Source organism: Macaca mulatta, chromosome 1 (assembly GCF_049350105.2).
Source record: "Macaca mulatta isolate MMU2019108-1 chromosome 1, T2T-MMU8v2.0, whole genome shotgun sequence".
NCBI classification, from domain to species: Eukaryota; Metazoa; Chordata; class Mammalia; order Primates; family Cercopithecidae; genus Macaca; species Macaca mulatta.
The window spans coordinates 30520455-31087562 of NC_133406.1; the positions used below are offsets into that span (position 1 = coordinate 30520455).

The 567108-nt window shown below is 39.5% G+C and overlaps 4 protein-coding genes and 3 pseudogenes across 23 annotated transcripts; 2 read left to right on the plus strand and 5 right to left on the minus strand.

The window, feature by feature from the left end:
• Positions 1-18189: 18189 nt before the first annotated feature.
• TNFSF18 (TNF superfamily member 18) lies at positions 18190-27734 on the minus strand. The gene is made up of 3 exons (NM_001040191.1): positions 27579-27734; positions 20769-20799; positions 18190-18553 (listed from the first exon to the last, which is right to left on the minus strand). Exons 1-3 carry the CDS (start codon positions 27732-27734, stop codon positions 18207-18209), a joined length of 534 nt encoding a protein of 177 aa, NP_001035281.1. The 3' UTR covers positions 18190-18206.
• A 124879-nt stretch (positions 27735-152613) lies between these two features.
• On the minus strand, positions 152614-442348 carry TNFSF4 (TNF superfamily member 4). 19 transcript variants are annotated; one of them, XM_078000094.1, is made up of 8 exons: positions 442129-442334; positions 441840-441905; positions 439644-439736; positions 439346-439505; positions 380966-381138; positions 175133-175294; positions 157426-157474; positions 152614-155749 (listed from the first exon to the last, which is right to left on the minus strand). In XM_078000094.1, the coding sequence occupies exons 5-8, from the start codon at positions 381044-381046 to the stop codon at positions 155400-155402; spliced, it is 642 nt and encodes a 213-aa protein (XP_077856220.1). In that variant the 5' UTR covers positions 381047-381138; positions 439346-439505; positions 439644-439736; positions 441840-441905; positions 442129-442334; the 3' UTR covers positions 152614-155399. The 19 variants fall into 19 exon arrangements, 15 of the variants coding, with proteins under 15 accessions (XP_077856220.1, XP_014979468.1, XP_077856210.1 ...); XM_015123982.3 differs by lacking the exons at positions 439346-439505; positions 439644-439736 and adding an exon at positions 364763-364893 and having other exon boundaries at positions 442129-442348; XM_078000084.1 differs by lacking the exon at positions 439644-439736 and having other exon boundaries at positions 442129-442328.
• Positions 246384-246508, plus strand: LOC114675442 (small nucleolar RNA U13; annotated as a pseudogene).
• On the minus strand, positions 334749-342785 carry LOC100425817 (centrosomal protein of 57 kDa pseudogene; annotated as a pseudogene).
• LOC144340368 (T-complex protein 1 subunit alpha pseudogene) lies at positions 339115-349321 on the minus strand (annotated as a pseudogene). The gene has a single exon (XR_013416434.1). The product of XR_013416434.1 is annotated as a T-complex protein 1 subunit alpha pseudogene (transcript).
• A 92-nt stretch (positions 442349-442440) lies between the features above and the next one.
• Positions 442441-453712, plus strand: PRDX6 (peroxiredoxin 6). The gene is given in 5 exon segments (NM_001266085.1): positions 442441-442594; positions 446429-446585; positions 450372-450518; positions 451278-451424; positions 452782-453712. Coding segments are annotated over 5 exon segments (675 nt in total). The 5' UTR covers positions 442441-442499; the 3' UTR covers positions 452911-453712.
• Positions 453713-467517: 13805 nt separating this feature from the next.
• Positions 467518-565275, minus strand: SLC9C2 (solute carrier family 9 member C2 (putative)). Its single transcript, XM_077982083.1, has 27 exons — positions 565149-565275; positions 563092-563192; positions 560821-560949; positions 553943-554108; positions 543747-543863; positions 542058-542219; positions 536899-536998; positions 533437-533580; positions 521858-522026; positions 519265-519346; positions 512319-512482; positions 511607-511702; positions 500909-501006; positions 499798-499917; positions 498455-498653; positions 497574-497762; positions 493873-494022; positions 490607-490658; positions 488722-488870; positions 487911-488036; positions 485629-485727; positions 481847-482014; positions 473867-473998; positions 471143-471328; positions 469510-469594; positions 469251-469258; positions 467518-467577 (listed from the first exon to the last, which is right to left on the minus strand). Exons 1-27 carry the CDS (start codon positions 565273-565275, stop codon positions 467518-467520), a joined length of 3378 nt encoding a protein of 1125 aa, XP_077838209.1.
• Positions 565276-567108: the final 1833 nt, after the last annotated feature.

A 567108-nucleotide genomic window follows, 5' to 3' on the forward strand; every position in this document is an offset into this window, starting at 1 on the left:
GATCAACCACCTCACCCAACACTGTAACTCACTTCCTGGCCTATTGACTCAGAGGCATGAGAAAACCAAAGTGACCAGGTGGGAGTTGTAAGTTCTTTTTTAATGGAATCATAATTGTGTCTCTCTGTGGGAGCATTTTCCCCTCTGGAACTAAGACTTTTAGGCTTTAATTTTGCTGTGGGACTACTAGGGGTAATGGTGAGTGACACGATTTCCATTTCCACCCTTTGATTCTTGGGCCCATGAAACCTGATTCACAGCATATGCAGCTTTCTGGAGAACCTTGCTCCAACCCTGCAAGATATTGCCATCTAGTTGGCACTGTAACTGAGTCTTCAAACAGTCATTCAAGATGGAGGGGAACATGGTAAGACCAGTGAATTCTATGAACATGGGCCCATTGCCACATTTTATTGTCTGTGAAGTGAGTTTTTTTAATCAGAAACCATGCTCTGTGGATACCATGACCTGGACAAGGCGTTCTGCTAATCCATGAACAGTGTTTTTGGCAGAAGTTTCATGCGGGGAAGGCAAATCCATATCCAGAGTACATGTCTCTTCCAGTAAGAAAAAAATGCTGTCCCCTCCATGAAGAAGCAGTCCAATGTAATCAACCTGCTACCAGGTAACTAGCTGATCATCCAAGGGGAATAGTACTGTATCAAGGGTTCAGTGTTGGTCTCTGCTGCTGGCATATTGGGCATTCAGTTGTGGCTGTAGCCAAATCAGCCTTAGTGAGTGGAAGTCCATGTTGCTGAGTCCATGCACAGCCTCCATCCCTGCCACCACAGCCACTTTGTTTCCAACCCATTGGGTGATCACAAGGGTGGCTGAAGAAAGAGATTGACTGGTATCTACAGAAAAGGTCATCCTATCCACCTGATTATTAAATTCCTCCTCTGTGGATGCCACCCTTTGATGAGCATTCACAAGGGACAGAAATGATTCATTGCCCATTTAAAGAGGTCTATCTACATACCCTTCCCCCAGTTTCTTTGTCACCAAATTTCCAACCACATTTCTTTCAAGTCCCTGACTATCCAACCAAACCATGGGCTACTTTCCACGAATACATATATAATCTCACATCTGGCCATTTCTACACCCAACCAAAGTGAATAACCAGGTGGAAGAATTTTTCTTCACCGCTGTTCTCCAGGGCAATGTCCCAGAGAGGGGCATGCAGCTGTCCACTTTCAGGCAGTGCCTGCATATCATGCAGAACCATTTGTAAATAAGGACCTACTCTTTGCTTTCCCAGTCAACTAAAACACCCTCAAAAAGACACACAGAGATAATGTCTTACTAGGCCATCTGGGACTCCCTTAGCCCAGTGAAGCTGACACATCAAGTTAACTATCACACCATATTTTATTTCTGCTCTTCTCTGCATATCACTTTTATCTTTATGTCCTACCCAGACTGGCTTTAACTGCATCTCGCTCAATTTACAGGGAGAAGATGGGCTTCCCCATAGCTCCCAAATGTTTATCTTCTCCAGCCGAGAGACCATCTCAGAATAGTTAATCCTGGAAAAATCACCTCTAACTAAGAGTAGGCTCACATGGTGAAAATGAGACTGCTGAGTTCCAGCTTTATAGATAAGCAAGTCCAATAAGGAAATCATTACAAGCTTAGCAGAAATCCCAATAGTTTCTGTCATTTCTATCATAATCATTAAATTCTGATAATTCTATGTCACACATTCTTTTTTTATTTCCAACTCTATTAGGCTGTTTTCACATTGCTATAAAGAAATATCTGAGACTGGGTAATTTATAAAGGAAAGAGGTTTAACTGTCTCACAGTTCTGCTGGCTGTACAGGAAGCATAATGCTGGCATCTGCTCGGCTTCTAGGAAGGCCTCAGGAAACTTACAATCATGGTGAAGGAGAAACAGGCACATCACATGGCTAGAGCAACAAGCAAGAAGTAGGGGAGGTGCCCCACACTTTCAAACAACCAGACGTCTCGAGATCTCATTCACTATCAAAAAAATAGCTCCAAGAGGATGGTGCTAAACAATTCATGAAAAATCCCCCTCCATGATCCAATCACCTCCCACGAGGCCTCACCTCCATGAGATTTGGTGGGAACACAGATCCAAACCATACCACCAACTTTTAATTTAGATTCATGGAGTACATGTGTAGGTTTGTTACATGGATAAATTGCCTGTCACAGGGGTTTGCTGTACAGATAATTTTGTCATCCAGGTAGTCAACATAATACCCAATAGATAGTTTTTTGATCCTCACCTTCCTCTTGCCCCACACCCTCAGGTAGGCCCCAGTGTGTATTACTCCCTTCTTTGTGTCCATTGTACTCAATGTTTAATTTCACTTGTAAGTGAGAGCATATAGTACTTGATTTTCTGTTCCTGTATTAGTTAGCTAAGGATAATGACCTCCAGCTGCATCCATGTTGCTGCAAAGAATATGATCTTGTTCTTTTTTATGGTTGTCTAGTATTCTATGGATGTGTGGCTGAACTAATTTATCTTTTCACCAACAGTGTGAAAAGATAAACTAATTTATCTTTTCACCAACAGTGTATAAGTGTTCCTTTTTCTCCACAACCTCGCCACCACCTTTTCTTTTCTTTTTTTTCTTTTGACTTTTTAATAGTACCCATTCTGACTGGAGTGAGATGATATCTCATTGTGGTTTTGAATTGCACTTCCCTAATGATTAGTGATATTGAGCAATTTTTCATATACCTTTTGGCTGTGTGTATGTGTTCTTTTGAGAAGTGTCTGTTTATATCCTTTGACCATTTTTTAAATGGGTTCTTTGATTTGTCCAAGTTCCTCGTATATTAGGCCTTTGTCAGATGCATAGTTTGCAAATATTTTCTCCTGTTCTGTAGATTATCTGTTTACACTGTTGATCATTTCTTTCCCTATACAGAAACTCTTTCATTTAATTAGGTCCAAATTGTCAAATTGTTTTTTTGCAATTGCTTTTGGAGTCTTCCTCAGGAATTCTTTGCCAGGGCCAATGTCCAGAATGGTATATCTTAGGTTTTCTTCTATAATTTTTTTAATTTTAGGTTGTACATTTAAGTCTTCAATTCATGTTGAGTTGATTTTTGTAGATGGTGAAAGGTAAGGGTCCAGTTCTATTCTTCTGCATATGGCTGGCCAGTTATCCCAGCACCATTTATTGAATAGGGAGTCACTTCCCCATTGCTTGTTTTTGTTGGTTTTGTCAAAAATCAGATGGTTGTAGGTGTACAGCTTTATTTATAGGTTAACTTATGCATTCCATTGGTCTGTATGTCTGTTTTTGTACCAATATTATGTTGTTTTAGTTACTGTAGCCATGTAGCATAGTTTGAAGTTGAGTAACGTGATATCTCCAGCTTTGTTCTTTTGGCTTAGAGTTGTCTTGACTATTTGGTCTCTTTTTCAGTTTTAAATAAATTTTAGAATAATTTTTTCCTAATTCTATGAAAAATGTTATTGGTAATTTGTTAGGAATAGCATTGAATCTATAACATGCTTTGGGAAGTATGGCCATTTTAACAATATTGATTCTTCCTATCCGTGATCATGGAATGTGTTTTCATTTGTTTGTGTTTTTCTGATTTCTTTCAGCAGTATTTTGTAATTCTCATTATAGAGATCTTTCACTTCCCTGGTTAGTTGCATTCCTAGGTATTTTATTCTTTTTTTTTTTTTGGCTACTATGAATGAGATTGCATTCTTGATTTAGCTCTCAGCTTGAACATTGTTGGTGTTTAGAAATGCTACTGATTTTTATACATTGATTTTGTATCCCGAAACTTTGCTGAAGTTGTTTATCAGATTTAGAAGCTTTTAGGCAGAGACTATGGGGCTTTTCAGATACAGAATCATATTACATGTAAACAGAGATAGTTTGATATCTTTCTTCCAATTTGGATACATTTTATGTCTTTCTCTCGCCCAATTGCTCAGAGTAGGATTTCCAGTACTAAGTTGAACAGGAGTGGTGAGAGTGAGCCTCCTCGTCTTGTTCCATTTCCCAAGGGGAATTGATACGGTTTGGCTCTGTGTTCTCACTTAAATCCCATCTCGAATTGTAATCCCCATAATCTATGTGTCAAGGGCAGGACCAGGTGGCGGTAACTGGATCATGGGGGCAGCCTCCCACATGCTGTTCTCATGATAGTGAGTGAATTCTCATAAGATCTGATGGTTTTATAAGCATCTGACATTTCCCCTGCTTGCTCTCACTCCATCCTGCTGCCCTATAAATAAAGTGCCTGCTTCTCCTTTGCCTTCTGCTATGATTGTAAGTTTCCTGAGGCCTCCCCAGCCATGTGGAACTGTGAGTCAATTAAACCTCTTTCCTTTATAAATTACCCAGTCTTGGACATTTATTCATAGCAGTGTGAAAAAGGACTAAAACAGGAATGCTTTCAGCTTTTGCCAATTCAGTATGATGTTGGCTGTGGGTTTATCATAGATGGCTCATATTATTTTGAGGTATGTACCTTTGATGCCTCATTTGATTATTTTAAACATGAAGGGATATTGAATTTTGTTGAAAGTCTTTCCTGTGTCTATTGAGATGAGCTTGAGGTTTTTATTTTCAATTCTGTTTATATGGTAAATCACATTTGTTGATTCACATATGTTGAACCAATCTTGCATCCCAGGAATAAAGCCTGCTTGATCATGGTGCATTAGCTTTTTGATGTGCTGCAGGATTCAGTTTGCTAGTCAAGAATTTTTGCATCTGTGATTTTCAGGGATATTGGCCTGAAATTATATTGTCGTCGTTGTTGTTGTTGTTGTGCTCTGCCAGGTTTTGGTATTAGGATGATGCCAGCTTCATAGAATGTGTTAGGAAAAAGTCTGTCCTCAATTTTTTAGAATAATTTTGGTAGGATTAGTACCAGCTCTTCTTTATATGTCTGGTAGAATTTGTCTATTTGTCTGTGAATCTGTCTAGTCCAGGGCTCTTTCTATTTGGTAGGTTTTTTTGTTTATTTGCTTATTTGTTTCTAATTCCATTTTGGAGCTCATTATTTGTCTGTTCCGGGTCTCAGTTTCTTCCTGGTTGAATCTTGAGAGGTTGTGTGTTTCCAAGAACTTATTCATTTCTTCTAGGTTTTCCAGTTTGTATGCTTAGACATGTTCATAATGGTCTCTGAGGTTTTGGCGTCTCTGTGGGGTCAGTGGTAATGTCACCTTGTTAATTTCCTATTGTGTTTATTTTGATCTTTTCTCTGTTTTCCTTTATGCATTTAGTTAGTGGTCTATCAATCTAAATTATCTTTTCAAATAACCAACTTTTGGTTATGTTGATTTTTTGTATGGTTTTGTTATGTAAATATATATATAAATATATATGCATATATTTTATGTGAGTGTGTATATATATACACATACACACATATATACACATTTTATATATATATACACATCATATATATATAATGTCTTACTGGTAACTCTAGCCAAGACCCAGTATCCTGTTATTTTTTTCATTTATTTCAATATTTGTTGAATGTCTTCGATATTCCAGGTACTATTATAGGTGTTTGTCATACAGTACTGAATAAGCAAAATGCTTGTATCTTTAGACTTAGCTCTTCTTGGAGAGGAGAGAGAGAATAACAGATAGATGTTAAGTAAATATCTTTTAACTTGGGATATGATAAAGTTCAAAAATGTAAACATATGTTCAAATATTTAATAAAAATAAAAACAATGGCAGCCACCACTTATTTCATGTCTACCTTGTATCTGAAACTTTACATATATTAGTTGGTATTTTTAAAATATTTTAAATGTATTCCTTGATTCAATAAATACTTATTAAATTCCCATTTATGTGTCAGGCACTGGGTAAATAACAGTAAAAAAAAATAAACAAATAAACTGAGTTTCAGAAAGGGCAAGTAAATGGTCCAAGATCCAAATAAATGGTAAATGACAAAGCTGAGACTTGCAAACAAGTTTGCCTAACTACCAACATAAAACCAGAGTAACAAGTTATGAAGCTGTTGAAATAGTTTTGGTGGCACGGAGAAGAGTTACAGCAGAAAAGAGATCATATTCTCCTTATAGGTAAAGACAATATAATTTCCTAAAATTAGATAAGTGAAAGACAAAAGTCAAGAATGACTCCATGACTCAGAGATTTTTGGCCTAAGCAACACAAGTGAAATGAGGAGAACTTTAAGAAAAGGTGATGTGGGAAAACATTGAGAGATCCATTTTGGACATGTTGAATTTGAGGTGTCCATTATACCTCCATGTGAAATTGTTGCGTAGACATTTGGATCTATAAGTCTAAAGTAAATGAGACCAACTTGGGCTAGAGATATATATTAGGAGTTATTATACAGGTAAATAAGGTGATGCTGATTGTACAAGACTCAGATAACTTAGAATACCAATGTTCAAGTGGCAATGTTACCATTAGGTTATGAAAATTAAAGGGCATGACCATTATTTAGACATGCATAGAGGATAGAAAGCTATTTGCTCTTGTGATGAGAGATGGGTTATGGGAAATTTCATGGGCAGCACCAACTGTGAGATTTTGTTGCTTTTTTGTATTGTTTCATTTATTTGTTTAGAGGCTTTTACTCTTTTTAAATCGTTGAAAAATGTTCAGATGAGATTCAATGTTGCATTCATAAAGCAGTGGCTCTTAAGCTGTAGTGTGAATATGAATTACCCATGGATCAGAGCTGGTTAGAAATTTTATTGCTAGGCCTCACTCCTAGAAATGTTTATTCAAGTGACTGTAAATGAGACTGATGGATTAACTTTTTTTTTCAAGCATCTTTGGTGAATCTAATACAACATCCATGAGCCTCACTTTGAAAAACTCTGCCATTTGGTGCCCCTCTGGAGCAAAACTTCCAGAAGGAAGAACAGGCAGCAATCTTTGCTGTTCTGCAGCCTATGCTGGTGATATCCAGGCAAACAGGGTCTGGAGTGGACCTTCAGCAAACTTTAGCAGACCTGCAGAAGAGGGGCCTGTTAGAAGGAAAACTAACAAAGAGAAAGGAATAACGTCAACAGCAACAAAAAGGACTTCCACACAGAAATCCTATCTGAAGGTCACCAACATCAGAGACCAAAGGTAGATAAATCCATGAAGATTAGGAAAAACCAGTGCAAAACAGCTGAAAATTCCAAAATCCAGACAGCCTCTTCTCCAAAAGGTCACAACTCCTCACCAGCAAGGGAACAAAACTGGATGGAGAATTAATTCAATGAATTGACAGAAGTAGGCTTCAGAAGTTGGGTAATAACAAACTCCTATGAGCTGCAGGAGCATGTTCTAAACCAATGCAAGGAAGCTACGAACCTTGAAAAAAGGTTAGATGAATTGCTAACTAGAATAACTAGTTTAAAGAAGAACATAAATGACCTGAGGGAGCTGAAAAACACAGCACGAGAACTTTGTGAAGCATACAAAAGTATCAGTAGCTGAATCGATCAAGCAAAAGAAAGGATATCAGAGATCAAAGATCAACTTAATGAAATAAAGTGAGAAGACAAGATTCGAGTAAAAAGAATAAAAAGGAATGAAGAAAGCCTCCAAGAAATATGGGACTATGGCAAAAGACCAAATCTACATTTCACTGGTATACCTGAAAGTGACAGGGAGAATGCAATTGAGTTGGAAAACACTCTTCAGGATATTATCCAGAAGAACTTCCCCAACCTGGCAAGGCAGGCCAACATTCAAATTCAGAAAATACAGAGAACACCACAAAGATACTCCTCAAGAAGAGCAACCCCAAGACATGTAATCATCAGATTCACCAAGGTTGAAATGAAGGAAAAAATGTTAACTGCAGCCAGAAAAAAAGGCAGGGTTATCCACAAAGGGAAGCTCATCAGACTAACAGCAGATGTCTCTGCAGAAATCCTGCAAGCCAGAAGAGAGTGGGAGCTAATATTCAACATTCTTAAAGTAAAGCATTTTCAACCCAGAATTTCATATCCAGCCAAACTAAGCTTCGTAAGTGAAGAAGAAATAAAATCCTTTATAGACAAGCACATGCTGAGAGATTTTGTCACCACCAGGCCTGCCCTACGAGAGATCCTGAAGGAAGCACTAAACATGCAAAGGTCCCAGCCATTGCAAAAACATGTCAAAATGTAAAGACCATTGACACTATGAAGAAACTGCATCAACTAATGGGCAAAATAATCAGCTAGCATCATAATGACAGGATCAAATTCACACATAACAAAATTAACCTTAAATGTAAATGGGCTAAATGCCCCAGTTAAAAGACACAGACTGGCAAATTGGATAAAGCGTCAAGACCCATTCGTGTGCTATATTCAAGAGACCCAGCTCACGTGCAAAGACACACATAGAATCAAAATAAAGGGATGGAGGAATATTTACCAACCAAAGAGAAAGCGGAAAAAAAAAAAAAAAAAAAAAAAAAACAGGGTTGCAGTTCTAGTCTCTGATAAAACAGACTTTAAACCAACAAAGATCAAAAAAGACAAAGATGGGCATCACATAATGGTAAATGGATCAATGCAACAAGAAGAGCTAACTATCCTACATATATATGCACCCAATACAGGATCACACAGATTCATAAAGCAAGTCCTTAGAGGCCTACAAAGAGACTTAGACTCCCACATAATAACAGTGGGACACTAACACTCCACTGTCAATATTAGACAGATAAATGAGAGAGAAAATTAACAAGGATATTCAGGACTTGAACTCAGCTCTGGACCAAGTGGACCTAATTGACATCTACAGAACTCTCCACCAGAAATCAACAGAATATACATTATTCTCAGCACCACATTGCACTTATTCTAAAATTGACCACATAATTGGAAGTAAAACACTCCTCAGCAAATGCAAAAGAATGGAAATCATAACAAACAGTCTCTCAGACCACAGTGCAATCAAATTAGAACTCAGGATTAATAAACTCACTCAAAATCACACAACTACATGACAACTCAACAACCTGCTCCTGAATGACTACTGGGTAAATAACAAAATTAAGGCCCGGCGCGGTGGCTCAAGCCTGTAGTCCCAGCACTTTGGGAGGCCGAGGCGGGCGGATCACAGGGTCAGGAGATCGAGACCACAGTGAAACCCTGTCTCTACTAAAAATATGGAGAATTGGCCGGGCGCGGTGGCGGGCGCCTGTGGTCCCAGCTGCTCAGGAGGCTGAGGCAGGAGAATGGCGGGAACCCGGGAGGCAGAGCTTGCAGTGAGCCGAGATCCCGCCACTGCACTCCAGCCTGGGCAACAGCGTGAGACTCTGTCTCAAAAAAAAAAAAACAAAAACAAAAAAAAAAAAACAAAATTATGTTGTTGTGAAATAACCAATGACTTCCTTTCAAAGACAAAACGTACCAGAATCTCTGGGACACAGCTAAAGCACTGTTTAGAGGGAAATTTATAGCAGTAAATACCCTCAGGAGAAAGCAAGAAAAATCTAAAATCATCACCCTAACATCACAATTAAAAGAACTAGTGAGGCAAGAGCAAACAAATTCAAAAGCTAGCAGAATACAAGAAATAACTAAGATCAGAGCAGAACTGAAGAAGATTGAGACATGAAAAACCCTTCAAAAAATTAATGAATCCAGGAGCTGGTGTTTTGAAAAGATTAACAAAATACATAGACTGCCAGCCAGACTAATAAAGAAAAAAAGAGAGAAGAATCAAATAGACACAATAAAAAAATGATAAAGGGGAGATCATCACTGATCCCACAGAAATACAAACTACCATCACAGAATACTATGAACACCTCTATGCAAATAAACTATAAAATCTAGAAAAAATGGATAAATTCCTGGACACATACACCTTCCCAAGACTAAAGCAGGAAGAAGCTGAATCCCTGAATAGACCAATAACAAGTTCTAAAATTGAGGCAGTAATTAATAGCCTACCAACCAAAAGAACCCCAGGACCAGACAGATTCACAGCCTCATTCTACCAGAGGTACAAAGAGGAGTTGGTACCATTCCTTCTGAAACTATTCCAAACAATAGAAAAAGAGGGACTCTTCCCTAACTTATTTCACGAGGCCAGCATCATCCTGATACCTACATCTGCCAGAGACAATACAAAAAAAAGAAAATTTCAGGCCAATATCCCTGATGAACATCGATGCAAAAACCCTCAATAAAATACTGGCAAACCAAATCCAGCAGCACATCAAAAAGCTTATCCACCACAATCAAGTCAGCTTCATCCCTGGGATGCAAGGCTGCTTCAACATACACAAATCAATAAATGTAATCCATCACATACACAGAACCAATGACAAAAGCAACATGATTATCTCAACAGATGCAGAAAAGGTGTTTGATAAAATTCAACACCCCTTCATACTAAAAACTCTCAATAAACTAGGTATTGATGGAACATATCTCAAAATAATAACAGCTATTTATGACAAACGCACAGCTAATATCATACTGAATGGGCAAAAGCTGGAAGTATTCCTTTTGAAAACTGGCACAAGACAAGGATGCCCTCTCTCACTATTCCTATTCAACATAGTATTGGAGGTTCTGGCCAGGTCAATCAGTCAAGAGAAAGAAATAAAGGGTATTCAAATATGAAGAGAGGAAGTAAAATTATCTCTGTTTGCAGATGGCATGATTATATGTTTAGAAAACCCTATCATCTCAGCCCAAAATCTTCTTAAGCTGATAAGCAACTTCAGCAAATTCTCAGGATAAAAAACCAACGTGCAAAAATCACAAGCATTCTTATACACCAATAACAGACAAACACCATTTACAGTTACTACGAAGAGAATAAAATACCTAGGAAAACAACTTACAAGGGATGTGAAGGAACACTTCAAGGAGAACTACAAACCACTGCTCAAGGAAATAAGAAAGGACACATTTGTTTAATGGAAAACATTCCATCCTCATGGATAGGAAGAATCAATATAATGAAAATGGCCATACTGCCCAAAGTAATTTATAGATTCAATGCTATCCCCATCAAGCTACCATTGACTTTCTTCACACATTTAGAAAAAAAACTACTTTAAATTTCTTGTGGAACCAAAAAAGAGCCCGTATAGCTGAGACAATCCTAAGCAAAAAGAACAAAGCTGGAGGCCTCACACTCCCTGACTTCAAAGTATACCACAAGGCTACACTAACCAAAACATCATGGTCCTGGTACCAAAACAGGTATATAGACCAATGGAACAGAACAGAGTCCTCAGAAATAACACCACACATCTACAACCATCTGATCTTTGACAAACTTAACAAAAACAAGCAATGGTAAAAGGATTCCCTATTTAATAAATGGTGTTGGGAAAACTGGCTAGCCATATGCAGAAAACAGAAACTGGACCCCTTCCTTATGCCTTATACAAAAATTAACTCAAGGTTGAGTAAAGACTTAAATGTAAGACCTAAAACCATAAAAACCCTAGAAGAAAACCTATGTAATATCATTCAGGACATAGGCGTGAACAAAGACTTCATGACTAAAACACCAAAAGCAATTATAGCAAAAGCCAAAATTGACAGATGGGATCTAATTAAACCAAAGAACTTCTGCATGGCAAAACAAACTGTCATTAGAGTGAACAGGCAACCTACAGAATGGGAGAAAATTTTTGCCATCTATCCATCTGACAAAGGGCTAATATCCAGAATCTACAAGGAACTTAAACAAATTTACAAGAAAAAAACAAACAATCCTATCCAAAAGTAGGCAAAGGATATGAACAGACACTTCTCAAAAGAAGATATTTATGCACCAACAAACATATTAAAAAAAATCTCATCATTACTGGTCATTAGAGAAATTCAAATCAAAACCTCAATGAGATACCATCTCACGCCAGTTGGAATGGCAATCATTAAAAAATCAGGAAACAACAGATGCTGGAGAAGATATGGAGAAATAGGAACACTTTCACACTGTTGGTGGGAGCGTAAATTAGCTTAACCATCGTAGAAGACGGTGTGGCAGTTCCTCAAGGGTCTAGAACCAGAAATACCCTTTGACCCAGCAATCCCTTTACTGGGTTTGTACCAAAAAGATTAATTTACTCTACTATAAAGACACATTCTCATGCATGTGTGTTGCAGCACTATTTACAATAGCAAAGACTTGGAACCAACCCAAAAGCCCATCAATGATAGGCTGGATAAAGAAAATGTGGCACATACACACCATGCAATACCATGCAGCCATAAAAAAGAATGAGTTTCTTGTCCTTTGCAGGGACATGGATGAGGCTGGAAACCATCATTCTCAGCAAACTAACACTGGAACAGAAAACTAAACACCGCATGTTCTCACTCATAAATGGGAGTTGAACAATGAGAACACATGGACACAGGGAGGGGAATATCACACACCGGGACCTGTCAGGGAGTGGGAGGGCTAGGGGAGGGATAGCTTTAGGAGAAAAAAGAAAGAAAAACTCTGCCATTGATTATTAAATAAATGTTTTTGCCTTGGGTTATTGTAAAGGCAGTTGCTTCTTGGTGCATCTATTCAGCAAGTTTAAAACAAATCGGATTCTATCCTGCTTTAGTGACGCAAGGCAAGATAGTATATTAGCCACTTTCCCTTAGTGCAAGTGAGTTTATAAGTTTCCTTTCTTTAATTACATCAACAGTGTTCCTGAGAACAGATTTTGTGGAGGAAGGGGAAGAACACTTGTGAACAGTAAGTGATGGGATGGGAGACAGTGAGGAAAGGGAGGCTGAGGGCTTTGCCCCTTGGACTCTGTCATACAAAATGCACAAGATAATGCTGTTTATACATTAACATAAACACCCAGATACATTTTTGACTCATTTATTTTCAACAGACTATCAAGGACTGTGAGCCAGGCACTGTGTCAGATGTGGGAATCTAGGTCATCAGAATCTTCTCAGAGCCTAGCCTGTTAGACAAGAGGTACAACCAAACTACAGGGAGAGAAGACAAAAAGACTATCTGTATCTTCCGTTCTAAGAAACTAAAACCAACCAGTATACCTCAGTCTAACTGAGTCTGTGTGCTGTTAAGGCTCTATGTGAGAGGCATACCACTCCTGTGGTGTCCTTGAATAACACCAAAGCTGGATGGAAATGATCCACCTTGAACACTAAAATCTGAGATTCCCATTGTGATTATGTTATTGAAGAGATAAGGGAGTTGGTTTGATCTAACAGACCCTGTTCATTGAATTTTTCTTTTCCTATTGTCAGACACTTCCTAAGATCTTTCTTTAAGGCAGGTCAAATAAAACCTCTGATGTACATGTTCAAACAACATAATAGGGTTCACCACTACCGCTATGTGTTGTGCCTTGGAGTCATAGCTCAAATCAACTGTTTTGAACTCCTTAAAGTTGTCTACTGCTATCACAAACCAGTAGATTCAAATAAGATAAAGGAAGAGTCTGCATTTTGCTATCTTGCACATTAAATGTGCTTAGAGCTCAGCACCAGGAAGTTTCCCTTTCCCAATAAACAGTGTGCTTTAAAAAATTAGATTAAATGATTTTATTTCCTCTATAAGGGAATAAAACTATTTCCTAGTGCTGCGCTCTAAGCAGATTTAATAAGCCCAAGATAGTAAAATGCACGCTTCCATTTATCTTTTTTTATTTTATTTATTTATTTATTTTGAGACATAGTCTCACTGTTGGCCAGGCTAGACTGCTGGAGTGCAGTGGCGTGATCTTGGCTCACTGCAACCTCCCCCTCTCGGGTTCAAGCGATTCTCTTGCCTCAGCCTTCCAAGTAGCTGGGACTACAGGCCTGTGCCACCATGCCCAGCTAATTTTTTGTATATTTAGTAGAGACGGGGTTTCACTGTTTTACCAGGACGGTCTCTATCTCCTGACCTCGTGATCTGCCTGCCTGTGCCTCCTAAAGTTCTAAAGTTCTTACATTTATCTTTTTTTTTTTTTTTTTTTTTTTTTGAGACGGAGTCTCCCTCAGTCGCCCAGGCTGGAGTGCAGTGGGGCGATCTCGGCTCACTGCAAGCTCCACCTCCCGGGTTCACGCCATTCTCCTCCTGCCTCAGCCTCCCAAGTAGCTGGGACTACAGGCGCCCGCGGCCACGCCAGGCTAATTTTTTGCATTTTTAGTAGAGACGGAGTTTCACCGTGTTAGCCAGGATGGTCTCGATCTCCTGACCTCTTGATCCACCCGCCTCGGCCTCCCAAAGTGCTGGGATTACAGACATGAGCCGCTGCGCGCGGCCAGTTCTTACATTTATCTTATTTGAATTTACTGGTCTGTGATAGCAGTAAACAACTTTAAGGAGTTCAAAACATTTAGCTGAGCTATCATCACTCCAAGACACAACACATAGCATTTTTTTCTCTAATTTTTCTTGACTATCAAGAAATTAGGAGCAATGTTTTATGTTAATTAGTAATAATGTTCTTAAGTCTAACTTTTCTAAACAATGGTTTTCTTCTCCCTCTACCTTTCATTTAGCTCTGTTTTATTATTGATTCTGCGATGATGGTTCGGAGGTTTTCGTATTCCTGCATTTTATTACAAGCCCTTAATATTCCCTTTAGACATATAAGTAAAACCCAGTGTTAAAATCTGACTCTTGTTGACAGTTTCAACGCAGACACAGTATGATTGGTACCTGGTTACCAAAGTGAGAGTAAGACAATTCCTCCTTCTGCAATATGTAGAATTTATAAAGGGAAGTAAGTTCCCTCCCTCCACTCACTTGCAAACATTTCACCCAGATGAAAGATCAAATGAGGGCCGGGCACTGTGGCTCATGCCCGTAATCCCAACACTTTGGGAGATCAAGGTGGGTGGATCACTGGAGGCCAGCAATTCAATACCAGCCTGGCCAATATGATGAAACCCCATCTCTACTAAACATACAAAAATTAGCCAGGCATAGTGGTGGGAGTCTGTAGTCCCAGCTCCTCAGGAGGCTAAGGCATGAGAATTGCTTGAACCTGGGAGGAAGAGGCTGCAGCAGGCCACTGCACTCGAGTGTGGGCGACAGAGTGAGATCCTGTCAAAAAGAAAAACAAGATAAAGGCCAAAAGAGGGAGAAGAAGGTATCGATGACAACACTTAGAGAGAGCTGTGGCCCTTCTGTGAGTCCTTACCCACTTTCTTTCGCAGGAAGAACTGGGAGAAATGAAACTTTCTAACCCGAAGTATGGTAAGGGAACTTCAAGGGAATTTCTAAAGTAGCTTTGAAAAATATTTCTTGCAATTAGGAGATACAAAGAATTGTTGCCTGCCTCCACCTGATATAGCTAAAGCTGATACTGAACTAGTCTGACCCCACCCAGAAAATCTATCTGGAAAAGAAAGGCCAACTGCTTGGTAGTGGAAACAGGAGAATCTTGCTACATTGAGGTGGGCTCACTCTCTTAGTTTGTAGGGGCAAAGCATGTGTACAAATTTCCTATGCATAGGTGGGAGACTCATGGAAGAGTCATAATCAGTGGAGTGACTGTCACAGAACTAGAAGTAAACCCTAGAATAGGCATGCATCCTTTTGGATCAAAGAGTAAATGTGTGCCAAAGCATCATTTGTAGCTTCTACCTGATGTAAATCTTTAAACTGTTAACTTGTCAATCAATCAGATTTTTGCTTCTCCTTCTCTCTAATAAAAATATGTCCTCCCAAATGAAATTGCCTAATTGGGATGGAACACAAAGGCAGGAACTTCATTTTCAAGATACACTTCATCTAAGGATTTTGTTGACTAGATTACATCGCTTTTCAATTAGCTGCCGTGTTCACAAGCAGAGACTTAATCCACAGTCATATAGCATGCTCTTGTTTGATGGGGCAAAATGGAAGGTAAAAACAGTGTGAGAAGGGTTCACAATGACTTTGATGGTGAATGTGGGCAGGGTGGAGAAAAGGAGATAGGTGAAAGTCAGAAAGTGAAACTGTCTGACTAACTCATCAGAAATGGGAACAGCTATGATGAAAAGCCAGTTGCATCCAGCTCTCACTTCTGCTTAACACTTGCCAAACAGTATTTCACATGGGCAAAGATTTCTGTGATGTACCTTTGTGTTCCCTGGATTACTAACTCTAGTCTGATGACCCACAGATAAATCAGCTGCAATCCAGTTATCAGCATGTTTTATTATAGATTTAAAATGCAAACTACTATGTGGAGAAACAGGAAAACAGTATACATTGAAAACAAAGGCTAAAATTATGACACCAGGAAAATTTAAAGGTCACCTTTTGGTAGTCATCCCTGTAGCTGCAGCTGCAGTGACCTCTGCTTGCCCTGAGAAATCACCAGTATGCCAAACTTTTACAATTTCATTTTCTACCTTAGTCTGCCATGATTGTCCCAGGAATGAAGCGGGGGCAGAGAGGAGTCATTAAGGAGAGTTTCACAGTGGTGTGCTGGTGAACTAGCTGTCCAAAAGGAAAATGTGTAGTGTTTGCCAATTTACATGGTACAAATACTCCCACCATAGCCAATTTCAAGAATGCCTATAATTAATAACCAGAATGCAACATTCCTGAAAAGTTAATAATATGCACTTATAAGCTAGCACCAGCCCACTCCAGCACATATTGCCAATTGCTTATAACACAACAAAGATCAAGAACACCAAGATTTTATATGTGTATATATATGTATATATGTATATGACACACTTTAATTTCCTGAGAAGATATGCAAATGCAACAGAAACAAGCTCTCCAAGTCTTTGGCCCTGTAGCTACTCAGCAGATGTTTTTTAAAAAAGACTTACTAGGAAACAACTTGGCCTCAGGCTTAGCATGCTCCTGAGCAATTTTTGTTACACAAAATACAAAAAAAAATTCTTTTAAATAGCTTTACATGTAATATTATTTAACATAATTCAGCTTTTCACAAATACCCATAAATATTTTAAATTTGTTTACAATGCAATACATACCTTTCAACAAGAACCTGCAAGTAGCTAATTTAAGAGCCCAAAAATTTTGAATTAGTGCTATTTATTATTTTTAGAAGTTAGCGCATTTGAGTAAGATTACTAAGATGGGCTCTGCAAAGTGAAGAGGGGAATTTGGTTGGTATAAGGCCTGAGCAGCATCCTGGGTTTCCCTGATCCAGGCAGGGAAAAAAAAAAAAAAAAAGTTTGCTGGTAAAGGAAAGATCTGTTGTAGCTTCACTCTGCTCACCTTGGGCTAAAGGGGAATACGCTTCTTGAAAAGTTACTTTGCTAAATTTTAGAGTCTTATAACACAATAGCAGAAGTAACAATTCTAAAGCTGAAACAGTGCAATGCAGTGGACAACCCATTGCCTCTTGTAGTCACTTGTCCTATGATTTGAGGCAAGTTGGCTATGCTATGCTACCACATTCTCATCACTAAAATTTCCCCCAAATGCCTGCCCAATTAACTTCATAGAATTGCTACCTGTTATATGAAAGCACTTTGCAAACTGTGGAAAGCTAGCTAAAAATACTAAATCATTACATGACATAATCCAGTAATGGTAATACCATTCTGGGGTTAAACCTAATGATTACTAATGGTTACTCTTTCTTTACAATTAGCAATGTTTAAACACACACACCAACAGTAAGTTCTCACAGAGCTCTACGTGAGGGTTCGGAATGACTCCTTTGATAAGGCTTTTTAAAGCACCATGCATCCTGAGGAAGATAAAACAAAGAGAAATTTCCAGATAGCGTACATTCCATTTTATGCCACTTGTACCTCTATTCCAATAGTTCTCAGAGTGTTCGTTATCTTCTAACACCACCATATCTAAATAGGGTATGGTAGGCATATCTGTGGCCATCCTATCAGTCTACTTTTTACTGGGAGGACCTCAAAAGACGGGAGTATGAGAAGAATGAATTAGAGCAGCCCAAGAATATGAGAACAAAGTCAGGCTACTGTCCCAGATCCTTTTTGCATACCAGGTAAAACTTCCAAAGGAATAGAATTCCATTTTTCCACTCACGAATTCAAGATTTAGACAGAGATTCTTTGAAAAGCACATGTCCTCTGTCATCCATATTCATTTTATCATGGATTAATGAAGTATCTCTGCAGATCCAACCAAAAGTCTTTGGCTCTTCCTCTGAGTCTCGTTCAGATAGGCATGATAGATGAAAATTCACATACAGAGGAGTTCTGTTTGCATTGATTTTTGTAGACAGACAAACCCTAGAAATTGAAAATCTTCTCCCTCCAGTCCACCCACTGGCACCTCTGCATGTGCTGAAGGGAATGGGATCAAATCAAGTCTCTAGGAGATGAATTGGGGATTTGCTAGTAAAATGATACCCCAGTAGGTATTATTTTTTAGAACCTGATACTCAGAGTTGAATATCAAGTCTATGGTATCCCCAACATGCAATTCATAAGTCCCTCCTACATTCTGGATTTTAGATTTGTTTGTTAGAGTTTGTATCATGTCTTTGTTTTTATACAGCCGTACTTCAAAAGGAGCTACATCATTGTAGTTTGCATTGGGAGCCACTTGGCCGTAAATTAAATATAAGCCATTCTGAAGTATCTCCAGCTTCCAGTCAGACACCTTATTCACGCAAGGAGGTTGAGAAGATGCCATTTGCCATTTTGAGGGTAATGGTCCTATAAGAAATATACAAGGGAGAAAAAATATGAAAGCATAGTTATTTCATTATTTCATCCTTTTCCAGATTGTAGATTTACCATGTACATGTTGTTTCTTTACCTGATCTACACTAGTTCTCTTCTAGCAGAATTTTTCTATTTTAAGTACCTATCTACTCCTTGTTTTAGAGAAATTGAAAATCCAAAGGGTGTTTCTTGCTTGGAGCATTCTAAGGAAAAGAATTTGGAATAGAAAAATGAGTTAGGTGACTCAGCATCTCTTGTCGATTAATATTTGTGGGAAATAGAAAGGAGAAGAAAAGACTAATGGAGAAAGAAATCACAAGCCAAAATTTTGAAAGCCAGGGTTGGCAGTCCATGCTTTTCCATGCATTTTCTGTGTGAATATCATCGTCTGTTTATCACTTTATCAGTAAGGCTTTCCTTAATTAAGCTATATTAAGAAGTGTTCTCCTATCACTCTCTCCTTTTACGTTGCTTGAGTTTTCTTCATAAAGTGTGTCAGTGTCTAGGATGTTATAAACTAAATTGCTCATTTGTTTATTTTCCATCTTGTATCACTTTGAATGTAAAATTTTTTAGGACAAATATATCTCTATTTTATTCATTCCCGTATTTTCAGCACCTGAAAATGTCCCTGGTACCTGGTAGATGTTCCATAAATATTTATTGATTGAATGATACTTCCATGTTCCTGAATTAGGTGCTTTGTGTCTAAATTATGACTCTTCTCCTCAGTTTGTAGGTATATATAATTTAAGACCTACTTAGGATTCATTAAATAAACCCCCCAAAAATAGCTAATGGTAAATTTATGAGTTTATAAATAGAAATAACTTGACTATTTAAATATAAGGATCCCTAGCACAATACTGTCCCAACAGGTAAAGAAAAGGTAAAGACTTAATCATTCATTTTCATTAGCACATATGAAATTTAAATGTTTGTTTACTTGGTTTTGCACATCAGTGTGATCTCACAGCCCCAGGAGGTGCTTTTACTACCCAGAATGCTTATCTGTTCTGCAATTCTCCATAATTTTTGTCCTTTGTCCCGTAATTTAAAAAGGAAACTTGATGAGAAAGCACCCTGGAAGAGGTAACATTTTTACTTCAATTCTCATTCATATGAATGACTAATGTAAGACTCTGAAGGTAGATTCTGGGGGACAACGAAAGAGAGATCACTAGAACAAAAGGCAAAGTCACCCTGTATCGCTAATGAGCTCAGAGCCCAGTAAATTTCTTCTTCCTTGACATGTAATAGGCAATAGGCAGGTCACCAGAAAGAGGTGTCATTGACTTTCCTATTTAATTCTGTGAAAGGGGGTCACTTAAAGACCACCTTAGCATCACTTGAGTTTCTCAACTTTTACCACATCAAGGCAGAATTTCACACATGCCATGCATTCCATTCCACTTACTGGCAAAACAAAAACAAAACACAAAGAAAGAGACAAGCAAAAGGAAATTGTCTAATTCCCACAAGCCAAGGAAACCTACTGGTTTAAACTATATAGGAACACAGGGGTTGCAGAGTTAACTCTAGAAATGGTCTGTTCTCAACTGAAAACGTATGTTTGGCCTGAAACCTATAAACAACTTTAAAAAATGTATTTATCTGAAATTTTGCGTGCATTCTAAGAGTCTAAGTCTCAGTGTAACTGCAAACTGTGGTGTGTTTTCTAAGCAAATATCAGGTGACTACAAGGGAAAATGACTCAGAAGCTAAGCTTAGAAGAGAAAGGAGTAGAGGAAATGGCCACTCTTCCAACTCTCATTGCTCTTTTATACATTTAGAAACAACAATGGCACTCTCTCGTATACTCCTCTGGACATTAGCAACGTGTGAAACGTGAGAAAGACTTTAAGGAAAGGTTGTAGAAATCTGAAACTTGTTGTGTTTATTAAAACACAGAACTAAAAGTAGATTCCTAGATCTCAGATTCATAGGTCAGTAAGAGAGATGTTCATTCCTGGCTAGAGATGCAGCCTTCAATATAAGCTTTATCAGGACATGGGCTTCTTTTGCCTGGTTTACCTCTGAAAGCCTCAGCTCTTGGGAAACTGCCCAGTATATGATAAGTAATTATATGTAGTAGCTGAAAAATGAATGGAAGAAAATACAGGTTTTCTTGAGATCACTGACACCTGCCTTCTTTCATCAAAAACTAAGAAAAGTAAAAGAGAGACATGCACGATAGGTTACTCACCAAACTTAGCCATACAGGGCTCTTTAGCAGTCTGTTGGGGAAAGAAAAGATGAATTGATTAGGATGATGACAGTGTCATTAACTTTTTTGATTGATTTATTTAGAGCTTTGGATTCCTGAAGCAAACTACTATTCTATAACCATAAAAAAAACCCTCCCTTCAACATGTCTCAGCCCTCTCAGCTTCCCTTTAAAGTTGAGTGGCTCCATCCTTTACCTTTTATTACGTAGCTTCCCCTTTGGGTGTTTTAGACAAAGGTCAAGATCTAATTCCATTACCTAATCTATACCTAAAGGACAACTATTTGATATTGGACACCCCCTTCCCCCGCCCCCGCAGCCTTGGACTCTAAAAGTTTTTCAACAAAAAGCAGTTTCCACACCCCAGTGACTGAACAAGGTTATCTATTGGCACGGGAAAGGAAAATAATGAAGCTTCCGTTTATGTTTATTTTTATTTAAAACAGTAAATTAAGCCCTAGAAATATTCACAACTCAGACTGATGAAGCCACCCATGTATAATACTTAGATAACTACGTGTCATATACAGTATCTGAGATAGCCTGAAAAACAGTTCCAAGTTTCAGGCTATTGCAATATATGGCAGTTCACATGCTACAAGATGCCATCAGTGTGTGGTTAATTTTACAAATACAGGTAGTTAAATGCTAAATGCTCAAAAAGACTTTGTATAAATTAAGGCATAACCACAAACATTTTTTGTATCATCCAAAGTTTGTTGGTTTCCTAATGGTAAAGTGCTTAAAAGACTTTTTGAACTTAAAGATGTTGCATATTTTCCTTTTGTAAGATTTCTCTGGCTGCTATACTAGGAACAAATTAAACAGAGGCAAGGACAAATGTAGTGAGACTAGCTAAGAGATCATTACAGTCATTCATCTAGGCAAGAGAGCATGGTGCCTCTGACCAAGGTGCTAGCTGTGGAGATAGTGATACTTGGTTGGAAAATAAAGCCAACAGAAGTTCCCGACATGGATATGGGGTAGGGAATGAGAAGAGACAAAGATGACTCCAGGTATTTTAGGCCTGCATAATTGGAAAGATAATTATCCACTAATATGGATAAGATGTAAGAGGAATAAATGGGGAGGGGAAAAATCATGAGTTTGGTTTTGGACATGTTAAGTTTGTGATGCTTATTATAAATCCAGGTAAGTGTGTCAAGCAGGCAGTTGGATACAGGAGGCTGAAATTTAAGGAGCTCTGGTGATATACATTTAGGAGCCTTAAGTTCCTAAGTGATGCTTTAAGGAGTGAGATTGTGTGAGACCATCAAGTTAGTGGGTGTGGATGGAGAGGCATACTGGGGCGTTGTGATGTTTAGAGGTCAGAGAATGAGAAAGAACAAGCAAGGGACAATAGAAAGAAAAAGTTGAGTCTGAAAGGAAACTAGGAGAGTCTGATGTTTGGAAGCCAAGAAAAGAAAGTATTTCATGGAGGATGAGTGATCAGCTGGTGTCAAATGCTGTCAATAGATCAAGTAAGAAGAGTACAGTGAATTGACTGATAGATTGAGAAACATGGTAGACACTGGAGTTCTTGACAAAATTAGTTTCTGTCATATGTGAAGAAGGCAGAAACTTAGAATAAATTTAAGGGTAAATGGGAAAAGAGAAGCTGGAGGAATTTTGCTGTAGGGAGAGCAGAAAAAAATGAGTGGAGTTTGGATGATGATGAGAGATCAAAGAGGTTTTTGTTGTTGTTGTTGTTATGTTTTAATATGAGAGAAATGACAACATGTTTTTCTATTGCCATTTGATGGAAATGTTTCTGTAAAATGGATGAGGCATAATATGTAAGAGCAAGGAGAGAACTGTTGCAGCAATGTCCCTGAGTAGGTAAGATAGGATAAGATTTAGTTCATAGATGGCTTGGATAGGTGTATGGACAATTTATCCACAGTGATAAGGGAGAACAGCAATATACCTGGATACAAATGCCAACGAGTTGTTGATACTGGAACTTCTTTCCTCCCTACTTCTATTTTCTCTTGAAATATGGAGGCAACGTTATCAGTGGAGAGTGTGAATGGGGAAGAGTTATTAGATGTTTGAAGAGAAGCTAAAGATGTGAAATCATCCAGTAGAGGAGAGTGAATGGACGGGAAACGTGGGTTGTTTCGAGAGCAACACTGAAATCCACTTGAAGGCAGTGGCTGTGAATTTAAAGTAAGACCTTTCAACAAGTTGTTTGTTTTTCTTCAGATATATTCAACAGTGAAAGACACAGAGCAGTTGGATTTAATCATCATTGGAGGTTTTCCATAGTCGAACTTTTGTCATTAGAATACAATGGAGATAGACACAAGCAAGTGGGTGAGTTTATATGAAGGAGGTGTTAAAGCTATAGATCTTAGAAGTTAGTTGTGTATGGAAAGAAAGAGAGGCATCCATCATTGAATGATAGATTGAAAATTAAGTGGTATGACATGTTAAGAATATCCAAAGATATGTTCTTCCATTTTAATCTATATTTGTTTGTCAGGTAATTTTTCAGTCATGACACTCAAAATCATGAAACAAGGTAAATTAACATATCAAACTTCAAATTGCTGTATCACAAAGTGTTAAGATTAAAAAATAAAATAAATGCATTTATCAAATTATTAAAATATTATTTTACTTATTTTAGAAATGTTTATATTATATATTAACGCATTATAGAAAATATAACATTTTGGTGAAAGCGAAATGGTTCTGCATTATGAGAGCTATGTTAAACATATTAGGCTCACCCTTATAAATATATATTTTGTGTATCTCTTTAGTGTACATATTATTAGTACTTGTATATGGTATAATAATTAGCATACAGATGTTGGGAATTATACTGAAAATATGTTATTGAGAGGGAGGTGCAATCAAAAAGTCTGAAAGTCACTATTCTAGGAAATAAATTTTTTGATTCCCTACACTTGTTTTTTTGTTGTTGTTGTTTCTTGTTATTTTTTTGAGACAAGGTCTCATTCTACTGCCCAGGCTGGAGTGCAGTGGTGTGATCTCAACTCACTACAGCCTCATCCTCCTGGACTCAACCAATTCTCCCATGTCAGCCCCCTGAGTAGCTGGGACTACAGGTGCATGCCACCATGCCCAGCTATTTTTTTTTGTATATTTTTGTAGAGACAGGGTTTTGCCATGTTGCCCAGGCTGGTCTCAAACTCTTGGGCTCAAGCAATCTACCCGCCTCAGCCTCCCAAAGTGCTGGGATTATAGGCGTGAGCCACTGTGCCTGACCTCTTGCAATTATTTCATCCTCATTTTGGTGTTTCCTGGAAGAGATGTTGAAATTCAATTTAGTTCAACACATGATAGGGACATGACAAAGACTCCCTGAACCCCAATTTCCTCATCTGTAAAATGGGAGAAATAATAGCACCTAGCTTGTTGAAGTTGTTGGGGTTAAATGAGGTCGTTTTAAAGAAGGGCTTTGCCGAGATATCCTGCCTGGACCTGTTCAATAAATATTAGTTGTTTGGGTGATGATGGTGATTGTAATGAAGAATTGAACTACAATTTAAGCACACATATTCCCAACACTATACAGCATCGTAAGCACGAGAAACAAATGTGATTTTTGGTCCTTGCCTCTCAAGAAGTTTATAATCTTTCTAGAAAGACATGATTACACACCCAAAGCAATTTGGTAACAATCTAAATATGAATGAGTGCCAAAATACATGCCACAGATAGTATCTGCACCATCTACTAGCATGTATGAGATGTGTTCAGAGAAACCTAATGCCACAGACAACCTAAGGACAAACTAATTTCCAGAGTCAGAAATTCTGGATAATATACTGCAGGCTGCTTAATGTCTATTTAGTGCTACAGAGACCATCACTGTGATACTCTCTAATTATTGCCACCACTAAAAATCCATCTAATTGCAAAATCATCAATTTGGCTATGAGATAGTGTCTTTGATTGAGAGAGTGATATAGGTAGGCAAAGAATATCCATATTGTTAAACGATCTTGTTAAATTTTTGCCCGTTATTATCTCATTAATAGTAATGGGGCAAATATTAATCACTACCATCTACTGGGAGCCTACTATATGTCAGATACTCTACAGTCTCATTAATCCTTACCACAACCCTATACAAACTAGCTTGCTCATTTTGCCGGTGAGGAAATGAGGATGAGAGGCATTAAGTAACTAGCCTAAGGTCATGCAGCCAATGAAAGGCAAGAATGAGATCCACACCCAGCCTGTCTGGGTCAAAACTCTCACCCTTACCACTCTGTGGGAGAAGTTTCTATTTATAATTCTACTGATGTTTGGAAGTAGTAAATACCCACTTTTAAAGACACATATGGCTTAGTTATTTTATCTAGAAGGATCAGTTCCTTTTGTAACCTCATCTTGATTTAAGGTTAGATTTACATAGTTGGGCTCAAAATGGCCAAAACAATCATTCTCTCTCCAAATCAACCCTAATCAAATCCTCAGTGAAATTAAAATCTGCTCTGCTTTTAAGTACAAGTACAACTTCCCCTTCTGAAAGTATCCTTCATTTTATTGAAGCGGGAGACTCTGCTGAACACTTGATTTCTTAGTGATAACTCCTGTGAGGTTATTTTCACTGAGGGATTGACCAAACTCCTTGGACTCACAGCTATCCTTTTAGTTAAATATTTTCTCAAAGAAGAGAGAAAAAAAGAAAAAAATTGACCCAAGTAGTCAAGCTTCCCATCTAACACTTTTTAAAGTATTACACTTTTTTTTTTAAGTGTACACTTTTTAAAGTAGTGTCTAGACAATCTGGAAAGTGGGACTTTGTGTATAAAAACTAGAGTGGAGACCAAAATAAAACTTCAAGGTTCATGGGTATTGTGAGAATGTGGAAGTGGCCACATCATAGTGACTCACTATCTGCCAGCCCTTCAGACCTCTCTTCCAGAGATATTTATTTGTGGTCAACAGGGAAAGGGAAGTACAGGTAAGTGAAAAGTGAAATGTAGAAGCTAATATCATGCATGGTGGGCCAGGCCACTGGCTTTTCCCATAGAAACAAATCCTGCAAGTTTCCTGTCAGAACAATATTCTAAAAACATTTTATACTTCCCTAAATTTGGAACAAACTCTGGGTTATCTTTAGAGGCAGAACCTTTCACTGAGAAGCTGGATCTCGGAGAGAAAAACCAGAATCAGAGCTCAAACACCTGGGACTAATCCAGTTTGATTCTGAACAGAGGTGTCCTAGATGATCTGGCATTATTAGACTTTCTCTTTCCCTTTGCAAGAACTACTGGGTGCCTTTGGGAAAGGCATCTGTGCATTCATTCCCAAGTCGTATGTAGGAACTGATGATGCCTATATTCAGTGTTCTTCAGGGTTATCAGGCTAATTAATCTTATAATTTTTAGAAGAAAGAAGCACTTCCAAATTTAAGTTATTGCTATTCTCACCCTTCCTCTTCTTCAGAAATCTAGACACTAAGAATTTCTGACAATTATTTCTTTCAGCTTCACTGACCCAGAAAGTTCACACTTCTGCTTGATACATTTCTTGAGAGAGCAGGGTGGTAATTAGAAATGCCTCAGTTGCACATAAGCCTCGTATACAGTTATGAAATACAAATTAATGGGCTACTGTGGAAAAATTGGCCAAAGCTATACCTACTCGAAATTAATATCCATAGGAGACTGCTTCCTCCTGCATCTTTTCTCAATTACTTTTACTTATCTTAAGTGGTAGAACTATATCTTTGAAATCTTCGCTGATCAGTTCCCTTAAGAAAAATGTTTCTGCAGTTACATTTCAACCCTTTCTCAAGATGGACATATACCACTTTATTCTACCCAAAACTTCGAGTCTTACAATTTAACCAGAAATAGGCTAAATCCTGAAATAAATAAAGCATTTCTTATTTTCTTTTTGGTCAGTGCTATATGGTCAACTGTGAGGAAAGTTTTTTTAGTAAAGAACCAAACTTATCTCCATTCCCAGTGTACCATCCCATTCTCTAGGCCCACAACTTGGCCTGCATCTCAATGGGAAATTCCTGACAAGCATCAGGGGCTTCCCAAATAGATATGGGCTTTCTCCTTCCTCCATGAAGTCTCCCCTGATCAACTCAACCTAAAGTCATTGTTCCCTGCTTTTGAATGGCTTAGGCATTTATTCTTCATACTATCCCTAAATAAATTCCTAATCACTGCATTTTATAGCTAGAAGAAACATCATAATAAATCCATTCTCCTACCACCAGTTTTTTTTTTAGATAAAGAATCTGCAAACTAGAGAGATTAAATGTCTTTATCAAATTTATACAGCTGGTTATTAGGGAGACCCAGAACCAGAATCCAGATATTCTTACGCCTAGCTCAGGGCCACTTCCCTCCTCAAAGACACACAAACCACCTGTCATTTACTTAATCCCATCTTTCACTATTTTTTTTAAGTCTTTTCCATAAATAAGACTATAGCTTGCATCCCATTCCTTGATATTCATTCATATTTTTACCTTTTTTATTCTACCAAGAGCTATAGAAGAGGGAGAGAAAAATACTCCACAGGCCCCTGTCAATTGGCTTAACCAATTCTCTCTATCTAACTGAGTTCTGCATCTAACATTTAGCATTTTCTGATACCTTTTATCTCAAAACCTTTAGCTAAACTTCAAAAGCCATGTCATGACAATATTAGAATTGTATTTACATTATGTATATGCATCTCTTCCTCCCAACTATTGCTAACAATACTGAGTAACAATGATAATAACTAGAAAAACAAATAGAGGATTATAGCAAATAGCAATCTTAGGTACAATTGCCTCCTTACCTCTAGTTGGAGAAAAATAAAGATTAGCCAACTGAAGGAGCAAAGAAAAAGGAATATAGCTATTGAGCAAAAGAGCCACAGCTTCCAGGATGATCTCTGAGCTCCTTGAGTTCTTGAATGACTTAAAGGCATATTTTCCAAGTGGCTCAAACACATTTTTGGAGAAATAAGAGCTGTAGAAAACAAAAATTCACAAGTGATGGGTGAAGGATGCAATGTCATGTTTTGTAGCAATATGGTAATTAGTAGTGGGTGTGGAAGGCGGAGTTTTCCTTCTGTCACTGTGTTAGAAAATGATACTCATAACTTAAGTGCTGACTTTCATTTGGCACCAGGTCAAATACAACAAAAGGAACGGAAGGCTGAAAGTCAACACAAACTCAGAACATAGAAAAAAAAGCACGAGGGAAGTTCAGAGGGAAAAAATTTCTCTCCTAAATCAAAAGGCAGTACAGTGCATGTGTAGAAGAGCCTTGGGAGAATAAAGTGGTGTACTCCCATCTAAGATAGTATTCCATATTATTTCTAGATAAGAAAATTACTTTTTATAAGAAGAAATAAAGTTTGAGATTAAGACCCCATCATACTCCCAATATCATGTACATGAGCGGCAGTCTTAGGAAGTTGGAGAGGCTAGGATCTGTAGTTTGGAAAAAACAGAGTTTCAATCAAGTCAGCATCTTATATACCTTAAATATATACAATTTTTATTTGTCAATTATACCTCAATAATCTGGAAAAATAAAATCTATACTCATAAAAATGTTTCATCAATTTCTAGTGTATGGAATACATTCATTCTGAGATATTCTCTAGAAAATATTAAGTGTGTTACAAGAATTTAATAAAAAATTATAAATACAACAAGATCAATTTTATTTTTCATCATTTTTAAACTCTGATAATCTAGTTCTGGCATAAAAAGTTATTTTACAGAAGGATATTTTCCTGCATCCTGCCCTCAGCCTGAGCTTATACTCTATTCCAAAAACAAACAAACAAACAAACAAAAAACCTTGGGTTTTCTTCCTGGGCCCAAAAATATGGATTTACTACAAAATTGAGGAAGTCTCCTGGTTCTATGGACCTCAGTCACACAGGCTTTTTTTTTTTTTTTTTTTTTTTTTTTTTTTTTTTTTTGAGACGGAGTCTCGCTCTGTTGCCCAGGCTGGAGTGCAGTGGCCGGATCTCAGCTCACTGCAAGCTCCGCCTCCCGAGTTTACACCATTCTCCTGCCTCAGCCTCCCGAGTAGCTGGGACTACAGGTGCCCACCACCTCGCCCGGCTAGTTTAGAGACAGGGTTTCACCTTGTTAGCCAGGATGGTCTCGATCTCCTGACCTCGTGATCCGCCCGTCTCGGCCTCCCAAAGTGCTGGGATTACAGGCTTGAGCCACCACGCCCGGCCCACACAGGCTTTTAAATCAGATAGACCTCAAGAGCAGAGGCTGGCACTGCCCAGTTCCTACCTGCTCTGTGGCTTTAGGCATGTTACTTGAGTTCTCTGAGTTTCAGTTTCCTTAACTGTAAATTGGAGAATATTTTCACTTTATAATGCTTTTGTGGAGAATGAAATGAAGGTGAAAAGTTTATGCGTTCCTTAAATGTTAGATTATCTCTTCTCTACCCTCTTTAGAGATGTAGTGAAGGTTAATTCAATTATTAAATCCTAGAAAACAATGAGCATTCTTTATCTTTCCCACAAGATATAATTCACCTAAAGTTTACTTAAACAAACGGAAGTAGAATGAAAGTATTTTGGAAAACCTATTTTTTAATCTAAGAGAGAACTGACGATTTATAAATTAGAAAAAAGTCCAGAGATTTAACATCCTCATTTACAAAAAAAAAAAAAGGAAACTAAGGACAATAGAGTGTGAGTAGTGTCTCAAATCACTACTGACTAGTTAAAGATGGAGTGAAAACTCAAGCCCACAGATACTGCTTTGTATTCCAACCATTTTGTCTTAGTACTGTACTATTTGCAATATTATTATCAATATTTCTCTCTGAACTGTCAAAATTTTAATTTGGGTCCTATTTTACCTTGATCAATAAACTACTTCTTAAGAGACTAGTCACACAAAAATGATTTTTCAACACAAATGTATTTGTGGCTCTGTACTTAGATGCTGCAATGCAGGGATGAATAATAAACTTACTCTAGAAAAAGACGGATGCTTTGATCCTATAACCTGTGCACTTGCATCAGGCCTGGAATTCATATACACAAACACAGAACTTAAAATTGGAAGTTAAATTATGTCCTTCCTGTTTTTCTGATCTGCCCCTTTTCCTGTCTCCTCTCCAAATTTTTGAGGGAACTTCCCTGGCTTACTACCTTAGGTAAACATTTATTCACATGAGAAACTGTTCTAAATAAAATCCAATTCCTCCTTCCGTCTTTAACCACGGTTAGGCTCTGGGATATCCTTATTATTTTAACCTTATGACAGTATCTTAAGAAAGATGACATACTTACCTCAAGAAGACTACATTCTAGGGCCTCTTTCCATGAAATACGATTTGGAAATGAGGAAACTTCAAGTTTAGGCAGGTTACAGTAGGGAAGACTTTCTGAAATTCTAGAGCAATGAGTCACAGTTGGCACGATTTTGGTGTAAGTTATCAGGATTGCATGATATATCGCAGGATTTGACAAGAGGTAAATGAGCACCAAACTCAAGCTTCGGGTTTGTGGTCCGTCCCTTGCTCAGATACTTAAGCGTAAAGTTTTTTTGTTTTTTGGGTTTTTTGTTTTTTGTTTTTTTTTTTCAATTAAATCCGGCAAGTAAATCCATGTCATTTACTATCTGCCCACTACTGTACCAGGAGATTTGGGGGATATTTTTAAAAGTAACAGCTGCCCTGGCCAACATGGTGAAACCCCGTCTCTACTAAAATACAAAAAATTAGCCAGGCCTGGTGGCACGCGCCTATAGTCCCAGCTACTTGGGAGGCTGAGGCAAGGGAATCACTTGAACCCGGGAGGTGGAGGTTGCAGTGAGCCGAGATTGAGCCACTGCACTCCAGTCTGGCGACAGAGTAAGACTCCGTCTCAAAAAAAAAAAAAAAAAAAAAAAGTAACAACTGCCAATGAATTTGCCACCTAACCAAATTGAAACCTTACCACAGGGAGACAGACGCCCAAATTCATACTATCCATAAGAAAGTGCCTGAGAAAACAGACCTTGATAAACTGAAACCGTTGAAACAGCGGGTTAGAAATAAACTGTTTAAGAAGAGAGAGGAGGGTACTATTTCTTGAGGGTATGATAAAACTTGAGAAATAAATATTCAGAGGTATAAGCATCTGTAGAAATTAAAATAAGAACTCAATATAAACAATGACAAAATCCTAAATTTTTTAATGAACCTGGCATTTTTCATTCAAGGGCTGCAAAATAAGAAATTTCAGGAAAAAAGGTCAAAGAAAACCTCCCTTCTATATTTTCACATTGAAAAAAAGGCTCTAAGATATGTTGGATTAAGCAATTTGAACTGCATTCACGGCTGCTTTGAATTCAGAATTAATTGTAGAACAACATGGTTTTAGTTCACTTATTGACTAAATTACCTTAAAATGCATTAGGCACTTACTGTTTCTTCTCTGTGTACAAATGATTACATTTGAACATCAAACAGCCCTGTATTCTCTATTAGAATGATGAACTATCATATCTATTAGAATGATGAACTGACATTCAGGAAGATTAATCGTTTGCCCATAAAGGTAGAGTAGGGATTGAATTCTCCTTGTTGGGTCCCAAAACTCGTATTTTTTCTACCTCTTTATGCTGAAGTATGTCAGGTACATCCCACGTAGAGTCAACAGATTGGAAGATATATTAGTCTGTAAGAGGGCGTTAGGTGGACATCAGTTTCCTCCAAAATCTGTTAGTACTCAGGTCTGCAATCCTCACCACATTCCCCTAATACTACCGTTTATCATGACTTTATCCTTGAGATAGTGTATGGTGTAGCATAATCAATCAGAATTTTTCAATACGTCAGAACTCAGTGAGGAATAATACACAACTAATTTTGTCTACTCTGGATGTCAGAGTATTTATTGTCATGACAAATAGGGCTCATTTGACTTGAAGACACATAGATGGATATATACAGTAATAAATAATGGAAGAAAATACACAGACATCATCTATAAATAGGGTTTTAAACTTGGAATTTTTTGAAAGAAACAACAGTATCTGTAAAAATTAATAAATGCCTACTCCATAAAGAGAATTATGTACAGTTCATTATACATAAGTAGATGTATGTGTATTACATGTACATATTATATACATACATACACATATGTACATATAGGTACAATAAATTCTAAAAGATATACGAGGACTATATCAACCTTCAGATCATCCTGTCTATAGAACTAGTAACAATCCTAATTGGGTTGATCTAGGAAATAGATCAAATTCAAGTGGTGTTTTGATTTCACAACCTGGGGACCCTCCTCTGTGCCCCCACATTGTGTTGCCTTGTGCTGTCTTTTTTGCATGTCCACTTTTTTGGAGCCTTTACCAAATTCTTTATTGTTTGTCTATGTTTTACTAGCTCAAGTACAATCTTTAAGTAAAAAGTCTAATGGCCAATTTCCATTAAAGCCTTTCTGTGCTAACCACCTGCCTTACTACTAATCATTTAGAATGGCTCTGTGATGTTATAGGTCCCTATCTCTCTAGTCTGAGCCCTCTATGTCAGTGGCATGTTGTTTTGGGTGGGTGGGTGTGTGTGTGTGTGCCCTTTCTGGACTAATGAGCGTTTTGTATTTTGGCCACAGGAGGAGCATCTTAAATACTTTTTGATGGGAAGAATGACTTGCTGCTTAGGATCTCAATGAAAGCATTGGCCATTCTGCAATATGGCATAATACTTCCTATTTGGAAACCATCGAATATCACCCTAGAATCTGTAATGAATGAGCATTGCTGTTAAATTACATCTTGCCCAATATTGCATACATTGCCATAGAATTATGTATTTTACCTATCAATCTAGTTGAATTAAAAGGGTCTTAAGACTCTTGAGATTAAGTATTCTCCCCAAATCTGAATTTGGGGGGACAGCCCTGGATGAGGGAATAGAAGAAAAATATTTTCCCTTTACTCTTCTATTTGGTTTCCCCCTTTGACAAGGTCCTAAAATTTCCCCGTCCAAACTACTACATACCAGCTTCAGTAGAGAATAATCAGCATATCCACTGCTTTCAGCACCCAACTCTGACATGCGTTCATATGCTCTACAGTCTAAGACATTTTCTCATCTGGTTTTCTATTTTTTTACATGATCTTGTGCCATTCATATGATCTTGTAGCCATTTGGTTAATAATAAATTTGTTGGTTTTGGAACCAGGAACCTAAATAAATAAAAGCCAATTTTTGCTTTTCTATATGAAATGATTCCTAAATACACAGGACATGTTATTTCTCTTGTTTATTAAAAAAAAATTATTAAATGCCTTTTCTGTAGCAAGTACAATGTTAAAAGTTTGAATACTGTTAGACAAGGGTCAGTCCCTATATTAAAGTTTGTTATTGTTTTGTTTCATTTTGCTTTGTTTCTTTAGGTACCTGGAAAAAGAGACAAATATACAAGAGCAGTACAGAGAGAAATGTAGTAATTGGGAGAGCACCAAATACCAAAGGAGATAACGTCTGCATTGAGATTTAAGTTTGCAGAGAGGTTATTCAGATGGAAAACCTCATATTTCATTCTCTTAAGCCAATCAATTACTGTTTCCATTAATAAAATTGCTGAATAGCATATGATATATAAATATATATAGCATATACACTATGCATCATATAAAATATAAATATATATTTGGTATGTATGTGTGTATACGTGTCAGGTATTTTATTTGGCAATGGAGAAATAAAGAGAAATAAGACAAGGTTTCTGATCTTAAGGAATCCATCATCTGGTCATTGCTATTTTCTTACATTTGAGCATTTCAAAATTGCATGGAAAATATGTTTGCAATCACAGATCTTCTTTGTAGGGCCTTATGTAACTTCCCCAGAATTACCAGGTAACATAATTCAGGTAAGAATTGGCCAACCATCTAGAGGTGTTCAGGCCAAGCTACTCATCTATCCAGTTTGGTGACTCTAGTTGTGAATATAGTAGAATATTCCTCTATAATGAGGAAATTTCGAATGGTATGCCAGTGGAAAAAACTGACTCACATGCAACATTATAGAATGCTGTTTGGTGGAATGGTGCCAATGGAACCCAACAGGCAGTTTCTATTTACTAAATGAAGAACGAACGCCCCAGAGGTGTTACATATGAAAATTATGCCAACATAAGGTCCAAATTATATTATGTCTTCATTCTCTCAATAAGCCTAGGGCAAATCTCTTTGGCTGAAAGCAAGAATATTCCCCCTCTCTACACGTACGCGGCTTCTATATCTTATCCCATGAATTCCTAGATCCTGTCAGATATCAGCCTCTCTGATTGCAACACTGCTGAGTGGTGATTTCAAGCATCAACCATAAAGAAAAAAGAAGACAGAAAATGATAGAGTAACAACAAGGAAACAAATATGTATTAAAGCCATGCTCTTTACCAGGTGCCATGTTTTAAAGTTTCAACTCATGCATTATTTTATTTAATCTTCACAATAACATTACCCAGTAGGTCTTATTAGTTCCGTTTTACACATGAGAAAATTGAGGTTAAGAAATGTTTAACAACTTACCCAAGGTCATACAATAAGTAACATTCAAATCAAGATCAGTTCAACACCAAAATCTATTCTTTGCATTGTGTATTAATGCCTAAATGAATGTCTGAATTTGGCTTCAGAAGAGAAAAGATTTTAAAATGGGGAGTAACCAGCAAAGTTAAGGATCTTTATGTCACTTCTGAATATGACATCAACCAACATATTTTTTGAAGGAAAAGTTCTTACTAAATACACATATCTTTTTCAAAACAAGCTTTTTTTTTTCCTCCATCTTCAGTTTTATAATTCTTCCTCTTTTTCCTCTTTAATCTTAAAATAATTCAGGCTTCCAGATAGAACCAGATTGTAAATCAAATTTTAAATTAGTGTTAAGGTATTAAATGTGTGGGAAATAACAAATGTATTTCTTGCCACAAACATTTTCTCATGGCTCAATTTTTCTTAGAAGTAAATGATGCCAATTGAGAGAAAAATCCTTTATAGTCCATTACTGTTTATATCACACCCATTTATTTAAAATCTTATCTTTCACATTAGTTTAAGGATGAGAGTAATATCTAATATTAAAATTTGTGGATAAAAATTGGGTCAGGGAGTATTAATTAAAAGATAAATCTAGAGCCAAGTAGAATTATGGAAACCCAATGGAGGGGTTAATTGTGGTAGTTTCATTGTAGAAGAAAATAAAGCTCTCAGACAGTTCAAAGGGAAGAGGAGTGAGACAAGAATTGTGGTAGGGTTGACAGATGATTTCAACAACCATTAGGGTCACTGTGGAAATGTTGAAAACACAGAAATTGGCGTGAGATTCTATTGATTAAAACAGTATCACAGCAATGACAGCAACAACTAACACTAACTGAGCACTTTCTCTCAATGATGTAGGAGTTGATTAGCCCCAAAGAAGGACTTGACCATGCTGATTTGAAGTCAACCAATGTACAAGACCACTTTAGGTTAAAGCAGGAAATATGCAAATTCACCATCAATTGTATTTACCACAAATGCTTAAAGCATAGCATGTGGTTTTCCAGTGGATGGAGGGCCAATAAGAGTAAATAGCATGGGTTTCTGAATTGAGTGATCTAAGGAAAGGAGAAGTGGGTTCTGACTCCATTATTTCCCTTTTCTGAATCCAGCCTGCCTGTCTGCCACAGTCTCACATAGTGGCTTGGAGCTAGTGGACATGACAGGCCAAACCTTCTCAGCTCCTATTGCCTCTCAATGTTTCGAGGTAGTGGAAAGAGCTCCAGGGCAGCACCTTGATGAGGTAGAAAGAGCCCATCCAAGGGGTCAAGCATTCCAGGATCTAGGTCTGATTCTGTATACTTAGCTATGTGTGACCTTGACCATGTCAAAAAAAAATAGTTTTGGACGTTAATTTATTTATCCATATATATGGATTGAAAACTCTAAAGCCCTACACAAATGTGGGACAGTTGTTATGCTTTTCTGTCTTTGCAATTGAACTTACCAAGCCACTTATTTCAGCACTTATTTCATATTTGTTATAAATAGTTTCATGTGTGTTTTCCTGTGAAATCCCTCCACACACATACACACACACACACACACACACACAGATATGCACGCTCACACACACACATATTATGAGATCAAAAATGAACTGTGTATCAGCCAAATTTCTTAAGTGTTTATTTAGCTGCTGTGTTCACTTATATGAAGAAATTGACAGAGCACAGAACATTTTGGACATTTGTTGAGTCTAAAACGTGAGTGTATAGATTGGATCCTTAGGATGTTCTTTTGTCATCTTGTAATCCTAAACAGTAAAAGCTGAAAAAGATTAACTTAGTCCCTTCATTTTTCCAATAATGGAATTGTGGACACAGAAAAACTACTCAAGACTCTTGGTGAAACAAACCGGTACTATTTTGCTAAGTAATTAAATACTTACTTAGAAATTATTGCAATAAAATCACCCTAGTAATTGATAAGGATAAACACATTCCAGGTTTACTGAAATAAAAAGTTGCCTAAATAAAAAATAAAAAAACTAGTTTTCCTCCAATTTTCAAATAACACATTGTTGTACTAGGTACTTGGGAAAATAGGGGGGAAATGTAGAAGATAAAGACTATACCCTTAAAAGTATACAAGCCATTAAGGGAAACAAAAATTGAATTCCTACAATAAGTATACTTCCTTTAAAATAACATTTTAACAGTATAACAGTAAGAATTTTGGAATATCTAGAAAAGCATTGTAAATCTTTGTAAGATATAATCTCTTTGTAAGATATAATCAAAGATATAACCAAGTAGCTATAACCACTGTTAGCATGCAGATTGAATTAATTTTTTTATTTTTCTGTATCTATAAAACAAATAAGAATTCCAATCTAAACACAGCAATGTAAATACAGAGAAGGATTTACTTTTTCAATAATTGTTGCCAAACTTCACTTTTTAAAAATTTACCCCAAACCATATACAGCCTATCAGTGTGAACTTGCAGCAATTGAGGAAAAGGTGGTATGAATATGACCTGCCTTCTCTTTTCCTCACATCCTCTGTGCCTAGTCACCAGCTCAACATAAATGGCAGAGTGGGCACATGCAGAGGCGGGAAAAGAAGACTGCTCAGGCCAGTGAAGACCATCAATGGAGATTTGGAGTCACTTTACTCGGCCATGATCTTTTTGGGTGACCATTAAGTGATCTTGGGTGTGTATTCATTTTATATTGCTGGCATAACAAATTGCCAGAAATGTAATATCTTGAAACACCACCCATATCCACAGTTTTGTAGGCCTAAAGTCTGGTGGACTCCACTACATATTGTATTTAGGGTTGCACAAGGCTGAAATCAACATGTTGACCAGCCTGGCCCCTTATCCAAAGGCTCTTGAGGAGAATTGGTTTCTAGGCTCCTTCAGGTAGTTGGTAGAATTCAGGTCTCTATCTTCAAACTAACAATTCCAGGTCAAGTCCTTCTCCTGGTTTGAATCTCTGTGACTTGTGGCATCTCTCTAACTTCAGTCATGAAGTTATATGCTTTTAAACCCCTTGTGATTACATTGGGCCCATCAGATAATCCCGGGTAATTTCCCAATTTTAATTTCCCATAATCTTATTACATCTGCAAAGTCTCTTTGGCCATGTTAGGTAATATAGCCAGATGTTCCAAAAATTAAGGTGTGGACATCTTTGAGTTGTCCTTCTGCATACTAGGATGCCAGCCACCCCTCTGTTGCCTTCTGATGCCAGGGATTGCTTGAGACAGCACTGCTGCATTGTCCCTCCACTCCCAGTGGATTTCCAGGAGTCCCTAAATGCAGGTTCATCTTTCCCCTGGACAGTCTTTTGGGATAGGTGGTCCGTTGCCGGTTCCATGATGTGGCCTAGACACCTGTTAAATTGATGTTGTTCCTGCCTCGCTCCATGGAGCTACAAGGCTAGAGTGGGCAATGAAGAGGAAACATCCGCTCTCTGACACGCCACATTGAGCAACTCCACAAGAAGGCTTTTCCTCAGAGATGCTCTTCCAATATGTTCCCTTGTTCCATAACCCCTTCTTCCCCACTCTAGCCATTTTTATCAATATAGGAAAGGGAAGTTGCTAGAATATTTGATGGAATGCCCCTCTTTGTAAGACATAACAGGCAGCTTTTTTACATACAAGTTTAACTTAGAACATAACATCCATTTGTGTATCCTCGGCTGTAAGCTGTCTCTGTAGTAATCCCTGCACCAGTCATCAAAGGGTAAGGCATTGAAGAAGAAAAACATGTGTAGACCTTTGTTACATACAAATTTAAAATCATACTTTTCATATAGTTCCATAACCTACTTATTACATAGTATGACATAACTGGCACTGTTTAAGTAATATATAAAATGATATTTAATAGATGCATGATATCCACATTGAACGTATATAGTAATACATTGTTGTTGGAAAATTTTTAAAGAATGTTTTAATATTCAGGAAAATAAATAGTAATATATAATCAAGTGTTTCCACATGGACATGTCTTCCTCTCCTTTGGTGTCAAATGGGTAAAAAGAAGGCAATAGATCAGGTGGGCTCTAACCTCTGAAAACATGATTAGGGATTGTAGCCTATCCTCAAGCTTATTTCCTGAGCTCAAAACTGGGCAAAACAGGAATTCAAGTGTGAGATGAGAGTTTGGTTAGAACAGATGTCTAAGCTCTAACTATTGTTTCCTCTGAAACACCCTGAGTCTTTACAGAGAGGAGATAAGACGGCCTAAACGTGATTGTCAGGAGGCCCAGTACTGTTTTGCTGTTGAAAAAGTCTGACCATTACAAGTTGCAGTTCTTCCAGTTTGTATTTGAGAAGGGTTCTCAGTATGTTTCTTTCTTGGTTTCTTACTTAAAGGAAGTTCTTACCCCAAATTAGGTTAATAAGGATCTTGCCTTATGGCGAGAATCTGCTTTCTATTATGAAAGTGCCAATATCTGAGAGACAAACCATCCTTTAGATCTTCTCTTTCTTAACCTTGTGCTGGCCAGTTGTTGTCATACTCTAAAATTCATCCACGTACTACTTCCTAGAGAAACCATCTCCTGGCCTTTTCATCTTAGTTAAATGCCTCTTCCATGTGTTCCCAGATCCCACTGTGTTTATCCATATGATAGCACTGGTATTACCACAATATAATCACCTGCATACCATCTTCTCTATTTGGGTATAGGCCTCTAAAGGCAAGGAGTTGTTAAAATCTCCTAACACCTGAAACCCACCTAAGGCCTGGATCATAGAGGAGGCTCAATAAACATTGAACGAGCAGATGGATGGATGGATGGATGGATGGATGAATGGAGGGATGGATGGTTTTACTAACATTGTATCACCACGGAGCAGCAATCAGACTAGATTCAGCTTTCAAGACTTAAATTTATATGCACTATGTTTATATAACTCTACCTTGACTAATCATCTATAACCAGAGCCAAGTTTATGTTGAATGTTTTGTTTCACATTGAACTCCATGGTGGTTTTATTTACTGAACATCACAACACTGATAACAACATTTTATATTGTACAGCTAAGGTCTGGTAGTCTCTTATGTTTGACTGTAATGGTCCACTCTTTCTCTCCTGTAAGATTCTGACTACTGAGAGCTATGAAATAACACCAAGGAAAGGAAGCAAAGCAGTGTTTGTACTCATTGTGTCACCTAAAGCCGGTCATACAAACAGCATGATTCACACTGGTCTTGTCCATACTGAAGGCCCAGGAGCACCCTATCTGTGGTTTGTAATTACCAGGACCTTACTATACACTCTGTAGGCACTGAGTGATTACTCTGTTTAACTGTTTCCTGATATATATCAAACCATGCTGTCATGTAAACCCTGTCACAAAACTGCACTCATGTTAAAGAAGTAAATACAGCAAATACATTCTTATCAATAGGGATGACAGTGATAAGCCCATCTAAAATGAACTGAGCAGCTGGCATACCTCCCAAACAACTCTTGAGTGTGCTTTCATCTTATAATTGTGGTACTGGTTACTCCTTCTTTTCACCTACTACAGTGCATTGTACCTATCTCTTTAATAGTATCTACGACTGTGTAAGCCTCTGAGGGGATGGGACTATGTTTACCTCTGCACACATAGTGCCTGGCATAGTATGGTTGTCCAAGAAGTAGTTATGGGAAGAGTGAGTGAATAAGTAAGTGAAATAACATATTGATCCTCTTTGAGTCAAATGTTACGTATAATTGTAATTATTTTTCTGAGTAGAAATGAACTTTGTCCATCGTCTTTCACACATTCTATCTTATGGTGAAAAGCATGCATTGATGGGGCTACAGGATAGGATTGTGGGATAAGTGCATTCTCTGGCTTTGGATTAGAACAAAATTAACTGGCTTACTGTCATCAGACCCAGGATGTTGGCCCCCTGAGGAGTATTTTTTTTTACTTGTTTCTTTTAATTCTGACTGATCAGTTTTGTAAAGATATTTATCCATTTGGATTTAGATTTAAAATGTAGAAATATAATACTATCAAAGGAGAAATTTGTAATGTCCCTAGGATACAGGATGGGATGCAAAGGGAAGTTTGGAGGATCAAAGTAGTTAAATAGAATTCATATTAAGAAGAGAAATCTGGCCTTTGATTTCTTAGCCACAAAAGCATCACTTGAAAAAGCAGCAATAAACAAGAGATGACACAGAATCACAAGACACATATGTTTTAAATTGGAGAAAAGCAAATCAGAAGCCAACATTTTTTTTTGCTGGAATTGATTTGAGAAACAGTTTTCTGTACAGCTCTACAAATAGTATTTCATAAATCCTGGGTGTTTTATCCTTTTTCTAAACACTCTTGGGTTTGACATCATTTGTTTCAGTTTTCTGAGACCCTTAGTGGTTATGCAGCTTCACTATTCAGTTAGACTCTTCCCATAGCTACATAACAAATTGCTTCCACCCTCAGCATTCTACAGTTCCAAATCCAGTTGGCTGATATCAGTCATAATCTTATTTGATATCTTTGTAGATTTTAACACTATTTACCAAAAATTCCTTGAGACTACTTCTTATCTTGGTTTCTAGGATATGATTCTCTTTTGGTTCTCTTCCTTCTTTTTGCCTTATCCTTAGGCATCTTCATGGAGTCCTTTCCCATTTTCCTTTAATGGTAGAGTTCACTGGTGTTCAATCTTAATTGTCTTTTCAGATTAAAAACTATCTCTGGAGAAGATGATGTCAGCAAGATGGCAGAATAGAAAAATCCAGGTCCTGTTTCCACCACAGAAACATCAAGTAAACAACAAAGGAATGTCTTAATAGCCTTGTGAGAGCTCTGGAAATCAGTCAAGAGTCTGCAGCAACCAAGAAAATGTCCAACCATGCAAAAGCCACACTCAAAATGGTAGAAAATTTCATGGCATTTTTCCTAGCCTTTGCCCTAGTCTCTCCCTCATCACAGTGTAGTGGGGTTGAAAGGAAGTGATCCAATTCCTGTCTCCTCCCTTGAAACGGGATGAAAAAAAAAAAAAAGCAAGACATGTTTACAATGTCTATCTTGTCTGTCTGGAGGCTGCCGGCAGGACTGGTTTCTCTCTTTCCTAACTTGGAACTCAGGCAAGAATGTAGGCATAGTTTGGACATTAGATTGAAAGCCACTGAAAAGACTAGCAACAACCTCAGCCTGTGAGCGATACAAGCAGATGAAAATGCACAGGTGACTGCGGACAAGAGATAATGAGAAGAGAAATACAGTAAAACATCTAAGACTTTGAGAAGGATGAGACAGAGAAATTAAGACATGTTAAAATCAGCTCTTCGTATAGGAGAATTGGAGGGAAAGCACACGCACAAATAGAGAGAACGTGAATGCTCAGAAAAGGTCTGAGAAGACGTTCAGCCTTCATGCTAGGCTGATTGGTGAAGGTCTTTTTCTGCACAAAGTCAGTCTGCAAAGACAAGAAGAGGTGACTATTTTTTCAAATGCCCAATTCCAACAAAAGATCCAGACATACAAACAAATAAGGAAACATGCTCAAAAGAACAAAACAACCTCTAGAAATGTACCCTAAAGAAACACAGACTTCAGAAAAATTAGACCAAGAATTTAAAACAATTGTCTTAAATATGCTCAATGACCTAGAGAAAAGGACAGAGAACTAAAAGAAATCGGAAAATATTGTAGGAACAAAATGAGAATATCAAAAAAGAGGAATTACAAAAAAACCAGATTTGTAGATCTAAGAAATAAATACAAGAACTGAATTTAAAAATTAACTAGAGGGAATCAACAGGGGAAAAGAATTTATAAAGATGAAGACAGGTAATTTGAAATTATCAATTCTGAGTAACAAAAAGAAAAAGCTGAATAAAAGATAAACTAGCCTAATGGACTCGTTAGTAATGGGGCACCATTAACCTAATGAATTATAAGAATCCTGGAAAAAGAAGAAAATATAAAAGAAAGAGAGCTCATTTGAAGACATGATGGCTGAACACTTCCCAAATTTGAGAAAAGACATGGACATATAAATTCAAGAAGCTCAGCAAACACCAAATAAGATTAACCTAAACACAACACAGCAAGACACATTGTGTTCAAACTACTGAAAGTCAAAGACATAAAGAATTTTGAAAATCTCAAGAAAAATAATTACTCATTACAAATGAGAAATCTTCAATAAGATTGTCAGCAGGCTTCTCAATAGAAAACTTTCAGTTCAGAAGACAGTAGGATATATTTAAAGTGTTGACAGGAAAAAAAAACTGTAAAGAAAATTCAGTGCTATTCCTATCAAGCTAACAATGACATTCTTCACAAAACTAGAAAAAGACTATTTTAAAATTCATAAGGCACCAACAAAGAGCCCGAATAGCCAACGCAATGCTAAGCAAAAATAGCAAAGACAAAAGTATCGCATCACCTGACGTCAAACTATACTACAAGGCTACAGTAACCAAAGTACTATGGTACTGGTACAAAAACAGAGCAGAAACATGGACCAATGGAACCGAATAGAGAACCCAGAAATAAGGCCGCATACCTACAACCATCTGATCTTCAACAAAGCTAACAAAAACAAGCAATGGGGAAAGGACTTCCTGTTCAATAAATAGTGCTGGAATAACTGGCTAGTCATATGCAGAAGATTGAAACTGGACCTCTTCCTTACTCTACGTACAAAAGTCAACTCAAGATGGATTAAAAACTTAAATGGAAAACCCAAAACTATGAAAGGCAACCTAGGCAATATCATCCTGAACATAGAAATTGGCAAAGATTTCATGAAAAAAACACCAAAAGCCATCATAACAAAGGCAAAAATTGACAAATATGATGTAGTTAAACTAAAAAGCTTCTGCACAGTGAAAGAAACTATCAACATTGTCAACAGACAACCTACAGAATGGGAAAAAATATCTGCAAACTATGCATCTGACAAAGGCCTGATATCAAGCATCTACAAGGAGTTTAAATAAATTTACAAGAAAAAAATAACAACTCCATTAAAAAGTGGGCAAAGGATATGAACAGACACTTTTCTAAAGAAGACATACATGCAGCCAGCCAGCATATGAAAAAAAACCCAATATCACTGATCATTAGAGAAATGCAGATCAAAACCATAATCAGATACCATCTCACATCAGTCAGAATGGCTATTGTTAAAAAGTCAAAAAATAACAGATGCTAGCGAGAGTGCAGAGAAAAGGGAACACTTACACACTGTTGGTGGGAGTGTCAGTTAAAACTTTTCTAATAAAATTATTGTCTTAAAGGCAACACGGAGAGACAAATTTAAACTGGACTTCTGTCTCCTTCAAAGTCAACTAATAGAAAAGGTTTTTTTCCCTCAAAAACCCAGTGTCTTAATATTAACTTCTAACACATCGGGCAGTAAGCCCCAGTAGCATCACCACAAAAAACAAAGACAAAAACGAAATGAACAACAAATAAAAACCAACTAAACACAAAAGAAGGCAGTAAGGAAGGAAATGAGGGGCAAAAAAATTAAAAAGCTATAAGATAACAGAAAACAAATAACAAAATGTCAATAGCAAGTTCTTTCCTATCAGTAATTACTAAGTAAATGGCCCAAACCCTCTGATCAAAACACATATATTGGCAGAATGGGTAATATAACAAGATCCAAGTATACACTGTATGCAAGAGACTCAGTGTAACTCTGTAGGACACACATATGTTAAAAGTGAAAAAATGGAAAAATATATTCTAAGCAAATAGTAAGAAGAACAAAGGTGGTTATACTAACATTAGCCAAAACAGACTTTAAGCTAAAAACCATTCAATAAACAAAGAAGAACATTATATACTGATAGGAGGGTTAATTTACTAAACATATATAACAATTATAAATAAATACGCATCATACATCAGAGCTCCTAAATATATAAGGCAAACAATGACAGAATTGTAGGGAGAAATACATAGCTGAACAATAATAGCAGAAAACTTCAATATCTCATTTTTAATCATCGATAGAATAACTGGATAGAAGATTAATAAGAAAATAGAGGATTTGAACAACACTATACACTGATTGAACCTAACAGACACATACAAAGCATTCTACCCAAAAATAGCAGAATATACATTTTTCTCAAGTGCACATGGAACATTATCCAGGATAGGTAAAAAGGCCACAAAACAAGACTTAATAAATTTTAAAAGTTTGGAAAGCTGAAAGATTGACAAATATGTGGAAATTACACAACACACTCTAAAACAATCAATGGATCGAATAAAAAATCAAAAGGGAAATAGCCAAAACAATATTGAGATAAAGAATGAATCTGAAAGCATTACACTGGTTAATTTCAAATTATATTGCAAAGCTATAGTAATAAAAACATATGATACTTGCATAAAAACAGGTATATAAGCCAATGGAAAAGAATAGAGAAAGCAATTGATCAATAAATGGGAATTCACACATTTACAGTCAATTTATCTTTAACAAAGGCCATGTTGTGGGGAAAGAATAGACATTCCAATAATGATATTGGAAAAACAACATATTCACATGTAGAAGGATGAAACGACACTTATCTCACACCATATTAAAAAACTCAAAGTGGATTAAAGATGTAAACATGAGACCTAAAACTGTAAAACTAGTAAAATAAAATGTAAAACTCAGTGGAACAATATGGCTGGCTAGAGGCAGCCAGGAGGAACATCTCCCATTGAGGCACTGGGATGTCAGGAAGACTAGCACACCCTGAGCAGATCTTTGGAGGGAAGGCATTGATAGTGAGTACAGGAAGAATAAAGACATTGGACTGAAAGAGGAGAAAGCTGAGAACCTCACACAGGTTGCCAAGCGTAGGGACTGTTCCTGGTCCCCAGCAACTCCTGGGAAGGGGTGAGTTGAACAGACAAGGAGTGGTCCACTCTCGCCAAAGATTTCTGGAATCTATCAGAAGGAGACGCCATGATTCCCATGGACATGAGCTGGCAAAGATACCTGCTTAGAAAGGTGGCAGGGACTGCTGATGGCATGAATGCACCCCACCCTCCCATGCTTGCTTCGCCATCATTGTCCTTGGAGCATTGACGGGTATGGATCCTGCCAGCCCTGAGCCCTCACTAGTGCCCCAGTGCTACACCAACATTGCCACTAAAGTGAAACTAGGCACATTAAACAGCAGACCTGCCCCCCCTACTCTAACACCACTGCTTGCATACTTCCACCACTGCTGCTGAAAACGCACACTGAGGCCAGCACCCTGGAGGTCGAGACCAGCCTGGCCAACATGGAGAAACCCCATCTCTACTAAAAATACAAAAATTAGCAAGGCATGGTTGCCACCTAATAATCCCAGCTACTTGGAAGACTGAAGCATGAGGATCACTTGAACCTGAGAAGTGGAGGTTGCAGTGAGCTGAGATTGTGCCACTGTACTCCAGCCTGAATGACAGAGCAAGACTCTGTCTCAAAAAATAAAAATAAAATAAAAAGTTAAAAAAAAAAAAAAACAGATGCTGGTGAGGTTGTGGAGAAAAGAGAACACTCACACACTGTTTTGGGGATTGTAAATCAGTTCAATCATTGTGAAAACCAGTGTGGCAATTTCTCAAAGAGCTAAAAGCAGAACTACCATTCAATCCAGCAATCCCATTCTTGGATATATACCCAGAGGTATGTAAATCATTCTACCATAAAGACATACATACGTTTGTTCATTGCAGCACTATTCACAATAGCAAGACATGGAATCAACCAAAATGTCCATCAGTGCCAAATTGGGTAAAGAAAATGTGGTACATATACACCATGGAATACTATGCACACATAATAAAAAATGAAATCATGTCTATTGCAGGAATATGGATGGAGATGGAGGCCATTACCCTTAGCACAGAGAGCTTATGCACTCATTTTGCAGGTGAAAAAACTGGGACACAAAGAAATGAAGTAGTTTTCCCAACATTAAACCACTAGCTAGCAGCAAAGCAGAATTTAAATCCCAGTAGTCAGGACTCAGCCTGTATTTTTAACTTCTAAACTAAACTACCTCAATTTGTAGTTTCATTTATTTAAAAAAAAAAAAAAAAAAAAAGAAACTGTATTGGTGAACCAAATAATTCTTGCTATTTACTAGTCAACAGATTGATAATAAAATAGAGATTATAACTTAGGGATTATTTTCCTGCTTGCTTTGAATCTCATATCTTCTTTAAGAAAATTGATTCCATGGCCAAAGACAATCTTGATTTTCCCAATATCCATTATGAAAATGATTTTTATAATTATAATGTTAAGTCAGGTGAGAGAGTGTAGAAGAAACCATATAATTTTGTATTTATTCTAAAAGAAAAATTCATAAAAACATGCCAAGATTTTTAAATTACAACACTGAGGTGAGAAGAGGATTTAGTTTTCTTACACTAACACCAATCAATCGACTCCAGCCACTAACTCCACAGTGGCTTTCTGGGAGCACTATGTTAAGAAGGTTTCTAAAACCATGTTTTACTACAAATGATTACAAAGAAAGTTCAATTTTCAAATTATGTAGGAGACTGTAAACAGCTGTCTGGCTTCCCTCAGGTTTTCTTCCTCCCCTATACAAAAGGCCTTTCATACAGCTGGAGAGGTATCTTTATTCTTTCCAGTCAGCACCCCACCATGAAGAGATTTAAACTCAGCAAAGCATCTAAGAATAAAACTCAAGGTGGTCCATCTTAAAGAAAGTAGCCCAACATAGCTTGAGTTCCTACTGGGGGCCACAGCATAGGCTTTCACTTAATTCACACAAATACTTTAACGAAATGACAGCAAGTTTATCCATTTTGCACAAAAGGAAACTGGGATACATAGAGATCAAGTGTCCTGCCAGGTTCACAGAAATGCCAAAAGGTAGAACTGAGATTTGAACCCTGGTCTGCCCTATGAACAAAGACCATGCTCTTTCTGGTACGGAAGCCACTATGACACCATGCAGTACAGAGGGGGATTCACAGGTGAAGGACCAACTAGCATATGGTATTAGAGCAATATATTTGGCTCTAAATTATCTGGCAGACATGGAAAAAGAAAAGCAAACACGATAGGTGATAAAGTGTTTATTTTCTAATTTCATAAAAAGGCATAAAAAACATTTCCAGGAATTATGTATATCTGTGAGTGACATGCAAATAGTATCTGATAGTATCTTCTAGTATGGTTTTATGTAAGACTTAAAAATCAAAAGGTACCAAATGACCCTATATAAAGGCAGAAGAATAATCTATAGAAATGTCAGATGAAAGCCATTTCTGTAAAACATAATGATAACAGGGCCTGGCCAATTTAATTCCTGGGGTAAAAATGAAAGAATGCACACTTTAATACAAGCCAGAAAGTTGGAAGGCCTCCCCTGTGACAACAAGCTGTTGTAGGTCATTTCTCACTCACCATAGGCAGTACCTGATGCGTGAGTGAGAAATGTAAAAGAGGGAGAATTTTTACTCATCTTCTTGCCATCTGAAAGACAATGAGAAGGAAAAGCATATATTGATAATGTAGTCTAGTAGTCATATCTAACTTTTATTCAGTGCTGCATTTCTTAGTACACATCAAAAGTGAATCAGCTACATTCCTTTGAGGCTAGACTTCGAGCTAATTCAATATTTTATTACAGCTACTACCTCTAGAGAAACCAACCAGTTGAGCTCTAATTCCTCTTGGGGAGGCATAAGTATGGCTGCCAAAGCCACAGATTTTCTAATTGGCTTTAATGTTTTTCTGTGAGCAAAATTAGCTCAAATGGAAAAAAGCAACTAAAAAAAGAAGTAAAGACAATTTCCAAGCACTCACAAGCCTGAGCAGATAAATTTCACACCAATTACAGGAACTGAAATTGTTTTTATTCCTGTTTTTAACTACAAGAAGTATTTTTCCAAAATTTTTTCTTTCTCTGAGTGACTGATGAGATACCCAATTTCCAGAATTGTGACCAGACTTAAAGTAAGCTGATTCAGGGTGCTACTGAGTCCAAATGGGAACTGCTCTATGAACCACAAAGTCAAGCCTTCATGAATCATTAGTACCAGCTCTAGCAAATATGTGACACCAGCCACTCTTTGCAATACACAATCTAAGACATCTACCCTCTATCACACCCACAAGAGCCCCATTCCTATATTTATTAACAGAAAATAAATTATTTAAGTTTAGATGCTTTAGGGAATAAGAGGTTCACCCAGGAAACCACTGTAAGCAGTAGGCAGTAAAACAGAAAGTTAGGAGAAAAGTCACCCTTTTCTAAAACATATGGTGTTTGCCATGTGATGAGATAGCATGCCAACAGATTAACTGCTGCCATATGTATCTATACAGATAACTCAGCTACAGATTTTCTCAAGTTTTTTAAGAAAATGACCAGTCTTTCTTCGTAAAGGAAACTAATGTCTGTGCTCTCAGAAGAGCATGGACTTGAAATATTTGGGAGCAGAGGAAGGATGTGTTCTGTCAACCAAGAATTACTTATTGAGCACCAATTTTAAACTCGACAGTGGCACAAGAAGTTTGTAATCAAATTAGAGAAACATAACTCCGAGAAGCACCATTTCCAGAACATGTCTCTGAGCTTTGGCATGACCTATTACTCTTTCCTTCTTTAAACACTCTTTGGTTTCTCTGTCCTACTTTCCACTTCTCTGTTCCATCCTCTTTAGTCTTTATGGTGAGCTCCTCTTTCCTCGTTCATTCCTAAAAGATTGATATTCATGGACATTTGATCCATGGTCTTTTTCTCTTGTCGTGTGACCCCTCCTGATGTACATATCCAACTTCTACTGATCATGATTATTTGGAAATTCGATTACTCAGCATGTCCAAACTGGAATTCATTAGATACCCATTTAAACTAATTTCTTCTTTTTGATTCCTTATCCTAATGAATCCATCACTCCACCTGCTAATCAATTCAGTACTCCTCTATGTCTCTTTCTGCGTCACTGCCTCTTCCCTCATCATCTAAATCTTGAATAACTCTTGAATCCATCCATTTTTCTCTGGTCCCTCTGTCATTACTCAAGTTGCAACATCAATAATCTCTACTCTTGCTTTCTCCAATTCATTCTCTACCATTATTTTTCTGAAAGAAGGAGAGGAGGAAAGAGAAAGAGGGATGAAGAGAAGGGAGGAAGAAAGAAACTGCTTATAATAGTCCCCCCATGAAACTCTTTTTATGGATTTTCACTGCCTTCGGATAAATTCTGATTCCTTAGTCTGGCTGCAAAGACTTTTCCTCAGCTCTTGCCACTCTCTTTATCTATCTTTAAAAGAGTTTTTTCCCGCTTTGCAAAAAGTGTATTTGGGAAGAGTAACAGACCAAACAACTGTTAGCATGCTGACAGAGATATTTGAGATAATAATGTCAAGTATTCAGTTGATACATATACTGAGCTGTCCTGAAGTCTCCTCTCATTAACTCTCAAACTTTGACTAAAACTCTGATGCAAATATATTTTGTAAACAGTCCTGGGATGGAGTGGTGTGGGGGAGATGGCAAGGAACAAAACAAATAGTATTTTATGCCAAAAATAATACGAACATAGAAAAAAGACAGGCATAGTCAGACTCAGGTTCAGAGTAAGGAAGTTTGCTGCAGTACTAAATGACCAGCGGAATATAGATTTGTCCACTTCCCCTCACTCCCAAAGACTTTTTGATCATGGGAACCACAGCCAACTTCCTACGGCTCCTGGGATAGGGACTGAACCAGTCCAATCAATTATCAAGCAGAAAGTAAATGATGAGAGCTGGAGAACTTGGAGCATTTGAATTGTGTCAGTACTCATCTCATATGCCACTGTTTCCTATTTATAAGCAAGTACAAGGCATGATTAAGTCTGTGGTCTTGTGGGCTCTGGAGTCATAGTGCTGGTATTCAAACTTGGCATCTGCCATTTACTGCTTGTGTGGCAGGACAACTCAGCACATAACTTCTATGTACCTTAACGTTGTCATCATTTAAACTGGAGAAAATAACAGCACTTATCTTAATCGGGTTAATGTGAGGACTATAGTATACATGTCATATGCTTTGAACAGTGACTGGCACTGTTGATTGTTGATGACTGTCTTGTTTACTGAGATATCCTTAAAGCCTAGGACATAGTAGATGCTCTGTAATTATGGGTTGAGTTCATTAATGAGAGAGTAAATTGTGTATCATTTCTTCTGCCTAATCCATTCTTTCATCTCCTTCCCTACCTAAGAGAACTCTTCCCCATCTTTTGTTTTGTTTTGGGCCACAGGTACATCATCCTCAATCCATGAAAAGCCCTATTTCTCTCTCTCCTTTTTTAAAATCTCGATTCCCCATTTCTATCTCCTTTATCCCCATAAGGACTCACTCTAACATGTCTAATATGCGTCCATGTCCATGTCCATGTCCATGTCCGTGTGTGTGTGTGTGTGTGTGTGTGTGTGTGCGTGCACCCAGGCATGTGCATATATGTATATCCTTCAAAAATACAGATCTAAATTTTATATTTCTATATTAATATTTTTACGGTAATATATAAATATATTACAAGTATGACAAATGTATACATATTTGAAAAATACGGCACTGATTTGGATACTTATGTAATTTTATTTACATAAATTCTACCTGAATTAATCTCTTGTCTATACCGAGGGGAAAACACACAATACCTCCCAGATGAGCAAATTTATAAGACTTTGGCAGAACGTTAAATTTGCAATTACAAAGGCAAGAAGAGGTTTTCTGCAAAGGTGTTCAGAAGACATAAAGGGTGTAGCCATTGTATCAGCCTGTGGGGATATAAGGAATGGAAGTATGCTTAACCAAGGGGCCTGAGGTTCTAAAGAATGTGTGGATTTACACTTAGACACAAAATGTTTAGCTGGAACTATTAAACATTGCTCTATTCAGTGCTGGCAAAGGGGGGCTAAATAGCACGAAGGGCAAAGGTTGCTGAGAAAACAAAAGTCATTTTCCTAGGTATTGCACTGAAACCCAAAAAGTCTCAGACCAGGACCTGACCAGATCTACTATGAGCGGTAGGTTCCCAGCAGGAAAATAACTGGGAAGCGCCCCCCTCATTATTATTGCCTAGAGTTTTGTGGGCTCAAAATTATTTCAATTGCACAAAATCTATTTGAGGTAGGGTCAGCTTGGACAGATTGCTTCTTGATTTTCTATTCCTGTGGTACAAAGACTTTCAGGCCCTACTCTACTACTTCCTCTTTTTGTTTCTCAGGAAGAACTTTAGGAGTCTACAGGCCCATTTATTCCTCAAGTAGAACTTTTTGTCAACCACACTTACCTCTTTGAAATGTTTACATCAGCTCATAAGGATGCTGCTATGGGTGTTCCTTTATGGGCTGGCATTCATTTATATCCCACATCCAGGGCTGGATGATCATCATTTTCAAATTTGGCTCTATTAATTTTACTAGTTTCTCTTTAAAGAATGATCTGCCACCAGTTTGGGATTTATAAAATATTGCATTTAGAGTCAGCATTTGAAGGTAGAAATCAACGATATCATGGGCTTCTGGCCTTTTAGAAAAAAATAGCAAACTCCCTGGGAGACTTATTATTTTAAAAAATCACAGACAAAGGATAGAGGTTTATGCTTAAAACTGAAATATTGATTCCATGAGTCACAAAATTTTCTATACACTGAACTCCCATGACTACAATTTACCCATGTAACAAATCTTCACATGTACCCCTTGAACCAAAATAAAAGTTGGAAAGAAAAAACACTGAAATATTTGGCCTTAAATATTTTCAAATATTCTAATATGACTGGAAATCCCTGAAAAGAAATATGACTAACAGATAGGCCCGGGAAGAATATGGCTCCAGAGCAGTGCTGTGCCTCAGTGAGAGGCATTTTAGAACTGGGTTTCCTACACTAAGGAGAATCATGAAGAGAGAAATATAAGTTATTTGAGAGTGGAGGGGAGCAGGGAAGAGGCTTCTAGCAGGCCCAGGAGGAGAGTCAGGAAAGAAGAGAAAACAAAATTTCTAATGGCAGGGCCAAACCAGCTGTGTCATATGAGTTTGAGCTTGTAACTTAGCATCTTTGGGTGTAACTTGCCCATGTTATCCTCTCATGCTATTAAGAATTTGCAGAAACTCTACTTCTTGGAATATGGTAAAAGAAAAAGGCTATTGCTGAAAAAAAGAAAATGGAGAAGGATCATGACTTAAAGAGAAACTGCCTCCTTTTATTTTTTTTTACTCATAAATCAATTCTTTTTTTTTTTTATTATTATACTTTAAGTTCTAGGGTACATGTGCATAACGTGCAGGTTTGTTACATATGTATACTTGTGCCATGTTGCTGTGCTGCACCCATCAACTCGAGCACCCATCAACTCGTCATTTACATCAGGTATAACTCCCAATGCAATCCCTTCCCCCTCCCCCCTCCCCATGATAGGCCCCAGTGTGTGATGTTCCCCTTCCCGAGTCCAAGTGATCTCATTGTTCAGTTCCCACCTATGAGTGAGAACATGCGGTGTTTGGTTTTCTGTTCTTGTGATAGTTTGCTAAGAATGATGGTTTCCAGCTGCATCCATGTCCCTACAAAGGACACAAACTCATCCTTTTTGATGGCTGCATAGTATTCCATGGTGTAGATGTGCTACATTTTCTTAATCCAATCTGTCACTGATGGACATTTGGGTTGATTCCAAGTCTTTGCTATTGTGAATAGTGCCGCAATAAACATACGTGTGCATGTGTCTTTATAGCAGCATGATTTATAATCCTTTGGGTATATACCCAGTAATGGTATGGCTGGGTCATATGGTACATCTAATTCTAGATCCTTGAGGAATCACCATACTGTTTTCCATAATGGTTGAACTAGTTTACAATCCCAGCAACAGTGTAAAAGTGTTCCTATTTCTCCACATCCTCTCCAGCACCTGTTGTTTCCTGACTTTTTAATGATCGCCATTCTAACTGGTGTGAGATGGTATCTCATTGTGCTTTTGATTTGCATTTCTCTGATGGCCAGTGATGATGAGCATTTTTTCATGTGTCTGTTGGCTGTATGAATGTCTTCTTTTGAGAAATGTCTGTTCATATCCTTTGCCCACTTTTTGATGGGGTTGTTTGTTTTTTTCTTGTAAATTTGTTTGAGTTCTTTGTAGGTTCTGGATATTAGCCCTTTGTCAGATGAGTAGATTGCAAAAATTTTCTCCCATTCTGTAGGTTGCCTGTTCACTCTGATGGTAGTTTCTTTTGCTGTGCAGAAGCTCTTTAGTTTAATGAGATCCCATTTGTCAATTTTGGCTTTTGCTGCCATTGCTTTTGGTGTTTGACACATGAAGTCTTTGCCCATGCCTATGTCCTGAATGGTACCACCTAGGTTTTCCTCTAGGGTTTTTATGGTATTAGGTCTAACATTTAAGTCTCTAATCCATCTTGAATTAATTTTCGTATAAGGAGTAAGGAAAGGATCCAGTTTCAGCTTTCTACTTATGGCTAGCCAATTTTCCCAGCACCATTTATTAAATAGGGAATCCTTTCCCCATTTCTTGTTTCTCTCAGGTTTGTCAAAGACCAGATGGCTGTAGATGTGTGGTATTATTTCTGAGGACTCTGTTCTGTTCCATTGGTCTATATCTCTGTTTTGGTACCAGTACCATGCTGTTTTGGTTACTGTAGCCTTGTAGTATAGTTTGAAGTCAGGTAGCGTGATGCCTCCAGCTTTGTTCTTTTGACTTAGGATTGTCTTGGAGATGCGGGCTCTTTTTTGGTTCCATATGAACTTTAAAGCAGTTTTTTCCAATTCTGTGAAGAAACTCATTGGTAGCTTGATGGGGATGGCATTGAATCTATAAATTACCTTGGGCAGTATGGCCATTTTCACGATATTGATTCTTCCTATCCATGAGCATGGTATGTTCTTCCATTTGTTTGTGTCCTCTTTGATTTCACTGAGCAGTGGTTTGTAGTTCTCCTTGAAGAGGTCCTTTACATCCCTTATAAGTTGGATTCCTAGGTATTTTATTCTCTTTGAAGCAATTGTGAATGGAAGTTCATTCCTGATTTGGCTCTCTGTTTGTCTGTTACTGGTGTATAAGAATGCTTGTGATTTTTGCACATTGATTTCGTATCCTGAGACTTTGCTGAAGTTGCGTATCAGCTTAAGGAGATTTTGGGCTGAGACAATGGGGTTTTCTAAATATACAATCATGTCATCTGCAAACAGGGACAATTTGACTTCTTTTCCTAACTGAATACTCTTGATTTCTTTCTCTTGCCTGATTGCCCTAGCCAGAACTTCCAACACTATGTTGAATAGGAGTGGTGAGAGAGGGCATCCCTGTCTTGTGTCAGTTTTCAAAGGGAATTTTTCCAGTTTTTGCCCATTCAGTATGATATTGGCTGTGGGTTTGTCATAAATAGCTCTTATTATTTTGAGGTACATTCCATCAATACCGAATTTATTGAGCGTTTTTAGCATGAAGGGCTGTTGAATTTTGTCAAAAGCCTTTTCTGCATCTATTGAGATAATCATGTGGTTCTTGTCTTTGCTTCTGTTTATATGCTGGATTATGTTTATTGATTTGCAAATGTTGAACCAGCCTTGCATCCCAGGGATGAAGCCCACTTGATCATGGTGGATAAGCTTTTTAATGTGCTGCTGAATCCGGTTTGCCAGTATTTTATTGAGGATTTTTGCATCGATGTTCATCAGGGATATTGGTCTAAAATTCTCTTTTTTTGTTGTGTCTCTGCCAGGCTTTGGTATCAGGATGATGTTGGCCTCATAAAATGAGTTAGGGAGGATTCCCTCTTTTTCTATTGATTGGAATAGTTTCAGAAGGAATGGTACCAGCTCCTCTTTGTACCTCTGGTAGAATTCAGCTGTGAATCCATCTGGTCCTGGACTTTTTTTGGTTGGTAGGCTATTAATTATTGCCTCCATTTCAGAGCCTGCTATTGGTCTATTCAGGGATTCAACTTCTTCCTGGTTTAGTCTTGGAAGAGTGTAAGTGTCCAGGAAATTATCCATTTCTTCTAGATTTTCCAGTTTATTTGCATAGAGGTGTTTATAGTATTCTCTGATGGTAGTTTGTATTTCTGTGGGGTCGGTGGTGATATCCCCTTTATCATGTTTTATTGCGTCTATTTGATTCTTCTCTCTTTTCTTCTTTATTAGTCTTGCTAGCGGTCTGTCAATTTTGTTGATCTTTTCAAAAAACCAACTCCTGGATTCATTGATTTTTTGGAGGGTTTTTTGTGTCTCTATCTCCTTCAGATCTGCTCTGATCTTAGTTATTTCTTGCCTTCTGCTAGCTTTGGAATGTGTTTGCTCTTGCTTCTCTAGTTCTTTTAATTGTGATGTTAGAGTGTCAATTTTAGATCTTTCCTGCTTTCTCTTGTGGGCATTTAGTGCTATAAATTTCCCTCTACACACTACTTTAAATGTGTCCCAGAGATTCTGGTATGTTGTATCTTTGTTCTCATTGGTGTCAAAGAACATCTTTATTTCTGCCTTCATTTCGTTATGTACCCAGTAGTCATTCAGGAGCAGGTTGTTCAGTTTCCATGTAGTTGAGCGGTTTTGATTGAGTTTCTTAGTCCTGAGTTCTAGTTTGATTGCACTGTGGTCTGAGAGACAGTTTGTTATAATTTCTGTTCTTGTACATTTGCTGAGGAGTGCTTTACTTCCAATTACGTGGTCAATTTTGGAATAAGTGCGATGTGGTGCTGAGAAGAATGTATATTCTGTTGATTTGGGGTAGAGAGTTCTATAGATGTCTATTAGGTCTGCTTGCTGCAGAGATGAGTTCAATTCCTGGATATCCTTGTTAACTTTCTGTCTCGTTGATCTGTCTAATGTTGACAGTGGAGTGTTGAAGTCTCCCATTATTATTGTATGGGAGTCTAAGTCTCTTTGTAAGTCTCTAAGGACTTGCTTGATGAATCTGGGTCCTCCTGTATTGGGTGCATATATATTTAGGATAGTTAGCTCTTCCTGTTGAATTGATCCCTTTACCATTATGTAATGGCCTTCTTTGTCTCTTTTGATCTTTGATGGTTTAAAGTCTGTTTTATCAGAGACTAGTATTGCAACCCCTGCTTTTTTTTGTTCTCCATTTGCTTGGTAAATCTTCCTCCATCCCTTTATTTTGAGCCTATGTATGTCTCTGCGTGTGAGATGGGTCTCCTGAATACAGCAGACTGATGGGTCTTGACTCTTTATCCAGTTTGCCAGTCTGTGTCTTTTAATTGGAGCATTTAGTCCATTTACATTTAAGGTTAATATTGTTATATGTGAACTTGATCCTGCCATTATGATATTAACTGGTTATTTTGCTCGTTAGTTGATGCAGTTTCTTCCTAGCCTCGATGGTCTTTACATTTTGGCATGGTTTTGCAATGGCTGGTACCGGTTGTTCCTTTCCATGTTGAGTGCTTTCTTCAGGGTCTCTTGTAAGGCAGGCCTAGTGGTGACAAAATCTCTAAGCATTTGCTTATCTGTAAAGGATTTTATTTCTCCTTCACTTATGAAACTTAGTTTGGCTGGATATGAAATTCTGGGTTGAAAATTCTTTTCTTTAAAAATGTTGAATATTGGCCCCCACTCTCTTCTGGCTTGTGGAGTTTCTGCCGAGAGATCTGCTGTTAGTCTGATGGGCTTCCCTTTGCGGGTAACCCGACCTTTCTCTCTGGCTGCCCTTAAGATTTTTTCCTTCATTTCAACTTTGGTGAATCTGGCAATTATGTGTCTTGGAGTTGCTCTTCTCGAGGAGTATCTTTGTGGCATTCTCTATTTCCTGGATTTGAATGTTGGCCTGCCCTACTAGGTTGGGGAAGTTCTCCTGGATGATATCCTGAAGAGTGTTTTCCAACTTGGTTCCATTTTCCCCCTCACTTTCAGGCACCCCAATCAGATGTAGATTTGGTCTCTTTACATAATCCCATACTTCTTGCAGGCTTTGTTCATTTCTTTTTCTTCTTTTTTCTTTTGGTTTCTCTTCTCGCTTCATTTCGTTCATTTGATCCTCAATCACTGATACTCTTTCTTCCAGTTGATCGAGTCGGTTACTGAAGCTTGTGCATTTGTCACGTATTTCTCGTGTCATGGTTTTCATCTCTTTCATTTCGTTTATGACCTTCTCTGCATTAATTACTCTAGCCATCAATTCTTCCACTTTTTTTTCAAGATTTTTAGTTTCTTTGTGCTGGGTACGTAATTCCTCCTTTAGCTCTGAGAAGTTTGATGGACTGAAGCCTTCTTCTCTCATCTCATCAAAGTCATTCTCTGTCAAGCTTTGATCCGTTGCTGGCGATGAGCTGTGCTCCTTTGCCGGGGGAGATGTGTTCTTATTTTTTGAATTTCCAGCTTTTCTGCTCTGCTTTTTCCCCATCTTTGTGGTTTTATCTGCCTCTGGTCTTTGATGATGATGGTGACGTACTGATGAGGTTTTGGTGTAGGTGTCCTTCCTGTTTGATAGTTTTCCTTCTAACAGTCAGGACCCTCAGCTGCAGGTCTGTTGGAGATTACTTGAGGTCCACTCCAGACCCTGTTTGCCTGGGTATCAGCAGCAGAGGCTGCAGAAGATAGAATATTTCTGAACAGCGAGTGTACCTGTCTGATTCTTGCTTTGGAGGCTTCCTCTCAGGGGTGTACTCCACCCTGTGAGGGGTGGGGTGTCAGACTGCCCCTAGTGGGGGATGTCTCCCAGTTAGGCTACTCAGGGGTCAGGAACCCACTTGAGCAGGCACACTGTCCCTTCTCAGATCTCAACCTCCGTGTTGGGAGATCCACTGCTCTCTTCAAAGCTGTCAGACAGAGTCATTTGCGTCTGCAGAGGCTTCTGCTGCTTTTGTTGTTATCTGTGCCCTGTCCCCAGAGGTGGAGTCTACAGAGACAGGCAGGTTTCCTTGAGCTGCTGTGAGCTCCACCCTGTTCGAGCTTCCCAGTGGCTTTGTTTACCTACTTAAGCCTCAGCAATGGCGGGTGCCCCTCCCCCAGCCTCGCTGCTGCCTTGCTGCGAGATCGCGTGGGACCCTCCCGGCCGGGTGTGGGATATAATCTCCTGGTGTGCCTGTTTGCTTAAAGCGCAGTATTGGGGTGGGAGTTACCCGATTTTCCAGGTGTTGTGTGTCTCAGTTCCCCTGGCTAGGAAAAGGGATTCCCTTTCCCCTTGCACTTCCCAGGTGAGGCGATGCCTCACCCGGCTTCAGCTCTAGCTGGTTGGGCTGCAGCAGCTGACCAGCACCGATTGTCCAGCACTCCCTAGTGAGATGAACCCAGTACCTCAGTTGAAAATGCAGAAATCACCGGTCTTCTGTGTTGCTCGTGCTGGGAGTTGGAGACTGGAGCTGTTCCTATTCGGCCATCTTGCTCTGCCCCCCCTGCCTCCTTTTATTTAACCCTCAGGTGGTACTTGTGGAACAGCAACCAAAAGCAGAAACAGGAAAAGAGACCTACTGATTTTAGTCCCTCTAGATTCAGTAGCATATTCAGGGAGAGGTCCTATTGTGCCCTAGCCTGGGAAAAAGGACAAAAACGCTGTGGAACAAGAAGACAGGGCAAGGAAGAAAAATCCTGCTTATTCCCATTTTTTCTTTCCAAGGCATAAATACTCTGAAGGGCAGGAGGAAGAGGCAAGAGCTGAAATTTCTCTTTCTTTCATTCCTTTCTTTGCTCTCTCTCTTCTTTCTTTCCTCTCTTTCTATTTTTTCTTTCTTTCTTTTGAGATAGAATCTCGCTATTTCACCAAGGCTGGAGTGCAGTGGTACAATCACAGCTCACTGCAGCAACATTGAACTCCTGGGCTTAAGTGATCCTCCTGTCTCAGCTTCTGAAGTAGCTGGGACTACAGATACACACCACCAAGCCCAGCTAATTTGCTTTTTTGTTTGTTTGTTTGTTTTTGTACAAATGAGATCTCCCTCCATTGCCTAGGCTGGTCTCAATCTCCTGGGCTCAAGTGATCCTCCCACATCAGACTCCAAAAGCACTAGGATTACAGCCATGAGCCACCATGCCTGACCCTGAAATTTCTTTATTAATAAAGAAATAACTTTGCTCAGGTTGAGAATTTTATTTGCAGCTTGGTGCTTTCTTAGTAAAGGAGCAATCTTTGGACCATCCAATGCACCACAACACATATTTATTGTCACCCTTGTAGGTGCTAGGTGCTGAGGATACAACAGAGAATATCAGGGGCCACATCTTTTTAAAAATCTACAGTTTAAAGGGGATTCTCTGCTTGAAGAAAGTTGCCAAGTGAAGCTTCCTGGTGTCATCTTTCTTGGAGTGCTCTACAATGGAAAAGGCTCTTGAGACCTCTTTCTCCAAGGAACCCTGATTTGTCTGCTGGGCTTGCTGCATTCCAATCCCAGGAGAAATAGTTAATGATCTACACAGTTTGTCAGTCAAGGCTATTTTTCTTTTTGGTAATGCCACTGATCAGTGCAATGTTGTTGGCTCATAGTGTCCAGAAGCAAGTTATAAATCAGCTCAAATGGGGTTATGGCCTGACCTTATGAAAATGGTTCTTCCTCTGTCCAGTGACCTTTTGATTGCTTTGTAATTATCATTATTATTCTTATCATTTTTATAAGTGGAAAGGAAATCCCTGAACACTACACATGTAACTTTGTCTTATTAGGTGATTCATGCTTCGAGAGAAACTTAAATTCACAGAAGCTAAAATAAGGAATCTGAAGGATTACCAAAGAAGTCCCTGGGTGTTAAGAGTGAGTCTGAAAAAAGTCTGGTCTCCCTGGGCTTTTCCTGTGTTTATTTTCCTTCTTCTTTTTTTTTTTTTTTTCTTTGAGACGGAGTTTCGCTCTTATTGCCCAGGCTGGAGTGCAATGGGGCGATCTCGGCTCACTGCAACCTCCGCCTCTCGGGTTCAAGTGGTTCTCCTGCCTCAGCCTCCTGAGAGGGATTACAGGCATGCGCCTCCATGCCCCACTAATTTTGTATTTTTAGTAGAGATGGGGCTTCTCCATGTTGGTCAGGCTGGTCTCAAACTCCTGACTTCAGGTGATCCACCCGCCTCAGCCTCCCAAAGTGCTAGGATTACAGGCCTGAGCCACCAAGCCTGGCCCCTCCTGTGTTTATTTTCTTGGAGTCTCCAGAACTCTGAATTAGGCTAAAGAGCAGTTATCTTTTCACTTCCAAGATGGCTATGTTCCCTATGGCACCCTGAGGGCACCATCCTTTTTCCATCATGAGCTCACCTACATCTTTCCAGACCCAGCTTAAATATAGACCCCATGAAGCCTCCCTACACCTTCTGTCAGAACCAGTCATTGCCATACCGACTGTTCACACCATTACAATGCCATTTGTAGTCCTGAATTGGAGTTGTTTATGCACAAAACTTTCTGACTAAACTGTGAGTGCTTCCAAAGAAACAGCCTTGTCTCATTCCCTTTTGAGAAATTCCCCTCCTCTGCCCTATGGAATATAACAGAAGTTTGATATATTTTGTGGAACAAATAAATGAATGAATAATAATATTTTACTTAGATGATAGTACTTTACAACTTTATTTACTATAATAATAAACATTTGGATGGTATTTTAAGAGCTAATAGAGTAGAGTCAGGTACATTATTATGTTTAGTTCTCAAAATCTTACAGGGTAAAGCCAGTGTCATTAGCACCCCTCTTTTTTTATAGATGCCAACATTCAGATAAACAAGTTCCAGAAATGGATAATGGGGATGTAACAGTTGCACAATATTTTGAAAGTACTTAATACCACTGAATTGTACATTTAAAATTGATAGAATGATAAATTTCAGGTTATGTATATTTTACCACAAAATAAATAAATAAAAAGGCCAGGAGAATCCAGTCTTTAAGAAGCAGGAAGTGAGGGCCTGATTAAAAGTGAGAATGGGAAAGAAAACACAAGAGAATAGCAGCCTTAGAGGCAAGCTGACTAGGAGGAGGCTGATGGAACAAGAGAAGACTGTTCTTCAGCTGTGACAGAGAGTCAGGGGTGAGAAGAAGGAAGTCATGGAGCAGTCGATTGGAACAAAGGAACTGGGCTTTATTAGAGAAAAGAGTGTGGGTGTAAAGAGGGGTTTTTAAGTTAGAGATTGATGGGAAAATCATGACTTTTGAGGATAATTTGTTTATTTTAAAATTTTCTCTGATGTTAATTTTATCTTGCCCAACCTATTGTTGTGCCTGACCTCCTAGTAGTTTGCTAATACATTTTTAAGAGGGGATTTATAATTATTTGATAATTCCCCAGTAGTTAAAAGTGGGAATTTACAATTCCGTCCATTCAAATACCTCAGATGGTATCTAAATTTAGTACTTTGGTCCCTGTTTCTTTATAGTACCCTAACTAATTGCATTCGGCTTTTGTCAATGAGTTCATAATTATAAAGATCCAAAAACCTGTCACCTAAAATATGTTTTGGCTGCTTGTTTCTTGTGCTTCTTTCCCCATCTTCACTTTTAATCAGGCCATCATATCCTATTTTTAATGATAAAGGCTCAATTCCCATTGTCTTTTGAGCAACACCAATGACTACAAATACAGTTTGTGTATGATTCAGGATACTTGCTTATGCTACTTTCTCTGTCTTTTAGCATTCTCATTAAAAGACTGATATAGATAAATATAGACCCATATTTCACAAAGCATATTATGCAGAATGGCAATGACTATTTTTTGAAATTGTTGTTTTGTCATCGTATAAGTTGGGAAATAGTTAAAACAGATTTCTTTTTGCAACATTCGAACGCAAGTTCCGTCACGGCAAGAATTTTGTCTATCTTGTTCTCTACTGTGTCTCCAGGTCCCAGAATGGTGCCTTACACTTAGGAGGCACTGAATAAATATTTGTTGAGTGAATGAAACTTTTAAGAGCCTTTAATAGTCTCATGTTCCTTAAGAATTTCCAAAGGAAAAAAAATCCTGTACATAGCTTCCTAAACAGTTTTGACTATGGAACTCCTTTTTTGTGTTTTTTTTTCCCACCCAAAACACTTAGCAAAACTGATGTTCTTTGGTACACCTTGAGGGGGAAATGCTGTTGAAAGGCTTCCTAAATAAATTGTTGGAGCTTCTTGTCATAATTCTTATAAAATACTGTGAGGAAAAGAAAATTAAAAATTACTTGAGCCATTAGCAGTGTTTGTCTTTCTGTCCAAATAAAATGATATGTGTAAAACTCCTTTGACATGTCTGGAATATCACTTGTAACCCATATGATTTAGCTTAATCATTTAAAATTAGTGCTTAGAAATATAGAGATCTGAATAAATGGATATTAGCCAGGGGACACACTACATTCTAGCACATTATTGATTCTCCAAAAGCAGTTAGTTAACAGAGCCAGTGGTAAGCACTGTTTAAGAGACCTAATATGTCATGCATTCTATCCACTAACCTATCACATTTTCTATGGTATTCCTCCCTCCTCTTTTTAACGTTTTATTGATATATAATTCACATACCATAAAATTCACTTATTTAAAGTATATAGTTCAGTAGTTTTCAGACTTGTATAACCATCACCAAAATTTCAATTTTGAACATTTTCATCCCACCAACCAGAAACTCCATACCCACTGTCAATCACTCCCTTCCCTGCAGCCCCTGGAAATCACTAATGTACTATCACTGTGGATTTGCCTGTTCTGGACATTTTAGATAAATGGCATCATATACTATACGGCCTTTTACGGTTGGTTTCTTTCACTTAGCATATATTCAAGATTCATCCTTCAATTATAACATGTATCAAACTTTTTTATGGATGAATTATACTACATTTTATGAATATACCTCTGTCAAAAGGAAAAATTTTAAATTAATTAAATTCAACAGCATTTATTTGAGCAATTATAACCAAAACAGAACAAAACAAAACAAGACAGAAACGATTCGAGAATACAGCAGTCCTCTGATAGAGCAAGCTTACAGAACTCCAACCAGTAATATGATCTGACAGCATTTATAGGAAACAGAAATGTGGTATATACACAGCTTAATTGGTTATAGAGTCTTCTGCAATTAACTAAAGCTCAGCTACTGTACTTAAACTCATATTGGTTTGTTTTCTTAGGCTTAGTGTGGGAGCTCAGTTCAAGTCCACGACCTCCTACAAAATTATATTTAGCACCATGTTTGTGTATTTATTCATCAGTTGATGGACACCTGAGAGAGAGAGGTGGCAGGGTTTTGGAAGAGGCAGATCTGACAGTTTGACATTTTCACTCACCTTATGGGATCCTGGACAAGCCCCCAGTAGAAATGGGAAAAGTTCCCTTACCCCCCTCACAGGATGTGGAACAGGGGGAATGGCTCGCTTCTTTGGTGCCTCACTGCTCAAACCCCTGAGGGGAGGATGCAGACAAGCGGGTTGTGGGGCTCCAACCCAACAGCAGTGTCTAGGGGTGAATGTTTACAGCTGAAGCTCCAGAGGGCATGTGTTACAGTGTGCTCTTTTAGTTTTGCCATCTGTAGGTGGCTTGTGTTAATCAGCTCAATTAGACCCTCTACCTTATCACAAGGACAGAGGGGTTCTTGCGTTGGTGTGCTGGAAGAACTGGGTTACACATGGGCTTGGAGAATGAGTGCAAGGTTTTTTATTGAGTGGTGGTAGCTCTCAGCAAGCTGGATGGAGAGGTCAGAAGGGGGATGGAGTGGGAAGGTGATGATTTTTCCCTAGAGTAGGGCTACCCAGCGGCCGGGCTGTTCTCCAACCACCCCGCCAAACTCCACATCATTCCACTTGTCAATGGCCTGCCAGTGTCTACCAGTGCCTGTTGGTGTGCTCTTTCACCAGTGTGTTCCTCTCAAGGTCCAGCTGCACGTGTGCTCTTATGCTGGTGTGTTCCGCTGGATGTCCAGCTGCTTGTGCCAGTTACTGCCTGTGTCTCAGGGTTTTTATAGGCACAGGATGGGGAGTATGGCAGGCCAGGGTGGTCTTGGAAAATGCAACACTTGGGCATAAAAACAGGAGTGCCTGTCCTCACCTAGGTCTGTGGGCACAGGCCCAAGAATGGAGCCCTCACCAGGGACCCACCCTTCTCTATCCAGCACTTCACTGCCCCACTTCCATATCAATAGGGATTGCAATGAATCTATAGATCAATATAGGAGTATTGCTGTCATAACAATATCTATTCTGATGCACGAATATAGGATGTCTTTCCATTTACTTAAATCTTTAATTTTTAAATGATATTTTATAGTTTTTAATATATAAGGCTTGTACTTCTTTTGTTAAATTTATTCCTAAGTATTTTATTCTTTTAAATTCTAGTATAAATAAAATTGTTTTCTTAATTTCATTTTTAGATTGTTGATTGCTAATATAAAGAAATGCATATGACTATCATATATTGATCTTATGTTTTGCAACCTTGCTTAACTCATTTATTGGTTCTAACAGGCTTTCTAGTTCTCATATATTGTTTAGTATTTTCTATGTACAGGATCATGGCATCTTTCAGTAGAGATAGTTGTACTTCTTTTCTAATCTGAGTGCCTTTAATTTACCTTTTATGGCTTAAATGCCCTGGTTAGGTCTCCAACATAATGTTGCATAGAATTGATGAGAGAGCCTTTTATCTGATCTTAGGGGGAAAGTCTTTAATATTAAGTATGAATTTAACTATGGGATTTTAGTAGATGCCTTTTATCAAGTCGAGGAATTTCCTTCCACTCCTAATACATTCAGTCCTTTCATAATTAAAGAGTGCTGGATTTTCTCAAATGTTTTTCTGTCTCAGTTGAAATAATCACCTGGGTTTTTGTTCTTTATTAATGTGTATTACATTTGTTGACTTTCATATGTTAAAATAACTGCATTGCTGGGAAAAATCCCTCTTGGTCATGTTGTATAATCCTTCTTACATGTTGCTAGATTCATTTTGCTAGTAATTTGTGAAGATTTTTATATTTATATCCATAAAGCATATTGACCTATAGTTTCAAGATGCCTTTGTCTGATTCTTATGTAATGGTAGTACTAGCTTTATAGAATAAATTGAGAAGTGTTTCCTTGCCTTCACTTTTTTGATAGTGTTATTTTTTAGAATAGTTTGTGAAGAATTGGTTATTGTTTTTTTTTTTATGTTTGGTAGAATTCACCAGTGAAACATGAACTTGGCCTTTTATTAAAAGTTTTAAAATTACTAATTCAATCTGTTTAATTGTTATAGGCATATTCAGATTTTTCTATTTCTGCTTGAGTCTATTTTGGCACTTTGTGTCCTTCTAGGAGTTTGTCCATTTTACCTAAGTTATAAAACGTTTTGTCATACAGTTTTTTATGGTTTCCCCTTTCAATTCTTCTATGAGTTTCACCAGTGACTCTTCTCACCTCTTTATTCCATATAGTAGTTCAGTCACTTAAATCATCTGTCTTTTTTTCTTGGTCAGTGTAGCTACAGGTTTGCCAATTTGGTTGATTTTTTTCAAAGAACCAACTTTCGGCTTCTTTAATTGTCTGTATTGCTTTTCTATTCTTTATTTTGTCTCTTTCTCCTCTGATATTTATTATACCTTAATTCTGCCTGTTTGAAGTTTAGTTTTTTCTTCTTTTCCTAGTTTCTTTTTTTTTAAATTTATTTATTATTATTATACTTTAAGTTGTAGGGTACATGTGCATAACGTGCAGGTTTGTTACATATGTATACTTGTGCCATGTTGGTGTGCTGCACCCATCAACTCGTCATTTACATCAGGTATAACTCCCAATGCAATCCCTCCCCCCTCCCCCCTCCCCATGATAGGCCCTGGTGTGTGATGTTCCCCTTCCTGAGTCCAAGTGATCTCATTGTTCAGTTCCCACCTATGAGTGAGAACATGCGGTGTTTGGTTTTCTGTTCTTCTGATAGTTTGCTAAGAATGATGGTTTCCAGCTGCATCCATGTCCCTACAAAGGACACAAACTCATCCTTTTTGATGGCTGCATAGTATTCCATGGTGTAGATGTGCCACATTTTCTTACTCCAATCTGTCACTGATGGACATTTGGGTTGATTCCAAGTCTTTGCTATTGTGAATAGTGCTGCAATAAACATACGTGTGCATATGTCTTTATAGCAGCATGATTTATAATCCTTTGGGTATATACCCAGTAATGGGATGGCTGGGTCATATGGTACATCTAGTTCTAGATCCTTGAGGAATCGCCATACTGTTTTCCATAATGGTTGAACTAGTTTACAATCCCAGCAACAGTGTAAAAGTGTTCCTATTTCTCCACATCCTCTCCAGCACCTGTTGTTTCCTGACTTTTTAATGATCGCCATTCTAACTGGTGTGAGATGGTATCTCATTGTGCTTTTGATTTGCATTTCTCTGATGGCCAGTGATGATGAGCATTTTTTCATGTGTCTGTTGGCTGTATGAATGTCTTCTTTTGAGAAATGTCTGTTCATATCCTTTGCCCACTTTTTGATGGGGTTGTTTGTTTTTTTCTTGTAAATTTGTTTGAGTTCTTTGTAGGTTCTGGATATTAGCCCTTTGTCAGATGAGTAGATTGCAAACATTTTCTCCCATTCTGTAGGTTGCCTGTTCACTCTGATGGTAGTTTCTTTTGCTGTGCAGAAGCTCTTTAGTTTAATGAGATCCCATTTGTCAATTTTGGCTTTTGCTGCCGTTGCTTTTGGTGTTTTAGACATGAAGTCTTTGCCCATGCCTATGTCCTGAATGGTACCACCTAGGTTTTCCTCTAGGATTTTTATGGTATTAGGTCTAACATTTAAGTCTCTAATCCATCTTGAATTAATTTTCGTATAAGGAGTAAGAAAAGGATCCAGTTTCAGCTTTCTACTTATGGCTAGCCAATTTTCCCAGCACCATTTATTAAATAGGGAATCCTTTCCCCATTTCTTGTTTCTCTCAGGTTTGTCAAAGATCAGATGACTGTAGATGTGTGGTATTATTTCTGAGGACTCTGTTCTGTTCCATTGGTCTATATCTCTGTTTTGGTACCAGTACCATGCTGTTTTGGTTACTGTAGCCTTGTAGTATAGTTTGAAGTCAGGTAGCGTGATGCCTCCAGCTTTGTTCTTTTGACTTAGGATTGTCTTGGAGATGCGGGCTCTTTTTTGGTTCCATATGAACTTTAAAGCAGTTTTTTCCAATTCTGTGAAGAAACTCATTGGTAGCTTGATGGGGATGGCATTGAATCTATAAATTACCTTGGGCAGTATGGCCATTTTCACGATATTGATTCTTCCTATCCATGAGCATGGTATGTTCTTCCATTTGTTTGTGTCCTCTTTGATTTCACTGAGCAGTGGTTTGTAGTTCTCCTTGAAGAGGTCCTTTACATCCCTTGTAAGTTGGATTCCTAGGTATTTGATTCTCTTTGAAGCAATTGTGAATGGAAGTTCATTCATGATTTGGCTCTCTGTTTGTCTGTTACTGGTGTATAAGAATGCTTGTGATTTTTGCACATTGATTTTGTATCCTGAGACTTTGCTGAAGTTGCGTATCAGCTTAAGGAGATTTTGGGCTGAGACAATGGGGTTTTCTAAATATACAATCATGTCATCTGCAAACAGGGACAATTTGACTTCTTCTTTTCCTAACTGAATACCCTTGATTTCTTTCTCTTGCCTGATTGCCCTAGCCAGAACTTCCAACACTATGTTGAATAGGAGTGGTGAGAGAGGGCATCCCTGTCTTGTGTCAGTTTTCAAAGGGAATTTTTCCAGTTTTTGCCCATTCAGTATGATATTGGCTGTGGGTTTGTCATAAATAGCTCTTATTATTTTGAGGTACGTTCCATCAATACCGAATTTATTGAGCGTTTTTAGCATGAAGGGCTGTTGAATTTTGTCAAAAGCCTTTTCTGCATCTATTGAGATAATCATGTGGTTCTTGTCTTTGGTTCTGTTTATATGCTGGATTATGTTTATTGATTTGCAAATGTTGAACCAGCCTTGCATCCCAGGGATGAAGCCCACTTGATCATGGTGGATAAGCTTTTCCATGTGTTGCTGAATCCGGTTTGCCAGTATTTTATTGAGGATTTTTGCATCGATGTTCATCAGGGATATTGGTCTAAAATTCTCTTTTTTTGTTGTGTCTCTGCCAGGCTTTGGTATCAGGATGATGTTGGCCTCATAAAATGAGTTAGGGAGGATTCCCTCTTTTTCTATTGATTGGAATAATTTCAGAAGGAATGGTACCAACTCTTCCGTGTACCTCTGGTAGAATTCAGCTGTGAATCCATCTGGTCCTGGACTTTTTTTGGTTGGTAGGCTATTAATTATTGCCTCCATTTCAGAGCCTGCTATTGGTCTATTCAGGGATTCAACTTCTTCCTGGTTTAGTCTTGGAAGAGTGTAAGTGTCCAGGAAATTATCCATTTCTTCTAGATTTTCCAGTTTATTTGCGTAGAGGTGTTTATAGTATTCTCTGATGGTAGTTTGTATTTCTGTGGGGTCGGTGGTGATATCCCCTTTATCATTTTTAATTGCATCGATTTGATTCTTCTCTCTTTTCTTCTTCATTAGTCTCGCTAGTGGTCTGTCAATTTTGTTGATCTTTTCAAAAAACCAACTCCTGGATTCATTGATTTTTTGGAGGGTTTTTTGTGTCTCTATCTCCTTCAGTTCTGCTCTGATCTTAGTTATTTTTTGCCTTCTGCTAGCTTTCGAATGTGTTTGCTCTTGCTTCTCTAGTTCTTTTAATTGTGATGTTAGAGTGTCAATTTTAGATCTTTCCTGCTTTCTCTTGTGGGCATTTAGTGCTATAAATTTCCCTCTACACACTGCTTTAAATGTGTCCCAGAGATTCTGGTATGTTGTATCTTTGTTCTCATTGGTGTCAAAGAACATCTTTATTTCTGCCTTCATTTCGTTATGTACCCAGTAGTCATTCAGGAGCAGGTTGTTCAGTTTCCATGTAGTTGAGCAGTTTTGATTGAGTTTCTTAGTCCTGAGTTCTAGTTTGATTGCACTGTGGTCTGAGAGACAGTTTGTTATAATTTCTGTTCTTGTACATTTGCTGAGGAGTGCTTTACTTCCAATTACGTGGTCGATTTTGGAGTAAGTACGATGTGGTGCTGAGAAGAATGTATATTCTGTTGATTTGGGGTGGAGAGTTCTATAGATGTCTATTAGGTCTGCTTGCTGCAGAGATGAGTTCAATTCCTGGATATCCTTGTTAACTTTCTGTCTCGTTGATCTGTCTAATGTTGACAGTGGAGTGTTGAAGTCTCCCATTATTATTGTATGGGAGTCTAAGTCTCTTTGTAAGTCTCTAAGGACTTGCTTGATGAATCTGGGTGCTCCTGTATTGGGTGCATATATATTTAGGATAGTTAGCTCTTCCTGTTGAATTGATCCCTTTACCATTATGTAATGGCCTTCTTTGTCTCTTTTGATCTTTGATGGTTTAAAGTCTGTTTTATCAGAGACTAGTATTGCAACCCCTGCTTTTTTTTGTTCTCCATTTGCTTGGTAAATCTTCCTCCATCCCTTTATTTTGAGCCTATGTATGTCTCTGCGTGTGAGATGGGTCTCCTGAATACAGCAGACTGATGGGTCTTGACTCTTTATCCAGTTTGCCAGTCTGTGTCTTTTAATTGGAGCATTTAGTCCATTTACATTTAAGGTTAATATTGTTATATGTGAACTTGATCCTGCCATTATGATATTAACTGGTTATTTTGCTCGTTAGTTGATGCAGTTTCCTCCTAGCCTCGATGGTCTTTACATTTTGGCATGGTTTTGCAATGGCTGGTACCGGTTGTTCCTTTCCATGTTGAGTGCTTTCTTCAGGGTCTCTTGTAAGGCAGGCCTAGTGGTGACAAAATCTCTAAGCATTTGCTTATCTGTAAAGGATTTTATTTCTCCTTCACTTATGAAACTTAGTTTGGCTGGATATGAAATTCTGGGTTGAAAATTCTTTTCTTTAAGAATGTTGAATATTGGCCCCCACTCTCTTCTGGCTTGTGGAGTTTCTGCCGAGAGATCTGCTGTTAGTCTGATGGGCTTCCCTTTGCGGGTAACCCGACCTTTCTCTCTGGCTGCCCTTAAGATTTTTTCCTTCATTTCACCTTTGGTGAATCTGGCAATTATGTGTCTTGGAGTTGCTCTTCTCGAGGAGTATCTTTGTGGCGTTCTCTGTATTTCCTGGATTTGAATGTTGGCCTGCCCTACTAGGCTGGGGAAGTTCTCCTGGATGATATCCTGAAGAGTGTTTTCCAACTTGGTTCCATTTTCCCCCTCACTTTCAGGCACCCCAATCAGACGTAGATTTGGTCTTTTTACATAATCCCGTACTTCTTGCAGGCTTTGTTCATTTCTTTTTCTTCTTTTTTCTTTTGGTTTCTCTTCTCACTTCATTTCATTCATTTGATCCTCAATCACAGATACTCTTTCTTCCAGTTGATCGAGTCGGTTACTGAAGCTTGTGCATTTGTCACGTATTTCTCGTGTCATGGTTTTCATCTTTCATTTCGTTTATGACCTTCTCTGCATTAATTACTCTAGCCATCAATTCTTCCACTTTTTTTTCAAGATTTTTAGTTTCTTTGCGCTGGGTACGTAATTCCTCCTTTAGCTCTGAGAAATTTGATGGACTGAAGCCTTCTTCTCTCATCTCGTCAAAGTCATTCTCCGTCCAGCTTTGATCCGTTGCTGGCGATGAGCTGTGCTCCTTTGCCGGAGGAGATGCGCTCTTATTTTTTGAATTTCCAGCTTTTCTGCCCTGCTTTTTCCCCATCTTTGTGGTTTTATCTGCCTCTGGTCTTTGATGATGGTGATGTACTGATGGGGTTTTGGTGTAGGTGTCCTTCCTGTTTGATAGTTTTCCTTCTAACAGTCAGGACCCTCAGCTGCAGGTCTGTTGGAGATTGCTTGAGGTCCACTCCAGACCCTGTTTGCCTGGGTATCAGCAGCAGAGGCTGCAGAAGATAGAATATTTCTGAACAGTGAGTGTACCTCTCTGATTCTTGCTTTGGAAGCTTCCTCTCAGGGGTGTACTCCACCCTGTGAGGTGTGGGGTGTCAGACTGCCCCTAGTGGGGGATGTCTCCCAGTTAGGCTACTCAGGGGTCAGGGACCCACTTGAGCAGGGAGTCTGTCCCTTCTCAGATCTCAACCTCCATGTTGGGAGATCCACTGCTCTCTTCAAAGCTGTCAGACAGAGTCATTTGCGTCTGCAGAGGTTTCGGCTGTGTTTGTTATTGTTTACTGTGCCCTGTCCCCAGAGGTGGAGTCTACAGAGACAGGCAGGTTTCCTTGAGCTGCTGTGAGCTCCACCCACTTCGAGCTTCCCAGCAGCTTTGTTTACCTACTTAAGCCTCAGCAATGGCGGGCACCCCTCCCCCAGCCTCGCTGCTGCCTTGCCGGTAGATCACAGACTGCTGTGCTAGTAATGAGGGAGGCTCCGTGGGTGTGGGACCCTCCCGGCCAGGTGTGGGATATGATCTCCTGGTGTGCCTGTTTGCTTAAAGCGCAGTATTGGGTTGGGAGTTACCCGATTTTCCAGGTGTTGTGTGTCTCAGTTCCCCTGGCTAGGAAAAGGGATTCCCTTCCCCCTCGCACTTTTCAGGTGAGGCAATGCCTCGCCCTGCTTCAGCTCTCACTGGTCGGGCTGCAGCAGCTGACCAGCACCGATCGTCCGGCACTCCCCAGTGAGATGAACCCAGTACCTCAGTTGAAAATGCAGAAATCACCAGTCTTCTGTGTCGCTCGTGCTGGGAGTTGGAGACTGGAGCTGTTCCTATTCAGCCATCTTGCTCCACCCCTCATTTTCCTAGTTTCTTAAAGTGGAAAACCTGATTATTGACTTGAGATTTTTCTTCTTTTTATATAGGCATTTACAGCTATATATCTCCCTGTAAGAACTGCTATAACTGTTTTCTGCAAGTTCAGTATGCTGTGTTTTCATTTTCATTCATCTTAATGCATTTTCTGATTTCTCTCATGATTTCGTCAATGCATTGATTGAGTATATTTAATTTCTATATACTTGTGGATTTCCTAAATTTTCTTCTAATTATTGATTTCTAATGTAATTTTAGTGAGATCAGAGAAAATAATTTGTAAAATTTCAATACACTGAAATTTACTAAAGCTTGTTTTATGGCCTATCTAATATGTGTTCTATCATGGCAAAGTTTTATGTGGTTTTGAGAAAAATGTATATTTAACCCTTTACTTTGTTGAGGTGAAATATTTTATAGATATCAGTTAGGCCTAGTTGATTACAGTTTAAGTCTTCCAATTATTTTTTGACCTTTTGGGATTGAAAAGTCCCCAACTATTGTTGTTTAATTTTCTATTTTTCCCTTCAACTCTATGAATTTTTGCTTATTTCATTTTGGTACTTGTTTTCAGGTACATACATACTTATAATTAATATGTATTTCTGATGGATTAACCATTTTATTTATTTTTTTAAATGTTCTTCATTTTATTTAGTTTTTAATCTTAAAAATCTTATTTGTCTGATACTAGTGTAGCCATCCCAGCTATCTTTTGGTTACTGTTTTTTGGTATGTCATTTCTATCTTTTTACTTTCAACCTAATCATATCTTTGAATCTAAAGCATGTTTTCATAGACAGTATATAATTAGATGTTTTCTTACATATTTTGCCAACTTATACCTTTGATTGGAGTGTTTACATTCACTGTAATTACTGATAAAGTGTATTTATGTCTGCTATTTTGCTGTTTATTTTTTATATCTTATGTCTTTTTGTTCCTCTATTTCTCTGTTACTACCTTCTTTTGTGTTAAATACATATTTTCTATTGTACCTTTTGACTCTTTTATTGTTTCTGTTACTATATGTTTAAAGTTACTTTAACAGTGGTTGCCCTGGAGATTAAAATTACCATTTTCACTTAAAACAATCTAGTTTAGATTAACACTAACTTTATTTCGACAGTACACAAAATCTTTGCTCCAAAATACCTGTTCCCTCCACCTCTTCTTTGTGCTATTATTTGCATACAAATTATATATTTATACTTTATAAATATATCAGCTCAATTTTATATGTACTGCTTATGTAGTTGCCTTTTAAGTCAAAAGAAAAGAATTAGAAACAAAAATGTTTTACATTTAATCTATGTACTTACCTTTTCCAGTGCCCTTTGTTTCTTCATGTAAAACTTTAGTTATCATCTAATGTCATTGCATTTTAGCCTATAGCACTTCCTTTAGTGTGTCTTTGGACAGCTCTGCTATTAACAGTTATCTCAGGGTTTTGTGTTGTTTGTTGTTATTTTTTAAATCTGGGAATGTCATTTCTCCCTCATTTGTGAAGAATAGTTTTTCTGGATATAGAATTCTTGTTTGATAGTTTTTTTTCCTTCAATATTTTGAATATGATACCCATTGCCTTATGACCTCCTTCATTTCTAATGAGAAACCTTTGTATGTGATGAGTGACTTCTCTTGCTGCTTTCAAGATTCTCTCTTGGTCTTTGTCCTTTTAGAGTTTGATTATGATGTATCTTGGTGTGTATCTCTTTCAGTTCATCTTACCTACAGTTCACTGACATTCTTGGATATGTAAATTAATGTTTTCATCAAATATGGGAAGTTTTAGCCATTATTTCTTCAAGTATCCTTTCTGTTGTTTTCTCTTTTCTCTCTGGAACTCTCATTTTGTTTATGTTCATATACTTAATTGTATCCACAGGTCCCTGAGATGTTATTAGTTTTTCTTCATTTTTTTCTTTCTGTTGCTAGAACTGATAATTTCAACTAACCTGTCTTCAAGTTCACCAATTCTTTTGCAAGCTCAAATCTGCTTTTAAGCTCCTCTAGTGAATTTTAAAATTTCTGTTATTACACTTTTCAACTCCAAAATGTATACTGGGCTTTTAAAAGTGATTTCTATCTCCTTATTGATACTCTCTAATTGATGAGACATTATTATCATAATTTCTTTTAATTCTGTAGTTATTTGAGTGTATTTATAATAGATAATTTAAAGTGCTTGTCTTTAAATTATCAGTTACCCCTTGGAGACCAGTATCAGTTACCCCTTAAGGACATTTAACTCTTAGCTACCTTTTTCCTATGTATGTGTCATATTTTCATTATTCTCTTTATGTCTTATAATTTTTGCTGAAACTGGATATTTTAGTTAACATAGTGTAACAACTATACTCTCTGATCATTCATCACCACCCCCAAAGTTTGTTGTTGTTGCTATTTTCTTTCTTTTCTTTTTTCTTTTTTTTTTTTTTTTTTTGTTATTGTTGTTTTCACTGCTTGTTAGGCAAGCAGCAAAGAGGAAACTAATTCGACAATATCTGTGGTTACTGAGTTCTCGCCTAGGTTTTGTTTTAAGTTATTGTATGACCAAAACACTGGGAGTTTGGTCTAGGTCCTGCATCTCACCGCACAGAAAGTCAACCACCACAACAAGTATCACCAAGAAAGAAGGATTTAATCGGGTACTGCTGCTGAGATGGGAGCTCAGTCTCAAATCCATCTCCCTAAATGACTAAAACTAAGGGTTTATATAGCTGGGAAGAAATGTAACAATGTGTAAGAAAACAGGAACTAGGAAGGGGAAAGGAAGCAATCATGATGAATAAGGGTCCTGCATCTGGTGCAGTGACCCAGTGAGTTTCAGTTCTTTCATACTTTTTGAAAGGCCTGAAGGTGTTTTCCTGAGAAAGGAACTCAGATAAAACAAATTTAAGTTTCAAGCTTTAAGACCAGAAGGGTTAATTTCTATGTTTATCAAAAAGAACAGTCTATGAGACTGTCGGGTTGGTTTCATTTGTTTTAATTTTAAGCCTATATGCCCTAGGGATTATCCTTGGGACAGTATACTTCATTGGCCAGCCAATGATCTGTCAAAAGTTTCTTCAAATGCTTTGCTTATATGTTTTTCAGCCTTTGTATGAAGGCCTTCCTTCAAACTTCAGGCAATTTACAAAACAGTCTTAGATTTTACCTCCTACTTGTGGAGGACCTCAATGTCAGCCAGGCATGAAATGCAGTGACTGGAGCCTTCTCCTTTCTCAGGTGCAACCATGCACACAGACACAAAGACACAGACACAGACACGTACACACACAAACACACACACACACACCCCCAGTGTTTTCTAGTTCTTCAGAAATATGTCAGAGTTCTTTGAAGCTCCCTATGTTTGTCTAGATCTCCAGGATGTTCCTTCAAATTTTTGGTCATGCTCTTTTTTCCTCTACTGAAATCACAGCTTTAGCACAGCACAGAATTACTATTGTTTTAGGTAAAACTTTGGGAATAGGGCCTTTTTGTTGTTGTTGTTGTGGAGCTAAGCTCTGAGTGAAATCAAATAACACCAGTGCCCTGGGAACAGAAAATTTCCTGGTAGCTGCTAATTCAGATAAAATATTTATTTTATTCTACTAATGGGACTTTTAATTGAGTTCCAGAAGTAGTCAGTCATCTCCACTGTGAGACTTCTGTCTTTTTAAAACTACCACACCATTGGGCTACAGAGGGTGGCTTATGAGAGGGGGATCTCCCCAAGTTAAAATGACATAGACTCTTTTTTTCTTTGTTTTTTGAGACAGAGTTTCACTCTTGTCACCCAGGCTGGAGTGCAATGGCACAATCTCAGCTCACTGCAACCTCCACCTCCCAGGTTCAAGCCATTCTCCTGCCTCAGCCTTCCAAGTAGCTGGGATTACAGGTGCCCACCACCACACGCAGCTAATTTTTGTATTTTAAGTAGAGAGGGGATTTCATCATGTTGGTCAGGCTGGTCTCAAAATCTTGACCTCAGGTGATCCACCTGCCTCAGTCTCCCAAAGTACTGGGATTATAGGTGTGAGCCACTGCGCCTGGCCAACATAGACTCCTAACTAAATTACCTGTTAATTACAGGCAGTTTCTCTTGAATTGACAATTTTCAGTTTGTTCTATAGTTTGGTTATTTTCTAGAGTTCTGAAATAGATGATTTTAGTTGTTGTGAATGTATTTTCTATGTTTTTGTAAGATTATAGGTCCATTGAAGGCCTTGTTCTTCCATATCAGAACACTTCTCTCTTTTGAATGTTGCTTTTTGCCATGGTAGTACTCTTGTGATTGAGTGATATGTGGGGACATTAAACTAGGTTATTATCTGTGACCTTTATCAAGAGCAGCCTGACCAATTCATATTTTAGAGTTTCTTCTCAAATTATTTTTTGTCCCATGATATGAAAATAATACTCCTTCCTTATTAAGGAGGAAGAAAGAGGATATGACATAATGGAAGTCTATGCTGAGAAAGAAGAAATAAAACAGCTGCCCCTTCTACCCTAATATAAGAAATAAAAGGGAGTTGACTAAATGCTATGGAGAGATTTTTTTATGTCTTTATTTGCCCCACTCAAGATGAACCCCAAGGGGAAGGGACCAAGTGAACACATCCAGATGCCTATGTCTGTGGATCCTGAGGGAGGGTGCTCAGAAAGATGATCCTAAAGTATCTTTACTTATTTCCCTAAGTTGTGTATGGTACTCAACCATGTGAGTAGATACTGAGGTATTGACAGGAACAGGAGACTTGCTAAGACCTAGAGTCTGAATAAAGTGGTTGTCACATGTAAACTATCAGGCAAGTGCTCTAGACTGTGGATTACAGTCATGGCCACTTGCATGTCCTCTAAAAGGTCAAATAAAACCAGCTGTACCTTGATGGTCAATAGTCCATGGAACATATTTGACTGCCTGTCCTGTAGAAGAGCCCAGAGGAGACTAATGAGATTCCAGAGAATGCTACATGAGTTCCAATCATTTGTCTTCTCTGTTGACAAGAGATTAAACTTGAAAAAAAGCAAGGGTTGTAGGCAAGAGGAGAAATGGGGAGAGGAAATCTGAAATTCAGAGAATCTACCCAAAAGAGACTGAGTCATTCAAAATATACTATTCAAACTGAAAACTTGTGATGCAGGAAGTAGGAAGCTAACAGTCTCTGCCCTTCCCATCCAAGGAGGTGTGGAGGAATTTTAAGAAAGATTAGACACATCATAGAAAATAAAGAAAGCAACTAATTTTCTTTGTACATCTAAGTGCAATGTGATTCAGTTTGTGACTGAGATGCATTCTCTTCTCTTTTTCCTAGTCAGATGGAGATAAACTACTCCCCTTTCTAGTTGAGCATGGGTTTATGCTCTCTCCAGCTATTCTCTTGTGCTCTTCCCTCATTCCCCTTTTCCTCTCTTGTACAGCCAGCAGACACACCAGGGCCACAACTGCACCTGGCAGAAGCAAATTTCTGTGTTTGTTCTCACCACTGGGAATTTCCACACAAAGTTTTATGAACAAGTTTTATTAAGATTTTTATAATTTCTACCTAGTATTACTGAGCTTCCTAGGTACAAACATAAAAAGGATTGTGCAAAAGTATGATAAAGCTCAGTGCAAAAAAAAAAAAAAAAGATAGGCCTTCCATGAGGACTTCAATGCTTCTGTTTCCACCACCTTGATTACCCTCCACCTATTTCCTTTCTCCACCTGAGTGATTCCTACCTGTCCTTAATGAATCAACTTGAACTTGTCTTTTATTCCACAGTCTGAGTCAGAGGCCAGTCCTATGGGCTTTCAAGGCCCCTTACCCATGTCCAGCTTCCTCCCTCTAGCCATACTGCATGTGTTCACACACTTCTGTTTCCCTCACTGGACTGTGAGCTCCTAGATGCCTATTCCGTGATTCATTTGCTTTTTCTCAACACCTAATTAACATCTGGCAAACAGAAGATACTCATTTTGGTACTTGGTGTTTATAACTTTTGATTCTGTCTCATATTTTACTACTTTGTCTATATTTTTTATTCATTCAGAAATATATTGAGTACCTACTATAGGTCTGACATGAAATAAAATTCAATCCTTTAAGTTGAGGAGATTATAATTCTATAAAGCAGATAAATACACCTAATGGAAATACAATGTGTTCAGTACTTTGAGAAAAAACTATTGTGGAACTAGAGCAGACAAAGTCCTAACTTTCATGAAGGATCAAGTCAGCTTCATAGAGAGCATACATTTTATTTGAATCTCCAAAAATGAGCCATGTTCTGCAAGAAAAGTATGGCTGGGGTGGGAAATCATTGAACAGTATATGAAAAGCAAGGAAATAGAATTCATGTTTATATGTTTAACAATTATTCGATCCAAGAGTTGACAGAATAAGTATAGGTTGACTCAACACTTTAGCTGTATGTACTAGCTGGAACCTAGGAGATGTTTGAGTTACAAACTCATGTCCCAGACCTGAGGATTCATTACCAACTTAATATCTAGGTAAAACTACAGATTTGATTATTATTTTTAGACTGCCAATGTCTTTCATTTACCCATGCCATCATAGAGTAGAAAAGGATTTTCCATTGTCATCTCTTGCAGTTTCCCTGACAATGTGGAATCTTTCCATTGTCATCTCTTCCAGTTTCCCTGACAATGTGAAATCTTTCCATTGTCATCTCTTCCAGTTTCCCTGACAATGTGAAATCTTTCCTGGAATATCCGTTTCAGGAGGTCATCCTGTAGTCTGGTCCATGTTCTTGCGTGGTTCCTTTCAAGTAAAATGCTGTAGGAGGACATTTACTGCTTGGTCCCAGAAACCTTCTACAGTCATAAACAGTGGTGTTGAAACAAATGAAGATTCTGTCTGAAACATATCTGGATTTCCTAACACTGCTTTGGTTTGAGGAAATGAGTAATAAGAGAGAGGGGAGAGAATGAAATAGTTATTTTTTATGTGTGAAATGCTTGAATATTCAGGTGCATGACATCAGAACAATGTCCTCCTTCTCTATTTCTCTCTCTCTCTCCACCTCTGTGTGCATGTGCATGTATGTGTGTGTCTGTCTATCTATTTGCATAAACTGTATTCTACTGTTTCTCTTTCACTGGTTAAGTAAATTTCTGCCTCTTCTGTGCTTTGATGTAACTGTCATTCACTCACTCATTACTTATTAATTCAATAAATAGTCATTGAGCATCTCTAATGAAATCTTAACCATAAAAGTATAGACTATAGCAATACAAAGTATAGACATCAAAAAAATCTATTATCTAAAGTTTTTTTTTTTTTTTTTTTTGAGACAAGAGTCTCACTCTGTCACCCAGGCTGGAGTGCAGTTGCACAGTCTTGGCTCACTGCAACCTCTTCTGCCCAGGTTCAAGCGATTCCCCTGCCTCAGCCTCCCAAGTAGCTGGAATTACAGGCACCTGCTACTGCGCCCAGCTAATTTTTGTAGTTTTAGTACAGACAGGGTTTCACCAACTTGGCCAGGCTGATCTTGAACTCCTGACCTCGTGATCCACCCGCCTTGGCCTCCCAAAGTGCTGGAATTACAGGTGTGAGCCACTGCATTCACTCCTTTATCTGAAGATACATACAGTGAAGGCAAAATAATATAAGTAAGACAAGAAGGATATCATTAATATATATTTATTTTAAAAAAATTTTCAGATCCCAAATGAAAGTTAAAGAACCTAAGTGTTTCCAGGATGAGAGAGCGGGAGCCTCCCAAGGGCTGTATGAGGTCAAAGGAAAGATTATGGAGGTAAGGTGAGGTGGGGGAATGCATCCTGACCTGAGAACTGATTAACAGGGGTGGTGAATATTTACCTTTAGCAGTAAGAGAAGGAGATGTAATTAGTAAAGGGCAGACAGAGGCCTTCTGAGGAGCCAACAATGTTCTAATTTTTGAATGAGGTGTTAGTCACATGAGTATTCTTTTTATGATATCTCAGTAGGCTGTTCATTTGCTTTTTTAAATTTTCTGTATGTGTTAATTTCACAATAAAGCTGTTTTGAAAAGAGATTAATATGTGAAATAGACTCTATTCATTAAAAATTCAGTGTTCGCTAAGCCTCCATTATGATACTGGGAAGTCACAGATGAGTAAGACATAGTCATGGCTCTCAGGAAGCTCCCATTCTTCACACCAGAAGGAGCAGGGTGGTGACTGGAGATGAGCTCAGAAAGGTAGATGGAAACAGGATCATGAACACTGAGTACGCAATGCTAAGGTACTTCAGCCTTTTCCAGTATATAACAGCGAGCCACTGATGAGTTTTGAGCAGATTTTTGACATGAGATTTTCATTTTGGAATGACCACCTTGGTTATTACATAAAATGTGGTTTGAGGAAATGAGATAAAACTTGGAGTACAACACTTGATAAAGTATTACGTTGTTTTCACTTTCTGAAATACGTGTTTTCCTTCCCCAATGAGTTTTAAGTTACTGGACAGTTGTGTCACAATCTTATGTTTTCCAGAAGTGTACACAATTCTTTTCATAGAAACACAATAAATAAAATTTAGCTGCTTGGATCCTTTTTGTTAGCATAAGAGTAATAAAATAGAAGGATTAATGGAATGAATTAATGGGCTGATGAATTATATTAATGTCACAGCTTCATAAAACCTGTTTAATTATGCCCAATCTTATCAACATTATGAAGTCAGCTCCTAAATTTTTATTTGCTTCTGAATGCATTTGTCCCATCTTCATCTTCAATCTCCTTCACCATACCAGGAAAATTTAAAGAGCTATTTGTAGCAAATAAGCCCTCAATCTGCATATATTGCCATAAAAATATAATTGCAAGTTTAAGGCAGGGGGGTGGGAACAGCTCTAGAATTTGTCTGTGGGAGCTTGACAATAAGGTTGCAATCAAGAGTCACTGCCCAGAACATGGCTTTGAGAAAACATTGATGGGAAAGAAGGAACACAAGAGCCAAGGACCAGAAATCATGTTATTGGAGTCAACAGTTCCTGAACTTGATAATGCTTGCATCATATATATAGGGAAATATGAGAATATGAGCTATTTTTAGAATTTTGTTTTCCTTGCTCTGACAAAAACCCTTCCCTTTTTATTTTTCTTAAGGGTGTTTTTTCTATTTCTTTTGAGTCAACAGTTTTGAGTGGAAAATGCACTAGAGCAGTAAAGGAGGAAGGAAACACCAGAGAACCTCAGTGGTGAGAACAAGAGTTCCAGTTTTTACAGGAATTTCATGTGGCTGTGTACATGTGTGTGCATGTATTTCCAAGGTTGGCCTGGAGAAAAGGGAGGGGGTAGCGCAGAAGACTTTAGCTTTCTCTGCTAATTTTCAACACTTCCTGGATAGAGAAAAACTTCGGGAAGGACCTAAGAAAACTTGACAAGTTAAATGTAAGTTAGAGACCAATTTGAAAAGCTATATAAGACACCCTTGCTTTAAAACAGTGAGAAAATAAAGGTCAGCCAGTGATCAGGTTTGAAAGTGTTTTATATCCACCTCAAACAGTGAATTTTATGATGGAAATTCCACTGGAACTTTATCCAGAAAAAGGGAAAAGCAAATTCTATGAGGAAAAAGAAAATATTTCTAAGCACTTTTATTCCTCACATTCTCAGGCCCAGTTATAGAAAAATAAATGGAGACCCATGTACCATATTTTAAAAATTTTTAAGTTATAAATCAAGTTAAGAGGCTGTTGAATGAAATGGTTTATGATATTACATTGCTTATAATAGTTTAGAAGAAAGTGATGAGCCATAAGCACTTGCACGTGGGCACACCACCCTGCCCATCCAGGCTCTGTCTGTATCCCTGCAAGCAGAAACCCTGTGGCCATCCCTTGGGCCTAGAGGCAGGTCTTCTTTCAGGAACACAGGCCTGGGGAAGAGGCCCATGCAGGCCCTGGAAAAGGACTGGGACTATTTGGACAAGGAGCTCTGTATACCTGGAGAGAGGTCACCAAGTGGGAGATCCCAGGCTCTGGATAGGCATGTCCCTTAGCCTCCCGTACTCCTCACTCATGAGTTTCTGTCTATCTACCTATCTATCTGCCTATCTATCTATCTATATCTATATCTCCTTAAGTTAATTTAGTCTAAACCATCTTTTCTGAGACTGGGCCTAGACTTACCTGGTGTACGTAATGCCACATTGTACTCACTTCATAAATGACAGCATGTACGGGTTGCTGAACTACAAGTTTAAAAAAGCACTTAGCTTTATTTGATAGTGAATTAATAAGGAATTTCTGAGACTTCTCTGAGACCTAGATTAGTGAATGGTGTATAATCCATTCTATTTTTTCTACTCTCACCCTTTTCAAGTAATACTCTCACCCTTTTCAAGATAGAACAGGCTATACTTCAAAAACAAAATGTCCATAACTTAACATTAAAAAAATGTAAGTATCACTCATACACATTCCACTGCAGGTGTTGAAAACTCCTCAGGACCACTGTCCTCCATTCTGGGATTCAACCATCTAAGTTGTTTCCTTCTCTGGCATCTTAGTAGGAAGCTTCCATATTTGCTGAGGCAAAGGAAGGGAAGGAGAAAGAATCACACATTGGCAATTAAATGCTGTAGACCAAAAGGTAACATTTGTCATTTCTGTGGCTGCCATAACAGATTATCACAAATTTGGTGGCTTGAAGTAATAGGAATTTATTCTCTCACCATGCTAGAGATTGGAAATCTGAAACCAAGGCATCAGCAGGCACATGAACCCTCTGAAGGCTGTAGGAAAGAATATTTTCTTGCCTCTCTCTATCTTCCCCTGGCTCTTGGCAATCTTTGGTGATCCTTGGCTTATGCGTGCATCACTCCAATCTCTACCTTCATCTTCATATTACTCTCTTCTCTGACTCTGTGTATCTTTTTTGTTGTTGTTGTTATAGATGTAATTTTTATTGGGTAGGGGATGACTTTCATGTTTAGGGTGAAAATACATTATTTTCATCTTATACTTTTATTTTTTTATTTTTTTATTATTATACTTTAAGTTCTAGGGTACACGTGCACAACGTGCAGGTTTGTTACATATGTATACATGTGCCATATTGGTGTGCTGCACCCATTAACTCGTCATTTACGATTTATCTGAATCTTAACTGATTATGTCTTCAAAGACCCCATTACCAAATAATGTTGCATTCTGAGGTTCTGGCTGGATGTGGATTTTAGGGGGATACCATTCAACTCACTATATACACCCAGTGGCCAGAGCTAATCACATAGCCCTGCCTAATGTAAGAAGACTGGGTAATACAGGTAAGTACATGGGATATTTAGTGTTATAAATGAAATGCTCGTGTTCCCCCAAAATGTTTATGTTGAAACCCTAATCCCCAACATGGTGGTATTCTGAGGCAAGGCTTTTGGGAGGTAATTAGGGTTAGATGTGGTTGCCATGACGGGATTAGTGTCCTTATAAAAGGAGAGAGAAGTTTATTTCCCTCATGTGATGTCATAGTGAGAAGGCAACCATCTGCAAGCCGGGAAAAGTCCTCACCAGGAACTAAATGTGCCAGCACCTTGATCTTGGACTTCCCATTTCCAGAACTGTGAGAAATAAATGTCTGCTATTTAAGCCACAAGGTCTCTGGTATTTTGTTCTAGCAGCCCAACCTGACCAAGGCAGTGAGTGATACTATTTCTGCCACAGATATAAGTTTCAGTTTTCACCTAAGAAGAAAAAAAGAACATCTTAACTTTTACCCCTTTTTCTTTATAGCAAAGAAATGTCATAGCATGATATAATCTTAGAGCTGGAAATAATTTGAGAGATTTCTTAGGCTATGAAATGGGGATGAATTTCTTTTTCTTTCTCCTTGAGTATGCAGCCCCAAAATGAATGTCTTCTTGTTGGGGAAGCCACTAACCCAATTCCAGGCAATGATTTCTATTTTAACAGCCCTGGAAAGTGTTCCTAACAGTAAGTGAAATCTACCTTTCTATGATTCCCGTATATTAATTCTGCATTCTAGAGGCTGATAAGGCCCTCTCTCTGCCACATGACATCTCTACTCATATTCAGAGCTGGCCCTCATGCCAAAGTTCTCTCTTCTCAGGGTAAGCATTCCTAGTTCCTCAATCAAATCTCTTGTGACCAGGTATCACATCTCTTCACTATTACAATCATCTTCTGGATGAACTCCAGCTTGTCAATGTCACTTCTAAAGTTTTCTCAGATGTGAAAATAGTGCACAGTCTGGGGAGCATTGAGCAAACTATTTTGCTTCCTTTATCAGCAAATCATACTGGGCTCAAATATTGTTGACTTAAACTCTTAGCTATGAAACTCTTAGCTATTGTTTACATGTGCCGTTACTAAGCCCTAGAGTACCTATCCAGTGAATCTGCTTTTCTTTCATTTGGGTTTGCTTTTGGTCCTAAATCTATAAATTTACATTATCACTGTCATTCAATTTGCTCATGCTGTTCATAACTTTATCATTTAGAGACATTTTTAGATCCTGATTCTGTTATCCAATGTACCCCATGGGGGTTACAACTTTGAGTCAGGTTCAGGTTTGATCAACTTCTCCAATTCTTTGTTGCTTATTATTACATTAGAATTCTAAGTCAAAGTTTTTGTTACTTGTATATTCAATGGAATTTTTGTTTTCTGGGCCCCAAACTCTTTTGAATGATCAATAACAGAACCCTTTTTCCAAATAAATAATATGTGAAACCATGATATGTAAAACAGACAAAAGGGGAATTAGGATGGGTGACTCCAGAGTTGGCCAAATCAGCTTCCTCCTCCCACTGAGAACTGATCTTAATACATCTCTTTGAAACCCTACAGCTCCTTGGGAACAGAGTGTGAAATGTATACCTATTATCCTAGGTGTTCCACAGACTGATATCTTGAAGCGTTTTGCACATAAGCGAGGTGCAGAGGCTATAGAGGTGAGTATCATGTGGTTGGCCCTCCTATCAGAAACAGTATAGCACAGTGGTCAAGAGCAAAGCATCCAGACCCAGATTACCTGAGTACGAATTCTAGTTCCACTCCTAGTAAGATATGTAATCTTGTACAGGCTGCATAACTTCACTGTGCCCCAGTTTCCTGAAAGGAGGTATAGGAAAGAGAAAATGTCTTTTCTTGCCATTGGAGGTTTATGGCTGAGGCTCATATGACAAAGGACAGATTAACAAGAGGAAAGCAGGGAAATTTATTTAATATGCTTTATGTGACACAGGAGCCTTTAGAAATGATGACACACACACACAAAAAGGAAATCTGTGCATCTTTATGCTTATCTGATAAAGAAGTGGATAGTTGTAGAGAAGTATGATTGAACAAAGCGGGTAGGATCTAACGGTAATAAACTGGGGAAAACACCAAGGCCTGTTTGTTCAGATTCTTCTCATGTCTCCTGTGTCTTCAGAGATAAGGTCATTGCTTTACTTCAGATATAAGGAGGGCACCTCTGGAATGAACCTTCTATGACCTGCTTCGGGGAAAAGGGAGAGGGGAAGATGAGAGAACTTTCCTGCTTCTGCAGTTTTCTCAAATGCCAAGGTGCCATATTTTGAGGAAGTATGACCTGAACCTCATCAGAGCACAACAGTACCAACTTAATGAGACTAATAATACTACCAACTTCATCAAGATGCTATGAAGGCTAAATGAGTTAATACATGTGAAATCTTTACATCCATGCTGGCACATAGTAAGAACTAGGTAAATGTTGGCTATCATTATTTGAACTTTGTTGCTCTGATTTATGGTGTGACCATGGCAATATTCTCAAAGCTTCTTAAAATATATGACGTTGTTTGCCACTAGACTAGATGCCTCCACATTGGTCTGAACTACCATTTGAAATGCTCAACCAACATTTTGGTAAGAAAAAATGTCAGAGACTGTGAATAACTAAGTGAATAAATATTTTTTAAGTGAACTAAGAAATAAAATCTATTGAAATGGTAGAACAACTTTCCCTGTAGAGGTGTATCTAGCACAATTCAGTTGTTACTACTGGCTCTCCTTTGGCCTCCAAGAAGGAAATAAGTAATGGGCTTTGTCCTCATAGGCTGGCTTTTCTTTCTCTCTTTCTCTTTCTTTCTTTCTTTTTTAAGATATGCTCTGGCTCTGTCACTCAGGCTAGAGTGCAGTGGTAAGATCATAACTCACTGCAACCTCAAATTCCTGGGCTTAAGCAGTCCTCCTGCCTCCGCATCCCAAGTAGCTAGGAGTACCAATGCATACCACGACACCCAGCTAATTTTTTAAAAACCATTTTGTAGCAATAGGGTTTCATTATGTTGCACATGTTGGTCTCAAATACCTGGCATTAAGTTATTCTCCACTCTGGGCCTCCCAAAGTGCTGGGATTACAGGCATGAGCCACTGTGTCAGGCAAGGCTGAAATGTTTTTATCTTCCCCAATATACACATGTATCTGAGCCCATTACACACAAACACAAACACACACACACACGCACATACACACACAGACATGCACATAATTTTGGTCAAGCAAGCAACCACCAATACATAAAACAGATGCTTCATATACTTTCTAGATTTTTCTCTAAAGTTGCATCATGGAAGTATCCTTTTTCCCTCAGGATAATTATTTATTCATGAAATATATATCCTTTTGGGCTATGTGCCTGACAAAATGTTATCTTTTAGGACCCTTAGGGTCAGATTTTCCATTGTCTAATCTAAACACTGCTTAACAAAATGCACCAATTATGCTTGACTTTGGAGAACTAACCTGCAGATCAGCGCCCTTGAAGAGGCTGCACAGGCATTGACCTACCTGGTGGTACATAAACCCTTCATCTCTTACCCCTCAGACACCCAGCATCCCTGAAGGCCAATGTACTATAAAGCCTTCAAATGCAAATATTCCTGAGAGTGGTAACTGTTGAGATAAATTCACACAAATATAACAGTTGTCCTGAGAGGGACCTGAGAGAGAGAGAGCTCCTGGGGCACAGCACAGCCTGGAAAGAGAAGGGTCAGAGAAGCCTGAGAACACAAAACAAACTGCTTTATCACTTAACCTAGACTGAGCCTGCTTTCTCCAATGCAACCTCAGATTTCTTACTTGACCAGCAGAGTAAAATTGCAAGAAACATAGGAGAAGCAGTTTTTCTTAGTAAGGGTGAAGAAGGCTCATGAAAAGAACTGAATGAACTGGGCGCAGGAGCCCAGGATACATGCTAAATTGTGATCACAGATCTGTCACTCACCAACAGGTCCACGCACAAAATTTGTGAAGCCATGGTAAGAGTACAAAGGGAGGCCCTCATACCATAGATACATAAATGTTACAATCAAGTACCAAACTGTTAAATAAAATATATCCTCCCCTCTTACTTGGAGATAAGGCTTCATCATAATCTGGAGGACCCACTTCCACCTTATCCCATCTCTGATAAATACCACTATTCTTCAGCCTCTCTGAAGCATATGGATGCACATACCACAACTGTCATTAACCCTCTGAAGGATGAACCCAGGGAAGAGGTCCAAGCAAGCCCCAGAAGCAGTAAGTTTAGGAGTCCAACAGCTCCAGATCAGCATATCAGTCTGGTCCTGCCAACTCCTCACCAGGGAAGAATGCAGCCAAGAAAAGAATGGCGTGGTACCTAGGGCTGGCCACGTTGGTACTGGGGCCATGGGTGGGGCCCCCGGACTGCCAGCAGTACCTACACATGCACCTTGCCCCCAGAAACAACCTGCTTGCAGACCTCATCAGGCTTCTGGACTCTAATGTTCACTCCAAGAAGAAGAATCTAATGAGATGTTGCTTTGAGAGCCACTGTGACTCAGTCTTCAAGGCCTCCTCCCATCCTGAAGACTAGCCCAGCGGGGATAGGAAACTGGGAGCTAAAAAGCTTGGCCAATTTGGACCAGCTGAGGCAGTAGCTCTGAGCCTAGATCACATCCTAGATGTGAGAGAACTCCAGGGCTGCTGTTCTCTGAAGCTTTATCCTCCAGCAAGCAGTTACATCTGGAACATTTAATAATGAGTGCTGAGGCCGGGCACCATGGCTCACGCCTGTAATCTCAGCACTTTGGGAGGCCAGAGTGGGCAGATCATGAGGTCAGGAGATTGAGAACATCCTAGCTAACAGGGTGAAATCCCGTCTCTACTAAAAATACAAAACAAACAAACAAAACAAAACAAACAAAAGGAGCCGGGTGTGGTGGCGGGCGCCTGTAGTCCCAGCTACTCGGGAGGCTGAGGCGGGAGAATGGCCTCTCTGTCTCTGCTGAAGCAGGAATCAGCGCTGATCTCCTTATTTGGGTATTAAGGAGCTGGGAGCTCATCGGACCACTAAAGAACAGGCCGTTTGGGGAATTAATGGCAGATTAACAAAGGTTAATCTGTTAATCTTTGTTCTCCTCTTACATCACAACCCGGGAGGTGGAGCTTGCAGTGAACCAAGATCAGGCCACTGCACTCCAGCCTGGGTGACAGAGCGAGACTCCGTCTCAAAAAATAAATAAATAAATAAATAAATAAATAGTGCTGAAGATGAAAGAAAATTTTTCCAGCTGTCATCCATAAAAAACAAGTTTTGATCAGCCATGCTAGGTTAAATATTGAATTGTCTTTCTATTTTCTATGGAGAATATTACAATGCATTGCCATAGGAAGAGCCAACCAAAAACTATGCTGCCATAAATGTACAAATAATTATGGTAGAGGAGTGATAGACAGACACTGTTTCAATTTTATCTTTAAAAGATATCCAGGAAGAAAAAAAGATACAAACCACAACACAGTTGTCGGCCAACCCTCTCGCACGGTTTCTGTATAACGATTATTAATACTTTTTGAGCATTTACTGTGTTCCAGGTATTATTCTACTTGCTTTATATAGATTATCTTATGTAATCCTCATTATCCCCATTTCAGAGATTGGGCGTGGAGAAGTTAAATAATGTTCCAGAAGTCATGCAGCTAGTACTAGTTGGAGCCAGGATTTGAGCCCATACATCTGTTTCTCCAGAACCCACACTCTTAACCCCACTGAGACTCTCTATCTTCTTGCATCCCCACTAGGCATGAAAATAAAAAGCTGCATCCTAGTCCCAACTACTAGTCCTACAATCTTGGGCTACCATATTTAAACTCTCTGTTATTTTTTATAAAGTAGGAACAATAATAATAACTCCCTCGTAGGGCTGTTCTAAGGACTAAAGGAAAGCTACAAAACTACCTAGTGTAATGATAGTGTAATGATATATATTCTATAAGTACAGATCCCTCTCTTCCCTCTTCTTTTTTTTTAATTCTTTGGCTACTAGGCTACTTGGACTGCTTTCTTTTCACTATTTGAACAGGCGATTCACAGTAATAATATTGATTTTTCTTTTGGCATATTTACTAATTAAATATTTCCATCTACCTGTGTTAGAACTTCCATCTCTGCTGTAATCACCAGGTTGCTCATTTTGTTTGTTTTTGTAAACCACCCTAATCTTTCCTTTTAGGAAAAGGCAGGGTGTAACTCACAAATTATGTAAATGAAAGTGCAAGGCTCTGTGGGCCATCATAACTCTGTCATCACTCCTGGAAATGATCTTGCAAAGTACATGTCTGCCAAGTCAGCAATTCTGTTTTGATGCAGAAGGACATTTATTTCACCTGCATAGCCTTCTACTTTCTGTAACTACAAACTTCCAAATGTTGTGGGTAGATCAGAAATATGCTGTGTGAAGTAAATGTGCTGGCACAGATCTGGAGGATCGATTTCCTCCCTTGAAGAAAACAAGCCATTTTATTCTTTGCTTAAGGTGGCCAAGAGAAAGACCCTTCTACAGTGACAAAAAAGCAAACCAACTACTCTTTACAATCCAACAGGTCGAGTGAACCAGAACACAGATTTCACCCTCTGCAGCTGTGTCTCCATTCATTGAGCAGATTCAAGAGAGGAAAAGCCTGAGCTGCTTCCTCTTACCACTGGGCAAGGATGCAATTTTTTTCCCAACAGAAAGAAAATCCCCTCTGACAGTTCCACCCACTAGAGATTCCTCTGGTGCTGGCCCAAGCTATTTGCATCATAGCTGCACCCTCCAGGTCCCAGTTGCATCACAGAGAAGCGGAAGCCCTGGAGGGATACTATCTCTGCCAGTTTCTCTAGGTTGCAATTTCTTTTAAAAGTGAAACCAACCATCTGCTTCCTTTACTTAGCATATTCCTGGGACATTGCAGCTACTTGCTAGATAAGCCAAGCAAAGGAGGGAGCCTTGGGCTCAGAAGGGGTAGGCAGCTTCCTCCTTTTGGCATTCAGAGAGCCCAGTTCCACTCTCAAACCTTTGTTAATCTGCCATTAATTCCCCAAACGGCCTGTTCTTTAGTGGTCCGATGAGCTCCCAGCTCCTTAATACCCAAATAAGGAGATCAGGGCTGATTCCTGCTTCAGCAGAGACTGAGAGGCCTAGAGTAGGTGGCCTTGGAAATAAGTGCTCAGGTGACCTTCGGACTTCGAACCTGACATGTCCCTGCTGGGGAAGGGTTGTCAAGACACTGAAAGACTACACTCATTCGGAGTCTGTAAACTGAGCCTCTGTGACTATGAGCAATGTTTAGAATTGTCAGAGACTGGCTCTTGGCCTCTCTCTCCACCATGTCCTTCCCAGAAACTCAGTGCACCCTAAAAATTGTTGCTGCTTCTTGGTCCCCAGGATTCCTACCCCCTCACTCATTTCCCTGCCACCCCCAGGTATCATTCCCTTAAGCAATTCCTTGTTAACAAACAATTGCTGGCTTTGCATTTCTCTTTCCTCCAAAATCACTGAGGCCTCTACTTACTGCTAAAAAAGAGGACCCTGTATGTTTTTAAATGAAGAGTGTTGTTTTTACCTAAATCAATCTGGCTTGGTATATGACGACAACAACAAAAAAACTCAAGGATAGAGCCAAAAAACCTACCAACCAAGCAAGTCATTATGCTGAACCCCCTTGGGCACTCTCTAATTACACATTCTGGGTCCTCCCAATTCTTAGTCCTTTAATATCTGTTTTTCTCCTTCTCTTATTCGGACCCTGTGTCTTCCATTTTAGTTTTCAACTCCTACAAAACCACATCCAGGCTATCACTAATCATTCTATATGACAAATGCTCCTTCTAACAACTGCACAATATCGCCCCTTACCACAAAATCTTCCTTCATCTTAATCTTTCCTACTCTAGGTTCCCACACTGCTCCTAATCCCACTTGAAGCAGCCCTGAGAAACATCACCCATTATCTCTCCATACCACTCCCCAAAAAATTTTCGCTGCCCCAACTCTTCAATATTATTTTATGTTATTTTTCTTATTGATATAAAAAGACAGGAATGTCAGGCCTCTGAGCCCAAGCTAAGCCATCATATCCCCTGTGACCTGCACGTATACATCCAGATGGCCTGAAGCGAGTGAAGAATCACAAAAGAAGTGAAAATGACCAGTTCCTGCCTTAACTGATGACATTCCACCATTGTGATTTGTTCCTTCCCCACCTTAACTGAGTGATTAACCTTGTGAATTTCCTTCTCCTGGCTCAGAAGCTCCCCCACTGAGCACCTTGTGACCACCACACTTGCCCACAAGAGAAAAACCCCCTTTGACTGTAATTTTCCACTACCCACCCAAATCCTATAAAACGGCCCTACCCTATCTCCCTTCTCTGACTCTCTTTTCAATTCAGCCCCACCTGCACCGAGGTGATTTAAAAGCTTTATTGCTCACACAAAGGCTGTTTGGTGGTCTCTTCACACGGACGTGTGTGACAATCCTGACTTTATTTATTCTGCTGATGCTGCACCCCTCGACACTTACAACACTCTGGTGCCTTACATATTGTGAATTAAACAGAATTTAAGGTATTTGACAGTCTATTATCTCATTGTCCTGCACTCCCCTAATTCCTCACTCATTTTCCAATTTTCTCTCTTCTACACAATGAGATCTCAACCTAGATGCCCTCCTTGGGAAGATCGCAAACATTGTTGATTCCATGCTGCATTGCCAACCCTGACCCTCATGACAGCCAAGCTCTTCCCTTTACTCTGCCCTCAACATCCATATCATTCTGACTCTACAGGACCTCAACCCCTACCCACTCTCCTTCATCTACATTACCTCAAATTCAGCCTATCCTTCAAGAACATTACCTTGAAGGCCCATGTTACAGCCCATATCTTATATTAAATGACATCAACCATGTCTACTCTGAGAGCCAATGATTTTTTCTTCCTGCTGATGGAGAGCCTCTACCACAAGATTTACTTTATTATAACAGAATAATATACCATAATATACCAAACCGCCTGTGGAGACCTACCTTCTGACCAGACTCCAACTTTAACTGTGTGAAGTAGAGCAAGCCTTGTTTTCCTAGGTGTAAAATAAAAGGGTCTAAATGAAACAACCTCACAAATCAAGCATCCCTATGGGCCACCTGAACTAAATCTTTAATCCCTTCACTTTTTACTTCAATATTTTTAAATAACACTGTCATGCGCATCCATGTGAAGAGACCACCAAACAGGCTTTGTGTGAGCAACATGGCTGTTTATTTCAACTGGGGGCAAGTGGGCTGAATCGGAAAAGAGAGTCAGCGAAGGGAGACAGGGGTGGGGCTGTTTTATAGGATTTGGGTAGGTAAAGGAAAATTACAGTCAAAGGGGGTTGTTCTCTGGCGGGCAGGGGTGGGGGGTCATAAGGTGCTCAGTGGGGGAACTTTTGAGCCAGGATGAGGCAGGAAAAGGAATTTCACAAGGTAATGTCATCAGTTAAGGCAGGAACAGGTCGTTTTCACTTCTTTTGTGGTGGAATGTCATCAGTTAAGACAGGAACCGGCCATCTGGATGTGTACATGCAGGTCACAGGGGATATGATGGCTTAGTTTTGGCTCAGAGGCCTGACATTCCTGTCTTCTTATATTAATAAGAAAAATAAAACAAAATAGTGTTGAAGTGTTGGGGTGGTGCAAATTTTTGGGGAGTGGTATGGAGAGACAATGGGCAATGTTTCTCAGGGCTGCTTCAAGCAGGATTTGGGGCAACATGGGAACCTAGAGTGGGAGAGATTAAGCTGAAGGAAGATTTTGTGTAAGAAGCGATATTGTGGGGTTGTTAGAAGGAGCATTTGTCATATACGATGATTGGTGATGGCCTGGGTGTGGTTTTGTATGAACTGAAAAACTAAATAGAAGACACAAGGTCTGAATAAGAGAAGGAGGAAAACCAGGTATTAAAGGACTAAGAATTGGGAGGACCTGGGACATCTAATTAGAGAGTGCCCAACAGGGTTCAGTGTAATTACTTGCTTGGTTGGTGAGTTTTTAGGCTCTAAGTTTTTGGGGTGCAGTTCAAGTTGAGCTGGTGTCTGGAAGGAGACTGTGACTTAATAAAAAGGAGTGTCTACACAGGAGCTCAAATGGGCTGTGTTTCCTGTGTCCATGTGAAGAGATCACCAAACAGGTTTTGTGTGAGCAACATGGCTGTTTATTTCACCTCAGTGCAGGTGGGCTGAGTCCAAAAAAGGAGTCAGCAAAGGGTGGTGGGGTTATTGGTTCTTATAGGTTTTTATTGGTTCTTATAGGTTTTGGGATAGGCGGTGAAGTGAAGAGCAATGTTTTGGGGGCAGGGGGTAAAGCTCACCAAGTACATTCTCAAGGGTGGGGAGAATTACAGAGAAACTTCTTAAGGGTTGGGAAGATTATACAGAACCTTCTTAAGGTGGGGGAGATTACAAAGTACACCGATCTGTTATGGTGGGGCAGAAACAAATCACAATGGTGAAGTGTTATCAGTTAAGCTATTTTCACTTCTATGGACCTTCAGTTGCTTCAGGCCATCTGGATGTATATGTGCAGGTCACTGGGGAGATGATGGCTTAGCTTGGGCTCAGAGGCCTGACAGGTTGTAACCTGTAGCATTTCGAGGACAGGCCTGAATTCTGAGAAAGGAAAGTCGTAAAAGTATTTTCTAGTCCTTTTTAAGTTGGTAACTGAGCTTGGTGAGGTGTGTTTTTAAAAGACCATTAGTCTGTTCTACTTTTCCTGAAGATTGAAGACAGTAAACGATATAAAGGTTTCGCTGAATACCAAGAGCCTGAAAAACTGTTGGGTGATTTGAATAAAGGCTGCTCCATTATCAGACTCTATAGAGGTGGGAAGGCCAAACCGAGGAATTATGTCTGACAGAAGGGAAGAAATGACTGCGGCAGCCTTCTCAGACCCTGTGGGAAAGGTCTCTACCTATCCAGTGAATGGGTCTACCTAGACTAACAGGTATTTTAGTTTTCTGACTTGGGGCATGTGAGTAAAGTCAACTTGCCCATCCTGGGTGGGGGCAAATCCTCGAACTTGATGTGTAGGGAAGGGAGCGGTCCTGAGAAATTCCTGAGGAGTAGTAGAATAGCAGATGGAACACTGAGAAGTGATTTCTTTAAGGATAGATTTCTAGGATGGAAAGGAAATGAGAAGTTCTAAGAGACAGGCCAGCAGCTTGTAACTTAGATGGAAGAGGTTATGAAATGATGACAGAATAGAATGGGCCTGTGAGACTGGAAGGAGATATTTTCCTTGGTCGAAGAACTAGTTTCCTTGTGTGGTAAGAGATTGATAGGTGGAAGTTTCAGTGGGGGAGTAAGTGGGCGTGACCAATGTGAAGGAGGAAAACTGCTGTGAGGGATAGAAGTTGGAACGCTAGCTGCCTTTTTAGCTAACTTATCAGCATAAGCATTGTCCTGAGTGATGGGATCTGATGCCTTTTGATGGCTGCTTTTTTAGTTACCTTCTCAGCATAAGAGTTGTCTTGAGCGATGGTGGGTGTCTTGAGCAAATAGATTTTGGAAGTTGTGAGAACTGTAGAGCATGAGTTGAGCAGAGTTTGTGATTTCTGGGGCCTCTAACAGTATTAAAGCAGCAGCAGCTGCTGCACACAGACATGAGAACTAGGCTAAAACAGTAAGGTCAATTTGTTTGGACAGAAAGGCTACAGGATGCGGTCCCGGCTCTTGTGTAAGAATTCTGACCACACTAACCATGGCTAGGAAGGAAAGAAGTTGTTGTTTTGTAGAAGGGATTGGGGTTTGGGAGATTAGCCAGACACGATCAGCAGGGAGAGCACATGTGTTTTTATGAGAATTATGCCAAGATAGGTAACAGATGAAGAGGAAATTTGGGCTTCACTGAAGTAATGGGGGCTGTCCGTGAAGCTTTGCAGCAGTACAGCCCAAGTAATTTGCTGAGTCTGATGGGTGTCAGGGTCAGTCCTAGTGAAAGCGAAGACAGGCTGGGATGAAAGGTGCAAAGGAATAGTAAAGAAAGTATGTTTGAGATCTAGAACAGAATAATGGGTTGTGGAGGGAGGTATTGAAGATAGGACAGTATATGACTTTGGCACTACAGGGTGGATAGGCAAAACAATTTGGTTGATAAGGTGCAGATCCTGAACTAACCTGTAAGCCTTGTCTGGTTTTAGGACAGGTAAAATGGGGGAATTGTAAGGGGAGTTTACAGGCTTTAAAAGGCCATGCTCTAGCAGGCGAGTGATAACAGGCTTTAATCCTTTTAAAGCGTGCTGCAGGATGGGATATTGGTGTTGAGCAGGGTAATGGTGATTAGGTTTTAATGAGATGGTAAGGGGTACATGATCAGTCACCGAGCAGGGAGTAGAGGTATCCTATACTTATGGGTTAAGGTGGGGGGATACAAGAGGAGGATGCGAAGGAGGCTTTGAACTGGGGAAAAGGGTGGCAATAAGGTGTGGCTGTAGTCCAGGAACAGTCAGGAAAGCAGATAATTTAGTGAAAATGTCTTGACCTAATAAGGGAGCTGGGCAGGTGTGGATAACTAAAAAGGAGTGCATAAAAGAGTGTTGTTCAAGTTGGCAACAGAGCTGGGGAGTTTTAAGAGGTTTAGAAGCCTGGCCGTCAATACCCACAACAGTTATTGAGGCAAGGGAAAGAGGCCCTTGTAAAGAAGGTAATGTGGAGTGGGTAGCCTCTGTTTTAATTAAGAAGGGGACAGACTTACCCTCCACTGTCAGAGTTACCCAGAGCATCTTTGATGGTCCTGTAGGCTTCCCAGGCAATCGGACAGTGTCAGTCTTCAGCTGCTAAGCCAAAAAAATCTGGGAAGCAGTCAGTCAGAAAGCCTTGAGCCAGAGTTCCAGGGGCTCTGGAAGTGGCTGCCAGGTGAGTTGAACAGTCCAATTTCCAGTGGGGTCCCGCACAGATGGGACACGGTTTGGGAGGAATCCTGGGCTGCGGACATTCCTTGGCCTAGTGGCCAGATTTCCATCACTCATAGCAAGCTTCTGGGGGAGGTAGTCCTGGAGGAATGCTTGGCTGCTGCGGTTCAGGCATTTGGAAGTTCTTGTGTCCTGGAGATGTGGCTAGGGTTTCTCTCACAGTGGAGACAAGGAATTGCAACTCAGAAATACACTGCTACTTGGCTGCCTCTACTTTATTATTGTACACCTTGAAGGTGAGGTTAATTAAATCCTGTTGTGGGATTTGAGGGCTGGAATTTAATGTTGGGGGTTTTATTTAATGTCAGGAGCAGATTGGGTAATAAAACGTATATTGAGAATAAGACAGCTTTTTGACCTTTTAGGGTCTAGGGCTGTAAAGTGTCTCAGGGTTGCTGCCAAATGAGCCATGAACTGGGCTGGGATTTTCATATTTGATGAAAAAGAGCCTAAATGCTAACTGATTTGGAAGAGGTCAGGTAAAGAAAAAGGAGCATTAACCTTGACTATGTCTTTGGCTCCCATCATCTTTTTACGAGGAAATTGCTGGGCAGGTGGGGGAGGGCTAGTTGCAGAACTAAACGGTAAGCCAGACAGGGTGTGAGGAGGGGAGGTGATAGAAGGATTATAGGGTGGAGGGGGACAGGAACAAAATTGTAAGACAGACCGGATGTGAGAAGGGGAGGTGATAAAAGGATTATAGGGTGGGGGAGCGGAGGCTGAGGAAAAATTGGGACCTAGCTTGGCCTGGTGAGGAGGGGAGAGGTGAGATGGGTCTGTAGAATAGGAAGATTAGAAAGACTCAGTGACACTTGGGGTAGGGACTGAGGGGACAGGCAGGAGGGAAAGAAGGAAGACTTGGGATAAGTTGCATTGGGAACAGCAACTAGGGAGGAATCGAAGTGTAAAAGAATGCCTGGATGTCTGGCACCTCAGACCATTTGCCCATTTTACGACAAGAATTTTTTAGATCTTGTAGGATGGAAAAATCGAAAGTGCCCTTTTCTGTCTATTTGGAACCACTATAGGGTTTGTATTGGGGTCAAGCAGCATTGTAGAAGAAAATAAGGCATTTAGGTTTTAGGTCACGTGTGAGTCGAAGAGGTTTTAAGTTCTTGAGAACACGGGCTAAAGGAGAAGAAGGAGGAATGGAGGGTGGAAAGTTACCCATAGTGAACACGGCAAGCCCAGAGAAAAGAGATTAGAGACATGGAGAGAAGAGGTTGGGGGGTTCTTGCCCTCCAGAAAAGCTGGAAAGGGATCAGGACATGGAGATAAGGGGTCTCAAGGTTCTTGTCCTCCAGAAAAGCAGGAAAGGGGTTGGAATGTGGAGATAAGGGGTCGGGGCACAGAGATAAGGGATCAGGGGGTTCTTGCCCTCCAGAAAAGCGGGAAAGGGGTTGTGACATGGAGATAAGAGGTCAGGGGGCTCTTGCCCTCCAGATAAGTGGGAAAGGGGTCAGAAAGTGGAGATAAGGGGTCAGGGGGTTCTTGTCCCCCAGAAAAGCAGAGAAGGGGTAGAGACAGGAAAAGAAGGGGTCAGGAGTGCTTGCCCCCCACCCAGAAAAGCGGTACTTGCCGCTAAGGGTAAAGGACCAAGGCAGGCATCCCTGTGTAGTGAGACACCTCTGAAACGTGGGTGAATAATCAGACAGGCATCCCTGTGTGATTAAACACCAAGGGAAGACTGTCTTCCCCAGTCCGTGACCAGCGACGGAGTTTTGGGTCCACGGATAAAACATATCTCCTTTGTCTCTACCAGAAAAAGAAAGGAAATGAAATTAAGAGAAGGGAGAGATTGAAGTGTAGTGCCAAGATTGAAAGGAGAAAGAGGTTGAGGGATAGTGAGAGAGGTTGGAGAAGAGAGTAAAAAGAGGCCGCTTACCAGATTTAAAATTGGTGAGATGTTCCTTGGGCTGGTCGGTCTGAGGACCTGAGGTCATAGGTGGATCTTTCTCATGGAGCAAAAAGCAAGAGGACAGGGGATTGATCTCCCAAGGGAGGACCCCCAATCCGAGTCATGGTACCAAAATGTCATGTGCATCCGTGTGAAGAGACCACCAAACAGGCTTTGTGTGAGCAACATGGCTGTTTATTTCACCTGGGTGCAGGTGGGCTGAGTCTGAAAAGAGATTTAGCAGAGGGAGATAGGGGTGGGGCCTTTTTATAGGATTTGGGTAGGTAAAGGAAAATTACAGTCAAAGGGGGTTGTTCTTTGGTGGGCAGGGGTGGGGGGTCACAAGGTGCTCAGTGGGGGAGCTTTTGAGCCAGGATGAGGCAGGAAAAGGAATTTCACAAGGTAATGTCATCAGTTAAGGCAGGAACTGGCCATCTGGATGTGTACATGCAAGTCACAGGGGATATCATGGCTTAGCTTTGGCTCAGAGGTCTGACAAATACCTTTTACCTTTCAGTAATAATAACATCTTTTAACCTTTCAATACCTTTTAAATAATACCTTTTACTTCAATACTTTTTAAAAGAATTGGGAAAAATTTGTAGCAAACCTACTAACAGAAATGAGAAAGTGGTCATGACAAAGAGGGTGATGTCCCAAAGGAAATGATGCTGTCAAAAAAAAAACTTCACATGAAGGGAACTCTCAGAGATATTTCACAACATAGAAAGCACACAGGATAAGATGTTGGAAACAGATACAAACTTAAAAAGGAGTATGACAATTCACCGTTGACCAAAAAAAAAAAAAAAAAAAAAAATCAAACTCTGTAAAATATTTAAAGAGATTTATTCTGAGCCAAATGTGAGCGACCAAGGCCTGTGACACAGCCCCAGGAGGTCCTGAGAACCAAGGTCATTGTGTTATAGTTTGGTTTTATAAAATTTAAGAGGATAGAAGTTAAAGGCAGAAATCAACCAATACATGTAAGGGATATATTGATTCTGTCTGAAAAGGTGGAACAACTCAAAAGGCTGGCAGGGAGGGGACAGTGGGGGCATGCTCCAGGTCATACATAGAGTTGAAGATTTTCTGATTGGCAACTGGCTGAAAGAGTTAAGTTATTATCAAAAGACCTAGAATCAATAGAAAAGAGTGTCTGGGTTAAGATAAGATGTTTTTTAAGATAAGATGTTTTACAGACCAAAGTTTTATCATGCAGATGAAACCTCCAGTAAATGTCTCTAATCAGACTTAAAAAGGTGCCAGACTCTTACTCAATCTCTCCTGGATCAGGAAAAGACCTGGAAAAGGAAAGGGGATTCTCTACAAAATGTACATTTTTCCCCACAAGAGACAGCTTTCCATTTCAAAATATGTCAAAGAAATATATTTTGGGATAAAATACTTTCATTTATGTTAGGTCCTGCTGTTATGTGATGCTATACTAGAATCAGGAAGGAATTTGGTGTCTTGTTGCTACAAAGAGTCTGTTTTGTCAGTCTTAAGATGTATTTTAATGCTAATGCGGTCAGCTGTGCCTGAATTGCAAAAGGTGGAGAGTACAATGAGACAAGTCTGATTTCCCCTTCCCGTCGTGGCCAGAATTAGTTTTTGAGGTTTACTTCAGTTTATTTCCTTTCTAGAAGAGGGATCCATTCAGTTGCTTGGATGTGCTTAAGATTATATATATGGTTCACATGACCAAGACAAAGAAAAGATGTTCACTGTTTTATAAGAGGGCAAATACTGTTCAAGCTACACTTGATAAGTTTTCTACTTCTCAGTGTTTTAAATTCTGAATGTTGTAGTTTTTAAGTTGCAACATACTAAGGAAATATTAGTTTTATACATTTATAACTGAGAGTAAGAGAGTTTTTAATATTTTCAGCAAAATTTTTAGTGGTCATGTTAACAATTGTGATTCTTCCCATTGATTATTGAGATTGCACGTTTTTCATTGCACAGTTTTTTTTTTTAATTTATTATTATTATACTTTAAGTTCTAGGGTACATGTGCATAACGTGCAGGTTTGTTACATATGTATACTTGTGCCTTGTTGGTGTGCTGCACCCATCAACTCGTCAGCACCCATCAACTCGCCATTTACATCAGGTATAACTCCCAATGCAATCCCTCCCTCCTCCCCCCTCCCCATGATAGGCCCCGGTGTGTGATGTTCCCCTTCCCGAGTCCAAGTGATCTCATTGTTCAGTTCCCACCTATGAGTGAGAACATGCGGTGTTTGGTTTTCTGTTCTTGTGATAGTTTGCTAGGAATGATGGTTTCCAGCTGCATCCATGTCCCTACAAAGGACACAAACTCATCCTTTTTTATGGCTGCATAGTATTCCATGGTGTATATGTGCCACATTTTCTTAATCCAGTCTGTCACTGATGGACATTTGGGTTGATTCCAAGTCTTTGCTATTGTGAATAGTGCTGCAATAAACATACGTGTGCATGTGTCTTTATAGCAGCATGATTTATAATCCTTTGGGTATATACCAAGTAATGGGATGGCTGGGTCATATGGTACATCTAGTTCTAGATCCTTGAGGAATCGCCATACTGTTTTCCACAATGGTTGAACTAGTTTACAATCCCACCAACAGTGTAAAAGTGTTCCTATTTCTCCACATCCTCTCCAGCACCTGTTGTTTCCTGACTTTTTAATGATCGCCATTCTAACTGGTGTGAGATGGTATCTCATTGTGCTTTTGATTTGCATTTCTCTGATGGCCAGTGATGATGAGCCTGTTGGCTGTATGAATGTCTTCTTTTGAGAAATGTCTGTTCATATCCTTTGCCCACTTTTTGATGGGGTTATTTGTTTTTTTCTTGTAAATTTGTTTGAGTTCTTTGTAGGTTCTGGATATTAGCCCTTTGTCAGATGAGTAGATTGCAAAAATTTTCTCCCATTCTGTAGGTTGCCTGTTCACTCTGATGGTAGTTTCTTTTGCTGTGCAGAAGCTCTTTAGTTTAATGAGATCCCATTTGTCAATTTTGGCTTTTGCTGCCGTTGCTTTTGGTGTTTTAGACATGAAGTCTTTGCCCATGCCTATGTCCTGAATGGTACTACCTAGGTTTTCCTCTAGGATTTTTATGGTATTAGGTCTAACATTTAAGTCTCTAATCCATCTTGAATTAATTTTCGTATAAGGAGTAAGGAAAGGATCCAGTTTCAGCTTTCTACTTATGGCTAGCCCATTTTCCCAGCACCATTTATTAAATAGGGAATCCTTTCCCCATTTCTTGTTTCTCTCAGGTTTGTCAAAGATCAGATGGCTGTAGATGTGTGGTATTATTTCTGAGGACTCTGTTCTGTTCCATTGGTCTATATCTCTGTTTTGGTACCAGTACCATACTGTTTTGGTTACTGTAGCCTTGTAGTATAGTTTGAAGTCAGGTAGCATGATGCCTCCAGCTTTGTTCTTTTGACTTAGGATTGTCTTGGAGATGTGGGCTCTTTTTTGGTTCCATATGAACTTTAAAGCAGTTTTTTCCAATTCTGTGAAGAAACTCATTGGTAGCTTGATGGGGATGGCATTGAATCTATAAATTACCTTGGGCATTATGACCATTTTCACGATATTGATTCTTCCTATCCATGAGCATGGTATGTTCTTCCATTTGTTTGTGTCCTCTTTGATTTCACTGAGCAGTGGTTTGTAGTTCTCCTTGAAGAGGTCCTTTACATCCCTTGTAAGTTGGATTCCTAGGTATTTGATTCTCTTTGAAGCAATTGTGAATGGAAGTTCATTCATGATTTGGCTCTCTGTTTGTCTGTTACTGGTGTATAAGAATGCTTGTGATTTTTGCACATTGATTTCGTATCCTGAGACTTTGCTGAAGTTGCTTATCAGCTTAAGGAGATTTTGGGCTGAGACAATGGGGTTTTCTAAATATACAATCATGTCATCTGCAAACAGGGACAATTTGACTTCTTCTTTTCCTAACTGAATACCCTTGATTTCTTTCTCTTGCCTGATTGCCCAAGCCAGAACTTCCAACACTATGTTGAATAGGAGTGGTGAGAGAGGGCATCCCTGTCTTGTGCCAGTTTTCAAAGGGAATTTTTCCAGTTTTTGCCCATTCAGTATGATATTGGCTGTGGGTTTGTCATAAATAGCTCTTATTATTTTGAGGTACGTTCCATCAATACCGAATTTATTGAGCGTTTTTAGCATGAAGGGCTGTTGAATTTTGTCAAAAGCCTTTTCTGCATCTATTGAGATAATCATGTGGTTCTTGTCTTTGGTTCTGTTTATATGCTGGATTACGTTTTTTGATTTGCGAATGTTGAACCAGCCTTGCATCCCAGGGATGAAGCCCACTTGATCATGGTGGATAAGCTTTTTGATGTGTTGCTGAATCCGGTTTGCCAGTATTTTATTGAGGATTTTTGCATCGATGTTCATCAGGGATATTGATCTAAAATTCTCTTTTTTTGTTGTGTCTCTGCCAGGCTTTGGTATCAGGATGATGTTGGCCTCATAAAATGAGTTAGAGAGGATTCCCTCTTTTTTATTGATTGGAATAGTTTCAGAAGGAATGGTACCAACTCTTCCTTGTACCTCTGGTAGAATTCAGCTGTGAATCCATCTGGTCCTGGACTTTTTTTGGTTGGTAGGCTATTAATTATTGCCTCCATTTCAGAGCCTGCTATTGGTCTATTCAGGGATTCAACTTCTTCCTGGTTTAGTCTTGGAAGAGTGTAAGTGTCCAGGAAATTATCCATTTCTTCTAGATTTTCCAGTTTATTTGCGTAGAGGTGTTTATAGTATTCTCTGATGGTAGTTTGTATTTCTGTGGGGTCGGTGGTGATATCCCCTTTATCATTTTTAATTGCATCGATTTGATTCTTCTCTCTTTTCTTCTTTATTAGTCTTGCTAGCGGTCTGTCAATTTTGTTGATCTTTTCAAAAAACCAACTCCTGCATTCATTGATTTTTTGGAGGGTTTTTTGTGTCTCTATCTCCTTCAGTTCTGCTCTGATCTTAGTTATTTCTTGCCTTCTGCTAGCTTTTGAATGCGTTTGCTCTTGCTTCTCTAGTTCTTTTAATTGTGATGTTAGAGTGTCAATTTTAGATCTTTCCTGCTTTCTCTTGTGGGCATTTAGTGCTATAAATTTCCCTCTACACACTGCTTTAAATGTGTCCCAGAGATTCTGGTATGTTGTATCTTTGTTCTCATTGGTTTCAAAGAACATCTTTATTTCTGCCTTCATTTCGTTATGTACCCAGTAGTCATTCAGGAGCAGGTTGTTCAGTTTCCATGTAGTTGAGCGGTTTTGATTGAGTTTCTTAGTCCTGAGTTCTAGTTTGATTGCACTGTGGTCTGAGAGACAGTTTGTTATAATTTCTGTTCTTGTACATTTGCTGAGGAGTGCTTTACTTCCAATTACGTGGTCAATTTTGGAGTAAGTGCGATGTGGTGCTGAGAAGAATGTATATTCTGTTGACTTCGGGGTGGAGAGTTCTATAGATGTCTATTAGGTCTGCTTGCTGCAGAGATGAGTTCAATTCCTGGATATCCTTGTTAACTTTCTGTCTCGTTGATCTGTCTAATGTTGACAGTGGAGTGTTGAAGTCTCCCATTATTATTGTATGGGAGTCTAAGTCTCTTTGTAAGTCTCTAAGGACTTGCTTGATGAATCTGGGTGCTCCTGTATTGGGTGCATATATATTTAGGATAGTTAGCTCTTCCTGTTGAATTGATCCCTTTGCCATTATGTAATGGCCTTCTTTGTCTCTTTTGATCTTTGATGGTTTAAAGTCTGTTTTATCAGAGACTAGTATTGCAACCCCTGCTTTTTTTTGTTCTCCATTTGCTTGGTAAATCTTCCTCCATCCCTTTATTTTGAGCCTATGTATGTCTCTGCGTGTGAGATGGGTCTCCTGAATACAGCTGACTGATGGGTCTTGACTCTTTATCCAGTTTGCCAGTCTATGTCTTTTAATTGGAGCATTTAGTCCATTTACATTTAAGGTTAATATTGTTATGTGTGAACTTGATCCTGCCATTTTGATATTAACTGGTTATTTTGCTCGTTAGTTGATGCATTTTCTTCCTAGCCTCGATGGTCTTTACATTTTGGCATGGTTTTGCAATGGCTGGTACCGGTTGTTCCTTTCCATGTTTAGTGCTTCCTTCAGGGTCTCTTGTAAGGCAGGCCTAGTGGTGACAAAATCTCTAAGCATTTGCTTATCTGTAAAGGATTTTATTTCTCCTTCACTTATGAAACTTAGTTTGGCTGGATATGAAATTCTGGGTTTAAAATTCTTTTCTTTAAGAATGTTGAATATTGGCCCCCACTCTCTTCTGGCTTGTAGAGTTTCTGCCGAGAGATCTTCTGTTAGTCTGATGGGCTTCCCTTTGTGGGTAACCCGACCTTTCTCTCTGGCTGCCCTTAAGATTTTTTCCTTCATTTCAACTTTGGTGAATCTGGCAATTATGTGTCTTGGAGTTGCTCTTCTCAAGGATTATCTTTGTGGCGTTCTCTGTATTTCCTGGATTTGAATGTTCGCCTGCCCTACTAGGTTGGGGAAGTTCTCCTGGATGATATCCTGAAGAGTGTTTTCCAACTTGGTTCCATCTTCCCCCTCACTTTCAGGCACCACAATCAGACGTAGATTTGGTCTTTTTACATAATCCCATACTTCTTGCAGGCTTTGTTCATTTCTTTTTCTTCTTTTTTCTTTTGGTTTCTCTTCTTGCTTCATTTCATTCATTTGATCCTCAATCGCAGATACTCTTTCTTCCAGTTGATCGAGTCGGTTACTGAAGCTTGTGCATTTGTCACGTATTTCTCGTGTCATGGTTTTCATCTCTTTCATTTTGTTTATGACCTTCTCTGCATTAATTACTCTAGCCATCAATTCTTCCACTTTTTTTTCAAGATTTTTAGTTTCTTTGCGCTGGGTACGTAATTCCTCCTTTAGCTCTGAGAAGTTTGATGGACTGAAGCCTTCTTCTCTCATCTCGTCAAAGTCATTCTCCGTCCAGCTTTGATCCGTTGCTGGCGATGAGCTGCGCTCCTTTGCCGGGGGAGATGCTCTCTTATTTTTTGAATTTCCAGCTTTTCTGCCCTGCTTTTTCCCCATCTTTGTGGTTTTATCTGCCTCTGGTCTTTGATGATGGTGATGTACTGATGGGGTTTTGGTGTAGGTGTCCTTCCTGTTTGATAGTTTTCCTTCTAACAGTCAGGACCCTCAGCTGCAGGTCTGTTGGAGATTGCTTGAGGTCCACTCCAGACCCTGTTTGCCTGGGTATCAGCAGCAGAGGCTGCAGAAGATAGAATATTTCTGAACAGCGAGTGTACCTGTCTGATTCTTGCTTTGGAAGCTTCCTCTCAGGGGTGTACTCCACCCTGTGAGGTGTGGGGTGTCAGACTGCCCCTAGTGGGGGATGTCTCCCAGTTAGGCTACTCAGGGGTCAGGGACCCACTTGAGTAGGGAGTCTGTCCCTTCTCAGATCTCAACCTCCGTGTTGGGAGATCCACTGCTCTCTTCAAAGCTGTCAGACAGAGTCATTTGCGTCTGCCGAGGTTTCTGCTGTTTTTGTTATTTTTACTGTGCCCTGTCCCCAGAGGTGGAGTCTACAGAGACAGGCAGGTTTCCTTGAGCTGCTGTGAGCTCCACCCAGTTCCAGCTTCCCAGCAGCTTTGTTTACCTACTTAAGCCTCAGCAATGGCGGGCGCCCCTCCCCCAGCCTCGCTGCTGCCTTGCCGGTAGATCACAGACTGCTGTGCTAGTAATGAGGGAGGCTCCGTGGGTGTGGGACCCTCCCGGCCAGGTGTGGGATATGATCTCCTGGTGTGCCTGTTTGCTTAAAGCGCAGTATTGGGGTGGGAGTTACCCGATTTTCCAGGTGTTGTGTGTCTCAGTTCCCCTGGCTAGGAAAAGGGATTCCCTTCCCCCTCGCACTTCCCAGGTGAGGCAATGCCTCGCCCTGCTTCAGCTCTCACTGGTCGGGCTGCAGCAGCTGACCAGCACTGATCGTCCGGCACTCCCCAGTGAGATGAACCCAGTACCTCAGTTGAAAATGCAGAAATCACCGGTCTTCTGTGTCGCTCACGCTGGGAGTTGGAGACTGGAGTTGTTCCTATTCGGCCATCTTGCTCCGCCCCCCTGCACAGTTATTTTTATGATGCCACACTACTGAACAAAATGAGAGCTGTTTATATTGATTTGCATATTTATAAGTTGACATTTCAATTTTTCATCACAAATTTAAATAGTTGCTATATAGGTAAAGGAAAAGTTTCCCCTTCAACCTCAGAAAGTTCCCTGAAAAATCAACTCACAAAAGGCAGATTAATAGGAGAAAAAGCATACAAATTTATTTGATCATTATCAGGGGAAACCCCACCCCTGATATTCAATGTGGGTTCTTTTCTATTTCCCTAAGCATCAGTTGGTCTGAGAAATAAAGGGAAAGAGTACAAAAGAGAGAAATTTTAAAGCTGTGTGTCTGGGGTAGACATCACATGTCAGCAGGTTACATCATGCTCCTTGAGCCGTAAAACCAGCAAGTTTTTATTAGTGATTTTCAAAAGGGGAGGGAGCGTACGAATAGGATGTGTGTCACAGAGATCACATGCTTCACAAGGTAATAAAATATCACAAAACAAATGGAGGCATGGCGAGATCACAGGACCACAGGATAGGGCAAAATTAAAATTGTCAATGAAGTTTCGGGCACGCATTGTCATTGATAATATCTTATTGGGAGACAGGGTTTGAGAGCAGACAACCGGTCTGACCAAAGTTTATTAGGCAGGAATTTCCTCATCCTAATAAGACTGGGAGCACTACAGGAGACCAGGGCTTATTTCACCCCTTTGGCTTTGACCGTAAAAGAGAGCCACCCCCAAAAGCGGCCATTTAGAGGCCTACCCGCAGGGCTGCATTCTCTTTCTCAGGGATGTTTCTTGCTGAGAAAAAGAATTCAGCAATATTTCTCCTATTTGCTTTTGAAAGAAGAGAAATATGGCTCTGTTCCGCCCAGCTCACTGTCAGTCAGAGTTTAAGGTTACCTCCCTTGTTCCCTGAACATTGCTGTTATCCTGCTCTTTTTTCAAGGTGCCCAGATTTCATATTGTTCAAACTCACATGCTCTACAAACAATTTGTGCAGTTAACGCAATCATCACAGGGTCCTGAGGTGACATACATCCTCCTCAGTTTATGAAGACGACGAGATTAAGAGATTAAAGTAAAGACAGGCATAGGAAGTCACAAGGGTATTGACTGGGGAAGTGATAAGTGTCCAGGAAATCTTCACAATTTATGTTCAGAGGTTGCAGTAAAGACAGGCATAAGAAATTATAAAAGTATAAATTTGGGGAACTAATAAATGTCCATGAAATCTTCACAATTATGTTCTTCTGCTGTGGCTTCAGCCAATCTCTCTGTTTGGGTCCCTGACTTCCCATAACAGATCATAGCTTCACATGACACAGAAGCCTTCAGAATGAAAACCCAACTTCCTAATGCAGAAGTTTATATACCATCTTGAGGTTACAGAAAGAATAGAGGCATGGATCCTGGCAAACTAGGTATGAAGCAAGGAGAAGTGGAATTATGTTGAAGAACAAAAAATAATTACTAGGCAGAATTCAGTGGACTTGCAGAACATACAACAGTTTAGGACAAAGTCTATTGGGCCTGCAGAGCAGGAAATGGTTTGTGACAAAAGTCTGTACAGGTTTGTTAAGAGACGTTAGTCTTCCTTCCTGTGATATGCATTGAGGACTGAACTTTGATCTTTTTTCTTTTGCCCAAATTCCCATCTATGGGACCTTAGGAGTCAAACCCTAGAAACCATAGAACCTGGTTTGCTATTAACCTGGTATAATGTGCATTACTTTCCAACCTGACTCTAGTATAGCATCACATGACAGACAGCAGACCCTCTGTATCTTAACTCAAGCATTTCTTTCTACCAACTTCAAGTCTTTATAAAACAATTAAACTCTCAGTTGTCATCTTGAGAATCCCTGAAACCCATCTACGACTTGTAAGCCCCAGTTTCAAGATGTCCTGCCTGTTCAGGCCAAACTTTGTATGTATTGATTTATTATTTTGCTTGCAATTTCTATCTCCCTGAAATGTGTAGAACCAAACTGTAGTGCAACCACCTCAGGTGCACTTTCTCAGGCCCTCTTGAGATTGTACAACTATGGGTCGTGGTCATTCATATTGGCTTAAAATTAACCTCTGTAAATATATATTGGCAGAATTTGTGTTTCTCATCATTGGGGTTCAGTTAATGAAAATTCATGGAAGAGACCAAAGGTGGTTGTTTTCTTCTCTAGTAGGTCCAGACTTTAGGTAGATGAGGGAATTTAGAGAGCAACTTCATCCTATGCTTTGGGAGAAATGGGAGTAGGCAGGGGCGTCAGAGAGACTATGAGGCTCAAAGTCCAGTTCAAAGCAGCATATTTTGGAGTATCTGTTTCTGAACTCTAACATTACTAAAGATGTAATTTCCAGCAATTTTCTCCTTGAAGTGGTGCAAAATATGTGAGTGAACATTGACTGGTGCCTAAATAAAGGAGGCTTTGTACATATCAGTATTATAGATCCTTCCCGCAACACACACACCCCCACCATAACCACCCCACACTTCTCTCTTTGGAGTTCCTTCTTATGTAAAGTAGGAGAAAGATTTTCTTTTCCTAAGCAAAGGTTGAAAAGGACAACCCAGCCTATTCTCAGGGAGAGTTTTATGGAAATTGAAGGTCTGAAACTTGTTTTCCCTAAAACTACTTGTGGCCACATATGCCTTAGTTTTGGTGCACCTGCAGGGTAAGTGGTGCCCCAGTTTGAAGACCCTGGCTATTAATATCCTATGACACTGATCTAGAGCCCAGTTCCTTTCCTCTACTCACCGTCTCACTGTATGTCTTTGGTTTTATTGAACTAGTGGCACCTTTCTCAGCTACAGTTCACAGAGCTATTAATATGTCATGCGCTTTCTGGCTTTGTTTGCTGGCTTTGTACTGAACTCAGCCAGTGCCTGCAGGGGTAAGCTGTGCCAGGTTCTTGTGAATGAAAAGAAAGGAATCATCATGAGGTGGCACACCCCATTGCATCTTTTCCCAAGCAGCTTCCTGCATATTGACTTGTGCCAACAATAAAAGGGAAATTTCGTAGGTGTAATTTTCCACACCCCAAGTTCAAACAGTACAAGCTTGCTCAACCTGAAGCCCACAAGGAATGTTTTACAGATAATTGGTATGTTCTAACTTAATTCTTTAGATTTTTTTCTTGCATTCCAGACATTGCTAGCCTGGATTTGCATGTAAAGAGCAGTTTGCAGGAGGAAAAATATTTAACAACTTGTATTTTTTCCACTGAATGCTCCAAACATATTACCATTCTCAAATTCAAATTATTAGATATTTTCAGAAAGCTCAGGATCCTACTTTATTGCTTAAAAAAATTAGCCTTAAAAAATAGAAAACTTTTTAAATGTATTAAAGACTTTCTTTGGGATATTGATGAGTCAGGCACAAAGCTGGAAATAAACAGATGTCTTTATCCCTTACAATTATATACTATTCCAAGAAGACCATAGAGAAGGGAATGCTCTGTCTGGAACTCTCACTGGAGACCAGAAACTCATTTCCTTATTTCTGTGTAACTTCTCACTCACATCTCTTAAGAAGGAGTCAGCCAAATCAACAATATAATAAAACCCAATTGGAACTGTGGACCAAGTGCTGCCAGGACTCTCTTTCAGTCTGTTTTTTAATATATTTTTCTGCATATGGGCCTCATCCTCTCTCACTAATGAGTAGTTTTATTTATTATTATTATTATTATTGTTGTTGTTGTTGTTATTATTTTACTTTAAGTTCTGGGATACATGTGCAGAAAGTGCAGGTTTGTTACATAGGTATACATGTGCCATGGTGGCTTGCTGCACCCATCAACTTCTCATCTACATTAGGTATTTCTCCTAATGCTATCCCTCCCCTAACCACCCCCAAGAGGCCCTGGTGTGTGATGTTCCCCTTCCTGTGTCCATGTGTTCTCATTGTTCAACTTCCACTTATGAGTAAGAACATGCGGTGTTTGATTTTCTGTTCCTATGTTAGTTTGCTGAGAATGATGGTTTCCAGCTTCATCCATGTCCCTGCAAAGGATATAAACTCATACTTTTTTGTGTCTGCATAGTATTCCATGGTGTATATGTGCCACATTTTCTTTATTCAGTCTGTCATTGATGGAAATTTCAGTTGGTTCCAAGTTTTCGCTATTGTGAACAGTGCTGCAATAAACATACATGTGCATATGTCTTTATAGTAGAATGATTTAGAATCCTTTGGGTATGTACCCAGTAATGGGATTGCTGGGTCAAATGGTATGTCTGGTTCTAGATCCTTGAGGAATCACCACACTGTCTTCCATGGTGGTTTAACTAATTTGCACTCCCACCAACAGTGTAAAAACATTCCTATTTCTCCACAGCTTCTCCAGCATCTGTTGCTTCCTGACTTTTTAATGATCACCATTCTAACTGGCATGAGATGGTATCTCATCATGGTTTTGATTTGCATTTCTTTAATGACCAGTGATGATGAGCTTTTTCTCATATATTTGTTGGCCGCATAAATGTCTTCTTTTGAGAAGTGCCTGTTCATTTCCTTTGCCCACTTTTTGATGGTTTTTTTTCATGTGAATTTGTTTAAGTTCCTTATAGATTCTGGATATTAGCCCTTTGTCACATGGATAGATTGCAAAAATGTTCTCCCATTCTGTAGGTTGCCTGTTCACTCTAATGATAGTTTCTTTTGCTGTGCAGAAGCTCTTTAGTTTAATTCGATCCCCTTTGTCAATTGACTTTTGTTGCCATTGCTGTTGGTGTTTTAGTCATGAACTCTTTGCTCATGCCTATGCCCTGAATGGCATTGCCTAGGTTTTCTTCCAGGGTTTTTGTGGTTTTAGGTCTTACGTTTAAGTCTTTAATCCATCTTCAGTTAATTTTTGTATAAGGTATAAGGAAAGGGTCCAGTTTCAGTTTTCCGCATATGGCTAGCCAGTTTTCCCAACACCATTTATTAAATAGGGAATCCTTTCCTCATTGCTGGTTTTTGTCAGGTTTGCCAAAATCAGATAGCTGTAGATGTGTGGTGTTATTTCTGAGGCCTTTGTTCTGTTCCATTGGTCTATATATCTGTTTTGGTAAAGTACCATGCTATTTTGGTTCAGAACCATGCTGTTTTGGTTACTGTAGCCTTGTAGTATACTTTGAAGTCAGGTAGTATGATGCCTCCAGCTTTGTTCTTTTTGCTTAGGATTTTCTTGGCAATATGGGCCTTTTTGTTCCCTATGAAATTTAAAGTAGCTTTTTCTAATTCTGTGAAGAAAGTCAATGGTAGCTTGATGAGGATAGCATTGAAACTACAAATTACATTGGGCAGTATGGCCATTTTCGTGATACTGATTCTTCCTATCCATGAGCATGAAATGTTTTTCCATTTGTTTGTGTCCTCTCTTATTTCCTTGAGCAGTGATTTGTAACTCTCCTTGAAGAGGCCCTTCAATCCCTTGTAAGTTGGATTCCTAGGTATTTTATTCTCTTTGTAGCAATTGTGAATAGGAATTCATTCATGATTTGTCTCTCTGTTTGTCTATTATTGGTGTATAGGAATGCTTGTGATTTTTGCACATTGATTTTGTATCCTGAGACTTTGCTGAAGCTGCTTATCAGCTTAAGGAGATTTTGGGCCGAGATGATGGGGTTTTCTAAATATACAATCATGTCATCTGCAAACAAAGACAATTTGACTTCCCCTCTTCATATTTGAATACCCTTTATTTCTTTCTCTTGCCTGATTGTCCTGGACAGAACTTCTAATACTATGTGAATAGGAGTAGTGAGACAGGTCATCCTTGTCTTGTGTCAGTTTTCAAAGGGAATGCTTCTAGCTTTTGCCCATTCAGTATGATATTGACTGTGGGTTTGTCATAAATAGTTCTTATTATTTTGAGATACATTCCATCAATACCTAGTTTATTGAGAGTTTTTAGCATGAAATTGGATTACATTTATTGATTTGCATATATTGAACCAGCATTGCATCCCAGGGATGAAGTTGACTTGATTGTGGTAGATAAGCCTTTTGATGTGCTGCTGGATTCTGTTTGCCAGTATTTTATTCAGGATTTTTGCATCGATGTCATCAGGGATATTGGCCTGAAATTTTCTTTTTTTTTTTCCGTTGTATCTCTGTCAGGTTTTGATATGAGGATGATGCTAGCCTCATAAAGTGAGTTAGGGAGGAGTCCCTCTTTTTCTATTTTTTGCAATAGTTTCAGAAGGAATGGTACCAGCTCCTCTTTGTATCGCTGGTAGAATTTGGCTGTGAATCTGTCTGGTCCTGGGCTTTCTTTGGTTGGTAGGCTATTAATTACTGCCTCAATTTCACATCCCCACTGGGGTATGAAAAAAAACTTTTGCAGCTAGCTCGGTGTCTGCCCAAATGGCCACCTAGTTTTGTGCTTGAAACCCAGGGCCCTGGTGGTGTAGGCACCTGAGGGAATCTCCTGGTCTGTGGGTTGTGAAGACCATGGGAAAAGCATAGTATCTGGGCCAGAATGCACTGTTCCTCTTGGCACAGTCCCTCATGGTTTCCCTTGGCTAGGGGAGGGAATTCCCTGACCCCTTGTACTTTCCAGGTGAGGTGACACCCCACCCTGCCTCAGCTTGCCCTCCATGAGCTTCACCCACTGTCTAACCAGTCCCAATGAGATGAGCCAGGTACCTCAGTTGGAAATGCAGAAATCGCCCACCTTCTACATTGATCTCGCTTGGAGCTGCAGACCGGAGTTGTTCCTATTCAACCATCTTTCAGGGTGAATTAGCTGAGTAGTTTTCCATATGTTTGGGTAAACATATAGAAAACTCTTGAATTTGACATCCTACAACTTCTACCATATAAACCAAAAGTAAAAGTCTAAGTCTTTCAACTGACTGATGGGTGCTCCTCTTGGCCAAGGGCATTCCAAAGTAAACCTAATAATCTAGTTCTGGGTTCTGGCCATGATGGGAATGAGGTGGTGGAATGGGGGCAGGACAGACATCCTCATTGTACCCTTTTCCCTTTGGAATTCAGGCACAATGAACCAGCATTAACATTAAAACAGAGATCTTAAGCCTGACAAAACAGACTCTTTGTAGCAATGAGACACCAAATTCTTACCTGACTCTATAACAGCATCATGTGACAGACAGCAAGCCATGATAGAAATGGAAGTATTTTACCCCAAAATATATTTCTTTGACATATTTTGAAATGGCCCTATAACGCTGTTTCTTGTGGAGAAAGTCTACATTCTGTAGAGAATCCCCTTCCCTTTCTAGGTCTCTACCCTGATCCAGAAGAGATTAAATAAGAGTCGCACCTTGTTAGGTCTGATTAGAGACATTTACTGTCTATTCTCTCCGAAGCCTGCTACTTGGAGGTTTCATCTGCATAGTAAAACCTTAGTTTGCACAACATCCTATTTTAATGCAGACATTCCTTTCTACTGATTCCAGATTTTTAGGTAATAACTCTTCCAACCAATTGCCAATCAGAAAATCTTTGAATCTACCAAACCAATTATACATCTTACATATATTAATTCATGTCTTATGCCTTCCTAAAATGTATAAAACCAAGCTGTAGCCCAACCATCTTGGGCACACGTTGGCAGGATCTTCTGGGGCTGTGTCATGGTCCCCACGTATACTTCAGAATAAAACTCTTCAAAGACTCTTTCATTGACTCTTTTCATTGACAACCATGAGAGTTGGGCTTCCCTCTCTCTCATTCTCTCTCTCTCTCTCTCTTTCCTCTTCCCCCTCAAGCCCAAAAGTCCTTGAGCATAGAATTATTGATTGAAGGATTAAAGTGTAGGAGACCAAAGCAATGACCAGAGATTTGTAACAATGCAATATGTTCATAGAAAACCAAAATTCTTTGATGGAATGGAGAAAAATCCAGTGGTTAAGACCATCAGTATCTTACATAACATATTTGGGTTTTCTTTGAGGGCAATGAAGGAGTCATTGCAGGATCAAAATTCGTTTTAATGCATGCACTGTAGCCTGAAGAGAGGACTTGGAGGGGATTGAGTTCATATGGCCATGCATCAGTGCCAGTGGCCTACAGTATTTCCCTTGCCCCATGCTATCTGTGAGACAATGCATGTGAGGGGTTTAGGTAACAGGGAGTAGCCTTCATTTCTTTCCCTTGAGTGAGGGAAAAAGATACTTTTACTTGCACATTCGGAAACTGCAGCCAGAGTTTCTCTACTTGAGCTACCTCTATTGGAAACTGTCTTGTACTTCTTTCCTAATTTGACCTCGTAAGGAGTCAAGTCTTGTCGTCTGGTCTTGTCTAATGGCCACAGGTCAGTTTTATTGTTGCTTTCCTCTCAGACATATTACTTACATTTCTGATTAATAGTTCATGCCTGGCAACCCTCAGGAAAAGTCTCCAAATCATCCATGTCACTGATAGGGTTAGAAGCTGCTATACATAAACCCTCTCTTGTTCCTTGTCATTGAGAACTGACATTTCATTATCTGTGCATTACTTTCCCCCTTAATGAGCAATAAGCTTTCTTTGACATGAGCAGTAGATGAATTTGCCTAAGGAAGTTTGCTTTAATAGAGGACTGTCCAAAGGCTTCTTGCTATACCTGAGCAAGCATGAATCATCCTTAGACCTCTATGAAAACCATAAAGACAGTGTGTAAACTTCACAGTCCATAGGCTACTGGCTTTTGTTCTTTAATAAACTGTCATTGCTAAAGGGGGAAAAAACCAAGTGTACAATCAATAGACTTTACTTCAGGACCGTTTTTATTATTTATGTTACTCAGTGGAGTCCAGCTGAAAGGTTGAAAACAACCTAATATTTTGGGTAAATTATCTCCCTTAAAACAAAGCCCCTTTGTTAGTGAGTCAGTGGAAAAAACAAAGTAATGCTGAATGGAGTCTTCAGAGGACCAAAACCAAGAGAAAGTGGGAACTCAGAGAAGACAGGCAACATTTGAGTGGATAATGGCACATTTTCTAGAATTGATAAAAGACATTGATTCTCAGATTCAGGAAGCCCCAAACAAACAAGGTAAATAAAAGGAAACCTACATCTAAACACATTGTGCTGAATATGGTCATAAGCACTTAACATGCGTTTCCAAACTTCTTCTGTGTTTTGGGTTTTGTTTTGTTGTTATTGTGGAATGCTACAGGCTCCATGTGCCAGGTGTTCTCAGCCCGGGTCCTGGATGTGGCTTCGGTTCTGCCTGTGCTCTCTTGTGAGACTTGGAAGCTAGAAGTGAGGTAAGGCCATCTTCCTGCTGCAGTTTTTTCCAGCCAGTAAGGTCTGGAGACATCAATGTTTCAAGGAAGTGGCACAGCCGGACTCTGATCCAGTACCTGACAGCCACTGGCATGCGGGACTACAGGCATGTGAGGCAGGTTTTGGTGGCTAGACTCAGCATTCTCCTATTCAGTCACCCACCCTGTGGAGCGTCCTGACTCTAAACCATAACTACAGTAGTGAGTCCTGCATGCAGTAGTGATGACAGCCCTTGACACGCCTCCCGTGTTAAATCTCACCTGCTCTCAGTGTTGTCTCTTTCTCCTCACTCGTAACCTGAGGATGATAATGTAGGCCTCCCATGACCCAGACCTGCAAACCAACTAGAGAAGGAATGGAAAAGATATACACAGAAACTCATCTCTCTCGAATGCACTGGGTTCACTCTGAGGGGCAGCTGCCCACTCCTTCTCTGTCTCTGTCTCAGGCAGAGTTCCCTATTCTGTTCCCTATTCTGGGTGCCTGGCTTAGAAAGGTTCATGTTCAGCAAGAAATTCAGCAAGAAATTCAGCAAGAAAGCTCTGCAGTGCTGAGCCCAAGGTAATAAGACTTCTGCCACCAAACCCTCTGATAAATTCCCTGTCTTTGTTCAGGGAACCCTGGTAAACAATCAGTCTCTTCTACACTGTTTTTCTTCCTTTTCATTTTAGTTTCTTCTTTGATGAAATTCACAGTCTTGTAAGTGTAATTATAATGCTTGGAATTGCTAATTCCACTTCAACATTTTTTTTCCTTAACAATTTATCGTTTTTGGCTTTTGTGTTATTTAATTTCTGAAAATATTCTTAGGACTTTGAATAGATGTGTCTTCTCTTTCTAAATAAGTGAAATGCTTTATCTTATAATTTTTAATATTAATAGTAAAAGCAATGAAGACTGAATTGACTTCTGAGCATCTCTGTGACCTTATCCCCAAATTTTTCTTTACTATGAATTCTTATTTTTGTTATTCTCTCCAAATATGTTATTTGCTAATTGGCTTACATGTTATTTCTGCAGTTATATTGGAGAGTTTTAAACATTTTCCATATGATGTAGTTGTGATTTATTTAAATTCTTGCATCAATAATAGTTAGAACAATAAATCATTACTTATTATAATCTTTCATTTAATTGCACTATGACCGAGCAACATAATCTGAAGAATTTCTTATGTTGTTAGTTTATTCAGATTTTGTGTCTCATTTTTATGTATGTTTTATAGCTATCAGAAAGAAAATAAATTCTATGTTTTGGGGGTATATACATCTATAAACTGCTATAATTTCTACTTTTTTAAAAGTACTGTGTATTGAGCACATACTCATGACAACTGTTGTACTTGGTGCCTTACATATGTGTCCCCAAATACTTGATAGTAACCCTATTAACCTCAACATATTTGATAGTAAATATTAACCCTGTCTTACAGATGATGAAAGCAAGGCTCAGATTTTTCTTTAATGTTTTAAGTGTTGTAGACTGCTTGTGGCATCTAAAATATCTCACCCTAACTGTATTTCTGTTTTTTTCTGAATTTTTGATAATTTTTTCTGTATATTTTGTTTACATATTTATCTGTGCCTAGAGATTCCATATGTTTGTCTTTAAGGTTAATTATGCCTTTTACCAATATAAAATTACTTTCTTTATTCTATTTGTTGAGCTTCATTTTAAAACTTTGGCACCGAAATGATGACTAGGTGGAGGGGATTAAAAGGAGAGGAAGGAATTTGCAGGTATAATCCTCAGTAATTCCTGTTTATTCCATTTATTTTAAGTCATTCCATTTATTGTAAGGTCTCTTGCAGATCTCTAGACTTGGGGCCAGTAGATTGTGAGCTTTACTGTTGACTTACTCAGAATTTTAAAAATGTAGTCCTGGTCTCTACCTATCTTGCAGGCATGTTGTAAGGAGAAAATGAAATAACAAATATTCCTTTTGATTATTTTAAAGACCTATGTAAATTGAGCACAGCATTATTTCTTCACAAGGTTTCCCTCTGGCCTCACTTCTGGCCTCTCCTTTGATGAAGCCTCTGACCTTACTAGGGTTAATATAACTGTTAAGTCTCCTGATTCCTGAACTCAGAATCCTGAGACACTGATCCAAGGAAAATAATTCTATCCATTAAGGAATTTCTAGTCCTTAGCTTTTGCGTTCCCTGAGAGAATGTTAAAGAAGCAAAAGTCTTGTCAATATTCGCTGATGTTCTCAGTCAAAAACTTACACAGATACTTGAAGCCAAATAAAATATGTAGATGTCTGAAGCCATGAGTCTCCCAGATATCACTTAAGGTGTATCCTCAAGACAAGATGTCACAATCTAAAACTGCTGTGCAGCAAACTGAAAGGAAACTCCCTCCTCAATGAGCCAAATTCCTAGCATAGTCTCTCTCAATTTCAGAATTTCCCATATTTTCCTGTCAATCTCATTCATCCAGGCATTTCCCATTTAGTTAATATGGTTTATTTTCCTTTAAAAATATGATTACTCATTCTTAAGAATCTTCTCTTCTGGCTAAATCATTCTAGCAGGTGATTTATGCGATTGTTTCTCCCTGACACATGCCATTCTGCAACTATTTGTTTGCAATTACAAATCTGCTATGCAGGGAGCAAACGCTATGTTTTCTTCATTTCTGTATCCCCAATTACTAGCTTACTACCCATGCATATGGGTTTGTTGAATTCAGTTTATTGGATTTTCAAAGCACTTTATTTTTAACAAAACATATACCTGTCTTTTATTGCTATATCAAGATGTTAGAAAGGGATGCCTGCCACCTCATCTTACACACAGGAGGGCTTTTGGCTTCTGTGGACAGCTGAGAGAGCTTAATATATGACCATTATAGTTGAAAGACATAGGGCTTTGGTTTGAGGCCTGATGAGAATCCTAATGCAAAATGTGGGCTAATGGTCCCGGTGGCTGAAACAGGGCATGTGCTGTTATATTGAGATGGAACAACACTACTGAAGTTTGTCAGGGTAAGGGATGGTGATGGGAACCATGTGTAAGAAAGAGCCTTGGGGACTTATCCTATATGGCCACCTAAAGAGGCAGAAGAACCTCAGCAGCAAAAACTTGAAGATGAATATTACATTACCAGGAGCTACAGGAGGCATAAGTGACCATCTACATTAGAGAAGCGTCTGCTAAGGACAAGGAAACTGAAGGCTGAGAGGCCTGATCATAGCTTCCAAAGACCCAGAAAATAGCTTCTTGGAAGATTCTGCTTTAAACATCTGTCATGTTTAAATTGACTTTGTTCCCTCAATTCAATTGGTGCTTTTTCTATCCGTTTTATACTCCCTAGTCAGCAAGTCCTGGGGTAAGAAAGAAGATCAGAGTAAGAAGCAACCAACCACATCCCTCCTTCCCACTAGAGGCTTCCAGGCTGAAACAGGCTGATACAGGGAGAGGAGGAGAAGATACGCAACTAAGTCACATTTTGAGATCTGTTTAATAATAATTCTAATTTCATGTTCTCACTTATTTGTGAGATCTAAAAATCAAAACAATTGAACTCATGGAGATAGAGAGTAGAAGCATGGTTACCAGAGGCTGGGAAGGGTAGTGGGGGTTTGAGGCAAAGCTGGAGATGGTTAATGGGTACAAAAAAATAGAAAGAATAAATAAGATCTAGTATTTGATAGCACAACAAGGCGACTATAGTCAGTAATAATTTAACTGTGCATTTTAAAATAACTAAAAGAGTCTAATTGGATTGCTTGTAACACAAAGGATAAATGCTTGAGAGAATGGATACCCCATTTTACATGATGTGATTATTATTCATTGCATGCCTGAATCAGAACATCTCATGCACCCCATAAATACATACATCTACTATATACCCACAAAATTGAAATAAATAATTTTAAAAAATAATTCTAGTTACTAACTTCGCACTGTACTTATTATTTTAAACATCCTAAATAGAAAAGACTTGGGCTCCACTGGAGTTTCCATCTGGGAGTAAGGAAAAATGATCTCCTCTAAATCAACAATAACAGGGTGGAGGGAGATAATGAACTTGTGCTCTGCTTTATATCATGAGTTATACATAACTGATCCCTCTACTACATGATACACTCAATAACCAGTGAGGGATGAGGGGCAAGTGTAAAGTCAAGACCTACAAATATTATCTAGAGCCCACAGAATGTCAGATAGGTATCTGTTGCAAAAATAGAACCTACTCTGGCTAGTTTAAGCAGAAAAAATATATTATGGGATATTAAGTAGCTCAGTGAGCTGGAGAAATAAGCTTATGACTGATTTTCCAAAAACTATTCCCAGAAGAAACTCACTCTGTGACAGTGCTTCCACCATGGACCCCTAAACCAAGCCACTGGCATCTTTACCCAGTCTGTTTTCTCACATGACTCACTCCAAAATTGCAGGTCCACTTGGTGGACTCTAGATAACATGCCAGCACTATTCTAACAAAGGGAACAATCATAAAAGGGGAACAATCATAGGGAAACAATAAAAATATAGAGTACATTTACAAGATGTTGGACAGTCAAAAATGACAGAAGCCCTCAGCTCAAGGTGTATAGTATCTAGTGTGCCCTGCACACTCACTTTTCTTTCTTGTTTTTTCTTTTTAACTTTTATTTTAGGTTTGGGGGCACATGTGAAGGTTTGTTACACAGGTAAACTCATGTCACAGGGGTTTGCTTAGATTATTTCATCACCCAGCTATTAAGCTCAGTACTCAATAGTTTTCTTTTCTGCTCCTCTCCCTCCTCCTGCTCTCCACCCTCAAGTAGACCCCAGTGTCTGTTCTTTCCTTCTTTGTGTTCATAATTCTTTTTTTTTGGGGGGGGGCATCTACAGTAATTTTATTGTAACAGAGAAACCAGGCCGCAATAAGCCTACGTGATTAGAGCAGATGATGATTCCTTCCAGTAGGTGTAGCCTGAATCCTGCTGGCAGCACATAAAACCTAGAATATCTCTTTCCTGGCACCACCCTGCACCGCTGGACTCACAGCGTGAGATGAGTGACTGCACAACCACATTCAACAAAGCGAGGAGGTCCAACTGGGCAGAGACAACATCCCAACCAGAGAAGATTACACAATCATTCAAGAGGATGCCAAGATAAAGTACAGTTATCTACTCTCCACTATTCTTTGCTGAGAAAGGTGAGGGTATGGTATCAGCAGAAAATTATGTTCTTGGGCCGGGCGCAGTGGCTCACGCCTGTAATCCCAGCACTTTGGGAGGCTGAGGCCGGCAGATCACAAGGTCAGCGGATCAAGACCATCCTGGATAACACAGTGGAACCCTGTGTTATCCTTAACACAGTGGAACCCTGTCTCTACTTAAAATACAAAAAATTAGCCTGGCGTGGTGGCAGGCACCTGTAGTCCCAGCTACTAGGGAGGCTGAGACAGGAGAATGACGTGAACCCAGGAGGCGGAGCTTGCAGTGAGCAGAGATTGCACCACTGCACTCCAACCGGGGCAACTGAGCAAGACTCCATCTCAAAAAAAAAAAGAAAGAAAGAAAAAAGAAAAAAAAGAAAATTATGTTCTTTATTCTTAAATAAATCCAGACAGGATGGGGTTGATTATCAGTCAAGCAGTAGAATGCAATGAAAATCTGCATTAGTTAAAAATCTTTGTGTGTAAGGAAAAGAACAGCAATGACAAGGGAGAAAAGAGAGCCTTCTCTTTTTCTTAAATAAGACAGGAAACCACATTATTTTCCTTGCTGTAGTGGCAGCAGATTCACTGGTTTTTATAAAACATAATTTCTGCAATGCATTCTGTTGATAAGGTTGCTCCTTGATGGGAGGACAGACACGAGGCCGAGTGTTCATGACAGAACTAGGTCTTCTCTCAAATCCTCTAATGTGTGCTATTTCTCATGAGGAAACTGAAACTTCAGTTAAAGCTTCTGAAATATTACAATGGCATAATTGGCAGGTTTTTTGGTTGATGACTTTCTTTCCCATGTAAACTCTTTGAGAAAAGTTGGAGATAAAAGGACAGGGGAGAGTTTGGTTTAGAGCCACAGTGTTCCAGATGCCAGCCACGAATGCCTCTGCCCTGTGTCACTACATGTTCTTTCCCGAGAAACATTCAATCACTGAGTGTTACACACTGTGGTTGAAAGAAATGATCCACTCGCCACCATCCACCCTTTCTCATCCTCTGTGTGAAGCTCCCAATAGCAGAGGCTGAAGACAGAAAGGTTGTCCCTGTTTCCTCAACCAGGGGCATTACTTGGTGACCTGGTGAGTGGAATGGGCAAGGTAGCCCATGTTGCCAATGGTGACCCCTGCCACAGAGATGTGGCGGTCCTTTGTCATGTAGATGGAGAAGTCCTTGGTCAACCACTCCACCTGTTCAGGCTTTAGCTCTATGAAACAAGACATGCCAATTTGGTCATTGGTGTGTTGCCAGTTGTGAGTGGAACCCTTCTTCTTGAGGTTGAAGACCAGCTGAGTCTGCATGCTAATGATGCAGTCGGCCATGACTTTCACTTCTTACAACCATTGTTTTCACAAACCTGGGGTGTTCAGAACAGTAGATGCAATCTGGACCCCATTGAGGGGAGGGTTGGAATACATGGGACTAATCAAGATCTTCAACTGTGACTCTATATAGTGACACTGGTCTGTGTATTTAAGTGCATTTTTGTGTTAGCTGGTAGCTGTCTTTTCTTTCTATATTTAGTGCTCCTTTCAAGATCTCTTGTAACGCAGGTCTTGGCTTTCTGACAGCCAAGTTTCCGTCAGTTGATATGGAACTATTTGTTGCACAAAAATTTTTAAAAGATTTGGCTGACTTTGGCTGAATTTGCTACAACTCCAAAAAGGATCCAGATACACCATGAATTTTACTTACATTTCATTCTATTCTGACATTGGCCGGGCAGATAGGAGTAGGTGACTGTTGATAAGCAAATGTGAGGGAAATGTGAGTTCCCTCACATTTGCTTATCTGAAGAGGATCTTATTTCTCCTTCACTTAGGAAGCTTAGTTTGGCTGGATAAAAAATTCTTGATTGAAGATATTTTTTCTCTATGAATGTTGAATATAAGCCCCCAATCTCTTCTGGCTATAGGGTTTCAACTGAGAGGTCCAGGGTTAGCCTAATGGAGTTCCTTTTTTAAGTGATCTACCTGTTCCCTCTGCCTTTAACATTCTTTCAATTCAGCCTTGGAAAATACTGTAATTATATGCCTTGGGGATAATCTTCTTGGGTAGAATCTTTCAGGAGTTATCTGTATTCCCTGAATTAAATCTTTAGCAAGGTTGGGGAAGTTTTCATGGATGATATCCTAAATTGTGTTTTCCAAGTTTTTTGCTTTCTCCTGCTTCCTTTCAGGGATGCCAGTGATTCATAGATGTGACCTCTTTACATAATATCATAGTTCTCAGAGGTTTTGTTCATTCCTTCTTATTCTTTTTTCTTTATTGTCATCTGACGGTCATATTTCAGAGAATCAGTCTTCTAGCTCTGAGATTCTTTCCTCAGCTTGGTTTTTTTCTGTTGTTAATACCTGTGGTTGCATTGTGAAATTCTTGTATTGTGTTATTCAGCTCTGTCTGACCCATTAGTTTCTTTTTTATACTGGCTATTTCATCTTTCAGCTCCTGTATGGCTTTATGGTGATTGTTATTCTCCTTGGATTGGGCCTTGCTATCCCCCTGAATCTCAATAATCTTTGTTCCAATCCATATTCTGAAATCTATTTCTGTCATTCCAGCCAGTTCAGCCTGGTTAAGAACTCTTGTTGAAGAACCGGTGTGGTTGTTTAGAGGACATATAACATTCTGGCCATTAGAGTTACAGGGATTCTTGCTTTGGTTCTTTCTCATCTCTGCATGTTTATGTTCATTTAACTGCAGTTTACATTGAGTACAGTCAACAGACTTCTTTTTTGGATATCTTCACCAGACTGAGGCTTTGTGTGGGGTCTTTATTTGAAGCTGACTTCTTGTCTCTGGTTTCAGAGAGGTTTATGTTAGTGAGGGATTTTTGGTGTTGAAGCTTTGGGGTGTGATTCAACATGTGGCGCTTAGGCTTATTGGTCAGTTGGTAGATTCTTGCTCGGTCTTGTGGCTCTTCTATGGTTCCTCACAGTTGCAGCCATGTTCTCTCTTCACGCTCTGAAAGTGTGGGTTCCTATCCCCGTTGAGTGCTGGCTATAGATTGCAGCTTGGCACTCCTAGGCTGCCCACTGCAGCTCTGGGGCAATCTCAGTGTTTATGTTCCTTCCCCAGCTTGGAGGTAGCAGAGGAAGGGACCTTAGTAGTGGTTGTGGCAAAGGATCTTTTGCTTTTGCCTGGAGGCTCCATCCCAGAGAGATGCAGGTCAGCAATCAGACAGTGCAATCACTCCAGAATGGAAGGTCTGTGCTATGGGTCCAAGCCAGGAATTCCCTGTCTGGTGATGAGCAGTAGGGGTGTGTGGGACCCATGGTAGATGGGCTGGTCTTTTCTTGGGCTGACTGCAACTTGTTGGAGGTGTGGATAAGACACTTAGAGTCTTTGTTCCTTCATTAGTCCAAGCGGAGCAAGGACTGTGGCAGATGCAGTGACAGAGAAGCTTTCAGTTGCCCCTGGAAGCTCTATCCAGGGAGTTGCCGAATTACTACTGACTCAATAGCTCTAGTGATGGGTGGCTAGAGTTCCAGACCTAGAGTACCTTCCCAGTGAGGAGATATGAAAAACGGACACTCATGTAACAGTCTGGCCACTTTTCTGTAGGGCTGCTGGGGTATCCTTAGGGGTCCACTCCAGTCCCTAGTTACCTCAGGTTTTCCAGTACCCAAAGATATCACCAGTGAAGCCTGCAAAACAGCAAAGATGGCAGTCTGACTCTTCCTCTGGGATTTTCACCCCAGGAAGTTATGAACCATGATGCCAGCCTGAATGTACCTGGGGGAGGTGACTGAAGACCCTGGTTGGGAAGTCCAACCCACTGAGGAGGAATGGAATCTGGGGCCTGCTTTAAAAAGCAGTCTGGACACATTTTTGTAGAGTGACTGTGCTGTGCTGTGCTGTAGGTCTGCTTCAGCCCCTGATCACCTCAGACACTCAAAGCCTGAAGGCAGGAATGGTTAAGTCACCAAACAGCAAAGATGGTGGCCTGCCCCTTCCTCTGGGAGCTCTGTCCCAGGGAGGTTGCAAATCTCTGTTGGCCAGAGGACCCCAGTGGGGGTGGCTGGAGATCCTGGTTGGGAGGTACTGCCCAATGAAGAGGAATGGGATCAGGGACCAACTTAAAAAAGCAGTCTGACCACATTTTGCAGAGCAGTTGGGGGATTGCCTCCATCTCTATTGGGGACTACATTGGGACACTGCCTCCACCTCTGGTCGGCTTGGACTCTCTAAAGCCTGAAGGCTGGAGTGGCTAAGTCAGTCTGGGAGTGCTGTTCCAGGGAGATTTCAAATTTCTGTCAGTTGGAGAACAACGGTGGGTGTGACTGGAGGCCCTGGTTGGGAGGTCCCGCCCAGTGAGGAAGAATGGGATCAGGGACCTGCTCTAAAAAGCAGTCTGGCCTGGCTTCTGTTTCTGATAATTACTCTTTAGAGTGTTTCTTGCCTTTCTCCAAAATTTGATGAGGAAAGTCTGAATTTTGTATCTTTTCTTAACTATATGCCTGTTCAGAATTCACAAAGCCTGCAAGTTGCAAGTCTGACTGCCTAGCATTTTCTCTGATTCTGCTACTCAGCCAGACGTCTTAAAGGGCAATGATGGCTCACCACATTCATGAAATCTTTTCAGGGAGCTCCAACTCATAATGACTTCTTTTTTAAATACTGTAGCCGTTCAGGTATGTACCATTCATTTTTGCATTTGTAACATCTTATACTATATTATTTGTGATATTATGTGTAAAGGCAGCTAAAATAGAGTGAAGAAAACTCCATCAGGGTTATTTCTCACTGGTTTTCAAGCTTTCACAGTTCTCTGAAGGATTCTGCAACACCAAAGTGTGAGTAATGAGGACATGTCATAAGTAGTATGTACAACTTGTGATGAAGGTTGTAGATCAATGTCAGTGGCTCTGTGGAGTCTCTGGGGCTTAGGTAAATCCTCATAAACACCTGGATCAGGACTAGCATCAAATGGCCCCCTCTTCTGAAAATCAGTCCCCACTTCCACATATAAGTGTCTTCTAGCATAGTGTTTCCTAACCAGAGGAAATAGTTCTTCTGTGTGTTGGCTTTAGTACCTCTTTTTCGTGGTGTGGGTTTTATGTGTTTTCTTGTCTTTTTATTGAGGCACCTAGCTTGGGGCCTGCCTATTTTGGTTTCCTCACCTGCCCCTGGTCATCATGTGAAAGGAGTGGGACATGTGGCTAGACCTCAACTTTGCCTCTCTGCTGGCCCCGACACCCATGGCCACTGTTTCCCACTGCTTAGCACAGCAGCCTAGTTACTCCAAGCAGAGCAACTCACTTCATCCCTCGATGAAGGCTCCAGGGTGCCCTCCCACTTCTTGTACCTATGGATGTTAGGTTTGGAGGGCCCCCACCCACTCCTACCTCCACAATGATTTTCTCTTGTTTATGATTTTGTTCATAATTTGGAGGCTTGATTACTCTGTAGATTGGCTCTAGTAAGCTTTTTATCCTTCCAATATTTCTCAAAAGTTTGCTTCCACTTATATAGTAACTATCTCAGTTCATTAGGCTAGTGTTTGTTACAAATCAGTAGTCCTCCAATCCTCAGTTTTCATAACACTTTATAATTTACAAAACTCTTTTGGTTCTATCATTTAATTCTTACAACAACTTTGTCACAAAACTTTATAAATGAGGATAGCATGATTCATAGAAGTATAGTGACTTTCACAAAGTCACACAGCCATAAATGAAGAGGATGGAGAGATCTGTGTACTTTATACCATCACAGGTAGGTCACAGGATACTCAGCTTTCCCGCACCTCCCAAATGCCCTCTACCCATTGGAACAACTATCCTGCCTACAGAACTTACATTCAAACTCAGTGAATCCTACAACCATGTTGATTGGAACTCCTAATTTAAGCCCATCTCCATGATTAGATTTTCATTCATTTTTAAGAACTCTCCCACCCTAGTACTTTCATTTTTAATACTTTAGTTACAAAGAAATCATCTTTTTCTTACTAATGTCAATCAGTTTCAGCATCTACCTAGAACACTGGGCTAACAAGATTTCTGAAGCTAAATTCGGCATAGTAGAAGAGAATGTCAAAATCAATTAGTAATCTGCCACTATAGGAAAGGGGTTGGTGATGGCCTCTGAGACATTTAAATCTATTCTTTCACCACTCGCGCTGCCTCCATATCTCCTCACCATCACCTCTCTTTTCTGACTGCCAAGTTTCCATCAGTTGATATGGGACTATTTGTTGCAAAACAGTTGTTAAGATTTGACTGACTTTGGCCGAATTTGCTACAACTCCAAAAAAAATCCAGCTACACCATGAATTTTACTTACATTTCATTCTATTCTGACATTGGCCAGGCAGCTAGGAGTAGGTGACTGTTGATAAAAGTCCATCAATATGTATATCTTCAGTAATTTTTAAACAGGCACAAATAAAATTTTATATATAACTTCCAGAAATGCAGTTTCTCTGGTCCTTAGTCCCAAGTCTCCTTTTCAGAATTATAGAAGTCCATCTGAGTGACTTACAAGAAGAAAGGTTAGGAAGTACTCCGTCCTTTATTCAGGGATAGAACACAATGTCAGGAAAATTAAGAGTTAATTTGTCCAACCCTTGAAACTTAGCTACTTTATTTATCAGTCTTTGAGGGTGGGTATTTTATTCCTTGGCCAAATCACAAAAATTAATGGAAGATAACTGGGTAAGGTGATGCCTATGTTAATTATCTTGATTGTGGCACTCATTTCACAAAACATCATGATGTATACCTTGAATACATACAATTATTATTTTTCAATTATAACTCCATAAAACTGGGGAGACATTCTAGTTAAAAGAGTGACAGAAAATTTATTTGCAATAAGCAAGCAAATGTTCACACAGGAAAACAAAATTGAATATATTTCTGTGTATATATACTTATATATACACATATATAAAGAGAATATATATGTGTGTGTGTATCCATATACATATACAGAGCTCCTAAAATGAGGCACTTGAAACTAGATAGACATTAGAGAAAATGTTAAAGCTATTTTGAATTTTTGTGTTTTGTAGTTTGAATGTTATAATTGACAAAATATAAGATAGCATTCTTCTAAGCAGCACCACATTTTCTTATACCACCAATAAATAAACTATATTGCTAATTTTAACAAAAAAGAATTAATGGAAATCCCATGTCCTCAGCTTTGAGTAACAATTTTTTATGTTACTTGCCTTAGACTCTCAAAATAAAGTAAATTGTGAATAGTGTAACTCACTCTTGGCCAAGAAATATTTCAAGCCAAGTTTCGGCCTCTCCCTGGGCACAGACACTAAGACAAGCTAACTTTTGGCAAATCATTTCTTCAGAAAAGGAACAAAGAACGTCAAAGTGTGAGTAACAATAAAAACCGGGGAGAGAAAAGTTAAGCTTGCGCAAAGAGTTGACTATATCATTATAGCATCTGACACATGGCAACACACTCCTCCAAGCTCATTACTCAACCTTAAAAGAACCCAATTGACTCCTTGGGATCTGCTTATTTAAATTAGAGATGGTGTTTTCTCTGAAGAAATACTCATCCTTAATTGAATTTTCCTCTAAGCCATGGCGTGTGGGAGGTGGTAAGGAGGAGGAGAAAGAGTGAGGAGTGCATATTGACAAAGGCTCCCAGACAAAAGTGGAAGGCTGCTGTCTTCATTTATTTCTCTGGAACTGGAGGCTGTGTCATGCAATATCAGGAGAACTAAAAGGACCACCTAGTTATTTCATAGGAGTTATGCTCTGCCCATTTTTCTAGGTAAAATAGCCCAATTAGAAGCAGATAATTAAGATAAATACATCATTTTTACTTTGGTGTGAATTTATCCATCCACCCATCCATCCATCCATCCATTCATTCTCCAGTCACCACACATGTACAGACTGGCTGAAGGTGCCAGAATTCCTGTTAAATATTAGGGATAAAAACTGTAGACAGAAGACAGCTCTTGCCCTCACTTAATCTAAGACCTAGTGAATGAAACATACAAGTGATTTAGCAATTAAAATTGATACCAGACAAAACAGAAAGGTCAAGATGTTTTATGGGAATACATACAGTAGCAATCCAGTCTTGGAGTTAAAAGGAAACTGTCCTGGAATAAGTGATCATTGAATCTAGAAAAAAAAGAGTAGACATTGTAAAAGGAAAGAAATAAAATATTTCAAGCAGAGAGAACCCAGTGCAGCAAGTTTAAAAAAGTGAATGTAATTTATTCTGCTTGAGATGCAGGGCTTTGAGGGTAGAGGGCAAAAATAGGTAGGCTTTGTAGAAGATGAGGCTCAAGAGACACGGAGCAACCAGATCATAAATCTATCAGCAAAACTTATAAATGTTGTGTCACTGTGTCACTGTGAGAAATGGAAATCATCAAAACAACTATTTAAATAAGATAGAAGATTATTTTTCTCTCATGTAAAATTTTGGGACTAAGGAAGAATTTCCCCTTTGCCCTCTTAAAAGTCACTGAAAATCACTAACAAGGGGCAGCTTAATGAGGTAAAAGGCATACAAATTTATTAACATGTACGTGGGAGCCTTCAGCATGAAGACACACTCCCCACTCATCAGATCATACCTTATTGGTCCAATTATATTTCTACACAGCCGTCTATCTGAATCCTTCTTGGCCTCTCTGAGCAGCATTTCTTCCTTCTGGGTATGCGGCAGGGCCCTCTCTGGAACAGGGGTCTCGTGACCTACGGCCAAACAAGGTAGGTCAGATAATCTCTTCATGGTCAGTTTTTACAAAGAAATGTGGAGTGAAACTGAGAGTAATAATTTTGGGTTTTGTGACTGGCTTTGGGAAAAGAGGGTTATAGTTTCTATGACCCCACCTTGGGGAAAAGGGGATTCTAGTGTCTCTGGTTATCCTCAGGGGAGAATGAGCCTGAGAAGAGGCAGGAAAAGGTCAGAAAAAAACTTTTGCTTCTGAGGCTGTTTCTGAGGCCTTCATTTTGTGGCATTTTCCAAACTTTCGGAGTCCCAACAAAAACAAGACCAGGAGTAGGCAGTCGAAACTACCTCCGTGATGAAAGAACCATCAGAGATCCCAACTTATTCTAGCTTTCAGCTCTGCCATCTTTAGTGCAGGAATTCTTGCCATAAGATCATTTCAAGCTCTTAAAATGGCCACTTCAGCTTTAGGCACTATTTCTGCTAGGCAGGGAGATGGAATAAGAGAAAAAGAGGTTACGGTGCCCCTGAGTTAGACTCTTTTACAGAGCTTTTATAGATGCCACTCTCTACTTCATCTGCTTATACTTTGACTTAGATCTCCTTGGCCAGATTGTAGAACATCTCCTTGGCCAGAAAAACCATTCCAACTGTAAGGGATGCTAGCAAATATAGTTTCTTAGCTGAGCACAATTGCTCTCTCTAACTAAATAAGACTTCTGTTAGTAAGGATGAAAGAAAAAAGATATTAAGAGCAACTAATGGTCTTTGCTATGCCACACCATATTAACCTTGTTCAGAGATCAGTGGGTTATCATCCAAGAGTTTCAAGCTAAGAAGTGACATGGTCAAATGTGTATTTTCAAAAGCACCTGATGAATGTGGGACAGATATAGGATTGGAGAGGGCACGACTGGTGACAAGGGGACCTGTTAGGAGTACATCAAATAAGTCTAGGAAATAGGTGATAGTGGCCAAAAAGTGTGATTTGATAAAGATTGAAGGTGAGATCCAGAGGAAACCAGGAGTGTAAAGGAATAAACTGTAGAATCCTATTGGCACCAAAGATGAATATTACCCTCCTTACCATTTTATCTGATATGGCTCATTCCCATCTCAGTCCCATTCTTCTAGGCAAAACAAATCAACATTGAATTTAACTCAGCTTCTTGGATGTCACTCTGCAATTGGGTTTATCAGGGTGCTCATCCTATGATTTTTTAATGTTATAAATTTATTCTTATTAGACATGCACATCTAATTATAAAATATTATGTGTATTCAGAAGTAGAATTTCCTGAATCCCATTGTTTTTATGAAATATTTAATGCAGGCAAAATAATACATACTGTATATGTATATGTTATGGAACATAATAATGAAACTAACACTCATTATCCACTGCCCAACCTAAGAATCAGAGTATTAGCAACATTTCCTTATCTATCATCCCAAGAGAGTCAAAATACCCACACTTTTCTGTTACCTATCACCACGCTTTTTATAGACACACAGACAAAGAAAAGTGACAGGAATATGAGACCTCGATGGCCTCATATTTTTCCCAGTGCCATGACTTACCCTAAAACCTTAACAATAATAACTAGGAAACAACAAGTGCTTGAGAGGATGTGGAGAAACAGGAACACTTTTACACTGTTGGTGGGACTGTAAACTAGTTCAACCATTGTGGAAAACAATGTGGCAATTCCTCAAGGATCTAGAACTTAGAAATATCATTTGACCCAGCCATCCCATTACTGGGGATATACCCAAAGGATTATAAATCATGCTGCTATAAAGACACATGCACAAGTATGTTTATTGCAGCACTATTCACAATAGCAAAGACTTGGAATCAACCCAAACGTCCATCAGTGACAGACTGGATTAAGAAAATGTGGCACATATACACCATGGAATACTATGCAGCCATCAAAAAGGATGAGTTCGTGTCCTTTGTAGGGACATGGATACAGCTGGAAACCATCATTCTCAGCAAACTGTCGCAAGAACAGAAAACCAAACTTTCACTCATAGGTGGGAGTTGAACAATGAGATCACTTGGACACAGGAAGGAGAACATCACACACCGGGGCCTATTGTGGGGAGGGGTGGGGGGAGGGATAGCATTAGGAGATATACCTAATGTAAATAACGAGTTAATGGGTGTGGCACACCAACATGGCACATGTATACATATGTAACAAACCTGCACGTTGTGCACATGTACCCTAGAACTTAAAGTATAATAATAATAATAATAATAATAACTAATACATAGTGTTTACCAGGTAGATGTCAGGAACCTTCTAAATGCTTTATGTATGATCATGCATCAATTAAAGATGGGTGTACATTCTGAGAAATGTGTCTTCAGGCAATTTACTGGGTAAGGCACTTATCATGAATAGAGCTCGCAGGACTGGAAGTTGTTCTTGATGAGTCAGTGAGTGGTGAGTGAATGTGAAGGCCTAGGACATTATTGTACACTCCTGTAGACTTTTTAAACACTGTATATTAGGTTACACTAAGTTTATTTAAAATATGTTTCTTTCTTATACAATAAATTAACTTTAGCTTACTATAACTTTTTTACTTGATAAGCATTTTAATATCTTTACCTTTTATATTTTTAATAACACCTTAAAACACAAACACATTGCACAGCTATACAAAATGTTTTCTTTCCTTATATTCTTATTCTATACGCTTTTTTCTATTTTTACAATTTCTGATTTTTTTTACTTGTTAAACTTTTTAAAAATTAAAAACTAGGATACGTACATTAGCCTAGGCCTTCATAGGGTCAGGATCATCAATATCACTTGTCTTCTATCTCCACATTTTGCCCCACTGGAAGGTCTTCAGAGGCAATAGCACACATGGAGCTGTCATCTCCTGACAGTGCCTTCTAAAATACCTCCTGAAGGCCCTGCCTGAGGCTGTTTTACAGTTAACTTTTTTTAAATAAGTAGAAGGAGTATAGTTTAAAATAATGATAAAAATAAATACTGTAGTAAATACACAAACCAGTAACATAGTAGTTGATTATCATTATCAAATATCACATGCTGTTCATAATATACAGTATATACTGTACTTTTTATACCGCTGGCAGCAACCTAGGTTGGTTTATACCAGCATCACCTCAGTCAGGTGAGAAATGTGTTATACTACAATATTACAATGGCTATGACTTCACTTGGCAACAGAAATTTTTCAGCTCCCTTATAATCTTAGGGACTACTGTTGTACATGCAGTCTGTCATTGACCAAACTGTTATGCAGTGCATAACTGTAGATGAAATAATTTAATCCACTGAATGATTCTTTGAAGTGAATACTATTATCCTCATTCCTGTTTTACAGATGAACATACTGAGTCATAGAGTGGTTTAGTATCTTGCCCAAAGTATCTTGCACAGCTAGTGAATGGTATCTTGCACAGCTAGTGAATTTAAACACAGGTCATATGGCTCCAGGATCTATTCCTAGTCACTATTATATATTATTGCCCTTAGAACTGTGCCGACAATGGTGATGTTAGTGGTAACTCTCCCCCTAAATATGGCTATTTCTCTAGTAGAATATTAGATTCAGGAGAAATATTAGAGATTTACTGACAGATTTACCTATTCCATAGATTAAGAACTTTTTGAAAACAAGAATTGGGATGACAAACTATAAATCTAAGGCCAAGGGTTTTGAGATGTGTGGCAGACTTTATGCTGGAACCCAAGGGTCTTGCCTGAAGTATATAGCTAATTTCTAGTACACCAGACTTAAGGTAAACCTTAACTGCTGACTTGCAAATAAAACATATGCAGTAAATTATACCAGACAAGTCAGTGGCAAAGTTTTCATTTCTCTTTTTGATCATTGCTGCGTGGAGATCTAGAGAACCATATGTTTGTAAAAACTTCAACGAGTCATTTTGAATGTTTTGAGTAGAGAAGTAGAGTCCCAGATCCCTTTTGGATTGTGTTGAATCAGGTTATAGGTACAGCATAGGCTCCATGAGAATTGGTTGCTATCATCAAAACCATTATGCTATGATTTTAGAGAAGGGATAGGCCATAGGAAAATAATTGACTTAAAGATTACACTTCCATTTGGATGTAAAGCTTTGTTTCAATGATTTCATTAAACATTAGGCTTCTGAAGAGCAGAGTTTATAATGCTGCCATATTTCCTGACTTAACCTGTACAATGGTATTAGAAAGTATAAAAAAGAAGACACTCAGTTACAGAAAAACATAATATTGTAATAATATTGAACATAATAACAGGTCTTACCATTGATGCAATGCTTACATTTGACTAGTGTTTTTATTACAAATACAAAAAATAATTATCCTTCATTGGAAATAATTATCCTTCATTGGTAGGCATCAGTCTCAACAAAGATAGGAGTCAGACTAACAGTTTTATGAGTTTAAAGTCATTTCTACAAATGCAGCATGTGAAGAAAAGAAAAAGATAGATTTATGGTCTGATTTATTGATGCTCTGGAATTATAAACTTGGCTCTGTGAGTGGTTCTATATATATCTGATTTCATATTTTTACCAACTATACTAGTTAACCAATCCTAGCTACTATAAAAGAAAAATTCCAAGATCTCAGTGACTTAAAGTATTGGAAATTTATTGCTTATGTAGACCAAACAGGTGTTTCTGATTAGCAAGAAAAGAGGAGAAAGAGTGTCTATTCCATGCAGTTGGTTAAAGCATTTGCCTCTAGGCAAATGAAGGTTTCCATTGTCCTAGAGGTCAACATACAGCCAGTAGAGAGGACACAGAGGACAACAGCTGGGTGGGCCTTGACTAACACTGTATTAGTTAGAAGTCTTTCAAATAGCCTTTCCTAACTACCAGGAAGGCTGGGAGTTCCAGAAAAAAGAAGAAACAATTCTGGTTATTAGCTAATAGTCTCTGTTGTTGTAAACCTTAGTTTTCTCATCTGCAAAAGTAGTAAGTCCATCTTTTAAATTAATCATTCTTAAGTCTGCAGAATGCTCTTTTTCCTTCTATTTTTCTAACTTTACTAAGGTATAATTGACAGATATAAATTTCATACATTCAAGGCGTACAACATGATGTTTTGCTATACATATACATTATGAAATTGTGACAGGCCATGTCTTACTAATACAGGTCCCCATGACAACTGTTTCAGTACTGACTGTGTGGTTAAGTTAAATATTAAAAGCTAAAAAAGCCCGTGCCCTTATGCAAAGGCTGGAATGTAACAAAAGCCCACCAAGAGGTTTGCCTAGGCCTTTCCTGGGCTTTAACACGTAACAAAATAATGAAGGAATTCTTAACAGGACCCATTTAGAATTAAACAAGTTTTATTATGGGTGTGAAGAAACTCCCCAGGCCTCCACAGCCAAGTTAATTGGAGGTCTGAAGGAACGCCCCGAATCTCCGCGATTTAGCAGGAGACAAGGGCAATCCCCCCAGAACCTGGACCCATTTAGATTAAAATATACTGAGGCTCCAGAGGAAGGTTTTCAGGACTCAGACCTTAGTTATAGATTAAAAGAAGCTCATCACTTACGTCTTTAGGTGAATGCACACTTACACGTAGATGTGTACCTTAGAAGGTATATAAGCTCTGGAAAACTTTGTAATTTTGAGTTGGTCTGGTGATCATTTCCAGCCCTTCTCCCTGTAACCTGTTACAGAAATAAAAACTCTCTTCCTCCCCAGTTCATCTGCATCTCATTATTGGGCCATGAGAAATAGCAGCCCAACCCGCAGTTTGGTCCAGGAACAAAATGATTTCCACAATCAAGCTAATTAACTTACGCATTGCCTCACCTTTTTGTGGTGAGAATTCTTAATATATACTCTCCTAGCGAATTTCAAGTACATAATACATTATTATTAACTCCAGTCACCATGCTGTGCATTAGGTCTCTGAAAATCATTCATCTTTTAACAGCAAGTACGTACCCTTTAACCAATATCTCAATCTCCCCTTTTATCCCAACCCACCCCATCTAATCCCTGGCACCCCTCCTATTCTCTGTTTCTGTGAGTTTGATATTTTTAAATTCCACATATAAGTGAGATCATGTAGTATTTGGTTTTTTATGTCTAGCTTATTCTGCTTAATATAACGTCCTCTGGTTTCCACTACGCTGTCACAGATGGCGGGATTTTCTTCTTTTTTAAGGCTGAATAATATTCAATTTTGTATATCTACCACAATTTCTTTGTGCATTCATCTATCAACAGACATTGAGGTCGTTTCCATGTTTCAGCTATTGTGAATAATACTTCAATGACCATGGGAGGGGAGATATCTCTTCAAGAGAGTGATTTTATTTCCTTTGGGTTTATACTCAGTAATGAAATTGCTGAATCATATGGTAGTTTTGTTTTTAATTACCTGAGGAAACTTCATACTGTTTTCCATAATGGCTGTGCCAATTTAAATTCCCACCAACAATGTATAAGCCATCTCCTTTCTTCACATCCTTGCCAACACTCGTATCTTTTGAACTGCATAACAGCCACCCTAACAGATGTGAGGTGACATCTCATTGTAGTTTTGATTTACATTTCCTTAATGATTAATGATGTCAAGCACTTTTTTATAGACCAGTTCGCTAGTCTATAAAACATTCCTTAGGAAAATGTTTGTTCAGGTCCTTTCCCCATTTTTTAATTGGGTTATTTGATTTTTTTGCTATTGAGCTGTATGAGATAGTTATATATTTTGGATATTACCTTCTTATCAGATATATGATTTACAAATATTTTCCATTCCTAGGGTTGTTTTATAATTTTATTGATTTTTTTCTTTTCTGTGCAGAAACTTTTCAATTTAATATAGTACCACTTGTTTATTTTCACTTTTCTTCCCTGTGCTATTGGTGTCTTATACAAAAAAATATCATTATGAAAAACAATGTCATAGAAGTTTTTCCCTGCATTTTCTTCTTATAGTTTTACAATTTCAGATCTTATGTTTAAATCCTTAATCCATTTTGAGTCTATTGTTGTAAGAACTGTTTCCTCTTTTTGCATATGGATATCCAGTTTTCCCAACACCATGTATTGAAGAGATTATCCTTTCCTCATTATATATTCCAGGCATACTTTGACAACTAGCCTCTGTCAAAGATTAGTTGACCACATGTACGTGGATTTATTTCTGGGCTTTCTATTTGGTTCCATTGGTTTATGTGTTCATTTTTAATCCAGTACTATATTGTTTTGAGTACTAGAGGTGTGTGATATAATTTTAAATTAAAAGAGTGTGATGCCTCCAGCTTTGTTCTTGTTGCTCCAGATTGCTTTAGCTATTTGGGGTCTTTTGTGGTTCCATATAAATTTTAGGATTATTTTTTATGTTTCTGTGAAAATTCCACTGGAATTTTGGTAGGGATTGCATTGAATATGTAGAGCACTTGGGGTAGCACAGATATTCTGACAATATTGATTCCGCAGATCCATAAACATGGGATATCTTTCCATTTATTTATGTTTTCTTCAGTGCTTTTTTTTTTTTTTTTTTTTTTTTGAGACAGAGTCTAATTCCATCTCCCAGACTGGAGTGCAGTGGCACGATCTTGGCTCACTGCAACCTTTGTCTCCGGGTTCAAGCAATTCTCCTGCCTCAACCTCCTGAGTAGCTGGGATTACAGGCACCCACCGCCACACCCAGCTAATTTTTGTATTTTTAGTAGAGATAAGGATTCCTAAGTATTTTTTTGATGGTATTATAAATAGGACCATTTTCTTAATTTCTTTTTCTGATAGTTTCTCCTTGGTGTAGAGAAACACACATTTTTGTATATTTGTTTTGTATCCTGCAACTTTACTAAATTCATTTATCTATTAGTTCTAATAGTTTTTTGGTGGAGTCTTTAGAGTTTTTTATATATAAGATTATGTCTTCTCCAAGCAGAGACAATTACTTTCCAATTTGAATTCCTTTTCTTTTTTTTTCTTTTGCCTAGTTGCTCTAGCTACAATTTCTAGTACTATGTTGAATACAAATGGTGAAAGTGAACATACTTGTCTAGCTCTTGTCCTTAGAGAAAAATCTCAACTTTTCGTTGTTCAGTATAATGTTAGCTGTAAGCTTGTCATATGTGATCTTGATTATGTTAAGGTACATTCTTTGTATACCTCATTTGTTGAGTGTTTTTATCATGAAAGGATGTTGAATTTTGTCAAGTGCTTTTTCTTCATCTGCTAAGATGATTATATGGTTTTTGGCCTTCATTCTGTTAATGTGGTATATCATATTTTTAAATTTGTGCATGTTGAACAATCCTTGAATCTCTGGGATAAATCCCACTTGATCATTGTGTATGATCTTTTTAATGTGCTGTTGAATTCAGTGTGCTGGTATTTTATTGAGGATTTTTACATCTATGTTCATTAGGGTTATTGGCTTGTAATTTTCTTTTCTTGTAGTCTTTTGATGTTGGCTTCATAAAATAGTTTGAAAGTGTTCTCTCTTCTTCAGTTTTCTTTATGAGCTTGAGAAACATTGGTATTAGTTCTTCTTTAAATGTTTTGTATAATTTAGTATTGATGCCATCTCATCTTGGACTTTTCTTTGACAGAGGACTTTTTTTAAATTACTGATTTAATCTCCTTACTCATTATTCTGTTTGGATTTTCTATTTCACTTTAATTCTGTCTTTGTAGATTGTATGTTTCTAGGAATTTATTAATTTCTTCCAGGCTATCCAATTTGTTGGGGTATAATTGTTCATAGAAATATCTTATAATCCTTTGTATTTCTGTGTTATAAGATGTGATGCCTCCTCTTTCATTTCTGATTTCATTTATTTTAGACTTCTCTCATTCTTTCTTAGTCTAGCTAGCCAAATGTTTGTCAATTTTATCTTTTTGAAAAAACTCAGTTTTTTAATTTTATATTGTTTTTCTAGTCTCTAGTTCATTTATCTCTCCTCTGATGTTTGTTATTTTCTTTCTTATAGTAATGTGGGGCTTAGTTTGTTCTTTATCTAGTTCCTTGAGATATAACATTATATTATTCATTTGAGACCTTTCTTCTTTTTTAAGGTGGGCATTTATGGCTGTAAACTTTCCTCTTAGAACTATTTTTGTTGTATTTTTAAGTTTTAGATATTGTATTTCCATTTTTATTGGTCACTAGACTTTTTTTACTTTACTTTTGATTTTTTCTATGACCCATTGGTTTCACAAGTATATTGTTTAATTTCCACATATTGGTAAATTTTCCAGTTTTCCTCCTGTTATTGATTTCTAGTTTCATAACATTATGACCAAAAATGTGCTTGCTATGATTTCAGACTTCTTAAAGTTGTTAAGAATTGTTTATAGCACAGGCAACAAAAATAGAAAAATGAGACATACATTACACTAAAAAACCTATTGCACAGCAAAGGAAACCATCAAGAGTGAAGAAACAACCTGTTGAATGGGAGAAAATATTTTCAAACTATTCATCCAACAAGGAGCTAATACTCAGAATATTAAAGGAACTCAAACAACTCAAAAATAAAGGAAACAAATAAATCCATTAAAAAGTGGGCAAAGGAAATGAATAGACATGTCTCAAAGGAAGACATACTTGGAGGCATCTGGCTGACATATATTTGAAAAAATGCTCAACACCACTAATCATCAGAGAAATGCAAATCAAAACCACAATAAGGTATCACCTTAGCCAGTTAGAATGGCTGTCATCAAAAAGACAAAAAATTATAGATGCTGATGAGGGAGCAGAGAAAAGGGAACTCTAATATATTGTTGGTGGGAATATGAATTAGTACAACCACTATGGGAAAAGTATAAAGATTTCTCAAAAAATATGTAGAACTACCATGTGATCCAGCAACCCCATTACCATATATTTATTCAAAGGAAAGGAAATCAGTGTATCAAAGGGATACCTGCATCCCATGTTTACTGCAGCACTCTTCCCAGTAGCAAATATATAGAATCAAACTTAGTGTCCACCAACAGATGAATGGATAAAGAAAATGTAGTATATATACACAATGGAATACTATTTGGCCATAAAAAAATTAAATTATGTCAGTTGCAGCAACATTTATGGAACTGAAGATCATTATGTTAAGTGAAATAAGGCAGGCACAGAAAGACAAATATCACATATTCTCAATCATGTGGAAGCTAAAAATGTTGATCTCATGGAGCTAGAGATTAGAATGATAGATACCAGAGGCTGGCAAAAGTGTGAGAGTGGGTATGAAGAGAGGTTGGTTAATGGGTACAAACATACATTTAGATAGAAGAAATAAGTTCTAATGTTTGAAAGCAGTGTAGAGTGACTATAGTTAACAATATATTATATATTTCAAAATAGCTTGAAGAGAAGACATAAAATGTTCCCAACACATTAAAATGAGAAATACTTGAGGTGATGACAATCCAAAATACCATGACTTGATCATTACACATTCTATGCATGTAACAAAATATCACATCTACTCCGTAATATACAACTATCGTGTATCAATTTTAGAAAGACTTGTTTTGTAGACCAGCGTATGATCTATATTGGAAAATGTTCTGTGTGCATCTGACAAGAATATGTATTCTAGTTCTGTTTGATGGAGTTTTTTGCATGTCTGTTAGGTCTGTTTTGTTTAAAGTATAGTCCAAATCCAATGTCTTTTGACTGGTGGATTTAATCCATTTTCAGTCAAGGTAGTTATTGATAGATGAGGACTTACTATTACTATTTTTTTCATTGTTTTCCAGCTATATTATAGATTCCTTTTTTTCCTTTTTTCCTCTCTTGTTGTCTTCTTTTATGATTTGATTATTTTCTGTAGTGGTATGTTTTGATTTCTTTCTCTTTATCTTTTTTGTATCTATAATAGGTTTTCACTTTATGGTTACCATGAGGCTTACATATAACATCCATCTTATAGTTATAACATTCTATTTTAAGCTTATAACCTCAATTGCATTAAAAAAAACTCTACACTTTTTATTTCACCCCACCATATTTTATGTTTTATGTCACAATTTACATCTTTTTATTTTATATATCCATTAAAAAATTATTATAGCTATAGATATTTTTAGTAGTTTCATCTTTTTTTATACTAGAGATACAGGTAATTTATACACCACCATTATAGTATTAGAGTATTCTGAATTTGACTATGCACTTTTACCAGTGAGTTTTATACTTTCATATGTTTGCTTGTTACTGATTGTCATCCTTGTGTTTCAGCTTGAAGAACTCTCTAACATATCTAGTGGTAATGAACTCCCTCAGATTTTGTCTGGGAAAACCTTTAACACCCTTTGATTTTTGAAAGACAGATTTCCGAGTTGACTGTTCTTCATTAACAGTTTTATTCTTTCAGCACTTTGAAAATGTCATTCCACTCTTTTCTAGGCTGCAAAGTTTCTTCTGAGAAAGCCACTTATAGCTTTTGGGGTGTTTCTTTGTATGTGAGGAACTGCTATACGCTTGCTACTTTCAAGATTTTTTATCTTTGGGTTTTGAGAGTTTGATTATATTATGCCTCAGTGAAGTCTTCTTCGGATTGAACCTAATTGCAGATCTTTGAGTTTCATGTATCTGGATGCTCATTTTTTCCTCCAGATTTGGGAAGTTTTCCATTGTCATATGTTTAAATAAACTTTCTGCCCCTTTCTCTCTGTCTGCTCCTTCTATAAAATACTATCATGCAAATGTTAGCTTTCTTGATGATATCTCATAAATCCCCTAGGTTTTCTTCATTCCTTTCCACTCTTTTTTCCTTCTCAATGTGTATTTTCAAATGCCCTGTCTTAGAGATTGCACATTCTTTCTTTTACTTGATCAAGTCTGTTGTTGATCCTATTATATTTTTCATTTCATTCCTTGTATTTTTCAGCTCCAGAGTTTCTGTTTGGTTTTTTAAAAAATTATTTATAACTCTCTATTGGTCTTCTCATTTAGTTCATGCATTGTTTTGCTGAGCTTTGTTGTCTATCTGGGTTTACTTGTAGCTCCCTTAGCCTCATTAAAACAATTATTTGGAATTCTTTGTCAAGTACTTTATACATCTCTATTTCTTTGGAAATGGTCACTGGAAAATTGCTGTGTACCTTTAATGTTTCTTGTTGCCTTGCATTAATGCATGTGCATTTGATAGAGCAGTCACTTCTTCCAGACTTCACACACTGTTTTCAATAGAGAAAGTCCTTCACCTGCAGGTGTGTGAAAATGCATTGGCAGGATGAAACGCAGGGATTGTGGCTGTGATGAGTACACAGTGATGTAGTCTCCATGCAGCACTGTCAGCTGAGGTTGACATTGGTGAAGATTACAGCGGTCCTCTGTGACCATGGCTGTGGGTGTCTACTCTGGTGACTAGGACTGCTAAAGTTCTCCTGATTTAGATTTCTTTCACTGAAAAAGTCAATGCTGAGGGGATCCCTCTTAGCACCAAGTCCAGTGGATGGGTAAATTTGTAGTGATGCATCACTGGTGTCTGATGCATGGCACCCATGGAGTGACCATGAAGCTAGGATCTGGAGCACAATATTGCATGGATAGACCATGACTTTGGGGTCAGAGGCAGCAGTGGCATCAGTGCCTGGGGTTCAGGAGCCCTTGCTCCTGTATTGGTAATGATGTGTGCAGTGCAGGAATTCATGAAGTAGCTATGGAGCCGGGGTCTGGTGTACAGACCTGTGTAGGGCTACCACTGCTCCAGGGATCAGGTTACTGACATGACTGCTGCAGTGGTAGCTCCAGTATTAGAGTGGCCACAGAACCTAGGTCTGAAACATAAGTATGCTTGGAACAGTGGTTCCACTGACCAGGGTGCCAGCTAGCTCATTGTGGTGGTGGTTCTGATGTCTGGGGTGCAAGCATGGTTAATGCAGCCATAAATCTGAGGTAGGGACTTCACAGGAACTCAGAGCAAGGGTTGCCTCTGTCCCAGAGCTGCACAACTGTGGCTTCTTTTAGGGCTGACATATCTAAGGGGTTCACAGTGTTGATTACTATTAGTTACCTCAATAGCAAAAGTTTCCAGTGTCCTCTGCAGAGCATGCCACTGGGGACCACAGTGGAACCCACTGTGTAACTGTGACTCAAGATGATATCCCCAGCTCTGTGTCCCTGTTTCTAGTCATCTATACACATCTCAGGTATGCTGATATCCCCAACAATCATTATGTGTTATTATTATCTGTTTTTTGCTCCACTGTGTTGCTGCAGGTTCTTAATTGGACCCTTGAGCCCTCTCAAGGCTATTTTCCTTTGTGGATTGCTGTATTAGTCCAGTCTCATGTTACTATAAAGAACTGCCCAAGATTGGGTAATTTATAAAGGAAAGAGATTTAACTGACTCACAGTTCTCCAGGGTTGGGAAGGCCTCAGGAAATTTACAATCATGGTGGCAGGGGAAGCAAACATGTCCTTCTTCACATGGCAGCAGCAAGAAGTACAGAGCAAAGGAGGAAAAATCCCCTTATAAAACCATCAGATCTCATGAGAACTCACTCACTATCATGAGAACAGCTTGGGGGATCTACCCCTGTGATCTAATCATCTCCCATGAGGTCTCTCCCCACCATGTAGGGATTATAATTTGTATTACAATTCAAGATGAGATTTGGGTGAAGACACAGAGCCAGACAATATCATTCCACCCCTGGTCCCTCCCAAATCTCCTGTTTCTCACATTTCAAAACACAATTATGCCTTCCCAACAGTTCCCCAAAGTCTTAACTCATTTCAGCATTCATCCAAAAGTCAAAATCCATAGTGTCTTCTGAGACAAGGCAAGTCCCTTCTGCCTATGAGCCTGTAAAATCAAAAGAAAGTTAGTTACTTCCAAAATATAACGAGAGTACAGGCATTGGATAAATCCACCCATTCCAAATGGGAGAAATTGACCAAAACAAAGGGGCTACAGTCCCCATGGAATAGGACAAATTATTAATTATTAATAGGGCAAATTCAATCATTGCCTATTAAATCCAGTAGGGCAATTATTAAACCTTAAAGTTCCAAAATGATCTCTACATGTCTCACATCCAGGTCACACTAATGCAAGAGGTAGGTCCTGTGGCCTTGGGCATCTCCACCCCTGTGGCTTTTCAGATGACCTCCCACCCCCCGGCTGCTTTCATAGGCTGATGTTGAGTGTCTGGCTTTTCCAGGTGCACACTGCCAACTGTCATTGGATCTACCATACTGATGTCTAGTGGATGATGTCTCTCTTCTCACAGCTCCACTAGGTAATGTCCCAGTGGGGATTCTGTGTGAGGGCTCCAAACCCACATTTCCCTTCCACACTGCCCCAAGAGGTTGTCTATGAGGGCTCCACCTCTGCAGCAAACTTCTGCCTGAACATCCAGGCATTTCCACACATCCTCTGAAATCTAGGCAGAGGTATCCAAACCTTAATTCTTGACTTCTGTGCACTCGCAGGCCCAACACCACATGTAAGTTGCCAAGGCTTGGGACCTGCACCCTCAGAAGCAAGGGCCTGAGCTGTACATTGGCCCCTTTTAGCCATGGCTGAAATTGAAGCAACTGGGACACAGGGCACCATGTCCCTAGGTTGCATAGAGCAGGAGGGCCCTGGGCTCTTCCCAGGAAACCATCCTGCCTTTCCAGGCCTCAGAGCCTGTGATGAAAGGGGTTGCCATGAAGGTCTCTGACATGCACTGGAGACATTTTCTCCATTGTCTTGGTGATTAACCCTTGGCTCCTCATTACTTAAGCAAATTCCTGCAGCCAGCTTGAATTTCTCCCCAGAAAATGGCTTTTCTTTTCTGTCATATCATCAGGCTGCAAATTTTTCAAACTTTTATGCTCTGCTTCCTCTTAAATGCTTTGCAACTTAGAAATTTCCTCTGCCAGATACTCTAAATCACCTCTCTCAAGTTCAGAGTTCCACAGATCTCTAGGGCAAGGCCAAAATGCTGCCAGTCTCTTTGCATAGTAAGAGTGACCTTTACACCAGGTCCCAATGAGTTCCTCATCTCTATCTGAGACCACCTCAGTCTGGACTTTATTTTCCATATCACTATCAGCATTTTGGTCAAAACCATTCAACAAGTCTCTAGGAAATTCCAAACTTTTCCACATTTTCCTGTCTTCTTCTGAGCCCTCCAAACTGTTCCAACCTCTGCCTGTTACCCAGTTCCAAAGTTGCTTCCACATTTTCATGTATCTGTACAGCAGCACCCCACTCTCTGTGGTACCAGTTTACTGTATTAGTCCATTCTTACACTGCTATAAAGAACTGCCTGAGACTGGGTAATTTATAGAGGAAAGAGGTTTAACTGGCTCACAGCTCTGCAGGGCTGGGGAGGCATCAGGAAACTTACAGTGGTGGCAGGGGAAGCAAACATGTTCTTCTTCACATGGCAGCAGCAAGAATTGCAGAGTGAAGGGGGAAAAGCTCCTTATGCAACCATCAGATCTCATGAGAACTCACTCAGTATCAGAACAGCATGGGGGAATCACCCCCATGATCTAATCACTTCCCACAAGATCCCACCCCAACACATGGAGATTACAAATCAGACTACGAGATGAAATTTGGGTGGGGACACAGAGCCAGAACATATCAATTGCTGTCTCATTGTTTTCTGTGGGAGAATGAAAGCTGGTATCTCATACACTGCCATATGATCAATGTCACTTCTATAGAGTTTTCAATAATGAAACAAAAAGCTACAGGGCTAGCACCTCATACAGATTATACAGTCTTGGTAATAATGTAAGAAATACCACTTATCTTAATCATCTATCTTGTAAACTTACAAATTTTCATCTTTCTTTACTCCTTTTAGAGACTCCAAACGTCTTTGTTTTCTGTGAAGTAAGATCCTATCGGGCAGGGACTGTGATTTCTACAAGTGGTAATTAAAAATTATTGAATAGCTTGAAAATGTCATAATCTATAACCTGTGGTTGGTGTTTTGTTTAATCCTCAAAACAATCCTATGAGATAATTTGTATGATGGCAGAACAGGGAAGGCAGTGATCAGTAGACCTACAATTAAGTAATTAACCAGAGGCTACAGTTGATAAGTGGTGGTAAAATCTCAACTTGAACACAAGCCTCCATTGATTCTAAATCTTGGGTGCTTTAGACCAACCATATTATTCTGGTGTCTTTCTATTTCTCTCAGATTCCCCAGAATACCTAACACAGTGGTAGGTACTTTGTAAAAGATTTTTAACAAATATTTGCTTAAATAAATTAATGTAATGTTATAGGCCCTCAAATATAATAAATCTCTAGTGTCAATCTACATTCTTGAAAGGCTCTTACATTATCCCTTCCTTGATATTTTCTCTATGCCTACTTTATTTTTGCTTTCTCCTCACTTGTACTCCCTCATTGCTTCCCTGATGCTGTGAGGGACCATCTCAGGCCCCCTGAGAAGGAAGCTTTTGTTTAGAAAGTTATAGCACAATTTGTGCTGCCACTTAGCCACTTGAGAATTTCTAGCAGAAGTCTTATGAAGAGCATGACTTATTATAATTTGAGATAGGTTCTTGTTTTATTTAACTTTATGGGAAAAACAATCATCAGTTCAGACCAGCACTTCTTATGTAATGGGGATTTAGGCTCAACTGTCTGCATGTCTAGACTAAGCTTGGGACCCTATTTTTCCCCCAGGCTTCTTAGCTAGGTTTATTCCTCTTCCAGAAAGACTTTTATTGGTGCATACATGAGTTCTGTTTTCAATTGACACTAAACTAACAGAGCAGTCTACCAAGACAGGAGGAAGTCATGGTTTGTTTTTTTTTTTCCTCTGATCTAAGATGAGCTGGCTGATGCTTCCTCTCACAAATGTCTTGTGTTTGTAAACACATGGCTGGGGCATAGACTCAAAATGAATGCTACAGCTTCCTTATGTCCTACACAAAGTATCTTGTTCTATGTATCAAAAAGTTGTGGCCAGGTAATTAGTAATGGTGTAATTGCTTTTTTTGTGGGTACATAATTATAATTTATGAGGCTTGCCTAACAAATCATATCCGTAAAAACTAACGACCTTCAGAAAACAGTAAAAATATGGGCCATTCGATAATCATTTACATACTACCAGTATGGACAAAAAAATTTAACCAAAGGAAGAACCTGAACTTACAGGAAGAATATTTCACTATTTAATGTGGAGATATTATTAATGAGGATACTCTATCCCTCAGATGTGTATCACTTTGGGAAAGAAAAAATATGGACTCTGAAATCAAAACCACAGTGAGAGTGCATCTCACACAAGTCAGAATGGCTAGTATTAAAAAATAAAATAATAACAGATGTTGGCAAGGTTGTGGAGGAAAGGGAATGTTTATACCCTGCTGGAGGGAATGTAAATTGGTTTAGTCACTATGGAAATCATAAGTTTGGTGAGTTCGCAAAGTTCTAAAAACAGAATTACCATTCAACCCAGCAAACCTATTATTGGGTATATACCCAAAGAAATATAAATCATTGTACCATAAAGACACATACACACGTATGTTCATCACAGCACTATTCACAGTAGCAAAGACATAGAATCAGCCTAAATGCCCATCAACAGTAAACTAGATTAAAAAATGTGGTCATATATACCATGGACTACTACACATACATAAAAAGAATTAGATAATGTCCTTCGCAGCAACACGGATGGAACTGGAGACCATTATCCTAAGCAAACCAATCCAGCAAAAGAAAGCTAAATATCGCATGTTCTCACTTATAATTGGGAGCTAAACAATAAGAACATGTGGACACAGAGAGGGGAACAATAGACACTGGAGCCTACTTGGGGGTGGTGGGTGGGGATTAGGAGAGGATAAAAAAACTACCTATCGAGTACTATGCTTATTACTTGGGTGATGAAATAACCTGTGCATCAAACCCCCATGACACACAGTTTACCTATGTAACAAACTCATACATGTACCCAGATCCTAAAATAAAAGTTTTAAAAATGGTTGAAAAGGTAAGTTTCATGCTTACGTATTTTACCACTGAATTTTTAAACTAGAAAATATTATAATTTTACCTTAAAAAAAAGGGGTATATATACACAATGGAATACTATTTGGCTATAAAAAAGAACAAGATCATGTCCTTTGCAGCAACATGGATGGAGCTGGAAGCCATTATCCTAAGCAAACTAATGCAGGAACAGAAAGCAGAATACCTCATGTTCTCACTCATAAGTGGGAGCTAAACATTGAGTACAAATGGACGCAAATAAGGAAACAACAGACACCAGGGCCTACTTAAGGGTAGAGTGTGGGAGGAGGGTGAGGATGGAAAAGCTACCTACCGGGTTCTGTACTTATTACCTGGGTGACGAAAAAATCTGTACACCGAACTCCCATGACACACAATTTACCTATAGAACAAACCTGTGTGTGTACCCCTGAACCTAAAATAATTTTTTTAAAAAATAAAAAATGCAGACCTTGTATGGGAATTTTGTTAGCAATTTCAATTTTCAATCTCTGTCCCTGCCAAGTTTCTTCAAGGTAAATCAGTTAGTCATTCACAAACAAATATTCACTGGTCAACTTTATGGGCATAGCACTTTGTTAAGTAGAGAAACTTGTTATTATGGAACTTAAAAAAAAAAAACTTGCATCAAATCACTATAATGCAAAATAGAAAATAATAAGTGCCATTAAAGAATTATTATATAATATATTACAGGAATTCAAAAAAAGTAAAAGATGTATTCTTCCCAGTGGAATTAAAGAAGTTCTCATGGAGGAGTGTGTTTGAGCTGAGCCTTGAATGATGGTTACACATTTACTTTTCATATTATAAATAACAGTTTCAGAATAGAAAAACTATCCGCCATTGATATCATTAGTAAGAATAGTTTAAAACACATTTTAATGCCCTCTCCTCATTCTCCTATTTTTTAGACTTATACCCACATTATCAGAGGATATGCCCATTATATATCATAATCTTTTCCTTTTAAGCCTTGTATTTGTAAAAACCACATGTTTCATAGTCACCACAAGTCCCTAAGTCAATGTCTCTTTAGCTACTTTAGCTGTCTGAAGCTCTTTTTCTAATAGATCCTTCAGGAAGGGCTCATAGGAACAATATTCCCTGAATTCTTAAAAGTTGAATATTAAGTCAAGTGTGGCAGCTCACACCTGTAATCCCAGCACTTTGGGAGGCCGAGGCGGGCGCATCACGAGGTCAGGAGATGGAGACCATCCTGGCTAACAGTGAAACCCTGTCTCTACTAAAACTACAAAAAAATAGCCAGGCGTGGTGGCAGGCGCCTGTAGTCCCAGCTACTCAGGTGGCTGAGGCAGGAGAATGGTGTGAACCCAGGAGGAGGAGCTTTCAGTGAGCTGAGATCGTGCCACTGCACTCCAGCCTGGGCGACAGAGTGAGACTCTGTCTCAAAAAAAAAAAGTTGAGTATCAGTTTTGCTAGGCATACAATTCTTGACTCCTATTTTCTTTACTCAAGTATTTAAACTGTTATTCTGTTTCCTTCTGGCTTAAAATATTTCCGATAGGTTGAATAATGACCCCCCAAAATATGTATGTTCTAATGCCTGAAGCCTGTGAATGTTACCTCCTATCAAAACAGACTTTGCAGCCACCATTAAGATAAAGATCTTGAGATGAGGAGATTATCCTGAATTTCCCAGGGGGTTCCTATATGTAATCATTTTTTATAAGAGAGAGACAGTGGCAGACTTGACTGTAGAAAGGAAAGAAAGCAATTTAACTATTGAAGCAATGGGAGAAAATGTGATATGATACAGGACTATTAACCAAAGAGTGAGAAATGACTCTAGAATCTGGAACTAACAAGGAGATGAGTTCTCCCAAGAGTCTCAAAAAGGAACCAGCTCTGCTAACAACATGCTTTTAGCCCCTCCAAGACTCATTTCAGACTTCTGACCTTCAGAACTGTCAGAGAATAAATTTTGTTGTTTTAAGCCACTTCATTCATGGTAATTTTTTACAGCAGATGTAGAAAACTAATAGAGTGTTAGTCTCAAAGAGTCTGATGATATCATTTTTGCCTAGATGCAGATAGAACTGGAGAAGCTGAAGCTCCACAGCAACACGATGAGCCAGAAGATCAGCAGCAATGGGCATGAGTTGCACAGCACCTGGCACTGTACTCCAAACTTTAGAATAGAAAAATGGCTGTCCCTTCACTTTCACCTTCTAAATCTCATGCAAACTTTGCTTTGTTGCTACACAGGAAGAGGAATTCTGGAGACTATACTTCTAGCTTGGCTAACTTGTGTTAGTACAAACCCACCACATGTCACCCCTTGTCGACTTGACATCTACACACACCTCTTTAATCATGCCTAACCTCCAAATAAAGACAATGGTAAAATATTGCTTCTACCTAATGATGCCAATATCTATTGTATAATCAAAAACATGTTAGCTTTCTCCCGCAAATAAGATACAAGTTTTTTACCTATCTTTGGATGATATTCCTTCTTCCTCTAGCTGAGTCATACTCCCTCTTCGATATTCTTTAACATAAATGATAAGATATAAAATGAATTACCATTAACACATGTTAAATTAGAATTAAGAGGAATGGGAGAGTGGAAGGAAAGCATTGGCTAATACATAGACAAATATATTCATACCGAAATAAGAAAGAAGCTAATAACCATTAGCCTTCGTTTCTAAAATTGGTCTTATAGTCATAGATGGTATTTTTAACTTCCTTTTACCACTCTTTATCCCCTGCCATTGACCCTTGCCAACAGTTCCCAGAGCTGGTTTCCTCCAATTTTCAGATCTTGACTTAAACGTCATCTCCCCAAAGAGACCTTGCCTCTTTCCAATTTCAAGCAGACCATCCCATTTTTTTCTCATAGCATTCTGATTTTTTCTTTCAAATTATATGTGTTCACGGTTTCTTGTTTCTTCACGCCTCTCAAAATAACAATATTTTTGAATGAATGAACAAATTAGTTCCTCCCTTTCTTTACCACTCATATGTACCAATCCCAAAGTGCTATTAGTTTTTTATTCCTGATATATTTCAGATCCATTCATTTCTTTCCAGTCATCAGCACTCAGTTTCTTATCTGATATCCTGGCTTCTAGCTTCTCTTCAATCCAATTCATACTACTCACTATATTCAACGCTTGGTAAGAAGAAATGATTTCATATTTGTCTTTACATTTCTAGTACCTAGCACTGTAGACACACAATACACACAGTAGAAATTCAATCAGTGTCTATGGATGAATGGATAAAGTATCATTAATTATATAAGTAATGTATTATAAAATCTACTGACTCTGTCTCAGGTCTCCTTATGTTACAAATTGACACCCTAGAAATGAAAATTCATAGATGAAATTATTTTAGACTTTCAAATGTCTGCCTTTGCAAAAACTATTTATTTGAACTAATAAAATGAGAATTAACCATACATGCAATGAGAATTGTTTATTACTTACCTAGAAGTAGTGTGTTTGCATCAGTGTTCAAGAGTTTAAAATAGTATGAACATGATTAAAGGGATAGAAATAGCATTAATTTAAATAATTAAAATAATTTGGTATATTTTATCAATGCTACTTACTGATGCAACAGTATTTTGAAGTGCATCTAGGTAATGCAAGTGTGTTAGGGATAGGATGAACAATGGACATGATAGCAACAAGTATTTGGGAGAGCAAAAGAGATCAAGCTCAGCTAATTTTTACTTCTCTCAAGGAAACAGATGATCACTAAGTACCTAGCACAATGCCTGGCATATAGTAGAAGTAGAAAAAATTTATGTCAAACTGGCTGATTTTTGATGGTTTTATAATAGTAAATGAGATTTTCATAAATTGAAAAGGTATTTTTACGAATTGGGCCAAAATGAAAAATGGAAACATGTTTATGCCTTTACCCAACATCATGAACCAGGAAGAGGGACTTGCCAAGGAGGATAGAATGTTCTATTTTGAGCATACTAAGTAGAGGAGCCCATTATATCCATACAGAGCTGCCTAGAGGCAGGGTAGCAGTGGTTAAAAGTGTGGTCTTAGGTGTTAACTACCCTTGATCTTGAATCTAAGCCCCACCATTTAGTAGCTGCATGCATTTAGACAAGTTCATCTCTTAGAGTCTCAAGTTTTCACATGTAAAATAGGAATTATACCACTTACCTCATAGAATTGTTGAGACAATAGAAATAACAATTTATATAAATGGCTAATATGATGCCTGGTACAGGGAAAGAACTCAGTAAATGATATTTTATTACTAATAACACAAGTGATTACACAAATGAGGCACTGGAGTAGAAGACATCTGGGCTGAAAAATGGTCTTAGGTATTGCTGATGTGGGAGCAGTGATTGAAGGCACAAGAATCAATGAGATTGGAAAGGGTATAGAGTAGAGACCACAACTCAAATGCCTTAAGGCCTTCAGCAGTGAGTTGGTGTAAGTACATTTGCATATTGTGTGGGTGATGGAGAAACGGAGAGCATGGAATCTCCTTAAAGAAGGAAGTTGCCACTCTGAGAAGGTTGCCGCCATGCCAAAATTGGGCCCAGCATCACCAGATCTCCTGTTTCTGTTTTTGGTTTTGTTATCAAAAAAGACCAAAAATTTCCCGATATTTAAATGTCAGCTACTAAATTCAACTTAACAAACAGGTGAAACACATACATAGGCTAGACTGTGGCTTATTGGCTACCAGATTGCAGTTTCTAATGTAAAGAAAGAATAGGGCTGAGAGTAGAGTCCTGTAGTACAACAGCATTAAAGGGGTGGCCAGAGAAAGAGGAGGGGTGATGAAGACTAAGAAAGGCAGAGAACAGAGAGAGAAAGAGAAGACCAGAAAAGGGTGAGGTCAAAAGAGCCAGGGAATAGAAGTGTTTTAGGGAGGACAGCAACATCAGCATCATCAAAAGTAGCACAGAGATAGACTATGCTACACAAACCCATTAATAGTTTTGACCTCTTATTGAGACAGCAGATGTAATTACTACTAAGGAGAGAGGACATAAGAAATCATCCAGGGTTAGAAATGAGGTTCTGAGGAAAGGAAAAACAGTACTTGGTAGAACACTATTTAAATCAGTCTCTTAAACTATGAAAAGGGACTCTAAGGACTTCCAGTGAGTATCTTTTCAAAAACAAAGATGAGCTCTGCCACCTCAACCATCCCTCAGATGTGTCTCTGATGGCTAAAACTGGAGGCAAGTAGGAAACTGGAAAGCTTGCCCCATCCTCCCCTCTTCAGAGGCTGAGCTAATCAGAACATGGAGAAAAGAAGGATAAATGAACACTCCAACACTCTAACCAGTAGTGAATTCTGAGATCTTTTATTTGTTTCCATGTAAATAGCAATATTACTATTAACTATATTATTAATATCAATATTAATACTCTCTGAGAGCCAGGAAAGCACTAAATACAAAATTATGGCTTAAAATAGGGGACCTGCCCAGTATACTTAAGAACAAATTATGATTTGGATTGGGATTGGAATCCCTTAAGCATTTTCTAAATAGAAAATCTCTAAGTAACAATTGATAACTGCTCTTGAAGGACTCACAAAGATGTCTGAGGGAAGATCTAAGCTTGTCCGGAAAAACATACATTCAACATAGTAAAGGAGAAGGTTACACTCCTTGACTCATAGCAACAAGAACATAGACATTTAATATGTGCATTCACAGCTAACACTGTAAGCATAAGATTCTAAACTGTTAGATATTTAACATTCCTCTCATTCAACAGAAAGAAAAGCAAGACCCAGAAATGGGAAATGACTTTCCCAAGGTTACTTGGCTAGTTAGTGGCTAAGTCAAATTTAAAATTCTGATCTTGTGACTTTTCAATTCTCTTTCCACAAAACTCTGCCGTGTGTATAGAAGGGGTAATTCTCCCTGTGAAGGACATGACTTAAAAGGACTGAGACACACAACACATATTTTTGATGGAAGGAAGGTAGAGTGAGGCTGGTGCATGGCAGAAATATCCCTGTGTGGTTGAAGAGGCCAGCATGGGAAGAGCCGGCCAGGTGCACCCAAAGGGAGTGAGCACCTATGAGAGGGGACCATGACATCAAGCACAAACAATGCACACGACAATTATATTTAGGCCTGGCATGTGCACTGCACATCCATGAGAAATATAGACAAAAATTCCAAACTTAAAAAATGAACCAGGCATTTTCTTAAATATTACCTATAGTCATAAACATTTACTTTGTTGGATATAACTCACTGAGTAACTGCAATTTTGCGGAACATTGTCAATAACAAAAAGTGAACTACACACACACACACACACACACACAATCTTCTGAGTAGTGAAGCCAGATATCACTGAATATCTGTCTCGGAATGATTCTTGTAAATGTAAGTATTTAGCCCAGTGCCTGGTCCACAGTAGGCCCTCCATAGATATTTAGCTATGATTATAATTCTGTGAGTGCCCTGGCAGTCACTCAGAACTTGATTCCTCTTACCTTACATACAATTTCTTCTATTTAGCATTTTATTTACCTTCCTTCATAACAGATTAAAATAGAGGGATGGGAATATAGTTGAAGATATACTTAAGAGGAAATAGAAAACAGGGGGAAAAAAATCCAACTGAGACCGTTTAGTGTAAGGGCGAACAGCCCTCCACCTTTCTGGAGATTCTAGAGATAATTGTAGCCCAGTACAAGTCCTTGATAACACAGAATCATCCAGAAAGATTCTGTGATATGTTGTATCCTCTATTTCAAATGTCAGGGAAACATTTGCTACAATTTAAAAATATATATCTCAAAACTTTATGTTTGTGAAAGTTTTGGCACAGAGAAGTTACAAATCATCTGGAAAGTTGACATGAAAAATCAGATTATCCACAGCGTCATAAGCATAACACATTATATCAAGTCAAGGGGACATTTCAACTAAACACAAGGGGATCCTATTCCACTGAAGCCCTGGCATTGGCTGATTATAGACCCTTCTAGTTTCAGTTATCAATGTGAGACTATATGTAGTCTATGGTATTTCTAGGCAGAGATCATTATTTTTCATAAGGCACAATAACTTCTTAGTGCTATTTGACATTTGACATCAAATTGAATTTGATAATAAGATCACCTCATTTCTTGAAACCAGCAATGTGTAAGTGTGTAAAAGACATGGAGCTGAGTGTGTATCTCAGCGTAGGCAGGAGGAGGAGCATGTGTTGCTTTGCCTGTCTGTGGCAAAGAATGTGTTTTCCTCCCCAGACTATTAAAATCTGTACTGACTTTTACCCTGAGATGTCCAGTTCCCTGCTATCCTGTACAGTAAAGTTAACCCTTCACAGTAAGTTAGCTCACTCTCCCTGTACAGAAGAAAATCTCTCTTAAGTCACTGAATAGATTCTTCACAGCATCACATCCCCGGACAGTTCTTTGAAGGGAAATTTCTATTAACTATGTTTGGAGGCTGGGAAAGCAAAATGGTAAAGAAAAAAAGCTCGTGGTATTTCTTAGACGGCTCTCTTCAAGTCCTGATTTTTCACAAGCTGATTCTTCTTTTGAACCCCCACCAAACGAAAAAGTTTAAATTTAGGCAATATGCAAACTGAAACCAATTTAACCTTGGAGAGGCCGCTTTGGCTTCCAGGGGTTGGTTCATACCACCTTTGGCAGATTCATAATCCCACTCCTTCACTCCTTGCTCCTCTTCATTTTGATAATGCCACACACATGTCAGATTTCCAGCAAATGGTAGTCAGGTACCGTTTTCAGTGACATAAGTTTATTATGACAATTGCCTGACCAATAGAAACAATGCGTCTTGAAGAAGAGGCATCTATTTTTTCTTTCTCACAAAGGTGCCTAGTAGGCTCAAGGCAATCTTGGGGTGTGAGGGCTAGGCAATTTAGAAAATATAAGGATAAATAAGATTAAGCGGTATATAAAATAAGTTTTAAATATCCCTGAGGGGTGGGGGCGGGAGGGCCGGGATCTGCTTCTTGTCACATCCCACGTGGCTGAGCTGGGAGGCTCCTTCACTTGCAATGAAGAATCCATGTCCTGTCCACCCCCAACTTGGTGTTCATGCTGGTGCCTGGTTTTAGACGTTGCCATCAGCCCCTCAGAGGACGCAGAATTCACCAGGATTTTGATGGATAAGAATCAGTTCTCCACCATTCACATGGAAGTCATCCAGGGAGGTATTGTCAGTGGTCACATTCAAGTAGACTTTGTCTTTGTAAGTCAGAGAAGCCACCATCAAGGAGTTGACAGACCTGACCTTCTTCAGTTGGAAGAGGGGCTCCTCATCCTTCTGGTAATGAAGGCTGATGTTGACTTCCTGGGAGAAGTAGCCCTTCAGGGAGATGAGATAAAACCCATCACAGTTGATGATAACTGAGTTGTTCTGCACCTTCATGATTTCATCCTCCTTTTGTGAAGTGAGGATGAAACCTTCCTCCTTCTTATATTCTAGGAAAGATAGGGGGAAAAATGTTAATTAATTCCTAAGCATAGAATTGGGTAACAACCTTCTAGTACATCTGCAATCAGATGAAGAGAAAGTGATAGGGAGAGATTTTCAAAAATTAAAAGCAGTGAGCTGAGATCGCGCCACTGCACTCCAGCCTGGGTAACAGAGTAAGTCTCTGTCTCAAAAAAAAAAAAAAGAAAAAAGAAAAAAAGAAAGAAAGAAAAGAAAAGAGTAAAAGCAGGAGAGCACTGTGTTTCTACCTGCGGCGTGGAAACTGCTTTACCTGTGGAATGGAAGAAGGGGCAATGCTAACACTAGTGGCCAAGAGAGTCTCAGATGGGGCTGAGATTCAGGAGCTGAGAGATTACAGAAATTGTCACAAAGCACCTATGGCAGGACAGGTGGCTTCAGGGTTTCCCTAATTTTTCAGAACAGGGATGGATTGACCACTTCAGTGCCTCCTTTCTTGCTCAGTGGATGAACTATGGGCAAAGGGTGGCAGTAGTGCCCCATGCCTTAGCCCTGCATGCTACCCATACTCTGAAGCTTGACTCAAAGCAATTGTTTTCAACTGTTGTCTTTCTGTCATCTGACCATGAAATGCAAATTTTCCACATGCCCCAGACATTGGACCCATCCACAGCAGTTACTAGCGGCCTTTGTTAGCAGTCGCTTAAGCTTAATAATGCAGCTGTGCACAGCATATCTGTGGATTCAGGGTGGCCTCTCAAAGCTGCAGGTGGAAGAGCTCAAGGGCACATACTTATTTCTCTTCTCTACCTCCTATTGCTAGTTTTTCCCGGAAGGTACTTTGGGAAGAGTCACTGCCACAGGAGAAAGAAAAGGAGGAAGAGGAGTAGGAGGCAGTGATAGATTAAGTTGTTTTGTGCAGGGCCATCCCAAGTGCAAGCCAAAAAGCCTGAACTTCTTTTATTTCCATATTAGCACTAAAATGATCCTGAATAGCCAAGTAACCACATCTTGGACACACCCTGTTCTGGTCCATGTTCTTTCGTTAAGCAAAAGAATAGGTCCCCACTGCTAGTCACAATTCAGTAATTCTTGCTTTGTACCAGTGCAGAGGGACGTACTTTGAACTGAAAATGGGGACCACTTATGGAGGGCAAGAAATACTCCCCTTCCCTCAGGCTCAGGAGAACTTAACTAAAAAATGAATATTCATATGGAAACCACTAGGGGTTATGCTAGCGTTAATCACGGACCCAAACAATCTTCTCTCTGGAGTCAAAGTTTTTATTCTATCAAGGGCTTCCCCCAACTTTCATTAAGGTAAACTCTTGCCCCAGAATACAATTAGCAGGTAATAATGTGTCTTACAGTCAGACAGACTTGTAAGAAGTAAAGCCTTAGTTTCCCTAACTAAGAAATGGAAATAATTTCTACCCAGAAGTTTCTGTGGAGGATTAAATGAGGAACATAAAGTGATTAGTACAGAGACAAACACATATTTGATGAATAATTAATCCCCTTTTCTCTTTATACACCTGTATCCCTAATGAAAATAATATGCAGGCTACAACAATTCTGGGATTTAATTGGAATTTAATTCCTTCCCTAAGGAAAAGGAGAGATCTTGTGTTCTAGAGGAAATTAAGAGACTGAAGAGAAGATTCTTTCAAAAATATGAATCAATTAAACTTCTGACAACACTTACCAGTAAATTGTACTTTGATACTTTGAATTCGAGGATACTGATGTGATACCTGAGGGAGGAAGAAAGACATATTTTTAGGAAAAAAACATGAACAAATGAAATTCGCAAGTCATATTCAAAGGAACAGCGAAGCAGAAATGAAGTAGCCTGAAAAAAAAAAAAAAAAAAACTTTCCTTTTTTTTTTTTTTTTGAGTCAGGGTCTCATTCTGACACCCAGACTGGAGTGCAGTGACACAATCATGGCTCACTGCAGCCTTGACCTCCCTGGGCTCAGTGATCCTCCCACCTCAGTCTGCTGAGTAGCTGGGACTATAGACACATACCACCACACCTGATTAATTTTTGTTTTTTGGAGTTTTGGGGGTAGGGATGGAAATGGGGTTTTGCGTATTGCCCAGGCCGGTCTCAAACTCCTGACCTCAAGCAATCCTCTCACCCAACCTCCCAAAGTGCTGGAATTACAGGCGTGAGCTGCCATGCCTGGCCCTGACTTTTTCTATGAAGATTGGACCTAGACTTCCACCTGCCCCCTTGCTTTTCCATAACATCTCTTAAGATAAATTAGGACTATTGTGCTCTTTCATGCAAGCGTCTGAGATCTGTCCACATCTCTGCCAAACTCTTCTTTGGTATACTGTTTTGTCTCACTGTGCCCCAATTTCCCATTTTGGATAACGCAGCACTATAGTCATAGTGTTAAGAAACCCATTCAGTTGTAGAGATTCCCTCATGGAGAATGCTGTGTTCAATCAATACATCATGGCCACAGACTCCCAGAATGCACTGGGAGTGAGTTCTGGAAGCTTCCGGCATGTTTGGTCTTTCACTTTAATGCAGGAGTAAAAGCATCCTATTTTCAGGAGACAAAGGCAATAAAAACTGTCCCAATCCATCAGATCTCAATATATTTGGTGTAGCTTTTTTAAACATTGGATCTTTCTCTTCAACAGCTTACAAAACCTAACCTGAATTAAGTCAGTACTCATTGCAAAAAGAGAAGTAAAACAGTGAAGAGAGGAATCCTGATAGATAAAACGTTTATAGTACTTTTGTGGTTAAAAGAACAAAGAAGCTCAATATGGAGCCAACTCCAAGATCTCTTAAGTAAAAAAAAAGTGGGGGGATGGACAGAATTATACATAAAGTCGATTGCCATTTGTGTTAAATAATAATAATAACACCTATATGGGCACTGTAAGAATATACAGTATATTAATGTATCTGAAAGAATACACAAGGCACTAGTTGCAAATGTTGTCCCTGGAGAAAAAAATTGGAAGCCTGAGGTCAGGAGTAGGATTGACCTTTACTTCTCATGGTCTAATTTTTTTAAAAATGTTGTGCCATATGTTTGTATTACCTACTAAAAAAGAAAATAGAAAAAAATGTCTGCTGGGCACGGTGGCTCATGCCTGTAATCCCAGCACTTTGGGAGGCCAAGGTGGGCGGATCAGCTGAGATCAGGAGTTCAAGACCAGCCTGGCTAACATGGTGAAACCCTGTCTCTACTAAAAAAAAAAAAAAAAAAAAAAAAAAAAAAAAAAAAAAAATTATCTAGGCATGGTGGCACGTGCCTATAATCCCAGCTACTTAGGAAGCTGAGGCAGGAGAATCACTGAAACCTGGGAGGCACAGGTTACAGTGAGCCAAGATCGCACCACTGCACTTCAGCCTAAGCGACAGAGTGAGACTCCATCTCAAAAAAAACATCTATTATGCCTGCCAAGAACAACGGCTCTTCCCACAAGGTTATTTTGGCATGACGTCCTAATCAAAAATGAGGAGACAGATTTGTTTTCATGCCCTGGGTAGTGGAATTCCTGTTTCCCACTCTCCTGGCACACTAGCAGCTTTAGTCAAGCATATTCCACTGGCACCTGCCCACACAGATGAGGAATTCCCTACTTCTGTTATAAGCATAATCACAAGCCTTACCAAGCTAAAACCAACAGGCAGCAGAAGAAGAATGCAGAGCCATTCTGAGCCCTGCCAGGGACTGGGCTGCAGGAACAATATGAGTTCAATGTGCTGAGCACATGGAGAGAGGCACTGACTTGGGTAGAAGCAGAAGTCTTTAGCTCGCCCGCTTCCGCGTACTGTTCATGGCATGATGGCTAATTAGTGTCCTTCGTGCTTAAGGGCAATGCTCTGGAAGAAAACCTGTCAGACAGCAAAGTACCCTACCACCATAGTTCCCCGGGTAAATAAATGTTTCCAGTGCTCTCTGGGCTAGTTAGTGCCAGCATGAATTGCCACGTGCTAAATGTCAGAAAGAAGCCGTCTGTGGAGTAGCACAACAGCACAGGCCTCAGCGTGCAGTGACAGAGTGCTAATGCCAGGTAGGCAGGCACTGTGCCAACTTAAGCAAGTTTCATAATCTCCTTAGATGGCAGTTTCTCATCTTTAAAAGTCACTAGAAGATCAGGGGCATTCCTTTCAGCACTAGCTTTCCATGATTTAGATTTTAAACGTTGCGACTTTAATTTAATAAAAAAGAAAAAAACCTAAAGCTTCCTCATTCTCAAATTTGCTTTCACTCCCTGATCTAAAAGCTCTTGTGATTTGATTATTTTGACTGACTTTGCAAAGATCTCCAAAAATATCCTGCAACCTAAGAAATGTTCCAACTTTTGAAGTGCCCTGATGAAGTAAGGGTGGTGGTGACCAAACATTCTCTGAGACCATGATGCTGACAGGCAGTGAGTGAGTAAAGCACATGTGACATCCTCCGTGTTGGAGTCTAGATTTCCAGTAGATCAACCTGGAGGAAGCTGATCTACTGAAACTCCAGACTCAGGCATCCTGTTCCTTCTCCTGAAGGTCATGTAGGGGTAGAAGTTTGCATATCCTCAGAAGTCTCTTACTAACATCGATACCATCAAGTTTAGGCAATGTTGTGAAGTAGAAGAAGATGATCCTTCCTCTTGTTCATTGGTCTTCCAACCATCTTCCCCCTCATCCTCCATACCTGATGACCTCATGCTGACTACCCCAGTACCCAGAGACACCCCCACAGTGCCCAAGTCAAAGTGCTGAAGAGCCTGGCTCCAACCTCATTGTCAAGCCTTAGTGCCACATATATCCTTTCTGTGTCTAATGTCTATCTAGCTATTTGTTCTGATCTCCTTGCACTTGGGTAGGCAGCCTGGTAGGATGGCACAAAGAGCATAGATTTTGGAGTCAGATTTAGTTCAAACTGTGACTTTTCTGGTTCTTTGAATTTGGAAAAGTTGTAGCATTTCTCAGCTTTAGCCTTTATACATGTGAAAATAAGACATAATACTGTTGGTGGAACTTTCCAGAAGATGAACCCCAAGTTTAGATAGGATAACTTAAAGCATCCAGCAGTTTGCCAGCACATGGTACATGGTAAGCATTTTTAAAAAGTAGGCCAGGTGCAGTGGCTCACACTTGTAATCCCAGCACTTTGGGAGGCCGAGGCAGGCAGATCACATGAGATCAGGAGTTTGAGACCAGACTGGCCAACATGGCAAAAGCCCATCTCTATAAAAAATACAAAAATTAGCAAGGCGTGGTGGCATGCACCTGTAGTCTTAGCTACTGGGGAAGAATCGCTTGGACCCAGGAGACAGAGGTTGCAGTGAGCCGAGATCCCACCACTCCTCCAGTATGTCCCTCCATCTGTCTCTGCCCATTAAAATCTTACCATCTTCAAGGCCTAAATCAAATCCTTGAGTTTCAGTTTCTGTATTCCCATACAAGTATTTAAAGTCACTCATTCACACAGAAGTTTATAGAAGCTTTGTTCATAATTGTCAAAACTTGGAAGCAGCCAAAATGTCCTTCAGTAGGTGAATGGATAAATAAACTGATACAACCATACAATGGAACATTATTCAGCACTAAAAATAAATGAACTATCAAGCTGTGAAAAGACATGGAGGAATCTTAAATGTGTATTATTATACAAGAGAAGCCAATCTGAAAACAGTATGTACTGAATGACCTAACTATATGACATTCTGGAAAAAGCAAAACTATGGAGATTAAAAAGATCAGTGGGTGCCAGGGGTTAGGAGTGGGGGAGTAATAAACAGGTAGAGCACAGGGTATTTTTTAGGGTAGTGAAAGTATCCTGTATGATTCTGTAATGGTGAATACATGTCATTATATACATTTGTCAAAACCCACAGAATGTACAACACTGACAGTTAACCCCAATATTAAAAAAACACTCTATTGACTTATTATACTGCTAGTGAATACAAGTCTTATCTCCTCTACTCAAGACTACTTAGCTGTGTGACCTTGGGAAAACTGCATTCATCTTTCTGATTTTGTTTCTTAATCTGTAAAATTGAGATAGTAAAAATCTGTATATCAGAGAATTGTAAAGTTTGAATGAAATAATATATGTCAGTGATCAGGATCTGGCATGGAACATTGCAAGAAGTTAATAAACATCAGCAATTATTCTTGGATGCACGTGGAAAATAATATCCATGTCATGTTCATAATTTATTCTACATAATACTACATAAACTTAATATATGACAACAGAACAAAGGAATGGATTAAAGAAAAAAACAAAGACTAACAAAGTTATCATATCAGTGCTCTGACTCTCTGTACCTCAGAGAAACAATACAAAAGAATTTGGGTTTCATGCGAAAGGCTGACAGAAAACAATCAGAAGACATTTGGTCTACCCATACACGCAGACTTAGTATTTTGTATATCAAGAAAAGCAAAATCCCCAGATCTTCTCCACATGCTCAAAGAAAACAGAAAATATCAAAGGACCAGGGGGCTTCCATCTAAGCACAGTCTATAGAATAAAGTTTCTTCCATCTGGAAGATCTGAAGAGTCCACACCACACTCAAGGATGAAATGTAAATGCTCATAAGTATCCATGCCAGATTTGAAGTATATCCCTGAATTTTGAATGGTCTTCAAAGCATGGAAAAAATGCAAAAGAGGTCATATTCTAGTTGAACATTGTATTTTGCATATGAAGAAATTAAGGCTCACAGAAGTGAAGAGATTTGATGCATGCCCTTCAATTTCAGTATAATTTTTATTATACCACACAAGTACTATTTTTCTCCCATGCAAATTTGAAGCAAGAAAAACATTCTATGAAGATTTTAATATTCCATTCCTTGTGTCCACTTTAATAGCAATCTTAGAGAAAAGAAGAAGTTGCCATACAGATGATTGGCAATGACCTCATCACGAGAAAGAAAAGGGAGACCCCACACTCCAGGCTTCCTTCTTGGGTTTCAGAGCTCCCATAAGTGAAGCAAAAAAAAAAAAAAAAAAAGGAACAATCAAGTACCCACTTGGCAAATATGGGCTATTTGACCAAATGACTGAATAATGTAATGTACAAGCGTCATGTCTGGTAGCAGCTGATAACGCAACAGGAAGGTTACCAGCCCAGTGGTTCTTAAACTCTAAATTTGTGCATTAGAATCACTACCAAAATATGTTGTTGCTGTTGTTTTTGTTGTTGTTGTTGTTGTTTTAAGTGCAGATGGTCAGATTATTCACAAAGACTCTAATTCAAAAGGTCTGGGTAGATCCAGGAATCTTCATTTTTACAAATAACCAAGGTTCAGATTTAAAAATCACTGCCGTTAACTATGAACTTCCAAAAGTCTAAATCCAGAGAATTTATCTTCAACCACACCCTGTGCAAAAAGCATGCCTATCTGAAAGCTGGTGCTCAAGAAATTTTTTCTCTGCTGTAGGTGTTATTCAGTACTTGAATGAATAAAGTGATTGTCATATTATTTGGTAGTTTGGTTAAAAATAGTATCAGCAATTATTGAGTACTTGCTGTGCAGCAATTATTACACTCATCTCTTGGAACATGAGGGGATAGAACATATAATCCTTACTTTTGATGAACTTCTATGCCAGTTGGGAAAATTGTCCCTGTACACATAAAACCTTTAGTAAATACCTACAGGCAATGTAAGTCATAAGGTTTCAAGGAACACAAAAATCATTGTAGGCTTTGACAGCACAAGGAGGAAAGACCTGGACTTAGGCCTTGAAAGACAGAGAAGACCCAGATAAGCAAAAGATATTCTACAATTATTAATAGTAAGAAGAAAGGTCTAGAAATGAGACCATCCTTTGTGCATTCAAGAAAAAGGGCCTGGTGTGGTGGCTCACATCTGTAATCCCAGCACTTTGGGAGGTCAAACCAGGCTGATCGCTTGCACTCAGGAGTACAAGACCAGCCTGGACAACATGGTGAAACCCCATCTACACAAAAATATCAAAAATAATTTTTAAAAAATAGCTGGACATGGTGGTACACCCCTGTGGTCCCAGCTACTTGGGAAGCTAAGGTGGGAGGATCGCTTGAGCCCAGGAGATTGAGGTGGCAGGGAGACACCATCATGTCACTGCATGACAGAGATAACTTGTCTCAAAAAACAAAAAGGAAAAGAATAAATAAAACTTTACTGAGCGCTTACAATGTGCTATGCACTGTTTCAAATGTACTATCCCATTTGCTGCTCAAAATAACATTACAATGTAGAAAAAATAATGACCCATGTTTTACAGATAGGAAAATAAAAATTAGTGCTGTTAAGAACTTGCTCAGGAATAAACATGTATTCATTTGAGATCAGTTGAATCCCAAGTTCATGATAACATCCCTTCTCTTTATCCTACACTATCATAAGAGTAAAGAACACCAAAAAAAGCATTTATCTGAGGGTCCTAAATTAATTTGAATTACTTTCATCATCAATACTGAATAAGATTAAATATTAATTTTTGAATAGTTGTCAAAATACACAGATATATATCAAAATATCTAGAAATCCTCCTCTAGAAAGAGCTCCTCAACCAATGTTGCAGGGTTGTCTATGTAGTTCAGGTTGCCAAAATTATTAGCTCAGCTCTGATTAGGTAAAACTGTCATGGCAAGGAACTGCAGGCCCATGGGCAAATACAAAGTAGGCTCCTCATGCAGGTGTAACAAAGAAGAGTTAGAATTAGGTTCTTTCTTGGCCTCCTTCAGCGCTTTTAGCACTGGCTTGTCCAAGAACAAAGGTGGAAAGTGTCTGATATCTGGCATTTATTCAGTAGCCTGTGCTGTGTTCCCAAGAAAGTGACACTTGTTTCAAGAGCTCATCTTTGAAGAGTGTGTACCTCTAACTCTGACTCACTAGGATGTGGCATGGGACTGTTGACCTTAAACTCATTTGATATTTGTCCTGGTGAAGGGTATCTGTGGCAGGAGCAAATGATACTCACCACGCATGAAATCAGGAAGTGGGCCCTGCACTCACTATGTGGACCTTGCCATTCCTCGCTTGGTACAAGGCCACAATGTCAAGGTCTTGGTGGAGGGCGGCAGTGGGATGTGGGCTAGTAGAGGGTGGTGGGGAAACAGATCCGGGGTGGGGACTCCCCAGTTCACCAAACCACCACCACTGGACATGAACCTCTCCTCCCTGCACCTTGGGCTTCATGTCAACCAGAGGAGATCTGAGAGATCATGAAAGTATGACCTCACAAGCTTTCAGGGTATGTCTCAAGGGGCCTCAGAAGAGGAAGGGAGAATTTTTCACACTTAGCCACCATAGTAGACTGAGAAGATAGATCCTCATCTGACAGACGTGGTCTATTCTCAGTGGAAGTAGCCCCCTTACAAAAAGATGAGCCCTGACTTCTGATGAGGGAAGTTCAGAATTCCACCTAGAGAGAGGAGTAGGAAAAATGGGAAAAACTGATTCTTTGGTGAAGGAGTTTCCCATATTCAGAAAGATTTATCCCAAAAGTTATGTTTCTTAGAGACAAAGATGTGTGGCTTTGAAAACCTTGTTGAATAAAGCGTTTATTGGGATTTAATGAACACAAAGAAAAAGCTATTTTAACTACCATTCAAAGCCTTCTTTTTCTCCATGCCCAACCCTTACCATCTCTGCCAGCATATTTTCCCGGTCATCTCTCTCTTAACCTCCACCTTCCTCCCCACTATACATCCTGTGTATAGCCTCCTCTCTCTCTAACCACTTCCACTCTTCTCATCAAGTCTGCTAAGTAAAGGCTGTGAGTTTCCCCGCAGAGAAGCCTCCCTCCTCTCTGTTTCAGAGAGAGCATGAACTGTGCTTTTATTGTCCCTAATACAATTAGCAACTGACAGATTCCTGAGAGAAAAGTCCTATATTTAGGTAAACAATCAAATCAACCAAAAGCATCCATGTGACATGAAATTATGTGATTGACCTAATGCACCAACTCTTCATATCGTCAGAGGGAAGATTTTCTTATATCTTGGTTTCCCTTCCCACATACAACTGAGGAAGCACTCAAAGTACACTGACAGAGGAATTTACTAAAACATTTCTGAGAACTCCTGTCCCCACCTCAGTGATTTGTAAGTCTCTACTGTAATATCCTCAGATCAGCTTAGTCTCTAAGCAACTAGAAGGGTAGGTTTGCAAGGTACCCACTGCATTGCCATACCTCCTACCATGTCTCAAACATAATGGCACTTAGTAAATAAATGTTGAACTAAGGTGGAACTTAGCCCCTCAGGACATACCTGGACCTTCATCAGCTACAAGATCACATAATATCTGACATTGGCTCTAGTCAACACTATACATTGCTCAAGATTTTAGAAATTGGCCTACTCTAGTCAGAAGGGCCATTATTAAAAAGTCAAGAAGCAACAGATGCTGGTGAGGTTGGAGAGAAAAAGGAACACTTTTACACTGCTGGTGGGAATGTAAATTAGTTCAACCATTGTGGAAGACAGTAGAAGACAGTGTGGCAATTCCCCAAAGATCTAAAAGCATAAACACCATTTGACCCAGAAATCCCATTACTGGGTATATACCCAAAGGAATATAAATCATTCTATTCTAAAGATACATGCACACATACGTTTATTGCAGCATTATTCACAGTAACAAAGACATGGAATCATCCCAAACGCCCATCAATGACATATTGGAGAAAGAAAATGTGGTACATATACACCACGCAATGGAATACTGTGCAGCCATCAAAAGGAATAAGATCATGTCCTTGGCAGGGACATGGATGGATCTAGAAGCCATTAGCCTCAGCAAACTAACACAGGAACAGAAAAACACTGCGTGTTCTCACTTATAAGTGGGAGCTGAACAATGAGAACACATGTGGGAGAACAACACACACTGGTGCCCGTTGCAGGGGCGAGGGGAGGGAGAGCATCAGGAAAAATAGCTAATGGATGCCGGGCTTAATACCTAGGTGATGGGTTGATCTGTGCAGCAAGCCATCATGGCACACATTTACCTATGTAACAAACCTGCACATCCTGCACATGTACCCTGAAACTTAAAATAAAAGTTAAAGGAAAAAAAAAAGAAAAGAAAATCAATTGACCATAAATGTGCAGGTTTCGTTTCGGATTCTAAATTCCAAACGTTGATCTGTCTATTCTTATGCCAGTACCAAATCAAATTATATGAGAACTCTTTTCAGTCATGGTGCACATTACCAGTTGTATATTGTCATAATAAAAGTTCAACGTAGAGAAGAGAAAAAAAAGAAATTGGTCCATTCATCCTCGAATACAAAGATAGTAGCAGAATTATTGCAGTCAATCTCTTTATTCGAAATAACTCATTCCCTTTTCTAATTTTCTATATAACAAGAAAATTATATTATATTGTCTTGAGAAGGCAACCTGGTAGAGTGAACAAGACATCACACTGGGACTAGGCACACCTGGGATCTTCGCTTGACTGTTCTTTCCCTTCCTCAGCTTCTAATATTCTCATTTCAATGTCTAAATTCAATTTAGATTATTGGAATAAACTGTCTAATGAAAAATTTCCATTTCAAAGATAAGGCGAATCACAATATTCAAAAGTGAGGCAGATTTCAAAGGATTGCGTGATAAGAAGACCTTCTGAACAGAAGATCACTTTCAACACAATAGACCCCTCTGCTGTAACAAAAGCAGCAGGCCTCTTTTTCCCCAAGTGGCTCCCTCTGATAGTAAATGAGCAACTAAGATTATTCCTGTGCTAGAATGGCGTGAACCCGGGAGGCGGAGCTTGCGGTGAGCCGAGATTGTGCCGCTAAACTCCAGCCCGGGCGACAGAGCAAGACTCTATCTCAAAAAACAAACAAAAAGATTATTCCTGTACTATGCTTATTACCCGAGTGATGAAATAATCTGTACCCCAAACCCCTATGACACACAGTTTACCTATATAACAAGCTTGCACATGTACCCCTGAACCTAAACTAAAAGTTAAAAAAAGATGATCCCTAGTGTTGTACATGCAGTAAAGCTCTTCAACTCATCTGTGGGAGGCTAAATAATCCTCAACCTATGCTCTGATACAAACTGAGACTGGTGAATGGTAACATCATCACAGAACAGCAGTGGGATGAGGATTATGGTGGTGACAACGATGACCATGTCATTTTAAACTAAACCCTTCTTGTTAATTAATGGAAGTGAAACCAAGTACCTAATGCAAAAAACAAGTATGCTCACTTTATAATCCCAATCGACATACTAGGTATTAAAGCTGGCAGGCAGCTTTCTGTGAAACTTCTTACTGAAGAACCGTACCCTCCTTGGTTATCCAGTGCTTATCATATGCTATTGCTTGTTTAGCTGCCTTGTTTTCCTACCGGGTTGCAAAATCTGGGAGAGCAGGGAAGACCATGTCTATTTTGCTCACCTTTGTGTCCTCAGTGCCTGACAGGTAACTGATGCTCCATAAACATTGCTGAATAAGTAAATGAATAAGTGCTTTATAGTAGTTTGAATAGTGCCCCTCCAAAATTCATGTCCATGTGCAACCTCAGAATGTGACTTTATTTGGAAATAGGGTCTTTGTAGATGTAATTAGTTAAGTTAACATGAGGTCAATGGATTAGGGTAGGCCCTAAATCCAATATGACTGCTGTCCTTGAAGAAAAGGAGAAGACGCACAAGATACACATTTGAAAGAAGGCCATGTGAATATAGAGGCAGAGCTCGGAGCAATACAGCTACAAACCAAAGAACACTGAGGATTGCTGGGAGCCACCAGAAGCCAGAAAGAAGCAAGGAAGGATTCTTCTCTAGAGTCTTCAGAGGAGCATGGCATTCCGACACCTGAATTTCACATTTCTGTTCTCCAGTACTGTGAGAGACTAAATTTCTGTTGTTATAATTTACCCAGTTTGCAGTAATTTGTTCCAATAGTCCTAAGAAACTACTTCATGGTTGAATTTTTTATAGAGTGTGCAAAACTGTATTTTTATAGAGTGTGCAAAACTGTAAAATACATGTTTTACAACTTATTTTATAACTCATTAAGATGCTTTCCTTTGATGCATGTTTTGAGTTCTTTATAATTTTTGTAATATTGTCATTCCATCCTGATCTTTGACACTGTTTCACTGGCTTTCTAGGATGAAGGTCTGGCTGCCTGCTGGGGAGCCCAGCCCTGAGGGTACACCACTTAAACTCACCGAAGTCCTCACTTCCCTACCTGTTCAATATAGTACTTTGGGAATGAAAGCTCTCTAACCACAAGTTCTTATTAAATTAGTGTAAGAAGAATTAAAGTTCAGGTCTGCTTGTCCATCTTTCTGTCCAAATTATAACAACAGAAATTTAGTCTCTCACAGTACCGGAGTGTTCTTAAATAGCATTTGCATGTTATCAAGCTAGGCAAACTTATAAAAATTAAGGTGCATTTCAGAATGAAAGGTCTACTGAAAAAAAAATTTAGTTATACCTGTCATATTCCCCAATGCTTCTAGTTTAGCAAACCAGATGATATGCCTCTTATAAATCTAATTCCCTGCCTTATTTGGTAGCCAAGTCATTGGAGAATTGGATGAAATATATCAAAATAAGAAGAAATGGAAATAGCCTAAGCCATGTGCTCTAAGTAGGTAATTTTAGATCTCTGAACCACATGCAAACAGATACTGAACCTAATCATACTTCATAACCTCATAAATTCTCCCCTTCATTCTTCTTTTGTTCTCTAATTCACCCATGAGCTCTTAATTAGAAATCTATGTTTAAAAATAATAGGACTCTTCCAAGGTGGATTTTTTTAATCCTAAAAATTACACTGGGGAAATCAAGGTTCATGAAGTTATGGTTAACCTTAACTATGATATGCTTTCTGAGATTTGAGTTACAGTGTGTGTATGTGTGCACACACATACTACAAAGTCAACATTTTAGTAGCAGTATGTTTATGGAAGCATGTTCGTGAATAATAATAATAATCTTAGCATTTACAAAGCTGTGTATCAATTAATCCTCACCACAACCAAATTCCAGTCTTGGAAATGATTAAACTGATGCCCAGGGAATTTCAAGAAATTTACTTGGGGTCAAGAGGTGAAAGCCTGGACTGAAAAAGTCTGGTTCCTGGCCCAGGGCACTCCCTTTATACTTCAACAACTCCTCCAAAATCTGAGTTGATGTCTTATCGTTTTGTATAAGCAAATGTTTTAATGCCTTTGTTTGAAAGATTGGTTATCAAAAGCATGGGTGACTACAAACGAAATATACAAAGCATAGGATGCTGGAAAATTCCGTTTCCATTGAACTCTACCATGTATTTCATTAGTGACTATGGAGACATAAACCTTGCCACTTATAACTCAGCTAGGTTATTTTTCCCTCGTGAAACAGTAACAACAACACTGTATGTAGCTCCTCTAACCCAAATGATGCAAAAGGATTAACTTTCGTTTTCCATGAATGGAGAATCCCTGAAGTGGGAGAAGCTGCCATTTGAGAGGGAAGTAATTGGTATATATATTTAAAAAAAAGAAGAAGAAGAAGAAGAAGAAGAAGAAGTGGAAGGCCAAGGTGGCCAGCCCCTAAACAAGGCTGGGTCTACTCAGTACTAGTAACCAGCAACTGAGGTCAGAGAAGAGGAACAGAGAGATTGTATCCCTAGATCTATACCTAGAGCCTTCCCGCTTGTTTCCCAGCTCTCCTCTGTGTGTGTGTATTTGGATCTATATGTGTATAAATGTGCAATATTTTCCAGCATCATTCCCATCCAAATTATTCTGTCCTATTTTGAGTACCTGGATCAAAACATATATCAAAACACTTCATTTAGAAAATATCATCACTGTGCAAATAGTGAATAATATTAGCTGCCCCTGATATTGTTCATTCTCTTATATGTGGATGAGCCCTTGACTGCCTGAGAAGTTTTCTAATCAACTCTTCAGGAAAAGAGGATCAGCTGTCTTCAGACACAAGAGAATGGTTACTTTTACTGTGGTGCCCCCTAGTGCTGATCGGATTAGACTCACTTTCTGTATTTGCCAAAATATAGACCACACAAGAGAAGCAAAATTTGGAGAGTTAACAATGTTGGTAATTTTTCCTGTATTTCCTTTGGCGTAGGAGAGAATGAAGAGTGTTCCTTTAGCATGATTCACAAGATCCTCTGTGAACTGCTTCCCACCTCACCAGCTTTTCAGCTTCATCTCCACCACTTTCCCACAGGTATACTCAACTTGAGCTATTCAGGAAAACTTGCTGTTCCTGCCTAGTAAGACTCCCGCCCCTACCCACCGATTCCCATCCTCTTGTCTGCTTAAAGAATTTATCCTCCTCCTTCTAGTATTAGCTGAAGCATTATCTGCCACTGCAGGTTTTCCTGACTCCCCAGAAGGCTGAGGCAGCCCCTCCCTCTTCTCATCTTCCCATTGTCCCTTGAGCATGTCACTCTTTTGTCCCCACCCTGCATCTTGACTGTGAGTGCAAATAGTTCAAAACCTTCTCCAATAGATGTTTACATCTCCAATGCCTCAAACAGTACCTAGCACAAGTAAACATTCAGTAGAAAAAAATCTATGTAAGGATGGCTTCATTGATAATAGGAAGAACCATAGTGTAGGAATCAGGAGTTTCTGGTGAATTAACTAGCTAAGTGATCACGAATGGTTCACCTACCCTCTCTAGGTTTCTTTTTCTTATCTGTAAATAGACTATATCTAATACCTGCCCCCAAATTCAATGATTCTATATGTTTAATGCCTCCTTTAGAAGCCACAAAATGCCTTATGACAAGCCAAGTCAACTTTGGATGTTATGTTTTAATTCTCAAAGATTTACTTATGTAAAGCAAATTCATATTCCTTTGAAATTATCTTATTTGCAGGTCTATCATTAAAAAAGAATTTCTAAAAACTTGCTAAATTACATGGAGACACTTAAATTAAGCTAATCTGAAACAAGATTTTCTTCAGCAAACTCCTCTTTCTCTTATTAAATGATACAAAGAAAGGTCCAAGTTGTAGCTGAAAATGTCATTAAGAAACTGAATTCTAATTCCAGCTCTCACTGATACAGAACTGGTCAACCCACTTTTCTAAGTATCTCCACTTCTGTTTTTCCCAGCTGAAAAAAAGTGATAAAAATGTAAGCCTTTAACGGTAGGAATTGCTGAAAAAATAATGACTAAAAGCCTTCACATCTTTGAGGGTGATGATAAAGGTGATACGAATCTTGGAAGAGCCAAGTTTCAATGGTTTCAATGAGGTTTCTCACACCTTATAGGTCAGCCTTTTCTACTTTGTTCCATAGCTGAAGTTCCAAGTAAGACTGGAAACCTGACAATGTAAGTGGACGTCCCAATGTGATATCCAAACAGTGTGTATTGGTTTTGGTGATAGAAGCATTGAATTATATACCTTGTGTCATGAATATTCTTACAGGGCATTCACTTATTTCCCTTTTATAAAAAGTGTGTTTTGCTAATTCAGAATAGGCTATTTAGATACGTACAGAATATATAACCTAAATATAGAAAAATATGTATGTGCGAATTTGATTCCTCTCAATCCCTTCTTAGGAGCCAGGAAATCCATAAGCTTAAACACAAAAATCTACTAACTCACATTTTGTATTTCTCAAATCCTTATATCCATTCTATGAACATATAAACTATATATTCATAAGATATTGAGCTGGAAGACATCTTATTGATCATCTGATCCTACTTTCTCATAATACAGATGATAAAATCAAGGCCCAAAGAGGAAAGTAGATTAGATGAGGAGTGGGTAGGGTCTAACATTTTTTCTGGCATCTTGAAAACAAAATATTCTGCATTTCATGTTTGTAGATAGACCTAATCCAGGGATGAGAAAACAGAGGTTACTAAATAAACTTGATTGAAAGGAAAATTGACAGCCAAATGGAGCTTGGTAGCTATCTCTGTATTTATAGAGCCATTCATGTAGGCAATTTTTCATAGACTAAAAAAAATAAATCTAAGAAATAAACGGGAAAATCATAATTATTTCCCAAAAACTTTTCTCTCGCAATAAAAGAGGTCCAATTTAACTGGGTAAATGGTAAGCATTTCAGCTCTATTTCACCTCCAATACACATCACTGTAACATTATGTCTTATAAAATAGAGGTTTGACTTGCATCACCACTACCAACACCACCACTACCACCGCCCCCCAATCCCTCAATCAAAATTCCAAACAGTATTGTAGATGAGTTTTAAATGGCTACTAGTCTATGTCTCTTTTTCAACAGCTGCTCTACAATGCTCTCTCTCAATCTCTCTGTCTCTGTTTCTCTCTGTCTCTCAAACACACACAAACACATACACACACAAACACACACACACACACTGCTGCTACCACTGCCACCAACATTATTTGGTAAACTATCAGGTTCTAGGGAAAACACACACAACCCATCTATGCTATCCTTCTCATAATGAAGTGTAAATAATAAACATGAGATTAAATGTAAGGACCCATCGTGCTGTCCCAGATCCTATAACAATATAAGAAATTACATTAGCTAATTAGAAATAAAAAATTTATAATTAACATCAAGTGAAGAATTTCAAATATCTGAGCAAACAAAAAATCTATATTCAGAGTAGACAGAAGCATGTTTCTTAAGCAAACAACTCAAATAAACCACCTATGTCTTGCTTCCGTCTCTGTGCCAGGACTATAGAAGCTAATTCTCCCCTAGAGATCACTCACCATGAGGTTTACTCTCCTAGAAACCAGCACCCTGCTTTTCTTCCCACAGCTTTCCTTCTGTCCCAGAGTTGCTGGATGGCTTGTTGGAAAGGACCCCCTCTTTTTCTCAACATCTCCTGGATATTGATAGTCCAAGGTGACCCCAACCACCAGCAAGCTGCACAACTGTGTTTCACCTTTTGCTCTCTCCTGCTCAGAGCCCTCGTGCAATCAGTTAGCCTTGAATGGAGACATGTGTCCTGTGTTTTATCATCCCATGGTGTAAGGAAATATGTAACACTGTGGTTATTAGAAAAAGCACTCTTAGGGCTCCCAGATTGGTGAATGCACTCAGCTGTTCTATATTTGGTTACTCTCTTTGTTTTCTTCTCAAAAGAGCCTAATTCCGGTCGATGTCTTGGGCATCCGGTCGATGTCTTGGGCATCCTGCCACGGACACCTTACTCTTCCCCCACACCCTCTCCCCGAATCGCCTACTTTAATTTCACCCAAAGAGTTCTGCGAGAAGACGTAACCGTGTGGTGTGATGAGAAGATGAGTGTGTTGTTGTGCTCACTGGTCTGCAGACCTGAGCGTGACACCAGCTACACTTCTGGAATTTGGAGACACAAGCACTGTCTGTGGTACAGTGATCATAACCACACACACTCTTACCAGCCTCCATGCACTGAAAACCCTATTTCCTGTAGGCAGAAACAAGCCCAGGCATTTGCCAAGACTGCTCATCTCATTCTGGTTTCATTGGAGGTGCTTAATCTCAGACAAGACAATCAGAAATCAAAGTTTGTATTACCTGACCTTTATCAGGGAGAAACATTTCTAAACCAAAGCAACCAGCTGGAAAACAAGATTATCAGACTAGCTCAACAAAGGAACACGAGGAGAATATAGATTTATTTTTCTCCAGTGGCATCTTCTGCAGTGAAGAACATCTTTAAATACCTAATAATGTTTTTATATCTGAACTAGTGAATAAGAAAAAATAATGCAAAAGACAGAAGTGCGGAACAAGAATAAAGTGAAGGAAAAATGGAAATATTTTAATTACATGGGGAAAAATACTAGAAAGATAATCTCCTCCTACATGATGTATTTAATAAGGTGAGAAAAAGATGAAATGATGTCTTTAAGTTATGACTGGAAGAGATAGATTGTGAGAAACAATATCTGATTAAATCATTGGGGTGAATGAGTGAGCACGTAGGCACACACACACGCACACACACATTGCTCCCCTATTAATACTGATACCTTCAGCATTCTTTAAAAAGAAAATCGCCTTGCAGGTCTATAGAGTTTATGAATATTATGGGAAAGTGGAACTGGTCTCTTTCTTATTTCCTTCTAATATTAATTGCCTGATCAAACACATTACTATCACAATGGGTAGACCAGGTATATCAGTGACTCAAAGCTTCAAAGTGAGAGCTTATAAAGGGATACCAGGATTCTTGCACTGCAAAGAAAAAGAAAAAGATCTAAAAGCGGTGCCTCTGCCCTACCTCCACTCTGCCCTACCACTGCCACTGCTGAAAAGAAGGAAGGAAAGGACAGACAGAAGGGCGTTTAACCACACTTTATGATTGCTGTGGGGAGGGGAAAAATAAACTCAACACTTTTGGCATAAGATTATTTCCAAGCGACTGTTTGCAGCTGTTGCAGCTGCCATCAGCATGAGCTGGTGGGAAAACAGCGCCCAGCGGTGCATCTTACCTGAAGAGCAGAGAAGTGCAGGCAGATGTAGGTGAAGCACAGGAGCAGCCCCAGTCCCTGAATTACAGAGGCCACCAGCAATAGCTTGTTCCTCTCGAATCTTGGCCTGGCTGCATTTCCCACATTCTCTTCCAGGGGTTGGACCCTTTCCATCTTCACAATCTGGGTAGAGGGAAAATGAAGATATGGAAAAGGGGAACCTGGGATAAAACTGATGTTTTCCCCACAAAGGAGGAGGTAAAGGCAAAACAAAGCCTATCAATCAGAAAATAGGCAAAGGTCCCAGGGCCAGAGATAAAAGGCGATTGAAAGAGCAAAGCGGACTCTCTCAGTTTTAACGCTGCAACTTTTGCAGGCAGGCGGGGGAACTTCTTTGTGACTAATCTGAATTTCCCCTTTACTTTCTTTCTTTTTTTTTTCCTCTGGGCTAACAGGGAGTTGTTTTTGTGACATTCCAGTTCTGATTTGAGTGACTGTGAAATGACAGTCATAAAAGTATGCTATTTTCTTAACTCATTGCACCAGTAACAAATTGTGGGTCACTTGGTAAAGATAAAAATCATCATCCGTTAATGTAGGAGCTCATATATACCTTCCCCAAGGTGTCTTAAATCATAGAATAGATTTAGGGGAAATGCTGGCCCAAGGTTCTTATCTGCACTTTACTATGTAACTAAACATTGAACCCCTCCTGCAGATTCAGAAAGAAAGCACACACAGATCATTCTTGAATGAAAAAGATAAAACAAGAAAATAGGACAGTGGGTCATGCAGAAGTAAAGGAGTGAGATCCTTGGTTGTAGTCTATTGCATAGAAATAAACAAACTACCTTTTTGAAGTATTTACTATGTGTCAGACACTGTGTTAGATGGCCTTGCAATCTTTTTCTCATTTAACCCTTTGAGGCAAATTCAATAAAAAATTATATGATTAATTTTCTGCATACCAGAAAAGAAGCAGAAGGGTATCATTTTCCTCTTTCCTTCCACTTTACATTTTTCCCATACAGAATTTTCCCATGAACGAACAAATGAATAGATGTAAATAAGCCTTGAAGATTATTTCCTTCTTTGAGGTCGTGACTGGCCTCAGAACTTGGAAAGTAAGAGTATTCTATCAATAGACACCAGATACCCTTTACCACTAAAATAAACAGTGAAACGAAATAAATGATAAAATTACTTATAATGTCAAGTTCAAATTGGCAAATATTTACTGAGTACATCATATGAGCCTGGCACTGTACTGGAAAGGGACGCTGGGGAAAAGCTGTTTAAGACAGAACTGTCTCTCTTTGTGGCCAAGTATGTCCCTCTGAGCTCCCCATAAGGCACCCAACAGATATGTAAAGAAAGGAGGGAGAAATATTTTGGATATTGACAGTATGAGCTGTTATATACCACTTCACAGAAAACATGGAAATGAGGCATATTTAAAAGAGAAAGTTTGTGGGAAATGTAAAGTACATTTATGACTACAGTATTAATAAATTAAAATATGAAATAATACCTTCCCTACAATAATTTAAACCTTGCATTTCGAGAACATATTGGTCTTCAGAAATTTAAGTTTTATCTGAAAGATGAGGTAACTAAGGCTCAATATCATAGACTCCAAGCCAAAACTATAAATCAAGTCGTATCTAAACATATTTGTCATAGTTATTCCTTTGAACAAAGCTTGTGTTACATACAGGGTGTGGAGAAAAAAGTTGAAGGAAAAATCAGTGCATAAAGCCCAATTTTTGTGTGATAGTTAATCATAAAAGAGTATTAAAATCACTATTTACTCATCAATTTTTAAAAAATGACTAAGAGTCAAAGCAAAAAAAAAAAAAAAGCCATAAATACTACTGGAAACAAGGAATAAACTGAAAAAGTAGTAAAAACTATGCCTGCTGAAAATCATAGATAACATTTTTAAATTACTGTCAAGAGAATGAAAAAAAATAAACATTTACCATGCACACACTTGTGCCTTAACAGCATTTCTTCTCACTGTTAATATCATGGCTCCGAGGAAGAAAAATCTTTGCACAGAGTCATCTCTACCCACATTTAGGCTAACACTCTGATGACACACCTCTCATTTTTATTGTCTTGTCATCCTACTACCATATTTTGCCTAGTTGTAATTTTTGTTGATGTTTAAGTGATATTTTACACTTAATTGTCTCTTTTTATTGAACACGTTTTCACAGTTCTTCACATTCTTTGTGGGAAGAGAGATACACACACACACACACACACACACACACAAATCAGGCTGGAAGTTTCAGGCACAACGTTTTGATAGACTATCTAGGCATTCCAAAGTTCATCATTGGGCTGGTCTAGCATTTTAACAAATGAAATCACTATTAGAGTTATCATTGCTGACCTTTCAGTCTCAGGCACATGGGCAGAGTCCTCCATCTTCAAAAAATTTTTCAAAAAACAAAGTTTAATTGTTTTTAAAGGGGCCGGAGACGTTACTAAATCTATGGGCAATTTTTTTTCATTTGTATTTATTTATTTATTTATTTTAGAGACAGGGTCTTGCTCTGTTGCCCAGGCAGGAGTACAGTAGCATAGTCACAGCTCACTGTAATCCAGAACTCCTGGGCTTGAGAGATCCTCCTGCCTCAGCCTCCCAAGTAGCTAGGACTATAGACAAGCAACACTAGGTCTGGCTAATTTTTTTTTTATTATTTCTCATAGAGACTCGCTATGTTTCCCAGGCTGGTTACAAACTCCTAGCCTCAAGCAATCCTCCTGCCTTGGCCTCCCAAAGCACTGGGTTTATAGGCATGAGCCACCAAGCCTGGCGGCAATTTTTCTTAAAGTATCTCACAAATATTAAATATATTAGCACACCAGAACAAATCAGCCTTAAAATAAAGCCACAGGATGCAAAATAAACCACAGTAATTATCTTCCCATAGATCATTAACCTCCTAAATGAATAGCCATTTCAAGACTACAGAAAATATGGAAAAGAAAAGGGCTTTGACCACTCGCAAGATACCTCATGTTCAGAAAGAAGCAAAAAACATTTGAATTTTTATTTATTTATTTATTTACTTTTGGTTTGAGGGTTTTATTGTTGTTTGGAATTTTTGGTGTCTGGGTTTTGGTTTTGGGGTTTTTTGGTGATAAAAAATATATATTTTTCATTTATCTCTAAGTCAGGTTTTCATTTGTCCATTCAACAAGACTGAGCCAAATACTAGAGGAAAAGACAGGAACAAAACACATTTTTAGTCCTCAGGGAGGTCACAGACAGGAAAGCAGAACGTCCACAGCCTGGAAAGTTCTGTGTCCTAGGTATCAGTGCAGAAGGGAAGGGTGCAGGGGGACAGGTGCTAATCTATACTGGAATTAGGACAGGAACAGCTTCCTGGAGATGAATCAAGTCAATGTGGGAGAAACGAGAAGCAGTCTGGCTGTCTGGGGCACTGGGGAGGGGCAGTGGCCGTTGGGCCAGCAGTGAGGGCAGTGGAGCCTGTTTGTGCAGTGTCAGTTCAGGGAACTACAGCTGAAGAGGAAGACGGTGAAGGAGAGTGGCTGCTGGAGAAGAGGCTCAGAAGAAGTTGTCGTAAATGGACTTTTGTTACAAGTTAAGAACTTTGGACTTCATACTGCAGGCACTGGAGAAACATGGAGAGGTTTGAAGCAGAATGTGATATGATTACATTTCAGAATTTTAAAAAAATCACTCTGACTGAGGGAAATAGAAATGGCAGGTACTTCAGGAAACAATTCTAGGGGGTAGAAAAGAGAGAGGGATGGCAAGGCAGAATCAAGTTGGCCAACTGGGAGACATTTCCAGGGTGCTCCGTGCCAGCTGAGGGAATGAATGAGATCTAAAATTCCACCTCTGCAGTCAGCTCTCTAAGCCCTCCATCCTGATACAAGGTTTCCTCCAGCAGGAAGGGAGACACTTATCCCACAAAGGTCAACTTTGCTTCCCAAGCCCTGAACAAAGGGCTGTACTCATTTAAATGAAGGCTCTTTTTCTAATTTATAAACCCATAGGGGGTGCCTCATTCTAAAACACATAAAGACAGTGGTATAAGCTAGGGACCTTGAGTTTGCAATGACTCAAGTGAGAAATAAGGTCCTAAACTAAAGCAGGGAGGATACCAGAGTAGAAGACACTTACACTGGCTCTTCATTCACCAGACATTGTGAGAGTGTACTCAGTGCCAATCTCTGAGCACACACGGAGTCATAGATAAGCTCTGCCCTGGGACGAGTGATAGAGTGATGTGGGAGGTGATGGAAACAAATGCATTTTCTAATGTCAAAATATGATTTGTAATCTGCCTTCTCAACCTACTCCTGATCCTAATGTCACTGTCCTGAGTAATGGTTTTTGTACTCCAGGACCTCAAAATCCAAAAATCGACTTTGAATCATCCTTGTTCCCAGTCACCAAGCTTTGTAGGCTAGCCCTGCAATGCAGCTTATTCTTTCCTCCTCTTTGTCATTCCCACTGCTTCTAATCCAAATTCTTATTACTCCTCACTTGAGCTCCTGCAGTCAGCTCTCCAAGTCCTTCCTCCTGGCACAGGTTTCCTCTTGCAGAAGCTCCAAGTTTTCCTTCCAAACTTATCTCCCTCTATTTTCTGATTATTTCTAATATTCACTCTGTCTCAAACAACCTTACCCTCCACCTCTGACTATCAAAACCCTACACATTACACACTTCCCCATGAAGGGCTGTCCTGTGACGTAGTGAGCTTACTGTGTTCTGTAAGTGCTAAACAAAAATCTTGAAGAAATTCTGTTCAGAGAATTCTAGCATTAAGTAGAGGGTTGATAGGATCAGTAGTTCCCAAAGCCTAGTTTATCATCTGAATCACTAGGAGAACTTTTTAATGATTCTGACTCCTAATTCCTTCACTCACGAAATTCTGGTTCCGGTCGGGCGCAGTGGCTCAAGCCTATAATCCCAGCACTTTGGGAGGCCGAGACGGGGGATCGCGAGGTCAGGAGATCGAGACCATCCTGGCTAACACGGTGAAACCCCGTCTCTACTAAAAAATACAAAAAACTAGCCGGGCGAGGTGGCGGGCGCCTGTAGTCCCAGCTACTCGGGAGGCTGAGGCAGGAGAATGGCGTGAACCCGGGAGGCGGAGCTTGCAGTGAGCCACGATCCGGCCACTGCACTGCAGCCTGGGCGACAGAGCAAGACTCCATCTCAAAAAAAAAAAAGAAAAAAAAAGAAATTCTGATTCCGTGGGTGTCTTAGTCTATTTTGTATTGCTATGAAGGAATACACAAGGCTGGGTAACTTATAAGGAAAAAGGGTTTATTTGGCTCACAATTCTGACAGCTGCAACATTCAAGGTTGAACATTTGCATCTCGTGAGGGCCTCATGGTGCTTCTACTCATAGCAGAAGGTAAAAGTGAGCTGGAGTGTGGAGATATCACCAAGAGAGAAAGCAAGATACAAGAGGGAGATGCCAGGCTCTCTTTAACAACCAGTTCTTGCAGGAACTAATACAGTGAGAACTCACTCACTCCAAAAGGAGGGCATTAATCTATTCATGAGAGACCTGCTTTCATGACCCAAACACTTTCCATTAGGACCCACTTCCAGTACTGGAGCTCAAATTTCAACATAAGGCTTGGAGGGGACAAACATCAAAACTATAGCACTAGGTTTGGAATGATGTCTTTTGAAGCCATATTTCTAAAACAGTCCATAAGAGTCAGACTTGTGAATCTCCCTAAATGACCACTTAAGGTCTCTTTCACCATTACTTTCTATGATAGGAAACCTCATCCTATTTCCCAGAAGAATGCAGCTGTTTTCACCTCTGTGTTGAGAGCATTTATTATGCTCTGTTTCGTCTTGTAATTATTTAAATCTATTTCACGGGGAGGAGGGAGGAGGTGGAAATGGTTAATGGATACAAAAAAAAAGAAAAAAGAAAGAATCAAAAGACCTACTATTTGGTAGCACAATAGGGTGACTATAGTCAATAATAAGTTAATTGTATATTTTTAAATAATTTAAAGAATGTAATTGGATTGTTTGTAGTTCAAAGGATAAATGCTTGAGGGGATGGATATCCCATTCTCTGTGATGAACTTATTACACATTGCATGCCTGTATCAAAATAGCTCACATACCCCATAAATACATATACCTACTATGTATCCACAATTTTTTAAATTAATTTAAAACTTTTAAAATAAAAAATAAAAATAAAATTTCAAAAATACACATAAATAAATAAATCTATTTTAGTCTCCCCCATGATGTTGCAAGTTCCTGAGGTTAGGAGTCCTATATTGCACTCTCACAGGGCCAAACTGAATTTGCTTGTAATAGAGCTGAAACACACTGTTCACAGGAGCAGAAATAATGAGAGTCTAAACAATACTGAAAACAGCACTATTAAATACAGAAGTCTCCTGGTAGCTGGACTTTGATCTTAGAGTTGAAAGATTAGCAAACCTGAAATGTGTACTTTTCATTGAAACCGGATGCACACCATTAGTTGAAATACAAATGTGAACTCGTGTGATGATATTCCATCTGGGTTTCAGACTCATTAGTCTCTCACTTGTCAACCCCTTTTCTTCTGGTGCCAATTTTCCCTTTCATTCTTCATGTTGCTTAGTATTTTTTTTAAATCTTGACCACTGGCAGTTATTTTGGGGCATGATGACATATTCTAAAACTTAGCAGCACAAAACAGCTACCGAAATTTTTCTCTGTATGGAACTATACCCACGATGTACCACACCATTATTGAAAGCAAATATCTAGACAGACTTTTGACACACAAAAAAATTACATTTTAAATCGTGTATTTAAAATGTGTGCAACGCCAAGAACATGTAAAAATCTATAAGTACATTTTTCAACTCACAATAGGATATCAGCATTTTTCTTTTTCAAAAAATCAACTTTATTAAAATATAATTTCAGACAATAAATATCATTATTTAAAGTGTACAATTAGATGAGCTTTCGCAATTGTAGACACTCATGAAACTAACACCATCAAGATAAAGAAACTTAATTCATCTTCAAAAGATAATTTTCTTTAAATGGAAATCATTCCAAAACCAAATCTATACTGAATACATGAGACACTAATCTCCTCTTCTTTTCAAAATAAATTCAATTGAGTATAAATTGGAATAAGCATAAACCTATGTTTCTCAACTGAGGGTAGATTTGCAATCTACCTAGGGGTCATTTGAAAATATTTAGAGATGTTTTTGTTTATCTGGATTGGGGGTAGGGTGCTACTAGTATCTAGTGGATAGAGGCTGGAGATGTTAATAAATATTCCACTCAGAATACCTCACCACCATCAACAACAAAAGACCATCTGCCCCAAATGTCAAGAGTTCTGAGGTTGAGAAACCCTGATTTGGATACATCCATGCCCATAACTGATTAGGAATGAGGCAATACAATATTCATTCTCTGAGTTTTTGCATATGCTTATTGTGCTGTCTGAAACACCTCTCCACTCCTCAGCAACCATCCTATGAGGAGGGTACTATTTTTCTCCCCATTTTACAGTTGAGATGAACTGAGGCTTAGAGAGATGAACTATCTTGGCCAAGGTCACACACTTAGCACATGCCAGGGCTGGTATCCAAATCCAGCTTTGTTTACTCTAGAGCCTGTTCTTAAACTGTGTGCAATACTATTGATCTTTTTACATGAAATACAAGTTCTGTGTGTGGCCTAGATGCCCAGTAACAATTTATCTAAGCAGATCTTAATATGCCAAATGCACACAGCTACTAGTCCAGTAAGAAAAAAATAACTTCTTCCTGTCAATTCGATCAAGGATGTTCAATCTTTTGGCTTCTCTGGGCAACATTGGAAAAAGAAGAATTGTCTTGGGCTACACATAAAATACAATAACACTAGTGATAGCTAATGAGCTAAAAAAAAAAATCTCATAATGTTTTAAGAAAATTTACAAATTTGTGTTGGGCTGCATCGAAAGCCATCCTGGGCCACATGTGGACCACAGGCCGCGGGTTGAACAAACTTAAATTAGATCTTTTCTTTTCAGATTATTGATGAATGGGAGTAGATCTTCCATTTATTGTGTGCTTTCTCTGTGTCAAGCACAAAAGCTTTCTTTCTTTCAATCCTCCTGGGAACACTCTGCCTGATTACTAACCACATCTTTAACACAAGGAACCAGAATATCAGGGTAACCTAACCACAACAGCTTTGGGAGTTAAACCAAGATCATCTGGGTTTGTCTGCTTGTTTAACGGTACCAAACCACTCACTTGGTGTGATGGCCTGAATGTTTATGTTCCTGCAAACCCCCACCCCAAATTCATGTGTTGAAGCCCTACTTCCAATGTGATTGTATTTGGAGATGGGGCTTTTGGAAAGTAATTGAGTCATGAGGGCAGGGCCCTGGTCTGATGGAATTTAGAGCCTTTATAAGAAAAGACACCAGAGAACTTGAGCCATCTCTCTCTCCACCACGTGAGGACACAGCAAGAAGGTGGCCATCTGGAAGCCAAGAAAAGAACCCTCACCAGAACCCAACCATGTTGGTAACCTGACCCAGAGTTGCAGCCTCCAGAACTGTGAGAAAATAAATTGTTGTTTAAGCACCCATACTATGGTTGTCTTATGGCAGCCCAAGCAGACTAAGATAGACAGAAATTATAAAATGGTACCAAAAGAGCATTGCTTCTTGAAGTTTCTCTACCTTTCTCTAAATTCTTCTGTGCTAACATGAATTTTATCCTCTGTGGTAACAAAAGTTTTACCTATCATTCTCTATGATAACACGAATTTTATTCTGTTATCTTCAATGTCCTTATAAGAATCTCTATTCCTAAATGTCTTTCCTATTTTGGAACTAGAATAAAATAGTCTATGTAATACACCAAGCAGCATGTCTAGACAAAGTAGGCCTAAGTAAATATTATGGTGTTGCAAAACAAAACAAAACAAACAAACAAACAAAAAAAAACCGGTAAGCCTTTTTAGCGTTTTTTCTTTCACTCACATATGTTGCATTAAACACCTCTTAAAGCTTTCTTCAGGTGCAATCAGCAATCATCAATATCCTTATCCCAATCATAGCATGAGAAACTGAACCCCAGTGAGCTCGTTTTAAAATTGCCCCAAATCCTCAATGGGATTTACCTCTTGGGGTTGCTCTAGGGTTTGTATGGGACAATGTTTACACCATTAGCACTGTCTTACAAATAGAAAGTGCACAATAATTACGGTAAGTGTGGTCTGTGGTCTGTGTCCACAAATGGCTGCATCCGCGTCACTCAGGAGCTTGTTAGAAGAGCAGAATCCCAGGCCCCACCCCAGACCTATGAAATCAAAATCCCTGTTTTAAAAAGATTTGCATCCACATGAAATTTGAAAAGCACTTAGTTAAATCATTAACAGAAAGAGTGAGCGGATAAAGACTCAGAAGACTAAGGGCAGATCCCTGACAAGACACTAGAAACTTTCTTCCATAACAACATCTTACATCTTAAAACGTATGTGAGCTTTGGCTAAGCCCCATCCTCATCCTAGGCATCAGCAGGGTAGGAGTCCCCTTACATGGGCATCTACCCTCATCTATGCACCCAATTCATCCCCTTAATTCCCTTCTTTCTCCAGCCCAGGGGATCTTTACATCATCAGGGGACCAGAAAGCTTTCCGCTTACTCATCAAACATTTTCTGCTCCCCTTTAGGACTGAGCTTTTGAAACTCTAAAGTCAAGAGAATCTTTTTTTCTGCCTTGCGCCACCACATTCCTTCCCCCAAAGGTAATGAACATAGGCAAGTTAACTAAATGGGGCCAGGAAATAAAAGGAAATAGCTAGGGAAAAAAATAAGTTATTAATTTCAAAATAGTGCCCTGCCACATAAAGAACCACATAAAATGGTTCCTTATGATCACAGACTGAGGGCAGATGGAGAGACATATAGCAATGAGCCGTGATTTTCTCTCTTTCTCTTTTTGAAGGTAGTATTCCCTATCTCCACACTCATTACCACTGTATACAGTGTGTTCACCCCTTTCTGCCCCCTTAAGCTGTGGTCAGAAGTCTTTGGGGTGTGTCCTTTCTGCAAATATCACACATACACAAACACACACACGAAAAAAGAGAAAACCTCTGCAGCTTTCTACAAATTGGCTCAAGGAATTCCTGTAGACCTTTCCTTCCTACAATGTGCCATGTTCCCTGGTGTTTTCTGCTGTTCTTACCCTTATTCTTCCTATATTGGCTCAAACTTGCCCTGGTTATATTTGGAAGAGATCTCAACTTTCTGCTTCATCACTGACCCAGAAATCCCAAAGGATGTCCTTATAGGAATTGCCCAAGCTCCAGATCCCAAAAATCCCTCTCCCCAGTGTTTAGGCCTGTTTCTTACCACACCATTTCCCATCTACTCCGGACTCACTTTGGGGAAGAATAATTACACTCTTCTCTTAGCACAGACCATAGTCTGCACTGTGTCAGGGTTATGCATGTATGTGCTTGTCTCCCCTTGGTGGAGAAACTCCAAGCCCCATTCATCTTCATATTCTCCTGTTTGTTCCAGCACTAATCCATAGCTGTGCTCAACACATGAACAGAATTAAACTGGATTGTGGGGTGAAGTTTTATTCAGAGTTCCCTCTTTCCTTCTGCCCCCTCAGCTCCCCACTGTTCTCTGATCCTACCTTGATTTTATTTTTGACACTCTGGGCAAAAGTCAGATCTGTATGCAAATAAAAGCATTACTATTTCTAATTAAGCAAGTTACTTAGCTTCCTATCCTTCATTTACTCATCTATAAATGATAGATAAATAAGTATAGGTAGAAGGCACACACAGAGAGAAACCATGTCTGATACATATTAGCATTCAATAATTGCTAGTTATCATTATTGTAGCTTAAAATTGAACATGATGAGAGCATTTATACCATGGAAATTGGTAAACATGGTAAACATTATAAATTTTTTCAGAGAGCTGCTTTACCAGCAAATGATTAGGCTAGTGCCACATATCTAAATGATAATATTTTGGATCTATTATGGTAAATAAACACTATTACAATTAATTTTGTCTGTTCCTTTTTTTTTTTTTTTTTTTTTTGATTGACTGCTACAAAACAAAATTTTCTGAGACAAGGTCTCACTCTGTTGCCCAGGCTGGAGTGGCATAATCACAGCTCACTGTAGCCTTGAACTCCTGGGCCTAAGCATCCTCCCACCTCAGCCTCCCGAGTAGCTGGGACACAGGAACGTGCCACTATGTGCAGCTAATTTTTTTATTCTTGGTAGGGACAGGGTCTCCCTATGTTGCCCAGACTGATCTCGAACTCAAGCAATCCTCCCGCCTCAGCCTGCCAAAGTGTTGGGATTATAGGCATGAACCACTATTCCCAGCTGAAATTTTTAAATTACCTTGTGATATTTGAATTGGACAGTGCTGGGCTAGATAGACCCTAACACACATGGTAGGATGATGATGTCACACCCCTCAGTGTGGTTCCCCAGGTATTTCTGGGAATACCAAGAAATGCTCACATGATCCACAAATTGGTCCAGGCTGATACTTGTCATCTCCGTCAGCTGTTCTCTCTCTGAACTGTTGTTCTTCTTGAATCTTCAGGTCCCTCCCATGATCTAATCGCTGTGATATTCCAGACTGACCTCTCTATTTTCTTGTTCCTATGTGCTGTGGTTTAGGTCTGCTCCACAGGCACTAGAAATGACTACTCTCAGCACCCAAGAGCTCAGTACACCCTTTCAAGGGCCACTGCCCAGTTCCTCACAGCTTTCAGATGGCAGTGGGAAAGGCAACTCAGTGCCCATCAATGAAAAAATTCCCAAGGCTTCCTATACTTAGAAGCCCCCTCTCCTTTTACACTCTCTCTTCAGTTACTATGACCCAGTCTTCTATCCCTGCCCCAGATATGAGGAACAAAATTCCCCTAAAATTTAAAAAAAAAAAAAATCCCTACTTCTAACCCTTACATTACATCGAAGCTCCTCTATAATGTGTAAAATGTGGCATTTGGTTATTTCCAACTTAGCAAATACATATAAATTACTTTTTTCATTGATCTCTTAGTTACTGCTTAGAAAAATAAAAGACAGAAACGTGTATTCATTTTCTTTTATTACTTGTATAGGAGATTGGTTAATACTAAAAACTTATGTAAGCCATAAGAAACATAAAATATATGTAATAGATTACATGCTAAACTGAGAAAGTCTCAAGTAATCACAAATTAGTCCCTTTCTAACCTCCTCGCACTTTCCCATTCCCACCAAAAGAACTTTAGCTGCAGAACCCATCATTCTCAGCAAACTATCACAAGAACAGAAAACCAAACACCGCATGTTCTCACTCATAGGTTGGAATTGAACAATGAGATCACTTGGACTCGGGAAGGGGAACATCACACACCGGGGCCTATTATGGGGAGCGGGGAGGGGGAGGGATGGCATTGGGAGTTATACCTGATGTAAATGACGAGTTGATAGGTGCTGACGAGTTGATGGGTGCAGCACAGCAACATGGCACAGTTATACATATGTAACAAACCTGCACATTGTGCACATGTACCCTAGAACTTAAAGTATAATAATAATTTTAAAAAAAGAACTTTAGCTGCATAATTTCCCTCGGGAATAGGGTTGGACAGAAGATGGGAGCCAATTGCCAATTGTATTATTTTCAAATTCTTTTTTTTTTTTTCCATGGAAAACCCTCTTGTTTATTTGATTAAACAAAAATAAAATAAGCTGCATAGGAAAAAAATTTAAAGTCCAAAGAGACACCAACTTTGTTTTAAGGCTGTAGTAGCTGATACAGCATCTCCTTGCTACCTTCTCCAGTCTTCTCTGTGGACCACAGCAATACATTCAGAAGCCTGTTAGCTAACACAGGAGTTTTTGAACGCTTTTTCATTGGTTAAATTCTTTATCACTGCATAAGGATGGTTATCTCGAGGTTTTTATTGACTTAAATATAATCCTCAAGAGACTAGTAAGAAACACTTGCTTGTAGACCATTTCACAACACCTGGGTTTCCCTGGAAATTCGTGACTATTTACCTTTAAAGATCATCTGTTTTGTTGGCATGAATATAGTGAAAAGGGGACACTTTTACACTGCTAGTGGGAATGTAAACTAGTAGAGGTTCCTTAAAGAACTAAAAGTAGAACTACCAGTTGATCCAGCAGTCTCACTACTGGGTATCTCCCCACAGGAAAAGAAGTCATTATATGAAAAAGACACTTGCACACACATGTTTATAGCAGCACAATTCACAACTGCAAAAATAATGAATCAGCCTAAATGCCCATCAATCAACAAGTGGATAAAGAAATTGTGATATAGATATATATACATATACACACACACACACATACACACACACATACACACACACACATAAACACACACACACACACACACACACACACACACACACACCATGAAATACTACTCAGCCATAAAAAGGAATGAAATAATGGCATTTGCAGCAACCTAGATGAAATTAGAGACCATTATTATAAGTAACCCAGGAATGGAAAACCAAATATTGTATGTTCTCACTCATAAGTGGGAGCTAAGCTTTGAGGATGCAATGGCATAAGAATGATACAATGGACTTTGGGGACTCAGGGGAAATGGTGGGAGGGGCTGGGGGATAAAAGAGTAAACGCTGGGTACAGTGTACACTGCTCAGGTGATGGGTGCACCAAAGTCTCAGAAATTGCCACTAAAGAACTTATCCATGTAACCAAACACAACCTGTTCCCCAAAAACCTATTAAAACAAAAAAAGTCTTAAACATTAAAAAAAAATAAAGATAACCTATTCACCTTCCCAAAACAAAGGGATTTCATTCAAAGTGGTTCTTCACAGTAGAAACCCAGCAACCTTCAAATATTGTTCTTTTGATGAAAATAAAGTTTCTTTTAAAAAAAGCAAAATTTCTTCTGCTACTCTGAGCCCCCAGATAAAACTGAATTGAATCGCAGGACTCAGAATATTTCTCTCATAAAAAATTAAGGAGTAGTTAAAACATAAAGGAAATTAACCAGTTTTAAACATAGGTAGGTACTGCACACAAGCTTTGAATTTTGCATACTTTGCTCATTTGTAATTTTTTCATTACTAAAAACTATTTATTTAGTTTCTGCTAAAGAGCAAATACAGTGCCTGCTCTCTTAGAGTTTATATTCCTGTTGGAGAAAACAGACAATAAATGTATGCACAGACAAATTAATAATCGTAGTGTTATGGACTGAATATTTATGTTCTCCAAAAATTCATCTGTGGAAGCCTTAATCCTCAAGGTGATGGTATTTGGAGGCTTTGGTATGCAATTAGGTCATGAAGGTGGGGGTCCCATGATGAATTTAGTGCCCTTATTAGAAAAGACAAAAGAAAGAGGATCTCTTTGCCACGTGAGGATATAACAAGAAGGTGGCCATCTACAAATCCGGACGAAGGCCCTTGCCAGACAATGAATCTTCTGGTGCCTTGATATTGAACTTCCTAGTTCTCCAGAACTATGAAAAATAAATGTTGTTTAAGCCACCCAATCTATAGGATTCTGTTATAGCTGCCTGAACTGATGAAGACAATTAAAAAGTGGTTAAATGCTGTGACCCACATACTCACACTCACCAAAAAAAAATAAGCAAACCCAAAACCCACAGAGTAAAGAAATAGTGACAAGAAGGGGCACCACTTTGATTGGGCCATCAAAGGCCTCTCTGTGGAGATGATAGTGGAGCAAAGCCTTCACATGGGTCAGTCAGGGAAAGAGCTAGGGGAAGAACATTCTAGGCAGTAGGGCTGGTACTGGTAAGTCTGAAAGCCCTAAGACAAAAACAACTTTGGCATGCTTGAAGAAAAGAAAGTGGTTACAGCAGAGTAAAGTAGGGGTGAAGGACAAGTAAGTAATAGGCTATAGCATTAACAAGTAGGCAGGGGCCAGACTGAATGGAGCCTTTGGATCATGAATTTTGTGGAAAACCATTGGAAGGTTTCAATTAGGAGAGTGATTTCAGATTCATGTTTTTAAAAGCTAGTTGGCTTTTGCGTAGCAAAACAGACCACAATGGAACAGGAGTTAAAGCAGAGAGATGAGTTAAAGGACTGTCAGATAAGATGTAAAGTGGCCCAGATAAGATGTAAAGTGCCTTGACTACTAGGCCCGGGAAAAGAGATGGTGACAAATTACCAGATCTGGGAAATACTTTGGAGGCAGAGCAATAAGACTTACTGGATTAGATATGGCAAGTAATGGAAACTAAGGCATCAATGATAACTTGTATGTCATTGGGCTGAGTAACCGTGTGGTGGTGTCATTGACTGAGATTAAGGGGAAGACCAGAGACGAGCAGATAGGGAGAGGCGGTTTGCAAATGAAGAGCTCAGTTTTTGCACAGCTCCCCATATAAGCACCACAATAATTATCTAAGAGTCATTTTCTTTTACTCATTTTATAGGCAAGGAAACTAAAGCACAGAGAGGTCATGCCACTTGGCCGAAGTCACTTGGCTAACTCATTTTATGTGATATTTTTCTCTACACATAACATAGAGGTTAAGGTTGCTGAATCCTAATCTTAGGGCCACTATGTACTAGTTGTATGACCCTTGGGCAAGTCACTTACTCTAAACCTTGATTTTTCTCCTCTTAAAGTTGGAAGTTTTCTGTCAAGGCTTTATGTAAGGGTTAAGTGAGCAAAGCAGGCAATGTGCATGGCATAGCATATAATAAGTGTTCAATAAATATTAGCTATTATTATAGTCAGTCATCTCCAAAGCTACAGTAGCATTATAATCCTGGATTTACTCCAAATAAAATGACCCATCAAGGAGGTAGATTTTCTCCCTCTAATAGGCCACCAGTGTGTGGTCCTTCTCTTACTTCTTATTGTTTTGACTACAGATCAGAATGAAAACCTTGATCTTCTATGATGGGTACTCTCCCATGGGTGGGTGGGTAGGGAGTACTAAATGAAACCTAAAATAAAGCCTGACTAAGTAAAGGAAACATTTGAGGCAAAAGACAAGATATGAAAACTTCACCAAAAGGGACTGAAATGACAAAGGGAAAAAGTCCCAACCTTAATCAGGGAAAGTTAGTTGCATCAATAAAGAAAAATAACCACATTCGATACAATCAGGCAACTGAGATCTTGATACTGGAAGGCCAAAGGTTGGGAGTATTCAAGAGCATTTCCCCAAGACTGACCTCAGAGGAAGGACTGGTTTAAAATTAGCAAGATTTAGAGGTTTTAGGTTAAATGCATACAAATTTCCTTCCCTGAGCCCTCATAGGTGCAGCAGCCTCTTCCATCAAGCAAAGTACATCCTAACATATGAATGCCTTTGTGATGTGATCCCTCGTCTGTCATAGTACATACTTTGGCAAGAAGGAGCTACAATGAAAAATCAATGCCCACTAAGGTTGGAAGGAATGTGATCCTTCTGAACAGTCACCATAATGGTGTCTTTTTAATAGCTGTTAAAGGTGAAATGAAAATATGATCGTTAAAACTGACACAAAAAGCTATCAGGGGAAGTAGGGTAAAAGCAAGGCCATGGTGAGACATGTAAAAATGAATCATCAAATTGTAATGCCTCTTTTCAGTAATATAGGGCCTGCTTCTACCCCAGACCAAGGCCCATCCTTGACAAGACTTTCTCTAGTTCAAGCCTGGCTATACCTCTGGGTGGAGTCTCTGGTTCCTGCAGTCTGGGGAGACAGTCTAATGTAATGGTTAAGAGCAACAGCTTTGGAGACAGGCTGCCTGAATCTGAATCCCAGCTTGCCTCAAGCTTTTCAGCCATAATGGAAGAATTATGGAAGTAACTGGGCAAATTACCTAACATTTTTAAGCCTTGGTTTTCTTATTAATAAATGTGGGAAAGAGTGTAATGACTGTAACTGGTACCTCAATTCACAGGGTTGCTGTGAGATGATGAGATAATGCATGTAAAGTACCTGGCATGCAGCTTTTAACAAGCATTTACACTTGTTATATTATTGTCTGGAGTTTCATTCTGGCTGGACCAGGGTTTCTTTCTGGTGGCAATGAACATTTCTTTAAAATTCTCAGTCACAACTTTGTTCCATTTCAATTCATTTCTATTGCTTACCACCACTTTAGAAAATATTTATTGAGTACCTAAGTCCACCCCTGCCAAAAAAAAAAAATAATAAGCTAAAGAAAATAGTGAGGGAAACCATTGCATAAAGTCCCAAGAATAAAAATAGAGGGAAAAGACAATCAGGTAAAGGTGGATTTCAGAAGTTCACTGGAAGAGATGAATCAGTGAAGAGGGCCAAGAAAGACCATCTCTAGTTCTATTCACATGCCTACAAAAGTTAGGATAACTTTTAAATGTCATAAAGAGTTGGAACTTTTCCTTGTGTATTACTTTGTTGCCCTGTCTTCCTTTTCCTAGATATATCTTAGAAACCTACACAACCAGAAAAAGAGTGTATTGTTTTGTACAATTCAAACGAGTAGGAAAGAAGGGGGTGGGGGAAACTCTATCATGCCTCGTATCTTGTTCCAGCAAGAGCTCCAGACAAAGGAGAGAAACCCCAGGGGAAAGAATGGGTGGTGGCCAAAAGCAGAACACAGGATAGTTAACCTTGGGGACCCCCAGATGATGAAAAAGACATACACCAGGGGGTTGCCTGGGGGATGCCTGTCAACTCAGCAATAACACTGCAAGGACATGCTCTAGCCCAAAGCCCCCAGGTGATTTCCTCCTCAGAAAAGGCAACCTAGGATCATGCCAGACCCACTAGACTAGAGAGTAAAAGGCCCTAAGCAGCACTAGGGTAATTTATTGTCCAAACAAGACATTTTCAGAGAGACAGGGAAGATCATAACAAAGCTGTGCCAACAGGTTACATCAGAACTATCCAGGCATCCTAGTAAGTGTCCATTGCCCTACTCCATGCACAAACACAAAACTAGAAGACTAGATGTATGCTCAGGATTAGAGAAATAAACGAGGATGGATAAGTGATGAGGAAGGAAACAAACATTTTCTAAAAGCACTAATTGGTATGCAAGCCCTGTGTGGAATACTGTATATTCATGATCTAATTTAATCCCTGCAGAGTGGGAATTAGAAGGGAAGTGATGCAGCTGGAATGTGAATGCTCAATGACTGTCTGAAACTAAAACACTTCATTTTTTTATGCCTCATGCTACCTCCTGGTCCCAGCACTTATCCCCTCATTGGTAGGCCATAATTATGGTAGTTGCTCTTATTGAGGGCTTTGAAAACTCTTGCTGAGCATTGCATGTGGTAACTCATTAAACTGTCAGAAACATGCAAGGCAATAAGGAAAATCAGGTTCAGAGAGGTTAAGTAACTTCCCTGAGGTTAGACACTAGTAAGCACTGGTTAGACACTGAGTAAGACAAACTCAGGTCTGTCTGGCTACACAGCCAGTGCTCCCACTCCCTAAGCTATAGTGAAGAGTAATGCAATTAAACTGAGTGTATGGGAGTAGCCTTGCAATGCTATACAGCATGAACAGATGAAGAGAGAGCATGGCCACAGAATCACACTTTCTACCCAAACCTTAGCTCCAGCCAAGCCTGTCCTCCCTGCCACCTAGACCCTCTGTCCACCACGTTTCTTGCCACACCTTTGCAATTAATTGACTACACTGTTCTCCCATCTGGCAATCATCTCCCCTTCCTCTCTGATATTCAAAAACTAGTCTCCCTCACGGTTTGGTTTTATTTCTGCCACAGTGTTTTTTATTAGTGTAGTTCTGTTTCCTGCCTGTCCTGGCTATAATTTTTCTTTGTATAGAGACTCTAACCAACTTTCAGAACTATGTCTCATACTCCCCTTGTCATCCACAGCAACCAGGAAGTGAAGGTTATGTGGTAAAAGGTTGGTTAAATACTACTGGATTAGTTTGAATGTTTACAGAGGACCTTCTCCAGGCACTAAAAGAGGAATTTAAAGAGGAATTACCCAGGAGAAAGAGAAGTCACACTTTCTCACTCATACTTATCTTCTCTAAGTCTTTCCTGACTTCTAAACATCACCAATTCTCAGTTTTCGTAGGTTATGGTGGAATGGAAAAGTCATTGAAAATAGAAAATCATAAATAATCCACAAATTTTCATCTGATCATTAACTTTCTTCTCCTTATTTTGGGACAAACTTTTTAAATGACCCCTTTCTCTACATATGTGTATGCTTGGCTTTGTCCTTGGTACAGATGTTTTTGCAATGCACCAAAATTTACTAAACACCATCTTTCACAAGAAAAGGGACTAAAGTGTTTCTCTTGACCGACGCTATTTTCAGTACCTGGCATATGTGGGTGTTTTAAGTATTCTCTGAATGAATGAGGCCCAAATGACTGATGACTGTCTCAGCAAATGCTAGGTTAGACAGATAATACCGAGGACTAGCTTCCCTTAATAATTCCTGGATGCTATGTAAGGCATCAGAACTTAGGTGCAACCAGAGTAAAAAGAGGAACCATGAATGGAAATTAAATTGCTGTATCTCAGACCAAAATACATGATGGTCAAAAATAGAAATAGAAAGACAAAAATTAGGTTGGTTAAAATTCTTGAACACAGAGACTGTGGATGGAGAATCATACCAACTACAGATATGAAGGAGAAATAAGAATTTTTCTAATCATCCTACTAGAAAACATAAACATAAAACAGGCTATTAAGCACCTTGTAGTCTAGTAAATTCTTACTGTGTTTTATTCATTTTTAAAAATAAATTTATTGTATCTGAACTTACAAAATGTGAGTATTGATATGTTATCTCTTTTAAGTTAAAGAATGAATCAGGTATTTATTTGGGTAGGTATAATTTATCAGACCTAATTATATGTACATAATCCTTTTCTTCATTTTTTTTTCAGACTATTATCACACAATAATTTTTTGGATAAATGTTTATTAAACAGATTATCAGTTTTCCCCAAAAATCCATTCTCCCCTTATTCTTAGGCCCTTTATTATCCAGTTAGAGACATTTCCCAGATTTACTGGCAGTTGGGTATGGCCACATGATTTATATCTCTCCAATGCAATGTGGGGGGATGTGATATGTACACACCTTCTATCTTACTTATTCAAAAGGAAATTGCTTGCCATGGACTTTCTCTCTTTTCCCTTTTTTTGTACTAAAACACAAATATGCCATATGATTCAGCTTTGACTATGCAAATGAGCATCACTCCCTACAAGAAAGCAGAGATATAGGGAACCTGGATCCATGATTGACCTCAAAGAGCTAGATAGTTACATGAGATATAAACTTCTTTCATCTTTAAATCACTGTATTTGGGTGTCACTTTTTCAGCACCTTAGCTTTTTCCATAATTAATACAGTTAGAGAGACAATTAAAGATTCATCAGTTTTCTCAAGGGCTCTCTTAATCTTTATGTTTCAAAATCAGTCTCCTTTGAATCATTTAGTCATGTTATCATCTCAACTAATTCACTGTTCTTCAGCTGTTAACTGATCTGACTCTGCCAGAGACTCCTTTTTCAAAAGCTTTAAGTGCAATTTAAGTATTTCTCTAATTTTACTTTCACTGAATTTTTGATATCTTGACTCTCTTACAACATTTGCAGTTTTACTTATTACACAGTTTACTTTGCATTCAAATGTTTACAATCGTGGACATAGAGAAATGGGGAAGGATGCTTATATGAGAACTAATTTCGTTATTAGCCTGTTCGTTAATGAATATTTTATATTGTGAGAACCTTTGCTTCCTTTATGACCTAACTGCAAGGACTTGGATAATACAACTTAAGTGCTCATCATACTTGAGAATAATTCAAGAGATGTTCAGGAAAAGGAACATCTAGTCTATTCTTTTAGGGGTGAACCTAGTTTTTGTGTGTGTGTGTATTTGTTTTTTACAGACATACTTAACAAGCTCTAAATTTCATAAATATTTTTACCCTTCTCTCAAACACTATAAAGACCTTAGAATGTTTAAATCTAATTAATGCCACTCCATGAATTTAAATATTTTAGCTACATAGTATTTTGGTTCTCTCTTATTTTGATTTTTTCCACCAATTGAGCATTATAGTTATTGTTATTTTATATTCTCAGTGTTTACTTATATTTGATTACATATTTGATCATCATTTCTTCTTGCATCTCAGACTTTCCATTCATCCACAAATCCCTGAGAAGACTGGTCTAGTTATAAATTATCAGGATGAATTTTTCTTCTTTCCCCCAACACTGAGGTAAAGCCAGATGAGTTTCCCTGTTTTCTAATTCTACGGGACAGATTTGTTTTTAGTTTAACCTTAAACTGAGGACATAGCTCTCTGGTATCCAAATTTTATTTGTGGGTCTCTTATTAGATCCCCACCTTAGACAAACCCTAGGCTTTATCCCTTGTCTTCTAAGTCCTGTACATCCACCAGAACAAAATTTCAAGGCTATCAAGGTTTGTCAGATACTCTTAGATGAAATTTTCTTTGATGCTCATTTGCCTTTGAGGTGCCCACTTTCACTTAGTTTTTAACCTCTGTGGATGCCTTCCTCTCTTGCTGACACAAAGATGGACTTTAAAAAATATTCTTCATATTCTATCCATTTCTTCTGGTTATTTTCAACAAGAGAATAACCATCAATAACTAACCTCCCTGTCTCTGGAACTGGCAATCTGCAATTCCTTGTTTTAAATTATTGATATTTTTCTAAATAAGGAATCTGCCACAGTGTAATAATAATAATAGCTGTATTAGCCACTAATAATAATAGCTAATATGAACATTATGCTGGATACTGTGAAATGTGTTTTTCTTATATAAAGTCATCTAATCCTTACAATACCACTGCAAAGTCAAACCCAGATAATCTGACTCCAGAGCCCATGTTATTAACTACTACACGTTCTGCCTACGGGGACATGAACAACAAAAAAGCTTCAATTCCATATGTATAGGAGGAAAATTATGCAAATCTTTCCTAATTTAATGCAACCAGTGAAAACTCCACAGGCACGCCCGGAATTGTCTTTCCAGTACTGGGAATGGGTTACACACAGCCTTATGATGGGCTCTGTGCTTGGCTGAGATACACCAGCTGCATAGATAGGGTTGCAGGTACAACCTAAAGCCAAAATGGTGATCATGTTTTATTATATATGTCACGTCCTTAATGCAGAGTGCCTATATTGGACCCAGCTTTGAGAAGGACACTGAGGCTGCCTGTGATCCCAGTGAGAAAGAGAGTTATAACTGCTTGTTAGTGTCTGCCATGGAGTAAGATGCAGAAGTGCCATCTTTGGGATATTCCTGACCTAAAGACGTGGAGCAGGGAAAACCCCAATCCTTGAGTTGGATCTTCCTGCCACCTACCCTGGCCAACTGAGCCAACCTTCCCCAACCCCCTAAGTTCTGCCTCAGATCTCCTCTCCTTGTCATACTTACAGTAAATGAAAAGACATACACAAATGGGTCTAAAATACTTCTCTCTCCACAGTTCTTTCCTTTGGGTTGCATCTCATCTGACTTTAATACAGCTCTGCATATAAACTGACTCACGTCTTCAGAACTGAGAAGAAACTAGGGTCAGCAGAATAAAAAATGAACTTAGAGGATATGAACCTTTGTAGAAAGTCTGTTCTAAGTGGAAACTGTCTTGGTTTTTTCTGTGCTTTCTAAATACTGGGAGGTATTTCGAGTATAGTGGCAAGAAATGGAAGTCCTGAAATCAGTCTGCTGGGGTTTGATTCTTAACTTTACAATGCACAAGCTTATTTGACTTTGGGTAAGTTACTTAAGCTTTCTAAGCCTATGTTCCATCATCTATAAGATGGAAATATAATGTTACCTATAGTATAGAGTTGTTTGTAGACCAGCAATTCCCAAACTTCTTTTTTAATCTCAGGACTTCTTTATACTCTTAAAAATTATTGATAACTCTTAAGAGCTTTTATTTATATGTGTTATATCTATTGATATTTACCACAGCAAAAATTAAAACAGAATTTTAAAAATATTCATTTAAAAAATAAACTTTATTACATGTTAATGTAAATAAATTTTTTTTTTTTTTTTTTTTTTTTTTTTTTGAGACGGAGTCTCACGCTGTTGCCCAGGCTGGAGTGCAGTGGCGCGATCTCGGCTCACTGCAAGCTCCGCCTCCCGGGTTCCCGCCATTCTCCTGCCTCAGCCTCCTGAGTAGCTGGGACTACAGGCACCCGCCACCGCGCCCGGCTGTTTTCTAAAAATTTGATGAGTAGAGTTTTTCACTTAGATTTTTTAAAAATCTAGCTTAATAAAAGACAACTCGATTCACATGTCTGCTGCATTCAATCTGTTGTGACATGCTGTTTTGGCTGATGTGTATGAAAAAAATACTATGACTGACTACAGATGTGTAGTTAGAAATGAGGGAAGTACTTTAATATTCTTTTCAGATAATTTGGATATTATCATTTGATTACACGCTAAAACTCAACAAGTAGTTTCTTAAAGGTTAGTTGCCAGGTAGAATCTAAAATCATGTCAATGAACTTATGATACTATCACAATAAGATCCATTAATATCTTGCATTTTGAAAGGATCTTTTATCCATACATAAATTTGTAGCATAATACATTGGTCATTTTTAAAATGTTGGTTCACTGAGTTATCCAGGTCTTCCAAACATTTACCCATTGCATCATGCAATACCAAAAACTAAAAATTAAATTAAAAAAAAAATCACATGGTCAAAGCAAAGTCAAAGGGGGGAAATATCCTTCCAAGTAGTTCCACCTTTTCACAGAGTAGAATTTCCCTAAGAATGTGGTTTCAGGGAAAAACCAGGGCCACCAATGCAATATACTACAAATTATATCTAAGATCATGTCCATCTCTAATAAAAATTACTGTGTATTTTAAATTGAAAGGATTATCCATGTGGTTTTCAAAAATATTAAGACTGTTGTTTATTTCTATAATTTTTTTCAACTTCACTTGAACCAATAAAAGGAAAGAAAAAGGAACAAAGAGAGGCAATGAGAAAATTATGAAAATGAGAAGGAAGAGTGGCATAGGGTGTGGAATGAGGGATGTGAAAAAGAAGGTGGCGGGAAGGAAGGGGGGAAGAGAGATGTGAGAGAGAATGGACAGGTAAGAAAATGAGGAAGGGACATTAGAGGGAAAGGAAAAGAAGGAAGGGAAGAAATTAATGACTGTGCTTGTTCTTAGAGAGCCCCATCAAAATGCAACCCGGACCATCAAGTTGTTAGAAGCCCACTAGACAAAAATTTCGCTCATTCCTAGGAACTAGGTTTATACAATAAATCTACTGTGATTCTACCCAGAATAAGCTAGATGGGAATGATAGTTTAATACACACTAAATGTTTAATCTTTCCATAAAACTGATTTAGTATTAAATGTTTAATTATTTTAAATCTTGCAAAGTTTTTTACTATAGAACAAACCAAGTTGCTTAGAAGATTGACTGTGTCTAAAAATTGAAAGTAAAATTTTAAAGCATACTCTTTAAATTATTAAATTTATTTTTGACCACACTTTCAGGCCATATTTATAGCGCTACTTCATCTTTTCACATTTACTGACTAGTGTTGGCACTTTCAGACTATCAGTCTTTGATGTGATACTAATTTTGACAAGGATATTAACGTGTTTCTAGCTTTTTGTCCTATTTTTATTTTGTATACACTTCTCATATTGGTATATGTCTTCTTTATTAAATATTTTCTATACTATAATTTTAGGCCTAGAAAAAAGAAATGTGTGAAGAGGTCACCTAACTTAGCAAACAAGAAAAAAAAAGTCTTCCAATGTCTTTATTTTTATTAAAGTGTTATTATGACAAAGGTTAAGAGATGTTTATAACTAGAGTTAGAAAGCTACTTAACCTCCAGAAAACAGCCAAGAATCTGAAACCAGAATGATTAATACTTTCCATCTGTTGAGCTTGTAAACTCCGAAACTGGTTGGAACCAATTTGTATTTGGAGGCAAGTGAAGTGTAGGAGGTTAGAGCACAAACACTTAGGCATCTGGGTTCCAGCCCAACTCTGCTACTGATTACCTGGACAAGTGACCTAACCTCCCTATCCTTCTCTTGCCTTATCCATAATAGAAGGATATCAGAAAACCATAGACCTCTAAGCTTTATCGCAGCAATACTGTCTTACAAAATATCCTTTGTCAATTTTCACTGAGTTTTCTTCTTCTTGTTGCCACCTAATCCATTAAAAGTCTTGAGTTTTTTTCATCCTTTGCTATCATCAGTCTTAATTATCTGTCAATGGTACAGATAATTAATGGAATGTCATGTGATCCTGAAAGAAGAGACTGAACTGGCATGTGGGGAGGAAGAAGGATGGGATGGATAACTTCAGACCTTTTCTAATATAGCAAAGTCTACAGCCTCAAGGCACAGAGAAGAGAACAATCATCCATTGCTTGATAGCGCCTTCAAGCCCCTTAAGAGGAAACAAGATTTACATAAAATATAGAATCATTTGTTGGGACTGGTAGGTGCTATTGATGCATATATTTTTATGCTGAAAAGCCATTCCTTTCCTAAGTAATTTAAATTCAGATCAGAAACTAATTACAAGCCATTCGAGTCAATAATCTGACTAACCATCCATCCCCAGCCCCTGTGTGTTTTAGTTACTTTTGAGTATTTCTGTCAGTAGTCTCCTCATCTCAGCTTCAACACTCAATGGTCAGGGTTCATCACCTTCCTATAGAATCAATTCCATCTATAGATTACTCTAGGAAACACCTTCCTTGCAATGTCTTCAAATCCAGCTTCTGATCCTTGGTTCCCTTATATTTGTAAGTTAAGTGCCTAGGAAATCCAAGGCACAGTGTTTTCTGGAGCTTCCTGTGAAGCAAGCATCAGTTATTTCAAAAAAAAAAAAAAAAAAGAAGATATGGTGCAGGGCTCAGTGATAAAATAAGGGGTAGAAGAGCTAGAAAAAAAGATGTTAAGAAATGTTTTGCATGTGTACCCCCATGTTTATTGTGCTACCCCCATGTTTATTATTTATTCACAATAGCCAATATATGGAATCAACCGAGGTCTCCAACAGCAGATGAATGGATGGAGAAAATATGGTATACATACACACTGGGCTATTATCTAGCCATAAAACCAATAAAATCCTGCCATTTGCAGCACCATGGATGGAACAGGAGAACATAATATTAAGTGAAAGTAGCCAGGAACAAAAAACTAAACACCAGATATTTTTACCCACATGTGGAAGCTAAAAAAAGTTGATCTCATAGAAGTACAAAATAGAATAAATGGAGGATATTAGAGACTGGGAAGGGTAGGAGGAAAAGGGAATTAGGAAGAGGTTTGATATCACTTGGATGCAAGGTTCATTCAACATACATGATATGGTTGGGCTGTGTCCCCCACTAAAACTCACCTTGAATTGTAATAATACCCATGTGTCAAGGGCGGAACCAGATGGACATAATTGAGTCATGGGGGTGATTTCCCCCATACTGTTCTCGTGGTAGTAAATAAGTCTCATGAGAGCTGATGGTTTTATAAACGGAAGTTGTCTAGCCCAAGCTGTCTTGCCTGCTGTCATGTAAGATGTGCCTTTGTTCCTCCTTCGCTTTCCACCATGACTGTGAGACCTCCCCAGCCATGTGGAACTGTGAGTTCATTAAACCTCTCCTTTATAAATTACCCAGTCTCTGCTATGTCTTTATTAGCAGCGTTAGAACAGACTAATACAATATGCAAATCAGTAAATGTGATTCATCACATAAACAGAACTAAGGACAAAAACTACATGATTATCTCAATGGATGAAGAAAAGGCTTTTGATAAAATTCAACATCCAAGGAACATACTTTAAAATAATAGGAGCCATATATGACAAACATCATACTGAATAGCCAACATCATACTGAATAGGCAAAAACTGGAAGCATCTCCCTTGAAATCCAGAATAAGTGTCCACTCTCACCACTCCTATTGAACATAGTGTTGTAAGCCTAGGCCAGAGCAATCAGGCCAGAGAAAGAAACAAAAGGCATGCAAATAGGAAGAGGAAGTCAAACTATCCCTGCTTGCAGATGACATGATTCTATATCTAGAAAATCCCATAGTCTCGGCCCAAAAGCTCCCTGGGCTGAAAAGCAAGTTCAGCAAAGTTTTAGGATACAAAATCAATATACAAAAATCAGTATCATTCCTATATACTAATAGCATCCAAGCCGAGAGCCAACTCAGGAATGTAATCCCATTCACAATTGCCACAAAAAGAATAAAATGCCTAGTAATACAGCTAATCAGAGAAGTGAAAGACCTCTACAATGAAAATTACAAAACGTTGCTCAAAGAAATCAGAAATGACACAAACAAATGGAAGAATATTTCATGATCATTGATAGGAAGAATCAACATCATTAAAATGGCCATACTTCCCAAAGCAATTTACAGATTCAATGCTTTTCCTATCAAACTATCAATGACATTCTTCACGGAACTAGAGAAAACTACTCTAAAATTCATATGGAACCAAAAATGAGTCACGATAGCTAAGGCAATCCTAAGAAAAAAGAACAAAGCTAGAGTAATCACATTGCCCAACTTCAAACTATACTACAAGGCTACCAAAACAGCATAGTAGTGGTATAAAAACAGACACATAGAACAATGGAACAGCATAGCGAGCCCAGAAATAAAGCTACACACTTACAACCATATGATCTTTGACAAAGTTGACAAAAACAAGCAATGGTAAAAGGACTTCCTATTCAATAAATGGTGCTGGGATAACAACCTAGCCATATGCAGAAGACTGAAAATGGAACTCCTCCTTACACCGTAAGAAAAATCAACTCAAGATAAATTAAAGACCTAAATGCAAAACCTAAAAATTTAAAAATCCTGGAAGATAACCTAGGCAATACCATGCTGGACATAGAAAATTGCAAATATTTCACAACAAAAATGCCAAAAGCAATTGCAATAAAGCAAAAATTGGCAAATGGGACCCTAAAGAAGCTCTTGAACTAACGAGCTTCTTCACAACAAAAGAAACTGTCAGAGTAAACAGGCAACCTACAGAATGGGAGAAAAATATCTGCAAACTCTACATCTGACAAATGTCTAATATCCAAAATGTACAAGGAACTTAAACAAACATACAAGCAAAACAAAAACAACCACTTTAAAAAGTGGGCAAAGGACATGAACAGACACTTTTCAAAAGAAGACATACATGCGGCCAAGAAACATGAAAAATATTCAATATCACTAATCATTAGAGAAATAAAAATCAAAACCACAATAAGATCCCATGTTACACCAGTCAGAATGGCTATTATTAAAAAGTCAAAAAATAACAGATGCTCATGAGATAGTAGAGAAAAGGGAATGCTTATACACTACTGGTGGGATTGTAGATTTGTTCAGTCATTGTGGACTGAACTCAGTTTTCTCACCTGAAAATGCAGGGAGACGTTTTAGAGGCAAAAAAGAAAGGATATTAGATGAGCCCTAAGACCTTAGGGGGATATAGAACAAAATAATGGGCTTTGACATCATTCAAATTTAAACTCCAATTCTGCCACTTTGTGTGTGTGATCTTCTGTCACTGAGAACATGTTAAACTTCCCTGAGCCTGTTATCTCCAAGATGTTGATGGTGATTGCCACCTCAATGAACTACTGTATAATTAAATGATGCCTCAAATATGCATTCTTGGCACTCAAGAAATGCAGCTTTTCCTTTCTTCCTTCTTTCGGCAATCCACTCCAGTATTTAACATGTCCAATTCACATCACAGCTATGCCTGCCCTCCAGAGCAGGAACAAAAATCTGCTGGCCCAAAGATCTATTCATAACTGCTGACACCCCAAATTAATAGCATCAATTTTGAACTTTCAGAAGGAAGTAAATAAGCCACGGGGAGAGGACAGTTAAGAAAAACTCCCTATATATTTGGGTTTTGCCCTCTCAGTCTTTCAGGGTAACCAAGACCCGGATAAATGCAGGACATAGGAATCTTAGTTCTTCTCTCAGCTGAAATCATCTGTCCACCCACAGTGTCACAACAAATAAGGCCTCTGATATTTATGAAAAGTTTTCAACATTTTCACTTTTCAACATTTTCACTTTCACATTTCACTTTTTTCCCCCTAACTTCATTCTTGCAAAGACCCTCCAGGGCAGGTAGAGCAGATACTGTTATCCTCATCTAACAGAAGAGATGTCTGTGATCAAGCATCTTGGAACAGAGCTGAAAGAAAGGTACAGGTCTCTTGTCTTCCACTCCAAGTTTCTTTCTGCTAAATCATGATGTCTTCCATGCCTATTTGTCCTCACTGGGAGAAGTCCAAAGTGACAATAAGAGAATTGGCTCAGTGGGACCGGGCACGGTGGCTCACACCTATAATCCCAGCACTTTGGGAGGCTGAAGTGGGCAGATCACTTGAGGCCAGGAGTTTGAGACTAGCCTGGCCAACATGGCAAAACCTCATCTCTACTAAAACCACAAAAAATTAGCCAGGCGTAGTGGCACATGCCTGTAATCCCAGCTACTTGGGAGGCTGAGGCAGGAGAATCACTTGAACTTGGAGGTGAAGGCTGCAGTGAGCAGACATCACGCCACTGTACTCTAGCCTAGGTGACAGAGCACGACTCTGTCTCAAAAAAAGAAAAGAAAAAAGAGAATTGGCTCAGTGGTTGAGTCAACCTCCAAAAGTCAGTTTCCTACTACCTGGTCACCACATTCAACAACCAGCTTCCTTCCTTCTTTCTTTCCTTCCTCATTCCTTCCTCCCTACCTTTTTTATTTCTTAAGAATAAGTACACAGAATTGAGTTAAATCAAACCCCATTTTGTGGCACACTATCATTATCAGTCAAGGTAGGGCCTCTTGTTGATTACATCTTACTTTATTATATTTTTATCTTTATTTCCTATCTATAATCCCACTTCCCTTTTCCCCTCCATAGACATTCTCTTTCCAATCCACCTTTCAAATATCTACTTAGAGATATTCTTAAAATATATGGCATGTTTCATGTTGGAGTTTCAATTTAAATCAAAGCGATTATATCTAAGTGTTATCCTGTTTCTCAAGTTATTTTTATTCAATATTATATTTCTGAGGTTTATCCATGTTGCTAAATGTAAACTTAAATTATTATTTTTAACTGATACTGAGAATCTGATCATACAATCACACTTTATATATTGCCTTGGCAATCAATGGTCAACTAGTTTGCTTCCAATTCTTTGCTACCACAATTAACACTTGGCTGAATACCCTCATAAACATTTCCTTGATGACTTCCTTGGGATATAGTCCTAGTAACAAAAGTACTAGTCATGAGAACAAGTATGCCTAATTTCAAAAATTATGTCAGGGTGCACTGAAGAATAGCTGTACCTGTTCACACTGTCCCTAGCAGAGCATGAGGAACCCAGTCCCCCATCCTCATCAGCACTTGATATTATCTGACTTTCTCATGTTTGCCAAATGATGAGTGTAAAGTAGTATTGCTATTTTGAACAGGATTTCCTTGATTGCTATTAAGATTTAGCATCTCTTCAGTATTTACTAGCCATCAGGATTTCTCTTTCTGCCAATTGTCTAGCTATATCCTTTGCCTATTTTTTCTATTGAATTTACCATCTTTTCTTGATTTGTAGGAGTTCCTTTTACCTTCTAGCCATCTATCTCTTCTAGATTTAGACCTCTCTGTTACACAGATACTTCCTATTTCTACAAGAGTCAAGAAAAAACTTTGTTGGGAAAGTGAAATAGAATGGAGCCTAGTCTTACCAAGAACCTCTCCCCCACCCCAACACATTCCAGAGACTATTAATGTAGTGTTAGAAGATCATTTTATACCCAATGAAGCCACTGAGCTGCCTGTGAAACCAATTTCGTTATTCTCTGTCCTCTGCCACATTTCATCAGTGTTACTGGAATTCCCTAGAAAATTCCTGTGACCCCCTGATCTGAATATGTATTGACTTCTTTTCCTTTTGCATGAGGAAGACTGTGCCTGCAGATCTTAGCAAGGGACTAGAAGCATCCATTTATCTTTTATCCAGAAGATAGATCATACATTTGGAAAGTAATCATGTGTTCTGATTACTCTCTATTCACAGCATTAGTAAAAGAGAAAGTCTACACCTTATAAAGAGTACAGGATGGCTGAGCACGTGATGTCTGACACTGCCCAGATGAGACTGGCAACAGTTTATTCATCACATGTACTTATAGGCCGAGAGAATGAGTATACACACGCCATGAGGGACCACACAGGGACAACAGAGTGAACCAGCAGAGGCTATGGGAGTCAGGCTTGGAAGTGACAAGAGAATGGGGTAACCCTTGTTTCCCATGGGAGGATGTGATTTGCTTGCTTGAATAATTTCATGGGCTGACAGGAAGGTGAAACCCATTAGGTGGAAGACCAGGTAGGGTGAAGTTGGCCTGGCTGATAGGGGAACTCCCAAAGTGGATAGCCTTTTGCATTGCGTGAGACTCTGTTAAGAGCAAGTGGCATCTGACAAGAGTAGAGAAACTTACAGCCAGGTCTTTGGGGGCCTGCAAGTCTCGAAGATGTCAAAGAAGCACTTGGAATTTTAGGTCTCACAGTATGTAACGCTTACAGTTTCACAATGAGAAGTCCATTTTTTCTATTAATCATGCTTACTTGACTTGAAATATATGGAAGAAAAATGTGCCCCTCCCAGTCTGAAGAGTGAGATTAAAGTGTTATAAGTGGATAGCACTCCAGGCCAAAGTATTTTCCCTAAGGATAAAGTCAGAGTGAGTCAAAATACTCATTCCCCTTTTAAAATGATCATCTGGTTATGACAGAAGCCTGCTTTCTAGCCACAAGTATTCCTGCTTTTTAATCCACCCTCACACCAAGAAACTGAGCCAGTATGGGGTACCAAACCATTCAGATATTTAGAGACTCCCTTCTTTAGGTAGGACAGAGGAAACAGAAAATAATAGGATATTGCTTGACAATCAGTTTTATAGGAAATAGACAGAGAACAGAATTATCTGACTACTAGTAGGTTCATTTTGCTTTGAGTAAAAGAATTAGAGTAGCACTGAGACCAGAGAAGGAATTCATTCTCCTGTGGTAGGCAGAATAATGACCTATGAGTATGACACCTCACATGGTCAAGGGATTTTGCAAACATGATTAAATTCAGGAACTTTAAAGATTAGGGGGGATTATCCAGGTGGACCCAATCAAATCACATGAGGCCCTAAAAGCAGGGGACCTTTCCTGAGGTAGATGTGACAACGGGCAAATAGTCAGAGAGAGATGGAGTGATGTCATTTTTGAAGATGGAGGGAGGAACCAAGAGCCACTGAACATTGAGCAGGCTGTAGAGACTGGCAAAGGCAGGAAAGCAGAGTGTCCCCTGCAGTGTACCAAAGGAATGCAGCCCCGCTGTGAGACTCATGGACTTCCAATCTACAAAACTGTAAAATAATAAATTTTTGTTGTTTTAAGCCACTAATTTTGTGGTACTTTGTTATAGTAGAAAGCTAAGACAGATCCCTAAGTTTGAAACAGTTTCTATTTCAAACTTTATGAAATTCTATTTCATTCTATCTCAAGCTTTATGAAATTAACCAGGTAAGAAGTGGGGAGGGGAGAACAAAAATAAACCAAGCTTGTGGCACATTCCACATTAATCATGAGGTCAGCTTGCTCTCTGACCTGCATCCTCATAGTTGCTTAATACCTACCACCCCAGGATCACATAGACCTCTCACAAGATGGTGGTTCCCCTTAACTACTCTATAGACAACAACTTAAGCACTGTGAATTGTTAAGTTCCATTTGAGATATTTTTCCATGTCCTACACATCAATGAAACTACTGACTCAGCTGATCTGAAAGACCCCACAGAAGCCAACTCACAAAATAATGCAGTTTCCACATCCCGATTATTTCATCCCCCTTATCCCAACCAATCAATAACCCCATTTTCCAGCCCCTTACCCTCCACAGTCCTCTTAAGAGCCTCAGCCCAGAACTCCTGGGGCAAGTGGATTTGAGGGTCTCTTCCCATCTCCTCACTCAGCACCCTGTGATTACTAAATTCTTTCTCTACTGCAAACCCTGCTGTCTCAGTGTAATTGGTCTGTTATTGCAGTGGATATATGAACCTGTTGGTCCAATTTTGGCAAGAATAAAAACAGGCATCTAGCTATCCCCAAAACAAAACATGAAAAAGTTAATCACAACTTCCCCCTGACAAAAACCTTAGCCCTTCCACCTTTATATCATCACCCCCTGCCATATGTCCTCTCCACTATCTGCTCACGCCTACTCATCAACACACAATGGTGGCACCTCTGCTTCTTCTCTCCTTTGATCCTGAGTCCCAGGATACACTAAAACCTGCCCATTCTCGTATCCATGTCTTCCCCATATCATGGGTTTGTGGTGAGGCTATTTTGCAGTCCCCCTTTTTATGTCACTGTTTTCAGTTTTGTCCCCGTCTACTTCACAACCATTTTAATCATTGCTCTGTCTCCTTAGAGTAGGCTAGGAAATGTGTATCTTGATAAATCATTGCAAGGAGTTTTCCAGAACAAGGAGCAGCTTCTTGCAATTTCCAAATTATGTCAGTTCACTAAGGTTTTTAGCAGCCTCTTTAAAGCCACTTTTTCTTCCCCTGATCTTGTAAGTGTTTGCATATTGATGAATCAATATTAAGCATTCAAAGAGTTAAAATTTACATAAACTCTGAAAACAGTGCATTTGAATAAAATTAAGTCTATTGTTTCAGGAGTTACAAGACTAGAATCAAATAACAACATTCCAAATGAAACAGATTACGTATTATGTCTTAGGGCTGAGTCCCATGTCTGGTATGATGTGGTAGAAATGAGGGAAGTGTCAGCTAGACAGTGCAACAGTCCCTAAATACAGCTAATTCTATTTAAGCAAAAGCTTTGAGCCAGAGACGACTATTAAAACATAAGCCCTCGAATTAAAAAAGAATTATGGGAAGCACATGGAGTTTTCCATTAGGGTCGCAGCCACACAAATGACATTTGGATATGCATACACAATAAGTCACTTTGTACTATGTAGCATAGCATAATCTGAATATCTTTTTGCAGATTGTGTGCTTGTGTATGTGTGTGTGTGTGTCTATAAGAAACGCATGCTTATAGAGTGTGTTACTTCTCAGTTCTGTTTCTATGTAATTGGATCTTTCCTTTCCCATGCTATTTTAGAAGGACATTGATAGATAAATCTGATGAGATCTTAATTTTATCTAATGTGGTCTTAACTTCATCTATATGATGACTAGTATGGGCTATACTAGATCAGTGGTTTTCAAACTAAAATTTTCACTTCTACAGAAGAGAAAAGGTAACAAGTGAACATAACTTAGAGAGTCCCACCACAACTTCATTCAAAGCAGCTTCCTTTTAGTTGTTTTCTGTTTGATTTTGGCATGATATTCCACTTCAAAATAGCAAAAAGTAGAATTTACCTTCTTTTAAAAATGTTTTAAAGCCACTGGACTAGGTGACCAATAAAGATATTCATCTGTGGTTTTATAGATAAAAAACATTTTGCTGTTGCTGATAGTATATTTATTATTTATTTTTCCTGAATATTTAATTTCTCATTGAGACAATCTTTGCTTTTATAGAGATTATTCTGTGTTCCCTTGCTTTCTTCCTCATTCAGAATATTCAGTTACTACAAACAAAATGACAAACTCTTTATTTGCTTTGTTTTGTTTTGTGTATCACTTTTACCTGACACATAATAACTATACATATTTATGGGGTACAGGGTGATGTTTCCATACATGTATACATTGCATAATTATTAAGTCAGGGTATTTAGCTTATCCATTCCTGCATATGTTTATCATTTGTTTGTGGTGAGGAAATTCAAAATCCTCTCTTCTAGCTATTTTGAAATATACAATATTTTTAACCATAGTCACCCTACTGTGCAATAGAGCATCAGAACCTATTCCTTCTACCTAACTGTAACTTTTAACCTGTTGACCAACATCTCACTATGACCCCCTTTTTTCTCCTCTTCCCCTCCGCTGACCAATATTTTACTCTGTACTTCTATGAGATCTACTTTTTTAGATTCCGCATATGAGTGAGATTATGTGGTATCTGTCTTTCTGTGCCTGGCTTATCTCACTTAACATAATGTCTTCCAGGTTCATCCATGTTGCCACGAATGATAGAATTGTATTCATTTTGTTGCTGAATAGTATTCCATTGAGTTTTTGTACTACATTTTCTTTATCCATTCATCCACCAATGGACACTTAGGTTGATTTCATATCTTGGCTATTGTGTATAGTGTTGCAATAAACATGGGAACCTCAAACACTGACTTCATTTCCATTGGATATATGCTGAGTAGGGGAATTGCTGGATCTTATTTCGGAGAGTCCTATTTTTAATTTTTTGAGAAACATCTATTTTTTTTTTAATTTTACTTTAAGTTCTGGGATACATGTGCAGAATGTGCAGGTTTGTTACATAGGTGTGCAGGTTTGTTACATAGAGATACATGTGCCATGGTGGTTTGCTGTACCTATTAACCCATCACCTAGGTTTTAAGCCCCATATGCATTAGGTATTTTTCCTAATGTTCTCCATCCCCTTACCCCCAACTCCCAGCAGGTCCCAGTGTGTGTTGTTCCCCTCCCTGTGTCCATGAGCTCTCATTGTTCAACCATTTGACCCAGCAATCCCATTACTGGGTATATACTCAAAGGATTAGAAATCATTCTACTATAAAGACACATACACACATATATTTATTGCAGCTATTTACAATAGCAAAGACTTGGAACCAACCTAAATGCCCATGAATGATAGACTGGATAAAGAAAACGTGGTACATATACACCTCTATACTATTTTCAAAATGACAAGTTTTTAACAAGAACTTCCTCAGAAATGCTGAACATAAATTTGTTGAATATATTCAGCAATAGTATTGATGAGTGAAATATTTATACCTTTTCATTAGCACACATACTGAAGTACTAGATGTAAAAATCTTTTTTTCTCTCAGATATCATTGCTACTTGTGATAATGTATGTGCAAAAAATAATAATACAACCTTGCAACCTCTATTCCTTCCTGGTCCCACACACACCACCACCAAAACAACCTATTAGTGATAGCCTCTCTGCGTCTTCTGTCTTCCAGGCATTCTCTCTTTCGCTTTTCAAACATTCCCAAGCTAAGACAAGAACTTGCTAAACTTGGCAGTCTCTCCACTTTGCCTATAAGTGCTAGATCTTCATTTCTATACCTTTTTTTTTTTTTTTCTATTCCTATAGTGCCTCCTTCTTTTCCCAGGGAATCTAATGCCTTAAATATTGTCTCCTCTCCTCGCCTACCAAACCTTGTCTCAGAAAAAGATGAATAAACTCTATCGAAGTTTACATTGGCAATAAAGCCAAATACGTCCTCCCACTTGGGGATGGGTGCCCTTTTAAGAGGGGCTTCTGAACCAATTAGTACTACCTGTATGGGCTGTCTCTGGAGGTAAGGAGTTCCCTGTCACTGAGTATCTCTGCATCTGGCACTAGATAACCCTTAACATAAAAAATGAAAAAGAGAAATTAAAGCATAGAAGGGTGAGTTAGACTAGATATGGTGTGAGATTTCTTCCAAACCTGTGGCTCCATGGAAAAGCAGAATACAGGGTATGTTCTGAAGGAGGAGGGAGAGAAAGGATACAGCTGAGATGCATTTTAGTGAGATTTTTTAAAAAGATTAATAGGAAAAATTATAAGTTCTAGGGGGAACTGGGCCTACCCAAGATTCTCAACTGAGGGCATTGAGCAGAAAGGAGAGAAACTTCAACCTCAGTCAGTTGACAAAAGTGACCACGGAATTCTTCTTTTCTCTATTTCACAGTTTTACCTAGAGCTACACAAAGTTTCAGTTATCTCTGACCCAGTTTGGCATGTTTTATTTTTTCGTTTTTTAAAATAATCAAAACAGGGAAAATATGGTAGAGATTAAAATGCTACATGTCTACGTGTCTTCAGGGACGTAGGAAAGTATAAGATTATTTAAAAACTTGATCCTACTTAAGTCATTCAAATAATTAATTAATTAAAAAGCTATTTAATTTGTCCCTACTATGTGCCAAGCTTTGTGATACATTTATGAATACCTAGATACGGTCTCTGCCATCTCTAAGTTTATAAGCCAACAGAAATGATAGACTTTTAAACAAAAATTTATAATAAAGTGAACAAGTGTTACATTAAAGAAGTTCAAAGCCCTTACAGCCTCATAGCTTACTTAAAGAAGAATAATAGAAAGTCTCCAGGAGAAATGAATATTTAAGCTGATGAGCAGGACTTGAGGGGTGAGTATTCTAGATGGATAGAACAGCATATGAAAAGTTTCAGGCCAGGCACGGTGGCTCACGCCTGTAATCCCAGCACTTTGGGAGGCCAAGGCGGGTGGATCAGGAGGTCAGGACATCGAGACCATCCTGGCTAACACGGCGAACCCTGTCTCTACTAAAAATACAAAAAATATTAGCCTGGCCTGGTGGCACATGCCCGTAGTAGTCTTGGCTACCCAGGAGGCTGAGGCAGGAGAATCGCTTGAACCCGAGAGGCAGAGGTTGCAGTGAGCCAGATTGCACCACCATACTCTAGCCTAAGCGACAGAGTGAGACTCTGTCCAAAAAGAAAAAAAAAAAAGAAGAAAGAAGGAAGGAAGGAAGGAGAAAAGAAAGAAGAGAAAGAAAGAGAAAGAGAAAGAAAGAAGAAAGAAAAAGAAAGAAAGAAAGAAAGAAAGAAAGAAAGAAAGAAAGAAAGAAAGAAAGAAAGAAAGAGAAAAAGGAGAAAAGTTTCACAAAAGAAAGAAGGAAGAAAGAAAAAGAAAAAATAGAAGAAAAGTTTCACGTGAGAGAGAGACCTTTTCAAAATGCCAAAGAAAATGAATCACGGTGGGATTATAAGTGGGCAGAGACAAGACAAGAGAGGCAGGTGGGAGCCAGACACGTGAAACATCTTGTAAGTCATGTTACAAATTTGGAGCTTGTGCTAACAGCAATGGAAAGCTGTCAATGGGATTTTAAGTAAGAACATGACATAATAATTTAAGTTTTAGAAGTTTTACTTTGACAACAACATGAATAAAATATGAATGAGTAACCAACTAAAGGAAAGAAGGTAAGATAGGTAAACATGCAGGTTGGGGAAAGAGTGGATGATCTTTTAGAAAGTAGAGTTGACAAGATTTAATTAATTAGAAGGGGGAGGGATAGGGAGAAGACCAGAGTTTAGGATGAGTTTCTGGCTGGGACAACTGAATGCATGACAGGACCATTCTTCAAGGTGGGAAATACTAGAGGGTGAGCAGGTTTGCAGAGGCAGAAAGAGGTAAGCTCAGATTTGAACATATCAAAATTGGGGTACATTTTAAAGCAATAAGAGGACTTGTGAATGCTGAAAAGTTGACCTAGATATCAGGGAAAAGACCTTTGTTAGTCTCCGAGGACATCTCTCATATGAACAAAATGCAAGCTTCAGGGAACTATCCAAAAATAAAACTGTCCATTCGATTTCTACAATATCATAGCAAGGGCAAGCTATACTCTTTGTGTCCTTACAAAGCTGCACCGTGGTAGAGCTAAGTGTTCTGTTCCTTGTGATGTCATTCTTTCAGCAGTGCCACACCCAGTACACCACAGGGTGGGAGGACAAAAGAAAAGGGCAAAACTCAGCTGGGCTGTGAAGTCAGTGGGTGGACGTGGGCAGGGCACTCATGACTTCTGGAAAATAGCCTGAGTCTACCTAATTCCCAAGCACACAGTATATTAACAGTTCATGTGCCAGGACACCAAAGCTTCCTGCCTTTAGCAGCAATACTACACTCAGTACCAACACTTAGTATTAAATCTGCCTAAAGCCTTAGTAAAAATGGAGATAATAATAGAACCTGCTTCACAGATTTCATGAGCAGTAAGAGATAATGCATCATTAACACGAACCATAGTTCTTGGCACACACTCAACACTTAACAAATATTGGGTGATTGTGGCAGTATCGATGGTAGTCATACTGATAACTCATAAGAATAGTATGTTCTATTTCACCCCATGGCACATGTTAACCTATGTAACAAACCTGTACATTCTGCACATGTACCCCTGAACTTGAAATTTAAAAATATATATGCTCCTGAAACTCCTAAATCTTCAAATGTGTATTTTTCCAAAGAAAATTCAGTGCCGTGCATACTCCCTGTTCGTCAGTGCACCCGAGAAGCCATTCAGTAGCTAACTATCCTATATATACGGCATCTAGTGGCTAAATTGAGATCTTTATTTTAATCTACTTGATTATTTTTTCTTTGTTCTATGAAAATTTTTAAAGGTTTTCATTAATTTTACCATTTAACACAGTAATAAAATGTTGGTGAATTCTTAGTTGAACTTATAATTTAGCTCATCACCCTGAAACAAATTTCAGTAAATTTAAGATTATACTGAAAGAAAACATAGAAATAGAGGTTAAGAGACAGAAAATCACGTCTTATATGTACAAAACTACCAGCCATACTGACTTATTCATTTCAGTATCTCCGGTTTCTTAACACAGATCCCAATAAATATTTTTTGGAGGATTGAAGGGAGATAAATAGTGTGAAATCTGAGGTTTTTAAGATCAAATGTCTATTGAGAGACTAAGCTCATTAGGAATCTCACCAGAAAGAATAATATAACTAATATAATAGAAAGACTAAAATTATGCATAAATGGTCTGACAACGTTTCTCAAAATGTAGTCTCCACATCAGCACCATCCACATCACCTGGGAACTTGTTAGATATGCAAATTCTGAGGCCCGACCTAAGACCTATTGAATCAGAAACTGGGGGTAGGGCTGAGCAGGCTGTCTTAAGCCCTACAGGTGATTCTGATGAACACTTAGGTTTGGAAACCTTTTAAAAAGAAGGCACAAAGACTGTCCATAGACACTACAAAGCCGCCAGGTGTTTAACATGGCAAAAACTAGGCAGATGTGTGCATTTGGTCAAAATACAAACAGCTTTGCTCCCAGAATTCTACCTTTGCCTGGCACACTTCACACCATTTAAGCTAACTGCAGGTTCTGTATAGGCATCTAAATTTTCACTTCTTGTTAATTGCCCAACAAAGAAATCTGAAAAGAAATCTTGTTATAGAAAAAATTGAAGGGAAATTGAATTAATCTTTGAGCCCCTTGATAGCAGAGACTGATCTTGTTCATTATTGAACCCCCGTTTTCTATGAGTACATAGTACTCAAAACTTATTTGGTGAATAGATGAAGCAATCTCACATGTGGGAAGGGCTGAACAAGGTGGGCCCTCAAGATGTCTGAAAGGGGCAGGGGGAGGGTATGTGAGAAAGACATGGTTTCAGCCCTTGCAGCTGTGTGACCTTGCAATAGTTATTTAATCTAAGTGCTATTTTCCTTATCTGTACAATAGGGATGGTAACAGTTTCTAGCCCACAGAGTTATTCTAATGATTAAAAGGGAAAATACATATAAAGAACATAGCAGAGTACCTGGGAAATTGTCAATAAATGTTAGCTCTTACGGTTATTGTGATCATTTTTGTGGTTTTTACAATGATACTACTGTAGAGGAGTCAATGCTTAGGACTAAGGCCCCTGTATTGTTCAATTGCCATTATAAGGATTTGTGCCTACCCTATATGGCAACTTATTTTCCCTAGAAAGAAACACAGGAACGTGTCCTTTATTGAAGTCCTTTCTAGAAGACAGAGAATTATGATTGGAAAATAAGGTAAGGGCCCTCTTATTGTGTGACTTGAATTTTAGGCATGTTTTAGTGGGCTAACTAGATCAAATGCTTTATGTTTATAGAGATAATTCTGTCAAAATACGGATTCTTCCACTTTTTATGATAGTTCCGCTCTTCAGCTGTCTTGATAGAACGAAAAATAGAAAAGAAAGGAGGGAAGGAAAAAATAGTCTTCTAGAAATTCTACCTTACAAGATAAGTTCAATTTTTAATAATTATACTGGAAGAATGCTTAACAGCTTAATTTTGGATCTCCTGATATAGCTTCATATAATCTTCATACAAATCTAATCAGAGATGTGACGCTCTGATTGTTGAAATTATTAAAATACATAATTATTTCCTGAAATTAAATATAGGGAATTCCTCAAAGAGCCTTTCCACCATTTTTCTCTTCCTTTGAGATAATTATCTGTGCAATACCGGATATTAAGTGGTTACATACTCACCGCACTTGTGCCCTGAATCTAGGTTGGAAGAACGTTTACTTGCCTTGCATAGTAAATGTCTCAATGTCTATATTTACTGCAGGTTGGCTTGGACTACAACTAGGGAGCAACTCTTCCCACCAGAGTAGCATGTGTAGTTCATAACTGTGAAGAACCCATGCTGAATGCTGATAGAAAGCAGCAACTCAGACATCGGGAGGAGCACTGATCAGGAGTGAGAGCAAGATAAATTTCCCCAGGTTAACAAGGAACTGCAGCAGACTTTTCACAGAACACCCCCGGTAATAGAAAACTTCCATAGAAATTTCTAACGAAAATTATACTTACAATGTATTTAAGAGGATGCAGATGAAATGATTACAAGCTTCCTTCTAGCAGGGTAAGTTTCAGAACTTCCTTGAAATCATACATGCCTCCCTTCCATGGGATCAGCCATGGGCAAACTACAAAAGATTCCCATCCCCTGTACTTCCTTGCATTTAGGAATATTTTCATGTTTTTTCTCTTAAATCCATTCACTCTGTCTTACCAGAATTTTTGGCCGACCCTTCAATTTTGGTCAATGTCTTGCTCTTCCCCTGTTTATCTGGACTTGATATTTTAGACGTTCTCTCATAGTCAACTCTTCTGCAGTTTTCAGCCATCAGGCTTTTTTTCTTCAAGCCCTATACTTGTATATTAGCATATCCATTCCAACCACAAGAGCTCAGCTCTGGTATTCCCATTTACCTGGGAGGGAGGTCAAAAGCAAGAATCCTCAAACATAAGTTAATGAACTTAGAATAGAATATGAAATGCATATGGCAAAGAAGAAAGCCAGCAGAGGCTAGAAGAACAGGATCCATAGTAGACCAGTGACTCTGCCCCATGCCATGCTGGCAAAGGGTTCTCCTAGATACTTGGTAAGAGTGTGAGTATTCAAAAAAAGTAAAGTTGGGAGTTGAAGGGGAGTAATGAGGAAGACATAGGTCTTGCAATTCAACCTTAATAACACAGAAAAATTGAGGCAAAAGCATCAGGACCTGGCAACTATTTTCTCATTTGATTCTTGCCTGGTAACAAAGAGAGAACTGAGCTACGGGTTAGAGGGATAAAGCCAAGACATATGAACGTCTAGTTTCTGCCCTACTCTGGTGTGGGGATTGTGGTCAGAGAATACTACATGATGCTGTGAAGATAGCTGGATAAGCTCCTCTGATGTTGTGGGGTTTTCCTGCTAAAATTGAACCAAGCATATAAATTAAAGTGAGATGAGTTTTTTTCTATTAGAAACTTCAAAGTTACCCTGTCTGTCTTTAGTCATGGCTAAATATTAGTTGTAGGAGGTGTATGCAGTAGATAAGAAGTCAATATGCAACCAGCAGTCTATCTTCCCAGCTTTCTGAAAGGCATTCCAGGACAGTTACGGAAGTGGAGAGATGGAGGCATTAGGCCTAGTATTGAATTTAGGGTTCTGGTTGGATGACTTTCTGTATAAGATCTTAAACTCTTTGATGTTCTATTTAAAAATCGAGTTCTAAGGGGAGCAATTTGAACAAATTAATACAATGCAAAGGTAGCCATCAGTCAAAGTGTGATGAATGCAGGAAAAGTCTTAAGACTCAATCTCTTTAGGTGAGGCCTTTGTGCCTGATAGAGATCTTTTTTTTTTTTAATTTATTTTTTATTATTATTATACTTTAAGTTCTAGGGTACATGTGCATAACGTGCAGGTTTGTTACATATGTATACTTGTGCCATGTTGCTTTACCTTTGTCAAAGACTAAGTTACAACAAATTTAGTTACAAATCTAATTGGTTTTTATTCACAATTCATTAATCAGGTCAGCCTCCATTCTATAAAATAGAATACGAGTTCCCACTGGACAATGGCATACAGTAGCTTTTGTAAGGTAGGAACAAGGAAACAAAATAGTAGGAAAAAAAGGCTGATTGTTAACATCAGGCTACTTCAGTTCACTTTTTTTCCTAGGGGATAAAGCAGAAGGGACTTCCTTATTCAACTGACTCCGGTAGACTGGAATCTCCTGTTTTCAGGAAAAAATGGTCTGTTTTGGGTTCTGTCTGCTCCCAAAAAAAAGTTTCAGTTTCACTGTGTGGCATTTAGCATAAGTGACTTCATTTTGGTTTGTTCTCATCTGTTGGGATTTAGTGTAAAAGTTCAGTCTAAAAAATGACCTCCTATAATTTTTTTAATACCTAGTTCTCATAAACAAGGTCCAGGCTCCTGGAAGAGTAGGAATCACCAGATCAAGGGTGATGGAGTAAACCTAGAATATCTTAGGCTTATTATTAATAAAATTGCAAATTAGAAGCATCGTTTGAACAGAAGCTGAAAGTGGCGAAGAAAATAAGATTGACAAAATTAAAATATAAAAGATATCAAAGAGGAACTGCCTGCAACAAAATGGAATCATAGAAAATGGAATCATAAATTATAAAAAGAGAAAAAACATGGAGCTCAGAAGGAAGAAGTTAGGTTTAAAGAACACATCTTTGCCCATATTGCACTGGGCTGCACATTAAAGGCACCTTAGGAGTTTTTTTAAAAACACTGATGCCGAGTCCCACTCCCAGAGATTCTGAATTAGTGGTCTGAGAAGTTGCTGAGGAAAGGGGGTAAAACTAGTCTTCTCTTTTTCAAGTAATCTGTGTGGTCATTTCTAATTGTAGTGGCTAATTGAGAGAGGCAAAAACCTCAACGCTCATGCCCTTACCAGGATGCTTATAACAAGGGTCAAAAAGAACGTGTGCACAATTACTGCATGTGTCTTTGTGCCTTTTTTAGGCTGTGTGCTTTACTTATGCTTTCTTTTTATTTAATTACTTTAATGTCCCTAAAGTTCTGAACAGACTTTGGCAGGATGATTGGTGAAGGAAAATTTAATTATAGAAGAAAGCAAAAGTCAGTTTATAATATAAAACCTAATTTATGGGACTGTAATTGCTGACCTCTAGGGGGAGCTCAAGGCTCCTTCTCCCCATCTCCTTTCTTTCCAGTCCCCATGGAGAAGTATTATTTAGGTTTAAGTTTAGGATTTTATTGGCTATTTGGTATTAAATGTTACCACATTGCCAAGTAAACAATCGTTATAATGTGGGTGTGGCATCTTTGGGTTCTCTTAGTCTTAGCAAACAGAGTGGAAAAGAGGGTACAATCTGCATGTGGATTTTTGTTTGTCAAACAAAAATAGAGAGTTTATACTGTTGACTAGTTTGCACAGCAAAAGGAAGTTCTTCACAAGATCCCCTGAAACTTTTCAGAGTTCTGCATTAGGCTTAGGAGCTAACTTTATAACTAAGGAATAACCATTTCTTTGCTTTGCTTTGTCTTACTTCATCTTCACCATCTATCTGTTTTTATCCGTGCCCCTACCTCCAAGACCTCAGAGAATCTCTAAATGAGGGGAGGGTTGGTGTAGGTCAGGATTCAGGTAGTGTCCTAACAAGATACCATTGTAATAACATCACATTTTTACTTGGGTGTTATTCAAAGAAAGAAAGGTGGAAGTGGAAAAGAGACGGTAGTTCTTACAATTCCTTGAAAATGTCTTGAAAAGATAGAGGAAGTTAAGCCAAATGCACCAAGGCTGAACTTCTTGGTTTAAATAGTAGGAAGACAGCAATGCCTGATTTTGCCCCAATTGTCCATCAACATATCAATGAAGACTGGAGGGAGTTCACAAAGAGAAAAATGGTAAAATAGAATATTAATAACATAGTCACCAGATTCTGAGCATAATTAACATTAACTATTATCTTACTCTGCTTGGACTGCTATAGCAAAATACCATGGCCTGGGTGATTTAAATGACAGAAATTTATTCTCACAGTTCTGGGGGCTATGAAGTTTAAGATCAAGATGTCAGCTGCTTTGGTTCCAGGGCCCTCTTCCTGGCCTGCAGATGGCCACCTTCTCACTGTGATCTCACATGGCAGAGAGACAGCTCTGGTGTCTCTTATGAGAGCACTGATTTCTCATGAAGGCCTCACCCTCATGACTTCATCTAAGCCTAATTACTCCTAAAAGTCCCATCTCAAAATACCCAAAAAGCCATCACACTGGGGGCTAGGGCTTCAACACATGAATTTGGGGGAAGGGGACACAATTCGATCCATACCAACCGTGGAAGAGTCAAACTAAGGAACTTTCATAGCCTGATGTAGATTCTGGCCTTAGGGGCAAGGGTTAAACTTGGATAGAATGAAGATCGGATGAGGCTTCCACCCATCTCTTACTGCATTATCCTATCCTATCTTAGAAACATGACTTGCAACAATCAAAACCCAGAAACTTCCCCTATCTACTGGGGACGACCCTTGAAGTGGCCAGGCCATGCCTCCTGCTCTATCTTTAACCTCTTACTTAACCTCTAAAGGGCCCTGAAATGTTTGAACATATTCCTTACTGTTGAATTCATAGCTCTTCAAACACAAGTTCCATTATGCTTTAAATATAAATGGATTCTTTTTTATTATTATTATACTTTAAGTTCTAGGGTACATGTGCATAACGTGCAGGTTTGTTACATATGTATACTTGTGCCATGTTGCTGTGCTGCACCCATCAACTCGTCAGCACCCATCAACTCGTCAGCACCCATCAACTCGTCATTTACATCAGGTATAACTCCCAATGCAATCCCTCCCCCCTCCCCGCTCCCCATGATAGGCCCCAGTGTGTGATGTTCCCCTTCCCGAGTCCAAGTGATCTCATTGTTCAGTTCCCACCTATGAGTGAGAACATGCGGTGTTTGGTTTTCTGTTCTTGTGATAGTGTGCTAAGAATGATGGTTTCCAGCTGCAAGATGGATTAGAGACTTAAATGTTAGACCTAATACCATAAAAACCCTAGAGGAAAACCTAGGTAGTACCATTCAGGACATAGGCATGGGCAAAGACTTCATGTCTAAAACACCAAAAGCAACGGCAGCAAAAGCCAAAATTGACAAATGGGATCTCATTAAACTAAAGAGCTTCTGCACAGCAAAAGAAACTACCATCAGAGTGAACAGGCAACCTACAGAATGGGAGAAAATTTTTGCAATCTACTCATCTGACAAAGGGCTAATATCCAGAACCTACAAAGAACTCAGACAAATTTACAAGAAAAAAACAAACAACCCCATCAAAAAGTGGGCAAAGGATATGAACAGACATTTCTCAAAAGAAGACATTCATACAGCCAACAGACACATGAAAAAATGCTCATCATCACTGGCCATCAGAGAAATGCAAATCAAAACCACAATGAGATACCATCTCACCCCAGTTAGAATGGCGATCATTAAAAAGTCAGGAAACAACAGGTGCTGGAGAGGATGTGGAGAAATAGGAACACTTTTACACTGTTGCTGGGATTGTAAACTAGTTCAACCATTATGGAAAACAGTATGGCGATTCCTCAAGGATCTAGAACTAGATGTACCATATGACCCAGCCATCCCATTACTGGGTATATACCCAAAGGATTATAAATCATGCTGCTATAAAGACACATGCACACGTATGTTTATTGCAGCACTATTCACAATAGCAAAGACTTGGAATCAACCCAAATGTCCATCAGTGACAGACTGGATTAAGAAAATGTGGCACATATACACCATGGAATACTATGCAGCCATAAAAAAGGATGAGTTTGTGTCCTTTGTAGGGACATGAATATAAATGGATTCTAAAGATGAAATTGGGTCAAATTGAAGATTTGAGTGTATAAGAAAAGGGATTCCAGTCATCTTCTTGAATGCCTATTCCTTCTTCATCACTTCTCTACTGTTGAACTTATTGTCCATGTGGCTGATGAGATTAGATGAGCCCAGATCTCCCTCTCACCTGGCAGAAGGCACTATCCAATGCTTCTACTGCAGAAATCCAAGAAAGAAACTCTTTCGTATCTCCAAGGCTTAATGCAGTCTAACTGCTTTAAACAATACCTATGCACTGATGACTCCATATTATACGATGGGGATTCTGATGTTAGTCTAGTCCCTCTTTATTAATTCCCATTCACAGTATCATTGTGGCTTTAGCTATTTAGTGTCTACAGTGAGAGGGGTATATTTAGATAACTCTTTATTAATAGAGTTAGGCTTAGGCAGAATTAGGAATGGTCATTTCAATGACTTATGACACCAACTACTCAGAGTTGGGCCAAACTTCACAGTTAAGTGTGCAGTCCTTCACAAGACTGCCCTCACTTCAGGTGCCAGCTCCTAGTGCAGGGGTCCCCAGCCCACCCTCACTTCTGACCAACTGGCTACAAATTTTAGGGTTTCCACTATGCTCTCAGGTTAACTTATTAGCAGAACTCAGAAAAGCACTATATTTATTTTTACAGTTTTATTAAAGCAAAAAGATACAAATTAGAACTGGCCAAAGGGAGACATGCAGAGGGCAAGATCTGGGAGGGTTCCAAACACGAGGCTTCTGTTATCCTTTCCCCATGGAGTTAGGGTAGATTATCCTCCTGGCACATCATGTAGGACAGTACACAGGGAATTGCCAACTAGAGAAGCTCACCCAAGTTTTGACATCCAGAGTTTTACTGGGATTAATTACGTAGGATCTTTGATGGAATCAACACTTATATGGTTCAACTCAATTTCCAGCATCATCCTCCAGATGTCAGACTGATATCATAATGGCTCAAAGCCTCAACCCTCTAATCACATGGTTGATCTTTCAGCCATGGCCAGCCCCCCCAATCCTGAGTCATTCATTAGCATTAACTATTGAGGAGTCAAAGTAAGTCAGCTTGGTAAACTATCAGGGCCCATCATTAATAAAGTCACTCTCACATCACTTGGAAAATTCCAAGGGGTTAGAAGTTATCTCCCGGGAACCAGGAACAAAGACCAACCAAATTCCATTTGGCTTCCAGCAGGCTTCTAACAGGCTTCCATTTAATCCGTAATAAAAATGCAGGATTAGGGAGGGGCCAAGATAGCTGATTAGAAGCAGCTGTAGTCAGAGGCTCCCACCAAGAACAAAAATGGCAAGTGAGGTCTGCACCTTCAACAGAGGTATCCAGGTTCTCTCACTGGGTCTAACTAGGCAGTTAGCACGACCCACAGACAGCAAGGAAAAGCAGAGTGGAACAATGGCCCACCCAGAAGCAGAGTAGCACAGGGCAAGGGGAGCTCTCATCTCCAGCCAGGGGAAGCAGTGAGTGATTGTGCTACCCCACTCAGGAAATCATGCATTTTCTATGAATCTATGCAATCTGCGGATCAGGAGATCTCCTCGTGCGCCCATGCCACCAGGGCCTTGGGTCCCAAGCACAGAGCTGTGCAGACACTCAGCAGCTGTTTGGGTTGTGGCCTGGGGCAGCAGGTTGCAGACTGCGTAAGATGACTGAGTTCCCGTGGGGAGAGGAGCCACCGTCACCATGGCTCCAGTCTGTCCTGTCAGGGCCAGGGAGTCTGGATGGTTTGGACTGGAAGGAATTCCCCACAGGGCAGCACAGCAGCTGTGACAGATTGTGGCCAGATTGCTTCTTTAGGTGGGACCCGGATCCATCTCTCCTCACTGGGAAGGGTTTCCCTGCAGGAATTTCAGCAACTCCAGCCAAAGCATTACGGACAAAGGACAGGACTCTGACCTCCCTGAGATCGACCCCCTGGTGGGAGAGGCAGCCATGGTCTCCGTGGTTCAGTGGTCTTAATGTTTCCTGCCTGCTGGCTCTGAAGAGTCCAGGAAATTCTCAGCACAGCACACCCACTCCACCAAGGGGCAGCCACACTGCTTCATTAAGCAGGTCCCTGATGCTATGCCTCCTAACTGAGTGAGACCTCCACCCAACAAGGGTCACCAGACACCTTATACAGGAGCATTCCCACTGGCATCAGGCTGGTGCCCCTCTGGGATGGAGCTCCCAGAGGAAGAAGCAGGCTACCATCTTTGCTGTTCTGCAGCCTCTACTGGTGACACCTCCAGGTGCAGCAGGGACCCAGGTGAATAGGTTCTGGAGTGGACCCCCAGCAAATTGCAGCAGCCCTATTGAAGAAGGGCTTGAATGTTAAAAGAAAAACAAACAGAAAGCAATGACAACAACAACAACATCAACATTAACAAAAAAGACCCCATAATAACCCCATCCAAAGGTCACCAGTCTCAAAGATCAAAGGTAGATAGATGAGAATCAATACAAAAATGCTGAAAGCTCAAAAAGCCAGAGTGCCTCTTCTCCTCCAAATGATCACAACACCTCTCCAGCAAGGGCACAGAACAAGGATGAGGCTGAGATGAATAAACTGACAGAAGTAGGCTTCAGAAGCTGGGTAATAATGAACTTCCCTGAGCTAAAGGAGCATGTTCTAACCCAATGCAAAGAAGCTAAGAATCATGATAAAACAATATGGGAGATGATAACCAGAATAACCAATTTTGAGATAAACATAATGACCTGACAGAGCTGAAAAACACAACACAAGAACTTCATAAGACAACCACAAGTATCAATAGCCAAATAGACTAAGCAGAGAAAAGAATCTCAGAGCTTGAAGACTATCTTGCTGAAATAATACAGGCAGATAAGATTAGAGAAAAAAGAATGAAAAGGAATGAACAAAACCTCTAAGAACTAGGGGATTATGTAAAAAGACCAAACCTACAACTGGGGCACCTGAAAGAGACAGGGAGAATGAAACCAAGATGGAAAACATACTTCTGGATATCATGCAGAAGAACTTCCCCAACCTAGCAAGACAGGCTAACATTCAAATTCAGGAAATCCAGAGAACCCCAGTAAGATATTCCATGAGAAGATCAACCCCAAGACACATAATCATCAGATTCTCCAAGGTCAAAATGAAGGAAAAAATGTTAAGGGCAGCTAGAGAGAAAGGACAGGTCACCTACAAAGGGAATCCCATCAGACTAACAGAGGACCTCTCAGTGGAAACTCTACAAGACAGAAGTGTCTGGGGCCAATATTCAACATTATTAAAGACAAGAAATTCCAACCCAGAATTTCACATCCAACCAAACTAAGCTTCATAAGTGAAGGAGAAATAAAATCCTTTTTAGACAAGCAAATGCTGAGGGAATTTGTCGCCACAAGGTCTGCCTTGCAAGAGCTCCTGAAGGAAGCACCAAATCTGGAAAGGAACAACCAGTACCAGCCACTGCAAAAACACACTGAAGTGGACAGACCAATGACACTATGAAACAACTACATTAACAAGGCTGAAAAATAACCAGCTGGCATCATGATGATAGGATAAAATCCACACATAACAATATTAACCTTAAATGTAAATGGGCTAAATGTTCCAATTAAAAGACATAGAATGGCAAGCTGGATAAAGAGTCAAGGCCCATTGGTGTCCTGTATTCAAGAGAACCATCTCACATGCAAAGACACACATAGAATCAAAATAAAGGCATGGAGGAATATTTACCAAGCACATTGAAAGCAGAAAAAAACAGGGGTCACAATCCTAGTTTCTGACAAAACAGACTTTAAACCAACTAAGATCAAAAAAGTCAAAGAAGGGCATTACATAACGGTAAAGGATTCAATTAAACAAGAAGTGCTAACTATCCTAAATATATATATGCATCGAATATAGGAGCACCCAGATTCACAAAACAAGTTCTTAGAGACCTACAAAGACACAGACTCTCACACAATAATAATAGGCATCTTTAACATCCCACTGTTAATATTAAACAGATCATTGAGACAGAAAATTAATAAAGATATTCAGCACTTGAACTCAGCTCTGAATCAAGTGAAACTGTTAGATGTCTACAGAACTCTCCATGCCAGAACAACAGAATATACAATCTTCGTGGCACCACCTGGCACTTACTATAAAATTGATCACATAATTGGGAGTAAAACACTCCTCAACAAATCCAGAAGAACTGAAATTATGACAAACAGTCTCTCAGAAAACAGCGCAATCAAATTAGAACTCAAGGTTAAGAAACGCAAAACCACATAACTACACAGATATTGAACAACCTCCTCCTGAATGACTCCTGGGTACATAATGAAATTAAGGCAGAAATCAGAAAGTTCTTTGAAACTAATGAGAACAAAGAGAAAATGTACAAAATCTCTCAGACACAGATAAAGCAGTGTTAAGAGGGAAATTTATACCACTAAATGCCCATATCAAAAAGCTAGAAAGATCTCAAATTGACATCCTAACATCATTTCTAAAACAATGAGAGAACCAAGAGCAAACAAACCCCAAAGCTAGCAGAAGAAAATAAATAACCAAGATCAAAGTGGAACTAAAGGAGATAGAGACATGAAAAACCCTTCAAAAAAAATCAATGAAACCAGCAGCTGGTTTTTTGAAAAACTTAATAAAATATATAGACTGCTAGCTAGACTAATAAAAAAGAAAACAGAGAAGAATCATATAGACATAATAAAAAATGATAAAGAGTATATCGCCATTGACTCCACAGAAATACAACCAACCATTAGAGAATACTATAAACAATTCTATGCACATAAACTAGAAAATCTAGAAGAAATGGATAAATTCCTGGACATGTACATCCTCCTAAGACTGAACCAGAAAGAAGTTGAATCCCTGGATAGACCAATAACAAGTTATGAAATTGAGGCAGTAATAATCTACCAACCAAAAAAAAAAAAAGCCCAAGACCAGACAGATTTACAGCTGAATTCTACCAAAGGTACAAAGAGAAGCTGGTACCATTTCTTCTGAAACTAGTTCAAAAAATTGAAAAGGAAGGACTCCTCCCTAATTCATTTTATAAGACCAACATCATCCTGATACCAAAACCTGGCAGAAATACAACAAAAAAGGAAAACTTCAGCCAATATCCCTGATGAACATCAATTCAGAAATCCTCAATAAAATACCAGCAAACCAAATCCAGCAGTACATCAAACAGCTTATCGACCACAATCAAGCCAACTTCATCCCTGGGATGCAAGGCTGGTTCAACATATGCAAATCAATAAACATAATCCATCACATTAACAGAACCAATGACAAAAACCACATGATTATCGTAATAGATGAAGAAAAGGCTTTCACTAAAATTCAACATCCCTTCATGTTAAAAACTCTCGATAAAATAGCTATTGATGGAACATATCTCAAAATAATAAGAGCTATTTATGACAAACCCACAGCCAATATCATACTGAACGGGCAAAAACTGGAAGCATTCCCCTTGAAAACTGGCACAAGACAAGGATGCCCTCTCTCACCACTCCTATTCAACTTAGTATTGGAACCTCTGGCCAAGGCAATCAGGCGAGAGAAAGAAATAAAGGGCATTCAAATAGAAAGAGAGAAAGTCAAATTGTCTCTGTTTGCAGATGACATGATTCTATATCTAGGAATTATCTTAGCCCAAAAGATTCTTAAACTGATAAACAACTTCAGCAACGTCACAGGATACAAAATCAATGTGCAAAATTCACTGCCCATTCCTATGCAACAACAGACAAGCCAAGAGCCAAATCATGAATAAACTCCCACTAACAATTGCTGCAAAAAGAATAAAATACCTAGGAATACAGCTGACAAGAGAAGTGAAAGATCTCTTCAAGGACAACTACAAACCACTGCTCAAGGAAATAAGAGAGAACACAAACAAATGGAAAAACATTCTATGATCATGAATAGGAAGAATCAATATGGTGAAATGGCCATACTGCCCAAGGTAATTTATAGATTCAATGCTTTTCCCATTAAACCACCATTGACATTCTTCACAGAATTAGAAAAAACTATTTTGAAATTCATACGGAACCAAAAAATAGCCCAAATAGCCAAGACAATCCTAAGCAAAAAGAACACAACCGGAGGCATCACGCTGCTTCAATTACTCAATTCAATTTACTCAATTTCTTTGGTCTCTTTCTGAGTTATATCTGGAAATCACATGATAAGCTATTTCTAGAAATTATTTTTAATATTCATCACTAACAACTTAATTTGACCCTCCTGCAATTTTATTGAAAGCAAAAAGTTGGAAACTACCTAATTTGCTAAATAATTTGTTACCCAGATATTACAAAATCATTCACTTTCTCATTTTCTGGGAAGTAACTCCAAAAGGCTCTTACTAACACTTAATAAATAATTAGTAATTGTGGCTGTTACTCTGCCATGGAGAACCACTTCCTTTCGTTTGAGACCTAGGGTTGAGATGGCCCTTCAGAGATGTTCCAAAATGGAGGCAAAAGTGGGGCCTTTATACCACCTGCATGGGATTAACCACTGAGTGTAGGCTGACCCCAAGGAGAGCCATAGCCTTGGGAAGGGAAGTTTCCTTCAGCAGAGGGCAATTCCCAGATAGGACAAGGCTGTGAGCAGTCACTATTCCAGGCTGCTGGGGAAATCAGTCCCTTTATCCTGAAGGGAGGACCTAGGTGACACGCCACAGCAAACTACTATAAAATTCTTTCAAAAGGGAACAAAAGACATTGGGGCCTACTTGAGGGTGGAGGGTGGGAGGAGGGAGAGGAGCAGAAAAAATAACTATTGGATACTAGGCTTAGTACCTGGTGACAAAATAATCTGTATAACGAACCCCCATGACACAAATTTACCTATATGATAAACCTGCACAGCACATATACCCCTGAGCTTAAAATAAAAATTTTTTTAAATATATTTTGAATTTTTTTTTGAGACAGGGTCTCATTCTGTCACCCAGGCTGAAGTACAGTGGCATAAGCTATCACTGCCTAATGCACCCTTGACCTCCTGGACCCCAGAGATCCTCCCAAGTAGCTGGGACCACAGGTGTGTGCTACCACACCTTGCTTTTTTTTTTTTTTTTTTTTTTCATAGAGACAGTGGTCTCTCTATGTTGCTCAGGCTAGTCTCAAACTCATGGGCTCAGGCAACTCTTCTGGCCTTCCAAAGTGTTGAGATTACAGGTGTGAGCCACCATGCCTGGCCTTGAATTCTTATATTTAAAAATATAAACATTTCATCTTATAGAAATATTTAACTAAATCTTACATTCAAATATATTTTCTCCCAAATCTTGAAACTGCAGACTTAGTAGAGGCTACTTGCGCAAATGGTCTGCCACATAATGTAATGAACTAAGCAAATCTTCATTGTCAAACCAATCAGGCAAAGCAAACATACTTTCTGACATTATTCAATTTTAACAAAATGTTAATATGCATTCCTGTAACAACCAGCTCCTTCTGAATTATAATTCTGAGAAAGAGAAAGAGAGAGAGCAGGTACTGAAACTTACTATAATTTTGTTGCTGAATGCAGTAAGGCCAACTTCCCTCCCTGCTTCTTTCTAAAATTCTACTGTTCTTAAGTGACTCTCCCTTGGGGTTACTACATTCAGTGACATTAGTTGGAGAAGGGAAGAAGGACAAGGTTATTGAATGAAAGTTATCATTATTCCACTACCCACTCTACACTAAATTTGAATTCAGACCATCACAACACAAGGCAAAATACCTCATTTCTATGGCGTGCTTTGCTTTTGATGGAAACATGTGTAAAGCAAAGAAAATAAAACAAACAAAAAACCTTATGGAGCCTTGACCAAAGGAGACTTCTCTAATACCAATATTTCAAATGGTCCCTTCTTTGAGACCCCGCAGAAGTTTTTACTCCCCAGAGGAATGTAGCATAGTAAGATTCAGGATGAGTGACAGATGTGAATTTATTTTATAAAGGACAAAGAGACCAATTATGAAAGTAGGCTGAGAAGAGTCCATAATATTCCTATAGGCAGGCAGTGGAATATCATGGGTTAATTTTAAGAAATAATATATTTGGAAGTTGAGGGCCTGGAAATGTGTTTCCTTGAAACTACCTGTGACTACCCCTAGGAAAGGCTTTACTTATCCTGTGGGGTATGCTCAGCTTATACACTGCTGGTCTAGCGGGAAGGAAAGTTAGCTGAGATCTGTAGACTCAATAGAAATTAGCCAGATTAATTTTTGATGGGCTATTTTAAGATCATATCTAAAACAGCAGATGGAGAGCCTGCATAAACCCACATTATGTCAATGACTGTATAAGTGGACAGTAACTTTTAGAGAAAAGTTACTTTTTTGGCCCCTTCAGCAATCATTTCCGTATATGCCCATATTTTCTTCTTCCTACCTGAATGATTTCGCCCACACAATTTGTCTATCCAAATTCTTTCCATTCTTCAAAGGACAGCTGAAATCCAACCACATGACTCCCTTCTGCATCTCTATTCATTTCAATTTGATTGGGAATGATATTCTTTCCCACTAAATTCTCTAGTTTGTTTGTTTATTCATATTCATTATTTTAATTTGTATTAGTGGTAATAGCCTTCTAACTAGCCTTTCTGTCTCCAATGCCTCCTCCTCTACTCCATCTTCCCTATTGCAAAAGTCATATTTCTAGATGGCAAATCTAATCATAAAACTCTTTTCCTCTAAACTTGAACTCCTCTGTAAGTGCTTAACCTGACTAGACTAACAATGAAACCATCACAATAGGACATATGTCTTGTCTTCCAAAAGTTAAAACTATCCTGGATCACATGCACAGACAATCATTAATGAATATACAGAGTGTGCAAGAGTAAGAAGGATGGAGAGATAATAACCAATTCAACCTAGGGTAGTGGGAAATACTTCTAAAGAAAGCATTTGAAGGATGAGTATGTATTTGAAGGGTGGGTGTGAATGAGTTCAATGGATGATGAGTAAAGAATACCAAAGAGAGTAGAAACAGCTTTTGCAAACAAACAGTTTGAGAAAACAAGGCAAAATACTGCAAGAAGGGTATACATATATAAACTACACCAGGACAATACAGCCCAACTCTGTGGAGAAGTGGGATTGCCTCCCACCAAGTGAGAGTCCTGGTTGAGCACCTCAAAATAGGATGAACACCTGCTTGTCTGACTTCTAAAATATATGGAAATGTGTCATGAATCAGCCCCCAACCAATTACATACTCTATTGTCACTATTCCTTTAAGATCCTTCTCAAATATCGTTCCTACAGGAAGCCTTTCTAGCCACCCATCCAAATTGAGCTAGATGCCTTTCTTCATGCTCTCTGTGAATTCCTCCAGCATAGCAATGTCTGTCTGGCATTCACATGGTTAATGTATGTGCCTTTCTCCCTTTTCTAGACTCCTTGATGGTCACATTTATTTTTATATTCCTCATGTTTATTACAGTGTCAAACATTTAGGGAGCACTCAAAAAATAATACATATCCAAAAAATAATAAAATGATAACAGTCATTTAATGTCTTCTATGTGTCAGGTAAGTGTTTACTCAAATTTGGGGGATCCAGGAACTACTTAATGGAAGTTCTAACTATATGAAATTGTTTGAATGGTTATTACCATCATTCTCAGTACCACGGTGTCATGAAGAAATCTTTTTAACTCAGCCGTTATTTTCAAAACTCATAGGAGCACCTTTCCTCTTGACATCTAGTGTTCTAATGTGGAAAAGACAGTCTTATACTCACATGCTTTCCATTAACTTACACAGCACTGAAAAGACGCATAGCCAGTGACTGTTATCTGATTGTATCCACAAGTCTCACTATTTCCTTTAATCATCAATTAAGATCGAAAGGTGTATTATTAATCAACCATTCTCCTTTAAAAAATAAGGTGTGAAACAGAGCTTGGGCTCAACCTCCTTTAGCAGAGTAACACCCATTCTTGCTGCAAATATAGCGGGTATCCTGGAATTATGAGCCCCAACATACCTTTGCCAGGCTGTATTAAAGTTCACGAGATCATCAGCAACTAAACAAAACATATTTTCTCCTATAATGTGGGATTTCAGTGACGAACAAAACAAAAGGCCATTGTGCACTTTTCCCTCAAATATATGCAGCATATATTATAAATGCTGATTCCCAATTTGGATACCAGTAGCTCTGTCCAATCATAAAAATGAAATATCTGCTCTATTGTATGTGTGATAGTAATTACCCATTGTGGGACATTGATCTAATTAATGAGATTTTTGCATTAGTCATCTTTCCCTGCATAATAAATTACTACAAAACTCAGTGGTTTAAAACAACAAGAATGTATTAGTTCGTGGTTTCTGTGGGTCATAAATGGTCTACGTGGTTCTGGCTCAAAGTCTCCTGGGAGATTACAGTTAAGCTGTCAGCCAGGGCTACAGTCATTTGAAGGCTTGATTAAGGCTGGAGGATTTGCTTCCAAGATTACTCACCAGTCAGTCCTTCATCAGATTTCCAGTACAATAGAAACTAATTTCCAGAGAGGAGGTGGAGGAAAACTAGAAAGGAGAGGAGAGGAGAGGAGAGGAGAGGAGAGGAGAGGAGAGGAGAGGAGAGGAGAGGAGAGGAGAGGAGGGGAGGGGAGGGGAGGGGAGGGGAGGGGAGGGGAGGGGCAGGGAGGGGAGGGGAGGGCGGGGAGAGGAGGGGAGGGGCGGGGAGAGGAGGGGAGGGGCGGGGAGGGGAGGGGAGGGGAGGGGAGGGGAGGGGAGGGCAGGGCAGGGAAGGAACAGGAGAGGAGGTATTCGTGTAAAGGAACACCAATGCAAATGACAGCAGATTTCTCATATGAAACCATGGAGGTCACAAAAACAATTGGTGAAAGATTTCTCAAGTACTTAGAGAAAACACTGTTAACTCTGAATCCTGCACCTGATAAAGCTACCTTTCAAGGACAAAGGAGAAACAAAGACATCCTCAGATTAAGGGAAATGAAGAGAATTTGTTTCTAGTAGACCTACCCTTAAAGGGCTTAAAAACTCTCCAAACAGAGCAAAAATGGTAACAGAAGAAGGTTGGGGCCTTCAGACAGGAAAGAAGGGCAACTGAATGAGAAAAAATAGCAGCAAATATAATAGACCATCTTTCACTTCATGAGGTTCATTAAGCATATTTCATAGTTGATGTAAAACTTCTAATACCATCTGATGTGATGCTCAATGTATGTAAAGGAAATATTTAAGACAATTATACCTAGAAGCAGAAGAAGCTAAAGAGACCTAAAATGGAAATAGGGTTTCTACACTTAAGTTACCACTAACCGTAGTAAAACAGCAGTACCAGTAGGCTAAGGGAAGTTATGTATATACACAGAAATACCTAGAGCAACCAGTAAGAAAACTACACAAAGTGATATAATCAAAGATGTTCTAAATAAATAAAAATGAAACTCTTAAAAAATGTGTAAGTTACCCAAAGGAAGCCAAGAAATGAAGAGAAACAAGAAACAGAGGGAATGAACAGAAAACAAGTAATAAAATGTCAGACTTACACAAACAGAAAGAGATTGGCAAAGTAGATTTTTAAAACTCGATCCAGCTATATACTGTCTACATGAAAGTCACTTCAAACATGACATAGGTTGGATGAAAGTAAAAGAATGGGGAAAGATATATCATGCATAATCAATAAAAGCAGAAATGACTATATTAATATCATATAAAGTAGACCCAGACATAATGACATTATTAGAGACAAAAAGGAATATAGCAAAATGACATTATGTACCTAACATATTTGACATCTTAAGTCTTGCTGATAAAGACCACAGTTGTAAATACTTAACCTCAAAAAATGTGAAGTCATTTTTCATGTCCTCAATGATGCAGTTCAGATAGAGTACAACATTTACTCTCCTTATTATAGTCTATTTTTATCAAAAGACATTATGCGCATGTGACTTACTAAGGTGGAATGAATTAACATTTACATGTATTTATAATTTATAATGCAAAATGTAATTTCTAAAAGCTCTATTGAAAGTAATAATAATCAAGAAGGTCTAGGGAGCAGACAGAGGGATAGATGAAATAAGAATGGCAGAGTGCAGTCGTCCTCCCTTATCTGAGAACGATACTTTTCGAGACCCCTAATGGATGCCTGAAACCACAGATAGTTTATATAGATAAACCCTATGTATACAATGCCTGAAATTCTTTTTCCTTCTTCACAGTTTCACAGATAAGAGATTCTTTCTTACCACAGATGGTAGTAACCTCAACCTACAATTTTTTTCTTTCCTTATTGAGAACTTTCACCTTTTCACTTAAAGGAAGCACTTTGCAGCTTCCATTTGCATAATTAGATTTCCAGCATCACTATTTTTGCATGCTTTGGGGCCATTATTAAATAAAATAAGGGTTCCTTGAATACAAGCCCTGCAATACCACAATAGTTGATCCGATAACCCAGGTGGCTACTAAGTGACTAACAGGTGGGTAGCATGGACAGCGAGACACTGGACAAGGGGATGATTCATGTCCTGGGTGGGATGGTGAAATATTTCATCATGCTACTCAGAGCAGTGGCAATTTAAAACTTACAAATTGTTTATTTGTGCAATTTTTCATTTAATATTTTCAGGCCATGGTTGACCACTGGTAACTGAAACTACAGAAAGTTTAGATAAAAGAGGATAACTGTTTTGGGGTTGAGTAAAGAGATGACATGATTTGATTCATGTTTTAACGTGATCACTGCGGCCACTTGCTGAGAGCACATTGGAAGAGCTAGCATAGGAAGAAGCAGGGAAACCAGTCAGGAGACTATTGCAATAAGGATAATGATACCTCCAACATGGATGGTTGCAGGAATGCTAAGAAGGGATCAGACTGTGAGAATACTCTGAAAGCAGATGTGATAGAATTTGCTAACAGAGGAGGTGTGTGGTATGCAAGAAACAGCAAAGTCAAGAACAATCCCAATTGTCTTTTGACCTGAGGCACTGGAAAAATAGAGTTGCCCTATACTGAAATGGGGAAGATCATGAGAGGAGCAGGTTTGGGGAAAAACATTTAGGAGTTCAATGTGGAACTTTTAAACTTCACGTGTCTATCAATACTTCAAAGTAAAGATGAGTAGCAGCTAGACCCTGATGTTAAAGGAAGAGGTCAAGGTTGGGACTGTAAATTTGGGAATCACTAGTGTAAAGGTGCCACTTAAAGTCATGAGCTTGGATGAGCTCACCTAGGCAATGAGTGTAAATAGAAAAGTGAAGAGGACTCTGGGATCTCAAATGCTTAGTAATCAGAAGATTGAGGAGGAAGCAGAGGCTACCACTGAGGGTGAGGATTGGGAAGGAAAGATTTGAAGAGAAAAGAGATGGTACAAAATGATCATCTAGAAGAGTGGGAGAGTAAATAGTATAGGGAAATATAGACTATTATTGGGAAGCATACTCCTTAAGATGAGTAATCATAAATTTAAAATCAGACACTCAGCATGGTGGTATATTTTTCCCAACTATGTTGTGCTGTGAAGGAGCAAAATTATATAGAGTTGTGGTTAAAGCAAACACGTAACAAGGGAGCCAAGCCTAAAGAAAATGAAGCAAAAAACAAAACTATTAGAAATACAACAGTAGCAGGGAGATTTCCCAACCAGATGTGAATGTATATTATAAAGCTATAGTACATTTTTTAATGAGGTGTCACTAGAGTCATAATCTGACCAATGCAGTAGAACCAAATTTTCAGAAATACATGCCAATGGAGTAGAACTGAATTTTTGAAAATATATGTGAGAGTACTTTTGAAAGTTCATGAGAAAATGGAATAAAAATATAAAATATAAACTGTATTTCTCAATGTAAGTTACATCAAGTTTAAGCCACTTTTGTAAGTGATGGTACCAGCTATTTAGTCCATCCTTAAAGAACTGAGATTCTAAAAATTTTCTCCCATTCTGTAGGTTGCCTGTTCACTCCGATGGTAGTTTTCCTTTTGCTGTGCAGAAGCTCTTTAGTTTAATTAGATCCCATTTGTCTATTTTGGCTTTTGTTGCCATTGCTTTTTTTGTTTTAGTTATGACGTCCTTGCCCATGCCTATGTCCTGAATGGTATTGTCTAGGTTTTCTTCTAGAGTTTTTATGGTTTTAAGTCTAATATTTAAGTCTTTAATCCATCTTGAATGAATTTTTGTACAAGGTGTAAGGAAGGGATCCAGTTTCAGCTTTCCACATATGGCTAGCCAGTTTTCCCAGGACCATTTCTTAAACAGGGAATCCTTTCCCTATTTCTTTTTTTTTTTTTTTTTTTTTTTTTTTTTTTTTTTTTTTGTCAGGTTTGTCAAAGATCAGATGACAAAGGGTTAATATCCAGAATCTACAAAGAATTTAAACAAATTTACAGAAAAAAATCAAACAACCCCATCAAAAAGTGGGCAAAGGATATGAACAGACACTTCTCAAAAGAATACATTTATGCAGCCAACAGATGCAAGAAAAAATGCTCATCATCACTAGTCATTAGAGAAATGCAAATCAAAACCACAAAGAGATACCATATCACACCAGTTAGAATGGCGATCATTAAAAAGTCAGGAAACAACAGGTGCTGGAGAGGATGTGGAGAAATAGGAACACTTTTACACTGTTGGTGGGAGTGTAAACTAGTTCAACCATTGTGGGAGATAGTGTGGTGATTCCTCAAGGATCTAGAACTAGAAATACCATTTGACCCAGCAATTCCATTACTGGGTATATACCCAACAGATTATAAATCGTGCTACTATAAAGACACATGCACATGTATGTTTATTGCGGCACTATTCACAATAGTAAAGACTTGGAACCAACCCAAATGTCCATCAATGATAGACTGGATTAAGAAAATGTGGCACATATATACCATGGAATACTATGCAGCCATAAAAAAGGATGAGTTCAAGTCCTCTGTAGGTACATGGATGAAGCTGGAATCCATCATTCTGAGCAAACTATTGCAAGGATGGAAAACCAAACACCGCATGTTCTCACTCATAGGTGGGAATTGAACAATGAGAACACTTGGACACAGGGCGGAGAACATCACACACTGGGGCCTGTCGTGGGGTAGGGGGACGGGGGAGGGATGGCATTGGGAGAAATACCTAATGTAAATGACAAGTTAATGGGTGCAGCACACCAACATGGCACATGGCACATGTATACATATGTAACAAACCTGCACGTTGTGCACATGTACCCTAGAACTTTAAGTATACTAATAAAAAAAAAAAAAGAACTGAAAATCTGAGAATTTAACCATGTCATGTAGTCTTCTTTTACATTATTGGCTGAAGAAAACTGCATGCCCATTAGAGATTTTTTTAAGATTAGGAAACAAAAAGAAGTCAGAAGGAGCCAAATCAGGACTGTAACCTAATCATTTCCCATCAAAATTCATGAAATTGTCCTTGTTTGGTGATAGGAAGGAGCAGGAACTTCGTCATGGTGAAAAAGGACTCTCTAGTGAAGCGTTCCTGGTTGTTTTTCTGCAAAGTTCTGGCTACTTTCTCAAAACAGTCTTGTAATAAGCAGATGTTATTGTTCTTTGGCCTTCCAGAAAGTCAACAATCAAAATACCCTGAGTGTCCCCGAAAAATGTTGCCACAACCTTTGCTCTTGCCCTGTATGCAAACTGGACCACTTCCACTTCTTGACGGCCATTGCTTTGATCGGGTTTTGTCTTCAGGGTCCCACTGGTAAAAGCGCGTTTCATCTCCTATTACAGTGCTTCAAAGAAATGTCTCAAGGTCTTGATCTCATTCACTTAAAATTCCCACTGAAAGCTGTGCTCTTTTCTACGGCTGATCTGGATACAATTACTTTGGAACCCATTGAGTGAAAAGCTGCTCAGCTTTAATTTTCAGTCAGAACTGTGTAAGCGGAATCAATTAAGACATCTGTGATGCTGGCTATTATTTCTGCTGTGAATCATCAGTCCTCTTCAATTAGGGCACAAACAAAATGAATTTTGTCCTTGCAAAGTGATGTGGATGGTCTGCCATGGTGAGCCTCATCTTCAATATCATCTTGTCCTTTCTTAAAATAAATTATCCATTTGTAAACTACTGATTTATTTGGGGCACTGTCTCTATAAATCTGTCACAAAGCAAAGGTGGTTTCGCCATTCTTCCACTCAAGCTTCACCATGATGTTTGTTCTTGCTTCAATTTTAGCAGAATTTATGTTGCTCTTGATAGGGACTTTCTTCAAACTGATGTCTTATTCTTCCTAGTGCCTCAAGCTAGATCTTGTTCAGATATTTTATCACAAATTAGTACAAGTTTATTGTGGTGCAAAAAATTTTGAAATGGTTTTCTTTATATTCAACATTTTCTATGAACTTTTCAAAGACCCTTTGTATAAGAATTTAGTATATAAGTGGCATTTCTAATCAATGGGGATGGCTATTTGATAAATGTTATTGAGATAATAGTTTGCCAGTTGGGAAAAAAAATGTAGATGATTAGATCCTCATTTAGCACTGCACACCAAAATAAATTTCAGGGGAATTAAACATTTAAATATTTAAAACTAGACCATAATAACCATGGAAGAAAATATTCATAGCTATGTACACAATCCTAGCATGAAGATGGACTTTCATCTGTAATATATTCACACACAAAAAATATCAAGATTCAAAGTAATATTAGCACTTTGAATTTTTGGATGTATGTGCATAGAATATAGTAAACTGTTAAAAGGAAATATGGCTGGATGTTTGGATTGTGGATAATTGCATTTGCTTCATTAGGCTTGACTGTATTTTGCAAACTTTCTACAAGAGATATGCATTTGGTTTAGCTTTCTATAATATTTATTATTTCTAATTACAAAAGTGAGATATTACTTATAGCAAGTGAAATAGTGCAGAGATGTGTAAAGATAAAGTTCCTAGTAGTCTCCCCATTCACCATCCCATCTAACTCTTTCCATTCCTAGCCCATGAGGCAATCTAATTAACAGGTTGATGTCCCTGCTTCTTCATGTTCATACACACGCATGCACACACACACACACACACACACACAGTGTATACACATATAGTTTCTGTATTTTTCTTTTCAAAATGGAATCATATTGTTAAACACATATTGCTCAACAATTTGCATTTGTCACTGTACAAATCAATAAAGATTGAAGTCATTTATAATAAGAATGCTTTTGATATTTCATAATTTATTCAAGCATTCTCCTTTTGAGGTCATTAAAAACAATGCAGAAAACATTTCTGAACTTTTATTCTTATATGTTGCTGTACTTATTTCTATAAAAAGGAAGTTCTAAAAGCTGGGTTGCAGAATCAAAAGATATTGCCAGATCGCTTTCCAGGATTCCAGTAACCACAGTAAGCAGAATTCCAAGATGTCCGCCTCTTCCCACTGTGTACACACCCTGCACAATCCCCAGAACTATGGATATGATAGATGCCCTGATTCTATTACCTTACTATAGGGAAATTATCCAGGTGGATCTTACCTAACTACATGAGGCCTTCAAAAGCAGAGCGTTTTCTCCAGCTGATCCCAGAAAAAGAATTCAGAGATTCAAATGTTACATAGCAATAGAAAATTAATACAGTAAGAATTCACCCTCTTGAAAGCATTGTACAAGGTAACTATATTCACTTTCTCATCAGCACAGTTAAATATGTTTTTAAATTCAGTCAATTTGATAAGTACCTAATTTTTGATATATGTTTACTAAAGAGTATCTTTATTTTGCATGTCTAAGTAAAATCAAGAAACTTTCCATACATTTTTAGCCAGATTTCCCCTGAGTTAATTGCCTGTTCACATGCAGTACTTTACTATGACCATTTTGCTATAGTGTCATTTGTTAACTCTTGTCAAGAGCTTAAGCAATCTCTAAGCAACAGCATAGGTACTAAGCTGACTTGTCGCCCTTTCAAAATTTAGTTGGAAAGGAAACAACAAGCCCAAACTGATTTGCACTATTTTTACTCATGGCAGAGCATGCAGCACAAGCTCGATGTTCTCATATGTCCCTTTGTCCCTAAATCCCATCAGGAAAGGGAACGACACAGAACAGGCCTGGGCAGATGCTGCACACACATCCATGTCCCATCGCAGCTGAGGAACCCTAAATTTAGGAAACTTCCCATCTTTTAAGTGGCTGCAAGCAAATCTGCTCAAACTTTGCTCCACAGAGAGAAACTATATTATCTTTTTCAGGAAACAAATCTACTGTCTGACCTGGAGAGAGAGAGACCATCTCTAGCTCCCAAGCCTGTGTGCTACACAAACATCCTGGAAAAGCCAGTCTAGAACTAAAGCTGTCATAAGATGTGTAAAAACACCAAGGTGAATTGCCTCTGAACAAATCCACCTCTCGTTTCCATATTTTTATTATTACAACACTCTGCTGACCATTCAAAATAATCTGACCAACAGCAGGTGAGACCGCTTCTGTTCCATTTGTAAGCACTTGCAGATCTCTTATTACCAGTGTTTGCTGGGAGAGAGGGAAGTTAATGCCTGGCTTTTACACAATTATAATCCCAGGGGAAAACATGGAACTCCTGGAGAAAAAAAGGTGTTTACAATGTTTAGAGTTCCCCCACCATGGGACACACATCAGTCACCAGCCCAGGTTGACAGAGGCTTTGGGGTTTAACCCCAGGAATGTAAGAATGGGTTATCTGTAATTTATTAAGATAAGATACCACATCATGTATCATAATAACAGCTAACACTATATGACACTATTCAAGTAGCTTAACGTATTTAGCCCTTTAAAACCTCCCAATAGTGTGGTTGGTATGAGTGCCATTATATTAAATAAGAAAAACAATAAAAGCTTCTTAACTGGTTGTCGTGAAAAAGAAATTCAACCAAATTGAAAACCATTGCTTTAGTTAAAAGAACTCTTTAAAAATGTGTAATAGATATTTCCTTAACATGAAAAAGAATATCAGTATCGACAACCAACATCATATCTAAGAATGAAAAACTAAAGATAACTATGTTAAACTTATGCAAAAGAGAGACACACAACAGAGAAGTCCAGTGACATTGTTTTACGAAACAATTCTCAGTAAAGATTTACAGAAAGATTAATCTAAATTAAGCCTGTTTCTGTAACGCCACTGCCCAGTGAGTGCAATTTTTCACCAGGAAGACACTCTCTAAGCTATAGGCTTCAGACTCAACTATCCTCTTCCTTCTCCTCTCCACCTCTACCACACAGTTTAAGAGTATACACAGTCGTTCCCAGTTTCCCATGATTGGAAAGGACTCAAACACTATGATGGCCGGTCAACTTTCTGTCATCTTGTCCAAGGGAAAAGCACACTAAGCTGGGAGTGAATGAGCCTAACCTAAACAGCAGCAGAGAGAATGAGTAGAGAAAGGAGTCACTGAGTTGGAGGTTAGGGCCACAGGAAAGGAGCTGAAGTCTAGCCCAGTGGCATTGCTGGTTAGCTCCTGTAACCATGATTAATTTACGAGCTCAACTTCGTGGGAGTTTTCTATTTGACATTTCAAATTTGCAAGAAATTTGACTAAGTACTATTGATAAGAAAATTACCATTGGCCTGAATTTTAGAAAGGGAGATTAGAACAGGCCACTGGGAGAATCACAGGTAGAATGATGAGGAGAACTTGCCTGTGTCTGTCCTCTTTAACCCAAGAACCAGGCTCTTCAGCCATCACAGGGGGCTCAACACAGCTGCTTTATTATCTGCAGCTCGATATACATATGATATCTAACTAACAGTAATGCTGTGATAGAATTTTCATTTCTGAGGGCAGTAATTTCTCTTCCTTTCAAACAAGTACACAAAATTACACTTTCTAAAAGTGAGAAAAGCCTGAGTTCTTCAGAACAAGTCAGCCATAATAATAATGCTTCAGACGTTCCAGGTGTCTGTAAGGCCAGCAGTTAGAGTGAAACCTTCTCTTTGAACCCATTCAACCAGGGTGAAACTCTGCCAGTGGTAAAAAAGAAAGCAGCACGTGGTTTCATGGTATTCACCCTACCACCTTCCACAGTGAGGAGACAGAAACCTGTCTGGGGTGAAGACCATGGGAAAGTGTGTAGCTGTTATTATTTGTCATGAAGGTAACTATTCAAGATCTGTTCTCTTCAACCAGCTTCTGATGACTTGGCCAGGAAAATAAAGAAAGAGACCTCAACACAGCACTGACGGAAAGTGCAGTCTTTTTTTTTTTTTTTTTTTTTTGTCTCGCTCTGTCGCCCAGGCTGGAGTGCAGTGGCCTAATCTAGGCTCACTGCAAGCTCCGCCTCCCGGGTTTACGCCATTCTCCTGCCTCAGCCTCCCGAGTAGCTGGGACTACAGGCGCCGGCCACCACGCCCAGCTAATTTTTTTTGTATTTTTAGTAGAGACGGGGTTTCACCGTGTTTAGGCAGGATGTTCTCGATCTCCTGACCTCGTGATCCGCCCGCCTCGGCCTCCCAAAGTGCTGGGATTACAGGCGTGAGCCACCACGCCCGGCAGAAAGTGCAGTCTTAAACTTGGGAGTCTGAGAGATTAGAGTTCTGCTGTGACCTGTGTAGCTTTTCTAACATATTGACCTCAATTTTGGGGGATGCCCTATTTCTAGGGTGTCCTCAGAACTTTAACAGTAAGAACAAAAAAATGAGAGGAGAAGAGTGATAAGGAGGAATAGATACTGTCAACTCATGTGTAAGTTAGCATAAAGCTGAGACATAATAAGTACTTAATATATAATAGTAATTACCAGGTGTGACTCACAAGGGTGGCTAGTACACAGGTGGATTAGTCTCTTATTGCTATCAGTTCTGCATTAGCACTATCTCTGGGGTCACTATTAGAATCCAGGGCAATGCTAATAATGATGGACACTTACAATGTATCAGGCACATTGGGTGCTAAAAGCTTTGGGTATTCATTTCACTTAATCTCATAGAAGCCCAATGAAGTAAGTGTGGTTATACATTGTTCATCAATGACAAACCAGAGTCCTGGTCAGTCTAATTACAAAACTCGTGTTTTTAACCATTGTGTTTATATTGCCAAGGTTCCTACAGAAAGGTTCCTGGCAGAAATAGCATGACAGTTAAAGGAGGGAGGATTACACTAAGGGAAGAATGACACCACGAAGAATCCCAGGGAGTGTAAAACTTTAGTGTAGGTCCAAATCCTTCTTGTGTCAGGCCTAAATTCAACAAACAATGAGATTTGCTCATCTAAGAAGAATGGTATCCAAATGCTCTCAGATCATTTAAATAGGAGATCCCAAGTCTTACTGTCATTTTTCCCGGCCTTTTCTGACAACTTTTACTTCAATTCAATTTCACGTCTTGAAATTAAAAATATACTACATTCTCCCATTTTGTGCATCCAGAGATCTTGTTTATCTTGTTAATTACTACATGGCCAGCACTTTGCACAATGCTTGGTATAGAGTAGGTGTTCAATTAACTTTTTAATGAATGAATGACTTTATATATCTCTTACACTCTCCTGATTGTTCCTTCAAAATGATACATTTCTGGTTATCTCCACCCTCCCTGAAACAGACAAGAAATATTTTTTCTTCTTCTCCCAAGCCCATTCATTTCAGGTTCCAGCTGGGATGGACTACTTTAACAACATTTGTTATTGTCTCTATTAAGTAACCCTACCACCATCATTTATGCCATTCCCAGCATCAGCATGAAAAGCCTTTATATCTATGAGGCAGAGCTCAATGAAACTTTCACTGGAAAGTAAAGTCTTCAAAAAATTACACTTTACATCTTAACAAATCAAATATCATCTAAGAGCACAGCTAGCATATAAGTGATTATATAAATATGGAATGACCTTCTTTCCACACAAATGATGTTTCAAAATTAATTAAAGGAATGGGAGGCACAGCAAGCGGAGGAGACTTCCAGAGCACGTGTTCCAGCTATCAGAAGCATTCTTGAAATAAATTGATATGATGATATGATTTAGCCAATTAATCAACAAAGAAGATAAGGGCAGAATTCCCTGTAAGAGCCCTATAAGAATGTCAGATCAACCACAGCGGCTGCACACAAATGGGTCGAATTGCTTGTCAACAAAAATATCTTGAGGAACAACATATTTGTAATCCAAACATGTAAAATCTAAAACTTTTACTAGCCCACAAGAAACACAGTAGCTGCCCTACTTGTCCAGTGAGCATATGTCCATTGTTACTGCCAGAAGATCTCATTTCTCCTGGCCACTGACTCAATTACTACTAAGTGATTTTTTTAAAGTTGGCAAGCTAGTTTCCCATAGGACATTGAAGGTCATAATCGCAACTCATATTTTGTATAAAAATGACTTAATGGTGACTAAGAGCACCCCTACATTTCAAAATCAAATGAACATCTACATTTCTCATCTTTCTTTTGATCTTTTCGTGACATTAAATGCTCTTGTTCACTTTTCTTTACAGAACTCTCTTTCCATGGTTTAAGCCCATACTCTCACCTGGTTCTTCTAGTTCTTTGGACATTCTGAGTTCCCTTTACTTTTCCTCTCCCTAAATGTTAATTTACTCAAGTCTCTGTCATTCAGTCCTCGTTCTTATCCATGGCTTCAATTCTGTCTTTATGTTGTTAAAAACCCCAATTTAAATATGCAACCCAGATCTCACTCCCAAACTGCAGCTTCACACATCCAACTGCCGCTGGTAAGCTCCACTTGAGTAGCCAAACTCAAATATCATGGTCCAAAATTGAGCTCACCATGTCTTCATCATTATCTGCTCCTCTGTGTTTCCTAACAATAATAGAAAATGTAGCACCAGCCAATCTGTATTCAAATCAGAAACTTGGCAATCATCCTAATTGCCTTCCCTTCCTTACCTACACTCCAAAAAATTAACCATGAATCTAGATAAATCCTGTCACCTAAGTATTTGTCATACCCATTCCTTCTCTCATTTCCCAGTGCTGCTACCTTTTTTCAGGTTTCCCTGAGTCTCCTTTCTAACACCCTTGACATTTAGTGCAATACCAATAATGAGTAAAAACAAAACACAAATCCATAATAATCTCACTCAACATCATTTAATTATTCTCCATTATTTTAGAATAATTATAAAATATTTTCCATTATCTGTGAGGCCCCTTATAAACTGCCTTCTGCCAAACTGTAGCCTCATTTCTTTGCAAACTTCTTGGTCTTCTCAGAAAATGCCTCACTTTTTCAGTCTTTCCTCTGTTTTATACACAGTGCCCCACCTAGGATGTCTTTTCTCCCTTTCTCTGCATACCAAACTTCCACACATCCTTCCAAATTTAAACTAGTGATGTCCTCCCCATGTCCTCCCCATATACTGTTTTCATAATGTCCGTCACTATAACCTAACCACCACTGTCTCCCACCTCTACTTTTCCTCTCTTCTTGCCTACTCTTCCCTCCAGCCCCTCAAGGGAGGCTGGATACCATTCCTCTTTGTACCATTTTACCAATTACACTAATCATGGTTGATGTGTCTTTCTGGTTTCTCCTTTAGGTTATGAGTTCCCTGAGTTCAAGGTCTCTGTCCTTCATTTTCATGTGTTCATAATCTAACTAGTAGTTGGTAGATGATAGAGATTCAATAAATATTTGTCAAATAAATGGGTGGGGGCATGGGTGGATGAATGGATGGATGGAGAACATGAAGACAAAACACAATAATTAGTCTTAATGGTCCCTCCTCATTGAATCATTGTTGTGAGTCCTGGTAATGAATCACTACCTAACAAGAAGTTAGTTTTTATTCCTTGGATAAGACTGAATAAACATTTGAATGTTTTCTCTCCGGCCCTCATCTTTAGCTTTCACTATGGAAGCTTGTCTGCTTCCAATACCTTATTTTAAAGTAATATAATGCAATTGATTATTTCCACTTACTATGTTAAAATCACATTCTAATTCTGTCTCACTGAGATTATGCCCAGATCTCATTGACTGGTCTTTGGGGAATTTCAAAAATCATGAGTCAGAAGTTTAAAGATTATTAATAATCTCTAAGCCTGTTAGAGATGACTCATCTCCTTCATTATACATGGATTTTATTATTTAAACTCTCAGTCAATAACCTACTTTCCAATTTGTAAGGGTACTTCTCAGTTGCTAGATTTAAGTATTACTAGTCCTTACATAATCTCAAAACTTGAAATACTGAAAAAGAGGCTTTAAAGTCAAGAGATAAAATCAGTGTTGAGTCTCAAAAAAATGGGGACATATTTTTTGCGATCCCGTTGTGGTTCATAAGCGTGATAATTGGGTTTTCACACTAATACGTGAGATGTGCATTGTTAGAACAGTTTGAGGGAGGCACATCTCACACAAAGTTCGTTGGCACATTACCCATCTGACGTGAAAGAAAAGTAACAAAAAAGAAACTAAAAAGGAATTTTTTTGCCCAGAGTGATTTTAATATATGGAAGAATTCAGATGTAGAGGATTATATTATATGTACTCTAAATGGAGAGAGCCCATGCTTAACAAACTTAGTAAAGATGTTTAGTATAGAATCCTGGCTTTTTAGTTGTTCCATGAATCTAAGCTTTAATATATTCATCCTCAAGATGAGAACAAGAACATGGGAATTAGGCAGAATGATATGTGCACTACATATTTCATTTAGATGTCATCATCAGAAAGTGAATAACCACTAATGTATGACTGCATTTCTCAGGAAGCTATTGAATATCCCTTTAAATTGGAAAAATATATATTATTATTGAAATATGCTTACATAAGAAAGCTATAATGGCTCTATTTTTTAAGATAACATTTAGATATTTTTCTAATGGCTCAAGGTGATCAATGTTCTCAAGATCAAGGTTCTCCTCTGTGTTGGCTTGCTGCTACAGCTAGAAGGATGGAGTAATCAAATCTTCAGCCAACATGTATTGAACTCATTATGCATGAGACATTTGCTAAATGCTTTATATACATTATCTCATTTAATACTCACAACCAATCCTATGAGGGACATACTAACATTATCTATTTCAGTGAAAAATGAACTAAGCCACAGAGAGAATAAGAATTTGCCCAGTCACACATCACTAACTGGCAAAGCCAGGTGCGTCCAACTCCCAGTCTTTTTATGCACAACCTCCACACAATCTTCTTATCACAAAACCTGGTTTTTCAAAGTTGATCTTATGGAGGTAGAGTAGAATGATTACCAGAAACTGGGAAGCATGGTGAGGCTGGTAAAGAGATGTTGGCTGATGGGTACAAAAATATAGTTAGATAGAAGAAGTAAGTTCTAGTGTTTGTTAGTAGAGTGACTATAGTTAATAAGAATTTATTGTATATTTTAAAATAGAAGAGAAGATTTAGGATGTTCCCAAACAAAGAAACGATAAATGTTTGAGGTGATGGATATTCTAATTACCCTGATCTGATCATTACACATTGCATACATGTACCAAAATATCACACTCACCCCATAAGTATGCACAATTATTATGTATCAATAAAAAATGAAATAAAAATCTGTGTTTTCTTGGTGGTTGTAGAGTTTGTTATAGGATCTTATATCAGACATTTAAACTCACTGTCTATGAGTAATATGGATAGAATATGTTAAATTTCACAGTCTAAATTTTTTTTTTTTTTTTTGAGACAGAGTCCCGCTTTGTCACCCAGGCTGGAGTGCAGTGGCGGGATCTCAGCTCACTGCAACCTCCACCTCCCAGGTTCAAGCGATTCTCCTGCCTTAGCCTCCTGAGTAGCTGGGATTACAGGCACATGCCTCCATGCCTGGCTAATTTTTGTATTTTTAATAGAGATGGGGTTTCACCATGTTGGTCAGGCTGATTTTGAATTCCTGACCTTGTGATTCACCCACCTTGGCCTTCCAGAATGCTGGGATTACAGGCGTGAACCACCTTTCCAGGCCTACATTTTTAAATGTATAAAGTCTAAGGTTTCTTTAGCTTAAACATGTGATGACTCTTTCATTTGGTTTATATAATAAATTCTTACTAAGGTATAAATGATAAATGACTGATGACAATTTTTACATGTTACCTACAGAGACCAACCTGGCAGGCATTTCCATGTATTAAATAATATCTGCTTTAACTTAAAAGAAGCTCATTTAGAAAGGGATGCAGGCATCAACTGGGAGCAATGTGGAAGTATTTTTCAGCACCAATTCTGTCCCAGATCTATCATTGCATGCTATACTGACAGCTACCTTCTTCACCTATGTCAAAGGTAAGTTACTCATTCAATGAATCATTGTGACAGGCACTGAGTTCAACTGAACATGGTTCCTGAAGACCTCCACTTTAGCCTATGTGGTGGGATACATACTCTGAAGGACTCTCTCACTGTAAAGTAGCTAGATCCTGAATAAAACAGGCCTTTGAGGTTCATGAGGTTTAAGGAAGGAAGACTCTTCATCACATAAAAGTGCAAGGTGGGCCGGGCGCGGTGGCTCAAGCCTGTAATCCCAGCACTTTGGGAGGCCGAGACGGGTGGATCACGAGGTCAGGAGATCGAGACCATCCTGGCTAACATGGTGAAACCCCGTCTCTACTAAGAAATACAAAAAAAAAAAAAAACTAGCCGGGCGAGGTGGCGGGCGCCTGTAGTCCCAGCTACTCGGGAGGCTGAGGCCAGAGAATGGCGTGAACCCGGGAGGCGGAGCTTGCAGTGAGCTGAGATCCGGCCACTGCACTCCAGCCTGGGCTACAGAGCGAGACTCTGTCTCAAAAAAAAAAAAAAAAAAAAAAAAAAAAAAAAAAAAAAGTGCAAGGTGAAGCAGCAAGTGCTGATGTAGAAGCTGCAGCAAGTTATCCAGAAGGTCTAGGTAAGACAATTGATAAAGGTGGCTCTACTACACAACAGTTTTTTCAGTGTAGATGAAACTGCCTTCTACTAGAAGGAGATGCCATCTAGAACTTTCATAGCCAGAGAGAAGTCAGTGTCTGGCTTCAAAGCTTCCAAAGATGGGCTGACTTTTTTGTTAAGGGCTAATGTAGCTGATGACTTTAAGTTGAAGCCAATGCTCATTTATCATTCTGAAAATCCTAGGGCCCTTAAGTATAAATCTACTCTCCATGTGCTCTATAAATGGAATAACAAAGGCTGGATTACAGCACATTCATCTGAAGCATGGTTTACTGATTATCTTTAAGTCCACTACTAACACCTACTCCTCAGAAAAAGAGTCCTTTCAAAACATTACTGCTCATTAACAATGCACCTGATCACCCAAGATATCTGATGGAGATATACAAGAAGATAAATGTCGTTTTCATGCCTGCTAACACAACATGTATTCCGCAGCCCATGGATCAAGGAGTAATTTTGACTTTCAAGTCCCATTAAAGAAATGCACTTTGTCAGGCTATATCTGCTATAAGTAATGATTCCTCTAATGAATCTGGGCAAAATCCATTGAAAACTTTCTGGAAATGATTCACTATTCTAGACACCATTGAGAACATTTTGATTCTTGTTTGGAGGTTAAAATATCAACATTAACAGGAGTTTGAAAGAACTTAATGTCAACCCTTATGAATGACTGGGAAGGGTTCAAGACTTCACCGGAGGAAGTATTACAGATGTGGCAGAAATAGCAACAGAGCTAGAATTCGAAGTGGATCCTAAACATATGACTCAATTGCTGCAATTATATGCTAAAATTTGAATGGATAAAGAGTTGTTTCCTATGAATGAGCAAATAAAGTGGTTGTTTGAGATGCGATCTATTTCTGGTGAAGATGCTGTGAACATTGTTGAAATGACACAAAGGATTTTGAATATTCAATAAACTTAGTTGGTAAAACAGCAGCAAGGTTTGAGAGGATTGATTCCAATTTTGAAAGAAGTTCTACTTGGGTAAAATGCAATCAAACAGCATTTCGTGCCACAGAGAAATTTTTCATGAAAGGAAAGTCAATCAGTTCAGCAAATTTATTGTTGTCTTAAGAAAGTGTCACTGCCACCACAACATTCAGCAACCACCACCCTGATCAGTCAGTAGCCATCAACATCCAGGCAAGTTTCTCTACCGCAAAAAGATTACAAATTGCTGAAGGCTCAAGTGATCACATTTTTAGCAATAAAGTATTTTTAAATTAAGCTGTGTACATTATTTTTAGACACAATGCTATTGTACACAGTAGGCTACAGTACAGTATACATATAATTTTTATATGCACTGGGAAACCAGAAAAATGCATGTGACTGTCCTTGTTGCTATAGTCTGAAACTGAACCTGCCATATCTTTGCGGTATGCCCTTTAATTTCAACAGAGACTGTATGGCCTGCAAACTTGACAATACTTACTTTGACACTTTACAATACAGTTTGCTGACCCCTGACCAATATGAAAAGACACAGAAAAGTTAAAATATTCAGTTTATCTGGAAGATTTTTTTAATTAACTTTTTTACACCTAACGAAGTAGCTTCAGAAAATAACAAGAGAATTAAAGAAAACTTGTAAATAGAAGAGTATAATATGCTCATGAATTACAAAACTCAAAATTGTTACAATGTCATTTCACCCCATATAGTTCTATAGACTCAGTTCAATCCCAATTTAAGATCCCAGCTAAGGTTTGTTTTATTTTGTTTTGTAAATTTACAAGCGAATTCTAAAATATATAAGGAAATGCAAGAGACCTAGAAAAGCCAAGACAATCTAACAGAAGAACAAAACTGGCAGACGTACACTGTCTGACTTTGAACCATTATGAAACTGAAGAAATTAAGATACTGTGTAATATTGGCACAAGAATGGAGCAATGATACAGAATTGCTATTAAGCAAGAAATATACCTACACATATACAGTCACCTGATTTGTGTCAAAGACACTAATTCAGTCAGGAAAGTACAATCAGTTCAATAGATAGTGATGAATTCAGTGGATATCCATTTTTGAAATTAACCTTAGACTCAATCTATGCTACATGCAAAAACTTATTCCAAATGAACAGTAGACCTAAATGTAAAAGTTAAAACAATAAATATTCTAACAGAAAAAAAGAGAGGAATCTCTTTCTGAACTTGGGAGAGACAAAGATTCCTTAAACAGGACACAAAAAGCACTAACCATAAAACATTAATATATTGGACTTTCTTAAAATCAAGCATGTGTTGATCAAAAGACACTATTAAGATAATGAAAATGCAAGAAACACAAAAATAAGGCATTTTCAATATATATATCTAACAAAGAATTATTATTTAGAATATATCTTCAACATTTTATAAATTGGTATGGAAAACAGAAAAAAATCCAAAGGACACAAAAGCCAAAATCCAGTCATTTAATAAAAAGGACACTGAAATAACTAATAAATATATTAAAATGTGCCCAGCATCCATAGTCATCAGAGAAATGCAAACTTAAAAACTACAATGAGCTGGGCACAGCAACTCATGCCTATACTCCCAACACTTTTGGGGTGGAGGCAAGAGGATTACTTGAGGCCAGGAGTTCAAGACCAGTCTGGGCAACACAGCCAGACCCTGTCTCCACAAAAAAAAAAAAAAAAAAAAAAAGTTTAATTAGCCAGGCATGGTGGTATGCACTTGTAGTCCCAGCTACTTGGGAGGCTAAGGCAGGAGGATCATTTGAACCAAGGAGTTTGAGGCTGCAGTGAGCAGTAATTGTGCCACTGCACTCCAACCTAGATGACAAAGCAAGAGCTTGACTCGAAAATAAAATAAAATAAATAATTTTTAAAAACCACAATGGGATAACTACTACCCACCCACCAGAATTACCAAAATTAAAATATTGACAATGCCAAGTGTTGACAGCATGTGGAGCAACTGGAATTCTCATACAGTAATGATATAAGAGTAAATTGGTACCATTATTTTACAAAAGTGTTCAGTGATATCTATTAAAGCAAAAGTAAGATGCTTACTCTATGATTTAGCAATTATACTACTGGGCATTTATCAATAAATGTAAATGTTTATGGTACCCATCGAAGACATGTACAAGAATGCTCTCAGAAAGGTTATTTATTATACCCCTAAACTGAAAACAACTGAAATGATTGTCAATAATAGAACAGAGAAAAATTCACACAATGGAATTCTTCAGAACAATAAAAAAAAAACAAATCTATGGATACAGAAAACAACACAGATAAAACGTAAACCATAATGCTGAGTAAAAAAAAAAAAAAAAAAAAAAAAAAAAATTTACGTTTCTAATTATATAAAGTTCAAAACCACACAAAATTTATCAATATTGATACAGATTTGAACAGTGGTTTCCTTTGAGTGGATATTTACAGAAAGTAGATACAAAGGAGATGTCTGCAGCTCAAGAAATATTCTACATCTTCATGAGGCAGTTACACAGTGGGGTGTGTATATGTACACATGTGTAAAAATTCTTTGAACTAGACATTTAAGATTTGTGCATTTTACTATGTGTAATGTGTATTCAATATTTTTAAAGTTTCCAAATACATAAAGAAAAAACTTTATAGAACTATAAAGAGAAGTTAACAACTTCACCATCTGGTATTAGATTTCAACATGTATCTCTCAATAAATAGCCAAGTACATGGTGGCTCACACCTTTAATCCCAAATCCCAGCACTTTGGGAGGCCAAGGTGGGTGGATCACTTGATCTCAGGAGTTTGAGGCCAGCCTGGGCAACATGGCGAAACCCCATCCCTACACTGGGCGTAGTGGCATGCACCTGAAGCCCCAGTTACTTGGGAGGCTGAAGTGAGAGGACTGCTTGAGCCTGGGAGGCAGAGGTTGCAGTGAGCTGAGATGGTGCCACTACATTCCAGCCTGGGCAACAGAGCCAGACCCCATCTCAAAAATGAATAAATAAATAGCCAAGTAAACAAAAAATTAGCAAAGATATAAAAAGTTTAAACGCAATACGATTGATTTAATGAACATACGTAGAAATGGTTCTCAATAATTAAAAAATACCCTTTTCTCTCATATACACATGACATGTTTGTAAGATAGCAATAAGTCAAATCCAACAAATTTCAGTTATTTGATGTTATATTAGAACATATTCACAGGGTACAATAAAACTAAGTTCAAAATAAATACAAAAAAATTAAAACTCTCATATATTTTGAAAATTGTAGAATACAATTGTGAATAATTCATGGGTTAAAATAAAAGCATAACAGAAATTGCAGAATCTTTAAAACTAAACAATAACAAAAACACTAGCAATCAGGACTGCCACTTGACATGATGGAATAACTGAAACCATACTTTCTCCTTTTTCTTTGTAAAACTAGAAAAAAATATAAAAGTATGTTTTAAGAAATTGTACACAGCACGTAAATGGAATTTTTAAGAGAAAGAAAATAAACTAAGAGACCCCTATGTCTACTATTGATTTCCACCTAAGGGAATTTCCAGACTACAGTGCAGAGAAAGAGAACCCAACCAGAGACCAATTGTCTCACTGAGTTTAAGAGACAGAAAGGAGCTCTGAGAGTTGAGGGGAACAGGGAGGATGAAGTGATTAGGTTTTTCAAGGCACAGTGTTGGAGAAAAGGAAACTATGCATAGAAAAGGCTCTAAAACTCTAAAAATATGTAATGTGGTACCCTTGAGTCAACTGATAAACACTAAATCATCTACGCAGATGGCAAAATGTGAGGCCAAAAATTACAGGAGAGCTCCAAGTTTAAGATTTATACAGAAATGTAAGAGATGCAGAGCTCACATTAGTGAGGGGTCAAGGGGTGGGGAATTTTTCAGTTAATGAGTGGTACCTTAAATTCCCCCAAAGTTTAAAAACAATTTTAAAATGAATAAACCGGTGCACAAGTAATTTAACTGCTTCCCAGAATTTTCCCAACACTCTTTAAAGAAAGACAACCAAATCTAAACATTCAGCAATGTAACAATCACAATGTCCAGCATATAATAAAAATTACTTTTTAAAATTACTAGACATGCAAATATTAGGGAAATGTGACTCATAGCCAGCACGGGGGAAAAGTCAGTAAAATCAGCCAAGAAATGACACTAATGGTGAAATTAACAAACAATAAGTTCAAGTGTGTAAATGAACATAATAAGAGTAAAAATAGAAGATTAAAAAAATTAATGAGAATTCAACAACTGAAAAAAGCAGTATCTGAATTGAAAATTTCAGTGAACGGCATTAACAGTAAATAAGAAACTGCAGAAGAATACATAAGTGAGGTTTAAGATATGCAATAGAGGGGGGCGGAGCAAGATGGCCGAATAGGAACAGCTCCAGTCTCCAGCTCCCAGCGCCAGCAACACAGAAGACGGGTGATTTCTGCATTTTCAACTGAGTTACCAGGTTCATCTCACTAGGGAGAGCCGGACAATCGGTGCTGGTCAGCTGCTGCAGCCCGACCAGCAAGAGCTGAAGCAGGGCGAGGCACCGCCTCACCTGGTAAGCACAAGGGGGAAGGGAATCTCTTCTCTTAGCCAGGGAAACTGAGACACACAAGACCTGGAAAATCAGGTAACTCCCACCCCAATACTGCGCTTTACCAAGGGTCTTAGCAAACTAACTGCAAGGCAGCAGCAAGGCTGAGGGAGGGGCGCCTGCCATTGCTAAGGCTTAAGTAGGTAAACAAAGCCGCTGGGAAGCTCAAACTGGGTGGAGCCCACAGCAGCTCAAGGAGTCCTGCCTGTTTCTGTAGACTCCACCTCTGGGGACAGGGCACAGCTAAATAAATAAACAAAAAAGAAGCGCCAGAAAACTCTGCAGACGAAAACGACCCTGTCTGACAGCTTTGAAGAGAGCAGTGGATCTCCCAACACGAAGGTTGAGATCTGAGAACGGACAGATTGCCTGCTCAAGTGGGTCCCTGACCCCTGAGGAGCCTAACTGGGAGACATCCGCCACTAGGTGCAGTCCGACACCCCACACCTCACACAGTGGGGTACACGCCTGAGATGAAGCTTCCAAAGCAAGAATCAGACAGGTACACTCGCTGTTCAACAATATTCTATCTTCTGCAGCCTCTGCTGCTGATACCCAGGCAAACAAGGTCTGGAGTGGACCTCAAGCAATCTCCAACAGACCTACAGCTGAGGGTCCTGACTGTTAGAAGGAAAACTAACAAACAGGAAGGACACCCACACCAAAACCCCATCAGTACGTCACCATCATCAAAGACCAAAGGCAGATAAAACCACAAAGATGGGGAAAAAGCAGGGCAGAAAAGCTGGAAATTCAAAAAATAAGAGCGCATCTCCCCATCCAGAGGAATGCAGCTCATCACCAGCAATGGATCAAAGCTGGATGGAGAATGACTTTGACAAGGTGAGAGAAGAAGGCTTCAGTCCATCAAACTTCTCAGAGCTAAAAGAGAAATTATGTACCCAGCGCAAATAAACTAAAAATCTTGAAAAAAGAATGGAAGAATGGATAACTAGAATAATCAATGCAGAGAAGGCCATAAACGAACTGACAGAGATAAAAACCATGACACGAGAAATACACGACAAATGCACAAGCTTCAGTAACCGACTCGATCAACTGGAAGAGAGAGTATCAGCGACTGAGGATCAAACGAATGAAATGAAGCGAGAAGAGAAGTCTAAAGAAAAAAGAGGAAAACGAAATGAACAAAGCCTTCAAGAAGTATGGGATTATGTAAAAAGACCAAATCTACGTCTGATTGGAGTGCCTGAAAGTGGGGGGGGGAAATGGAACCAAGTTAGAAACCACTCTGTAGGATATCATCCAGGAGAACTTCCCCAACCTAGTAAGGCAGGCCAACATTCAAATTCAGGAAATACAGAGAACGCCACAAAGATACTCCTCAAGAAGAGCAACTCCAAGACACATAATTGTCAGATTCACCAAAGTTGAAATGAAGGAAAATCTGTTAAGGGCAGCGAGAGAGAAAGGTCGGGTTACCCACAAAGGGAAGCCCATCAGACTAACAGCAGATCTCTTGGCAGAAGCTCTACAAGCCAGAAGAGAGTGGAGGCCAATATTCAACATTCTTAAAGAAAAGAATTTTCAACCCAGAATTTCATATCCAGCCAAACTAAGTTTCATAAGTGAAGGAGAAATAAAATCCTTTACAGATAAGCAAATGCTTAGAGATTTTGTCACCACCAGGCCTGCCTTACAAGAGACCCTGAAGGAAGCACTAAACACGGAAAGGAACAACCGGTACCAGCCATTGCAAAAACATGCCAAAATGTAAAGACCATCGAGGCTAGGAAGAAACTGCATCAACTAATGAGCAAAATAACCAGTTAATATCATAATGACAGGATAAAGTTCACACGTAATATTAACCTTAAATGTAAATGGACTAAATGGTCCAATTAAAAGACATAGATTGGCAAACTGGATACAGTCAAGACCCATCAGTTTGCTGTATTCAGGAGACCCATCTCACATGCAGAGACATACATAGGCTCAAAAAAAAGGGATGGAGGAAGATCTACCAAGCAAATAGAGAACAAAAAAAAGCAGGGGTTGCAATCCTAGTCTCTGATAAAACAGACTTTAAACCATCAAAGATCAAAAGAGACAAAGAAAGCCATTACATAATGGTAAAGGGATCAATTCAACAGGAAGAGCTAACTATCCTAAATATATATGCACACAATACAGGACCACCCAGATTCATCAAGCAAGTCCTTAGAGGCTTACAAAGAGACTTAGACTCCCATACAATAATAATGGGAGACTTCAACACCCCACTGTCAACATTAGACAGATCAACGAGAGAGAAAGTTAACAAGGCTATCCAGGAATTGAACTCATCTCTGCAGCAAGCGGACCTAAGAGACATCTACAGAACTCTCCACCCTGAAGTCAACAGAATATACATTCTTCTCGGCACCACATCGCACTTATTCCAAAATTGACCACATAATTGGAAGTAAAGCACTCCTCAGCAAATGTACAAGAACAGAAATTATAACAAACTGTATCTCAGACCACAGTGCAATCAAACTAGAACTCAGGACTAAGAAACTCAATCAAAACTGCTCAACTACATGGAAACTGAACAACCTGCTCCTGAATGACTACTGGGACATAACGAAATGAAAGCAGAAATAAAGATGTTCTTTGAAACCATTGAGAACAAAGACACAACATACCAGAATCTCTGGGACACATTTAAAGCAGTGTGTAGAGGGAAATTTATAGCACTAAATGCCCACAAGAGAAAGCAGGAAAGATCTAAAATTGACACTCTAACATCACAATTAAAAGAACTAGAGAAGCAAGAGCAAACACATTCAAAAGCGAGCAGAAGGCAAGAAATAACTAAGATCAGAGCAGAACTGAAGGAGATAGAGACACAAAGAACCCTCCAAAAAATCAATGAATCCAGGAGTTGGTTTTTTGAAAAGATCAACAAAATTGATAGACCGCTAGCAAGACTAATAAAGAAGAAAAGAGAGAAGAATCAAATAGACGCAATAAAAAATGATAAAGGGGATATCACCACCAACCCCACAGAAATACAAACTACCATCAGAGAATACTATAAACACCTCTGTGCAAATAAACTAGAAAATCTAGAAGAAATGGATAATTTCCAGGACACTTACACTCTCCCAAGACTAAACCAGGAAGTCTGAATAGACCAATAGCAGGCTCTGAAATTGAGGCAATAATTAATAGTCTACCAACCAAAAAACGTCCAGGACCAGATAGATTCAAAGCTGAATTCTACCAAACGTACAAGGAGGAGCTGGTACCATTCCTTCTGAAACTATTCCAATCAATAGAAAAAGAGGGATTCCTCCATAACTCATTTTATGAGGCCAACATCATCCTGATACCAAAGCCTGGCAGAGACACAACAAAAAAAGAGAATTTTAGACCAATATCCCTGATGAACATCGATGCAAAAATCCTCAATAAAATACTGGCAAACCGGATCCAGCAGCACATCAAAAAGCTTATCCACCATGATCAAGTGGGCTTCATCCCTGGGATGCAAGGCTGGTTCAACATACGCAAATCAATAAACGTAATCCAGCATATAACAGAACCAAATACAAAAACCACATGATTATCTCAATAGATGCAGAAAAGGCCTTTGACAAAATTCAACAGCCCTTCATGCTAAAAACGCTCAATAAATTCCATATTGATGGAATGTATCTCAAAATCATAAGAGCTATTTATGACAAACCCACAGCCAATATCATACTGAATGGGAAAAAACTGGAAGCATTCCCTTTGAAAACTGGCACAAGACAGGGATGCCCTCTCTCACCACTCCTATTCAACATAGTGTTGGAAGTTCTGGCTAGGGCAATCAGGCAAGAGAAAGAAATCAAGGGTATTCAGTTAGGAAAAGAAGAAGTCAAATTGTCCCTCTTTGCAGATGACATGATTGTATATTTAGAAAACCCAATCATCTCAGCCCAAAATCTCCTTAAGCTGATAAGAAACATCAGCAAACTCTCAGGATACAAAATTAATGTGCAAAAATCACAAGCATTCTTATACACCAGTAGCCGACAAACAGAGAGCCAAATCATGAATGAACTTCCATTCACAAGTGCTTCAAAGAGAATAAAATACCTAGGAATCCAACTTACAAGGGATGTAAAGGACCTCTTCAAGGAGAACTACAAATCACTGCTCAGTGAAATCAAAGAGGACACAAACAAATGGAAGAACACACCATGCTCATGGATAGGAAAAATCAATATTGTGAAAATGGGCATAATGCCCAGGTAATTTATAGATCCAATGCCATCCCCATCAAGCTACCAATGAGTTTCTTCATAGAATTGGAAAAAACTGCTATAAAGTTCATATGGAACCAAAAAAGAGCCCGCATTGCCAAGACAATCCTAAGCCAAGAGAACAAAGCTGGAGGCATCACACTACCTGACTTCAAACTATACTACAAGGCTACAGTAACCAAAACAGCATGGTACTGGTACCAAAACAGAGAGATAGACCAACGGAATAGAACAGAGTCCTCAGAAATAATACCACACCTCTACAGCCATCTGATCTTTGACAAACCTGAGAAAAACAAGAAATGGGGAAAGGATTCCCTATTTAATAAACGGTGCTGGGAAAATTGGCTAGCCATAAGAAGAAAGCTGAAACTGGATCCTTTCCTTACCCCTTATACGAAAATTAATTCAAGATGGATTAGAGACTTAAATGGTAGACCTAATACCATAAAAACCCTAGAAGAAAACCTAGGTAATACCATTCAGGACATAGGCATGGGCAAGGACTTCATGTCTAAAACACCAAAAGCAATGGCAACAAAAGCCAAAATGGACAAATAGGATCTAATTAAACTAAAGAGCTTCTGCACAGCAAAAGAAACTACCATCAGAGTGAACAGGCAACCTACAGAATGGGAGAAAATTTTTGCAATCTACTCATCTGACAAAGGGCTAATATCCAGAACACACAAAGAACTCAAACAAATTTACAAGAAAAAAACAACCCCATCAAAAAGTGGGCAAGAGATATAAACAGACATTTCTCAAAAGAAGACATGTATACAGCCAGCAGACACATGAAAAAATGCTCATCATCACTGGCCATCAGAGAAATGCAAATCAAAACCACAATGAGATACCATCTCACACCAGTTAGAATGGCAATCATTAAAAAGTCAGGAAACAACAGGTGCTGGAGAGGATGTGGAGAAATAGGAACACTTTTACACTGTTGCTGGGATTGTAAACTAGTTCAACCATTATGGAAAACAGTATGGCGATTCCTCAAGGATCTAGAACTAGAAGTAGCATATGACCCAGCCATCCCATTACTGGGTATATACCCAAAGGATTATAAATCGTGCTGCTATAAAGACACATGCACACGTATGTTTATTGCGGCACTATTCACAATAGCAAAGACTTGGAATCAACCCAAATGTCCATCGGTGACAGACTGGATTAAGAAAATGTGGCACATATACACTATGGAATACTATGCAGCCATCAAAAAGATGAGTTTGTGTCCTTTGTATGGACATGGATGCAGCTGGAAACCATCATTCTCAGCAAACTATCACAAGAACAGAAAACCAAACACCACATGTTCTCACTCATAGGTGGGAACTGAACAATGAGATCACCTGGACTCGGGAAGTGGAACATCACACACTGGGGCCTATTATGGGGAGGGGGAGGGGGGAGGGATTTCACTGGGAGTTATACCGAATGTAAAGGATGAGTTGATGGGTGCTGACGAGTTGATGGGTGCAGCACATCAACATGGCACAAGTATACATATGTAACAAACCTGCATGTTATGCACATGTACCCTAGAACTTAAAGTATAATAATAAAAACAAAAAGATATGCAATAGAAACCACCTAAACCTAAGTACAAAGATAGATAAAACAAAACCTTGGTGAGCTATAGGACAATATCAAGAAATCCAACAGAAGTGTAAATGAGTTCCCAAAGGAGAGGAGATATATTTGAGGCTAAAAAATAAATTGAGGAAATAATGATTCAACACTTTCCAAATATTATGAAAATTACAAGCCTACAGACCCAAGAATCTTAATGAACCACAAGCAGAATAAAAATAAATAAAACCTGATAAGGAACATTATCATCAAATTACCTTAAAAATATCATGAAGATATCTGCCACCACAAAAACACACTCAAGTACAAGGCGCACTGACACTATAAAGCAACTACAAAATCAAGTCTGCATAACAACCATCTAACAACATGATGACACTCTCACACATCAATATTAACCTTGAATGTAAATGGGCTAAATGCCCCACTTAAAAAGCATAAAGTGGCAAGTTAGATAAGGAAGCAAGACCCAACTGTCTACTGTCTTCAAGAGATCTACCTCACATGTCACACTCATAGGCTTAAAGTAAAGGGATGAAGAAAGGTCTATCATGCAAAAAGAAAACAAAAAAAGAGCAGGGGTTGCTATTCTTATATCAGATAAAACAGACTTTAAATAAAAAACAATCAAAAACGATAAAGGAAGGCATTACATAATGATAAAGAGTTCAATTCAACAAGAAGACTTAACTATTTTAAGTATATATGCACCCAACATTGAAGCTCCCAGATTCATAAAACAAGTTCTTAGAAGAAACTTAGATAACCACACAAGAATAATGAGAGACTTCAGCCCACTGACAGTGGTAAGCAGATCATCAAGACAGAAAACTAACAAAAATATTCTAGACTTAAACCTGACATCTGACCAATTGGACCTAATAGACTTCTACAGAATACTCCACCCAACAACAACAGAATATACATTCCTCTAATCTGCACATGGCACATACTCTAAAACCAATCACATGCTTGGCCACAAAGCAAGTCTCAAGAAATTAAAAAAAAAAAAAAAATTATACCAACCATACTCTCAGATCATAGTGCAATAAAAAAAGGAAGTAATACCAACAAGATCTCTCAAAATCATACAATTACATGGAAATTAAACAACTTGTTCCTGAATGACTTTTGGATAAAGAACAAAATTAAGGCAGTATATTAGTTCATTCATGCATTGCTACAAAGAAATACCTGTGACTGAGTAATTTATACAGAAAAGCAGTTTATTTGTCTAATGATTCTGCAGGATGTACAGGAAGCACAATGGCATCTGCTTCTGGGGAGGACTTAAAGAGCTTTTACTCTTGGTGGAAGGCAAAAGAGGAGCGAGCACCTTACATGGTAAAAGCAGGAGCAAGGGTGCGGGTGGGAGGAGGTGTCACACACTTTGAAACAACCAGATCTCACAAGCACTTACTATCATGAGGACAGCATCAAGGGGATGGTGTTAAACCATTCATGAGAAATCCACCCTTATGATCCAATCACCTCCCAAAGGCCCCACCTCCAACATTGGGAATTACATTTCAACATGAGATATGGGCAAGGCCACATATCCAAACTATATCAGGCAGAAATCAGAAAAAATTTTGAAACTAATGAAAACACAGACACAACATACCAAAATCATTGGGACACAGTTAAAGCATGTTAAGAGGAAAGCTTATAGCACAAAATGCTTACATCGAGAAAGTAGGAAGATCTCAAATTAATAACCTAACATCACACCTAGAGGAACTAGAAAAATAAGAGCAAACCAATCACAAAGCTAGCTTAAGAAAAGAAACAGCCAAAATCAGAGCAGAACTGAATGAAACTGAGGTGCAAAAATCCATACGAAGGTCACTGAAATCAAAAGTTAACTCTTTGAAAGAATAAGCAAGATTAAAAGACTGAAATCTAGATCAATGAAGAAAACAAGAGAAAAGATCCACATAAACACAAACATAAATGACAAAGGTGACATTACAAAAGACCCTACAGAAATATAAAAAGTCCTCAGAGGCTGTTACAAACACCTACGCTATTACACAAACTAGAAAACCCAGAAGAAATAGATAAATTCCTGAACACACAACCTCCCCAAGATTGAAACCCTGAACAGAACAGTAATCAGTTCAAAAATTAAATCAATAATATAAAAGTCTACCAACCAAAAAAAAAAAAAACCCTAAACCAGAAAAATTCACAGCTGAATTCTACCAAATGTATAAAGAAGAGCTAGTATCAGTCCTACTGAAATTATTCTAAAAAATTGAAGAGGAGGCACTCCCCTCTAACTCATTCTATGAAACCAGCATCAGCCTGATACCAAAATCATGAAGAAACGCAAGCAAAAAAAACTTCAGGCCAATCTCCCTGATAAACATAGATGCAAAAATCTTCAACAAAATACTAGCAAATCATATCCAGTAGCACATCAAAAAGTTAATTCACCATGATCAAGTAGACTTTATTTCTGAAATGCAAGGTTAGTTCAACATATGCAAATCAATAAATGTGACTCACCACATAAACAGAATTAAAAACAAAAAGCATATGGTCATCTCAACAGATGCAGAAGAGACTTTCAGTAAAATTCAGCATCCTTTATGTTAAAAATGCACAACAAATGAGGCATCAAAGAAACACAGTTCAAAATAATAAGAGCCATCTATAACAAACCCACAACAAACATTATACTAAATGGGCAAAAGCTGGAAGCTGGAAGCATTCCCCTTGAGAAGTGGGGAATGACGAAGATGTCCACTCTCACCACGTCTATTCAACGTAGTACTGGAAGTCCTGGAAGCCAGAGCAATCAGGAAAAAAAAGAAAAAAAGAAAGAAAAGGCATCCAAACAGGAAGAGAAAAAGCTAAATTATCTCTCTTCACAGATAATAGAATTCTATACTTAGAAAACCCTGGAGACTCTGCCAAAAGGGTCCTAGAAGTGAATATTAGTTCAATAAGGTTTCAGGATATAAAATCAATGTACAAAAAATAGTAATATTTCTACTCAACAATAATGTTAAATCCAAGAGCCAAATCAAGAGTCCAATCCCATTAAAAATAGCCACAAAAAGAATAAAATACCAAGAAATACTGCTAACCAAGGAAAGCTCTCTACAATGAGAATTACAAATACTGCTGAAAGAAATCTGAGGTGACAAAAATAAATAGAGAAATATTCCATGCTTATGGACAGGAAGAATCAACATTGTTAAAATGGCCATACTACCCAAAGCAATTTACTGATTTAATACTATTCATATCAAACTACCGATGTCATTTTTCACAGAATTAGAAAAAACTACTTTAAAATTTAAGCAATCCTAAGCAAATAGAACACAGCCAAAGACATCATACTACCCAACTTCAAGCTATACTACAATGCTACAGTAACCAAAACAGCATAGTCTTGGTATTTAATACAAAAACAGACCCCACAGACCAAATAAACTGCATAGAAAACTTAGAAATAAAACTGCACACCTACAACCATCTGATCATCACCAAAGCCGACAAAAACAAGCAACGAGGAAGGGACTCTCTATTCAATAAATGGTGCTGGGATTACTGGCTAGCCATACACAGAAGATTGAAACTGGACCCCTACTTTCACCTTATACAAAAATCAACCCAAAATAAAGACTTAAATTTAAGACCTAAAACTCTGAAAATCCTAGAAGAAAACCTAGGAAATACCATTCTGGACACTAGTCTTGGCAAAGAATTTATGACTAAGTCCCCAAAAGCAATTGAAATAAAAATGAAAATTGACATGGGGCCTAATTAAACTAAAGAGCTTCTGCACAGCAAAAAAAAACTATCAACAGAGTCAACAGGCAACCTACAGAATGGGAGAAAATATCTGCAAACTATGCATCTGACAAAGGTCAACATTCAGAATCTGTAAGGAACTTAATGCATCAAGCAAAAAAACAAATAACACTATGAAAAAATGGGTAAAGGACATGAACGGACACTTTTCAAAAAAGGCACACATGCAGCCAACAAATATATTTTAAAATGCTCAGCATCTCTAATTATCAGAGAAATGCAAATCAAAACCACAATGAGATACCATCTCACACCAGTCAGAATAGCTAATATTAAAAAGTCAGATGTTGACAAAGTTATGGAGAAATGGGAACACTTATGCACTGCTGGTGGGAATGTAAATTAGTTCTGCCACTGTGGAAAGCAATTTGAAGATTTCTCAAAGAACTACAAACAGAACTGCCATTCAACCCAGCAATCCCATTACTGGGTATATACCCAAAGAAAAATAAATCATTCTATTTAAAAGATACCTGCACTCGTATGTTCTTCATGGAACCATTCGTAACAGCAGACAGATAGCATCAACCAAAATGCCATCAACAGTAGACTAGATAAAGAAAATGTGGTATATATACAAATAGAATACTACACAAACATGAGAAATAACAAAATCATGTTCTTTGCAGCAACATGGAGGCAGCCAGAGGCTATTATCATAAGTAAACTAGTGCAGAAACAGACAACCAAATACTGCACATTCTCACTTACAAGTAGGAGTTAAACACTGAGTACACTCAGATACAGAGATAGAAACAATAGACACTGGGGGCTGCTAGAATGGGGAGGGTCAGAGGTAGATGAGGGTTCAAAAACTATCAAGTACTATGCTCACTACCCGGGTGATGGGATCATTCGTAACCCAAACCTCAGCAACATATAATATATTCATGTAACAAACCTGCACGTGTACCCACCGAACCTAAAATAAAAGTTTTTTAAAAGTAGAAGCAAAGCAAACCCCCAAAAAATAAAAAGGAAGAACAGATTAAGCCCAAACTATAAAGGGCAGAATAATAAATATGTGTACAGAAGTCAATCACACAGAAATGGGAGAAACAATAGAGAAAAATCAATGAAACCCAAAGTAGGACTTTGAAAAGAATAATCCACAAATGTGGAACATGTGGATACAGAGGGCAGACTAGGAGAAAAGCCACAGACAGGCAGAAAAATATTTGTAATACATATGACTGAAAAAACTTTTATTCAGAATATATATTTTTTAAGCTCTTAACAACTGAATACTGAGAAGACAATCAATCCAATTCTTAATGGGCAAAATATTTGAATAGTCACATCACAAAAATTATACAAATCTCTGACAAACACACAAAAAGATGCTCATCATAATTAGTCAACAGAAAACTGCAACATAAAACCACAGTCTAATACCACTACACACCCACTAAAATGGCTAGGATTTAAAAGACTGACAATAACAAGTATCGATGAGCAACTCTCATACATTGCTGGTGGAAGCTGAAAATGATGCAACCCTTTTTTAAAATACTCGGACCATTTCTTATAAAGTTAAACATACACTCACCATACGACCCAACAATTCCACATCTAAGTAATTACCCACAAGAAATGCAAACACATTTTCACACAAAAATATGTATGTTCATAACAGCTTTATTCATCATAGCTAAAAGCTGAAAACAACCTAAGTTCATCATGAAACAAATGGATAAGCAAATTGTGATGTATCCATCCAATGAAATACTAACCTATAATAAAAAGGTATTAATCATTGTTCAAAGAAGTGCCCCAGGATCTCGATCCCACTTGTTTAAAATTTCCTTTGAAAGTTCTCACTCGTGTCTTCAATTGATCTGGACACAAAAGTATTAGCACCCATCAAATGGAAAGTTTGCTCAACTTTAATTTTTCAGTCAAAATTGTGTAAGCAGAACCAATTGAGATGTCTGTGGTGTTAGTTATTGTTTCTGCTGTTAATCAGTCAGGCCTGAAGAGGACTGACACAAACAAGATGAATTTTTTCCTTGCAAATTGATGTGGAAGGTCTGTCACTGTGAGCTTCATCTTCAACGTCATCTCATCCCTTCTTAAAATGAGCTCTCCATTTGTAAGCTGTTGATTGATTTGGGTCATTGTCCCCATAAACTTTTCATAAAGCATCACTGATTTCACCATTCTTCCACCCAAACTTCATCATAAATTTGACGTTTGTTCCTGCTTCAATTTTAGCAGAATTTGCATGGCTCTGATAGGATCTTTTTTCAAACTGACATCTTATCTTTCTAAGTATCTCAAACTAGCTCCTGTTCAGACATGTTGCAGCAAGTTAGTACAAGTTTATTTGGGTGAAAATAATTCAAATCTATGCATAGTTTTTTCATAATACACATTTTCCATGAATGTTTTTAAGAACCCTAGTACATCCCTATTAAATGGAGAAGTAAAAGATGCTATGAAACCACATAGAAGGAGAACCTAGCCCAGATTTGTGTCATCCTAGAGGGCTCCTCAGAGGAAGTGATTTTTGAGACAAGTATGGGTTAGCCAAAGAGTTAGGAAGAGAATGTGTTTGGTTAAAAATCCTGATCCCTTGGAAACCAAAGGTGATGTCATCGAGCACAGCTACCCATTGCAAATGAGATGTCTCGTTATGTGAATTTCAATTTACCCAACAAATATTTATTAAAGTCCTAATATATAGAAGCCATTCTATTCTACACATTGGAGCCAAAGAGAAAGAAAACGAGTGTGAGGATGAGCCATGCCTTCAAGGAGCTTACAATATGTTAAAGAGGTAGAGCTTAAACACACACACAAAAATACAGAGTTTTCATAGTAATCTAAATCAGCTGTAAAAGCCACCTACGCCACACACAAGTAATCATTTACTGTAAGTAATATAAGGTGTGGTGGTTTTTTAACTGGCAGGAGAGAAGGTTGCAAAAGGGGTTGAGTGAGGGGTAGGGAGACACAAGAAGGAAAGACTGCAGGCTTGGGAAAGGATCTTGACAGCCATAGATACACTGCCAAGCACAGACTTCCTACTGTGTTAGTGGACATGGGTAGGCAGAAAAAATAGGGCATGCTTCTTCTGGCTATTTTTCTTCTGATTACCTTTAGCCATCACCAATCATGCTTCCCCTATAGCAGAAGATTGTGACTGACATGTTCTGACAAGGAAAATGGTATGGATGGACAGACGTAATGGAGAAGCAAAATCACACGCAAGAACCCAACATCCAACTTACCCTCGGACACAGCCTCTCAATAGGCCTTGGAGTCCCAGGTAGATGGTGCCCAGAAAAGCAGATATTACTACTTCCCTTCCTTCTCAGGAAACTGGAAGAAAGCCCACACATTATAAAGTTGAGTTAATCAGTGAACAAACATACACTAACAGTTCTGGGTTCCAGACTGGAGATATAATGATGAGCCAAAGAGTTTTCGTCCTCATGGTGTCTAGTGGGAGAGAAAGACACAGAAAATACAGGGAAGAGTATAAGGTGCCATTGGAGTCCAGAGAAAGGTAGCCAGCCTATCCTTAGGGAGACGGGACAGACTTCCATGAGAAAAATGCTTTCATTATATTCATACACCATCTAATGATATGTTCAACCTTGTTTCCTTTAAGAAATCTTGGGGGGCAGGAAGAGACAAGTTATCTGTCAACACACACAAAAAAAGGATCATTGCTATAGAAGACAGATTTGTCACAGTACAAGTAAAGTCAAGTTTCACAGTCATTGCTGTTTGCTTTATGGATAAAACAAACGTACTGTTGGCAAAGCCAGGGTTGAGTGTCAGATTCAACAGCCCATAAATCCCAAAGAAACAGAAAGCACAAAGCAGACCTGGCCCCAGTCTGCACTGCTGCTTTGTTGAAATTATCCTGGCCACTCATCAGCTCCAAGAGATAGAGGCCAAACTGGAAAAAGTAGGTGCTAGGAGCAAGGAATTGAAATTGAAGGAGGAGTTCATCCATATCTGGCCCATGCAAGGAGGCTGCAGAAGAGAATATGAAATATGCAATGCAGCCTACACTGGTTTCTCGACCAAAAGAGAGGGAAATAGATAAATGAATCAATGAATGAGAAGATGGATAGATGGGTTGTTGGAAGGAAGAATACAGTGAGGGAGCAGAATATGCTACAGAAAACTTGTGGGGTAGAAGGGAAAGCTGGTCTCAACATGGCCAACCAACTGGGAAATGCCTCTGGTTAGAAATCATTCAACTACATCTCCTTGGAGTTGACCACATGACATTTTTCTCCAGTTTTTTAAACCAAAACCAAGGCTGTACCATCAATGTTGAAAAAGCTGAGAATTCAAAGGAAACATTTCCGATGCTGTGGGTAGCGCCTGGGGAAGTCCAGGCTAACTCTACCCTGACCTGAAGGCTGATCACTTACTTTCAGGACAGGGGCTGAGAGAGGACTGCCACGGGGAAAGATTAAAAATGAGACCAAAGCAACCACGACCACAACAAAAAGAGAGAGCAATAAAGAGAGACTTAGAAATGAACACCCACTTGCTTTCAAATGAAAAGGTTGAGTCAAAGTGGTGTTAAGGAGGTGACAGATCCTATATTATAGCCAAGAACCCCCAGAACTAAACAAATACAGTGGTTTTTCTTTCCTCTCAGCAATATGATTGTTATTTACCTGGTGCGGGAAACAGGGTGAGAATGGGAGGAAGGGACATGCTCTAAGATGCATAATGGTTTAGGTAACATATGTAATTCAGTCAGCTGATTTGTCTGTCTGTGTTTTGTTCTGTTTTGTTTCCAATTTGCTTTAGTAGAGCTGGCCTGAGTTAGAGTGGTGAGGTAGGAAAAGATAGTCTTTGGCACCCAAGGAAAATTCCACCTTTCTTCCTCACCCCTTCTTTTTTGGAATCTCCTGCCTCATTCCCTCATCCACACTTCACTCTGCACTACTCTCAAGTTCCAGGGGCTCCTCATGCTAACTGAGGCTCCTTAGCCAGAGCAGTACTCCCACAGCTACAGCTTCTCTGAACTCTTCTTTAGCAGCAGTTTACAAAAGGCCTTTACAAGTACTCTGTTTGTTATTGCGCACAACCCTGTGGAAGAGTCAGCCAAAATATCATCATCACTAATTTACAGACGAGGAAGTAAAATGACTTGTTCTATAGTAAGTGACAGGTTTTGGTAAGGACCCAGGTCTTTTAACTCAGAGATAAAAGAGTCTCAGGGTTCCTTTAAGCAAATCACACTGGATACATGAAAGAGGATATATAAAATATAATTTATACAGAAATTTAGTAGCTATATAACAATGAGTACTTAACATGACACCTCTAAACTAACAACTACGAGTGATGTATCCTGTTTGTTAACATTTTCCAATTATACATTTGAAATAAAAAGTAGCAGTCACTTGGGAAATGCTTGGACTACGATGACCTTTACCTAACAATATTTTTTTTAATGTTGTAGTGGATGCTGTGGTATGCCACTCAGTGCCATATTCAATAGCCCATAAATCCTGATGTCTAATCATCCCGAATTGAAGCACACTCCTTTTCTCCCCCGCTTTTAGTACTGACAGCAGCTGACAGGTCTCAACTGCATCATTCTCTGGAAACTGCCCTCAGCTTATGAAAGCTGCCTTGCCCAAGATGATGGCTCACTCCCAGGGCCAACCTGCATCCAATCACTGGTGGATGGGAAATAAAGACCCAATTCCCTTTCCCCACGGTGGTAGGATTCTGAGGGGCTATCTAAAGTCACCCAGGGCATCTATGAGGATTGCATGAGGACTTGTGACTGTTTTGCATTTCAATTCCTCCCTCTGCCTAATCCTACTTCTTTCCTTCTCCCACGGGTTATTCAAACAAATCTCCTTGAAATACTTTTCTACAGTTTAGGACAGCTAACTACTAAATTGCATTGTGTTTTAGCAAAAGATCCATAGGAGGTAACCTATAAGTGCTTTTTGTATTGACTATTTTATTTATGAGCCTGGAATTAAGGCTTTATATGGGATGATGTGTAACAGTTATTTTTGCAGAAACAATCTAAATTTGTAATCATGAATGCAGAGTTCACCTGTTTCTCAGACTGTGGTAACTATATAAATTAGGATTCCACCATGCCCCCAACATGTAAAGTTGGGAGGGACAACATAAGAAGGAATAGGAAATGTGGGAAGTCATGCACTAACTATAAGCAGTTTTCTTGTACTGTCAGGGGGTAGGCTGAGGGGCTCATCAACTAAAGATTAAGTTGTATTTAAACCCATTGTCAACTGCTCACATGGCCAAAAAATTACTTTTAGGCTAATTTCTCTTAATCTCTAAAAGGCATATTTTATTCATTTTTTATGAGTTTGATAAATCAGGCTATATTGATCATTTCATTACTGCTCATTATAACTCCCTAGTTCCCGAAAATAGATGGTTGATTGATTGATAGATAATAAGTAGATGATAGATAGATAGATAGATAGATAGACAGACAGACAGACAGACAGATAGATGGATGTAAGATAAAAGCAGAAGCTGGTATTTAAAGTCTCCAAGGAAATACAGAGTTTTCATAGTATTTCATAGCAGCCCTACAGTCCTTCCTCTTTGGCCCACCCATATTGGGAGTTTCTACAGCCAGGAACTTCCTATGAGGAATAGGAGGAGAGAAGGAATAGGAAGAGAGAAATCCTGTCATTCAGAGAAAACATGAAAGATAGTATCTGCCACTTCGACTGACATTTTACTTTACCAGCCCTTAGTAGAATCTCAAAGGTCCCTGGGACACTTTGTTGCTGAGGAGGGATTTTCTTAGGTTAGGGATTTCCCCAAGAGTCTCTGCAAGTTTCTCTCTCCATAGTTGTTGAGAGCCACTATCTCACTGCACAAATGGTACTGGATTTTGTTGATCATTGGATTTGCGATGCTACAGGCATTAATGGCAACATGAGTAATGGAATTTTTCTGCATTTTTCTTTCAAGTGGAGTGTTCCATCCCCACCCTCCAAAACAAACAAAATCAACATAATTTCCAGTATTCTAGAATAAGTAAACATTCGATCCAAACTACTGTTAACTGCTATGATTAATTTCTAAAAGATTTTTACTGTGAGTTGATCTTATTTTAAAAGTAAAAGCAAAGTGTATTGGAGGAGCATATCTGACTTTACATCCTGGGTTTACTGTTACTGTCAATGTGATCTTGAGCAGTTTACTTAGGTGTCTTTATCAGGAAAGTGGGGATTATAATGTCATTGTAGTTTTTATAAAGAACAAAAGTACTGTTTGAGAAACATGTAATTTATGTGCTTAATGAATGAAAACCATTTTTATAGTTTTATTCATTCCAAATGCTCACTACAAAAATCTAGGTTTTCTTTAAAGTTTCATTTAATTTCTTTGTGCCTAAGTCTCTTTATAATACACTACTGCTGGACTAGTTGAATTCCAAGGTTGCTTTCCATTCTTTCTTTTTTTTTTTCTTTTTTTTTATTATTATATTTTAAGTTCTAGGGTACATGTGCATAACGTGAAGGTTTGTTATATATGTATACTTGTGCCATGTTGATGTGCTGCACCCATCAAATCGTCAGCACCCATCAACTCGTCATTTACATCAGGTATAACTCCCAATGCAATCCCTCCCCCCTACCCCCTCCCCATGATAGGCCCCGGTGTATGATGTTCCCCTTCCTGAGTCCAAGTGATCTCATTGTTCAGTTCCCACCTACGAGTGAGAACATGCGGTATTTGGTTTTCTGTTCTTGCGATAGTTTGCTGAGAATGATGGTTTCCAGCTGCATCCATGTCCCTACAAAGGACACAAACTCATCCTTCTTGATGGCTGCATAGTATTCCATGATGTATATGTGCCACATTTTCTTAATCCAGTCTGTCACTGATGGACATTTGGGTTGATTCCAAGTCTTTGCTATTGTGAATAGTGCCGCAATAAACATACGTGTGCATGTGTCTTTATAGCAGCACGATTTAGAATCCTTTGGGTATATACCCAGTAATGGGATGGCTGGGTCATATGCTACTTCTAGTTCTAGATCCTTGAGGAATCGCCATACTGTTTTCCATAATGGTTGAACTAGTTTACAATCCCAGCAACAGTGTAAAAGTGTTCCTATTTCTCCACATCCTCTCCAGCACCTGTTGTTTCCTGACTTTTTAATGATTGCCATTCTAACTGGTGTGAGATGGTATCTCATTGTGGTTTTGATTTGCATTTCTCTGATGGCCAGTGATGATGAGCATTTTTTCATGTGTCTGTTGACTGTATGCATGTCTTCTTTTGAGAAATATCTGTTTATGTCTCTTGCCCACTTTTTGATGGGGTTGATTGTTTTTTTCTTGTAAATTTGAGTTCTTTGTAGGTTCTGGATATTGGCCCTTTGTCAGATGAGTAGACAGCAAAAATTTTCTCCCATTCTGTAGGTCACCTGTTCACTCTGATGGTGGTTTCTTTTGCTGTGCAGAAGCTCTTTAGTTTAATTAGAACTCATTTGTCCATTTTGGCTTTTGTTGCTGTTGCTTTTGGTGTTTTAGACATGAAGTCCTTGCCCATGCCTATGTCCTGAATGGTATTACCTAGGTTTTCTTCTAGGGTTTTTATGGTATTAGGTCTAACATTTAAGTCTCTAATCCATCTTGAATTAATTTTTGTATAAGGAGTAAGTAAAGGAACCAGTTTCACCTTTCTACTTATGGCTAGCCAATTTTCCCAGCACCATTTATTAAATAGGGAATCCTTTCCCCATTTCTTGTTTTTCTCAGGTTTGTCAAAGACCAGATGACTGTAGATGTGTGGTATTATTTCTGAGGCCTCTGTTCTGTTCCATTGGTCTATCTCTCTGTTTTGGTACCAGTACCATGCTGTTTTGGTTACTGTAGCCTTGTAGTATAGTTTGAAGTCAGGTAGCGTGAGGCCTCCAGCTTTGTTCTTTTGACTTAGGATTGTCTTGGAGATGCGGGCTGTTTTTTGGTTCCATATGAACTTTAAAGCAGTTTTTTCCAATTCTGTGAAGAAACTCATTGGTAGCTTGATGGGGATGGCATTGAATCTATAAATTACCTTGGGCAGTATGGCCATTTTCACGATATTGATTCTTCCTATCCATGAGCATGGTGTGTTCTTCCATTTATTTGTGTCCTCTTTGATTTCACTGAGCAGTGGTTTGTAGTTCTCCTTGAAGAAGTCCTTTACATCCCTTGTAAGTTGGATTCCAAGGTATTTTATTCTCTTTGAAGCAATTGTGAATGGAAGTTCATTCATGATTTGGCTCTCTGTTTGTCTGTTACTGGTGTATAAGAATGCTTGTGATTTTTGCATATTAATTTTGTATTCTGAGAGTTTGCTGAAGTTTCTTATCAGCTTACGGAGATTTTGGGCTGAGACAATGGGGTTTTCTAAATACAATCATGTCATCTGCAAACAGAGACAATTTGACTTCTTCTTTTCTTAACCGAATACCCTTTATTTCTTTCTCTTGCCTGATGGCCCTAGCCAGAACTTCCAACACTATGTTGAATAGAAGTCGTGATAGAGGGCATCCCTGTCTTGTGCCAGTTTTCAAAGGGAATTTTTCCAGTTTTTGCCCATTCAGTATGATATTGGCTGTGGGTTTGTCATAAATAGCTCTTATGATTTTGAGATACGTTCCATCAATACAGAATTTATTGAGAGTTTTTAGCATGAAGGGCTGTTGAATTTTGTCAAAGGCCTTTTCTGCATCTATTGAGATAATCATGTGGTTTTTGTATTTGGTTCTGTTTATATGTGGATTACGTTTATTGATTTGCGTATGTTGAACCAGCCTTGCATCCCAAGGATGAAGCCCACTTGATCATGGTGGATAAGCTTTTTGATGTGCTGCTGGATCCGGTTTGCCAGTATTTTATTGAGGACTTTTGCATCGATGTTCATCAGGGATATTGGTCTAAAGTTCTCTTTTTTTGTTGTGTCTCTGCCAGGCTTTGGTATCAGGATGATGTTGGCCTCATAAAATGAGTTAGGGAGGATTCCCTCTTTTTCTATTGATTGCAATAGTTTCAGAAGGAATGGTACCAGCTCCTCCTTGTACCTCTGGTAGAATTCAGCTGTGAATCCATCTGGTCCTGGACTTTTTTTGGTTGGTAGGCTATTAATTATTGCCTCAATTTCAGAGCCTGCTATTGGTCTATTCAGTAATTCCGCTTCTTCCTGGTTTAGTCTTGGGAGAGTGTAAGTGTCCAGGAAATTATCCATTTCTTCTAGATTTTCTAGTTTATTTGCGTAGAGGTCTTTATAGTATTCTCTGATGGTAGTTTGTATTTCTGTGGGGTTGGTGGTGATATCCCCTTTATCATTTTTTATTGCATCTATTTGATTCTTCTCTCTTTTCTTCTTTTTTAGTCTTGCTAGCAGTCTATCAATTTTGTTGATCTTTTCAAAAAACCAACTCCTGGATTCATTGTTTTTTTGGAGGTTCTTTGTGTCTCTATCTCCTTCAGTTCTGTTCTGATCTTAGTTATTTCTTGCCTTCTGCTAGCTTTTGAATGTGTTTGCTCTTGCTTCTCTAGTTCTTTTAATTGTGATGTTAGAGTGTCAATATTAGATCTTTCCAGCTTTCTCTTGTGGGCATTTAGTGCTATAAATTTCCCTCTACACACTGCTTTAAATGTATCCCAGAGATTCTGGTATGTTGTATCTGTGTTCTCATTGGTTTCAAAGAACATCTTTATTTCTGCCTTCATTTCATTATGTACCCAGTAGTCATTCAGGAGCAGGTTATTCAGTTTCCATGTAGTTGAGCAGTTTTGATTGAGTTTCTTAGTCCTGAGTTCTAGTTTGATTGCACTGTGGTCTGAGAGACTGTTTGTTATAATTTCTGTTCTTGTACATTTGCTGAGGAGTGCTTTACTTCCAATTATGTGGTCAATTTTGGAATAAGTGTGATGTGGCGCTGAGTAGAATGTATATTCTGTTGATTTGGGGTGGAGAGTTCTGTAGATGTCTATTAGGTCTGCTTGCTGCAGAGATGAGTTCAATTCCTGGATATCCTTGTTAACTTTCTGTCTCATTGATCTGTCTAATGTTGACAGTGGGGTGTTGAAGTCTCCCATTATTATTGTATGGGAGTCTAAGTCTCTTTGTAAGTCTCTAAGGACTTGCTTGATGAATCTGGGTGCTCCTGTATTGTGTGCATATATATTTAGGATAGTTAGCTCTTCCTGTTGAATTGATCCTTTTACCATTATGTAATGGCCTTCTTTGTCTCTTTTGATCTTTGATGGTGTAAAGTCCGTTTTATCAGAGACTAGGATTGCAACCCCTGCCTTTTTTTGTTCTCCATTTGCTTGGTAGATCTTCCTCCATCCCTTTATTTTCAGTCTATGTATGTCTCTGCATGTGAGATGGGTCTCCTGAATACAGCAAACTGATGGGTCTTGACTCTTTATCCAGTTTGCCAGTCTGTGTCTTTTAATTGGACCATTTAGTCCATTTACATTTAAGGTTAATATTGTTATGTGTGAACTTGATCCTGCCATTATGATATTAACTGGTTATTTTGCTCATTAGTTGATGCAGTTTCTTCCTAGCCTCGATGGTCTTTACATTTTGGCATGTTTTTGCAATGGCTGGTACCAGTTGTTCCTTTCCATGTTTAGTGCTTCCTTCAGGATCTCTTGTAAGGCAGGCCTAGTGGTGACAAAATCTCTAAGCATTTGCTTATCTGTAAAGGATTTTATTTCTCCTTCACTTATGAAACTTAGTTTGGCTGGATATGAAATTCTGGGTTTAAAATTCTTTTCCTTAAGAATGTTGAATATTGGCCCCCACTCTCTTCTGGCTTGGAGAGTTTCTGCCGAGAGATCTGCTGTTAGTCTGATGTGCTTCCTTTTTTGGGTAACCCGACCTTTCTCTCTCGCTGCCCTTAAGATTTTTTCCTTCTTTTCAACTTTGTTGAATCTGGCAATTATGTGTCTTGGAGTTGCTCTTCTCGAGGAGTAGCTTTGTGGTATTTTCTGTATTTCCTGAATTTCAATGTTGGCCTGCCCTACTAGGTTGGGAAATTCTCCTGGATGATATCCTGCAGAGTGTTTTCCAACTTGGTTCCATTTTCCCCCTCACTTTCAGGCACCCCAATCAGACGTAGATTTGGTCTTTTTACATAATCCCATACTTCTTGCAGGCTTTGTTCATTTCTTTTTCTTCTTTTTCCTTTAGGTTTCTCTTCTTGCTTCATTTCATTCATTTGATCCTCAATCGCTGATACTCTTTCTTCCAGTTGATCAAGTCAGTTACTGAAGCTTGTGCATTTGTCATGTATTTCTCGTGTCATGGTTTTCATCTCTGTCCATTCATTTATGGCCTTGTCTGCATTAATTATTCTAGTTATCCATTCTTCCACTCTTTTTTCAAGATTTTTAGTTTATTTGTGCTGGGTACATAATTCCTCCTTTAGCTCTGAGAAGTTTGATGGACTGAAGCCTTCTTCTCTCAGCTTGCCAAAGTCATTCTTCGTCCAGCTTTGATCCATTGCTGGTGATGAGCTGCATTCCTTTGGAGGGGGAGACGCACTCTTATTTTTTGAATTTCCAGCTTTTCTGCCCTGCCTCTTCCCCATCTTTGTGGTTTTATCTGCCTTTGATCTTTGATGATGGTGACGTACTGATGGGGTTTTGGTGTGGGTGTCCTTCCTGTTTGTTAGTTTTCCTTCTAACAGTCAGGACCCTCAGCTGTAGGTATGCTGGAGATTGCTTGAGGTCCACTCCAGACACTGTTTGCCTGGGTATCAGCAGCAGAGGCTGCAGAAGATAGAATATTGCTGAACAGCGAGTGTACCTGTCTGATTCTTGCTTTGGAAGCTTCCTCTCAGGGGTGTACTCCACCGTGTGAGGTGTGGGGTGTTGGTCTGCCCCTAGTGGGGGATGTCTCCCAGTTAGGCTACTCAGAGGTCTGGGACCCACTTGAGCAGGCAGTCTGTCCATTCTCAGACTCAACCTCCATGTTGGGAGATCCACTGCTCTCTTCAAAGCTGTCAGACAGAGTCGTTTACGTCTGCAGAGGTTTCAGCTGCTTTTTTGTTGTTGTTGTTTTTGTTGTTTAGCTGTGCCCTGTCCCCAGATGTAGAGTCTACAGAGACAGGCAGGACTCCTTGAGCTGCTGTGGGCTCCACCCAGTTCGAGCTTCCCAGCCGCTTTTGTTTATCTACTTAAGCCTCAGCCATAGTGGACACCCCTCCCCCAGCCTCGCTGCTGCCTTGCCGTGAGATCACAGACTGCTGTGCTAGCAATGAGGGAGGCTCCATGGGCATGGGTCTCTCCCGGCCAGGTGTGGGATGTAATCTCCTGGTGTGCCCGTTTGCTAAGATCCTTGGTAGAGCACAGTATTGGGGTGGGAGTTACCCGATTTTCCAGGTCTTGTGTGTCTCAGTTTCCCTGGCTAGGTAAAGGATTCCCTTCCCCCTTGCGCTTCCCAGGTGAGGCGATGCCTCCCCCTGCTTCAGCTCTTGCTGGTCGGGCTGCAGCAGCTGACCAGCACCGACTGTCCCGCACTCCCTAGTGAGATGAACCCAGTACCTCAGTTGAAAATGCAGAAATCACCTGTCTTCTGTGTGGCTCGCGCTGGGAGTTGGAGACTGGAGTTGTTCCTATTAGGCCATCTTGCTCTGCCCCCTCCTCCATTCTAACTTTCTATGGTCTAATTGCAACACATGAACAGAGCAGATAAAGAAGCTATTATTTTTATACAGAACTTTAACAAATCTATTTTGATAGAAAATTAGGTGAATGAGACAGACCACCACCTCTCCTAGCACTTTGATTAATTTATAACCAAATGTTGCTGTTTGAGTTTTACAGAAGTAATATGAACATTAAAGATTTTTAAATATAAAGTTCCATTTTTAACCACAAATGTCATCACAACTCTTATCTTAAAAATGGAGTTATTCTAATTAATGAGTTCTTTGGGTTGTTGTGAAGATTCAACTTTTAAGTAAATGTAAATAATTAAGCATAGTGCCTAGCACATAAGAGCACATCAAAAGCAGCTATTAGTATTAACTATTATAGCAAAAGCATTTCCAAACATTCTCTCCACCATCGCTCCTAATCTTTGCATGAATGACTCATTCATTCATTAATTCATTCAGCAAATACCTGTTGAACACCATAGGTCATCTCCTCCCAAAACCATTTTCTGATTACTTAGTCTAGGCCACACCTCCTCATCCAACACCACCACACTGTCACTCCTTCATATCACTATGCTTCATTTGATCCAAAAATGCTTATCACCACCTGCAACAATCTTGTTCATTTATTTGTTTACTCACTTATTTTCTGCTACCACCCATGCACCCCACTCCTACCCTACAGAACATACATTCCATAAAGGTGGGAACCCTGTCTTCTCATTTGCTAATTCTCATTCCCTGCACATTTCCTGGCTATACACATTTGGCACTCACATAAATCGATCTGACTTTAACAGCAAAAAATCCATATAAAAAGTAATTGAACAATTCACTCATTTTTCTTTGTCAGTTATTTTGATATGTGGAATTTATGGGGAAAAAAGCTAAAAGAATTGAGGTCATTTAATTTACAGAAGAGAAATAAACGTTTTTAGTGGACTTTAATAGTCTGGAAGCCTGGGTTCTAATACTATGAGACCCCGTGCAGGTCCTCTCAAACCATGTCCTTCTCTATAAAATGGGAAGGATGACAGCCACTAGGACAGACGCATTCATAAAGCTGACATATGGCAAAGCACAAATATAGTTAGCATTAGTGTAAGACCCTATTCTTTAAAACACACTTTGACATTTATTTGTCCAAATGAGTCTTACAAAAGTGACTCTCTGAAGTACAGAAGTAAAAGAGTTATTTTCTTTTTCTATTTTACAGAAGAAGACACTGATTGTAGAGAGTTCTGACATCCCTAAGAAGCAAGGAAGAGAAAGAAAGAGGACAGGAGAAAGAGAAGGGTAAACCAGCATATGTGCAAGATGTTATTGTTCATCACACTCTTTCACCTCATCTCCTATGATCCTCTAGGACACTCTCATTCCCGTTTTATAGATGAGAAAACCACAGTTCAGACAGTTTAAGGTAATGACTGACCCACAGGTAGACTACTGGTGTGTGAAGATAACAGGGTATGACATCAGTTCCTCCAACTTGCAATCCCATACTCTCTGTTTTTACCATGTGGCTTCCAAGAAATGATCAAGGGCAAGATATCTAAAAAAAGATAAACATGGTACAAAAATAAAACTAAAAATCACTTAATCATTTTTAAACAAAGAAAGTCATCAACTCTTTCTTTTTTTTTTTTCCATTTTTAGCTGAGCTCCAGAGGAAAATCACATGGAATAACATGAGGATTGGCTATGAGGAAGAATTCAACAACACGTAGTGTTTTGGCCACTGATAATGTTATAAAGGACACCTTTGGAAAACAATTTTAAGATGTGGTTAAACCCTGACATCAAACCATTCATCATTCCAAGAGGATTTAAATGAGAGTCTGTATGACCAAAGAGGTATAGGTATCAGTTGAGGATTCCTAGTGTAAGAATTAAAGAAAGAGGAAAGAAACATGAAAAGCAGCTGGACAGTCAAGACAGATTTATTTTAGAGAAAACAAACCTGAGAGGTGCCTTCTGACCAAGTTAGGTCAGAGCCACACTCTCTTACAGACTCAGAGTTTTTAAGGATTCAGGGTGGGAGAGTTTATCAGAGGCTTAGACTGCTTCTGTGTCTCTTTGTTGTGCTTATCTGGGAGGGAGAGTTGTGTGTCTGTTCCCATACATCTTTCTGCAGCTGCAGGCAGAAAGCAGCTAAAAGCAGACTCCCCTGAGTCTCAGGGGAGTCTCAGGGGAGTCTGCTTTTAGCTTATCTATCTTAGTGCACCTGAAGGAAAAGGAATGTGCTTATTAAGGCCCACTGTTTTACTGGGGCTCATTGCACAAGGGTGAAGTTTGGCAGTTACCCAAGAGACTTTCCCCCCACCTCCCTCTGTGCCTGAGCTGTCTTGTCTGTGTTTTCCTGTCTGCTCTTTCTGGCTGCTCTTTCTGTAGTTAGAAGAGGTTTCCTTGAAATGCATGAGGCTAAAAAGGGAGCTGGAATTTAAAGTGGCGGTGTTTGTCCAAGATGACGGTGCTCCTGTTCTATCACCTAGTTTATGTGATCCTTGATCTTTATAAAATGGAATTATCTTTTTAAATTATAAAAATGTTTTTATACATTTTTTTAAATTCAGAAGTTAATAACATAAAAACCATCCCACAAACTCCCTTCATAAACCTCTCCCCAGAGATAATCATCATTAACAACTTGATATAGAGCCTTCTACACTGTCTGTGTAAGCATACATAACTAAATATTTTATTATTCTCTACATATGATTATGTGATTACTCTAAATGTGATTATTCTCTACATACTGTTCTCTAACCATTTTTTCTACTCTACATGATAGACAAGATTCCAGGTCAATAATATATAAGTCATCCTTTTACTTTTCAATGACTACACAGGGAAAATATCATAATTATTTTTATTCTTTAAGAATTTAACGCAACAGCATTTTCAGAAGAAAGATATATTGCTTCACCAATATCTTTTTATTCTCCTGTCCAGTTTTAACTGCCCACACAGTTTTCATTATTTCTGCTATAAAGGTGTGAAGACAGTTATTTATTTCTTTCTCAGAAGCTCTGGTCACTTGGTCCACTAATTCTGTGTATGTAAAAAAAACCATTGACATACAATAAGTATTCATTTCTAGAATAAAAAATCTCCAAGTAAAGGTTATGGTATCTTTTGTTTCCATAGAACTTGTGAAAAATAAAACATTTATTGCACAATATTCAAAATAAATATCCCATGGCCAGAGAAGTGACCACAGTCTCACATCATGGCAGTGCTAAGAGTTCTTATAAACTAGGTAGAATAATTTGGATTTCATCTTGAAGGCAAGGGGACTGGGTTGGGCATGGATGCACTTCTTCACTGGGGGATAGAGAAATGACATAAGCAAATCTCACTGGCTAAAGGGAATAGTTTAGAAAGGAGAAAATCCAGGATAAGGAGAACAATTGCTCATGAGGGAAAAGTCCTTTAGGTGTTCAGCACTCTTGAGGCAAAATGATTCTGGGCCTTAATATAATCACTGCTGATAGAAGCACAACTACAAACTCTGCTCTTTCCTTCTAAAATGTTACTTACTCTCAATAATTGCCAAAGAAACCAACCTCCACTTCCAAGATGGCTTAATTACATGGCTGTTGGCTGGAGGCCTCAATCCCTCACTTTATGGACCTCTCTCTCCACAGGACTGTAAGTGCCCTCATGGCATGGAAGCTGGCTTCCCTCAGAGCAAGCAATCTAGGAGAGAGGACAAAAAGGAAGCCACACACCTTATAACCTAGTGTCAGAAGCCACACATTGTCACTTCCACCATATTATTTTCATTAGAAGTAAGTCATTTAGTCCATCTCACAGTCCAGGGGAGAGGAAGTAAATGCTGTCTCTTGAAGAGAAGAGTATTAAAGAATTTTTGGACATTTTGTAAAATCACCACAGGGTTCTAGTTGCAAACCCAGATTGATGCACTTAAGAGCCAGAGGCTGAGGAACCGCAGGCCATCATTCCCTAGGAATTCACAAAAATGAACAGGAATTTTCAGACTTCCATAGGCCATAGAATTGGGAAGATTCCATTTAATTTATCCAGACACCTAAGAAGCAGGGAGACCAGATGATATTTCAGTTATACTATTCCATATGTTATGAAACATGCCAAAAGGGCATGAGATCTACAATTTCCAAAAACAGTCATGATTTTGGAAAAAATCTTTCCTGTTAGTTTCCACAAATTACAAGAACACTCTTTTTCAGTATTTCCATGTAACCCGAGTTTTAATTCCTACCAAGAAAATCTAGCACCTAAAATAATATTCAGGGAATGTATTCAACTCTTTCTGGGCAGGATGAAACATGCTTACATGGAAGAGATGAACCTTCAAATGAACTTTTAAGCACCTAGATCCCCTTTTCTGTTCAAGCATTTGTGAAAGGCAGGCTTGGCCCATGTATAGTTGTTTGCCTGAAATTAGACTGAGAAATTACATGATTCAACCAGTTTCTTGAACCAGTTGGACAATGTAGAGATCAAGTAGGGATCAAGTATCCCACTGCCTCCCCAACTTAAAACCTCTACATTAATTCATTTACCCTTGGTATTACTCCATTTTTATACTTCTATAAAGATACTACCCCGAGACTGGATAATTTATTTAAAAAAAAAAAAAAAAAGGAAATTTAATTGACTCACAGTTTCACATGGCTGAGGAGGCCTCAGGAAACTTACAGTCATGGTGGAAGGGAAGGCAGGCACCTTCTTCACAAGGTGGCAGGAGAGAATGTGAGCATGTGAAGGAGGAACTGCTAAACACTCATAAAACCATTAGACCTCCTGAGTGAGTACTCACTATCATGAGAATAGCATGGGGGAAACTGCCCCCATGATCCAATCACCTCCCTTCCTCCCTCCACACGTGGGGATTAAAGGCCCCTCCCTCAACACGTGGGAATTACAATTCAAGATTAGATTTGGGTGGGGCCAGAGAGCCAAACCACATCACCGTTCCCTAGATGAAATCTTACATGGATGTCATAGCTTTTCTAATCACTCTCAGATAATAAAATATATTAATCTACTCCAACATGAACATATTTTTCCATTTTAACATCTCATCTCTGAAATCCAAATCTCGGTGGCATCTTACAATCATAATTGGAAGGAGATTTTTTCCCTTTCTTAGTGGCATATAAAAATAATGAAGCATCTTAGAATCAATAGCATCTTAGACTCGATGAGATTTAGTAATGTCTTTTTCTAAGTATTAAAAATTCTAATCAAGTATAGTAACTAAAACTCTATTCTCATCAACTTTAAAACTTCCCCCTTCTCTGAACTCTGACCTACTTCAGGTCTGGAAGCCTGTAATGAGAAAATATGGGGGTGATCATATTCATCTCTAGCTCTTATTCCACCTTCTCCTTCACTCTCTGGCAGATACTCTGGAGCCCTTTAGGGACTGGAGTGAGATGGGTGGGAAGAGGCATGGGTAAGTAAAGGTAATATTTCACCATACGGTTATAGTCTAGTGTAGGTATTCTCTCTGCAAAGAATATTCCAAATATCAGTTGTTTCTTTTCTGGAGTGGTTTTGTGGCTTTTTCACAGATGACCTCCATCACTAGGGAACACTTCCTACACTTCCTACACTTGCCTACACTTCTTTTCACATACATTATGCCTCCTCCAGATGGCCACTTACACATTCCCTTTACCCACTGGTTTCTTGTGGCCCAACCATCTACAGGGCTCAGTCCTCTTTTGTGGAGTCTCATTCAAGAGAACTCAATATGACTTCCTCCTGTGGGGTCTCATAAGCTCAAGGGAAATTCAGGCTTCCTTGTCAGGCCAGATGCTAGAAATCATGATGGATTCCAACTTCCCTCACTGTGCTCCAAGTCAGTAGAGCTCAGGCCTCAAACTCTCACCTCTAGATTTTGCAGCTTTGAGTCAGATACTAGTCCCTGCACCCCTCTAACTCCAGGAAACACACAACAAATTATCCAAATGGTTCTCTTGAAGCATCATCCTCATTGACTCTGAGAATACTACTTATTAATTGCTTCTTGGAATGATCAGTTTTAGGCAACTTCATCTGTTTCAGGTTTTACCATAAAACTGTCAGATAGATACATTCACACATAAAATGCTTTATTTATTAAATCAATTCATTCTCTACATCTTCCCAGAAATGCTGAGAAATTGCTTACAATAAAAAAAAAAAATAACAGTAAGGTAAGATACGACAATCCATTTATGCCAGGTGCTTTAAGTTATGTACTGTTGATATATTGAGAAAGACAAAATATTGCTAATGTACTATACTGGCCAAGAACGCAAAAATCTAAATCTAACCATGAAGAAATAGCAGTCAAACCCAAATTCAAACATGATGTACAGAACAACTAGCTTATATTCTTCAAATGTGTCAATGTCATGAATGACAAAGGCTGAGGAACTGTTACAGATTAAAGAAAATAACAGAAACATCAACTAAATACAGTGCATGATCCTGGAATGGATTCTGGTTTGGGAAAAAAGTTTTTCTATTAAGACAATTGGAAAATTGAAATATTAACTCTATATCAGATAATAGTGGCAAATCCATGTTAAATTTTCTGAATGTGATAATCATACTGTGGTCATTTAAAGAATGTCTTTTGTTCTCATGAAATACTGAAGTATTTAAAGTATTTAGGCACAAAGGGACGTGATATACTAATATAAAACCCTCAAGTGGTTCAGAAAAAAATAGGTATATATACACACATACACACACACACACACACACACACCCATGAATCTGGATCTGGAAAGGGCGTGCAGAATATGACAAAATGGTAACACTTGGTTAATCTGAGCAAAATATATATCAGACTTCTTGCAATTCTTCTCTAAGTTTGAATTATTTCAAAATAAAAGTTTAAAAATTATCTCGGGATTTTTTTCAACCTTCAAAATTATGCACGATTATGCTCATAATACAGAAAAGGAAAGGTCCCTAATTACTAATAAGGTTGAGCACCTGTTCAGTGTTATTGGACTTTGAATAACCTCTTTAGTTAAATGCCTTGTTCTAGTCTCTTGCACATTTTGAATTGGGTTGTCTGTCTTTTTCTTATTTATTAAACAAATTATTTATTCTAAATACAATCCCTTTGTTAGCAATATGTGTTGCAAATATCTCCTACTCTGTGACTAGTCTTTAGCTCTTATAATGGTATCTTTTGATAAACAGAAGTTTTCAACTTGACTGCAGTCAACTTTATTAACTGTTCTCTTCCTTCTCTCTTCCTCCATCCCACCCCCTCTCTCTTTCTGTGTGTGTGTGTGTGTGTATGAGTGTGTGTGTGTTTTATTTAGACCTTTTTCCCGGTGTCAAGGTCTTAGAGACATTTTTCTATTTTGTCTTCTAGAATATTTATTCTTTCGTCTTTCACATGTAGATCTATAATCTACTTGGAACTGTTGTTTGTGTATGGTGGGAGATAATAATGTTTATTGTTTCATATGGAGACACAGCACTATTTTTTTAAAAAATCCTTTTATTTCTTGTTTCTCAAAGTTTTACAAAATGCATTGATTTTTATATTGACCTATATTAGTTATCTATTGCTGCTAAAACTACTCCAAAACTAAGTGACTTACAACAACAATAATTATTTTTTTATGTCAACATGTCTGTTGGTGAGTTACTCAGACAAGACATGGTGAGGGCAGCTTATCCCTGTTCCATGTTACCTGGGGGCTAAAAGAATCAAAGGCTAGGAAGGAATTATCTGAACGCCAGCCCATTCACATGTCTAGTTATTCATGCTGTCTAGCAGCTTAGAGCCTAGCTGGGACTGTGGGCTGACATACGGCGTTCTAATAAGACCTGGGTCTCAAAAGCAAGTATCCTGAGAGAGAGCTACGAAGAAGCTATATTGATGTTTATAAAATAGCCTCAGAAGTCACACAGCATCACTTCCACTGCATTCCAGTGACTGAGGCAATCGCCAAGGTCCACTTAGGTTCAAAAAGGACCATAGACTCCACTGCTCAATGGAGAAATATCAATGGTCACATGGTAGAACGTCTTATGGAGTGGGGCATATATAGGTGTGAATTAAACTCTTTTATTCATTCTAATAATTTATCTATAGATTCTTTTAGATGTTCTACATATACACTCATAACCTTTGTAAAGAATGACCATTTATTTTCTCTTTTTAATAATCATGCCCTTCATTTACATTTTTAGTATTTATTTTCTCTTTTTAATCCTCATGCCTTTCATTTGCATTTTTTGTCTTATTACACTAGCTAGGACCTCCTGTAAAATTTTGAACAGTAATGGCGATGGAGTCATCCTTATTTTATTGTTGATCTCAAAGGGAAACTAACATTTCACTATTAAGAATGATCTTTGCTATGTTTCTTTAACTATGTACTCTTTAACAAATTAAGAAAGATCTCTTTCTGAGTTTACTGAGATTTTTTTTAAGATCATGCACAGATACTGAATTTTATCAGAGATTTTTCTGGAACTATTGAGATAATTATATCATTTTTCTTTTTTAGTTGATTGATTTGAAAACCAATCAACTTGTATTTCCAAAATAAACATAACTTGGTGAGGATATAGTATCCCTTTTATATACAGCTGGATTTTGCTTGCTGATTTTTTAGGACTTATTGCTATACTTACAGGAAATGATTAGCTTGTGATTTTTTTTTTCCTTTTTTAATGTCCTTATTAGACTTTGCTACTAAGGTTATGCTAGCCTTATCAAATGAGTTGAGATTGTTCTCTTTTCCTATTCTCTCAGTTTATGTAAACCTGGCATTATTTCTTACTTAAATGTTTAGTAGGACTCACCACTGAAGCCATTTGGACCTCAAATTTTTTAATGAAAATATTTTTAATGATAGATTCAATTTCTCAGTGGTTACAGAATTATTCAGGTTTTCTATTTATTTTAGCATAAAATCTGGTATTTGTATTTTGTTAATAATTTATCCTTTTCATATAAATTTTTAATGTATTGATAAAAAAAGAAGTGTTCATAATGTTCACATGAGGTTTTAATGACTGTCAGTTCTGTACTGATGTCACCTTTTTTCTTCCAATATTGAAATTTGTGTTGTCCTACTTTTTGTCTTTATCAGTCTCACCAAAATTTGTTAATCACAAAAACATCTTTTGACTTTGTTGATCCTTTCTTTTGCTTTCTGTTTTGCCAGTTTCTGTTTCTTTATTGTCTTCTTCTTTCTACTTTCTTTAGCTTAAATTTGTTGTTGTTCCTCTAAATTCTTGAGATAGATGACAAGTTTATTTACTTTGAGACTGTCTTCTTTTCTGCTGTATGTATTTAAGGGCAAAAAATGTCCTCTAAGCAATGCTTTAGCAGGGTCCCACATGTTTTGATATGTAGTATTTTCTTTATCATTTATTTCAAAACATTTGTTAATTTCCATTGTGATTTTTAAATATTTGACCCAGGAGTACTCAGAAATATATTTCTTAATTTACAACCATACAGGGATTTTTCAACTTAACATTTTGCAATTGATTTTTTGCTTTAATTGCACTGTCATTATAAAACATCTTATTATTTTAATCCTTGAGTCTTGCTTCAGGGACCAAAATATAGTCAATTCTTAAAAGTGTAGGATTGGGGGGCGGAGCAAGATGGCTGAATAGGAACAGCTCCAGTCTCCAACTCCCAGCGCGAGCGACACAGAAGACAGGTGATTTCTGCATTTTCGACTGAGGTACTGGGTTCATCTCACTAGGGAGTGCCGGACAATCGGTGCTGGTCAGCTGCTGCAGCCCGACCAGCGAGAGCTGAAGCAGGGTGAGGCATCGCCTCACCTGGGAAGCGCAAGGGGGAAGGGAATCCCTTTTCCTAGCCAGGGGAACTGAGAAACACGACACCTGGAAAATCGGGTAACTCCCACCCCAATACTGCGCTTTAAGCAAACAGGCACACCAGGAGATTATATCCCACACCTGGCCGGGAGGGACCCACGCCAACGGAGCCTCCCTCATTGCTAGCACAGCAGTCTGTGATCTCGCGGCAAGGCAGCAGCGAGGCTGGGGGAGGGGCACCCACAATTGCTGAGGCTTAAGTAGGTAAACAAAGCTGCTGGGAAGCTGGAACTGGGTGGAGCTCACAGCAGCTCAAGGAAACCTGCCTGTCTCTGTAGACTCCACCTCTGGGGACAGGGCACAGTAAACAATAACAAAAGCAGCAGAAACCTCTGCAGATGCAAACGACTCTGTCTGACAGCTTTGAAGAGAGCAGTGGATCTCCCAACACGGAGGTTGAGATCTGAGAAGGGACAGACTGCCTGTTCAAGTGGGTCCCTGACCCCTAAGTAGCCTAACTGGGAGACATCCCCCACTAGGGGCAGTCTGACACCCCACACCTCACAGGGTGGAGTACACCCCTGAGAGGAAGTTTCCAAAGCAAGAATCAGACAGGTACACTCGCTGTTCAGAAATATTCTATCTTCTGCAGCCTCTGCTGCTGATACCCACGCAAACAGGGTCTAGAGTGGACCTCAATCAATCTCCAGCAGACCTACAGCTGAGGGTCCTTACTGTTAGAAGGAAAACTATCAAACAGGAAGGACACCTACACCAAAATCCCATCAGTACATCACCATCATCAAAGACCAGAGGCAGATAAAACCACAAAGATGGGGAAAAAGCAGGGCAGAAAAGCTGGAAATTCAAAAAATAAGAGCACATCTCCCCCGGCAAAGGAGCGCAGCTCATCGACAGCAACGGATCAAAACTGAACGGAGAATGACTTTGACGAGATGAGAGAAGAAGGCTTCAGTCCATCAAACTTCTCAGAGCTAAAGGAGGAATTACGTACCCAGCGCAAAGAAACTAAAAATCTTGAAAAAAAAGTGGAAGAATTGATGGCTAGAGTAATTAATGCAGAGAAGGTCATAAACGAAATGAAAGAGATGAAAACCATGACACGAGAAATACGTGACAAATGCACAAGCTTCAGTAACCGACTCGATCAACTGGAAGAAAGAGTATCAGCGATTGAGGATCAAATGAATGAAATGAAGCGAGAAGAGAAACCAAAAGAAAAAAGAAGAAAAAGAAATGAACAAAGCCTGCAAGAAGTATGGGATTATGTAAAAAGACCAAATCTACATCTGATTGGGGTGCCTGAAAGTGAGGGGGAAAATGGAACCAAGTTGGAAAACACTCTGCAGGATATCATCCAGGAGAACTTCCCCAACCTAGTAGGGCAGGACAACATTCACATCCAGGAAATACAGAGAATGCCACAAAGATACTCCTCGAGAAGAGCAACTCCAAGACACATAATTGCCAGATTCACCAAAGTTGAAATGAAGGAAAAAATCTTAAGGGCAGCCAGAGAGAAAGGTCGGGTTACCCACAAAGGGAAGCCCATCAGACTAACAGCAGATCTCTCGGCAGAAACTCTCCAAGCCAGAAGAGAGTGGGGGCCAATATTCAACATTCTTAAAGAAAAGAATTTTAAACCCAGAATTTCATATCCAGCCAAACTAAGTTTCATAAGTGAAGGAGAAATAAAATCCTTTACAGATAAGCAAATGCTTAGAGATTTTGTCACCACTAGGCCTGCCTTACAAGAGACCCTGAAGGAAGCACTAAACATGGAAACGAACAACCAGTACCAGCCATTGCAAAAACATGCCAAAATGTAAAGACCATCGAGGCTAGGAAGAAACTGCATCAACTAATGAGCAAAATAACCAGTTAACATCATAATGGCAGGATCAAGTTCACACATAACAATATTAACCTTAAATGTAAATGGACTAAATGCTCCAATTAAAAGACACAGGCTGGCAAACTGGATAAAGAGTCAAGACCCATCAGTCTGCTGTATTCAGGAGACCCATCTCACATGCAGAGACACACATAGGCTCAAAATAAAGGGATGGAGGAAGATTTACCAAGCAAATGGAGAACAAAAAAAAAGCAGGGGTTGCAATACTAGTCTCTGATAAAACAGACTTTAAACCATCAAAGATCAAAAGAGACAAAAAAGGCCATTACATAATGGTAAAGGGATCAATTCGACAGGAAGAGCTAACTATCCTAAATATATATGCACACAATACAGGAGCACCCAGATTCATCAAGCAAGTCCTTAGAGGCTTACAAAGAGATTTAGACTCCCATACAATAATAATGGGAGACTTCAACATTCCACTGTCAACATTAGAAAGATCAATGAGACAGAAAGTTAACAAGGATATCCAGGAATTGAACCCATCTCTGCAGCAAGCAGACCTAATAGACATCTATAGAATCTCCACCCCAAATCAACAGAATATACATTCTTCTCAGCACCACATCGTACTTACTCCAAAACTGACCAGATAATTGGAAGTAAAGCACTCCTCAGCAAATGTACAAGAACAGAAATTATAACAAACTGTCTCTCAGACCACAGTGCAATCAAACTAGAACTCAGGACTAAGAAACTCAATCAAAACCGCTCAACTACATGGAAACTGAACAACCTGCTCCTGAATGACTACTGGGTACATAACGAAATGAAGGCAGAAATAAAGATGTTCTTTGACACCAATGAGAACAAAGACACAACATACCAGAATCTCTGGGACACATTTAAAGCAGTGTGTAGAGGGAAATTTATAGCACTAAATGCCCACAAGAGAAAGCAGGAAAGATCTAAAATTGACACTCTAACATCACAATTAAAAGAACTAGAGAAGCAAGAGCAAACACATTCAAAAGCGAGCAGAAGGCAAGAAATAACTAAGATCAGAGCAGAACTGAAGGAGATAGAGACACAAAGAACCCTCCAAAAAATCAATGAATCCAGGAGTTGGTTTTTTGAAAAGATCAACAAAATTGACAGACCACTAGCAAGACTAATAAAGAAGAAAAGAGAGAAGAATCAAATCGACGCAATTAAAAATGATAAAGGGGATATCACCACCGACCCCTCAGAAATACAAACTACCATCAGAGAATACTATAAACACCTCTACGCAAATAAACTAGAAAATCTAGAAGAAATGGATAATTTCTGGACACTTACACTCTCCCAAGACTAAATCAGGAAGAAGTTGAATCCCTTAATAGACCAATAGCAGGCTCTGAAATTGAGGCAATAATTAATAGCCTACCAACCAAAAAAAGTCCAGGACCAGATGGATTCACAGCTGAATTCTACCAGAGGTACAAGGAGGAGCTGGTACCATTCCTTCTGAAACTATTGCAATCAATAGAAAAAGAGGGAATCCTCCCTAACTCATTTTATGAGGCCAACATCATCCTGATACCAAAGCCTGGCAGAGACACAACAAAAAAAGAGAATTTTAGACCAATATCCCTGATGAACATCGATGCAAAAGTCCTCAATAAAATACTGGCAAACCGGATTCAGCAACACATGGAAAAGCTTATCCACCATGATCAAGTGGGCTTCATCCCTGGGATGCAAGGCTGGTTCAACATTCGCAAATCAATAAACATAATCCAGCATATAAACAGAACCAAAGACAAGAACCACATGATTATCTCAATAGATGCAGAAAAGGCCTTTGACAAAATTCAACAGCCCTTCATGCTAAAAACGCTCAATAAATTCCATATTGATGGAATGTATCTCAAAATCATAAGAGCTATTTATGACAAACCCACAGCCAATATCATACTGAATGGGAAAAAACTGGAAGCATTCCCTTTGAAAACTGGCACAAGACAGGGATGCCCTCTCTCACCACTCCTATTCAACATAGTGTTGGAAGTTCTGGCTAGGGCAATCAGGCAAGAGAAAGAAATCAAGGGTATTCAGTTAGGAAAAGAAGAAGTCAAATTGTCCCTCTTTGCAGATGACATGATTGTATATTTAGAAAACTCAATCATCTCAGCCCAAAGTCTCCTTAAGCTGATAAGAAACTTCAGCAAGTCTCAGGATACAAAATTAATGTGCAAAAATCACAAGCATTCTTATACACCAGTAGCCGACAAACAGAGAGCCAAATCATGAATGAACTTCCATTCACAATTGCTTCAAAGAGAATAAAATACCTAGGAATCCAACTTACAAGGGATGTAAAGGACCTCTTCAAGGAGAACTACAAACCACTGCTCTGTGAAATAAAAGTGGACACAAACAATTGGAAGAACATACCATGCTCATGGATAGGAATAATCAATATCATGAAAATGGCCATACTGCCCAAGGTAATTTATAGATTCAATGCCATCCCCATCAAGCTACCAATGAGTTTCTTCATAGAATTGGAAAAAACTGCTTTAAAGTTCATATGGAACCAAAAAACAGCCCGCATTGCCAAGACAGTCCTAAGTCAAAAGAACAAAGCTGGAGGCATCACGCTACCTGACTTCAAACTATACTACAAGGCTACAGTAACCAAAACAGCATGGTACTGGTACCAAAACAGAGAGATAGACCAATGGAACAGAACAGAGTCCTCAGAAATAATACCACGCATCTACAGTCATCTGATCTTTGACAAACCTGACAAAAACAAGAAATGGGGAAAGGATTCCCTATTTAATAAATGGTGCTGGGAAAATTGGCTAGCCATAAGTAGAAAGCTGAAACTGGATCCTTTCCTTACTCCTTATACGAAAATTAATTCAAGATGGATTAGAGACTTAAATGTTAGACCTAATACCATAAAAACCCTAGAAGAAAACCTAGGCAATACCATTCAGGACATAGGCATGGGCAAGGACTTCATGTCTAAAACACCAAAAGCAATGGCAACAAAAGCCAAAATGGACAAATGGGATCTAATTAAACTAAAGAGCTTCTGCACAGCAAAAGAAACTACCATCAGAGTGAACAGGCGACCTACAGAATGGGAGAAAATTTTTGCAATCTACTCATCTGACAAAGGGCTAATATCCAGAACCTACAAAGAACTCAAACAAATTTACAAGAAAAAAACAAATAACCCCATCAAAAAGTGGGCAAAGGATATGAACAGACATTTCTCAAAAGAAGACATTCATATAGCCAACAGACATATGAAAAAATGTTCATCATCACTGGCCATCAAAGAAATGCAAATCAAAACCACAATGAGATACCATCTCACACCAGTTAGATTGGTAATCATTAAAAAGTCAGGAAACAACAGGTGCTGGAGAGGATGTGGAGAAATAGGAACACTTTTACACTGTTGCTGGGATTGTAAACTAGTTCAACCATTATGGAAAACAGTATGGCGATTCCTCAAGGATCTAGAACTAGAAGTACCATATGACCCAGCCATCCCATTACTGGGTATATACCCAAAGGATTATAAATCATGCTGCTATAAAGACACATGCACACGTGTGTTTATTGCGGCACTATTCACAATAGCAAAGACTTGGAATCAACCTAAATGTCCATCAGTGACAGACTGGATTAAGAAAATGTGGCACATATACATCATGGAATACTATGCAGCCACAAAAAAGGATGAGTTTGTGTCCTTTGTAGGGACATGGATGCAGCTGAAACCATCATTCTCAGCAAACTATCGCAAGAACAGAAAACCAAACACCGCAGGTTGTCACTCATAGGTGGGAACTGAACAATGAGATCACTTGGACTTCGGAAGGGGAATATCACACACCGGGACCTATCATGGGGAGGGGGGAGGGGGGAGGGATTGCATTGGGAGTTACACCTGATGTAAATGACGAGTTGATGGGTGCTGACGAGTTGATGGGTGCAGCACGCCATCATGGCACAAGTATACATATGTAACAAACCTGCACGTTATGCACACGTACCCTAGAACTTAAGGTACAATAATAATAAAAATAAATAAATAAATAATAAAAACCTTCTCCGAAGACTGTGGATTTGTCTATTTTCCTTGCAGTTTTGCTAATTCTGTCTTATATTTTAATACTTACATTATTAGGTGCATGCAAATTTAAAATTATTTCTTCATGGTAAGTTGAAACTTATTGAGCCTGCCTCTTTTTATCACTAATAATGTTTTGACTTAAAGTTCACGTTGGCTAATATAGCTGCATCAGGTTTCTTTTCATTGTTTGCATGGTAGCTATTTACCATCATGTAATTTTAATCTTTTCACAGCCTCGTATTTTATATTTTAATCTTATATTTTATATTATCTCATGTAAACATCATATGTTTAAGTTTTTAAACCAAATTAATAATCTCTGTGTATATTAAAGCATTTAGTCCACTTACATTTAATGTTCTTAGTGATCAGTTTGGGTCTTAATATTTGCTATCTCATTGTCATGCCTCTTCTGTGTTCTTTTATCACTCTTATTTGCCATCATTTGGATTGACTTTTTTTTTTTTTTTTTTGAGACGGAGTCTGGCTGTGTGGCCCAGGCTGGAGTGCAGTGGCACCATCTCGGCTCACTGCAAGCTCCGCCTCCCGGGTTCCCGACATTCTCCTGCCTCAGCCTCCCGAGTAGCTGGTACTACAGGCGCCTGCCACCGCACCCAGCTAATTTTTTGCATTTTTTAGTAGAGACAGGGTTTCACCGGGTTAGCCAGGATGGTCTCGATCTCCTGACCTCGTGATCCGCCCACCTCGGCCTCCCAAAGTGCTGGGATTACAGGCGTGAGCCACCACACCGGGCCCGGATTGACCATTTTTTATAATTTGCCTTTCTTTCCTGTGTATCCATCAAAGTCCAATCAGGAAACAGAAATCATACAGCCATTTGAGCTGGCAAGGTTTAATATAAAGATGTATTAACTATAACAGGAGAATGAAGTAATATGGGATTTGCTAATAAGTTAAGAGAATGCTAAATTATACAGGAGTCAGATATAGATACAAGATAAAATGCAGTACCAATAAAAGGGAGGAGCCACTACCCCAGCGCTGTGAGAGTAAACAATAAACGAATAAATCTGAAGGACCCCTCTCCTTCACCAGGCTGAGATTCAAACCTCACTGGAGACAGCATGACCATAACCCACTAGACAGTGGAGATGACCACTGAGGTCTTACTGGTGGAACTGGGAAGCCACCCTCTAGGGTGCAGATGAAGCATTTCATTGTGTTGAAAACCAGGCACTGGGGTGGGAGAGTAAGGTGTCCAGGAGGAAGTGCTGTGGGATACAAGAGTCAGCCAGGTGGAGCACACCAGAACCAGGAAGAGCCCCTTCCTCCTCCAGCATCTCTCCCACACCCTCTACTGATGAAGCTTACCATCATGCCAACTGGCAAGTGAGAAATGATCAGTACCTCAAGCAGGGCATTAAAATGTGGATTTGGAGATGAGCAACAAATTGGTAATGGACACATCCTCTGATAGCTTTTTACTATTTTACTCCTTTTTGGTGGCTACTTTAGAAATTATAATAGGCATCCTTGAATTAGCAATGTCTAATATTTCTTGTTGCTTTTAATCTCTTCTGGCACAGAGCAAGAATCTTAAAACAATTTAATTCCATTTACTTGATTCTGGCTTATATGCTACTTTTGTGACGTGTATTAATTATCTGGTAAGTATACATTTGTGCATATCCATGATGATTTTCTTAGGATAAGTCTTAGAAGTAAAGTTGCTGTGTTGACGTGTCTAAAAAATTCTAAGGTTTTTCATGTATAGTACCATCCCTGCCTTCAGAAATACTAAAGAGCAACTGTGAGAGCCTCTATTTATCACCTTGACATAAGTTGTTAAAATTTTCTAAATTTCTCATTGCATTGGTGAAAATTGTCTATCAGCATTTCAATTTTCATTTCACCCTTTGCTTGAGACATTATGAATTTTTACTCATACAAACTGACTGCCTTTCTGTGTTGCCTTTTGTTGTATTTGTGTTTGAATGAATTTCCTGTCCTCTTCCTTTTTTTAAATTTCTTGTCTCTCTCTTTTTATTGATTAATGTGGGGCTTAAGATCAGTAATGGAATAACATCCTCCTTTTTCCTCTCTGAAATCCTAAACCAAGAGAGAAAATAGACAGACTCAAAAACAGAAATCAAATTATCAGCTTTCTTACTAATGAAGATAACGTTGAGGAAGCCAAATACATTTCCTAAAAGTTTGCTTCTGAATTGATCAGACTTATCACCAGTCCCTCTCCCCCAGGCTCAGGCATAAACTGTGGGCCTCTTAATTCAGAAGACAGTTAAGTCTGTCATATGGAGAAGAAGAGACCAGAGTATCCCAGATGTGGGGGCTTATCTAAAACGGAAAAGAACCCAGAAGAGACTAAAACACATATGCTCACAAGGCCCCCAGCCAGCCCAAATGGCAAGTTTGTAGAAAGAAGTACCTCTTACATGTGGATCCAGGCCCTCAGGCTTGGGGACACCAACATCTTTGCCCTTTCCTCCAGGTAAATACTAGCTCTTTTCCAGGACACAATGCCTGCAGATTCAGCTGAGTTTCAGCCCCATTTGCAGGCACAGATGCACAGCCCTGAGCAAGTGGCAGCCCTGCCTCACAATTCTTTCTCTCAATCTCCCCAAAGGTTTCAGAATGTAGTAGTGGACATTCCCTTCACTTTTCTACTAAATAGTTGAAAATTCTACCTTAGTAACCAATGTCAGGATTTTGGGAGAAGGAGAAAATGGTCCCCCCTACATAAAAGATCTTGATACATTAAGGATATCAAGTCATTGCCCATTATACAATCTACTTTTTTCTTCTGATTTATCATTTGCCATCCAGTTTTTATGCGATGTTTTATATGGATATATTAGATATTTAGCATTTTAATAGAAAGTTTAAAGATAATAAATAATTCATTAGGAACATAAATAAAACCTAACATTCTCAATTGAATAAGGCAATTCAGTTTTGTTTTAAACTATATGCATTCTGTGTCTACTTGGCTTGAGAATTCTTTTGGAATATCAGATTTACAAATATCTTTAATTTTGCCACATCCTAAGCAGTAACACATTTAATTATAGTAGTATATTTTCTCATCTCTCATATGTTAGTGATGCTTCATAGCTCTATTCTCCAAAAAATGTACAAGACACTTTATTTACAAGAAATTCTCCCAGTGCTTTAGATTTTCTCTGGGTTTTTCTTCTTTTTCTAAAGGAGCATACTCCTTTCAATAATCTCTCTGAGGATCCAAGATATTTTTATATAGATTATCAATATTTCAATAATCTCTCTGAGGATCCAAGATATTCTTATATAGATTATCAATATTTCAATAATCTCTCTGAGGATCCAAGATATTTTTATATAGATTATCAATATTTCTCTTAATTACTTGTCAATTTTCATCACTCATGGAAAGTGTATCTTCTCTCTTAGTATATTATACACTCTTTTATAAAAAGGCCACGCTCACACCTTATTTTGAACTGTCTAGTCACCTAGGTTTAGGTATACTTATTGTATGTAAATAGTAATATTTGAATTTTGTGTTTAGAGCCCAGCCTGGGAATACTTGTCTTATGATAGGGACATTTGAAATATTCATATTAGTTCCTCTAAGTGATATGTCAGATGTGACTACCATCATATTATTATATGCTTTCTATTTTTTTACTTCTTGCCTTTTCCCTAACATATAATCATATATTTTGCTGCATTGACTTGTATTAGGTTTTTCTTCTTTTCTAGTGATTTCTTAGTCATACGTTCTACATATCCTATTGTCATCTTTACATAATAAAAATTACAATAAATACACTTAAACCCACATTTCTAAATCAAAATCTAAAATGATTTCCATCTGTGAAATATGGTGACCTCCCCTTTGCCTGTCTCACAAACCTCTAACTGAATGTTCTGATCCCAGTGATTATTCTGTTTCTTCTTACATTACGTATCTAAGAACTATTGCATACATTTTGTTTTATAATCGTGGTAAAAATTCTAAAATTTACTACTTGTGATTTCTATTTTACACCATTCTTCCCATTCTTGAGCTCTTAATTTTGTTTCATTTCTCAGTCTACAAAACCATGAGAATACTTGCTAGCCCTCAAGCAGGCTACATATGCTACGGCCTCTGCTCACACTATTCTATCAGCCTTCAGTGCCCTCCATTTGATGATGTCCAACTTCCTTCTCTGTTTCCACAGCACACCCATTTTGCATACTTCTATTACCTAATGTGTTTCATTCTGTGCATGCATCACTGGAATTTGAGCTCCTTGAGAGCAATTACTTTCTCTGTAATCTCTATTTTCTTTCTATTATGTGGCACAGGCCCTGGAAGGCAAAAGATAGAGATGCAGTCACTGCTGAAAAAAGAAAACAATTAAGCTAAATTATTGAATATTTGATAATCAGGAAACTCCAGTATTTCTTTGCATCATGCTGCAATGCTGAACTTGTAGACAGAGACACAGAGGAAAGAGTGCTGAATGGCATCAGAGCTGGAGATACTAACCCCCTCAAAGAGCCATTCATCTGATAGTCAAAGCCACTCTCTCCCAAGTGAAGTACAATTGGTATAATGTTTGGCCATAGCACTGAACATTAGCTATGGCCACAGTTAAATGGTAGGAGAATTGGGGCAAGGGCAGCAGGGTGAACCAACACAGTGGAAACTCAAGGTGGAAGGTTTCAACAGTATCTAATGCCAAAGAAATATGAGGAACGATGAGAGATGAAAACAGAAAACAAGGTCATTAGAGACTAATATTTTTGTTTTCCACTTTTTACGTGTGACCTCAGTCTTCTCTGTGCTCTTCATCTGTGATTTGAAATTCCAAGATTTAGATCAATAAAAAATTCTGGCCAGCCTGAGTACTTGCTGAGTTAGGTCAATTAAGATATAAAATTCACTACAGTCACATGTATGGAATGGATGGTAAGAGGATTTTAAAAATCAATCTGCTATTTCAATACCTCCCTATTTCAATCCCCATAAAAGCTGTTTCAATAAATCAGACATTCCATTTGTTTCCTTATAGAATAAAAGTATTATCATCTTTAAGGGTAAAGTCTAGACATCAAAGAAAAAAGAATATCAGATAAAAAAATCACAGGGGAGTTCTTCGTCTATTTGTGTTAACCACAGCTTGTTACTTCAATAAAAGACTACTGAAGATTTAGAAAACCCCATGAAATCATACTGCAACCATATGTGGAGGCAAAAAAAAGTATCATTCAAGTATACCCTAAATTGTAAGGACACACGATTAAAGGGAGGCTACTTTGGGTGAGAAAATGGAATCTTTGGCAATTTTCTAAGAGCAGGAAAGATACTTCTGTCTTTCTGGATTAATCATATTTAAACTTAGAGTTTGATCACTGAATAGCTTACCAAAATTGTGTCAGATTGTTTGTTTTGTTGCTCTTGAGTTGTTTGAATTCCTTAAATATTTTGGATATTAGCCCCTTAACAGATGGTTTGCAAATATTTTCTTCCAATCTATAGGTTGCCTTTTCCTTTTGTTGATTTTTTCCTTTGCTGTGCAGAAGCTTCGTAGTTTGATGTAGTCCCACTTGCTTATTTTTTGCTTTTGCTGCCTGAGCTTTTGATTTCATATCAAAAGACTTGTTGTCAAGGCCTCCATCAAGCTTTTTTCTTGTTTTTTCCAGTAGTTTCATGGTTTTAGGTCTTGCATTTAAGATTTTAATCCATTTTGAGTTTATTGTATCTGATGTAGGATAAAATTCCGGTTTTATTCTTTTGCATGTAGATATCCAGTTTACTCAACATGTGGATATCCAGTTTACTCAACACTGCTTATTCAAAAGACTACCCTTCCTCATTGTGTATGCTTAGCAACCTTGTCAAAAATAAGTTGACCATATATGCTTGAGATAAATATATTAATTACTTTAATTCTAGTAATCATCTCACTGTAGATATTTATGTCGAAACATCGTTTTCACCTTAAATGTACATAGCTTGTATTTAAATAAATTAATTTATAATAAAGGGGAAAACTTGGTTAGATGGGATGAAAAGATTGTACCAATTTTTTCTAAAATACTTTGTACTCAGAAGTTCCTCAATAACACAGAATATACAGAGATATTTCAGAACAAAGACTTTTTCCAAGTAAAAAAAACTTTAGATCTAGAAGAAACTTGTGAAGCAACTTCCTGCCAGACCACACCATGATTACTTTATGTGTTAAAATAAACATCTACCAAGGATTTATTATATTTCAATGTGGTATGCATCAATGTTTCTCAAACCATCTGTGGTGAAAGGCCATTTTCCCCCAATCCATTATATATTTGCAAAATATAAGAAAAACAAATTAGTAGACCAAAAAAATGTGGTGGCTTTAGTTTTTTCATTTTAAATATTTTATTTATTTCTTAAAACTGACATGTAATCATGGTATTAGACAAAAGAAATTTTTACAAGGTCATATTTCTTAAAACTGACATGTAATTGTTGTACTAGACAAAAGAAATTTTTAAAAGGTCATGGAGATTTTCTGCCATGTTCTCCTCTAAAAGCTTTGTTTTATCTTTAATATTTAGGACTATGATCCATCTGGAATAATGAAGATAGCCCAGATTCTTTGCTGCAGCTCTCATTGAGAGTCCCACCTCTGTGAATCTAGGCTAGTTTTAGTGACTTACATAACCAACAAAACGTTGCTTATATGTCATTCTGCGACTTCTGAAACTAGTCATAAAAATCGTTGCAGTTTCTGGGCCTCTTGGAACCCTTACTGGGAGCTTTGAGCTGCCATGTTAGAGGTCAAATAACTTGAGACCACTGTGCTGGAGAAGCCACGTATATGTTCTGGTGAACTGTTCCAACTGAGCCTAGACTTTAGGCATCTCTACCAAGGAGCCAGATACATGACTGCCCATCCACCAGCTGAATACCACCATCAACACCATGTTAAATATGTTCTATAAGTATACAATACAAATCCAAAGGAAACAGCATGATGATACCTGTATGGTAATCTGTATGGTCATTTGATTACTCAATACGCTTCTTGGCCTTTTGGCTAAGATCAAGTGTGATTACTATGCATATCTGGTGATGGTGCTAGGATTAACAATGGAGAGTCAAAGATATACCCTTATGTGTAACAATGGTCCTTCACCCCACCCAGGGGATGTCTTTAATTATTACATGTGTAATTAACAGTAGTATTTAAAAGAAAGAAACTAGATTAGAAAAAAAGGCATTTAATTTATAATAGCAACAAAATATAATACTTAAGAAATAGTTTGAACAAAACATCCACATGAAGAAACTATAAAACCACAAAACCATACAAAAAAGCCCTGTAATGAATGGAAAGAAATATATTATTCCTGGATAGGAAAACCAAATTCTATTTTTAAAGTTCAATTCTGATACTAACTGTAGATTTTGACAAAATTCCAATTAAAGTATCAATAGGGTTTTTCAGTGAGAGAGGGCAATTTAAAAAATATTCTGATGTCCATCCCAGAGAAAAAATAGGCAATTATAGTGTTTTGAAAAGTTATCTCTGAAAAGTAAGAAATGTAAACGGAAACTAACACCACCATCAGTACAAATTATAAATATTACAATAATTACGAATACTGGTAAATGTCATTAGGATAGAACAAATGGCTCAAAAATACACACCACACAAACTTTATAAAGGAAGGATCACAAATCACTGAGAAAGAAAAAGGGCACTTCAACATGTAGTAGCTGGACAATTGGTTGGCCATTTGTAAATATATACATTTCCAGTCTTTATATTAGGCAAATAAAATTACTACCAATTATTTAAAGAATTGGCTGGGTGCAGTGGCTCACGCCTGTAATCCCAACACTTTGGGAGGCCAAGGCGGGCAGATCACGAGGTCAGGAGTTCAAGAATAGCCTGACCAACATGGTGAAACACCATCTCTACTAAAAATACAAAAAGTTAGCTGGGCGTTGTGGCACACGCCTGTAGTAGACACATAACTATAAAATCTCCAAATGAGGTCTGTTTCTCATTTTTAAATAGAAAACTCATTCTCTCCTTCTTCCCTTTCCTTCCTCTATGAACAATTCACTACTAAAGCCATTAGTTCACTAATAGAGCAGAGCAAGGTAGGCATTCTTAAGGTCAAGGATATGGGAGAAGAGAATGGAAAATTCTCAAAGGAAATTCAAATGATCAACAAAACATACTTTTCAAATTTCAACCTCATCAATATTTAATAATATGCATACTAAAATATTGGAATATATTTCTATATACCAGAAAAACTTTAATGGAAATACCTAGTTCTGGTAAGGGTAAGAAAGCAATAATTTATATGAATAGCTATAAAAACCTTTCAGAATGCAATTTGGCTATATGCATCAAAAGACTTAAAAATGTTTTGTACCAGAGAAGGTGTCCAAGATGACTGAATAGGAACAGCTTCAGTCTGCAGCTCCCAGCAAGACCAATGCAGAAGGTGGGTGATTTCTGCATTTCCAACTGAGATCAGGAGATTCCCTCATGTGCCTACACCACCAGGGTCCTAGGTCTCAAACACAAAACTGGACAGTTGTTTGGGCAGACACTGAGCTAGCTGCAGGAGTTTGTTTGTACCCCAGTGGCGCCTGAAAAACCAGTGAGAGAGAACCATTCACTGACCTGGAAAGGGGGCTGAAGCCAGGGAGCCAAGTGGTCTCACTCAGTGGGTCGCAATCCCATGGAGCCCAGAAAGATAAGAACCACTGGCTTGAAATTCTCACCACCAGCACAGAAGTCTGAAGTCAAGCTGGGACTACCGAGCTTGGTGGGGTGAGGAGTACTCGCCATTACAGAGTTTTAGTAGGCGGTTTTCCCCTGACAGTGCTAAGGGGTCTGGGAGGTTTGGACTGGGCAGAATTCACCACAGCACAGCAAAGAGACTGTGGCCAGACTGCTTCTCTAGATTCCCCCTCACTGGGCAGGGTATCTCTGAAGGAAAGGCAGCAGCCCCAGTCAGGGGCTTACAGAAAAACCTATCATCTGCCTGCAACAGAGCACCTGGGGGAAGGGACGACTGTGGACACAGCTTCAGCGGATTTAATCTTTCGTACCTGCTGACTCTGAAGAGAGCAGCTGATCCTGACAAGGGTGATTCTCCCAGGACTGTGCACCAGCTCTGCTAAGGGACAGACTGCCTCCTCAAGTGGGTCCCTGACCCCTATGCCTTCTGACTGGGAGAGACCTCCCAACAGCGGTTGATAGACACCTCATACAGGAGAGCTCCGTCTGGAATCAGGCTGGTGCCCTTCTGGGACGAAGCTTCCAGAGAAAAGAGCAGGCAGCAATCTTTGCTGTTCTGCAGCCTCCACTGGTGATACCCAGGGAAACAGGGTCTGGAGTGGACCTCCAGCAAACTGAAGCAGACCTGCAGAAAAGGGGCCTGTTAGAAGAAAAACTAACAAACAGAAAGCAAGAACAGCAACATCAACAAAAAAGATCTCCCCCACAAAAACCCCATCCAAAGGTCATAAACCTCAAAGATCAAAGGTAGATAAATCCACAAAGATGAGGAAAAACCAGCATGAAATTCTAAAAATTCCAAAAACCAGAATGCCTCTTCTCCTCTAAATGATCGCAACTCCTCTCCCCCAAATGATCGCAACTCCTCTTCATCGAGGGCACAAAACTGGATGGAGATACCAAAACCTGGCAGAGACACACAACAAAAAAGAAAATTTCAGGCCAATATCCCTGATGAACATGGATACAAAAATCCTCAATAAAATACTGGCAAACTGAATTCAACAGGACATCAAAAAGCTTATTCACCACAATCAAGCCAGCTTCATCCCTGGAATGCAAGGCTGGTTCAACATATGCAAATCAATAAACGTAATCCATTACATAAACAGAACCAACGACAAAAACCACATGATAATCTCAATAGATGCAGAAAAGGCCTTCGATAAAATTCAACATCCCTTCATGCTGAAAACTCTCAATAAACTAGGTATTGATGAAACATATCTCAAAATAATAAGAGCTATTTATGACAAACCCATGGCAAATATCATGGCATTGGGCAAAAGCTAGAAGCATTCCCTTTGAAAACCGGCACAAGACAAGGATGCCCTCTCTCACCACTCCTATTCAACATAGTATTGGAAGTTCTGGCCAGAGCAATCAGGCGAGAGAAGGAGATAAAGGGTATTCAAATAGGAAGAAAGAAAGTCAAATTGTCTCTGTTTGCAGATGACATGATAGTATATTTAGAAAACCCCATCATCTCAGCCCAAAAACTCCTTAAACTGATAAGGAACTTCAGCAGAGTCTCAGGATTCAGAATCAATGTGCAAAAATCACAAGCATTCCTATACGCTAATAATAGAGAGCCAACTCATGAGTGAACTCTCATTCACAAGTGCTACAAAGAGAATAAAATACCTAGGAATACACTTATAAGGGACGTGAAGGACCTCTTCAAGGAGAACTACAAATCACTGCTCAAGGAAATAAGAGAGGACACAAACAAATGGAAAAACATTTCATGCTCGTGGATAGGAAGAATCAATATTGTGAAGATGGCCATGCTGCCCAAAGTAATTTATAGATTCATTGCTATTCCCAATAAACTACCAGTGGCTTTCTTCACAGAATTAGAAAAAAACTACTTTAAATTTCATATGAAACCAAAAAAGAGCCCATATAGCCAAGAAAATCCTAAGCAAAAAGAACAAAGCTGGAGGCATCGTGCTACCTGACTTCAAACTACATTACAAGGCTACAGTATCAAAAACAGCATGGTACTGGTACCAAAACAGATGTATAGACCAATGGAACAGAACAGAGGCCTCAGAAATAACATCACACATCTACAAACATCTGATCTTTGACATATCTGACAGAAACAAGCAATGGGGAAAGGATTCCCTATTTAATAAATGGTGTTGGGAAAACCAGCTAGCCATATGCAGAAAACTGAAATCAGCAGGATATCTTTACACCTTATATAAAAATTAATTCAAGATGGATTAAAGATTTAAATGTAAAACCCAAAACCCTAAAAACCCTAGAAGAAAACCTAGGCAATACCATTCAGGACATAGGCATGGGCAAGGACTTCATGACTAAAACACCAAAAGCAGTGGCAACAAAAGCCAAAATTGACAAATGGGATCTAGTTAAACTAAAGAGCTTCTGCACAGCAAAAGAAACTATCATCAGAATGAACAGGCAACCTGCAGAGTGGGAGAAAATTTTTGCAATATACCCATCTGACAAAAGTCTAATATCTAGAATCTACAAAGAACTTAAACAAATTTAAAAAAAAAAAAAAAAAAAAAAAAAAAAAAAAAAAAAACCCATCAAAAAGTGGGCAAAGGATATAAACGGACACTTCTCAAGAGAAGAGATTTATGCAGGCAATAGATATAAAAAAGACTCACCATCACTGGTCATTAGAGAAATGGAAATCAAAACCACAATGAGATACCATCTTACGCTAGTCAGAATGGTGATTATTAAAAAGTCAGGAAACAAGAGATGCTGGAGAGGATGTGGAGAAATAGGAATGCTTTTACACTGTTGGTAGGAGTGTAAATTAATTCAACCATTGTGGAAGACAATGTGGTGATTCCTCAGCGATCTGGAACCAGTAATACCATTTGACCTAGCAATCCCATTACTGAGTATATACCCAAAGGATTCTAAATCATTCTACTATAAAGGCCCATGCACACGTATGTTTATTGCAGCACTATTTACAATAGCAAAGACTTGGAACCAACCCAAATGCCCATTAATAATAGACTGGATAAAGAAAATGTGGCACATATACACCCATAGAATACTATGCAGTCATAAAAAAGAATGAGTTCATGTCCTTTGCAGGGACGTGGATGATGCTGGAAGCCGTCATTCTCAGCAAACTAACAGGAACAGAAAACCAAACACCACATGTTCTCACTCATAAGTGGGCGTTGAACAATGAGAACCTGGACACACAGAGGGAAACGTCTAGGTTTTAAGCCCCATATGCATTAGCTGTTAGGGGGCAGGGGGCAAGGGAAGGGAGAGCATTAGGGCAAATAGCTAAGGCATGTGGGGCTTAAAACCTAGAAGATGGGTTGATAGGTGTAGCAAACCACCATGGCACAAGTATACCTATATAACAAACCTGCACATTCTGCACATGCATCCCAGAACTTAAAGTAAAATAAAAATAAATAAATAAATAAACTGTTAGAAGAAAACGTAGATGTATTTTGTCACGACTTTGGTTTAGTCCATTTTTCTCTGTGTTATGATACCAAAAACCCAAACAGCTAAAGAAAAAAAAAAAACAGATAAATTAAACTTCAATTTAATTAAAATTAGAAACTTTTGTGCTTCAGAAAAAAAAAAATGTTTTGTACCTTAAAAATGTTTTTTGCCTTTTGGCCCAGTAATTCCACACATGGAAAGCCATTTTAACTAAAGATGATGAAATACTAATGAAAATTGCCTTCTATGTAAATATGTTCACTGCAGCATTTTTGTAACATCAAAAATATTGGAAAGCAACTCAAGTGCCCAATAACAGATAAACAATTATACAAAGTGTAGGGTATCTACTAAATAAACTATTATGCATCTTTTTAAAATTATGCCTGAAAGAACAACAAAAATGCTTATGTTGTAATATTAAAGTACAGTTGTCCCTCTGTATCCTTTGGGGATTGGTTCCAGGACCTCCCAGTGACACCAGAATTCACAGATGCTCAAGTCCTTGATATAAAATGGCATTGTATTTGCATATAACGTATGTACATCCTCTCATATACTTTAAATCATGTCTAGATTACCTATACTACCTAATACAATGGAAATTGTATGTAAATACTTGTTATACTGTATTGTCTAGGGAATGACGATGACAAGGAAAAATAGCCTGTACATGTTCAGTGCAGATGCAATTTTTTTAAATACTTTTTATCTACAGTTGGTTGAACCAACAGATGCAAAGCCCATGGTTAAGGAGGGTCAACTACAAAAGCAGAGTGAAAACAGAGAACGTACTGTGGTTATAATAATGTATAAAATACCAAAAAAAAGAAAAGCAATACAAAATTAGATATAGTTGTCTATTAGGGCATGGTTTTAGGGGATTTTTTTCACCTCATATACAAGTGGAAAACAAACTTAACAACTGTAACAAACTTCATGTAACATGAGAACCTTCTTCAGTTCAATAGGCAATTATTGAGACCCAATAGATGCTAGGCAGTAGGAGAGGTTCTGTTATCTGTAAACAGTCTTCTGTGTTACCGCTAAGAAATTTCAAGAAGAAACATGTGTTTTTTTTTAATCATGAGACATTTGAGTCTCAACCACAAAAACAAAAAAAAAGCGCAGGAACATTTTACTGAGATATACCAGACTCAACAATTTAGTTGTGCACTTCCTTAAAAATGCCGGCATCATCACCTGTAGTCTAGACGCTTTTCCCAAAATAAATGTAATCAGTGATGCATAAACTCTACCCTTTCTCCAGTCATTTGTGTAATGTAAACAGATCAGCGCCTGTCCATAGGATTTGTTCAGGCCATAGGGGAGTAACGCTGGTACTTTCAAAAATAAAACCACAAATTAAAAATATAAAAAATAAATAAATCCAATCTGGAGAAAAATAGGGAAATCCTCAAATAGCAACCCATCTTGTTGACTAGAAATGTTCGTAAGTGTTCAAAAGCAATTCAACATACTCAAAAATAATCATTACTATTAATGTTAATTAATATTGGTATTAATGATGCTTTCACTAATTTTTACTTTTATTTCACATCACTATTTTAATACTAAGTATTAATTAATAATTGACAATACTAATTATGTATTATTTATTGTTATGTTTTTGTTAATAAATTATTATATTGATACTAAGTTAATATTAATATGCTTGCACATAATTTTTTCATTAGTTTTCACAAAATAATTAATACCTAATTTTATAAGTGATAAAACTGAGGTTCAAAGAGGCTACATAATTTGCAAAATGTCCAGCATCTGGAAAAGGTCAAAGCATTTTCTAACAGAAAAAGCAGATGTTGCCAACTCGCTAAATCATATCCTGTGCTTCAGCACCCTGCCTCCCTGAAAAACTGAAGCTCCTGAAATACAGTAGAGCACAAAGTAGGTCCTAACTGGATATTAATAATTATTAATTATGACTAACAATGTGGTTCCAAAATCATGAATTTTAAATCTGATATCTAAGCATAGTGAAAGTTCATTGCAAAGGAGAAGAAATATAGATACGAAAAGATGTGTTTTAATCTAGTTACCAAAATGTCAAACTTCAGTATATTCTTACCCCCTACTTAGCAAATTATAGTTCTTTACCTCCAGATACCAATTTAAAATAATATACTTCTTTCTTCTTTTTTTTTTTGAGACAGTTTTGCTCTTGTCGCCCAGGCTGGAATGCAATGGCGCGATCTCGGTTCACTGCAACCTCCACCTGCCAGGTTCAAGCGATTCTCCTGCCACAGCCTCCTGAGGAGCTGGGATTACAGGCGCCTGCCACCACGCCCGGCTAATTTTTGTATTTTTAGTGGAGACGAGGTTTCACGATGTTGACCAGGCTGATCTTGAACTCCTGACCTCAGGTGATCCGCCTGCCTCAGCCTCCCAAAGTGCTAGGATTATAGGGATGAGCCACTGTGCCCAGCCTTCTTCTTTTCAAAACACAGAAAGTAGAAGATTTATAGTCTCAGAAATGTTGTGCCTTTCAAACTCGTATTTCAGTACTTCCAGTTTTCAGATCGAGTCTCAATAACAATTACTGCAAACTTCTGTTTTTAAAAGCAGTATTGTATTTTGGTTTTCTTGGAAAACACCACTGGGAAGGTACATACACACTGTTATCACAATGACGCATCTTCAAGAGGAAGTGAACACGTTTTATTAGGACGTGAAAGATTTGGAAACCTTAGTAGTCAAAAATAAAACTAGGCACTTCAGAAAGGAAATCTAAATTACTTTCCTTTCAAAAGGACTAAATGAAAGTTCATCAAAATAAAGTTAAGAGCCAACATATGAAAATAGCAAAGTGGTTAATGGTGTCCCTTCATCAAAACTTTTGAAATTTAACAAAGATTTTTGTTCTTCAACTCAAAATTGGCATCTCCTTCCGGAGGCAAGTTACTATCACTTTTACTTACTTATCTCTAGGAGCCTTAAGATAAAGAGAAAAAGTTTGCAGTCAGAAGATATGAGTTCCGTTTCTTTTCCTGCCACTTGACCAACTGTGTAAAATAGAGAAAAGAACAGATTTGTGCCTGATTCACAGAGCTATAATGTCACTCAGACATGATAACAGGTGAAACTGCTTTGCAAATAACAAAGCTCAAGATCAGTGGTTCTGAAATGCTTTTGTTCCCAGGACATATTGGTCAATATCTGGAGACATTTTTGGTTGTCATATCTCAGAGTGCAGGAGCTACTTGGCATCTAGTAACTGGTCCAGGCCAGGGGTGCTGCTTAACATCCTACAATGTACAGGACAGCTTCTTAAAACAAAAAAAATTACCCAGCCCGAATGCCAATAGTGATAAGGTTGAGAAACCCTGCCTTAGACAAATGTAAGCTACTCCCAGCTTCTCAAGCAATGTCTGGGGCCTAGGGACATCTCCTAGGTATGCCTGAATGACTGTAATCCTGAGAGGAAGTTCACTGTCCTCTGATTCAGCTCCTCTCACTCAGCAAGAGTGAGGAAGGAAAGTAGTCCTTCCCTTTCTGTCCTAGCCCATAGCCCCAGGAGTGAGTTGCTGCACAAGGGCTGAGGCAAAGACTAAGAAACCCTTGTCTGATTCAAACTTACTAACACTCACTTTCCCTAGCTGCCTTCCTGGGAAACCAACTGGTCAAAAACATGCTCTCCAAATGGATTGAATGTGTAGCTACTCAGGAGGCTGAGGCAGGAGAACTGCTTGAACCCAGGAGGTGGAGGATGCAGTGAGCTGAGACGTGCCATTGCACTCCAGCCTGGGTGACAGAGCAAGACTCTGTCTCTAAATTAATTAATTAATTAAAATAAAATAAACATTTGTTGGGCCGGGTGCAGTGGCTCACATCTGTAATCCCAGCACTTTGGGAGGCCAAGGCAGGGGATCACAAGGTCAGCAGTTAAAGACCTGCCTGATCAATATGGTGAAATCCCATCTCTACTAAAAATACAAAAAATTAGCCATGCATGGTGGCATGCACCTGTAGTCCTAGCTACTCGGAAGGCTGAGGCAGGAGAATCCCTTGAACCTGGGAGGCAGTGAACCAAGATCAGTCCACTGCACTCCAGCCTGGGCGATAGAGCAAGACTCCGTCTCCAAAAAATAAATAAATACATAAATAAACATTTGTTGCACATCCACTTGCTTTCCATTGAGGAGGATACAGAAAATATACATCTCTTGTTTAGTAAATAAAATCTCTGCCATCACCATCTACAAATTTAGAATTTAGTAAATGACACAACACAAATAACCAGTAAAGAATCCCAGACAATTCTGTTCATTCAAAATTACATGTGATATCATGCAGTGGCCAGGATAAAGATATGGATCAGAAGAAATGGAAAGGTCTTCAGGACACACGGGCAACAAAGGAAGGGTGGTTAGGGTAGGTGTAGTTAATTGTATGTTTCAGTATGACTGGGCACAGGGTACACAGATATTCTGGCAAGCCTTATTCTGGGTGTGTCTGTGAGGGTGCTTCTGGATAAATTAACACTTGAGTTAGTAGTCTGAATAAAGCAAATTGCCCTCCCTAATGTGGACGGGCCCCATCCAATCAGCTGAAGGCCTGAAAAAAACATAAAAGCTGACCCTCTTGCAAGTCAGAAGGAATTCCCCCTACCTGCTGCCTTCACGTTGAGACATCGGTTTTTCCCATTTCCAGATTCTGCTATAGACTGAATGTTGGTATCCCCCAAAACTCATATGCTGAAGCCCTAACCCATAATGTGATGGTCTTTGGAGGTGGGGCCTTTGAGAGGGTATTAAATGAGATCGTGTGGATGGGGCCACCATGATGGGAATAGTGTTCTATTCCCATCATAAGAAGAGGAGATAAGAAGAGGAGAAACCAGAACCCCTCTCCCTCCAACTCGTGAGGACACAGCCAGAAGGCAGCCACCTACAAGCCAAGAAGAGGTCTCTCAGCAGAACCCTACCCTTCAGGAACCCTGATCTCAGACTTTCAGCCACCAGAAGAGTGAGAAAAAAATTTCTGTTGTCTAAACCACACAGTCTATGGTATTTTGTTATGACAGCATGAGCTGACTAAGATAGACTCAAACTGAAACATAGGCTTTTCCTGTGTCTCAAGTCTGCTGGCCATTGGACTTCAGCTACATCAGCTCTCCTGGTTTGCTGACCTTCAGACTCATATTAGAACTATATCAGCAGGGTTCAGCGTTCTCCAGGTTTCAGGGTTCTCCAGGGTCTTCAGCTTGCTAACTCACCCACCTTGCAGATCTTAAGACTTGTCAGCCTCCATAATCATGTGAGCAAAATTCCTATTAATTAATTAATTAATTAATTAATCCTACTAGTTCTTTTTCTGTGGTGAACCCTGAAAAATGAATTTTGGTACTAAGATTGGTTCTAAGGAAACAGAACGCTAAGGATTAATTTTCTTAATTGGTTGTGGGGTTTCTGGAATTGGCTCTCTAATCTGATTAAAGATGCTAGTGACTATTTTTAGTGGTAAAGAGAAGACTAACAGTCATAGCAAAATCTGGCAATAGAGAGACACAAAATATCTTCATTAAATACTCCCAGATAACCACTTATAAGATGCAAGGATCTAAGTGACTACATATTTCAGGTATTGTTCTCAAATTAAAGAATACAATGACATTGGCGAGTTGATCCTACCAAGGTAAAAGAAAACAATGAGCCTAAGTTCTCTGCTTAAACTGTGCAAATAATGTAAAAGCTTCTATATTTGCCCTAACAGAGTTCCCTATGTTCTGTAGTCACAGAGCTGAGATTGATTAAAATTAAGCATAGAATCTCATCCTACAACTGGCTGAATTACAACACAAGTTGAACTTTCAGGTCTATAGAGTGTCTACTGTTAAAATGATTAGGAAGTAATGAAATCCTGAAAGTTGGAATGGGGATGTATGAGAAGACCCTGATGAAGCTTGGGACACTAGGTCCCTAAACTGATGAGTCTTCTTTGCCAGTGGAGGAGGTATCTCCACTGCAGTATGAGAGAATTATCCTTGTATTGCCTAGAAAATTGTAATGGTCCCCCTTGAGGCAGTTGCCTTTCAAGAAATGCTGGTTCCCCTCAGGGGACCCACTCCCACCACCTCTTTGCTTCTAGACTTGTAACTAGACTTAAATCCCAGCAGGCCCCTAAAGGTAAAGTACAAAGTATGACCCAAGAGGAGGTGGTCTGCACTCCAAAAGAACTACTCAAGTTTTCTCATTTATACAAGCAGAAATCAGAGGAACATGTGTAGGAATGGATACTGAGGTTGTGGGATAATGGTGGAGGAAACATAAATTGAATCAGGCCAAATTTATTGATATGAGCTCACCAAGCAGAGATTCTTCATTTAATGTTGCAGCTCAGGGAGTTAAGAAACTCTCTGACTCTAACTGCTTGCTTAGTTGGTTAGATGAAACATGGACCAGTGGCCCACAGAGAGCAAGGTGGAAATGCCAGACCTGCCTTCTTTCAATGTAGAGGAAGAGATTCAAAGGTTTAAGGAGATTGGAAAGTTAGAGTGGATGTGTTACTTAAGATCTACTCACCCATAATCAGAGGCTCTAGAAGACACATTTTTCACTACGACTGTGAGAAATAAATTTGTGAGCGGAGCCCTGGCATCTTTGAAGAGCTCTGTGATCATTCTTCTCTGTGGGCCAGACATTACAGTAGAAACAGCCCCCACTGGATTAGGATACCTAAATGCAATGGAGCTAATGGATCCTGGGGTGGCAGTCAGCAGCCAAAGGCAAGGGGGATGTGATTACCATAACAAACAGCGGAGTCAAGGCAGCAGTAAGGCACACCTCAGGCACCAACTAGAAATGAAATAGATGAGAAACATACTAAATTTGAGTAAATTGTTACTTGATCTATATAAGCAGAAATGTTCTAGGTCAAGTGAACAAAAGTCTAATCTGAATCAGAAAAACACAGGGTCATGGCCCCTCCATCATTTCTAGATTTAAACCAGTTAACAGACCAGAATCCCTTCAATTAAGAGGTAGGTCTTCTAGAGGAAGAACTCTGGTACACTGCTTAAAATATATACTGTTACTATTTCTACCAGCCTTCCCTAAAGTAACCTACAGCATTTAGCCAAGGTAACTATAGATTGGGGGAAATGAAATAATCAGACTTTTCCAGGACTACTGAACACTGGCTCTGAACTGACAATAATTTTCCAGGAGACCCAAAACATGACTTTGATCCCTCAGCCACAGTAGGGGCTTATGAAGATACGGTAATCAATACTGTTGTAGCTCCGGTCCATCTCACAGTGGGCACAGTGGGTCCTGCCCCCATCATGTGGTTATTTTCCCAGTTCTAGAATGCATAATTAAGACGGACATACTCAGTAGTTCACAAATCCCTACGAGGCTATTATGGTGGGAAAGGCCAAGTGGAAGCCCCTGAAACTACCTTACCTAGGAAAACAGTAAACCAGAAGCAATACTGGATTCCTGAAGGATTACAGAGATTACTACCACAATTAAAGATTTGAAAGACACGGGGATGGTGATTTCCACCACACTCCCATTCAATTTGCCTATTTTGGCTGTGCAAAGGACAGGTGGATCTCAGAGAATTACAGTGGATTATTTTAAGTTTATGCAGATGGTGACTCCAATTGGAGTTGCTGTACTAGATGTGGTTTCATTGCTTGACAAAATCATCACATTCCCTGGTACCTGGTATGCAGCTATTGATCAGGCAAATGCCTTTTTCTTTATGTCTATAATCTAGGACCACCAGAAGCAGTTTCAAGCAGTTTGAGCCCACAAGGCCAGAAATCTACCTTCACTGTCTACCTCAGGGGCATAACAACTCTCTCTGACCCAGTGTCACAATTTAGTTTGTGGGGATTTTGATTGCTTTTCCCTTCCACAAGATATCACATTGGTCCATTACATTGATGACATTGTGCCAACTGGAACTACTGATCAAGAAGAAGTACTATTGGTAAGACATTTGCACATCAGAGGGTGGGAAATAAATCCAGTAAAGATTCAGGTGCTTTCACTTGTGAAATTTTTAGGGATACAGTGGTATGAGGCATGTGGGAGACATTGCTTCAAAAAGTAAAGGTCAGTCATGGCATCTAGCTGTTCCTACAACAAAAAAAAGAGGTGCAGTGCTTATTAGGCCGCTAGAGTCTAGAGGCAACATGTTTCTCATTGAGGTGTGTTACTTTCACCTATTTACCAAGTGACTTAAAAAGCTGCTAGTTTTGAGTGGGGCTCCAAACAAACAAACAAAAAAAGTCTCTGCAATAAATCCAGGCTAATGTAAAAGCTAATCTGCTATTGAGCCAGGTGATTAAGCAGAACCAACCATACTTAAAATGACGGTGACAGATAGGAATCCTGTTTGGAGATTTGGCAGGCTCTTATAGGTATATTGCAGTGCAGGCCTCTAGGATTTTGGAGCAAAGCCCTGCAATACTCCACAGCTAACTTCTCTTATTGAGAAACAACTCTTGGCCTGCTATTGGCCTTAGTAAAGATTGGTTGCTTAATTATAGGCCAGCAAGTTACCATGAAACCTAAGCTCCCCAACATGAATTGGCTGTTAATTGATCCACCAAGCCATAAAGTTGGGTGTGCAAAGCAGCACTCTATCATCAAAGGGAAGTGGTAAATACGAGGTCAGGCCCAAGCAGGTCCTGAAGGCACAAGTATGTCTGCTGCCCCCACTTCTGCTATACTACCCTCTCTCTTCTAGTCTGCACCTATGGCTTCACTGGGAGTTCTCAATGACCATTTGACAGAGGAAAAGAAAACTCAGCCTTGGTTTACAGACAGGTCTATATAATGTTCAGGCACCACCCAAGACTGGACAGCTGCAGCACTACAGCCCTTTTCCAGAACACTACTGAAGGATAGTGGTGAAGGGAAATCCTCCAAGTGGACAGAACTTTGAGCAGTGCACCTGATTGTTCATTTTGTTTGAATGAAGAAATGGCCAGACGTGTGATTATATATGGATTCATGGGTTGTGGCCATGGCTGATGGTCAGCAACTTGGAAGAAACATGATTAGAAAATTGATGACAAGGAAATTTAGAGAGGAAGCAGACCTCTCTGAATGGGCCAAATGCATGAAGATATTTGTGTGCCATGTGAATGCTCACCAAAGGGTGACCTCAGAGAGGAGGATGTTAATAGTCAATTGGATAGGATCACTTGTTCTGTGGGTAATAGTCAGCCTCCCTCTCCAGCCACTCCTGACGTTGCCCAAGAGGATCATGAAAAAAGAGGCCATAGTGGCAGGGATGAAGTTATGCATGGGCTCAACAACATGAACTTCTGCTCACCAAGGCCTAGCTGAAGACAACAACTGCTGACTTCCCAATCTGCCAACATCAGAGACCAACACTGAGTCCCCAGTATGGTACCATTCCCCCAGAGGAATCAGACAGTGACCTGGTTGTAGGCTGATTATACTAAACGGCTTCCATCATGGAAGGGAAAGCTTTTGGTCCTTACTGAAATAGACATTTACTGTGGAAATGGACCTGCCTTCCCTGAACACAATGCTTCTGCGAAAACTATCATCTGTGGACTTACAGAACGCCTTATCCACTGTCATGGTGTTTCACACAGCATTGTTTCTGATGATAGAACTCACTTCACAGAAAATGATGTGTGTCAATGGGCCCATGCTCATGAAATTCACTGATCTTACCATGTATCCCACCATCCTGAAACAGCTGGTTTGACAGAATGGTAGAATGACTTTTTGAAGACTCAGTTATAGCACCAGCTAGGTACCAATACCTTGCAGGGCTAGAGCAAGGTTCTCCAGAATGCTGTATATGCTCCAAATCAGTGTCCAATGTACAGTGCTGTTTCTCCCATAGTTAGGGTCCAGGAGTCATGGGTCCAGAAATCAAGAATGCAAATGGGAGAGGCACCACTCATTATTACTGTCAGTAACCCACTGGCAAAATTTTTGCTTCCTGTTCCCACAACTTTATGCTCTGCCAGCCCGGAGGTCTTATTTGCAGGGGTGGAATGCTACAATGATTCCATTGAATTGGAAGTTAACACTGCTGCCCAGCCACTTTGGAATCCTGGCTCTGAACCAGCAGGTAAAAAAGGAAGTTACTGTGTTGGCTGGGGTAATTAAACCTGGCTACCAAAAGGAAATTGGACTACCACTCCACGATGGAGGTAAAATCTGGAATACAAGAGATTCCTTCAGGCATTCTTAGTATTACTATGCCCTGCGATTAAGGTCAGTGGAAAACTACAACACCACAATCCAGGCACGACTACTAACGACCCAGACCCCTCAGGAATGATGGTTTGGGTCATCTCATTAGGTAAAGAACCACAATCACCGGGCACAGTGGCTCACGCCTGTAATCCCAGGACTTTGGGAGGCCGAGGTGGGCAGATCACGAGGTCAGGAGATCGAGACCATCCTGGCTAACACGGTGAAACCCTGTCTCTACTAAAAATACAAAAAATTAGTCGGGCATGGTGTGGAGCGCCTGAAGTCCCAGCTACTCGGGAGGCTGAGGCAGGAGAATGGCGTGAACCCAGGAGGAAGAGCTTGCAGTGAGCCGAGATCACGCCACTGCACTCCAGCCTGGCGATAGGCGAGACTCTGTCTCAAAAAAAAAAATATATATATATATATATAAATAAAAAGAATCACAATCAGGCAGGGTGCAGGGGCTTACGCCTTTAATCCCAGCACTTCAGGAGGATCACTTTAACCCAAGAGTTTGAGACCAGCCAGGGCAACACAGTGAGACCTCGTCTCTACAAAAAAAAAAAATTTTTAATTAGCCAGGCATGGTGGTGCATGCTTGTAGTTCCACCTAATCAGGAGGCTAAGTTGGGAGGATCACTTGAGCCTGGGAGGTAGGGGCTGCAGTGAGCTGTGATTATGCCACTGCACTCCAGCCTAGGTAACAGATGGAGATCATGTATCAAAAAAATTAAAATTAAAATTAAAAAAACAGCTAAAGGCAAAACAAGTGCAGAATGAGTAGTGAAAGAAGGCGGTAATTACAAATACCAGCTATAGCCATGTGACAAGTTACAGAATTCAGTACTGTAATTGACATATTTCATCCTTATTTTGTTATGAATATGATTGTATGCATAGTAAAATTTATATATATATTTATTTTCTTATTCTCTTCTCATGCAACATAAGATATAGTAACTTTATATCATAGTGTGTAAGTATTGTTAATTTTACAACATAGTAGTTAACTTATGGGATATCAAGGAGAAGAATAAACATCACACAAGAATCTTACCTGCTTTTCCTGATGAATGGTTAGTGTACTCTTGGTTGTACATAGGATAGTTGTATCATGTTAGGGCAAAATATGACTTTGCTTTTGTCTTTATTTGGACATTAAGTATGTTTTAAGGAGATGCAGATAGGTGCCAAGTTAATCAGGAGTAGACTTGTGATAGCCTAAAGAGTCATCTTGACTAGGCAACAGTGTGCCTGGATATTTGCTCAAATATTATTCTGGGTGTGTCTGTACAGGTGCTTCTGGATAAAAAAAAAATACTTGAATTAGCAGACATAGTAAAGGTTGCCCTCCGTTTACTATGATGTGAGTGGGCCCCAATCTAACAGTTGAAGACCTCAATAGAACAAAAAGGTTAAATCTTCTGCAAGTAAAAGGGAATTCCTTCTGTCTGACTGTCTTTGAACTGAGACATCAGTTTTTTCCTGTCTTTGGACTCAAACTGAAACATCAGTTTTTCCCAGGTCTCGAGCCTAGTATCTTCAGGAATGGGACTACACCATCGGCTCTCCTGGATCTCCAGCTTGCCCACTGCAGGCACTGGGACTTGTCAGCCTCCATAATTGTGTTAGCCAATTCCTTATATATCTAATCTCTTTACACATACACACGTCCTATTAGTTCTGTTTCTCTGGAGAACCCTGACTACTATAGTAGGGAAAGAGAAATTGTGTAGCAGGAGCAAAATGCAGGAAGCAGCACTAAGGATGGACCATTTGAGGTGATGAGCCTGACCCTCTAAAAAAAGCTTAAGCAATTTAATGGGTGAGGAAGTTTGTTTTTAGAAGCCTATAGCCCCAACCAGGTCCCCAGGGCAGATAGATTTGTAAGGAGAAAAGGAGGAGAGATTGGCAGACCTCAAGAAATCTAGATATTTTCAAGTAACAAACAAGGAAGCAGACACGAGTGAATGCTTTGGTTTCCCTGGAGGTCTCTCTCCCCAGCCATGGCCTGAGAGTGATAAAGAGGGTTTTAGAATGGGAATGAGGAGGAAGAGATAAAATAGATGGGTAGGCTTTCCTTCTTTATCTGTTTGCCAGGTTTACTAACAATAAGATGCCCTGTCTGTGAGTGCTGCATAGTCTTGGTGATATGATTTGGCCATGTCTCCACCCAAATCTCATCTTGAATTGTAGTTCCTATAATCCCCACATGTCATGGGAGGAACTCAATGGGAGGTAATTAAATCATGAGGGCAGCTACCTCCATGCTGTTCTCGTGATAGTGAGTGAGTTCTCACGAGATCTGATGGTTTTATAAGGGGCTTTTCCCTAACTTAACTCTTCACTTCTCCTTGCTGCTGCCATGTGAAGGACGTGTTTGCTTCCCCTTCTGCCATGATTGTAAGTTTCCTGTGGCCTCCCCAGCCATGCTGAACTGTGAGTCAATTAAACCTCTTTCTTTGTAAATTACCCAGTCTCAGGTATTTCTTCATAGCAGCATGAGAACAGAGTAATACACTTGGCAAACAGAAGAAATACCTTTCCTTCTTATCTGCTTGGGACAAACAGAGCCCACAGCAGTGTAGAAGATCAAACCGTGAGTCAATGAGCTATGAAAGAAGACAGAGGAGGCTCAGAATAATGAGTGTAATTCCAAAATTTGAAAAAAAACAGCAGGTCTTTGTATTCATTAGTCAACAGACATTTAACAACTGTATTTAGCACAGGCCCCCTTCTCAGAATATGACTAAGGCCTGGTCACCCAGTGGCTTAACTGCCACAACCTCCTCCCCAAGTGGGATGAGCTAATAAGAACTCTGGATGTGGAGTTAGGAGACATAATTAAATCTCAGCTTGGCCACTTACTAGCTTGTGCCCCTAAGAAAGTTCCTGAGCATTTCTAGACCTCAATTTTGTCACTTTCAGACAGGGGACATTACAATCCTTTCACAGAACTGCTATGAGGTGTAAGTAACATATGTTAGTGGTATGCAATAAGCCTAAGACAAATATCAGATGAAGTCAGTGCCCCATAAATGTTGTTTTCCTTCCTTTTCTGTTGGTATGGGCTCTGATTTTTCCATTCTGGTGAAAGATTGCTCTGTGCTCCATTGCAGAAGCATCATTACCATTTCCTACCCTAAAATCCCTGTCCCAGACCCCAAGTCTAGCATCCTGAAGATGTCCTCTCACCCCTTCTGGAAGTCTCAGTGGCTCCAGGTACCCTCTAGAATTCCTGCTCCTCCCTTTATTTGAGTCCTTCTGTTTCTATTCTGCTTTTCTAGACCTAGAAAAGGTCTAGCACAGTTTTGGACTTTCTGCTAACTTTAGGGTGATCTGATAAAGATAAGAGCAAGGGCATTTAGCTGCCAACAGCCTCTCCTACTGCCACGGGGAGGGGACTTGTATGATCTTATGAGCTTGGATGTCCCTCAAGCAGCTTTGACCAGTATTAGGCACAGATCCCACAAGGAATCCTTGGTAAATCATAGCCTCAGGGTTAATCATTAATCTCCCTGGGACTAGGAAATAACCACGAAATCTGCTTCTGGAAGGCCCAGTGTTCCTACACAGCTACCCCTTCCCCATATACCTGCTGGATGTCTGATTATTTTATACATGTTGATGATTAGCCTGTCCAGTGGACTTTCCCAGGTTAAGCAGCTCACATAATTTGAGGATAACAAGGATTTCCCATAAGCAAATCACAGCATGTTATTACATCTTGCTTGTTATTTTCCCAACAGTGGAAATAAATTTTCATTCTTCCTTTTTAACAAAACCACAACACTAATGATGCATTATGCAAAAAAAAAATACAAACATCTTATGGACATATCCATTTCTCAAACACTTTATTCTGTTCAACAACTCTATTTTCTCTTATCAACTGCCTGTCCTAATCCCATCAGTAAAGGTTCCAGATTTCATCCTCCCTCCTCCCTCTTAATAGATGACCTAACTTCCTATACACTAAGGAAGGTGAAGCCATTAACCAAAAATTCCAACTTCCCTCTCCTCCACTCCTAATGTCTATAATGTGATGACAAATGGGAACCAGGAAGTCCATAGCTCTGCAGAAGAGCCCTGTGTCTTGGCCAAAGAGAAAAGTCCTTCTGAGAAATCTAGAAGTGATCGTTTGGTAGTGGTGAAAGCACAAAGCAACATTATCTGGAAGGGAGAAGGAAAGTCAAAAAAACATTCTTCTTTACCCTTAATAGAGTCATCATTCAGCAAGAGTCTAAGGAAAAGGTGCCACAATGCTCTATGGCGGTGCAATAAGGGATCTCAGAAGGAATCAGGCCGAATTAATTTTACATTCCCTTAAAATTTCTTACATCCTTGCCTTTGCATTCCTATCTCCCAACTTTTCATTCATTCATATGATCAATAACTACTGAAATTTCTATGTGCTAGCACTCATGTAGGTAGTGAAGAAAGCAGTAATCAAAACTAGGGGAGTAAATGAAATAAATAAATATGTGGTATGATAGAAGATGATATTTGCTAGGCAAAAGCAGGGGATGAGGAGTTCTGTCAGAGAGGTGAGTCATTGCAACTATAAATAGGATAGTCAGACAAGCCATTTCTGAAAAGGTGACATGTAAGCCCTGAAGGAAATGGAAGAGTTTGCCATGTGAATATCTGTGAAACCATTATAAGCAGAGGGTAAAGGAAGTGCAAAGACTCTGAGGCAGGAGACAGCCCAACACGCATTCAAGGAACACGGAGAAAAATAGAAATGGGAAAGGATATGGTGATGCAGCAAGGGAGAGGACATTACGGGTATTATTTTTCCCTTCTCTATCCCCTTTGCCTTCCTAACTCAACTGATTCTTCAAGATCTGGCTCAGATGATACTTCCTCCAAGAAGCCTTCTCTGAATATCCCTCTCCAAATTGGATAAGAGTAACCCTTTTCCATGCCCTCATGGCACTCTGAACAATCTTTTCTTAAGGAACTTATACACTGTATTCTGATAACATGTTTTTCAGGTACTTAATAAGTGCTCACAAAACATTTGTTGAAGGAATAAAAGGATGGATGGATGGATGGACGGATGGATAAATGAATGGCTAGATGGAATGAAATGGAAAGTGAATGAAAGTAGTAAAGACACTAATTGAAGCTAACTGGAAAAGAAGTATTGACAATGGAAATGAAAAGGAACAGACAGGTGTTAGAGACATTATTGAAGTAAAATGGCAGTATCTGGCAACTTTATGAATATTAAAGTGGACAAGGAGAAAAAGAACTTTAAATGATCCTACAGGTTCTAGAAACTAAAAGGCTTAGGATGGCCATGTCTGATTTGTTCATCCATTTTAACAGCCCTTTATTGAATTTTTCCTGAATTTCATTCCCTGTGCTAAGTGCTGGTAAGGCGAAGCTAAATAAGTCATGATCTCTCCCATCAAAGGAATATAGAATATGGGCACAAGACCATACAAAGCAAGGCCACAATCCCACTATGCTGAAGTAACATTGTAGGGCACTATTGTACAGCAGTAAATAGTACCTGAAGAACTTTTGACTCCTGAAGTTGGCAGTATGGCATGGCGGAAAGTGTAAGAGCTTTAAAGTCAAGTAATCTTAGATTCCAGATCGGCACCTGAATATAGGAAATCTTGAGAAAACCATTTAAACTCTCTAAGTTTGGCTCTCCTCATTTGCAAACAATGAGACAATAAAACATACTTTGTATGGTTGGTAATAAAATGTAAAGGGATAACATATGGGTAAACAAGTAGCACGATACCTTAGGATACTAGGAGCTTTAGCAATATCATTTGGCTTCCTTCTCACTTGGTCCAAAGTTCAGCAAGTGGCAAGGTTGCACCGTGAATCCCAGGGATTCAAAATTTGCATCAGTCTCACTTTCACATGTGCATTCAGTATCATTCTTACATTTAGTGTCTTCTATATTATAGTCTGTACTGACATTTTAATAATCCTAAGAAAACACCTCCAACTTCAATATCTGGAGACCAAGTTCATTATGAGAGGACAAGAGGGAATAAAGCAGATACCAAATTACTTTTTATATTCAGCATAAAAATAATTTTAGAAGTGTTATACAAACATCTAATGTTCAATTAGACGGGATTCTACAATTACTGAAGTATTTCCATTGAATCATTGGCAAAGTCATCTATAGTAAATCTCTCTCCTCAAAGAGTTCATGCAACCTCTCTCATTGGAACAGTTCTTCTCTGTTATATCTGCAAGTCTAAGTTTCAATACTGAATATTTACATGGTAGTATTACTGAAATTTCAATCATATCTGCCACAGGAGAATTTGGGGAATCAGAATTAAACATATTATTTGAATGTAGATCGAAAAGTTAGGCAGAGGTAATCTCCAGTTAATGCAGAGGACCTTTGTAATAAAAGAACAGAGGAAAATGTGCCTATAGCATAACAAAACCAAGATTTTTGTCTTTTTGCTGTTTCACAAGGAATAGGGTCAAAGAATAAGAGGAATAATACAAACACCTCACACAGGATAGACCAATAAGTTTTCTGGAAAACATTAATTAGTCCAGTGGAAAAGTGTGTTGGCCATCAAGTATTTTAAGAGAAAAATTGGCTTTGGCATTGCCAATGCCAAAGAAAACTGGGAAGTTAATTTTATTCTGTAACCATTGCAACAGAGAAAGAGAGACCTCAGTATAGATATACCTTGACTCAACAAGGTTGAGTTGAAGACAACAACAAGTGATTTACAGCCAAAAATCAGGCTGGGGCTCTGTAGACAGAAAATTATTCAGAGAAAATTCTCAAAGATAAAGAGGATTCTGGCTAAACTGATTTGATAAGACTCTTGCTAAAGACAGGCTAGGATGATCAGACATTGAGGTTGGGGAATGAGGAATCTGATCAGATAGCAAGGGTAAAGAATTTTCACTAAACTGACCCAGCAGGATTCTTGAAAGGTGGACTTAATGGACCAAGGACAGAGTCCAAGAGTGAGGCCTAATCAAAAAGAGGACTTGGAGAAGCATAACTGAAGGTTGGTTAAGGAGAGAGTCTCGGTCACCAACAGAGAGAGATCCAACTGAAGTGAAAGCAACTACCATTCCCGGGGCCCCCCTGACAAAGGGAGTCAGTGGGCCACCAGATAGAGGAAGACTCAGTGCGATCCCACTGGTGCCTGAGCCAGCGGAGTGGTATATCCTAGGAATGACCTGAGCCTGTTATTCCATTACCCCTAAGGAAGGGCAAGAGTGACCCTGAGGGTAGGGCCAGGGACTTTGGAGAGGATTTAAGGAGAGGGCTGATGAGAGGGAATGGGTGGGACTGGAAGAAGTTTATGCATGTGGCTCACCTTCCTGAAGACCTAAAATGAAGCCTGATCCACCCCTCCCCACCCACTGTGAGGGAGTTAGCTCAAAGTCACCACTGATCATTCACTTATCCCCACCCTCAACTCTGCACTGCTTTAGGACACTTAAGCAAGGTCTTCAGTAAAACAGTTGCTTAAACATCATCAGAAATACATATGCTATCCAGAAAAGAGACACAAGCCTTCAGATCAGAGGGAGTTGTAGGGAAAATACCTGCATACCCCACTGTGGAATGTTACACCACAGTACCAACCAGTGAGGACCACATAGCTGAAAAAATTCTAAATCCCTCTGATTTCTGTACCCACTCCCACAAAGGAGAGGTCTAAAACAAACCCACTGAAGGACCAAAAGGAGAGTCCATCCATGTATTAATTGTTGCTTGTTCCCTACCTGGAAGCTGAAGTTACATAGCACTTTACATACCGTGTGAAAGCATTCCTAGATGGTGTGGAGGGGGAAGAAACTGATGGAAATGAGAGTCTCCCTAAGATTCAGCAGTACAGATGCTCTGAAAACAACTACCAAGGGAGAGATAAAGAAAATATAAGGAGGGTGTTAGTTTGCAAAAGAAAGGATGCAGTGGAGCATCTTTTAAATTATTAACCCACCTTCCTGGTATGGCAATAACTACTGTTGGGGAAATGTAATTAAAAACAATCTCCTGCCCACCCAGAAAAACCTCTCCACAAAAGTAGAAGAAAAGGAAAGCCATTATATTATTGAATAATCATTAAACCAGAATGTGTTGTGCATCACAGGTAAACTAAAGAAACTGCAAAAACAGAAAGAAATCTCATCCATTTATACAGCCAAGAAGATGGAACCCATTCCACACATGTACTCAAGACAGACAATAACTAGTACTCAAGTAAGATGACTTGACAGCAACATTTGTCATACATAGTTCCTCCTAAATCCACCTGATAATTGATGTAGCCACTATATTTGCTAATTGACTTTACCCAGAGGAAAAGTAAGTTTTTTGCATACTTGTGACTGGAAGTAGGTTAGCAACTTGCAGTCAGGTGCACTACTGAAGTTAGGTTCCTACCCTCTCCCAGAGTCTGAGAGATGGGGCACTATCTCCTTGAATGATTCCATTTCAATGAGATAGTTCCCAAGTCCTTGAAGAAAGGATCCCTGGGTTGTAAAACTGGCAGGCCTCTTATTTAGCTTTTAAAAATGCTTACGGACATCTCAAAGCATCAGAGAGAACTCACAAATATAATTTTTATTTAAAGTAAACGTTCTAAGGAAATTGATAAGTCAGTCTCTTTCCCTTCTGGCACCAGGGAAAACTTTTTCTTTTTGAATTTAACCTTACACTACCTCTTCCTTATTTACCACTGTATTTTCAGTGCCACACACTGGGAATGAGACACTCTTTCCCATGCAGCAATGCACTCAATCATGCAGTAAGCATTAACTCATTCAACATTGTTCTACATACTAGGAAAGGAAAGTAAATGAAACAGACAAAGTCCTGCATTCACAGAGCTTCTATTCTATTGGAAGAAGGCAGGCAAAAAGAAATCATTTTATTTTATGCAAAGTTATGTGTACAGGGTTATCAGAGACAGCGTCTCTGGAATTTGAAAGAATGAGGAACAAGTCACATGGAGGGCACTATGGCAAGGGGGTGTGCAACTTTTACTGGCAATGTAGGTCTAGCCCACAAGGCTTCTCAACCTCAGCAACATTGACATTTGGGGCCAGATAATTCTTTTTTGTGAAGAGTTGTTCTGTGCATTATAGAATTTAGAGCAGCACACCTAGCCTCTACTCACTAGACGCCAGTAGCTCCCTTCTTTCAAGTGTGACAACCAAAAATGCCTCCAGATATTGCCAAATGTTCCTGGCAGGGGAAGGGGACAAAATCACTCCTAGTTGAGAATCACTGGCCTAAGGTGTAACCTTGGGAGTGAGTCTAAGGCAGTGATTTTCCAATTCATGGAATGCAGCTAAAGCAGAACTTAGAAGAAAACAGAGCTTGAAATATGTAGAAAAGGAGAAATAAAATCAATAATCTAAGTACCTAATATGGTCTGGCTGTGTCCCCACCCAAATCTCATCTTGAATTATAGCTCCCATAATTCCCTCATGTTGTGGGAGGGACCAAGTGGGAGATCACTGAATCATGGGGGCAGTTTCCCCCATACTGTGCTTGTGGTAGTGAATAAAAGTCTCATGCAATCTGATGGTTTTATAAGGGAAACCCCTTTTTTTAATTATAGTTTAAGTTCTAGGGTACATGTGCACAATGTGCAGGTTTGTTGCATATGTACTATGTTGGTGTGCTGCACCCATTAACCCATCATTTACATTAGGTATATCTCCTAATGCTATCCCTTCCCGCTCCCCACACCCCACGTGTGTGATGTTCTCCTTCCTGTGTCCAAGTGTTCTCATTGTTCAATTCCCACCCATGAGTGAGAACATGCAGTGTTTGGTTTTCTGTTCTTGCAATAGCTTGCTGAGAATGATGGTTAGGGAAATCCCTTTCACTTGGTTCTCACTCTCTCCTCTTGTCTGCCACCATATGAGACGTGCCTTTTACCTTCCACCATGATTGTGAGGCCTCCTCAACCACAAAGAACTGTAAGTCCATTAAATTTCTTTCTTTTGTAAATTGCCCAATCTCAGGTGTGTCTTTATCAGCAGCATGAAAACAAACTAACACAGTACCTATCTCAAAAAGCTTGAAAAACAAAAGCACAGTAAACCCAAATCAAATATAAGAAATAAAATAATGATAAGAACAAAAATCAACAAAATGCAAAATAAACATGCAATAGAAAGAAAATCAACAAGCCAAAAGCTAGTCCTCTGAAAAAGCTAATAAGATGTATAAACCCCTAGCAAGAATGATCAAGAAAAAAAGAAAAGGCAAAAATTATTAGTATCATGCATGAAAAAGACCACCACAAATCTTATAAACATTAACACCATAAGAAGATACAATGAACAACCCATGAATATAAAAAATTTGGATGAAATGTGCAATGTAACCACAGGACCAGGCAAAACTTGGACATATACAGTGAGTGATAAATAAACCTGTGCTGTATTAAGCCAGTGAGATTTTAGAATTGTTTGGTATTGTATTACAACCTAGCCTATCCTAACTGACAAACTAATCTCCCCAATACAGGTCTGAACAAAGGTAAGCAGTGAAAACTCTTCCACATTTTCACTTTCTTCCTGTCCCTTTTGCTATATAAGGTAACAAAGTCACAGGTTGGGGAATTTGCATGTGAACATCTTTGTGGGGTGGGGGAGCATTATCTTGTCCACCATACTGGCTGACTCATTATCTCATTTCTCACAGAGAGGAGACTTACAACAATAACACTTGTGAACCTTTGTTCCTGTCTAAGGAAGCATCTCAGTTCTTTGCAAAAGCCTGGCTAGAAGGGAGTTTCTCATTGTCTAGAGAGTGCTGACTCTGGAGGGGTGTCTCCAAAAGAATCTTAACAGGGCCTCCACCCATTTCCCTCTCAACTCCATGTACATTGTACCACTCAAACCTCCCACAGGTGAGAAAGTGAAAGTATGAAAAGTGCAGAACGCCCCCTCTTTGACGTACAACAAGTTAGAAGCAGCCAGAAATAAAACCTCTCATTTTATACACCAGCGAACACATATTTGTTGAATCCCTTCCATCATGCATGCTGGGGTACAGATGAGGTCCCACTGCCATGCAGTTATATTCCAGGGCAGGAGACCTGCTACAGGGAAGCCACACTTCCCATACTCAAATGCCTTGCTGGGCTATGCAGAGGACTCACATGTGTGAAGCAGTCAAGGGTGAGAATACAGGGAGTGGTGATTATGTTGAGCAGGAGAGTTTCTGCTTGTCTAAAGACATTCAATTCAAAATTGATCTATGGCCACTATGCTTGCCAAAGAAAACAAGCCTGCCACTTAGATCAGCATCCCCAATTCATCATTTACAGGGCTGCCATTCCCAAGGTAAACAGATCAATAAAATAATTTCAGATATTGACACATTTTGTGAGAAAAGTAAGGCAGGCCTATGTGAGGGTAATCACTTAAATGTGGGGGAGGGATGCGCTGGCTTTTCAGGGAAAGCCACCCATTCCAGGACACCACACATCTTTGTCTCTACCAAGAATTTCCAGTGAGGAACTCAGATCTCAGAAGAGGCATCTTCTCTGTCCTGTGGTTATAAAATGAAGCAACTCAAAATTCCATTTTGATGTGAAGGGGTATTAGATTAAGAAGAAAAAGTGTCTCTTCTTTGGAAAATCTTATAAACCACAAATAGAGTTGAAAGCATCAGGTTACAGCAAACCTAGGTAGAATCTGACAAGAGACAGTTATCTCAATAGAAAAGTGCTCTTTCATTTTTCGTAATGCATTCCAGAAACCATGTATCACAAGACAGTGTGATCATTTGACTATTCTGGTTTTTGGGTCTAGTATCTGACTTTGATTCTTGTGCTCAACTTAAGTCCCCTGAGTATTCTTTGCATTTTACTCCTTCCAGTAGAAGTGACTTCACATCCTGTCTCATAGCTTTTCTCATGATCCAAGCTATATGTCTTTAATGTTAATGTTTCACACTCACCCTCAGAGAGATGTTTCACATGCCTGGTCATGCCTGGTTGTCAATTACTTTTGAGAGAGTTCTTTCTAGCTCATGACTCTGGCAATCAACAGTGTAATTTGTTGCTGTGTTCTCTGTATATTAGGAAAAGGCAAGTTCTATGTAGAAATCAATGTGTGTGGGAGAAAGTGACATGGGCTTTTAAATGTAAGTGTAGTTACAAGTGTAAGTATAAGTACATATATTGCCATGGTTGTGGTGGCAGTGCAGGGTTTCTGTGTAGGCAACTCTTATTTATACCGGGTTGATGATAAGACAGCTGGGGACCCATTCGGCCTATTATTTCTCTTTTTGTTCCTAACTGCTCCCTTCAGAGGAGAAGCAAAGATATATAAAATACTGATTAGCCAAGTTAATAAGTTAGAGAAAACTTGGGGAAGAAAACATAGAATAGAAAGGAAGTCAATTGACTTTGGGCATTCGATGATCCATGATAAGGTTAATTGAGTTTTAGGAGTCTATGTTGTTTTAACAGCTTAAGATGTAGGCCTCATAGATTATCTCTTTTGAGGAGAGAAAGTAGATTTCATCTCAGTATTATCTCATGCCATCTGGTAGTGGCTGTTTGGAAGGTTAGGCTGGGACACAAGATCACAAGAGAAAGAGCCTTGAACAAGTAGTAATCTCTGCCATGGGTGTGGGAGGGAAGAAGGTTGACAGTGTGCCCAGAAAGAATTTGCCTTCCCTGACCTAGTCCAATAGCCTCATTTCACAAACTACAAAGCGAGAACCAGGAGAATTTAAATGATTTGTCCAAGGCCTCATAGCTCTGAAGCAGCTCTGGGACTCCCTGGTGTGCTAACTCCATACCAGCATTTTTTGTTGTTGTTGTTGTTGAGATGGAGTTTTGCTCTTGTTGCCCAGGCTGGAGTGCAATGGTACAATCTCAGCTCACTGCAACCTCCGCTTCCTGGATTCAAGCAATTCTCCTGCCTCAGCCTCCCGAGTAGCTGGGATTACAGGCATAAACCACCACACCCGGCTAATTTTTGTATTTTTAGTAGAGAAGGGGCTTCTCCTTGCTGATCAAGCTGGTCTCAAACTCCCAACCTCAGGTGGTCTGCCCACCTCAGCCTCCCAAAGTGCTAGGATTACAGGCAGGATCCACCGTACCCAGCCTCTTCCATCACACCACTCTGCTTAGCACCTGGCCCACATAAATAAGAATAACACATACTATGGTATAGATAAGGTGAGGCTACAACATGATCGTGGTAGACTAAAAAAGGGTCTCCAAAAGATGTTCATGTTCTAATCCCCAGAACCTGTAACTATGCAACTTGCATGATAAAGGAATCTGCAGACATGATTAAGTTAAGGCTTTTGAGATGGGGGTTATCCTGGATTAGCCAGATGGACCCAATGTAATCACAAGGGTCCTTACAAGAGAAAAGTAGGAGAGTCAGAGTCAGAGAAGGTGACATGATGATGGAAGGAAGTTGGAATGATATAAGGTCAGGAACCAAGGAATTTGGGCAGCCTCTTGAAGCTAGAAAAACAAAAGGAAATAGATTTTCCCCTAGTGCCTCCAAGGAGAGCTGCTGAGGACTCCTACATGCTCCCCCTTTCTTATTTTTTTGATCCTCCCCAGGACTCGCTCTATTACCCCATTTGCCTAATAAAATAGAATGCATCTCTCAAAAGTCTGCTAAACTACAATATGGTGCCATGAGAATTGCTAAAATGAAAAGAAAAAATATTGTTTGCAAGGAAATGGAGCAACCAGAACCCTCATAGACTGCGACTGGGAGTGTAAGTTAGTACGACCACTTTGGAAAACTATTTGGAAGTATCTATACATCTTAATATACCATAAGAACAAACAATTGCACTCCTGGGTATACATTCAACAAAAATGCATACATACATTCATTAAAGCACATGTACTAGAATTTCATAGCAGAACTATTTGTAACAGTCAGAAACTAAAAATGTCCACCAAACAGTAGGTATGGAGGAATGAATGCATGCATATTCTGACAATGGAATATCATACAATGAGACTGATCTTTACTCATATCTAATAATATAGATGAATATCACAGACATAATGTTTGTCGAAAGAAGCCAGACAGAAAAGTATACATATTGTGCCATTCCTGTTATACAAGGCACTAGTTGCAGGCATCACTGCTATATGCTGTTTAAAGTCAGATAGGTCTTACTTTTGATGGACAGTAACTAGGGAGAAAAATAAGGGATCTTTCTAGGCACCTGGCTTACATGGTATGTTCAACTTGTCAAATTTTATTAAGTGGTACATTTACTATACATGTATATTACATTTCAATCAACCTTTAAAACTAAACTCAATTAAAGCATTCCTCTGGTTTCCTAACCACTCTCTAGGATAAAATTGATTATCCCTTCTTGGTACTTAACTTTATCTTGTGCAGCCTCTGTTATGCCATATGTAATAATTTATTATCAATATGCCTTCTCTTCTCTTCTAAACTATGAATTCCTTGAAAACTATGGTATTTCTCACTCATTTGAATGTCCAAAGCTTAGCCCATAGTAGTAACTAGAAAATGTTTAAATGTTTGCTGAGTTGAATGAATGAATGAGTTTCTTCTTTTGCAATCACTTCATGCCTGGTCATTTCAACAAACATTTGATCAATAAATACTTGTATGTGATAGACCCTGTGTTAGGTGTTTGGAATAAAAAGATTTTAAAACACAGTTCTTAAACAACCATAAACAAATGCTAGTCAGAGAGTCAAAGAGTTTTAAATTAAAAAAAAAAAAAAAAAAAAAAAAAAAAAAAAACAGAAAAAAGGAAAATTCAAGGACTTTCTTTTTACCAGTTGGAAAAAAAAACATAAAAAAACTACATCGCTGACTTCCTTGGCCATCCAATGGCATTCTCCTTCCTCTCCTTACTATTTTCACATATTTCAGCATATTGGATTACACTTTTCCAGGATTATTTTCCTTCATGTTTCCTTCTCATGTTTATTTTCCGTCATGTTTCCTTCTTAGGATGCTCTATCTATCCTAAACCTTATACTTTCTTAAACCACTGGCCTTTAAGGGCAGGTCTGCTAAGATAGTGTTTCCAATCTTTCCATTTCAGGACACATAGAGAAAGTGATGTTATTTGTACTGCACATTGGGGCAAATGGGAGAGGCTACTTGAGGCCAAAGGTGAGCAGCCCACATGTTCCCTGATGCTCCAGGTCCTGCCTGGGCTCAAAGGATTAAGAAGTCAACATCTTGTTCTCTGCACACCAGTATTTTATACAAAACATAGTGAGAAGCTTGTTGATCTAAGGACATTGATCAGATTATATGACCATAGGGTCAATATCTATTATCATATTGTCCACCCTGGCTATGATGGCCACACAGGCCAGCAGCCATACTGCCAGTCATTACCCTTGGCCTCTCCCCATTCCAACTAGCCAGCTGATAACACAGACTCAGTTCAGATTCTACCGTTGGAGAGAGAACTATATCCATCTCCTTTGTTTGGAGGCTTTTTTAAAAGTGTCTATTGACAGGTGAAGAATATATGCCCATGAAACAGACACCTTTTCTCGGAAATCTCCTGGCTTCCCATTCTCCTGGACTGTGCCTAATGGAATGAGAGCTGTCAGGACCAAATTTGTACCTCAGAAGTTGTTTGTCTGACAAGTCACTGCTGACTGTGGCAGAAAAGCCTTTCAAATGTTTCCTCCCACGACATGTGGGTTGCAATAGCTAAGCATGTTGTTAAAATAAATATGACAATTTTGAAGAACAAGGACTGCCTTCAAAAGGGATATGGTTAATTCCACTTACCATGCTTGATCTATATTTACCAAAGAGAGCTAGAAATCCTGAGACTAGCTGTAAAGATCCAACCAGCTTGTTGCTTTCATGACCTTGGCTTTTACTGTTGAATTACAAAAGGTGGATAGCTGGGGATAGCAGACTTAGCTATGGTACTGCAAGTGACAGAAACAGGAAGATGTCCAAAGAAATAGAGAAGAACTTAAACAAGAAGCTAAACTGAGGGGCCCTTTGTGGAAAAGAAACTTCAGGACAGGACTCACTGGGTGGGCAAGGAACCCATTTGTGAGAAATTAGGGGGTGGAAGGGAAGTAATAACCCACATAAATTATTAAAGTCATCATGTGAGCAAGAACAAGGCTGCAAGAAAAGGTGTGAGGCAACACATACCTACACTATGCATTGCTGATAGGCAAAGGGAGCATTTCAGACGGGCTGCTGAGATGAGGTGCCTGAACAGCCCTGTGATGGAAAATGAGCAGAGAAAGTGAAGGGATTAGCCAAACTAACCATGGGGCAACAGTTCTGGAAAGATAGAGAGATGAAGAAAATTATGTGTACTAGAACTCATCTCGTGCAGCTTACTGAATGTGGTTACAAGGAATAATTTGATAACTTCTTGTGAAGGAGGAAGTGGGAGGTGAAATCCCCTTAAAAGCATGCTTGAATAACACCAGATGTTTGTTAAACTGCCTTTTAAAATAGGTGGGTCCAGATTACTGCAGGGGTTTTGATCTGCTGAGTGAGTCTACAAATTTGGGCCAGAGCAGAATTGCTTGGGATGACAGAGAAGCAGCAGAGCTATGCTGTAGAGACCCCGCCTTTCTGCCCTTTTGTCACACATCACTGAGCCACCCTTCTTCATGAGTATGACCAACAACTTATAGGTGGGAGGATCATCTGAAGTCAGGACTTCAAGACCAGAATGGCCAACATGGTGAAACACCATCTCTACTAAAAATACAAAAATTAGCTGGGCGTGGTGGCATGTGCCTGTAACCCCAGCTACTCAGGAGGCTGAGACAGGAGAATCGCTTGAACCTGGAAGGCAGAGGTTGCAGTGAGCCAAGATCGCACCACTGCACTCTAGCCTGGGTGACAGAGCAAGACTCCATCTCAAAAAAACAGAATGCATAGGTACCACTTTCTTTTCCAAACAAATAGATAACAAAAGTTTAATTGTTAAAAGGATGGTTGAGACACATATTTACCATGTGACCAGAGGACTGATTCTTACTTTCCTTGGGTCTACGGACTCACTGTTGTGAATTTGATTAAGCTACAAACCTACTCATCAGAAAACTGGCCCCAAAAGCAAAAGTTTACATATAATTTCTGGAGATTCACAAATACTCCAAAATCTATTTAAGGATCCTAAATTAAAAGCTCTAACTATAGAAAGATTTGACATGCCTAGTGGCTAGGTAGCTATAACAATTCATGCTGGATATCTGGATACAATCCTAGAACTCTATCTTGATCAGTTCTAAGAGGGCCATATAAAGGAATTCCTCTAATATGTGGTGAACATGTCCATTAGCACTCTTGGAGTATCTTCTCATATACCATGAGGAAATTCAGTCTTCTTGGGCTTAATTTCTATGTAAGCATGAGAATGGCAAATAAGTTAAATACTAAATTACTAGTTTTATCTTAGCATCAATACATTCATGTTCTATTTAGAAAAGCAATTTTGAGAGTTTATAACAAACAAAGCCTTTGTTAACAGGTATCAGGGGAACCTGCCCCCAATATTTCAATGTAGGTTCTATTTTCCAAAAGTGTCAGCTGGCTGAGAAATAAAGAGAAAGAGTACAAAGAGGAATTTTGCAGCTGGGCCTCTGGGGGTGACATCACATATCAGTAGGACCGTGATGCCCACCTGAGCCACAAAACCAGCAAGTTTTTATGAAGGATTTTAAAAGAGTAGGGGGTGTACAAACAGGGAGTATGTCACAAAGATCATATGCTTCAAAGGGCAAAAGGCAGAATGAAGATCACATGCTTCTGAGGAAACAGGACAAGGGCAAAATCAGAAGTACTGATAAGGGTCTATATTCAGCTGTGCACGTATTGTCTTGATAAACATCTTAAACAACAGAAAACAAGGTTCAAGAGCAGAGAACCAGTGTGATCACAAATTTACCAGGGTGGAGTTTTTTCCCCACCCTAATAAGCCTGAGGGTACTGCAGGAGACAAGGGCATATTTCAGTCTTTATCTTAACCGCATAAGACAGACACTCCCAGAGCAGCCATTTATAGACCTCCCCCCAGGAATGCATTCCTTCTCCAGGGTATTAATTATTACTATTCCTTGCTAGGAAGAGAATTTAGCAATATCTTCCCTACTTGCAAGTCCGTTTATAGGCTCTCTGCAGGAAGAAAAATATGGCTCTATTTTGCCTGACCCCGCAGGCAGTCAGACCTTATGGTTGTCTTCCCTTGTTCCCTGAAAATCGCTATTATTCTGTTCTTTCTCAAGGTGCACTGATTTCATATTGTTCAAACACACGTTTTACAATCAATTTGTACAGTTAACACAATTATCACAATGGTCCTGAGGTGACATACATCCTCAGCTTATGAAGATGACAGAATTAAGAGATTCAAATAAGACAGGCATAAGAAATTATAAAAGTATTATTTGGGAACTGATAAATGTCCATGAAATCTTGACAATTTATATTCCTCTGCCGTGGCTCCAGCTGGTCCCTCAGTTCAGGTTCCCTGACTTCCCCCAACAAAGAGGCTGTTAAGGAAAGTTTCAGTGCTTTCTTTTATAAAAAAAAATTGCTTTATTGACTTCAGTAGCAAATTTATAAAACGTTAACATGGCTTCATCTAGTTGAAATTATGATTCACATCAACATGATAACAACGTGTGTACAGTTCATGTTGCACTCATACTATATGCCTTCTTATTTGTGTTCCAGAAGAATGGCTGTTGCTCTTTCCTTCTTCATCCAGAGTCTTTTTGGTAGCTTTTAATTCTTTCTTCTACTTCTTTACCTTCTGTTTCTCCAGCTCAGTTTGGTATTTTCAAACTTTAGTTATTTGGTTGCCTTTTGCCTCCATCTTTTCCACTAATGCCTCCAATTCACATACTAAATTGTCTTTCAGTTCAACAGTTGGCAACTCCTGGGTAAGTTTTGCAAGCCGCTGATGATTACAGCTCCTGTGTCCAAATTCACCTGTAAACTCTGTAAGACTTCTGACAACTCCTCATTAATGCTGTCAGAGGAGGGAGGTATTACTGACAACTTCTTACTTTTAACACTCATGAAGATACTTGCTTTGCCAAGGGAACACTAATGACCAATCATTGCACAAAGCTTTACTGTGTTTCTTCATTAGATGCAATGCAAGACAAGCTGAACACTGGCTGCCACAGCATAGCTAAGACTTGTGGACTTCCCAGCTACAAACGGCACATCACCCAAGCATAATCTATAACGTACTGGTGCACCAAAATAGTTCCTAGAACTTAGTTTTTCTTGTGGTTTTGACTTTTTAAAAAATTCTTCTTGCACTGGGAAAATGTGGACTTGCCTTATCTTCAATGATAAATCTATTTGTTTCTAGACCAGTCTGTAACTTAGCTGCCTTAGTTTGTACGTGTTTCCTTTCCTGTTCTTCTTCAGAGAGTTTTGCTTCCAACTCTTACATTTTTCTTTCTGCAAGGGCCTGCACTGTGGAAAGTTTGTTATACTCCCATTCAAAAAGATCCAATTTTTCAAGTTGGCTGCAAACATGTCTTTGATTGTGTTCCCATTCTCTTTCTAGGGAAACCTGTTACTCTAAGACAGATGTCTTCTCCATTTCTGCATGCTTTATCATATTTCACATGTATTCCAATTGTTTTTCTAAAAGAGTACATTTATTTTCTGCAGTTATCAACTGAGATATCAATTCTTGATTGTGCTTTGATTCTTCATTCTTTGAATTCTCCCTTTCCTGTATATCTTCATCCAGTACTTTCTTGGATTCAACTGTTTCTCTAGACAAGGTTTTTACTCTTTCTTCTTCTGGAATCCTTTTAAGTTCCAAGCATCAAATCTTACTTTGAAGATTCTTAAGAGCAGAAAATATATCTCTGCTGTTGCTTTCTAGATAGGCAAGTATAGTCTTATTTGGGGAGTGTCAGAGATGACTATTAAGGAAAGGCTTATCAGATGGATATACTACATATGGAGATGAAGAATACTGAACTGTACTTCCTTGAGGCCTTGATGATTCAGCTAAGATGTTCGAGAACTGAGAACCAGAAGCAGCAGAGACCAACGCCACCCACGGAGCCTCCACAGGTCCGAGACAGTCTGAGTTCTCATACTCTCCTTCACAACTCAGGAGCTGCCCACCAGGGGTGATCCTAAGTTGAACCCCTGATGGAAAAGGGGAAAGGTGCTAGTGCTGGGCTTAGAAAATCGGGCCACACACTGGTGCCACTTTCTTAGTCTGTTGGGGACAACCACGTAACTCAATCTGGCCTTAATCATAAATTTTGTGACCATGTGAAAGCCAACCATTTTTTGAAGGACAATTTGGTAATAAATAACAGACATTTTTAAACCCAAAGCCTTTGATATAGAAATTTAATTCCTAGGAATCTGATGTCCAGAAACACTCATAAATGTGTACAAAGATATTTTTATGGATTTCAGTTTAGCATTGTTTATAATAAGAAAAGAATAAAAATATCCTAAATGTCTATCTATAGAGGATTAATTTAATTATACTAGATCTATATTTTGCATTTCTTAAGAAGAATAGATATATATATATATATATGTACTGATGTGGAAAGGGGTTCATAACATATTGTTCAAAGAAAAAGAAAAAAGTAAGTATTTTATCATCTTGTTTTTGTTATAAGTTAATTTTTTAACTGTAAATGGATATACTTGTACATATATATAGGGGTGTATGTGTATATATACACATTTATATATATATATTCACAGATGTAAATTTGTATATGCATAGAAAAAGTGTGAAGAAAAAAACTCACACCAAATAATAAGCAATGGTTTCCTCTGGTAAACTGGATGGTATTTTTGCTATGTTACTTCTGTATTATAATTTTTAAATAATTTGAACTACCTTTGTAATTTTAAAAATCAACAAAAATACTTCTTAAGGGAGTTGAAACTTGTTGCACGTATTTTGTTATCCAATCAGGATTGCATTACAATTAAACTAATTATATTGCTTTAAAGTGTAAGAAAACTGTGTTTGGTATTCTTCAGTCTCTCCCACTCTACAACAAATATAGGGAAATGGGAACATCACATCACTATTATACCACTAACTGTTCAAGGGGATCTAAATGTCATATCAGGCAGGGCTGTAGTCAAGTTTATACAAGTTGCTATTTTAATTACACAATTTTAAGAAAAAAGAATATAAAATTATCAATATAAAATCAGGTATAAGGCTAAATATTTAAAAAAAGAAATCACAAAAAAATAAGTTCAAGAAAGCTAACAAGCCAGGCATAATAGCTCATGCCTCTAACCCCAGCTACTTGGGAGGCTGAGCCCAGGTACTGAGGCTGCAATGAGTTATGATGGCACTGCTGCACTCCAGCCTGGGAAACAGTGTGAGACCCTGTCTCAGAAAAAAAAACAGAAAAAAAAGAATGCATCATTCTCAGGTGAGAAGTCACTTGGCAAAAAAGAAAAAAAAACACAAGAAAGCCAACAAACACAACAATGACATAATCCAGAAAAATATCAACTTTTATTGAAGTTGTTATTTTCAGAATACATTTCTATAATACTATTTTCTTACACTTTTTGGCTAGATGCTCTTTAACAAGAATTTTGTAATGTCATTTTCTACAGAGGAAACATTATTTAGTGTTTAGCACAATTTATGGAAATACGTTTTTTATTATTGTCTGTCTCAAAAGGCTTTTTTGTGCTTCAAAATTCATTATTGCTAATGATATGTAAAATGTTTAGGATCATTGTCCTATAATGAGGGGAAATTCTATTAAATGTCTTTCATATATCAACTGTAAAATTTCAGGGCACTTCGAGTTTCTTGTAGAGTGAGTAATTTTAAATGATCATTCATTAACTGATTTGTCATCAATGTCCTCATTGTAGTAGCACTTTGTGAGTTTTAGATTATTTTTTGTTTGTATGTCGTGTCAAATCAGCAAGAAATTTATTTTCCAGTTATGTTTGAATAATTAATTCCTCTTAATTAATTTAATCATCAAACAAGCTAAGAGTTGATCATTACTTCTGATGAAATTTACCTCTTTCTGTTAATGACATAACTGGGTTTTAGGTAAAATAAATGTTTGCGGGTATGATCTGTATGATGTTTCATATGGAACCACCAAACTTTGTCAGGACAAGGTTCATCAGATACACTAAGATCTTTCATAGCATATTGGTATGCATAAGATATGCAAGTTTACACATATATAGACTCCTTATTTGTAATACTGCTTAAGATTTATGTCTTTTACAGGCAATAACAAATGCTGGCAAAGATGTGGAGAAAAGAGAATGTTTGTACACTGTTAGTGGGAATGTAAATTAGTAAAAACATTATGGAAAACAGTTCCTCAAAAAACTAAAAATAGAGCTACCATATTTTTGGATCCAGCAATCCAAGTCCTAGTATATACCCAAAAGAAAGGAAATTAGTATATTGAAGAGATATCCGCACTCCCATGTTTATTACAGCATCGTTCATGATAGCCCAGATTTGGAAGCCACCTAGTGTCTATCAACAGATGAATGGATAAAGAAAATGTGGTATTAATACATATCCACAATGGAGCACTATTTGGCCATAAAAAAGAATGAAATCCTGTCTTTTGCAACAAGATAGATGGAAGTGAAATAAGCCAGGCACAGAAAGACAAACATTGCATGTTCTCACTTATCTATGGGAGCAAAAAGTTAAAATAATTGAATTCATGGAGATAAGAGAGTGGACGGATGGTTACCAGAGACTGGGGAGGGAAGTTCAGGGGCAGGGGCTGAAGGAGAAAATCGCCATTCTCTTATGTCAGGAATTTATTCTTTAGGCAGCATATATAGTTATACTGTATCATATACTTTTCAAAGAAAATTGTATCAAATCAAATTTATGCAAATTCTTGTGTTTATAGGACATATATATATTTTAATTTTTAAGTTTCAATTTTTGTGGGTACATATTAAGTGTATATATTTATGGGTTGCATGAGATATTTTGATACAGACATACAGTTCATAATAATCACATCAGGGTAAATAGGGTATCCATTATCTCAAGCATTTATCCTTTGTATTTCAAACAATCCAATTATACTCCTAAAAATGCTCACTTCCAACCCTACCAACAGAAAGGACTTTTGACAGAGGAGAAGTTGTAGTGTTAAGAGTCAGGGGTTGTATGGGGTAAAAATAACTTCTTTTTGAAAATTTTGTGATAACATAAGATCATGTGAACCCACTGCCAGTGTCCCTCTAAGAAGCTCATGCCATGAAGGACCCTGAAGTTCAAGCTTCTTTAACTTCATGGAAAACCTGCCTCTGAACATAAGACCCTGCTTAGGAGGACACTCAGGGAAAAAGATCATCAGAACTGCCTAACAATTCCCCAATGGAACAAAACCCTAATGTGGCCTATGAGGTACTGCCTCCTTCACCTACACCTGTCTCTATAGCAGCTCAGACTGAGAGGTGAAGCCAGCTGGACTTGCTGGGTCAAGTGGGGACTTGGGGAACTTCTCTGTCTTACAAGAGTATTGTAATGCACCAATCAGCACTCTGTAGCTAGCAAGGGGATTGTAAAATGCACCAATCAGTGCTCTGTAAAACTCACCAATCAGCAGGATCCTAAAAGTAGACAATCACAGGGAGGATTGAAAAAAGGCACTCTGATAAGACAAAAATGGAACATGGGAAGGGACAAATAAGGGAATATAAGTTGGCCACTCCCATTCAGCAGTGGCAACTCACTCAGGTCCCCTTCCACACCGTAGAAACTTTGTTCTTTCGCTCTTCACAATAAACTTTGCTACCACTCACTCTTTGGGTTCATGCCATCTTTAAGAGTTGTAACACTCACTGCAAAGTTCCATGGTTCCATTCTTGAAGTCAGCGAGACCACAAACCCACCAGGAGGAACCAACTCCAGACACATCTTGGGGGTTCGTCCAGAATGTCACCATGCAGTGAGTACCGTTGGACCACTTTCACTTGCTATTCTGTCCCATTTTTCCTTAGAATTCGGGAGCTAAATACCAGGCACCTGTTGGCCAGTTAAAAGTGACTAGTGCAGCCGCCAGACTAAAGACACGGTTTCAGGCTTTCTGGGAAAGAGCTCTCTAACAACCCCTGACTCTTCAGAGTTGGGAGTGTTGGTTTGCCTGGAAACAGCTTCCACTTTCCCTGTACTTCTGGGCTGAGCTGAGGGTCAACAGAGAGGAAAACCATACAGTTCCAGGGTCCTAACAACAAGTTGGTTGACCCTGCAGCCATGAGCAGAACTCTCGAAGTTACGTCACCCAAGCAAGACTAGCCCATCTATCCTATCTATCCTGACCCTTGCCTCCTGGATTCTAATGCCTGTCAAATAAACTTCCTCCCACCTCTCTTCTCCGAGGCTAGTCCTGTTTCTAAAAACCACACCCTGTCCCTGGTGCTCTTCTAGTTTATCCTATAAGAATGATTTCTAGTATAAATTTCAGGACTCTGTTCCCCTCTTTAGGCACCTGGGCTCACCAATCAGAAAGACATAACTATTGCCTAAAGCCCCGTCGGGACAGGGGACTATCTTATCTGGAATTTTAGGATTCCTCCTCAGACTAGCAGGCCTAACAAAGGCTATTCCTGAAGTTAGGATATGGGGAGCCTCAGAAATTACAGACTTCAAAATTGGGAGGGATATCTTTCCCATTCATATGATGAGAAGTGAGGACAAAAGGCATCACTCTTCCCACCCTGGAGATCCCTTCCCTCCCTCAGGATATGGCCCTCTACTCCATTTTGAGGCATATCATCTTTATAGGAAAAGTGTAAAGTCCCAATACTAACAGGAGAAAAGGCTTAGGACTCTAACAGGTTTTCAAGAATGTGTCAGTAAGGGCCACTAAATCTGACATTTCTTGGTCCTTTTTGTGGTCTAAGAGGAAAGGCAAGGGTGCAAGTTTTCAAGAATGTATCAGTAAGGGCCACTAAATCTGACTTTCCTCGGTCCTCTTTGTGGTCTAGGAGGAAAACTAGTGTTTCTGCTGCTGCTTCAGTTAGCGCAACTATTCTGAACAGCAGGGTCCAGGGACCGTTACGAGTTCTTGGGTGGGGGGAAAAAACAGACCAAAACCATGGGTGGTTTTGTCTTGCACATGGGAAACACTCAAGCATCAACAGGCTCACCCCTGAAATGCATCCTAAGCAATTGGGACCAATTCAACCCACAAACCCTGAAAAAGAAGTGGCTTATTTTTTTCTGCAATACAACCTGGCCCCAACATTCTCTCTCTGATGGGGAAAAATGGCCACCTGAGGGAAGTATAAATTAAAATACTATCCTGCAGCTTGACCTTTTCTGTAAGAGGGAAGGCAAATGGAGTGAAATATCTTATGTCCAAGCTTTCTTTTCATTGAAGGAAAATACACAACTATGCAAAGCTTGCAATTTACATTCCACAAGAGGACCTCTCAGCTTACCCCCATATCCTAGCCTCCCTATAACTCCCCTTCCTATTAATGATGATCCTCCTCTAATCTCCCCCACCCAGAAGGAAACAAGCAAAGAAATCTCCAAGGGACCACAAAAAAACCCAGGCTATCAGTTATGTCCCCTTCAAGCTATAGGAGAAGGGGAATTTAGCCCAACCCGGGTACATATGCCCTTCTCCCTCTCTGATTTAAAGCAAATCAAGGTAGACCTGGGGAAGTTTTCAGATGATCCTGATAGGTGTACAGATGTCCTACAGGGTCTAGGGCAAACCTTCTACCTCACTTGGAGAATTGTCATACTATTCTTAGGTCAAACCCTGGCCTTTAATGAAAAGAATGCAGCTTTAGCTGAAGCCTGAGAGTTTGGAGATACCCAGTATCTTAGTCAAGTAAATGATAGAATGACAGCTGAAGAAAGGGACAAATTCCCTACCAGTAAGCAAGCCATCCCCAGTATGGATCCCCACTGGGACCTCAACTCAGATCATGGGGACTGGAGTTGTAAACATCTGCTGACTTGTGTTCTAGAAGGACAAAGGAGAATTAGGAAAAAGCCCATTAATTATTCAATGATGTCCACCATAACTCAGGGAAAGGAAGAAAATCCTTCTGCCTTCCTCGAGTGGCTACGGGAGGCCTTAAGAAAATATACTTCCCTGTCACCCAACTCCCTTGAGGGTCAATTGATCCTAAAAGTTTATCACCCAATCAGCCACAGATATCAGGAGAAAGCTCCAAAAGCGAGCCCTGATCCCTGAACAAAATCTGGAGACATTATTAAACCCGACAACCTTGGCGTTCTGTAATAGGGTCCAAGAGGAACAGGCCCAAAAGGAAAAGTGAGATGAGAGAAAGGCTGCAGCCTTAGTCATGGCCCTCAGACAAGCAAACCTTGGTGGTTCAGAGAGGACAGAAAATGGAGCAGGCCAATCACCCGGTAGGGCTTGTTATCAGTGTGGTTTACAGGGACACTTTAAAAAAGATTGTCCAATGAGAAACAAGATGCTCCCTCGTCCATGTCTGCTGTGCCAAGGCAATCACTGGAAGACGCACTGCCCCAGAGTGCAAAGGTTCTCTGGGCCAGAAGCCCACAACCATACGATCCAACGACAGGACTGAGGATGCCTGGGGCAAGCACCAGTTCATGTCATCACCCTTACTGAGCCCCAGGTATATTTAACCACTGAGGGCCAGGAAATTGACTTCCTCCTGGACACTGGCACAGCCTTCTCCTGTCCCAGACGACTGTCCTCAAGGTCTGCTACTATCCAAGGAATCCTGGGACAGCCTGTAACCACATATTTCTCCCACCTCCTCAGTTGTAATTGGGAGACTTTGCTCTTTTCACATGTCTTTCTTGTTATGCCTGAAAGTCCCACACCCTTATGGGGGAGGGATATATTAGCCAAAGCTGGAGCTATTATCTACATGAATATGGGAAAAAAGTTACCCATTCGTAGTCCCCTGCTTAAGGAGGGAATCAACCCTAAAGTCTGGGCATTGGAAGGACAATTTGGAAGGGCAAAAAATGCCCATCCAGTCCAAGTCAGGCTAAAAGACTCCATCAGTGTAATTACACCCTACAACTTCAAGCCCCAGCTGATCATAGTAACTTCTGAGTCACCCAAACAGCTCCATTCAGACGGCTTGTCTGCTTCTCAGGGCCTCCAAAAATCATCACCTCCTCCCTGCTTAACAAACAGTCCAGGTTTTGTAATGGCAAACATACTCCATGCATGACCATTCACCCATGGACACCCCCTGCAGCAGCGTCCCCACCACTACTGAATGCCTCCTCACGCCCTCTCTCAATCACTCTCTCAAATGGTTCCTAGTAGATACAAAACGATTTTTTCTCCAATGGGAAAATAGAACACAGGAAGCCACTCAGTTTTCTCCCAACACTCCTTTCCAGCCGCTCACTGGAGCTACCTTGGCAAGCACTCTAGGAGTATGGGAAAATGAAAACAACAAACTCACACACCTTTTTAACATACACAACCAGTTCTGTCTATCCAGCCAAGGTATATTCTTCTTATGTGGAACTTCAACTTATATCTGCCTCCCCACTAACTGGACAGGCACCTGCACCTTAGTTTTTCTAAGTCCTAACATTAACATTGTCCAAGGAGATCAGGCCCTATCAGTACCCCTCAAAGCTCAAGTCCATCAGCACAGAGCCATACAACTAATACCCCTACTTATAGGGTTAGGAATGGCTACTGCTACAGGAACTGGAATAACCAGTTTATCTACTTCATTATCCTGCTACCACACACTCTCAAAGGATTTCTCAGACAATTTGCGAGAAATAACGAAATCTATCCTTACTCAACAATCCCAAATAGACTCTTTGGCAGCAGTGACTCCAAAACTGCCAAGGCCTAGACCTCCTCATTGCTGAGAAAGGAGGACTCTGCACCTTCTTAGTGAAAGTGTTGTTTTTACTCTAACCAGTCAGGGATAGTATGAGATGCCACCCGGCATTTACAGGAAAAGGCTTCTGAAATCAGACAACGCCTTTCAAACTCTTATACCAACCTCTGGAGTCAGGCAACATGGCTTCTCGCCTTTCTCGTTCCTGTGACATCCACCTTGCTATTACTCGCCTTCAGACTCTGTATTTTTAACCTCCTTGTCAAATATATTTCCTCTAGGATCAAGGCCATCAAGCTACAGACGGTCTTACAAATGGAACTCCAAATGAGCTCAACTCACAACTTCTACCAAGGACCCCTGGACCGACCCACTTTCACTGACCTAAAGAGTTCCCCTCTGGTGGACACTAAAATTGCAGGGCCCCTTCTTCACCCCTATCCAACAGGAAGTAGCTAGAGCAGTCATCGCCCAATTCCCAACAGCAGTTGGGGTGTCCTGTTTAGAGAGGGGATTGAGAGGTGAAGCCAGCTGGGCTTCTGGGTCAGGTGGGGACTTGGAGAACTTTTCTGTCTAGCTAAAGGATTGTAAACACACCAATCAGCACTCTGTGTCTAGCTAAAAGTTTGTAAACGCACCAATCAGCACTCTGTAAAATGGACCAATCAGCGCTCTGTAAAATGGACCAATCAGCAGGATGTGGGTGGGGCCAAATAAGGGAATAAAAGCTGGTCACCCAAGCCAGCAGCGGCAACCTGCTCATGCAAAGGTCTGCGGCTTCACTCCTGAAGTCAAGCTAGACCACGAACCCACCCAAAGGAACTCCGGACACATCTGAAGGAACAAACTCCTGACATACCATCTTTAAGAATTGTAACACTCACCATGAGGGTCTGCGGCTTCATTCTTGAAGTCAGTGAGACCAAGAACCCACCGGAAGGAACCAATTCCAGACACATTAGGAGAAATACCTAATGTAGATGACGGGTTGATCAGTGCAGCAAACCACCATGGCAAGTGTATACCTACCTATGTAACAAACCTGCATGTTCTGCACCTCTATCCCAGAAATTAAAGTATAATTTTAAAAAAATACCATGAGAAAGAAAAGTCTTCCCCAGATGATTCCAGTGTGCAGCTAGAACTAGGACCTTTAACCTACAGTGTTCCTCTTCAAATACCTGACTGATTCCTATTCTTTTTCACATCCCACAGTGATCAGCATTTCCTAAGGTGGACCTTTCCCTGCCTGCCTGGACTATGTCATATCTACCATATCACCTACATTCTAAGAGATTTACTGTTTTCACACACAAAAAAAAGGTGTCTCAAAACTAAGAAGTCAGTAGCTGAAATTCTGCATCTTTGCAGAACAAAATCAATGGCAATTAGCTTTTTAAAAAACAAACTTGAGGTCTGGTACTCTGCTTGGGATCTCTTTTTGACACTGTTTCATGCCTTCATCTTAGTTATCCCCAAAATAGGTTGGGGGATGAAATCTTGTCATTCCAATTATTAGGTGCAGGAGGTCAGGAGTGGGGGGAACTAATTAGCTGCTAGTGAGTAGAAACCAAGGATGTAACTAAACATCTTACAATGTTGCTAAACACCTTACAGCCCCTGCCACAAGGAAGAATTCTTTGCCCGAAATTGCAATCAAGTGCTGAGGTTGAAAAACTCTATCTACTTAAATAAAAGTGCATGTGTTCAGTGCAGAGAAATAGGACTTTACATCAGTAACGTTTATTGAGTAGAGGTAGTGGACCAACCAAATTTTGTGAATAGCTTCTTCAGTGAGGTATCATTTAAACCCAGATCCATTAACATTTTTAAAATTTTACTTTATCACACTTAAACAAAAAGGAGAGCAAAAAGGAAAAAGCTGCTTTTTCTGTCTGTGGTTTGTATAGCTTGGCCTTCATTCATTCACAGTATTGAAGATTACCTCATTTCCTTTTCAGATTCTGGAAAGAGACACTGTGGTTTTGGGAATAACCATTTGAACACTAAACCAGTTATTCACAGGAAGAATAGAACAATGATCTGAATAAGAAAATCTCGAATTCCCACAGATAATTAAGCAATTTAATCATACTGTAGTTTTTTTTTTCAGATCAACGGTGTTAAAACAGATGCTTAAAAGAGGCAACTTATGGAGAAAACCAGAGACTGGGACCACAGGGGCAGAGATTCAAGTCCTCGTTCAATCATTTCCCAGCTATGTCATCATGAGCATGTTATTTACCCCTTCAGAATTGTTTCCAATTGTATAAAATGAGGATCAAAATGCCTACCACTCAGGACTAATTTGAGGATTTAATGAGGTGATATTAATAAATCAACTGGCACACAGTAGAAAGATAGCAAGTGACAACTTATGTTATTATCCTCGTCATCATCATGACCATCATCATCAACTTCTTTACCCCCCATTTTCTGGTAGGCGTGGGGATACTAGCCACTTCATGTAAGTCAAAGCGAGAAGAAAATGAGTTGATGCATTTGACACTGCTTACACATAACTGGCTTTCAGTACATTCATTCATTGAATAAATATTGCATGCTAAAGAGTGTGAGGAACTGCTCCATCAGTGTAAAGATCAGCAAATATCCCTACCTGGTGATACTTACATTTTAGAAGGAGATAGAAAATAAATGATAAACACAATAAATAAAGTAGCATATTAGAAGATGATAAGCACTGTGGAAAAAAATAAAAAATACAGTAGAGTAAATGAGATCAGGAGAAGCAGGTCAAGGTTAGCCCCACTAAAAATAAACATTTGTGTATGTTAGGGGGAGAACAAAGGTTGTTAAAGGTATTCCCAAGAGCAGTAAACAGTATTGCTCTCACCTTCTTAGAGTTACTATAGTAGCTCTAAAGCAAAAAAACCCATTTATTTTATAAAAAGCACCGAATTCTAGGAACCATCCTTGCCCTCATCCACCACGATTCCCTTCATGACCCTGATCCCCTCTTCCAGCAGCAGAGCATATGCAGTGGTCTTCCCTCAAAGGTACACAAACCAGTGGTGTTCCCTGACAATCTATAAGGAGTCTGGAAGTGCTCTGGCAAATGTAGAGAAAAAAGTGATGGAACAAATTTTTAATATACAACTGACAGAAATGTTGCCATATTCTTTTTTCAAATGTTCCAACAAGATGCATATACACTATAAGGGCTGCACACGTCATGTCACTGCTACTAACAATCAACTGAGACCCATTTTTTTCTCATGAATATGTTCTTATATTTATGTGCTACTACTTACCTATGTTAAATATAATTTTTTTTACAGTTTGTTGTACTTTAATGTGTAATACTTAACTCAAGGTACAAGACAATTGCATTTAACATTGTTATAAATAAAAGAGACATCAGATCAATCATTAAGGGCTCCAGAGTGAACAGCATCTTCATAACTTCCATGTTTATCATCTTTACTTTCTGGATATAATTTAACAAGATCATCAATTTGAAGAATGGTAATTGCAGCTTCTGTTGCAAATTTCAAACGCTTAACTGTAACTATGGGTGGTTCAAACACCCCTGCTTGTTTGTTGTCTCGAGGTTTACCATTGCTCAATCAAGACCAATCCATTTAGATTTTTACGTTCTGGGTTAACCTGAGCCTCATTATGAAAAGCTCTTAATTTTGCAACCAGATCTGTGGAGTCCTGGGCAGCATTAACTGCTAGTGTATTGGGAATAACAAGAAGTGATCTTGCAAACTCTGCAATAGCAAGCTGTTCCCGAGACCCCATGCTGGTTGCATAGTTTTCAAGGTATATGGAAAGGGTTGCTTCTACAGCACCACCTCCACCGGGAACCATGGATTTTGACTCCAAAACTCTCTTCACTACATAAAGTGTATCATGTAAAGAGCGCTCCATCTCATCATACATGAAATCATTTGCCCCACGTAAGATAATCGATGCAGATGTATGAGCCTTGGTGTTTTTGATTAAGATCAGCTCAATCTCACAAATTCTCTCCTGTACCACTTCTTCTGCCTGTCCCAACATTGCAGCTTCAAAAGTTTCTTCACCTTCCAAATTGGCCAGGGTTGACAGAATAGTTGCTCCAGAAGCTTTCACAAGGCGTTTAAGCTCCCTTTTTAAAACTCTTCTAACTGCCATAGCACCAGCCTCCACAAAATACTTCAGACACATATCATCAATTCCACCAGTGGTTAGAATAACATTGGCACCAGTCGCTAGGATCTTCTGAATTCTCTCCTTGGTGATATCTGATTCTCTCTGTCTAATTTGGTCCAGTTTTTCAGGGTCTGTAATGACTACCTGTACACCAAGCTTCGTTTTTGGTTTTTGCAGGCTAAAGTCAAGGCAAGCAATTTTTGCATTTATGATTCTCTTGGGCATGCCCTGGGATCCCACCACACAGTTGAGTGCATAGCCACTGATGAGCATACTCTCTGTTTGACTTCTCCCATGGGTTTTCAAAATATTAACAGAATTGACTGGATAGCGTGGCTGGCCTCTTGTGTCTGTGTATTTAATAGCAAGTACAGCATCTACTATCATGTTAGCAAAGAAATCACCATTTATTCCAATGATTTTGGAAGACATGGATGTCTTAGCAGCATTAATCAGGCAATCTCTTCCCAGTTCGTCTCTGTTAACAATTAGGTTTTCATTGATATAACACACTGCTTCCTTGCAAGCAAGTCGATAGCCACTAATAACTGATGTGGGATGAATTTTCTGTCTGACTAATTCATCTGCATTTTTTAGGAGTTCTGCAGCAGTAATAACCACTGACGTAGTTCCATCTCCAACTTCTTTGTCTTGCAGATCAGCCAGCTCACAAAGAACTTTAGCTGCAGGATGTTCAACTTCCAGTAACTTCAGGATGGTTGCACCATCGTTAGTAATGGTTACATCACCAATATCATCCACAAGCATTTTATCCAAGCCAACTGGACCTAGAGAACTTTTTACAATATTGGCAATGGAAGCTGCAGCCATAATAGGAGTCTAAATGGGGCGGACACTGTGGCTCACATCTGTAATCCCAACACTGAGATGCCGAGGCAGGAGGATAGCTTGATGCCAGGAGTTCGAGAACCCCTTGGGCAACACAGCGAAACCCATTTCATTCTGGTAGCGGATCGCTTCCCCAGTGCTGCGGTCACGGTACACGGACAAAGCCCCTCCATCTTCGCGGCAGTGATACACATTGAATTCTGCTCACACCGCGAGCAACCAGTATCGCGGCCCCTGGCCGATCAGGGCAGTGGCTGCGACGGCCTGGAGCGTACCCGAGCGATGCCCCAGGAGCTGCTGAGTAACACTGCCCTACCTGCTTCCCAGCTGCCCTGGCCTGAAATATAAATTTTTATTATTTCTATTCTGCTGCCTTATATCCCAATTCACAAAAATGGGTATATAGTTCAAATCTGGTTTTAGTGTAGTCATAGTGCTGAAATCAGCATTATAAATTATATAACAAAATAACTGGAAGCATAAATAGCAAACAGGACTCTAGTACTAATTTTTTAAATAAATCTGCATTTGCTGGGATAAGTGACTCTGTGGGTAAAATGATTTTTCCCACGCAGCTAAAAGTGGGAAGTATAAACAGGAAGTAGGACAATGAATCCTTTATCCAAACAATGAATTTTATTGGGCTCTTGATGCATTTATCTCTGGCCCTAATGATATCAATTGTTATGAAATTTTACCAACTAGTGGCAGGAGGTCATCAAAACTTTTCCAACAATCTCCAAACACCAGTGAATTGTTTTCATAACAAGAGCAAATAATGCCTTCCAGGAAGAAAGCATTATTTTAACCCTAAAGACAGAGAAAAGAAAAAACTATAAGAAATATTATTCAAAGTTGCAACCCTCTTAGCAAAAAAAATAGGTGCACGTCACACTATAGCTAAAAAGGTTAATAACAACCACAACATTAGCGACGATGTTATACGCAGAGAAAAAGTAGAGCAAGTCATTGACACAATTTCTGTAATGTTAGGGGCACCCAGCAGCAATTGTTATTATGTGAACAAGCTAGTAGAGATTTTGTGTTACGCCCGTAATCCCAGCACTTTGGGAAGCCGAGGCAGGTGGATCACTTGAGCACAGGAGTTCGAGACCAGCCTGGCCAACATGGCGAAACCCCTTCTCTACTAAAAAATACAAAAATTAGCCAGGCATGGTGGCACATGTTTGTAATCCCAGTTTCTGGGGAGGTTGAGGTATGAGAATTGCTTGAACCTGGGAGATGGAGGTTGCAGTCAGCCATGATGATCATGCTGCTGCACTGCAGCCTGGACAACAGAGCAAGACTCTGTCTCAGAAAAAAAAAAAGAATTTATCATCAGAAGGGTAGCAAAACTTAGATTTGGAAAATTCTCACCTGGTCATGTAAAGAATAAAAAGGTGTATTAGGAAGAGAACACTAGGGTATGGCCAGGTCACCGTTTGATAAAGATATTAGTATAGAGGGACAGAAATCAAATGTTATTCATCAAGACAAGGCAAGAAGGACCCCAGGGGTATTTCAGAGATCTTCAAGGCTGCCACTTGCATCACAGGCCCAGAGTGTCCATAGGCCTCGAGGACCTTTAGAGCAGAACAGTGGCAAATGAGGGGCTTGTGGGACCTTGGGGCTCATGCCCAGGGCTACCTCAAGTCTCTGTTCCCCACATTCTGGTGCAGTGCTCTTCAACTGCCCTAGCTGTGGCTCAAGTGGGCCCAGAGGTGGCTTAGACCACTGCTCTAGAAGGCACAAGTGGTAAACATTGGCAGTGTCTGTACATGTCAACTCTAAAAGTGCACAGAGTGTAAGAGCTATGGAGGCACAGCTACCTCTACCTAGATTTCAAAGGATGCCTCAGAAAGCCTCAAGGCCCAGACAGAGAACAGCTACCACAGAAATCCCACAACCAAGGTAATGCCCAAATAGAGTTGTGGGGTCAGAGCCACTGCAGAGAGCCCTCATTAAGGCAATGCCTAGTAGAGCCATGGGAGTGGGGCCACAGCAGAGAGTCCCCACTAGGTCAATGTCCAGAGAGCCATGGGGTTGGGTCCACTACAGAGAGCCCCCAGTGGGGTAATGCATAGTGGGATCAGGGCTGCCCCTGAGACCTGTAGAGCCATCAGCATGCAACATCAGCCTGAGAGAGCTGCAGGCATCTGACTCCAACTCCAAGAGCAGCTGTGTGGGCTGCACCCTGTGAAGTCATGGGGATGGACCTGCCTGAAGCCTTGGGAGCCCAATCCCCACCCCAGTGTGTCCAGAAGGCAGGATATAGAGTCAATTATTGTTCTCAAGCCTCAAGATTTAATGTTGTTTGTCTTATGGGGTTTTGAAGTTTTTGGGGGCCTATTACTCCTCCCTTCTTTCCTATTTCTTCCTTTGGGAATGGAAATGTCTGTCTGTCTTGTATTTTGGAGACACCTAACTTGATTGAGTTCACAGGTTTACAGCAGGAAAGCAATTTGCCTCAGGATGAAATACACCTTTGATTCTCAGCCATGTTTGACATTGATGATACTTAGATGAGGCTCTGAACTTTAGACTTTTGAGTTGGTGCTGGAATGAGTTAAGACATGTGGGCTATCAGGATGGAATGAAGGTATTTTGTATGTGAGAAGGACATGAATTTTGGAGAACCAGCAATGAAATGCTGTGATTTGTATGTTTGTGTTCCCTTCAAAATTCATGTTGAAACTGAATCTCCAATGCAACAGTATTAAGAGAACGTTTAGGAGGTGATTAGGCAATGAAGGCTCTCCCATCTTGGATGGGACTAGTACTTTATAAAAGGGCTGGAGGGAATGGCCAGTCTTTTCCCCATATGAGGACACAGCATTCAAGATACCATCTTGGAAGGAGAGCAGCCCTCACCAGACACTGAACTTGCCAGCACCTTGATCTTTAACTTCCCAGCCTCCAGAACCATAAGAAATAAATTTCTATTATTTATAAGCTACCCAGTCATAGGTATTTTGTTATAGAAGCAAAGATGCATTAAGGCAGGGGGAACATGCTAATGTTTTTGAAAGACAGGTTAGGAGATTCTTTCCTGAAATTGATAGTCAATTGAGATCATTGCTGTGTTTTCAAGTGCCTCAGTCAGCTGTATGTTCAGAGTCCTAACTAGCCTGACATTATCCCTCAGGACTAAAATATCAGGTTTTTAGAGCTGAGGAGAAGATATTTTTAAATTTTTAATTGAAATATGGTAGAAAATTGTTCATTAACCATTAACTTTATTCACATATCAAGAAAAGAAACCTATTTCATACTACTGAGCATATTTTAAAGCCACAAAACACCTTATTCTCATGCTAAAAAAGGATTTTCAGAATTGAATGAAAGTGAAGGATGGATTAGAAAACCATTCAGAGTCCAGTTTTTGAGAGTGATGTGCTTTAGAATTGGACATTCTGATCTCTATGCATTGGCATTTCAATTTCATTTCCACTGAACCTAAGGCCTTGTGAAGCCATTAAACCCCAAGCATTTGAGACCTACAACCTTTTCAAGTTTTCATTTTACCCTTAAGTTTTGGCCCTAGGATTTTTCCTTTCTTTCTTATAAATTCGACTATGCATTGAAAAGGGTACTTGTGCTTTGTCTGGCACCTCTGGGTGTTTTGCACTGGAAGAGGTGGTAATGGATAATCTAGTCCACCATATTGCATGAAATGGAAGTACTCATTATTCTTTGTTGTTCAAGTGTAGGTCACCTAAAACAAAACCAAATTTATCCTCCAAATTATTTTCTCTTCTCAAACCTAAATCACTGTATTTCTTCAACTTCGTAAGCAAGTGGAAAGACAGAATACATTATCAATTGCATTATTAGCAACTTAATTTCCACATTCTTCTTCTTCTTCTTCTTCTTCTTTTTTTTTTTTTTTTTTTTTTGATAGTTTCGCTCACTCTTGTTGCCCAGGCTGGAATGCAATGGTGCAATCTCCGCTCACTGCAATGTCTGCCTCCCGGGTTCAAGCGATTCTCCTGCCTCAGCCTCCTGAGTAGCTGGGATTACAGGTGCCTGCCACCACTCCAGGCTAATGTTTGTATTTTTAGTAGAGACAGGGTTTCACCATGTTGGCCAGGCTGGTCTCGAAATCCTGACCTCGGGTGATCCTCCTGCCTCAGCCTCCCAAATTGCTGGGATTACAGGTGTGAGCCACTGCGCCCAGTCTTCAACATTCTTCTTTTATGAAAGACTATAAATTATGAAACTGGTCATGTTTTCCTCTTGCTTAATAAAGTGTGCATCACTACAGCAGACATGTTAAAAATCCTTACTCAACATTTCTATTCTCAGCCTTCAGACAATCATGCTATCAGCGCATTCTTGCTCTGGTCCTTCCCCTGTGCAGCACCTCACTTTATGGTCCACCCCTTCTCCCTCTCCATGTCCCTATGCATCCCTATCTCCAGCTTCAAATTTCTCTCTCTTTCTGTCTCTCTCTTTCTCTCTCTCTCTTTCATGCACACTAGATTAGCTCTCTCCCTGATTATTTCCAAATGAATATATATAAATTCATCATATGTATGGCTTTCCCATTAGCATAGTCTATCTTCCTTAGAAAGCAAAAAAAAAAAAAAAAAAAAAAAAAAAGATTTTCCAGTATTGACTCAGCCCTATATTCTCAAGACTAGTTACCATCCCCCTTAAATTCCTTAGGAGATCTTAGACTGACACTGAATCCACTGTGACCCTGTTTATACTTGGTCTTGAGCTAGTAAATCATCTTCCTCTCCTCCCACTCCCTGAGAAAGTCAGTTTTATCTCCCTCTTCCTACATTTCTGATTCCCCCTCAATCTAAATTAGTCTAGCCCTGCCACTCTGCCAGCTGGACAGTCTAAACTAACCTCTAAATGGAGGTGAGGATAACTAGCAATTACCATGAAATATATGTAGCAATCAGTGGCCTGACGCTCAGAGATCTCTAACTCTGACTTATCGACCATGGAGCCTTCAAGGACAAAACTGAGAGATTTTAGGGTGATTTTTATTACAAAAATAAAAAGCAGGCCCTTGTAAACAAATACTTTATGTAAGCCAGAATGCTCAATCATAGTGACCTTTAAATTCCATAAGTTTACCCAAATGGACCTGCAAGCATTTATCTGAAAAATATCCTTAAATCTTTGGGGAATATTGGCTACAAACCTTGAGATAATACTAATTCCTGAAACTCATAATACCACTTTAAAATATGCCAGTCTGAGCATAGGCTTATCGGAGTCAGGTGACAAATGGAGATCTAACTCAATGTCACCTCGAAGTCAAAAGGCCTGGGCTCTACCAGCAGCTCTGTGTCTAATTTGTTAACCCTGTGGGCCCCAATTTCCTTCTCTACCAAGTGAGGGCTAATGCCTATCTCATAGAATTAGCTTAAGTATTAAACGTTTTACATAAAAATATTTCCAAATTTGAATAAATGTGAATAAACACAGTACTCTTCTTGCACAACCAAACCAAGTTTTACTATAGTCAGTTTGAAGAAAGAAACCCAGAAAACAAAAAGGGAAAAAAATGATTGTAGAGCCCTATCCCTACCCCCGTGGTAAGGTCCAAACTGCTTAACTGGGAACACAAGTTCAACTATTTGTTCCTAGGAGCTCACAGCTGGCACCTTGAGATTCTGCTACACTGTGGTGTAAAGTTCTGTAGTATAATGGATGACATTGCAAGAGCAGCATTTCTTAGAATTCATCCAAAGTTTAATTCAAACAACTCTCTGTATTACATCATTATTTTTAGGATTAGAAATAACAGATGTAAATTACAGTAGGCTGCCTGGCATTCACCAACTGGTAACTATTATTTGTATTACTAACAGCTTGAGTCCCAAGAAGCTATTCATTTATTCTTTGCTACTGAGTACATATTTACTGAGAAATGATGCCAAAACATTTAGATAAGTCCTTTGAGGAGAATATATATCTTTCTCGAGAAACTTATTCTTGGCATTTTAGGAGGCAAAATGTCAGACTTTCTTTAGATTAGACAAACAATATTAGAAAAGACCATCTATAATCACTAAATCAGGCAATTTGGATAGAAAACAGGTTAGCAAAGTTAGGAGGAAAAGCCTTATATTTAGTATAATATTTTAAAATTACAGCTATACTATCTACAATTTCCAGCTATATATAAAACACTGGTGAATTGCCATTAAAACTCCTTAAAGAAGGGGATTTTACTCCAAATAAAATTATTGAATTGGAAGCACAAGGCCATAAATTTTGGCATATTCTGTCTCCAGACCATTTTATTTTCCTAACCCAGAGCCTAAAGGGAATGAATGTTTGGTTGGTAGGGTGGGGGACAAAAGAATACAAGAGAGATAGGAGCACTGAAGAAATTGAGGCTAGAGTAGGGACCTATGTCTAGGCTTGGGTAGGAATGGAAGGGCTGAATAGCCAGAGACGTGGATGAGGGCACCAAGATCCTAAAATGTGTGGAAGAGGATACCCAGATGCGGGAGCAAAATACAGAAAAGGAGCTGCAAGACAAAAATTCTGCTGAAAGCTCATTCTGCCTTCGATGTATATCCCAGAAATCTACTTCAAATGTCCTTGCTTCCTAACTCACTGCCAAAAACGTGGGAGTCATTCCTGACATTTCCTCACCCTCACACAACATACTTTGTTATCTACCACATCCCTAGTTCAGGAATCCATCATCCGCCCAGCTCATCTGCCCTGCCTCACAACTGTCTCCGTGCCTCTGAACTTGCTCTTTCAGGGCCCTTTGCCACTTCCAGCCTATGACCATCCCAAATCACAAATCTGATCCATGTACCCCCATGGTAAGGCCCAAACTCCTTAACTGGGAACACAAGTTCAACTGTTTGTTCCTGGGAGCTCACAGCTGGCACCTTGAGATTCTACAAGTTCTGTAGTATAATAGATGACATTGCAAGAGCAGCATTTCTTAGAATTCATCCAAAGAAGACAAAAAAATGCTATAGATTATACAGTTTTCCCATAGAATGATGATTTTAAGTAAATCATTTACAATTGAGACTATTTATATATCCTTCCTGCAGTGGTTCGCTTTCAAACGCAGTTCTTCCTGTGATCCACTACTGACACAAAATCTAGAATGTGCTATTAGCCGAGACGTGAGAAACATCTGTACTTTCAATGAACTTATGCAATAAGCATCCCACACTGCATAACTTGCCATGATTACTGTTTCTTCATAGGACATTTGGCAATATTTTCCAATATTATTTCTTGACAAAGAAAAAATGTTTTATTTAATTTCATGCCATTTTTCCTTTGAATTATTTTAGCCATTTATATCTGCATTATTTCAGCAAGAAGGATATGCTATTTCTCCATGGTGTATAACTTTTTGTCTTTTGATATTACAAGCAAGAAATTTAAATCCAAGCACAGTGGTGCATGCCTGTAGTCCCATATGCTCAAGAAGCTGAGGTGGTAGGATCCCTTAAGACCAGGAGTTCAAGGCCAGCCTGGAAACATAGCAAAACTCCATCTTTAAAACAAACAGACAAAAAAACTAATATCTGTCCTAAAAATATGTTCCTGAGTTTGGTGAAATGTTAAGACTTGATCCTGACTTGAGGACTGCAGGACTTTAATGCTGAAATGATTGTTTCATGTTCTAAGCACCTGCTGTCAAGGGTCTTGCTAATCAAGCTGGCCTCATGCTATTCTTACTTTATATTTCCAGATACTTTATTGTGATTGTCAATTTTATGTGTCAACTTGACTGGATACAGGGTGTCCAGATATTCGGCTAAACATTATTTCTGGGTATGCCCGTAAGAGTATTTACAGATGAGATTAGCATTTGAATCTCCGGACTAAGTAAAGCAGATTGTCTTCCCAAATGAGGATTGGCATCGTCCAATCTGTTGAGGGCATGAATAAAACAAAAGATTGAAGAACGGAGAATTTACCCCTTCTGCCTGACTGCTTGAGCTAGAACATCCATTTTCTCCTGCCCTTGGTCTGAGACTTACACTATGATTTCCCCTGCTTCTCAGGTCTTCTTCAGATGCAGACTCTATTACACCACTAGCTTTCCTGGCCTCTGAACTTATCCCTTTCAAGGTCCTTTGCCACCTCCAGTCTTTGTCCTAGGTCTGTAGCTTGCAGATAGCAGATCGCGGGACTACTCACCCTCCACAATTATGTAAGCCAATTCCTCCCAATAGATCTTTTATATTTAAACAGAGACAGATTAGATAGATAGATAGATAGATAGATAGATAGATAGATAGATAGATAGATAATAGATAGAAAAGAGAGAGAGAGAGATAAACATATATTCTGTTTCTCTGGAGAACCCTAATATAGATTTTGTTTGTTTCTGAGATTGGTTCTAAGGGAACAAAATGCTACAGATGAATTTTCTGAATTGGTTCCAGGATTCCGGAATTATCTCCCTAATTTGATGAGATTTGAAGATACTAATGACTATTTTCAGAAGTAAAGAGAGCACTGATAATTCATGGCATATTCTGGCAATAGAGATATACAAAATATCTGCATTGGAAACTCCTAGTCAACCACTTATAAGAATCAACAAACGTGGTGGCTATAATGAGGTTATATTACTCAAAATTATTATCAAAATTTTCTCTCATATATATAGAGAGAGAAAATTCTGGGAAAACTGGTGACTATAAAGAGGTTGGCTGTTTATACCTAATATTGCTGACCAAAATGGTGTAAGAAAAGAATGAATTCAGGAATTTGAACTTTCAGCTTGAGCACTGCATAAATGACTTAAAGGCTTCTATGTGTGCCCTGAGGAAGCCATTATTTCCTATAGCCAGAGCTGAGATTGCTGCAAATCAAAAACAGAATCTCATTTTGCAACTAGCTGAAATACAACACAAGTTAAACTCCTAGCCTCACAGGGTGTCTACTGTTAAAGTGAGGACATAAACTAGGAAAGTATAGGATCTTACAAATTGGGATGGGGACATGTGAGAAAACTTTGATGACGCTAGAAACATTGAGTTCCTGAATTCTGGTAGTTTTCTTTGCCAGTAGAAGAGGCTCCCCCACCCCACAGCAGAACAGCCTTCCCACCCACAGAACAAGTGGCCTCCCAACAACCAGTGGTAGCACTTACCCACCCCCAGTGGGAGTGGCCTCTCCACCTCATCCAAAGGGATTAACCCTGAACTTCCTAGGAAGTTGTCATGCCCCCACCCCAGACAACTGCCTTGCAAGACTGCTGATTCACCCCAGGACCCACCCTCACCACCTCTCTTTGCTTCTATACCTATAACTGATTTGTCCCAGCAGGCCCCGAAAGGTGAAGTACAAAGTGTGACCCAAGAGGAGGTGTGCTACACTCCAAAACAACTATTTGAGTTTTCTCATTTATACAGTCATAAATCCAGGGAACACAAGTGGAGATGCATATTAAAGGTTTGGAGCCAAGCATGGTGGCTCACACCTGTAATCCCAGCACTCTGGGAGGATCACTTGAGCCCAGGAATGCGAGACCAGGCTGGGCAACAGAGTGAGACCCCGTCTCTGTGAAAAACAATTTAAAAATTAGCCAGCAAGATGATGCACATCTGTGGTCCCAGCTACTCGGGAGGCTGAGGAGGATCACCTGAGCCTAGGATGTCAAGTCTGCAGTAGGCTATGTCCATGCCACTGCACTCCAGCCTGGGCAACAGAGTGAGACCCTGCCTCAATACAAAAAAATAAGGTTTGGGCAAATGGTGGAAAGAACATAAAGTTTAATCCAATCAAGTTTATTGATTGGGCTCACTAAGCAGAAATTCTGCATTAAATGTTGAGCTCAAGGAATTAGAAAGGGCTCTACATTTTTGTTGAGTGATTGGCTGAAACATGGACCAAAAGTTGGCCCACAGTGAGTGAATTTATGTGTCACACCTGCATTGGTTTAGTGTAGAGGAAGAGATTCAATGGTTTAGGGAAATTGGAATCTTAGAGTGGATTTGTCATAAGCCCTGCTCGTTCACACTGGGAGGGTCCAGAAGATAGACCTTTCACTAATACGGTGAGAAATAAATTTGTGAGAGGAGCCCTAGCATCCCTGAAGAGCCTTGTGATTGCTCTTCTCTGTAGGCCACACCTCACAGTGGAAGCTGCAGCCACTGAATTAAGAATTAAATGCAGTGAGAGTAATTGGATCCTGGGTGGCAGGGACCAAGCAGCAACACTTAACTGCCAAAGACAAGGCGGGCATGGTTACCATCATCGATAGCAGAGTCACAGCAGCAAGCTGAATGGTCTGACATATAAAACCTATGGCACTGGCTGGCTGATCACAGTGTTCCTAGAGTAAAATAGGTAGCAAACCTAGTAAATTCTTACTTGATCTGGATAAGCAGAAAAGTTCTAGGTTAAGTGAACAAAGTCTAACCTGTATCATAAAAACAGAGAGCCAAAGCCCCTCAATCAATTTCCAAACAAGATCACTTACAACCCCTTGAATGAAGGGGAGGTCAGGTCCCCTTGAAGAAGGACCCTATTCACTACTTAAAAGTTATATTAATTACACCTCTCCACCTTATACAAAGGGACCTTTGACCTTTTACCAAAGTAACTACATTGGGGAAAAGGAAATAATTGGACCTTTTCAGGACTACTGGACACTGGCTCTGAACTGACACTAATTCCAGGAGACCCAAAATGTCACTGTGGCCCTCCAGTCAGAGTAGTGGATTATGAAAGTCAGGTATCAGTGGAATTTAGCTCATGTTCATCTCATAGTGGGTCCTGAACTATTTCAGTGGCCCTGAACCCATTCTGTGGCTATTTCCCCAGTTTTGGAATGCGCAATTGAAACAGATATAGTCAGTAGCTGGCAGAACCTACAAACTAGTTCACTGACTTGTGAAGTGAGAGCTATCCTGGTGGGAAAGATCAAATGGAAGCCATTTGGAAAAGGCTTCCACTTTTCCTTAGGTTTACTACCTAGGAAAATAGTAAACCAAAAGCAACACTATATTCCCAGAGGAATTGCAGAGATTTGTACCACCATTAAGATACTTCAAGGATGCAGGGGTAGTGGTACCCACTGAATCCCCATTCAACTCACCTATTTGGTCTGTGAAAAGACAGATAGGTCTTGGGGAATGACATAGATTATCATAAGCTTAACTAGGTGGTGACTCCAATTATAGCTGCTATAACAGATATGTTTCATTCCTAGAACAAATTGACACATCTCCTGGTACCTGGTTTACAGATATGGATCTGCCAAATGCCTTATTCTCCATACCTGTCCATAAGGCCAACAAAGCCAGTTTGCTTTATTGAGGCAAGGTCATCAGTACAATTTCACTGTCCAACCTCAGGGATCTGGTCTCTCCTCAGCCCTTTGTCATCATAAATTAGTTCTTAGAGATCATGGCACCTTCCCCTCCACAAGATATCACACTGATCCATTACACTGATGACATTCTCTTTCACAAGATATCATACTGATCCATTACATTGAGGACCTAGTGAGCATAAAGTAGATTCTACTCTAGGCTTATTGGTAAAACATTTATGTGTCAGAGAATGGAAAATAAATTCAACAAAAATTCAAGGGCCTTCTACTTCAGTGATATTTCTTTGTTTTTTTTTTTTTTCTTTTTTTCCCTTTTTGAGACAGAGCCCCGCTCTGTCACCCAGGCTGAAGTGCAGTGGCACGATCTCAGCTTACTGCAAGCTCTGCCTCCCGGGTTCACTCCATTCTTCTGCCTCAGCCTCCTGAGTAGCTGGGACTACAGGCATCCGCCACCACACCCAGCTAAATTTTTTTGTATTTTTAGTAGAGAATGGGGTTTCACCATGTTAGCCAGGATGGTCTTGATCTCCTGACCTTGTGATCCACTCGCCTCGGCCTCCCAAAGTGCTGGGATTACAGGTGTGAGCCACCGTGCCCAGTCCTATCTCAGCGATATTTCTAGGGGTACAATGGTATGGGAAACATCCAAATATCCTTTGCAAAGTGAAAGATAAATTCTTGCATCTGGCCCCTCATACAACCAAAAAAGAGGCACAATGCCTACAGGGCCTCTTTGGATTCTGGAGGCAACATATTCTCATTTCAGTGTGTTGGTCCAGACCCATTAACACTTGAGATTTTGAAGTAAAGCCCTGCAGTCCTGCACAGATAACTTCTGTCTTGTTGAGAAAGCTCTTGGCCTCCTCCCACTTAGCCTTAGTCAAGGCTGAACACTTAACTGTGGGTGACCAAATTACCATGTAGCCTGATCTGCACATCATGAAATGTTATCTGACCTGCCAAGCCGTAAAGTTGGGTGTGCACAGCAGCACTCCTTCATCAAATGGAAGTGATGTATATGGGACTGGGTCTGAACAGGCCCTGAGGCAAAAGCAAGTAATATGAAGAAATGGCCAAATATCCATGGTCCTCACCCCTGCTCTACTGCCGTCTGCCAACCTGCACTTATACCCTCATGCAAAGTTCCCTAGGAACAGCTGAGAGAGAAGACCCAGAACTGTTTACAGATGATTCTGCATAATGCAGAGGCACCAACCAAAAGTGAACAGCTGCAGCACTACATCCCCTTTCTGGAACATCTGTGAAGGATAGTGGTGAAGGAAATCGTCCCAGTGGGCAGAACTTCAAGCAATGCAACTCGCTGTCCACTTTGCTTGGGAGGAGGAATGGCCAGACATAGAAGTATACATTAATTCATGATCCATGGCCAGTGGTTTAGCTGGAAGGTCAGTGACTCGGAAAAAACATGTTAGAAAATTGATGACAAAGAAATTTAAAGAAGTGATCTGTGAACAGACCTCTCTGTATGGATGAAAAAAAAATGTGAACATACTTGTGTCCCATGTGAATGCTCACCAAAGGGTGACCACAGCAGAGAAGTATTTTAATAATCAAATGGATAGGGTGACCTGTTCTGTGGACAACAGTCAGCCTCTTTCCCCAATCACCCCTGTCATCACCCAATGGGCTCATAAACAAGGTGGCCACGGTGGCAGGCATAGAGGTTATGCAAAGACTCAGCAACATGGACTTCTGCTCATCAACATTGACCTGGTTACAGCTACCACTAAGTGTCCAATATGCCAGCAGCAGAGACTTACATTGAGTTCCCATTATGGCACCATTCCCCAAGGTGATCAGTAGCTACCTGGTGACAAACTGATTATACTGGATGGCTTCCATCATGGAAGGGGCAGTGCTTTGTTCTTACTGGAATAGACACTCTGGATGTGGATTTGTGTTCCCTGAACACAACGCTTTTGCCAGAACTACCATCCACAAGCTTACAGAATGCCTTATCCACTGTCATGGCATTTCACACAGTATTTTTTTCTGATCAAAGAACTCATTCACAGAAAATAAAGTGGAATTCACTCGTCTTACCATGTTTTCCACTATCCTGAAGCAGCTGATTTGACAGAATATTGGAATGGTCTTTTGAAGACTCAATTACAGCACCAGTTAGGTGGCAATATTTGCAGAGCTGGGCAAGATTCCCCCAGAAAACTACATATGCTCTGAATCAGCAAGTAATAGATAGTGCTGTTTCTCCCATAGCCAGGATTCACAGGTCCAGGAATCAAAGGATAGGAACAGGAGTGGCACCTCTTATTGTTACTCCAGTTACACCAGTAAAATGTTTCCTTGTTCCTTCAACTTTATATTCCGCCTGCCTAGAGGTCTTAATTTCAAAAAGAGAAATGCTTCAACCAGGAGACAATGAACAACAATGGTTCCATCGAATTGGAAATTAAAACTGCCACCTGGCCACTTTGGGCTCTTCGTGCCTCTGAATCAACAGACAGAAAAAGGGAGTTCCTCTGCTGACTGGGGTGACTGATCTTTACTCCCAAGGGAAATTGAACTGTTCACAATGGAGTAAGGAAGAGTATATCTCTCATACAGGAGATCCCTGGGGGCATCTCTTATTATTACTCTGCCCTGTGATTAGGTCAGTGGAGAACTACAACACAATCCAGACAGAACCACTAATGGCCCAGATCCCTCAGTAATGAAGCTGGGGTCACTTCACCAGGAAAAGAATCACAACCAATTGAGAAACTTGCTGAAGGCAAAGGCAATATGAATAAGTTGTGATAGAAAGTAGTTATAAATGCCAGCAATGACCACACACCTAGCTACAAAAATAAGGACTCTAATTGTCATGATTATTTCCTCCTTCTTTTGTTATGAATACAATTGTGTATGTGCATATAAATACATATATATTTGTTTTCTTTCCTCTCTTACTTCCCTATTATATAACATAAAATGTATTGTTTTATCACAGTATTTAAGTTTTGTTAATTTTACATCATAATGTTTAAGTTATAAGATTTCAAGAAGGGTAAACCTCACTCAAGTGCTTTAACTCCTCTTCTGGGAAAAGGGTTATACATTTTGTTGTATACAGGATAGGAAAATCATGTGGAATTATGAACTTGTTATTGTCTTTATTTGGAGGTTAAGTATGGTTTCACAAGGCACGTATGGCTATCAAGTTGGCAAGGGGTGGACTTGTGATGGTTAATTTTATGCGTCAACTTGGCTGGATCACAGAAGCTCAGATATTTGGCCAAAGATTATTTGTGAGTGTGTCTGTCAAGGTGTTTGCAGATAAAATGGGCATTTGGATCTGCAGACTGTCCTCCCCAATGAGGACTGACATCCCCAGTCTGTTGAGGACATGAGAAAAACTAAAGGTGGAAAAAGGAAGAACTCATTCCTTCTGCCTGGCCACTTGAGTGGAAACATCTGCCCTTGGTCTGAGACTTATACCATCGTCTCCCTAACTTCTTAGGCCTCAGAACCTCAGACTGAACTACACCACTGGCTTTCCTGTATCTCCAGCTCGCAGACAGCAGATCATGAAGCTTCTCGCCTCCAGAGTCACATAAGTCAATTCCACACACACACAACACACACCCACATACATACATATATACACACATATACATATATGTCTGGAGAACTCAGGTTAATACAACTATATATTTGGGAAAGGCTTGTCATTAATAATAAGTCCATTTGTTGAAAAATGTTGCTAACGTCCTATTTCATGGTCAATGGCTTGTCAGACATTAGATCATCCTTATTTTTGCCTTGTTATGTGGCCAATGTAAGGTTTGTGCCAGATAGAGCTCGCTATCAGTTTCTTATTGTCCATTTGCACTTGTGTTGTTAATATGTCTTCAAAATTCACGGCTTCTTTACAAGGATATTTTTAACCATTGGCCTCAAATCCTAAGCCTCATTTTTTTATGCTCAGAAATTTTCTATTGGGAGCAGGTCAGGGGCAAATAAATGTCAATTCTTTTACCCTAGGTCAAAGATGCATGCCTAAGTTATTCTTCCCACACCTCAGCCAAAGGTACACCACATCTGCAATCCTGAGAGGCAGGAATAATAATACCTTACTTACCATAGGCTGATGTGCCATAGGACCCTGGAGAAGCCACTTCACCTACTATTAGTTGGCCTTCTGTGCTTCACAAGAGGATTTTTCAAATCTCAGCCTTCACAAACCAGAGTAGAGCTTCTGGGACTCCATACTGTTCCTGTCACAGCCCAGCTTGTGTACACATCCAGCCACAACCAAAACCCAACCAGAGGTAATAATTTCAGATTTTGAAGTTCCCTTTATTTCCATACCTGATCTAATTTTGTAATATGCCCTGGGCCATGCTTCATGCCAACACGTATCCCACCTTTATCAGTCAGATCGAATGTATTAAGCCAACTGGAAAAGGGGTACACATCTCACCTTTTCCCAGAGCACTATTTCTCATCAATCCTGCTTCCAGGTGATCACCATGTGCAGCAAATGAAGCTCCTTGATGACCCCATCATATAGCTTGGGCACTTTGCAGAGAAGGATGAGTTTTGGCCAGAAATCTGTAAGGACAGAAAAGTAGCCAGTGGCTTTCAAACAATCCCCTGGAGGGCTTGTAGGCTCCTGAGCCTCACACCCAGAGTTTCTGATTCAGGGAGTCTGAGGTGAGGCCTGAGAATTTGCGTTTCTTTTCATTATTTTCTTTTTGAGACAGGGTCTCACTCTGCATCCAGGCTGGAGTGCAGTGGCCCAATCACGGCTCACCACAGCCTCAATCTCCCAGGCTCAAGTGATTCTCCAACCTCAGCTGCCCCAGTAGCCGGGACCACAGGTGTTCACCATGATGCCCAGCTAATTTTCTATTTTTTGTAGAGACGGTATCTCCCTAGGTTGCCCAGGCTAATCTCAAACTCCTGTGCTCAAGGGACCCTCCAGCCTCAGCCTCCCAAAGTGCTGGGAGTACAGTCATGAGCCACCACACCTGGCCCAAGAATTTGCATTGCTAACAAGTTTTCAGGTGATTACTGAGGCTGCTGGTCCGTGGACCACACTTTGAGGAACACTCCAGACTAAGCCAAAGGATACCTCAGTACTTGTCTAGCATCATCTGGCGATTTTTTCCCCCTGGAAATGCCATCTGTTATCTAACAGCCTGATGCTATTGCTAGCCAGCAGAGACCATCAAGGCCCAAACACATGCATGCATTTTTAAGCTCCAGGAGCTTTGCAACATAAAGGAGTTTGAAAATGTAAGTGTCTAGGTCTTTTCTAGAAGCTCCCTAATTTGTAGGATAACTTATCTCCCCATGCTTTATGTAAGCACAGGGAACAGAGGACAATCAATTCCACATTGACATGTTCTGACAGATCCACATACATAACAATTGAGATTTGAAATTACATCGTCAAATGAAACCCTGAGAGATCTTTCAAGAGTTTTCGGCCAGGCATGGTGGCTCACGCCTGTAATCCCAGCACTTTGGGAGGCTGAGGCAGGTGGATCACGAGGTCAGGAGTTCAAGACAAGCCTGGCCAAGATGGTAAAACCCCATCTCTACTAAAAATACAAAAATTAGCTGGGCGTGGTGGCAGGCACCTGTAATCCAGCTACTTGGGAGGCTGAGGCAGGAGAATCGCTTGAACCTGGGAGGCAGAGGTTGCAGTGAGTCAGGATCACACCACTGACCTTCGGCCTGAGCAACAGAGCGAGACTCCGTCTCAAAAAAAAATAGTTTTCATTTTTTCATTTTGTGTTTGTTTGTTTGAAGGGGGAAATATAAATGAATAAGACATGATACCAGCACAAAGGGACCTGAAAATCTATTGGAGGAAATAAGATATATAAGGACAGGCTCATTGCAGAGCGTGGAATGCAGTCCAAGAGCGTAGAGCACTGGACATGGAAGCTCCATTGCTGACTCATTGTGTGATAATGGGGCAAGTCCCTTTGCCTTGCATGTGGTGACAAACTCTTGGAATCTGTATTTTGTAACTATGCAGACCACAGATATGATATCTTATGGGACCATGGTTCTCTAGGGACAACTCTGTCCCTGAGAGCTAAGTCCCAGGGATGATAGCTAATCCTGGGACACATAAAGCTAAGACATCAGGACCCCCCATGGAATCACCCACAGGGAGTAACTCAGAGCAGCAACCTGCTGCAGAGAGGGAAGTAGCACCTACAGCCAGCTGTGCTAAGACAAATAACTATTTTTTTAGAACTTACCATGTACCAGGTACTAGTCTTAGTTAGATGTATCATTTTGTCAATCCACACAACATCGCTATAAGGAACTGTAATTATTCCTCTGCTTGGGATGCTTTTCCCAGACACCCACCTATTTCAATGCCCTCACCTACTTCAAGTCTTTGCTGAAATGTCACCTTTACAATGAGGCCATCCCTGACTGCCTTTTTTTTTTTTTTTTTTTTTTTTTGAGACAGAGACTTGCTCTGTCACCAGGCTGGAGTGCAATGGCGCAATCTCAGCTCACTCCAACCTTGACCTCCCAGGTTCAAGCAATTCTCCTGCCTCAGCCTCCCGAGAAGCTGGGATTACAGGCATGCACCACCACGCCCGGCTAACTTTTGTATTTTTAGTAGAGATGGGGTTTCACCATGTTGGCCAAGCTGGTCTCAAACTCCTGACCTCAAGTGGTCCACCTGCCTCGGCCTTCCTAAGTGCTGGGATTACAAGTGTGAGCCACCCTGCCCAGCGCTGACTGCCCTCTTATTATAACATCTTCCTTCTTTCCCCAAAACCCCTATCCATTTTATTCTGCTCTATTTTTTTCCATCACATTTATCACATTCTAACATGCTATGTATAATTTACTTATGTTCATTGCCTATCTTCCCCTATTAAATGTCAGTTTCCTGTGGGCAGAGATTTCTCTCTGTTTTGCTCACTGACATATTCCAAGTACCTAAACAGGCAACAGCAAGTCCCAAGGTAAAGGGCCAGACTGCAAATATGTTCGACTTTGTGGGCCACATGGTTTCCATTGGAACTACTCAACTCTGCCTTCATAAGACAAAAGCAGCCACACTAATGCACAAAACGGGTATAGCTGGGGTCCAGTAAAATTTTATTTACAGGCACTGCAACTCAAATCTAACATAATCTTCACATATCACAACATATTTGGCTTTTATTTTTCAACCACTTAAAAGTGTAAAAACTATTCTTAGTTCACAGGCCACATAAACAGGCAGCAGGCTAGAATTGGCCCACAGGTCACAGTTTACCAGTCCCTGAGCCAGCACCTATTAAGGGCTCATATAGAAATCACTGTGCCAAGATATCTGAGGGCACTTGAAAGTGGGATGTTGCTTTAAGTATGTCAAACATTCCTTATACGATCATGTATACACACATTACTAATGTGCTTTGCCAGGTGCCTTTCCATAGTACCAAGGTAAATTTAGCTTTATTCACTGTCTGAATTATGTACAACTCATTTAAATTAAATAAGATTAGAACAATGAAGTTGTCAAGTTTTCAACGATCACATAAAAAGAGTAGATGGTAAACAATTCTGTCCCCAAACATCTCATGCATCTCACATTGTACCTCATTGATAAATCCAAATTTCCAGCATGAGCATTGGATTTGATTTTATTATTGTTTAAAAAGCAATTGACAGAACTAGGAACTAAACCAGTTATGATGTTGTAGGCATTTTCAACTGTGACTCATACTGTGAAATATGGAGTTAGCTCATCTCAACAGGACAGAAGAGGCTGCATGGCATGTGGTTGTGTGTTATTGAATCTAGAGTTTGATCTCAACCCACTTCTCCCCTGTGGGCCCTGTGCATTTGAGTCCTCTGGTAAGGAGGGTGGGCTCAGATCAGTTTCTACACTGGCAAGTTAGTTCAAGGCTATATTCTTGTAGACACACCCTGCTTTCCCAAAACTGAGGTAGACATTCTGCAATGTCACACAAACACGCTCAAAGGAAGCAGGGCTTTGGCATATAGTAGGCACTCAATAAATATTTGAATGAATGAATAAATATATGGATAGCTCTGAACTACTAGGGGGAAAAAAGCACTCATTCAAGTAAACAGGTCATCATTAATTATCATTTACTGTACTCTATTCTTGTCTGCCACAGGAGAAACAAGAGATATAAGCCCCAGTGCTTGACCACTTATTTATTTACTTATTTCACAAGCAGTATTAAATACCTACTATGTTCCAGGAACTCTACAAGGAATTTGGCCTACAGAGCTAATGAAGACACTACGGGGTTGCATTATAACTTCCATGGGTCCTAGGCTCTTTTGCCTTCATGGACCCTTTCTTCCCATTAAAAACATTAAAATTTTTATTTTACATTGTCTTAAATATAATTCAGGCTGGATTCATTTGTTATGTTCTTAATTATTATATTCATTATTTCTTCAGAATTTAAAAGCAATTAATATTAAAACGTTGACCCTAAAAGTACCCTGGGCCCTGGGCTCTGTGTCTGTTGTGCCCAGTGGGGCGACTGCCCTGCGACAGTCTCTGTCTTCCTGCCTCCTGTCCTGAATGAGTCGGTCCAAACGTTACTCGAAGGAGCTGATCAAGGTAGCTGGGACCTGGGGGGTGGAATTCCCAAGTGTGGGAATCCTGAGAGGTAACTATGGAGAGCTTCCGAATGGAGAGCCTGTGGCCGTGGGGTGAAAGTGAACAGTGACAGCAGTCTGTTGGGGGGTATTGGGTTCTGAGCAGGGCGAGGAGGGGGATCTGGTTGCGGGGATGGAGAGATAGTAGCAATGGCAAGGCAGGAAGTTACAGCAGCAGCAGGATGAGGAGGGTGACTGCATCACTCAGTGCGGACTGCTGGCGCCTGAGTGGAGTAAGGCTGATGGCTGTGCAGGGAGCAAAGGCGGTGGCTACTGGGGAGCCAGGTGGTGCGGGAGGGGAGCAAAGCAGACCAAACAGCCTGGCATGGGGTGTTGGGGCCCAAAAAGGATGATGAGGATATTAGCACAGTCCGTGTGGAGTGTCGGAGCCTGAGGGTAGATCAAGGTAACCAGCTTCTCACAGTGAGTAAAAGAAGTTACAAATCTGGCCAGGCGCGGTGGCTCACACCTATAATCCCAGCACTTTGGGAGGTCGAGGGGGGCGAATCACTTGAGACCACCCTGGGCAATATGGCGAAACCCCGTGTCCATGAAAAGTATAACAATGTATCAGGTGTGGTAGCACACACCCGTAATCCCAGCTACTCAGGAGGCTGAGGTAGAATAATCGCTTGAGCCCAGGAAGTGGAGGTTGCAATGAGCTGAGATCACACCACTGCACTCCAGCCTGGGTGACAGAGCAAGACTCTGCCTAAAAAAAAAAAAAAAAAAAAAAAAAAAAAAGTTACAAATCTGGAAAGTGAAAACTAGAATGAATCTGTGCTGCTGTTAGATTAAAATCAACAATATCAGCATGAATTCATGCTTTCCTGTATATACAGATATAAAACTAGATGTGTGTGTGTGTGTGTGTGTCCTAGCTCTATACACTGAGCGCCTGGGAGCAGAGACATTCCAATAGCAATGAACATAGCTACTATCATCCACATTTTGATTTCTTCTATGGTTTGACAGTTTTTATCCCCTACAAAATTCATATATTTAAATCCTAACCCCCAGAGTGATGGTATTAGGAGGTGGGGCCTTTGGGAGGTGATTAGGTCATGAGGGCAGAGGTCCAGGTATGATATTCATGCCCTTACAGAAGGGGCTCAGAGAGCTGCCTTGCCCCTTACACAGCCAGAAAGTTGGCAATCCGCATCTCACAGGCAAACCCTCACCAGACCCCAACCATGCTGGCACCCTGATCTTGAACTTACCAGCCTCCAGATCTGTGGAAAATACACTTCTGTTGTTTATAAGCTAACCAGTCTATGGCATTTGTTATAGCAACCCAAACAGACTAAGACAACTTCTAAATACCATTTTCCATGAAAAGGAGCCAGGCCCCTCAGGAGAAATGGCAGGAAAATTACAAGATGAGTTTGGAATATCTTGTTCCAGAAGGCAAGGAAATGTACAAAGAATGATAGGGACACTGGCCAAATTGGGAACAATTTGATGAAAACAGATTAGAACCCAATAGATAAAATAAGCTTCTATGGGTCCATACTAATATAAATAATTGATTCATTAATAAGAAAGAAAGCTTTTTCTTATAGTAGAATGCCAACTAATTAAATGCAGAATGGATAATTAAATTAAAAAATCACTGCTTGGCAATCATCACAATAATGTTTCAGACAAGAAATATCAATGGATGCTAAAACTGATGGGTGAACATTTGATGCAGAATGGGTTTTTTTTTTTTTCTTTTGAGACAGGGTCTCACTCCTGTCACCCAGGCTGGAGTGCAGTGGCTCAATCACTGCAGCCTCAACTTCCCAGGCCCAGATGATTCTCCCACCTTAGCCTCCGGAGTAGCTGGGACTACAGGCATGCACCATCATGCCTGGCTAAATTTTGTATTTTTAGTAGAAATGGGGGGGTTTCCCCATGTTTCCCAGGCTGGTCTCAAACTCCTGGCCTTGGCAGGGCACGGTGGCTCAAGCCTGTAATCCCAGCACTTTGGGAGGCCGAGACGGGCAGATCACGAGGTCAGGAGATCAAGACCATCCTGGCTAACCCGGTGAAACCCCGTCTCTACTAAAAAATACAAAAAACTAGCCGGGCGAGGTGGCGGGCATCTGTAGTCCCAGCTACTCGGGAGGCTGAGGCAGGAGAATGGCGTGAACCCGGGAGGCGGAGCTTGTAGTGAGCTGAGATCCAGCCACTGCACTCCAGCCTGGGCAACAGAGCGAGACTCCGTCTCAAAAAAAAAAAACAAACAAACAAAAACTCCTGGCCTCAAGTGACCCACCCTCCTCAGCCTCACAGAGTTGGGATTACAGGGATGAGCCACTGCACCCGGCCCGAATGGGATATTTAAATAGTCTCAAAGTACCTTCCAAAATACTAATTTTAAAAAATAAGAATAATTTACAGTAAAGAGGACAGGCAGACACCTCTTCATTCAGTGATCAAAGTGAACATCACCATTAATAACACAAACTGAAATTGTGCACCACCTATAGGATGCAATGAGAAGACCATACACAGCATCACTTCTCTGCTATTCCTACCAAAATTGACAAGCATTACCTACATCCAATTCTGAGGAAATATGAGACACACTCAAATTAAGGAGCATTCCACCAGATAACTGTAATCTACTAAAATGTGAAGGTCACGGAATCAAGGAAAGACTGAGGAATCCCCCACTCTGAAGAGGGTCAATGAGACGCAACCACCAAATGCAGGGCTCAATCCTGGACTTCCGCGATAATCACATTTATTGGGACAGCTGGGGAAACTTGAATGGTGTCTGCAGATTGGATGTTAGTAAGGTATTAATGTTATTAATACTTTTATAGCTTTGATAGTTGTATTATTATTATATAGAAGAATGTCCTTGGGTCCAGGAATGATACACTCAAATATTAAAGTGATGTGGCATCACGCCAATAATTTCCTGTCCAACAGTTCAGGAAAAAAGTCATTATACTTTTCTTGCCAGTTTTCTTTAAGATTGAAATTATTTCAAAATAAGAAGAAAAAATTAATTTGACAGTCATCAAACTTTTTTAGGTAAGGCCCAAGACTACAGAATTTATAACCAAACTATTGTGTATTCCCTGAAGGACATTTGCTTTTAGTGATTCATAAGGTTTCTTAAAAATCAAGTATTTTTTTCTGGCATAAAAATATGACTCCCACATGCAAAGCTAATCTACAGTGTGAGAAGTGCAGGCAGTGGTTACGCTGGCAGGAGGATGAAGGGGAAGTGGTGGCTGGCAGCAAGCCCTGAGGAGCTCCCGCAGCTCTCCATGCTTCCTGATCTAGGCTCTGAGTGCATGGGTGTATGTCCTTCATGCACATGTACACCCTCCTGCTGTACTCAGGGTTTGTACTCTTTTCTATAGACATACTGTACTGCAATAAATCATAAACTTAAATTTAAAAAAAACAAAAACAAAAACAAAAAACACAGGCGCAGTGGCTCATGCCTGTAATCCCAGCACTTTGGAAGGCCAGGGTGGGTGGATCACTTGAGCCCAGGAGTTTGAGACCAGCCTGGGCAACATAATGAGACCTCATCTCCACAAAGAATCAAAAAATGAGGCGGGAAGATCACTTGAGCCTTGGAGGTTGAGGCTATAGTAAGCCATGATTGTACCACTGCACTCCAGGCTGGGTGACAGAGTGTGACACTGCCTCAATTTAAAAATAAAAAACAAAAAAAGGCACAGGCCTCGGTCTTAAGAAATCCACAATCCAGCATAAACAGAAGATGATGACAGCTGTCACAGCTGCATGTCTGACACCCACAAACCAACAGTGAATCACCAGACTAACCTACAAAGAAGCTCTAAATTTGCGCTTCAACAGGAATTCAAGGGAGAAGGTTACTGGGGCCCAGAAAAGTAAATATATATATATATACATTCACTCACTCACTGGCTCTCCATACACTCACTCATCAACTCCCCCGTTCTTCTCTCACATAAAATTCGTAAATGGGTGTCAAGATTCTATTTTACTACCACCTTATTACTGCTTTCCTCTCACAATGGGAGGGAACATTCAAAAGATGTTTATTTAAAGGGACTTGGTCATAGGAAGCCCCCAGTGGTACCTTAACAGTTGTGCGTGTGTCTCAGTGAGCCCATGTGGTGCAGATGTGAGGGAAGAGATGGGAAATGGGGGAGTCAGAAGTGGTCTCACCATGTCACTGGCCTCCAGGTTATCACCCAATGTCCATCATTTCCTACCTGCTGCCAAGAAGAAGACCCTGGTGCTCCTTGGACTGAACTTTGGCCTAGGACTTGCTTGACGCTGTGTGCACAGCTTTAAACCCCAGCTTTCCAGCACTGAACTACCATGACAGGACAGAACCCAGTGTCCTGGGGTAAAACCCAAGGGGTAGCAGCCGCACTGGGGAGACATGTACCCAGTCTGGACTAGTCCTTAATGTGTTGTTTTCACCTTTGTGAAGGTCTCTCATGTTTCTTTCTTTGACAGGAAAGACTTGGGGGAAGTCCCTCTGATTTCCCCCTGCTGACACTGGGTCCGCTTTGGCCGCTTGACGTGTGTGGGCTTCCTGAAGTCTCTGTTGCTGCGGACCAGGGCATATCACTTTGCCCGTGGTAAAGGAAGAAAGGAAAATTTCCACCCACCTGAGACAGGCTGCTTCTATCTTCAGCCTGAGGCAGAGCAGCCATCACTCATCACCAGCACCCCTCAGGTCTTTCTTTGCTGGACTGGTGCACGGGCAGGGGCAGGGGCGGGGACAGTTCAATCCAGGAGACCTGGGTTCCAGCTGTGGTTCTGGTTTAACTGTGCTTCTACCCTAGCTCTGTGATGTCAAGCAAATTATTTTTCATGTCTTCACCTTGGCTTCCTCATCTGGACTATAAGAAGGTATTTTCAAATAATCTCTAAAATCCTCTAGAATATAAATTCCATGAGGATGTCGTCCTGCAGCATAAGAGCTCAATAAAATGTTCGATCAAGAAATAGGCTGAATGCAGTGGCTCACTCCTGTATTCCCAGAACTTTGGGAGGCTGAGGTGGGCAGATCACTTGAGGCCAGGATTCTGAGACCAGCCTGGCCAACATGGCAAAACTCCATCTCTACTAAAAATACAAAAATTTAGCTAGGCATGGTGGCACACACCTGTAATCCCAGCTACTCGGGAGGCTGAAGCATGAGAATCACTTGAACTCTGGAGGCAGAGGTTGCAGTGAGCCAAGATCACACCACTGCACTCCAGCCTGGCCAAAGAGTGAGACTCTCTCAAAAAATAAAAATAAAAATTTTTTAAAAAGGAAATAGTTGGCCGGGCATGGTGGCTCACGCCTGTAATCCCAGCACTTTGGGAAGCCGAGGCGGGCAAACCATGAAGTCAGGAGTTCAAGACCAGCCTGGCCAACATGGTGAAACCCTGTCTCTATTAAAGATGTAAAAAATTAACCAGGCGTGGTGGCGGGCGCCTGTAATCCCAGTTACTCGGGAGGCTAAGGCAGGAGAATTGCTTGAACCCGGGAGGTGGAGGTTGCAGTGAGCCAAGATGGTGCCATTGCACTCCAGCCTGGCAATAGAGCGAGACTCTGTCTCAAGAAAAAAAAAAAAAGGAACTAGTTAAAGGAATCTCTTCTGAGGTCAACTGCCCCACGTCTCATCCACTTGACCTGCCTCTGATTTCAGCCATAACTACAGCAAACAGACAGTTCCTGCAAAGCTCAGACTCCCCTGGTGACAGTGCCCCATCTCAAGGCCAGCCCTGCAAGTTTTTCTGTTTTCTGTCTCCATTTCCGGCTCAACCTCACTGCCTCACAATCTCAGATGCAACAAAAACATTTTACTTCTCCGTCCCTCAAAGTAACTTGCGCATGATCTCAGAGTGTGCAAAGATTTTCTAAATAGATCAAATGAAAAGCATTAAAAGATTTTCTATTTCTAAATAGAACAAATTAAAAGCATTAACCGTAGACAAGACTAACAATTTGAACTAATATTCCTAAAAAGATATCCTCAAGAGAGTCAAAATGCAACTATGGGCTAAGAAAACATATTTGCAATATATATTTAGCAAAGGACTCATATCCAAAATAAAGAATTGCCGTAAGTCAATAAGAGAAAGACCAACAGCCAGCCGCCAAAGATTACATATTATTCCATTCACACAGAATTCAAAAATGGGTAAAATTTCCATTAACGGGAACTGAAGTTGGAATAGTGATTATCTTCGAGTGGAGTATTACAGAGAAGGACTACAAGGGGAGTTAGTTGCTGGACTGATGGAAATGACCAGTATCTCAGTCTCAGTAATGATTCCACAGGTGTATACAATGGATTTTATGTAAAATTGAGGTGTACACTTTGTGCACTTTGCAACAGGTAAGTTAGAGTTCAATAAAAAAGAGGGGGGAGAAATCCAGGCTGTTTTAGGTCACATGCTCACTCCTGCAGCCAAGGGCATACAGTGTGCTGATTGGTTTCGGACGGGGCCCTATGGCCCATCCCAAGGGCTGAGAATGGAGCCCACCCAGACCAAAAACGGACAGAGGAGGGGATCTCCAAGGAGAATTGAGAAGCATTTGCAGAAGATGAGGAAAAAGATGTTCTAAGGGAGACAGCTAACTTCTTCCGGTCAGGACAGAGGTGGGCCTTACCTTCAGCAAGTGGAGCTGGAAAACACAGGACAGAGAGAAAGACAGAGACACAGAGACAGACAGGGGCAGACAGATGCAGTGACCAGCCGTCGGCTTTCCAATTCTTTGTTCTCACTCCTATGAGTGAAGCTGCACTTCCTATGTGGGGGCTCTGAAAGGTTTCCCTGTATCTGTGGGGGAATTTGTTATTCTTTTTGACCATCTGGCATTTTGAGCCTGCTTTTAATTGTTTGGGGAAGTTCCCCGCCTTATGAATCTTGAAAGGAGGCAGGGTTGCCTCCCACTCTGTGCTGAAAATGCCAGTGTTCATGATCTAAGCTCAGCCAAGGAGACAGCAGCGCTCCAGAACCACAGAGACCACAGGGCACATGGGTGTGGAGGACTCGGTCACAGAAGAGTCTAGCCCAGCAATGTCAGAGCAGGCCGGTGTTCACGGGGTCAGAGGAGCGAGCAGCAGCAGCCGGCGCCCAGCAGCACAGCCTTGCAGTCCCCACCCCCCATTCTAAGGTGTGATGTTTGGCCCTTTTGCTGGCAGGCTCCACATCTGATCCTCCATCCTTCCCTCCAATCCTGTACCCCAGTCTATATCCTTTCAATAGTTCCTTTTTGGCCTAAACCAGCCAATTCATGTACACGGCTTGAAACCAGGAATCCTAACTGATAATAACATGCTTTCAGAAAATTCCCCCTTTTAGCTTATACTAATCTGTGAAGGTTCTGTTCCTTGCAACACAGAGAAGCAAAGCTGAAGCCAAAAGAATGCTTCTACCGTGTGAATTTTTCACACCATCATATGGTCGGTCACAAGGAAGGTGTCTGCTGGCAAAAGACCCTTAACACCCCACAAATCACATGACAGGAGGAAAGGGAGACAAGCCAACATGTGTGAATTGCAGTTAGGTCCTCAACTTACCTTATGTTTAGTTCTCATCATAAACCCACAGGATAGGTATTGTACTAGTGTGCTCAGGCTGCCATCACAAATACCACAGACTGGACGGCTTAAACCACAGACACTTTTATTTTCTCACAGTTCTGGAGGCAAGAAGTCTAAGGTCAACATGCCAGAAAATGTTGTTGCTGGTAAAACCTCCCTTCCCAGCTTGCAGACGGCCACCTTCTCACTACGTCTTTGCATGGCCTTTCCTCTGTGTGTGCACAGAGGAAAAGATCTCTGGTATCTCTTCCTCTTCTTACAAGGACACCAGTTCTATCAGATTAGGGCCCCACCTTCTATGATCTCATTTAACTGTTAACCTTCTTAGAGGCCCTGTTTCCAAATACAGTCATACCGCAGGTTAAGTCAATAAATGAATTCTTGGGGGATGCGATTCAATCTGTAACAAGTATTGCCCCAATATTGCAAACAAGAAACATGAGGTTGAAGTTCTTGTCCAAGGTCTAGATAAAGCCTTGGCACTTTTCAGTCTGCTTATGCTTTTCAGTCTTTCTTATCAAATCCTGGAAATTCAAGCTTCAAAGTATGAAGTAGAAGAAGAGTATGGTATATCACAGAGCAGTGAGAAATGAATGAACCTGAGATGAAGCCAGTGTGACTGTCCGCCAGTCAGCCCTGAAGCCAGGGAATGGAATAAACCAGATAGATCCACTGGCTCCTCTCCAAGCTCCAGTCATGCCATGGCTGGCACATCACTGCCTCGTAGCACCTTGGGTCCTGCGTTTGGGTCCTGACTCTCACATGACTTTGTGAGTGCTGACAAAGACTCCCTCCTTGACCAAACTTTAGTCAGGTTCCCTTAAGCCCTCTTCTCAACTAGGCCTTGCCCTTGACCTGCTGAGCCCAGTTTTAGCAATGAATCTTGTTAAGTCCATTTACTGAGATTCTCTCACCCTCAACATCCAATCAAGCTCCTCTTCCTCCACCTAATCAAGTTCCTCTAGGTAATTTTCCATCCACTCCCCCACCCTGCTCATTGGCTGTAAATCCTCCCTTATCCCTGATATAATTGGGTTTCAATCCTCTCACCTATTGCAATAATCTTGACTCTTATTGCAACAGTCTTGAATAGTCTTCATTGCTGTTTTTCACAGATATCAGGATAATTTTTCTTTAACGCTTTATTAGGGGCAATATTTCTTTAACGCTTTATTTATCTCACATTTCTCCTTACATATCTCCCCAACACACAGTTGTGCTTCAGCTGGTGCACTGTCAAGAGGCAAGTGAGTGGGTGGGACGGTGGGTGACACCTAAAAGTCCCATGGCCTAGCTACAGAGAAAAGTCAAAGAGCACCTTGAAGCCTCTGAAGAATGGACAGTGGGATGAGTCTTAGGAAAAGGAAGATGGAAGAGAATAAAGGGAAGAAAACGGAGGGTTCCTAGCAGCATGTCGGACTCGATCGGAACCAGCCTTACGCTATCAATTTGGGACCCTCCAGGAGCAAAGGGCCCCAGTCTTGATGGCCTGAGGGCCCCAAGTCCAAGGGGCAGCACTTGGCAGAGGGACAAACACTGGATAATTATTCTGGTCCTGACTTTGGTGCTTTCAGCTCTGCAACGTTAGGCAAATCAGCTGACCTCTGTGACCCCCCCGCCTTTCCATGCATGAAATGACAGTAACAATGGCTCCCTCACAGGTGCAAGTGAGAACGTAAGTGAAATAATTTGTTTTCTTTTTTAGTGTGCTTGATATTTACTGAGAAGAATGCAAATGCTCTTTCTAACTGGTCTTCAGGAGCTGGGTTGAGGGCCTGTTTTTGTTTGTCTGTTTTGTTCCTAGTATTTTTGCCCAAATGTGCATATCTGTGGGACTGATGAAATTATGAAAGAAAAAAGGACAGCTGGGCAAAACCGGTGCATGGAAGAAAAGGAATGTCATGATTTGGGACTGCCGGGCCCCTGTAGCAAACCAATGGGGCAGGGAGTAGGTTGGGAGCCAACCAGGCCCAAAGACTGGCTCCTTTGGGAGTCGGTGAGCTGTCCAAATCAATGTCCAGGGAGGTAGAGCCAACCAGGCTCACCTAGGTTGGTCATTGTCTCTAAAGGCAGGGTCTGTCGGTGAGATGTTGTGGGTGATGATGTGCTCTCTGGGAATATGTAGGCTGAGCAATGGCAGCAGCTGGGCTGTGGGTGGTCTGCCCAATATGTCACAGACCCCTGGCCTACAGCTGGGGCTCAGAACAGTCCAAATTTGCAAAGCAGACATCCTGGGCTGGCCTGAGTAGGCAGCAGCGTGGTTTAGAGCAAGGCCCCTGCCCAGAGGCAGGCAAACAGAGCATCATCCTGAACAAAGACGAGCACTACAGAGGGATGATGGAGAGAACCAGAGGGCAGAGGGGAGGGAAGGGGACCAAAGGGGCACCTGTGGAAGGGAGGCAGTGGCAGCTTACAAGGCCCTCCCCCACAGGGCCCAAGGGTCTTCCAGCCCAGTAACAATATCTTCATTATCATCCTGGCCAAAACACTGCTTCCTTTCACTGAGGACATTACAAATGTTATACTATTATTATTATTATTATTATTATTATTATTATTTGAGAGAGAGACAAGGTCTCACTCCGTTGCCCAGGCCGGAGTACAGCGATGTCATCTTGGCTCACTGCAACCTCCACGCCCTAGACTCCAGCGATCCTCCCACCTCAGCCTCCCGAATTGCTGGGACCACAGACATGCACCACCATACCCGAGTAATTTTTGTATTTTTAGTAGAGACAGGGTTTCACCATGTTGCCCAGGCTGATCTCAAACTTCTGGACTCACGCCATCCACCTGCCTCGGCCTCACAAATTGCTGGGATTACAGGCGTAAGCCACTGTGCCCGGCCACGAATGTTATTTTTAAAGCACACACACATTCCTGGTGGAAAGTAAGTATCCTCAGCACCCATTTCCTGAAACGTCTTTTAATCATCGCAATATGGAGATTGTATTATTATCACTATTTTAAAGACAGGGCAGTATTTTCCTGGGGCAGTATTTCCCAAATTGTGTTCCATGAAATGCTAATAACAGTACTAAGAAGTAAGTGGTGTTCACTTTTGAAAATGTTCCTGTAGCCAAATATGTTTGAGAAATACTGCACAGAAATGGTACGTTCGTAAGCATAGACGTAGGAGTCAGAGACCTGGGTTTGGAGCCAAGCCCCACTGATTATCAGCTATGTGGGTGCAGCAGTAATAATCCCAGCTTCCTTATCTGGGATGTAGGAATAATGAAGCAGTAATAATCCTAGCTTCCTTTATCTGGGATGAAGGAAATACCTGCTTCGTAAGGTTGGTGTGAGGGTTGATGTTATGAGGTAACAAATATAACGCTCTTAGCACACAGCTGGTACAAAGAAAGTCTTCAGTAAATGGGAACTCTTATTGGTATTGTAGCAGGCTAAATATTGTTAACATCTCACAGCTAGACCTATAACTTTTTTAGGGAGAGATCAATTTTGTTTAGGAAAACTTCTTAATAAACCACTTGGAAGCATGGCCAGCAATGAGACTCTGAAGTTACAAGCCATCAACAACCAAGACCAAAACCTGGCAAACCAAGTTTGAAAAAGCCAGAGTCCCATAGAGGATGAGTATTGATTTCTCTCCTTGCCTGACATTATAACAAAGAGGTTCAGGGCACAAAGATGAGATCTCACCTCCGTCTTCACCTCCCTCTTTTTAGTACTACTCCATCCTTTACAGATTCACCTACACACACTCACACATGCACACACACCACTCCCTTTTCAGGAAGAAAGTTACAGGCTGCAGTTAATTAGACATTCTATGATTTGAGCTTTATTACTTCCTCTTTACTCTCTGAACTTTAAAGGAACCCATTTCTGTAAAGTTTAAATTATTTCAATTAGGTGTATTACCTTTTTAACTGGGGGTGGGTGGGGGTGAGCACTTTTTATTTTTTAATGTTGAAGACTCCACTCAGTCATCTGAGCTCCAGGAAGCCTTCCCTGGCCACCCATAAGTTAAGAGCCCCTCTTCCGAGCTCGCAGAGCACCCGCTTCACACCTATGCTACAGAACACACCGCCAAGGATGGAAATTATCCAAGGGTTTGTGTCCATTGCCATGCCAGGCATCCAGCTCTGCTCAAGCACGCAGGGGCCCTGACTTCCTCATCTAGGTATTCTCAACACCTCCACCAGCAGCTGACTTCCTCATCTAGGTATTCTCAACACCTCCACCAGCAGCTGGTAGGCAGCAGAGCTACTGTTACTGAGCTGCCCATGGCACCAATGGATCTATGAATGAATCTGAACGTCCTCCCTGGGGAAAAGCACTTGCTTGTTGAGGGAGGAATGGGGGTCTGAAATGCTAATCTCTGCCCTATAGTATGGGTGTGCATACGGTGCACCTTCCAAAGCCCAGAGTGGCATTCTTATTACATCCCGGAAACCCCCGTGTCAGGGGCTTTTGGGGTGACATCCAATATGTAAATACCAGGGTCAGGTCCTGCTGAGTGGCACAGCAGTGCCATATGTGAAAGTTCCACCAGCAGCGGAGGGCTCTTTCATTAGTCATTTCACTGCACACAGCTGTAAGGAATCTGGCAAAGCTTGATTTGGCTGGGAGGAGTGCATTTTCCACTTGTAGGCGTCTTGAAAACTTTCATACTAAAAAAAAAAAAAAAAAAAAAAATTAACAACAAGAATATCATCATAGTTCAAAATAAGAAGCCAAAAATTGAAGGTGGAGAGCCAGGGTAGCAAGCATAATGGAGGGACTCTAAGACCCAGGCTTCCACCAGGACCCTACACTGACTCACAGATGTGTAATGGCCATGGCAAGCCTTATGTGTAAATAGAGATCCTAACATGTCCAGAGGTAGTGGCTGTGAAAGCCTGGGCAGATGCCAGGCGGTATTCTAAGGTTAAGCATTGCTATGGTTTGAATGTGTCCCCCAAATTTCATGTGCTGGAAACTTAATTCCCAAATTCACATATTGATGACATTTGGAGGTAAGGCCTTTGGGAGGTAATTAGGATTAAATAAGGTCATGAGTGTGTGGCCCCCACGGTGGGACTGGTAGCTTTATAAGAAGAGTTAGAGTGACCTGAGCGGACAGGCCTGCTCTTGCCCCCTCGCCATGTGATGCCCTCTGCCATGTGAGGACGCAGCAAGAAGGCCTTCATCAAATGTCAGCACCATGTGCTTGGACTTCCCAGCCTCCAGAACTGTAAGCAATACATTTCCTGTCTTTATAAATGATCCAGTCTGTAGTATTCTGTTACAGCAACAGACGATGGACTAAGACAGGCATGATTTGGGGTACAGAGAAGGAAAACTGAGAGGTCACAGAAGAGAGAGGAGGGTAGAAGCTGGGGGAGAGGCACTGATGGAACCAGCTTCCATCCTTCCCTGCAGGGCTTGGAAATACCCATGAGGCCACAAGGGAGAATAAAAGGAAGCAGTCCTGCTTGCCATGGCTGGGTCAGGGTCCGGAGGCCAGGACTGCTTTATGTCCCTGCTATAATGGACTTATGGGCTTTTTAAGACTTTTTAAAATTATGGCTCCTAGAACTGACTCTACTGATAACTTTACCCCAGACTCCCTCCCTGATTTTGACCTTAGTTTGTGTGTGGTGGCGGGAGTGAGAGACTGCAGTCCAAATGGAATGCAGTTTGCCTGTCCTCTATCAGAATCAATGCACTGCCTTTCCCCCCGATTTTTACCTCATGATATATTTATGCATTTAAAACATGTTTATTGAGTGAGCTGCATGCAGCAAAATGCAAGTAAAAAGCATTTTTTTTCTTTTTTCTTTGTCCTTTCAACTCCTCTCTCTGGATTTGCCTTGTCCCTCCCTGCATTTGAGACGAAAGCTAACCAATACCACGGATTTTCTAGCCACTCTGAGCCATTAAATAAGAGGCTTTTTAAAACAAACAAAAAAGTAAAAAAAACAGTCTACTCAACCTGAAGCTTCTCCCCTCTCAGGCTCCTTCACTTAAGGTTTGGAAACTCGGTACCAAGGAGGAAGGCATGGACTTCACCATTTTCTGTCCTCCACCTCTCAAAGGCAGCTGCTAATTCTCACGGCTCAAGCTGTGAGAGATTGGGAACTGAGGGAAAGGACACAGTAGTTCACGGCCCTTACTGTCATGACACTGCCTTGGCGCTCTCTGGATTTAGCAGATTTTCCAACGCTTTCCTTTCCAGCCGCACTTAGGCACATTGCAGTTAAAGAATATGGCCACCAGGTGGCAGTAAAGGCCCTTTTTTCCTTGCCAGTAGATCCTACCCTCCGGTTTTATATGGCTACATAATTTCTTTAAGATGAAGTTAAATATGCTTTCCCCACATTTAAAAAGAAAAGAAAGTAAACACCTAAAACCACAAACTGGTCAACTTAGCAAAAACTAAATATAATTTAAAGATGATGCCCTAGGGAATAAACGTTGAAAGAAAACCTCCCAAGTTGTTAATTATGTAATTACATAACTAATTTACTAAGTCTTTCTCTTCCTCAAATTATTACTGTGTAAGTCTAAATCTCATTCCCAGATCTTATCATAATTTACCTTCCCTTAGTTTAGAGTCAGAAACTTTTCCCCAAAGGCTCCCTGTATGACCAGTTGTCATTTAAAGACCTTTATTAATAACTATTATACTAATATCATTTGTTTTTGACTATACACCAGTTACAGTTATGTTACAGTCACTACTTAGAGTCATGTGTTGACTACACACAGACTACACACTGTGAGAAAACCTAACTGTGGTATTATTTTATCCTCACACCACCCCTACAAGATAATCACTCATGTCACCACCACTGCCCCTGCCCCCATTTAGGGTTGCCAGAAAAAAAATAGGACACACAGTTAAATTTGAATTTCAGATAAGCAACAAATAATGTTTTAGTATATGTCCCATGTACCATTATGGACATAGTTACTGCATGGGGCATAAATATTTCATGGGACATATTTATACTAAAAAATAATTATCTGAAATTCAGCTTTAACTGGACATCCTAGATTCTTATTTGATAAATTTGGCAACCTGACCCCCATTTTATGGATAAGGAAACTGAACCTCCAGGAAGGTAAGTAATGTAATGAAGGCTAAGAGCTGGTAAGCAGCATCGTGGAGCTCTGAACCCCAGACCCTCTCAACCGGGTTCCCTCCATACCATACTGCCCCTCCTTGTTGTCCAGGGAATTCTTCTCATCTGCCAGCTGCTGGTAAAATAATCTGCCATCCTCAAGTAAAATAATCCTTGTCACTGCTCTCAACTAAATCGAAGAAAAGCTTTTCTTCCCAGTCAAAAAGGAGTCACTGAAAGACAAATTCCCATGACTGATTTTCCCATATCTGTCTTCCTTGCCAATTTATCATTTTTGAAAAAAAAAAAAAATTGAAAACCTCCCTTATTTTTTTCCACACTGATTCTCATATTTTTGTAACTCTTTCAAGGCTACCTCTAGTAAACTGAAATGTAAATACAACAGTCCATCCCAATTTGTTCTTCTGGCTTAATTATCTGAAACATAATACAGTAATTTAAAACTACACATAAAGAAAAAACAAAATAAAACTGTAATGTCATTGTACTATGAGGATATCAAAACTTTTTGTTGGTGGTTTTTTCCCACATATCTTCCAATATTTGAGTGATGATAGACTTAGTCAACTTGTATTCCACTGCAGGATTTACTGTCTTACACGTACACATAATAGGACAATAAAACCATGTTACAGTCCCATGGCTATACCAGAACACCTCTCCCCCACAATGTCAAGGTTAGTCCCCAGCAGAAAAAAAGTGGCAACAAAGGAACGTTTAAAGGAGTTTAAACATGCAAAGTGCTTAGAACAGTGCCAGCCAAATAGTAAGTGCTCAGTAGATGTGAGCTAGTGTTACTATTAACACCTCCAGACATTACTAATGGCCAGACTTGGAAATGGCTTTGTATTAATGACTAACAGGCCATAAACAATGCAGAATGAGAGAGAAGGAATGGTGGTGCCCAGAGTGAAGCAAAGTAGGACTGGGAGAGAAGGGAGAAAGGCCATTGATTGATTCAACAACCATGTCATGAGTGAGTGCTATGTGCCGGTCTTGAAGGGATGGGGAGCCCAGTGAGAGAGGCAGGTCTTTGTAGTATGGTGTGATAACTGTGCACTGGAGACAGCAATGCCCAGTACAGCATGGGAGCACAGAAAAGGGGAACCTTAGCCAGTCTAGGAGGTCAAAATGAGGTCAGGGAAACTTTGTAGTGTGAGACCTTAGCTGACTCTTACTGACCCAGTAACTGCTGATCAGGCTGAGGCTGAGAAGATGGCACATTCCAAGCAGTGGGGGCAACAGCAAGCAAAGGTGCAGACTTCAAACAACAAAGCGTGTGCAGAGGACGGGGATCAGTTCCCTTCTCCTTCGGAAAACCAGCCAATTACTAAGAAATGTAAAGTTACTGGAATGACGGAACACCCATCTGTGGGCCCCTGCACGAGGAAGTAGAAATGCAAGACTTCTCCCATCTTCAACCAGCAGCAGCAAGACGGTGGCCACCACCAGATGAGAGAGTTGATGTCATGGAGAAAGGAGGTTTGTCAGCTTCATATGTTAACCACTGAAGAGATGTTACATGTTAAATATATATATATATATATATATATATATATATCGCTCTGTCGCCCAGGCTGGAGAGCAGTGGTGCAATCTCAGCTCACTGCAACCTCCACCTCCTGGGTTCAAGCGAGTCTCCTGCCTCAGTCTCCCTACATGTTATATCTTAATTATTAATATTACTTGCAAAGAAATTCATTCTCACCAATACATGGGGCTTTCACATTGATCCTCATAAGCACCCTCCCTAAATCTAAAATAATAGATTCCCACCTTAAATATGAGAAAATGGATTTCCAAAGGGATTAAAGGATTTTTCTCAAAATTATATAGCCAATAACAAGAAGAGTAGAAGTTGATCTTCAATGTTGTGCATTATTTTATTCCCCTTCTTTTCCACCTCTTTAATGAAAACACAGCCTTCAAGACCCTGCTTGAATCCCACCTCCTCTGCAAAGCTCTCCCTCCCTCCCCCACAGCACATGACATAGAGTCTTTCCTATACCAAGTATGCAATAACAGTGTGATGACTGGTGATGATGATCAGGTGGCAACTGTCAGCCTGTGTGGGTGCCTTGTGACCACTGGATAAAGGGGAAACTGCAGTGGTCTGGACTCAGGAATGAAGTCCCCTAGGAAGGACTAGGCTTTGAGCCAGGTCTTGAAGAAATTGGTAGCTGGGAACTGGTGGAAGCATGTGGGGTAGGAAGGAGAACATCCCACAGGTGATGGAGAAGTAACAATTTGTACAAAGACACAGAAGCAAAGTGCACCAAAACTATGCCTATCTTCTATGTCTCTGGCTTTAATATTATCCTTGGCAAATCCTTTATAATTAGAGAATATCTTCATCTGTTTAGGCCACTATAACAGAATACCTGAGACTGGGTCATTTGTAAACAATAAAAAATTTATTTCTCACAGTTCTGGAGGCTGGGAAGTCCAAGATCAAGGTGCCAGCAGGTTTGGTGGCTGGAAAGGGCCTGCTCTCTGCTTCCAAGGAGGTACCTTAAACACTGTGTCCTGACATGGTGGGAGGGACAGAAGGGCAAAAAGGGGGGTGAATGCTGTATCCTCATGGCAGAAGAACAGAAAAGAACAAACACTCCCTCAAGCTCTTTTGTAAGGACCCTGATTCCATCCAGGAAGGCTCTGCTCTCAGGACTTAGGCCTGTCATCTTAATACTATCACAATGGTGATTAAGTTTTAACATGATCTTGGGGAAACACATTCAGACCACACCGGAAAGAAATAGACAATTCTGGACAAAGTATTTATTCTCTTTACTTGCTTCTTTAGTCCACACGTATTTTGAGTGCCTCTCATGGGCAAGACTCTATGGGAGGCATAAAGATGAATCAAACACAGCTCTTTCCTCATGGACAATGTATTCACTAAAAGAGGAAGACCTATGCGTAACTATCTATAATGAAAGGCACAAACTGGAAATAGCCATAAACAAGCTATGAGCTGCTGCTAGTGTTTATCACTTCAAAGTAGGGATCTTAAGAGGAGAATCTTTTCCCAAACATAATCATGCTACAAACATTTGTCAATGTCTTTTATTCTCCTGGGATAACCAGGAGGTCATTATATTAAAGAAGAATAGATGGTATCACAGCTTGGATGATACAAGCCTCAAATAAAGTGGTTTTATATGACAGTGGAGGAGTAATGATTGCAATTAGAAATAGAAAGCAAGAGAACTATTTTATTTACTTTAGGTGGTACTTAGTAAACGAGGAACTGAGCTTCTACAGCAGGTATTAGCAAGACATGGCCTGTGAGATTTGGCTACTGCTGTTTTTGAATTAATAAAGTTTGTTTGAAACACACACAAAAAAACAAACAAACAAACAAACAAAACAAAGTAGGGATCTTTGTGGGCCAGTGGGCCCAATGTGATTCTATGAGTTCTTATGAAAGGCGTGCGATAAAGTCAGAGAGAAACTGGCTGTTCCCTTCCTAGAAGCAATGCTGTTGGTGCTGGATTTTCAAGGGTACAATTTTCACGGCTTAGACAGGTTCTGGGCCATTCTAGGCAGAGGGAACCACATGAGAAAAGATATAAAGGAGGAAAAGTTCCAGGTCCAGCAAAAAAGAGTGAGGAATTTAGTTTTACTGCAACATTAAGATAAAAATAAAAGAATGGAAAACAAAGTTGCAAACGTGGATGAAACCGGGTCAAACAGTGGAAAGAATATGAAACTCTGAATTCCTAAAACAGAATTCCAGTTCTGCCACTTACTGTCTACATGACCTCAGGCAAATTACTTAAATCCTCTGAGCCTCAGTTGCTTCATCTGAAGAATGGGATCAGACAGGTGGATTTTCAGGCATGCAATAAGGTGGCACCCCTTCAATCAGAGATTCTTTAAATATTTCTTATTCTTTAAATAATCATGTTTTTTAAAGGAGAGGCTGAGCACTGAGTCAGGCAATGACTCCTAGCCTTTCCTCCACTGTCCCAGGAAGTGTCAATATTCCACCCAGCCACACAGGACCCTGCGGCTAATCTGAGTCCTCTCCTTTCTTTGAAACGCATACAAAAGTTTCTAGTGGATTTGATTCAATGATGTCTTGGTATTTTTTTGTAGGTTGTAAATATGAACGTCTGCCCTCTGGCTTGCACTTGGCTCAGTGCAGCTCAGGGAGTAGGTTTGAGGGTTAAGGGTATTACTTACTCAGAGTGCTCCATAAGAATAGCTGCTTCTGTGTGACCCTTGACAGCAGAGGAAAAACAAGCCATGGAGACTGGCTAGGGGGTCATTTAGAAAGACTATTTCATAATCCATAAAAAGCCACTCGAGGCCTGAAATAAGAGAACAGCACTGGGAATAGGGAAGAAAGGATAGATTGAAAAGCTCCCATGGAAATGGAATCCCCAGGATTTAGCAAATAATTGTATGTTAGATGAGGTAAAGAATGAGGTTGAAATCTGGCTCTAGGAAGACGGCAAAGCCATTAACACAACTAGTGATATGGGGAAGAAGAGCAGATTTAGAAACGAAGTCAATGAATCTGTTTGGGACACAGTTGGAGGAGCCAGCAATCACAAAAACAGACAGAAAAGGACATCAGACAGGTAAAAATTCAGCCCTGTTCAAGAAAGAAACATGATAGAGTAAATGATTAATGCACACACAGTCTTTGTGTGTTTCAGGTGGTTCTATGAACTAGAGTGAGGAGGCTGAGCCTGGACACTGTGACCAAACCATGGACTGTTCCCATATTCTACAACTTGCATTCACTCCTCGTAAACCTCTTGATGAATTTTTCACACATTCTGGCCTCAGTTATATGGATATGGTCCCCAAAAGATGTGAATGACCTTACTGGGGCAAGAGAACTCCTTCTCTCCTCTGTTGAGGTTTGAGTCTTCAAAATGAACTAATAGAGAGATTAACTGGAGAAAAGGCATATAGACTTATCAAGTCTATATGGGGCATCACAGGAAAGTGAGTACCCAATAACCCAATGTGCTGTAGCAATAGAAGTTTATATACTCAGATAATAACCTGGAACAAACTTCCTCTGGGCTCTGGGTGTGGCGTCAACTCTAACCTTCCTTCCTGCAAGTCAGTCCCACCTGTTTGATGAGATTATAGGGAGTGGGGCTCAAGTCAGTTGCTTCCTTCTGGAGGAGCTTCCCTTAGTCAGATATAGCAACTTTAGCAAAAGTCCCTCCCTCTGCTTCAGGAGAGGCAGAAAGGCAGGAGACAGCAGGCAGGAGGTGGTCGCAGACACCTTGATTCCATGGCTGCTGCTTCAGTTCAAAACACTCAGCATGTCAAAATGCCATACTTACGAGTGTTGTTTTCTGAGCTTGAACATTCTAATCCCCAGAACCTGTAAATGTGCTGCTTTACATGGTCAAAGGGACTTTACAACTATGATTAAATAAAGGACTTTTAAATGGAGAGATTATTTAGATTATTCAGTGGGCCCAATGTAATCCCATGGGTTCATTTTTTTAATTTTTATTTTACTTTGAGACAGGTTCTTGCTCTGTCACCCAGGCTAGAGTGCAGTGACACAACACAGCTCACTGCAGCCTCAACCTCCCAGCCTCAAGCAATTCTCCCACCTCAGTCCCCTGAGTAGCTGGGACTACAGGTGCACACTACCACACCCAGCTGATTTTCTCCTTTTTTTGTAGAGACAAGGTCTTGCTATGTTGCCAGGGCTGCTCTCAAACTCCTGGTCTCAAATGATCCTCCTGCATCAGCCTCCCAAAGTGTGAGGATTACAGGGGTGAGCCACTGCGCCCAGCTCCCATGGGTTCTTACAAGGGGGATGCAAGACAGTCACAGAGAGACAGACTGGAAGATGCTACACTGTAGGCTCCGAAGACGAAGAAAAACACCATGCAGAAGGAACACAGCCCTCCTGACGCCTTGATTATAGCCCTGTGAAACCCAATTTGGACTTGTCACCTTCAGAACTATATGATCATAAATTCGTATTGTTTAAGCCACTACATTTGTAGTAATTTGTCATAGCACCCACAAAAAATCAATACAATAGTCATAGCGAATGGCCTGGGTCTCATGGTCAATGGATTAGCGCTTGAAACGTTAAAGGCTGTGGACAGATAACCTTTGAGAATAACTGATGGTTAGTCTACAGCTGTGGTTCTCAACCAGGGATGATTTTGCCCTACCCTCCTAAAGGATATTTGGCAATGTCTGGAGATACTTTTGATTGTCACAACTGGGGAGTGGCTGCTACTGGTATCTAGTGGGTAGAGACCAGGATGCTGCTAAACATCCCACAAAGCATGGGAGAGTCCCCCCACCTCCCCAACCAACAAAGAATTACCTGGTAGAAAACTTCAATAGTGATAAAGTCAAGACACCCTGTCTTACAGACTGCAACTAAGTTCAGAAACTACACTGACAGTATAAAGAATATCATGGGGAAAAAAGAGAGACATGGGATTTTTCTACCATGTATGAAATTGTTTTGACAGAAAAATGAAACCTGACTCTGATCAAGTCTCTAGAGTTAACTACAATCGTGCATCCCTTAACAGCAGCAATATATTCTGAGAAATGTGTTGTTAGGTGATTTCATTGCGTAAACATCACAGAGTGCACTTACACAACCTGGATGGTATAATCTACCACACACCTAGGCTATATGGTGTAGTCTATTGCTCCTAGCTACAAACCTGTACAGCATGTTACTGTACTGAAAACTGCAGGCAACTGTAGCACAATAGTATGTATCACAACATATCTAAACATAGAAAAGGTAATGTGTTGTGCTACCATGTTACAATGGCTATGTAACTAAGCAATGGGAATCTTTCAACTCCATTATAATCTTTTTTTTTTTTTTTTTTTAGATAGAATCTTCCTCTGTTGCCCAAGCTGGAGTGGTGTGATCTTGGCTCACTGCAACCTTCACCTCCGAGGTTCAAGAGATTCTCCTGCCTCAGCCTCCCAAGTAGCTGGGATTACAGGCACCCGCCACCACCCCCAGCTAATTTTTCTATTTTAGTAAAGACGGTGTTTTGCCATGTTAGCCAGGCTGGTCTCGAACTCCTGGCATCAAGTGATCCACCCACCTCGGCCTCCCAAAACACTGGGATTACAGGCATGAGCCACCGTGTCCGACCTCTATTATAATCTTATGGGACTACCATCCATAATGCTTCATCGTTGACAGAAATTTCGTTATGAGGGGCATGACTGTACTAATTTACAGGAAACAGAAAATGGAGGACACTGTTATATAGGACCACAGACATCCAATCCATAAAAATCTACAGGACAAAGTACTCAGTTTTTCAACTGATTGCCTGGATAACAAAACAGAGAGGGACATGGAAGGGGAATCTATGGAATAAAAGATTTAAGAGAAAAAGGAACCAATTACAATACGTGCAGCTGACTTTTATCTTAATTCAAACAAATAAGCTGTAAAAAATGTGCATATGCATTTGAGATAATTATAAATTTAAATACTGACTAGTTTATGATATTAATGAATTATTGCTAATGTTAGGTGAATTTATTGTTTTGGGGTTACTTTTTAAAAAGAAATTATTATCTATAGAACTACATACTGAAATATTTACAGATGAAATAACATATCAGCTGGGCGCAGTGGCTCACACCCGTAATTCCAGCACTTTAGGAGGCCAAGGCAGGAGGATCACCTGAGGTCAGGAATTTGAGACCAGCCTGGTCAAATGTAGATATGGTAAAACCCCATATCTACTAAAAATACGAAACTTGTGGCCGGGCATGGTGGCAGGTGCCTGTAATCCCAGCGATTCGGGAGGCTGAGGCAGGAGAATCAATTGAATCCGGGAGGCGGAGGTTGCAGTGAGCTGAGACTGTGCCACTGCACTCCAGCCTGGGTGACAGAGCAAGACTCTGTCTAGGAAAAAAAAAAAGAAAGAAAGAAAGAAAAAGGAAGGAAGGAAGGAAGGAAGGAAGGAAGGAAGGAAGGAAGGAAGGAAGGAAGGAAGGAAAGGAGGGAGGGAGGGAGGGAGGGAGGGAAGGAGGGAGGGAGGAAGGAAAGAAAGATCAAATTTGCTCCAAAATAATACAGGAGAGAGGATGTGTGCAAAACAAGATCAGGCCACATGCTGCTAATTGTTAAAGCTGGACAAAAAGCACATGGGGACTTACTACGCTATTAAGTCTACTTTTATATATCTTTAAATTTTTTTATGTTAAAACATTTCTTTATAAAAAAGAGTACTATGAAAATATCTGGTTGCTACGAAAAATGATTATTTTTTCAAAAGAGAGAAAAGACTGGCCCCCCTCTTTCCTGTATTTCCTCACCTCTCCAAAGAATCTGTTCACATTTGTCACACTTAGACACGTATTCCCGACCCAAACAGAAAAGCAAAAGTAACCAGAATTCTCATAGCATCTGTTAGGTGCTAAGTAAGTAGAAAAAGTTCTAGTTTAAAATGTGTGGCATTCACTTGTGAAGACAGAAGCTGAGAGGGGACCCCGTCCTTTGTTAGATACTGCTCTGCTCATTCTCCATGGCTCTTGGAAACAAGAGCCCAAAGAGAAACTGGTCCTCAAGAGACAGAGCCAAGACTGAGCACAGGCTGCGCCACAACCTCCACCAGCTCTGAGGGAAAGACCATGCGGGGGTCTGCACCTACGAATGGCAGCACCCAGCACGGTGCCTGCCGTGTGGTGGCGCTCTATAAATGTTGGAGAAAGGAGAGAGGAAGTTGATTTAGTGGGTTTAGTTTTTAAGTGGGTCTGAATAAAAAGTGAGCTTTTGCAATATCCTCTAATCCTCCTCAAATATCCTTGCAGTAGAAGGAAAAGTTAAGTGAGAATGTAATTGCCAAGACTCCTTAAAGTGACATTGGTCACAGCAAATGTAGCAGCTTCCTGTCTTAGTAAGAACTTTCGGGACGTGCTGGGCTGACGCTGTCAGCTGCTGCTTTGTAAAAATAAGCCCTATAATTAGATAGCTACTCCTTAGGAAGCCCACTCAAGTGCTATCCTTTATTTTTAACCTTTAACACAGTCTTCAAAATAGACTCTGCAGGGACTCGCCCACAGCTGCCGAGTCAAACCCCAGCCGGCTCCACCCTTCCTGCTCCCGGCTGCATTCCGCTAAAAAAAGAGCCGCGGGCTCCCTACGCAATGGAACGCAGGGTCTGAGCACACAGACGGTTGCAGGGAATCTAATACCCCGGCGGCACTAAGAACAGCTGCGCCAAATTTGAATCTTCTTTATTTACTCAGCCAGGCAGCTAACACATATAGATAACATTTTGTTTCATCTTGAATGCACAGAATTCACAACTGCTTTCTTAGCTCGGTCCTGTTGCTCAACAATCCTTTTTCACACGTGAATGTTTAATGTAAACCAGTCTTCCACTTTCTCTGTAGCAAGTGATACTATGAACCTGTTGGCATAGTTAGTTGAGACAATAAACATTTATAATCATGTGGGTCAGGAGTGGGAATGCCAGAGGAATGCTTAGAGCAAAGTCAAGGAAAGGTATTATAGGGCCAAGGGATGTAATGGGGATTTCATTATATTTTGTTGCTTTCCTTTTTGTTGCTTATAACTTGGTATTCACATTCCCTAACAGATTCTTTGAAAAAGTCTGTGCATAGCAAATAGGGCTCCATTTAAATGGACACATTAGGATGGTCTATAGAGTTGTTCACTGCAGGAATTAATGTCATACTCTGTCTGTACAAATAATTGTATTAGGTGACAGGCAATACCAACGTTTATATAATTTGTGCTATATACAGCAGATGTAACTCAGAGGCCATGTACTTAATCCTAGAAAAAATCTCAGCGTTAAGACACTGTTCCCTCAGTGTCCACAGATCCCACAAACCCTTTGCATTCTAATTAAAGCTCTGCTGGGCTTAAGGCTAATTGGTAATAAAACCCAGGCCGAGAAAGCCTTTCTGTGAAAGAATCCATTTGTCATGCAAATAAGCGCCTCCAAAGTGCTAAATTTGAATTTTGAATGTTCACCTGTTATCTTAACATTTCTTAGAATGTGGGTCAGCCAGCAATTGCTAGATCATTCTTCCAGTTTTCCTCATTGCCATCCTTCAAAGAGCTAAAGAGCATGTTATTTGTATTGTTAAATCAGTATTTTGTTGTTGTAGACCTAAAGTAAATGAATCACTGTAGTTGTCTTTGGTTTTCTTTGGAGAATGCTTTTACATTCTAAATATTTTCCAATTACAATAATTTCTTTGAGAAAATTTGTCAGTTTCCTTAAATAATAACCTTCAGGTTAGGCTTGAAATTCAAAAGTATGGCGGTTCCTTCCTAGTGAAGGTCCTTAAAGGTCTTTACACTCCGTTCTTGAGGAACTTGCTAGCCACTAGAGGGCGCTCTCAGCACACCGGGACGGGATTTGTTAGTTGCACAGAATTAAGAGCCATGCGCTGATTGTTGGGCTTTGGGCCCTGCTCGGGGCCCAAAATCAGCCTGCAGAGAGAAGCCACCTCCGAGAGCCTGCATTGGCTCTCAGCTGCAAAGTGCCAATTCATCTGCCTTCAGTGAACCAACTGAGCAAACCTGCTAAAAAGATTATTTTTTACTCATTTCTGAATAAAATATTTCATGGTCAACAATTGTTTGTACATAAACTACCTTGCCTGCTGTCCTTCATTGACATTCCAGGGTCTCCAGAGGCATGGAATACAATGCATGTTCAGGACTGCGACCTGATGGTGATGTGTACTGAAGTGGAGTGTTGGATTTCGATCTTGGCCAAATGGTGGCTCCTTGGTGACAGGTCATGTGCTTACTTCCTCAGCAGACAAGTTCTCCTCCAGCCTCACTTGTGACCCATGATGTATCATGAACACAGGCTGGTGTTGAAGCTCAGTATGTAGCCCCCTTGGCTAGAACACATATTTGATAACAGTAGCAAAGAGAAATCAGCAGAGTGTAGCAATGCCCTGAGAGGTCCTAAAAGAACTCGGTGAAGGAAGCCATGAGGGTTGACAACTAATACCTAATGGCTAAGACCTAAGAGGGTAGAAGAAGAAGAGGTCCTCCACAATTAGCATTTGGCACGTAATAATGTGAAGCAAGACACATCACTTCCTAGTAATACGCTATAAACAGGTGATGATAAAGGGCGAGGGGTTGTTCCGCAATGAGAAATCCAGTCCAAACCCAGAGACCAGCTCACAGCCACCCAGCTGAGTCCAAAACAACTAGATCTTTGTTAGACAATTGCCATCCAAGCCAGAGTGTTATGAAATGAATTGTGTACCTCCACCCTTCAAGTTTATGTTTAAGTCCTAATCCCCAGTGTATTTGTATTTAGAGACAGGGCCTTTACGGAAATAATTAAAGATAAATGAGATCATAAGGGTAGGGTCCTAATCCAGTAGAACTGGTGACCTTATAGAAAGAGAACAAGACACCAAAGATCTCTCTCCACAAACACACACAGAAGAAAGGCCTCGTTTATGTGAGCACAGTGAGAAGGTTGCCTTACTAGAAACCAACCCTGCAGCACCCTGATCTTGGACTTCCAGACTCTAAAACTGTAAGAAAATAATGTCTGTTGTTTAAGCCACCAGTCTGTGTACATTCTTATGGCAACCCAAGCAGACTAATAAACAATAAGTTATGGCAACACTGACAAAATTCTTGAGGGATCTTTGAGGAATACAGAACTCTCCTGAAAAAAAAAAAATGGAGCATTAAAAACTAGTTTTAGGTGTTTCACCTATAATCTACCTTGTTCATGTAAAAACGATAGCAATTTCTTGGGTAAATTTTGTGCAAATATCCCATTTCATCAAATCGAAGAGACCAATGCTTATAAGGCATTACTGTATTTGCTATTAAGAAAAGAAAACAGTGACAATTGTTATACTCCATGTATTGTGAGACAGTCTTTATTTCAAAGATGGTAAAATGTGAAAATGTATATGTATGTACATATATACACATATACGTAACATATACATCTTAGCATTGATTGATAAGATTAACTCAATGTTTATTGACCCATTTGCCAGGAACTTTTTGCCTATACTAGACACTGGGAAAATAAAAATAAGCAAACAAGATGTCAAGTCTCAGGAGTACTAACTCACTAACCCTTTGAAGGCACAGAAATATAAATGTACTGTGGCAATCCCCAAGGATCCTGGTATTATGCTGCCCTTTTAGGCCATCTAAAGTAGTCATAATAAGGAGTGTTGCCTCAAGTGCCCCAAACACAGTGTGCTCTTAGTCTGAAATTTACTCATATACAGACTTGCAGTATAGTCTTAAGGGTGGTAGCTAGGTGCAATAATTCTATCCCCGAACAAGGAATAAATAAATAAGTAAACAAACATCTCTTAAGAAATTGACTCTTGGCCAGGCAAGATGGTTCACGCCTGTAATCCCAGCACTTTGGGAGGTCAGGGTGGGTGGAACTCTTGAGTCCAGGAGTTCCAAACCAGGCTGGGCAACATGGTGAAACCCTATCTCTACAAAAAATAATAATAATAAAATACCTGCGTATGGTGGCATGCACCTGTAGACCCAGCTACTGGGGAGGCTGAGGTGGGAGGATCACCTGAGCCTGGGGAGGTCAAGGCTGCAGTAAGCTATGATCATGCCTCTGCACCCCAGCCTGGGCAACAAAGTGAGACTTCGTCTCAAAAATAAAATAAAAGAAACTGACTCTGACTCAACTCTTGATCCACCACAAAGACTTCCAAGTTGTTATGGGCTGAATTTTGTCCCCCCAAAATTCATATATTGAAGTCCTATCTCCCCAGTACCTCCAAATATGGCCTTATTTGGAAACAGCGTTGTTGCAGATGTAGTCAGTTAAGATGAGATTGTATTTGAGTAAAATAGCCCCTAATTCAGTAAGACTGGTGTCCTCATAAGGGGAAATCTGGACACAGGCATATGTAAAAGGAGAATGCCATATGAAGACGAGTTATGATGCCACAAGCTATGGAATGCCAAAGATTGCCAGCAAGCCACCCAAAGCTAAGGGAGAGACATGAAACAGACTCTCCCTCACATCCATCAGAAGAAGCCAACCCGGCTGACACTTGGCTGTCACACCTCTAGCCACCAGAATCATGAGACAGAGTCTTCTGCAGTGTCATCGGCTCAGTTTGTGGTATTTTCTTACAGCATCCCTAGAAAACTAATGCACAATTGTTTCAAATTACTTTACCTTCCCTTGTATTTTCTTGCCTTGTATCTAATTAGGATATTACAAGTGCATGGTAACTGTTCTTATGATGATGTAGTTGCTTTTTTGTCCCTACTGTACCTCATACAATTGATCCTGCAGCATTTTCTGAACTTCTTTTTACACAAAAGATCACTTAGGAGACCTGGCAGAAAAGTGAGCAAGTGAGACTGGTAAGTGAGCAATCAATGGGTGAGCTGCAACAAAATAAAGATATTGTGATGCAGCCAATTTGGCCATTAACCTTTCACCTTTTTCTTTTTTTTTTTTTTTTTTTTTTTTTTTTTTTTTTTTTTTAAATTTATTTATTATTATTATACTTTAAGTTGTAGGGTACATGTGCATAACGTGCAGGTTTGTTACATATGTATACTTGTGCCATGTTGCTGTGCTGCACCCATCAACTCGTCATTTACATCAGGTATAACTCCCAATGCAATCCCTCCCCCCTCCCCCCTCCCCATGATAGGCCCCGGTGTGTGATGTTCCCCTTCCTGAGTCCGAGTGATCTCATTGTTCAGTTCCCACCTATGAGTGAGAACATGCGGTGTTTGGTTTTCTGTTCTTGTGATAGTTTGCTAAGAATGATGGATTCCAGCTGCATCCAAGTCCCTACAAAGGACTCAAACTCATCCTTTTTTATGGCTGCATAGTATTCCATGGTGTATATGTGCCACATTTTCTTAATCCAATCTGTCACTGATGGACATTTGGGTTGATTCCAAGTCTTTGCTATTGTGAATAGTGCTGCAATAAACATACGTGTGCATGTGTCTTTATAGCAGCATAATTTATAATCCTTTGGGTATATACCCAGTAATGGGATGGCTGGGTCATATGGTACATCTAGTTCTAGATCCTTGAGGAATCGCCATACTGTTTTCCATAATGGTTGAACTAGTTTACAATCCCACCAACAGTGTAAAAGTGTTCCTATTTCTCCACATCCTCTCCAGCACCTGTTGTTTCCTGACTTTTTAATGATTGCCATTCTAACTGGTGTGAGATGGTATCTCATGGTGGTTTTGATTTGCATTTCTCTGATGGCCAGTGATGATGAGCATTTTTTCATGTGTCTGTTGGCTGTATGAATGTCTTCTTTTGAGAAATGTCTGTTCATGTCCTTTGCCCACTTTTTGATGGGGTTGTTTGTTTTTTTCTTGTAAATTTGTTTGAGTTCTTTGTAGGTTCTGGATATTAGCCCTTTGTCAGATGAGTAGATTGCAAAAATTTTCTCCCATTCTGTAGGTTGCCTGTTCACTCTGATGGTAGTGTCTTTTGCTGTGCAGAAGCTCTTTAGTTTAATGAGATCCCATTTGTCAATTTTGGCTTTTGCTGCCGTTGCTTTTGGTGTTTTAGACATGAAATCTTTGCCCATGCCTATGTCCTGAATGGTACTACCTAGGTTTTCCTCTAGGATTTTTATGGTATTAGGTCTAACATTTAAGTCTCTAATCCATCTTGAATTAATTTTCGTATAAGGAGTAAGGAAAGGATCCAGTTTCAGCTTTCTACTTATGGCTAGCCAATTTTCCCAGCACCATTTATTAAATAGGGAATCCTTTCCCCATTTCTTGTTTCTCTCAGGTTTGTCAAAGATCAAATGGCTGTAGATGTGTGGTATTATTTCTGAGGACTCTGTTCTGTTCCATTGGTCTATATCTCTGTTTTGGTACCAGTACCATGCTGTTTTGGTTACTGTAGCCTTGTAGTATAGTTTGAAGTCAGGTAGCGTGATGCCTCCGGCTTTGTTCTTTTGACTTAGGATTGTCTTGGAGATGCGGGCTCTTTTTTGGTTCCATATGAACTTTAAAGCAGTTTTTTCCAATTCTGTGAAGAAACTCATTGGTAGCTTGATGGGGATGGCATTGAATCTATAAATTACCTTGGGCAGTATGGCCATTTTCACAATATTGATTCTTCCTATCCATGAGCATGGTATGTTCTTCCATTTGTTTGTGTCCTCTTTGATTTCACTGAGCAGTGGTTTGTAGTTCTCCTTGAAGAGGTCCTTTACATCCCTTGTAAGTTGGATTCCTAGGTATTTGATTCTCTTTGAAGCAATTGTGAATGGAAGTTCATTCCTGATTTGGCTCTCTGTTTGTCTGTTACTGGTGTATAAGAATGCTTGTGATTTTTGCACATTAATTTTGTATCCTGAGACTTTGCTGAAGTTGCTTATCAGCTTAAGGAGATTTTGGGCTGAGACAATGGGGTTTTCTAAATATACAATCATGTCATCTGCAAAGAGGGACAATTTGACTTCTTCTTTTCCTAACTGAATACCCTTGATTTCTTTCTCTTGCCTGATTGCCCTAGCCAGAACTTCCAACACTATGTTGAATAGGAGTGGTGAGAGAGGGCATCCCTGTCTTGTGCCAGTTTTCAAAGGGAATTTTTCCAGTTTTTGCCCATTCAGTATGATATTGGCTGTGGGTTTGTCATAAATAGCTCTTATTATTTTGAGGTACGTTCCATGAATACCAAATTTATTGAGCGTTTTTAGCATGAAGGGCTGTTGAATTTTGTCAAAAGCCTTTTCTGCATCAATTGAGATAATCATGTGGTTCTTGTCTTTGGTTCTGTTTATATGCTGGATTATGTTTATTGATTTGCGAATGTTGAACCAGCCTTGCATCCCAGGGATGAAGCCCACTTGATCATGGTGGATAAGCTTTTTGATGTGTTGCTGAATCCGGTTTGCCAGTATTTTATTGAGGATTTTTGCATCGATGTTCATCAGGGATATTGGTCTAAAATTCTCTTTTTTTGTTGTGTCTCTGCCAGGCTTTGGTATCAGGATGATGTTGGCCTCATAAAATGAGTTAGGGAGGATTCCCTCTTTTTCTATTGATTGGAATAGTTTCAGAAGGAATGGTACCAACTCCTCTTTGTACCTCTGGTAGAATTCAGCTGTGAATCCATCTGGTCCTGGACTTTTTTTGGTTGGTAGGCTATTAATTGTTGCCTCAATTTCAGAGCCTGCTATTGGTCTATTCAGGGATTCAACTTCTTCCTGGTTTAGTCTTGGAAGAGTGTAAGTGTCCAGGAAATTATCCATTTCTTCTAGATTTTCCAGTTTATTTGCATAGAGGTGTTTATAGTATTCTCTGATGGTAGTTTGTATTTCTGTGGGGTCGGTGGTGATATCCCCTTGATCATTTTTAATTGCGTCGATTTGATTCTTCTCTCTTTTCTTCTTTATTAGTCTGGCTAGTGGTCTGTCAATTTTGTTGATCTTTTCAAAAAACCAACTCCTTGATTCATTGATTTTTTGGAGGGTTTTTTGTGTTTCTATCTCCTTCAGTTCTGCTCTGATCTTAGTTATTTCTTGCCTTCTGCTAGCTTTCGAATGTGTTTGCTCTTGCTTCTCTAGTTCTTTTAATTGCGATGTTAGAGTGTCAATTTTACATCTTTCCTGCTTTCTCTTGTGGGCATTTAGTGCTATAAATTTCCCTCTACACACTGCTTTAAATGTGTCCCAGAGATTCTGGTATGTTGTATCTTTGTTCTCATTGGTTTCAAAGAACATCTTTATTTCTGCCTTCATTTCGTTATGGACCCAGTAGTCATTCAGGAGCAGGTTGTTCAGTTTCCATGTAGTTGAGCGGTTTTGATTGAGTTTCTTAGTCCTGAGTTCTAGTTTGATTGCACTGTGGTCTGAGAGACAGTTTGTTATAATTTCTGTTCTTGTACATTTGCTGAGGAGTGCTTTACTTCCAATTACGTGGTCAATTTTGGAGTAAGTATGATGTGGTGCTGAGAAGAATGTATATTCTGTTGATTTGGGGTGGAGAGTTCTATAGATGTCTATTAGGTCTGCTTGCTGCAGAGATGAGTTCAATTCCTGGATATCCTTGTTAACTTTCTGTCTCGTTGATCTGTCTAATGTTGACAGTGGAGTGTTGAAGTCTCCCATTATTATTGTATGGGAGTCTAAGTCTCTTTGTAAGTCTCTAAGGACTTGCTTTATGAATCTGGGTGCTCCTGTATTGGGTGCATATATATTTAGGATAGTTAGCTCTTCCTGTTGAATTGATCCCTTTACCATTATGTAATGGCCTTCTTTGTCTCTTTTGATCTTTGATGGTTTAAAGTCTGTTTTATCAGAGACTAATATTGCAACCCCTGCTTTTTTGTGTTCTCCATTTGCTTGGTAAATCTTCCTCCATCCCTTTATTTTGAGCCTATGTATGTCTCTGCGTGTGAGATGGGTCTCCTGAATACAGCAGACTGATGGGTCTTGACTCTTTATCCAGTTTGCCAGTCTGTGTCTTTTAATTGGAGCATTTAGTCCATTTACATTTAAGGTTAATATTGTTATGTGTGAACTTGATCCTGCCATTATGATATTAACTGGTTATTTTGCTCATTAGTTGATGCAGTTTCTTCCTAGCCTCAATGGTCTTTACATTTTGGCATGTTTTTGCAATGGCTGGTACCGGTTGTTCCTTTCCATGTTTAGTGCTTCCTTCAGGATCTCTTGTAAGGCAGGCCTAGTGGTGACAAAATCTCTAAGCATTTGCTTATCTGTAAAGGATTTTATTTCTCCTTCACTTATGAAACTTAGTTTGGCTGGATATGAAATTCTGGGTTGAAAATTCTTTTCTTTAAGAATGTTGAATATTGGCCCCCACTCTCTTCTGGCTTGGAGAGTTTCTGCTGAGAGATCTGCTGTTAGTCTGATGGGCTTCCCTTTGTGGGTAACCCGACCTTTCTCTCTGGCTGCCCTTAAGATTTTTTCCTTCATTTCAACTTTGGTGAATCTGGCAATTATGTGTCTTGGAGTTGCTCTTCTCGAGGAGTATCTTTGTGGCGTTCTCTGTATTTCCTGGATTTGAATGTTGGCCTGCCCTACTAGGTTGGGGAAGTTCTCCTGGATGATATCCTGAAGAGTGTTTTCCAACTTGGTTCCATTTTCCCCCTCACTTTCAGGCACCCCAATCAGACGTAGATTTGGTCTTTTTACATAATCCCATACTTCTTGCAGGCTTTGTTCATTTCTTTTTCTTCTTTTTTCTTTTGGTTTTTCTTCTCGCTTCATTTCATTCATTTGATCCTCAATCGCTGATACTCTTTCTTCCAGTTGATCGAGTCGGTTACTGAAGCTTGTGCATTTGTCACGTATTTCTCGTGTCATGGTTTTCATCTCTTTCATTTCGTTTAGGACCTTCTCTGCATTAATTACTCTAGCCATTAATTCTTCCACTTTTTTTTCAAGATTTTTAGTTTCTTTGCGCTGGGTACGTAATTCCTCCTTTAGCTCTGAGAAATTTGATGGACTGAAGCCTTCTTCTCTCATCTCGTCAAAGTCATTCTCCGTCCAGCTTTGATCCGTTGCTGGCGATGAGCTGCGCTCCTTTGCCGGGGGAGATGCGCTCTTATTTTTTGAATTTCCAGCTTTTCTGCCCTGCTTTTTCCCCATCTTTGTGGTTTTATCTGCCTCTGGTCTTTGATGATGGTGATGTACTGATGGGGTTTTGGTGTAGGTGTCCTTCCTGTTTGATAGTTTTCCTTCTAACAGTCAGGACCCTCAGCTGTAGGTCTGTTGGAGATTGCTTGAGGTCCACTCCAGACCCTGTTTGCCTGGGTATCAGCAGCAGAGGCTGCAGAAGATAGAATATTTCTGAACAGCGAGTGTACCTGTCTGATTCTTGCTTTGGAAGCTTCCTCTCAGGGGTGTACTCCTCCCTGTGAGGTGTGGGGTGTCAGACTGCCCCTAGTGGGGGATGTCTCCCAGTTAGGCTACTCAGGGGTCAGGGACCCGCTTGAGCAGGGAGTCTGTCCCTTCTCAGATCTCAACCTCCGTGTTGGGAGATCCACTGCTCTCTTCAAAGCTGTCAGACAGAGTCGTTTGCGTCTGTGCAGAGGTGTCTGTGTGTCTTAGTTTACTGTGCCCTGTCCCCAGAGGTGGAGTCTACAGAGACAGGCAGGTTTCCTTGAGCTGCTGTGAGCTCCACCCAGTTCGAGCTTCCCAGCAGCTTTGTTTACCTACTTAAGCCTCAGCAATGGCGGGCGCCCCTCCCCCAGCCTGGCTGCTGCCTTGCCGGTAGATCACAGACTGCTGCGCTAGCAACGAGGGAGGCTCCGTGGGTGTGGGACCCTCCCGGCCAGGTGTGGGATATGATCTCCTGGTGTGCCTGTTTCCTAAAGCGCAGTATTGGGGTGGGAGTTACCCGATTTTCCAGGTGTTGTGTGTCTCAGTTCCCCTGGCTAGGAAAAGGGACTCCCTTCCCCCTTGCGCTTCCCAGGTGAGGCAATGCCTCGCCCTGCTTCAGCTCTCGCTGGTCGGGCTGCAGCAGCTGACCAGCTCCGATCGTCCGGCACTCCCCAGTGAGATGAACCCAGTACCTCAGTTGAAAATGCAGAAATCACCGGTCTTCTGTGTCGCTGGCGCTGGGAGTTGGAGACTGGAGCTGCTCCTATTCGGCCATCTTGCTCCGCCCCCAGTCCCTAAGTTTTTCCCTTTCACCTTTTTCATCACCAAGTGCCAAATCAGAAGAAGATGCCAGTGAGGCATAGCACTGGAGTGGAGTGAACGATGGGGTGCAAACAGACGAGAGTTCATGGATGTGCTGGGGAATGTGTTATCCACATTACTTGGTAGTTTTCTAAGTTATCACTTAACATTTGGGAGATTTGAGGGTCATGAAGTGGGAACGGCTACAAAAGTGTGCAAGGTATTCGATGCCATGGAGACCCAATGCCAGCAAAGGCATTCCTCTGCAGAGGCTGGAACCATAATACCATCTGGGTAACTGAGATACAGTGTCTAAAGAGAATGGTGAGCATAGCTGTGGATCACGCAGGATTTTAGTTGAGGAAATCTGATTTGGCAAAGAGAAGAATATCCAGGGAAATTCTCAGTGTCAGATGTGCTCTTGACTGGGACAGCAATCTAATGCCCCATGGGACAAAATAGTGAAACACCAAAGAAAGAAAGAGGATCATAGCCAAACGGCCTAGGATTCATCTCTGGTGAAAAACTGGAGTGCTGGGCATGAATAATACTGAGGTTCCACCTATGAGCTGGCCCATGAAAACAGGACAGGGGCAACCAATGGAAGGCTGAGGGGACTGCTGCAACTCTCAGCTTCATGGTCACTCATGGCCACGTCTAGTAGTCCTGATCCTATCTCGCTGGTAAGCAGTAAAACCAAGACTTTTGGACAATGGCATCAAAAACCCCTATGTAGATGGACCCAGAAAGTGATAGGAGACAGGCTTTACCTACTAGAGATACTCATCAACACATATGACCCAGAGAGCTGGAAAAGAACAAAAGGGGCAAATAAGAACATTCTAAAACTTACTAAATAACTGAGCTATTTATTAGTTTATGCTTTGGACTGAATTGTGTCCTCCCAAAGTTCATGTGTTGCACTCCTAACCCCCAGGGTGGCTGTATGTGGTGTAAGGATGTAACTGATGTTAAATGGGATCGTAAAGGTGGACCCCAATGCAATAGGATTAGTGTCCTTAGAAGAGGAGACACCAGCGAGCTTACTCCCTCTCCCCGCTGCGTGAGCACACATCTGCAAGGCAGGAAGGAGCCCTCACTAGGAACTAACTGGCCAATACCTTGATCTTGAACCTCTTAGCATCCAAACCTGTGAAAAAATACATTTCTATTTCTGTTGTGTAAAACACCTTGCCTATGGTATTTTGTTATGGCAGCCCAAGCCCAGTATGCAATCAATTTTAAAATTTCTTATTAATAGCTACATTCAATAAAAGTTAATCTACCGCTGAGGAAAGTTTTTTAAAGGTTAATAGTTGCTTATGAAAGAAAAACTATAGTCAATTATTTGTTGCATCCTACCTTTAATATGAGACATAAAAGCTTTACCTATGAATGCCATTTAGCGTCCTTTTCCTCATTTTCAAAGTAGTTTATTGTTCAGAAAACAGAAAAGAAAACCTAGTACACATCCCTACCTGTTTCTCAGGAAATATTCTCGGAAGTAGAATTACTAAGTTGAAGACTATGCGTATTTCAAAGCTACTGGATATATATTTCCAAAGTATCCACCAAAAAGGTTGAACCAATTTACACTCCACAAAGGAGCAGAGGAGAACATCTATTCCCATGTACTCATGTCACCTCTGAATTTCATTTTAAATTTTATGTCTTAGTTTGTTATCTCCCAGAAGCAGACACTGAGACAAGGATTCAAGTGCAGGAAGTTTATCTGAGTAATACAGAAATAGGGATGGATATGGGTAAGTGGTAACCAGAAGCAAAGGCAGCCAATAAAGGGTACATTACTAAGCCACCTATCGCAGTGGGCAGCTGGAACTTAATCTTGCAGAGAAATTCTGGGCAATAATACAAAATGCCCCCGCATTATCCCACCTAAAGGGCTATGGTCTTACATGACAACTCCAAGAGTCATTAAGTGAGAGCTACTGTTTTGTTTTGCTTTGTTTTATTTTGTTTAAGATGGAGTCTCACTCTGTCACCCAGGCTGGAGTGCAGTGGCACAATCTTGGTTCACTGCAACCTCGGCCTCCCGGGTTCAAGTGACTCTCCTGCCTCAGCCTCCTGAGTCGCTGGAATTACAGGCACCTGCCACCGCACCCAGATAATTTTTGTAGTTTTAGTAGAGACAGGGTTTCACCATCTTGGCCAGGCTGGTCTTGAACTCCTGACCTCATGATCCACCCACTTCATCCTCCCAAAGTGCTGGGATTACAGGTTTGAGCCACTGCCAAGCGAGGGCTACTTAAGGAAAAGGCCACAGGGCCTTCAGCAGTTTTTTGTTGTTTTTTTTTTTTAAAGCTCTCAGGCAAGGAGTTGCAAATACCACCCTTAGAAATCCACTGGGGAGCACTGAAATGTCCAGAAATGTGTCCTGGCACTGATGGCATCTGCTACACTTTGTCAACTCGATAGGGATAAAATGATAGGTTTCTGTGTAGTGAAGAATTAACTTAGGGCTTTTGGCTACTGGGAGGTGATCTCCATGCCCCTGGAATGCCCAGCGTGTTATGAGTGTCTTTGTTGGCCTGAGGGCTTTGGCCACCAGTCTAGAGATGTGATTTATGGTGAGGGCTTTGACCCTGTGGACATCAGAGGCTCAGGTGAGCATCGCTGGTTGGCAGTACTCTGTGTGTATTGTCACATATCGTGACCAAGAGGTAACACAATCCATGACTCTGTAGAGAGAGGAAGATAGGAAGCTCTGTGCATGGACCCCTCCAGGCTCTGCCCTATGTCGCTTCCCTCTGCTGATTGTATTATCTGTGTCCTTTCGTTATAATAAAATTGTAAGCATAATAAAAGTGCTTTCCTGGGTTCTGTGTGTCATTCTTGTGAATTACCCAAACTGAGGGTGGCCACAGAGAAGGTCTCTCGGCTTTTTTTTTTAAGTATTTTAACTTTGTTAACTTTTGTGCTTGTAAATAGCTTATTATTAATTATTTGCTTATTAATTTAGTTTGTGGTAGCTTTAAGTTACTGTATAATCAGTTCTATCAGTTTTTTCCTTTATTGCTTTTGTGTACTTACAAAGGTCTTTCTCACTACAAAATTATATAGGCATTCAGCTTTATTTTCAAGTTTTTTAGTGTCATTCTCCCCATCTAACTAATTCCATTTGGAATTTGTTTTCTTGTACTCTTTTAGGTAAAAATCTATTTTTACTTTTTCCCAAACTGTTTCTCAATTGAGCCAAAACCATCTTTTGCCTCACTGTATTTTTCTTCATTTTTATCACATGCTAAATTCCCACATACACTAGGGTTTATATGTGGTCACTCTATTCTGTTCCATCTATATACATTCCATCACTCGTCTTTAGTTTCTGTGGTTTATAATACATATTAATATCCCATTGCATACATTTTTCCTACTTATTGTTCCTATTCAAAATATTCTTGGTTTTCTTATTTATTCTTCCATCATAAAATTTTCTGCACCCCAACAAAATGTTTTATTCAGAACATAAAAGAAAAATTAAAATCACATCATCAATTCCCATCACACCTGCCCCTCCCCAATAAAATCCTACTAGAATTTTTTATTGGAATTGCACTAAACTTAAATATTAATTTTGGGAAAATTTGTATACCTATAAAACTGAATATTTCCATGCAGGAACATGGTATGTCCCCCAGTAAAAACAAATACAAATACATTTTTATCCTAGTACTTATATAGCTTTAATTAAACCCTGACTGAATTAGAGGGTATCTAGGTAGAAGACACACATTGTCTACCAAAGTCTACTATGGGTTAATTTTGTTTCAAAAACATTAAAACCTATAGATCACAAAAAAAAATAAATACAAACATTTTATAAATTGTTTTAAGTTGGCATCCTTCATACAGGTCTAGCAAGTTTCTTGTTAATTTCAAGGAAATAAGCATTTTTATGGCTCTTAATACACACTGATCCAGGAAATTTCCACTTCCATCAGCATCATATAAGACTGAATGGGTCTCCCTGAAAATTTGAGCTGATTAAAAAGTATCTCACTGTAGATTTGAAGTGCACTTCTTTGACCACATATATTTATCAGCTGGTTGTATTTTTTTTCTTTGTGGACTGTATCTTTTGCTTATTTTCTATACTTTGACTTACCAAGTAGAAGTATTTTTCTCAGTATGTCATTTACCTCTTAATTTTGTTTATTACATTTTCTGATATATAGAATTAAAAAGCTTTCCATACTTGCAAATCTATTCTTGGTGGTTTCTTCAGTGGCATTTATGCTTAGTGAGTCTTATAATTCAAAGATCATGTAATATTTGTGTATATTTTCTTCTATTTATTTATATGTTCTACTTGTTTTATATCTCATTCTGAAGAAAGCTGAAAGATCAGTCTTATCCAAGCTCACTTGTAACAAGTATAGACTGAATAAAAGTCCAAGGTCATCTGCCTCCAAGTTCAGAGCTCTTTGCACAATTTTCATTTAGCATGTATCTTCAGGTACCCACCATGTGGCAAATAAATGAGGCTTCAAGAGTAACATAAAACACAACCCTCATCTAAAGGAGTGAAATAATTGCACCTATAAAACAATCTGAGGCTGCCCTACCCCATCAGTGCAAGCCGAGTGAGTGACAAGCTACATGTAGAGAGAGAAGAGCTCTGTACGCCAACAGTCAGAAGCTGTCACGGAAGGTAGATCTGAGTTCTGCAGATCCAGTCCTGGAGGAGTAGATTGAGTTCACTGTATCCCAGCTGAGCATCTCTCTTCAACTTTCACTGATGAAGACATTTCAGAACAAAGAGCTTCTTTCCTAATCAACCACACAGTACATGCAAACGTCTTACATTGTTGCAGTCAACAGAACTCCTCGCTCCAATTATTTCATGATCAGTCTTGTACCCTCCTGTTTCTTTCTTCTGTTCTGCTATTTACTACCTCTAATGGTCAATTTGTAACGACTCAGCAGCACATAAAATTTTTCTCCTCCAGAATCCCAACATCTCAAAATTAGACTCTGCCATAGTGAGCACAGCTACTGTCCTGTGGATACCACACTAGCAGCCCAGCCTCTGCCCACCTGTAAAAGGGGTTAAGGGGGCACCAGTGGCTCCACCTTACTGACTCTTATCAGAGAGTCAATGCCCTGAGTGGCAGCCTGTGGCCTCAATCCTGCTATCCCTCAGGAGGGAAGGGACAATCGAAGGAAGGAAGAGAAGAAAGTTGTATGTGACAAGAAGCTAAATAACACCAAGTATTGCTGTAGGTGCCAGTCAGTGACACGAGGGACACAGGCTAAATCAACTGGAAAGGTCACTGAATCATTCTGCAGGTTTGCTGGTGACCAGAAGGCTGCACGATCCCTCCCCTGCTACTGCCACCAAACACAAAATTTGTAAACAATTCATCAAACCTACCCTCCTCCTGGGTGAGAAATACAGTTCTGTCCATGCCTAATTCCACCTTGCTTGAAGATGATGCTGTTCTTCCACACTATAGAAAACTGTATTATCTGACAGCAGAAGCTTCAAACCAGAATATAATTTTCATTCTGGTGGATAACTCATCCCCTTTCTTATTCATAGAAGAACCAAGCACTTTGGTCAAAGTAGTTAAATAAACATTAAATCAGTGAAGCCTCTTGTTGAATCATCTTTTCTCATTTTATTTGCTTGCATTGTGTGTTTCTCATACCAGCTCCTAAGTAGACTAAAAATAGGTTTATTTTTTAATAAGATGCAATCTCTAGACATTGTGAAATAAGACGTTCTCAATCTTCCTTAAAAACAATGAATGCAATCTGTAAGGCTTAAAATCCATCAAAGCAAAATACAGGCTATACATATTAATACAATCTAATATTAATTACTAAATTTCTAAATCTTTAGTTCTAAGTAATTTTGTCACAAGATGAAGATGTTTAAAATCCCAGTAGAAAATATTCTGATTGTCAAAAATAGACAATAAAGATGGAAATAAAAATAAAAGCTTAGAATATGATTGTTACTAAACCTCTGAGTGCAGTCAGAACAGGGGTAACCTCCTCTCAGGGCCTGTGCCCAAGGAAACCAAAACAGTTGAACTCCAACCACCACATTCACCCCAAAGCCCGACAGCCTCTTCATCTTCCATTCCACAGTCCAGTTTTTTCTCCTATCCACCCTCTCCAAACTTTTCCTCCCTACTTGCTTCTTTTACTTCCCACCCTTTTCTTCTTTTTCATCCCTTTTCCTCTCCCCTCTCTTTTCTTTTCCTATTTTCTACCTCAATCTCATTTCCTCCCCTTCCTTATAGCTCCCCTCCCTTACCATTAAAATTAAGTCTAGGCTGGGCGCAGTGGCTCAAGCCCTATAACCCCAGCACTTTGGGAGGGCGAGGTCGGCAGATTGCCTAAGCTCAAGTTTGAGACCAGCCTGGCCAACATCGTGAAACCCTATCTCTACTAAAAATACAAAAAAATTAGCCGGGCATGATGGTGTGTGCCTGTAGTCCCAGCTACTAGGGAGGCTGAGGCATGAGAATCACTTGAACCCAGGAGGTGGAGGTTGCAGTGAGCTGAGATTGCACCACTGCACTCCAGCCTGGGCAACAGAGCAAGACTCTGTCTCAAAAAAAATTAAGTCCAAAGATCAGTTGTTATTACTTGTTTTCAGAACTCTTAGTTTTTATTTTTTAAATGGGTGCTTTAAACAGTTTCTGGTTTTCACTCTAAAAGGAAGTTTATTTGTGTGTGGGTGAACAAGAATGTGTGTTTGCATACTTGTGTTCCTGATGTTCCCCCTGGTGTAGACAGAGTAGTCGCATTTTACCTCCACCCGAAGAATTTATGCTTAACTCTCCAGGGTGAAGGGCAACGCAAAAACTAACACCCCATCCTCAGGACAGGACTGGTGAGTTCTGACCAGGTTTGCTGACATAGGTCTCATCCATTTTTCACATGAGACAGCTCCAAAAACGTGGATCAAAATGCTGAAGTTCCCAACTGCTCCAAAGCAGGGCTGTAGAGGGAATTTTGAGTAACAGCCTGGTAAACTGAGGAATAAGAAGTCAATGTTGTGCTGGTAATGTTTAACAACTGGGTCTGGGTTGGGAGAAGAGTGATGAAAAACCTGAGTTGTAGTGTTTTCTGCTTTCTATGGTATAAATGCTCTTATCCCGACCAATTTCAAGCTCCCCCTGTGAAATAACTGAATGCCGAGTTGGGAGTAAATGCATGGTAAGTCCACGTTCTATAGGATAGTATTCCCACCACACAGACCAGGACCGCCAGGATCAGACCTTCATTCAGGAGAAGCAGGTCACATCCTGATGGAGTTCAAGAGTATCCAAGTGATCCTGCTCCCCAACTCCTCCCCGGAACCCCTTGGTTCAAAACAAAACAAAATGCAACACGTCTCCCACATACCTAAGAATTTCAATCACTTGGTTCTAAAACTTCTTTGTTGCCTTTAAAATGAAAATGTCCCTGAGAAATCTAATCCACTCAGTTTTGTTTTGTTTTGTTTTGTTTTTTTGAGACAGAGTCTCGCTCCGTCGCCTAGGCTGGAGTACAGTGACTCAATCTCGGCTCACTGCAACCTCCGACTCCTGGGTTCAAGGGATTCTCCTGCCTCAGCCTCCTGAGTAGCTAGGATTACAGGTACCCGCCACCACGCCTGGCTAATTTTTGTATTTTCAGTAGTGATGGGGTTTCACCATGTTGGTCAGGCTGGTCTCAAACTCCTGACCTCGTGATCTGCTCGCCTCGGCCTCCCAAAGTTCTGGGATTACAAGCGTGAGCCACCGTGCCCAGCCTAATTTTTGTACATTTAGTAGAGATAGAGTTTCACCATGTTGGCCAGGCTGGTCTCAAACTCCTGACCTCGGGTGATCCACCTGCCTCACCCTCCCAAAATGCTGGGATTACAGACGTGAGCCACCATGCCAGGCCACTCAGTTTTATAACATTTGTATTTCAGAATATGTAAGTCTAACAGATCCTTGCCAGACAATAAGCCTTGAGATGGGCAGGAAAGAAGGTGAGTAACATATGGGCACTATTAGGGTCCATTTTGCCTCTTCCCTTTGGGGCAGTACCACTGGCCATGTAAATCAAATTGAAAACAGACTACATGTGGTTACACAGAAAAGATGAGTAAGAATAAGTCAGAAACTTTTAAATGCCATCTAAGGATTCTATGGCTGAAAGTATGAGAAGCCAGAATAATGTTGTTTTTTAAAGGAGAAAAATACATTATTATTTTAATAATGAACTGCTAATAAATTAATAATAGCTTGAAAACAACCTAAAGATAGATAATGGTGAAATACATTTTGATACTCGCATACATGCATACAATGATTACAATGGAATCCTCATGCATTCAATGGAATATAATGCAGCCATTTAAAATGATAAAATATTTCTATATTTGATATGACAAGATTTTCAAGATATATTACTAAGGGAAGAAAGATTTTACAATAGTACACGTAAAAATGTCCTATTTTTGAAGAAAGATAGATGTAGATATAGATATAGCTCGATGTAGACATAAATAGACACGCATTTATACACACACACCCCTCAGGCTCTTGACCCCAGGACCTCTCTCTCCAATAAAATCACCCCTAATTCCTTTTTGGAGTCTTCATGGATTACTTCTAATAGTTTGCTCATTACTTTTCCTTCATGTTCCTCTACTTTGGTCCTCTCTTCACCCTTGCCCCACCAATATCATAGTTACTGGTAGAACGCTAATTCCCAACACAACGCATTGTTTTCTAGAACTCCCTGACGCTACAAAACTGATGCAATGGAGTTCACTCCAGTACTGACTGTGCTGCAGTCCTGCTATGTTCTGACTGAAATGTAGAGAAAGCCCCTTTCCAACTTTTGTTTTCTTTGTCATCTGAGCCATTAGCCTACAGTCTTTGTTGCCATAGAGGCCTAAGATTTAGCCTACAGAACAGGGTGAGCTCTTTGGGAAATCAGAAGAAAAGGGGCAGGAAGACACAAAACACAACACTACCAAATTCTTTCCATTCCCCAATTTTGTTCACCAGGAGATTCCACCTCAAGCCTTGTCCAAATACCAAAATTGAAACTATTTAAATCAATCTTTGCACATCAACATCCACTCCACCCAACCCCTTCCTCCAACACAGCAAGGCTGTGATCCCAGATCAGGTTCAACCATTCCCCACCCTAACCAACCAAGCAACCTGCAAACACACACACACACACGCACACACACACCTATCTGCACACATACTCTTAACTAAAACCAGTATTTACTTCTAGATGGTTGGATTATGAGTTTGTTTTTTTTTTTTTTTTTTTTTTTACTGATTATTTACATTTTCTGTTTTTTCCCTACAAAAAGTTTGGATAATTTATAAAATGTTCTAATCTAAATTTTAAATTTTCACTCAAGATCACACACATAACATTAAGTGTTTCTCTTTGGATAGTCAGGCTTTGGGAAATTCTTTTTTTTTTTTAATTTTTTGAAAACTTTCAAATTTTCTATAATGATTATAATCCCTTTAAGGGCAAACATATATCTTCATTTTTCTAATACATAAAACTGTGGCTCTTTCAGGGAAAAGAAAATTTAAAAGGGAAGGGACTGGTTCTTAGAGGTAATAACTGAACTTCTGGTAAAGGATAAGATCCTTTCAGGGAGAGTAAGTATTGGTAGGCTGGGCTGGTAAAAGAGAACGGGGTGGGAGAAGAGAAGAATGAATCAGAGGCTAAATAAACGAACTGGGAAGGAAGAGGAAGACTGCTGATGAAGAGCATACAAAAGACAGATGACAGGAGTGGTTGCACACTGCATTTTAGAGGTAAACTAGGATTGCTGTGGTTAGCTTCAAAGTGAGGTTCTTGAATTGCATTCCTCCTAAACAGGTTTAACCCACTCAGCCAGCAAATGAAAGCCAAAAATAAAAATACCTGAAGTGACAGATGTGGTCTTTAAAGGGATAGTCCTGGTTTCTACTTCAAAGAATAAAAGGATAGGATTAGCATCAGTTATTGTATCTTGAGAGAGGTAGTACAGACAGAAGTGGAAAAAGAATACAAAAGAAAGTACAGTCAAGAGTGAATTCAATAAAGCCCACCTCTTCTGATTATTACAGCTAAAAACTCTGGACAAAATACAAAACACAACTACCTAAGGACTCTGAAAGGTAAAGAAATGCAGTCAGATTATGAAGAGAAGTCAAAAACTGAAACAGCATTAAGTTTCAGTTGCACAGGATTAAGTTTCTCATTTTATTTCCTCTTTCTTTTCACAGCCTTGGACCGAGAGCAATCACACAAATGAACTGCCAAGGGGGTACTGCAGACAGCTAATACCTTCAGATAAATCCCTTCTGTCTAGAAAGAAGGCTGGGATCCTTTAAGCTGAAGAACACAGAAAGGAATCCTTGTGTTCTCATTCCCTCTCCTAATTTTCACAGCTTGCCTAGCAGAGCCAGGGTGGCAAGTAGCATGGTCAGCTAAAATCCCAATAGTAATTCTGTTTTTCTAGTTAAACAAATAGAAAAGGGCTCCTGTGGTCCAGAGAGTACTGGAGTAAGTCAGTAGGTAAATTTTCTCTCTCTTTGTTCCATCTCCACATAGCACCAAAAATGGTCCTGGTCACAGGACCTGGTAGCGGCACAGGCAGCCAAAACTCCAAAAGAACCCCTATCTATTGGGCCAGAGGATAAGAAATAGAAAACTTATATAGGTGGGTGACTATGGGGAATCCTGGAGATCACAGATTACAGAAATGGATCTCCTAACTCTGTGTATGAACTAACATAGGCCCAGGCTTAACCTTGAGCTGTGCATGCATGGAACATACTCAAAGCTGCCTAGTAGAGGTTCCGAAAACTGAGATAACATTGAAACTATCACTCACAAAATACAGACAGTCTGAACAAAACCAGTATGATTACTTTCTCAAATAATCAAACAATCTTCCAAATCTCTTGAGGATTTTAATGAAAAACATCCAAATTAAATATTCAAAATGTCCAGGATACAATCTAAAATAACTCAGCATATAAAGAACCAATAAAATTTACTAGTTTGCACAAAAAATACTCAATAAATGCTACCGCTGAGAAGACCAAGATGGTAGAATAATCAGGCACAGATTTTAAAGCAACTATTGTAACTATGCTCCATGAAGTAAAGACAAACACTCTTGAACAAAGGGGAAGAAATGAGGTTATTGGCAGAATAATAGAAACTATTAAAAAAAAAAAAGAACCATCTTACAAAACTAAGCATATTTTTAACATACAATACAGCAATCACATCCCTTGGCATTTATTGAAATGAGTTAAAAACGTATGTCCACACAAAAACCTGTACATAGACATAAATAGTGACTTTATTTACAACTGCCAAAGCCTTGAAGCAGCCAAGACTGTCTTTCAGTAAGTGAACGAATAAATAAACTGTGTGTGATGGTTAATACTGAGTATCAACTTGACTGAATTGAAGGATGCAAAGTACTGTTCCTGGGTGTGTCTGTGAGGGTGCTGCCAAAGAAGATTAACATTCGAGTCAGTGGACTGGGAGAGGCAGACCCACCCTCAATCTGGGTGAGCACCATCTAATCAGCTGCCAGTGCAGCTAATAAAGCAGGCAGGAGAAGATGGAAGAGGAGACTTGCTGGGTCTTCTGGACTTCATCTTTCTCCCCTGCTGGATGCTTCCTGCTCTCGAACATCAAATTCCAAGTTCTTCAGCTTTTGGACTCTTGGACTTACACCAGTGATTTGCCAAGGGCTTTCAGGCCTTCAGCCACAGACTGAAGGCTGCACTGTCGGCTTCCCTACTTTTGAGGTTTTTGGACTTGGACTGGCTTCCTTGCTCCTCAGCTTGTCGATAACTTATTGTGAGACTTCGCCTTGTGATCATGTGAGTCAATACTCCTTAATAAACTCCACTTCATACATACATCTATCCTATTAGTTCTGTCCCTCCAGGGAACCCTGACTAATACACTGTGGTATATCCATACAATGGAACATTATTCAGCTCTAAAATGAAATGAACTATCAAGGCATGAAATTACATGGAAGAAACATAAATACATGTTATTAAGTGAAAGAAGCCAATCTGAAAGGGTTATATACTGTATGATTCCTACTATGTGATATTCTGGAAAAGGCAAAACTATAGAAACTTATAGTAAAAACTTACAGAAACTTACAGGAAAACTTATAGTAAAAAGGTCAGTGATTGTCAGAGTTTAGCAGAGAGGGAGAGATGAATACGTAAAACATAGACAATTTTTAGAGCAGTGAAACTATTCTGTATGATACTATAATGGTGGATATATGTCATTATAGATTTGTTCAAACCCACAGAATCTGCCACCAAGAATAAACTCCTTATGTAAATTATGGACTTTGGGTGATAGTGATATTTCAGTGTACGTTCATCACCCGTAACAAAGGTACCACTCTGGTACCAGATGTTGACAGTGTGGAAGGTTGTGCATGTATAGGGGTAGGGGGCATATGGGAACTCTCTGTACTTTTCACTCAATTGGTCTGTGAACCTACAACTGCTCTAAAAATAAAGTCTGTTTTTAAAGTTTTTTTTAAAGAATGAAATGGAAATTTTAGAAGTGAAAAAAATACACTGTGTGAAGTTAAGAAATCAATTGATGGGTTTAATAGCAAAACACAGAAGAAAAGAAAAAAGAGTCAGCAAACATAGTGAGAGATCAATAGAAAGGGAAAATAGAGGAATGAAAGACAGAGGAAACAACTAGAAAATCAATAACAAAATAAATTCACACATATCAATAATTACATTAAATATACATTATGTAAGCACACCAATTAAAGCACAGAGTTCGCCAAATTTGATTAAAAATAAATAAGACCTAACTATCTACAAGAAACCTACTTTAAAAATGAAGACACAGATGGGAATAGAAGTAACAAGATGAAAGAAGAGATAGCATACAAACACTAATCAAAAGAAAAAATGTAGTGGCTATATTAATATCAAAATAGATTTCAAAGCAAAAAATACTACTAAAGATAAACAGAGATATTACATAATGGGATAAGGTTCAATAAATCAAAAAAAACAACAATCTTAAATGTACATACCTATTAAGAGAAGTTCCAAAAACTTAAAACAGAAACACAAATGAGAACTAGATAAATCCACAACCATAGTTGCAGACTTTGACATTCCTCTCACAGTAATTGATAGAAGATAGAAAATCAGTACCAACAGATGAGACCCAAACAACATTATGTCCAGTTGACATAATTTACCTTTATAAAATACTCTACCTAACAAAAGCAGAAAACTTTTTTTTTTCAAACACACATGGAATATTCACCATGCTAAACCATATTCTGGATTATAAAACAAACCTTAACAAATTTAGAATAATTGAAGTCATACAAAGAATCTTCTTGAACTATAATGGAACTAAGTTAAAAATTAATAAAAGAAAGATATCTAGTAAATATTTGGAAACCAACTGATATAGTTTGGATGTGTGTCTCCACTGAAATCTCATATTGAAATGTAATCCCCACTGTTAAAGGCGGGGCCTGGTGGAAGGTGATTGGCCCATGGGGGTGGATTTTTCATGAATCGTTCAGCATCATCCTTTTGGTACTGTCCTCACAATAGTGAGTGAGTTCTTGTGAGATCTGCTCATTTAAAAGTGTGTGGCACCTCCCCCGACTCCTGCTCCTGCTCTCACCATGTGGTGTCCCCGCTCCTGGCTTCACCTTCTTCCATGATTATAAGCTTCCTGAGGCCTCTTCTGAAGCTGATGCCAGAGCTATGCTTCCTGTACAGCCTACAGAACCATGAGTCAATTAAACCTCTTTTCTTTACAAATTACCCTGTCTCAGGTATTTCTCCTTCCTTCTTCTTTTTTTTTTTTTTTTTTTTGTGTGTGTGTGTGTGTGACAGACAATCTTGCTTTATTACCCAGGCTGGAGTGCAGTGGCACAGTCTCAGCTCATTGCAACCTCCACCTTCCTGGCTCAAAGAATCCTCCCACCTCAGTCTCCAGAATATCTGGGACTACAAGCACGCACCACACCCAGCTAATTTTTTTAATTTTTTGTAGAGACGGGGTTTTGCCATGTTGCTGAGGCTAGTTTCAAACTCCTGAGTTCACGCATCTGCCTACTTCAGTCTCTCAAAGTGCTAGGATTACAGACAGGAGCCACCGTACCTGGCCTCAGGCATTTCTTTGTAACAATGCAAGCAGCGACTAATACAACAACATACTTCTAAATTACCCATGGGCCAAAAGGAACGTTACAAAGGAACTTAGAAAAATAAATGAAAGAGAAAATGCAACATATCAAAATTTGTGGAAGGCATTTAAAGCAGTGATTTAGAGAAATTTATAAAGGCTTATATTGGAAAAGAACAACATCTCAAATCAATGATCTAAGCTTGCAAGTGACATAACTAGAAAAAGAACAGAACAAACCCAAAGTAAGTAGAAGGAAGGAAAGTATTATTAGAAGACCAGAAATCAAAGAAATTGGAAATAGAAAAATAATGGAGAAAATTAATGAAACTAAAAGTTGATTCTTTGAAAAATTCAGCACAATTGATAAATCTCTAGCCAAGACGACCAAGAAAAATATGACACAAATTAGAAATATCAGAAATGAGAAAAGGAACATCACTATTAACCCCACAGACCTTAAGAGGATAACAAGGGAACAATACTATGAAAAGCTGTTTGTAAATCTGACAAAATGAACTAATTTTTTAAATTTAAAAAATTACCAAATTCATTCAGGAAGAAAAAAGTTTATGTTAAAGCAATGATTTATTTCATATATATGTATGCATAACTTTTAAATTGAATTTGTAGTTTAAGCCTTCCAAAAAGAATTCTTTAGGCCCCAGTGGTTTCACTGATGAAATTTACCAAACATTGATGAAGAGATAACAATTTTACATAATCTCTTCCAGACAAAGAAGAGGAAGGAACACGTCTCAATTCATTTTATGAGATTAGCATTACCCAATAAAACCAAAGACATCACAATTAAGAAAATGTCAACCCAATATCCTTTAAGAACACAGACACAAAAATCTTATAAAATATTATCAAATTGAATCCAACAATGTATTTAAAAGATATTAATAATATGGCAGCTCAAGTGGGGTTTATCCCTAGAATGCAAGGCTTACTCAACATTTGAAAAGCAGTCAATGTAATTCACCATATCAACAGTCTAAAAAAGAATAACCACATGAATATCTTATTGGATGAAGAAAAAGCTTTAGAATATATTCAGTAATCACTTCATGATAAAAAAAAAGAAAAAACTCCATCAGACAAGAAATAGTAGGGAACTTCCTTAAACTAATAAAAGGCATCTATGAAAAACCTACATCTAACTTCACACTTAATGATGAAAGACTAATGCTTTCCCCCTAAGGCTGGGAACAAGAAAAGGTTGTCCTCTCTTAAAACTCCTATTCAACAGTGCACTGGAAGTATTAGCCAGTGTAATAAGGCAATAAAAAGAAGTAAAGGATATAAATATTAGAAGGGAAAAAGCAAAAATATATTTATGCATACATAGATAACATGTTTATGTAGAACATTTCACTGAATCTACAAAAAGCTTTTAAACTAGTGAGTTAGCAAGGTGCCAGCATATGTACATGTCAATATAAAAAAGTTAATTATATTACCATATACCAGCAATTAATAATTGAAATCTGAATTTTTTCAAAAATACCACTTATAATAGCACCAAAAATAAGGAAAGTATTTAGGTATAAACAATACAATACGTGCACAATTTGCTGAATACAAAACATTGATGAAAAAGTCAAAGAAGATCTAAACAAATGTGGAGATACAGTATTCAAGGATAAGGACGACTCAATATTGTTAAAATGTAAATTCTCCTAATCTACAGAGTTAATGCAATTCCAATTGAAAGTCCAAAGGATTTTTGTAGGTTTTTTTGTAGATTTAGACAATTAAAATTTTATATGGAAAACCAAACTAACCAGATTAGCCAAAAGAAAGAAAACAAAACAAAACATTAGAGGTGTCATACTACCTGATTTCAAGACTTTATTTAGTGAAGATCATGTGAGATTGGCAAAGGAAAAGATAAATCAATGAAATAGAATTGACAGTCCAGAAATAAACCTTTGTACTTATGGTAAATTCATTTTTTTAAAGGTATAAATGGAATTCAGTGGAGAAATTACGGTATTTTCAACAAATGATACTGGAACATTTGGACATTCAGATGCGTATAAATTCATACATACATATACACACAAATACATGCATACCTACATACATACATATATATGAAGAAGAAGCCTAACCTATACTTCACACCTTATACAAAACGAACTCAAAATGGCTCATAAAGTGTAAAGCTAATAAACTTTTAGAAAAAGAAAGTATCTTGCCCTTCTGTGTCTTTAAGAAGTCTTTTCTTTTTTTACCCCCTTGAAAACCCTGTAATTGCCTCACCTGGAGCAGATGCCTCACAAAAGAGAGGATGCCCACTCTCCTCAAAATCTACCCCAAACACTTCTTATTACCACTAGACCCATACCTAGAGTCCAATTCCAACATGTTCCAGCAGCCTGGAAGTGGCAGCAGGTCTCTAACTGTGGCACTGAGCCCAGGTTCCCCACTTGCTCTGCAGAGCATGGGCCAATATAAACTAAAAGTGATGTCTTTACTAAACACCTGTTAGTAAACAGCCTGAGGTGTACATATCTCTCATCTCTGGCCTTGTTTTCAGCGTTTTTCCTCCTTGGATCAACAGTTTCTGACTCCCTAGGTTACAAGGCTGGAATAAAAAAACAAACCCCAGCTTGGAAAGGAAGATAAAAAAAAGGAAGTCACTCTTATTTGTTTGTTCTCATAGAATTTGTCCACCTGACTATTGTAATACCCAGCCTAGCTTCTTAGTTTTTATTCACTGCTGTCATTAAATATTTACTAAGTAAGCATAACAGACCTACTGGGCAAGTAAAACGTAATGTGCTAGGCAGTCACAAGAAAATACAAAGCCAGAGTCCCCAACCCCCAGGAGTTCATTCTAGACTAATCGCAAACACATGGTTTTATGTTTTCAGATTATGCTCAATGGAGCCATTCCAAACTGTTTTCTTCTGGGTGGCACACCTCTGTGTAGCGAAATTTTCCAGACTTCATACGGACAAGGTAGCTAGGCAGAGAGAATGCCCTAAAACCAAAATTGTTTCAGAGAGAAGTAGGAATTGTACTAATTAATGCTGGAGCAAGACAAAGGTAGACTTTGAAGGGGAAGATGGCTACACCTTAGTGTCCAACATTGTGGAATTGATCTCAGTAGGGTACCTAGCATTGCTTCTACTACTCCCATGCCTCTAACTGTCCCATAAGCAGGTGCTGTTAGTGGCAAAGGCAAAATGCAGGAGTGCAGCCCACCATGGCTATAAGAAGTACTCAAAATCCCTATCTTCCTGCTTTGGGATAGCTGAATCTTAATAGACAACCATTATTTTTAAAACACATTTAAATAATGTAAGAGAAAAAATAGGAAGAAAGAAATGTTTAGAGAAAATGGAATGACAAATGAGCAAATATAGGAAAAGAGGTCAGGGAAAAGAACATCACACTACAAACTCATCAGTGCTTTATACCAGCACCTTGCACAAAGTTTAACTTTGTAAATTGTTTTAAATATTAAATAGCTAACTTTATATAAAAAGGCAACATCAATATCATTTCTTCTCAGCGTCTCCAAACAGAATCACATACTTCCTTTTTTTAATTAAATTTTTTTTTTGAGCCAGAGTTTCACTCTTGTCACCCAGGCTGGAGTGCAATGGTGCAATCTCAGCTCACTACAACCTCCGCCTCCAGGGTTCAAGCGGTTCTCCTGCCTCAGCCACTCAAGTAGCTGGGATTACAGGTGCCCACCACCATACCCGGTTAATTTTTGTATTTTTTTTTTAATAGAGATGAGGTTTCAGCATGTTGGCCAGGTTGGTCTCGAACTCCTGAGGTCAGATGATCCACCCACCTCAGCCGTCCAAAGTGCTGGGATTACAGGCATGAGCCACTGTGCCTGGCCAGAATTATGTACTTTGAATTGTTTATCCTCCACTAGAGATGCTTCTCTGTGAATTAGTTACACATCTTGATGTGTAACTACCTTTATCACCTATCTTTATGACCAGGTTGTTGATCTGAGAGATGGGACTATGGAACAGAGGAAAATTTACAGGTGCCCACTAGGCCTCAAGCCACAGTTGAGTTTTCAGTGGGATTGTACTCTCAGCTAACGAGATGGAAATGAAAGCTGAGTGCTTACTGACAAGAACTGAGTTCGTATCTAAGTGGGCACACAAAAACCCCAGAGGTATAAGAGTAAATTCCGGGCTTCTAATCTGCCAATCAAAACTTCACAAAGGGTTGTGATTGTTAACTGTAAAATAAACCTATCTGCCCATGGGGACTTTTGGGAAACAGTGTTACTGACTATATAACACATGTAAATACTCTGTTTATATAGCTTTAATTGTCTAGCCCTCTGTAAAATGGAACAATTTAGTTTAGGGACACTTGAGCTCAGTATCTAAAGACTAGGACAAGCCCACATTCCTTCTCCTTGGAGGAGAGATCCTCTTTTTTCAACAGTTAAAATGCAGTCATTTGCTAAAAATGACTCAGTGCTCAGAAAGCTCAGGAGTACAAATCTCAGAGAAAGGGGCTGTCCCTGCCAGACACCCCATTTCTCCCACCCAAGATTTCTATGCCATGTAAGTATCACCCATACAGCCAGAAAGCTAGAAGTATATTTATTTTGTAACTGACAAGCAAGGAAACAATGCTGAGAGGTCCAGAATTGAACAATAATCACCGTAGATATATTTCTTTGGGGAGAATTCTTCTATGTAAGAGCCTTAAAATTACCCCTCAAATTTGCTTTTTGAAACCATGGTGTTGAAAGGGACTGCTTGAGAATCTGGAACTTGGTGTCTGGTGAGGTTATCTTGGCCCATACTTCCTCTGCAGAACAAACAGTGACTCTTTGGAATAAAGGGCAAACTTGGACTCAGGACCAGAGTTACATTCACAGATCTGCTGTCATTTCCAGGCCACTGGAATATGATAACAATTGACCCTAGTTATTGGTCTAGTGGCAGTAATGGGTGTTTGAGGTAGGTTCCGAGGACAGTGAACATCCTCTTGTTTGCGAAGTATTTGCTCCAGGTGAGGCAATTACAGGATTTTTGAAGGGAGACAAAATTCTGCAGATACACAAGGGCAAGATACTCCCACTGGCAAGGGAGACTCAAAGCAACTCAGGGGTTCAAGATTCTCACTCTCATTTGAGACCAACAAGATGTGCCCATTTCAAGTTTTGGGGTCTCCTTCCTTCCCAATCAATGAGCTAACTTTCACATGAGAAACTTGGCATTAATTTCCCAAGAATATTATACTGATGTTGTAGTTCTGCAACCTGAAAAATTAAATTTTGTGTTTAATTTTTAACAATACCAACCCTGTGGCTATAAGACATAAAAGATTCTGTTAGTGCTGCCATGGAAGTTCTCTAGTTCTCAGACCAAGAACTAAACTAAGAGCTTAAGGACCCAAGCTTTTCATCTTCTGTCTATAAGCACTCCACTACACTCAGAAATATCTGTCCTACGCCACAGTCCTTGCAGTGATCACTACTGCCATTAAGAGTCCAGTGTCCGGTCAAGAGACAGAAACCACACAGCAGTTCAAATAAGGAAAGTATAATCACGAAGAACTGTTAACTTGGTAAAAAACTGGTTAACCACTAAAAAAGATAAAAGAGAACTGTATGGTGTAATAGAGGTGGCAACCTCAGACTACACCTATCACTTTTAAGATAAAAGCCAAGGTAAACAAGGAGGAAACTTAGAAAGGAAGAAAGGACTCCAGCAGGCTAAGATTTGGGCCTCTAAGGAGACGGTTCAGCTGCTGCAGAAACATGTCACCCACTGCTGGAGTAAAGAAGAAACCTCCGGGGGACATTCACTTGCTGGAACCATGGGAACAATTCACCACCACAAGGAATGTTGCTGGGGCCAGTTGTGTGCTGATCCATTCACTGTCATGTGGAGAAGAAGGCAAAAATAACAGAAGATAAGTCGCTTTTTCCTTCTCCAACCTTGAGACTCCCTTCAGCACTCCCTTAGCCCCAAATTGGCTGAACCTAATATAAAACCATACATCTGAGAAAAAAAAAATGTAGTTTGCAGTGTACCTCTCCAGTATCATGAAATAGGACAAAGAAAGGTAGTTCGGAATAAGAGGAAATAAATTAATAATAAGCACACTTGAATACAGAGGCTAGGAGTAAAGATGGGGAAAGGCAAACAGTTACAATATATGCTTTAGAGACAGAATCACTTGGACTTAGTGTTAAGACTCCTGTGGGAGGGAGTAAAAGGAGGAATCAGGATGATCCTTCTGAAGAGAAAGGAAACATAGTATATTCATTTGTGGATTGAATGAGTTTGTTGTGGTTAGAAAGAAAGAGACTTAAGAATTAAATTTTGAATATGTATCAAATGTCTATGACGCATTCAGATCAAGGTGTCAAATTGGCAGATAGATGACTCTACAAATGTTGAGCTTGTCTGAAGATAAAAATTAGCATCATCAGCATATATATATGTTATTTAAGGCCACTGGACTAGATATCATCTCCAGAGAAACTGCAGATAGAGAAAAAAGCCAGAGAATCTCCTGAGAAGCACCAACACTCAGAAGTAAGAAAAGAAGTGCAACAGAGAGAGTAGCCAGTGATAGGGAAATAAAAAAAGAAAAAGAAAAAATAGGAGAGTTTGGTGTAATGGAAGCAGAGAAAGAAGTGTTTCCAAAAAAGTAATCAACTCTGTCAAATGCATTGAAAGTGAAGAAAAGCTTCCATTGGATTTTCCTTCTTTCTTTCTTTCTTTTTCAGACAGGTTCTCACTCCATTGCCCAGGCTGGAGAGCAGTGATGTGATCTCAGCTCACTGCAGCCTCAATCTCCCAGGCTCAAGTAATCCTCCCCACTCAGCCTCCCCAGTAGCTGCGTCTACAGGTGCGCACCACCACGCCCGGCTAATTTTTGTGTTTTTTTGTAGAGATGGGGTTTCGCCAAGTTGCCCAGATGCTGGTCCCAAACTCCTGGGCTGGAGTGATCCTCCTACCTTGACCTCCCAAAGTGTTGGCATTACAGGCATGAGCCACCACACCCAGCCTGGATTTAACAAGATGTATTTCAATATATGAAGGAAGAGAAAGAAAGAAAGATGAAGACAGAAATAAGTGGTAGCAGGAGGAAATGTTGGGTCAAACTATAAGTTTTAAACCTGAAAAAATATGAAAAATAAGTTGTCTAATATAACAGCCACTAGCCACAGGTGGCTGCTGAGGACTTGAAATGTGGCCAGTACACCATATGTAGAAAGCTGAAACTGGATCCCTTCCTTACACTGTATACAAAAATTAACTCAAGATGGATTAAAGACTTAAATGTAAGACCAAACACCATAAAAACCCTAGAAGAAAACATAGGTAATACCATTCAGGACACAGGCATAGGCAAAGACTTCATGACTAAAACACCAAAAGCAATGGTAACAAAAGCCAAAATTGACAAATGGGATCTAATTAAACTAAAGAGCTTCTGCACAGCAAAAGAAACTATCATCAGAGTGAACAGGCAACCTACAGAATGGGAGAGAATGTTTACAATCTACCCATCTGACAAAGGGCTAATAGCCAGAATCTACAACAAACTTAAACAAATTTACAAGAAGAAACCCCACCAAAAAGTGGGCAAAGGATATGAACAGACACTTCTCAAAAGAAGACACTTATGCAGCCAACAGACATATGAAAAAATGCTCATCATCACTGGTCATCAGAGAAATGCAAATCAAAACCACAATGAGTTTCCATCTCAGGCCAGTTAGAATGGCGATCATTAAAAAGTCAGGAAACAACAGGTGCTGGAGGTGTGTGGAGAATTAGGAATGCTTTTACACTGTTGGTGGGAGTGTAAATTAGTTCCATCATTGTGGAAGACAGTGTGGCGATTCCTCAAGGATCTAGAACTAGAAATACCATTTGACCCAGCAATCCCATTACTGGGCATATACCCAAAGGATTATAAATCATTCTACGATAAAGACACATGCACACGTATGTTTATTGCAGCACTATTCACAATAGCAAAGACTTGGAACCAACCCAAATTTCCATCAATGATAGACTGGATTAAGAAAATGTGGCACATATATACCATGGAATATTATGCAGCCAAAAGAAGGACGAGTTCATGTCCTTTGTAGGGACACGGACGAAGCTGGAAACCATCATTCCAAGCAAACTAACACAGGAACAGAAAAACAAACACCGCATGTTCTCACTCATAAGTGGGAGTTGAACAATGAGAACACATGGACACAGGGAGGGGAACATCACACACCTGGGCCTGTGTGGGGTGGAGGGCTGGGGGAGAGATAGCATTAGGAAAAATACCTAATGTAAATGACAAGTCGATGGGTGCAGCACACCAACATGGCACATGTATACATATGTAACAAACCTGCATGTTGTGCACATGTACCCTAGAACTTAAAGTATAATAATAAAAATATATATATAAAAGAAATGTGGCTAGTACAAATTTAGATAAGCTATAAGTATAAATTACACACCACATTTCAAAGACTCAATATGAAAAAATATATACAATATCTCATTAATAATTTTTACATCAATTATACGGTGAAATAATATTTCACATACATTGGGTTAAATGAAATATATGACAATTAAATTTACCTCTCTCTTTTTACCTTTTTTCTTTTTTTTTTTTGAGACAGAGTCTTGCTCTGTCACCCAGGCTGGAGTGTAGTGGCGTGATCTCAGCTCACTGCAAGCTCCGCCTCCTGGGTTTATGCCATCCTCCTGCCTCAGCCTCCCGAGTAGCTGGGACTACAGGCGCCCACCACCTCGCCCGGCTAGTTTTTTGTACTTTTTAGTAGAGACGGGGTTTCACCATGTTAGCCAGGATGGTCTCGATCTCCTGACCTCGTGATCCGCCCGTCTCAGCCTCCCAAAGTGCTGCGATTACAGGCTTGAGCCACCATGCCCGGCCCTCTTTTTACTTTTTTAATGTGGCTACCATAAAATTTTAAATTACATATGTGGCTCACATCATATTTCTACTGGAAAGAGTTGTGCTAGAGCATGTTTGTATGCTAATATAATGATCTAGCAGAGAATCAGGAATTGATGATGTAGAAAGATAAAGAGTAAGAAAAAGAGAAAAGACCTTTAAAAGCTTAAGCTGATGAAGGCTGATGGACATCATGGATAGATCAACAAACAAGTAGAGAAAGGCATGTACATAGATAATATTTGTTGTATCCTTTATACAGAGAGAACTCACTCTTTTTAAACAGCCATGAAACAGTAATAAACATTTATCAAGGACTAAGTCACAAATAAAATCTCAAATACCCAAAGGTACAGATCACATGGTAACCAAACAAGAAATCAGTAAGAAAAAGACAGCAAACTCAATCTAATTACGTGGACATTATAAAACAGTGTTCTAAATAACTCTTGGATTAAAGTGGAAATTAGTACTAGAACACAGACTGTTTGAAATTACCAATGAAACAACACTACATTTCAAAACTTATGGAATACTACCAAAGTCTTAACTCAAAGGAAAATTCAGAGATTTTAGTGATCTTCATAACATACATGGAAGATTGAAAGTAAATGATCTAAGCACCTGGTTCAAGAAAGTTTAACAACATTAAAAAAAAAAATAAGCCAGTAGAGAACAGGACAAACTAATAAAAAGAAAATTCAAAATTAATGAACTAGAAAGCATGGCAAAACACAATTGCATAGACCTGGTAAATAACACAATTGTTTTATTTTGTTTTTGTTTTTAGAATGCGACACACAAACCATTAGTAAGTCTGAACAAGAAAAAAAGGGAAAGAAAATGCAAATATCTACAACAAGGAAAGAAAAATAATTAAGCATTAAGAGATTTTTAAAATTCTAAAATTTCCAATATTTGCCAGTAAATTAGAAAATCTACATGAAATAGACAAATTTTTAGGAAACTGCAGATTACTAATATTGGCTCACGAAGAGAAGAAATTATCCCAATGATCAGAGAAAAACTTGAAAATGTAGCAAAAGCTTTAACTTCAAAAAAAGCACCAGTTCCAGTTTGTTTTATCAGTAAGTTCTAATACATCATAAAGAACAGATAATTCCCAGATTATTTAAACATTCAGCTAATACAAACTATGAAAAACATCCCAAAACACTTCACTGAGAAATTTAATTCTGATACTAAATTATACTAAATACTAAACGACAATAGTAAAAATAAAATAAAATACATCTTGGGTCATTCTGAAAATCCAAAGTCAAACATTAGCAAGTCTAATTAAGAATGCTTTTGACAGCAAGTAACAGAAACCCTGACTCAAATTATCTTTAAAAATGAGGGTATTCTGGACTCAACAGGAAGTCTAGAAGTAGGATAAGTTTTAGGATGGGTTGTGGTTTAATTATGTTATTAAGAACCCAGGGGAGAGGGCCAAGGTGGCCAATTAGAAGCAGCAGCTGTCTGTGGCACTCAGGGAGAGGAAGAAAGGAGCAAATGAATACAGCACCTTCAACTGAAATATCCAGGTACTCACATTGGGACGGATCACAGAAACAACTCGACCCATGGAGAAGAGAGACAAGCAGGATGGGGCAATGACCCATCTGGGAGCAACATGAAGCCAAGAGAACCCCCACCCCCAGCCAAGGGAAGCAGTGAGTGAATGTGCAACCCCAGGAAACCATGCTTCTCCCACGGATCTTTGCCACCCACAGATCAGGAGATCGGTGCACCCACACCACCTCGTGCACCCACATCACCAGGGTCTTGGGTCTCACACACAGAGGTGTGTTGAGTCTGGGCAGTGCGGCTGCTCAGGCATGCACAGAGACCCAGGAACTTTACATATTCGGGTCCCAGGATCCCCAACAGAGGTGTCTGCTGGGGCAAGGTGGGAGGTCTGTATATACCCCTAGGAAGGGGGCTGAATCCAGGGAGCCAAGCAGCATCAATCTGTGGGTCCCACTTCCACGACACCTCACAAAATAAGACCTACTGGCTTGGAATATAGCCTGCCTGAGATGGGACAGAGTCCACAGTGGGAGGGGTGGGCCGCCATCTCTACTGTTTGGTTGACTCAGCCATTCTGGTCTGTGGCCTTTGGAGAGTCCAAATGGTTCAGACAAGGAATGGTCTTCCCAGCACAGTACAGCGGCATTGCCAGAACGAGGCCAGACTGCTTAAGTGGGGCCCCAATCCATTCCTCCTCACTGACAGGTACCTCCCAACCGGGGCCTCCAGCCATCTCTGCCAGTATTCTACCAACAGATCCTGATCTCTTCCTGGAACAGCATGCCCGAGAGGAGGGGAGGGGAGGGCCACCATGCTGGTTGTTTTAACGACTCAGCCTGTGGGCTTTGGAGAGTCCAAGCCAACAAGGGCAGAAGCAGTTCCCTAGCACAACATGGCTGTTCTGCATGGCCAGATGGCTTCTTTAGGTGGGACCCTGATCCACTTTTCCTTGACGGGTAGATCATGCCACCTGGGGTATCCAGCCACCCCAGCCCATGTTCTGCGGCCAACAGAGTTCTAATTTTTCCCTGGGACAGAGTGCCCAGAGGGCAAGGCAGGCCACCAACTTGGCTGCCTTGGGTAGCTCAGCCAGTCCAACCTGTGGGCCTCGGAGAGCCCAAACCAATTAGGGGCTGATATGCTATCTTCAAGAAACCCATCTCACGTGCAAAGACATACATAGGCTTGAAATAAAGGGATGGAGGAAAATTTACCAAGCAAAAGGAAAACAGAAAAAAACAGGTGCGATCCTAGTTTATAACAAAACAGACTTTAAACCAACAAAAATCAAAAAAGACAAAGAAGGCCACTACATAACAGTAAAGGGTTCAATTCAACAAGAAGAGCTAACTAACCTAAATATATATACACCCAATACAGGAGCAACCAGAAAAAGAAAGTTCTTCGAGACCTTCAAAGAGACTTAGACTCACACACAATAAGAGTGGGAGACTTTATTACCCCACTGACAATATTACACAGATCATTGAGACAGAAAATTAACAAAGACATTCAAGACCTCAACTCAGCTCTGGATCAAGTGGGCCTGATAGATATAGACAGAACTCTCCATTCCAGAACAACAGAATATACATTCTTCTCATCACCACAACACTGACTCTAAAATTGATCACATAATTGGAAGTAAAACGCTCCTCAGCAAATGCAAAAGAACTGAAACCATAACAAAGAGTCTCTCGGACCAAGGTGTAATCAAATTAGAACACAAGATTAAGAAATTCACTCAAAACCATATGACTACATGGAAAATGAACAATCTGCTCCCAAATGACTTTTGGGTAAATAATGAAATTAAGGCAGAAATCAAGAAGTTCTTTGAAACTAATGAGAACAAAGATACAACGTTCAGAATCTCTGGAATGCAGCTAAGCACTGTTAAGAGGGAAATTTATAGCACTAAATGTCCACATCAAAAAGTTAGAAAGATCTCAAGTTAACAACCTAACATCACAACAAACTAGAGAACCAGAGCAAACCAACCCAAAGCTAGCAGAAGACAAAAAATAACCAAAATCAGAGCAGAACTGAAGAAGATAGAGACACGAAAAACCCTTCAAAGAATCAATGAATCCAGGAGCTGTTTTTTTTGGGGGGAAAAAAATTAACAAAATAGATAAACTGCTAGCTAGACTAAAAGAATAAAAGAAAAAAGATTCAAATAAACACAATCAGAAGTGATAAGGGTGATATCACCACTGACAGAAATACAAACAACCATCAGAGAATACTACAAACACCACTATGCAAACTAGAAAATATCTAGAAGAAATGGATAAATTCCTGGATACTCCCAACACTGAACCAGGAAGAAACTGAATCCCTGAATAGACGATAATGAGTTTAGAAATTGAAGCAGTAATAAATAGCCTACCAACTGTTGCGAAAAAGCTGAGGCAGGGCTTGCATGTCTGACATAATGTCCTCTGGAATGTACCTAGACTTGCTGGCTCCTTGCTTCCAGCCCTCCTAGGCTCCTAGATCAATCGTATTCCCATTTTCTCAAGTAGTAGAACATGTTCCTTATAAACGCTAAACCGTCACAGCTGTAGATCATGCGCCTGCTCTTTTGACCTCCACATTCTCACCACCTGTTTCTCTGTTGGATTACCAATAAACAGCGTGGGCTCCCAGAGCTCGGAGCCTTCGCAGCCTCCATACACTAGCGATGGCTCCCTGGTCCCACCTTTCTCTCTCAAACTGTCTTTTTCTCAATCCTTTGACTCCACTGGACTTTGTCACACCCATGACCTGGTGTTGGGTCTGATCACCCCAATACCAAAAAAAAAAAAGAAAAAGCCCAGGACCAGACAGATTCACAGGTGAATTCTACCAGAGGTACAAAGAAGAGCTAATACCATTCCTACTGAAACAATTTGATATTCAAAAAAAATGAAAAGGAGGGACTCCTCCCTAACTCATTGTATGAGGCCAGCATCATCCTGATACCAAAACCTGGCACAGATACAACAAAAAAGGGAAATTTCAGGCCAATGTCTCTGATGAACATCAATGCAAAAATCCTCAACAAAATACTGGCAAACTGATTCCAGCCGCACATCAAAAATTTTATCCACCACGATCAAGTTGGCTTTATCTTTGGGATGCAAAGCTGGTTCAACATACAAAAATCAATAAATGTAATTCATCACATAAACAGAACTACAGACAAAAATCACATGATTATCTCAATAGATGCAGAAAAGGTCTTCGATAAAATTCAACATCCCTCATGTTAAAAACCTCAATAAACTAAGTATTGAAGGAACATATCTCCAAATAATAAGAACCATATATGACAAATGCACAGCCAATATCATACTGAATGGACAAAAACTGGAAGCATTCCCCTTGAAAAGTGGCACAAAACAAGGCTGCCCTCTCTCACCACTCCTAATCAACACTGGAAGTTCTGGCCAAGGCAATCCGGCAAGAGAAAGAAATAAGGCATATTCAAATAGGAAGAGAGGAAGTCAAACTATCTTTGTTTGCAGGTGACATGATCCTGTATCTAGAAAACCTCATTGTCTCAGTCCAAAAGCTTCTTAAGCTGATAAGCAACTTCAGTAGTCTCAAGATACAAAATCTGTATGCAAAACTCACTAGCATTCCTATACACCAACAGGCAAGCCGAGAGTCAAATCCCATTCACAATTGCCACAAAAAGAATAAAATACCTAGGAACACAGCTAACCAGGGAAGTGAAGGACCTCTTCAAGAACTACAAACTACCACTCAAAGAAATCAGAGAAGACGCAAACTAATGGAAAAACATTCCATGCTCATAGATGGGAAGAATCAATATTGTGAAAATGGCCATACTGCCCAAAGTAATTTACAGATTCAATGCTATTTCTGTTAAACCACCATTGAGATTCTTCACAGAATTAGAAAAAAAATTATTTTAAAATTCATATGGAACCTCAAAAGGACATGAATAGACAAGACAATTGTAAGCAAAAAGAAAAAAGCTGGAGGCATCATGCTCCCCAACTTCAAACTATACTACAGGACTACAGTAACCAAAACAGCATGGTACTGGTACAAGAACAGACATATAGACCAATGAGAGAATAGAGAATCCAGATATAAGTCTGCACACCTACAACCATCTGATCTTTGACAAACCTGACGAAAACAAGCAATGGGAAAAGGATTCCCTATTTAATAAATGGTGCTGGGAGAACTAGCCATATGCAGAAAATTGAAACTGGACCCCTTCCTTACACCATATACAAAAACTAACTCTAGATTGATTAAAGACTTACACGGGTGTGGGCAAAGATTTCATGACAAAGATGCCAAAAGCAATAGCAACAAAAGCCAAAATTGACAAATGGGATCCAATTAAACTAAAGAGCTTCTGCACAGCAAAAGAAACTATCATCAGAGTGAACAGACAACCTACAGAATGGGAGAAAATTTTTGCAATCTATCATCTGACAAAGGTCTAATAGCCAGCATCTAAATGGAATTTAAACAAATTTACAAGAAAAAAAACAAACAACCCCATTAAAAAGTGGGCAAAAGACATGAACAGACACTTCTCAAAAGATGACATACATTTGGCCAACAAACATGAGAAAAAGCTCAACATCACTGTTCATTACAGAAATGCAAATCAATACCACAATGAGATACCATCTAACACCAGTCAGAATGGCTATTCCTAAAAAGTCAAAAACAACAGATGGCTGGCGAAATTGTAAAGAAAAAGGAACACTTTTACACCGTGGGTGGAAAAGTAAGTTAGTTCAACCATCATGGAAGACAGTGTGGCAATTCCTCAAAGACTTAGAGGCAGAAATACCATTCAACCCAGCAATCCCATTACTGGGTATATACCCAAAGGAATAAAAATCATTCTATTACAAAGATATATGCATGTGTATGTTCATTGCAGCACTATTCACAACAGCAAAGGCCTGGAACCAACCTAAATGTCCATCAGTGATAGACTGGACAAAGAAAATGTGGTACATATATACCATGGAATACTATGTAGCCATAAAAAGGAATGAGATCTTGTCCTTTTCAGGGACATCTATGGAGCTGGGGGTCATTATTCTTAGCAAACTAATGCAGAAACAGAAAGCCAAATACCACGTTTTCACTTACATGTGGGAGCTGAATGATGAGAACACATGGACACATTGGGTGGAGCAACACACACTGAGGCCTGTCAGAGGACGGGGGCGGGAAGAGGGACAGCATCAGGAAGAACAGCTAATGAATGCTGGGCTTAATACCTGGGTGATGGGATGATCTGTACAGTAAACCAACATGGCACACATTTACCTATGTAACAAATCTGCACATACTGCACATGTACTCCTGAACTTAAAATAAAAGTTGGAAATTTAAAAAAGAATCCATCCTTTCCATCTTTCTGGTCTGCCATTCTTTGTGTTATTTCATTCCTGGTTAGCTAGCAACATGATTGTAATATTTCCAAGCATCCAGGCACGATTTCCAGAAAAAGATGAAAAACTAACTCTTTTCAGATTTCTACTTATGAGCCAAAGACACTTTTCCCAGAAGTTCACCTAGTAGGCATCATTGCTCACTAGCAAGAGTTGGATTACATGCTCATAACTGAACCAATCCTAATCACCAGAATGGAGTTGTTTTAGACATGCTCATCAGCATCTCCTGGAGGACTTGTTAAAATATACATTGCTGGACCTCATCCCCAGGGTTTCTGACTCAGTAGGTCTAGTATGGGTCTTGAAAATTTGCATTTCTAATAAATTCCCCAGTTACATGAATACTGATTATCTTGAACCAGTCAGGACTATCTCTAAAGCTGGAAATGAGGTCAACTTCCCCAAGACAGCTGGCCACCCTGAGAATGGAGACCTGAATACAGCAGTGACTCTATTAGAAAATAAGGAAGTATAAATGGCTGTGTAGCAGCCTCCATGCTAATCTAAGAATCTATTAATAAAACAGTATTACCAAATAGGATTTAGCCTAAAAATACAAGGTGATTGAACATTTGGAAATGTATTCATGTATTACACAAATACATTAAGGAGAAAAGCTTCATGCTTTGTGTTACTAAAGGCCAAAAGACATTTGATCAAATTAAAAATCCATTCCTGACTTAAACTCAGTTTCTTCAGCTTTAAAATGGTGGTAAGGGGGTTGGAGATAGGGTTTGTATTATATGACCTCAAAGTTCCCTTCCACTGTAAAGATTTATGACTCTAACACTCTGCAGTGACCACTGGATAAGTTCTGCATAAAGAACATTTTGATGAGCCAAAATGTAAAAACTATACTATTTTTATCACTAAGTAATGCCCAACTGACCTTGTCAAACACTCAATATTCTTTTCTCCCTCCCTGAACCTGGGTGCGGCTCACATATGAATGAAGAAACGGTGAGGCCAGCCAAGCCACTGCAATATGGAAAGGGTGTATGTTGAGTATATTATCTGGTAATTTTTTAAAAAATTAATTTAATTTTTAACTTTAATTTAACTTTTAATTTAAATTTAAATTTAAATTAAATTTAAATTTAAATTTAATTTAAAAATTAAAGTATAGTGGTCTATTTTTTAGGCTACATCAAAATGACCCCATTCAAAACTTCAGGGATCCTTTATAGTCTGAAGGCTATTTACTCAAAGGTAAATATCCTGAGGAAAGGACATTCAGGAAAAGCACTAACATGTACTGAGAGACCACCATGCACTGAGAGACCACCAGTGTATTAGTCCATTCTCAGGCTGCTAATAAAACATAACCGAGACTGGGTAATTTATAAAGGAAAGAAGTTAATTGACTAACAGTTCAGCATGGCTGAGGAGACCTCAGGAAACTTGTAGTCATAGCAAAAGGGGAGGCAACACGTCCCTCTCCACATGGCAGCAGCAAGGAGAACTGCAGAGCAAAGTGGGAGAAAAGCCTCTTATAAATCCATCAGATTTTGTGAGAACTCACTCATTGTCACAAGAATCCCATGAGATTCCCTCCCACAACATGTGGGGATTATGGGAGCTACAACTGAAGATGAGATTTGGATGGGGACTCAGCCCAACCACATCAACCAGATACCAGGCTAGTCAAATGTACCACTTGTTGCGGGGATGTCAACTATCTCAATGAGTGAATATGTAAAGAATTTTGTAGAGTAGAGGCTCTCAAAGATGTCTACCACCTCTGGGTGTGATATCTACTCAATCACAGCCAGAGGCTATGGGCTATCAACCATTCCATGAGCCTCTACACCCAGGATGCACCTAAACAAAGGTTTTATAAAGAAAGCATGATCTCAACAATGTTTTTCATGTAAGAAGAACCTTCCTGGTAATTACAGTGATTTTAACAATTTAGCAACATTGACTGAAACTTCCTGAAGTTTGTTTTGAAATACTAGAGTGAGCTTTTTGAACAATTCAGGAAAATAATAGTTCATATACAACTATTCTAATGTACACACAATGGCAGTTTCTTTTTCTTTTCTTTTCTTCTTGTTTTTTTTTAGCTTTATTGAAGTACTGCAAAATATACAAAGAGAAAATGGCAATTATCTTAAACATACAGTTTGATGAATTTTTACAAACTACACACATGTAACAGCCAGCATCCAGATCAATGGTCCTGTGCAGTCACCAAGTGGCCAGCTTTCTTTATGAGGGAGTGTAGGCACACTTGTAGTCCTAGCTACTCAGGAATCTGAGGCTGAGGATGCTTGAGCCCAGGAGCTGGAGGCTGCACTGAGCCAAGTTTATGCCACTGCACTCCAGCCTGGGTGAAGTGAGGTCCTGAATCAAATAAAAACAATAATAATTTACTACTCCAAAACCCCTCTGAGAGTTATTCCTCACTGTAGCATTTTATAAGCTGTTGTCTTTCATTTTCACTCCTACATTTCCTATTTTGATTTCTCTCCAGAGTGTAGAAGTCCTGCAGTAGATATAATAGGGAGTAGTACATATAATGACAACATTAAACATGATTGATATGGTTTGTCTGTGTCCCCACCCAAATCTCATCTTGAATTTAACTTCCACAATTTCCATGTGTTATGAGAGGAGCCCAGTAGAAGGTAAATGAATCATGGGGGCAGGTCTTTCCTGCACTGTTCTCGTGATAATGAATGAGTCTCATGAGATCTGATGGTTTAAAAACGGGAGTTTCCCTGCACAAGCTTTCTTTTTCCCTGCCACCATCCACATAAGATGTGACTTGCTCCTCCTTGCCTTCTGCCATGATCGTGAGGCCTCCCCAGCCATGTGGAACTGTAAGTCTATTAAATCTCTTTCCCATATAAATTACCCAGTCTCAGGTATGTCTTTATCAGCAGTGTGAAAATGAACTAATACAGTAAACCGGTACCAGTAGAGTGGGGTACTGCTGAAGAGATACCCAAAAATGTGGAATCAACTTTGGAACTGAGTAACAGGCAGAGGTTGGAACAGTTTGGAGGACTCAGAAGAAGATAGGAAAATGTGGGAAAGCTTGGAACTCCCTAGATACTTGTTGAATGCCTTTGACTAAAATGCTGATAATGATATGGACAATGAAATCCAGGCTGAGGTGGTCTCAGATGGAGATGAGGAACTTGTTGGGAACTACAGCAATGGTGACTCTTGTTATGTTTTAGTCAAGAGGCTGGCAGTTTTTCACCCCTGCCCTAGATATCTGTGGAACTTGGAACCTGACAGAGATGATTTAGAGTATCTGGCAGAAGAAATTTCTAAGCAGCAAAGCATTCAAGAGGTAACTCGGATGCTGTTAAAGGCATTCAGTTTCATAAGGGAAGCAAAGCATAAAAGTTCAGAAAATTTGCAGCCTGGCAATGTGATAGAAAAGAAAATCCCATTTTCTTAGGAGAAATTCAATCTGGCTGCAGAAATGTGCATAAATAACAAGGAGCCAAATGTTAATCCCCAAGACAATGGGGAAAATGTCTCCAGGGCATGTCAAAGGTCTTCGCAGCAGCCCCTCCTATCACAGGCCTGGAGACCTGGAAGGAAAAAATGGTTTTGTGGGCCAGGCCCAGGGTCCCCATGCTGTATGCAATCTGGGGACTTGGTGCCCTGTGTCCCAGCTGCTCCTTTTAGCCATGACTAAAAGGGGCCAATATACAGCTTGGGCCATGGCTTCAGAGGGTGCAAGCCCCAAGCCTTGGCAGCTTCCACATGGTGTTGAGCCTACAGGTGCACAAAAGTCAAGAATTGAGGTTTGAGAACCTCTGCCTAGATTTCAGAGGATGTATGGAAATGCCTGGATATCCAGGCAGAAGTTTGCTGCAGGGCCAGGGCTATCAAAGCAATGCAGAAAGGAAATGTGGGGTCAGATCCCCCACATAGAGTCCCTACTGGGGCACTGCCTAGTGGAACTGTGAGAAGAGGGCCACCATCCTCCAGATCCCAGAATAGTAGATCCACCAACAGCTTGCACCATGTGCCTGGAAAAGCTACACTCAACACCAGCCTGTGAAAGCAGCCAAGTGGGAGGCTGTGCCATGCAGAGCCACAGGGGTGGAGCTGCCCAAGACATGGGAACCCACATCTTTCATCAGCATGACCCGGATGCAAGACATGGAGTCAAAGGACATAATTTTGGAACTTTAATATTTTACTGCCCTGCTGGATTTTGGGCTTGCATGGGGCCTGTAGACCCTTTGTTTTGGCCAATTTCTCCTACTTGGAATGGTTGTATTTACCCAATGCCTGTAACCCCATTGTATCTAGGAACTAACTTGCTTTTGATTTTACAGGCTCATAGGCAGAAGGGACTTGCCTTGTTTCGGATGAGACTTTAAACTGGGGACTTCTGAGTTAATGCTGAAATGAGTTAAGACTTTGGGGGACTGTTGGGAAGGCATGATCGGTTTGAAATGTGAGGACATGAGATTTGGGTGGGGTAGAATGATATGGGTTGGCTGTGTCCTCACCCAAATCTCATCTTGAATTATAACTCTCACAATTCCACACAGGGTAGAAGGAACCCAATGGGAGGTGACTGAATTATTGCAGCAGGTCTTTCCTGCACTGTTCTCATGATACTGAATGAGTCTCACAAGATCTGATGGTTTTAAAAATAAGAGTTTCCCTGCACAAGCTCTCTTTTTGCCTGCCACCATCAACGTTCTGCCTCCCCAGAACCTCTTTCCTGTATAAATTAAACCTCTTTCCTGTATAAATTAAACCTCTTTCCTGTATAAATGACCCAGTTTCAGGTATATCTTTCTCAGCATCATGAAAACAAACTATTACAGTGATAAAGAAGAGCAGTGGAGAGATTATCAGCCCTACTCACTGAAGGTTGACAGGACTGCCTTAACAATATGTACAGGTTACTGTGCCCAAGCTTTATTTCTGAAAAGACAATCAAATCTAACAAGAAAGTTTATAAGAGTTAAAAAAAAAAAAAAAAACTCACCATCCTAACATTAATTTTTAGTTTTATATGTCTCCTCCCATTGGTATAGGGATTTTTACCTAGCTCTAATTACAGTCATGCATCACTTAATGATGGGGCTATGTTCTGAGAAATGCGTCATTAGGCAATTTCATCATTGTGTGAACACCATGGAGTGCACTTACACAAACCTAGATGGTATAGTCTACTACCTACCTAGGCTATATGGTATAAGCTTATTGCTCCTACGCCTCAAACCTGCACAGCACATTACTATACTGAATACTGCAGGCAATTATAACACTATGGTAAATACGGCTCAAGCCTGTAATCCCAGCCCTTTGGAAGGCCAAGATGGGAGGACTGCTTGAGCCCAGGAGTTCGAGACCAGCCTGGGCAACATAGGTTAGGAAGACCCTGTCTCTACCAAAAATAAAACAATTGCCAGGTATGGTAGCATGTGCCTGTAGTCCCAGCTACTCAGGAGGCTGAAGTGGGAGGATTGCTTGAGCCCAGGAGCTTGAGGCTGCAGTGAGCTATGATCACACCACTGCACTCCAGCCTGGGTGACAGAGCAAGGCCCTGTCTCAAAAAGAAAAAAGAAAAAAAAAAGGACAAAAAATGGTACACTCATATAGGGCATTTACCATGAATATAGCTTGTAGGACTGGAAGTTGCTGTGGGTGAGCCAGTGAGTGAGTGGTGAATGAATGTACTGTAGACTTTATAAACACTGTATATTTAGGCTACACTAAACTCATGTGTAAAAATTTATTTCGTCAATAACAAATTAACCTTACCTTACTATAACTTTTTTACTTTATAAACTTTAAAGTTGTTTTAATGTTTTGACTCTTTTGTAATCTTAGTTTAAAACATAAACACATTGTATAGCTATACAAAATACTGTATTTTCTTTTTTATATTCTTATTCCATAAACTTTTTTATATTTCTAAAAGGTTTTTTTCTTTTGAAACTTTTTAAAAATTAAAAACAAAGACATAAACGCACACATTAGCCTAGAGCTTCACAGGGTCAGGATCCTCAACACGTCACTATGCGATAGGAATTTTTCAGCTCCATTATCATCTTATGGGACCACTGTAGTATACGTAGTAATGTTGTATCACATGACTGTATAACTAGAGACATCTGGTTCTTTTACTGCCAGCTGTGGACAAACAAGAAATGTTGCTGTTATGGCTGCAGGAAGGCAACCAAATGTTTCTCTAATACTTTGTACAACGTAGTCCTCATGCCCACTATATCTAACGGGTCACAAATATTCATTAACAAAATATAGTCAAACCTTTAGGAGTTCACAATCTGGTGAGAGAGATAGGCATCATAGTGCACAGCTGTTTTTCCAAATGTCCATTGCTAATCTGTTCATCTTATTCTTCTGTCAAAGCAGTAAGGACAGAAGAGAAGATGTGAGTCATCCCAGAGTCACAGCCCTCTGAAAATCCCTGAAATCCCTTCTTTCCTGTCCCTCAGATCACTGTAAGGACTTCAAGGTTCTCTCTAACCCTTACAGCTGTCTGAAAACATTTTTTCCGATATGACAGCCTCCACCTTCTCTCTAAGGAAAGTAAATCCTTTCTTAGTCAAGTTCTCCTTTTCCACACTCCGGTCTTTCCCTGGAATATCTCCCCTATCCTTCCTCCCTTCTTCCTTTCCCATTATACTTCTCACTGACCCTCAGGAAAATAGCTTAAAAATTTCCCCTCTGGAATGGGGCCCCGTCCACAGAGCACCTACCTTCCGTATAAGTCAGATGCTAAACTCAATTACCTACGAAGGCCAGGCAGAACAGTGTTCTTCTGACTTTGTTTGCACATTAAGTTCACGGAACATTCTCTACTTTCACAAAGAAACATGCTTGTTTTTTTCCTGAAACATACAGGCCTTAGTTAAGCTTTCATTTGCACAGTTTTGATAGATAGGGATGCTTTTTTCCTCCCAATTTGTTTTTTGTTTTTTGTTTTTTGTTTTTTGTCCCAATTCCACTCTAATGTCAGTAACTGGCAGAGGACTTTCCGAGTAACAGAGAACATATGCTCTCTAAGAGGGCTGCTCAGCAGCCACGGTTTGCCAAGTGGAACATGGGCCTAGTGTTACTGTGTTGCTAGATCTTCTGACCTTTCAGGAGACAAAAATCCAGATATTTTTATGAAAAATCATGTTTTCAAAATGCTGACAGTTAATTCAAAATGCTCCAAAGTCTAAAGCAAACAAGTTCACAGAGTGAAGGAGCATTGCCAGTGTACAGCTTCTGGCGCTGTTAAGTTTTAATGAGTATTTTATTATCTTCGCTTAATTTACAACAGACAATTATATAATTATGCCTTTGACAGACATCAATAATCTGTTTCTGTATTCGTTCTCCATATTTATAGAGTATTGTGTTTTCTAGCTTATTTCCACAACACATTGTTAATAGTGCCTTAGGCCAAACTACTCTTCTTTCCCAATTATTCTCTTTCTCCCCTACAAACGGAGTTAAAACAAGGAGCTGTTAAAGCTCGGAGCCAAATAAGCGATTAAATTACATTAGTTTTAAATGGTTTTCTGGAGTGGCTGGAAATTTTTACCAGTAATCTTACTGCAATTCCTGGGTCAGTGAAGAACTGGGTAAATATGATTACCGTGCACACACAAACACATCGCTGTGATCAAAACGCACATCACAGTATGTGAGTAACTACTCCCAACACTGCCGTGTCTCTGCCTTAGTAAGCCTGCCAGCCCCATCCAGAGGATTTTTCTCATCTCTGAACTCCAATCACTTCCACCTTCCCCCATCAAAATTTACCCTATATTTTATTATAATTGCATATAAATATGCCTTCCTTGTAAGAGGAGGACCTGTGTCTCTCCATTGTACAGCCTGGCACAGTGTCCGGCACACAGTAGGCAAAGCAAGAGTCATTGCACGAACCAGTATCATCATCCAAACAATAGCTACCATTTCCAGAGCACCTACCGTGAGCTGACTAGTTTACCTGCATTATCCTGGTGGCTTTCCCAGACCAGACCACCCAAAACAAAGCAGCCCCCCAGTCACCCTCTAAGCACGTAACCCTATTTTAGTTCTCGGAATAGGACTGATTGCTTTCTAACATATTTTGGTCATTTCGGTGTGCTTATTGTCTGTCACCGGTTTCCCTTCACAAGAAGGAAAGCTCCAAGAGGACAGGCATTTTATCTACCTTGTACTTGGCTCATAGCAAATAAATGAATCTAAGCCGCCCACCTCCCTGGGCGACAGAGTTGACCTGCACACAGTAGGTCTCAATGAGTATGTTTTAAATTTTATATTTAGATTTCAAGATAATTGTGTTGAATATTTTATGGTTCATAACAAACAGAAAGGGGAGGGCAGAATAAAAATAAATAAAAGTTTAGTTACATTACCCTAGCACTGACGTTGGTACGGGAATTTTTGCTGCAATAAGAAAACCACTTCCTCTGACATAAGGTCACCCACACTTCTGGGTCTTACCACATCCTCTTAGACAGCTCATCGTGGCTGGGCTGGCTGGGACAGTCAGGACTCCAGACGCTCACACTAAAAGAGGGATGGGAGTCGAGGAGTCACTCCACTCCTCTGTAGGGAGCTGGCCGCGAGTGGGTGCGCAGGAGCGTGCGCGCGGATCCGTGCAGCGCCCAGGGCGGCTGTGCGAAGCCGCCACAGCCTGCGCGCCCCGGCGATTCTCCACCCTGGGGCTCGCCTGCCCGCTCCGTTCCTCTTCCTTCCACCCCCAAAGCGCGCAAGCCCTGCAGAGTCAAACCTGGCGCATCCTCAAGCCTCCAGGGGGAAACGTGACTGAGCCCCGCATCACGTGTGCAGAAACGGCCTATAGTGTCCGAAGGATGCCACCTAGTCGCAGGCCCAGCGGCGCCACGGACAGCGACCGCGGTTGTCCAGGTCGCGCCCCGTCGCTGCCCGGCCCAGCCCATCCCCGCGCCCCGCCGCGCCCCGCCCCGCCCCGCCCCCGCGGCCCGGCCCCCAGTGGCCAGCCTCCCGCGGCCCCGCCCCCGCCGCCCCAGTACCCGCCCCTCGCGCCTTCATTTATTTCTCTGCGCGCAGGGACCGGCTGCTTCTTCGCCAAAACCACCCGATTGCTTGCTGTCCCAGCGGCGCCTCTTCATCGCCGCCGCCATGCCCGGAGGTCTGCTTCTCGGGGACGAGGCTCCCAACTTTGAGGCCAATACCACCGTCGGCCGCATCCGTTTCCACGACTTTCTGGGAGACTCGTAAGTGGCCACCGCGTAGCCCTGCCCTGGCCTTGGTTGCGCCTGGACTCGGAGGTGCCTTCCCTATTTCTTCTCCCTTCCGTCCTCCCTGCCGCTCAGCCCCCTGCGCCGCTCGGCCCCTCCCCCGCACCGGTTTCCGCGCGCGCCAGGCCGTGTGGCCCCTGCTCAGCGTCGGCTGCGCCCCCGGGAGCTGACACCCCTTCGGCCTGCCCTGCGCGAGCCACTGGATCCCTCCAGGCCTCCCCGCCTCCGGCGTGGCTGGGCAAGGCCACTCCAAGGTGGGGGATGGGGAGGACAAAATTGGGTTCTGCAGGTTCTGGAAACTCACTGCCCGTGGGAGGGTTTGTTGACCGTTGAACTCGTCTTAGTAAACTGCAGGTAGCGTGGTCAGGCCGAGGGCGCAGGGGCGGGTCGGCATTGGCGATCACTTCCCCGGTCTAGTGCCCAGGGTCGCACCGCCCTCCCTCCCACCCTCCGTTCTGGAATTTGCTCCCTGGGGAGGATGGGTGTCTGAAGCCAAAGTCAGAGGACACAGCTGCTGGCTATATGTTACAGGAAGGCCAACGTATTGTCTGAGGGTGCAGGGTATTTGCAGGCTTCTGGGCACAAAATGTGAAATTTAAAACCACTAGCTGCCTAATAGGTGGCCGAAAGACTTTTTGTCCAGACCCTCCTTCAATGACCAAGATATGATTTGATAACAGCTTTAGGAAGAGCCAAGAACACTCTGTGTAGGTGTGCCTTCAGAGATTCCAGAACTTGCAACGCTTAGAGGGAAGGACTTTCTGACGCCGTTCAGCTGTAGTAGCCTATTCTTGCTAGTGATGGCCGTTCCAGGCTCCAGGACACGTGTACTCCCCAACTTTGAGACTCTTTTGTTTCCCAGTGGCTTGCGCCTCACTGTCCTCTCCACTTTCTGCCTTGCTTCCAGCACATAAGCTTGCTGATGATAGCCAAATTGATGACCTGTGATCTGACTTGGCAGTTTTGCCATTATGAATAGGAGTAGTGAATCAGTGTTGCCTTTTTTTTTTTTTTTTTTTTTGGCAGCTCCTGGATTAGCAAACTGGAAGTTGCTTAGTTTTCATCAGAAGCATTCCAGGCATGTCTAGTTATATTATGGTTCTGGAGTTCTAGTGGTCCCACTACACTGTGGGGCTCCGAGGTTTGACGACAGTTCTTCCCCAGTTTATATCCTTTTTATGTACAGTATCCAGGGAGACAAAGAGAGAGGCTTATGAAATTAATCAATGATTGGACAGGGCTGTGCAGAGAACCAGGGAGAGATTCTTACACATCATGTGCCTACCCGGACCCTTACAACCTCTTAGGTCCCTTTTCCAGCCACTGAATAGAGGAAAAAGCTTTGTGAAAGATAGGACTAGGCCAGAAAAAGGTTGAAAAATTGAATATTCAAACCTTGAACGCAGAAAAATACTTTAGAAATACAGCTTATGGCCAGTCTTATACTTAGGATCTAGGTAGTAGTATTTCTCCAGTAATCCTTGGGATTTTTAGAGTTGTGTTCCTTCCCATTTCTGCCTTCAGCCCTCACCCCCATGAAACATAAACTATTTCCAGAACTCTTAGCTTGTGTAGATTAAATATTAGCATAAAACGTATTTACTGTTCCAACAATTAGAAATGTTGTCGCTTTTTAAGCTAACCATACTTTTTTGGGGTTTCGTTAATGTTTATTAGCCTCTAGATCCATCTAGATTTGATCAAAAGTGGTACTTTATCAGCCATAGTTAGGAACACGATAAAAATATCTGCATTTATTAACTAATAGACAAGTCTGCCTAGGATCAGGCGTAGTATTCCCTACCTTACCAGGAAGAGAAGTTTGAGCCTTTTATATGTTTATGACATGGATTTTTGCCTGATTTTTCCAAACTCTATTCTGTATATGATCCCAAGTCAGACTGTCAATTTTTGATCCAGGTATTTTTGAGGAGAAAAAATTAAAATATCTTTCTCTACTTACCCCTGATCATTGTAAACAACTAAAGAGGTTGGGTGCTACATTGCGTGAGTTTACTGGACCTTATCACTGTTTCTGTAAGTGGTAGAAGTAGCTTCTTCATAGCACATCTTCACTACGCAAAATATGTGTTTTCCGGGGTCTTCTGGGGCTTAGTAAATGGGAACCATTCTCTTGAAGGAGGAAACCTTTTGTCTTTTGAAAATGGGTAAGAAAGAAAACGGGAGAATGTCACTGAATTACTCTTAAGTGCAGCAGTAGGAAGACTTAGAGGGAAAGAAAGGCCAAGGTGAGACATTCTTGGAGTTTATCCTACTTGTAGCCACGAGGTAAACTGGAGTTTCACTTCTGAGGGAGGGAAGGACGTGAACTGGCTTAAAACCAGTTCCTTTCGCATGATTCAGCAAAACAGTCTCTGCCGACTGACAATGGAAAAAGAACTCCTAACTTTTCTAATTCATCCTCCCTTTAACAATACAGGAGGAAACGCCCTGTTCCATTTCTTCTCAACTTTTGGAGACCTTCTGTTAAGTCTCATCTAACCATTAAATAGATTGTTTTCCATAGAATCTAAGGCCTAGATTTTACTCATAGTGATATTATCTACTTCAAAAGATATACTCTATGTTCTTCCTTTTGCCCTTCATAATAAAGTGAACATAGTGCACACCTCCACAATCTTAAAAAATATATATTAGCTTTCTTCCCAGTCTTGCCATAGGGCCCTCCATCCTTTTCGTAAGAAGATCTTTTTCCTTCTTGAAACCTTGGGAGTTGAGTGGAAGCTGTAAGTGGGAAGGAGGTGCCCTTGTCTTTGCTTGTTCTCTGTACTCAGGGAAACTTCGGAAAGGTCAGCTTGGCATCTAGGCAAGATTTAGTTATCTACTAGTTTAGGATCCTGCCTAAATCATCTGGTTTAGGATAGTTTAAATTGATGGGGATGTGGAGAACTGAGTGTTCAATTTTCCTTTTCAGTTGAAAGAGTAGTTTCTGTTGCCAAGGAGAAGGAAATGGTACTTCAGCTTTCTTAGTGGCCGCTTGAAACGTGCTCAAAATCTATAAAATCTTAGACAATGATGACTTAGATCTTAGTATTTACCTAAGAATTTGCTATTGTAGAAATCTACATTGTAGGCTATCAAAATTCTACCTGCTTGGTCTGAAGAAAGAAGAAAAACTGCAAATGAAGAGATAGGTAAAACTGTTAAGGTGATACTGTTTTGTCAGAGTATAAATATTGGGTGTCCTGTTTGGCAGGTTAGATAAGAAAAGTGGTTTTACAAGATTTTGTATCCACTTGCTTCGAAGAAACCAAGTGTCGACTTCAATTTTTACATATAAATAGAGGATAGAAACCTATTTATTTCAGATTACATAATCTGTTTATTATTGTAGTCAGGCATTTGTTTGGATTGAGAGCATACTGGGACATCCATTATTGGAGCTGAATGTCATGGTCTGTGCTAGAAAAAATGTAGAAAAGGATAAGAAGAAATAATTAAGTTTTTTCAGTAAGCTACTTGGCTTGAACAGCACAGATTTTATTAGCCAAAAAGGAGTCAGGGTGGCACCATAATTATTAAAGGAAGCAACACCTTAAAATTAGTCTTTTTAAATATGTGTCATCTTGAATTTCATATCTTTGATTAAATCGGGCTATAAGCATAGGCTTCTCTAGAGGTAAGTAGATTGAAAAGCATTCCTCAACAGAAAACTTTAGAAGTAAATATCGTCACAAGCATTCATTTAAAAAAGAAAGCCTGTTTTTGATTCAGAAGTTGTGACTTTATTCTCTGTGATGTTGGTGATAACTCTTCATTCAACTGTGACCTTGTTTTTCTTCCTTTCAGATGGGGCATTCTCTTCTCCCACCCTCGGGACTTTACCCCAGTGTGCACCACAGAGCTCGGCAGAGCTGCAAAGCTGGCACCAGAATTTGCCAAGAGGAATGTTAAGTTGATTGCCCTTTCAATAGACAGTGTTGAGGACCATCTTGCCTGGAGCAAGGTTAGTATCAATTGGCATGAACTTTGAGCCTGAGATTATAGGTCAAGTTATAAATTATAGAGTCCTTGGTTTTTGAGGTTAAGGTACAAGTAAGCTTTAGGTTCAAAGTTCACTGATTATTTGAAAATTTCAGTTGAACCACACAGTGATCACATTGCTAAATCCATTGGTCAGTCAATTCTCAGACCTCATCTTGGCCTGCCAGCAGCATTCAACCTAGGTGATCACTGTTTTCCTTTCTTGGCTTCTAGGACACCACATCCTAGCTGTTCCTGCTCACTGATTCTTCATCTCCCAACTCCTAATTTATGCTGAAGTTACCCTGAACTTATTTCTTGGACCTCCTCTCTTTTCTGTCTGTACTCTTTCCCTTGGAAATGCCTTTAAATACCATCTATGTGCTGTGGTTCTCAAATTTTCATCTCTAGGCCAGACGCTTTGAGGTTCATGTAACCACTGCCTACTTAGCATCTCTCCTGGGATGTCCAGTCATCTCAAACCTAGCATGTCTAAGTAGGCCTCATTCTTAAATCCAGAGTTTTATTCATCTAAGCTAATGGCAACTGCATTTTTATAATTGTTCACGCCCCAAATCCAGGAGCCATTCTGAATTCTTCATGTTTTTTCACATCATAACATCTGATTTATCCTCAAACTTGTCAGCTCTACCTTCAAGATATGTCCTGTATCATGGATGGAAGACTGACTCCCAAGGGATCTGTGTGACTTACCCTCACCTCTTTTGGGTCTCAACTCACAGGACATTTCATCAAAGGCTTTCTTGTCCTCATTATCTAAAATGATAACTCCTTTCCACATTCACTATCCCCTCCTCCTCAGCACTCAAATACTCTGCATATTACCTATTTAGTTTGTTTCTTCCTAGTAGAGTGTAAACTCAGCAGGAACAGAGACTCCTGTTTTGTGCACTGCTGGAACGATGCTCACTACTCAGTACGTCTTAGGTGATCAGTCAGTATTTGTTGAATGAATTAACTGAAGGAAATACCTACTTTTAGCAAAAGAATTTACTTGAACAATAAATTTGGTGGTCTGAATTTACCTTGAAAACATTTTAAGGACTTCACTACAACATGCGGTTAAGTAATAATGGTAACTACTTTTTGAGGGATGTATACTAGAAACTATGTCAAGCATGTGTAGTTGAATAAAAGATGTATTGACTTGTGAGTTAGGGATCTGTGGCTGCATCCTATAGCAGTTAACACTAGTTAATCCTAAATATCTGAGACTAGAAGAATCATGTGTAGGAGAAAAAAGAAGGGCAGTTATCTATCTTGAAATAGAATTTTTTTCATTCCTTACATTTCTCAGTGAGTGGTAACTGTAGTTTTCACTATCATTTTTCATTTTCATTTTTGCAGTTGAGAATACTTTTTTCACTTAGAAACTTGGAGGGACTTGCCCAAGACTGCCCAATGGCAATGAGATTTGAATCTCAAATCAATGTTCTTTTTAATACAAGATGATAAAAAGTAGGATTTAGCCTAATTTAGGATAGAATAAAGCCAAATAATTTAGGATACTTTCTTTGGTGTTCATGGGTGTAATATAGTGTCCATCATGCAAGTGGCAGAGTAGAGAATTAGTGCATAGCAATAATTAAAGTGACATATTGCCAAAGGAGGTGTTTGTAGCCCATTATAGAATAGCTTTTAAAGTATAGAAGCATACACAGGTTTATTTTACCCTGAGCTTCTGCCTTAGAAGTTTTCACAATTGTGATTACATTGAATAGGAAAAAAGTCTGAACTACCAGAAGGAGTGCCCAAACTTTGACATACACCTGATATATAATAATCTGCCTCTAGCATGAGACTATATTAATTATTATTTAGCTCTGGTGACTTAATAGGCAGCCAGTGACAACAGAAAGTTAAGATAATAAAATGAAGGAATGTTAGAATGTGTTGTCATCCAGGAGCCTGAGGCAGGAGAATGGCTTGAACCCAAGAGGTGGAGGCTGCAGTGAGCTGAGATCGTGCCACTGCACTCCACCTGGGCGACAGAGCAAGACTCCACCTCAAAAAAATTAATAAATAAATAATAAGAATTTGTTGTTATCCATTTCAGAGCTCATCAATGCCACATTTGTTACATCTCTGTTGAGAAATCCACAATGGTTTTGTATCTGCTATGCCACCAAGCTCCTGTTTTACTTTCAAGCCTACACATAATAGACCTGATTCCAATTTTAAATCATTTTTTCCATTACTTGCTAAACTCTGTCCAACTAAGTTCCTCACTCTCCCATCAATAGTTTATGTACAGAGTTGCCCACATGTTTCATTAATATCGTTCCTGGACAAGTGCACTAGCTCACACCTATAATCCCAGCACTTTGGGAGGCCAAGGCAGGTGGATCAGAAGGTCAGAAGTTCAAGACCAGCCTAGCCAAGATAGTGAAACCCCGTTTCTACTAAAAATACAAAAGCAAATTAGCCGGGTGTGGTGGCGGGCGCCTGTAATCCCAGCTATTCAGGAGGCTGAGGCAGAGAATTGCTTGAACTTCGGAGGCAGAGGTTGCAGTAAGCCGAGATTGCACCACTGCACTCCAGCCTGGGTGATACAGCAAGACTCTGTCTCAAAAAAAAAAAAAAAAAATTTTATATATATATATATACACATATATGTGTATATACATATGTGTGTGTGTGTATGTGTGTGTGTAGTTCTGCTCCCTAGAATGCCTTTCTTTTCTCTGTGAAAAATCTTACCCATCCTTCAAGGGCCCAGATAGAAGTCCTATTCTTTTCTTGAAGCCTTTTCTAACTCTTGGAGTCCTACAAATGGGAGTGTTCAGTACTTCAGCATTTACCGTCCACCTTTTAACATTAGTCTTGCATTTGCTGCTGCTTCATGCTGGAATCATCTCTAACCAAATTAGAAGTTCCTTTGAAGGCAGGAGCCATGTCTTACTCATCTGTATTCCACATGTACTTACCATAATGCTTAGCCCACCTTAAGTGCTATATCAATGCTTAATCAAATAACAAAACTAATTTTTTTTTTTCTCCAAAAGCTTCCAGGGATAGAAAAAGTAGAAATAAATGGATGAATAAAGTTTTACTAGGGAAGGAGGGAGACATATCATTTTTCCTTAGTTCAGACTTGAAATGCTTTGTTTTCTGTTTGAATTTCACCCTAGTTTAGGTTTACCTCTGCCTTTTCACCCATTTATTTTTGACTTGTCCTTCAAGTATATATTCAACTCTCCATTCTTGTGTTTGCTTTGTTTTGTGATTTTTTGTTTGTTTGTTTTTTGTCATTTCTTACTATTTGTCTTGTAACTTAACATCTGAGTCAGGGTGCTTTTGAGGCAGGGACCAGAGCTATAAGATTTTCTTTACATATGGTATTATTTCTAGATGTGATGGATTTAACAAACCTGTTGTATCTGATGGTTTTTACAGTATTTGGGTATCCAGAGGTGCCTTGTATTTGGATGTAACTAAATTATTGCAATGTTAAAGGGGTTGCTGCTGTTTTCTCATGGCAGTGGAAGCATGCTGAATTTAAGAGAACTGGGCATGAAAATGGCTTTGGTCCATGATTACAACCTAAGTACTGTACTCTGCTGTTATTCCTGGCAATAATTGGAATGAAAAGTGTTGATTTACTCACTTTTTAAAATTAAAATTGCTTAAAGAAAATTACTGTGATTCGGTCCTCTTTCCTGTCTTGCAAGGTGATGGCTGTTAACTGATGAAATTCAGAGCATGTGTTAAGTTTAGATTCCTCTTTCCCCTTTTACTTGTGTTTCAGGATATCAATGCTTACAACTGTGAAGAGCCCACAGAAAAGTTACCTTTTCCCATCATCGATGATAAGAATCGGGACCTTGCCATCCTGTTGGGCATGCTGGATCCAGCAGAGAAGGATGAAAAGGGCATGCCTGTGACAGCTCGTGTGGTAGGTCATACAAATTCATTTTGTAGTCAGCATAACTGATCAGGCTGTATGTCCATGTAAATGCTCGTACCAGCTAGAGGAGATAGGGGAGTATCTACAATTATGAAATAACTGTGTATTGGCAACAATATCACTGATTATCTGTAATGCTGATGCAAAGTGGCTGAAATTTTCAACTAAATTTTTCAACTGCTTAATTCATAGTTCATGGAAATCTACAAAAAAAAAAAAAAAAAGTTGTTTATCCTAAAATGTCCTCCAGAATTGAGAAACCTTTTCTTAGCTCTCCTGACCACCCTGTCTTTAAAGTGATTGGCCATATCCTTCTTCATAAGGCAGCTCTGTTTTTAAATTTTTATTTGTTCTGTCCTCTGTCCACTAGAGAACAAACCCGATCCCTCATCTGAATAAATGCACAACTATTCAAGGAACAATATCAACTCCCATTAGTATGATTTTTATGATAGTCATCCCCAACGGACATAGCCTTTCCTGGATTAAATTTGCATATCAGTTTTTCTTACTGGGATAGCCAGAACCAAATGGAATTCCCTTCTAAGTTTAGAAAATAACAGAGAGAAGAAAAGTATCTGTATTCCAGCCATCCACATTAGCAGTTGGTGTATCCTTTTGGTGCTTTGTTTTGGTCTTGTTTTTATACCCTTGAAAATTCTTAATGACTGCAGAGCTTTCTAAGTGGCTTTAATATCAAACACACTCAAAGAACTCTTCCTATTTATGCCTTTCTGTGCTTTGCAGGTGTTTGTTTTTGGTCCTGATAAGAAGCTGAAGCTGTCTATCCTCTACCCAGCTACCACGGGCAGGAACTTTGATGAGATTCTCAGGGTAGTCATCTCTCTCCAGCTGACGGCAGAAAAAAGGGTTGCCACCCCAGTTGATTGGAAGGTAAAGATGTTTTTAAAAAAAAAGCAGTTTCTGTACTTGCCTGAAGGGCCAGTCTCTAAAGGGCCAACTTCAAGGTCTGTGTTACCTGGATCTCTGTGTCTAGCACGCAAGTACACTGGGAGGATTTTTCCTCATGACTGAGTCCAAGATTTGCTCACAGGCCCTTTTCAAGGTTTTATAACTAACACCTTTTATGTACAACACAAACTCTCTGTATGGCTTTCTGACTTTTAGATAATTTGGAAAAATTATTGGTCAGAATGATTCCTTTTCCTAATAGAAGGTTTAAAAAACACACACACACTTTTATCTAACCCTTCCCTGATGGCACAGTATTTATCGCACAATCTCGATTTGCCATTTCTGTTAAGTCATGGATATAAAAATACTGGTGTATTAATGTCATTAAGTATTTCATTTCTCTTAAGCTTCATTCTTTTAAACCTGTGCTAGAATTCTCCAAAATTTGTTCATACACTAAGTCTTTAAGACATGGATAACATCACAAGAGTATCTTAACATTGCTACATTTTTAAAATAACGCTAACCTGAATACCAGGTTTTGTTTTGGTTTTTTCTGACAGACAAATCACTTAAATTCTGTATCCACTAGTTAATTTAATATTACTGATTTATGTACTTATTGAGCGCAGATAGTAGTGAACTGGGGGGATAGCAGTGAACAATAGAAGGTCCTTGCCCTCATAGAACTTCCATTCCAGTGAGTGGAGACAAGCAGTAAACAAGTTTATTAAGTGGTAATAGCAGGTGCTACAGGGAAGAATCAAGCACAGATGGGGAGAATAACAGTACAGGGGTGGGAGAGTGACTGTCAAGGAATGCCTGTCTCTGAAGGGACTTTTGGGAAGAAAGACACAGAGAAGATGTGACCAAGGCATATGTATTTGTGAGGGACGAGCACTACAGGCAGAAGGAGCAGTTAGTGCAAGAAGCTGGGCCTACAAATGAGCTTGGCATGTTGGAGGAATACAAGGAAAGCTAGCATGCCTGGAGCAGAAGCCGCAAAAGGTGGAGTGAGGGACAAGAGACGAGAGGAGGCAGGATTCCATCACACAGGGCTTGCAGGCCATGATACTCACTTAGAATTAAATGTAAAGTGTGGTGGCCGGCTGTTACTGGGTTTAAAACGGCTGTTTCTTGTTAATATGGGGTAACTACTTTCCCACCAAAAGTGCCAAAGATCAACTTGGAAAACAAAATCCTCAAAGAGGGGAAGAGTGAAGAACACTTGATTAGTCTCATTAGCACCTGTGGCTACTTTTCTAAAGTTAATTCATGAAGGCCTTGAAGCTTCACTATGAGACTGAATTTCACCATTCTCAATGTCTTTCAATAGGATGGGGATAGCGTGATGGTCCTTCCAACCATCCCCGAAGAAGAAGCCAAAAAACTTTTCCCGAAAGGAGTCTTCACCAAAGAGCTCCCATCTGGCAAGAAATATCTCCGCTACACACCCCAGCCTTAATTCTCTTGGAGAAGTTAGTGCTGTGAGCCAGAGGATGTCCGCTGCCAATCATGTTTTCCTGCAGCAATTCCATAACCACATCCTGGTGTCATCACAGCCAAGGTTTTTAGGTTGCTATACCAATGGCTTATTAAATGAAAATGGCACTAAAAGTTTCTTGGGATTCTTTACTCTCTGCCTTCACCAGCAACCAATTCCATTCATACATCAACACTCTACTGGTTCTGTTTGAAATATGTTCTGTATTTAAAACTCAAATCTTGTTGGATCTCTGCAGGGCTTGTGACCAATGAGGTCATATTGGTTGATGGTTGAGAAAGCTTGCTTCACTCTGCATCAGAGAATGACTATCATTTTTTTTAACTATCCTATCACGTCCTCTCTTCTGTCACCCATTTTGAAGAGTGGCAGAACTTGAGGTTCAGCTTCCTCTGTAAATATCCAAGTATAAAACCCAGGAACTTCTAGAATAACCCAGATGTGCTTTAATATTCTTTTAATATGTTTTGATCACAACTCGGGGAAAAAAGCTTTTTAATTCTGTACCTTTCTAGTAGATAAGTGAAGAGCAGGGGAAGAGACCTTTAAATATTTTGCTATAAAAATGTGTGATAAGTTTCTATCAAAATGGGGAGATTGCAGAAAAGGCTTCCCTTGGCTTCCAAGGATGTGTAGCAGGTGTGAGGAATGCTAGTGCCATGTGCCTTTCACAAAGAGTTTGCATTTATCAGTCTGCTTTCCGATGATATGTACATGAAAGAGTACACCATGTGAAGAGAAGAGAGAATGGTTGAAAATGTTTTATTATAGAACTCTTGCAGTGAGTTGCTATTTTCTAGATTTTACTTTTTAGGGAACAAAATAAAATCCTTTGTTAAAACTGGGTCAGAGAATTCTGTTGTCACATTTTGAAGTATCAGCTTAGACTTATGTCCTGAAGGGCAGAGGCTTCCTTCTTCCTAGGATTGGCATGAGTAATTTCTTCCAAAGACAGAATTTATATAAGATTTTATATAATTTTATATGTAAGATTTTATATAATGAAAATGGAGGAACAGCTGAAGAACGTGTGATGTCACAACATGTCTTGGTCCACTTTGCTCCTTCATGTTACTTGCTTGGATCCTAGAGTCCCATGATGTTATAATCCCTGGTATAAAGAGCTCTCCTAGCCTAATGCCTTAATGGGATTGCTGGGTATAGGAATGTGAACCTCAAAGATAATGGTACATCTGTGCTTTTTGCTGCTCTGAACTAATACTCTCTCAGACTTTGATCATACTCTACTAGTAAGGGCTAGGTTTAGAAAAGGGTGTCCCGTTTACGGTGTCTTAGTCTGCTTGGGCTGCTATAGCAAAAATACTATAGACTGGGTGGGTCAAACAACAAACATTTCTCACAGTTCTGGAGACTGGAAGTCCAAGATCAAGGCGCTGGTAAATCCTGTCTGGCAAGGACCTGCTTCCTGGTTTGTAGTTAGCTGCCTTCTTGTTGTATCCTCATATGACCTAGAGAGGGATCATCGCTCAAGGTCTCAGAAGGTCACTAATGACATTCATGAAGTTCCACCCTCATGACCTAATAATTACCTCCCAAAGGCCCTACATTCAAATACCATCACACTGGGGATTAGGCTTTAACATAAGAATCTTGGCGAGACACATTCAGTCCATAGCACCTGGTATGGTCCTTTGTATGAAACCCCCCCTTTTTTTTTTCTTTTTTTGAGACAGAGTCTCACCCTGTCCAGACTGGAGTGCAGTGATGCAATCTCGGCTCACTGCAACCTCTGCCTTCCAGGTTCAAGCAATTCTGCCTCAGCCTCTCGAGCAGCTGGGACCACAGGCGGGCACCACCATGCCCAGCTAATTTTTGTGTTTTCAGTAGAGATGGGGTTTCACCATATTGGCCAGGCTGGTCTCAAAACTCCTGACTTCGGGAACCACCTCCTCGGCCTCCCAAAGTGCTGGGATTACAGGCATGAGCCAGTGCGCCTGGTCGAAACCTCTATATTTTTATTGAGTAGAATAATGTAAAACGAGCCCCAATGCCATGTGCTAGATAAGTCATTAAGCCTTTAGTTTCCTTGATTTCTCCACATGTAAAATTTGAGTAACACTAAGAAGATCGAGAATGTAGGTAGAAATTCCAATTCTGGGGAATGCTGGTTTGAAAGAGACAAGAGGGCTAGCTAGTTTCCTGCTCTCATTCCTCTGCAATTCAATATATTTTACCCTGAGCATGGTGTCATGCACCTGTAGTTCCAGCTACTTGGGAGGCTGAGAGCAGGAAGATTGCTGGAGCACAGGAGTTCAAGTCTAACCTGGGCAACATAGGCCCAGTCTCTTAAGTAATTAAATGCTCTCTGTCCTCTTACAGCAAATCTGACTATCCCCAGCTTCTGTTGTTTCCCTAGCTGTCAGGGTGCTCACTGCTCTCTTCTCTTCACTTTGATATTTGCCGCCTTTTGTTCTTGTCTCTCTCATGGAGAGTCTGGCTTCACCTTTTTTATGGTGATAGTTCAAAGTTTAAATCTCCAACATTAGTTACTCAGATTTGAATCTTGTTTACAGATGGATGGAATTTGCTGTTTAATTTGCAAATTCTAAATGGAACTCATCAACGTTTTCTCCAACCTCAAACCTATCTCTTACCCCTCTTACCTCTTATTCAGCCTTGGTGTGTGTTTGGCTATATATACTATTCTACCTGTATAGATGATGTCAGTATAAAAATGCTGAAAGAGAGCTCAAAGAAAATGGGTCACGTACCCTCAAATTGAATTCTGATTCTGTCACTAAGCAGCCATGAAGCCATGAGACCTTGTGCAAGTATTCTTTTCCAGACATAAAATATTACCTAATGAATATGCATTTCCAGGGTAGAAGTGTTCCTTAAGTACATTTTTAAATACAGTCATGCATTGCTTAACGACAAGGATATGTTCTAGGAAAAGCACCACTAGCCAATTTCTTTGTTTTGTGAACATTACATAGAGTATACTTATACAAACCTAGATGGTATATATTTTTATTTTCTATATATTTTATCATATTGAAAACCAAATGTCCCAGCATCATTACTGAATATCAGTCATTTCCCTACTTGATCTGCGGTGCCAACATCAAGTGCAATATATTAGGTTTCTATAAATGTTCCGTTAAACACTTATGAGACCACTGTCTCATATGTGGTCCATTTGTCTGAAGCACTTTTATGTGATGCATGACTGTAACACTATTAGGCGGGGAAAGTAGAGTCCCCTTATGAGAATTGCTGCCCTCAGTTTTCATAGAAAATTTTCATTATGCATCCAATGATTTATTTATAGGAAGTGAATTAATGTATGACTACTGCAGCTATGAAAGAAATACAACTTGAGAGGCAGTCTATGTGACCAAAGAGTTGGGAAATGCTTTGGCTAGTCTTTTAAAGTGTACAGTCTTCTAAGGTGACCAAAGTGATAGACTTGTGATTCCTTTGTTGTCGTCTCATCAAAAGTCTGATCTTACCCCCAACCTCCAACCAAAAGATAGGGATCTGCAGTGAGAAGCTCAGCAAAGGGATTAGAAGCCAGAATGGCTGTACCTAAATGGCCAAGTCAGGATGCCAATTACTGGGTGCAGTGAACTGGCTTAGGGATTTACTCCCTCACATCCATTTGACCCTTCCTCTTTGAAACAATGCAAATGGAGGAAATGCTGACGACATTGATTCTAGCTGAATGGGCATAGCATTTAACTGGTTAAAAGGCCATTGCTACCCTCTTGTCATTCAGAAATGGCCATGTAATTCGCTTCTTGCTGATGAGACACAAATAAGAGGATTGTTGGAGGTTTCTAGAATTCTTTCCCACTCTGGAGAGCAATTGTAAGCACTTGTTTGTCTCCCACTGGATATACGCAAGAAAACATGAAGCACTAATTGCTGCTGGTAGCTGTCTTACCACCTAGGAGTAGTGAATCAGCCGTAGAATGAGGCTGAAAAGGTGAACAGCAGAGTGGAGAGAAAGAAAAACTCATATTTGATGACCTTCACTGAGTCTACCAACCACAAACATGTCCTACCTCTTAACTTGCATTGCATAAAATTAAAAATTTCTTTAGTATTTAAGTCTGAGTTGGGTTTTCTGGTACTTGCAGCCCCTCAGTATCCTAACATACGCTTGCGATGAAGTATTATCCTTTAGTTGTCTCAAATATATGGTGATGTACTGCCTCCTAAACAAACAGACATATGTTTTCTTCTACTTCTGTATCACCTATACTTGTGGAACTCAGGCTTCAATCTGCAGTAAACCACCTGAGGAGCACACTAAAATGCAGAGCCCAGAGACCTACCCCCAGGGATTGATTCCGTAGGTGGCTATAAATCCATTTTCTTTAACTTTAAAACAATATTTTAGACACAGGGTCTCACTATGTTGCCCAGGCTAGTCTCCAACTCCTGAACTTAAGAGATTCTTCTGCCTCAGCCTCCTGAGTAACTGGAATTACAGGCACATACCACCACACCCAGCTCATGAATTCACTTTTGACAACCCAGGTGACTGTGACACAGAATACAACAAACACTGCTGTTGTTCAACCGATATCCATTTCCCTTTTAAGCCTAAGAAGACCAAGATTTCATAAGGGTAAGAAGGTGAGGTGCCGGTTCATCTCAAGGTGAATTTTGAAATAAGTGTGGCCATGTGACAGTTCTGGCCTAGGGTCAGGTCCCTTCCTAACTGAAAAGGCAAAGCCTCATTAGGAGAAAGCTCCTGGAAAACAGTTGGGAGGCCTGGTGTTAACAGGTGTTGTTTTGCCACCGTGAGGATAAATATCACAAGCCAAGGATAAAGGAGAAGTAGGCTACAGGAACCCTGGGTCCGTAAAAACATCCTCAAGCAGCCGCACCACTCCTGTCCGCCTATTTCCAGACATCCAGTTAAACTGGAAAGATGGACCCCTATGTGGTGATGCCATTGTGGTCAGGTTTCCGTAATGTTCAGAAACACCTCATATTTGTTAACACACAGATGCTCCAAGGACCACGCTGAGAAATACTGCCTTATTAAGCTAGGTATCCAGAAGTTTCTTAATGGTTTGAACTTGACTTCTTCTCTTGTATTCCCTTCTATTCTTACCTGTGTCAGAGGTGTGTGAACCAAAGCAACTCCATCTTAAATAGGATCTGGGTAAAATGAGGCTGAAACCTACCGGGCTGCATTCCCCGACAGTTAACGCATCCTGAGTCACAGGATGAGATAGGTCAGCACAAAATACAGGTCCATAAAGACCTTGCTGAGGAAACAGGTTGCAGTAGGCCAGCCAAAACCCACCAAAAGCAAAATGACAAGAGTGACCTCTGGTCGTTCTCCCTGCTACACTCCCACCAGTGCCGTGACAGTTTACAAATGCCATGGCAACGTCAGGAAGTCACCCTATATGGTCTAAAAATGGGATCCACCCCAGTTTAGTGTACCATCAAGAAATAACCATAAAAATGGGCAACCGTCTACGGAGTAACCATTCTTTTATTCCTTTACTTTCTTAATAACTTGCTTTCACTTTGCACTCTGAACTCGCCCTGAATTCTTTCTTGCACAAGATCCGAGAACCCTCTCTTGGGGTCTGGATCTGCACCCCTTTCCTGTAACATATTTCTGGTGACCACAAAGGGACTATCGTGCAGAAACCCTGACCAACGGCTACCTTTGCGTAAGTAGTGGGGTCCTGTAACATCTTTCTGGCAACAAGGGAAGTGACTGTACTGCAGAAACCCCCGACCCAAAGGTGAACTTTGGGTAAGTGGTGGGGTCCAGTAACATCTTTCTCACAAACCACAAAAGGGACGATACTGAGGAGACCCCCCCCAAACCCAAGGAAAATAGACTGCAGCAATGATTGGATGACTTGGGGTAAGTGGTGGGGTACCCAGGTAAAGAATGGAATTGGGTTAGAGGTCCCCCTTAGGGGAATTAAGAGTCTCTCCAAAGACTGAGTAGGTTAAAGGCCCCTCTTAATAAAAGGCAAGGACGCTTGACTGACCTTGGGTTACAGGCCCAACTTAGGAGGGTTAGAATCCCTTCTAAGATTTAGGCGGTTGGTTAGAGGCCCCTCTCAGTAAAGTCCCTAAGAACAGGTTTGGCACTATGGGATGTTAACTGCTATTCTCTTTGGATTAATCTGCCTTGTACTCTTTGCTGACAGCTATGGGTGACAGGATTAGGCATGTACAGGATCATGGGACATGGGGAGCTTTTCCCCTGCTAAAAGGGGAAACTTGAGAGCTAATGGGACTGCTGGAAAAGACTCCTTTGATACCAACAAGCGGCCGCCTGGACTTTTTCATTGTCGGAGGGAAAAAGTGGGTTTCCCTGGCTTCCCTAAGCCTTCACCTTCCCCACCCTGCCACAGGCAATACCTTCCTTCTCTACCTCCTTTTTTTTTTTTTTTTTTTTTGAGACGGAGTTTCACTGTTTCACTCAGATTGGAGTGAAGTGGTATGATTTCGGCTCACTGCAAACTCCACCCCCTGGGTTCAAGCGGTTCTCCCGCCTCAGCCTCCCTAGTAGCTGAGATTACAGGCACCCGACACCACGCCTAGCTAATTTTTGTATATTTAGTAGGGATGGGTTTTTGCCATGTCAACCAAGCTGGTCTCAAACTCCTGACCTCAGGTGATCCATCTGCCTCGGCCTCCCAAAGTTTTAGGATTACAGGTGTGAGCCACCGCTCCCGGCTCTACTTTTCCCTTCCTATCTTTTATTCAGGGCAACCATCTTGCCCAGAGACCACATGTTGAAACTCCCAAGTCAGAGGTTGGATTAAAGATGACAGGGCCCATTTGGGGGCAAATTTAAGCCTTGCCAGTTTGATATTGGGTGCTAAGCGGAGTGGCTAATGTCTATGTTTTATCACATGTATTTTGCTCTGGTCAAAATAAAAAAAATAATTTTCCTTTATGATGCGGCTTGGTCCCTAGGGCAATGGTGCCACAAGCCAGATCACTAGGGCCACTCAGGGAAAGGGAAGCCAGAAGCCTGGCGTGCCAGCAAAAGGGTAAGCATTTCCGGCCAGTTAGATTTCTGGCTTCTCTCTCTCTGTGCAAATGGTTAAATGAATGATAAAAAAACAAATGAAACAAACACAGTGTTTATCTCCTCTGTAAGGTTTCGATTAATGTGAAAAAGAATTCTAAGGCTAGTCTTAAGCTGATGTATTTTGTAGTATAAATTTGTTTTTCTGTGTCAAGGGGTACTTCAGGATAAAACATGGACCTAGAACACCTGTAAGCCTGCTTTTCAAGACCCAGCAGGCTGGTCAGTAGCAAACTGGACTGCAGTTCCCTAAAACAAACACAAAAAAACTGGATAAAGTCTCCACCTTGTTTTATGTCCTTGGGAGCCTGACCTTTTAACTATGTGGCGGTACTTTCTTTTGGTCTCCGCCTTCAGGGAACAGGAATTTTAGGGTTCATGTCATAGTTAGCTTTAAAAATCATATTAAATAGTTAAAAGTCTTCGCAAGCTCAAAATTAACCATTCTAAATTCCTGGGAAAGGAAACGGAGGCCGCCCTGTGCTGTAGCTCAGTAACAAAGGTTTTTGCACTTTCACAGTGGTGATCCAGGTCCATTTCCCCACCCAGGAAGTAAGTTGTTTCTGGTTTAATATCTGCACGACTTTGTCTATTCTGTTCTCCTCCAGGGACTGTCTTAAATTTTCCTTTCTCTAACCACCTGGGAGGTTACCTTTGGTAAAGTTCAAAAGCTAGAAATATTGGCTGTTTGGCATAAGAAATTCTAAAAGGACTTTTGAGTGCTATGGTTAAAATCAGTTTAATTAAAAGCAGATATTCAAGCTCTAACAGCCTGGACTCCTTGGGAAAAGAGGCACCAGAGACCAGTTGCCAGGCCCTGTTCTTCCAAGGGCTCCACCCTAAAGCCAATAATCCAATTAAGAAACTTAAAACTTGGCAAATGAAAAATTTTACAACTACTGTAGTAATCTTCTTCTGTCTTTCTGTGTAGCTATATATGTGTTGTGTGTAATGTTTATATAAAAGAACTCTAATTAATTGGCTTAAACATAAATAAACACTTAAATATTTTGAAAGCAAAATAAAAACTGTAATGCCTTTTAGTTCATGTAACTTTAGTAATTTTGGGGAAATAAAAACAGCTTTAAAATGATTGATAAAAACATTTAGTCTAAATCATGCAGATCAGATATTAAGTTTGCTAAATGCTTTAAGGTCATAAACAGCTTCTTTGACTTTTAAAAATTGTTCAATTTACCTACCTTAAAGCCATTAGATTCTAGATATGGCTTGGGGACATGTGAAATTAGCCATGTCCCCTACCTATACAAAGAAGATTATTTAAAAAAGAGATTTTATATAAAAAAGGATCTCGTGTGATAAATTCTTGCCCTAAAGTTAAATGACTGGTTGTTTAAAAGGAAGAATATTTAGGGCAAATCAGAAAGTCCAAGAATGTCTTAGATAGTCTGTGTAAATTGTGAAAGATTTGTGAAAGGGAATTTATGCAAGAAACATTGTACAATTCAAAGGTTGTTAGGCCTCCTAAATGCTTCATATAATGCCACTATGACTCCTACTGTACAACTTGCCTGCTTTACTGCTAGATAAGGCATGGGAACATGTGGAGTTAGCCACACCCCTAGCTATGCTGGAGAGTCAGCCCTTATCTGCACTTCTGCCTGGTGTGTCCTAGGCTAGGCTCCACACCTAGCATACAATTCAAATTGCTTACTAACCAAGGCTTTCACCAAAAGTAAAAGTCACTAAAAGTTAACATTTAAACATGTAATTGAGACTATTGAAGAAACACTTTTACCTGTAAGGTGTGCAAGGAAAGTAAAATGTATTTTTGGTAAAAGATGACAAAAAGGCATGAGAATGTAGATTTTTTTGTGCCTAAAGGGTTAAAGAATTGTTTTAAGTAAGACAGAATAAAGCTAAAGGTTTAAACAGTTGTAAAAGGTTTGTAAAAAAATAATTATAAAAGAGAGTCTGTGTGTGGACATTGGCTGAATTAAAGTGATATTATTCAGTTTTTCTATAAATTAAACACTGGAATAAAAGCACAACAGGCTTTTCTTAGAGCAAAACCGTGCTTATGATCTGCTCTTTAACAAAAACTTGTAAAGGGTTATAAAAGGCTTATGAGAATCTTACCTTATGGTCAAACTAAGATTGGATGGATTTATTTATAAGGTTTTATTAAGAATTGGGTTTGACATAAATAATGCACTAATGCAACAGTGACATTTGGTTTATTCGGTACAAAAGTCATAAAGGAAGTATTGTCAAATATAAAATGGTGTTTGGTTTTCTTTGGGCTGTATTTTCGTAACTGTGTTATTGGTATATATTCCAAAATTATGGGAAATGCCTATAACTCTGATATGACTTAGTGTACATTATCAGTAACAATTATAATTGTTACACAAAATCACTGTATGCCACAGAGGTAACAAATTTCCTTGTCAATTGTTTCTTTGACTGTGGCTGCCCTAAAACATTTTGTAAGCCACAGACAATTGTTAACTTGTTTTAATCCTCTTCAGAAGGTGGTTTATAATCAATTATAGAATTCTAACAGGTGTTCTTAAATGCAGGTTTTTCTAATAACTTTGGAGATTGTAACATTAGAATAGAGAAAACACCTTTTAGAACTCTCATGAAGAGCTGGACTGTTCGTGAATATAAAATAGAACAGGTCTTAACTAAATTAACTGAACCAATGGAAGACTGAAGTAATCCTTTTAACTTTGCTTAAAATGTTGCTGATCCTTTGTTTTGTTTTTCAGAGTCAAGGAAACTTTTCTTTTGAGCTTTTCTATTTATAGCTTTTAGCAATTGAGTAAAATATACTACTGTGAACAAAATTTGGAGTGTATTTGTTTCTCTCTACCTGATTTCTCCAGAATTTGGAAACTAGTTGTGAGTATTCTAACTTATGGCAATATAGTTATTTGCATAAGTACAATCAGAATCTGTTTTCTTTTGTAAAAGGGCACAATTGGAGAAACTGGTTATTTTACCAAGGCTTTTATTGGAACGGTGTGTTTTCCTTTAAGGAATTAAAATTAACGTGTAGAGCCAGTAAAAGCCCTTTGGGGAACTGGCCTCATACCTTGCCTACACAGTCCCTGTACAGGGTTTCTGACTTGTGGTAAGTAAATGTCACTTTCTATCAAGTCTAGTAGAAGTAGAAGTAAGTTATCTTGGGACTGCAAGAGGAAAGAAACTTACCCAACTCATAGGTATTAGAGGGTACAAACCCATGGCTGGACTCAGCTTTTAAAAAGTCTTATCTGAGATTCCTTATAAAACAGAGTTCTATCAAAGCCAATTTAAAAACCTATGTGAAAAATAATTATTCTTGCTGCACTTTATACAAATAATCAGGCCAAGTATAATAAAGTAAATCAGTCTCACCATGATTTGTCTTTAGTAAAAATGGATAACTGGAGAGAGAAATATTATGTTTCAAGAACTATGGGACACTTGTTATTAAATTCTAGTCTCATTAGTTGTTTCTGTTTCTGCAATTTAGGCTAACCCTGCTTACTCCTGTGAACCAACCAGTAATCTCTGACTGTTGCTCAGAAAAAAACAAGAGGATGGGTAATATAAAAGTCTGGATCAGTATTCTAATTCTGGGCACATTACAACCAACTAACCCTATACCAGCTTAGCTCTAAAAGTTGCCCAGTTCATGAAAAGCCTTCTAATTTAGTTTACTTAGAATATAACTTTACTTATTTTGCCTTACTCTTGTGGAATATATTACTGTTATACTCTTTGTGTAGGAAAACAGAACAAGCCTACTAAATGTTTCTTTCTTTTTTTTTTCTTTGTTTTGAAATGGAGTCTCGCTCTGTCACCCAGGTTGGAGTGCAGTGGTATGATCTCAGCCCACTGCAACCCCTACCTCCCGGGTTCAAGTGATTCTCCTGCCTCTACCTCCTGAGTAGCTGGGACTACAGGAGCACGCCACCATGCCTGACTAATTTTTGTTTTATTAGTAGAGATGGGGTTTCACTATGTTGACCAGGCTGGTCTCAAACTCCTGACCTCATGATCCACCCACCTTGGCCTCCCAAAGCGTTGGGATTACAGGCATGAGCCACCATGCCCGGCCCTAAATATTTTCTTAAATTAAACACTTATTAATCTTCCAGATATCACCTTTTGTCAAAATTCAAGAATTATGAATGAACCTTACCATACTGATGCTTTCTTACTAAACTCCTCTCCACCCTGAATGCAAGAGATCCTCATAGTTAGGCAAGAATATCATCACCCCATTCAACCTGAAAAAGCTACAGAAGATGGATCTTCATCCCTCTGCAACCCTCAGGATTAAGGTTTCCCCCTCCTTTTATAAAAGGGAGGGGGAAATGTCAGAGACATGTGAACCAGAGCAACTCCATCTTAAATAAGAGCTGGGTAAAATGAGACTGAAGGTTACTGGGCTGCATTCCCAGACGGATAAAGCAATCTAAGTCAGAGGATGAGATATGAGGTCAGCACAAAATACAGGTCATAAAGACCTTGCTGATAAAAACAGGTTGCAGTAAAGGAGCCAGCCAAAACCCACCAAAACCAAAATGGCGACAAGAGTGACCTCTGGTTGTCCTCACTGCTACACTCCCACCAGCACCATGACAGTTTACAAATGCCATGGCAACATCAGGAGGTTACCGTCTATGGTCTAAAAAGGAGAGGCATGAATAATCCACCCCTTGTTTAGCATATCATCAAGAAATAACCATAAAAATAGGCAACCAGCAGCGTTTGGGGCTGCTCTGTCTATGGAGTAGCCATTCTTTTATTCCTTTACTTTCTTAATAAACTTGCTTTCACTTTGCACTGTGGACTCGCCCTGAATTCTTTCTTGCATGAGATCCAAGAACCCTTCTCTTGGGGTCTGGATCTGACTCCCTTCCTGTAACACCACTATTATGGTTTTCTTCTAACGTATTATGTATTCCTTTCAGTCTTGTTGAGATGAAAAGGAATAATGGATTCTAATAATAAACAGTCAACCATAAAACTGAACTTTATTTGATTTTTAAAAATAAAATGAAAGGTGACATCAAACAGTACTATGCAATATGAGAATATTAATTTCTCCTAAATTTTACTGAAAGCATAAGTTACTTACTGAAAGTTACTAAGATTGTGGAATATAATTCAGTTTTTCAATATTTACCAAATTGGGAAGGGGAGAACAGCTACACTCTGGAAAATATTAGGGAGGCACTAATTATAACAATTTCACAAATGAAAATTACAGATTCTATGCTTTAGATAGTAACATATCAGTTATACAATACTTTTTATAATGCACTATGTTAAAATTTGCTCTTAGCTGGAAACAGGGTTTCATTTGATAAGACATATGTTTCAGTGTATTTTATATTATCCCGAAGAATTTTTTAACATTTCAAATATAATGCAACTACTTAAAATTAAGAATTTTTACAGCAGTCCATCCATTGCTTATAAAATAAATGCAGCAGTAACCTGTTTCAGTAGCTTCTAAGTAAACTCCTTGGAGATAATCCTTTAGCATTTGAGTGAGGAAAGTAGCTTGGTCTTTAACCTGACTCCACACATCATATTTGTATCATTAATACCCTTTTCTAAAATGGTATCCAGTTTTCAACTATAAAAGAAAGTCAAAAGTTAAATATTAGCCTATAAACATTTCAGGAAAAACTTCTTAACTGTTAAATGGAACCAGAAAACTTATGTAAGCATTTCTATTTTATTATCTGAAACATTCCTCCTAAAAGATCTTCATGTGAAGAATTTTGAGTGATGCATATAATTAATTACATGTGCATCTCTACACTGTCATCTTGTGAAGAGATACTACATTAATTCAATGAGAGTAGTCTATCAAAGGTGTGTTTAAGAAGAAGAGAAATGTTACAGAAGTTGAATTCCAATTAACTTTATGACTGATTGCAGGGCTACTGGAAACTCTTCTTGTAAATCAGAATGGGAATCTTTTTAAGTAATGGGGGCTGGGCAAGATAGTAACAAATGAGGAACTCAATTGTTTGACTCTTAATTCCCCTTTGTGAAATAGGGTCCCTTTAAAAGAGAGGAGAGGAAGGCCCTGGGAGGGATGCCTAAAAAGAACGAGGTTACCTGGTTTAAAGGAACTATTGACCATAAATTTGGTCAATGCAACTTTCCTTTCCCCAACAAATACACGCAAACCACCTTGATTATCATAAATAACAGTGGCAGGACCAACATTGCTATTAGAAGGGTCTTTGGGCTGGGGATGAAGTGGGCCATGGGACTTCTCTTGCTGTTTATGGCCGGGCGTGGTGGCTCACGCCTGTAATCCCAGCACTTTGGGAGGCCAAGGTGGGCAGATCATGAGGTCGGGAGGTCGAGACCATCCTGGCTAACATCGTGAAACCCTGTCACCACTAAAAATCAAAAAAGGTAGCTGAGCATGGTGGCATGTGCCTGTAGTCCCAGCTACTCCAGAGGCTGTGGCAGGAGATTTGCTTGAACCCAGGAAGTAGACGTTGCAGTGAGTCAAAATTGTGCACTGTACTCCAGCCTGGGTGACAGAGTGAAACTCCGTCTCAAAAAAAAAAAAGCTGTTTATTTGGGATGACTTGGCACCTGGCTGGGAAAAGACTAAAGGCCCTTGAAGCCTGTGCTTAGCACCATCACTACTATCTGGCCCACTTCAGCATTTGCCTAGCATCCTACTACCCTGTCAGAGTCATCTGCTCCTCCAGTCCACCCAGCAGTCTGCTCTGGCCCAAACAGGAGGCCTAATAGAGACCTCTAGAGTCATGAGTCTTGCAGGCTGCCTCACCACCACCAGACTTGTCTCTATTCTGTCCTGGTCCCACATGAAAGGCCCACGTTCCTTTTCAACTCTAGGCATGACTTCCAGCCTTCTCAGACTTCTCTAAATTGGTCCTGGTCACTGAAGAAAGAAGGAAAAGATGTGGGGGCAAAAATCTACATGACTCTCCATAACAAAATGTTTTGAAGTCTCTTGTTTTATCTTAAAAATTCATGCAAATTTGTCATCCTACTCGATAATAAGTTTTTTAATATAAAATGTTTTAAATAACCCGCTAGTTAAATGAGTGAACCTTTTCCTTTAAAAGATGCTCAAGTAAAATTGGTACTCTAGGAAGATGTCTATGATCAGCCTGTGACCCCACAAATTGCAAGCATAGCAATCTATACATCCAGGAATCCACACTCCAAAGGCAGAAGCATGGAGATTTAGACTCTGGTGTCTACACGTGTGCATGATGTATGTCTCTCCTCACTGCAAATTCCATAGATTCCTATTCTTTGACCTAAATATCAGTGAGGGGGGAAAAATGGGGTGGGGCAAAATTACGTCTTTCAAAAATACTCTGTAATTTTAATTTTTAAGTAATTCAGATGGGCTTTATTCTAATTTGTCCCAATTAATGAGTTGTAGCTAGGAGTGTCTTTTCTCACCACCTACATTTTGCTATTTTACCTCAATTTGTTTTAGCTGTATAGTTCAATATTTGCAGTAAGAAAAAAATATAATCAAAGTGTCAAGTTTATTACCTCATCTCTTGTCTTCCAGTCATATTCTCTCCCTGTTGTTTGAAGACCAGTGTCGACTGAGGTTAACCAAATCCGATCATTGAACAGAAAAAGTAAATTAGGAATTTAAGAGTAAAGGCAACCAGAAAATATTTTCTATTTGCTTTCTCCCTATAAGTCTCCCTTTTCCCTTCCCCCTCTCAAATGTCCCTGTTTTTTCTTCCCTCAGAGGTTTGTGGTAGGCTCCCTAAAGTCCAATACAAGGGCTGACAAACTCATATGGGAATAGGCAGATCACGTAAACAGTTGAAGTGGGCTGGGTAAAGGCAAGAGGGAGCCGTGTGGACTGTGGCAAGCTGCAGAGCGTCTGCTCCCTCTATAGACGCCAACTGATACTCAGCCCTATCTGTTGCCACATACAGGAATGAGGGCTGAGTGCTGGCTGACCTTATTCTTTCATGAAAACTTCAAAATCTGCATTTTTAAAATGCAAAACATTTGTTTCTATTTGGCAACTAATTTTAAAATTTTAAAAGAAAACAAGTGACTCTTAAACAAATTAAGAGTCAAAGATCCAGTCCATGTGCCTACCATTTGTGACTTTTGTCTCAAACCCATGAGGAATACAAAGTGATGTGTTTCCCTCTATCTAAAAATGATTACAGAGGAACTCATGAAGAAAAGGGGCCTGTGAGCACAAGAACACTAGGGACCTGTGCCCTGCTCCCTGACAGTGCTTAAGATCTCTGACTCAATAGCACTTCTTAGGGTGACCCAAGGGGGCTGACGCTAGGCCCTGAGTTCCCAGCCTTGCCATAGACTCCTGTGCCCCAAGAGTGATTTGGAAGCAGCAGAGCAGCAGACTTTCAGAGACTGTGTGGGCTGGGGAAATGGTCATCTCAGTGCTAGCCCACTTGGACAGGTGACCCAATAGCAGAGGAGGCTCCCTAAATCATAGTGCTATGTATGACCCTAGAAGAGGGGGTGAAGGGTGAGCCACAGGAACCTCTGAGGTTCAAATTGCTGCCAAGGGAAAAGTATAATTACTTATTGAATATCTCTCTCTCCTGTGAAGGCAAATACCTCATCTGGCTCACTCACCAATTGGCTCTTGGCACAGTACCCAGCACACAGTGGGGCTGAATTTTATAAAAAGTATGCAATTGAGAAATAGTGAGATATAAGATACTGAGAAAACCTCACTCTTCGCACACAATTTGAAATCATGTAAATCCCTCCCCCAAAGCAACGATTCATTAAGAATTGCATAATAGATAAACCGATGGATCACATGAATTGTAAACACTGGGATGGTGCAGGTTAGAGTTACAAACCCAGAATGTGTCCTCAAGCTGGGACAGCTGGGAGAATGTTGTCATTGGGCTTGGGAGGGCAGGGATGCTGAGCAGAAGATGAAAGATCCTGAGTGTGCTTTTTCTAGCAAGCTCCTCCTATCAAGTCTTCTCTGTATAATGCTTAGCATCATGATGCATGCAGTTGGATGCTAATAAACGTAACTATAACTACTCAGTGACTATCAAAGCATACTCAAAGCAAGTCATTTGACTTGTAGCTGTGACCATGGTTTGGAATACTCACTGAGCATGGGTAAGGTTCCCTATTCCCTTCAGTTGCTGGGAGCAAACCAGCTCCCCATACCTGGGCTCCTGTGAGAGAGTCTGTTCCCTCCCCATTCCTGCACTGCCAGCACCATGTGGTTCCAGCCTACCAGGGCAGCAACAGAGTGCACCGCAGAAGCTGCTCTCCCCTGACTAGTGTATGGAGGGAGGGACACGGCAGAGGAAGGAGCCACCTGGATTTTAGTGTCTGGAAGTCTCTCATATGTGACCTCCCAGAGCAATGTGGCAGCCAGGGTGGGCCCGAGGATGGGGACTAATGATAAACCCACATAGTGCCCTCTCAAATCACTTTCTTAGAGTTAAAGGAATTTTACATGTATTGAATTTCCTTCTCAATAGTTTTCCTACCACTAAAGGTCTATCCCTTACCCATGACATTGGTGTTACTATTCCTTTGGGTAAGCTCTGATGCTTGGACTATTAGCAGCTTGCTTAAATCAGAAGTTCCCTGAACCTAGAGGAGAAAAGTCAAAATTAGTCAAAAGAGCATTCTTTGATCTCTAACCTGGCTTCTTTCTAACATTTGCAAAGAGTATAAAAAATAAGCCAAAGCGTAGAGCTGGGTCTTCAATCTTGGCTCTGTATTCTAAATTTCAAATCCTCTTTGATGTTGAGAAGTCTTAGACCAACAAATTGTCCTTGCATATTTAGACACCAGAGAGGAAATTTCTACACCTTACTTGTAACTAGACTGGAAATTCCCAGTTTGGAAAGCAGGGAATCCCCAGCATCCAGTAAGCTACTTTTACTCCTACACTGAAGCTCAAGGGCTCAAGGCTCAGCATTCCCAGGATAGCAAGACTGTCTTCCTTTCTTAGACCATTTGTCCTATGTGCCATAAAATCTGCCTCCCAGAATGCCAGCAGCAAACAAGGAATCATCGTAACTATCATTTTTAGATTACCACACATTATCTCATTTAATCCTCACAATAACCCGATAAGATGGCTGCTGACCTTATCCCTATCTATCTTACTAAGAAGGAAATTGAGGGTCAGAAAGGTTAAGCAGCTTACCTAAGCTCAAGTACAAGTAGGCACAGGGGTCAAGTTTTAAGTCTAAGTGTGCCTGACTCCAAACCCTGGTCTCTTAAGACGCTAAGCTGCAGTATTACTCCTGTTGCCCGCTTGCCTCTTACCTCCATCCTTTGTTTCAAAAGTAAACAAGATTTTAATTTTCTATTAAAAACATTTAAATTACCTTCATCATCTGAATTGATGAAAGGTACAAAGTAAGAATGTTTTGAAAGGAAAAAATTCACTTTTTAGGTTTACCAACTTTTCCAGGACAAATTTTCCTAATGAATTTTCACAGTCTGAACTGGCAGAAAAGGTCTCTCCCATAGGGGAGAAACTTACTCCCAGATTTAAAGAGATGTTGTCTCTTCCCATGGCTTCTTGGTCCTCCCCATTCCTCTGTCCAGTGGCAGGCAGCTTGGACCATTAGGGAGTTTGCTTCTACCCTTCCCATGCCCTGTTATGTCCTAGGTGGTCACACTTCCTTTGTCATTACAGAGGTATGGAATGCTGAGACCCAGGGCCCAGGATCTACTATCAAGTGACCACAGCCCCCAATGTGGCAACAAAATGATGTGGCCCCTGCTCTACTCCTTTCTTGTCAACCGGTGCAGATACTTCCAGAGCTATGCAGATACTTCCAGAGCTATGCTAGAACATAGCATCATTGCCTTGGTGTAAACCAGGGAAAACTTACTGCATCTCATCCTTCCTCTGGCACAGCCGCATGCCAGAGCAAAGGGCGTGCATGGCAAGCAAACAGCAGGCAGATTCCAGCTCCCTGTCCCCTGGGCACACCCTGGTGTAGGGCACCTGTACTACAGTACACAGAAGCCCTTGATACATTTTTACTGTTTGCAAAAGGCAAGTAAGAACTACAGGGTTATTCCAGGTTAAATTTCTTTTTAAGGTGGCCAGTTGAGTTTTAAAGTCACTTTTGAAGCACTGTGAAAAGCAAGAGACTCTTTAGAAACGATACTTCTTACCTGCTCACAGGTTGTAGGTATAATGCAAGGTGCAAAATATGGTTCCTCTGTCTTAGTATCAATTACACTGCCATACACAAGGATAACAAATTTCATGGTCATATTATCAATATTCATTTCATTATAGCTTGATAAAGTTTCCACATATGCTTGATTGAACATCACACACTTCTGAAACTTTAAGTCCTACGATAAAATTGCATTTTTAAAAATAAGTCATACAAACTGACAGATGGTATCAAGAAGAAAACAGATTCACTGATCGATCTGAATTATTTGAGGATGTCAGAAGGTACACGGCCCCTGGCACCAACAGACAGGATTTATTTAGCATTCAGAATGGCCTCTGACAAATGTCTAAATTCCAAGTGTTTGTGCTGTTAATGGGCCCTGGATACTATTGCCCAGCCCTAATTTGTGAGCTGTCAGCCACAGCAGGGTACTCGGCTATGACTCAGGAGATTTCTATTTGCACAAAGACCCAGAGTCTTAAAAGATTCAGAGGGTCACCTAGCAGTAAGCTTACATTCCATTTGACAGGTGAATAGGAATAACACAAAGCCAAAAGAAAGCAAGCTAGAGTCTGAGCTATACTTCAAGGCTCAGAGTCATAGACTTTAGAACTGGGAGGGAGCTATTATGGGTTGAATTGAGCACACACACACACACACACCCCCCACCTCCCACCCAATTCTTATGCTGAAGTCCTAACTCCCAGTATCCTGGAATGTGACCTTATGGAAATGGGTCACTGCAGATGCAATTAGTTAAGATGAAGTCATACTGGAAGAAGATGGGCCTCTAATTTGAATAACTAGTGTCCTTATAAAAAAGGGAAATTTGGACACAGACTTGCACACAGGGAGAACGCCACGTGAATATGAAGGCAGCTATTTATAAGCCAAGGAGGGAGGCCTGGCCCAGATTCTCCCTCACAGCCCCTCAGTAGGAGCCAACCCTCCCAACACCTTGATTTCTAATTTCTAGCCTCCAGAACTGTGAAACAATGCATTTCTGTTTTTTTTACGCCACCCAGTTTGTGGCTTGCAAACTAACCCAGGAACTTAGAGATCAGCCCAACAGTAGGAATCTCCTGCACAGGACCCTGACAGGGCTGTCAGCTCAGTCTAAACATCTCCACCCCCAAGCAGGGCACGGCTACAAGAGCCAGTCCTTGAATCTCAGTCATTGACAGGCGAATCATACATTTATTTGCTGAGGGCACCAGCACAACTAGGACACCAAAAACATTTAAAAATTAGCAAATTTATCAGCATTTCGCAACCAGAAAATCTAAAAACAATCAGCTGTTTTAGTTTGATTTTAAAATGCATATACTTTTTGAGTTCTGTGATTTAGAGGGAAAAAAATCTTAATTGGCTAGTTCTTTAATGGGAAAAAAACAAAAAAAAAAGAAAGAAAGAAACTATTAAATAGAGATTCTCTGTTTAAAAATAGACATTTTTTAATGTTTTGTATCTGTACTTTCTCATTTATATAATGAATATGTGTTGCTTGTGAATTAAAAAAAAATGTAAAGGACATTCACCTTATTATTGAATCAAGTCTGAGTCCATAGTTTATATCCATTCGTCCTAATTCTCACCCCTGGAGTTTCATACTAGACTCTAAATTTGTCCCACTCCTCATGAAGAGGCAAGGTAAAAGGAAAAGAGAAGAATTCCAATTCCCTTATCCCTCTGCTAAAATTTTTCTGAAAGTTATTATTGCAATATAGTAAAAGAAACCTTACTGGCATATATGACACACTCATTTTTTAACCCAATGTTTATTTATATCCAGTTGCTCAGTTCAGTGAATATTACTGAACTTCAGATCTTTCCCAGTTCACTTCCCCAGTTCCGACTCACTAGCTAGTAAGGGTTCCAACAGTGACTAAATAGGATACAAATGTGAGATTGTAAATTGTGCTTGTCCAGAGACAAACTTGAACCACTACTGTTTGGAGGGGAAGTCCATGAGAGAGGCTCAGTCACCTCCACAAAGATTTTGAAAAGGCAGGAGATTTATAGATTTATATTAACATTGGCAGAGTAGGCAATAATAAATACAGACGGAGCGATTGTTAACACATTCTGATTAACACTATGCTTGGTTCAGGGGGGATCTACCTATTTTGAATTTGCTAAATCTACCTTTTTTTTGAAATGATTGCAAGTAGCTTGGGAAAATTAGCTGTGACAAAAGGATTGACAACCTGTAGGAACTCAGGATAAGAGAGCAGTTAAAATTCTAGCAATCTCATTTTAGAAAATCAGACACAGGGCCAGGCACGGTGGCTCACGCCTATAATCCCAGCACTTTGGGAGGCCGAGGTGAGCAGATCACTTGAGGTCAGGAGTTCAAGACCAGCCTGGACAACATGGTGAAACCCTGTCTCTACTAATAATAATACAAAAAAAATGATCCAGGGGTAGTGGCAGGCGCCTATAATCCCAGCTACTTGGGAGGCTGAGGCAGGAGAATTGCTTGAACCTCGGAGACAGAGGTTGCAGTAAGCTGAGATTGCACCATTGCACTCCAGTGTGGGCAACAGAGTGAGACTCTGTCTCAAACACACACACACACACACACACACACATACACACACATACACGCACACAAATTTCCTTTCTATTTGTATCTCAAAAATATGAAACGCATTCTGTAAAAAATACAATGCATAAAAATTCAATTTATTAATATTTTAATCATGTAACTTACCTCGTCAATAAGACTTGGTTCAAAATACTGGTAGGCAGTACTGAGAGCAAGCTTTAGCCATATTTTGTATTCCAGAGATGGCCAGAAGGCATCAAAGCCTTCATATAAATCCTCCAGGGAGATAAAGCAGGCCTGAAACAAAAAGACCGCAGGCCATAGCAGCTTGATTTGGAACTAAATTACAAGACCATCAAAAAACAAGATGCCTGCGGATTTAACCTTCAGAAAAACTATCAATTCTAGCATAATTATGATACTCTTGTCATTTAGAAGCATTTGTATTGTGAAAATGGTTGTTTGCTAAGTATAAGATGATAAAATGTATGGTGCGATTAAAGCTATATACTTTAATAAGAGACCAGAAAAATGTATATCAGTCAATAGATACAATGAAGGATATGGCTCATGAGCCCAAAGCCCAGGATTCAGGAACTAAGCCATATGAACTTATCTATTTTTATTGTCATGGTAGATAAAGTGAGCTCATTCACGGTATTTGTTTCCAGAGGCAAATAGTTTACCTGAATAAAAAAAATACACTTTCAGATTCAAGTTACACGAACTTCAGTGAATTCAATTCAGCCTTATGACTAAACTCATGCCTCTTCCAAAAATAAAATGACATGAAATAGCTAAAACAACATTTCCTTCCACTCCACGCACCCCTAAGACTCTGGATCCTGCTCTGTTGCATCAGATCGTCTCCAAAGATTGAGAATTCTTTGACTCATTTCTTTTTTTTTTTTTTAATTATTTTATTTTACTTTAAGTTCCGGGATACAAGTACAGAATGTGTCAGTGTGTTACATAGGTCTACGTGTGCCATGGTGCTTTGCTGCACCTATCAACATATCATCTAGGTTTTAAGCCCCACATGTATTAGCTGTTTAACCTAATGCTCTCATTCCTCTCACCCCCTCAATCCCCAAATGGCCCTGGTGTGTGATGTTCCCCTCCCTGTGTCCATGTGTTCTCATTGTTCAACTCCCACTTATGAGTGAGAACATGCAGTTTTTGGTTTTCTGTTCTGTGTTATTTTGCTGAGGATGATGGCTTCCAGTTTCATCTATGTCCCTGCAAAGGACATGTTCTCATTCCTTTTTATGGCTGCATAGTGTTCCATGGTGTGTATGTACCACATTTTTTGATGGGCATTTAAGTTGGTTCCATGTCTTTACTATTGTGAATAGTGCCACAATAAACATACATGTGCATGTGTCTTTATAGTAGAATGATTTATATTCCTTTGGGTAGAATTCGGCTGTGAGTCTATCTGGGCCTGGGCTTTTTTATGGTTGGGCATATACCCAGTAATGGGATTGCTGGGTCAAACGGTATTTCTGGTTCTAGGTCCTTGAGGAATCACCACACTGTCTTCCACAATGGTTGAACTAATTTGCATTCCCACCAACAGTGTGAAAGCGTTCTTAGTTCTCCACAGCCTCACGAGCATCTGTTGTTTCCTGGCTTTTTTTTTTTCCTTTCTTTTCTTTTTCTTTATTCTTCTTTTTTTTTTTTTTCGAGACGGAGTCTCACTCTGTCACCAAGCTAGAGTGCAGTTGTGCATCTCGGCTTACTGCAACCTCCACCTCCTGGGTTCAAGCAATTATCCTGCCTCAGCCTCCCGAGTAGCTGTGACTATAGGTGTGCCACCATGCCCAGCTAATTTTTGTATTTTTAGTAGAGATGGCATTTCACCATGTTGGCCAGGATGGTCTCAATCTCTTGAACTCATGATTCGTCTGCCTCGGCCTTCCAAAGGGCTGGGATCACAGGTGTGAGCCACCACGCCTGGCCCATTTCCTAACTTTTAATAATTGCCATTCTGATTGGCGTGAGATGGTATCTCATTGCGGTTTTGATTTGCATTTTTGTAATCAGTGATGTTGAGCTTTTTTTCGTATGTTTTTTGGCCACGTAAATGACTTCTCTTGAAAGATGTCTGTTCATATCCTTTGCCCACTTTTTGATGGGATTTTTTCTTGTAAATTTGTTTAAGTTCCTTGTAGATTCCAGATATTAGACCTTTGTCAGTTTGGTAGATTGCAGTATTTTTCTCCCATTCTGTAGGTTGCCTGTTCATGTTGTGCAGAAGCTCTTTAATTAGATCCCACTTGTCAATTTGGGCTTTTGTTACAATTGCCTTTGGCATTTTTGTCATGAAGTCTTTGCCCATGCCTGCGTCCTGGGTGGTATTGCTTAGGTTTTCTTCTAGGGTTTTTACGGTTTTGGGTTTTACATGTAAGTCATCTTGAGTTAATTTTTGTAAAAGGTATAAGGAAGAGGTCCAGTTTTGGTTTTCTGCATATGGCTCGCCAGTTTTCCCAGCACCATTTACTGAATAGGAGATCCTTTCCCCATTGCTTGTTTTTATCAGGTTTGTCGAAGATCAGATGGTTGTATATGCGTACGGTTATTTCTGAGGCCTCTGTTCTGTTCCATTGGTCCACATGTCTGTTTTGGTACCAGTACCATGTTATTTTGGTTACTGTAGCCTTATAGTATAGTTTGAAGCCAAGTAGCGTGATGCCTCCAGCTTTGTTCTTTTTGCTTAGGATTGTCTTGGCTATGTGGGCTTTTTGGTTTCATACAAAATTTAAAATAGTTTTTTTCTAATTCTGTGAAGAATGTCAATGGTAGTTTGATGGAAATAGCATTGAATCTATAAATAACTTTGGGCAGTATGGCCATTTTCATGCTATTGATTCTTCCTATCCAAGAGCATGGAATGTTTTTCCATTTGTTTGTGTCCCCTCTTATTTCCTTGAGGAGTGACTTGCAGTTCTCCTTGAAAAGGTCCTTCACATCCCTTGTTAGTTATATTCCTAGGTATTTTATTCCCTTTGTAGCAATTATGAATCGGAGTTCATTCATGATTTGGCTCTCTGTTTGTCTGTTGTTGGTGCATAGCAATGCTTGTGATTTTTGCACATTGATTTTGTATCCTGAGACCTTGCTGAAATTGCTTATCAGCTTAAGGAGTTTGGGGACTGAGACAATGGGGTTTTCTAAATATAGAATCATGTCACCTGCAAACAGAGACAATTTGACTTCCTCTCTTCCCATTTGCATATCTTTATTATTTATCTTGCCTGGTTGCCCAGCCAGAACTTCTAATACTATGTTGAATAGGAGTGGTGAGAGAGGGCATCCTTGTCTTGTGCCAGTTTTCAAAGGAAATGCTTCCAGCTCTTGCCATTCAGTATGATATTGGCTGTGGGTTTGTCATAAATAGCTCTTATTATTTTGAGATATATTCCATCGATACCTACCTTATTGAGAGTTTTTAACATGAAGGGATGTGGAATTTTATTGAAGGCCTTTTCTGCATCTATTGAGATGATCATGTGGTTTTGTCATTGGTTCTGTTTATGTGATGGATTATCTTTATTGATTTGCAAATGTCGAACCAGTCTTGCATCCCAGGGATGAAGCTGACTTGATCGTGGTGGATAAACTTTTTGATGTGTTGCTGGATTTAGTTTGCCAGTATTTTATTGAGGATTTTTACATTGATGTTCATCAGAGATATTGGCCTGAAGTTTTCTTTTTGTTGTTGTTGCACCTCTGCCAGGTTTTGGTATCAGGATGATGCTGGCTTCATAAAATGAGTTAGGGAGGTGTCCCACCTTTTCAATTTTTTGGAGTAGTTTCAGAAGGAATGGTACCAGCTCCTCTTTGTATCTCTGGTAGAATTTGGCTGTGAGTCTCTCTGGTCCTGGGCTTTTTTGGGTTGGCAGGCTATTAATTACTGCTTCAACTTCAGAACTCATTATTGGTCTATTCAGGGACTTTAATTCTTCCTAGTTTAGTCTTGGGAGGGTGTATGTGTCCAGGAATTTATCCTTTTCTTTTAGATTTTCTAGTTTATTTACATAGAGGTGTTGATTCTCTGATGGTAGTTTGTATTTCTGTAGGGTCAGTGATGATATCTCCTTTATCATTTTTTATTATGTCTTTTTTATTTCTCTCTCTTTTCTTCTTTATTAATGTAGCTAGCAGTCTATCTACTTTGTTAATTTTTTCCAAAAAACCAGCTCCTGGATTCACTGATTTTTTTAAAGGGTTTTTTTGTGTCTCTATCTCCTTCATTTCTGCTCTGATGTTAATTATTTGTTGTCTTCTGCTAGCTTTTGGACTTGTTTGCTCTTGCTTCTCTAGCTCTTTTAATTGTGATGGTAGGGTGTTGATTTGAGATCTTTCTAGCTTTCTGATATGGGCATTTAGTGCTTATAAATTTACCTCTTAACACTGCTTTAGCTGTGTCCCAGAGATTCCATTATGTTGTCTCTTTGTTCTCATTGGTTTCAAAGAACTTCTTGATTTCTGCCTCAATTTCATTATTTACCCAGGAGTCATTCAGGAGCAGATTGTTCAATTTCCATGTACTTCAGTTTCCATGGTTTTGAGAGAGTTTCTTAATTCTGAGTTCTAATTTGATTGCACTGTGGTCGAGAGAGAGTTTGTTATGGTTTCGGTTCTCTTGCATTTGCCGAGGAGTGTTTTGCTTCCAATTATGTGGTCGATTTTAAAATAAGTGCCATGCGGCACTGAGAATAATGTATATTCTGTTGATTTGGGGTGGAGAGTTCTGTAAATGTCTATTAGTTCCACTTGATCCAGAGCTGAGTTCAGGTCCTGAATATCCTTGTTAATTTTCTGTCTTGTTGATCTGTCTAATAGTGACATTGGGGTGTTAAAGTCTCCCACTATTATTGTGTGGAAGTCCAAGTCTCTTTGTAAGTCTCTAAGAATTTATTTTATGAATCTGGGTGCTCCTGTATTGGGTGCATATATATTTAGGATAGTTAGCTTTTCTTGTTGAATTGATCCCTTTACCATTATGTAATGCCCTTATTTGTCTTTTTTGATCTTTGTTGGTTTAAAGTCTGTTTTGTCAGATACTAGTATTGCAACACCTGCTTTTTTTGTTTTGTTTTCCATTTGCTTGGTAATTTTTCCTCCATCCCTTTGTTTTGAGCCTATGGGGGTCTTTCCATGTGAGATGAGTCTCCTAAACGCACCACACCAATGAGTCCTGACTCTTTATCCAATTTGCCAGTCTGTGTCTTTTAATTGGGGCATTTAGCCCATTTACATTTAAGGTTAACATTGTTATGTGTGAATTTGAGCGTGTCATCGTGACGCTATCTGGTTATTTTGCACACTATGCAAAATAGTTGATGCAGAATAGTTGATGCAGTTTCTTCATAGTGCCATTGGCCTTTATATGTTTGGAGTGTTTTTGCAGTGGCTGGTACCAGTTGTCCCTTTCCATATTTAGTGCTTCCTTCAGGAGCTCTTCCAAGGCAGGCCTGGTGATGACAAAATCCCTCAGCATTTGTTTGTCTGGAAATAATTTTATTTCTCCTTTTTCTATGAAGCTTAGTTTAGCTGGGTATGAAGGTCTGGGATGAAAATTATTTTCTTTAAGAATGTTGAATATTGGCCCCCACTGTCTTCTGGCTTGTAGGGTTTCTGCTGAGAGGTCCACTGTTAGTCTGATGGGCTTCCTTTTGTAGGTGACCTGGCCTTTCTCTCTGGCTGCCCTTAACATTTTTTCCTTCATTTCGACCTTGAAGAATCTGATGATTATGTGTCTTGGGGTTGATCTTCTCATGAAGTATCTTAGTGGTGTTCTCTGTATTTCCTGAATTTGAATGTTGGTCTTTCTTGCTGGGTCAGGGAAGTTCTCCTGGATAACATCCTGATCCTGAAGTGTGTTTTCCAACTTGGTTCCATTCTACCTGTCTCTTTTAGATACTCCAATCAATCATAGGTTTGGTCTTTTTACATAGTCCCATATTTCTCAGAGGTTTTGTTTTTCCTTTTCATTCTTTTTTCTCTAATCTTCTCTTCTTGCCTTATTTCAGCAAGATGGTCTTCAGACTCTGATATCCTTTCTTCCACTTGATAGATTCAGCTATTGATCCTTATGCATGCTTCATGAAGTGTTCATGCTGTGTTTTTCAGCTCCATCAGGTCATTTATGTTCCTTTCAAACTGATTATTCTAGTTAGCAGCTCCTGTAACCTTTTATGAAGATTCTTAGCTTCTTTGCATTCGGTTTGAACATGCTCCTTTAGTTCAGCAGAGTTTGTTATTACCCACCTTCCGAAGCCTACTTCTGTCAATTCATCCATCTTATCCTCCATCCAGTTCTGTGCCTTTACTGGACAGGCATTGCGATCATTTGTAGGGGAAGAGGCACTCTGGCCTTTTGGGTTTTCAGTGTTTTTTCGTTGATTCTTTCTCATGTTCATGAGTTTGTTTAATATTGATCTTTGAGGCTGTTGACCCTTGGATGGGGTTTTTGTGGGGACTTTTTTTTGTTGTTGATGCTGTTGTTGTTGCTTTCTGTCTGTTTTTCTTGCAATGGTCAGGTCCTTCTTCTGTAGGGCTGCTGCAGTTTGCTGGGGGTTTGCTTCAGGACCCATTCATCTGGTTTGCTCCCACACCTGGATATGTCACTCGAGGAGGCTGGAGAACAGCAAAGATGGGTGCCTGCTCCTTCCTCTGGGAACTCTGACCTTGAGGGGCACCAACCTATGCTCCTGTATAGGGTGTCTGACAACCCCTGTTGGAGGGTCTCACCCAGTTGGGTGGCACAGGGAGCAGGACCCATTTAACGAACCACTTTGACTGTTCCTTGGTCTTTGGCTCATTTTTATTTGAATTTCCCACACCTAGTGAAATGTCAGGACACTTAGGTGTTGAATAGATAACTTCTTACTTAGCAAATGAAACATAGAAGGAAGTTTAAAAACAAATATTCCTTTTTTAACTTTTAAGTTCAGTGGTACATATGCAGGTTTGTTGCATAGGTAACCTTGTGCCATGGGGGTTTGTTGTACAGATGATTTCATCACCCATGTACCTGTAGTTATTTTTCCTGATTCTCTCCCTCCTCCCACCCTCCACCCTCCAAAAGGCCCCAGTGTGTTTTATTCCCTTCTATGTGTCCATGTGTTCTCATCATTTAGCTCCCACTTATACGTAAGAACATGTGATATTTGGCTTTCTGTTCCTGCATTAATTTACTAAGGATAATGGCCTCCAGCTCCATCCACAGTTCCTGCAAAAGACATGATCTCACTCTTTTTTAGGGCTACATAATATTCTATGGTATATATGTACCATTTCTTTATCCACTCTATCATTGACAGGCATTTAGGTTGATTCCATGTCTTTGCTATTGTGAATAGTGCTGCAGTGACATACATGTGCATGTGTCTTTATAATAGAATGATTTATATTCCTTTGGGTATATACCCAGTAATGGAATTGCTGGGTCCATGGTATTTCTCTCTTTAGGTCTTTGAGGAAACGTCACACTGTCTTCCACAATGGTTGAATTAATTTATACTCCCACCAACAGTGTGTAATTGTTCCTTTTTCTCCACAACCTCTCCAGCACCTGTTACTTTTTGACTTTTTAATAGCAGCCATTCTGACTGGTGTGAGGTGGTATCTCATTGTGGTTTTGATTTGCATTTCTCTATTGATCAGTGATGTTGAGCTTTTTTTGCATGTGCTTGTTGGCCACACGTATGTCTTCTTTTGAAAAGCATCTGTTCATATCCTTTGCCCACTTTTAACGGGGTTGTTTTAAAAACAAATAAATATTCTTTAAAAACACTGTTGTCATAATGGTGACCATTTATTGAGCACCTTTATGTGTCAGGCATGTTACGTAGATGTTTTCCTAATCCTCATAACATCAAAAGGTAGGTATTCTCTCTACTTCATAAACAAGGACACTGAGACTTAAGGAGGTTAAATAACTACTCCCTTAGGCAGGATGCAGTGGAGCTTGGCAGAGCCTGGCATGTGAGACACTAAATCTGCCTTTTCAGCTATGTTACCTCCCAATAGCTGGTTGGGTGACTAAGATGTCAAAACCTTAAAAAAGAAAAGATGCTGGCATTTTTTACTTACTTGAGGAAAAATTAATAACTCATGACAGAACCATTTTCCTACCTGTAAACTAGTTTCACAGATGACAGTATATTCAATTTCACACTTAAGCAGACAGTTTAGCTCTCCAATTATGTCCCCAGCAGTACAGAACTCTGTAAACATGTCACTGGACTTTCTATCAGGCCTTTGGCTACTCTCTATTCCAAAGGTAGGAGATAAACTATGCAACTGCAAAGGGAAAAAAGTGTGCAAAGGGAAAGAAAAAATTAAAATTTTGATCAAATCATAGGAGCTCCCACTATTTCTTACAACTTTCCAATGGAAGACAAAGATCTCCTGTCAGTTGTGAAAGAAGAATTAGGCTTAGGGAAAAAAATCATGATTTCTTTCACATTTCAACTCCCAAGGCAAGGATTTTTTTTCTCATCTTTAGTTTTACAGATGACCCCTATTTACAACTTTCTATTTATACCTGTCTTATATAAAAATCCCACCAGGGCTGGGCACAGTGGTTCACGCCTGTAATCCCAGCACTTTGAGAGGCCAAGGCAGGTGGATCACAAGATCAAGAGTTCGGGACCAGCCTGGCCAACGTGGTAAAACCCTGTCTCTACTAAAAAAAAAAAATACAAAAATTAGCCGGGCATAGTGGCGTGTGCTTGTAGTTCCAGCTACTCAGGAGACTGAGGCAGGAGGATTGTTTGAACCCAGGAGGCAGAGGTTGCAGTGAGTCAAGATCATGCCACTGCGCTCCAGCCTGGGTGACAGAGTGAGACTCCATCTCAAAGAAAAAAAAAAATATCCCACCCAAACTGGAAATTATAGTATGCAACTAATACAATCACTCATTGAGTCCATTAGATATTCTTACCACAATGGGTTAATGCATCACGTGGAAATAACTTTTGATTGCCTGGGCACATAAATCAAATATTATGAATTAATATGCCTCCAAACCAAGCCATGATGTTAATGAAAGCCTTGTCTCTTTTCAAAATGCTTAAGAAAAATTACCATGCAACATCAACAGGAAAAGGTTTTAGGAAGAACATAGGATGGTTGAGTTACTTCAAGAAAATAACTGGTAGGCATAACTGGAGAAAGCAGAGAGGTATCAGATTTTAGGGGGAAGCTGAAAGAATTGGGATTAGAAGGATTACAGAATTTTTCAGAAAATTTAGCTGTAAACATCAAAGAGGAAGGGTATTGTTTAAGACACAGGAAACAGGACACAAAAGGTCACTCTCTCCCAGCAATTAGCATTCAGACTTTTAAAAGCATTCATGCTTCCAGAGGAGTTTGATTTTTTTTTTTTTTAATGGCTGTAATTTTGAATGCAATTCAAAGGATCTTAGAGCAACGAAGAATGCCTCTGCTTTTTGCAAACAAAGAAAAGATGACGACATTTGAGGTAGGCAGCATTTGAAAGGAGGCCCCCCCAAGATTCCTGTCTGTTGCTCAACCAAATACTAATCTAGTGACTGCAGTGAAGGGACTTTGAAGTAGAATTGAGGTTGCTAATCAGCTGACCTTAAAAAGATGATTTATGGAGTTAAGGATACTAATCAGCTGACCGTAAAAAGATCTACAAAGTCCCTTCACAGCCGTTCCAGATCAGTGTTTGATTAAACAACAGACGGGAATATTGGGAGGACTGTAATCACATGAGCCCTTGCAAGTAGAAGGGAGTCCATCAGAGAGAGATGTGTGAAGGATTCCATATGTCTTTGCTTGCTCTGAGACGTGAGGACCTGCACGCAAAGATGAAAGAGAAGCTCTAGGAGCTCAGGGTGGGCTCCAGCTGACAGCCTTGAAGAAGCAGGGACTTCTGTTCAATAGCCATAAAGAATAACTAGATGTGCCAACAACCTCAAAGAGCCTGGAAACAGATTCTGCCCCTAGAGCTTCCAGAAGGTAATGCAGCCCTACTGACATCGTGATTTCAGCTTCTTGAGACCCAAGCAGTGAAATCAGCAGAACCCATTGGATTTCTGACCTACAGAACCATGAGATAATATATTTAAGCCACTAAATTTGTAGTAATTTGTTGTGGTATCAAAAGAGTACTAATATAACCTCTTCAGACCAAACATCATTGGACTATAGTTTAATAAGGCTTAGCTAGTCCAGTCACTGCAGGACAATCCCCAAAGAAACATGTTACAGCGAGTTGCAGCTTTTAAGTATTGAACTTGCCACATTTCATAAATACTGGCAGCTGTGTGTTTTTCCTAGCATTCTAATGGGAGTATAGTATAATGGCTAAGCACATGGATACTGGAGATAGACTACATGAGTTCAAAGTAATCTTTGGCCTCTGAGTATGTGTAGTTGGGGCCAAGTGGATTATTTTTTTTCTGTGCATCAGGTTTCTCATGTAAAAAATAGGGTTGTTGGCCAGGTTCGGTGGCTCACACCTGTAATCCCAGCACTTTGGGAGGCCGAGGCAGGTGGCTCGCTTGAGGTCAGGAGTTCAACAACAGCCTAGTGAAACCCCATCTCTACTAAAAACACAAAAATTAGATGGGCCTGGTGGTGCGTGCCTATAATCCCAGCTACTTGGGAGGCTGAGGCAGGAGAATCTCTTGAACCCGAGGGGGAGATGTTGCAGGGAACTGAGATGGCCTCACTGCACTCCAGCCTGAGTGATAGAGTGAGACTGTCGCCCAGGCTGGAGTGCAGTGGCAGGATCTCAGATTCTCGTGTCTCAGCCTCCCAAGTAGCTGGGATTATAGACATGTGCTACCATACCCGACTAATTTTTGTATTTTTAGTAGAGACAGGGTTTTGCCAAGACTAGGCTGGTCTTGGACTCCTGCCTCATGTGATCCACCCGCCTAGCCCTCTCAAAGTGGTGGGATTACAGTTGTGAGCCATCGTGACTGGCCCACATTGCCTTTCTCGACTACCTTTTAAAAAATCACAGTTAATCTCTTCATATCTCCATCATCTCTAACATACTGTAAACTTATTTGTTTGGTTCATTGTCCCATCTCCTTTTATCCCTCTACTAGAAATTAGGCTCCAAGAAGGCAGGGATTTGTGTCTGTTTTGTCAATCCCATGCCTAGAATTAATAGTGCCTGCCACATGGTGGTAATGAAGCAAGTATTTTGTTGAATAAATGAATGAACGGATGAATGAAAAGTGCTTAGAATAGTGCCAGAGAGTAAATAAGTGTTATATTGTGTCAGTATTCTATTTATTATAGTAGTTTATTTCCATGATATTTTAAGGTCTAATATACGCATTTCAAAACCAGAAAGCCGAATGTATTATTTTTCCCATAATAAGGATTTGTCATTTTATGACTATTATCTAGGATGATCTAGGAATTATTTGGTTCGCAAACTGGGGCTCACCCACGAATTCAGCTACTAAACTACTGTTATGCAGATACAAAGGATTCTTGTCCCCATCACTCTACTGAAATCGCTCTCTCTCTCTCTTTCTGTCTCTCTCTCTCTCTGGTCAACAAAAGCCTCCCATTGGACAGATTAAAAGTGGTATTTTTGATCCTCATCCTAATTCCTTTACGTGAGTAATTTAAGCCACGCCAAGTATTGATTTCCTTGTCTGAACATTCAGAAAAATCCTGCTTCCTCCCAGGATTGCTGCAAGAAATAAGTAAAGACTATGACAGCATTTTGTAGAATGGGAAGCACATTTCAGGTGTTGCATATTTATCTCTCAGCTGTCATGCTCAGAGTAGAAATGGTTTCATCACATTAAAAATTTAAACTTTTTCAGTATCTAAATTTATTCTTATTCTACAATTACATGTTTCAAAATACATTTTAAGTAAAAAAAAAAAAAAAAAAAAAAAAATCAATAGTCCCTTACAATTGCCATTCCTGAAATAATTAAGTAGATTCCTTGTGGCATTTCACCTGCTTTACAAATGATATCTCCGTAGTCAAAACAGGCAAGTTTGGCTCTTTCCTGGGTGGGAAAAAAGGAAAAGAAAAAGAGAGTCAACATATATATGTTTTATATATATATATATGATTTTATATATATATGTAATCATATATATATGATTTTAAAGCTAAAATAGCTTCCAAGTAGCATAAAACACAAACTATATTCTTGGTTTATTATTGAACTGTAACGTGCTAATATACCATATCAACTTCTAGAAATAAAGGAACAGGCAAACAAACTTTGACTTTGTGATTAGTACTCAGCATAGTAACTGATATAACTGTGGAATGAATATGCACATTAATGAATGAAAACTTTCTTTTCAGCCCCGTTTGGGACTTGGGTTATAATGGTAAGCTAAACAATTTCCCTGCCTTCAGAACAAACTTTTAGTTATGTTGGGTAGATATTTACAATCAAATGGGATAATTATGACAAAGAAGACAGGGACAGGGTGCTATGCAAAAAAAAAAAAAAAAAAAAGTGCAGAAAAGCCACAGGATCCTATCTTGGTTGTTCAGTGAGGCCTTTACAGCAGACAGGACAGCTAAGCTGAGACTTGAAAGAGGAGGAGCAGATAGCTCGGATAACATGAGTTGAAGACCGCCAGGGCAGAAGATTCATACATGCAAAATCCAGAAGCAAACTGAACGTCTGCAGTTAGGGTAATAGCAAAGATTGTGTATGTCTCAGGCAGGGAGGGATGGAGACCAGGGTGGAGCCATCCACTAGGAATCAGCAGGTGCAGTACCTGCATCTACAATACTTTTAGACACTTATAACAATGTTTTAATGTCTTTTAGAATCAGGAGGAAAATTAGTTTTAGATAAAGAAAAATGTTTTAATATATAATACTAATATCTTTATTGTTATACTAACACAGTCATAAAGTCTAATTTTTCATAGTTTTGTGGAGGAAGAGGCCCACGAAGGCAGAAGTGCCCAGGGCCCCTGAGAGTCATGATGTTCTCTGAGCCCTCAGCAACTGCCCTGACTTCATGTGCTCTCTCCAGCACCGCTCCTGCCAGGGGCCTCCGTGCTGCTCCTGGAACACACCAGGCACACTTGGCCTCAGGGCCTCCTTGCACCCACTACTCCCTTTGCCTGGGGTGCTCTTCTCTAAGACACTACTTGGCTTGCTCCCTCCCTTCTTTCACATCTCTCTTCAAATGTCACCTTATTAGAGCAGCCTTCCATGGCCGCTCTGTATTACCTTTTCTCTCGTTATTTTTCTCTGGCACTTATAACCATCTGATAGGCTATATGTTTATGTGTTTGGTGTGTTTATTGTCCGTCTCCACCCACATAACATAAGCTTTATGAAAGTAGGGACTTCGGCCAGGCACGGCGGCTCACGCCTGTAATCCCAGCACTTTAGGAGGCCAAGGTGGGTGGATCACTTGAGGTCAGGAGTTCAAGACCAGCCTGGCCAACATGGTGATACCCCATCTCTACTGAAAATACAAAAATTAGCTGGGCGTGGTGGCACATGCCTGTAATCCCAGCTACTTGGGAGGCTGAAACAGGAGAATCACTTGAACCCAGGAGGCGGAGTTTGCAGTGAGTCGAGATTGCACCTGGGCAGCAGAGTGAGACTCTATCTCAAAAAAATAAATAAATAAAATTAAATTAAAATTAAAAAATGAAAGTAGGGACTTTATCTATTTTGTTTACTGCCATATCACCAAACCTAGAACAGTCCCTGACATGTAGAGGATATTCAATAGATATTTGTTGAAAGAGTCCAAAGTCCTGTTGCAACCCTCAGCTGACAGAGCATGAACTTGAACACACCTCAGTTCTCACCGTTCCCTATTATACTACGGCCAATCAGCTTTACTTTTACACTATCTGCCCTGTCTGTATAGTAACTTAAATTCGAGACCCTTGCTCTAAAAAATGTCTCTCCAAGAGCGTACATCGAGAAGTCCAGAACTCTACAACATAAAATAGAATGGGATTGGTAACAGTCAGACACATATAGCTACTCCCAAGCAGATAAGGCATTGTGAAAAACTATCTTTGCCCTTTAGGCTCAAAAAGAGATTTATTCCTCCTTTAGACTTTCCTCGGCCTCTGTCTTGGCTTTCCCTGAATTGGCCAGTATGTGACATGCTTTTCTGTTAATCTTTCATTAGGGAGTGGAAAAAATAGATAATTATCATCAAACCTGAGCCAGAATAGAAAAGAAAATCTTTACCTTGAAGAAGTCAATGAGAACATCTTTACCTTCCAGCCAAATGATGTTGTGAAGGTATTTGTCAGGAGTTGGGGGTGGGATTGCCTTTGGAAAGTTATTTAGTGCTTTTAATTTTTTAAGAAGTACCTAAAAACAAATAATCAAAATAATGGGGATTAGATCCTGTAACAGAAAATGGACAGTAGGCAAAAACTAAGGAAATCTAAATAAACTACTGTTAGGCAAGTATAACCTTGATGTTTGACTCACAGCTTCTCTCTTCCTATCTAAATTCCTCTAACCATTTTTGTCCCTAGTCTCCCCTTATTACTATTTTCACTGACTTACTAACTCGGATTGAACCTATCATCTTCATAATTCAATTGACACAGTGGATGGAGAAGCAGAAAAATCTAGTGAGTCTATAGGGTGAGCCAAAGGAAGATGCCATAGAGGGCAACCCTGTTAGGAAATGGAAAATCTAGAAAATTTTTCCACATCTCTGTTCAAATCCCTTCCTTAGGCCTTGTCACATAGGCTGGCTATTGTGGGTTCTATAAAGTACTCTGTGTCCTTTTGATAAATCCCCCAACCATTTCTTTCCTAACTTAGTTCAAGTTGGTTTCTGTTACTTGCAATCAAGTAGTTTTGACAAATGGAGTGTACTGGCTAGCACTGGCATTCATCGTTCTTTGCATTATCAAAGGCTGAAGGTGATTATAGACTTACCACCTGTGGTTAAACACTTTTTTTCAATCTCCCTCCTTATTACACACTGCTAAAGTAACCATGAAGGCTGGGGTATTATGCAGACAGAATCAAGCAAAATTACCTTATTTATCTCAGTGCTGTCATGCTTATCAATAATGCCTCTTGAACAAAGGAAGGTGAGATTTTTTAGAGCTTTAGCAATCACATTCCGGATTGCCTGTTTAGTCTTCAAAGCAATGACAACATCACGACCTTCATGCTCTATGAGTCCTACAGCAAAGAAAATAAAATTCAGTAAGTGGCCTGTGCAATAACCACAATAGCTAATATTAGTATAATACTGTATAATTTCCAAAGCATTTACACAATATTCTTTTATTCTAGTTTCATGCAGAACTCGTGAGGTCAGCAGGACAAGAGTTATTTTCAACCCTATTTTACGGATGAGAACATTGGAAACTGGCTTCCCCCACCAGCTAAGAGAAAATCACTCTGTCTTATCCCCATGGCATCTCCTCTATATCTCTATTATGGAACTCATTACATTATCATGTTACTGTTTTTACTTCTCTGTCTCATCCTCCATATTGTATAATTTTTGTTGGTTAGATGAATACATGACAGAATGAAAGTATCCCTGGACTTTGGCTGGTGGGTATTTCTGAGATCAAGGCGCATATTCTTTCCCCTTTAGTAAACCTGAGCAGACATGAACTGGACTGTGAGTCAAGGCTAAAATTGCATCTGTTTCATCTTCGTATTCAACATTGGACACAATGCTTGCCATATCGAAGGTACACACTCTTTTTTTTTTTTTTTAACTAAATGAATTGCCCACTAAAGTGAAAGGTAGCAATGATCAAAAGCATAGGTTTTAGTGTCAGATACACCTGGGCTAGAAACCTGGCTCACTACTTACTAGCCATAGGGCCTCAGGCAAATTAACCTCTCTAATAATAGTATTTGCCTCATAGAGTAATTATAAGGATTAAATGAAATAATGTACATAAAGAGTTAGCAGTTCTTGCCATGATAAGCATTCAGTCATCAGTTGCAGTAACCACATGGCAACAAGCACTGCCTTTTAGAGTAGTGAATTGAGAAAACTTTGTAATATTCCATACTGATCTAAAACATAATATAAAGCAGCTGTCCTAACCCCTAATCTTTAAAAGCACAGAAATAAAAATCTGTCAATATGTAAATGGCAACAATGGGTCATGGGTTTTCTGAGATAATGCCAAAAGATCCTAATCTATTGTCTCTAAACTTACACTTTCATTCATTAGACCACATTCTTTCCATTTTGATTTGGAAAGTGTAACCCCATATGGCATCTTACAATGTGGTCATGAATATGAAATGGTTTTACTTTAGTTTATTTTCTGATAACTTCCATTTATTAAGGGCCTTCCGTATGCCAGGCCGTCTACCAGATGCGTTTGCACACACTGAGAGCCTGGCCCACAGCCCCACATGAGGAAAGCTGACCCAAAAAACTTGGCATAAAATCCTTGGGCTCCTGCTCTGTGCTTCAAGTAAAGTGGAGTGACTGGAGATACTCAAGAAATGACATTCGTTGCAGGCCTACATTCCAGAGTATCTTTGCAAAAAACAAAACAATGAAACAAAAACATTTTGTCAAAGGTAACCTTTACGTGTCTTTTTCTTCTAACCTTGAGGACTCTGACCTTGCCACCTTAATACACTTTCTACACTCCTCTCATTCTTTCCTCTACACCCCCATAACAACTAACAGGACTCTGCTAACTTTTTCAATTATCTATTGATAACACTCATATACTCCACAAGATTCTGCACTGTTTAAGGGTCAGGATCTACCCATCTTTGCTTTCCCATACCTGGCCCATTAGCTGTGTTTAATAAATGCTTGTTGAATGCATAAATGAATGAGCAAGTAAATGAAAGTATGAATTGTTCTTCTTTTATTAAATTATAGGATAAGAAGGTATGACTTTAAGAACTCAGATACTTCAACTGCCTACCTAATTCTTTGACAGCATCCTGTTTGTTGGTTTCCAAAATTTCATATAGTTTCTGTAAGAAATTAAGACAAACACGTATTTCTTATTATTGATATAGTTTGTGTCAGAAATTAAGAAAAACATGCATTTCTTCTTATACTCCTGAGAAGTATATTTATTATACCAAGTATAGTTCTGGCCTTCCTTTTATTTTTATTTTTTGAGACAGAGTCTTGTTCTGTTGCCCAGGTTGGAGTGCAGTGGTGCGATCTTGGCTCACTGCAACCTCCACTACCCGGGTTCAAGTTATTCTCATGCCTCAGCCTCCCAAGTAGCTGGGAATATAAGTGTGGGTGACCACACCCAGCTAATTTTTATATTTTTAATAGAGATGGAGTTTCTCCATGTTGGCTAGGCTGGTTCAAGGAACTCCTGACCTCAGATGATCTACCCACCTCGGCCTCCCAAAGTGCTGGGATTACAGGCATGAGCCACCACACCCAGCCTGGCTTTCTTTTTAAATTCAGAGAAAAGGAAGTATGGTAGAGGACATTTCACTTAGTTAACTTTAGAAAAGCTATTGGCTCAATTCTTCCCTCTGGGTCAATTCTGCTGCTTTGCCCATGCTCAGACGTCAATGAGTCTAGTATGGTCGATGAGTCTAGTACGGTCAGTAGCTTGCATAACTACTGTGCCTAATACTTATCAGAAAAGATCAGTATGTACTCCACTGTGCACCAAGGAGAATTCTCATAGGCAGCGCCTGATTTGGGAGTGAGCCAACTGAGCAGCTAGTTGGGAGGCCATCCTATCAGGAGCACAAAAAGAAGTAGAAAAATGAGAAAATACGATATTGATTTGTTCATATTTCTAACAAATAACTCCTTAGATAACTGAAGAAACCACTGCACTCCGGGGCTAAACAATCTCTGCTCAACCAATCACGCAACAGGTATTTGTTGGATGCCCACTATGTCCCAGGCACTTTTCCTCTTGAAGCTTACCCTCTAGCTTTGAGTCACTGGGGAGTTTGCTCTTGGCTACACCAACAGTCCTGAAATCACACAACTGACAGTTCTTCAGGGTTGTCAGGTACAGATGTCTGAAACTCTGCCCCAAATAATGCATGGCATAGTGCTCTTTATAGCGAACAACTGGTTTGTTATCTAAAGTTTACGCAAAGTTAAGTTTTTGTGGGGTTTTTTTGTTGGTTTTTGTTTTGGTTTAGAAAAAAATCACGTGTAACGAATCCCTCATTTTGAATATAATAAGGTATATAATATTTATTAAATTATTTCTTCTTACTCAATAACATTGCATCGATATTGGGAAGGTGCCAAATTACTAGCCTGTCCACAACCAATTACCATCCTAGTCCAGCCCTGCTTGCATAGCTGCAAAGATAGCAGTTAGGCCCCCTTCACACCAAACTAGACTTACAGCAACCCTATAAGACTGCTCTAGAACGCCTTTGCACAGAAGCACATGGGAACTGACTCCTGCCTATAGAGACAGCATAATCATGAAAGCCTGGGGATACATTTATTTTTCTTAAGGTGAGCTGCCACAGGCCAACTTCCAGAACCAAGTCAGTTTCAGAATCAACACCAGTTAGACATCTAAACATATCTCCAAAGGCCATTTACATCTTTACTGGTGCCTCTTTTAAAACGTCACAGGAGATTCACTTCACCTGTGACACGTCAAGGAAACTGCCCTCAGATGCGTAGAAGGCATTTTCTCCCAGCTCCTGAAAACACAGTCTTAACTCCCCCCACTGGCTCTTGTTTTTCTTCTCTTTTCCTCCTACTTCTGAAATCTTTTCTCCTATGAATAGCTCTGTGTTCTTTCTAATGCAGATCAGTCCAGGCTTTGAGTAGTTCTTTTAATTTTCTTCTCCATTCTTCAAAGTAAAGCAACAGGACAGAATTCTGTTACACATTAATGTTCAATCCAATAAAGGTAGATATCTTCACAGCCTCTTTTCCTCTTCTGATTTCAATAAGTAAAGAGCCTCTCTTGACTGAGGTAATGCAACCATCACCACAAAAATAGGCACCATAACCAGAAGACAATTCTCCAGGCCATCCATGGTTTTATGTATCCACACATACTTATTGTAGTAATCAGGATTTAAATCCATCTCTGGTTAAAAATCAAGAACGTCACTTGGGCTGAGAAAACACCTTTCAGCTGTTGATACTGCTCACCTTAGCCCCTCATTGACACATGTGAAAATGTAACCAAAATCACCAAACATTGGGAGAAAAAACAGAATGAAATATAGAAACCAAACACAACAAATAGGAGAATGAACCCCAAGGAAGCAGAAGTAACACAGGAAGCAAAAAATCTTTTAAGATGAAAAAAAGGTTCTAGGTAATGTTATATTAATTCTTTTAAAGCAAACAGTTGTTACAAAAAGGAAGCAACTACAGTTTTTGGAGATCAAAAAGTAATTGTCAAAAAAGTTTAAAAAGTTTAATAGATGGGTTAAACAGAAGAATGAACACAACTAGAAATTTAAAAATTTGTAAACTGGAAAATCAACTGAAAGATTCTCATTGCAAAGAGCAGAGCTGACAGTTATGAGTGAAAAATAAGGAAGTTTTTTTATCTAAGGAATGAGAGTCTCCTTTACATTATCAGGCCCAAAGAAGCATGAGAATGAGACAGCAGTCACGTTCCACTTTCCCTACTCTTTGCAAGTGGCTGGTAGTAGACAGACTGGTGTGAGGGAGCCTGGTTAGGAGCGGATTCACTCCACCTCTAGGCTCCCATCTAGTACTTACCGCGTAGTGGCTGGAAATGAAGAGGATCTTAAATGACAAAAAATAAATACTTCTACTCACCCACCCCACAGTACCAGGATTTCAAGTTTTCACTGTCAAATCTTTGTTCTCTTTTCCTCTATTCCTCTCTTCGTAAGGCTTACCCTTTCTTTGAAGCCTTATTCAAGTCTCAAATCCTGCCTAATGCCTTTGCAAGTGCCCTGTCTTTTAGAGAGTGTTACAGAGACATACTAGATCTCTTCTCTATACTCTGCACTCAGAAAAGAGATAGTGTATTTTCTGCTATGAAGATAATAAATGAGTTTGATGATAACTACTGAAATATAATGATCAGAGACTTTTCTCTGCAGCACCTCGTATGATATAATAAACAACTGAATCCATTTCAACTGTTGGAATTTGTCTGTTTGGTCAAACATATATAGAACCAGTCTTAAAAGAAGTGAATACACCTAAGGTGTTTTTCTCCCCAAATGACCAGTGCTTGTTTCTCACCTGATATATTGATTCATGGACAGATATTTGTTTTATTAGAAGTTTGGCATCTTCTTGACTTTTGATATAGCCTTTTGTAATACTATACATCAAGCTGAGGCGCTTTTTGATCTGCACATCTGCAATATTTACCAGTATTGGTACTATTATCTGGAATAATGAGAAGAAGAAAAAAAACCTGTACATTTTATGAGGAAAAGCACCCTGTGAGGCAGAAATTCATAGCGTCATCTCCAGACCAGCAACAGCAGAGCCCACAAACTTGTTAGGAATGCAGATTCTCAGGTCCCACTGGAGACCTGCGGAATCAGACACTCGGGTGGGGCCCAGTAGTCGGTGTCTTAGCAAGTCTTCCAGGTGATTCTGTGCCTACAAAAGTCAAGACCCATTCTCTAAAGAAGGCGAAGCTTAGTGAATAATTGACTCTTGCTTTAGGGGAAAGTCTCTAGCACTGCCTTTTCCCTCATTCTCTGTAGCCCCAGATTTCAGAAAACCCCTAACCACGTCTCCTAACCTAGGTCATAGTTACTCACTGAACAAATCATCTCTCTGTGCCTCAGTTTCTTTACTTGCAAAATAGGAAACTTAAGGTATCTAAGATCCTGCTTAGTTCTATATTTCTCCAATCATAAGCTAAGGCAGTCTAGTGTCATGACTTAAGAGAATGGGATTTTAAATATACACCTCTCTAAATTCAAATGCAAGCTCTCCTATTTACCAGCTCTGTGACCTTGAGCAACTTATTTACTGACTTTGAGGACTCAGTTTCCTCATGTGTAAAATGAGGAAATAATATCTAAGTACCAGAATTCCAATAGAGCTGCTCCTCAAAATCCACGTAGTCACTCACACAGACAGGGGGCTTCCCACAGGGTTAAAGTCACGTCAGAGCACAGGCGCAGATGGTGAGGGACTGGGTAACAAGGGAAGAAAAAAAAAGTGAACTGGGAGATGGCATTATAGTGAAGGAGTTACAAGAGCAGAGAAGGGAATTTTTTTTAAGCTGCTATTTTGCCTTTGAAACTTTGGGCAAAGGGAGAGATGTTTAAAGAAGATATTTTCAAAGTTACACTCTGCAGTGTACTGACACTCTTTGAGCTGTCCTTTAGGGCACCTAAAGATCACCAATATTCTTTCAAGTTTTCCAATGCACGTTTGTTTCTTTTGAAAGCCACATTATGCTGAGACTGGCTATGAGCCACCTAACTTCACAGAGTGGTGAAATCTACCTCACAGAGCTATTCCATTGATTAAACTAGATAATTTATGTAAAGTGCTTTACACAGGTCCTGGAAAATAGTGAGTGTCCAATTAAAAACCATGATAATACACTTCACTGAGATTTGTCAGAGCATGCGAGACAGAAGGGATGACTGGTTCGGAGCATTGCTGCCCACACTCTGAACAGATTTGGTTTATGTAAAGTCCCTAATAGGCAAAAAGAGTCAGGCTGGTGGGATCAGGGGAAAGCAAAAGGAAGCAGCAGATAAGCTGCAAGCCTGCCTTTGTTCACGGACCAGGTCGCATTGCCCTCCTGCACAAATAACTCAAAATCTTCTTGTGCCCAACCACCACCAGACTCCTGCAAGTTAGTTCACTGCAACCGTGGCCTTAACCGCACAAAGCCCTTTTCAACAGACAGCATAAACGCTATCCTATAAAATCTCCAGCAAGCCTTTGTTTCTTCGCAGTTGCCTTCTTTCTTGCAGGCTGCCCATTGTTTCCCTGGCAATGTATTTTTCTACTGTCTCTAATAAATAAATATGCCTTTCTTTATCTACAACTGTCTTGGTAAATTCTTTTACTGCCACGCCGCCAGCCCAGATAGCTGTCGCTCCCCTGTGACAGTTTCCACAATAATACACTTTTAAATCTTTGTTTCATTTTAAATACTCTTCACAGAGTATTACTTCTAAAATAATTATTTTACATTTACCCGCATACGATCTCTATATAAATACTGATTACCTAAAGAAACTTCTACCTTTGATTTTAAGTCTTTGCCTCACACAACATACCCTGATTTCTAGCGTAGTGTACCTGATGGTGGAGTTACACCTTACATGAGCGCTTTGCTTCAAACTCAGCTCATAAGGCTAAAAGCACATCGAATCAAAATTACCCTTTAAACCAGGTACAGTAACTCTGAATAGTAATTCTTATGAACACTAAAGTTTGGTTACACCAATGTAGAATAAATCAAGGAACAAAAGAGAAAATCTGTAAGCACAAGCTGGATAGTCAAACAATTCTGCCTTAAAGATAACTATTATACGTTGTGGAGAATGGAGACTAGGTGGGGGAGTCTCATGTGTGCATTTTACCATCAGGGTTTATAGCAATTTTTTTTAATGTTAAGTCTCTGTATATAACTTCAATAAATACTAACATGATGGATTTGCTTGATGTAATAAGAATTAAACAACAACAAACATGGCATGGCAAGTGAAATCATTTAAAGCCCTGAAGTTAAAAGTTTATGTAATGCAACTCCATTGGAAAGAGAGAAAAGAGGTTTAAGATTTGAAACTGAAAGTATAAAAATCTGCCTTCAGTATCAAAACCAGAGTCATGGAATGAAGGCATAGTAATTGTTAAGGCAACTGAAGGCCACTGTAAAATTAAACTCCATAGGTAGTATGCTATGTGACTGTGGAGCTATGGAGGAAATATTTTTGCTTCTGTAGAGTTTGGGAGACATGAACAAATTTTACTGAAACTTAAAGAACTTGTCTTTGGGTTACCCTGCTTCTAGTGACACCAAGATTTTCATTCATTCACTCAACACATATTTACTAGCGTTTACTCTATGCCAGGCACTGTTCTGGAGGCAGAGGTTACATCAATGACCAAAACAGGCCGAGTATGGTGGCTCATGCCTGTAATCCCAGCACTTTGGGAGGCTGAAACAGGAGGATTGCTGGAGCCCAGGAGCTTGACACCAGCCTGGGCAATACAGTGAGATCCCATCTCTATTCAAAAATGTAAAAAGAAAGACCAAAACAAAGATCTCTACCTCATGGAGAGTACGTACCATATACAGTAAATAGCTGATAAGTACTATGGGGCAAAAATTAAAGTTGAGCAGGTAGAAGAGAATCAGGAGGATGAGGTAGAAATTGAGGGTGTGAAGGGTGGGTTGCCAGTTGACATAGGCTGGTCAGGAGAGGCATCTGTGACAAGGTGAGATTTGAGCAATGGCTTGAAGGTGATGAGAAAGGGAACCATGCAGATACCTATTGAGAGGGTGTTCCAGAAGAGACAACTCCTGCTCTCATTTCTTTCAAAACAATGAGGTTTTTTACTCACCTAACACAATGTAAAAAAAGAATTTAAAATTTTTATTTTATTATTTATTATTATTTTTTGAGACAGGGTCTGGCTTTGTCACCAGAGCCATCATTGCACTCTGTCTGACTGGAGTGCAATGGCACAGTCTCAGCTCACTGCAGCCTCAACCTCCTGGGCTCAAGCGATCCTCCCACCTCAGCCTCCCAAGTAGCTGGGACCACAGGTGCACACCATCATGCCTAGTTAATTTCTTAATTTTTTCTAGTGATGGGGTCTTGCTATGTTGCCCAGTTTGTCTCAAACTTCTGGACTCAAGCAATCCACCCACCTAGGCCTCCCAAAGTGCTGGGATTATAGGTGCAAGCTACAGCTCCTGGCAAATCTTAATATTTTAAAATGTGAAATCTTACCTTGAAGAGAGGAAGAAATCTAATTATTCTTAAATATCCCATTATTACTGTGAGCTGAATAAGAGCCAAGTTGTGTCGTCTCAATTTCACAAAGTATACACAAAAGATATCAATGATTCCAACAACCAGGATAAAAAATTCCAAAGTATTCCAATATTGTCGAAAATATTTCCTTTTCAAAATTATTATCTGTATATAAAACAAATGTATAGGTGTCATTTCATAGCACCTATACAGTAATGTTGGGGGGAAGGAATCTATAAAATTAACAATGAAGTTCTTAACTACAAATGAGTTATATTCAAAAAGTTGAGCTTTAAGTTATTCATCTGGAATCCCCCCAAAAATTCTTTTAACTCTTCACCATTTATAATTTGGTTAAAAATATATACTCTATAACAAAGCTGGAATGCCAAAAACAAGCAATAAAAATAGCAACAAACAGATTCATTGCAATACTATTAATAATAAAGTATGAAAGAGTAATGCTCAGAAATCACCTTACACATTTATACTAATAATTAACTCACATTTTATGACAAGGACCTAGCAAACCAATTCTTATTCACTTATTTATTTCTTGCATCATTACACAAAATATTTGAGGGAAACATCCATGTCTGGATTTTCAATTATCCTTTACCTGATACTTGAGAATCTCTCTACTTTTATGATACTTAACTGATGTTCAATACTATGACTCTTACACTAATTTCACTATTAAACTCGGAAAATTCAAAAATGTTACTAAAATTTCAGGATCTCATCAACTATCATAGCAAATGGTTCTTGGTATCAAGTCACTTCAATAATATGACAAAATAGATTCAAAATACCTGAATTGCTCTTTTTATAGATTCTATTTCTATTTTAAACAGTACCTTCAATGTTGATTCTAACACATATAAAAACATAAAATAGTAGTTTATTGATATCAGTGCTGACACATGTAAATCTCTTGCCATTGGCCACAGATGTGTCATCATAGGATAAATATATATCAAATTTATAATCTGTCCTGTATATTCAAATTCTTCAGAAAATACTATGTGAAATATAAAAGTCAGAAATGCGTTACTCCTGAAAAGAGATCAAATAAAATGTTAGATCACTTAAAAGTATAATTAAGCAGCTGAAGTTCAACATTTGTATAAATAAATAATTAAAATTAATTTGAAGACTATACATAATATAAAATAAAGGAAACAAAACTCAAAAGCATACTTTCTATACATAAAAATCATAATGAAGAAAGGTAAAAAATATGATTTTTAAAAATCCATATCAGGGATGGGAAGCATTTTTAAAACTCAAGGCTACAGTACCTTGGAAACAATGCAAAGATTCATAAATAAAAGCAAAAAATAAATAAATTTAGAGGAAAACAAATCACACATTGGATTGTTTAAAATCAAGAATGGGAAAAACATTATATTAAATAATTACTATGACATGTATTTATTAAGACTTTTCATTCCATCTAAAGTAGAGCATGACAAAAAGAAATTCTCTGGATATATGTCAAGGTCCTACACCTTTGATTTTTTGTATATCTCTTTAAACTTATTAAATGGAAAAAAGTTGAAAAAATTACTAGAATTTCTTATAAAAAGTTAATGCTCACTTAAAATTTAGCAGCATTAACACCCTTGGTATATTCTTGTTTTGACATGTTCTATCGGTAGAATAATTATGTCTCTCTGCTCTAAAAAGTATGTAAGCTCACAATTTATAAAACTAAGTAAAATATCTACCCCAGTTAAGTAAAATCTGTGTTTTGTGATATTTTGGAAAATTGGTTACAGGTATTATTAAGCGCATGTTGTGTTTTTCCTAATTATAGATCAAAAGAATCACGCAATAGAACAGATGAAATTAAACAGAGCTAGATCTAGTCTATAAAGTTAGCTATTTCTCATCCCTGCTCTATGTTATATCCAGAAGAATATTAAGCAGCCCACAACACACTATAACCCTCAGACACAGCAATTAAAACTTGAAGGATCTAAATGTGACCATCCTCTTTCCCTTCCTGACTACTCTCTAATAGAGATGTCATTGAAGCTGCTAAAACAGAATGGAAGAAGAGAAGCAAGCACCACTCAATTAGTGAAAATAAACCGTAATATAGTTTTTCTTAAGGAAAATTGAGATAAGCTATTCTGACAATGTAGAAATGGTAGTATTTTCAAGTATGTTTCTATTAAAGGTTCACAATACTTACTCAGGTGGAATAAAATGTATCTTTTCTTTACGATAGTCCAAGAAAGTTAAAACAGTTTTAAACTTCATAAGCCAACTTCTAGTTCTCATGTAAGTTGAAACATCATAAATACTCATGAATCTAACAGAGAAAAATGTACATATGTGTTATAATAAAAAGCAAGTGATATACTTTGGGTTAATATAAAAGGGGAAGGTGTACTAAGCATACATTTAATATGGACCACCAAACAAGCTCAGTTGCATGCCTCTGCATCCATCTACCTATCCATCCATGGTCATGGTACAGGAGTAGTTTTAGCATGAGACCCCTGCTGCCTCTGTTCCTGACCAGAGGTTGAACATAAGTAAAGCTTCTCTAGACCATTTCTTTGGAGTTTGGAATCAAGCTTTCCTTTGTCATGTTGGTCTGGCCCAACCCTCTCCAAGGCCCTGAGGGCTCTAACTTTCCTAAACTTTATTCCAGTGACTGGTAACGATCTTCCAAATAGATTACCTGGCTGCTGAAATGTTATCTATCACCTAGCCAGGATCTCCTATTATTATTGCCCCACAGCTTTGTGTTAGATCATCTATTATCTAATATTTGCCAGGACTGTAACCAGATATTGTTATATCTCTAAGATACTGAGCTTTTCCCACCAGACTTAATTGCATTTGTCAGCACCAGCAGTTGGGTCAATTCTTCCAGAGCCCGCTCCACCCCAGGGAGCAGTCTAATGGCAGCCTCCAGGCTTCTGAACCTCCTCTGTCTGGTAATTTAAAGTGAAGATAATATAAAGGCAAAATAATTATAATAGTAATTCAAGTTATATAAGTTCCCTTTCATGGATTCCCTGGTGTCTTATCTAATTACATGATAGTCCAATCTTTCTCAGACTCCCCTAATGTCACCAAGGTTATAAAACTTCAGGGAAAAAAAAAATAAACAAAATAAAAAGTAGATGGATAGATGGATGGAAGGACAGACAGATGAACAGACAGAAGATGGATAGATATAGATACGTGAAATAATAGATTGATCAATCTGGACATTTAATTCTCATTTTATTCATTCTTCATCATATAGCCATTCAATTTTGGAATATCAATTAAAGAAGTGTTATACTTACTTTCCTTGGGTGGAGTAATAGCATTTTGCCGCACCAATTAATATCCGGGCTGCCTCTATTTCAAGAATTCCATTGTTACGCTGTTTTTCAAAGCTACTCTAAACATACATTAAATGAAGAAAACAAAAGATTAAGACATTAATGGAATGTATTCTTCTTAACCCTTACATAGCCCTCACTATTATTACTGAACTCAATATATCAAAATATGCTATTACAAAAAATTATATAGTAGGAAATAAATTTCATTCAATGCAAATGTTTACAGAATACTCATTTTTATAAAGTACAGTCCTGAATGTTACAAGAGATAAAAAGGGTCTTAGCTTTCTAGAGACTCAAAATGTATACCACTCAGCCAGGCATGGTGGCTCACTTTGGGAGGTCGAGGCAGGGGGATCACTTGAGTCCAGGAGTTCAAGACCAGTCTGGGCAACATGGTGAAACCCCCCATCTCTACTAAAAATACAAAATTAGCCAGGCATGGTGGCGCATGCCTGTAATCCCACCTACTCAGGAGGCTACGGCAGGAGAATCACTTGAACCCAGGAGGCAGAGGTTGCGGTGAGCCGAGATCACGCCATTGCACTCCAGCCTGGGCAACAGAGTGACACTCCATTTCAAAAAAAAAAATATATATATATATACACACACACACACACACACATATATACACAACTCAAAGAGTTTACTTCAGTAATATAAATAGTATCAGTAGCATCATCTTTTTATAGCAGAATAGAGCGTGCAAAATATTAATTCTAAGTGTAACTAATCATTTCAGTCCCACATGGAACCATCAAAAGAAAAATATAGGCTGTATTATTGTGTCAATCCTCCCCCTAAAATAGCAGAAAAATTATAGCTTCTACATGACACTGGCATTACATTCAGAGGTTAGCATTACCTCCTGGAACTGATGCCTACATTTCCTCACATACTGACCATATACTTCGCCTATCCATTGTTTAGAAACGTTGGCTCCAAGCGCTACTGCATTTAACATATTTTCTCAAGTCTTAAAATTCGAGGGATGATAGTCATTTCAGGAAAGGAGAGAATTCGCGCCATTTATATCTCAAGACAATTCTCATTCACTCATTAGCTCCTTTTCCAGAAGATAGAAAAATGAACCACCAGTAACAGCTTTGATAAAGGATATGCAAATTCTGAAGCTGCCTTCCAAAGGGTATGGGGCAATGGCCAGGCGCTCTCTACTCTGAGGGTTACCAGAGCACTTAGCGGATTTCTCCAAATTGCAAGCCTCCGTGATGGCCCTGGTAGGATGTCCACTGTGAGAAAAGTATGTCCCAGAAGCTCAGTCCTGAGGCCTACCTCTAGTATTTACACTTGTAGTGTTTCCAGGCATGCCCATCAAGAAGTAGGCCTGGATCAAGAAAATTATGATTTACTAATATGATGGATTGTTTATTTATTCATTCATCCTTTGAACAAATGTTTATTAAATGCCTACTCTGTTCCAAGCCCCGTTTTAGGGCAATGAAGGTATAATCCAAGGCTTTAAGGGGTTTACAATCCAGTGGGGCAGGGGAAAAGTTAGATGCATATATGATAAAGCAAGAAATTAAGGGGATAACATTCAGCACAGGGTGTTAATCAAACTTGATGTGGAGATGGGATCAGAGAGAGTTTCTTGGAGGAGATGATACCTCAATTGAGTTTTAAGGAGAAGTACAATTATCCAGATGATGAACGGTGGTGGGGCGAGCAGAGTGAAGAAAGAGGTGGGCACAGGGTGGCATCTCTGGTGCACGTACAGAGGTGAAAAACAGTATGCTGCGTGTGGTAAAAGACAAGTTGTGGGGCACAGCATCAGTCAGAGAAACAGTCAGAGGCCAGATTTTAAAATATCTTGTATATTGCACTTTGACTTAATTTCATAGGTAAACTTTTCTTGGAATGTGATATACTCATTCTGTGAGATACTCCTTCAATCCCAATGCCTGAAAAACTATGCAGGGCAGGGGAAAGGGTAAGGAAATGTTGCACTCAATAGTCCCTCTTGGAGAAGCTCAATGTATATTAGCATATTAAAAATTCTGAGAAGTTCTACAAGAAGTTCTAAAAGAAACCAATTTAACTTTATTTAAGCCACCATTTCCCAAAGTAATTTGAGCATGGAAACTTCATTTTTCATGCTGTTTCTATTAACATCCCATGGAATAAGTGTTCTTTGGAACTCACAATGGAAAATGTAGGCACTGAGGAGTCATTTAGGGTTTTAAGCAGGAAGGAGGTATAGTCACATGTCTTTTAGTAAGTCACTGTAACTTGAGAATGGAAATATTGGAGGCAAGTGGACCAGTTGAAGGTTACCGTCTGGACAAGAGATTATGATAGCCTAAATTAACATTCATGAGGACAGAAAGGGGTGTATTTGACAAATATTTAGAAGGTAAGATTGATAGAGCTTGGAGAAGGGTAGAGGAAGAGGACTGACTCCAGCAACCAATGGTCTAATTCACTAACACTTGGAATATAACAGTAGGCTTGGGATGAGTTCAATATGGATTTGAGGTAGAGTGAAAGGAGAAGCTGTCTAGCCACCACTGGATTCATGAGTCTAAAGAGTTGGTGTTGAAAGGTGTGGAAGGAAGATTATAGATTTGTAGAGCATCTATGCATAGTGTTAAAATCATGAGCCTAGCTGGGAATAAAGAAGGAGAGACTATAAAGTAAGAACAATGGACAGAGTTAATTGTCCTGAGGTGCACCAACATTAAAGGGTTAAAAAGAGTTCATAGAGGAGACTGAAAAGGAAAGGGGTAACAAACACAGGAAGAACGCCAGAGTAGAAGGTACTGTTAGGAAAGCTATTCAAAAATAGCATGAAGCAAGTCCTTCCATGGGACTGTTGGTTTTAAAAAGTAAATGTGGTAGGTCATTATAACAATGACTGCAGTGTGTCATGCCTCCCTGTGTCCATGCCCACTTTGCAACTGGCATCACTGTTTCCCCATTAAGAGGTGTAATCTACTTTTCTACTCATTGACTCTGGGCGGGCTTTGTGATTTGCTTTAACTAATAAAACGGGGGTAAAAATGACATTGTTCAGGCTCCAGAGCCTGGAACTTAAGAGGCTTTGTGGCTTTCCCTCTCACCCTGTTGAAACCCAGAGACCATGCTGTGAAGAAGCCCAGTCCCGCCAACTATAGAGAATAGGCCATAGAGGGGAGAAACAAAGCACCTTGGGAGACAATTAGCATCAGCTGCCAAACCCTCCGACCATAGCCGGTCTAGGAAATGACCACAGGCATATGAGTGATCCAAAATGAGACCAAGAGTAGAATCACCCGGATTGCCAACACACAGAACCTTGAGAAATAATAAATCATTGTTTTAAGCCACCAAGTTCAGGGTTGGTTGGTTAAACAGCAGAAGCTGACTAAAACAGGAAAAATCAGTATCAAGTGTGGAGAACCTCCAGAAATTAAAACACACTGCGTTAGCTTTGGAAATGGGTGGTGGGCAGAGGTAGGGGGGGAGTGAGAAGACTGTTAGTGGAAGCTGGAAAAGCAGTGGGGAAACTACAGCAGGAGACTGGAGGGAGGCAGCCATGCTACCAAAAGGCAGTACCACTGACCAGGCTGTCACCTGAGGCAACGTGGAAGACAGAAAATGTACCTCATGAATCTGCTAAGAAGATTTCTAGATTTCTAATATTCCAGGAATATTAAAAGTACTGCCTTTTTTAGCTTCATATAACAAGATAGAGAAAGACAGAAACTGGGATAAAACAAAGAGAAATAGTTCAGTCTTAAAGCAGAACTTAGAGAAAATATAGAAGCCATGATTTGCCAAGTTGGAAACTAAACGTGTTTCTCATCTGTGGTTTCTCCAGCTGGCAAAGATCTAAAAGTAAAGACCAAAACATGCCAAATTGTAAAGAGCATCACTGCTGAGAAGAAACTGCGTCAACTAACGGGCAAAATAACTGGCTAACATCATAATGACAGGATCAAATTCACATATAACAATATTAACCTTAAAAGTAAGTGGGCTAAATGTCCCAATTAAAAGACACAGAATGGCAAATTGGATAAAGAGTCACAAGACCCAATGGTGTGCTATATTCAGGAGACCCATCTCATGTGCAGAGACACACATACACTCAAAATAAAGGGATGGAGGAAGATCTACCAAGCAAATGGAAAGCAAAAAAAAAAAAAAAAAAAAAAAGAAAGAAAAGAAAAAGCAGGGGTTGCAATACTAGTCCCTGATAAAACAGACTTTAAACCAACAAAGATCAAAAGAGACAAAGAAGGCCATTACATAATGGTAAAGGGATCAATTCAACAAGAAGAGCTAACTATCCTAAATATATATGCACCCAATACAGGAGCACCAGATTCATAAAGCAAGTCCTCGGAGACCTACAAAGAGACTTAGAATCCCACACAATAATAATGGGAGACTTTAACACTCCACTGTCAATATTAGACAGATCAACAAGACAGATGGTTAACAAGGATATCCAGGACTTGAACTCAGTTCTGTACCAAGCGGATCTAATAGACATCTACAGAACTCTCCACCCCAAATCAACAGAATATACATTCTTCATAGCACCACATCACACTTATTCCAAAATTGACCACACAGTTGAAAGTAAAGCACTCCTCAGCAAATGTAAAAGAACAGAAATCACAACAAACTGTCTCTCAGACCACAGTGCAATCAAATTAGAACTCAGGATTAAGAAACTCACTCAAAACTGCACAACTACATAGAAACTGAATAACCAGCTCCTGAATGTCTACTTGGTAAATTTTTAAAATGAAAGCAGAAGTAAATATGTTCTTTGAAACCAATGAGAACAAAGACACAACATACCAGAACCTCTGGGACACATTTAAAGCAGTGTGTAGAGGAAAATTTATAGCACTAAATGCCCACAAGAGAAAGCAGGAAAGATCTAAAATCAACACCCTAACATCACGATTAAAAGAAATAGAGAAACAAGAGCAAACACATTCAAAAGCTAGCAGAAAGCAAGAAATAACTAAGGTCAGAGCAGAACTGAAGGAGATAGAGACACAAAAAACCTTCAAAAAATCAATGAATCCAGGAGCTGGTTTTTTTAAAAGATCAACAAAATCGATAGACCGCTAGCAAGACTAATAAAGAAGAAAAAAGAGAAGAATCAAATAGTCACAAAAAAAGTGATAAAGGTGATATCAGCACCGATCCCACAGAAATACAAACTACCATCAGAGAATACTATAAACACCCCTACGCAAATAAACTAGAAAATTTAGAAGAAATGGATAAATTCCTGGACACCTACACCCTCCCAAGACTAAACCAAAAAGAAGTTGAATTGCTGAATAGACCAATAACAGGATCTGACATTCAGGCAATAATTAATAGCCTACCAACCAAAAAAAGTCCAACACCAGATTCATAGTCGAATTCTACCAGAGGTACAAAGAGCAGCTGGTAACATTCCTTCTGAAACTATTCCAATCAATGGAAAAAGAGAGAATCCTCCCTAATTCATTTTATGAGGCCAGCATCATCCTGATACCAACCTGGCAGAGACACAAGAAAAAAAGAGAATTTTAGACCAATATCCCTGATGAACATCGAAGCAAAATTCCTCAATAAAATACTGGCAAACTGAATCCAGCAGCACATCAAAAAGTTTATCCACCAAGATCAAAGTGGCTTCATCCCTGGAAAGCAAGCCTGGTTCAACATACGCAAATCAATAAATGTAATCCATCACATAAACAGAACCAAAGACAAAAACCACATGATTATCTCAATAGATGCAGAAAAGACCCTCAACAAAATTCAACAGCCCTACATGCTAAAAACTCTCAAAAAATGAGGTATTGATGGAATGTATCTCAAAATAATAAAAGCTATTCATGACAAACCCACAGCCAGTATCATACTCAATGGGAAAAACTTGAAGCATTCCCTTTGAAAACTGGCACAAGACAGGGATCCCCTCTCTCACTACTCCTATTCAACATAGTGTTGGAAGTTCTGGCCAGGGCAATCAGGCAAGAGAAAGAAATAAAGGGTATTTGATTAGGAAAAGAGGAAGTCAAATTGTCCCTGTTTGCAGATAACATGATTGCATAGTTAGAAAACCCCATTGTCTCAGCCCAAAATCTCCTTAAGCTGATAAGCAACTTCAGCAAAGTCTCAGGATACAAAATCAATGTGCAAAAATCACAAGCATTCCTATACACCAATAACAGAGAAACAGAGAGCCAAATCATGAGTGAACTCTCATTTACAATTGCTACCAAGAGAATACAATACCTAGGAATCCAATTTACAAGCGATGTGAAGGACCTCTTCAAGGAGAACTACAAACCACTGCTCAACGAAATAAAAGAAGACACAAACAAATGGAAGAACATTCCATGCTCATGGATAGGAAGAATAAATATCGTGAAAATTGCCATACTACCCAAGGTAATTTATAGATTCAATGCCATCCCCATCAAGGTACCAATGACTTTCTTCACAGAATTGGAAAAAACTACTTTAAAGTTCATATGGAACCAAAAAAGAGCCCACATTGCCAAGACAATCCTAAGCAAAATGAACAAAGCTGGAAGCATCACACTACCTAACTTCAAACTATACTACAAGGCTACAGTAACCAAAACAGCATGGTACTGGTACCAAAACAGAGGAATAGGCCAATGGAACAGAACAGAACCCTCAGAAATAACACCACACATCTACAACCATCTGATCTTTGACAAACCTGACAAAAACAAGAAATAGGGAAAGGATTCCCTATTTAATAAATGGTGCTGGGGAAACTGGCTAGCCCTATGTAGAAAGCTGAAACTGGATCCCTTCCTTACACCTTGTACAAAAATTCATTCAAGATGGATTAAAGACTTAAATATTAGACCTAAAAACTATAAAAACCCCAGAAGGAAACCTAGGCAAACCATTCAGGGCATAGGCATGGGCAAGGACTTCATGACCAAAACACCAAAAGCAATGGCAACAAAAGCCAAAATAGACAAATGGGATCTAATTAAACTAAAGAGCTTCTGTATGGCAAAAGAAACTACCATCAGAGTGAACAGGCAACCTACAGAATGGGAGAAAATTTTTGCAATCTACCCATTTGACAAAGGGCTAATATCTAGAATCTACAAAGAACTTAAACAAATTTACAAGAAAAAAAATCAAAAAACCCCATCACAAAGTGGGCAAAGGATATGAACAGACACTTCTCTAAAGAAGACATTTATGCAGCCAACAGACACATGAAAAAATGCTCATCATCACTGCTCATCAGAGAAATGCAAATCAAAACCACAATGAGATACCATCTCCCACCACTTAGAATGATGATCATTAAAAAGTCAGGAAACAACAGGTACTGGAGAGGATGTGGAGAATTAGGAATGCTCTTACACTGTTGGTGGGACTGTAAACTAGTTCAACCATTGTTGAAGACAGTGTGGCAATTCCTCGAGGATCTAGAACCAGAAATACCATTTGATCCAGCAATCCCATTACTGGGTATATACCCAAAGCATTATAACTCATGCTACTATAAAGACACATGCACGCTATGTTTATTGTGGCACTATTCAGCATAGCAAAGACTTGGAACCAACCCAAATGTCCATCAATGATAGACTGGATTAAGGAAATGTGGCACATATACACCATGGAATACTATGCAGCCATAAGAAATGATGAGTTCATGTCCTTTGTATGGACATAGATGAAGCTGGAAACCATCATTTTCAACAAACTATCACAAGGACAAAAAACCAAACACCGCATGTTCTCACTCATAGGTGAGAATTGAACAATGAGAACACTTGGACACAGGGCGGGGAACATCACACACCAGGGCCTGTCGTGGGGTGAGGAGATAGAGGAGGGATAGCATTAGGAGAAATACCTAATGTAAATGACGAGTTAATGGGTGCAGCAAACCAACATGGCACATGTATACATATGTAACAAACCTGCACATTTGTGCACATGTACCCTAGAACTTAAAGTATAATTTAAAAAAAAAAAAAAAAAAGGACCAAATCCAGGGTGCTGCCAGTAAAATATGGCCTCAGCTTCCAAATCAAATCAAGGGTGTGGCTGAAGGCCCTTTGTTAAGACCACCCAAAGATTCAAGGTTGAACTTCGTCTACCTTCTCAACAAGACTAAAGGCCACCTCAGACTCATATCTGTATTGTCTGACACAGTCAACAGTCTACCTGATAAGAAATTGTGAAGTGGGGTGGACTAAACCAGAGTCATTGAAAACAAACAGTTTTTACGGTAATTGTGCTAGATTGGACAAAAAGGGACAGAGACAGTTCTAAGAGAATATAAACCTCTCAGTTTCCTACAGGCAGAAATCAAACTGAGAAAGTCACTTGGCTACAAGCATGGATTATTTCCTACGGAAATAGAAAGAATGAGGAGAATTGGTACGTGTGCACAGATGGATTTCAGAATTGCCATGGACCAATAATTTCTCAAGCCATCCCATTCTTCCCCGTCTTAAACAGTGGTATCTGTTGATCATCACTGAATACTGGGTGTCTGGGGGGCAGATAACTTGTCTTTTTAGTTCACAGGTCTCTAGATCAAGAGGAGTCACACTTCAGGAGAGGCAACCAAGGAGCCTCTCACCTGGATTGCAGATCATGAGATACTGGACTTTGAGTCTGATGGCAAATAGGATGTAGCTTTTTGGATTCTTAGAAAAGGGTGAGTCTGTTTTACATGTAGGAGGGGTAGAAATATTGTGGCCAGTGGGCAAACTGTGGAACAGTAAATATGGCCACAAATTCTGTGTATGTCTTACTATTAAGAGGTTGAGTCTATTGCCCCACCCCTTGACTTGAGGCAGCCTCATCCACAAGTCTGGAAGTTAGGTACTGGCCCTTTTGCCTCAGTTTTCCTCTAGGTGGCTTCTCATTCTTCAGAGGCTAGGTCATCTTCTTTGCATGGCAGTCTCAGGGTGGCATTCAGTGTGGAAAAAAGGTAGAAGCTACAAATCCTCTCAATGCCTAGGCTCCAGAATGTTCACAAAGCCACTTTTGCCATTATTTATGCTCAAAACAAATCACAAGAACAGCCCAAATTCAAGGGGTAGGATAAAGATACCACTTTTTAACAGGAGGCTCTGCAAAGAATTTGTGGCCATATGGAACTTTCTACTGTGGATGAGAGCCTTTCAAACTCTGAGAATATGTTAAACTAAGTATAGAAATGTTTAAAAGAATGAAAATAATTTCTTAAGAAGAAATATGTTCTTCAAGCTGGGAGTGGTGGCTCACACCTGTAATCCCAGTTCTTTGGGAGGCTGAGGTGGGCAGATCACTTGAGGCCGGGAGTTTGAGACCAACCTGGCCAACGTGCCAAAATCCCATCTCTACTAAAAATACAAAAATTAGCTGGGCATGGTGGTACGCACTTGTAATTCCAGGTACTAGGGAGGCTGAGGCCCAAGAATCTCTTGAACCCAGGAGGCGGAGGTTTCAGTGAGTCAAGATCATGCTACTGTACTCCAGTCTGGATGACAGAGCCAGACTCTGTCTCTAAATAAATAAATAAATAAATAAATAAATAAGAAGAAATATATTCTTCAACAGAAAAAAAATGAAAGCAAAAAGAAGGAATTTATATATTAGTAGAGATTTGAAGGACATATCAGTTCACTGCAATGTGTGGACTTTACTGGAATTCAATTTGAAAACATAAACTGTAAAAATAAGTATTTGTCACATTTTTGAGACAATTGGAAATCTTACCACTGACTCGATATTTGATGTTATTAAGGAATTATTATTCATGTTTAAGTATAATGTTAGTATTTTATGTTTTTAAAAATACTTTAAAATTTAAAGATATATACTGAATATTTACAGATGAAATGATATGCCATGTATGATTTGTTTCAAACTAATACATAAGATGGGGGTTAGGATGCAGCAGGTATCGGTCACATGTGGATGGTTTTTAAGGTTGGATGATAGGTACATGAGGATTTATTACACTATTCTATCTACTTTTGCATATGTTAGGAATTCTTAATATTGACAATAAATTTTAAAAAGAAACTAAAAAGGAATTCCAGGCATAATTAGTATTTTATATACATTTTATATTGAATAAAATTTGTTCTATTTGATTATAACTCCAGTTTAAAATGTATAATTTGATAAGCTGGTGTAAACTTGATTTTACCAGGTAATCTTCCTGTATTTATATTAGAACATTTAAATATTAGTATTACAACATTACAAGAGAATTTTTGATTCATCAGATTTATTTTAGCTTCTTGTATCTCTAACAGCTATATTAGCACTTGAGAGAATTTTGTATAAATGGAACTCAGATATGTTACATTTATAAAAGCAATTTAAATATTTGAAAATGTTTAATTATCTGGTATGTAAATAGCACCAAACATTATTCTAAGGGCCCTCAAAAGTGACTGCTAAAATTTGCCAGACATAGAAACAGGATAACAAGGTTTGTGTCTTAAACTTAAAGCCTCAGGAAGAAGGAAATTTTTTATTTTTTGACTTTAACAAATCACACATTAATTTTAACAATCAACAGACTGTCAGAAGATGAAGAAAAGTTTTCAAGTCATCTGAAAATCATACGCCAGGATTAAAGACATTGCAAGACCAGAAATTTTAAAACATTATGTGAACAGCACCAACCATTTGTATTGTAGCTACATGCAATCTGGCTTCTTCTATTAAAGCTTCATCTGTTGTGGATTCCATCTTCATATCCTTATGTGAAACGTGGGAAGACTGAAACGTACCAGACGACATTTTAAAACATAAAGAGATAAAGTTAAAAATAAGTAAAAATGATTAGGAACTGGCAAGTGCTACTCTCAACAAAGATTCCAGTAATTCAAAGCAGAATTGCTAGAATGAAGAGCTGTGTATAACGTGGGTAATGTTTTTTCATGTAAGAAGTGTTGCCTTCAATTGTGCTAAAGGAAATATTCATTTGGGGAGATTTATATCCCAAATTCTTCTCTAAACTTATCTATATGCTTGACTGCTCTCTAAATCAGCCCGTGTTTTCTGCTTTTTATAACACTCCTACCAGGAGAGAATTCTCAGTATCTTAAGCCACTAAAAACATTGTCTTGGCAGAGGCCATTGATTGGTACTCAACCAGCCAGATCGTAAAAACATCCATTCTCCTGGTATTTGGCAAATAAAGCTGGATAACCAAGACCTTCTCTTTAGAGACAGAATTCAAACTCATTTCACCAAAATAGCAAAGCCAGTAACTCTCTCCCCTCAGTTTTCTGACGTTTAATTAGCAGAATCAGGTCTTTAACAATAGACTAAAGCAAGCGAGGCAGACCAAGGGAAGGAAAGGAAAACTACTTCTTGCCAGGTATCAACTCACAGGAATGTATTCGATCCTCGTTTTATCTTCTACTAAGGTCCAATTAACATTTGTCAAAATTTTTTCTCCTTTAGATAAACTTATTGTATTCTGTACTATCTCCTGTATGTGCTGAGTGGCATTTTGCAAGGCCATTTGTCTTGGGAGGGAAAGAACACACAAATCTGTGACAAAGACAAAAGCAAAGGCCTTAATAGAGTACAGTGATGACTGCAAGGGAAAGCAAAAAAGTGTTGCATGATTATGTAGTGAAATCTTGAGATCACCTGCAAACCAGAGTGGTTAGAGCAAGGACAATTTTTCATACAAAACTTTCCAGAAGATTACCGAACTATTTGTTTCTTTTTGGCTGTATAGCTCAACTTTATCTGACTCAACTGCTAAAAAATGTTTATTAGTTTCCCTGCTTTCCCTATAGCTAAAGACATGACTATTTCAACGCACCCAATCCATATTTCTCAAAGTGTAAAGGGTACAGGTGGAAGGGCTGCCTATTAAACTATGCAAATTCCTGGGTTCTACTCCATACCTACAGAATCAGATTGGCCTGAAGATTTACATTTTAACAAGTTCTCCAATTGTTTCTTATACTGTACATAATAACATTTAAAGGCCAGTGCAATAGAGATCCCTCAAATTTAACATCTCTGTTTTCTGGCCAGTGAATCAATATGTTCAAAATGTGTAGCATTTTGCATTTTCTTGAGGTTTCTATAAGGTTCACTTACCAAAGAGAAGAGTTTAATGAGTAAATGAGCTTAGTCTACTTACTCACAGTTCCATCTCAATAAAGCTGTTCTCTCCTTATATTGCATACGAAATGTCTCTTCAAGGGCTAAATGGCTTCTAAATATTTCAGTGTAACTTTATTTCACTCTCTGTGGGACACTGGGTACAATGGAGTGATTTGAAGTTTGGGGGATCCAGAAAGGTCTGCAGGGATAGCCCTCTCAAGCATCAGAATCAGTTCACTGTAACCCAGAGCACAGAGGCATCTGACTGCCTGCTGCCTTGGATTTAAAATTCCCAGGGCTAAGACCATACAAGGAGAAAATGTATTCATTTGCCCAATTAGATACCAACCATATGATGGGGCAACAGCCACTTTCCAGTTACTCAGCGGAAGTATGAAGGCATGTGGGCTACTTGGTGGCACCAGTACATCTGAATGTACTCCCAGTGTTTAAGATAATCCTGGAAGAGTATGAGGAGGGATCGCTTAAAAGCATTAGACCAGATGGAAGGAGTTGGTTTGAGCCTCTGACTGATAAAACTCAAATCCGACAAGCAGCTGTTAAATGTGTACCACATGGTATTTCTAGAAAGAATGAACATTGAAAAGATAAAGTACTTGCTATATAATCTTTATTCCAGAGTGAGTTAAAAGAAATTCTGAAGCTTGGTTAATAAAACCAAAAATTTATAGAGGGGGAAAAAAAGAAACAAGAGAAAAAAAGCATTGTCATGGTAGTAAAATCCCTCACTGTTCTCACTTTTGAATACAGAGTAGGAAGAATCACAAGAAAGGAAGCATGAGAGAAACCCACATATTTTGTCTTCAAAAAAGAGAGCCAACTGGGTCCGGATCCCTGGCAGCCAAAGGGATTTGGTGGGAAGGAAAGTGTGAGCAAGACTTCAGGCATCAAATTCACTTCACTCATGCTGCCTTGTGAGCTTTTGCCAATCCAAGCACAGCTTTTCACTATAAACAATAACCCGAGACCATGCACGGTGGCTCACACCTATAATTTCCACACTTTGGGATGCCAGGGCAGGAGAATCCCTTGAGCCCAGGAATTCAAGACCAACCAGGGCAATATAGTCAGACCCTGTTTCTACCAAAAAAGAAAAAAAAAATGAGTTGGGTGTGGTGGTGCAAACCAGTAGTCTCAGCTATTTGGGAGGCTGAGGCAAGAGGATCACTCGAGTCCAAGAGGTCCAGGCTGCAGCGAGCCATAATCACACCACTGCATTGCAGCCTGGGTGACAGAGTGAGACTCTGTTTTTTTTGTTTTGTTTTGTTTTGTTTTTTTGAGGTGGAGTTTTGCTCTATCACCAGGCTGGAGTGCAGTGGCACAGTCTCGGCTCACTGCAACCTCCACCTCCCAGGTTCAAGTGATTCTCCTGCCTCAGCCTCCCAAGTAGCTGGGACTACTGGCAAGTGCCACCACGCCCAGCTAATTTTTGTATTTTTAGTATAGACGGGGTTTCACCATGTTGGCTAGGATGATCTCGATCTTTTGACCTCGTGATCTGCCTGCCTTGGCCTTCCTAAGTGCTGAGATTACAGGCGTGAGCCACCGCACCCGGCCCTGTATAATTTTTTTTTAAATGAAGAAGAACAAACACAGCCTGTTGGGGTGGTGAGCACCTGTAGTCCCAGCTACTCTGGAGGCTGAACCCAGGAATTTGAGACCAGCCTGGGCAAGATAGTGAGCTGTCAAAAGAGAGAGAGAGAGACAGAGAGAGAGAAGGAAGGAAGGAAGGAAGGAGGGAAGGAAGGAAGGAAGGAAGGAGGGAAGGAAGGAAGGAGGGAAGGAAGGAAGGAAGGAAGGAAGGAAGGAAGGAAGGAAGGAAGGAAGGAAGGAAGGAAGGAAGGAAGGAAGGAAGGAAAGGGAAGGGAGGAGAGGGGAAGGGAGGGGAAGGGAAGGGAGGGGAAAGGAGGGGAGGGAAGGGGAACAGAGGGGAGGGGAGGGGAAGGAAGGGGAAGAGAAGGGAGGGAAAGGGAGGGGAAGGAGGGGAGGGGAGGGGAGGGGAAGGGAGTGGAAGGGAGGGGAAGAGAGGGGAAGGGAGGGGAAGGGAGGGGAAGGAAGGGGAAGAGAAGGGGAGGGAAAGGGAGGGGAAGGAGGGGAGGGGAGGGGAGGGGAAGGGAGGGGAAGGGAGGGGAAGGGAGGGGAAGGGAGGGGAAGGGAGGGGAAGAGAGGGGTCCATAACTGGGGAAAAAGGAGAGCTGCCTAAAATCTGCCCCATGTACTAGCCTCACTCAACCATTGGAGCCCTTTGCTTTGAGGTGGGCTGTCACAGGAAGTTCTGCAACAGTGTTTTGGGGCACAGTTCTAAGAATGTGCAGGACTTTCTGAAAACACCCAAGCAGAACAGTGTTGACTCTTATGAGTAGAACAGGATAAATATATCAGGCTACTGCCATATTTAGAACAACTCTCCTTCAACATTATCCTTCCTTTGCCCTCATTAGTTCCATGCTCTACAAGAAACCTTTTGATTACCAATCTGGTTTATCACAAAAATTGGTATCAGAAGTGAATACTGTGATAATGGTCACAAAAATTTCACACATAGAAATTCATCCTCATTATAAACTAGTAAATCGACCTTCTGGTTTATTGATGAATCTGTGAGTGTGGTGCAGTCATGTCTTGTTTCATCATGCTTTACCTTATTGTGCTTTGCAGATATTGCAGTTTTTACAAATTGAAGGTCTGTGGCAACTGTGCATCTAGCAAGTCTATCAGCACCATTTTTCCAACAGTATGTCCTCGCTTCATGTCTCTGTATCTACATTTTGGTAATTCTCACAATATTTCAAACTTTTTCGTTATTATTATATCCATGATGGTGATATGTGATCAGTAATCTTTGATATTACTAATGTAATTGTGTTGGGGCACCACAAACCGCACCCACATAACACAACAATCAGTAAGTGTGTGTTCTGACTGCCCCTCAGACTGGCCATTTCTGCATCTCTCTCTCGCTCTCTCCTTGGACCTCACTATTCCCTGAGACATACAATATTGAAATTAGGCTAATTAATAACCCTACAATGGCTTCTAAGTGTTCAAGTGAAAGGAAGAGTCACATGTCTCTCACTTTAAATTAGAAACTAGAAATGATTAAATTTAGTGAGGAAAGCAGGTTGAAAGCCAAGATAAGCCAAGCACTAGGCCTTTTGCACTAGTCAGCCAAGTTGTGAGTGGAAAGAAAAATCTCTTGAAGGAAATTAAAAGTGCTACTCTGGTGAACACACAAATGATAAGAAGGCAAAACAGCCTTATTGCTGATATGGAGAAAGATTGAGTGGTCTGAATAGAAAATCAAACCAACACAACATTCCCTTTAGCCAAAATCTAATCTGGAGCAAGGCCCTAACTCTCTTCAGTTCTATGAAGGCTAAGAGGGGTGAGGAAGCTGCAGAAGAAAAGTTAGAAACTAGCAGAGGTTGGTTCATGAGGTTAAAGGAAAGAAGTCATCTCCATCACATAAAAGTGCAAAGTGAAGCAGCAAGGGCTGATGTAGAAGCTGCAGCAAGTTATCCAGAAGATCTAGCTAAGATCATTGATGAAGGTGATTTTCAATGTAGATTTCAATGTAGATTCAGCAGACTTTCAATGTAGATAAACAGCCTTATATTGGAAGAGGATGCCATGGATGACTTTCATTACTAAAAAGGAAAAGCCAATGCCTACCTTCAAAGCTTCAAAGGACAGACTAACTCTTGTTAGGGGCTAATGCAGCTTGTGGTTTTAAGTTGAAGCCAGTGCTTACTTACCATTCTGAAAATCCTAAGACTCTTAAGAATTAAGCTGAATGTATTCTGTCTGAGGTCTAAAAAAGAAAAAAACAAAGCCTGGATGACAGCACATCTCTTTACAGCATGGTTTATTAAATATGTTAAGCTCACTATTGATACCTACTGCTCAGGAAAGAAAGATTCCTTTCAAAATATTACTACTCACTGACAATACACTTAGTCAGGCAAGAGCTCTGATGGAGATGGACGGGGAGTTGAAGCAGCCCAAGTATCAAGGAGTCATTTTGACTTTCAAGCCTTATTATTTAATAAATACATTTTGTAAGGCTACAGCTGTCATAGGTAGTGATTCCTCTGATGGATGTGGGGAAAATCAATAATAAACCTCATGAAAAGAATTCACCATTCTAGGTGCCATTAAGAGCATTCATAATTCAACATTAATAGGAGTCAGGAAGAAGTTGATTTTAACCTTCACAGATGACTTTGAGGGGTTCAAGACTTCAGTGGAGAAAGTAACTGCAGATGTGGTGGAAATAGCAAGGGAACTAGAATTAGAAGTAGAGGCCGGGCGCAGTGGCTCTTGCCTGTAATCCCAGCACTTTGGGAGGCCGAGGCGGGGGGATCACGAGGTCAGGAGATCCAGACCATCCTGGCTAACACGGTGAAACACCGTCTCTACTAAAAATACAAAAAATTATCTGGGCATGGTGGCGGGCGCCTGTAGTCCCAGCTACTCAGGAGGCTGAGGCAGAAGAAGGTGTGAACCTAGGAGGTGGAGCTTGCAGTGAGCCGAGATGGCGCCACTGCACTCCAGCCTGGGCGACAGAGCGAGACTCTGTCTCAAAAATAAATAAATAAATAAAAAGAGCCTGAACATGTGACTGAATTGCTGCAATCTCAGGATAAAATTTGCATAGATGAGGAGTTGCTTCTTATGGATGAGTAAACAAAGCGCTTTCTTGATATGGCGTCTACTCCTGGTGAAGATGCTGTGAACATTGTTGAAAGGACAGCAAAGGATTTAGAATATTTTATAAATTTAGTCGCTAAAGCAGTGGCAACAGGTTTTGAGAGGATTGACTCCAGTTTTGAAGGAAGCCCTACTCTATGTAAAATGCTATCAAACAGCACTGCATGCTACAGAGAAATCTTTCATGAAAGGAAGAGTCAGTTGATGTGCCAAACTTCTTTGTTGTCTTAAAGAAATTGCCACAGCCACCCAATCTTCAGCAACCACCACCCTGATCTAATCAGTCAACAGCTATCAACCCTGCACCAGCAAAAAGATTGTGAATTGCTGAAGGCTCAGATGATTGTTAGCATTTTTTTAGCAAGAAAGCATTTTTTCATTAAGGTATGTAAATAGTTTTCTTAAACACTGTGCTTTTGCATTATAATTGACTGCATTACAATGTAAACACAACTTTTACATGCACTGGGAAACCATATAATTTGTATGACTTGCTTTATTGTGATATTTGTTGCATTATTTGTTTTGTCATATGGTCTGGAATTGAACCTGCAGTATCCCCAAGTTATGCCTGATAGGTAAATCTCCAGTAGTCTGATCAATTTTAAATACCCAGACAAAATCGGGTCTCTGTAGCAGCAAAGCTGAGGATCAGGCCATGGCATATTGAACTATACTAAGGTTCTGCTATAAGACTTTGCCTAATCTCACCCCAGTTTTCCCCTCTCCCCTTGACCCTACTGCCACCAAGTATCTTATGCTGGATTTCTCTACTGAATGTATCTATTTGTTATTTTATTATATTTATGCATTTTATTGTAAATGGCCTGAGATTCCTTTTAGAAATAACCAACTGTGGCAGAGCCTGCTGTTATCTCCCAACATCCATTCTCTTCTTCTTCCTTCTGCCAATAGAATCTCTAAGTTTTGGCTGATCATATCGCCAGCAGGGAAAGATGGTGTTTCCCAGCTTCCCTTGCCCATGTGTGTCCATGTGACTAAGTTCTGGCCAATGGAATGTGAGTGATAATGATATATACAGAGGGAGGCTGCTTACCCTCCATTGCCACACACCCCTCCCCCACCATTTCCCCTTTCTAGTTGGTTGGATTGTAGACATGGTGGTAGTGAGCAGGCTTCTACCCTGTGGACAAGAGTAGCACCCTAGGGCATGGAAGAGCAATCAAAGGAACTTGGATTTCTAAACAACCTTGTAGAGTAGAACCATCTCACACTTCTGGACTTTTTGGTGGAGGGAAAAAAACCCTTCTGTCTTGTTTAAGCCTCTGTTCATCTGGCTTTTGTTAAACTGGCTGAACCAATATCCCAAGCAATATGCATCTAAAGATATGAATAAATGAAAAATGAATAATTTCTAAACCAATTCCTTGAGCTTCATGAGAAACGTGCCCATGACACCCAACAATAACCTGTTTGTATTATTCTCCCCAGCTAATTCATGAATGAGACATATACTTTACCTAACTTCCTGGCTGACTGAGTCATCACGTATGAATTTATTCCCATTGTCAATAATGATACTACTTGCACATAGAGTATAAACTAAAAACAAAACACATAAATAGTTAGAACCAAAATATTAAATAAGTACTCCAACAGCAATCATTGTTCAATTAGCCACCAACAAAATTCTATCAATATCTTAATCCACATTTTAAAATCCTGTTTCTGACAAGTCAGTTAAGGCAAAAAAGCAGTTTTGTGGACATTGCCTGAACATACTACACTGGGGCAGACATTAATTTTCAATCTGAACGAGGAAAACAATAGACTGGAGATTCTATGCTAAGGACACTGAGGGAAGAGCTCTCCACAGTTGCCACTCCTGGCGGCAGTCATGCAAAGACAGCACAGTGGTAGCCATCCCAGGCATGGCTGTGGAAACTGCAGGGAGGAGAGAAAGCCCAGCAACCGCAGGCGGTGGTGACTGTGGGCAGCAGAGGGATATGTGCCTGCCACCAGCATTTACTACAGCTGTACCAGAGGTTCTGAAGGAGAAGGCAGGAGCTGTGGTGAGGCCTGGAGAGGTGCTGTGTGGAAGCAAAAAGATAACCAACATTTGTAGGCCATGACTTTGCCATTTCTTAGCCATGTGACCGGGGGCCAGTTAATTTAACCATCACTCTGAGCCACAGCATCCTTCACTGAAAAGAGGAGTTAATAGTAATTTCTCCTCCAGTGTCTCGCACACTTAACTAATAACAATCACCTGAAGTGCTTGTTAAACATACTGACTCCGCTGTGGGTTGTGATTGTGTAGGTCTAGGGTGGAAGCAATGGGACTCTTAACACCAGACAGAACTAAGAAACACTGTAAAATGATGCCCAGGTGCTAGTTAACTTCTCATTGACTTGGTTTTAGGCCAATTCCTTGCATAAAAGAGAATCGAAGGAGCTGTAATGTTGATTATTTTACTTTTCTTTTGGAGCATGGAAAGAACCAAAGTCTTTGCAAAACCACTGGTTATTTGAACTCAAAATTAATGCCCAGATCAGACCCGTGGATATAAAACCTCAGAAAAAAATGTGGTGAGGAATATGAATATGATACTCCATCAAAAATAGCACTTCCTGTTTGGAGTTAGGGCACCTGAGGTCTTTCCCTCTTCTGCTACATACAGAAGGCTACCCTTTGATTGGATTTCTCCACATGCAAGACGGAGATGTCAATAGTTGCTCCCAAAAAGAAGGTATTAAATAAATACTGTATTCCTGGGGCCTTTGGGACAGCAGCAAAATAGTAAAGAAGAGAAGTTCTGGGATGGAAATTGGACAATAGCAACAAACTCTGTACATCTACCTCCAGATTCCTTGGTAGATGAGTCAGTGCTCTTGAGCTCATATCATTCAAGAGGATTTCCCCCTCCCAGAAACAGATTTGGGGTTTATCTTATTAGAAGGTAATGAGAGGCTGATCCTGGAGATTTCTAGCAGCTTCTGGAAACTTCTCTAGCTAGCTCACAGTGCTGTCACAAATGACAAAGTACACTGCCAGCAGTTGCACTGGGCTCTTTAATCTTGCCTGCACTGTCAGATGCAGCCACCACCAGACTCCCCAGAAATCCACCAGCTAACCCATGGGGAAAGGCTTTGAGAAAGAGTGGAAAGGAAATCAAGTTTTGTTTTGTGCTACAGATGATGGAGTCTTTGCCCAGAATTTTTCGAGAAATAAATTTTTTAAAATTAGCCCTAAAGACATAAATCTACCTAGACCCTTAATTTAAAAATGTATACAATATTTCTTATCTTGGTATACTTACCTAGCATTTCAGTTTTTGTTCTAAGAACTATAAGGATTAGAATGCTCTTGACAAGAGTATTGTTTTTTCATGCTTTCTGGCAGCTATTGAAAAATAGTATTTGTACTCGGGTCTGGTGGCTCACGTCTGTAATCCCAGCACTTTGAGTGGAGGCCGAGATGGGCAGATCACTTGAGGCCAGGAGTTCGAGACCAGCCTGGTCAACATGGCGAAACCCTGTCTCTACTAAAAATACCAATAATAATAATCCAGATGTGGTTGTGCACACCTGTAATCCCAGATACTTGGGAGGCTGAAGCATTAGAATTGCTTAAACCTGAGAGGCGGAGGTTGAAGTGAGCCAAGATCGTAACATTGCACTCCAGCCTGGGCGACAGAGTGAGATCTTGTCTCACAAAAAAAAAAAAAAAGAAAATAGCATTTGTCTGTTCAATAACATTTATTGAGCATTCATTAAGTGTCTGGTATTTTATTAAGCATGATCTCAATTCTCAACTGAAAGTTGAAGCTCAACAAGGCTGAGGAACTTCCTCAAGATCACCCAGCCTATGAATGGTGGAGTCTAGATCAGAGCCCCAGTGTATCTAATACCACATCCATAACTACTCCATGACTTGGTCCCTTTCACATTCTTAACATAAATAACGTTCTGCTCTGTTCCTTTCTACTTAAAAGAATGCATTTTAAAAATCTAATTCAAAGCTGGTGAACTTTATTACTGGGTTCTCTGACAAGTGGGCAAGATAAGTAAAAATGACAAATATGAATAATCATGAGATATGATCTTTCCTACCATTTGTGGTACGTCTACTTTCTGTTCAGCAAGATTATAAATATCAGGAGCCAAGAGTAAATTAAAAACTCCTTTAATTCCAGACCACGTGATTACAACTCCCCATCGCCAGTTATATTCATAACTTGAATGCATCAAAATAGGGCTCACTAACAAAATAGTAAGCAACCTGTGGAGAGGGAAACATTAAAAATAAATCACACCTTGTTTATTAATATTATTCATAGTTGAAAGCATGTATTAAATACTAAATTCAATATAAAAATTTTCAGGAAAGAAAAAAAACAATGTAATTTATTGTTAAGTCCTTCCAATTTTCTCAGACTAACCAAATCTACTATTTAAATTTTGCACATGACACTCAAGTCTTGAAAAATAATGCTAGAACTTCTAAACAAATATAAGGAATTATCATCAACACTACTGTATAATGTTTGGATTTGGGTAGTAAATTCTCACAGGGAAGCCTCTTCTAAGAATGCCGACAAGCTCATCTACTCCTGAAAAGCCACACATGACTGGATTCAAAATTACAATGGGGGCATGTGCAGATCATGACTCAAATGTAAAATTATTTTAGACACATTAATAAACTTAACCCAACCAAATGTCTATTGAGCTCCCACAAGAATCATAAGCTAAATGTCACACAAATAATTTTAATTTGCACCTTCTTGCTCTCCAGATTACTTTTCTATAGGACCCTGTGCCAAAATTTAAAATCTATCATTAAGGGACTGGCCCTGAGAGAGTATCAATCCTGTACTTCAGATAATTTAGAACAAATGAAATTTCAGCAAAAGTGAAAGCAGATGTGCTCTTAGCCTCAAAAAACTATTGTGTATCAGTTGATCAGCTATAATTGCACAAGTCAATTTACAGAATTCCAGTCATTGAGAAACAGAAAATCTACAATTACCACCTATAATGTATAAAATTATTGGGGCAAACTCCTCTGCCTTGCATGCGAGCCTTCTGCAACATGACTCTTACCAACCTTTTCAGCCTTACTAAATAACCTTTCCCTAAAATATCAGAGTCCAACCAAAATAGAAACAACTTATGTCATTTCCTGATATCAAAAACAGGGAGGCAGAATAGCAAATACTCTGAAGTCAGTCTACCTGTGTTAAATCTAGGCTTGCCTTTTACTAACTGCATAACTACGTAAGCAAGTTATTTAATCTCTCCGTGTCTCAGTTTCTTCATCTGTAAAATGAAGATGATAACAATTGTACTTGCCTCAAAGGATTATTGTGATAATTCAGTTAAATGAGGCAATACTCAGGGCTTAGAATGATGCTTTGCATGTGGTCAGCACTCAATACATAATCAATACTTCAATACATAATTATAACTATATATGATACATATGTATCCATACAAAATATTCAATCAGCAATGCTTATTATGTTCATGTATTCCCATTTCTTTATCTTGGCTCATCCTCTCTGAAATATTTTTCTCAAGTCTTTACAGAAAACCCCCACACACGTCAAGGGCCAACTTAAGGATAATTCCCTCCATTAAAGCCTTTCCTCTGGTGACGTGGAACCATCAGTTCAGCAAGATCTCTGGCACTCACTGGCCATTTGACCTTGGAAAAGGTCCTTTGCTTTTCTGGGGTACGATTTCTTCAAAATGTAGAAACTAACAGAGATAAATAATTGGAGATGATAATTCTTATCTCCTAGTGTTGTTATGAAGATGAAATGAGATAATGGATGTATACCTGAGTCAAACAGTGTGCTAAAGCCATGTTTCTTTCTTTATGACCAATCTCAACTTACACATGAGCTCTCATGCCAGAACGAAATGTTAACTTTCAAATGGAATAACTTACTCTTTTCTAGTTTAAATGTTCTTTGGGTATAACTTGGTCTTGCCTATACAAACAGTCAATTCAAATTTCTCTATAAAGAGCAGTTTGTCCTGTTTTCCAAGATGCTCCCCCTGTCCTGCCTTCCCAAGACAGGGTCTGGAAATTCACATAACTCATGGCATCAGGGAAAGGCTTGCAGAGAACATCTATTGATTTAGATGACTTGTGTTACTTGTGTTTGGCCTTTGGCCCCTGTTCTTGAGACATCTACTGGGAAGTATTCTTGGTCTATTTTTTTCAGCAAGGCCAATGCATGGTAATTGCTCAGATGACCTGTCTCCTCTACCAACTAAATGACCACCACCACCACCCAGCACTGCAGATCCCTTGAGGTCTGCTGCCACTCCCATTCAACCCTAGGTTTGAATGGTCTCCCATGCAGCTCTCCGACTTGGGGTCACTTTGGTGACCCTTCTGGCAAACTCACCAAATATCTTCTGAATTCACCACAGAGGAGGAAAGAACTTCAGATTCCTTCCATGTCAGAAACAGATTAAGTAAGGATCAAAAGTACTATCTTAGGCTTATTGTCTACTTACCATTTCTGCTCAGTAGCCTTAGGCCCATGTCACTCTAGGAGGCTGTATTTTCTCAGAGTTCCAAACTGGAGGTACAGGTGGGGATGTGATGGGAGTGGAGCAGTGTCCTCACCCTGGTCTCAACCCCCTATATAATCAGCAATGTTCTACGTCCCCTTCCTGTTTGTCATATCCTCCATTATCTTCACCATGGCATAAAATAAAATTATGTAACCCGAATCTACCAAGCTTGTCTCTTGATATGAAAAAAGGATATTTTCAGAATTTAACAAAGTCTTCTCTTCTTCAACAAAGCCTGGCTTTCAGAACCATTGTCTCATTGTGTGGTCTCAAAAATATTCACAAATCAAGAGCTACAAATAAACTCTTTATTTTGGAATTTCATCATAAAATCTTAATCTTTTTTAGCTGAAAAGAAGGAAGGTCATACATAAAGAAGTATAATACGGAAAAGAAAACACATTCATATATTGCAGGAACAGCACTCCTTTTATAGTGGATATTGTGGTGTTCCATTTAGAATTCCTTTTCGGGGCTGACAGCCCATCCTCCAACTGGTAGGAATTTGAGGATTTAAATGGGCCTGCATGGCTCTGCCTCTCACTGCACATTGCTCTGGGCCACAGGGACTTGCCCTCCTCAAAGTTGTTGCCTCTCAAGGCATAGCCCTTGGCCAATGACTGCATTATGAAGATACAAAGGCCTGTTCCCTTGTCTCAGTGTGGGATGACTCTGAAGGGCCCTTCCAGCTCCACAGTTTCCCATAGCTCAGGGGAGCCTTGAATGAAACTGTGCAGTGGGTCAGTTTCTCCCCTTGCCCAATTCTGCCTTCCACACTTGCCCAATAAACCTTTTGCCAACAACTCTCCCAAGTCTCCCAACCCTCCCTCTCAGATTCTGCTCCCAGGAAATCCAACCCTTCGAATTTGTAAATCTAGCACAGGGCAGGCATTCCACAGAACCCCTCAGCTAGCTATGAAGCTTCATAACATGTTTCTTGTTCCTTTTCTTTTTCTTTCTTTCTTTCTTTCCTTCTTTCTTTCTTTCTTTTCTTTCCTTCTGTCTTTCTTTCTTCTTTCTTTCTTTCTCTTTCTTTTTCTTTCTTTCTTTCTTTCTTTTTCTTCCTTTCTTTCTCTTTCTTTTTTATTTTTAATTTTTTTTTGAGACAGAGTCACGCTCTATAACCCAGGCTGGAGTGCAGTGGAGTGATCTTGGCTCACTGCAACCTCTGTCTCCCAGGTTCAAGAGATTCTCCTGCTTTAGCCTTCTGAGTAGCTGGGATTACAGGCATGTCCCACCGCGCCCGGCTAATCTTTGTATTTTAGTAGAAACAGGGTTTCACCATGTTGGCCAGGCTGGTCTTGAACTCTTGACCTCACATGATCCACCCACCTTGGCCTCCCAAAGTGCTGGGATTATATGTGTGAGCCACTGTGCCTGGCCCCATAACATATTTCTTAAGCCTCCTATATGAAGCTTATCTTTCCTTATGTCACAGTTATTTATATATTTATTTTATCCCTCCAACTAGATTTTAAACTTCTTGAGGAGAGGTACTGTGTTTTATGCATCTCTGTGAACCTCGAGACTTCAAACAGCAAGTCCTATTGTATTTACATGGTCACGGTCACTCCTTTTTAGAGAAAGAGACATGGGGTTGCTGTTTGCCTGGGATGGAGCTGGGGGTAAGGGATGTCACCAGAGACCAGGGGGAAAAAATGTACCATATTGTTTGGCTTCCAAGCTGAAAGACTACTTATTTTTAAGGCAAGTTTGCATAGCTGTACAACCAAGACCTGGAAGTATAATTAGCTGAATCAGCATCCTCTGACCTCAGACTAAAGAGTTGATAGGAGACAGTATCTCTATTCTACCCTTAGTTCCAGCTCTTCACACCGGGGAAGCTGGTCAGAGAAATGTGGGGTCCTGCTGATGAATGGCGTATGGATGGGAAGTCTGACAGTCCCTCAGGAGTATGACTAACCTGAGGGACTTAGATACAACAGAGTCTGGACTAGAGCCCCTGTCCAGGCAACAGCCTTCAAGGACATCAGCAACTGGTCCCAGAACAGACTTGACCAGATAAAATGAACATCACTGGTCCCTTCCATTGTCACCACCACTGGCCAATCACACATGAAAAAGATCAGCCACTCCCACCCATTCCCCCAAGGACTGACCAATCACATAAAGGACACACACACACACACACACACACACACACACACACACACGACTGTAACTAATCTAACAATCCTGAACTGACCTGGGAAGTCACTAGATTGGAATGAATTTACCTGATTGTATGTAAACTAAATCCACTAGGATCCAGCTCACAGCTATATAGTAAAGCCAGTTCTAGAAATAAAATTTCATTTTTTTGAGTACTAAAAATCTAGGCACCATTTTAATAGGAATTAAGTTATATGCCCATTACAACTCTATAGGGAAAAAAATTCATTAAGGTCATCATTCAAGTCAGAAACTAGCCCCTGTGCCCAACGACTATTGAAAAAATTCAGAGCTCCCTAGAAGTGTTGACTGCAACATCGAAGAGGCCAAATTAATCTTTGTCAAGGTGGAAATCAATTATACTTGTTTTTTCTAATTTTGTACTTCATCAAAGTGAAATTCTGAGGTCTGAATTTTTAAAAATATCTTTTAATGAGTTTCATAATGTTTGTTTTTCTGATTATCAAAAATGCAAGCAATCTCACAAATTGTAACTTTCAGTCTACCTTCAAAGATTATTAATTTTAAATATTCTTTAAACATTTTCTACATAACGGAGCTTAACAGATTAGGAATGATTTTCTATTAATCTTAAAAATATACCCACCAAGGGTAAGTGATTTTATAAATGGAAAGTGCAAGATTTTCTTGTCCATAATTCACACACCTCGGGACCTTTGGATTCTTTCTAATTTTTCATCTCTGTGAATACGACTACAATGAAAACACTTTGAAAAAAATCATCATCCAGATTTTTAAAAAATTTTAACAGCTTCATTGGTATACAGAAATCTGCACATATTTAGCATATATAATTTGATGAGCACATTGTCCACTCCACATTTTAAATCACATTCTTACAAGCGGAATACAAACATTAAATCATTAACTATACAAGTAAGTGTTCTATAATACTTGCAGGGAGTGCTAAAAGGAGAACTACACAGTGACAAAGAATGTGGGAGAGCAGTGCCTCCCCTGGTGGAGGTGGACGGCAGGGACCAGAAGCATGGAGGCTTTCCCTGAGGAAGGATAGTTTGTCCTGTAATCTGAAGGTACCAGGGGCCAGGATGAAGGACAGCCAGAGGACAGCTATGGAAGGACCTGAAGGAACAAGTATCTGAGGAACTTTGTCACATGTGTTTGGAGTGAAGAGAGCAAGCAGCAGAGGGTCCTTTGAGCTGGCTGATGAGGGGGCAGGGCCAGTGTTTTTCACAGGGTCTTTATCACACTCTCACAGGGCTGAATGCATGAATTTTAGGAACCACTGATTTTACCACTTTTCATTTTATTTTTAAAAATTTCTAGTGGGTTTAAAACTTCAACATGTTTTAGCCATTAATATTTCTTCTTTTATGAACTTGTCATATCCTCCATAATGTTTATTATTTTTTAAATGCCCCCTCAACCCAGCTTTTCCCAACTCCAGGAAGAACCGGGAAGAGAAGGCAAGGCCAATCTAGTTACTTTATCTTGGTTTTAAATGATAAAACAATACATGAATACTGAAAAAAAATCTCAAATAGTAAAAAAGTATATGAAAAAATTTTTTAATTTTCAATTTTTGTGGGTACAGAGTAGGTGTGTGTATTTTTGGGGTGCATGAGATATTTGATACAGGGCATGCAATGCATAATAATGACATCATGCTAAATGAGGTATCCATGCCCTCAAGCATTTATCCTTTGTTACAGATAATCCAATTAGACTCTTTTAGTTATTTTTAATTGTACAATTAAATTATTATCAACTATAGTCACCCTGTTGTGCCATCAAATACTAGGTCTTACTCATTCCATCTATTTTTCATACCTGTTAACCATCCTTACTTTCCCCCCTTATCCCCCTTCTACCCTTCCCAGCCTCTGGTAACCCCCTATGAACTCTCTACCCCCATGAGTTCAATTGTTTTAACTTTTACATCCCACGAATAAGTGAAAACATGTGAAATTTGTCTTTCTGTGCCTGGCTTATTTCACTTAACATAATGACCTCCAGTTCCTTCCATACTGTTGCAAATGACAGGATCTCTTTCCTTTTTATGACTAAATAGTATTCCATTGTGTACATGTACCACATTTTCTTTACCCATTCATCTGTTAATGGACACTTAGGTTGCTTCCAAATCTTGGTTATCGTGAATAGTGCTGCAATAAACATGGGAGTGCAGATACCTCTTTGATATACTGATTTCCTTTATTTGGAGTATATATGCAGCAACGTGATTGCTGAATCATATAACTCTGTGTTTAGTTTTTTGAGGAACCTCCAAAATATTCTTTGTAGTGGTTGTGGTAATTTACATTCCCACCAACAGTGTATGAGAGTTCCCTTTTCCCCACATCCTCACCAGGATTTGTTATTGCCTGTCTTTTGGATATAAGCCATTTTAACTGGGATGAGATGATATCTTGTTGGAGTTTTGAGTTGCCTTTCCCTGATGATCAATGATGTTGGGCATGTTTTCATATATCTATTTGCCATCTGTATGTCTTCTTTAGAGAAATGTCTACTCAGATCTTTTGCCCAATTTTTAATCAGATTTTTAGATTTTTTCCTATTGACTTGTTTGAGCTCCTTATATATTCTGGTTATGAAACTCTCATCAGATGGGTAGTTTTCTTTTTGTCTTTATTTTTTCTTTTCCTTTCTTTCTTTCTTTTTTTTTTTTTTTTTTTTTTTGACACAAAGTGTCACTCTGTTGCCCAGGTTGGAGTGCAGTGGTGCGATCTCAGTTCACTGCAACCTCTGCCTCCCGGGTTTTTCAAGTGATTCTCCTGCCTCGGCCCCCAAGTAGCTGGGACTACAGGCACACACCACTGCACAGGTGGGTGGTTTCCTCCCATTCTGTGGGTTGTCTCTTCAATTTGTTGATTGTTTCCTTTACTATACAGAAGCTTTTTAACTTTATGTTATCTCATTTGTCCATTTTTTTCTTTGATTGCCTGTGCTTGTGGATTATTCCTCAAGAAATCTATGCCCTGCCCAGTGTCCTAGAGGGTTTCCCCAATGTTTTCTTGCAGTAGTTTCATAGGTTACAGTCTTAGATTTACCTATTTAACACATTTTAATTTGATTTTTGCCTATGATGAGAGTCAGGGGCCTAGTTTCATTCCCTTGCATATGGATATCCAGTTTTCCCAGCACTATTTATTGAAGAGACTGTTCTTTCTCCAATATACATTCTTATCACCTTTGTCAAAAAAGAGTTCACTGTAGACATATGGATTTATTTCTGGGTTCTCTTTTCTGTTCCATTGGTCTGTCTGTTTTTATGCCATTCCAATGCTGCTTTCATTACTATAGCTCTGCAGTATAATTTGAAGTCAAGTAATATGATTCCTCCAGTTTATTGATTGATTGATTGATTGATTGATTTTGCTCAGGATATCTTTGGTTATTCTGGGTCTTTCTAATTCTTTCTTCTCAAGCAATTCAGGAGAATTGCTTGAGCCCAGGAGTTCAAGACCAGCCTGGGCAACATGGTAAGACCCTGTCTCAAAAAGAAATAAAAAATAAAAAATAGGGTGAAAAGCCTTAGAAATCTGCCTGGTGTTCTATTCTATTGTGATTAAGCTGGTATTCAAACCACAAGACAAAGTTCTTCCCGCTCTTTCCTCCTTTTTCCACAGGCAGGAAAGCCTTTCCCCATGGCCACCACTACCACCAGTCCCCTGGGATTTCTGCCACACCACCACCCATGTCCACTTAAGGCCCAAGGGCTCTTCAGCCAGCTTGTAATGAATGCTGCCAGGCCTGAGACTCACCCTTCAGAGCAGAGGTCTCCCCTCTCGCTCAGGGCAAGTTCAAGAATGCTGTCCAAGAGCCTAAGCCTGGTCTTGGGGACCCCAAAAGCCTACTTGGTGCTCTACCCCACTGTGGCCAAGCTGGTACCTGAAGCCAGCACATCTGAGTCTCCGCAAGGCCCACAGCATGCTACCTGTGTATTGCTGTATTTACTCAAGGCCCAAGGGCTCTTTAGTCAGCAAGTGATGAATCCTGCCAGGTCTGGGTCCTTCCCTTCAAGATAGCAGTTTCTCTTCTGACCCAGAGTGTGTCTAGAAATGTTGTCCGGGAACTAGAGCCTGAACTGGGGGCCTCACAACTCTGCCCAGTGCCCTATTCTGCTGTGGTTGAGCTGGTATCCAAGATGCAGGATGAAGTTCTCTTTACTCTTCTCTCTCCTCTCCTCAAGCAGAAGGAAGGAGTCACTTTCATTTTTCTGAGCTGCGCTGCCTGAGGTTGTGGGACGGGTGGCACAAATATTCCCCCAGCCACCCTGTCTGCTGTCTCACTACGTCACGCACTGCCCCGGTCCACTGACTCTGAGCCAGAACAGCATCAGGACTTGCCTAAGAATTGCAGTCCTTGTATCCTAGACTGCCTTCCAAGTTCACTTAGTATCCCAGAGCACTTTAGCCCACAGTGGCAAGCTTGCCGAGAAACTCAAGTTCCTCCCACTGGAATGGGCACTTGCCCTCGGCTAGGACTGGTCTAAATATTCCTTCTGTGGGCAGGTGCTGGCTGAGTTCAGCACAGTTTTGCTTTCCACTGTTACAGGGCAGCACTAGGTTCAATGCAAACTCCCGCAGTCGCTGTGGTCTGCCTTCTCCAAGTGCACAGATTCTCTCTCTGCACCACACAGCTGCTTTGTCGGGGGAGGACAGGGGAGGGGTGGTGTCAGCAATCCATGACTGTTTTTCCTACCTCTTTAGTGCCTCTTTCTGCAATATGAATTTTAAAGTAGGTACTGTGATCACTCACTTGATTTTTGGTTCTTATGAAGGTGCTTTTTTGTGTGCGGATAGTTGTTAAAACGTGGTGTTCCTGCTGGGGGGTGAGAGGGATGATCAGTGGAGCCTTCTATTCTGCCATCTTGCTCCATCCTCAGTAAACATTTTAAAAGCTAAAATGCCCTGACTTTGTCCCCCTTCACAAATCCCATTCCCCAAATGAAAGTAACCACTCTTAAGGGGCTGATGTACATCCTCCCAGGTGTTTTCTTAACTCACAAAGGCATTCATATATGGGTTCTTTCTCTTACTTTTTTTCATACTTACCTCTCTATCTTCATCTCCTGCTCTCCCCTCTCTGTTTCAGTGACCAAGGCCTCCCTGCTGTTTATTGCACATACCAGGCTGGCCCCTCCCTTAGGGCATATACAATTATGAGTCTTTCCTCTTGTATCTGCCTGGCTCCCTCACCTCTTTCATATCTTTACTCAAATGTCACTTTCTCATTGAGGCCTACCCTGCCCACCGGGTTTGGATTGCAGCTTGCCATCTAGTGCTGGCACAACCAACTTCCTTCCTCACCGTGCTTTATTTATTTTCATAGTCTTTATTATTTTCTAAGATATTATATTCATTATTTAACATGATTTTGGGTTTTTTTCTGAAAACCTCAGTTACATTGTAAACTCCACGATGGCAGAAATTTTCATGTTTTTGGACTATTTCATCCATTGAGGTGTCCTAAGTGCCTGGAGCAATGCCTGACATTTAGCAGGGGCTTGATACATATCTGCTGAAAGAATTAACAAATGCAGTGGTGGTTTGTTTTCATGTTTTAATTTTATTAATAATGTTTTGTTTTAAAACCTACTGATAATTTCTTTGGAGAATCCTTTCATTATTTTGAAGCTTCAAAAGTTGTCTCTTATCCCTGAGAAAATAAGAATAGCCACAATCATGGCAAAAACTCACTTCACTGAGCATTTACTATGTGCCAGGCACGGTGCTAAATTCTTGTACTTGCATTACCTCATTGAGTCCTCACAGCAGCCCTCTGAGATGATCTATTATTGTGCCCATTCTACAGATAAGTAATTGAAACTTAGATTAAGTAATGACCCAAAGTCACATACATCGTCACAAAGCTAACAAGTGTGGGAGATGGAATTTGGACCCAGAAATAAACATAAACACCTAAATTATACTAGGGAGCAATGACTAACTTAAAACCTATTTTTTAAGAGTCCAGACAGAGAGCCAGAGAAAAGACGATAAGGTGGCTACTGATTTCAAAGCTGCATGGGAACAGCAGGCAGGCACCAATTTAGGCCCCACTCTGATGGGCTGGGGGATGGGGTGGGACTCAGGGCTGTATACATAGCCTTCTGTGTGAGAGTGACAATCTGGGTTGCATGCAGTGCCTTGAGTCAGCAGACTCAAGTTTCCATGGGAACATACTATAAGACAAGCTACCTTGGTCACCATCCTGAGTGAAAATGACAGTGTTTTTGGAAACATTGTCATAAATTCTTATGGAAGACACAACTACCATCAGTGGGCAATGGCATTCTTGAATAAGGATGCTCATGGAGTCAGGTTTAAATCCCAACTTTGCTCTTATGAGTTGAGTGACTCTAGGCAGGTTTTTACATTCTCTGGGCTTCATCTGTGAGGTGATGCAATAGCACATACATCACAAGGTTATATTCATATTAATGGCATACGGTACATGGTAAGTGCATTATCATAGCTATTGGTATATAGCATGATAGTGGCTTTCTCATAGCTATTGATGATAATAAATTATGATGAAATTCCACAAAAATGTTAAGAGCAATTAATCTGGTCCAGTGATGCTCAACTTTAACATGCATACAAACCACCTGAAGAGCATGTTGAAACTGTTTCCTGGATCTCATATTTAGAGATTCAATTCAATAGGTTGAGATGGGCCCATGAATTTGCATTTCTATCCAGCTTCTGGGTGATGCCAATCCCTCTCATTTTATGGATAAAATCTTGAAAAATAAACACCCCAAGTTGCACAGCAAGCTATTGTCAAGGCCTTGACAACAATGCAGGTTTCCTGGCTCCATGTCCAGAGTCCTTTTTGCTGTATGTCACTGCTTTGTAATTCTAATTCTGGCCTTGAGAATCTAAGTCAGTAAACAAACTTTAAAATATTATTCTTACCTTACCAAATTCACTGTTGTAAATAAAATGACTATGAAAGTTATAGTGTAAAGTTCATAATGGTCGAGTTCTCCACATCCAATCACAATGCCAAAGAAAGTGTATATTAAATGTTCATATACACATGAAAAAATTCTTAAGAACCTAGGATGAATGAAATAGAAATGAAATTTTAAGCAATCATCTTAAAAATATATTTCCTTTTCACATAAAAGCATGTATCTTATATCTTCCATGATGTCTTAGCAGAGGCCCTTGCCTTCATCTCTGTTATAGTCAACACTTAGAAGAATTTTGTTGGATCTAAACACACCCAGTTCCATATTTTTCATTACCTTCATCACACCAATACCCATGGGCTGCTTCTCACAGTAGAATAATAAGAGCAAGGCAGAACAATGAGGACCTCCCCCCAAGGTAATGATTTATCAGTTTCTCTGGGATTCAGTGAGAGCATGTCAACTGTTGGGCCTGCTTCTGCTAAACCCAGAGTTGCAGTTGCTACCAGGAGGTACCTCAGTAACTTTAACTTTGCAATAGCTAGCAGGATCATCTCAATGCTCTCTGCACAACCTCTCCCTCTGTGACTCACACGTACTCTTCTGTTTACTTTGAAAGTCTCCCCTGTCTGCTTTCCTGTCTACTGCATTCCTAAAAGTCTTGTAAGGCTAACTCTAATCCCATGTTGTCCATGAAAGCATCTTCAGCACCCTAGGTGGAAGTAGTCCTGCTCTGAATTCCTATGGTGCTGTCTGTACTAATGTAGTTTTTAAGCAGAAGAAAGCATTACAATCACCCAGATTGAATTCTATAAATTGACAGAACCACCCCCAGAGATTCTTACTGAGTAGACCAAAGCACATGGGTTAGGGCAGGGGGCTGAGGCCTCAGTAGAATACACGTTCTGTTCTATATGGTTCCATGTGGTAGCATGCCTGGGTCAGAGCCAAGTATGACTTCCACAAGCAGATCTCAAGGCCTGCCTCCTCTAGATTCTCTCTCTTGAGACTTTCCCTTTCAGCTGACTGGGTAAGTGTGTCACAAACCAGTCTCCTTACAGGTGGATCTCAAAATTTATGCTCGGAAAGAAGCATAAGGAAGCCTCATTTTAGCTGCAGACATAAACCATGTTCTTTGATACACACAGCAGTACCCCAATCAAGGAGATAATTTCATTCTCCAAGTTATTTCTATCTCTTGATTCAATTGATTCTGAACCCCTACAGGGAAGAGTTTGAGTGGGGGGACCTCAAACCCCAGTGCATAGTTTTCAAAAAATTCGGAAGTCATGGAATAACTGACTGAGTTTAAAACTTTCTTTCTTTTCTTTTTTTTTTTTTTTTGAGATGGAGTCTTGCTCTGTCGCCCAGGCTGGAGTGCAGTGGCTCGATCTCGGCTCACTGCAAGCTCCACCTCCTGGGTTCACGCCATTCTCCTGCCTCAGACTCCCTAGTAGCTGGGACTACAGGCACCCGCCACCACACCCAGCTAATTTTTTGTATTTTTAGTAGAGACAGGGTTTCACTGTGTTAGCCAGGGTGGTCTTGATCTCCTGACCTCGTGATCCACCCGCCTCGGCCTCCCAAAGTGCTGGGATTTCAGGCGGGAGCCACCACACCCGGCCTGAGTTAAATACTTTAAAAAAAATGTCATGTGGGTACAGTGGCTCATGCATGTAATCCCAACACTTTGGGAGGCTAAGGAGGACATATTGCTTGAGCCCAGGAGTTCGAGACCAGCCTGGGAAACATGGTGAAAACCCACCTCTACAAAAAATACAAAAAATTAGCCGGGTATCCTGGTGCATGCCTGTAGTCCCAGCTACTTGAGAGGCTGAGGTGGGAGGAACACTTGAGCCCTGGAGGTGGAGGCTGTAGTAAGCTTTGATAGCGCCATTGCCTCTCAGCCTGGGAGGCAAAGCAAGATCCTGTCTCAAAAAAATTTTTTTTCACATCTCTCCACAGGACCTAAAAAATGCATTATGTATACAGTAGAACTTGAATAAATACGTAATTATTCACACATATTGTTACTTTCTTATAAAAACATGTCTGCCACTTAACCATGAGCACCTCTGAGAAGGGACTTATTTTTGTAGCCCCACACCTAAGATGCAATATCCAGACCACAGCAGACATTAAGAAAGGATTGGTGGAATGGGTGAAAAAATAAACAATTGAGTGAATAAAAAGTAATGTATAATGATGTCAACAGACAGCACCACTGAGCTCGGGAAACTGTCTAAATTGAGCATTACACCAAGTAGATGTTCTATGAACTTGTTATTCCCAAGCTTCTGGATTTAAAAACACTGTAATGTTTCATTCACATACACACAAAACTGGAATAGTTTTAGGTGCCCATGTTTTTTGTTTGTTTGTTTGTTTGTTTTTGTTTTCTGAGACGGAGTCTCGCTCTGTCGCCCAGGCTGGAGTGCAGTGGCGCGAACTTGGCTCGCTGCAAGCTCCGCCTCCGGGATCCTGCCATTCTCCCGCCTCAGCCTCCCAAGTAGCTGGGACTACAGGCGCCCGCCACCACGCCCAGCTAATTTTTTCTGTATTTTTAGTAGAGACGGGGTTTCACCATGTTAGCCAGGATGGTCTGGATCTCCTGACCTCTTGATCCGCCTGCCTTGGCCTCTCAAGTGCTGGGATTACAGGCGTGAGCCACCGTGCCCGGCCGCCCATGTTTTTTCATTTTGCCAAGTAGAAAAGAAAATACCATCTTCTATCATTGGAATGTCATAAAAGAAAGGACATTATAAACAACAAAAAAGTAGGACGGACTTAATTTCACAGTAATGCATAGTCCTTATATTAAATAAATTAATTTTCATGGGAAAACTCAGGATTATGGCTTATTTTTCTCAGTTCGACATTTGTTTTCATCTGATGTGGGAATTTCTATATTACACGATGATTTGGTATTCAATAATTTCTGAACCAATTCTCTAATTTATCATAGTCTTTCAGGGAAAGGCTGACATTTCTCTGCACAGACAGGCAAATGATTTTCCCTCTATCCAGAGATGTCCATATGGCATTTATTACCAGGAGTAAAGGGTAGGTAAGAGTTTTGTTGATGTTACATTTTTCTGCTACTCTTCTTTTCCAGCTCTTCCCACATTATATATACTGTTATTTAAGCATATTATGAAGGAAACAAAGAAAAAAATATATCTTTTTAAATCTCCATGGTTCAAAGTAAATTTTTATCAGGTTACATGCAACAAAAACACCATGGTTTCTGAGCCACTGACGCTTTATTCATAACAGGAGTATCAATTAATGCTGATAATTGTTGGCACTTTAAATTATTTTCAAATATAACTGATAACAAAAATAAAATTTTCAAGATAAAAAAAGGTTATGGGAAAAGAGTTTTACTAGTGTCCATGAAGGCGAGACCCCTTATCCACTAAACTGCTATGAGATCCATCAAAGGGCATGATAGGAAACTTACTTAGTAATTACAAATTCTATCTTCGGTTTAAAGGTTAAAGAATCTAAATTCAGTCCTACAGCGACTAAGGCAAGAGTGCCTGACATTCCTAAAAGTTCCACTGGGGAGAAAAAGAAACAAATGAATCAAATGCATTGTATTCATATCTGTACACTGAGATACTTTATCTTGAATAAAGAATTGGTGGGAATCTTAAGAGAAATAGTAGTTCTTAGAAAATTGCTTCAAGGGATTGACCTAATCCAGTAAACCCAGGACTGGCAAACTTTTTCTATAAAGGGTCAGATAGTAAATATTTAGTGTTTGTGATGCATACAGCCTCTGTTACAATCGCTCAACTCAGCTGTTGTAGTAAAAAAGCAGCCATAGATAATATGTAAACGAATGTGTCCAGTGAAACTTGGTTTATAGACACTGAAGTCTGAATTTCACGTAATTTTCATATGCCACAAAATATTCTTTTATGCCATTTTAAAATGTAAAAACCATTTTTAGCTAACACGCAGATTTGGCCCAAGAGTCACAGTTCGCCAAGTCCTACTGGAGACCATCACTGAGGACAGGGCTCATGGAAAAGTAAGTTCAACAGCCCTCAGGGTGTACTTTAAGCATCTCAGAAATACTGCACTACATGTGCTGGGAGTTGTGAGCCAAGCTCAGTACTTCTGATGACTCCAGTTCCTTACACCTGCTTTTCTTTTGCAGATATAGACCTCCCTAATTAAACTTGTAATTTGCTGGGCTCTAAACAAATGTGTAAATGTATTAATAGTCTGAGGCAGGAAACCCAACCTGAAGGATATTTGAATACCATAAATACTCTGCAGTCTTAGGCTGCAGAGTCTTCAAATAGAACACTAAAACTGTCAGACAGAAAGGAAGACAAAGAACATGAAAGATAGGATTGGAAGAGCTTTGGGGCAAAGCAGAGCTGGTTGCTTTTGGAACGTGACTTCACCTTCCTCCATTAGTGGCCCTATAACTATAAAATAGGTGTAAAAATGTTATGACTCATAGTTGTGAAAATTAAATTAGAAAACACGAAAATGCTTACCACACTTTTAAAGCAATAAATAAGTGATAATACTATCATGCTGTTAATTGTTTTTATCTACTTTATTGCTTAGTAAATATTGTTTATTAATTTAAAGAGGAGTTTACTATTCTTTTGGTTTATCTAATCACAAGTTCACTTTAGACTTCTTTTTATCTACTTATTTAACTGAATTTACTTTAAATAACCAATGACAAGAAAACCAGGAGTGCCGCAAACTGTGATGACAGGGAAACTATCTTTCAATTTCCAGTTCTCTATAATTACTATTTTATAAAGAAGGGACAATGGAATTAATAAGCCCCAGTTACAGGCAACAAGGGGATGCATTGTTTGTAGACTTTTGAAACAATTATAAAGATGACAAAAACTCCTTCTACTTTTTATTATCTCCATTCCCCGCAAAATTCTAAACACCATCACTTGATAAAATATTCCTCCTTGCTAGAATGGAGGAATCCCTCGTGGAATGCCTCTAGCCTACACTTTTATAGAACCCATGTTCTTTCATGAATTATACATCAACACTCAAAGAGGTGACTCTCCAACCTCAATCAGATGCTCTCTGGACTTAAGCCAGTTGATGGTATGTTCATTAGTCAGGGAAAAGAACAAAATTAAACAACGTGAAAGAAATGTAACTTTAGAGAATGTATAAGTGAGAATTTTATCTACATTTCAGCTTTCTGGCTATGGAACATCTCCTTGTAACACTGCCTTTTTCTGACTTTGCTTTCAGGAACTTACTAAGTATGAGTAAAGGACTGCCTGAGGTTGTTTTTTAGTTCCTGAAGCAGAGGAAAGTGTAATAGAGGAGGGAGGTGTATTGGTTTCCTGGGACCGCCATAATTGCATAGCACAAACTGGGGGGCTTCAGCTACAGAAATGTATTGTCTCACAGTTCCGGAGCTAGAAGTCCAAGACCAGCAGGGTTGGTTCCTCTGAGGGCTGTGATGGAGATTCTGCCCCAGGCCTCTCTCGTTGTTTCAGGCATTCCTTGGCTTATAGCTGGTATTCTCTCTGTGTCTTCACATAATCTTCCCTCTTTGTGTGTCTGTCGCTGTGTCCAAATCTCCCCTTTTTATAAGGATACAGTCATACTGGATTAGGACCCACCCTAATGACTGCATCTTAACTTGGTCATCTACAAAGGCCCTATTTCCAAATAAAGTCACCTTTACAGGTATTGGAATGTAGGACTTCAGCGTCTTTTGGGGGGACACAATTCAACCTAAAACAGGAGGCTACCTAGCAAGCTTTCATTCTGAGCAGTGGTACAGCGCTGCCTTGAAGCTACAAAGAATTATTGGCTGAAATCAGTATATATAGCATACACAGTGCTGACTCTGGGATGTATTTAAGCCTGAATGGTTAATGCTAAATTCCTACCTTCTATCGTTCATCTACACTCTGCAGTAAGTCTTACCTGATCAAATGCAACCAAAAGACAGATACTTCCTGTCTGCTAGTGACTGCTACAATCTCAAAGGCATAATTTCTAGAGAAAATCATCATTCTCTTTAAGGCTGATTCTTAGAGACCTGGTACCTGCTCAGGAAAGTTAATTGTTAATTTTTTAGTAACTTTGTGAGAGGGTTGCTATCCTTGAAATCAGCCACGGTAGATGTATTTATCCCATGAAAATTGACAAGCACTACAAATCAGGGCTTTTTCTCTTCCCAGAGAGCCAATTTACCACCCCATCGCTGCCTAACTCAGTCTCCCCATTTTATAGGTGAAGGAACTGAGGGTAAAGCTTAAACTAGAACCAAGGTCCTGGCTCAGTTCTCCATGATCTCCACCTCCTGAAATCTAAACCACAAGTGTCTCAATTGTTTAAGGATCTTTTACTCCACAGCGATGCGACTTATACGCCTTCATATAAATCAGCTTCAAAGTCTTATTACGCTGTTTAGTTAGCACAAAATAATCAGACTTCATAATGCTTAAATATATTTTTGGTAAACATTTGATTTGAATTGAATTGGGGTTGAGCTGAATTGATCAGCTTTTTGGCTGGATACCTGAATGAGCATAAGGAATTCATACTGCTTAACCAAATAACCCTATTCCAACTTGAAAAGTTGTATGTCAGAAATGGGAGTCTTCTAATGTGGCAATAATGCTAAAAGACTCTAGGGAACCCCATTCTACCTGCGTGCCCTCAATTCATATACATCTGGTTAGGATGATGCCACACATTGACTGGAAGCACCTCCATTTTTTAGAAGGAAAAGGGAATAGGAACTCGTATCTATTGACTGCCCTACCTTGAACGCAGTGATGTGCTGGTAAATGATTAAAGTCAGCTCTTTTCTGCAATCATACAGGCAGTAAGGGGAAAATACTTTTTAAAACCCAGTTCAAGGTTGGGGCAGTAGAAGGAACTCTGAGTTGCAGTGAAGCAGTGTCTTCCAATTTCTGTGGTGTAAAGACTTTCACTGTGGCCAATTTCGAGCTCTCAACATAATGTCACTTGAACAGAGTTTGAAAGAGAAGAGCATAATCAGCTCTGGCAAGCCAGCAAGAGCTATCAGCACACCAGCAGGAGTCATATGACAGATTATCTCATTAATGCCTGCAATACCCTTAATACATTAGGTGATATAACACTTTTTTTTTTTTTTTTTTTTTGAGACAGAGTCTCACTCTGTTGCCCAGGCTGAAGTCCAATGGCATGATCTTGGCTCACTGCAACCTCTGCCTCCCAAGCACAAGGGTTTCTTGTGCCTTAGCCTCCCCAGTGGCTGGAATTACAGGTGTGTGTCACCACACCTGGCTAATTGCTTGTACTTTTAGTGGAGACAGGGTTTCACTATATTGGCCAGGCTGGTCTCAAACTCCTGGCCTCAAGTGATCCACCTGCCTCAGCCTCCAAAAGTGCTGGGATTACAGGTGTGAGCCACTGCGCCCAGACTATCATACCACTTTTAAAGCTAAGGAAAGTGAATTGTAGAGAGGTTAAGTAATTTTCCAGGGTCACCAAGCTAATAAATTGCAGAGCTGAGATTTGAACTCAAGTCTGCCTAACTCCAAAGCTCTTCTAGGACTAGTAGCAGTTTATTCAACCAACATGTGTTGAATTACTATCAGGCATATGGCAAGCTCCAAACACAGAAAAGAGAATAAATAAAAAGATGACTAAGAGCCTCTACTTCAAGGAACTCACAGTCTAGTAGAAAGATAGACTAAATTAAATTTTTTTCTTCAAACATTTAAGGCATCTATAAAAAACAGCACAGGAGAGGGGGAAAATGAAGAAATTTGAAGGAAATGAGCCTTCAGCGAATGCTTTCTATAATTTTTCTGATTCAGGGGAGTGAGTAACCCTCAGGTGGCAATTAATCTGTAGAAGAAGCAGCGCTTTTAGGTAACTGGAGGTGAAAGAGAAGTAATTAACCTCTTAATACCTGAGGTCTTTCAAGAACTGAAGTTTCTTCACTGTGTGAGATGACAGCAAAGGTGGAATTTGACAGTTTGACCACAGTTATGTCTCTTAGGGACCGGGCGCCTCAGTCAGGCCAGTAAACACTTAAATCTCCATTTCATTGGACTAAACTAGCTGAAGGTCAGCCAGTGCTGGGCACTCTTACTCTTGTGATTATTTCACTCTCCTGCTTCTCTTTCAACAATAACTATACCTCTCCTTTCCCGACTCCTAGCCTAAGTGAAGGCTGCCATTTCTATAGTCTCCACAATTTGGCATCCATTGAATTAAAGGCTGTTGATCTAGAAAAGCCTCAGGAGCATCTCTCCCAGCCTTCTCAGTTTGCAGATGGTTTGTTCTCAGGATTATAGCAGAGAGCTCAGTGTTGATTCCTCTGCCTGGGGAATACCAGTGACTATGTACAAAGTTAAAGGAAGAGTTCAAAAAGAATAAGAGAGTAATCACAGAGAACAGTGCAAGGAAATTGGACATGGAGTTGAAGTAAAAAGGATATTGAGAAAGACTAGGAAAGAGCTAGAGGTGAGTTAGATAATATGAGAAGACACACAGTGGGACCACAAAAAGGAGGAGAAGCAACTGGATTCAAGATCAGGAAAAAACAAACATGTATAAAGCTTACTTTAAGGACAGTAACTTTTGTATTTACTTCTGCCTTACCAATATAGAAAGTCATGTACACCATTGAAAAGCAGAGAATTATATTAGTCAGCATATTGCTAAAAACATCAGCCAATATACACCGAATGATTTTTGCACACCAATATCCAAATATTATGCTTCCCAAAATGTCCAAGATGAGTCCAATGCCTACATGTACATCTAAAAAAAAAAAAGAAAGAAAAAATAAGAAATAAAAACTTGAGCTATAACTTTCGTTTCTTTCATTGATGGCATTTGGGTCTTTGCACTTTGGTTGACGTGTGAGATTTTGAGTGGGGACCTTATTTTTCAGCAAATAGGAGTATGTCTAATGAAAGTCTGGTAAAAGCCTCTCTCAGAATAACCTTCCTTTACAGTCTGCAGCTTAAGGTTTGCTTCTCTAGGGATAGAAGATTCAAATGTCCTCAGGAGAAAGGCAAGGAGAATAAATGTGAAAAACTTGTGACAAATGGGTTTAGAGTGAATGTCTAAACAAACAAACAAAAAAACTAAATTAAAAATTTTTTTATGAACTTGTCAAGACCAAGCTAACTAGGCCCAAGGTCACTGCTAACCTGCAGTTAGTTTATGTCCCCTACCCCCAGCCCAGGAGACATTGGAAAATGAAGATGAGACATTTTCATTAGTCACAATAACTGGGGGCACTAGTGGCAGTTAGTGGGTAGCTATAAGGGTAGTCCTAAATTACAAAGTCCTAAATGACAAAAATTGTTCCACCCCAATGCCTGGTAGCTCCCTCACTGTGAAGCACTGCACACCCCTCTTTATTCATTAATATTTATTTCTCCTTTTAGTATCTTCCTCCTCTTGTGACTATCACAAAAGTATATCAGAAAAACACATTTTCCCCCTTCATACTGTGATTTTTTTCCCCACTTTTCATTTCTACTAGTAACACATCTGGAAACCTAGCAAGGCAACAGCTTCATATCCCAGTGGGCTTTAGCTGCAGGAATCTGGCTCTTGTCATTTCCAGGACTGGATTCTCCAGTCCTGCATAGAATGTTCTGCTTTCACTCTCAGACCCAAATCCAGAATCAAGCCAATTCTTCGCACTCACTCACTGAGATCCAGATTGATCCAGGAAAGAAGTAAGTCTGAGTGAGCTGACACTATATTGTCTCTATTGTGACACTATATGTGTGCACACATGCATTTATGCGTATTGAGAAAAACTAAAACACTTTTTGAATGTTCTTTCCCCCTTAAGGTGCAAGAACACACATGCAGTACTCCTTCGGGTATCCATGGGGCATTGGTTCCAAGAACCCCTTTGGATACCAAAATCTGCAGATTCTCAAAACCCTGGATATAAAATAGCATATTATTTGCATATAACCTACAGCACATACTTCTGTGTACTTTAAATCATCTCTAGGTTACTTGTAATACTTAATACAATGTAAATACTCTATGTAAATAGTTATTATACTGTATTGTATTTTAATTTGCATTTTTATTGTTGCATTATTTTTGTTGAGTTTTTCTGAATATTTTTGATCTGCAGTTGGTTGCATCCACGGATGCAGATGGGCAACTATGATTTTTTCTTGTTACTTCATATATCATTGTAATCAGCACAAAAGTAAAGTATAGAAAAGGCAGCAAAGTTAAAACATCTTGAATGTATTTTAATTTTAATGAGAATGATTTTAGAAAATATACAGACCAAAAAAATGCTCCTACCTCTAAAAACAGAAAAGCGGATTCCACTGCCCCGAAAATTTCCAAGAAAAACTGACGTGATGCTACAAATGATCAATGATTCTCCTCTAATGAGATCAATGTACATTTTAGAAATGCCTGAAAAAGGAAATACAAAATATAACTCAATATGCTACATGAAAACAATGTTCTTGCACAGGAAGCAGAAACAGAAGAGAAATAATAGAAAAAGAAAAAAAGAAAGAACAAGGCAACTATGACTGGGATAGATCTGCGAGACAATCACAATCACCATTTTTATATTTCTATATTGCGCCTCCTGTATTTGCAATGGCAAAGAAACATGGCGATAGCACTGCTTGTATTGCTCATTGTCTCAACCGTACTTGAGTTTCAGAATGAGACAAATACTTCTCAAGATACCACATTTAGTTTGAACAAACCTGAATCAGATTCCAAAATTACCTCATTTTAGAAATAAGTACAAAATAGGACACAACAATTCTACTCCTAGGTATATACCCAAGGTAATTGAAAATGTATGTGCACAAGATTTGTACATAAATATTCATAATAGTATTATTCATAAGAGCCAAAAGGTAGAAACAACTCAATGTCTATCAGCCGATAAATGGATAAATATATGTGATATATCCCTACAATGGAATATTATTCCTCCAGAAAAAGAAATGAAGTACTTACTGATACATATTACAACCTGAACCTTGAAAACATTATACTACGTGAAAGAAGCCAGACACAAAAGTCACATATTTTATGATTTGATTTATATGAAATGTCCGTGGTAGACATAGAGACCAAAATAGATTGGGTGTGATTTCCAGAGGCTTCAGTAGATAAAATTCCACAGCCAAATTTCCATCTAACATCATTTTCTTTTGGCCTAGAAGACATTTAACAATTTTGCAGTGCAGGCCTGCTGATGATAAATTCTCTCAGCTTTTGTATGTTTAAGAAAGTCTTCATTTTGCCTTCTCTTTCAAAAGATATTTTCACTGAGTGTAGAATTCTAAGTCTGTTGTCATTATTTTTGTTCCTCTAAATACAATGTGTCTTTTGTCTCTGGCTGTTTTTACAATTTTCTCTTTATCATCGGTTTTAAGGAATTTGCTTTTTATGTGCTTTTTGTGTCGTCTTCTTTATAATTCTTGGGCTTGCAGTTTATTGAGCTTGTTGAATCTGTAGCTTTCATTATTATCAAATTTAGAAACTTTTTCTAAGATGGCCGAATAGGAGCAGCTCCAGTCTCCAACTCCCAGCGCGAGCGACACAGAAGACCGGTGATTTCTGCATTTTCAACTGAGGTACTGGGTTCATCTCACTGGGGAGTGCCGGACGATCGGTGCTGGTCAGCTGCTGCAGTCCGACAAGCGAGAGCTGAAGCAGGGCGAGGCATTGCCTCACCTGGGAAGCGCAAGGGGGAAGGGAGTCCCTTTTCCTAGCCAGGGGAACTGAGACACACAACACCTGGAAAATCGGGTAACTCCCACCCCAATACTGCGCTTTAAGCAAACAGGCACACCAGGAGATCATATCCCACACCTGGCCGGGAGGGTCCCACACCCACGGAGCCTCCCTCATTGCTAGCGCAGCAGTCTGTGATCTACTGGCAAGGCAGCAGCGAGGCTGCGGGAGGGGCGCCCGCCATTGCTGAGGCTTAAGTAGGTAAACAAAGCTGCTGGGAAGCTCGAACTGGGTGGAGCTCACAGCAGCTCAAGGAAACCTGCCTGTCTCTGTAGACTCCACCTCTGGGGACAGGGCACAGTAAACTAAACAAACGCAGCAGACACCTCTGCAGACGCAAACAACTCTGTCTGACAGCTTTGAAGAGAGCAGTGGATCTCCCAACACGGAGGTTGAGATCTGAGAAGGGACAGACTCCCTGCTCAAGTGGGTCCCTGACCCCTGAGTAGCCTAACTGGGAGACATCCCCCACTAGGGGCAGTCTGACACCCCACACCTCACAGAGAGGAGTACAACCCTGAGAGGAAGCTTCCAAAGCAAAATCAGACAGGTACACTCACTGTTCAGAAATATTCTATCTTCTGCAGCCTCTGCTGCTGATACCCAGGCAAACAGGGTCTGGAGTGGACCTCAAGCAATCTCCAACAGACCTACAGCTGAGGGTCCTGACTGTTAGAAGGAAAACTATCAAACAGGAAGGACACCTACACCAAAACCCCATCAGTACATCACCATCATCAAAGACCAGAGGCAGATAAAACCACAAAGATGGGGAAAAAGCAGGGCAGAAAAGCTGGAAATTCAAAAAATAAGAGCGCATCTCCCCCGGCAAAGGAGCGCAGCTCATCGCCAGCAACAGATCAAAGCTGGACAGAGAATGACTTTGACGAGATGAGAGAAGAAGGCTTCAGTCCATCAAATTTCTCAGAGCTAAAGGAGGAATTACGTACCCAGCGCAAAGAAACTAAAAATCTTGAAAAAAAAAGTGGAAGAATTGATGGCTAGAGTAATTAATGCAGAGAAGGTCCTAAACGAAATGAAAGAGATGAAAACCATGACACGAGAAATACGTGACAAATGCACAAGCTTCAGTAACTGACTCGATCAACTGGAAGAAAGAGTATCAGCAATTGAGGATCAAATGAATGAAATGAAGCGAGAAGAGAAACCAAAAGAAAAAAGAAGAAAAAGAAATGAACAAAGCCTGCAAGAAGTATGGGATTATGTAAAAAGACCAAATCTACGTCTGATTGGGGTGCCTGAAAGTGAGGGGGAAAATGGAACCAAGTTGGAAAACACTCTTCAGGATATCATCCAGGAGAACTTCCCCAACCTAGTAGGGCAGGCCAACATTCAAATCCAGGAAATACAGAGAACGCCACAAAGATACTCCTCGAGAAGAGCAACTCCAAGACACATAATTGCCAGATTCACCAAAGTTGAAATGAAGGAAAAAATCTTAAGGGCAGCCAGAGAGAAAGGTCGGGTTACCCACAAAGGGAAGCCCATCAGACTAACAGCAGATCTCTCAGCAGAAACTCTCCAAGCCAGAAGAGAGTGGGGGCCAATATTCAACATTCTTAAAGAAAAGAATTTTCAACCCAGAATTTCATATCCAGCCAAACTAAGTTTCATAAGTGAAGGAGAAATAAAATCCTTTACAGATAAGCAAATGCTTAGAGATTTTGTCACCACTAGGCCTGCCTTACAAGAGACCCTGAAGGAAGCACTAAACATGGAAAGGAACAACCGGTACCAGCCATTGCAAAAACATGCCAAAATGTAAAGACCATCGAGGCCAGGAAGAAACTGCATCAACTAACGAGCAAAATAACCAGTTAATATCATAATGGCAGGATCAAGTTCACACATAACAATATTAACCTTAAATGTAAATGGACTAAATGCTCCAATTAAAAGACACAGACTGGCAAACTGGATAAAGAGTCAAGACCCATCAGTCTGCTGTATTCAGGAGACCCATCTCACACACAGAGACATACATAGGCTCAAAATAAAGGGATGGAGGAAGATTTACCAAGCAAATGGAGAACAAAAAAAAGCAGGGGTTGCAATACTAGTCTCTGATAAAACAGACTTTAAACCATCAAAGATCAAAAGAGACAAAGAAGGCCATTACATAATGGTAAAGGGATCAATTCAACAGGAAGAGCTAACTATCCTAAATATATATGCACCCAACACAGGAGCACCCAGATTCATCAAGCAAGTCCTTAGAGACTTACAAAGAGACTTAGACTCCCATACAATAATAATGGGAGACTTCAACACTCCACTGTCAACATTAGACAGATCAATGAGACAGAAAGTTAACAAGGATATCCAGGAACTGAACTCATCTCTGCAGCAAGCAGACCTAATAGACATCTATAGAACTCTCCACCCCAAATCAACAGAATATACATTCTTCTCAGCACCACATCATACTTACTCCAAAATCGACCACATAATTGGAAGTAAAGCACTCCTCAGCAAATGTACAAGAACAGAAATTATAACAAACTGTCTCTCAGACCACAGTGCAATCAAACTAGAACTCAGGACTAAGAAACTCAATCAAAACCGCTCAACTACATGGAAACTGAACAACCTGCTCCTGAATGACTACTGGGTACATAACGAAATGAAGGCAGAAATAAAGATGTTCTTTGAAACCAATGAGAACAAAGATACAACATACCAGAATCTCTGGGACACATTTAAAGCAGTGTGTAGAGGGAAATTTATAGCACTAAATGCCCACAAGAGAAAACAGGAAAGATCTAAAATTGACACTCTAACATCGCAATTAAAAGAACTAGAGAAGCAAGAGCAAACACATTCAAAAGCTAGCAGAAGGCAAGAAATAACTAAGATCAGAGCAGAACTGAAGGAGATAGAGACACAAAAAACCCTCCAAAAAATCAATGAATCCAGGAGTTGGTTTTTTGAAAAGATCAACAAAATTGACAGACCACTAGCCAGACTAATAAAGAAGAAAAGAGAGAAGAATCAAATCGACGCAATTAAAAATGATAAAGGGGATATCACCACCGACCCCACAGAAATACAAACTACCATCAGAGAATACTATAAACACCTCTATGCAAATAAACTGGAAAATCTAGAAGAAATGGATAATTTCCTGGACACTTACACTCTTCCAAGACTAAACCAGGAAGAAGTTGAATCCCTGAATAGACCAATAGCAGGCTCTGAAATTGAGGCAACAATTAATAGCCTACCAACCAAAAAAAGTCCAGGACCAGATGGATTCACGGCTGAATTCTACCAGAGGTACAAGGAGGAGTTGGTACCATTCCTTCTGAAACTATTCCAATCAATAGAAAAAGAGGGAATCCTCCCTAACTCATTTTATGAGGCCAACATCATCCTGATACCAAAGCCTGGCAGAGACACAACAAAAAAAGAGAATTTTAGACCAATATCCCTGATGAACATCGAGGCAAAAATCCTCAATAAAATACTGGCAAACTGGATTCAGCAACACATCAAAAAGCTTATCCACCATGATCAAGTGGGCTTCATCCCTGGGATGCAAGGCTGGTTCAACATTCGCAAATCAATAAACATAATCCAGCATATAAACAGAACCAAAGACAAGAACCACATGATTATCTCAATTGATGCAGAAAAGGCTTTTGACAAAATTCAACAGCCCTTCATGCTAAAAATGCTCAATAAATTCGGTATTGATGGAACGTACCTCAAAATAATAAGAGCTATTTATGACAAACCCACAGCCAACATCATACTGAATGGGCAAAAACTGTTAATGACAACAGATTAGACACCGTAGAAGAAAAGATGAGAGAACTTGAAGATGTAGCAATAGAAACTATCTAAAATGAAACACAGAGAGAAAAAGACCAGAAAACATGAAGTGAGCATCATTGTGCTGTGGACAACTTCAAATGACCTAATGTATGAGTCCCTAAAAGAAAAGAGAGGGAGGAACAAAAAATTTAAAGAAATCCTGGAGAAAAAGTTTCTTTTTTTTTTTTTTCTTTTTTTTTCTTTTTTTTTTTTAAATTTATTTATTATGATTATACTTTAAGTTGTAGGGTACATGTGCATAACGTGCAGGTTTGTTACATATGTATACTTGTGCCATGTTGCTGTGCTGCACCCATCAACTCGTCATTTACATCAGGTATAACTCCCAATGCAATCCCTCCCCCCTCCCCGCTCCCCATGATAGGCCCCGGTGTGTGATGTTCCCCTTCCCGAGTCCGAGTGATCTCATTGTTCAGTTCCCACCTATGAGTGAGAACATGCGGTGTTTGGTTTTCTGTTCTTGTGATAGTGTGCTAAGAATGATGGTTTCCAGCTGCAAGATGGATTAGAGACTTAAATGTTAGACCTAATACCATAAAAACCCTAGAGGAAAACCTAGGTAGTACCATTCAGGACATAGGCATGGGCAAAGACTTCATGTCTAAAACACCAAAAGCAACGGCAGCAAAAGCCAAAATTGACAAATGGGATCTCATTAAACTAAAGAGCTTCTGCACAGCAAAAGAAACTACCATCAGAGTGAACAGGCAACCTACAGAATGGGAGAAAATTTTTGCAATCTACTCATCTGACAAAGGGCTAATATCCAGAACCTACAAAGAACTCAGACAAATTTACAAGAAAAAAACAAACAACCCCATCAAAAAGTGGGCAAAGGATATGAACAGACATTTCTCAAAAGAAGACATTCATACAGCCAACAGGCTCATCATCACTGGCCATCAGAGAAATGCAAATCAAAACCACAATGAGATACCATCTCACACCAGTTAGAATGGCGATCATTAAAAAGTCAGGAAACAACAGGTGCTGGAGAGGATGTGGAGAAATAGGAACACTTTTACACTGTTGGTGGGATTGTAAACTAGTTCAACCATTATGGAAAACAGTATGGCGATTCCTCAAGGATCTAGAACTAGATGTACCATATGACCCAGCCATCCCATTACTGGGTATATACCCAAAGGATTATAAATTATGCTGCTATAAAGACACATGCACACGTATGTTTATTGCAGCACAATTCACAATAGCAAAGACTTGGAATCAACCCAAATGTCCATCAGTGACAGATTGGATTAAGAAAATGTGGCCCATATACACCATGGAATACTATGCAGCCATAAAAAAGGATGAGTTTGAGTCCTTTGTAGGGACTTGGATGCAGCTGGAATCCATCATTCTTAGCAAACTATCACAAGAACAGAAAACCAAACACCACATGTTCTCACTCATAGGTGGGAACTGAACAATGAGATCACTCAGACTCAGGAAAGGGAACATCACACACCGGGGCCTATCATGGGGAGGGGGGAGGGGGGAGGGATTGCATTGGGAGTTATACCTGATGTAAATGACGAGTTGATGGGTGCAGCACAGCAACATGGCACAAGTATACATATGTAACAAACCTGCACGTTATGCACATGTACCCTACAACTTAAAGTATAATAATAATAAATAAATTTTTAAAAAAAAAAGAAAAAAAAGAAAAAAAAAAAAAAGAAACTTTTTCTCCAGGATTTCTTTAAATTTTTTGTTCCTCCCTCTCTTTTCTTTTAGGGACTCATACATTAGGTCATTTGAAGTTGTCCACAGCACAATGATGCTCACTTCATGTTTTCTGGTCTTTTTCTCTCTGTGTTTCATTTTAGATAGTTTCTATTGCTACATCTTCAAGTTCTCTCATCTTTTCTTCTACGGTGTCTAATCTGTTGTCATTAACAGTCACAATCATCTCATTTTACTACTTGTTACTACCTTTGACTATGACAGAAGGCATAAAAATACTGGTTAAACAGGTTGAGAGACTACTAGCACATTTGATTTATCTGGTGAAGAAATCCTTTAATTCTTCTCTCACATTTGGTGAACTAATCAGAACAAGTAAGGTATAAGGCTTGGTGTATAAAGTTTTGGATTTGATTTATATTTTTAATAGTAAGACACAACAAGAATTACTCTCCACCTTCTCTTTTGGCTTAATGTGGACCTAATTTATATTGATTCATTGTAAAATTTGGAAAAGAAAAGAATAAAACAAATCTTCTATAATTCTATGATGACCCAGATATAACCATTTTAATGTTGAAGTCCTTTTCTAAGCATATGGTTCTTTTTACTCGACTGAGATCATACTAACACTCTGTATTTTATTTCTTTACAAGATCCTCTTCCAGATTTGCTTTAAAATAAGAGTTAAGCCCTTACACTCTTTTAAAACAGGTAATGGATAGACAATTTCTTTTTAACTTACATATGAACGTCTACTACATTTTTGACTGGGCCAGTCCACCTTAGATTTAGGTTGCACAGGTTTACAGTGCAGACAGGCACCTCATCAAAGAAACACCAGTAACATTATAGAAATTGTAGTTCTGTATATTATGATAATTTTAGGCATTTGGCAAAAAATAGTTTTTCCTTTAAAAAATTAATGTATTATGACTATTAAATAGAAGAAAACTGTTTTGAAGGAAGAACCATTTATCTAATTCACACACAGAGACAATATGATGCTCCAGCCAACACCCAAAACAAGTGAGAGTGACTTTCCCCATAAAATTAAGTCAAATTTGTCTTATCAGGAGACAATGCTACTGGATCCAGAATCCATCTAACCTCCTGAGTGTTGCTGACATAAAAAATATATAAATTAAGAGCCAATCCAATACCTTCACTAGTTTTGTCTTAAAGAAATAGAAGACTTTCAGCCGGGTGCAGTGGCTCATGCCTGTAATCCCAGCACTTTGGGAGGCCGAGGTGGGTGGATCATCTGAGGTCAGGAGTTCGAGATCAGCCTAGCCAACATGGCAAAACCCCATCTCTACTAAAAAATACAAAAATTAGCCAGGAGTAGTGGCACATGGCTGTAATCCCAGCTACTCAGGAGGCTGAGGCAGGAGAATCACTTAAACCCAGGTGGCGGAGGTTGCCATGAGCCAAGATCGCGCCATTGCACTTCAGCCTGGGGTATAGAGGTAAACTCCATCTCAAAAAAAAAAAAAGAAAGAAAAGAAAAGAAAAGAAGACTTTCTACTGTACTCCTTTTTTTGAAAAAAAATTGAATGTTGAAACTGCAATAAATAACATTTATAGTTTATTATAACCATTTACAGTCAAGAGAGTGCAGAAAGGACAGCAGGAAGAAAAATGAGGTAATGAAACACGAGGTAAATACAAATGGTTGAAAGAATAGGACAGGTAAGGAAAGACAGAAAGAAACTGTACTTACAGGAGCAAAGGGAAAAAAGAGAACAGGATCAGAGTCTTTGAGAAACATATCTACCTTGTAACAATTTAGAACAGAACCTCCAAAAGTGCCTAAAACCCTATGTTTTCCCAGCTAGGAGTATGAAAATAAGAATATCACATGCTGGAAAGGTTGGAGGTTTCTCACTCCAGTCATAAGGTAGTATATTTCCACTAAATACAACCGATATTTTAAAATTTGTTAGGAAAATATTTCTGAGTCAAAAAACAGAAACCATAGCATATAGCCATTCATGTTGGTACTTCTGTGTTAATAAAACCTGATTTTTTGGCCCAGTAATCCCATTACTGGGTATATACCCAAAGGAATATAAATCATTCTACTATAAAGACACATACACACGCATGTTTATTATAGCACTATTTACAATAGCAAAGACATGGAACCAACCCAAATGCCCATCCATGATAGACTGGATAAAGAAAATGTTGTACATATACACCATGGAATACTATGTAGGCATAAAAAGGAATGAGATCATGTCCTTTGCAGGGACATGACTGAAGCTGGAAGCCATCATCCTCAGCAAACTAACACAGGAACAGAAAACCACACACCACATGTTCTCACTCATAAGCAGGAGTTGAACAATGAGAATATACGGACACAGGGAGGGGAACAACACACCCCGGGGCCTGTTGCAGGGTGGAGGTGAGGGGAGCGAGCTTAGAGTACGGGTCAATAGGTGCAGCAAACCACCATGGCACACATATACCTGTGTAACAAATCTGCACATTCTGCACATGTATCCCATTTTTGTTGTTGTTGTTGTTTATAGAAGAAACAAAGAAAAAAAAAACCTGACAATAGGGGGATATTTCAGAGTGAAATCATCTTCCACCTTACCAAATAATATGGGAAATAGTGCAGGACTCCAAGTCCTCTTGGGAATAAGCTTTTATTGAGTAATATATTTGAGTGCCAGACTATATCTTTACCGCTTTTCTTGAAGATAAACTATAACCCCCTCCACCACCTGCCAAACCTTAGCTACTCCAAATGGAGGCAGTTCTAACAAGAGGTAGCAAGGCCTTGGAATAGTCTCGTTAGGGATCTTTAATGTTTCTTCTTATTGGTAAACAAACTCACCAACTTAGAATATCTACCTTGTGGCTGAGAATTCACTGGAACAGAATAAGAATGCCAATTTTTATCACCTTCTAGAAGGTTACATTTTCTTTGAAAAAAACTGAAAAAGTTCCTTGGAGATTATAATTGGCGCTATTTATCTCATCTCCTTGGTGGTTGTCTTATTTGCACTGTCTCCTTCAAGTCAGTCAGTGCTCTACCTCTCAAAGTGAAAAAAAAGCACGGATTCTTATTCTTCCAGGTGCACAATTCATGCAAGAAAAATGTAATCAAAAGAAAATAATGTAACCTTATATTTTCAAGATAAGAGAGAGAAATAAATGTGACATACCAATAGTTTTTAGTGAATTCACAGAACGAAGAGGATCTGTAATGCCAAGGGTGATGCTAAAGAGTAGGCAAGATTGCAAATCCCATGAAGCTTTATTGAATTTTATAACCACATATCCAAGTATGATGCTTGCTGTAGAAAAGCTAATTAATCCAGTTAACAAGACCTGTGAACCAATTCATAACACAGTATTAGACTAAACATCTAAAGATGGCATGATGGCATTTACTTATATCCTAAGAGTCAGATCTTGGTTGTAAATGTTATACAATTACCCTGGAAGATAACTTTAAAAGGTATTCTAGTTTAACCACCTGCCACAAAGAAACCACCCCTTTCAAATAAGCAAGATTCTACCTTATTATTAAAAAGACTGACTCAACTATCTTTCTTGTTGTTATTCTAGTTCAATAGTTCTCAATATTGAAAGGTTCTTAAAACAGAATGCAAATTTCTCCTGCTTCTATATAAAACATATCCTGATTAGTTTGGAAAGTAAATTGTTACTGACATATTGTATCTAGTACATGACACAAATTTATATACCAAGACTCTAAAATATTCACAGAAAATCTCCCCCTTTACCTTTTATTAATTGTAAAACAAGTAGTTCTGCAATAGAGAAAGGGGAGGCCATGAAATGCTTGAGATTAAGTGATTTACAGAGTTTTGTAATTTCTATGCACACATTGTTTATGCCCAAGTATAAGAAAGTATTCATTTTTCAAAATTATCCTCAGGAAAAAAATAGTTGTGTTATCAATCCTTTTCTTATTTTCCATCTCTGTCTTTTGTTTTACTTTCTGTGAGGTTTCCACAATTTGCCCATTAGGTCCTTTTATTTCTTTATCTATCATAATGTCATATGGTTTTTCTTCTCAAATCTCTTAAGAACATGAATTACATTAAGGAATTTTTTAAATGTTAAATTAACTTGTTCTGGAATAAACACAACTTGATCATGTTTTTATTATTTATATGTTACTGGATATATTTGTGCCAAAATTTTGTGTAGAATTGCTCTATGTTTGTGGGTGACATTGACTTATGATTTTTTCTTTCTCTTAATATTTCTGTATAGTTTTGGCGTTAAGGTTAAACAAGCCTTATAAAATAAGTAAGGGAGGAGGCCAGGTGCTGTGGCTCATGCCCATAATCCCAGCACTTTAGGAGGCAAGGCAAGAGGATCTCTTGAGTTCAGTAGTTAAAGACCAGCCTGGGAAACATAGTGGGACCCCCACCTCTAAAAAAAAGGATTAAAAATTAGCTGAGCATGGTGGTGCATAACTGTAGTACCAGCTACTCAGGAAACTGAGGTGGGAGGATTGCTTAAGCACAGGAGTTTGAAGTTGCAATGAACCATGATATTACCACTGCACTCCAACCTGGGCAACGGAGCAAGACTCTGTCTCTAAAAATAAAACAAAGTAAGTGTGGGAGGATTTCCCCTTTTACTCTTGTCTTTAAGACATAAGATTGGTGTTATCTTTCATACTGGTTCACATAACTTACATTTAAAATAGTTTAGGTATCATTTTTTTTGGAACATTTTTATTTGCCAATTCAATTTTTAATGATTATGGGACTATTTGGGTCTTTTTAAATTCTAGAATAGACCAGCCACGGTGGCTCATGCTTGTAATCCTAACATTTTGGAAGGTTGAGGCAGGAGGATTGCTTGAGGCCAGAAGTCTAGAAAGCAGCCTGGACAACAGAGCGAGACCTTGCCTTTACTAAAAATAAGAAAAAATTAGCCAGGCATGGTGGCATGTGCCTGTAGTCCCAGCTATTCCAGAAGCTGAGACGGGAGGATCACTTGAGCCCAGGAGGTTGAGGTTGCAGTGAGGGGTAATCATGCCACTGTGCTCCATCGTGGGTAACAGAGCTAGACTCTGTCTCAAAAAAAAAAAATAGATACATAAATAAATAAAAAGAAATTCTAGTGTAAGTTTTGGCAAATTACATATTTTTAGGAATTTCCCATTTTGTCCAAGTTTTTAAATATTTTTGCTGAATCATAAAGAAAATAAGGCATCAAAACTAGAGGGATGCAGTTAAAGCAGTGTTTAAAGGGAAACTTATAACATTAAATGCATATATTGGAAAAGAATAAAGGTTAAAAATGTTTATGATTCAATTAAGCCTAGCAGTAGGTTAGATATTGTTAAAGATAAAGTAGTAAATGAGAAACTAAATTTGAGGAAATTACATACAATAGAGTTCCGAGAGATAAAAGACAGAGAATTAAAAATCATGGAGAATATGATGGAAAATCTACAACTAATGGGAATTTAAGAATGAAATAACAAGCCTGGCGCAGTGGCTCACTCCTATAATCCCAGTACTCTGGGGGACCCAGGCAAGCGGATCATCTGAGGTCGGGAGTTCAAGACCAGCCTGGCCAACGTGGTGAAACCCCATCTCTACTAAAAGTGCAAAAATTAGACAGGTACGGTGGCGGATGCCTGTAATCCCAGCTGCTCAGGAGGCTGAGGCAGGAGAATCACTTGAACCCAGGAAGCGGAGGTCACAGTGAGCCAAGACTGTGCCATGGAACTCCAGCCTGGGCAACAGAGTAAGACTCCATCTCAAAAAAATAAAAATAAAAATAACAGAGTATAGAAAATATTTAAAAGATAATAGCCGAAATGTGGCTAGAATTGATGAAATATATTAATTCTCAGATTTAGTAACCATAAGAAGTCTTAATATGTATAAATAAAAAGATACTAACACCCAGAAACATCACAGTGAAACTAAAATAGTCCCCCTTTATCTGCAAGGGATATGTTCCAAGATCCCAGTGGATGCCTAAAACCACGGATAGTACCCAACCCTATATATACTATAGTTTTTTTAAATGCATACATATCTATGATAATGTTTAATTTATAAATTAGGCACAGTAAAAGATTAACAATAAGTAATAATAAAATAGAACAAGTATAACCACGTGACAGCATCACTACTCTTGCACTTTGGAGCTATTATAAAGTAAAATAAGGGTTATATGAACACAAGCACTGTGATACTGTATGTTCTATCTGATAACTGAGATGGCTACTAAGTGACTAACGGGCAGGAGATAATGTATACACAGTGGGTATGCTGGCCACAAAGACCACTAAATTTAAAAAGATGACTATTCACAGACCTTTAATGGAAAGGACACAAAATCACAGCTAGATAGGAGTAAGTTCTAGTGTTCTAAAACACTGCAGGATGACTATAGTTAACAGCAATATATTATATAGTTTCACACAGCTAGAAGGAAGACATTGAATGTTCCCTACATGAAGAAATAATAAATGTTTCAGATGATGAATATGCTAATTACCCTGATCTGATCAGTTATACATTATATATATTGAAAGATCACTATGTATTCCATAACTATGTACAATTATTAGTCAATTTAAAAATACAATTTTTAAAAAGCTGCTAGAGCAAAACTTCAGGAAAAAGGAAGCTGAATCCAGAAAGATGGAGTTGGATGCAAGAAGGAGCAGTGAGCAAAGAAATTGAAATTGGTAAGCATTTAGATGAGTGTAGAGAAGCACTGGTACCTAAAACATTACAATCGCAATAATAATGACAATGACTAATTTCAGGGATGGTAGTATTATGTCAATAATGTAATAAAATATAAGATGAGAAAGGATAATTAAAACATTCTGAAGTTCCTGCATTATTTGGAGGAAGGTAGAGACATTTAGCTTTAGACTTGTTAAGTCAAATATAATTATTAAAATTTAAGATTTTTTAAATGTACGAAACCAGTAAGAGAATTGTATTTAGGAATATAGCAATTTTTACTGCATTTAACAGAAAGGAGTGCTTATAGTGTCAATAAATGGAGATTTTGGTCGTTTTGTTTTTTGTTTTTGTTTTTGAGATGGGGTCTCGCTCTGTTGCCCAGGCTAGAGTACAATGGCACAATCTCGGCTCACTGCAACTTCTGTCTCTCACGTTCAAGTGATTCTGCTGCCTCAGCCTCCCGAGTAGCTGGGATTACAGGTACATGCCACTAGGCCCGGCTAATTTTTTGTATTTTTAGTAAAAGCAGGGTTTCTACTAAACCTGACCTCGTGATCTCCCTGCCTTGGCCTCCAAAGTGCTGGGATTACAGGCGTGAGCCACCGCGCCTCAAGTAACCCTAAATCCAGAATAAACAGCCTTATGTTAGTATGTTGGCTCCCAGTGCTCTTAAGGACCCAGGCTCTTTTTTCTCTTTATGTTCAATCATATATAGTGCCTGTTCTCATGTTCACTACTTCACAATCTCAAGATGAATACTCATTCTAGACCACTGGGAAGGCTCCAGGCAGAAAGAGAGGTAAAGCAAAGAGCAAAAAGCACATGCCAGCTGATTTAACCCCCTTATTAAGGGCTTTCTAGAAGCCCATTCAGCAAACTTTTGTACATTTTTCATTGGCCAAACTATCTTCTTAGGGTATCAAAGTTGTTAGGGATGCTTGGAAATATGACATTTTACACTAGACCTATTGCCATACCAAACGAAAAATTTTAAGTTTCTGTTGGTGAGAAAGAGAGGGAGACTGCATATTGGATAAGCAACCAGAAATGCCTGCCACCAAAAAATAGAACATGAAACTTTTAAATTAGTAGAAGGAACAAAAGGGATAAAGGAAACTGAATTAATTCAATTAATTGAGAAAAGGAAGAATGAGACAAAGCATGGCAAATAAAAGGATAAAATAATATATGAGAAAAAGTTCAAATATATTTCTTTTAAAAACTTTATTTTCAATTTATAAACAGTAAAATCTACTCTTCGGGTGTACAGTAATATGGGTTTTGATAAATGCATACAGTTATGTAATCACACCAAAACTAAGAAACGACAGATACATCACTCCCAAAAATTTCCTCATGCTACATCTTTGTGGTCAATTCTTTTCCCCAACCCCATTCCCTAGCAACCGATGATGTTCTCTAGACCTATAGTTTTGCCATTTTTAGAAGGTCTATGAATGTAATTATATAATTTGTATGTACCCCTTGGAGGCTGGCTTATTTCTCTTAGCACAATGCATTTTAAATTCTTCCTTGTTGTGCCTATCGATACTCCATTCCTTTTTTATTGCTGAGTAATATTTCATTGTAAGATGTTCCACAGTTTATACATTCACCAGCTGAAGAACGTTTGAGTTGTTTCCAGACATTTGAGGTTATAAATAAAGCTACTATACAGATTCATGTAGAGGTTTTGTAAACATAAGTTTTCATTTCTCTTGGGTAAATACATCGGAGTGAGATTGGTGAGTCATGTGGCAAGTATATATTTAACTTTATAAGAAACTCCCAAACTGTTTCCCAAAGTGGTTGTACCATTTTGCCTTCTCTCTAACAATGTATGTAAGTTTCATTGTCTTCATATCTTCACCAGCACTTGGCATTAACAGGTTTGTTGTTGCTATTCCAATAGGTACATAGTGGTATCTCATTGTGATTTTAGTGTGTATTTCTCTAGTGACTTATCATGTTGAGCATCTTTCCAAGTGCTTTTATTCCATCCATATATCTTCCTTGGTGTCTCAAATCTGTTCAAATCTTTTCTCTTCTAAATCTATTTTTAATTACAATAAATACTAATGGACTAAACTAGTTTTTAAAAGGAAGCACAAATTATCAACCTGTATAAAATAAAAAAAATCCAACTGTATACTCTTAAAAAGATACCAAAATCTTGAAAACAAAAGGATGGAAAAATTGTAGCAGGCAAATACCAAAATAAAGCTGATGTAACTGTAGTAATACCAAATAAAATTGTTTTAAGGCAAAAACCATTATTTGGGATAAAAGGGAAACTAAATAATAAGAAAAAAATTAACTGGGAAATATAGCAATATTTGTAGACACTTAATAACAACCTCTATTTGTATAAAGTAAAAACTGACATAATTGCAAGGAGAAATTGATAAATCCACAGTGATAGGGGAAACTTATTAAATTGAACTGAAAAACACTATTGGGAAAAACATAGAAGATTGAACTTCATAATTAATAAAACAATCTACTGAACAAATTTAGACCCCTACACTAAATAGAGAATAGACATTTTTACAGCGCAACATTTTAAAAAATCATGTACAAGCCTACAAAGCAAGTTTTCACAAATCAAAGAATTGACATATAAAACACATTCTCTGATTATGGTGTGATAAGAGAAATAATAATAAAACATCATATTTGGAAAATTCAAAACAATTTTTACATAATTAATGGATCAAAAAGTATAAGAAAATGTAGAACTGGATGATGATGAGTACACCAAAAACCAAAACATGTGGGATACCACTAAAAAGAAAATTTAAAACCTTAAATGCACACAGAAAACAAAAAAAGCTAAAAATGAATCAAATATTAATTTAAGATGTTAGAAAGAACAGAATAAAACCAAAATAAAGTGTTCTCTGAAAAAAGAAATAAAACAGTACAACAGGTATGATTAAGAAAAAAAGAGAGAAGGCACAAGTAACAATCTTTGCAGGGAAAATGGGCAAATCTACAGAAACAGTTGAGATTAAGTCAGACGTGGGACTAGAATCCAGATTCTGACATTTATTATCCTTATCTGTGACCTCTAAGCTTCAGTTTGCTCATATGCAAAATGAAAATGATGTTTACTCTGATATTTACACTGAGAATGCCTAGTCACAATGGTCACTCAGCTAATACTAATTCCTTTCCTCTCCCTTCAACTCTTTTTAGTTAGTAGTTCTGTAGAATGAAGAGGGCAAAACAAATAAAATATGAGATTTTGTGAATTATTAATCATCTATATAGGCAGCCATATTCTCTATCAACATGCATAAGCAAGAATTGATCATACTTTGTTTTAAATGTGATCTTACCTGCCAAAACATATTCTTGAGTATATAAAAGTCTACATCCAAAGCAACCATAAATATAATTAAAGGTGAAAAGTAAGAATAAAGTGAAAAACTTGATGTTTTTAGAAGAGGGTAGACAATTTGGTGCACCTAAAGTAACAAAGACAAACAAGAAATTAGTGTGCTACCATTTCCAAGTATTAGAAATTAGGTTGATGCTATGTCAATCAATATAAATTTCAGAATCTTTCAGTATACAGCTAATGAGAGAGTATCTACAAGGGCAGTCTTAAGGGTCTTGTGGTAGATTGCTTGATCTAGCCATCCAGATAAGTTATCTATATAGACCTCTATTCACCAGAGAATTGAGTGGTTTTCGGCTACACAAACACTGCTTGTGGTGTGCAATCAGTATTTTCAAAAATGGTATCCCTACTGTTGGTGATATCAGAAAATATTTTTGGTGATTCACAGGTAAGCATTTTTTAATTTGACTGTTAGATGTTTATTTCAATTCGCTTTAGGTGAGGGAAAGAATCTTAAACAGGTACTTGTTTCACAGAGTGAATTTGGCTTAGGATTGGCTTAGGATTTTTAAATCTTTAAGTGAGTCAGTAGAGAAAAATAATTCATAGAAAATAGCAGATTGTATACATAAGACATAAATCATGAAGGTTGTACACAGATTAATGGAAAATACAACAACAACAATTGAAGTGCTATAAATGTTCCCTCCTAAAAAGTTTATTTTGGCCCAATCGACAGTTTAACTTTCATTACTTCACCTCCCTATCCCTCAGTTTGCTCATCTGTAAAATGGAAATAGAGTATCTGTTTTCAATGGGTTGCTGTTAGAGTGAATAAATTAACTCAAGGGTTAATAAACTAATAAATTAATAAATACAAAGCACTTAAAAGAGAACCTGGCACTTATTAAACACCCTAAAGATGTCAGCTAGTAGTACTGGTGGTATTTCAGAAGATTGGGAAGAAGCGTTTACAATCCTAGATGGGTATAAGCATTATCTCCATTTTAAAAAAATAAAGGAATGAGTGGAGGCAAATTGTTATTGATCACACTGCTATGCAGTTGAAATCAGAAGTTAATACTAGGTTGATAGTGAATGAATGTTTTCTTGTATCTATGGTACATATTATATGAAGCATGTTTTACATTTAATCTGGCAGTGAGCTTGCCTCATGATGAACATAACTGCTACCTTTTATAAGCAGGTCCCCCCCGCCTTTTTTTTTTTTTTTTTTTTTTTGAGACGGAGTCTCGCTGTGTCGCCCAGGCTGGAGTGCAGTGGCATGATCTCGGCTTACTGCAAGCTCAGACTCCCGGGTTCATGCAATTCTCCTACCTCAACCTATAAGCAGGCCTTGTATAAGGCAAGAGCAGGGAAGAAGCCAGTGTATGTGTACAGGGTAAGGAAGCCAGAGCAAGGCTTCAGAAGCAGATGATGAACCCAAGAATGCAAACACATTATCCTTGCTTGCTTTTTTTTTTTTTTTTTTTTTTTTTTTTGAGATGGAGTCCCGCTCTGTCACCCAGGCTGGAGTACAGTGGCGCGATCTCAGCTCACTGCAAGCTCCACCTCCCGGGTTCACACCATTCTCCTGCCTCAGCCTCCAGAGCAGCTGGGACTACAGGCCCACTACCAAACCCGGCTAATTTTTTGCATTTTTTAGTAGAGACGGGGTTTCACTGTGTTAGCCGGGATGGTCTTTCCTTGCTTTCTTTCCTTGTTTTCTTTTTTCTTTCTTTTTTTTTTTTTTTTTTTTTTTTTTTTGACAGTCTTGTTCTGTTGCCCAGGCTGGAGTGTAGTGGCGTGATGTCAGCTTACTGCAACCTCCGTCTCCTGGGTTCAAGAGGTTCTCATGCCTCAGCCTCCTAAGTCACCAGGATTACAGGCATGGGCCACCCCTCCTAGCTAATTTTTGTATTTTTAGTAGAGATGGGATTTTGTCATGTTGGTCAGGCTGGTCTCAAACTCCTGACCTTAAGTGATCTACCCACCTCAGCCTCCCAAAGTGCTGGGATAACAGGCGTGAGCCATCACCTGGGCACATTTTCCTCTTATTACTGCTCTTTTGAAGCTTCCCTAATTGATGTGTCCTCTACTGTGTGGTTTTTTTGTTTTTCAAATTTTTAAATACCAGATAGAACTTTTTGAGTAGCTGTTCCCATAAGAAAAAACATTCCATGCATTCAGGGATGAGATGGGAGTGGACTTTATTTTTGGCATTTTTTCCTTTAATTTAGTCTCTAATTTATTGTACATACAGTACCTCAACAGAACTGTAGGCCATCTGTCCTATCACAAATCCCGACAGAGAAAGAATCGTCAAAACAATGACTTCGGAATTCTTTAAACACATCTTCAAAAGCCCTAAAGAAATACATGTATGTGTTATTTAAACATGATAAGTTTCAAAGCAATTTAATTAATATTTCTTTTCTCTAGTTATTTAATTTTAAACTTCTGAGTGTCATATTCTTGTGGATGAATCACTGACATCTGTTATAAATGCTCTCTTAAGGATATGACACATGATGAGGCATCTCTCACAGATTTGCCTGCTTCCAATTTGCCTGCCCAGTGACACATCAGAATAACGTATGGGTTTCTTACTAATGGATCTGATGGTGAGAAATTACGGAAAGCCCAATTTTACATCTACATAGTACACCTTCTATTAATAATTCCTCATCCTAAGCTATAGCGACATATTTCTAAAATTTTCCCAAAAGCCAGAAACACATTTAACTGAGCTCTAACTATAGAGAAAACTGCCTTCATGACACTAGTAACAAAAGCCACTCATTATTCTCTATCTGCACTTTCTTGCATTGAAACCTCTACTCTATCTGAAGTTATTCATTTCATTGCCTCTAGAGACAATATATAAACTATAATACAATTAATTTATGCCTAGGGTAAGATTCATTGGCATCCCAGATTCTGCATTTCCTGACTTCCAGTTATAAGTTAAGCCACATCATTAAATATTAATTGAATACAGAAGGCCTCGACTTACTTTGGGATGGTGCAAAAGTGATACACATTTGGTAGAAACTGTACTTCGAGTACTCATACTATTCTTGTGTTTCATGTTTAGTACAACATTTACTAAATTACATGAGATAGTCAACACTTTTATTATAAAATAGGCTTTGCGTTAGATGATTTTCCCTAACTGTAGGCGAATGTAAGTGTTATGAAAGCTTTTAAGGTAGGCTAGGCTCAGTTATGATGTTCAGTAGTTTAGCTGTATTAATGCATTTCAACTTACAATATTTCAAATTTATGATGGGTTTATTAGGACACAACCTGATAATCAAGGAGCATCTGTATTTGTTATAGGTAAGACCAGATAAAGATATGTTTTTTACACTATTTCTGCAATGCTCTTTACTACTGGAGCATTTGTCTCTACAAAAGATATAGAGCTAGTCCATGGTCATCAGCACCTTGTGATATCAAAAGGGACCAAGGTCATTAGTGAGTATATTAAAGATTCCCAAAGAAAGCAATTTCACTCCTTGATACAATGGGTAAAATTGAAGGAGTTTATACACATTTGTTTATTTGTTTCTGTATAGGATTCCTAGTTCCAGAAAGGATTTTAAAGCAGCTATTTTTCCTTTTTCCTAATCCCTAGTGTTGAATTGTGGGCTAAACCATCTGTGTGTTGGATATGTAACTCGATCTGCATGAATATCATTCTCTATACCTGTTGAATTCTTAATCATTGTTTAAGAGGTCCTTATTCGTGAAGTCTTTCCTAATTTTCTTCTTGGCGTTGGGGTGGGTTACTTATCTTCCCTGAAGAGAGATCACACCAAAAGCCATAATAAAATGGACAAAATGAATGACATCAATTATGTAAGTCATGAATTGTATGCCTGGGCTCTATTTGTGTGTTTGATCCCATTGTCCTCCCCTCGCCTCAGATATTTTGGTCAGGTTAGGTCTGGCCAGGCAGGCATTGTACAGCTCTTCCTCCTTCTTGTGAGCAGAGAATCTTGACCACACCTTTATAGTTATACTTAACACATTGCATAGTAATTATGTGTTTGCCAATCTCCCCCATGAGAGGGCTCCTTGAAGTTAAGTTGTTCTTCTTACATGTCTACCTCACTACCATGCTCAGCAAATGTTACTGAATACAGGAATAGAATAGACACTACTTATAATTAAATGAAGCGAGATTGACAGTATTCACTCATGTCTTGTCAGTTCACTGGGCCCCTTCTTTTGATGTTATGTAGTTGTGATGGCTTTCCACATTGACAGAAGGTTCACAGGGCAGAGGAAAGATGAGTTTCAAAAACAACCACCTACCTCCCAAAACAACAATGAAACATACAAGCGTTGTGAAATGTTCCTCTTCAATAAGGTAGTCAGCTGGCTGCCCGCAGAGTAAATCAGGTCTGTTACTTTTGTTTTGTGCCCAGATGTAAGAACTCATTTTTGCTGCTGCTTTTCCCCAGACCTAACTTGATGGAGTGGTTTGGTTATTATGGACACTTTCACTTCTGCACACTGACCTGTATAGCATGCAAAAAGAACATAAGACCTACCAAGACCCAGTTAATCCATACCCTTTCTACCTAAGATTGTGCCACACTCAGATCTGAACATGTCTCTTCTTGTCACAGGGCACACATTAATACCTCTTGCCCTACCTTTTGCTTCAAGAACATTTTATAGGAACACTAACAGCAATGTTAGTGTTTACTCCCTGTGCTGTTACATGTATATGAGAGAGGGGGTGCATTGACTGGTGCACTTACCATTGTAATGATATAGTAATGTGCTTTCTTTCCCCATTGGACAGTGAGTTTCTCAAAGGCCAGGGCCCGAACTTTCCTTAAGGCTGTGCACGTAGTATGTAGCACGAGATAGGCTGTCCAAAAATATTTGATGGGCTGAACTATTTGAGGGGAAAGGAGCAAGGATAAATGTTATGCTCCCCCTTCTCTGTGGGTATAAATCATTCTCGAATTCCATTTTACCACTCCCACCCTAATATCTCTTTTTCCTCTCTCAGCACCCTTCAAATAAAAGATGGCAAATGGGAAACAAAGTCAAAGTTGAGTCACACCAGTTAAGGTCGGGAGTGAGGATAAGGGTGAATAACCTAAAAATAAAGGAAAAGACCAAGGTTGAGGTTTGATCATATGATGCCTTTGAGTGAATTAGAAAAAGTCCCCCTTCCTCAGAGCAATGAAGCCTGACAACAAGGCACATAGCTTGGCATGTGACTACCAGGCTGGATTTCAGTCCCAGTATCCCACCTCAGTTGGTGCTCTGTATAGGATGTAACCAATGCAAATCTATGCAGTGGTCCTGAGAAAGATTTGTACTGTTTTATTTTTCCTTGCAGCTAGCCTTAACCTAAAAATCCTAGAGGTTCCTCAAGTATCTCCAATAATATTTAAGGCTTATCTTTGGTCCTTTGTTTTGTACTTGTTTGGTCTACAGGTCACAATGATTCTGGTGTGAAGCAGAGGATGGGCCAGAAAGAGATTCAAAATGCTACATCTTCAAATCACTTCACCTGTCCCTCAAGTAGCCCTTCAGGTCCTTGGCATCTTCAACTCCCGCTATCCTCATGTGTAATGACCCTCAAATTAAGTTCTTCTACAAATTACCCAGATCAGAGACATGTTCCTTAAAGATTAAGCTGCTTCAAAGTTGAAATTGAGATGAAGGCTCTCAAAATCCCAAAATACAATGCACAGTTATGTTTCTGTTTGCTAGGGACAGTACTACCAACTGATATCACACCAAAATCCATTTCCATGCCTACTTCCCATTGGTTTCTTGCCAACCTGCTTTCATTCTGATTGGCTGCCTACAATATCCCCACCCCCAATCCAGAAGAAGCCAAGTGATCTAGTTCTGGGGAAGCTTTCATTTTTTAACCCTCAAGCTATGTAGGTACCCACAACTGTTTTAACTGATTTTTTTTTCTTTTGCTGACATTGTAGAAGGAATTCATGAATTGTACAAGTATAATCAAAGACAACCAAAAATTTTTACTTTTCCCTTCAAAAGCTAAGTGTAGTGTAGCTCCCCCATAGTCTAAGTTAGAGAAGACTACTAACAGCCTGTTTTTCCTTCTGTGCTCAGCTAGCCTTATCTGTACTTGCTAGTTTCACATTCCCTGGGGCTCAGCCAGTTCCTGCTTCACCTCCCTAGCACAACTGCAAAGTTACAAGGTTAATACAGAAACATGGTTTCTCAGGGATGTGGAACATGCAGTATAAATGTAAAAGACTGATCAACTGCCTTTGTT

What these genes read in the sequence shown, in the direction of transcription:
- TNFSF18 (NM_001040191.1), bottom strand. Translation starts at nt 27,734, where the DNA reads ATGTGTTTGAGCCACTTGGAAAATATGCCTTTAAGTCATTCAAGAACT. An exon ending in TTATTTTTCTCCAACTAGAG is followed by an intron (nt 20,800 to 27,578) that starts GTAAGGAGGCAA and finishes TTTCCCCAACAG; the next exon opens with ACTGCTAAAGAGCCCTGTAT. An exon ending in GCCCTGTATGGCTAAGTTTG is followed by an intron (nt 18,554 to 20,768) that starts GTGAGTAACCTA and finishes TATTTCTTATAG; the next exon opens with GACCATTACCCTCAAAATGG.
- TNFSF4 (XM_078000094.1), bottom strand. Translation starts at nt 381,046, where the DNA reads ATGACTAATGAAAGAGCCCTCCGCTGCTGGTGGAACTTTCACATATGG. An exon ending in CTCAGCAGGACCTGACCCTG is followed by an intron (nt 175,295 to 380,965) that starts GTATTTACATAT and finishes CCCTCTACCCAG; the next exon opens with ATTGTGAAGATGGAAAGGGT. An exon ending in TATCAAAGTACAATTTACTG is followed by an intron (nt 155,750 to 157,425) that starts GTAAGTGTTGTC and finishes TATCTTTCCTAG; the next exon opens with AATATAAGAAGGAGGAAGGT.
- SLC9C2 (XM_077982083.1), bottom strand. Translation starts at nt 565,275, where the DNA reads ATGAGTTCTTACATCTGGGCACAAAACAAAAGTAACAGACCTGATTTA. An exon ending in GTACATGACTTTCTATATTG is followed by an intron (nt 536,999 to 542,057) that starts GTAAGGCAGAAG and finishes TTTTCTCCCCAG; the next exon opens with TGGAACTTTTAGGAATGTCA. An exon ending in TTATTTCAGGAATGGCAATT is followed by an intron (nt 482,015 to 485,628) that starts GTAAGGGACTAT and finishes TTCCCTTTGCAG; the next exon opens with TTGCATAGTTTATCTCCTAC.